The 576,716-nt window shown below is 43.9% G+C and overlaps 1 protein-coding gene across 3 annotated transcripts; it reads right to left on the bottom strand.

Moving 5' to 3' along the window:
• Window positions 1-192,425: 192,425 nt before the first annotated feature.
• HIVEP1 (HIVEP zinc finger 1) lies at window positions 192,426-485,657 on the bottom strand. Of its 3 annotated transcripts, none has more exons than XM_069730788.1 (9): window positions 485,440-485,657; window positions 435,756-435,901; window positions 271,606-271,659; window positions 231,075-236,746; window positions 229,730-229,854; window positions 225,635-225,810; window positions 220,708-220,809; window positions 204,747-205,222; window positions 192,426-194,392 (listed from the first exon to the last, which is right to left on the bottom strand). In XM_069730788.1, exons 2-9 carry the CDS (start codon window positions 435,793-435,795, stop codon window positions 193,280-193,282), a joined length of 7,758 nt encoding a protein of 2,585 aa, XP_069586889.1. In that variant the 5' UTR covers window positions 435,796-435,901; window positions 485,440-485,657; the 3' UTR covers window positions 192,426-193,279. The 3 variants fall into 3 exon arrangements, with proteins under 3 accessions (XP_069586889.1, XP_069586888.1, XP_069586890.1); XM_069730787.1 differs by lacking the exon at window positions 485,440-485,657 and adding an exon at window positions 436,147-436,318; XM_069730789.1 differs by lacking the exons at window positions 435,756-435,901; window positions 485,440-485,657 and adding an exon at window positions 363,712-363,960.
• Between the last annotated feature and the right edge of the window lie 91,059 nt (window positions 485,658-576,716).

The raw sequence follows: 576,716 nt of genomic DNA, 5'->3' as shown, positions 1-576,716 counted from the left end.
AGGAATAGGAATTCTTGGTTCTAACATAGATTTCTGATCAATAGTATCTTGAATTTTTTGTACATTTATAACGAGATTATCCATTGAAGAGCACAGACCCTGAATATCCATGTCCACACCTGTGTCCAGAATCACCCAGATGTCTAGGGGAAAAAAAAAAAAGTGAACACAGAGCAGAAAAAAAAAAAAAAATGATGTCAGAACTTTTTCTTTCCCTCTATTGAGAATCATTAGTTTGGCTCCTTGTACTGTTATGTATGCTAATGACAGGTGTTATAAAGGCAATCCAGAAACACAGTGTGCTTAGCGATCAGAGCACACACAGTGATCTGACAAATACCCAAAAATACAAGAACGAGCTCTGAGACGTGGAAACTCTGTAGACTGCACACCTGATCCTATCCTAAACACAACTAAAAGCGGCTGTGGATTGCGCCTAACAACTACCTAGGCAACTCGGCACAGCCTAAGAAACTAGCTAGCCTGAAGATAGAAAAATAGGCCTGACTTGCCCCAGAGAAATTCCCCAAAGGAAAAGGCAGCCCCCCACATATAATGACTGTGAGTAAGATGAAAAGACAAAACGTAGGGATGAAATAGATTCAGCAAAGTGGGGCCCGATATTCTAGGACAGAGCGAGGACAGTAAAGCGAACTTTGCAGTCTACAAAAAACCCTAAAGCAAAACCACGCAAAGGGGGCAAAAAAAACCCACCGTGCCGAACTAACGGCACGGCGGTACACCCTTTGCGTCTCAGAGCTTCCAGCAAAACAAAAGACAAGCTGGACAGAAAAAAAGCAACAAAAAAGCAAAAAGCACTTAGCTATACAGAGCAGCAGGTCACAGGAACAATCAGGAGAAGCTCAGATCCAACACTGAAACATTGACAAGGAGCAAGGATAGCAGCATCAGGCGGAGTTAAGTAATGAAGCAGTTAACGAGCTCACCAGAACACCTGAGGGAGGAAGCTCAGAAGCTGCAGTACCACTTGTGACCACAGGAGTGAATTCAGCCACAGAATTCACAACAGATGTCACATTATAGTGCGTCACTCTGTGCCAGGAGAGGAGCTGCTGAGACCGGAGCTGAGCCTGCAGCAGCGAGGGGAACAAGGAGGAGAGGTGCGTATTGTGTGTGTGTCTGTATATGTGTGTACTGTGTGTGTGGGCTGCACTACACTGTGTGTGTGTATCTGTATTATAGTCTGTGTGCCTATGCATTATACTATGTATGTGGGGCTGCATTATGCTGTGTGTGTGGGGGCTGCATAATACTATATGTAGGAGGTAGGGGATGTGCGGCTGTCTTGGTCTCCTCTCACTTCGGGTACCTTATCTTTCTCAGGTGATGTAATTCTTTATAAACTTCTACCTATTAACTTTTAGGATAATTTATGATCTGCATTTGTGCATGCAATTCCTTTTGATGATTTAATTTGTGTTAAGTATAGATTCATATGTACCGGCATAATAGATTATCTGTAAATATCTACTTATTAAGTTCTTCTTTTTGCACAATGCACATCTTTGGAAATAATTTTTTGATTACTAAACAAGTTTAAAACTGAATGCTTTGGTACATCTGTTAACTACTTGTATAGTACATTAACTCTTGTACTTTTAGATCCTGAATTGTGAAGGCGACCCAGCCTTATTTGTAATGTACTGTACATCCTCTTTTTGGAGGTTATTACAACCCTGTTTTTTTTTATCTTACTTTTTTGTCTTACTTTTTTGTTTATTGTTTTTAACAAAATATATGTCAATAAATTATGAAGTTTTACATGGCTGCTGGAATCACTTTATATCCCTAGCTAAGTATTATACTATTGACTTGGGTAATGGGGGTTCTATAATACTATGTGTGTGGGGGCTGCATTATACTGTGAGTGGAGGGACTGCATTATACTTTGTGTGGTCGGGGGGGCTACATTATACTGAGTGTGAACAATACCAGGTAACATGATACTTAATAAAAAAAATCTAACTAAATAGTGCAAAAAGACCCCAAAACCAGGGAAATAACCATACTAAATGGCAAAAGAGGAGAGCAAAGGAGTGTATTGGTATAAAAGTTGTATAAATTTTATTAGACACTGATCATAAACTGTCACAAAGAAGTACAAAAAATAAACAAGGTGCACAAGGGTGAAAAGGAACAGACCACCCCCCCCCCCACACACACACACACACACATTATATATATATATATATATATATATATATATATATATACTAGCTTAAGAGCCCGGCGTTGCCTGGGCATAGTAAATATCTGTGGTTAGTTATAGCGCCTCACTTATCTTATTTTCCCATCACGCCTCTCATTTTCCCCCTCACATCTCTCATTTTCTCCCTTACACCTCTCATTTTCCCCACTCACTCCTCTCATTCCCCCTAACACATGTCATTTCGACCTCACATCTGTCATTTTCCGATCACTCCACTATTTTCCCTCACTCCTCTCATTTTGCACTGACACCTTTTGATTTTCACCTCACACCCCTAATTTTCCCCTCAGTATATACTTGTTTGTCATCTCCCTTATATATAGTATACACCTGTATGTCATCTCCTGTATATAGTATATACCTGTATGTCATCTCCCCTGTAAATAGTATATACCTGCTGTATGTCATCTCCTCCTGTATATTGTATATACCTATGTGTCATCTCCTTCTGTATATAGTATATACCTGTATGTCATCTCTTCTGTATATACTATATACCTGTATATCATCTCCTCCTATATATAGTATATACCTGTATGTCATCTCCTGTATATAGTATATACCTGTATGTCATTTACCCTGTATATAATATATACCTGCTGTATGTCATCTCCTTCTCTATATACCTATGTGTCATCTCCTCTTTTATATAGTATATACCTGTATGTCATCTCCTCCTGTATATAGTACATACGTGTGTCATCTCCTCCTGTATATAGTATATACCTGTAAGTCATCTCCTCCTGTATATAGTATATACCTGTGTGTCATCTCCTCCTGTATATAGTATGTAACTGTATGTCATCTCCTCCTGTATATAGTATATTCCATTTGTGTCATCTGCTCCTGTATATGGTATATATCTGTGTGTCATCTCCTCCTGTATATAGTATATACGTGTGTGATCTCCCCTGTATATAGTATATACCTGTGTGTCATCTCCTCCTGTATATAGTATATATGTGTGTGTCATCTCCCCTGTACATAGTATATACCTGTGTGTCATCTCCTCCTGTATATAGCATATACTTGTGTGTCATCTCCTCCTGTATATAGTATATCCCTGTGTGTCATCTTCCCTGTATATAGTATATACCTGTGTGCCTGTGTGTCATCTCCCTTGTATATAGTATGTACCTGTATGTCATCTCCCCTGTATATAGTATATACCAGTGTGTCATCTCCTCCTGTATATAGTATATACCTGTGTGTCATCTCCCCTGTATATAGTATATATGTGTGTGTCATCTCCTCCTGTATATAGTATATACCTGTGTGTCATCTCCTCCTGTATATAGTATATACCTGTGTGTCATCTCTCCTGTATATAGTATATACCTGTGTGTCATCTCCCTTGTATACAGTATATATGTGTGTGTCATCTCCCCTGTATATAGTATATACGTGTGTGTCATCTCCTCCTGTATATAGTATATATCTGTGTGTCATCTCTTCCTGTATTAGACCTCGTTCACACGTTATTTGCTCAGTATTTTTACCTCAGTATTTGTTAGCTCACACATACACATAATAGACAGGTCATATGACTGACAGCTGCCGTATTTCCTATATGGTACATTTGTTGCTCTTGTAGTTTGTCTGCTTATTAATCAGATTTTTATTTTTGAAGGATAATACCAGACTTGCGTGTGTTTTAGGATGAGTTTCATGTATCAAGTTGTGTGTGTTGAGTTGCATGTGGCTACATGCATGTAGCGACTTTTGTGAGATGAGTTTTGTGTGGCGACATGCGTGTAGCAACTTTTTGTGTCGAGTTGCATGTGACAGGTTAGTGTAGCAAGTTGTGTGCAGCAAGTTTTCCGCATGGTGAGCTTTGCACGTGGCGAGTTTTATGTGTGGTGCGTTTTGAGTATGTGCAAGTTTTGTGTGAGGCAACTTTTGCATGTGTTGCAACTTTTGTGCATGTGGCAATTTTTCCGCTTGTGCAAGTTTTGCGTGTGGCAAGTTTTCCATGAGGTGAGTTTTGCACGTGTGGCGAGTTTTGCGTGAGCCTAGTTTTGCATGTGGCGAGTTTTGCACGTGGTGCGTTTTGAGCGGCGACTTTTGTGTTTCGACTTTTATGTGTGTGCATTATACTCTGAGGTGGCTACATTATACTGTGTGTGTTGAGGGCTGCATTATACTCTATGAGGGGCTACAGTATACTCTGAGGGGGCTGCAGTATACTCTGTGGGGGCTGCAGTATGCTCTGGGAGGGGCTACAGTGTACTCTGAGGGATGCTGCATTATACACTATCAAAGACCATGGGAAGTGCATTATACTATATGTACTATATGGAACCTGCATTATACTATATTGACGACTATCTGTCCCCATCATTCCTTTTCAACCAGTGTAAAGAAACTCGGGAACAAGCGTCAGATGACTTCAATATTGTCGATCACGCTCGTTTAGCAGCCTCAACTCCATGCGTGTAAATACAACTGAAACATTTCTATATGATGGTGCAATATATAAGCATTTGGGGCCCCACTTTAAACTTTTGCCCAGGGCTCCACTTTGTGTAAAACTGGCCCTGACCATATGGCAGATATCAGAGGAATGCCGTCTTTCACCCATTCATGCTTGTTTTCATGGAAGGGCTGTTGTCGGTAAGAGGAAACCAAGGCATAAGAATGATCTGTCGGTCATGTCAAAACCAAGAGGGCAGAGAAGGTACAAAATCATTCGACAGGAGAAACATCAATAAAAAAGCCATGGTCAAAACAGGAAACAGCTGAGAACACAAAACTTAACCAGAGGAGAACAAGGCTATACCCAGCAGTATGCTGGGAGCTTAAGTAAGGTGTGATACTTGCCAATAGGCTGAAGCAGGGAGGTGATTACTACAGCTGAGCACACATCCATACTGCCAGACTGGACAGGTACTTAGGTCTCAGCTTCCCCAATCTTAGTGGCTGGACCGAGCCTGTGCTGCCAATAACTTCTGGTTTCGATGTCTTCTCCATTACAAGTCACGCTCAAAATGAATATAGCATCACCTGGAGACAGAAGTAGATGTTGTAGGAGCAGGTACTGGAGATGTGCCAGAAATCAATGGGTAGCAGAGAGCTGACTGGGATCTCAGGAGTCAACTCTTTAGCTTTGAATATAAATACTGCTTAAGCTAGGTCAGTCTCTGGTGGACAATCTCCATGGAAACCATCTATATACTATGTAAGATAAAGGCTCTCACAGCAGGAGATCCACGGCAGATAGAAAAAGCCAGTCAATTTCAAATATGCTTATTTCCATGCTAACCAAAGCAATCTAATAGCATGAGAATAACCCTTGTGAGGCAGTGAGGGGAATCAGATATGAGGGCCGGCATGTGTCCCCCAGGATGCGTATAAAGGCATATTTAACTAGCTGGAGTGCATTGTGATTACAGCCATGCATGTGGTTACAATGCAAAATAGAAGAGAGTGGGTTTGGTCAAACAATTTGGCCAAGTCAGATTTTAGGAGAACCCAGCATGGGATTTTAATTTTGAAGAGATCTGCAGGATTCATAGTAGGGTGGATCTCCCCTTCCACTCTGGGTTTTTTGGAGTGGCCCATGTCCATGAAACCCACTTAAACACTCAGTTAAGATTTGGGTGTGTCAGAGAAGGTAAAGCCACTGACGCACCCACGAGTTATACAGTTGTGCAGTTGCCCATAGCAACGGGTTTGATATGGACTGTTATGGATGACCCGGCTGTGATCCGGAGAATAGCGTTTGCCTTTATTTTGTGAGTTTTCAAAATAAAGAGGTTTAACCCCTTAGTGACCGAAACAATTTTGACCTTTATGACCAAGCCAATTTTACAATTCGGACCACTGTAAATTTATGAGGTTATAGCTCTGAAACGCTTTAAAAGATTCCACTGATTCTGAGATTGTTTTTTCGTGACATATTGTACTTCATGATAGTATTAAAATTTCTTCGATACGACTTGTGTTTATTTATTAAAAAAATTGAAATTTGGCAAAAATTTTGAAAATTTTGCAATTTTCAAACTTTTAATTTTTGTGCCCTTAAATCAGTCATGTCACACAAAATAGTTAATAAGTAACATTTCCCACATGTCAACTTTACATCAGATCAGATTTTTTTTGTTAGGACGTTATAAGGGTTAAAAGTTGACCAGCGATTTCTCATTTTTTCAACAAAATTTACAAAACCATTTTTTTTAGGGACCACCTCATATTTGAAGTGAGTTTGAGGAGTCAATATGGCAGAAAATACCCAAAAGTGACACCATTCTAAAAACTGCACCTCTCAAGGTGCTCAAAATCACATTCAATAAGTTTATTAACCCTTCAGGTGCTTCACGAGAACTAAAGCAATGTGGAAGGAAAAAATGAACATTTTACTTTTTCACAATAAATTTATTTTAGACCCAAACTTTTTTATTTTCACAAGCGTTTCAGGAGGAAATAAAACCACAAAATGTGTTGTGCAATTTCTCCTGAGTACGCCGATATGTGGCGGAAAGTCATTGTTTGGGCGTATGGCAGGGCTCAGAAGGGAGGGAGCACCGTTTGACTTTTTGAACTCAAAATTGTTTGGATTCAATGGCAGGCGCCATGTCGTGTTTGGAGACCCCCCTGATGTGCCTAAAAAGTAGAATTCCCCAAATTCAAACTGCAACCCTAACACAGCCCTAACCCCAACCCTAACCCCAACACAGCCCTGACCCTAGTCCCAACCCTAACCACAACCCTAACCCCAACACAACCCTAACCACAACCCTAACCCAACACAACCTTAACCCTAGCCCCAACCCTAAACCTAGCCCTAACCCTAACTCTAGCCCTAACTCTAATCCTAGCCCCAACGCTAACCCTAGCCCAACCCTAACCCTACTTTAACCCCAACCCTAACCCTAGACCCAACTCTAACCATAACTGCAAAGAATGTAAAATAACTTAGGTGGTGACAAAGGGGAGTTTGATTTATTATTTCTTTTTTTTATTTTGATCACTGTGATAGGGTCTCTCACAGTGATCAAAATGAACCAATAGGAAAAATGTCCTATTGTTGCCAGGTACCGGCCGGCAGATCACGGGGGGCGCACTGCACATGCGCTCATCATTTTTTTCCAGGAAGATGACGCGGAGGGCTAGGGGATGGAGCTGGAGGGTCCGAGGATGGCAGAGGTACCGGTGGGGCTCAGGGGACCCCATTTCTCTCAACTCTGGTATGCTAGTTCATATCAGAGAGAGAAATGAATGGAAAATTCAACTTTTTTTTGCGATCAGGAGACTCGGGACTGTAAAAACTGACCCGAATCATGTTCTCCGGGGTTTCAGCTACCCCCGGTACCTGAGACCTAGTAGATTTTCCGACACTGGGGGACGCTATACACTTATTTCTCAGAGCTGAGGAATAAAGCCCCTTAACTGGCGCCGTTAAAAGGCGCATCGGTGGTCATTAAGTTGAAATTCTTGGGTTAGTGCCTCATTGCCGCACGGACACGAAAGCCGCTGCCTTACACCCCTCTAAATCAAAACTCCTGCTTAACATAGAAGTGTGGTTTCTAGTTATGGGTTTTTTGTTTTGTGGTGTTTATAGTTGTGTTTCTCTTCTGATTTTTGATTGAGCTTTCTTTTTTAAATCTTGTGTAGATCAGATAATTGAAATATGCTTTTGATCAAGTATAAGTCACTTTTGTTTATTGTTTTTTTAGAGGTGTTTTGGGGGATTTGTGGCTTTTTTTTTTCATTTAAACCCACTGTCGCTTTGAATATTGCACTTTTTTTCTAATGACTGTGGACATTAAGCCACAAAAAATGAAAGCACTAGAGACTCAGGGATAGTCTGAGAATGGACATGTAGTAATGATTTATTTGCCATTCATAAAGCTATTACCACGTATCAATACAGGAAAATTGAATGACAGCAAAGTAGATTTGCTATGACCTGTTTTGATTGTTGTTTCATCACTATTTGACAATCTTAGGGATCACAAACATAAAACGCTTTCTTTTTACATAAGTCAAACTTAATGTAACAATACTGTATATCTTGCCTTTGTGTGAAGCCAATGACAAAAATGTAGCAGTGCATAAGTCATTACCATTAGCCATTTCTTATGCTTTCTGATTATTCTTATAAAAGACTTTACTTAAAGGGGTTACACAACTTCTGAAAAAAGATGAACACAGCAGAAAATACCGTAAAACAAAAAAAATTAACACAATGTGCTTCTTTAGACAGTAATCCGGCACTAATGTCCCAACAGTTGTCATGATTTTTGTTTATACAGTTTGACCACTGCAGTGAATCAGTGGCTGAACCTGATGCATGTTGTACAAATAGCATCATAGTTCAGTGCTACATATTGTAAAAGTAAAGTACAATATATTGTTTAATTTATTTTTATTATTCAAGAATTTAGTTTACAATACATATCTGAAAATCAAAAATCAAACCAAAAAATTCACACACAATAATAAAACAATGTTCTATAACAGTTTTATAAAACTTGTTAATCACCTCCCACCCTCACCAAGCTCCCAAATAATCTTCTTTCCCCTACCTACTTTCGTAGGCAGTAGAGATGAGCGACACAGCATTCAGGTACCTGGCTGCTAGACAAGGTGCCCACAAATCTTTTAATTTTTGGTGTCCCTGCTGCAGCATTTGATTTATCTGTCCTTATATTCCTTTTACTAGGCACTGCTCCTAATAGCCAGTTTCCTACTCCACACTGATGAGGGGCAAATACCCCGAAACAGCTGTCTGTGGATGGATACCATGTTTTGGCATAGGTGGTTTTCCTTTTTGGATGCTGCCCTTCCCGTGGTTGTTCCTTCCCGGTGAAAGACCTGGCTATTTATTGCTTGCGTTGAGAAACACGTGATGGTGTCTCCGCGGTGTTGGATGTTTTGATATCCCCGAGGTCACTCATTCTTATATTTATAGTCGTTTTACTAGGCAGTGCTCCTAATAGCCAGTTTCCTACTCCACACTGATGAGGGGCAAATACCCCGAAACAGTTGTCTGTGGATGGATACCATGTTTTGGCATAGGTGGTTTTCCTTTTTGGATGCTGCCCTTCTGGTTGCTGGTTGTTCCTTCCCGGTGAAAGACCTGGCTATTTATTGCTTGCGTTGAGAAACACGTGATGGTGTCTCCGCGGCTTTTCTACATGCATTTGATTTATCTGTGGCAGGTGAAGCCCAGATGATGCTGTGCCAGCCCTGGATAATAAAAAGACGCCCTGGGAAAGCTGGAATGTAAGAGATTTATGGGCCTCCCATTTATCAGTCAGGTACTACTGACCTGGACACTGGACCAGAGTCCCGCGATTTGATCCGCTCATCTATAGCTGGACAGAGATGAGAAGAAAATTTAAAAAAGAATTTAGAAAAATAATTTTCCTATGTCTACTTTAAGCTGTCTCAAGGAGTTGGCATAATCAAGTCTCTCTCCACATTTCTTGTCTCTGAAGACATTTGTCTCATAGGCAATAATCTTTTTAACACCTTTCTGACTATAGACATAATAATCAGTCCATGTGACTTGGGGCTATCTGACCAGGGACGGATTATTACATCTATGCGATCGACCATGCACACAAGTGGGGTGCGGGCGATCGCTGCCGGGTGTCAGCTGATTCTGACAGCTGGCACCCAGCACTAAGTGCCAAGAGTGGAGCGGTCATAAACACTTTAACCCCTGATTATGTTCAATCGCAGCACTCTGGGTGCCCGCAGAGGGCTAACAGCCCCTTGCCTTTGGATCGGAGACCCTGTGGCGTGAAGCTGGGTCCCAATCGCTGCCATGGTGACCGGATGTCGTCATGACGATATCTGGGTCAACAGAGCTAGGAAACATGCGATCATGCATATTTCCTAGCTCTGCTGCATCCACAAGCGATCAGCTTGCAAAAAATTATTGTCCCATAGAGGGGCAAAGTAAAAAAGTAAAAAAAAGTTTTAAAAAAAAATTACAATACTTGCAAAAATATTTTTAAAAAATGAAAAATAATAAAAAAATCAAAAGTTACTGTATCTATAAATGAATATTTGAATGAAAAAAAATATAAACAATAAAAGTACACATATTTGGTCCCACTGCATCTGCAATAACCTGGCCTATAAAACTACCCCACTAGTTACCCCTTTAGTGAACACCATAAAAAAATAAAAAACAAGGCAAAAACAATGCTTTATCATCATACTGATGAAAAAAAGGGGAAAAAACACGAACAAAAGGACATAGTAACATAGTAACATAGTAACATAGTTAGTAAGGCCGAAAAAAGACATTTGTCCATCCAGTTCAGCCTATATTCCATCATAATAAATCCCCAGATCTACGTCCTTCTACAGAACCTAATAATTGTATGATACAATATTGTTCTGCTCCAGGAAGACATCCCGGCCTCTCTTGAACCCCTCGACTGAGTTCGCCATCACCACCTCCTCAGGCAAGCAATTCCAGATTCTCACTGCCCTAACAGTAAAGAATCCTCTTCTATGTTGGTGGAAAAACCTTCTCTCCTCCAGACGCAAAGAATTCCCCCTTGTGCCCGTCACCTTCCTTGGTATAAACAGATCCTCAGCAAGATATTTGTATTGTCCCTTTATATACTTATACATGGTTATTAGATCGCCCCTCAGTCGTCTTTTTTCTAGACTAAATAATCCTAATTTCGCTAATCTATCTGGGTATTGTAGTTCTCCCATCCCCTTTATTAATTTTGTTGCCCTCCTTTGTACTCTCTCTAGTTCCATTATATCCTTCCTGAGCACCGGTGCCCAAAACTGGACACAGTACTCCATGTGCGGTCTAACTAGGGATTTGTACAGAGGCAGTATAATGCTCTCATCATGTGTATCCAGACCTCTTTTAATGCAGACAGATATAAATAAAAGTTGTACCGCTAAAAACGTCATCTTGTCCCCCAAAATACAAAGCCCCCATACTGCTCCATCAGTGGAAAAATAAAAAAAGTTATAGCTCTCAGAATAAAGCAATGCAAAAATAATTATTTTTTCTATAAAAAATGTTATTGTGTAAAAGCGCCAAAATATAAGAAAACAATGTAAATGAGGTATCCCTGTAATTGTACTGACTCGAAGAATAAAACTGCCTGATCAATTTTACCACGGAAATATATTTATACGGAATGGCATAACTCCACCCACCCCCTCAAAAATAAGACATTCATGAATTCATTCTGCCTCCCAAAAATCGGAATAGAAAGCGATCAAAAAAGTCAAGTGCCCGAAAATGATACCAATAAAAACGTCAACCCGTCCCGCAAAAAGCAAGCCCTCTCATGGCTCTGTCAGCCCAAATATGGAAAAAGTATAGCTCCCAAAATGTGGTGATGCAAAAACTATTTTTTACAATAAAAAGTATCTTTTAGTGTGTGACAGCAGCCAAACATAAAAACCCGATATAAATCTGTTATCACTGTAATCGCACCGACCCGAAGAATCATTATATCGCACGAGGAATGGCGTAAAAAATAGATAAAAACAATTCTTCACCTACTGTTCATTTTTTTTATTCTGCCTCCCAAAGATTGTAGTAAGGCTTGGCGCGTTGAGCGCTTACAGTGGGGTTTCCGTGTAAATCTCTGAAATACATGATTCTGGCAGAACCTCTGGCGGAAGATTCCCTATAATGAGGCAGATAGAGGCACTGTGGACACTGTCTGACCTGTGATCCGGCAGTGTCTGTGTTTTTAGAAATTCATAAGAATGCTGTTGGCCACAGTTTTCTGCACTTCTGAAAAGAAGGACACTGCTAAGCAGAGGCCAGACGTGGTCCCAAACATTATGTAAAATGTTACCAATAAAAGCTTCAACTCAATCCACAAAAAAAGCAAGCACTCACTCAGGTCTGTCATCTGTTAATGGAAATATAGGGAGCTTCCACGTTACTGGTAGTGCAAAGGCTCTGGAAAAGCAAAATGGCTCCATAACCCTCCAAAAGAAATTCAGTAAATTCTGCACTCCGAAATCCAAATGCCTCCCTCCCTTCTGAGCCCCACAGTATACCTAAACCACATAAAGCATCCACATTTGGCATTTCTGAAGCAGTGGGAGCCTGCCTAACTTATGGGTGCATGCCTCCAGAAGCACAGGCTGGGCATTAAGTACTGGTGACTGCAATGTACTGGTCACTACAGCAGCAGTTTGCAACTTTCATTTGGCAACCTTCATTGTTGCTTGTTTCTGGAAAATACCCATGGAGCCAAAATCTGCAGTACACCTGTAGATAAATTCCCAAAGGGGTATAATTTCTAAAATTGGGTCACTTGAGGGGGATTCGTCTCTTCTAGCAATTTGGGGAACTGAATATGGAGTCTGCAAACTCTTCTAGGAAAATCTACCAGGTGGCAAATAGAGCTCCGTTCCTCCCGAGTCTCTCCATATGGCTAAGTAGTACTATACAGCCACATATAGGGTATTGCCACGTTCAGCAGGAATTGTGGGACAAATTTTGGTGCCATTTTTACCCACGTCTTGTGTGAAAATTTAAAATCTGAGGCTAGAGCAAAATATTGGTGGTAAAAAAGTAGTTATTTTTTCAAAAAGTCAAATGACGCTCCTTCCGAGCCCTGCAGTGCACCCAAACGGTAGTTTTCTCCCTCATATTGAGTATCGGCGTACTTAGAAGAAATTTCACAACAAACTGTGGTGAAATTCCTCCCGCTACCCTTATAAAAATGCAATATTTTGTACTGAACACATATTTGTGGGGAAATTTAGATTTTTTTAATTTTTACAGCTCAACGTTATAAATTTCTGTCAAGCACCTAAGGGTTCAATGTGCTCACCACACATCTAGATCATTTCCCTGAGGGGTCTAGTTTCCATAATGAAATTACTTGTGGGGGATTTTCACTGTTAAGGCACATCAGGGGCTCTTCAAACGCGACATTAGTTCCACCAATTGTTCCAGCACATTTTACATTCAAAAAGTCAAATGGCGCTCCTTCCCTTCCGATCTCTGCCGTGTGCCCAAACAATGGTTTTCTCCCTCATAAGGGATATCAGCATGCTCCTGACTAGGGTTGAGCGACTTTTCTTTTTATAGGATCGGGTCGGGTTTCACGAAACCCGACTTTTTCAAAAGTCGAGTCGAGTGAAATCGGCCGATCCCATAGAAAAGTCGGGGTTGGGGTCGGCCGAAACACGAAACCCAATGCAGTGCATTGGGTTTCTAATGGTTCCCAGGGTCTGAAGGAGAGAAAACTCTCCTTCAGACCCTGGGATCCATATTTAAGTGTAAAATAAATAATTAAAATAAAAAATATTGATATACTTACCCTCGGACGCGCCCTGGTTCTAACCGGCAGCCTTCCTTCCTAAGAATGAGTGCCTGAAGGACCTTCGATGACGTCGCGGCTTGTGATTGGTCGCGTGAGCGGTCACATGGGTGTCACGCGACCAATCACAAGCCGCGACGTCATCTAAGGTCCTTCAGGCACTGATTCTTAGGAAGGAAGGCTGCGGGTTAGAACCAGGGCGCGTCCGAGGGTGAGTATATACCTATCAGGAATATACTCACCCTCGGACGCGCCCTGGGACTCTTCCTTCCTAAGAATTAGCACCTGAAGGACCTTAGATGACGTCGCGGCTTGTGATTGGTCGCGTGACGCCCATGTGACCGCTCACGCGACCAATCACAAGCCGTGACATCATCGAAGGCGCTCATTCTTAGGAAGGAAGGCTGCCGGTGAGAACCAGGGCGCGTCTGAGGGTGAGTATATCAATATTTTTTTATTTTTATTCTTTATTTTACACTTAAATATGAATTCCGATACCAATTCCCGATATCTTAAACATATCGGAACTCGGTATCGGAATTCCGATTCCAGATCAGAAGACCTCATGGCCGACCCCACACAGGGGTCGGGTCGGGTTTCATGAAACCCGACTTTGCCAAAAGTCGGCGACTTCTGAATCTGGCCGACCCATTTCGCTCAACCCTACTCCTGACACACGTTTTGGACCTTAGTCCTTCGTCAAGGGGTGAAGGACTGACGAAGGACTAAGGTCCAAAATGCACGTCTGGACTTGTGCCGCACATACATCTACCACCCACCAGGTAATCATTTCCTCTCCCACCACTTTACCATGATGCAGTAATCTTATTCCCGTAAATACTGCACTGTTCACTGCTCCCATTTACCACTTCAGGGTTTGATCCAATTACCTCCCTTTAGCTATATAAATACATCAGATATATACATTGTTACTATATTGTTTCTTGGTACTGGGCCCTCTACTTATTATATGGGACAATTGCTTACTTAGTGGCAGAGTGGAATATATGTTGCCATTATATAATACTATATAGATACTTACCTTACAGTATATCTACCTAAAATCTGGATCTATTTTTCATGGCCTTCCCAAAACCCACAAAAAATGTTTTCCCCCTCCCCTCCGTCCTATTATATCTAGCATCGGATCTTTTTTCTTTTTAAGGAATTCTGATACATAATATGTAATTTATTGCATCTGTTATTTGTCGTTCAAAATGCAATATGTTGGTTGCACTACACAAAAGAAATAAGAAACGCATAGCTGAACATTTAGCCAATATTCAAAACAAAAATGCATCTTACTCCGGTGCCTCAAAACACTTTGTGAATATTCACCAAGGAGACGTCATACATTTTGCTTTTTATGCATTTGAAAAGATTTTTAACCCTATTCGGGGTGGAAACAAACAGAAACTATTGACTTCAAGGGAGGCATTCTGGATTCAAAAGCTGGACATGAGATATCCAATGGGCATGAACTCAAGAAATTATTTATTTTATATTTATTGATATAAATTTTTTTGGTTTTGTTTTTTTCCTTTGCTACTGTGTTTCCATACACACCTTGTGCATATGTAATTATATAATTTGTCATCTGTGATTGGCTGCTCATTGATATTTATTCTGGCTGTGATTTTAATTGTATATCCTATGACTAAGGGTGCTGCATGCACCTGAAACGCGTAAGGCTTTTCATGTTTTTAATATGGCTTGCTATGCCTGAATAAAGATTTTTTTCATTTTTTTCATCAGTGGTGTGCTGCTATCCTCTCAATTTTTCCTGTTTGGCTGTGCTCACTAGCCTTGCGAGCACCCACCTGCCTTCTGATTTGGCTCTACCCATTTGGTGTTGCATGTGGATCCCGTTAAAGCTCCCAGACCTCCTTCTCCTGCGTGTTTTAATTTTAATTGTCCATGCACCTTTGGTTATGGTGTTACCACTTACCAAGTCTTGTGTCAATAAAGGTATTTTACTTTTATATTAATTCCTATCCTTCGTTGAACACATGTTTGGCTTCCTCATCTTAGTTTTGCAAGAAACTAGCATATTCTGTCAAGTTGGTTAATTTCCCTAAGGCTGGGAAGGGACCCAAAGACCAACTGAATTATCATGGGAAAGGCTTATGTTTAGTCTTGTTTCTATAATAGCAAAGATTTTCATCCAATATGCTTAGCTTGCTTTCACAATACTGTATGAAATGTTCCAAATCCACGTTTTTCTTTAAACACTTCTGACATTTTGAGCTTTCTCTCACCCATCATTTTCAAAGAAGAAGGGGATATACAATGTAAAATTAATGTAAAATCGGGACCACTTATGTGGTTTGCTATATTATATAAAAATCTTTCATACACAATTTTCCAATTATTCTTTGAGAAAGGTTCCCCTCTAGAAGGCAATTTTTTGGCTCAAAAACTTATACAGCCATATAACTTTCCAAAATATTACTGTTAATCTTTATGTTGGGTCTAGTAAAAAATGTGTCAATCTTGCTAATATCTATTACTTGGAGAAAACGCTTAGCAGCGTGAAATGGTCTTTGCTTTTATTTTATTTTTTTTGCTATTTTTCCTTCTGCATCCCCTGTCTGACATTCAATAAAGCCATGGCGCGAGTGCCACTTGGTGAGTGAGTGGGCAGTGAGAAAACCAGTACCACTCCGTTAATTGAATACAAAAAAGGAATCACTCTCGTCCCTCCCTCAAAATATCTGTCAAATAGATAATCACCTTTTCTTCCAAGATTCAAATTCCTCCTATTTATTTAGCTCTGGAAAATTAATAGTATGCCCAATTGAAGTAAACTGTATCACAGAAAAATGCTTCTTTATCCCGTTTGTCAGATTCTTCACTTCACTTCCTCTGTCTTCATAAATAATTAATCAAGATTATCAGCTTCATGGAGGGATCAGGAAACAACTGCTGTCTATATATGTCTATGGACATGGAAGAGAGATGAGATAGCAGATGATGGAAGAGAGATGAGGCAGCAGATGCAGGAAGAGAGATACTCAGTATGGATCTGCTTCTACCAAATGCAAACAACCTGAGAAGGTTGTAGTAGGTTTGTTACTGTCACACATTAGTGCTAGAATCAACACCATTCATTAGTGTTGCATGATTTCTAAATGCTGCTGCCATGAGGTTTTCAATTAGCTGCAGCGGTCACGTGTGATATGCAGCACATTACCATTGCAGCCAGAGTAAACAGATGGCTAACGGGAAGAATTAGGGGTGCAGTACTAGAAATTGGTAGGTATATATTGTTTGCTTATTTTAGTTGCTGTCTGCAGCTTGCTACTTAACCTATGTAAGATGGGGTATTCCCTGTGACAGTGTCTCTGGCACAGTATATGAGGGGTGATATGTGTCACTGCTAGTGTTGAGCATTCCGATACTGCAAGTATCGGGTATCAGCCGATATTTGCTGTATCGGAATTCTGATACCGAGTTCTGATATTTTTGTGATATCAGAAATCGGAATCGGCGTGTGCGGTGCGTAACTCTCCTTCAGGCCCTGAGATCCATATTAATGTAAAAAATAAAGAATAAAAATAATAAATATGGATATACTCACCCCTCCGACGAACCCTGGCTGTCACCGCTGCGAGCGTCTGCCTCCGTTCCTGAGAATTGCAGAGAGTGAAAGACCTTCGATGACGTCGCAGTCACGTGAGCGGTCACGTGAGCGCGACGTCATCGAAGGTCCTTCACTCTCTGCAATTCTCGGGAACGGAGGCAGACGCACGCAGCGGTGACAGCCAGGGTCCTTAATATGGATCCCAGGGCCTGAAGGAGAGTTTCCTCTCCTTCAGACCCTGGGAACCATCCAGGATACCTTCCGATATTTGTGTCCCATTGACTTGCATTGGTATCGGGTATCGGTATCGGCGAGATCCGATATTTTGCCGGTATAGGCCGATACCATCCGATACCGATACTTTCAAATATCGGAAGGTATCGCTCAACACTAGTCACTGCGCATAATGGCATCAGTGATGTGAAATGAGGAAATGTTTTCTCCAGCACACTACATGTTGAGGCTAAACTAAAATGGTCTGGTTTTAGGTGGGTACCCAAAAAGTTGTGGGGGTGCTCCTCCTGCAGAGCCGACACCGGCTTGTGTACTGACAGGACTTGCGATGATGTCACGGTCATGTGATCATCACATGGTTAGGTCAAATAGCAGGACATAAGAGTCAGTGAGGGTTGTGTCTTGGGAGAGGAGGAACTCCCTCGTGGCTCCAGGAGGAGCTGTAGACTTTATGTGTTACCTGCAGATGATTCCTGCAGGAAAGCACCCTTTTGAACTTTATGTTGATTTTGTTTATTCATTACTCCAGAAATGCCACATCTGCATAATTTAACGCCGCCATGGTTTATGTTGTCTTTTAATAAATCAGCAAGGGATTTACCTCAAGAAGCGTTCCTGAGTCTACCTGTGCAAGCAGCCAAGTGAAGCAACCCCTCACATCCCATATTTTAAAATTTGACTAGTATACAGTATATAAAGTATAAGATAAAATAATGACATATTGAAATATAAGACCAATGTAATAAATTAACAGATTGCAGTACTGATTCAGCACTCTGGAAATTGCAGTACAGGCTCCATACAAGTAAATGTGGCCAGCTGGTAATCCCTACTCAAGTAGGTATCCTGAATTTCTTTTGTGCAGGGAATACATTATAGGGACCGCAGCATTGAGTTTTAATTTTTAGGATTAATGAGGGTCCCAGAGGTGGGATCACAACCAATCATATAATATAATCATATAATATTAGCATATTCTACCATTTACTAAAATTTTATAGGATATGAATACTCCTTATTCTTGCTATTATTACTCCACTGATGTCACCTTATCATTGTTGAAAGGTCCAAAACACAAAGTCCTAGCCTATTATAATTGGGTGCAATAATACTGAGCCATTCTGACCTCATGGGATTCAGGACCTCGGGCTGTCTCAGTGTTCAGTTGGGCCATCGGATAGTCTTTAGCATCCCCTTAAAAGCAACGGACGCCCACCTATTTCCCAGGGATCAATTGAAGAGGGAGTGTGGCCCTTACTAGGGACACCAAACACCCTGAGTCCAGTCATTTGCAGACCATTCACTTTTACAGGACAAGCTTGTGGCCCCAGTCCACACTGCAACCCAGATATGCATAGAATGAACAAGGGTTTCCCATGATACAGTCCATTTTTGCTCATGGTCAGGGGACAATGGGCAGCTATATAACCTGGGCCGTAACATCTCTTGCAAATTACGTCCCCTTTTGAGACCCTTGACATGACCTTCGTCGCCACCCAGACTTTGGACGATCAATCACCCTTTTTAACCTCCGTTCCCCAGTATGGAGTGTGTTGCCTCCCCATAGAACCGTCGACCACTTGATACCTTTTGACCAGTCTGACCAAGTCATTGGCGTTCCGGGGATCTTCTTGTGCAACCCAAGTCTGCATCGGGCTCAGAAGGGAGTGCATGAGCCGGTCCATTACAACTCTCTCTACCATCTGCGCTGGGGTAGAGGACTTCGGCTGCAACCACTTTTGAGCGAGGTGCAGCCGATCAAACATTTGGGAGCAAGGGGGTTTGTCATGGTGATATGCCCAGCAGTGGACTCGTTGTTCCCTGACAGACATTGTCACCCCCAAGCGGGAAAAATTTCCGTTTTTAATATCGCATATTTTTCGGCTTCCTATTAGGCCAAATCATAGTAGGCCTTTTGTGGCTCCCCTGTTAAGTATGGCGCCAGGACATCCACCCACTGCTCTGGTGCCAGTTTTGCTCTGTTGTTGACCCTTTGAAAAACGGTTAAAAAGGCCTCTATATCGTCCCAGGAATCATTTTCTGCAAGGCTCTCTTCACCACTTTCCAGATAGAAAAATTATCATTTGACCTTGCAGTTGGAGCACCCATATGATGCTCCAGTATATGATGGGCCCCATATATTGCTCCAAACATTTAAAAAAAAATGAAATCCTCCCTTCTCATCGCTGGCCGATACCTCTGTCCTGGACTCTGCAGCATCGGTGTCTTCCGGCTCTCTGCACTGTGACTGTTCAGGCAGAGGGAGCACAGAAGTGACGTCACCGTACCCCCTGACCTGAAACGTCACAGTCAGAAGATGCCGCAGTGGAGGAGCGGGAAGAGGTAAGTATCGCAAGTGCAGGGGCCCTGAGCAAGTGGGGAGGGGTGGACTCTTTGTTACCCATGTGGCAACATTTCAGTTCCACAGCAGAGAAAGGTTATGTTATAGATCTGAAACGTTGCAACATGGCCCAATAAAGACCCAACACTTTTTTCACAACTTATTGGAGTGATTATATATATATATGTATATATATATATATATATATATATATATATATATATATACAGACCAAATGTTTAGCCACACCTTCTCATTTAAAGATTTTTCTGTATTTTCATGACTGTGAACATTGTACATTCACACTGAAGGCGTCAAAACTATGAATTAACACATGTGGAATTATATACTTAACAAAAAAGTGTGAAACAACTGAAATTATATTCTAGGTTCTTCAAAGTAGCCACCTTTTGCTTTGATGACTGCTTTGCACACTCTTGGCATTCTCTTGATGAGCTTCAAGAGGTAGTCACCGGGAATGGTTTTCACTTGACAGGTGTGCCCTGTCAGGTTTAATAAGTGGGATTTTTAATAAGTGGGATTTTTTTTGCCTTATAAATGGGATTAAGACCATCAGTTGTGCAGAAGTCTGGTGGATACACAGCTGATAGTCCTACTGAATAGACTGTTAGAATTTGTATTATGGCAAGAAAAATGCAGCTAAGTAAATAAAAATGAGTGGCCATCATTACTTTAAGGAATTAAGGTCAGTCAGTCTGAAAAATTGGGAAAAATTTGAAAGTATCCCCAAGTGTAGTGACAAAAACCATCAAGCGCTACAAAGAAAGTGGCTCACATGAGGACCGCCCCATGAAAGGAAGACCAAGAGTCACCTCTGCTTCTGAGGATAAGTTTATCTGAGTCACCAGCCTCAGAAATCGCAGGTTAACAGCAGCTCAGATTAGAGGCCAGGTCAATGCCACACAGAGTTCTAGCAGCAGACACATCTCTACAACAACTGTTAAGAGGAGACTTTGTGCAGCACGCCTTCATGGTAAAATAGCTGCTAGGAAACCACTGCTAAGGACAGGCAACAAGCAGAAGAAACTTGTTTGGGCTAAAGAACACAAGGAATGGACATTAGACCAGTGGAAATCTGTGCTTTGGTCTGATGAGTCCAAATTTGAGATCTTTGGTTCCAACCACTGTGTCTTTGTGCGACACCGAAAAGATGAACTGATGGACTCTACATGCCTGGTTCCCACCGCGAAGCATGGAGGAGGAGGTGTGATGGTGTGGGGGTGCTTGCTGGTGACACTGTTGGGGATTTATTCAAAATTGAAGGCATACTGAACCAGCATGGCTAGCACAGCATCTTGCAGCGGCATGCTATTCCATCCGGTTTGCGTTTAGTTGGACCATCATTTATTTTTCAACAGGACAATGACCCCAGACACACCTCAGGCTGTGTAAGGGCTATTTGACCAAGAAGGAGAGTGATGGGGTGCTACGCCAGATGACTTGGCCTCCACAGTCACCAGACCTGAACCAAGTCGAGATGGTTTGGGGTGAGCTGGACCGCAGAGTGCAACCAAAAGGGCCAACAAGGGCTAAGCATCTCTGGGAACTCCTTCAAGATTGTTGGAAGACCATTCCTGGTGACTACCTCTTGAAGCTCATCAAGAGAATGCCAAGAGTGTGCAAAGCAGTCATCAAAGCAAAAGGTGGCTACTTTGAAGAACCTAGAATATAAGACATATTTTCAGTTGTTTCACACTTTTTTGCTAAGTATTGTAGGGATTTCACTCACTCAGCTGCGACGGCTGACACTCAGGAGACGTGTTCCTTTAAAGTTCACTGGGTTTATTGCTTCATAAACCATGTGGCAAACAACAGAAAACAAATAGCCTTTGGTTCAGGTAAAGAAAAACAAGTGTCCAGTTCATCCGGCTCAGTCCTGAAGCCGTAACACACTCAGGAGGGTTTCACCTCCACACATACCTACCTGTGTTAAGCATTAGGCTTTCTTTTATATGTCTAACCACACCCAGAACCCATCACATGACCAGACATGTGGTTGTGACATCACCACAGGTCCTCAAACACATATAGGTAGCCATGGTTACATCACAGCAACAAGCCATCTATAAGACACATATCTCCCATCGATTAGACATCCTTTAGCCACGCTACATACCTCCCCCCTCTGCCTAAAGCCGTGGGCAGTGAGGAGATTGGAACAAAACAAAATCCTCTAAACTGCATGCTCGCAAACGCCAGAAGCCTGACAAACAAGATGGAAGAACTAGAAGCAGAAATATCTACAGGTAACTTTGACATAGTGGGAATAACCGAGACATGGTTAGATGAAAGCTATGACTGGGCAGTTAACTTACAGGGTTACAGTCTGTTTAGAAAGGATCGTAAAAATCGGAGAGGAGGAGGGGTTTGTCTCTATGTAAAGTCTTGTCTAAAGTCCACTTTAAGGGAGGATATTAGCGAAGGGAATGAGGATGTCGAGTCCATATGGGTTGAAATTCATGGAGGGAAAAATGGTAACAAAATTCTCATTGGGGTCTGTTACAAACCCCCAAATATAACAGAAAACATGGAAAGTCTACTTCTAAAGCAGATAGATGAAGCTGCAACCCATAATGAGGTCCTGGTTATGGGGGACTTTAACTACCCGGATATTAACTGGGAAACAGAAACCTGTGAAACCCATAAAGGCAACAGGTTTCTGCTAATAACCAAGAAAAATTATCTTTCACAATTGGTGCAGAATCCAACCAGAGGAGCAGCACTTTTAGACCTAATACTATCTAATAGACCTGACAGAATAACAAATCTGCAGGTGGTTGGGCATTTAGGAAATAGCGACCACAATATTGTGCAGTTTCACCTGTCTTTCACTAGGGGGACTTGTCAGGGAGTCACAAAAACATTGAACTTTAGGAAGGCAAAGTTTGAACAGCTTAGAGATGCCCTTAATCTGGTAGACTGGGACAATATCCTCAGAAATGAGAATACAGATAATAAATGGGAAATGTTTAAGAACATCCTAAATAGGCAGTGTAAGCGGTTTATACCTTGTGGGAATAAAAGGACTAGAAATAGGAAAAACCCAATGTGGCTAAACAAAGAAGTAAGACAGGCAATTAACAGTAAAAAGAAAGCATTTGCACTACTAAAGCAGGATGGCACCATTGAAGCTCTAAAAAACTATAGGGAGAAAAATACTTTATCTAAAAAACTAATTAAAGCTGCCAAAAAGGAAACAGAGAAGCACATTGCTAAGGAGAGTAAAACTAATCCCAAACTGTTCTTCAACTATATCAATAGTAAAAGAATAAAAACTGAAAATGTAGGCCCCTTAAAAAATAGTGAGGAAAGAATGGTTGTAGATGACGAGGAAAAAGCTAACATGTTAAACACCTTCTTCTCCACGGTATTCACGGTGGAAAATGAAATGCTAGGTGAAATCCCAAGAAACAATGAAAACCCTATATTAAGGGTCACCAATCTAACCCAAGAAGAGGTGCGAAACCGGCTAAATAAGATTAAAATAGATAAATCTCCGGGTCCGGATGGCATACACCCACGAGTACTAAGAGAACTAAGTAATGTAATAGATAAACCATTATTTCTTATTTTTAGTGACTCTATAGCGACAGGGTCTGTTCCGCAGGACTGGCGCATAGCAAATGTGGTGCCAATATTCAAAAAGGGCTCTAAAAGTGAACCTGGAAATTATAGGCCAGTAAGTCTAACCTCTATTGTTGGTAAAATATTTGAAGGGTTTCTGAGGGATGTTATTCTGGATTATCTCAATGAGAATAACTGTTTAACTCCATATCAGCATGGGTTTATGAGAAATCGCTCCTGTCAAACCAATCTAATCAGTTTTTATGAAGAGGTAAGCTATAGACTGGACCACGGTGAGTCATTGGACGTGGTATATCTCGATTTTTCCAAAGCGTTTGATACCGTGCCGCACAAGAGGTTGGTACACAAAATGAGAATGCTTGGTCTGGGGGAAAATGTGTGTAAATGGGTTAGTAACTGGCTTAGTGATAGAAAGCAGAGGGTGGTTATAAATGGTATAGTCTCTAACTGGGTCGCTGTGACCAGTGGGGTACCGCAGGGGTCAGTATTGGGACCTGTTCTCTTCAACATATTCATTAATGATCTGGTAGAAGGTTTACACAGTAAAATATCGATATTTGCAGATGATACAAAACTATGTAAAGCAGTTAATACAAGAGAAGATAGTATTCTGCTACAGATGGATCTGGATAAGTTGGAAACTTGGGCTGAAAGGTGGCAGATGAGGTTTAACAATGATAAATGTAAGGTTATACACATGGGAAGAGGGAATCAATATCACCATTACACACTGAACGGGAAACCACTGGGTAAATCTGACAGGGAGAAGGACTTGGGGATCCTAGTTAATGATAAACTTACCTGGAGCAGCCAGTGCCAGGCAGCAGCTGCCAAGGCAAACAGGATCATGGGGTGCATTAAAAGAGGTCTGGATACACATGATGAGAGCATTATACTGCCTCTGTACAAATCCCTAGTTAGACCGCACATGGAGTACTGTGTCCAGTTTTGGGCACCGGTGCTCAGGAAGGATATAATGGAACTAGAGAGAGTACAAAGGAGGGCAACAAAATTAATAAAGGGGATGGGAGAACTACAATACCCAGATAGATTAGCGAAATTAGGATTATTTAGTCTAGAAAAAAGACGACTGAGGGGCGATCTAATAACCATGTATAAGTATATAAGGGGACAATACAAATATCTCGCTGAGGATCTGTTTATACCAAGGAAGGTGACGGGCACAAGGGGGCATTCTTTGCGTCTGGAGGAGAGAAGGTTTTTCCACCAACATAGAAGAGGATTCTTTACTGTTAGGGCAGTGAGAATCTGGAATTGCTTGCCTGAGGAGGTGGTGATGGCGAACTCAGTCGAGGGGTTCAAGAGAGGCCTGGATGTCTTCCTGGAGCAGAACAATATTGTATCATACAATTATTAGGTTCTGTAGAAGGACGTAGATCTGGGTATTTATTATGATGGAATATAGGCTGAACTGGATGGACAAATGTCTTTTTTCGGCCTTACTAACTATGTTACTATGTTACTATGTTACTTTCTCCCACTAGACAAGGGATTCTTGACAGGGCATCAGCATTACCGTGCAGCTTTCCGGCCCTATGTTCCACATGGAAACAGAAGTCCTGCAGGGCTAAGAACCAACGGGTGACCCTAGCATTTCTACCCTTCGTTTCCCTCATCCACCTAAGTGGGGCATGGTCGGATATCAGTCTAAATTTACGTCCCAGCAAATAGTACTGTAATGTGTCGACTGCCCATTTTATGGCCAAGCACTCCTTTTCAACGACTGAGTAGTTCTTTTCAGACGAGGACAGCTTCCTACTCAGATAGAGAACAGGATGCTCCTCTCCATGTAGTTCTTGGGAAAGGACTGCTCCCACCCCAACATCTGAGGCATCTGTCTGAAGAATAAACTCTTTCTTGAAGTTTGGGGCCATCAGAACGGGTTGCTTACATAAAGCCTCTTTCATTTCTTGGAAGGCTGAATCTGTTTCTGCGGACCACTTAACCATTACTGATTTTGTCCCTTTTAGCACGTCAGTCAGAGGCGCCGCCATTGTGGCGAAGTTTGGGATGAACCTACTGTAATATCCCACGATTCCCAGGAAGGCTTTAACTTGCTTCTTGGAAACTGGTTTTGGCCATGTTTGAATTGCCTCCACTTTACTGATTTGGGGTTTTATTTCTCCATGACCCACTATGTATCCAAGGTACTTAGCTTCTTCTTTACCCAATGCACACTTCTTCGGGTTTATTGTAAATCCGGCCTCTCTTATAGCATCAAACACCGCTTGGACTTTCTCCAGATGACTCTCCCAGTCCGGGCTAAAGATGACGATATCATCTAGGTACGCAGCAGCGTATGCCTTGTGGGGTGCAAGGACTCTATCCATAGCCCTTTGGAAGGTGGCCGGAGCTCCCTGTAGGCCAAATGGCATCCGGACATACTGGAAGCATCCATCTGGTGTAGAAAACGCCATCTTCTCCTTGGCTTCCTGTGCCATGGGGATCTGCCAATATCCCTTCGTCAAATCCAAGGTGGTTATGTACCTGGCGGGCCCAAGCCTTTCGATGAGCTCATCAACTCGGGGCATGGGATATGCGTCGAACTTGGAGACCTCATTCAACTTCCTATAGTCGTTGCAAAATCTCCACTCCCCATCAGGTTTTGGGACCAGGACAATTGAGCTCGACCAACCGCTCTTGGATTCCTCAATGACTCCAAGCTTCAACATACGCTCCACTTCCTTGGAGACTATTTCTCGACGGGCCTCAGGAATTCTATAGGGCTTCACGTTCACGCGCACATGGGGCTCTGTCAGGACCTCATGCCCTATGACCTTCGTGTACCCAGGCAACTCGGAAAACAGGTCCCTGTTTTTCTGGAGTAACTCCCGGCATTGCTGTTTCTGGGACTCCGATAGCGTCTCCGCTATAGTAACCGCTCCAACCTCATCTTCTGGGTTGCTTAACAACGATGGAGTTACTGTCGGCTCTCTATCTTGCCACGGCTTGATAAGGTTGACATGGTATACTTGGAATGGTTTCCGTCTTCCTGGTTGGTGAATTTTATAGTTTACTTCACCAAGTTTCTCGACAACCTCATATGGCCCTTGCCATTTGGCCAAGAACTTGCTTTCCACTGTCGGAACTAACACAAGAACTCGGTCTCCCGGATTGAATTGCCTCACTCTTGCAGACCGGTTGTAGACCCTGGCCTGAGCTTCTTGTGCTTGGAGAAGGTGTTCTTTCACGATAGGCATCACCTTTGCAATCCTCTGCTGCATCAGGGCCACATGCTCAATGACGCTTCTGTGGGGCGTGACTTCGGCTTCCCAGGTTTCCTTGGCTATATCCAGGAGTCCTCGTGGATGTCGGCCATACAGAAGCTCAAACGGTGAGAAACCTGTGGAGGCCTGTGGAACTTCACGAATGGAAAACATCAAATAGGGTAAGAGACAATCCCAGTCTCTACCGTCTTTCTCTATAGCTTTTCTCAGCATGCTCTTCAGTGTCTTGTTAAATCTCTCAACAAGGCCATCTGACTGGGGATGGTACACCGAGGTCCTCAACTGGGAGATTTTCAGGGCTTTGCATAGTTCCCTCATCACCTTGCTCATGAAAGGTGTCCCCTGGTCAGTCAGGATCTCCTTCGGCAGACCTGTCCGGGAAAAGACATGGACCAACTCGCGAGCTATACTCTTTGAAGAAGAATTTCTCAAGGGAATTGCCTCAGGATAGCGTGTGGTGTAGTCCAGGATGACTAATATATACTGATGGCCCCGGGCTGATTTAACTAAGGGACCGACCAAGTCCATGGCAATTCTCTCGAATGGCACCTCAATAATGGGCAGTGGCACAAGGGGGTTCCGGAAATGAGGAGTGGGAGCAGTTAGCTGACATGTAGGGCAGGACCTGCAATAGTTCACTATTTCCCGGTAGCACCCAGGCCAATAGAACCTCTGCACAACCCGTTCCTGCGTTTTTTCCACCCCTAGGTGTCCACCCAAGATGTGTGAATGGGCCATGTCCAACACCTTCCGTCTATATGGACCCGGCACTACCAACTGCTCTACCAACTCCTCCCTTATTTTCGTGACCCGGTACAACAACTCCCTGCTCATTAGAAAATGGGGAAATCTTGTGTCTGCCCCCGGCTCCTGTACCACCCCGTCAATAACTGTGACATTATTAAAGGCTTCCCTCAGAGTGGGGTCCCTATGTTGGGCAGTCCCAAAATTTTCACCGGATACCTCTAACTCCAGAATGTCAGATGCAGGGGACACTTCCTCCTCATCTCCAGCCAGGACACAAAAAGGAAATCTGTCTGACTCTGGGTGTGGCACCACCCTTCCCGGGTTCACTGGTTCCCTACTCTTGCTAGGGAGCTCAGAACCTTTCCCCCACAAATCCCAAAACAAACAGAAATCCCGGCCAATAATTATAGGGTGCAACAAGTCCTGAACGACGCCGACTATGTGGGACTCCGTGCCACATGTCGTTTCAATGTTCACACTGGCCACAGGGTAGTCCTTTGCATCACCATGTATGCACCGCACTCTGACCTTCTTTCCCGGGAGCAGGTGGAGAGGAAAAGTGGCCCTCACCAGGGTCACTAGGCTCCCCGAGTCTAACAGTGCCGTTACTGCTTGACCGTTCACCTTCACGGGACATGCTTGAGGTCCCTCGTTGGGCGGAGAGTTCACACTGCAAGCTGGATACGCATAGTATGAACAACGGCGTCCCATGCTGCAGTTCATCTGCTCAGTGGTTTGGGAACAACGGGCAGCTATATGTCCTGGCTTGTGGCACCTCCAACAAATAATATCACCCGTGGGGACCTTGGGCACCACCTCCCCCGCCCTTTGTGACCTTGGACGCACCACCCCTTTTTGGGACTCAGCTGCCTTCTGGGATCCCCAGTACGGCATGGGCTGCCTCCCGAAGGAGCCTTCCAACCCTTGGTACCTCTCAACCAGTCCGATCAGCTCGTCGGCATTCTGGGGATCACCCTGGGCAACCCAAGACTGTATAGGCCTCGGGAGGGAATGGACAAACCGATCCATCATCACCCGTTCTACCATCTGTGCAGGCGCAGAGGACTCTGGCTGCAGCCATTTCTGGACCAGGTGCAACAGATCAAACATTTGGGAACGAGGTGGTTTGTCCCGGTGATAGCCCCAGGAGTGAACTCGCTGTGCCCTGACAGTCAGTGTCACCCCCAAACGTGCGAGAATCTCGGCTTTCAATTTGTGATACTCTTTGGCATCCTGCAAGGTCAAATCATAGTACGCCTTCTGGGGTTCTCCCGTCAGGTATGGCGCAAGTACCTCTGCCCACTGCTCTGGCGGAAGTTTTTCCCTCTCAGCGACCCTCTCAAACACCGTCAGGAAGGCCTCAACATCATCCCCGGGAGTCATTTTCTGCAATGCGCGTCTTACCGTTTTCCGGACGTGGGTGTCATCAGCCAAACCTGGGGTTGGGGCGCTCGCCTTGCCCTGGATGGCGGTTGCCAGAAGCTGCATCTGCTGCTGATGCTCCTGCTGGCTCTGCTGCATCTGCTGCCGTTGCTCCTGCTGGCTCTGCTGCATCTGCTGCTGGCTCTGTTGTAACTGCTGCCGTTGCTCCTGCTGGCTTTGTTGCATCTGCTGCCGTTGCTCCTGCTGGCTCTGTTGTATCTGCTGCATCAACAGCCTGTTGGTCTCTTGCTGCCTTTTCTCCTGCTGTGACTGCATCTGGACCAATTGTTTCAGCAGGTCCTCCATTTTCTCCGGCAATGCTTGCTGGCTTGCAACAGCCTTGACCCAGGACATTCAAAATAAACTCACGTCTCCGCTGGGAACGCTGCTCGCACGTCTACCACCAATTGTAGGGATTTCACTCACTCAGCTGCGACGGCTGACACTCAGGAGACGTGTTCCTTTAAAGTTCACTGGGTTTATTGCTTCATAAACCATGTGGCAAACAACAGAAAACAAATAGCCTTTGGTTCAGGTAAAGAAAAACAAGTGTCCAGTTCATCCGGCTCAGTCCTGAAGCCGTAACACACTCAGGAGGGTTTCACCTCCACACATACCTACCTGTGTTGAGCATTAGGCTTTCTTTTATATGTCTAACCACACCCAGAACCCATCACATGACCAGACATGTGGTTGTGACATCACCACAGGTCCTGAAACACATATAGGTAGCCATGGTTACATCACAGCAACAAGCCATCTATAAGACACATATCTCCCATCGATTAGACATCCTTTAGCCACGCTACAGTATATAATTCCACATGTGTTAATTCATAGTTTTGATGCCTTCAGTGTGAATGTACAATTTTCATAGACATGAAAATACAGAAAAATCTTTAAATGAGAAGGTGTGTCCAAACTTTTGGTCTGTACGGTATATACTGTAAATATATTGTATAATGTATGCGCACACACACATAATTAGAGCAGATACTTAGAATTGCACCATGTATACAGGACAGAAGTATACACAGCTCCACAACATATACTGAGGTAAGGAATGTAGAGTGAAGCTGTGTATATGGTATATAATATAGAGATTGGCCAGTGAATATAGTGTGGATCCCACACTATATACAATATACACAGCAAAATACTATATAAGCATCTGTACATTTTTTATACACGGTATATATATGCACACAACTCTACATTATACACTATATTAAGACAGCATTATACTATATTATGTTGCATACATCATATAGGTGACTGCTGTATATACATTATATAGGTGATACTGTGACTCCGCTGTATATACATTATATAGGTGATACTGTAACGGGTGTATAGTCTCAGTATCACCTATGTAACATATGTACAGCAGTTATCACCCATATATTGTATTTATAAGGCCGGTTTCACACTAGCGTGCGTGATGTGAGAAACTCGCACGAGTCTCTCGCATCAAAGCCCGGCGCTGCCGCTAGCACTCAGAACCGGAGCGTGTGGCTATATAGAAATACATGCATCCTCACGCTCTGCTCCGAGTGCTGATGCGAGAGACTCGTGCGAGTTTCTTGCTTCACACACGCTAGCCTGACACCGGCCTAAGTCACAGTATCTCCTATATCATGTATATAGACTGCTGTATATATATTAAATAGGTGATACTGTGATTACACAGATTTAGCAGCCAGTATCACCTATATATTGTATACATAGCAGTCTATATACAGTATACAGGTGATAGTGCAAGTGCTGTACATACACAAACTTACGATATTGGGACTCACCCAGGTATGGAGCTGGAGAGAGGATGAACAGCTGAGGTGCATCCATCATCGGGCGTGCAGAGGAGCGGGTCCCAGGCTCGGACGGTGAGTAGAGCAGGAAACTAAAAAAGGGGGATATACAGCACTGGAAGGGACAGGCATCGCCTGGGAGGCACATAGATCACGGGGTGGGGCTCATAGATCTCCGGGGGGACACAGAGATCACCATGGGGTGGCACGACGATCACAGGGGGGGAGGTACAGAGATCACAGGTGGAGCACAAAGACCCCAGGGGGGCATACAGCTGGGGGCACAGAGATCACCAGGGGATGGCACGAAGATCACAGGAGGGCACATAGCTGGAGGGCACAGAGATCACATGGGAGCACAAATATCACAGGTGGGTACATAGTAGGGGGGCACAGGGATCACAATGGGCACATAGATCACAAGGGGGCAGAAAGCTGGGAGCCACGGAGATCACATTGGAGCATATAGCTGGGGGGCACAAATCACAGGGGGAATATTGTTGGGGGCACAGATCACAGGTGGGCATATAGCTGGGAGGCACAGAACACAGGGGGCATATAACTGGGGGGCACAGATCACAGGGGGGCATATAGTTGGGGGCACAGATCACAGGGGGCATATAGTTGGGAGGCACAGATCACAGGGGAGCATATAGCTGGGGGGCACAGACCACAAGGGTGCATATAGCTAGGGGACACAGATCACAGGGGGGCATAGAGTTGGGGCACATATCACAGGGGGCATATAGCTGGGGCACAGCTCACAGGGGGCATATAGCTGGGGGCAACAGATCACAGGGGGCATATAGTTGGGGGCCACAGATAACAGTGTGCATATAACTGGGGGGCACAGATCACAGGGGGGAAAATAGCTGGGGGCACAGATCACAGGGGGCATATAGTTGGGAGGCACAGAGATTATATTGGGGCACATAGCCGGGGAGGGCACATAGCTGAAGGGCACAGTTCACCAGGCACAGAAATTACCTGCAGACAGGCACTGAGCTGCCAGCGCAGAGATCACTTTGGACTCTCTCTCTCTGGCTGGCAGCAGCTCCTCTTCCGGGACACTATAGGAGCACGGGAGAGCATTGGGCGCTAACCCTGCCCACCCCGGCGCTAATCCTGCCCACCCCGGTAATAACCCCACCCACTACAATGACATCAGCATTCATGTGTATGCTGCATTCTGTAATGAACGCTGCCTGCAGTGGGGGGTTAAATGATTGGCAGGATGCGGCTGCCGACGAAGAATTGTGGACTGCGGGGACCTGCCTGTGGGCCAGAGGTTCCCCACCCATCTTAAAGGGCCGGTGATGGTGGCCCACTTAGCCACCAGTCCAACGGGCATCTGCCTGGCTGGGCAGATTAGCAATCCGGGACTGATTGCAGTTATTTATTCCAAAGAGTTGTGCAACCAAATATTAAGTTAAGGGTGCCCAAATTTGTCCAGACCATTTTGGGGGTTTTATGTGACATTATGTCCAATTTGGCTTTTTTATCTGTTGTTTTTTTGTGTTGTTCCAATACACACAAAGGAAATATAACAAAAAGTGTAATTGCAAATATTTTCTGGGAGAAATGCTTCATTTTTTTTAAATCTTTTTATTGTGCGAACACTTTTGGCCATGACTGTATGTCTGCATATTGGTCACAGTTTATGTGAACCTGCATGTTAATTTAATTCTATAGTCGGTATGGCTAGAGATAAGCGAACTTGTTTGTAAAACGTTTGTCAATCTCAAATTCGACAAGAACTAGCTCATTCGGATTCGTGTTTGGATTTCCGAGCACTTTTCCTCAAAGTCAGCCAAATTCAGACACAGTTTGGTAAATGACTACATTTCTACTAATGCTTTTGTTAGGAATTTGGCTAGGATAATGGTGCTGTATAATGAGGGGGGGACATGTTTTATGAGGAGAGGGGGTGGGGAGAGGTCAGAGAAACTTAATGTGTGGAGATTTCAGCAGAAACCATCCACAACATCCAGACACAAGGGCGTCTGTCATTAGCTGCCGAAGTCACTTGTCCTTCTACATATAAGAAGCGGACATGTTGTTTTGGTGGTGGCATTTTGTCAGTGTAACAGCACATAGAGGCTACTCCAGATGCTGCAGCAAGTTGTCAGATAGGCGATTTATTGTCAGCTACTTCAGCTAGATAGGATCCTGTGTGAAATTTACCTTCCAGCATCTAACTAGTTTGTGCTAATAGTGTTGTGCAGGCAGTAGGCCACATTTCCTAATCTAAATTGCTTGGCTTAATACTGTGCTGCCGTCAGGAGGCCACATGTAATTCAAATAATTTGGGCAAATTTTGTGGCGCATGCACGAGGCCACGTTTCCTAATCAAAATCGTTTGAGCTAATATTGTTGCACAGGCAGGAGGCCACATTTCCTAATCAAAATCATTTGGGCTATTTTATTGTGCCATCGCCAGGCCGCATTTCCTAATCAAAATTGTTTGAGCTAATATTGTTGTGGAGACACCAGGCCACATTTCCTAATCAAAATCATTTGGGCTAATATTGTTGTGCAGGCACCAGGCCACATTTGCTAATTAAATTACCGTATATACTCGAGTATAAGCCGAGATTTTCAGCCCAAATTTTTGGGCTGAAAGTGCCCCCCTCGGCTTATACTCGAGTCACGGTAGCGGTGGGGTCGGCGGGTGAGGGGGAGAGGGCGCTGAGGTATACTTACCTAGTCCCAGCGATCCTCGCGCTGTCCCTGCCGTCCCACGGGCTTCGGCGCTGCAGCTTCTTCCTCTCTTCAGTGGTCACGTGGGACCGCTCATTAGAAAAATGAATAGGCGGCTCCACCTCCCATAGGGGCGGAGCCGCCTATTCATTTCTCTAATCAGCGGTGCCGGTGACCGCTGATAGAGAAAGAAGCTGCGGCACCGAAGACAGCTGTGACAGGCGAGGACAGCGCGAGGATCGCCAGGACTAGGTGAGTATGTTATATTCACCTGTCCACGTTCCAGCCGCCGGGCGCCGATCCATCTTCCCGGCGTCTATCTGCGCTCTGACTGTTCAGGTCAGAGGGCGCGATGACGCACTAGTGTGCGCGGCGCCCTCTGCCTGATCAGTCAGTGCAGAGAGACGCCGGGACCGGACGCTGGGAGCTGCAATCAGCGAGGTGAGTATGGCTTTTTTTTTTTTTATTGCAGCAGCAGCGGCCATGGCACAGACTTATACCGAGCATCTATGGGGCAATATGAGCGCAGCAGAGCACAGTTTGGGGCAGATATGGGGATATATGAACGCAACAGAGCACAGTATGGGGCAGATATGGGGATATATGAACGCAGCAGAGCACAGTATGGGGCAGATATGGGGATATATGAACGCAGCAGAGCACAGTATGGGGCAGATATGGGGATATATGAACGCAGCAGAGCACAGTATGGGGCAGATATGGGGATATATGAACGCAGCAGAGCACAGTATGGGGCAGATATGGGGATATATGAACGCAGCAGAGCACAGTATGGGGCAGATATGGGATATATGAACGCAGCAGAGCACAGTATGGGGCAGATATGGGGATATATGAACGCAACAGAGCACAGTATGGGGCAGATATGGGGATATATGAACGCAGCAGAGCACAGTATGGGGCAGATATGGGGATATATGAACGCAGCAGAGCACAGTATGGGGCAGATATGGGGATATATGAACGCAGCAGAGCACAGTATGGGGCAGATATGGGGATATATGAACGCAGCAGAGCACAGTATGGGGCAGATATGGGGATATATGAACGCAGCTACTGATGTCTCAATTAATTTTACTTTTATTGGTATCTATTTTTATTTTTGAAATTCACCGGTAGTTGCTGCATTTCCACCCTAGGCTTATACTCGAGTCAATAAGTTTTCCCAGTTTTTTGTGGCAAAATTAAGGGGGTCAGCTTATACTCGGGTCGGCTTATACTCGAGTATATACGGTAGTTTGGGTTAATATTGTTGCTCAGGCATCAGGCCACATTTCCTAATTGAAATCGTTTGAGCTAATGCTGTGTTGCAGTCAGGAGTCCAAATTTCCTAATTAAAATTGTTTGGGCTAATACTGGTGTGCAGGCACCAGGCTACATTTCCTAATCAAAATCATTTGGGCTAATACTGTGTTGCAGTGAGGATGCCACATTTCTCAAGCAAAATCATTTGGGCTAATATTGTGGTGCAGACACCAGGCCAAATTTTATAATCTAAATTGTTTGGGCTAATATTGTGGTTCGGGCATGAGCCCACATATCTTAATCAATATTGTTTGGGCTACTTGTCACGCACAGTGTGGGAAGACTAAGTGCAATACAAAGGGATGAGGGCAAGGAAGCCCAGACGCTAGGAAAAGGGTGAGTGGAGACCCCTAGGCTGATCTGATAACACACTACCTGCCCCACCGTCCCTAAATTGGTTCCTCATCAATTGCCAAGAACGAACCTAAGCCTTGTATCTTCCTAGAGCTAGGCCCTGGACGGTGAGTGGGAGGGGACAATACTGGTCAATCCCCACTGTAAACTAAAGACAAAAAGGTGGACAGACAAGGGGAATGAACCCAACTTAGTTCCAGAGAGGAAATTAGCCGACTGTTATAGCTCCAAACCTTCACAAGAGAAAAATGTGAATAACAACGGCTACACTATGCAGCAGACTGAGGATTTATAAACCCCAAGTTCCAGGTGTGCTTACTAGAGTGGGGGGGAGGTTGTTGCTGGCTCCAAGAGTCAGACGGATTAAGGATGCAGAGTGACAGTCTGTTGTATCTGACACACCAGTGACAGTACTCCTCCTTCTACGAGTGACCTCCAGACACTTAGGTTTCTCAGGATAATAGGTATGGAATGAACGAACCAGCCTGGGAGCATTCACCTCTGACACTGAAACCCACGTCCTCGGCTCTGGACCATAACCCTTCTAGAACTGTACCGAACAACATTGGAAAGGAGAATCTACAATCCTCAAAATCTGAAACTCTAGATTACCATCAACCATTATTGGGGGGGTGGAAGGGGTGAGGACCAGGAGGTTCCACATATGTTTTGAGCAGAGACCTATGAAAGACATTGTGAATCTTAAGGGCCGGAGGTAGCTCAAGACAAAATGCTGCTTGGTTAATTATGGCAGTTACGTTATAGGGCCACTAAATCTAGGTCCCAACTTCCAGGAAGGAACCTTCAACATGATATTCCTGGTAGACAACAACACAAAGTCATTCACATTCAGGTCCGGACCTGTCAAGTGCTTTCTGTCAGCTATAGGTTTGTACCTGTCTCCCATGATCTTTATATTACTTGCTCCACTTGTAGCACAGAGATCACAATACCAACTTGTTGCTCCTCATTTCTGGAGGAGTGAAGACAAAGTTTAAAATACATTTTGCAAGCTTCAATGAAAACAAAAAACTTGTCCTACCTCTGGAAAACCTGTCTGGGAGGGCAACCTTGAGTTCCAGCTGGACCGGCCTACCTGCAGAGACCCCAACATTAATGACCTGGAGCCTCTGTTGCTGCTGCAGAACCTCATGGTGGAGGTCAGTCAGAGGTGCACAGCGTAGGTGCTCTGCCAGCCCTGCAACCAGATCCATAACCAAGCGAGAAAAAGAAAAAAACACAGACAATAAGGAAAGGGTGAGTTGAGACCCCTAGGCAGATCTGATAACACCCTACCTGCCCTACCATCCCCCTTACCAAGGTGGGACGGCCCTGCATGCGTGCGCACCTATGAACTTCTCAGAGACACTTCCGGGTTCATTTTCCCTTGGCACACCGCATAAACCCCCCTAATACCTTTCTAACTTGTCCTGCCCCAACGGAAGAAGCATTTGCGATACGGCGCTCGTCGGGCTTGGGATAACAGCACTGGTACTCCAACCTTAGTGCACGGCTATTCCGGATTTACATCTGCACCACAGGTAAATTAACCCCATGTGATTTCCCTTTTTCTTCCTTCTTGGCATCCCTGGCATATGAATAACATGGGTCCCAAATATATTAAATACCTTAATAGCACATTGTAGAACAAAATTTCCCTAATGTACATGGGGAAATGAAGGTATATACACTAGAACTAAAAAATTGAAAAGCTTTATTAAATATCACATAACAATAAAATGCCATGAGAAAAATACACAAAAAGGGAACAACATGATAAAAACAAACAGACACAGAACTAGCACAATAAGCACCTCACAGTGTATGATGTGGAAAAATCCGCGTATGTGAATAGCACAATAATGTAATCTCAGCACCAAAGATATGGATATGTCGTCTAATATGCTAAAAGAAGTACAATAGACCGTGTTACTAGAAGCACATGACTAGCTCTATGCTAATGAATAAGCAACACAGGGGTATGATATAAAGGCAAAATGCATTGGTCAGAGGTGCAAAAAACACATTGGTCAAAGAACCTGACTACTCAAAAAGTCATGGACTTGAAAAGCATATGACTATAACTGTGTACTCATATGAGTCACAATGAGATCTAACTACAAGAACACTACCTAACAAAATGCCAATGTGAAAGGTGGAGATACATAAAGTACAAATGTGTTACAAGCCCATGGCTACAATGAGACCCATAAGCCACAATATGCACTCCCCATAGCTATTATGACATACTATAGGTAACATACCATATCTATAAATGTCTCCAGACTGAATAAGAGACTATGCCCATTTATCCACACAACAAGAACTAAAGGTGAACTTACATAGTAATAGTAAGAGATGCCGTGCGTCCGCGCTGTGACCCCGACAGCACCGTTTCGCCACTACAGGCTTCTTCCTTATGGGGGTGAGTATGTTTGTATGTGCTAAAATGCTCGTACTTAAAGGGCAGTCAATCAGAAATATCATGCACAGCTGATGTTAGTAGCGGCGTCCCGGATCAAGAAACGGCGCATGCGCTGGTTTACGGCCGCCCGTGTAAACCTAGTGGCTTCCAAACAATCCCGCCCCTGGTACACAAGTGAAGAGCGCTCGCGTCACCCAATGGGCGGGGCTGGAAGTCACCATGCGGCCGAACCCAGGGCATGCGCACAAGTCCAAGCGCCGTAGTCTAACAAGGTGAGTATCGCTGCAAGAGTGGAGCGCAGCTAGTGGGGGGCATATGGCATATGTAGTGAATTCACTTTCCAGCCTATTAACAACTTTTTGTTGTATTCTCTAGACACATACCTTATATTTGACTTCTCTTTATGGAATAATTAATATTTGGGACTTTTACATGCTCATGATTATTTCCTGTATGGGCTTACCTACAATCTGCTGTGCCTTTCTTGTTTACTTACAAATATAACCTCCATCTTTGTACAACATAGATGGTTATCAGTTAACTGATATTCTATCCTTGGAATTGTACCTTGCTAATTCCCTTTTTTAGTACTGGTGGTATCTACTCCCCCTTCTTATTAATAATTTTTGTCTCCATGTTAAACTTATTTTCATTTTAATTATTTATCAATAAAATTACAATAATTTGACTACTACATGTATGAACCGGCACACGCGCGATTAACATGCGTTTGTCTGGGGTTCTCACTTCACTAAAATGCGGACTAGCCGAGCTCGCCAACCAACTGCAATGGCCTCCCCATCAACTGCATCTGCTGCTTCTTTCTCCTCAGAGTCAGTGGCAAGTGTTCTCACACAGGTCTCTAACAGCAGAACTTCCACTTGTTTCCCCCCTTTCAGTTGGAGTGAATGAGAGCTCATCAGCTGTTAAGGAAGTGGAGATGCCTGCTATTTTTGCTTCAGCAAGCACGCCACATCTTTCTCAATCCACCATAACATCTCCGCCTTCACCGTACAGTTCAGCAGTTTATTGGGTTCACCATTTTCCACCCTCTCTCAGCACGGCAGCCAGCCCTTGGTCTCACAGTTGAGGTCTCGTAAAAGACCATGGCGATGGAAATGCTGCCTTTCCACCTTGTGGATACAGATGGATTCTAAACGCTAATTGTAGTTGCAGTCCCCCAGTACCAGTTGCCATTACGTCTCTAAGAAAGCTGTGCCTGCGCTACTCAAGCATGTCGCAGACAACATCACCTGTTCTTTAAAAAATCTGCTTGCCAGGGTGCATTTCCCCACTGACACCTGAATGAACAAACATGGCTAGGAGCATTCCATCTCGCTTACTGGGCACTGGGTAACTCTGGTGGTTTTGCGAGCAGGAGGGCAAGGGACTGCTCCACAAGTCTTGGAATCCCCAAGGCTTGCAGGGTAAACCTTTGTTTCTAACTCTTCCTCCACTGTTTCTGCCTCCTCTACCTCTGCTACACGTTGCAACAGTGCAGAGAGAATTCTCCCTACCTCTGTACTGCGCAGTCAGGGTTCACCGCAATCAGTGTTTAAATTAATATGCTTCAGAGATTGCAGTCACACAGCACCAGAGTTGTGGACAGCTATCCAGGACAAGTTTGAGCAATGGCTGTCTCTACTGAACCTTGAGCCAGGGAATGATGTGAACCTGGTGACGGCCCTACGCCAGGGCAACCTTACACACATGCCTTGCATGGCTCACTTCCTCAACCTGATGGTACAGCAATTTCTCTACGACTATCCCTGCCTGGATGCACTGCTGCAGAAAGTATGGTCGCTGTGTGCTCACTTCTGCCATTCCCACCCCGCAGGTAATCGACTTGTATTGCTACAGAGGTCTTTCAGCCTACCTGTTAATTGTTTGATATGAGATGTGCCGACATGGTGGAATTCCACTCTGCACATGTTGCAGGAGCAATGAGCGCTTGTGCAGTGTGACCTTTTGCATAGGACTAATTTAGCATTGATGAGCTGCAAATCATGCTTGCGGAGTGGGCACAGATGAAAGACCTCTGCACCCTTCTGCACAGTTTCAAAATGGCTACTAAGATGGTTAGCACTGACAATGTTATCATCTGCATCACTGTTCCGGTCATCTACATGCTGGACCACACTTTGAATAGTCTGACACATTGTGAATGACTGGAATGGATGGTGCAGGTGGATCTCAAGCTTAATATCAATGCCATCGGGGGGGAGTTTGGACCCTTTTGCATTTTGGTCTTAAAAAATTGGCCTCAGCTCGCCTGTCATGCCTTGGAGGTTTTGTCATGCTCGGCAGCCAACGTTCTCTCTGTACGTGTCATCAGAGCTGCTGGTGGAGACGGATAAGTATATCCAGCTGTCCCTTGAAAGTGTAGACCACCTAACTTTCATTAAGATGAAGAAGTCATGGATCTCCAATGACTTTTTCACAGCAGTCGCAAACTGGACAGACTTGGCAATGGTTTTGTTTTTAGTGTGATGCATTGAACCAAGCAATGAGCCCTTGTGCAGTATGACCTTTTGCATTGGACTAATGCAGTATGGATGAGCTGCAAATCACGCTTACGGAGTGGGCACAGATGAAAGACCTCTGCACCCTTCTGCACAGTTTCAAAATAGCTACTAAGATGGTTAGCGCTGACAATGTTGTCATCAGCATCACTGTTCTGGTCATCTACATGCTGGAGCACACTTTGAATAGTCAGCGGGAGGAGGAGGTGGTCCCAGACGAAGAGGTGAAAGCAGAGCAGGATGCCGAAGAGATAACAATATCTCTAAGTTTCAGACTACACAGGCAGGTGCCATGGCAGCATGGATTACAGTTATCCAGGGGGGCTTATGTTACCAGACAAACTGTTAGTAAAGATGCAGAAGCCGAGGAACAAATGGAGTAGAAAGAGGAGGAAGAGGTGATGGGCATGCAACAGTCAGGAGATGAAGAGGATAATGATGTCCTTTCTGTTGTCCATGGCTGCCGGGAGGGGATGGAGGACTACCTGCAGCATGATGCCCATATTGATAGGGTTAGAAATAGTGCTGACTACTGGCTTGCCACTCTGTTAGATTCAAGTGAGGCAGACAGTATGCATCTCAGTTATGGACATCCAAGCCCGGGAATGTCGAGTCATCAATGCAAAAACATTAGCAGCAGCAGTGTAAGTGGCTGAAGCAAATTTCTGTGAGTCATTTCACACATTTTTTAAACCAGCCTGTGCACCAGCACAACATACAGTAGTACAAGTATGACATGTTGTGAATGACTGGAAAGGATGGTGCAGGAATGTCTCAAGCTTAATATCAATGCCATCAGGAGGGGTTTGGACCCTTTTGCATTTTATTCTTCAAAAAGTGGCCTCAGGTCGCCTGTCATGTCTTGGAGGTTTTGTCAGGCCCGGCAGCAAATGCTCTCTATGTACGTGTCATCAGAGCTGCTGGTGTAGACGGATAAGCACATCCAGCTCTCCTCTGAAAGTGTAGACCACCTAACTTTCATCAAAATGAAAAAGTCATGGATCTCCAATGACTTTTTCACTGCAGTAATAAACTGGACAGATTAGGCAATAGTTTTGTTTTCAGCGTGATGCATTGAATCCATATTATTGCAGTCTGTGACTCCTCTGTCATGGCTTCTGTGCCAGCTTTTGCTACTGATGATGTTACAAACAATTTTTTGAAATGCGGAGACTCCAAGTTGAGTCTCCATCTGGTGAATTCCCTGTAGTAGAAGGGGATGTCAGAGCCCCGTTACGCTATTTCTACTCTGGGGAAATTGATGCCACTCTAGTGGTGTGTGACAATAATTTTTGGAAATGTGAAGACTCCAAGTTTGGTCTCCATCTGGTGGGTTGCCAGTAGTGGAAGGGGTGTCAGAGCCCCATTATACTATTTCTACTCTGGGGAAATTGATACCACTTTAGTAGGGTGTGACAACATTTTTTTGAAATGTGGAGACACCAAGTTGGGTCTATTCATGTGTATTGACTGTAGCAGTAGGGCTCCTAGACCGGAAGGCCTGGAATAACTTTCAGTCAACTACCTGTGTTACTATCCTTAAATTTGTCTACCAATAGTAGTCTACAGAACTGATGTTTGTGGCACCTGAATGTGGCTGAGCAGAAATGCAGTTTGAGCTGTTGCATGAGGTATCAGGGCTCCCAGCAAAGCAGACTTAGTGTCGTGTAAAGGCCCCTTCACATTAAGCGATGCTGCAGCGATACCGACAACGATCCAGATCGCTGCAGCGTCGCTGTTTGGTCGCTGGAGAGCTGTCACACAGACAGCTCTCCAGCGACCAACGATGCCGGTAACCAGGGTAAACATCGGGTAACTAAGCGCAGGGCCGCGCTTAGTAACCCGATGTTTACCCTGGTTACCATCCTAAAATAAAAAAAACAACCACTACATACTTACCTACCGCTGTCTGTCCCCGGCGCTCTGCTTCTCTGCACTCCTCCTGTACTGGCTGTGAGCACAGCGGCCGGAAAGCAGAGCAGTGACGTCACCGCTCTGCTTTCCGGCTGACCGACGCTCACAGCCAGTACAGGAGGAGTGCAGAGCACAGCGCCGGGGACAGACAGCGGTAGGTTACCCGATGTTTACCCTGGTTACCAGTGAAGACATCGCTGGATTGGTATCACACACGCCGATCCAGCGATGTCCACGGGAGATCCAGCGACGAAATAAAGTTCTGGACTTTGTTCAGCGACCAACGATCTCCCAGCAGGGGCCTGATCGTTGGTCGCTGTCAAACATAACGATGTCCTTAACGATATCGTTGCTACGTCACAAAAAGCAACGATATCGTTAACGATATCGTTATGTGTGAAGGTACCCTTACACAGGCCCCTCACCCACCTTGCCTTAATTTAAACTTAAATTCAAATCTCTAAATGCTGGTCAAGACCCTGATACCTCATGCATGGCCCATGGCTGACTATTGCTGTGACATTATAAAATTTCTACTGTGGGCCAGTCGATGCCATTTTTCCAGGTGTCTGCCACTAACTTTTTCAAATGTTTCAACTGCAAGTTGGGTCTCCTTCATGTGTGTTGCCTGAATTTGGTAGGCCTCTCAGAGCACCAGGCCTACACCTGTCAATCAACCACCTGTTACTAATCTATGTTTCAGATAGAAGTTCTCTTCCAAACCTTGTCCCAGGCGTATCTCATACATCCATGCTGCACAATTATACTATTTGTACTTTGGGTCAATTGATGCCACTTTTCCCGGTGTCTTCCCCTAATTTGAGCTGCTTTGGAAGCTTTTTGGCCAACCTGAAGGTGTTGTCTATGTGTTTAGGTTTGCCTCCCTTTGAATTTAATGGGGTTTGGGTCTGTTCGGCAAACCAAACCTTGAAAGGTTTACTCATCTCTAGTTATGGCGATATCACATCTCTAATTTTCGGATTCCCAATCGCATTATTCTCCCTGAGATAAGAGAACACAGCAGCTTTCAGAAGAATGCTGATATATGGAAGAGTCAGCCATCTAATGTGTATGGCTGGCTTAAAAATGGACCACACCATTCATGGGCTAGTGCATTGTGCTTGCTTCCCAGGCTAAAATTTGCTATCCAGTTCCTGGCAGTGACAGTGTGTGCTAGTGTGGATTCATTTGTTACTAAACAACATGCTGATGGTCTTCGGCACTGTGACTACTGCACATAGTCTGCGGATAGCCTGGAGATGTCACTCAAGCGATTCAAAATTATTGCTCTCCTAGGGCAAATAATAATGCCGCATATCTCTAGCAATAGGCAACAGTGCTAACAAATGCAGATGAACTATTCTATATACTAATCATTTCAAGTCTGTCTCAGAGTCATTAGTCACCTTTCCTTCCATTGCTGTGCTGCATTGCTGTTACTGCCAGTTCATAAACCATAAGAGGAGACCATGAGAATATAGACTGCTGCAGTAGTAGATAGGCATCTATAAATGAACAGGGAGAGAGGGGGGGCATTGTGAGTGTGGGTGGAGGGGCACCACAAGGGGTGGGAGTGGGGCGCCACAATCCTCTTTTGCTTAGGGCACCAAAATACCTTGTCCCTGCCTGGCAAGGATAAGGGACTTATGTTGCAAAGTTTAAAATTCATTTTTTTTATAATAAATTCAGCCTGCATTCCCAGCATGAAATTCTTGAGACAAATGCCACGTGCTTGTTTTGTACAGCAAGGCTCACATTTTCCTGTACATTCCAATATTTCATTCCTCATAACATGTTTTTATTGTACTTTTCCTGCCAACATATGTATTTAGAACAAGCCCTGAGCTGGACTTAAATTATACAGTAATATGCAATATACTACATTTTAAACATAAAACAATCTTCAGTCATTGACTGAAACAAATCAGGATATAAACAGTCAAATGTCTAAATAAAAGAGGATTTAATAGATTATTTTTTGCATTGTAGATGAAAAAGTCCTTGTAAAAGTATCAAAACATTGCTGGCTGTGTCCCAGTGTCAGGAACCCTAGTCTAACCCCAGTTCTAGGAAAAGACGGTTTTGCAGCCAATTATTTTTATATGTCTGCAGCTCACTTAAAACATGTGGAATAAAACCCGTGCAGTGTTATGAGATGTGAGAAGTCTGCTGAAACGATATGCAATTTCCACATTGTAGAAATGTTCAGTAAAGCAAGTGAGGCCTGCATATCACCAGCAATGGAGTACCGTCATTTTTGGTGATCCCAGGGCAAAGGCATTTCATGACAACTACCGATGCATTCTAGGGATAAGTTTCGGTATTCATCGTTACTTTTGAATTCAGAACCTTTACAGGTTCATGGAAAACAGATTTTCTAAAATAAATTCTGTTAAAATTAATGGTTTTCTGCAAATATAGTATGTCTGTCAGTAATAGAACATACTGTATGTCTACCATTTGTATATCAGAAGAAAAGTCAGTTCACCATACTGGTATCTGAGCAACAATGCTTATCATATGTAAATGTCTTAGAAAGTGATGATGGAAGTCCATAATCGATTCCTTCTTTATTCATTAGTTGCATTAAAACATACAAAATCCGACACATACACACAGAGGGATACACCTCTGGTATGGTATGGGCTGTTATGGCCCTTAGTCAACTGAAGTATGAATAATTTAATAAAAATCTAACATTTCCTTGATGTCTGAATGCTAGCTTTCTTCCTTACTTTCTGAGTTGGAGAGCTGGCAGTGACTAATTAATGTTGCTGGTTTGTTCCATTTCAATGATATCTTTGCTTCATAAAGTGTGTGTGTCACAAACTGTTCATTTTTGGCGCACTCATTTTGTGCACAAATCCTGTTGCCGCTTCTGATTTCTTTGGGTGTCTACCTAGTATTTCTTAATTGGTCCTTTTTGAGAAGTGTGGAATTGTGTTAAAAAAAAGGGTAAAAAAATACATTTAATGGTCTGATTATGTGCCTAACAATTATTCAAAAAAGATTACCTCACACTCAAGACTGGTAAGATGCAAAAGGTGTATGCCAATTTTATTGAAGAAAACAAAACAAAAAAGTGCCTCATTGCGGAGGCGTGGCTCCGATGTCACTTCCGGTCCGGTACTTCCTGTCCGGCGCTATTTGAGGGCGGCAGCCCCAGTCACTCTCACTTTCCGGGTCTCCCCCCAGGACATCGCAGCAAGGCGCGGGATGCGCCGCTAATCCTCCCAGGGACCCTTTTCATGTATACATATGCCGCCTCTTCTCTGGCCATTTACGGCCACGTTTTTCCTGATATCACCCTCTGACCCCTCGTACCTGTACCTATTTTTACAGACCCACTAGGTGTCTAACGGCCCTCACCACCCAGATTCTGTGCTCCCGGGACACTTCTGCCCGGACTGGCTTTATTATAAGGTACAGCATAAGTTTACTCTGTCCCGTGTGTTGCTAGTTTCAAATGCTCTTGTGGTTCCCCTTTATGGTACTTTATCCCAGTACCCTACACCTATCAGTTCTATGGCTGGACTAACTCCATTATCTCCTATCTGCCCTTTTGGGCCCCCGTAGCATTATTTTTCCTCTCCTATCTCTATAACCTGATACTACTCTCTAATATATGCCCCACTGGATACACGTGTCTTTATCCCACCCTCCTCCGTTAGGCTCTATCGACATTCCCTACTCTCCATTCCTATTTAATTATTATGTCATCTTGCCACTATGACAGGTTGTGCCTTAACAAAGGATCGGTCGTACACCCCCTACCACTGCCACTATTATGCATCTATGTCAAAGGACTTGAGGTAATACACTGTACAGTTCATTACCATGCTTCTCTATTATTATACCTTGTTTATTATTATACCCTGTTACTAGAACCTTTTGTTGTCCCTGACCATACTACCTCGCCTTCTAGGTTGCTTTGTACATAATAGTTCTTCTCGCTCTCTTATTGGTGTTTTATTATTGCATGTACTGTTTTGTTTTCTTGTTTTGTTCCCCCATTGTAATTTTCTCCCCCCCCCCCCCTTTTTTTTCTTTCTATAATGTTGCCCTATGTAAAACATTGTCTTATACAGTTTCTTTGCCTTTCAGTAACCCCATGAGTAAGACCCGGGAGGGTCGAAACGTCGGGTTTTTGTCTATTTCAAATGAATATGAATGTGGCAACCACTTCTTTTTTGTTTTGTTTTCTTCAATAAAATTGGCATACACCTTTTGCATCTTACCAGTCTTGAGTGTGCGGTAATCTTTTTTGAATGATTGACTTGACCTCACGGTCAGTTTACCAGCACCTCCTTGTCCATGACCTGAGTGCAAACCATTTTCCTTGTCTATGTGCCTAACAAAGCAGGCATGTCACAGACTACTCATTTTTTGAACGCCTTTTTAATTACCGGTAGTCAAATTTGAATTACATACACTGCACACCAATACAGTGGCGTCTTGACACTGCTGTTTTTTGGACAAGTGCACATTTCTTGGTCAATCCATTTTAGTATGTGGGAGATAAATTAAAACATAAAAAAGAGCAGTAAAAAAATACAGACATTTAACTGTATGACATTATACCTCACAAAGTATGCATGTCACAAACTACTGATTTTTTTCACACCTGTTTTATTGGTCAAATTTGACATGCATACATGCTACACCAGTGCTGAGCCTGTTTTTCGGCATGCTGCTAGTATTTTTCAGTTGGTTTTATTTGTAAAAGATAAAGCTGTGGTTCAAAATAATAACAATAGTTAATTCCAGTATTATAAAATATGTATGGTAAAAAAAAAAGGCATAGGCAATAAATGGGTCAATGTAAAAGAACATAAGTAGTAAGTAGCAGCTGCACTACCATTGGTACCAACCATCTGAGGAGTAGTACAAACTCATGTGACATCTTTACGATTTTGCCTCCGCTAAGCGTATTAATGGGTTGGAAGTGGAGGATATTATAGATTAATTAGCACATCACCTATCTCAAATCATAACAAGATAATTATATTTCTGGCAGTGACTCTATCAGTTTACGTCTGTTTTTTGCACATTCTTCCTCCTTTGTAGAAAAATATGAACAATTGCGGGTCCTCAGTTTTTGCTACTTTTTAATGGCTAAATGAAAAGATAGTAATTAGAGAAGAGTGAGCACAAAAATGCTTGGATTCACGTTACTTGAACCAAGCAATTCCTAATGCTCAGATACTCGTTTTGAGTAACAAGTATAATGGGAGTCAATGGGAAATCTGAGCATTTTTTTGGAATACCCTACCAGGAGGTCTGGGGGGCAGTGAAAATGTTGAAATGGATGGGAAAAGTGCTGAATAGAAGGATAACAGTATGGGGAAGACCACTATAATCATCTCATGCTTGATCACTGCTAAGAACAATGGTGTCACACTTTTACTCCACTTTGAGGACTGACAATAAAACATTAAAAATCATGGAGAAATTGGAGTTTATAGGAAAAAAAAGTTAAGAAACATTCTTTATTATACAATGAGTCTTGACTTGTCTATAAAGCAAAATTTTAAAAGGATTTTAAAAAATAATTCAACTAAACCAAAATTGATTTTTTTATTAAAAAATTGGAAATTTCAGTGTAATTTATGAAGGAAGCAATAACTACAAAATATTGATGGAAGAAGGACTCAGACCCTGTAGTAAGCATCTTGTTAAAATTGTCATGTAGTGGTACTCCTACACTCATAAAGGCTATGCATTAAGTGCAAAGCCTGCCAAAAAATACAAGCAGGGTCATCCATACACCTTTGATGCACATGTGAAAAAGACTTGGGTTACGGTATACTAATAGATCACAGACTGCACATGAATCAACGGTGTGATACAGCAGCAAAAAAGGCAAACACAGTTCTAGGATGTATTAAAAGAAGCATAAAGTCTAGAACACGAGAAGTAATTATCCCCCTCAACTCCTCCTTGGTCATGCCGCATTTGGAAAACTGTGCCCAGCAAGGCTGGTTGTCAAAAATGAGGGGGGACTTCTATCAAGTTTACCAAACAGACTAGTCTGAGATAGTCCATTCATTTTCGCCGTTCCATTATTGTGGTTCTTTTGATGATGTTGGTTCGTGTAGGGTTATGTTTTTTTCTTCCAAAAAATCAAAATAAAGAATTTTAAAAAAAAATGAGGGGGGATCCCATGCAGTTTTTGTTAAATTATATATTTAAATAATTAAAAAATACGGCATGGGGACCTCTCTATCCTTCATAACCAGTCTTGCTGAAGCTAACAGCTGAGGGTTGAAGCCCCCAGCTGTGACCTTTGCCTGGCTGGTTATCAAAAATACAGGGGCCATTTTTTTAATAATGTATTTACAGCAAAGGAGCCGACTGATGAATACTCATCAGCCGCTCCTGCTCTCGCTGTTATTAGCAGTAGCAGTTGGCAGCTGATGGGATCAGTAGTCCCATCAGCTGACACCAGTGACCGGAGGTAAACTTTATACCTCCAATCACAGCTGCACACTCACACTGTCATTTGACAGCTGTCTGACTGGCAGTGATGATTTTACTGTCAATAAGAAGCAGTGGCAAATACACGATGTTCGGGCTCCCCCATTCAAGTGAGTGGGGTCTAGGTTCAAGTCAGGGTACTATTAAGGTACTCGAACCCCAACTTCTTGTAACTGTTCGGCCATCTCTAGTCACAGAAAGCACCTAATACTCTATGGATGACTAATTTAATCCAGACAAATTTTTCAACTTTTTTTGGAGTGTCATATACCTCTGAAATGTAACATAAAGCACATAATACTGTATGGATAACTGAATCCAAACACATTTTTCAATGCTTTTTTGGAGTGTTATATAGCACTATAATGTACCACAGAGCATATAATACTGTATGGATGAATAATTGAATCCAGAAAAATTTTAAACACTTTTTTGGAGTCTCACATGCCACTGTAATTGAATAAGAACCGTGTTAAACTGTATGGATGACTAATTGAATCCAGAAAAAAATTGAACGTAAATATTTTGAAAGTTTAGTTGATGTTATTATTATTATTATTATTATTATATGATGTACTTGTAAACTCATAAAAAGTGCTAAAAGTGCAAAAGCAGGAAAAAATTAAAAGGAAGGTAATTCATAGACCTAAGAAAGGCAACAGCTGGTGGTCTTCATTAAAATATTTTTAAAGTGTAGTTGCTGTACTCCTATACTCAGAAAGGCTTTGCAGGGAGTGCAAAGCAAGGAAGCAATTATAACAAGGGTCATCCAGGCAACCATAAACCCAAATATATATATATATATATGTGATGAGGGAACAGCCGCCATCTTGGACGGGCATACTAACAGAGATTGGCGTGACTCCATTTTGTCTCCTGGTCTCAGGTCTGCAGAGAGGAGTGCTCCTGGCCCCCACCTTTTCTAATGAATAAAGTTCCTATTAGTATGGTAATGGGCTGAGCTCAGTGTAAAATACAGAAGGTACTTCAAAGCTCAGTGAGGAAGCCACGTCAGCAGGGGGCTTGGAAATGCTTGGGGGCTTAATTAAAACACGCATGCCAAGTGGCCACTGGATACACATCTATTATGGCAGCCCAGTCGAACATGGAATTGTGAATTATGGACGCATCGTCCGAGGCACCGGCTCATAAAGATATTCTCCTCGCCATAAAGAAATTGTGCATCTAACAGTGCGACTCCCGTGTCCGTGGGAGGTCTGAAATCCGAGATATAGGGATCAGCCTCCCACAGGGACCGAATGGGTCCAGGTTTGACCCCAGTACGACCGGCAGAACAAACCACAGGCGCTGGTACTGCCCATGTGCTGATCCGATCATCCTGAGAGAAGTTATCCCATTTATTAGATATTGGAATAAATCTTGCAGGGAGGCAGAGGGGGTGGAGATTGCTAAGCCCACCCAGCTGCAGGCGGGGGGGCACAGCCCGGTTTAAGAAGAGCTGAGGTCACTGGGAAACACTCACTCCACAGAAGAAGATGATGATGATATCTTAAGGAACAGGGTATGCCAGCCAGAGGGGAGCAAGCACACGCTTTCTGGGGGCTGCCCGGCAACTAAGTTTTGGACCTGCGGAATGCTGCGCCCCCGTCTTCCACAAGTGACCTTCAACCTGGTAAATTGACCTCCAGCGTTATACCTTTAAGCCTTGTATTATTATTGTTATATTGTACTCTGACTGTAACTCTTGATATAGTTTGATTGTATATTTCTTGTAATTACCTAGTGCGCCCTTAAGGCAATTAAATCATAAATTAATTTTGGGCTGATCCTTTTACTCTGATTGCGAATCCTAGAATACCCAGTGTGGGTAACAGGGCAGTCTCCCCGGCGGCCATTTGCTCTAGGTGCAGTTCCCTTACTGACCTGAGAGACAAAGGGGGCGCCGGAGAGCTGGGCCTGTGTAGTGACGTCATGGATTGGTGATGTGGGAGGAAGGGGTAATCCTTCACAGTATATATATATATATATATATATATATATATATATATGTGTGTGTGTGTGTGTGTGTGTATATATATATATAAACTAGCTGAAGAGCCCGGCGTTGCCTGGGCATAGTAAATATCTGTGGTTAGTTATAGCACCTCACTTCTCTTATTTTCCCATCACGCCTCTCATTTTCCCAATCACATCTTTCATTTTCCCCCTCATATCTCTCATTTTCTCCCTTACACCTCTCATTTTCTCCCTCACTCCTCTCATTCCCCCTAACACTCGTCATTTCGACCTCACATCTGTCATTTTCCGATCACTCCACTATTTTCCCTCACTCCTCTCATTTTGCACTCACACCTTTTCATTTTCACCTCAGTATATACATGTTGGTCATCTCCCTTATATATAGTATACACCTGTATGTCATCTCCTGTATATAGTATATACCTGTATGTCATCTCCCCTGTATATATAATATACCTGCTGTGTGTCATCTCCCCTGTATATAGTATATACCTGTATGTCATCTCCTTCTATATATAGTATATACCTGTATGTCATCTCCTTCTATATATAGTATATACCTGTATGTCATCTCCTCCTGTATATAGTATATACCTGTGTGTCATCTCCCCTGTATGTAGTATATATCTGTGTGTCATCTCCTCCTGTATATAGTATGCGCGTGGCGAGTTTTGAGTGGCGACTTTTGTGTTTCGACTTTTATGTGGCGAGGTTGGTGTATTTGTGGTGAAATGTGTGCTGAGGGTAATATGTGTTCAAGCACATGGTAGTGTGTGGCGCATTTTGTGTGTGTTCATATCCCCGTGTGTGGTGAGTATCCCATGTCGGGGCCCCACCTTAGCAACTGTACGGTATATACTCTTTGGCGCCATCGCTCTCATTCTTTAAGTCCCCCTTGTTCACATCTGGCAGCTGTCAATTTGCCTCCTACACTTTTCCTTTCATTTTTTCCCATTATGTAGATAGGGGCAAAATTGTTTGGTGAATTGGAAAGCGCGGGTTTAAAATTTCACCTCACAACATAGCCTATGACGCTCTCGGGGTCCAGACGTGTGACTGTGCAAAATTTTGTGGCTGTAGCTGCGACGGTGCAGATGCCAATCCCGGACATACACACACACACACATACACACACACACACATACACACATTCAGCTTTATATAGTAGATATATATATATATATATATATATATAGGGGTCATCCATAAATACCAGAAAGGAAACAACTGGGGGCCTAATATTTTTAAAGTGTATTTACTGTGCCCCTACACTCATAAAGGCTTTTTTTCTCAAAGTGCAAAGCTAGGAAAAAATTATAAGAAGGGTAATACAGTAATCCTCTTCTGGTGTCTGATTCTTCTTCTCCTTCCTTGGGAGGCTGGGGGGACTGCCTCTACCTGCTTCCTGGAGCCCGGTTGCCAGGTGCCTGGGCTGTAAGTGACCTGATTTCAAGTAGTACTGGAGCCCCCGCCATGTAGAAATGGGTGACAGACTCCTCTGACACATGCACCATTGCCTGCCCCTGCATAGAAGGTGGGAAATACCAAGGACAGTTCAATTTCTAAGGAGTGGTAGTAGCCCCATCTCAAGCTGCCTCATTCTTCAAGAAGGGTTTATTATGCTCCCTTCCTTCTTGGATCACACCCATCGCATAGCAGCGATTTTGCCCCTCCATTTTGAGGAATGGGACCATGAATCCAGCCGTAAGCTCTTGCAGCCTTCGAGGTAAGTGTTCTACCTCTACTGCCCTCTGGTTGAACGAGATGTGATGATGAGTCCCAAACTCTTTGATGAACCTCTATCTCTGCTGATGGTCATATGTAATAACCTCTACCTGGGATGACAATTCGGTACCTTGCGGCTAGAGGGCCCACTAGCATTCCCTCAGCCCTGGTTCTGGCTCACCTCCTTGTCTTTTCTGACCAGTCTAGGCCCCGCTGTCTGCTTACCAGTTCCTGGATCCTGGCTCTTCCGTCCACCATTCGCAAGAAGCCCAGTGATAAAAGTTGCAGTCTGGGTTTGAACTTGAGTTTGGCCAAAGCGGCCTGTTCCAGACCACAGGCTCCTGCCACCTCTGCTGTTGTGCCACCTTGGTCTGGTTCCAATATTTCTCTGGTCACTCCTTCGAGAGTCTCATGTGATTCTTCCATCTTTGTCGCCAACTAAGCACAATACACTCTATGGATGACTAATTGAATCCAGAAAATTTTTACAATGCTATTTTGGAGTGCTACATACCACTAAACTGTACCACAGAGCATGTAATACTACCGGGTGGAGCACGGTAATTTGCTGATTTGGGAATGAAATAAAAAAATTATGATCATTAAAAAAAATTATTTTATATTTTAATTATACTGAACAGTAATGGAATTTTTAAATTACATGGTTTTAAATAGTGTATCTGGCAAATGTCGACCTTCGCTATCCACACACTGCTGCATACGTTTTCTGAAGTTTTCATGAACTCTAACAAGCATGTTCACTGGTATTCTGCCAATTTCAGCTTCAATATTGTTCCTTAGGTCTTCCAAGGTGTTGGGACGGTTGATATACACCTTAGACTTCAGGTAACCCCAAAGGAAAAAATCGCATGGGGCTAAATCTGGTGAGAGTGCTGGCCAGTTCACATCTCCCCTCAAAGAGATAAGCCGTCCAGGAAACATTTGCCTCAAACAATTCATGGTAACCCTCGCTGTGTGTGCAGTGGCACCATCCTGTTGGAACCATGTATCCTCTAGTTCCATTGCCTCAAGAGCCGGCTGAAAAAAATCCTGTATCATAGACAAGTACCGTTCGGAGTTCACAGTTATGGCACGACCATTATCCTGAAAAAAGTAAGGACCAATGATGCCTACTCGTGATATGGCGCACCACACAGTGACGCGGTCTGAATGCAGAGGTCTCTCGTGAACTTCTCTGGGGTTTGTTTCACTCCAGTAACGCATATTTTGTTTGTTTACACACCCACTGAGGTGAAAATGTGCCTCATCAGAAAAAAACACAATTGCGTCACGTCATTTACAATTGATTGCCGTCCAGGAACACGTCCGCGTGGAGGAACAGCGAATTGTAAACGAAAAGCACGCTGCACTGCAATGATCGAGTGGGCATTTGAAAAATACGCTTCAACACAAAATGACCTCTCCTCACGTGTCCACTGCATGATGGCAACTGAAAGGCAGAGGAATACAAATCTCCCATCAGCCACTGTAAGCCACACCCACTCTCCCCTCTCTTCGACCGACAGTGCCGCCACAGCATGCAGTGCAAAAAAGCAAATTACCGCGCTCCACCCTGTATATGGATAAGTAATTGAATCCAGAAATAAATTTCAGCAATTTTTTGGAGCGTTATACAGCACAGAGCAAAAGTTTGGACACATGTTCTCATTTAAAGATTTTTCTGTATTTTCATGACTATGAAAATTGAAAATTCACACTGAAGGCATCAAAACTATGAATTAACACATGTGGAATTATATACCTAACAAAAAAGTGTGAAACAACTGAAAATATGTCTTATATTCTAGGTTCTTCAAAGTAGCCACCTTTTGCTTTGATGGCTGCTTTGCACACTCTTGGCATTCTCTTGATGAGCTTCAAGAGGTAGTCACCGGAAATAGTTTTCACTTCACAGGTATGCCCTGTCAGGTTTAATAAGTGGGATTTCTTGCCTTATAAATGGGGTTGGGACCATCAGTTGTGTTGAGCAGAAGTCTGGTGGATACACAGCTGATAGTCCTACTGAATAGACTGTAAGAATTTGTATTATGGCAAGAAAAAAGCAGCTAAGTAAAGAAAAACGAGTGGCCATCATTACTTTAAGAAATGAAAGTCAGTCAGTCTGAAAAATTGGGAAAACTTTGAAAGTGTCCCCAAGTGCAGTTGCAAAAACCATCAAGAGCTACAAAGAAACTGGCTCACATGAGGACCGCCCCAGGAAAGGAAGACCAAGAGTCACCTGTGCTTCTGAGGATAAGTTTATCCGAGTCACCAGCCTCAAAAATCGCAGGTTAACAGCAGCTCAGATAAGAGACCAGGTCAATGCCACACAGAGTTCTAGCAGCAGACACATCTCTACAACAACTGTTAAGAGGAGACTTTGTGCAGCAGGCCTTCATGGTAAAATAGCTGCTAGAAAACCACTGCTAAGAACATGCAACAAGCAGAAGAGACTTGTTTGGGCTAAAGAACACAAGTAATGGACATTAGACCAGTGGAAATCTGTGCTTTGGTCTGATAAGTCAAAATTTGAGATCTTTGGTTCCAACCACCGTGTCTTTGTGGGACGCAGAAAAGGTTAACGGATGGACTCCACATGCCTGGTTCCCACCATGAAGCATGGGGGAGGAGGTGTGATGGTGTGGGGGTGCTTTGCTGGTGACGCTGTTGGGGATTTATTCAAAATTGAAGGCATACTGAACCAGCATGGCTACCACAGCAACTTGCAGCGGCATGTTATTCCATCCGGTTTGCGTTTAGTTGGACCATCATTTATTTTTCAACAGGACAATGACAATAAACACACCTCCAGGCTGTGTAAGGGCTATTTGACCAAGAAGGAGAGTGATGGGGTGCTACGCTAGATGACCTGGCCTCCACAGTCACCAGACCTGAACTCAATCAAGATGGTTTAGTGTGAGCTGGACCGCAGAGTGAAGGCAAAAGGGCCAACAAATCCTAAGCATCTCTGGGAACTCCTTCAAGATTGTTGGAAGACCATTTCTGGTGACTACCTCTTGAAGCTCATCAAGAGAATGCCAAGACTGTGCAAAGCTGTCATCAAAGCAAAAGCAAAAGGTGGCTACTTTGAACAACCTAGAATATAAGACATATTTTCAGTTGTTTCACACTTTTTTGTTAAGTATATAATTCCACATGTGTTAATTCATAGTTTTGATGCCTTCAGTGTGAATTTACAATTTTCATAGTCATGAAAATACAGAAAAATCTTTAAATAAGAAGGTGTGTCCAAATGTTTGCTCTGTACTGTATACCATCAAAATGTACTACAAAGCAAGTAATACTCTATGGGTGAGTAATTGAATCCATAAAAATGTTGCAATGCTTTTTTTTGTAGTGTTATATACCATCAAAACATACCACAGAGCACGTCATACTGTATGGATGAGTGTGACGTCAGTCGCAACCCATGGCCAGATGTTCCGGGGTCAATACCAAAAGAGAACATAGTAAAACAAGGGGAAAATATGAAGTCATAAGTCAGGTCACATGTCAGGGTCAAAATACCAGAGAAATAGCGGATAAGCAAAGGGGCAATCACAAATGGCTAGTCAGAACACAGTACAAAGGTCAGCAGCAGAAGAACATAACTTACAGCACAGGGTACAGACGAACACTCCAGAGAACGCAAGCATAGAACAAGCTTGACAAGCAGTGATCTGGGCCAGACAGCTCACCTAAATAGCAGGGCAATTATTAAGAACAGGGAGCACCTGTGGAAATCTCTGTACCTCCCAGTCAGATAGGTCAACTGAGCTGTCAATCAAAGCACCAACAGCTCAGCAAGCCCAAGCACACGATGGGATGACACAGCTGTCCATCACAGAGTGTAAGACACTCTGAGCAGAGGAATCGAGTTCAGTTCCAACTTTAAATGAACAACTTTACTTGATTCCATACACAGCACGTCCAGATCAGTTACAGCATTGATATGGGATACCACACAGTACACATCCTTCACTCTCTCTGTGCTCCTCCTCATGTCTCCGGGTATGATCCCGGGTCATACCATCTCGCTCGGTACCGCAGCGTCCTCCCTGTCCGTTTCGCACCAGACATAATGGCATTTGCCCACGTAGAAAGCTGACACACCTTGGAGTGCCCTGCGCTTCTATTCTGCTGTGACATCTGCTGTAGCCTTCTCCTGTAGCTTCTGGCCACTATAGACCTTGGATGGCTGGGCTCCTAGCTTCACAACGTTGAGGGGTCACTATGCAGTCCCAGGGCTCTAAAGCCCATCCAGACTGTTTGGGCTCCCTGGCCCTACTGCTTACAATCAGGAAATGTTTCTAGCTTACACAGTGGCCCCTCCTACCTTAACTATGTACCCTAAGGTACCCATCTGTGTCCTAGTTGAGGTACTGCACTTTCCCTAAGTAACAGTATACATTAAAAGGCACATGAGTAAAAGCAGTATATAATAAGACAGAGTAACACATTCAGAACCAGGATGAGTAATAATAACACCCCTGTAACCCCCTACAAATAAATATGTCACTCTTCAGATTTTGTGTTATTCTATGCCTGATGAAGAAACCTAAGTAGTCTCAAAAGGTTTCTATTCATTACCATCTTTTCAGCTAGCCATTAAAAGGTATCAACCAAGGAGGACTCTTACATTTTTATATTTTTATATCTGCTGGTTAACCTGCTATATTGGCACCAATGTGATCACCTGATCATTGTTTGTCAGGTGATCACATTGGCGCCGAGATTTGACTTTTTTGTCTATTTAAAGCTCTAAATTGTCTGTATCTGTATGTTTGTGGTACTTCCTGATGAAGAAGTCATAGAGCTTCTAAACCTGCAGAATAAACCACACTTCTTTATGAGAATACATCCGGACCTTCAGTTATTTGGCAGCGCGTAATATTTCCCATGTTTACTCATTTGTTTTCTAAGCTCACAGTGCTTGTCAGACCAAATGGGAATCATGAGGTCAAAGGAATTGGCCAAGGAGATCAGAGTCAGAATTGTGGCAAGGCACAGATCTGGCCAAGGTTACAACAGAATTTCTGCAGTACTCAAGGTTCCTAAGAGCACATTGGCCTCCATAATCCTTAAATGGAAGAAGTTTGGGACCACGAAAAGTCTTACTAGACCTGGCCGTCCAGCCAAACTGAGCAATCGTGGGAGACAAGAGGTAAAGAAGAACCCCAAGATCACTGTGGCTGAGCTCCAGAGATGCAGTAGGGAGATGGGAGAAAGTTCCACAAAGTCAACAATCACTGCAGCCCAGTCATGCCTTTATTGCAGTGATCCGACAGAAGCCTCTCCTCAGTGCAAGACATATGAAAGCCCACCAAGAGTTTGCTAAAAATCACATGAAGGACTCCCACACTATGATAAATAAGATTCTCTGGTCTGATGAGACAAAGAGAGACCTTTTGGTGATAATTTTAAGCGGTATGTGTGGAGAAAACCAGGCACTGCTCATCACCTGCCCAATACAATCCCAACAGTGAAACATGGTGGTGGCAGCATCACGCTATGGGGGTATTTTTCAGCTGCAGGGACAAGACAGCTGGTTGTCATTGAAGGAAACATGAATGCGGCGAAGTACATAGATATCCTGGATGAAAACCTCTTCCAGAGTGTTCTGGACCTCAGACTTGGCAGAAGGTTCACCTTCCAAGACAATGACCCTAAGCACACAGCTAAAATAACAAAGGAGTGGCTTCAGAACAACTCTGTCATCATTCTTGACTGGCCCAGCCAGAGCCCTAACCTAAACCCAATTGAGCATTTCTGGAGAGACCAGAAAATGGCTGTTCACCAACTTTCACCATCCAACCTGATGGAACTGGAGAGGATCTGCAAGGAAAAATGGCAGAGGATCCCCAAATCCAGGTGTGAAAAACTTGTTGCATCATTCCCAAGAAGACTCATGGCGGTACTAGCTCAAAAGGGTGCTTCTACTCAACACTGAGCAAAGGGTCTGAATACTTATGACCATGTGATATTTCAGTTTCTTTTTTCAATAAATTTGAAAAAATTACTACAGTTCTGTTTTTTTCAGTCAAGATGGGATGCAGAGTGTACATTAATGAGAAAAAAAATGAACTTTTTTGAATTTACAAATGGATGCAATGAAACAAAAAAGGAAAAATGTAAAGGTGTATAAATACTTTCTGTACCAACAGTATAGGTTAAAATAACTTGGACATCAAGTTATTGAAAGGGTTGAAAGGGTTTGGATACAGTCCCACAAGGTATCCAAATGTCATACAGGTATTATCAAGGCAAATGACACTTTTTGGTGCTTTAGTTTGCATTACATTGATTCAGCTGAATAAAATTTAAACAACTAATTCGGAAAAGTCGTTGAATTTAAATTTCTAAAGATTTCCTCTTTTCTAAACAGTATGTCCAGAAGTTAAGTTATTGTCTTGTTTAAAGGTCATTTGAAGAAAATGTTTCCAAACTGTATGAACATTATTTCCCATATGTAAAAGAAATGATAAAGGTGGATTTAGGAAATTTTTTCCACTTTCCATATGGCAAAATAATATTTTATTAATTCACATAAGGTCACATTACCTTACTATGGAATTAATTAATTTGTGGCCTAGTAATTAGGGACTTTTTGAGCACCTTAGTGTAAGCAATCTGTAGTCACGTTGCTGATAGTTAACATGAGAATTTTCTATAGAATGGAGTCACTGCTCCACCATGACTTTGTTTCCTGTGTCACTGATAAAAGCAAAAAAAAAATACTTCCAGTTGCCCAGCATCACTACCAACAATTTTGAGCCAGTTGGCCACAATGAATGCTCATTCTGTATGACAAACGCTATACTCCTTGACGAAGGTGCTTCTCCGAAACGCGCATTGGGGCGGGTGTGCGGATCATATGAGCCTCTGCTGGTGAACACTCTCAGGTAATGAGATACTCAGAATATATTATTATTTGACTGTAGTGCCAGTATGCATTTGACATCTTCCTAGTAACCTGGCACTCACTTATTGTTAGGACTGGCGGAACGCACCAAGTAAATAATAAGATATTTGGTGCGTTTGCAGACCGGGGTCCACCCTGCTGGCAAATGGCGGCACTATATGGTGGTGGAACTGAACTCTGTTACGTCACAGAGCCGTGGTATCGCACCAAGAGCGCCAGCAAGAAGTTACAGAACTCAATTCCAAGACTCGGGATGGGGTTCGTCTAGACCACTTGCGCTCGACCCCGCAAGTGGGTGTCAGCATAAACAAAAGTAATTTAAAGCACAAGAGTTTGAGCAGTGCCGCACAGGCGGACGCCACTAACCACCGAGACTTGGGTTGGAAAGCGCTTTAGTAATGCACGGAGCAGCACTGGCGGTCACAGCCAAAGATGCTGTAACGTGTGTTTAATGCTGAGATGCTGTAATGTATGCTTAGTGCTGATAGCTCAGCCGGGCGCTAGATAGCATACATCCACCTTTTGCAAATAGTCATACACAAGGGAGGGGATGTTTAAAGAACGACTTGCACTCAACACACACACGTTTTCAAATGTACACTAGCACATGGCCGTGCGGCCATGCAAACCTTTTATAGCTGCAGCAAGTACAGGACCTTCCCAGAATAACCAATAGGGGGCTGCGACAGAAGTTGAGCACCTTCAGGACCTTCCTAGAGGACCAATGGGATTTGCTGCAGCATCTAAGCATGTGACCCCCGATCTCCAACGAGAGATCTTGCCCTGGGCATGCTCAGAAGGGAAAAAGCAGGACTTAGTCCCAAAAACGTCTGCTCGCCGCTGCCCAGCACTGGCTACAATGGTAGAAGCTGGAAAGGCAGAAGCAACTGGAGCGCCCCCAGACACAGGGGCACGAGTTCTCGGTACCGGGCCTCTGTGGTTCAGTTCTGAGGCTGTCACGGTGGCTAGACCCAGTCCGCGACCCTTCTAAGGGGCGTCCAATAAAGGTGGTACAGTCTGTCAGGGATTCATGACGCCACCTATGGTGTTTGGTCAGGGTGACTGACGCTGCTATGGGGTCCGCTGGGGTGATGGAATGGCAGCTGGATGGTATACCTTCCCACAGGTGAAGTATGTCCCCAGGGCTTCCCAGTATGTGGATGGTGATGGTGTGAGGTGCAGTCAATAACGAGGACACAAGGTTGCACTCTCTTTACCTCTTTACTGAAGACTTCAGGATCCTCAATCCAGAGTACGCTTAACAGGGCTATCTGAGACCGGCCGGTCCGATGGGCACTTCCAGAGTTCCCTTTGCAGGTGGAAATAAGTGCCTACCACTAGCGCCTGTGTGTTGTATTGCTACCCTGCTGAGCATTCGGAATAGTCCTCACAACTGCTGTCCTCGTTCGTTCGTTCTTTACAGCTCTCTCTCTCTTTAGTTCCAGATGTTACTAGTTTCTTGTCCCCCAGTATGTTATGGCTAGGATGCACCCGAATGACGGGAAGGCTCGGAGCTCTTCCGGGACCCTAGAGAGGCCCCTCTCCCCTATGTCTTCGTAGGAAATTTAAGGTAGACAGCCAACCTATAATTAACTGTCCTGCGGAGTTCGAAGTAAGGCCTAGAGTCAGTTACTCCCGCGGTGTTCCGGCCACCGGCTACGCGCCTCAGTAGGATGTTGCCTCGGTCTCACGGCACGACTCCTACTGGTTCTCCTTTGTGCTTGATCTCGTTTCTCACTGTTCCACAATATCCTTCCCTTCGTATCTCTCTCTTGGATACCGCCGCGGGGTGTGCAGGCGCGGTTCCATTAAGTTCTGCTCTGTTCGCTAGGCACCTGCCAGGTTCCCACGCCTGACAGGGACCCCCCTGTGTCTTCTCCCTGCAACACCCCCTGCCACGGGATGTTGCCTGAATCCAACCCAGTCAGCTTCTGACTAACTTCCTACCCAACCCCTAGTTTTACCAGTGTGAGAAGTGGCCCAATAAATAAAGCCTTTTGCTCCCCCTAGTGGCCGGAGTGTGAAGTGTAATGTGTGCTGGTGATACCTGGTCAGTAGAATTCCTTCAGTGCCATCAGACGTACCATCACTCCCCTTAGCGGCAGAGTGTCATACTGCAACGACCAGATCTCTGGGGCGCTGCACAACCCTTTGCACAGAGTCAGACTGAGCAAGACATAGGGACCAATGTCTCTGCTAGTGACCAGGCAACCCCCACATGTACTTATGCTGGCTAACAGATGTAAATCATTCAGCTGCAGTCATGAAAACTAAATCGCCGAGCACTAAAAAATACTCAGAGGACACCCGAGCGTGTTTAGGAAATCTTGAGTAATGAGTATGTTTGCTCATCACTAGACTAGAGCACTAAAATATGGAAGATTGCAATTTTTATCTGAGCAAAGCAGTAGGTCCTTAACAGCAAAGGGTTAAATCAACAAATACCATAGAAAATATCTCCAATAAAGCCTCCTATGATATCTTTTTTAAAGCTAATCATACACACAAAACACTTATTTGGCCAACAACTATCTCTCCTTATCTCTCCATGCCATACACATTTAGACTTGGTAAGACTAAACATGCATGTGTTCTCAGTAGAATAAGCCACTTCTGAACTTCACTGAATTAGGCATAAAAATTTAGCTGCCCAATGCTTATTTCCTCTAAATGCAGCCACAAGCAAAGCATTTGGGGGCCCCATAATCACATCTAAATACGGCCGGACTGGCCATCTGGCAATTCTGGCAAATGCCAGAAGGGTCTGTCTAGTCATGGGCTGCCTTGTCTGCTGCGTTAACAGAATCTGTGTTCTCAAAATACCCATACTTTTAAGAGTGGTGATGGAGAACAAAGTCGCTGACTCCGTCACTTATCTCAGCAGGCCACGGGTTTCATTAGAAATATTGGTCTTGTAGAAAATCTTCCTTTCCTCCATCCAGGGTAATATTAGTAATATATCCCATCTGGTTCATGGGGACGGGGACAACATGGGCTTGTGTGATTTCAAATGCCACACTGAATTTCAGCCCCAGTCTGTGGCTGTATCTAATGTATATACAGTACATTGGCTACCCTGAGTTCCGATCTCTACAATATAGCTCAGATATAACATATTTTATTGAAAGTAAAGAAAAAAGGGAAACGAAGGACTAATGACAATTGACATTAGACAAGAACAAAATTATATTTAAAAAAAAAATAACAACTCTTGCCACCTGATACCCAAAGAAGACGTGAAACAATGAGATGTGCAGAGGTTGCAGTCATTTTTGGCCTGTACCATAATAGAAGACAATTATAAATGTATAAATATAATATAACTGGCACATGGCAAGTGGGATCTATTTTCTGATTTTGCATTTTTTATTTGGGTTTAAGAAGCAATGAAAAATATCTCATAGCCTATACTTAAGACAGACACACACACAGGGACAGATGAAGGCTAAAAGTTCATATGACCGATGGCCAATTCTGCTGACTCCACCATAGACATGCATGGCACAGCTGAGTGTACCTTATACCAATAGGGGGAAAGGAATAAGCTACTGCCAAACCACTTTGGAAAAGTGGAAAACAATGTACTTTGATGACTACATCAAAAATGTATTCAAGTTTATTGAATAGGGATCCATTCTCTACAGAGAAGCTCAGAATGATCAGGTAGTAATTTTTTATTCTTGACTTTTAATATTTTTTTCCTTTTTAAGCAGAAAATTGTGTGTCAATACCAAATAGGCATTTAACTGTCGGTGAAGAATATCCCTACAATGAGCTGGGAATTCCCTCTTTATGTAATGTTTGCAGGTAGGACACAGAATGTTGCAGTTGCTTCTGGTAGACGTTGGTTTAGCTTAAAAATAAGAATGATCAAAGTTAAACTCTGGGAAGCCATATTGAATTCTTACCTTACTAAATTGGTAGTTGGGAAATTTCTGTGAAATATGCTTGTCGTGAGTCTACAACTAACAATATTAAGTAAATATTTGCGTAATGTCAGAACTAGAATTCATGCCATTTTACCTATTGTGCTTTACAAATTTCTGACGTATGTGAGAAGGTGGCCTTCATCATGTAATATTGACTCAACAATAATTCTTTAGATATTTATTTTTACACTGCGAAATGCAAATTTCAGAAATACTTTTCTTTTTGCTCAACTTTATTGCTTTATGGCAGATGGTGTGCTACTACTATTGTTTGAGGTGAAAAAAAGAGAACTGTAGCCTGTGTTGTTAGCTGGATAGCCTTTGCACTAGAGTATCATTTTTAGTTTCTAGTGAAATATGTCATTTAACCATGTTGAATATGAATACAAGACTCCATTCAGCCACTTATGTAAGGTGATTAATATATTTTTTGTGATCGTAATCAGGAGCGCATCAGTCAGACATGTAAACTAAGGACTAAACTGATGATAAAATATCACTGGATATAATGTACTGATGTGTTACATGTTAAAAGCTATTAATGAATTTAGCATATTTAGGACAAAATCTTCTAAATATCCATTTTACTTAAATCTTAAATGTTTTACTAGTTAAAAACAAGAACTTGCTATACAGAAATGCACAATGTAGTAAGATAATGTTAGATGTTGTGGCAAGTACTTGTTATATGATCCTTACCCAGGAGCCAATCACATATGATGTGATTATTTTCCTGGTATTAACTATCTGTAATAAACCTACAACTCTGATGCCAAGTGTAACAATAGCACTCCAATAATATTGCTCAGTATTATGTTAGGTCTGCATTTTACGTGTTTAAAAATCAAAGTGAAAAATGAAAAAAGGTGACTCAGAACACTACAGGTCATAAGTAGTTGTACTCTTTGGCAAAGTTTTTGTTAACAGTAAGGTATAAAGTTCCAATCACATCCAATTTAAACACATAGGCACCATGTCCAGTTTTCATTTTGGTACGAAGAGTGATGACCCCAATTGTCAAGTCCTTATAAGCTAGAGAAAAAACAAATAGAATATGTCTTCCTTAAACCTTAATTTTCTATTTGATTCTTGTAGACACATGACATCCCTGTCCACACATCATCCCATTGTCATTGTTGGATATGATGGTTTTATACTGACAAAAAAGTTTTAGGGCCACTGCACACCATAGACTAACGTCGGCCAAACCCACTGATATCGATGGGCTCAGTCAAAAGTCTAATGTGTATGGGGGTCTCCCTATTCTACCTCAACAGGCAAAAATAAGGATCCAGCATATCCAAATTCCAATCTTATTGTTCTCTACAACATAAGCAGCCAAAAGGATCCTGGTCACAGTTCTCTCGTAAAGAACACAGGAATGCTCACAAGAACAAGGTCGGGAGAGAGAATTGCTTGCCAAAAAATTGTCCAAACCATCGTTCATACAACAGCTGTGAATTGTCTATGTGGCCACGTAATGAGCTAAAGTCTGTTTGCATGTAGGCCACTTAATTAAAGCACGAACCTTTGTGGAATGAGGTACCTACATATTTATAGTGTGTTTTCATTGTTCCTGGAAATAAACATAGTAGAAAGGAAATGCTAATCTATAGCTTAACTATTTTAATTAGTAGACAATGTATATTACATAGCCGTAGCTGTAGAAAGAAAAGACATGGACCTCATATATTAATCTGATGCCACAAGGTGAAAATGTACAAAACGGACCGCTCCTGGCATATTAACCCCTGGAACATTGCGATCAAACATGATCGAAGCATTCTGGGGGCATAGGGAAGCATCACGCAGGGAGGGGGCTACCTGCGGGCTTCCCTGACACCCTCGGTACAAGGCGATGTGCTCACCTTGTACCGAGCGGATCCAAAATGGCCGTGGGGCTACTTCTGGGTCCTGCAGGGAGGTGGCTTACAAGCACCTGCTCAGACAAGGCGCCTGTAAGCCTGGAGCAGTGCACGTCAGATCGCTGATCTGACACAGTGCTCTGCAAAGTGTCAGATCAGCAATCTGTCACTGTATAGTGATGACGCCTTCTGGAACAATGTGATAATGTAAAAAAAAAAAAAATTCCTAAATAAAGAAAAAAATATATATTGTTCCCATAAATACATTTCTTTATCTAAATAAAAAAAAAACAATAACAGTACACATGTTTAGTATCGCCGCTTCTGTAACGACCCGAAATATAAAACTGTCCCACTAATTAACCCCTTCAGTGAACACCGTAAAAAAAGAGGCAAAAAACAACGTTTTATTATCATACCGCTGAACAAAAAGTGAAATAACACACGATCAAAAAGACAGATATAAATAACCATGGTACAGCTGAAAACGTCATCTTGTCCCGCAAAAACAAGCCACCATACTGCATAATCATCGAAAAAATAAAAAAAGTTATAGTCTTCAGAATAAAGCGATGCAAAAATAATTATTTTTTCTATAAAATAGTTTCTATTGTATAAAAGCGCCAAAACATAAAAAAAATATAAATTAGGTATCACTGTAATCGTACTGACCCGAAGAATAAAACTGCTTTATCAATTTTACCAAACATGGAATGGTATAAACGCCCCCCCGCAAAAGAAATTCATGAATAGCTGGTTTTTGGTCATTCTGCCTCACAAAAATTGGAATAAAAAACGATCAAAAAATGGCACATGCCCGAAAATGGTACCAATAAAAACGTCAACTCGTCCCACAAAAAACAAGACCTCACATGACTCTGTGGACCAAAATATGGAAAAATTATAGCTCTCAAAATGTGGAGACGCAAAAACTATTTTTTTGCAATAAAAAGCGTTTTTTAGTGTGTGACAGCTGCCAAACATAAAAATCCGCTAAAAATCCCGCTATAAAAGTAAATCAAACCCCCCTTCATGACCCCCTTAGTTAGGGAAAAATAATAAAATTAAAAAAATGTATTTATTTCCATTTTCCCATTAGGGCTAGGGTTAGGGTTGGGGTTAAGGGTGGGGCTAGGGTTAGGGTTGGGGCTAGGGTTAGGGTTGGAGCTAAAGTTAGGGTTTGGGCTGGGGCTAAAGTTAGGGGTAGGGTTGGGACTAATGTTAGGGTTGGAGCTAAAGTTAGGGTTAGGGCTACAGTTAGGGTTGGGGCTAAAGTTAGGGTTAGGGATGAGGCTAAAATTAGGGTTGGGGATAAAGTTAGGGTTAGGGTTTGGAATACATTTACGGTTGGGATTAGGCTTAGGGGTGTGTCAGGGTTTGGGGAGTGGTTAGGATTATGGTTGGGATTCGGGTTGGGGGTGTGTTGGAGTTAGGGGTGTGGTTATGGTTGGGATTAGGGTTAGGGGTGTGTTGGGGTTAGGGGTGTGGTTAGGATTAGGGTTAGGGGTGTGTTTGGGTTAGGGTTTCAGTTACAATTGGGGGCTTCCACTGTTTAGGCACATCAGGGCTCTCCAAACGTGACATGGTGTCTGTAGGGATTCGGACAGAAATCCGAGAGTGGACCCTCTGGGTCGTGACTCTAGAGCCACCGGGGTCGAGCGGACCAGATGGAATCACCCCCTATACAGGGAGCGTTAGGAGCAGGACCTCGGGGGAATGGAGACACAACAGCTAGAACCAAAGGGACGACCCAAGATAGATGGAGACTACAGAGCTATTAGAGTGGCGGGGCATAAAAGGAAAACAAGACTTAACTGAAGATGACAGGAACACAGACGATGTAGAACACGGCAGGACCACAGGACTTGGCAGGAGACGGCAGGAACACAGAACTGGGTAGGACACACAGCAGGAAGACGGAACTTGGCGGGAGACAGCAGGAACACGAAACTCGGCAGGGCACTGCAGGTACACGGAACTTGGCAGGACACAGCAGGAACACGGAACTAGGCAGGACACAGCAGGAACACGGAACTTGGCAGGACACAGCAGGAACACGGAACTTGGCAGGACACAGCAGGAACACGGAACTTGGCAGGACACAGCAGGAACACGGAACTAGGCAGGACACAGCAGGAACACGGAACTTGGCAGGACACAGCAGGAACACGGAACTAGGCAGGACACAGCACTGAAACAAAGCGAACACTGAGCAGGGAAAAGATATCGGAATAGGGGAGCCTAGGACATAGGGACACTGACGGCAGACAGTGCACCTACAAAGCAAAGGCGTCTTACCTAGGAAGACACCGGGAAGAAATACCCGATGGGCGCCGCCATGTTGGGGCGGAGCCACCGGGTCGCGACCTCCCAGAAGGCTCTGCGATGGAGGAGACGCGACCGCGCATGCGCAGTGAGACCGGACGCCGTGAGCCGGCGAAGGAGGAAGCAGAGCGGCGCGGGACAGGATCGCTAGTGCGCCGAGGGATGAGAGAAGCCGGGTAAGTATGTGCGGCGGTCGTAACAGTACCCCCCTCCTTAGTTCCCCTCTTTTTAAGGCTGGAAAGGAATCTTTTCATGATAAGAGGAGCATTGATGTTCTCTCGAGGCTCCCAGGACCTCTCCTCAGGACCAAATCCCTCCCAATCAATCAAAAAATAAGTCTTACCCCTAACTACCTTTTTAGCAAGAATATCTTTAACATTAAAGATTCCATCAGAAGTACAGAGCTGAGGAGAGGGAGAGGTAGCGGAGTGAAAATGATTAAAGACTGCGGGTTTGAGAAGAGACACATGGAAGGCATTGGGAATGCGCAAAGAGGCAGGTAGCTTCAACTTATAAGAGACATCATTAATGCGACTCAAGATAGGAAAAGGACCAATATAGCGAGGACCCAGTTTGCAAGAGGGAATTTTAAGCTTGATATAGCGAGAGGAGAGCCAAACTTTATCACCCGGAGAATATGGCGGAGCATCCAAACGCTTCTTGTCAGCAAACTTTTTCATATTAAGGCTAGCTCTCTCAAGAGCCACTTTGGTCTCATTCCAAATCGTAGAGAATTCCCGGGACAAGAAATCCGCTGCCGGTACCCCCGAGGAAAGAGAAACAGGAAGAGGAATGTTCGGATGTTGACCATAGACTACAAAAAAAGGAGTTTTGGAGGAAGACTCGCTGGGAAGATTGTTATATGAGAATTTGGCCCAGGGGAGAAGAGAGACCCAGTCATCTTGGTGTGCGTTGGAGAAATGTCGCAGATATGTAGTTAGAACTTGATTAACTCGCTCCACTTGTCCGTTGGACTGAGGGTGATAGGCGGAAGAGAAATCCAAGTTAACCTTTAATAGACTGCAGAGAGCTCTCCAAAAACGTGAGGTAAATTGTACTCCACGGTCTGAGACGATATGATGTGGAAAACCATGAAGACGGAAGACTTGGTGTAAAAAGATCTTTGCCAACTCTGGAGCGGAAGGCAGACCAGGCAATGCGATGAAGTGAGACATCTTAGAGAACCGATCTACAACAACCAAGATGACAGAGCAATTCGAGGAACACGGTAGATCAGTGATGAAGTCCATAGCTATATGACTCCAAGGGACGGAAGGCACAGGCAGAGGATGCAGGAGACCGGAAGGAAGCTGCCTAGGGACTTTATTCTTGGCACAAGAAGGACAAGAGGTGATGAATTTGGTGACGTCTTGTCGGAGAGATGGCCACCAGTAGTGCCGAGAGACAAGAGAAAGTGTCTTCTTGACTCCTACATGTCCTGCAATTTTGGAGGAGTGACCCCAACGTAAAACTCTCTCCTTGTCTTGATTAGCCACAAGAGTCTTGCCAGGAGGAGTTGAAATCACTCTAAGCGAAGCAAGAGTGGCGATCTTCGCAGGATCAATGATGTGAACCGGAGAATCCTCAATGTCCTGAGGCAGAAAGGATCTCGAAAGAGCATCTGCTTTGACATTCTTATTTCCGGGTCGGAAATGAAGTTCAAATTCAAATTGTCCGAAGAATAAAGACCATCTGGCTTGTCGTGGATTTAGTCTTTGGGCAGAGTGAATATAGGCCAGATTCTTGTGGTCTGTGTAAATGGTGAATGGATGAAGAGACCCCTCAAGAAGATAACGCCATTCTTCCAAGGCTAGCTTGATAGCCAATAGTTCTTTGTCCCCTATAGAGTAGTTACGCTCAGGGGCAGAAAAGGTTTTAGAAAAAAAACCACAGGTCACCAAACGTCCGGACGAAGATTTTTGCAGAAGTACAGCTCCAGCTCCAATAGAGGATGCGTCGACCTCAAGGACAAACGGTCTATTAGCATCAGGACGATGAAGCACAGGGGCCGTGGCGAAACTTTGTTTGAGGGACAGAAAGGACTCTTCAGCCTCAGGGGTCCAAAGACTGGAGTTGACTCCCTTGCGAACTAGGGCAGAGATAGGCTTGGTCAAGGAAGAAAAATGAGGAATAAATTGTCTATAGTAATTGGCAAAGCCAAGAAAACGTTGGATGGCTTTTGTTCCAAGAGGACGAGGCCAATTCAGGACAGCAGAAACCTTCTCTGGATCCATCTCTAAGCCAGATCTTGAGACAATATATCCAAGGAAGGGAAGGGAAGATTGTTCAAAGACGCACTTCTCAATCTTAGCGAACAGATGATTCTCTCTTAACCTTTGCAGAACACGACGGACATCTCGCCTGTGAGTGGAGAGATCCGGAGAAAACATGAGAATGTCCTAAAGGTAAACTACGACTGAGGAGTAGAGAAGATCCCGAAATACATCGTTCACAAATTCCTGAAAAACCGCGGGAGCGTTGCAGAGACCAAACGGCATAACCAAGTATTCGTAGTGACCGTCACGAGTATTGAAGGCAGTCTTCCACTCATCGCCTGCACGAATACGAACCAAATTGTATGCGCCACGTAAATCTAATTTGGTAAAAATTTGCGCACCCCGAAGACGGTCGAAGAGTTCCGGAATGAGTGGCAGAGGATATTTGTTCTTCACCGTGATGTTGTTTAGGCCTCGATAATCAATGCAGGGACGGAGAGAACCGTCTTTCTTCTTCACAAAAAAAACCCTGCTCCGGCCGGAGAAGAAGACTTGCGAATGAATCCTTTAGCAAGATTTTCTTGAATGTACTCAGACATAGCTTGAGTCTCAGCAGGAGAGAGAGGATAGATTCTGCCCCTGGGCGGGTTAGTTCCAGGCACGAGATCTATGGGACAATCATAGAGACGGTGAGGCGGAAGACCCTCAGCCTCCTTCTTGTTGAAGACATCAGAAAAAAAGCTGTAGACACAGGGTAAGGCGGGAAGAGAAGAGGAAGGAGAAGAATTAGAGGAAAACCCCACAGGACGCACCGGCAGCAGACAACGTTCCCGACAAAACTCACCCCAGCGCAAGATATTGCCATTGCGCCAATCTAAAATGGGCTCGTGGTTCCGTAACCAAGGAAGACCTAAGAGCATAGGATGAGACAGGCCAGCTAAAACATAAAATGCAATTCTCTCCTTGTGCAGAGCCCCAACTTGAAGTTCCACCTCAAGTGTTACTTGAGTAATGGTCTCCTGTAAAGGTTTACCATCCACAGATGCAAGAATCACAGGAGCCTCTAAGGTTTTGACTGGAACGGAGAATTTCAAAACCTCTTCCAACCTGATAAAATTCCCTGCTGCGCCCGAATCCACATACGCATCCAAAGAAATGCCCTTGCCCGCAACATGCAAAAGAACGGACAAGGTAAGGGGTTGAGAGGGATCACACACACCTAGGGAGGCCTCTCTTACCTGACCTAGGCGGAGGAGTTTTCCGGACGTTCAGGGCATGAGCGCAATAAATGAGCAGCACTCCCGCAGTAAAAACATAACCCCTGAGTGCGCCTCTCTTTACGACGTTGTTCGGACATCTTAAGACGGTCCACCTGCATAGGTTCCGGTGCGGACGCCTGAGAAGAAATTCTAGGCTGTGGGCTGAGTGGCTTTCGGGTGGCAGGAGAAGGACGAAGAGATCTCCGCTCGCGGGTGTGTTCTTAGAACCGAAGGTCAATACGGGTAGCTAAGGAAATTAATTCCTCCAAAACTGTAGGGGTGTCCCGACCAGCTAACTCATCTTTTATGCGCCCAGAGAGGCCCCGCCAGAAAGCACCCACCAACGCCTCATTGTTCCAGCCCAAATCAGAGGAGAGGGTGCGGAACTGAATAGCGTACTGGCCTACGGATAGCGATCCCTGATGGAGAGAAAATAGAGCTTCAGTAGTAGAGGCCAGACGTCCAGGTTCGTCAAAGACAAGACGGAAAGTCTCCAAAAATTCAGACAACCGGGAGACTAGGGGATCATCTCGCTCCCAGAGTGGATTAACCCATGCCAAGGCGTCACCCTCCAGATGGGAAATCAAAAAAGCAACCTTGGACCGATCCGTTGGGTAATGCTGGGGCAGAAGCTCAAAGTGAAGACGGCATTGGTTTAAAAATCCACGGCAGGATTTAGGATCCCCATTGTACCGAGGCGGTTTAGCCAAGTGGGGTGGAGGGTGGGAAGCAGGAGCAGATGTAGAAGTGGCTGTCTGGATAGAAAGCAGCCGATCGTCTATTGAAGACAAATAACTAAGAATATGGGCCTGGGTGTCACGCTGCTGAGCTAACTCTTGCTGTACGCCAACGAGTAGAGCAGCGTTGCCAGGATCAGAGGGCAGGAGCGAAGACAAGCGAGAATCCATAGATTTCAAAAAGGACATTATACGGGACTGATTCTCCCGCAAAAAGAGTAGCTCTTTTTGCGCAGCAGAGGCCCCAGCAGGGTCCATGGCCTTTGCTTACTGTAGGGATTCGGACAGAAATCCGAGAGTGGACCCTCTGGGTCGTGACTCTAGAGCCCCCGGGGTCGAGCGGACCAGATGGAATCACCCCCTATACAGGGAGCGTTAGGAGCAGGACCTCGGGGGAATGGAGACACAACAGCTAGAGCCAAAGGGACGACCCAAGATAGATGGAGACTACAGAGCTATTAGAGTGGCGGGGCATAAAAGGAAAACAAGACTTAACTGAAGATGACAGGAACACAGACGATGTAGAACACGGCAGGACCACAGGACTTGGCAGGAGACGGCAGGAACACGGAACTGGGTAGGACACACAGCAGGAAGACGGAACTTGGCGGGAGACAGCAGGAACACGAAACTCGGCAGGGCACAGCAGGTACACGGAACTTGGCAGGACACAGCAGGAACACGGAACTAGGCAGGACACAGCAGGAACACGGAACTTGGCAGGACACAGCAGGAACACGGAACTTGGCAGGACACAGCAGGAACACGGAACTTGGCAGGACACAGCAGGAACACGGAACTAGGCAGGACACAGCAGGAACACGGAACTTGGCAGGACACAGCAGGAACACGGAACTAGGCAGGACACAGCACTGAAACAAAACGAACACTGAGCAGGGAAAAGATATCGGAATAGGGGAGCCTAGGACATAGGGACACTGACGGCAGACAGTGCACCTACAAAGCAAAGGTGTCTTACCTAGGAAGACGCCGGGAAGAAATACCCGATGGGCGCCGCCATGTTGGGGCGGAGCCACCGGGTCGCGACCTCCCAGAAGGCTCTGCGATGGAGGAGATGCGACCGCGCATGCGCAGTGAGACCGGACGCCGTGAGCCGGCGAAGGAGGAAGCAGAGCGGCGCAGGACAGGATCGCTAGTGCGCCGAGGGATGAGAGAAGCCGGGTAAGTATGTGCGGCGGTCGTAACAGTGTCTGATCTCAATTCCAGCCAATTCTGCGTTGAAAAAGTAAAACAGTGCTTCTTCCCTTCCGAGCTCTCCCATGGACACAAACAGGGGTTTACCCCAACATATGGGGTATCAGCGTACTCAGTACAAATTGGATAACAACTTTTGGGGACCAATTTCTCTTGCTATCATTGGGAAAATAAAAATTTGAGGGGCTACAAAACCATTTTTGTGGGGAAGAAATGATTTTTTATTTTCACGGCTCTGCGTTATAAACTGTAGTGAAACACTTGGGGATTTAAAGTTCTCACAACACATCTAGATAAGTTCCTTGGAGGGTCTAGTTGCCAATATTGTGTCACTTGTGGGGGTTTCTACTGTTTAGGTACATCAGGGGCTCTGCAAATGCAACGTGATGCATGCAGACCAATCCAGCTAAGTCTGCATTCCAAATGGCGCTCTTTTCCTTTTGAGCTCTGCTATGCCCCCAAATGGTGGTTCCCCCCACATATGGGGTATCAGGGTACTCAGGACAAATTGGACAACAACTTTTGGGATCCAATATCTCCTGTTATCCATGGAAAAATACAAAACTGGGGGCTAAAATATAATTTTTGTGGAAAAAAAATGATTTTTTATTTTCACGGCTCTGCGTTATAAACTGTAGTGAAACACTTGGGGGTACACAGTTCTCACAACACATCTAGATAAATTCTTTGGGGGTCTAGTTTCCAATATGGGGTCACTTGTGGGGGGTTTCTACTGTTTAGGTACATCAGGGCTCTGAAAGTGCAACGTGACTCCTGCAGACCAATCCAGCTAAGTCTGCATTCCAAATGGCGCCCTTTCCCTTCCGAGCTCTGCCATGCGCCCAAACGGTCATTCCACCCACATATAGAGTATCAACATACTCAGGACAAATTGGACAACAACTTTTTGGGTCCAATTTCTCCTGTTACCCTTGGGAAATACAAAACTGGGGGCTAAAAAATAATTTTTGTGGGCAAAAAATAATTTTTATTTTCATGGCTCTGCGTTATAAACTGTAGTGAAACACATGGAGGTTCAAAGCTCTCACAACACATCTAGATAAGTTCCTTAAGGGGTCTACTTTTCAAAATTGTGTCACTTGTGGGGGGAGGTTTCAATGTTTAGGCCCATCAGGGGCTCTCCAAACGCAACATTGTGTCCCATCTCAATTCCAGTCGATTTTGCATTGAAAAGTCAAACGGCGCTCCTTCCCTTCCGAGCTCTGCCATGCGCCCAAACAGTGGTTTACCCCCACATATGGGTTATCAGCGTACTCAGAACAAATTGCACAACAACTTTTGGGGTACAATTTCTTCTGGTAACCTTGGGAAAATTAAAATTAGGGGCAAAAAATTCATTTTTGTGGAAAAAAAATATTTTTTATTTTTATGGCTCTACATTATAAACTTCTGTGAAGCACTTGGTGGGTCAAAGTGCTCACCACACATCTAGATAAGTTCCTTTGGTGGTCTACGTTCCAAAATGGTGTCACTTGTAGGGGTTTTTAATGTTTAGGCACATCAGTGGCTCTCCAAACGCTACATGGCATCCCATCTCAATTCCTGTCAATTTTGCATTGAAAAGACAAACGGCGTTCCTTCCCTTCTGAGCACTGCCATGCACCCAAACAGTGGTTTACCCCCACATATGGGTTATCAGCGTACTCAGGACAAATTGCAGAACAACTTTTGTGGTCCAATTTCTTCTCTTACCTCCTTGGTAAAATAAAACAAATTGTAGCTGAAGTAAATTGTTTGTGAAAAAAAAGTTAAATGTTCATTTTTTTTTAAACATTCCAAAAATTCCTGTGAAACACCTGAAGGGTTAATAAACTTTTTGAATGTGGTTTTGAGCACCTTGAGGGGTGAAGTTTTTAGAATGGTGTCACACTTGGTTATTTTGTATCAAATAGACCCCTCAAAATGACTTCAAATGTGATGTGGTCCCTAAAAAAAAATGGTGTTATAAAAATGAGAAATTGCTGGTCAACTTTTAACCCTTATAACTCACTAATGAAAAAAAAATTGGTTCCACAATTCTGCTGATTTAAAGTAGACATGTGGGAAATATTACTTATTAAGTATTTTGTGTGACATATCTCTGTGATTTAAGGGCATAAAAATTCAAAGTTGGAAAATTGCAAAATTTTCAAAATTTTCACCAAATTTCCATTTTTTTCACAAATAAACGCAGGTAATTTCATAGTAATTTTACCACTATCATGAAGGCCAATATGTCTCGAGAAAACAGTGTCAGAATCATCAGGATCCGTTGAAGCGTTCCAGAGTTTTAACCTCATAAAGGGACAGTGGTCAGAATTGTTAAAATTGGCCCGGTCATTAACGTGCAAACCACCCTTGGGGCTTAAGCGTTTAAAAACACCTTGGTCAAATGGGAGAAGTGCTGGTCCAAGCAAAACAGAAAAAGGAGAGTCAAAATGCTTCATGCCATAGCAGTAGAAAATAATACGTGTACCACACATCCAAAAATAATAGGTTGATCTAATGCCAAAAATGTACAAAAGTGAACATGAGGTTCTCAGTTTAATGTAATAAGTGTAATTATTGTAATGCACATTACAAAGCATTTTATTTGAGAACTGCTGCTATTTATACTTTTTATTAAAATTGTTGTGAAAAATATTCAATAAAACTGAGATTCAAAAAAGTGCTTGGTTACTTCTGACTTTCACTATTGAACAAACTAACCTGGATATCCTTTAGCTTGTCTTATAACACTTTCTGTGTCTGCAAACAATACAGCTTCTTCCTCTATTTTATGTGGACAAACCCTGGAGCACTTTTCTTATCTGTCTACACTCTCGCTTTGTGATATAGTCACCACTTCTGGTTTCAGATGTCAACTTACCGCTGATGAGATATAAATGTGGTTTTCAACACCTCAATTTACACATGGATTTTTAAAATAAGATCTGAGTAGTTCTCTACTTTCTATTCAAGGGTAAGCCATCATTAATGGAGCACATAACCCGTAAGAAAAAAGTTTTATATTCACAATACAAAGAGATTCCAATGCAGATGAGCACAACATTACCAATGTAACTATAGAATACTATTGAAATGAATTTTTCCTTTAATAAAAATAATATTGGTATAAACATCACAATGTGAATACGTGTATGAGTGGGTGCTTCATAGAAATTTCACATTTCTTCTGGCATATGCAGTCTGACAAATAGCTGTTGCAGAAAGGTCCTTTTCCTGTTCGAACTACTAGTTAACTAACATGTAAAGCTCCCTCTCTTTAAAAAAAAAAGAGGTTCTTCAACAGCTGTAGTTTAGATTACACAGGTATGTGCTCTTACTGTTACAGAACATACAATACAGCAGATAAAGAGTAGAGTGTGTTTCATATGAATTAATAAATGTGGAGAAGAATCTCCCAGTACTGAAGATGATAATGTCTAGAGATGATTCGTGTCGATTCTCAAGACCCGGCTCAGGGACCATATTAGTAATCTATGGATATCGGACAGAAACTTTGTCAGTCACCTCTTTCTTGACCGAATTGTTGGTTCCTCATTTTATTAGCTGGCCTGGCACAACATCACATATATGTCATGCTATAAAATCATATTACTGATGTGACCACTGGACTGGGTCTACTTAGTACTCTTCAAAACAGGTTCTAGAGCTGAGGAGTGTGTAATATAGATGTAGTAGGTATCCCCCAACTATAAATTCTAAAGCATATTTGTTATCTATTCTTATAATTTTCTCATGTCTAAATACTATCCTGTGCCATCACAGAAGAAATAACTTCCTTTTGTACTTTGTGGTAAATCAAATGTAGATCATTATATTCATCTAGCCTTTTCACATAGAGTTTTGGGCTCCTATTGAATACATGTATCATGAAAACAGCCATCATACATATATAAAGTTAATCTGTGAAGAATGTATCTAGTGGCACCCATCACCAATATTATTCCGTTGTAAAAAAAAAAATTATACCGTTTGAAGACAAAGAAGCTTGTTGATGCTTTGCCCCAGTACAACTCTCTTGGGACATATGCCAAGTCTTCCACCAGCTAAATATGTAGATTTTAGCCACATAATAGGGTTATTCCCAACATTTAAATGTAGCATCTACCTAAAGGATTCTTTAGGGTCCATCAGCTTAGACATCTCCCGATTCCAAGTACATGGCTCTGAATTCCCTTGTTCAGTAGGAATAGAGGCTGCACATGCACTCCACTGCTACCTTCACTGTCAAGAAGATTGCAGGAAATATCAGAGTACATCGCTCAGTTGTCTCCTGTATTCCCATAAAAAATGAATGGAGCAGAAGAGTGCATGTTTGTCCTTCTCTCTATTAGGATGTAGCATTCCAGAGCTTTTTTCTAGGAATTATGGGGATCCGAGTGATTAAACCTTCACCAAATTATTACCTATTTTTGAGAGCACTGATAATTTTAAACCCTTTAACTCTGCTGTCAGAAGGCTTCTAAGACATGCCTATACTCACAAACATAGACTAAGAAAATGATCCACCAGATATACCATGGGTAATATTTTGCAAAAGGAAATAAAACATGTTCTGATTTATCACTGGTATTCTTCATCATATATTTACTTGAATAATTAGAACTATGTACTTGAACAATAAGCAATGAAGATAGCAAAATTTGCAATTTTTTTTTAGTTTTTCTAGTGGTTTAAACACTAAACACAATTCCCTTTGAAGATTCAATTAAACTAAGCTAAATTCCACTATTATATGTCTAAAGGGCTTTAAAAAGGAGAGAAAAGTTTGTTTTATCACCAGCTCTGCCACTGAATTAAACAGGTCTTAACATTTGACCTCACTGGGCAAAACAAACCTGCTATTACCAAGGAAAACTAAGCAAGCCTAGCTAATTAACTGATCCTGGGCTGGCTTTTTCTTACATGACTGAGTCCCAGGAATGCAGTGCTATTCTGCTTTTTACAAACAAGAGGTATTTTAGACCTCCCATGATAGAAAGCTATGAGTTGCATTAGCTTTCCTTGGCAATTTTAAGTATTTTTACATTAAGAATTTATAGCTTTTCTGTTGTTAATGTTAAGCATATTATGCTGTAATTCAAAATTGCCAAATGATAAAATGATAGCAAAACTCCTAATTTTGAAACCTTTTCATATGACAATAATTGAATCATACTTCCTCCTAGACCAAAACAGAAAAATCGGACATAATTAAAAAGAACATACCGTATACACTCGAGTATAAGACGAGATTTTCAGCCCATTTTTTTAGGCTGAAAGTGCCCCTCTCAGCTTATACTCCAGTCATTGTCCCAGGAGGTTGGCGGGGGAGGGGGAGCGCAGCCGTCCATCATACTCACCTGCTCCCAGCGCATCTCTGCATGTCCCTGGTTCTCCAGCGCCCGCAGTTCTTCCTGTGTTCAGCGGTCACGTGTTACCGCTCATTAAAGTAATAAACATGGCCTCATATTCATTACTTTAATGAGTGGTACCAGTGACCGCTGAACACAGGAACAAGCTGCCGGTGCCGTCACATCGGAGAAGCAGGGACCGCTCCAGGAGGGTGAGTATAATGGGGGAGGTGAGCCATGCTATATTCACCTGTCCCCGTTCCCACACCGTGCACCGCTGTCTTCCGTATCCTTTGGATGTGACGTTCAGGTCAGAGTGCGCAATGATGTGTTTAGTGTGCGCGCCGCCCTTTGCCTGAACAGTCACTGCAGAGAGACAGAAGACAGAGCGGTGCACAGCGGTGGAACAGGGACAGGTGAATATCGCAAGTGACGGTGTCCCCGCCTGCTCAGGACAAGAGGCGAGTATGTCATTTTTTTATCGCAGCAGCAGCATATGGGGCAAATGTTTCTATGGAGCATCTTATGGGGTCATAATCAACCTTAATGCAGCAGTTATATGGGGCACATTTTCTATGGAGCATCTTATGAGGCCATAATCAACCTTTGTGCAGCATCATATATGGGGCACATTTTCTATGGAGCATCTTATGAGACCATAATCAACCTTAATGCAGCATTATATGGGGCAAATGTTTCTATGGAGCATCTTATGGGGCCATAATCAACCTTTGTGCAGCATTATATGGGGAAAGGTTTCTATGGAGCATCTTATGGGGCCATAATCAACATTTATGCAGTATCATATGGGGCACATTTTCTATGGAGCATCTTATGGGGCCATAATCAACCTTAATTCAGCATTACATGGGGCAAATGTTTCTATGGAGCATCTTATGGGGCCATAATCAACCTTTGTGCAGCATTATATGGGGCATATTTTTGTATCAAGCATCTTATGGGGCCCATCATAAACTTTATGGAGCATTATATGGGGCATATTTTATTATGGAGCATCTTATGGGGCCCATCATGAACTTTATGGACCATTATATGGGGTGTATTTTGTATGGAGCATCTTATGGGGCCCTGTTATGAAAGGTAATTCAGTACCACAATGGACATAGAGGTCAGCGCACATACAGTGACCTGGCAATAACCCAAAAAACAAGAACAAGCTCTGAGACGTGGGAACTCTGTTGACCGCAATCCCTAATCCTCTCCAACCACACTAAAGGCAGCCGTGGATTGCGCCTAACGCTCCCTATGCAACTCGGCACGGCCTGAGAAACTAGCTAGCCTGAAGATAGAAAATAAGCCTACCTTGCCTCAGAGAAATACCCCAAAGGAAAAGGCATCCCCCACATATAATGACTGTGAGTAAAGATGAAAAGACAAACGTAGAGATGAAATAGATTTAGCAAAGTGAGGCCCAACTTTCTGAACAGAGCGAGGATAGGAAAGGTAACTTTGCGGTCAACACAAAACCCTACAAAAACCACGCAAAGGGGGCAAAAAGACCCTCCGTACCGAACTAACGGTACGGAGGTACACCCTCTGCGTCCCAGAGCTTCCAGCAAGCAGAAAAAAACAAATTGACAAGCTGGACAGAAAAAAACAGCAAACAAATAGCAAAGAGGAACTTAGCTATGCAGAGCAGCAGGCCACAGGAACGATCCAGGAGGAAACAGGTCCAATACTAGAACATTGACTGGAGGCCAGGATCAAAGCACTAGGTGGAGTAAAATAGAGCAGCAACTAACGACTTCACCACATCACCTGAGGAAGGAAACTCAGAAGCCGCAGTACCACTTTCCTCCACCAATGGAAGCTCACAGAGAGAACCAGCCGAAGTACCACTTGTGACCACAGGAATGAGCTATGCCACAGAATTCACAACAGTACCCCCCCTTGAGGAGGGGTCACCGAACCCTCACCAGAGCTCCCAGGACGACCAGGATGAGCCATATGAAAGGCACGAACAAGATCGGGAGCATGGACATCAGAGGCAAAGACCCAGGAATTATCTTCCTGAGCATAACCCTTCCACTTAACCAGATACTGGAGTTTCCGCCTTGAAACACGAGAATCCAAAATCTTCTCCACAATATACTCCAACTCCCCCTCCACCAAAACCGGGGCAGGAGGATCAACAGATGGAACCATAGGTGCCACGTATCTCCGCAACAATGACCTATGGAATACGTTATGTATGAAAAAATAATCTGGAACGGTCGGACGAAAAGACACAGGATTAAGAACCTCAGAAATCCTATACGGACCAATAAAACGAGGTTTAAACTTAGGAGAGGAAACCTTCATAGGAATATGACGAGAAGATAACCAAACCAAGTCCCCAACCCGAAGTCGGGGACCCACACAGCGTCTGCGATTAGCGAAACGTTGAGCCTTCTCCTGGGACAAAGTCAAATTGTCCACTACATGAGTCCAAATCTGCTGCAACCTGTCCACCACAGTATCCACACCAGGACAGTCCGAAGACTCAACCTGCCCTGAAGAGAAACGAGGATGGAACCCAGAGTTGCAGAAAAACGGTGAAACCAAGGTAGCCGAGCTGGCCCGATTATTAAGGGCGAACTCAGCCAAAGGCAAAAAGGACACCCAGTCATCCTGATCAGCAGAAACAAAGCATCTCAGATATGTTTCCAAGGTCTGATTGGTTCGTTCGGTCTGGCCATTAGTCTGAGGATGGAAAGCCGAGGAAAAAGACAATTCAATGCCCATCCTACCACAAAAGGCTCGTCAAAACCTCGAAACAAACTGGGAACCTCTGTCAGAAACGATATTCTCTGGAATGCCATGTAAACGAACCACATGCTTGAAAAACAATGGCACCAAATCAGAGGAGGAAGGCAATTTAGACAAGGGTACCAAATGGACCATCTTAGAGAAGCGATCACAGACCACCCAAATGACTGACAACTTTTGAGAGACGGGAAGATCTGAAATAAAATCCATAGAGATAAGTGTCCAAGGCCTCTTCGGGACCGGCAAGGGCAAAAGCAACCCACTGGCACGAGAACAGCAGGGCTTAGCCCGAGCACAAATCCCACAGGACTGCACAAAAGTACGCACATCCCGCGACAGAGATGGCCACCAAAAGGATCTAGCCACTAACTCTCTGGTACCAAAGATTCCAGGATGACCAGCCAACACCGAACAATGAACCTCAGAGATAACTTTATTCGTCCACCTAATAATATAGGGCACGGCACTCTTGGCTTCTAGGAGGTGCACAAGTTGGGTTTCCAACCCGTCAAATCAATGCAATAAATACTTGGCACTCAGGAGATGATAGAAAGTGAACAATTCGTTTATTGGGTGCATCCACAGTTTAAACGTTTTCGGTCTATTAAACAGACCTTCATCAGAAAATAGGTGCTGGATTACTACAGGCCGAGAATACTGCCCGTAACTGGAAGCCACGAGTAGAGTGGGCCCACAGGGGTGCCACTTATAGGGCAAGTCCAGGAGAACTGGGCGCCTAGGAGAGACTGGAGCTGCAGGAGTAGAGCGCTATAAGGAGGCGAGACACTCGCAAGGGAAGTAGCGCTGAGGACTCCAGAGAGACAGGCACCGGACCGCTGTGGTAGCGTCACTCCTGTGGAATGCATTCCACAGGAGTGATGCTACCACAGCGGTCCGGTGCCTGTCTCTCTGGAGTCCTCAGCGCTACTTCCCTTGCGAGTGTCTCGCCTCCTTATAGCGCTCTACTCCTGCAGCTCCAGTCTCTCCTAGGCGCCCAGTTCTCCTGGACTTGCCCTATAAGTGGCACCCCTGTGGGCCCACTCTACTCGTGGCTTCCAGTTACGGGCAGTATTCTCGGCCTGTAGTAATCCAGCACCTATTTTCTGATGAAGGTCTGTTTAATAGACCGAAAACGTTTAAACTGTGGATGCACCCAATAAACGAATTGTTCACTTTCTATCATCTCCTGAGTGCCAAGTATTTATTGCATTTATTCGTCCACCTATCAGGGACAAACAGCTTCTCCGCTGGGCAACGATCAGGTTTATTAGCCTGAAATTTTTGCAGCACCCGCCGCAAATCAGGGGAGATGGCAGACACAATTACTCCCTCTTTGAGGATACCCGCCGGCTCAGATACACCCGGAGAGTCGGGCACAAAACTCCTAGACAGAGCATCCGCCTTCACATTTTTAGAGCCCGGAAGGTATGAAATCACAAAGTCAAAATGAGCAAAAAACAACGACCAACGAGCTTGTCTAGGATTCAACCGCTTGGCGGACTCGAGATAAGTCAAGTTCTTATGATCAGTCAAGACCACCACGCGATGCTTAGCTCCTTCAAGCCAATGACGCCACTCCTCGAATGCCCACTTCATGGCCAGCAACTCTCGATTGCCCACATCATAATTTCGCTCAGCAGGCGAAAACTTCCTGGAAAAGAAGGCGCATGGTTTCATCACTGAGCAATCAGAACTTCTCTGCGACAAAACAGCCCCTGCTCCAATCTCAGAAGCATCAAACTCGACCTGGAACGGAAGCGAAACATCTGGTTGACACAACACAGGGGCAGAAGAAAAACGACGCTTCAACTCTTGAAAAGCTTCCACCGCAGCAGAAGTCCAATTGACCAAATCAGCACCTTTCTTGGTCAAATTGGTCAATGGTTTAGCAATACTAGAAAAATTGCAGATGAAGCGACGATAAAAATTAGCAAAGCCCAGGAACTTTTGCAGACTTTTCAGAGATGTCGGCTGAGTCCAATTATGGATGGCTTGGACCTTAACAGGGTCCATCTCGATAGTAGAAGGGGAAAAGATGAACCCCAAAAATGAAACCTTCTGAACACCAAAGAGACACTTTGATCCCTTCACAAACAAAGAATTAGCACGCAGGACCTGAAACACCGTTCTGAACTGCTTCACATGAGACTCCCAATCATCCGAGAAGATCAAAATATCATCTAAGTACACAATCAGGAATTTATCCAGGTACTCTCGGAAGATGTCATGCATAAAGGACTGAAACACTGATGGAGCATTGGCAAGTCCGAATGGCATTACTAGATACTCAAAATGGCCCTCGGGCGTATTAAATTCAGTTTTCCACTCATCGCCTCGCTTAATACGCACAAGATTATACGCACTACGAAGATCTATCTTGGTGAACCAACTAGCCCCCTTAATCCGAGCAAACAAATCAGATAACAATGGCAAGGGGTACTGAAATTTAACCGTGATCTTATTTAGAAGGCGGTAATCTATACAAGGTCTCAGTGAACCATCCTTCTTGGCTACAAAAAAGAACCCTGCTCCTAATGGCGACGATGACGGGCGAATATGCCCCTTCTCCAAAGACTCTTTCACATAACTCCGCATAGCGGCGTGCTCAGGCACAGATAAATTAAACAGTCGACCTTTTGGGAATTTACTACCAGGAATCAAATCGATAGCACAATCACAATCCCTATGCGGAAGTAGGGTATCGGACTTGGGCTCATCAAATAAATCCCGGTAATCAGACAAGAACTCAGGAACCTCAGAAGGGGTGGATGACGAAATAGTCAGAAATGGGACATCACCATGTACCCCCTGACAACCCCAGCTGGACACAGACATGGATTTCCAATCTAATACTGGATTATGGACTTGTAGCCATGGCAACCCCAACACGACCACATCATGCAGATTATGCAACACCAGAAAGCGAATAACCTCCTGATGTGCAGGAGCCATACACATGGTCAGCTGGGTCCAGTACTGAGGCTTATTCTTGGCCAAAGGCGTAGCATCAATTCCTCTCAATGGAATAGGACACTGCAAGGGCTCCAAGAAAAACCCACAAAGCCTAGCATACTCCAAGTCCATCAAATTCAGAGCAGTGCCTGAGTCCACAAATGCCATGACAGAATACGATGACAAAGAGCAGATCAAGGTAACAGACAGAAGAAATTTTGACTGTACCGTACCAATGGTGGCAGAGATAGCATGAGTGGAATCACCACAGTAGAAACACAGCCCATTCAGACGTCTGTGTTCTTGCCGTTCAACTCTGGTCAAAGTCCTATCGCACTGCATAGGCTCAGGTTTAAGCTCAGGTAATACCGCCAAATGGTGCACAGATTTACGCTCGCGCAAGCGTCGACCGATCTGAATGGCCAAAGACATAGACTCATTCAGACCAGCAGGCATAGGAAATCCCACCATGACATCCTTAAGGGCTTCAGAGAGACCTTTTCTGAAAATAGCTGCGAGCGCACCTTCATTCCACTGAGTGAGTACGGACCACTTTCTAAATTTCTGACAATATACCTCTATTTCATCCTGACCCTGACACAGAGCCAGCAAATTCTTCTCTGCCTGATCCACAGAATTAGGCTCATCGTACAGCAATCCGAGCGCCAGGAAAAATGCATCGATATTACTTAATGCAGGATCTCCTGACGCAAGAGAAAATGCCCAGTCCTGAGGGTCGCCACGCAAAAAAGAAATAACGATCCTAACTTGTTGAACTGGGTCACCAGAGGAGCGAGGTTTCAAAGCCAGAAATAGTTTACAATTATTTTTGAAACTCAGAAATTTAGTTCTATCTCCAAAAAACAAATCAGGAATAGGAATTCTCGGTTCTAACATAGAATTCTGAACCACAAAGTCTTGAATACTTTGTACTCTTGCCGTGAGCTGATCCACACATGAAGACAGACCTTTAATGTCCATTGCTACACCTGTGTCCTGAACCACCCAAATGTCTAGGGGAAAAAAAAGGCAAAACACAGTGCAAAGAAAAAAAAATGGTCTCAGAACTTCTTTTTTCCCTCTATTGGGAATCATTAGTACTTTTGGCCGCCAGTACTGTTATGAAAGGTAATTCAGTACCACAATGGACATAGAGGTCAGCGCACATACAGTGACCTGGCAATAACCCAAAAAACAAGAACGAGCTCTGAGACGTGGGAACTCTGTTGACCGCAATCCTTAATCCTCTCCAACCACACTAAAGGCAGCCGTGGATTGCGCCTAACGCTCCCTATGCAACTCGGCATGGCCTGAGAAACTAGCTAGCCTGAAGATAGAAAATAAGCCTACCTTGCCTCTGAGAAATACCCCACAGGAAAAGGCAGCCCCCACATATAATGACTGTGAGTAAAGATGAAAAGACAAACGTAGAGATGAAATAGATTTAGCAAAGTGAGGCCCAACTTTCTGAACAGAGCGAGGATAGGAAAGGTAACTTTGCGGTCAACACAAAACCCTACAAAAACCACGCAAAGGGGGCAAAAAGACCCTCCGTACCGAACTAACGGTACGGAGGTACACCCTCTGCGTCCCAGAGCTTCCAGCAAGCAGAAAAAAACAAATTGACAAGCTGGACAGAAAAAAACAGCAAACAAATAGCAAAGAGGAACTTAGCTATGCAGAGCAGCAGGCCACAGGAACGATCCAGGAGGAAACAGGTCCAATACTAGAACATTGACTGGAGGCCAGGATCAAAGCACTAGGTGGAGTTAAATAGAGCAGCACCTAACGACTTCACCACATCACCTGAGGAAGGAAACTCAGAAGCCGCAGTACCACTTTCCTCCACCAACGGAAGCTCACAGAGAGAACCAGCCGAAGTACCACTTGTGACCACAGGAGGGAGCTCTGCCACAGAATTCACAACAGGGCCCATCATGAACATTATGGAGCGTTATATGGGGCTCCTGATTCAATATGGATATTCAAAAACACTTAACCTACTGATGTCTCAATACATTTTACTTTTATTGGTATCTATTTTTATTTTTGAAATTTACCAGTAGCTGCTGCATTTCCCACCCTAGGCTTATACTCGAGTCATTAAGTTTTCCCAGATTTTTGTGGCAAAATTAGGGGTATCGGCTTATACTCGGATCAGCTTATACTCGATTATATATCTAATCTTCTCCTGTGTAATACTGACTGCTGAGCAGTGTATCTAATCCTGTCCTGTGATGGTAAATGAAAAGTTTCTATATTTCTGTAAATTTGACCTACACCTGCATCAGATTTTCACAAGTACTAGAAGTAAAGAGAAAAAAATCAAATGAATCAAAAATAATAGACTGACTTTTTAAAATGAGTAAAATGATTCAATTACACGTCTGTGAGTGGCAAAAGTATGTGAATTATTGCTCGGTGATACTCGGACATCACTCAAGTATCTGGGTGCTCAGTTGTGCTCGGCTGTTATGATCTGGTGACCTTGGAGCCACATGGAACTTTCTCTGAGTTGGTGGAACCTGTACTGACCTCAAATCCTGAACTTAACACCACAACTAGAAGTAGCCGTGGGGTGTGCCTAACAAATCCTAGACACCTCGACACAGCCGGAGGACTAAATACCCCTATAGATGGAAATAGGAAATCTACCTTGCCTCAGAGCAGGACCCCAAAGGATAGGCAGCCCCCCACAAATATTGCCTGTGAGTAGTAGAGGAAAAGACACACGCAGGCAGGAAACAGGATTTAGCAAAAGAGGCCACTCTAGCTATAATAGGAAAGGATAGGACAGAATACTAAGCGGTCAGTATTAAAATCCTTCCAAAAATATCCACAGCAGAAAATACAAAAAATTCCACCATCTAACTAAAGATGTGGAGCGTATATATCTGCAACTCCAGAGAATCCAACAAGACTGAGAAAACACTGACAAAATCTAAGCTGGACAAGAGAAAACAAATGAATAGCACAGAATTATTAAGCACACAGCATGTGTGTCACAGAAACAAAAACTAGACACTTATCTTTGCTGAATTGGCAGCAAGGCAGGAGGAACCAGACAAAGATCCAAAACCTCCCAGAACCATGGACAACTGGCAAGGACTAATGAATCCTGCACACCTAAATATCCCAGTCAGAACTGCAATCAGCAGATACACCTGGCCAGGACTGCAACTCAGGGACAACTGCATTCCCACCTACAACCACTGGAGGGAACCCAAAAGCAGAATTCACAACATCGGCACTTGCCTAACATTGGCTGATGCTCAGATTTAATGCTCAAATCCCCGCCTCACATGTTTAGCGCCTGCTACACACACAATAAGGATGCATGAATTGATTTCCAATCACTGTAATGACATAGCCATCTTTGTAGTGGCATTACTGTGATTGGCTGGCCGCATTACCTCATCAGAGGGTATAAATGGAGCCGTGTCACCATGCTCAGCACACTGACACATTTCATAGCCCAGGGGCAGTTCTTATTGGAGGGAGAAAGTAGATGTCGAGGCATGTGTGCACAGTTTTAGGAATCAAAGTCCCTGAGTGGTGATATGGAGCACCCCCAGATGCAGGGCCGCGGGTTACTCGGTAACGGTCTTCTGCTGGCTCAGTTCTGGGGATGTCACGGTGGCTGGACTCGGTCCGTGACCCTGCTAAGGGGCGTCCAATGAAAGGTGATACGAGTCTGTCAAGGTTTTGTGACGCCACCTATGGGGTTCGGTCAGGGCGACCGACGCTGCTTGGGGTCCACTGGGGTGATGTGATGGCAGCTAGATGGTATACCTTCCCACAGGTGAAGTGAGTCCCCAGGGCTTCCCAGTAGGTGGATGGTGATGTGTGAGGTGCAGACAATAACGAGGACACAGGGTTGCAGTCTCTTTACCTCTTTACTGGTGACTTCAGGATCCTCAATCCAGACCACAGTTAACAGGGCTGTCTGAGACCGGCCGGTCCGAAGGCACATCCAGAGTTCCCTTTGCAGGTGGAAATCGTTACCTTCCACTAGCGCCTGTGTGTTGTAGTGCTTCCCTGCTGAGCATTCGGGATAGTCCTCACAACTTCTATTCTCGTTCCTTCTAATTCGTTCCAGTTCTTTCTAGTTCTCCGTCCCCCAGGTATGTTATGGTTAGGACGCACCCGTTTGACGGGTAGGCTCCGAGTTCTTCCGGGACCCTAGAGACGCCCCTCTCCACGCGTTGCCCCCTATGTCTGCTTAGGTGATGTAAGGTAGACAGCCAACCTATAATTAACTGTCCTGCGGAGTTTAAAGTAAGGCATAGAGTCAGTTACTTCCTCGGTGTTCTGGCCACCGGCTACGCGCCTCAGTAGGATGTTGCCGTTCTCCGGGCACGACTCCTACTGGCTCTCCTTTGTGCTTGATCTCGTTTCTCACTGTCCACAATATCCTTCGCTTCGTGTCTCTTTCTTAGGACACCGCCGCGGGTAGTGCAGGCGCGGTTCCGTAACGTTCTGTTCTTGTCGCTAGGTACCTGCCAGGTTCCCACGCCTGGCAGGGACCCCCCTGAATCTTCACCCTGCAACACCCCCTGCCATGGGATGTTGTCTGAACAAAACCCAGTCAGCTTCTGACTAACTTCCTATCCAACCCCTAGTTTTACCAGTGTGAGGAGTGGCCTAATAAATAAAACCTTTTGCTCCCCCTAGTGGCCGGAGTGTGAAGTGTAATGTGTGCTGGTGATACCTGGTCAGATGAACTCATTTAGTGCCATCACTCCCCTTAGTGGCATTGCGACGTTACTGCAATGACCAGATCTCTGGGGCGCTGCACTCCCCCCTGGTTAAATCCAGTACTCTTGGACTGGGAAGAAGAACAACAATACATGTTAGCAAAAGACATACAAAATTTTGGAATGCTTGAAACAAGTAAATATAACAATTCTTCCCTTTATGGGAGGTGAGGACGCTTAAACGTTACAAACAAAAACAAGGTAAAATATTTTTAAATAACATTCTGACTATAAATAACTTCTGGTACCCTGCCGGGTATTCTACTGAGTGCAAATTCTGAACAATAATTTAACTTCTCCTTTAAGAGCGTATAGGCTTTACTATAAAGTACTACAAGGCAAACTCAACTTTTTCTTTATTTTCTAACTTCACCAATGCAGGACCGCCTAGCTCCTTGGCTGGGCCTACTGTCATTGTCGCAACCAACTATCGTTCTACGGTTCTCAGGAGGACTCTCTAACCCCTACGGGTTCGCTTTCAACTTTTCCTATCCTCAATCTCTAGCAACATTATCAACAGTTTCGAAATCTCAACATTATTACAATTTTTAACTTTCCTAAGGCAACATTATACTTAAGTGCAACATGTGAATATTCCCTTTAAGAGGGAATCAAGTCTCTTTGAGGTAGTGCAGATTCTCTCTGTCTGCAAGTCCGTTTGAAAGCAAGACCTTCTGTGCTGTGTTCAAAGCAGTCTCTTCACAAAGCCTTCTTTCGTTGTAAAACCAGTAGAGGGCACCTTTAATAAGGTGCGAACTATATACAAAACAGTTTTTGAATCATTCACCGTCCATGATTCGGCATTCTTTTAAACAGTGATGAACTTGTGCAAAAGAAAACATAAAACAATAGGTATCCCGGGTAAACGAAGGGGCCCCTTTAAGGATTAACCCTAGACGGGTTCAAGTAGAAAAAGAGCAAGAGACAGTTAGTTAACTATTTACAGTTTCAGGTTTCCGAGGCTTATTTCTATAGCAGGTGACAGGACATCAGCCAGTAGTGGCCACTTCCTGTTGTGAATTCCGCTCTTGGGTTCCCTCCGGTAGTTGTAAGTGGCACTTTTGTGGGTTCTGCTCTTGGGCTCCCTCTTGTGGTTTCTAGTGGTATGGCTGCTCTTTGGAATTAGTTGTCATCAGCTGCCTCCACTTATCGTCTCTTCTGCTCGGCTATTTAAGCCTGGCTCTTTCTTCAGCCAGTGCCACTTGTAAAAGCTGCTATATAAACATATTTCGCAGGGCTGCTATATCAATGTATTTCCACCATGGGACATAAGTATAAGGGAGAAAGTGCATAAATGTCTATATCAGAGTAAATATTCTAAAAGTAACTTTCAGTATAATGCATCTACCCCTCACATAAAGCAGCTTTAAAGCAAGAAAAGTGCATAGTGCATAGTGCAAAAGTATACATACTGACCAGTAGTCATAACAGATGAACCGGAGCTGCCTCCTCACACTCCAACGCGCGTTTCACACGTCTTGCTTCTTCAGGGAGTGATCCCTTATACTTATGTCCCATGGTGGAAATACATTGATATAGCAGCCCTGCGAAATATGTTTATATAGCAGCTTTGAGAAGCAGGTGTATTACTTTTTCCTGACTAGTGGTACTCAGATATTATAATAGGAAATATCCTTCTACAAAACATTGTATATATTATTATTTTGGATGTCCAGAGCTGCTCCTCCTGTTTTTATTATTTGTGTATTGTTCTATTGGTGTCAATAAAATATTTAGAATTTTTATATATCTTTCTGATTATTCATATTCAAGTGGTTTTTTTCTTGATTGGTTTAAAAACAGTTAACAGGGCTGTCTGAGACTGGCCGGTCCGAAGGCACATCCAGAGTTCCTTTTGCAGGTGGAAATCGTTGCCTACCACTAGTAGCGCCTGTGTGTTGTAGTGCTTCCCTGCTGAGCATTCAGGATAGTCCTCACAACTTCTATTCTCGTTCTTTCTAATTCGTTCCAGTTCTTTCTAGTTCTCCGTCCCCCAGGTATGATATGGCTAGGACGCACCCGTTTGATGGGTAGGCTCGGAGTTCTTCCGGGACCCTAGAGACGCCCCTCTCCACGCGTTGCCCCTATGTCTGCTTAGGTGATGTAAGGTAGACAGCCAACCTATAATTTACTGTCCTGCGGAGTTTGAAGTAGAGCATAGAGCCAGTTACTTCCTCGGTGTTCCAGCCACCGGCTACGTACCTCAGTAGGAAGTTGCTGTTCTCAGGGCACGACTCCTACTGGCTCTCCTTTGTGCTTGATCTCGTTTCTCACTGTCCACAATATCCTTCGCTTGGTGTCTCTTTCTTAGGATACCGCCGCGGGTAGTGCAGGCGCGGTTCCGTAACGTTCTATTCTGGTCGCTAGGTACCTGCCAGGTTCCTACGCCTGACAGGGACCCCCCTGAATCTTCCCCCTGCAACACCCGCTGCCACGGGATGTTGCCTGAACAAAACCCAGTCAGCTTCTGACTAACTTCCTATCCAACCCCTAGTTTTACTAGTGTGAGGAGTGGCCTAATAAATAAAACCTTTTGCTCCCCCTAGTGGCCGGAGTGTGAAGTGTAATGTGTGCTGGTGATACCTGGTCAGATGAACTCCTTTAGTGCCATCAGACGTACCATCACTCCCCTTAGTGGCATTGCGACGTTACTGCAACGACCAGATCTCTGGGGCGCTGCAGATACTTTGCTGAACTATCATACTAAAAATCCTTCTAAGGGCTAACATTGTGCTTTGCAGTTTATATGCAATATATTCTGCATTTAGCCTAGGGACAGCTATGGGAGCAGGGAGAAAGGCTGGAAATAGGCTCCAGGCAAGGCTTAGGGCTTTTCAGTCCATTTTTAAATATATAGCTGCTGCAGGTGACCACATTTTTTTTTGGGTGGGGGGACATCACTATTCCTACCCATACAGTTTAACCTGCTTTTTGTGAATTAACAGTGGTTTTAAATTTAAAAAGGCAACTTGGCCTGCTACAGGTGACCACATTTTTTCTTCCAAAAATTAACTATTGTCATCCATACAGTTTAATCTGCTTTGTGTGAAATTACAGTGGTTTTAAATAAAAAAAAATGATTGGCCTGCTACAGGTGACCACATTTTTCTTCCAAAAATTGACTATTTTCATCCACACAGCTTAATGTGCTTTGTGTGAAATTACAGTGGTTTTGAATAAAAAAAAAACGCTTGGCCTGTTCCAAAAATCAACTATTTTCATTGATACAGTTTAATGTGCTGTGTGTGAAATTACGGTGGTTTGAAATTTTTAAAAACTGCTTGGCCTGCTACAGGTGACCACATATTTTTTTAATTAAAAAATTTAGTTTCAATTAGTCAAGGAAACTCGGTTTCCAGAGACCTAGCAATTACAAAATGCGTAAGGAATGTGGGAAGGGATGGAGAAATGGAAGTGGGGATGATGGTGCATGCAGATGGCAAAAATGTACGGCTGGTTCGACTGAACCTGTTACTGGAGCACAAGCAACACGCCCATCCATGACACATAGCTTCCTTTCTCACTTTGCAGGGAGGCAACTGACACCACTTCTGAAGCCACAACAGTGCAAACAGGTGGTAGGTTGGACAGCAGATACTACATCCAGCATGCTTGCCAACACCACCCTGTCTACCACACTGCCCAGTCTCCCCACCCAAGGGTCTAGATCACTTAATCCTCATCCTGATCTGCCTTCCTCCCACCATGTCAAGTCCCAGGAAACCAGTGATCCCAAGCTAGGACACTCCGAGGAGCTATTTACATCATAATTTCTTGATTGTGGCCTCTCACCCTGCATGTTCCAAAAGGGACAGGAGGACATGGTGTTTAGTGATGCACAAAAAAGAGCAGCCATGGTCACAAGACAATGATGGTGGGGAATGGCACATTTTGTCTAAGGAGGTAGATGATGATGAGACACAGTTGCCAATAAGTCATGTTGCTGTTAGGTTACCAAGTTAGGATGACCAGGGTGTGGCGGTGGAAGACAAAGTGGTGGATGACAAAGTCACTGACCCAACCTTAAAAGCTTGCATGCAGAGTGAGGCCAGCAGCTCTGAAAAGAAGGGATCGGCAGCACTGAAACAGGTAGCAAGAGGAAGTAGGGTGGCCAGAGGGAGAAGGTGGGCAACTGTTCTGCAGAGCACTGACACTTATGAATTTCTTTGTCAAAAAGTTAGGTGTTCCCGAATCTTGGACTTTTTTAAGGAGAGTTTGTGAGACAAAAAGATTGGTAAATTGCAATGCCAAGATGAGCAGGGACCTGACCACTAAGAGCCTAACCACCACCAGCATGATCAGGCATATGTCATATAAGCACCAGAAGCTTTGGTATGCAACTCAGGTCGAGATGGAGTAAGACTTGAGACAGGGAAACACTACCCAGCCCAGCCTGATCTCATCTACTCAGCAAGGTTTGGGCAATAACGAGGAGGTGGAGGCTGAGGAGGAGGAGGAATGGGAGTTGGTCGCTAGCGTAACAGAGGCTAAAACCAACACAAGCTTTGTCCCATTACCTACTTGGATGGGCTGAGTTGGGGAATTAGGAGGAAGGGAGGGAGGAGGATATGGAGAGTCCTCATCATGGTGGAGATAGGGAAGTGTTGGCTGTAGGGAGCTTGGCACATATGGCAGACTTCATATAACGATGCCATTCCCATGACCCTCGTGTTATAGTCATCTTGGCCAAAAAAGAGTACTGGTTGTTCATACTGCTAGACCCAGGCTACAAGGAGAACTTTCATCTCTCCTTCCTGAGGCAGAGAGGCCTAAAATGGTGCTATACCAGAAGGCCATTTTGGAAAGTATGTTGAAAACATTCCCCAACTCTAGTGGCAGGGGACAAGCTTACTTGCCCAACCAAGAAGGAGAGGTGATGGATGCACACAATAGTTACAATAGAGGCAGGGGTACACTGTCAAAGGCCTGGGACAATTTCATGACACCTGATGCCAGGGTATTTTTTGAAAAGGAGGGAAAAGCAATACCTGGCTGACCAAACCAGCATAGTCCCTAATTCCTCTGCAACCTTCAGCTATTAGGTCTATTAGGTCTATTTCATTCTGTATATAGTCCTTGTATTTTGTGCTATTTCTGTTTTCTCTGCATTTCTGTTTAGCTAAAACATTTGTTTTTGTCTTTCTATCAAGCTTGTCTTGCTTCCATTATCATGTGTGCCTATTTTTGCTTGATTAGACAATTCTACCAATTGCAACACTGGAGTGATGACCGGATACTAGTATAAAAGTATAGACATGTCTTGTACCAGGTATCATGATTAAGGGTGCTTAGTCACCGGAAACGCGTTGACCTTGGTTTTAATTTTTTTGTATGCTGATGTTTTGTCCTTTCACTATATTTTAAGTGAAATAAATTATGGATTTTTCACTATTTCGTTGAGCTGGATCTCCTTCTCTTTCCTGTTCGTCCACGCCCTGACACAGCGGTTCCGTGCTCCGAGCTCTTGGGAATGTCGGTATGGTGAGCTGGATTTTGTTTTTTCCTAAAAGCTGGACACCTGGCATGAGCTGGACACCTGTCAACAAAAAATGCAAACATGCTCACATGATAAAAATGAACAAAGCCTGGATTAGCCTCGATTTTTTTACACCAGAAAATGACAGTAGCACATAGTGTGTTTTTAATCTTCAATATTTGATTGAGGCCCACTAGTTGTTGTCTTCAAGGGTCTATGGATGAACTTTGTTAAAAAAAATTCTGGTTTTGCACTGTGTGCATAGCTTTTATGAGTGTAGAGGTACTACCACTACACTTTCTTAATATTTGAATGAGGCCCTCCTGCTGTTGCCTTTAAAGGTGTATAGATGACCCTCCTTATAGTTTTTATCTGGCTTTACACTGTGTGCAGAGCCTTATAAGTGTAGAAATACCACAACTACACTTTATTTATATTTGAATGAGACCCTTCAGTTGTTGCTTTCAAGGATGTATGGATGACCCTGCTTGTAATTCTTTTCTGGCTTTGCATTGTGTGCACAGTCTTTATGAGTGTAGAAGTCTCCAGTTGGTGCTTTCAAAGGTGTATGGATGACCCTGCTTGTAATTTTTGTATGGCTTTGCACTGTGTGCAGAGCCTTTATGAGTGTGTTAATAGCACAACTACACTTTCTTAATAATTGACTGATGCACTACAGTTAGTGCTTACAACGGCCTATTGATGACCCTCCTTAAAAAAATTTCTGGCTTTGCACTTTGTGCAGAGCCTTTATAAGTGTAGGAACACCACAACTACACTATGCTCACAATATTTGAATGAGGCCCTCCAGTTGTTACCTTCAAGAATTTATGGATGACCCTGCTTGTAATTTTTGACAGGCTTTGCACTTAGTGTTTAGCCTTTATGCATCTAGGAGCACCACCACATGACAATTTGAACAGAATGTGAATGAGGTCATCCTTTATGTCTAATGTTTAGCAGTTCTTGCTTCTTGATAAATTAAACTGAAATATAATTTTTTTTAATTAAAAATTTCAATTTTGCTCTACTTAAATTATTTTTTTTTAAATCCTTTTTAAATTGTGCATTATATAGAAGTCAATACAAGGAAAGAATGTTTCTTAACAATTTTTTTCCTGTAAACTCCAATTTCTCTTCGAATATTTTATTGTCAGTCCTTAACCCCTTCACACCTGGAGCTGTTTCTGTTTTCCGTTTTAGTTTTTCCCTCCCCTCCTTCCCAGAGCCATAACTTTTTTATTTTTCCATCAGTATGGCCATGTGAGGGCTTATTTTTTGCGGGATTGGTTTTACCATGTTGTGTACTAGAAAACGGGAAAAAAATTCCAAGTGCGCTGAATTTGCAAAAAAGTGCAATTGCACACTTGTTTTTTGTTTGGCTCTTTTGCTAGGTTCACTAAATGCTAAGACTGACCTGCTATTATGATTCTCCAGTTCATTATGAGTTCATAGACACCAAACATGTTTAGATTCTTTTTTATCTAAGAGGTGAAAAAAAATTCCAAACTTTGCTAAAAAATTGCACAATTTTCCAATATCCGTAGCGTCTCCAATTTTTGTGATCTCGGGTGGGGCGAGGGCTTGTTTTTTGCGAGCCAAGCTGATGTTTTTAATTATACCATTTTGGTGCAGATACGTTTTTTGGTCGCCCGTTATTGCATTTTAATGCAATGTCGTGGCGACCAAAAAAACGTAATTCTAGCACAACTTGATCTGCTCAGCTACATAGACCCGATGATCACTTCACCTCTATGTAGCTGAATTGCTGACTTGCTATGAGTGCCGATTACTGGGTGGCGCTCATAGCAATCTGAGACTGACAATCATAGAGGCCTTTGGTTATCATTCTGTCGAACCGATGACCCCCGATCACGTGTATTCCTTTACCTTTTATACCATCGGTGGGTGACGGGATATTGATGGAGGTTCTAGTCTCCTGAATGAAGGAAGCCTTAAGGATGTTATCGCTATCAACTAGCAATCTCTCTATTCAGTGGAACACGGAATTTCGGATTCCGTAACTTCCTTCAGAGATCTGATTGGACTGTTAGGGTACGTTTCCACGCTCAGTATTGGCTGCGGATTGGACGCTGCATACAGCCGCAGGGTTCAATCCGCAGCGTCCAGATATTACAGCATAGTGGATAGAATTTTATGAAATCCCATCTTCACTATGTGTGCAGAGACACATCCGGCTTACCTGCGCAACAGGACATGTGGCGTGTCTTTCCAGACCACGGCATGTCTATTTATCTTGCGGAGAGGCTCAGTCTCCGCAAGATAAATATTACTGTCCTATGTATAGGACACAGTGATTCCGCATTGTTCAATGACCACATGCGGAATCACCACGTGTACAAAAGCTGGCAGTGTTTTGGACGGAGCTGCGTCCAAAGAGCTGCCAATACTGACTGTGGAAACATACCCTAATAACATTTAATTATACTTACGCTTTTTCTTCATTGACACTTGAGTCCTTGATAGCGGTCTTCTGTCTCAGTGGGTCGTGTCAGTTAGTATGGGATGGTGGTGATTTTTCTTCTTTTTCCTTGTTCTTGAGATTGCATTTATATAACCTGTGAAGAAATATATATATCACATGATTAGTATGGAATAGGTGTTATTTCCTTTCTTTTTCTCCCTGTTCTTGAGATTACATTTGCATAATCTGTGAATAAATATGTATTTTATTGGTATAGTCATATTACTTCACCTACATATGGGGTGAAATATTTGCTTAATTTTATTTTCTAATCAAATTCATAAGGAGCCCAACATTAGTTTATTTTTATTTTTTATTTCTAAATTAAACTTAACATTACTTCACTTACTTATTAATATATTCAGATATCTTTTACCTTATTTTTTTGTCTTTTTTTATGTGATGAATGCCTTTTCTTATTTATTGATTATTCACTTTTTATTACATATTAATATTATTTATTATTTATCGACATTACATTAAATCATTTAATGTACCATTAATTGGCACGAATACCACCCTTTGGGGTTCACTGTGATATGAGTGGCTCGGCAAGTGGCGCATGTGTGATAACAAACTGAGCTGCTGACATGGGAAACAGCTGTGGTGACACTTTTTAAAGGGCAAAATGCAGCCATTACACACATGCTCCCAAATGGAAGAAGCCTGGTAAGTAAAACGGCGCTGTCGGGGTGGTAGCAAAAGGCACATAGTGCAGCACATCTTTATCAATGTAAGTCAACTTTTACTAATTATGCAAATTGTCTCTTCAGAGAGGAAGAGAGCACTCTAGTGCCACCTATTGGAAGGTAGCAATCCTACAAGTCAATGTTGACCCTTTAACGAGCCTTGTCACACGACTTAGGATAATAGCCAAACCAGAGTCTCGATTTGCAGACACTGTGTTTCTGGGTACTGCCCCTCATCAGTGCAAAGAGGAAATCTGGTTTGGCTGTGTGAGAGGCATCAGACCGTTATCCTTGGATAGTACCCTGAAACACAGTGGCGTTAGCCACATTGGAGGAACTGGCGGTTGAGCATAACAGTTCACAAGGGGGTAAGATACCAGCTTCCCTAAAATTAAAATCTCAGAAATGTCCTCCCCTTTCATCTTGCCCATCTATTGACATTTTCGACTCCACTTCAGACAATCTTACTTGTGATGAAAGAGTGAGCCTTAAGAGGCTCCAGAGTCTACAAGATGTGGTCTTTAAACCAGCGGATAAGGGAGGGAATGTGGTGGTTTGGCCCAAATCTATGTATGAGGCAGAGGCCTTTCAACAGCTGAAGGATATTACATGCTATAAAAAGATGACATTTAATCCACTGATCAAATTTCAATTGGAACTCAAGTCCATTTTACAATTAGCTAGAGACAATGGGGTCATCACCAAAGAGGTATATTCGGTCCTTCAGATTGCCAAGCCATCCATTCCCACCCTTTATCTACTACCAAAGATCCATAAAAATTGCTCCCATCCCCCGGGCAGACCCATCATCTCGGGGAGGAGCAACTATTTGGAAAAAGTCAACAAATACATTGACGCTTTTTTGCAACCACTGGTGGAGTCCTTACCATCTTTTACCAAGGACACTAGTGAATCTCTTTAGAAGATTGATGGGCTGTGCATTGATACTGAGACACTTCTCGTAACTTGCGATATCGAATCCTTATACACAAACATCAGACATACTGATGGAATCCGAGCAACCAGTTTTTTCTTGCAATCTTCATCAGTAACACCATCTTTAGCTACTTTGTTGGTTGATTTATTGCATTTTACTTTGTCACATAACTTCTTTTTATTTAAGGGGACCTTCTTCCTGCAGCTCCAGGGTACAGGGATGGGGGCGTCTTTTGCATCTTTGTACACCAACCTGTTCCTGGGGCTGTGGGAGAGGGACCTCTTCCTGTTAGATCGGCACGCATCTATGGACCGTGTCATTTTCTGGGCACGGTACATAGATGACGTCTTTTTGATCTGGCAGGGGTCAGTAGAATCACTCCATAGTTTCATGTCCGCCCTAAACCAGAATGACTACAACATTCATCTGACCTATAATTATGACAGGGAGTCGATCGATTTTTTGGATGTTAAGATCAAGTGGGACAAACAGAATTTTTTACAGACTGAAGTATTCCGGAAATCGACTTTGGTGAACTCTCTCCTTTTGGCCAATTTATCACATCCCCCTTCCAAGATCCGTTCTATTCCGGTTGGTCAATTTTTACGGCTATGCCGTATATGTTCAGATGACTCAGATTTTTACATTCAGGCTGAAGATCTCAAGAAGAGGTTCAAAGATAGGGGCTATCGCCATCATTGCATTAAAAGGGCCTTTAACAGGGCTAGACATACTCCTAGGAGTACTGCATTATATTCTTCCAAAAAGAAGAAATCTAATAATGAGATCAGGTTCATTACACAATTCCATTGACACACTGACTTGATGCGACACCTCATGTAAAAGTCATGGCCAATTTTGCTTTCGGACGCAATCCTTTCAAAATGTCTGGGACCTAGACCCGAGATTACCTTTTGTAGATCCAGAAATTTGAGAGACTCCTTGGTTAGGAGTCACTATATCAATGATCCACCGTCTTTTTTCTCTAATTCCAATCCGATTTCTGGCTGTGGCAATTGTGTGGCCTGTCCTTACATTGTTAGTGCACAAACTTTAAACCTTTAATTTGTGCAGATATATCTAGATTTAACACACATTTTTATAATATATACGGTATATATTTTTTTTATTTTGTTAATTGGACCAATATATAGTTGCATTGCTATCAGTATACTCACCATATTACGTACTTGGTCCCTTTCTGTATGATTAGGTTATCACTTCATTTGGTGCCAGTATTATAACGTTGCTATTGTGGTCGTGTGTATGTTCATGAGCAGATATACACTGTGTGCTATTGGAGCCATGTTACCATTTTGTTCTTCCTTTGTTTGTTCTTAATAATAAATTATTCAATTTTTTGTACTATGCTTTGTGTGCTTGCATTTTTTGTTTTACATTTTGTCTTTCCAGTTCGGTTCTTTCCTCCTTTTCAAAATAACCCAACAGTCTAGTGTCTGACATTATGTAGTGCCACAAGAATGCAGCAATAGGTTACAATAAATTGTCCCATAAGACTGTTCCCTAAGGTCCAGACCTGGGCTTTCCCCCACTGCTGTAAGTATCACGGTATAGAGGGTGCTTAGTGGAGACCAGACTTCATTAGAACAAGGTACATAAGGTCTCACAATTATCTACACCCTGTAATTAATTATTCCAAATTGAAATGGTATTGTTGATTGTGGAAACAATCTTACAAAAAATAAAAAAAAGAAGCAAACAAAAAGGCCATTTGAGGAGCTATTCTTGGTGACTGGGAATTAAATTGAATTGAAAATACTTAATATTTAATGCTCATTTAAACACACAAAGGTTTGGTGTTCTATACCTTAGATTGGGTAGTGCTTTGGATTAATTAGTTTGTTGTTTGCAGCAAATATTGTGTTTGCTTCTTCCATGGTTCAATGTAACACTTTCTTCTAGTCATTCATAAGTCACCATGGCACTGATTGAAGATAAAATAGAAGTTAAAAGCAGTAAGAATTGAAAAATCTGAGTATTGAATTTAAATATATCTTAGTTTTACACAGAAATTATTGTGGTTAATGAAAATTCTCCTGACATTGGGTACAAGGTGCTTTTTTAAATAGACGGTTATGAAAACAATTGTTATTTTTCTAGACACAATCTTCCTCCTTTGTAAATTAATGCTTGGCAATGCATGCGGTGACAAAAGGTTGCGTTAGCTAAATCCAACAACCAGGCATTTTTCCAAAGCCTCAAAGTGAAAGGCATTTCACAAAAGAGATTCCAGATCAACACATGGCCAAAACGTCATGCTTAACCCCTAAACGCATTTCTGCTCTGAAATTAACTTTTGCAATTATAAGTGTTCTGGCTGGATACTGTAGACAACTCTGGCTCTCAATTTACACATTTCTCAATTTCTCCTTATTTTACTCTGGAAAAGAAAATAATGGACAAAATAGAAGTATGGCACTAGTCTGAAAAGAGCTTTAAAGGAATGGTTTGGCTTAGAATTTGCTCCTATTTGAAACATTTATAAAAAGCTATTCTCATATTAGACAGAAATGGGAGACTTGCAACATCTACAATAGAGGACAGAGACCACTGTGTATGGGCATGCATGTATACTTTCTACATTCACTTTCATGAGAGTTCTGAAACCCTCTGACTCTCATTTTTAACCAAAGCACAAAATATATGTTAAATATAGCCCTCCCTAACTTTTCATATTAAAAAGTAGTTTTCTTATTATTCTAACCAGGACAGGGATGACGGGTGGACAAGAGTAGGTACTCACTTAGGGTGCTACCTCCTGCCTCCCTGGGAGGGGCACAGTTTAAAAAAAAATAGTTAGTGCTGTGGCGGCAGCCACTTAACACCTTCCTCCAAGGTGGATGGGGAGCAAGCACATAGGGAAGCAGTATCAGTCAGTCACTAACATCACTCACCGTCTGTGCACTGGCCAGCATTCCCTCTCTGCACTCAATTGTTTTCACATCTTTAAGACGTAAATACAATTGATGCAAGCGGTGAGACAGGAGCAGAGGAGCTCTAATCAATACTCAGCTCCACTGGTAACTCCAGCAAGATACAGACTACTTCTGACCTGTTCCTTATTGGAGGATGGTGCCACTGTATGAAATTATACCTGGCTTAGAGATTAGAGATGAGCGAGCCTTTCAAGGTTCGGTTTGGTTCGGATTCACCAAACGGACCTCCGTTCGCTGAACTGTTCAATGAACGTACCCGAACCCCATTAGATTCAATGGGAGGCAAAACCAAACGTGTAGACAACACCTTAAGGGGTGACAAAAAGCTTCCCAAACCGCTAAAATTAAGGGCAGACACCAGGAAAAGTGGCATCAATTCACCCAAATGGCACAGCAGCAGTCAGCCATGGGCCATGCATGAGGTATCAGGGCCTCGCCCAGCATTGACTGCTTGGAACTGAAGTTTTAATGAGGACTTGGTGGTTAAGGGAACAATGTACAGTGCCTACAAGTAGTATTCAACCCCCTGCAGATTTAGCAGGTTTAATAAGATGCAAATAAGTTAGAGCCTTCAAACTTCAAACAAGAGCAGGATTTATTAACAGATGCATAAAACTTACAAACCAAAAAATTTTGTTGCTCAGTTAAATTTTTATAAATTTTAAACATAAAAGTGCGGGTCAATTATTATTCAACCCCTAGGTTTAATATTTTGTGGAATAACCTTTGTTTGCAATTACAGCTAATAATCGTCTTTTATAAGACCTGATCAGGCCGGCACAGGTCTCTGGAGTTATCTTGGCCCACTCCTCCATGCAGATCTTCTCCAAGTTATCTAGGTTCTTTGGGTGTCTCATGTGGACTTTAATCTTGAGCTCCTTCCACTATGCCTCGCCCTGTGCACACTACTGTACCAGATAGAAGAAGAGACAGTGGCTGCGGTGGATGAGTTGCCTGGGTTAGGTGAGTATAAGTTCAATTTTAAATGTTTTTATATTATTTAGCCACTGAATGATTGGCTGCATGAACATCATAGTATATGGGTGGTTGTTGTAAACAATATACTTGTCTTCTTATTCTCATCATTTTGTTAAAAGGCACCTGTTATTAAAATTAATTGAGATTTGGTATAAAAGGTTAGCACTTTTGTTTTGCAACACTGGGGTCTTGTATTTAAATTCCACCAAGGACTAGGAGAATTTGTATGTTCTGTTCTCTCTCTATGTTTGCATGGGTTTCCTACCACACTTCAAAATTATTATTATTATTATTACTGTAGGGACATTTACTTAATGGTGCTTTACATGTGAAAAGGGGTACACAGAGTAAAAAGCAAGAATAATAATCTTAAATAATAAACATCACGTCACGAGTGGTACAAGAGAGAGGACCCTGCCTGCGAGGGCCCACAATCTACAAGAGATGGGTGAGGATACAGTAGGCGAGGGTAGAGCTGGTCAAGTAGCGATTTGGTGGTTACTGCAGGTTGTAGACTTGTCGGAAGAGGTAGGTCTTCAGGTTACTTTTGAAGGTTTCCGCGGTAGGTGAGAGTCTGACCTGTTAGACAAGAGAGTTCCAGAGTAGGGGGATGCGCGGGAGAAATCTTGTATGCGATTGTGGAGATGAGAGGGGAGAAGGGGAGAAGAGGAGATCTTGTGTGGATCGGAGGTTGCATGCAGGTAAGTACCGGGAGACGAGGTCACAGATGTATGGAGGAGACAGGTTGTGCTTTACGAACATCATACTGTATAGGAGTGGAGGATGAGGGGACATAATACTGTTTAGGGCGCTCTGGGGGACATTTTAGTGGAGGCTGTGGTGCCAATACTGTTTAATGGGCTGTGCGAGATATTATACTGGGGGATGTGGTGGACATTATACTGTGTAGTTGTATAGTGAGCAAAGGGGGCACAGTTTAGGGAGCGAAGCATGGTAGGCAGTATGAGGACATAGTGTGAATAGGGGTCCCAGGATGGATATGGAGAGGAAACAGCTTGAATTCGGGGCACAGTATGGAGAGAAGTTAGCATGGTGTGGAGACACTGTTAAGATATAAGAGCATAAGGGAAAACAGTGGAGAGAGGACAGCCATGGTATAAGCCATAGTTCATAACAGCAGACAGTGTGGCAGTTAATCTTGATAATGACTCATTATGGTGATTATAGTTCATTAAAGGTACCGTCACACTAGACGATATCGCTAGCGATCCGTGACGTTGCAGCGTCCTCGCTAGCGATATCGTCCAGTGTGACAGGCAGCAGCGATCACGCCCCTGCTGTGCTGTCGCTGGTCGGGGAAGAAAGTCCAGAACTTTATTTGGTCGCTGGACTCCCCGCAGACATCGCTGAATCGGCGTGTGTGACACCGATTCAGCGATGTCTTCACTGGTAACCAGCGTAAACATCGGGTAACTAAGCGCAGGGCCGCGCTTAGTAACCCGATGTTTACCCTGGTTACCATCCTAAAAGTAAAAAAAACAAACACTACATACTTACCTACAGCCATCTGTCCTCCAGCGCTGTGCTCTGCTCTCCTCCTATACTGGCTGTGAGCGTCAGTCAGCCGGAAAGCAGAGCGGTGACGTCACCGCTCTGCTTTCCGGCCGCTGTGCTCACACAGACAGTACAGGAGGAGAGCAGAGCACAGCGCTGGAGGACAGACGGCTGTAGGTAAGTATGTACTGTTTGTTTTTTTTTACTTTTAGGATGGTAACCAGGGTAAACATCGGGTTACTAAGCGCGGCCCTGCGCTTAGTTACCCGATGTTTACCCTGGTTACCGGCATCGTTGGTCGCTGGAGAGCTGTCTGTGTGACAGCTCTCCAGCGACCAAACAGCGACGCTGCAGCGATCCGGATCGTTGTCGGTATCGCTGCAGCGTCGCTAAGTGTGACGGTACCTTAAGGTGGACATTGTGTAGGTGATATACCATAAAAGGCCTATTTAGTCATAGTATGAACAGATATTTTCATGCACAAGGCATTAAAATAATACTTTTTGTAAGGGCACCATATTGGAATGTGCTGCAGAAGACTAGAGAAGATGGAAGTCTGCAGAGACAAGATCTAGATGTGAAAAGTCATGGAGGTGTTTGGACAAGATGGAAACGAAAAGAAAGAGATCAAACTAATTAGAGAAGACGTCACCTGTAAGGTACCTGGATGTTAATGTTTATTTGTGATACTGACTACGTCTCATCAGTACTGTGATTATTGTATAGTCCACTGTCTGATGATGTGACCATTGTTAAGGACATTCTAGGAGTTGAAGGGTCATGTAATACATTTGTGTATGGGGTTGACACAACATTACAATAGATCACAGTAGTAAGCTTTGTTCTTGTAGCTAAGTAATTAAGGGGGTTCTGCTAATATATTCTTGTACTGATGGTTGTTTCTGGTGATGTATTCATGGTAATCATGTACTGATGGTGGTTCTAGTGATGTATTTATTTACACATGAGGGTTCTAGTGCCATATTAATTTACTGTTGATGGCTCTGGTGTTCTACCTATGTACTGATGGTGATTTTGGTGTCGTAGTTATGTACTGATGATGGTACTAGTGATGAACACATTACTAGAACCATTGTCATTGCATGAATATGTCACCAGAATCACTATCAGTACATAAATACATTACCAGAACCACCATCACTTTTGTACTTTTGTTGAAAGTTGTATTTGTAGCATGACACACACAAACACCATCAGACGTGTACCTTTATCTATAATGGGGTCTGTTTAGTTTCCATTAGGGTATCCGACAAATTCTGGACAGCTTAACTGAAACTAAACAGGCCCCATTATAGTTAAGTGATATTAGTTTTCATGACTATCCTTGACATAAAAAATTTAGGCTTTCAGGGATAAATATTGCTATTTGTTCCTGGCATCATGTAAGTGGTTGGCAAACAATGTATGATTATATATTTTAACTGTGAAATTACACGTCCTGATAAGCCTCACCTGTAAATTACATCCTTTTTTACCTTTGCTGATATTTTGGGGTGAAAAAAGGTAACAATTCTACAGTGCCTTGCGAAAGTATTTGGCTCCCTGGAACTTTTCAACCTTTTCCCACATATCATGCTTCAAACATAAAGATACCAAATGTAAATTTTTGGTGAAGAATTAACAACAAGTGGAACACAATTGTGAAGTTGAATGAAATTTATTGGTCATTTTCAATTTTTGTGGAAATTCAAAAACTGAAAAGTGGGGCGTGCAATATTATTCGACCCCTTTACTTTCAGTGCAGCAAACTCACTGTTAGGGCTAGCGGAACGCACCAAATAATAAGACTGATAGTGTACGGTGCGTTCGTAGCCCGGGGTCCACCGTGCAGAGATGGAACCTGCTGCTGAGTAATGACGGACTATATGGCGGTACTCATAAGTATACTCGCGTGGGTTAAACTTCACCCAACGTGAAGGAAGCGATCCTGTTGCGTCACAGGATCGCGGTACCGCACAAAGAAGGCGAGCAAGCAGTCAGCGAACTTAACCCCAACTAGGATTGAAGTCCGATTAGACCACTTGCTGACACAACACCGCAACAGGGTGTGTTAGGCAAATCTTATAATTAGAGCACCGAAGTGCGAACTGTGCCGTGCTGGCAGGCACCACTAAGCACCCAGACGTGGGTCAGGAAGCGCACTACTGGCGCGTGGCGCCGCACTGGCGGTCACAGCAATAGACGCTGATACGTGTGTGACACGTTGAGTGATTTGTCGGGCGCTAGATAGCAGCCATACTCCATACGCGAACAGTCATACAATAGGGTAGGGGTATTTAATGAACGACTTGCACTCACAACAAACACACGTATTCAAATGTACACTAGCGCATGGCCGTGCGGTCATGCGCAGTTTATATAATTGCAGGACAGGAAGTGGCCACAGAAACTTTGCCCTTCCAGGGCCTGCCAAGAGGACCAATGGAATGCGCTGCAGAGCCAGAGCACATGATCCTCGATCTCCAACGGGAGATCTTGCTCTGGGCATGCTCAGTGTGCGCAAACAAGGACTTAGTCCCAGGGAAGTCCGCTCGCCGCTGACCAGCACTGACTTTAATGGCAGGAGCTGAAGAAGCAGCAGTAACTCTCTGTACAGAGTGAGAGCGAGCAAGCCACTGGGAGCGACGTCCCTGCTGAGCAGACTCCACTGCAGCTGGAGGAGAATGGGAGACCGCAGTGAAGACGGATCGAGATTCCCCCTGTGCAGCAGAGGAAACTCGACTCCTAACATTACCCCCCCTCCTAGGGCCCCCCCCCTCCTTGGGCCTCGCTACGCTCGAAGGCAGCAATGAGCTGTGGGGCCCGAATGTTTTCAGCAGGTTCCCAAGACCTGTCCTCTGGACCATAACCCTTCCAATCCACCAAATAAAACTTTTTGCCGCGTACCACCTTGCACCCCAAAATAGCGTTCACCTCGAAATCGTCCGTAGATGAACCCGATGTCCCGGCAGATGTCTCGGAAAACCGGGACATGTATACAGGTTTCAAGAGGGACACATGAAAGGTGTCGGTGATACCCAAGCGTGGAGGAAGAGCCAGGCGGTAGACCACAGGATTAACCTGTTCAAGAACCTTGAAGGGACCCAAGTAGCGAGGAGCAAACTTAGTGGACTCAACTCGCAGCCTGATGTTACGGGCGGAGAGCCACACCAAGTCGCCAGGGGCAAAAGTCGGAGCGGGGCGCCGATGAACATCGGCGGAGGACCTCATTCTCTCCTTGGAGGCCCGAATGGCATCCTGTGTGCGATCCCAAATGTCCCGTGCCTCCACAGCCCAGTCTGCCACCCTGGGATCAGCGGAAGACACAGGCATGGGCACAGGAACATGCGGATGCTGGCCGTAATTTAAGAGGAATGGAGTCTGACCGGTAGAGTCGGCTACGGCATTGTTAAGTGCAAACTCTGCCCACGGTAGCAAGGATGCCCAGTCATCCTGTCTGGCAGAAACAAAATGTCGCAGATATGTGACCAAGGTCTGGTTGGCCCTTTCTACCAACCCATTCGTCTCGGGATGATATGCCGAAGAGAGATTTAACTCAATACTGAGTAGACGACACAGCTCCCTCCAGAATCGAGACGCAAACTGGGGACCCCGGTCACTAACAATTTTGTCTGGCATACCGTGTAAGCGAAAGATATGCTTGATAAACAAGACAGCCAACGCCCGTGCAGATGGTAGCCGTGGAAGAGGCACCAAATGCACCATTTTGGAAAAATGATCGGTTATCACCCAGATAATGGTGCAATTATGAGACTTGGGTAAGCCAACCACAAAGTCCATCCCGACCATCTCCCAGGGCCTGTCAGCCACGGGCAGAGGATAAAGCAACCCAGCTGGCCATTGCCGAGGAGTCTTGTTCCTGGCGCAAGAGACACACGCCCGAACGTACTCCGCGACATCACGAGCCATATGCGGCCACCAGTATGTCCTCGCCAGTAACTCTGATGTCCTTTTAGTACCAAAATGTCCACCCACCCTGGACGAGTGCGCCCAAGAGAGAACCTCCGGTCGCAAACTAGATGGAACAAAAGTCTTGCCTGGGGGCACAGACTCCAGCGAAACCGGGGCCACGGTTCTCAAACTCTCGGTGGGGACAATAAGCCGAGGCTCCTCCTCCTCCTCCGCAGATGACACAACGGAGCGAGAGAGAGCGTTGGCCCGAATGTTCTTCTCCCCAGAAAGGAAATGGAGGGTGAAATGAAACCGGGAGAAGAACAAGGACCATCTGGCCTGGCGAGAATTCAACCGCTGAGCTGTCTGCAGATACACCAAATTTTTGTGATCTGTGAAGACTTGGAAGGGAAAACGTGCTCCCTCCAAGAGATGTCTCCACTCCGAGAAAGCCAACTTCATGGCTAGCAACTCCCTGTCCCCGATGGAATAATTCCTCTCTGCTAGTGCGAAGGTCTTGGAGAAAAAGAAGCAAGGATGCTTCCGACCTTGAGCATCCTTTTGGAAGAGGACTGCTCCAGCACCAACAGAAGAGGCATCCACCTCCATGATAAATGGCTTATCAACATCGGGGCAATGAAGAATGGGAGCGCTAGCGAAGTGTGACTTTATAGAGATAAAGGCATTGGAGACCTCCTCAGACCACAATTTGGGATTCGCCCCCTTCTTGGTGAGGGCAACCAAGGGAGCTACCAAAGTTGAGAAATGCGGGATGAACTGGCGATAATAATTGATGAACCCCATAAAGTGCTGCACCGCATTAAGAGAATGGGGTTCCTGCCAGTCCATCACAGCCTGTAGTTTGGCAGGATCCATAGCCAATCCCTGGGCTGAGATGATGTAGCCTAGGAAAGGTAAGGACTCCTGCTCAAACATACATTTCTCCAACTTGGCATAGAGGGAGTTTGCCCGTAGGAGGTCGAAGACTTTGCAAACATCTCTCCGGTGGGAGTCAATATCTGGAGAGTAGATGAGAATATCATCCAGATAGACTACGACCGAGGTGGAAAGCATATCCCGGAAGATATCGTTCACAAAGTCTTCGAAAACGGCTGGGGCATTACAGAGCCCAAAGGGCATCACCAGATATTCATAGTGCCCATCCCTGGTGTTAAAAGCCGTCTTCCATTCGTCCCCCTCACGGATGCGAATCAGGTTGTAAGCACCCCGCAGATCTAATTTAGTAAATACCCTTGCTCCCCGAAGCCTATCGAACAGTTCAGATATCAAAGGCAAAGGGTATTTATTCTTAACGGTGATGGCGTTAAGACCCCTGTAGTCTATGCATGGACGCAATTCCCCACTCTTCTTCTGCACGAAGAAGAACCCTGCCACAGCAGGTGACACTGACTTCCTGATGAACCCCCTTGCCAGATTTTCCTGGATGTACTGTGACATTGCCTCCGTCTCCGGGAGAGATAGCGGATAGACTCGACCCCGGGGAGGCTCAGCACCAGGCAAGAGGTCAATAGGACAGTCATAGGGGCGATGGGGCGGAAGGGTCTCCGCCGCCTTTTTGGAGAATACGTCTGCATACGACCAATACTTCTTGGGGAGAGAGGAAAGATCTGTGGGTACCTCAGTTGTAGCTACCTGAACGCACTCCCTCTGACACCTACCCCCACAAGATTCACCCCATTCCAGAATTCTGCCTGAGGACCACTCGATGTGAGGAGAGTGGTACCGTAACCAAGGTATCCCCAACAGGACTTCATCAATTCCCTCTGGAATGACGAGCAGGGAAATAATCTCCTGATGAGATGGCGACATGGACAGAGTAAAAGGGATGGTCTGGTGAGTTATCTGTGAGGGCAGAGTCGACCCATTCACCACTCGTACCGTTACAGGTTGAGCTAGCATAACCAGAGGTATTGCGTGGCGTTGGGCGAAGGCAGAAGACATAAAATTGCCCTCCGCCCCAGAATCCACGCAGAGCTCTACAGAGTGGGAGAATGAGCCTATAGTAATTGTCCCCTTAAAGGACAATTTAGAGGCAAACGTCGCCGTGTCTAGTGTACCTCCACCTACGACCACTAGACGCTGACGTTTCCTCGACCGCTGAGGACATCTGGTGGCTAAATGTCCAGACTGCTGGCAAACATGACAGACCCTGAGTGCACAAGCGGTCCGGGACTTAGGTCCTGCTTGTGACACTTCCCTGGCCTCATGTGACTCAGGAACCAGGACCGGAGATTTCAGAGGTTTGGCGAAAGTAGGAGCCAGCCGAAACCTCTGCCTACACTGGGCTCGCTCTAACCTCCGCTCGTTAAAACGGAGGTCAATTCGAGTGGAGACTGTTATTAACTCCTCCAGTGTGGCAGGAATCTCCCTAGTGGCCAGAGCGTCCTTTACATGGTCAGCCAAGCCCCTCCAAAATATGGAGATAAGAGCTTTATCCGACCATTCCAGCTCAGATGCTAAAGTGCGGAATTGGACGGCAAAATGACTGACCAAGGACTCACCCTGAGTTAATGCCAGCAGTTGGAGCGCAGTGTCATGGGTGACTTGAGGTCCTAAAAAGACCTGTTTTAAAGTGCTCAAAAACAGAGGAGCACTCTGCACCACATGATCGCCACGCTCCCACAGCGGCGTAGCCCATTCCAACGCCCTGTCCGACAGTAGAGACACAATAAATCCCACCTTAGCCCGCTCTGTGGGGAAACGTGCAGCCAGAAGCTCGAGATGAATAGAGCACTGACTCACGAATCCCCTACAAAATTTGCTATTACCAGAAAATTTTTCTGGCAGCGGGAGGCGAGAAAATGTCGGAACAGGGGTGGCAATGGACAAAGTTGCTGCAGCCACGCTGGCAGCCTGTACAGCAACTGCGGTAACATCCACAGCTGAGGTTGCGCTCTCGAGAGCCGCCAACCTACCCTCCAGCTGCTGTATATACCGCAGGGATTACTGTTTGTCCGTCATCACTAGCCAGACCCTGGCGCTAGTGTAATGTTAGGGCTAGCGGAACGCACCAAATAATAAGACTGATAGTGTACGGTGCGTTCGTAGCCCGGGGTCCACCGTGCAGAGATGGAACCTGCTGCTGAGTAATGACGGACTATATGGCGGTACTCATAAGTATACTCGCGTGGGTTAAACTTCACCCAACGTGAAGGAAGCGATCCTGTTGCGTCACAGGATCGCGGTACCGCACAAAGAAGGCGAGCAAGCAGTCAGCGAACTTAACCCCAACTAGGATTGAAGTCCGATTAGACCACTTGCTGACACAACACCGCAACAGGGTGTGTTAGGCAAATCTTATAATTAGAGCACCGAAGTGCGAACTGTGCCGTGCTGGCAGGCACCACTAAGCACCCAGACGTGGGTCAGGAAGCGCACTACTGGCGCGTGGCGCCGCACTGGCGGTCACAGCAATAGACGCTGATACGTGTGTGACACGTTGAGTGATTTGTCGGGCGCTAGATAGCAGCCATACTCCATACGCGAACAGTCATACAATAGGGTAGGGGTATTTAATGAACGACTTGCACTCACAACAAACACACGTATTCAAATGTACACTAGCGCATGGCCGTGCGGTCATGCGCAGTTTATATAATTGCAGGACAGGAAGTGGCCACAGAAACTTTGCCCTTCCAGGGCCTGCCAAGAGGACCAATGGAATGCGCTGCAGAGCCAGAGCACATGATCCTCGATCTCCAACGGGAGATCTTGCTCTGGGCATGCTCAGTGTGCGCAAACAAGGACTTAGTCCCAGGGAAGTCCGCTCGCCGCTGACCAGCACTGACTTTAATGGCAAGAGCTGAAGAAGCAGCAGTAACTCTCTGTACAGAGTGAGAGCGAGCAAGCCACTGGGAGCGACGTCCCTGCTGAGCAGACTCCACTGCGGCTGGAGGAGAATGGGAGACCGCAGCGAAGACGGATCGAGATTCCCCCTGTGCAGCAGAGGAAACTCGACTCCTAACACTCACTCCAGAAGTTCATTGTGGATCTCTGAATGATCCAATGTTGTCCTAAATGCCTAATGATGATAAATATAATCCACCTGTGTGTAATCAAGTCTCCATATAAATGCACCTGCTTTGTGATAGGGGTTCTGTTTGAAGCACAGAGAGCATCATGAAGACCAAGGAACACAACAGGTAGGTCCATGAAACTGTTGTGGAGAAGTTTAAAGCCGGATTTGGATACAAAATGATTTCCAAAACTTTAAACATCCCATTCCCAAGGAGCACTGTGCAAACAATCATATTGAAATGGAAGGAGTATCAAACCACTGCAAATCTACAGAGACCCGGCCTTCTCTCTAAACTTTCATGTCAAACAAGGAGAAGACTGATCAGAGATGCAGCCAAGAGATCCATGATCACTCTGAATGAACTGCAGAGATCTACAGCTGAGGTGGGACAGTCTGTGCATAGGACAACAATCAGTTGTACACTGCACAAATCTGGCCTTTATGGAAGAGTGGCAAGAAGAATGCCATTTCTCAAAGATATCCATAAAAAGTGTCGTTTAAAATTTGCAACAAGCCACCTGGGAGACAAACCAATCATGTGGAAGAAGGTGCTCTTCTCAGATGAAACCAAAATCGAACTTTTGGGCAACAATGCCAAACGATATGTTTGGTGTAAAGGCAACACAGCTCATCACACTGAACACACCATCCCCACTGTCAAACATAGTGGTGGCAGCATCATCGTTTGGGCCTGCTTTTCAGCAGGGACAGAGAAGATGGTTAAAATTGATGGGACGATGGATGGAGCCAAATACAGGACCATTCTTGAAGAAAACCTGTTGGAGTCTGCAAAAGACCTGAGACTGGCACGGAGATTTGTCTTCCAACAAGACAATGATCCCAAACATAAAGCAAAATCTACAATGGAATGGTTCACAAATAAACGTATGCAGGTGTTAGAATGGCCAAGTCAAAGTCCAGACCTCAATCCAATCGAGAATCTGTGGAAAGAGCTGAAAACTGCTGTTCACAAATGATCTCCATCAAACCTCACTGAGCTCGAGTTGTTTGCCAAGAAAGAATGGGCAAGAATTTCAGTCTCTCGATGTACAAAACTGATAAGACACATACCCCAAGTGACTTGCAGCTATAATCGCAGCAAAAGGTGGCGCAACAAAGTATTAAGTTAAAGGGGACGAATAATATTGCACGCCCCACTTTTCAGTTTTTGAATTTCCACAAAAATTTTGAATAACCAATAAATTTCGTTCAACTTCACAATTGTGTTCCACTTGTTGTTGATTCTTCACCCAAAATTTACATTTGGTATCTTTATGTTTGAAGCATGATATGTGGGAAAAGGTTGAGAAGTTCCAGGGAGCCGAATACTTTCGCAAGGCACTGTATCATATAAAATGACCTTTCTTTATGTTGTGCAGTTCAAGTTTACAAAGGTCACTTCTTTGAGTGGAAAACAAAGAAAAGATATTTAGAGGTAACTATGTAGTACACCATTACCTAGCTCTGGGTATACCCATTTTTTTAAGAGTGCAGAAAATCACAGCATATTTTGCTTTACAGCGTGTATGAAATTATACCTGGCTTAGAGATTAGAGATGAGCGAGCCTTTCAAGGTTCAGTTTGGTTCGGATTCACCAAACGGACCTCCGTTCGCTGAACTGTTCAATGAACGTACCCGAACCCCATTAGATTCAATGGGAGGCAAAACCAAACGTGTAGACAACACCTTAAGGGGTGACAAAAAGCTTCCCAAACCGCTAAAATTAAGGGCAGACACCAGGAAAAGTGGCATCAATTCACCCACAGTAGAAATTTTCAAATGGCACAGCAGCAGTCAGCCATGGGCCATGCATGAGGTATCAGGGCCTCGCCCAGCATTGACTGCTTGGAACTGAAGTTTTAATGAGGACTTGGTGGTTAAGGGAACAATGTACAGTAAAAAAAAAAAAGGGAAGAAGCCAGCACTGCTTATGGTCAGAACGCAATAACTGAAGTGCAATTGCACATAAATTCTAACTGTATTTCAAATATGAGACATTTAGCAAACAATTGATCAATTCTTTGAGCTACCCCGCCACTTCACGGCAATCTCATAATGGGGCAGTCCTAATCTTCGTATTTTATTTACGTTGTGCCATTATGGCTTCCTGAATGTATAAAAAAAAAAAAGGACCACATTAAATGCGAACTGTACCTGGAGCATTTTCAGAATCACTCCCTTGGTGCCAGGAAAGGCAAGCGCAGGTAAAGGCCGATCAGGTCCAGTGCAGACATTTCAGATCTGGCTTCCACACTGCCAAACCCGCACCAAAGATGAAGGGTGAGACAGGCTGAGACACAGGTGCACAATTAACTTGAGCCTGAGGCGGGGCAGGGCTGCTGTGTGTGTGCACAGCAGCCTATCAATCACAGTGAACACAGAAAGAATGGCGCACATAACCCAGCGTGCGCGGCAACAGTGGTGGTCAGCCACATACCAATGCAAAGAAAAAAAAAAAAGGGAAGAAGCCAGCACTGCTTATGGTCAGAACGCAATAACTGAAGTGCAATTGCACATAAATTCTAACTGTATTTCAAATATGAGATATTTAGCAAACAATTGATCAATTCTTTGAGCTACCCCGCCACTTCACGGCAATCTCATAATGGGGCAGTCCTAATCTTCGTATTTTATTTACGTTGTGCCATTATGGCTTCCTGAATGTATAAAAAAAAAAAAGGACCACATTAAATGCGAACTGTACCTGGAGCATTTTCAGAATCACTCCCTTGGTGCCAGGAAAGGCAAGCGCAGGTAAAGGCCGATCAGGTCCAGTGCAGACATTTCAGATCTGGCTTCCACACTGCCAAACCCGCACCAAAGATGAAGGGTGAGACAGGCTGAGACACAGGTGCACAATTAACTTGAGCCTGAGGCGGGGCAGGGCTGCTGTGTGTGTGCACAGCAGCCTATCAATCACAGTGAACACAGAAAGAATGGCGCACATAACCCAGCGTGCGCGGCAACAGTGGTGGTCAGCCACATACCAATGCAAAGAAAAAAAAAAAAAGGGAAGAAGCCAGCACTGCTTATGGTCAGAACGCAATAACTGAAGTGCAATTGCACATAAATTCTAACTGTATTTCAAATATGAGATATTTAGCAAACAATTGATCAATTCTTTGAGCTACCCCGCCACTTCACGGCAATCTCATAATGGGGCAGTCCTAATCTTCGTATTTTATTTACGTTGTGCCATTATGGGTTCCTGAATGTATAAAAAAAAAAGGGACCACATTAAATGCGAACTGTACCTGGAGCATTTTCAGAATCACTCCCTTGGTGCCAGGAAAGGCAAGCGCAGGTAAAGGCCGATCAGGTCCAGTGCGGACATTTCAGATCTGGCTTCCACACTGCCAACTGCACACACACAGCAGCCCTGCCCCGCCTCAGGCTCAAGTTAATTGTGCACCTGTGTCTCAGCCTGTCTCACCCTTCATCTTTGGTGCGGGTTTGGCAGTGTGGAAGCCATATCTGAAATGTCTGCACTGGACCTGATCGGCCTTTACCTGCGCTTGCCTTTCCTGGCACCAAGGGAGTGATTCTGAAAATGCTCCAGGTACAGTTCGCATTTAATGTGGTCCTTTTTTTTTTTTTTTTTTTTTTATACATTCAGGAAGCCATAATGGCACAACGTAAATAAAATACGAAGATTAGGACTGCCCCATTATGAGATTGCCGTGAAGTGGCGGGGTAGCTCAAAGAATTGATCAATTGTTTGCTAAATGTCTCATATTTGAAATACAGTTAGAATTTATGTGCAATTGCACTTCAGTTATTGCGTTCTGACCATAAGCAGTGCTGGCTTCTTCCCCTTTTTTTTTGCTTTGCATTGGTATGTGGCTGACCACCACTGTTGCCGCGCACGCTGGGTTATGTGCGCCATTCTTTCTGTGTTCGCTGTGATTGATAGGCTGCTGTGCACACACACAGCAGCCCTGCCCCGCCTCAGGCTCAAGTTAATTGTGCACCTGTGTCTCAGCCTGTCTCACCCTTCATCTTTGGTGCGGGTTTGGCAGTGTGGAAGCCAGATCTGAAATGTCCGCACTGGACCTGATCGGCCTTTACCTGCGCTTGCCTTTCCTGGCACCAAGGGAGTGATTCTGAAAATGCTCCAGGAACAGTTCGCATTTAATGTGGTCCTTTTTTTTTTTTTATACATTCAGGAAGCCATAATGGCACAACGTAAATAAAATACGAAGATTAGGACTGCCCCATTATGAGATTGCCGTGAAGTGGCGGGGTAGCTCAAAGAATTGATCAATTGTTTGCTAAATGTCTCATATTTGAAATACAGTTAGAATTTATGTGCAATTGCACTTCAGTTATTGCGTTCTGACCATAAGCAGTGCTGGCTTCTTCCCTTTTTTTTTGCTTAACAATGTACAGTGCCTACAAGTAGTATTCAACCCCCTGCAGATTTAGCAGGTTTAATAAGATGCAAATAAGTTAGAGCCTTCAAACTTCAAACAAGAGCAGGATTTATTAACAGATGCATAAAACTTACAAACCAAAAAATTTTGTTGCTCAGTTAAATTTTTATAAATTTTAAACATAAAAGTGTGGGTCAATTATTATTCAACCCCTAGGTTTAATATTTTGTGGAATAACCTTTGTTTGCAATTACAGCTAATAATCGTCTTTTATAAGACCTGATCAGGCCGGCACAGGTCTCTGGAGTTATCTTGGCCCACTCCTCCATGCAGATCTTCTCCAAGTTATCTAGGTTCTTTGGGTGTCTCATGTGGACTTTAATCTTGAGCTCCTTCCACAAGTTTTCAATTGGGTTAAGGTCAAGAGACTGACTAGGCCACTGCAACACCTTGATTTTTTGCCTCTTGAACCAGGCCTTGGTTTTCTTGGCTGTGTGCTTTGGGTCGCTGTCTTGTTGGAAGATGAAATGACGACCCATCTTAAGATCCTTGATGGAGGAGCGGAGGTTCTTGGCCAAAATCTCCAGGTAGGCCGTGCTATCCATCTTCCCATGGATGCGGACCAGATGGCCAGGCCCCTTGGCTGAGAAACAGCCCCACAGCATGATGCTGCCACCACCATGCTTGACTGTAGGGATGGTATTCTTGGGGGTCATATGCAGTGCCATCCAGTCTCCAAACGTCACGTGTGTGGTTGGCACCAAAGTTCTCGATCTTGGTCTCATCAGACCAGAGAACCTTGAACCAGTCAGTCTCAGAGTCCTCCAAGTGATCATGAGCAAACTGTAGACGAGCCTTGACATGACGCTTTGAAAGTAAAGGTACCTTACGGGCTCGTCTGGAACGGAGACCATTGCGGTGGAGTACGTTACTTATGGTATTGACTGAAACCAATGTCCCCACTGCCATGAGATCTTCCCGGAGCTCCTTCCTTGTTGTCCTTGGGTTAGCCTTGACTCTTCGGACAAGCCTGGCCTCGGCACGGGAGGAAACTTTCAAAGGCTGTCCAGGCCGTGGAAGGCTAACAGTAGTTCCATAAGCCTTCCACTTCCGGATGATGCTCCCAACAGTGGAGACAGGTAGGCCCAACTCCTTGGAAAGGGTTTTGTACCCCTTGCCAGCCTTGTGACCCTCCACGATCTTGTCTCTGATGGCCTTGGAATGCTCCTTTGTCTTTCCCATGTTGACCATGTATGAGTGCTGTTCACAAGTTTGGGGAGGGTCTTAAATAGTCAGAAAAGGCTGGAAAAAGAGATAATTAATCTAAACATGTGAAGCTCATTGTTCTTTGTGCCTGAACTACTTCTTAATACTTTAGGGGAACCAAATAGAATTCTGGTGGGTTGAGGGGTTGAATAATAAATGACCCTCTGAAAAGACTTTTCACAATTTAAAAAAAAAAATAAACAAAGAAATAACATTCTTTTTTGCTGCAGTGCATTTCACACTTCCAGGCTGATCTACAGTCCAAATGTCACAATGCCAAGTTAATTCCAAATGTGTAAACCTGCTAAATCTGCAGGGGGTTGAATACTACTTGTAGGCACTGTAAGTCTTCTTAGCTGGGAGACCTCACACAGTGTGCAACACCCCCAATTCCAGTCACACTCAGATGGCATAAATATCAGTTTCATAGACTACTATTGATGGAAAAATGTAAGAATAGTAATACAGGTAGTTGACTGTTCAATTAACCCACAGTAGAACCTGTTATAATGTCACAGCAGCAGTCAGCCATGGACCATGTGTAAGGGGTTACAAAGACAGATACATGGCCCTACCCCTTTAAGCACGTCCCAGCTCTTGATGTACTGAGAGTGTGACCGCCCTATGTAAATGTGATTTCAATCTGCTATATGAATGTTTTCTAACACTGTGTATAGTTTTTTCCATAGTTGTCTAGGGACAATTTAGTATCTGAGTTGGGCCACTTAATAGGTACATGACACCCTAGTATAATAAATAGTTGATTATAGGAGGAGTTAACTGGGGTAATGCAGGAACAGTTTCTGGTTAGAGGAAGAGGGGCTAGAGAGCCCAAACAGCTCGGGTGGGTTTAAGAGCATGTGCTACCCAGTAGCTCCATACCATTCAATGCTAGGAACCCAGCCATCCAGGACCCAGTGAACCAAAAGTAAAGCCTTAGCATCAGTGTGACAGCAGTGGTGGAACGGAGGCTACAGCAGAGGTCACAACAGTATGGGGATGCAGATGGCTCTATAATGTGGCAGCTTACTGCATGGGCAGATGCCCACAGGTCCAGTGCGAAACGGACGAGGGAACTCCTGAGCATAGTGAGGATGCTGTGGTACCGCAAGAGATGGTACAACCTGGGCACGTACTGAAGGCCGTAAGAAGAAGTGCAGGGGAAGTGGAGAATGTGGACTGTTTAGAACCCTATGCTGATGTTGTATCTAATAAGGATGTTCTGCGAAGAGGAAAAAGTAAAGTTCTATGTTTTAAGTTACAATTGGACTGTGTCTCTGTTTGTGCACAAACATATGGAAAAGGCCTACAGCAACTCAGAGGAGATCCTGAAGGTGCAGAGAGCAGAGAGGCATGTACACTGACTAAAGGACAGTCTTCGTATGTGAAGGAAGGCCAGGGCGCGCAAGATCCGATATTCTCAGCCATGACTACAGCCCTGGTGCTCCCTCACACTTGGCATAGTCAGCAGGACTCTGCAGCCTTGCGAAGCGGAGATGTTGTGAAGAAAGAAGATGTTGAAACTCTGGATGTGACTATTGAAACTTTGGACTTGACTGACACTCAGTGACTAAAATGGCGGCTTTGCAGATGATGGAGGATGGCGCCAATAAGGAGATTGAGAACTATGATGACTAGTGTTGAGCATTCCGATACCGCAAGTATCGGGTATCGGCCGATATTTGCGGTATCGGAATTCCGATACCGAATTCCGATACTTCCCGTGTATCGGATACCGGAATCGGAAGTTCCCAGAATTCAAACTGAACGCAGCAGCCAATGAGGAATGAATGGAAGTGTGGGCACATCCTGTTTAGCATGGTGGGCATGTAAGTACTGGCACTGTGATTGGCTGCTGAAATGATGTCACTCTGCACTATAAAAAAACGCTGCCGCCATTTTGCGCTCACTCTGCTGTGATTTCAGTTAGGGACAGGACGCTGTGTTCTAACTGAAGGCCAGTTGAGATAGCTAATTGCTTTATTTTCCTTTCCCAAAGCTAATTTAGCAAAACGCTGTGTGTTCTGCACTGTTCACCTTGCTCTTGCCTTGCAGCGCTGTTTTAACAGCGTTCTGCAAGATCTCTGTGTGTGTGTGTGTGTGTGTGCAGCTCACTCTGTAGTCTGTGTGCAGCCATATACCCGGTTGTATTCAGCTCAGGGGGGGTTCACACTGCCTCACACAGTTGTCCTTTTTTGCTCATAGTGCAGCCTGCTGCACATTTTTTCTCAAATTTCCTATTAGTGTCTTTCCACCCGTCTCCAGCTAAATTGTGGAAAAACACTACATAGGATAACCTAGAGGGGGTTTTTTGGGCCTTGCAGCGCCGTTTACGGCTGTCTGCACGGTCTCCGTGTGAGCCCAGCTCGCCCTGTAGTCTGTGTGCAGCCATAGCCGGTTGGATTCAGCTCAGGGTTCGTTACTGCCTCATACCTTGAAAAAAATGTCCCTTTTTTTCAAATAGTGCAGCCTGTTTAAAATTAAAAAAAAAAAATTCCTATTAGTGTTTTTCCACCCGTCTCCAGCTAAATTGTGGAAAAACACTACATAGGATAACCTAGAGGGGGGTTTTTGGGCCTTGCAGCGCCGTTTACGGCTGTCTGCACGGTCTCTGTGTGAGCGCAGCTCGCCCTGTAGTCTGTGTGCAGCCATAGCCGGTTGGACGTTACTGCCTCATACCTTGAAAAAAAATTTCCTTTTTTTCAAATAGTGCAGCCTGTTTAAAAAATTTTTTTAAAAATTCCTATTAGTGTTTTTCCACCCGTCTCCAGCTAAATTGTGGAAAAACACTACATAGGATAACCTAGAGGGGGTTTTTTGGGCCTTGCAGCGCCGTTTACGGCTGTCTGCACGGTCTCTGTGTGAGCGCAGCTCGCCCTGTAGTCTGTGTGCAGCCATAGCCGGTTGGATTCAGCTCAGGGTGCGTTACTGCCTCATACCTTGAAAAAAAATTTCCTTTTTTTCAAATAGTGCAGCCTGTTTAAAATTTAAAAAAAAAATTCCTATTAGTGTCTTTCCACCCGTCTCCAGCTAAATAGTGGAAAAACACTACATAGGATAACCTAGAGGAGGGTTTTTGGGCCTTGCAGCGCCGTTTACGGCTGTCTGCACGGTCCCCGTGTGAGTTAAACTTGTTCTGTAGTCCGATCTGCAGAAAAAAAAAAAAGGAAAGTTCACCAAACACAACTTAACACTTGTGTAGGCCACATTTGAAAAATAATAAAGTTTAGTCTACACTTTACAACATTAGTGTTTCTTACACCTGTTAGGAGGAGCATTTCAGGAATAAGCACACTAAGGCCTTAGTACTTTTCTGCTTATCTTTATCTGTCAACCAAGATGAAGAGGGCAGGGAGTAAGGCACGTGGGCGTGGGCGCGAAGCAGGGAGAGGACGTGGTGATTCTGTGCCTGCTGCGGGCACCGGTGACTCGTCGTCACTCAGTTTCAGCAGGTAACAGTCCTTCATGCGCAGCTTTGTCGGAGAGCGCCGTGCACCGCTGCTGCGTGAAGACCAAATTGAAGCCGTTGTCGGGTGGATGGCAGCTAACGCCTCGGCATCGACTTCAGTTAGTGCCACATCCTCTCAGGCACAGAGCACTGGAGAGCAGCCATCTGTCTCTTCACCACCTGCCAAATTGGCCAGGCAGTCAGAGAGCCCAGGACAGGAGCCGTCTCTACTTCTGTTCTCTGAATCTCTTGGCTTGGAAACAGGGGGCCAGCCAAGCAGCATTGGAGAAATGGAAGAAGAGGCAGTGTGCAGTGATGCCCAACAGCTTTGTCTCTCTGACTCTGAAGAGGCGGGTGGGCCAGTGCCTCCGGTGACCACAGCGCAGTACGCATCTGATGATGAAACTCAGGTGACGCTTTCTGGTGCGTACTGTGCTGCCGAGACTACCCAGGAGGAGCAGTTGGTGGCAGAGGGTAGTGGAGATGATGAGGTCGTTGACCCATCGTGGCGTGAGGAACAGGAAGGTGGTGGGAGCAGCTCTGAGGAAGAGATTCCCCTTACGGGCCAAAGAGGGAGAGGGAGGGGGAAGACTGCGGAGCCTGTAGCCTCCACTTTGGCACCCGTTAGGAGCCTGTCTCTTTCCAAAGCCAAAAAGGGGGCTCCCAAGACTTGCAGTGCCTGGTCCTTTTTTGACACAGTTGCAGATGACATTTGTTTTGTCAAATGCAAGCTGTGTCATCAGAAAGTAAAAAGAGGGAAAAATGTCAGCAACCTCAATACCACAAATATGTGGAAACATGTGCGGACCAGGCACGCGGTGGAGTTACAGAAACACACTGAAGATGTAGGCCAACCAACAGCGGCAGCTACCACCTCTTCAGCTCGTGTTGCCTCTTCCTCCAGCTCACGCACAGCTGGTTTGGCTTCCTCCCAGGATCGCCATGGAAGAACCTCTGGCACTGTTGTCCAGAGACCTTGTGTAATTCCACCCACAGCACCACCTTCCCAGTCATCCTCACACTCCCAGTCTACTCTACAGCCATCGGTAGTACAGGCATGGGAGAAAAGGCGGGCATTCTCGGCCAACCACCCCCGAGCACAGGCTCTGAATGCAGGCATTGCCAAACTGTTGTCCCTGGAAATGCTCTCATTGAGGCTGGTGGAGACTGACAGCTTCCGTGACTTCATGGCATTGGCAGTCCCACAGTACAAGGTGCCCAGCCGCTTTTACTTCAGCAGGCAAGCTGTCCCTGCCCTGCACAGGCATGTTGAGGGAAACATAAAACATGCGCTACTGAACGCCGTCAGTAGCAAGGTCCACCTCACCACCGATGCGTGGACCAGTCAGCATGGACAGGGGCGATACGTTTCCCTCACTGCCCATTGGGTTAATGTTGTTGAGCCAGGTACAGATCGTGCGAGTGGCGCAGGACGTGTCCTGCCCACTCCAAGGATTGCAGGAATCCAGTCTGTACGCATTGACTCCTCCTCTTACACAAGTTCCTCAGAATCATCTCTGAAGGATCCGTCACAGTCCACCTCCACATGGACCCGTGAACGTTTACCTATGACCGACATGAGCGCAGCCGTGGCCAAACGTCAGCAGGCCGTCTTGAAACTAGTTTCATTGGGGAATCGAAGCCACACAGCGCAGGAGCTCTGGAATGCCATCAAGCAGGAGAGCGATGTGTGGTTACTGCCAGCGAATCTCCAGCCAGGCATGGTAGTGTGTGACAATGGCCGAAATCTGGTGGCAGCTTTGGCCCTTGGCAACCTCACTCACATCCCATGTCTGGCACATGTGCTCAATTTGGTTGTGCAGAGTTTTCTGAGGGACTATCCGGATCTTGATGCCCTGCTGCACAAGGTCCGCCTAGAGTGTGCTCACTTGCGGCGTTCCAGCTTGGCAAGATCCCGCATTGCTGTTCTGCAGCGCCGATTCCGCCTTCCGGAACACCTCATCATATGTGACCTACCTACCCAGTGGAATTCCACGTTACATATGTTGGAGCGGTTGTGTGAGCAGCAGCAAGCAGTTATGGAGTACCAGCTGCATCAGGCGCAAAGAAGTCGCAGTCAGCGCCGATCAGACTTCACAAGCACAGAGTGGGCCACTATGAAGGACGTCTGCCAGGTTTTGCGTCCTTTTGATTATTCCACGCGGATGGCAAGTGCAGATGATGCACTAGTCAGCATGACTGTCCCCCTTATCTGCCTGCTTCAGCAAACTTTGCAAGGGTTAAGGGATGATGTTGTGGAAGAGGTGGAGGATGAGGAGTCACCTTTTCCATCAGCTTCTGGAGAGTCAGCGCCACGTGGTTCCTCACAAAGGGGTACGCAGGGGCCACTTTGTGAGGAGGATGAGGAGGAGTCAATGGAGGAGGAAGAGCTCCGTCCAGAGGAGGGAGCGACACAATTGTCCAGTGGTCAGTGTGTACAGCGAGGGTGGGGTGATGACGAGCGGGCAGAGATCATGTCTCAAGCAGGGGACAGAGTTTCTGGGCCAGTTGGCAGTCTGCAGCACATGGTGGATTTCATGCTGCAGTGCCTGAGAAACGACCACCGCATCGACCACATTCTCAACATGCCTGATTATTGGGTGTTCACCCTCCTCGATCCTCGCTACCGGGACAACGTCCAAAACCTCATCCCAGCGTTGACCCGGGAGCGTAAATTGCGGGAGTACCACGACACACTGGTGAATTCCATCATCTTCTCCAGTCCAACTGAGAGGAGTGCTGCTAGTGCTTTACAAAGCAGCTCAGTGCGTCGAGGCAGTGGGGGAGGCTCTGCCCAAAGAGGGAGCAGAAGCAGTGCCTCTGCCCAAGGCAAGCCCAGTATGGCACAACTCTGGCACACTTTTGTGTGCCCGCCCCAAATGTCTACACCATCACCGGCGGCTCCAGTCAGCAGGAGGCAACGGTTCCGTCAGATGGTGACAGACTACATGGCTTGCCCTCTTACTGTACTCCCAGACGGCTCTTCTCAGTTCAAGTTTTGGGTCTCTAAGCTGGATACATGGCCAGAGCTAAGCCAGTATGCATTGGAGGTGCTGGCTTGCCCTGCGGCTAGTGTCTTATCGGAACGTGTCTTTAGTGCCGCAGGTGGTGTACTAACAGACCGTCGCATGTGACTATCCTCCGATAACGTTGACCGGCTTACTTTCCTGAAAATGAACCAGGCCTGGATCTCGCAGGAATTTGCCACTCCTCTGCCTGATTAAGTAATTGGGTGTCATCCAGGTCTCCTGATGTGTTCATCTTTCTACCACCTGAACTGCTATTCCTGGGCTCCAACACCGCCAGTTGCGGCTCAGAAGTGCAGGCTGCTCAGTAAAAACATACGACCCAGTGTTATTGGGTTTCAGTAACGTCTGCTGATCCCCAGCTGTGTAGCCGGCAATGTGTCCTGCAACCGCCACGCTGGCACAACAACCTAAATGTAAGGGAACCTGTCTTCCCCCCCCCCCCCCCGGCATTTGTTACTGAAAGAGCCATCTTGTGCAGCAGTAATGCTGCACAAGGAAAAGGTAGCTCTTTTATTTTAGCTCCTTGCACACGCAGAACTTAACACTTATAAAATGTGTTCACTGATACCGTTATACCGTCCCGGAGCTGGGACTTTCCTTCGTAATGTGATGCAGCACAGCCGTCATTCCTACCCCCTTGGTGCCATGCGCTGCCTCCTCAACGTTGTTTTAAGCTGTCACGGAGCCTGCGCTGTTCTGTTATCCCTTGGCCATGCCCTATTTGCGCTGCCTGTCTTCTGACATAATTTGGTGTCAGGCTGGCTGCGCCTGTGCGGCCGCGCTGCCCGAGATCCCGCCTCGCAGTGTCTTCTGATTGAATCACACTGCGGGCCTTGGATCCATGGGCATGCGCAGTGCATATCTTCCCCTCGGGCTCTCGCTCATCTCCCTCCGCCTTCTTTAGACTGTGCGCCGTCAGCTGATCCCTAATAGCATGCCACGGCCGTGACACCGCACAGTCTGAAGAAGAGGGAAGGAGGGGAGTGAGAGTCGAGGATATGCACTGTGCATGCCCATGGATCCAAGGCCCGCAGTGGGATTATGTTAGACGACACTGCGAGGTGGGATCTGGAGCAGCGTGGACGCACAGGCACTGACAGCCTGACACCAAATTATGTCAGAAGACAGGCAGCGCTAATTGGGCATGGCCAAGGGATAACAGAACAGCGCAGGCTCCGTGACAGCTTAAAACAACGCTGAGGAGGCAGCGCACGGCACCAAGGGGATAGGAATGACAGCTGTGCTGTGTCCCATTACGAAGGAAATTCGCACCTCCGTGACGGTTTTACGGTATAAGGGGACACATTTTTAGTGTTTACTTCTGTGTTTGCAAGGAGCATAATTAAAAGAGCAATCTTTTCCTTTTGCATCCTTAGTGCTGCACAAGATGGCTCTTTCAGCTACAAACGTCTTGGGGGGGGGTTAAAGGTTCCCTTTCAACTTGCTCCAATCAGGCTTCGGCCTACACTCTGTTCCTCTGCTCCTCCTGCTGTCCCTGGGCTCTAACACCGCCAGTTGGTGCCTGGAAGTGCTGTCTGCACAGTCAACAGTCGCTCCTCTGTTATTGGGGTTCAGTAACGTCAGCTGATCCCCAGCTGTGTGTGCGGCAATACCTCCAATCTGCTCCTCCTGCTGTCCCTGGGCTCTAACACTGCCAGTTGGTGCCTGGAAGTGCTGTCTGCACAGTCAACAGTCGCTCCTCTGTTATTGGGGTTCAGTAACGTCAGCTGATCCCCAGCTGTGTGTGCAGCAATACCTCCAATCTGCTCCTCCTGCTGTCCCTGGGCTCTAACACCGCCAGTTGGTGCCTGGAAGTGCTGTCTACACAGTCAACAGTCGCTCCTCTGTTATTGGGGTTCAGTAACGTCAGCTGATCCACAGCTGTGTATCCGGCAACGTGTCATGCGACCGCTACGCTGGCACAACTAAAATGTAAGGGGACCTGTAGGCGTTTGTTACTGAAAGAGCCACCTTGTGCAGCACTAATACTGCACAAGGAAAAGGTCGCTCTTGAAATTATGCTCCTTGCAAACGCTGAACTACACACTCATGTAATGTGTCCCCTCACACCATCAAACTGTCCCTGAGGTGGGACTTTCCTTTGTAATGTGACGCAGCACAGCCGTCATTGCTACCCCCTTGGCACCGTGCGCTGCCTCCTTAGCGTTGCTTGATTCCGTCCTGGACCCTGCGCTGTTATGTTATCCCTTGGCCATGCACAGTTTGCGCTGCCCGTCCTCTGACATCATTTGTTGTCATCCTGGCTGCGCCTGTGCGTCCACGCTGCCCGAAATCCCACCTCGCAGTGTCGTCTAATGTGATCCCACAGTGGGCCTGGTATCCATGGCCATGCGCAGTGCATATACTAGCCTCTCACTCCCCTTCTTCACGCTTCTTCAGACTAGGCGGCGTCAGCTGATCCCTAATAGCATGCCACGGCCGTGACGCCGCACAGTCTGAAGAAGCAGGAAGGAGGTGAGTGAGAGGCGATGATATGCACTGCGCATGCCCATGGATCCCTGGCCCGCAGTGGGATTACATTAGATGACACTGCGAGGTTGGATCTCGGGCAGCTTGGACGCACAGGCACTGCCAGCCTGACACCTAAATGATGTCAGAAGACGGGCACCGCTAACTGTGCATGGCCAAGGGATAACATTACAGCGCGGGCTCCGTGACAGAACCAAACAACGTTGAGGAGGTGGCGCACGGCACCAAGGGGGTTGGAATGATGGCTGTGCTGTGTCACATTACAAAGGAAAGTCCCACTTCCGGGACGGTTTGACGGTGTGAGAGGACACATTATATGAGTGTGTACTTCAGCGTTTGCAAGGAGCATAATTTTCGGAGCCACCATTTTCCATGTGCAGTATTACTGCTGTACAAGATGGCTCTTTCAGCAACAAATGCCTGGGGGGGGGGTTAAAGGTTCCCTTTCAACTTGCTCCACTGCAGGCTTTGGTCTACACTCTGCTCCTCTTTGATTCCCTGGGTTTCAACACTGTCAGTTGCCACCTGGAAGTGTTGTCTACACAGAAAAAACACTAGCTGATGTGTCAGTGGGGTTCAGCACCGCCAGCTGTTCCCCTGCTGTGTAGTCGGCAACGTGTCCAGCACAAGCCACGCTGACACAACAGAACAAAAGCTGCCACCAGTGCAGGCTTCGGCCTACACTCTGCTCCTCTCCTCCTCCTGCTGCCCCTGGGATCAAACACCGCTAGTTTTTGCCCGGAAGTGCTAGCTGCACAGAGAAAAACACCAGCCAATGTGTTAGTGGGGTTCAGCACCGCCAGCTGTTCCCCTGCTGTGTAGCCGGCAACGTGACCTGCAAACGCCACGCAGGCACATGAACTGAAATTAAAGGGACCCTGCCACCCACCCCAAGGTGTTTCTATGTATAACAGCTACCTTGTACAGCAGTAATGCTGTATTTGTACAAGGTGGCTGACTTTTTCTCATTGCCAACGTGGAACTTAACACGTACAAAATGTGTCTCATTGAGACCATTCCACTGTCCCTGAGGTGTGACTTTCCTTTCTAATGGTACGCAGCACCACCCTTGGTAGCGCTGCCCGTCTTCTGACATCATTGGTTGGCTGCCTGTGCCTGTGCGTCCGCCCTGCCCGACACAACCCCCCTCGTTGTCTCATATATTTTCGCTGCGAGGGTGTGATTGATGGGCATGTGCAGTGCATATGTTCGCCTGTCTTAACTCATCTCCTTCCGCCTTCTTCAGACTGTGCGGCCTCATGGCCGTGGTAGGCGATAAGGGATCAGCTGAGGCCGCCCAGTCTGAAGCAGGTGTAAGGACATGTGTGAGTGGCAAACATATTTACTGCACAAGGGCACGAATCCCAGCCACGCAGTGTGGTTTTTTGAAAACACACTGCGGGTCTGGGATTCATGGCCATTGCTAACCGCACCGGCCAACATGAAATGAGGTGAGAAGACAGGCAGCGCTCACAGCGCATGGCCAAGGGATCACAATAGCGCAGACTCCTGTACAGCAAATAACAACGCTCAGGAGGCTGCGCCCAGCACCAAGGCGTTATTTATGTGCACCTGTGCTGCGTCTCCTTAAAAAGACAAGTCACACCTCCAATACAGTTCTACTGTTCAATGGGCTAAATTGTGTACGTCTTTCATTCTGCGTGTGCAATGAGCAAAACTTAAAGAGCAACCTTTAACTTGTGTAGTTTTACTGCTGCACAAGGTGTGGCTCTTCAACATTGTAACACCTGAGGGTGGGTTAAAGGTTACCTTTGAAATTGGTTCAATTAGGCTTCGGCCTACACTCTGCTCCTCCTGCAGACCCTGGGCTCTAACTACGCCAGTTGGGGCCTGGAAGTGCTGGCTGCACAGAGAAAAACACCCACCATTGTGTCAGTGGGGTTCAGCACCGCCAGCTGTTCCCCTGCTGTGTAGCCGGCATCGTGTCCAGCACAAGCCATGCTGGCACAACAGACCAAAGCTGCTGCCACAAGTGCAGGCTTCGGCCTACACTCTGCTCCTCTCCTCCTCCTGCTGACCCTGGGCTATAACACCGCCAGTTGTAGCCTGGAAGTGCTAGCTGCACAGAGAAAAACACCGCCAATGTGTTAGTGGGGTTCAGCACCGCCAGCTGTTCCCCTGCTGTGTAGCCGACATCGTGTCCAGCACAAGCCACGCTGGCACAACCGACCAAAAGCTGCCACCAGTGGAGGCTTCGGCCAACACTCTGCTCCTCTCCTCCTCCTGCTGACCCTGGGCTCAAACACCGCTAGTTTTTGCCCGGAAGTGCTAGCTGCACAGAGAAAAACACCAGCCAATGTGTTAGTGGGGTTCAGCACCGCCAGCTGTTCCCCTGCTGTGTAGCCGGCAACGTGACCTGCAAACGCCACGCAGGCACATGAACTGAAATTAAAGGGAACCTGGCCCCACCCCCCCAGGTGTTTCTGTGTATAACAGCCACCTAGTACAGCAGTACTGCTGCATTTGTACAAGGTGGCTGATTTTTTTCTCCTTGCCCACGTTGAATTAAACACGTAAAATATGTGTCTCATTACAGACCATTACAATGTCCCTGAGGTGTGACTTTCCTTTTTAATGACACGCACCACCCCCCTTGGTAGCGCTGCCCGTCTTCTGACATCATTGGTTGGCTGCCTGTGCCTGTGCGTCTGCCCTGCCCGACACAACCCCCCTCGTTGTCTCATATATTTTGGCTGCGAGGGTGTGATTGTTGGGCATGTGCAGTGCATATGTTCGCCTGTCTTAACTCATCTCCTTCTGCCTTCTTCAGACTGTGCGGCCTCATGGCCGTGGTAGGCGATAAGGGATCAGCTGAGGCCGCCCAGTCTGAAGCAGGTGTAAGGACATGTGTGAGCGGCAAACATATTTACTGCACAAGGCCACGAATCCCAGCCACGCAGTGTGATTTTTTGAAAACACACTGCGGGCCTGGGATTCATATCCATTGCTAACCGCACTGGCCAACATGAAATGAGGTGAGAAGACAGGCAGCGCTCACAGCGCATGGCCAAGGGATCACAATAGCGCAGACTCCTGTACAGCAAATAACAACGCTCAGGAATCTGCGCCCAGCACCTAGTTGTAAATTTTGACACCTGTGCTGCGTCTCCTTAAAAAGACAAGTCACGCCTCCACTACTGTTTGACAGTATAATGGGCTAAATAGTGTACGTGTTTTATTCAGCGTGTGCAATCAGCAAAATTAAGAGAGCAACCTTTGACTTGTGCAGCATTAATGCTGCACAAGGTGTGGCTCTTGTACCTTGCAACACCTGAGGGGGGGTTAAAGGTTACCTTTGAAATTGGTTCAACTAGGCTTCGGCCTACACTCTGCTCCTCTCCTCCTCCTGCTGACCCTGGGCTCTAACACCGCTAGTTTTTGCCCGGAAATGCGAGCTGCACAGAGAAAAACACCAGCCAATGTGTTAGTGGGGTTCAGCACCGCCAGCTGTTCCCCTGCTGTGTAGCCGGCATCGTGTCCAGCACAAGCCACGCTGGCACAACCGACCAAAAGCTGCCACCAGTGCAGGCTTCGGCCTACACTATGCTCCTCTCCTCCTCCTGCTGCCCCTGGGCTCAAACACCGCTAGTTTTTGCCCGGAAGTGCTAGCTGCACAGAGAAAAACAACAGCCAATGTGTTAGTGGGGTTCAGCACCGCCAGCTGTTCCCCTGCTGTGTAGCCGGCATCGTGTCCAGCACAAGCCACGCTGGCACAACAGACCAAAAGCTGCCACCAGTGCAGGCTTCGGCCTACACTTTGCTCCTCTCCTCCTCCTGCTGACCCTGGGCTCTAACACCGCCAGTTTTTGCCCGGACATGCTAGCTGCACAGAGAAAAACACCAGTCAATGTGTCAGTGGGGTTCAGCACCGCCAGCTGTTCCCCTGCTGTGTAGCTGGCAACGTGTCCTGCAAACGCCATGCAGGCACCTGAACTGAAATTAAATTGAACCAGCCCCCACCCCCCAGGTGTTTCTATGTATAACAGCCACCTTGTACAGCAGTACTGCTGCATTTGTACAAGGTGGCTGACTTTTTCTCCTTGCCCACGTTTAAATAAACACGTACTAAATGTGTCTCATTGAGACCATTCCACTGTCCCTGAGGTGTGACTTTCCTTTCTAATGATACGCAGCACCACCCTTGGTAGCGCTGCCCGTCTTTTGACATCATTGGTTAGCTGGCTGCGCCTGTGCGTCTGCCCTGCTCGAAACAACGCCCCTCGGTGTCTTATTTTTTAGGACAGCGAGGGTGTGATTGATGGGCATGTGCAGTGCATATGTTTGCCTGTGTTCACTCATCTCCTTCCGCCTTCTTCAGACTGGGTGGCCTCATGGCCGCGGCATGCGATAAGGGATCAGATGAGGCCGCCCAGTCTGAAGCAGGTGTAAGGACATGTGTGAGCGGCAAACATATTTACTGCACAAGGCCACGAATCCCAGCCACGCAGTGTGATTTTTTTGAAAACACACTGTGGGTCTGGGATTCATGTCCATCGTTAACCGCAACGGCCGACATGAAATGAGGTCAGAAGACAGGAAGCGCTCACAGCGCATGGCCAAGGGATAACAAGAGCGCAGACTCCTGTACAGCAAATAACAACGCTCAGGAAGCTGCGCCCAGCACCTAGGTGTAAATTTTGACACCTGTGCTGCGTCTCCTTAAAAAGACAAGTCACGCCTCCACTACTGTTTGACAGTATAATGGGCTAAATAGTGTACGTGTTTTATTCAGCGTGTGCAAGGAGCAAAAGTAATAGAGCAACCATTTACTTGTGCAGCATATATGCTGCACAAGGTGTGCCTCTTGTACCTTGCAACACCTGAGGGGAGGTTAAAGGTTACCTTTGAAATTGGTTCAACTAGGCTTCGGCCTACACTCTGCTCCTCTCCTCCTCCTGCTGACCCTGGGCTATAACACCGCCAGTTGTAGCCTGGAAGTGCTAGCTGCACAGAGAAAAACACCCGCCAATGTGTTAGTTGGGTTCAGCACCGCCAGCTGTTCCCCTGCTGTGTAGCCGGCATCGTGTCCAGCACAAGCCACGCTGGCACAACTGACCAAAAGCTGACACCAGTGCAGGCTTCGGCCTACACTCTGCTCCTCTCCTCCTCCTGCTGCCCCTGGGCTCAAACACCGCTAGTTTTTGCCCGGAAGTGCTAGCTGCACAGATAAAAACACCAGCCAATGTGTTAGTGGGGTTCAGCACCGCCAGCTGTTCCCCTGCTGTGTAGCCGGCAACGTGACCTGCAAATGCCACACAGGCACATGAACTGAAATTGAAGGGAGCCTGCCCCCCACCCCCAGGTGTTTCTATGTATAACAGCCACCTTGTACAGCAGTAATGCTGCATTTGTACAAGGTGGCTGACTTTTTCTACTTGCCCACGTGGAACTCAACACGTACAAAATGTGTCTCATTGAGACCATTCCACTGTCCCTGAGGTGTGACTTTCCTTTCTAATGATATGCAGCACCCCCCTTGGTAGCGCTTCCCGTCTTCTGACATCATTGGTTGGCTTGTTGCGCCTGTGCGTCCGCCCTGCCTGAAACAATGCTCCTCGTTGTCTTACTTATTTTGACTGCGAGGGTGTGATTGATGGGCACGAGCAGTGCATATCTTCGCCTGTCTTCACTCCCCTCCTTCTGCCTTCTTCAGACTGTGCGGCCTCATGGCCGTGGCAGGCGATAAGGGATCAGCTGAGGCCGCCCAGTCTGAAGCAGGTGTAAGGACATGTGTGAGCGGCGAACATATTTACTGTTATGGCCGGCAATCAGGCAACACAGCGTGCAGTAATCAGCGCACATACAGAGATCTGGCAATAACCAAAAACAATAGGACGAGCTCTGAGACGTGGAATCTCTGTAGACTGCAGTACCTGATCTATCCTCACACAACTATAAGCAGCAGTGGATTGCGCCTATCACTACCTATGCAACTCGGCACTGCCTGAGGAGCTGACTAGCCTGAAGATAGAAATACAAGCCTGACTTACCTCAGAGAAATACCCCAAAGGAATAGGCAGCCCCCCACATATAATGACTGTTAGCAAGATGAAAAGACAAACGTAGGAATGAAATAGATTCAGCAAAGTGAGGCCCGATATTCTAGACAGAGCGAGGATAGCAAAGAGAACTATGCAGTCTACAAAAAACCCTAAAACGAAAACCACGCAAAGGGGCAAAAAGACCCACCGTGCCGAACTAACAGCACGGCGGTGCACCCCTTTGCTTCTCAGAGCTTCCAGCAAAAGTTAATAGCAAGCTGGACAGAAAAAACAGAAAACAAACTAGAAGCACTTATCTAGCAGAGCAGCAGGCCCAAGGAAAGATGCAGTAGCTCAGATCCAACACTGGAACATTGACAAGGAGCAAGGAAGACAGACTCAGGTGGAGCTAAATAGCAAGGCAGCCAACGAGCTCACCAAAACACCTGAGGGAGGAAGCCCAGAGACTGCAATACCACTTGTGACCACAGAAGTGAACTCAGCCACAGAATTCACAACAGTACCCCCCCTTGAGGAGGGGTCACCGAACCCTCACCAGAACCCCCAGGCCGACCAGGATGAGCCACATGAAAGGCACGAACAAGATCTGGGGCATGGACATCAGAGGCAAAAACCCAGGAATTATCTTCCTGAGCATAACCCTTCCATTTGACCAGATACTGGAGTTTCCGTCTAGAGACACGAGAATCCAAAATCTTCTCCACAATATACTCCAATTCCCCCTCCACCAAAACAGGGGCAGGAGGCTCCACAGATGGAACCATAGGTGCCACGTATCTCCTCAACAACGACCTATGGAATACATTATGTATGGAAAAGGAGTCTGGGAGGGTCAGACGAAAAGACACCGGATTGAGAATCTCAGAAATCCTATACGGACCAATAAAACGAGGTTTAAATTTAGGAGAGGAAACCTTCATAGGAATATGACGAGAAGATAACCAAACCAGATCCCCAACACGAAGTCGGGGTCCCACACGGCATCTGCGATTAGCGAAAAGCTGAGCCTTCTCCTGGGACAAGGTCAAATTGTCCACTACCTGAGTCCAGATCTGCTGCAACCTGTCCACCACAGAATCCACACCAGGACAGTCCGAAGACTCAACCTGTCCTGAAGAGAAACGAGGATGGAACCCAGAATTGCAGAAAAATGGAGAGACCAAGGTAGCCGAGCTGGCCCGATTATTAAGGGCGAACTCAGCCAACGGCAAAAATGACACCCAATCATCCTGGTCAGCGGAAACAAAACATCTCAGATATGTTTCCAAGGTCTGATTGGTTCGTTCGGTCTGGCCATTAGTCTGAGGATGGAAGGCCGAGGAGAAAGATAGGTCAATGCCCATCCTACCACAAAAGGCTCGCCAGAACCTCGAGACAAACTGGGAACCTCTGTCAGAAACAATATTCTCAGGAATGCCATGTAAACGAACCACATGCTGGAAGAACAAAGGCACCAAATCAGAGGAGGAAGGCAATTTAACCAAGGGCACCAGATGGACCATTTTAGAAAAGCGATCACAGACCACCCAAATGACCGACATTTTTTGAGAAACGGGAAGGTCATAAATGAAATCCATCGAAATATGTGTCCAAGGCCTCTTCGGGACCGGCAAGGGCAAAAGCAACCCACTGGCACGTGAACAGCAGGGCTTAGCCCTAGCACAAATTCCACAGGACTGCACAAAAGCACGCACATCCCGTGACAGAGATGGCCACCAGAAGGATCTAGCAACCAACTCCCTGGTACCAAAGATTCCTGGATGACCGGCCAGCACCGAACAATGAAGTTCAGAGATAACTTTACTAGTCCACCTATCAGGGACGAACAGTTTCTCGGCCGGACAACGATCAGGTTTATTAGCCTGAAATTTCTGCAACACTCTCCGCAAATCAGGGGAGATGGCAGACACAATGACTCCTTCCTTGAGGATACTCGCCGGCTCAGATAACCCCGGAGAGTCGAGCACAAAACTCCTAGACAGAGCATCCGCCTTCACATTTTTAGAGCCCGGAAGGTATGAAATCACAAAATCAAAACGAGCAAAAAATAACGACCAACGGGCCTGTCTAGGATTCAAGCGCTTGGCAGACTCAAGATAAGTAAAGTTCTTATGATCAGTCAATACCACCACGCGATGCTTAGCACCCTCAAGCCAATGACGCCACTCCTCGAATGCCCACTTCATGGCCAGCAACTCTCGGTTGCCCACATCATAATTACGCTCAGCAGCAGAAAATTTCCTGGAAAAGAAAGCACATGGTTTGAACACTGAGCAACCAGAACCTCTCTGTGACAAAACCGCCCCTGCACCAATCTCAGAAGCATCAACCTCGACCTGGAACGGAAGAGAAACATCAGGTTGACACAACACAGGGGCACAGCAAAAACGACGCTTCAACTCCTGAAAAGCTTCCACGGCAGCAGAAGACCAATTAACCAAATCAGCACCCTTCTTGGTCAAATCGGTCAATGGTCTGGCAATGCTAGAAAAATTACAGATGAAGCGACGATAAAAATTAGCAAAGCCCAGGAATTTCTGCAGACTTTTTAGAGATGTCGGCTGAGTCCAATCCTGGATGGCCTGAACCTTAACCGGATCCATCTCGATAGTAGAAGGGGAAAAGATGAACCCCAAAAATGAAACTTTCTGCACACCGAAGAGACACTTTGATCCCTTCACGAACAAGGAATTAGCACGCAGTACCTGGAAAACCATTCTGACTTGCTTCACATGAGACTCCCAATCATCTGAGAAGATCAAAATGTCATCCAAGTAAACAATCAAGAATTTATCCAGATACTCACGGAAAATGTCATGCATAAAAGACTGAAAAACAGATGGAGCATTGGCAAGTCCGAACGGCATCACCAGATACTCAAAATGACCCTCGGGCGTATTAAATGCCGTTTTCCATTCATCTCCCTGCCTGATTCTCACCAGATTATACGCACCACGAAGATCAATCTTAGTAAACCAACTAGCCCCCTTAATCCAAGCAAACAAGTCAGAAATCAATGGCAAGGGATACTGAAACTTAACAGTGATCTTATTAAGAAGGCGGTAATCAATACACGGTCTTAGCGAACCATCCTTCTTGGCTACAAAAAAGAACCCTGCTCCCAATGGTGACGACGATGGGCGAATATGTCCCTTCTCCAGGGACTCCTTCACATAACTGCGCATAGCGGTGTGTTCAGGTACGGACAAATTAAATAAACGACCCTTAGGGAATTTACTACCAGGAATCAAATCGATAGCACAATCACAATTCCTATGCGGAGGTAGGGCATCAGACTTGGACTCTTCAAATACATCCTGAAAGTCCGACAAGAACTCTGGGATGTCAGAAGGAATGGATGACGAAATAGACAAAAATGGAACATCACCATGTACTCCCTGACAACCCCAGCTGGTTACCGACATAGAGTTCCAATCCAATACTGGATTATGGGTTTGTAGCCATGGCAACCTCAACACGACCACATGATGCAAATTATGCAGTACCAGAAAGCGAATAACTTCCTGATGTGCAGGAGCCATGCACATGGTCAGCTGGGCCCAGTACTGAGGCTTATTCTTGGCCAAAGGTGTAGCATCAATTCCTCTCAACGGAATAGGACACCGCAAAGGCTCCAAGAAAAATCCACAACGTTTAGCATAATCCAAATCCATCAGATTCAGGGCAGCGCCTGAATCCACAAACGCCATGACAGAATACGATGACAAAGAGCACATTAAGGTAATGGACAAAAGGAATTTGGACTGTACAGTACCAATAACGGCAGAGCTATCGAACCACCTAGTGCGTTTAGGACAATTAGAAATAGCATGAGTAGAATCACCACAATAGAAACACAGTCTGTTCAGACGTCTGTGTTCTTGCCGTTCTACTTTAGTCATAGTCCTGTCGCACTGCATAGGCTCAGGTTTACTCTCAGACAATACCGCCAGATGGTGCACAGATTTACGCTCGCGCAAGCGACGACCGATCTGAATGGCCAAGGACATAGACTCATTCAAACCAGCAGGCATAGGAAATCCCACCATTACATCCTTAAGAGCTTCAGAGAGACCCTTTCTGAACAAAGCCGCTAGTGCAGATTCATTCCACAGAGTGAGTACTGACCACTTCCTAAATTTCTGACAATATACTTCTACATCATCCTGACCCTGGCATAAAGCCAGCAGATTTTTCTCAGCCTGATCCACTGAATTAGGCTCATCGTAAAGCAATCCCAGCGCCTGGAAAAATGCATCAACATTACTCAATGCAGAATCTCCTGGTGCAAGAGAAAACGCCCAGTCCTGTGGGTCGCCGCGCAAAAAAGAAATAATAATCAAAACCTGTTGAATAGGATTACCAGAAGAATGAGGTTTCAAGGCCAAAAATAGCTTACAATTATTTCTGAAGCTCAGGAACTTAGTTCTGTCACCAAAAAACAAATCAGGAATCGGAATTCTTGGTTCTAGCATCGATTTCTGATCAATAGTATCTTGAATCTTTTGTACATTTACAACGAGATTATCCATTGAGGAGCACAGAGCCTGAATATCCATGTCCACAGCTGTGTCCTGAAGCACTCTAATGTCTAGGGGAAAAAAAAGACTGAAGACAGAGCTAAGAAAAAAAAATGATGTCAGGATTTCTTTTTTCCCTCTATTGGGAATCATTGGTCTGGCTCCTTGTACTGTTATGGCCGGCAATCAGGCAACACAGCGTGCAGTAATCAGCGCACATACAGAGATCTGGCAATAACCAAAAACAATAGGACGAGCTCTGAGACGTGGAATCTCTGTAGACTGCAGTACCTGATCTATCCTCACACAACTATAAGCAGCAGTGGATTGCGCCTATCACTACCTATGCAACTCGGCACTGCCTGAGGAGCTGACTAGCCTGAAGATAGAAATACAAGCCTGACTTACCTCAGAGAAATACCCCAAAGGAATAGGCAGCCCCCCACATATAATGACTGTTAGCAAGATGAAAAGACAAACGTAGGAATGAAATAGATTCAGCAAAGTGAGGTCCGATATTCTAGACAGAGCGAGGATAGCAAAGAGAACTATGCAGTCTACAAAAAACCCTAAAACGAAAACCACGCAAAGGGGCAAAAAGACCCACCGTGCCGAACTAACAGCACGGCGGTGCACCCCTTTGCTTCTCAGAGCTTCCAGCAAAAGTTAATAGCAAGCTGGACAGAAAAAACAGAAAACAAACTAGAAGCACTTATCTAGCAGAGCAGCAGGCCCAAGGAAAGATGCAGTAGCTCAGATCCAACACTGGAACATTGACAAGGAGCAAGGAAGACAGACTCAGGTGGAGCTAAATAGCAAGGCAGCCAACGAGCTCACCAAAACACCTGAGGGAGGAAGCCCAGAGACTGCAATACCACTTGTGACCACAGAAGTGAACTCAGCCACAGAATTCACAACAATTTACTGCACAAGGCCACGAATCCCAGCACCGCAGTGTGACTTTATGAAAAGGCACTGTGGGTCTGGGATTTATGGCCATCGTTAACCGCACCGGCCAACATGAAATGAGGTCATAAGACGGCCTGCACTAACAGGGTATTGCCAAGGGATAACACGAGCGCAGTCTCCTGTACTGCAAATAACAACGGTAAGGAATCTGCGCCCAGCACCTAGGTGTAAATTTTGACACCTGTGCTGCGTCTTCTTCAAAAGAAAAGTCACGCCTCCACTACTGTTTGACAGTATAATGGGCTAAATAGTGTACGTGTTTTATTCAGCGTGTGCAAGGAGCAAAATTAAGAGAGCAACCTTTGACTTGTGCAGCATTAATGCTGTTCAAGGTGTGGCTCTTGTACCTTGCAACACCTGAGGGGGGTTAAAGGTTACCTTTGAAATTGGTTCAACTAGGCTTCGGCCTACACTCTGCTCCTCTCCTCCTCCTGCTGACCCTGGGCTCTAACACCACTAGTTTTTGCCCTGAAGTGCTAGCTGCACAGAGAAAAACACCAGCCAATGTGTTATTGGGGTTCAGCACCGCCAGCTGTTCCCCTGCTGTGTAGCCGGCATCGTGTCCAGCACAAGCCACGCTGGCACAACCGACCAAAAGCTGCCACCAGTGCAGGCTTCGGCCTACACTCTGCTCCTCCCCTCCTGCTGCTGCCCCTGGGCTCAAACACCGCTAGTTTTGGCCCGGAAGTGCTAGCTGCACAGAGAAAAACACCAGCCAATGTGTTAGTGGGGTTCAGCAACGCCAGCTGTTCCCCTGCTGTGTAGCCGGCAACGTGACCTGCAAACGCCACACAGGCACATGAACTGAAATTGAAGGAAGCCTGCCCCCCACCCCCAGGTGTTTCTATGTATAACAGCCACCTTGTACAGCAGTACTGCTGCATTTGTACAAGGTGGCTGACTTTTTCTACTTGCCCACGTGGAACTCAACACGTACAAAATGTGTCTCATTGAGACCATTCCACTGTCCCTGAGGTGTGACTTTCCTTTCTAATGATACGCAGCACCACCCTTGGTAGCGCTTCCCGTCTTTTGACATCATTGGTTAGCTTGCTGCGCCTGTGCGTCCGCCCTGCTCCAAACAACGCCCCTCGGTTTCTTATTTATTTTGTCAGCGAGGGTGTGGTTTATGGGCACGAGCAGTGCATATGTTCGCCTGTCGTCACTTATCTCCTTCCGCCTTCTTCAGACTGTGCAGCCTCATGGCCGCGGCATGCGAGAAGGGATCAGCTGAGGCCGCCCAGTCTGAAGCAGGTGTAAGGACGTGTGTGAGCGGCCAAAATATTTACTGCTCAAGGCCACGAATCCCAGCACCGCAGTGTGACTTTATGAAAAGGCACTGTGGGTCTGGGATTTATGGCCATCGTTAACCGCATCGGCCAACATGAAATGAGGTCATAAGACGGGCAGCGCTAACAGGGCATTGCCAAAGGATAACACAAGAGCGCAGACTCCTGTACAGCAAATAGCAATGCTCAGGAAGCTGCGCCAAGCACCAAGGCGTTATTTGGGACACCTGTGCTGCGTCTCCTTAAAAAGCCAAGTCACGCATCCACTACAGTTTGACTGTAGAATGGGCTAAATTGTGTACGTCTTTCATTCAGCGTGTGCAAGTAGACAAATTAATAGAGCAACATTTCACTTGTGCAGCATTAATACTGCACAAGGTGTGTCTCTTGTAATTTGTAACACCTGAGGGGGGGTTAAAGGTTTCCTTTGAAATTGGTTCAACTAGGCTTCGGCCTACACTCTGCTCCTCTCCTCCTCCTCCTGCTTCACCAAGGGCTCTAACATCGCTAGTTTTTGCCCGTAAGTGCTAGCTGCACAGAGAAAAACACCCGCCATTGTGTTAGTGGGGTTCAGCAACGCCAGCTGTTCCCCCACTGTGTAGCCGGCAAAGTGTCCTGCAAATGCAACGCAGACACAAAGCTGCCTCCAGTGCAGGCTTCGGCCTACACTCTGCTCCCCCTGCTTACCCTTTGCTCCAGCACCGCTAGTTGGGGCTCTAGGAAGACAATCTTTAATAGGCAACGCATCTGGGTTCCAGCACCGCCAGCTGGTTCTCGGCAGTGTTTTTGTCACGGGTACTCCCTCGTGCCCAGCCTGGTTCCAGCACCGTCAGCTGTTTCCGGGTTGTGTCAAGTTCACTGAGACGCCTATGCTTGCCCCGTCGTGTTGCGGTCGGGTTAGCCAACTCCAGGGTGCCTCCAGTTTAGGAGCTTCCTATGTGGGCTGCATGAATTGGTAGTCAAGGCTGGTTCTGTAGTGCCAGTAGGCCCAGCTCCCCCTGTAGGACTGTTGGGGTTCGGTAACTGCGGCTGCCTCGCGGCCTAGCTGTTCTCTCCTCTCCTGTGGGCCTTCGGGTCCACCACCTGGTTCCAGCACCGTCAGCTGGTTCCGGGCCGAGCCTTTGGCTTAGGTGCCTCCTCCTGGGTATCCGAGTTCCGCCAACGCCTGGCGGTCCTCGGTAGTGCTTTTAAGCGCGGGCACCTACAGCTTAGTAACCGGGTTCCAGCACCGTCAGCTGGTCCTCGGTCATGCCATTGGCTCTTGCACACTGGGGCAACGTATCCGGGTTCCAGCACCGCCAGCTGGTTCTCGGCAGTGTTTTTGTCACAGGTACTCCCTCGTGCCAAACCTGGTTTCAGCGCCGTCAGCTGTTTCCGGGTTGTGTCAAACTCGCTGAGACGCCTATGCTTGCCCCGTCGTGTTGCGGTCGGGTTAGCCAACTCCAGGGTGCCTCCAGTTTAGGAGCTTCCTATGTGAGCTGCATGAATTGGTAGTCAAGGCTGGTTCTGTAGTGCCAGTAGGCCCAGCTCCCCCTGTAGGACTGTTGGGGTTCGGTAACTGCGGCTGCCTCGCGGCCTAGCTGTTCTCTCCTCTCCTGTGGGCCTTCGGGTCCACCACCTGGTTCCAGCACCGTCAGCTGGTTCTCGGCAGTGTCTTTTGCTCTTGTACCTTCTGCTCCCCATCCTGGTTCCATTACCGTCAGCTGGTTCCGGGCAGAACCTTTGGCTTAGGTGCCTCCTTCTGGGTATCCAAGTTCCACCAACGTCAGGTGGTCCTTGGTAGTGCTTTCAGGCACGGGTACCTCCTGCTTAGTAACTGGGTTCCAGTAACGTCAGCTGGTCCTCAGTAGTTCCATTGGCTCTTGGACCTTCGGCTACCCATCCGGGTTCCAGTACCGTCAGCTGGTTCTCGGCAGTGTCTTTTGCTCTTGTACCTTCTGCTCCCCATCCTGGTTCCAGTACCGTCAGCTGGTTCCAGGCAGAGCCTTTGGCTTAGGTGCCTCCTTCTGGGTATCCAAGTTCCGCCAACGTCAGGCGGTCCTTGGTAGTGCTTTTTAGCATGGGTACCTCCTGCTTAGTAACCGGGTTCCAGTAACGTCAGCTGGTCCTCGGTAGTTCCATAGGCTCTTGAACCTTCGGGTAGCCATCCGAGTTCCAGTTCCATCAGCTGGTTCTTGGCATTTTCTCAGCCTTCTGCTACATTTCCAAGTTGAAGACCCTAACGTCGACGACCAGAAAGACCACCCCGATGACGACGACGACGACGGCGGAGACGACGACGGCGGAGACGACGACACTGGAGACGACGACCCTGGAGACGACGACATGGAAGACCGAGAAGCAGAAGAACAAGAGGCTGCAGAACAAAGAGCAGAAGAACATTAAGCATAACACTTAATATCAGAGCAAAAGATATTATCTAAATTATATGCAGAAGAAGACTAAGCAGTGTATGGGGGTGAGTCCGTTCCTCCTCGTGGTGCCCCTGGATAAAGCCTGATGCTGCAGGCCAAACTGAACGCGGACAAATGTAACTTTTGTGACTGGCAGAACGGAAGGTGTAATCTTCCAACTTTTATAGATAACAACTACGGGAATGCCTGTCACAAATGAGAATATGATAAAGAAGTAGAATAGGAAGAATAATAACAGTTGAATAAAATGAATATGTAGAATAGGAAGAATAATAATAGTTGAATAAAATGAATATGAAGAATGTAATAAAAAAAAAAGGTAAAGGATGAAGAAGAAGATGAATAAGGTGAAGAAGAAGTTGATGTCAAAGATGCTGATGATGATGAAGATGAAAGTGTTGGAAAAGTTAAAAAAAAAGAAGGGGAAGGGCGTGGAATAGTGAAACATCAATATCTGACAAAATAAAAAAAAAATTTACATAGTCAATATCTTTGTCACTCCAAACGTCTTTAAAAAAAAACAAAAAAACATGCTATTCTATTTGATTGGGCTAAACCTCTATGACTTTAATGTCTCCGCCACCTCCCCAAATACATCCTGCATTATTCTTAGTTGTTTTCCTTCAAGTAGAATGAACCTACAAGGAAAGAAAGGGTTTATTTTAATTCCGATATTTTGGTCCCATTGACTTGCATTGGGATCGGGTATCGGTATCGGCGATATCCGATATTTTTTGAATATCGGCGGATCCTATCCGATACCGATACTTTCCGATATCGGAAGGTATCGCTCAACACTAATGATGACACTCTAAGTGGGTGTGACAATGCAGAAATGGCAAAAATATCTGTCCAGAAATGTCCCTCACCCTACCCATGGAGGGTGACCCGGAAAAAAAGACCTCTCCCTCTGCCACAGACTCCTAGGAAATGGGTGGAGAGGCCGGAATCAACCCAACCTTGGAACGGGGGGGTCCACAGGAAATCCTTGAGTGCTGCGGCATGATGCCATTACGAGAAACGGCACCAGTAGTGATGGAGCACTCCTGCACTCACTATTGCAGGGGCATAGGTCACGTGGAGTGGAAATGACAGCAGGAAGAGGAGAGGACCCAACCCGGATGGCAAGGTGGATTTGTGGACGAGTCCTGGACTCATTGGTTTCCAGTGCTTTCAAATGAGCAGAACCGGCGGCTGCCGGAGCCAAAACATCAGTAAGAAACAGAGCCTCTTCTTGCAGAGCCAGAGCTTCGATGTCTTCCGGAGCAGGAACCTCTTTGCCGGGAATCGGAACAAGTTCATCAAGAGTTGGAGACGGATGGGAAACAGCGGCCACCCTGGAGGAACCTACACCAGAAGAAAAGGCCATGCCTCGGTAGACAGACCACTCAGCAGCACCTGTGGAGGAATCCATCAGGCATGGGACGGGCATGCACAGGCTGCTGAGACCGCAGGTGGTGAGTATGCCTCGACCCTTGATCCTGGAGGGTTGGTCTTTGCCTCAGTCCCTTGCCCCCAAAGGCTGGTCTGTTCCCCAGTTTTGTAGTTCGGGGAGCGAGCTACAGTATCTCGATCCAAGACCCCTTGACTTGACGCACGGCCACCATGCTCAGGAGGCCAGATCCACAATCAGCGCCAGCGCAGCATTGGGCGCATCATATTTCCATCAGGCTGTGGAGGGTCCATTTCCATCCCTGGGACAGTCCACATGGATTGCGGGCGTGATCGAAAGAAGTAGCGGAAGAAGGAGATCTGGGCAGAGCTGTGCTGACCAGGTGGGGGTGCCATGGCCAGTCGTCATACTCGCAGCCAGCTCATGTATGCTGATGTCGATCGAGGTTTTGGTTTCATACGTGAGGCGGGCACCAGTGATAAGGTATATGGCAATACCGCCTTTGTAAAGTTTGGGAGACCCCTTTATGAAGGGGACTGGGTCTCCTTCTATAAAGAGGACTGCCCCAGAGGCTACTTTGCATTGTCAGTAACTTTGTGTCAAGAGAAGGACTTGGAGTTGTACAGGGGTCTGGACCAAGCTCGGTCAGTTCCCTGTTCCCCATCTACCTCCGAGTCCAACACTGCCTCTGCTACGTCCTGGCAGCCTACGGACTCTACGGCTGCAGAGTCCTCATCAGCCAGAACATGGGGATGGTATGTTAATTCAGATAAAGTCGCATGGGACGTGTGCTGTTGAACTAATAAGAAATTTCCTGCTGGAAAATGTTGGTGCCCGTTGCACCATATAATGCTGGATAAAATAAAGGGATATACGGGACTGTTTTGTGTCCCTGTGGATAGAGGAGCCCTGGAACACTCCTAGAGTCGTAAGCAATGCGGCCGGTATGGCAAGGAGCAACTGTTGTTTATTTTTAGTTTTGTTGCACCTGTAGCATCGTTTCTGCTGGAAAGCGGGAATTCTCCCTTGAACTGTGCCACGGACTGTGTGCAACTGCGGCAACAGACTGTACTCGGGACAAGCAGTGCACCTGTCATTCAAGGACAGCGCTCAGTTTAAAGGGAGGGGATGCCTTCCCCCAAGGACTGTTGACTGTTGACCTTACAGAAAGGTCATGTGTATGTAAATACATTGGATTATATGCTACGGGTATGAACTGAAGGACTGAGTCCCAGGCACCTCTTAAGGGAGAATAGACTCTCAAATGTCATTAAAAAGGACTTTGCTCACATTAAGCAGTGTATAGTAATCTCTTTTGTCTCGCTGTCTATAATAAAGTTTTATGTGTGAATGGTTAGGGACGACCATTGTTAAAGGAAGGGCGAATGTAAGGAGTTACAACGACTGGTACATGCCCTTATCCCTTTAATCACATCCCAGTTCTTGATGTAGTGAGAGGGTGACTGCCCTATGTAAATGTGAATTCAATCTGCTATTTGAATGTTTTATAATAATGTGTATAGTTTTTTCCAAAGTTGTCTAGAGGCAATGTAGTACCTGAGTTGGGCCACTACATGGGTACGTGACACCTTAGTATAATAAATAGTTGATTGTAGGAGGAGTTAACTTGGGTAAGGCAGAAACAGTTTCCTGGTTAGAGGCAGAGGAGCTAGAGAGCTCTTACAGCTGGGGTGGGCCTAAGCGCCCGAGCTACCCAGTAGCTCCGTAACATTCAAAGCTAGGAACCCAGCCATCCAGGGCCCAGTGGGCCAGAAGTACAGCCTTAGCAGCAGTGTGACAGCAGTGGTGGAACTGAGGCTACAGCGAAGATCACAACAGTATGAGGACACAGGTGGTTCTATAATGTGGCAGCTTACTGCATGGGCAGATGCCCTCAGGTCTAGTGCGAAATGGACGAGAGAACTCCTGAGCGTAGTGAGTCTGAACAGGGAGGACGCTGCAGTACCACAAGAGACGGTACACCCCAGGCACGTACTGAAGGCAGTAGGAAGAAGTGCAGGGAAAGTGGAGAATGTGGACTATTTGGAACCCTATACTGATGTTGCATCTAATAAGGATGTGCTGCGAAGAGGAAAAAGTAAAGTTCTAAGTTTTAAGTTACAATTGGACTGTGTCTCTGTTTTTGCATAAACATATGGAGAAGCCAGCCCTCCAGCAACTCAGAGGAGATCCTGAAGGTGCAGAGATCAGAGACGCAAGTACACTGACTAAAGGACGGTCTTTGTATGTGAAGGGAGACCAGGGCGCACAAGATCCGATATTCTCAGCCACGAATATGGTACTGGCGCTCCCTCACACATGCATGAGGTATTGGGGTCTGGCCCAGCATTTACAGCTTGGATTTGAAGTTTGAACGAGGACCTGGTGGTTAAGATTTCTTAGCTGGGAGACCTCACACCTCATGCAAATTTTTTTCTTTATTCCATCCACACTCAGATGGCACAAACATCAGTTTCATACAGTAATATTAAGAGAAAAATGTAAGGAAAGTAACACAGTTAGTTTACTGAAAGTAAGTGCAGGCTTGCCTGTCTGGGAGACCTACTTACATGGGCAACCCACCAGAACTTGGGAGTCTCCACATTTCAAAAAAATAATTGTCACACAGCACAAAAGTGCAGGCTTGCCTGTCTGGGAGACCTACTTACATGGGCAACCCACCAGAATTGCTTGCAACATCAGCAGCAGACACAGAAGACACCAAAGATGCATAGACTCCAATAACGTGAAAAAAATACATGACACTAAAAACGACACCATCGCCTAGTCTGCCCAATCTGTGACTGGGGCGCAATAGTTAATGAAAGTTAGGCGGTCTACATTTTGAGTGGACAGCAGGATGCACTTATCTGCCAGGACACCACCAGCAGCGCTTAAGACACGTTCTGAAAGAACGCTGGCTGGTGGACATGACAAAACCTCCAAGGCATGACAGGCAAGCTCTGGCCACTCTTACATTTTTGAAGACCAAAATGTAAAAGCGTCCAAACCCCCTCGATGGCATTGATATTGAGCTCCAGATACTCCTGCATCTTCCTCTCCAGTTGCTCCCAACGTGACATACTTGTATTCTGTTCTGTTGTTAAAGGATTCACAAAAATTGCTTATGCCACTTACACTGCTGCTGCTAATGTTTTGGTGATGATAGCTTAAAGTTCCTGAGGTTGGAAGTCTGCATCTGGGATGCACACTGTGTGCCTCACTGCTATCTTGGGGAAAACCACTCTTATGATTGTCTACAAGCGTATTTCGATACTCCGACATACGCACATCCCTTTCCAGGGGGGAGTCATCTGGCTAAATTTACTCTTGTACCGTAGATCTAACATAGTGGCCACCAGTAGTCAGCACTATTTCTAACCCTAAGAATACAGGCATCGTGCTGAAAATAGTGCAGCAAGAAAGCAGTCATGTGTTGGACGCTTCCGTGAGGTCCAAGTCCATACTGTGTTGGTGGCAGTCTAACACTCAAGGTTGTGTCCTCCTTCCCCTCCCGCCAACCACAGACAACAGAGAGTGTATGATTATCCTCTTCATCTCCTGGCTGTTGAGCGTCCATTCCCTTTCCTCCTCAAATTGTTCCTCGACTCCTGCATCTTCACTAACAGTTTGTCTGGTACCAGGAGCCTCCCTTTATTTCTGTAAGCCACCCTCCCATGGCACCCGCCTGTGCAACGACAGTCCAGGAATTTCGGATACTTTCATGCCTGTCACATTCTTCTCTGCTTTCATCTCTTCCTCTGGGACCATCACCTCCTCACGCAGACTATTCAAAGTGTGCTCCAGCATCTAGATGACCAGAATGGTGATGATGATGATGGTGTTATCAGTGCTATGCTCACCAAAGACTAATACCTTTAAAATGTGCCTTTTATTTAAACCAATTACAACAGATACAGCAAACCGACAAAAATAATGGCTTACCAGGCTAAAAAGGTCAGAATCAGTATAATGGTATGCTAGGGGAACCACGATAGAGCCTTAGCAGCCCTAATATTCCCAAGTACATCCCTACCTTACTGCAGAGGTTGGCACAAATTGGTGCCCCGCTCAACGATGGCTACCTCTAGGTTCACCCTGTAATTCCCTGACTGTTTAACAAATGTGCCAAAAAAATGTATCCAAGACAGCCAAAAACCACGCCTCGCCCTTCAGCAGTTCGAAACTGTCAATAAATGCTAGTACATACAGTAAACAGGGTGATAGGGGTAGAAAAAAGAGGGGGTAGAAAAAGAGGGCAAGAAGTGGGGTATTTTATTTATATAGGCGCTATAGGTGATAGTACCAAACTCCAGAGTAGGACCACTGTCCAAGGTGATTGCAATGCTATGAAGCCTATCATCTTAATACCATTTAAATGACCAAAAACCAGATAACCTGCCAACAAATTATAATTATCAAATATACAACGAAACGCAGATCAAATAACTTATGGGATTACCGATGGGGTTTGAACTATCATAAGCTCGCCCTCTGGTTTTCCTAATCAATTGTCCCTACCTTGCCATGGAGGTTGGCACCCTAACTTGTACGCAATATGGCACCCCGGTTCAACGGTGGCTCATCCTCACTTCCCCTATAGAATCTCTCCTCCAACTATCTGTCTAGTCAAGGAAACATAGACAGTGGCGGAGAGAAGTGAGTTATGGGTAGGATAAGTTCAATTTATAAAACAATGAAACAATCATATAAATCCTAAACCCCTAATAGAGAGACATAGAGGACAAATTGTCTGGGAAATCAATTCTGGTAGAAAGTGCTAAAGTGCATATATAATCCAGTAAAGAGGTCTTATGGTCTTTTTAATTGGCTATGATAATTGCACTATGCCCTAAAGTGACAAAAGCTTGAAATTGCAGTAATTACCATCAATGTTAATATATATTTATTATTACCACATAACAAGTGAAATCTTAACAATTCATGGTTATATATCCTATAGAAAGGATTTTCAAAGTTTACAGACTACCAGCCCCCAACAATCTCACAATGAATTAGAAAAAAGGTAACGATTTTGACCATGATTTTATAATGTGTTACAACTCCTTACACAATATGGTTAGGAGAACTTTGCAAATAAAAACCTGACATCTACTCTTGAACGACCCATTATTTAAAGGCATTCTATTGGTTTTTAATATATTTTATGTTTGTACTTAGACTACAGAATGCTGACAGTTTGTAATATACTCACTGTCAACATTCTTCAGCTTTGCCTATATACCACACTTCAACATGTGACCATCCTTGTCTTACCGTCACAATTGACATTACAACCAGTTTCTCTCAGATCCTCCTCCTTGTTTCTTTGTTTTTTTGCACAAGTGCTACAAGCGATATTGACATTTGCACAGTTAGCTTGTTCAGCTTCCAGATTCATGTTCATGAAGAAAGAAAAGTTGTGGAATTATTGAAATTTCAAGATTGATAGACATGTTAACTATATGCAAATGATGAAAAAATGTAAAAATATGAACACATTTTTCAACACATCACAATCTATTCAGTATGGAGAATGAGCAGCATGCGCAGAAATACATGCATTTATACCCCTTTAGCATGCGCTCATTTAGGTTTTTAATTAATTAATGGTTATCTAAGAAATTAAAAAATGTTGTTCCACGCTGAATGCATTTGGACATGTAAATCATCAAGATCAACTGCTAGGAGCAAACTTTGCAATTGCCAACCAATTATGTAACTCGATGAGGGACAAGTTCAGAGATGCTGCAGGCCATGGTAGCACATTTAGGTCACACAGGCTGCTTACAGTAGCATGAGCAACATGTGTCCAGGCATCTTCTTGAAAAAATGGTTTCATGTGTATGTCATTTAGTATGTATGTTAGTGTATGTAGTGATACAAAAGCTTAAAAAATACATTCTGTATATACTCGAGTATAGGCTGACCCTAGTCTAAACCAAGGCACCTAAATTTGCCATGAAAAACTGGGAAAACATATTCACTTGAGTATAAGCCGGGTATGCATTGTCCCCTCATACCTGTCCTGGTATGCATGGCTCCGTATCCCCATCCTTGTATGCATGGCTCCTTATTCCCTATCCTTATATGCATGGCTCCCCATCCTTGTCCTTGTATGCATGGCTCCTTATCCCCATCCTTGTATGCATGGCTCCTTATCCCCTATCCCTGTATGCATGGTTCCTATAAAAAAAACACATCCTGCTTACCTTCCCTGCATGCCCTCACTGCATCTCGTTCTGCCCGGCGCCAGCAGCTCTTCCTGCCGAGCGATCACGTGGGACACTTGATTGCTCGGCCGGACTAGCTGCTGGTGCTAGCCGTAACGAGATGCAGCGAGGGCACACAGGGAAGGTATGTAGGATGTGTGCTGAAAGCCAGTGGCTGTAACTGCACGCTATAAGAGAAATGAATATTCACTACCAGCGCAGTCAATATTCAATTCTCTTTAGCAGTGGGCACAGGCTTTAGCTGCAGCCGCTGACTCCTGCTTCTGTGACCTGCTGCTCCGCTGCTCTCCCCTGCCATCTTTCTGGGACAATGACTCGTGTATAAGCAGAGGGGGCTGTTTTCAGCACAAAAAAAGTGCTGAAAAACTCAGCTTATACACGAGTATATACAGTATGGTATATACTGTACATGTAAATTATATATATAATTGAGGGTAAACAAATTTGTTTCAAGCATGTGATGCTCCTTCAAACCCTCCTGTGGCAAGTAACGGCTATTGGCAATATGAAAATCACACCTGAACCCAGATAAAAAAGGGTTGACTCAAGCGTTCCATTGTGTCTGTGTGTGCCACACTAAGCATGGAGACTAGAAAGAGAAGAGAACTTTCTGAGGACTTGTGAACAAAAATTTTTGAAAAATATCAACAATCTCTAGGTTACATGTCCATCTCCAGAGATCTTAATGTTCCTTTGTCCACAATGCAAACATAATCAAGAGGTTTACAGTACATGGCACTGTAGCTAATCTCACTGGACATGGACGGCAGAGAAAACTTTATGAAAGGTTGCAACACAGGATAGTCTAGAAGGTGGATAAGTAGCCCCAATCAAGTTCCAAAGATATTCAAGCTGTCCTGCAGGCTCAGGGTGCATCAGTGTCAGTGCCAACTATCTGTCGACCTTTGAATGAAATGAAACGTGTGCAGGAGACCCAGTAGAATCCCACCATTGACATAGAGACATAAGAAAGCTAAACGGCAGTTTGCAAAAATGTACATGTGTATGCTAAAATCCTTCTGGGAAAGCGTCTTGTGGACAGATGAGACTATAACCAAGCTTTTTGCTATCATATTTTTGCTGTGCACATCATTCTATTGTGTACCGAAAACTGAGTGAGGCCTACAAAGAACACAGTACCTACAGTCAAATATGGCGGAGGTTCAAAGATGCTTTGAGGTTACTTAACTGACTGTGAAAGGCATCCTGAAGTCAGATTATTATTAAAGGATTTTTGGTTGCAATTTAGTGCCCAGTGTCAGAAAGCTGCATTTGCGTCTTAGGTCATGAATGTTAGGTCTCGAGTTCCCACTTCTGCACAGGGGGAATCTCGGGCCGTCTCCGCTGCGGTCTCCCATTCCTATCCAGCCGCAGTGGAGTCTGCTCAGCAGGGACGTCGGTCCCAGCGTCTTGCTCGGTCTCTCTCTGTACAGAGAGTTACTGCTGCTTCTTCAGCTCCTGCCATTAAAGTCAGTGCTGGTCAGCAGCGAGCGGACTTCTCTGGGACTAAGTCCTTATTTGCGTACACTGAGCATGCCCAGGGCAAGATCTCCCGTTGGAGATCGAGGGTCATGTGCTCAGGCTCTGCAGCGTATTCCATTGGTCCTCTTGGCAGGTCTTGGAAGGGCAAAGTTTCTGTGGCCACTTCCTGTCCTACAACTATATAAACTGCGCATGACCGCACGGCCATGCGCTAGTGTACAATTATTATGTGTGTGTGTAGATGGATGTATGTCGCTGGATGAAAGCTCCTAAATATCCCTCCCTAGAGTTGTTGATTGCTCGCGGATGATGGTAGCTCTCTAGCGCCCGACTATCCATCTGTATGTTACACACATCACAGCGTCCTATAGCTGTGCCTGCCAGAACGGCGCCGTGCGCTTGCCTTGCGCTTTCCATACCCAAGCCTGGGTGGTTAGTGGCGTCCGTCGGTGCGGCATCGCACGCACTCTTGTGCTCATATATTGCTGATAAGGTTCTTTACACACCCAGTTGCGGTGTTGTGCCAGCAAGGGTCTAATCGGACTTCAATCCCTTTTGGGGTTAAGTTCGCTGACTACTTGCTCGCGCTCTATGTGCGGTACCGCGGTTCTGTGACTTAACAGGATCGCTTTCTTCACGTTGGGTGAGGTTTAACCCACGTGTTTATACTTTTAGTACCGCCATATAGTCTGTCATTTACTAGCAGCGGGTTTCGCCTGCACTGTGGACCCCGGACTGCGAACGCATCTATATCATCTTTCTGGGTGCGTTCCGCCAGTCCTAACAATGGGTCTTCCAGCAAGACAATGACCCCAAACATACTTCAAGAAGCACCCAGCAATGAATGGTAACAAAGTACTAGAGAGTTCTGAAGTTGTCAAAGTGGTCAACAATTAGCTTGGATCTAAATCCCATGGAACACCTGTGGTGAGATATTAAAATTGCTATTGGGAGAAGGTACCCTTCAAATATGAAAGACCTGGAGCAGTTTGCAAAAGAAGATTGGTTCAAAATTCAAGTTGAGAGGTGTAAGAAGATTGTTGATGGTTATAGAAAGCTATTGATTGCAGTTATTTATTCCAAAGGGTGAACAACCAATATTAAGTTACGAGTGCCATCAATTTTGGCCAACCCACTTTCTGGGTTTTGTGAGAAATGATGTCCAATTTGCCTTTTTTCAGTTTTTTTGTGTTCTTCCAATAACCACAAAGGAAATAAACATGTGCATAATAAAAACATATGAAATTGCAACACTTTTCTGGCGAGAAATAGTTCATTTACTGAAACAATTTCAAGAGTGCCAACACTGTCGGCCATAGCTGTATGTATATATATATATAAATAAATATAGAGAGAGATAGTTTACTGTGCCCAGACTTTAGGATGGTATGGAAAAATGCTTAAATGTAAGAATACTTTAGAAGTGTAAACAGTTTATTATTATCAATTAACAAAATGATCTGTGATAACTTCTGCAAGATGTTTGGAACAACCTCCCTGCTGAATTCCTTCATAAATCGTGTGAAAATGGACCTAGTATAATTGATTCTTTTGAAGCTAATTTGAAAGCAAAGAGTGGCCATACCAAATAATGATTTGATTTCCCTATTATTTATTCACTTTCCATGTTTTAATTGATACAAATAAAATATTAACAATTCTATTTTTAAAAACATTCTTACTTGATTGCATTTTTCCACACCTGTGTAAAACTTTTGCACAGTATTGTGCAGTTGTGACTCGTGGCCAAAGGTTTGCAACACAAAATGTGTTTTTCACAAAGATTGCTTAGTGTTTTTATTTTTAGAGCTTTTAGTCCAATGTCCCTATGATTACTAAAGTACAATTAAAATCATTTCATAAGATTTTAAGATTTCATTGACAAATACATCAAGTTTATACTAAGACTCGATAATTACAATGTTGACTCTTATTTTTTAAGACTTCTACAGTTTGCCCTTGCATGATGGATATCATCTTCTGGGCCAATACATGACTGATGGCAATTCTTATCTAGTCATTGCTTAGAGTTTATGCCAATGCCAATTTCTATGATTTTGTTTGTCCAGCAGTTTTTTGAGGATTGCTCATAGATTCCTAATGGAATTGAGATTTGGGGAATTTCTTGGCCGTATATTTAAATTTTCAATGTTTTGTTCACCAAATTACTTGGTTATCACTTTTGCCTTGTGACATGGTGCTCCATCAGGCTGGAAAAAAAGCATTGTTCGTCACCAAATTTCTCCAGGAACAATGGAAGAAGTTGGTCTTGAAAAATGTTTAAATATCATTCTTTACTATTTTCTATACTGTTGGCATGAGAAAGGACTCATGGTAGTACTCACCTTTTCTTCTCCAGGCAATCATTCTTCCAGATGTCCCAAACTATCTGAAGGGGACTTTATCAGAAGAAATAACTTACCGTACTATCAGTTGTCTGGAATCCAATCCATGTACTTCTTGCAAAGTTATTTTCTCTCATGAAGCCCTCACTTAGACTATTTGGGAGATCTGGAAGAATAAGTGTTCAGAGAAGAAAACATGAGCAGTACCATAAGTCCTGTGTTATGCCAACAGTAAAGCATTACTGAGACCATTCATGTGTGGGGTTGCTTTCCATCCAAGGGAGTGGGATCACTCACAATTGTGCCTAAGAACACTGTCAGGAACAAAAATTGGTGTCTAAACAGCCTCCAAAAGCAATTTCTCCCAATGGTCCAGGAATAATTTTGTGATGAACAATGCTTTATCCATGATGATGGTGCACTATGTCACAAAGCAAAAGTGATAACTAAGTGGCTCAGTGAACAACACATTTAATTTTGCTCCATGGCAGGGAAACTCCCTAGGTCTCAATCCCATTAAGAATCTGTGGCCAATCCTCAAAAAGCGGGTGTACAAACAAAAACATAGAAACTCTTGTACACTCCAAGCACTGATAAGAGAAGAATGAGTTGCCATCAGTCAGAATACATTTGGCCTAAAAGCTAATATCAAGCATGCCAAGGTGGATTGCAGAAGTCTTGAAAAATAAGAGTCAACACTGTAAATATTGAAAGAGAAAGAAGGACGATCTACTAGTCTAGGTATATTATATAGAAATACTTTATTAAATATTAAAATGATAAAAATTCATCTGAATACAGGTATCTGTTCCTTGGGTTGTGGGAGAGGGACCTCTTCCTGTTAGATCAACAAGCGTCGATGGACCACGTCCTTTTTTGGACGAGGTACATCAATGATATCCTCTTGATCTGGCAGGGGAACTCTTCCTCCCTTCGTGAATTTATGACCAAGTTGAACAGCAGTGGCCTCAATATATATCTCACTTATGCATGTGATACTGAAAGAATTGAATTTCTAGATGTCACATTAAGGAGTGATCGGTATGACATGATCCAAACCGACTTGTTCAGGAAACCCACGTCCACCAATATGGCATTCTAAAAATCTTGAGGACCATTTGGTATGGAGTCATTATGTGAGAGAAACTAAGACTACAATCCTCGATGGTGTTGCTGTTGAGCGTGGATGTGCGCCGTGTGGGTGATGTGTAGCCTGTCCCAATATTGATACTTGTGACTCTTTAACAAACTATGATGGCTCAAAAACGTCTAGGTCAGATTAAAAAATATGTAACGTTAACATCAACAAATCTCATCTACTATGTGACATGTCCCTGTGGTTTGATTTATGTGGGCTTTACTTCACGTCAACTTAAAGTACGTGTACGTGAGCATATATTGAGTATACAGTCTGCTGTCAACCACATGGATGCCTCCACGCTAAAGACAATACCACGCCATTTTAAACTTTACCACCACTGTAACAGTGATTTACTTAGGGTCAGAGGCATAGATATACTTACAACTAATATTTGTGGGGCGGGAATAACCCAACATTTGGCCCGTCTTGAATCTAATGAATTTGGACGCTACAGATCCAACCCCGGGGCTTCAATGAGAGCCTGAGCTTTGCCCCATTTCTGTGATCGCTGGTCTACTGTGTTGACATGTTTGCCATCCTTCATAGGCATTTTATTTTTATTGTTTTTAATTTTGTGTGTCTTCATTATCACTTAGGTCTCTATTACTCCCACCATCATCCTATATGTTGTGTCCTTTGGTGGTGCTCATCAGAACAAACAGCTGCATACATGGATTCTTCATATGCTCGCTATAAAGAATACATATGAATATTCCCTATTATGCAATGTTATATTGATAATTATTCTTTACTTATTTCTACTTGGTTTATATAACATTATTACTGCCATGTAGCATAATTTTTCTTTTACAAAACATATATATGAATAATAATAATGAAGATTTGCAATATTGCTTATATTGCTAATTGTTAGTAATAACTATGCTATTTGGCATGCTATGCTGTTTATGATGATTATATATATTGTTACTTGATTTGATATATGTGCACCCTGGGCAGTATCTTGGTCAAATTACCTTCACCATTTCTATCTATTGTTTTCCAGGCTGCGGTCCTGCACGCATCCGTGCCCGGGCACCGCTGCCCAGGCTGGCTCTCTACATCATTATGTGGTGGTGACATCAGGTCATGTGATCTCTCACATGGCTGTGGCATCATTGGCTCCATGAGTCGTGGTTGCCTTGGCAATGGCATGCATCACTTCCGGGCCATGGCTCTAAGCACTTCCGGCGGTCAACATAATATAAACACTGCCTTTTTAGTCTCTATATTACCCCGATGAAGGCTTCCAAAATGCACGTAGGGGTTGGCATGTGGGTGCTGTGGACTCTTACCCTTCCTGTGTGCATATTTAACGTATACACGTTAACTGTGTAATACTTCTGCAATCCGGGCTATTATTGCCCACATGATGTGATTGTTGCATATATTGTGATGATTGCTTTGCGCTGCACTGGCAGTAGGATTCTCATTCTGTTTTTTCCTTGTTGTGATGCACACCAGACCACACAGTCGGTTTACTAGGGTTACATAGGTCCTGTTTCTCACAGTGTATCATGATTATAGGCTTTTATTATTATATAAAATATATATATATATATATATATTTATATATATATATATATATATATATAGTATATATTATATTATTTATCATAACTGACCACTGCTACTCCACCGCCTCCTGTGCCCCTTTGTTGTTTTTGCCTAGTGCTAGACATACATGTTGCTTCCCTCACCTGTATTCAAATGAATTTTGATCATTTTGATATTTAATAAAGTAATTGTATATTTTATACCTAGACTAGTAGATCGTCCTTCTTTCTCTTTTGCTACATACATGACGATTGGTCTTTCATTTGTCCATGATTTGGCAGTAGTACATACTAGTTTTCTATTAGGTCTATACGTATTTTCAAACAATTATGCCAACTTTTTCTATCAGCTGCTGTTATTACTGTAAATATTGAATCTGCATAAACTTGATGCAATTGTCAATAAAAGTGTAAAAACTTTGGAAATGCGGTAGATGAAAAGTGGTAAATTTTACCAAAACATATTTCAGCCCCCAAATTTTTCACTACAGTTTTATATTAAACTAGATGGGCGCCCGATTCTAACGAATCGGGTATTCTAGAATATGCATGTCCACGTAGTATATTGCACAGCCCACGCAGTATATTGCCCAGCCACGTAGTATATTTCCCAACCACGTAGTATATTGCCCAGCCACGTAGTATATTTCCCAACCACGTAGTATATTGCCCAGCCACGCAGTATACAGCACAGACACATAGTATACTGCCCAGTCACATAGTATACTGCCCAGTCACGTAGTATATTGGCCAGTCACGTAGTATATTTTCCAGCCACGTAGTATATTTCCCAGCCACGTAGTATATTGCACAGCCCGCGCAGTACCACGTAGTGTATAGCACAGGCCACGTAGTGTATAACACAGGCCACGTAGTGTATAACACAGCCCACGCAGTACATTGCACAGCCCGCACACTATATTGCACAGCCTGCGTAGTACATTGCACAGCCCACCCAGTACATTACACAGCCCGCCCAGTACATTGCACAGCCCGCGCAGTATATTTCCCAGCCACGTAGTATATTTCCCAGCCACGTAGTATATTGCCCAGTCACGTAGTATATTGCCCAGCCACGTAGTATATTGCCCAGTCACGTAGTATATTACCCAGTCACGTAGTATATTGCCCAGTCACGTAGTATATTGCCCAGTCACGTAGTATATTGCCCAGCCACGTAGTATATTGCCCAGCCACGAAGTATATAACACAGCCCACGCAGTATATAGCAATGTGGGCACCATATCCCTGTTAAAAAAAAGAATTAAAATAAAAAATAATTATATACTCACCCTCCGTTGGCCCCCGGATCGAAGTGGTTACCGATGCTCCTCGCGCGCTCCGGTCTGAAGAGTGCATTGCGGTCTCGCGAGATGATGACATAGCGGTCTCGTGAGACCGCACGTCATCATCTCGCGAGACCGCAGTGCATGGAGCGGTCACCGGGGCATCGCGAGGAGCGGGAAATGCCTGTTCCTAATCCGATGGACGATGAGTATATAATTATTTTTTATTTTTTTTATTATTTTTAACATTAGATCTTTTTACTATTGATGCTGCATAGGCCGCATGAATAGTAAAAAGTTGGTCACAGAGGGTTAATAGCAGCGTTAACCGAGTGCGTCACCCCTGTGTGAGCGCTGACTGGAGGGGATTATGGAGCGCTGACTGGAGGGGATTATGAAGCGGGCACTGACTTCGGGGAGGAAGGAGCGGCAATTTTTCCGCCGGACTGTGCCCGTCGCTGATTGGTCGTGGCTTTTTTGCCACGACCAATCAGCGACTTGGATTTCCATGACAGACAGAGGCCGCGACCAATGAATATCCATGACAGACAGACAGAAAGACAGACAGACGGAAGTGACCCTTAGACAATTATATAGTAGATCATACACACACACATACACGCACAACCTGTACACACACATGGCTAGAGATGCTATATAGCTTTCACTATGCAATATTTATATGTCTGTGATGGGTAATATAGGGGGACATACAGTATAATAACTTTATTAGCAATATAGATGTGATCTGAAGATGACCGTACACTGATGACACACTGATCCAAAACACTGATGACATGGTACCATTTTGTCACGTATGTATTTAAACATGGATGTGTGAATGAGGCCTTATATGTATCAAATGAATAAAGCAGTTGTAACTTATCAAATTAATAACGTGAGAATCTCTCCTTCCAATTATTTACTATTACCTGTACAAGATTACCCTTTGTGGCACTGTGTGTTTTCTATAAACTACATCAACATATATTACCTTTTAGCATGAAATAAATTATTATTATTATTATTATTATTTATTTATATAGCACCATTGATTCCATGGTGCTGTACATGAGAAAGGGTTACATACAAGTTACAAATATCACATACAGCAAACAAACTAACAATGACGGACTGATACAGAGGGGCGAGGACCCTGCCCTTGCGGGCTTACATTCTACAGGATTATGGGGAAGGAGACAGTAGGTTGAGGGTTGCAGGAGCTCCAGTGTTGGTGAGGCGGTAGCTCCGGTGTTGGTGAGGCGGTAGCTCTGGTGTTGGTGAGGCGGTAGCTTCGATAGTGATGAGGCAGCAGCGGTGTCAGTGCAGGCTGTAGGCTTTCCTGAAGAGGTGAGTTTTCAGGTTCCGTCTGAAGGATCCGACTGTGGTTGATAGTCGGACGTGTTGGGGCAGAGAGTTCCAGAGGATGGGGGATATTCGGGAGAAGTCTTGGAGGCGATTGGATGAGGAGCGAATAAGTGTGGAGGAGAGAAGGAGGTCTTGGGAGGACCGGAGGTCACGTGAGGGAAGATATCGAGAGATTAGTTCAGAGATATATGGAGGAGACAGGAGACAGATTTATCCCTCGATAAATGAGGGATTTGTTAACTTTTACCATTCTGTGCTGTTTCTGTACCATGATTATCCATCTGTCTCTGGTCCTTCCTGTTGATCTGCTTCGATGATGCAATGATATCCATGAGATGTCATATAATTTCACCAGCCAGTTATTAAAAGTTTTGGCACACCTACAGGAGCTTTGATAAAGTCCCATTCTAAATTCATAGCCATTAACCCCTTTCTGACCTCGGATGGGATAGTACGTCCGAGGTCAGAACCCCTGCTTTGATGCGGGCTCCGGCGGTGAGCCCGCATCAAAGCCGGGACATGTCAGCTCTTTTGAACAGCTGACATGTGCCCGCAATAGCGGTGGGTGAAATCGCGATTCACCCGCCACTATTAACTAGTTAAATGCCGCTGTCAAATGCTGAGAGCGGCATTTAACCGGCGCTTACGGCCGGGCAGCCGGAAATGAGCGCATCGCTGACCCCCGTCACATGATCGGGGGTCAGCGATGCTTCTGTATAGTAACCATAAAGGTCCTTGAGACATCTATGGTTACTGATCCCCGGTAGCTGTGAGCGCCACCCTGTGGTCGGCGCTCATAGCACACCTGCAGTTCTGCTGCATAGCAGCGATCTAATGATAGCTGCTATGTAGCAGAGCCGATCGAGTAGTGCCAGCTTCTAGCCTCCTATGGAGGCTGCTGAAGCATGGCAAAAGTAAAAAAAAAAAGTTTAAAAAAATGTGAAAAAAATAAAAATAATATAAAAGTTTAAATCACCCCCCTTTCGCCCCATTCAAAATAAATCAATAAAAAAAATCAAACCTACACATATTTGGTATCGCCGCATTCAGAATCGCCCAATCTATCAATAAAAAAAAGCATTAACCCGATCGCTAAACAGCATAGCGAGAAAAAAATTTGAAATGCCAGAATCACGTTTTTTTGGTCGCCATGACATTGCATTAAAATGCAATAACGGGCAATCAAAAGTACGTATCTGCACTGAAATGGTATCATTAAATGTCAGCTCAGCACGCAAAAAATAAATAAGCCCTCAACCGACCCCAGATCATGAAAAATGGAGACGCTATGGGCATTGGAAAATGGCGCAATTTTTTTTTTTTTAGCAATGTTTGGAATTTTTTTTCACCAAAAATAACCTAGTCATGTTAGATGTCTATGAACTCATAATGACCTGGAGAATCATAATGGCAGGTCGGTTTTAGCATGTAGTGAACCTAGCAAAAAAGCCAAACAAAAAACAAGTGTGGGAATGCACTTTTTTTGCAATTTCACCGCACTTGGAATTTTTTTCCCGTTTTCTAGTACACGACATGGTAAAACCAATGATTTCGTTCAAAAGTACAACTTGTTTCGCAAAAAAATAAGCTCTCACATCGCGATATTGACGGAAAAATAAAAAAGTTATGGCTCTGGGAAGGAGGGGAGCGAAAAACAAACACGGAAAAACGGAAAATCCCAAGGTCATGAAGGGGTTTAATATTGCTTTGGTTCCTGGTTAGCAGCTAAAAAGATTCCACTCTCCAGTAAAGATTGTCTACAAAAATTAGAAGGAAACCAGAACAGTCCATATCTAGCAAAGAAGGTCTATAGCTAATAAAATTGTTCTGTTCAAAGTTGCAAAATCTTTGCCATATACCAGCAGGTGTTTACCACATGTTAATACAAGACATCTGTGTGTGAGCTCTGCTGAATGATGATATTCCAGTTATGTTATAAACTCAGTCACCAGCTAGTTGTAAACTGTGGGGCAAGCCCATATGAGGCTTCAGAATGTGCTGTAAAAATCAATTTGCTAGTACTCAGTGGAGTAACTAGCGCCCGATGGCCCAGGTGCAAAATTTGGACCTAGTCCACAACATGCATAATGGCCAGATGTAAGGGCCCTTTAAGGTTTCTAGCTCCTATAACGACATACATGTTTGCCCCCCCATATAATAATGTCCCCCATCTTGTAATAACCTCCCGCGTCCTGGGCCCCTTCCTTTACTAATGATTAACAGAGGAGGCCGCAGCTATTTCCACTACTAGGCCGGTCATTGAGGAACTCACATTGAGCATATTGTATATATATAATTGATTCCAACTCATTGAATCTGTATATCCCCTGGTATGGTCACTGCCAATTCCACAATAACCCAAGACAGATTATTAGTTGCGGTTGGCGGTTGCAGTTTACAGAGCCAAAGGAACATAACTATTAAATTATATATTTAATCCAGGAAGACAATGCAAAATACAAATGATTGTATAAAAGGAGACAAATCAAATTTGATATATACAGTTACATAAAATAGAATAGGAATAACAGAAGAAACATACTAAATTTGAGTCACAAACTGGCTCAGAGCTTAGCGAATGGTGGTGCTCCTTGTAAATACCAGAGGTCCGAAGAAGATCCAGTGAGTCACAAACTGAGACAGAGGCAGAAATAACAAGACTTTCTTTACTGAAACAGGGGTTGGAGATAGATTCAGTATTGTATAAAACAGTTTCAGATTTCCCTATTAATTACACTTACTCAGCAAGGGCTGAAATCAAGGTTCCAATGTCATAGTTCCCAATTTATGAGTATTACACTAATATTTCGGAAGACATTTACCTAACCACTACGTCAAACAAGATCTTCAATAGATTATGAGAAACAAGTGTAAATCTTGTGAAGAGGTTATATGGGAACCCCTGGGATGGCACACTGAATATAAACTTATCAAAACAACAATATCAATACATAAAAGTATAACAGTTGTTCCTATATACCTAATCTAGGGATACCCGGGTATCTATCGTTATGGTACTATTAACATTTGGTGGATTCCCACACAGGCCTATGAATATGAATTGCGTTGGCTGCAGCCAGTCCCAAAAATCTTCGGCACGAAAAAGAACTACAGCAAAAACAAGGATCCGCGCCTTGTTGGCTGAAGCTGAGCCCACACACTGGGGACTTACAGTTCTGTAGCCTCGGGGAATGGTCCAGGGAGAACACTTCACCGGGGCTTGTCAGGATCCCCTCAATATGGATGGCACAGTATTCTGACTCTCCTCTAGCAGTCACTCACAATTTCCCTGGGAGCAGACCACCTGCTTCTTCACTGGAAGGATGCCTTCTGGCGTTTTTCAGCTACTGGCCAACTGGCCCATTCAACACCAGGTCTCTAGCCCAACACAGCATGGATTTCACAGAGCTTCAGAGTCACACAGCCCTCACATGCTTCACATTTGTTCCAAAGCAGGGACACAGGTTCCCCAGAGCAAGGGATTAGCGACCCCCACAAAATGCTGGCAGAGAACAGTTTTAACAGACTTCAGTCATGTCACCTCTCACCAGCATCTCCTATCTGCATAACACACAGCAGACTCTAATCCTTTCCACCCTTCACCTTGCTCCTGCTTCACAGCCCATAGGGTATCCCAGGCTGCCCTGCTCTCGGCTCAGGCAGGCAAAAACTGTAGGGTGCTAATGCTCTCCTGATGCTATTACAGTTCACACTCTTACATCCCTAGGAAAATGGACAGAACCACAGCAAGCTCTACCTTCATGAACTGGTCAGGTCCAAAATTTGGCATTGGCCTTTATTTAACACAAGTTACCTCCCCTCTGTTGAGTCATAACAGGGCTGGCCATGGGATGTGGTTACAGTTTCAGAAAATTATGAAATTTCCAACTTTCAGAATATTTCAGCCCCTGGGGGTCACAGGCGGGAGATGTTATCGTCATCTTGCCTATCATGATTTTATCTTTACATTGGCACCAAGGATTACCCGATTCACACCATCTATCAAACCGTTATTCAACTGGAGGAATTCTAGTGGATCCATGGTGATGTGAGTGAGTGCATTACATCTGTCCCTCCGCTCTGACACCAGAAATCTATATTCTATAAATATTGGATTGATACAAACCCCAATATTCATATCTGGCTACCAAAGATACTTTGGTGAAAGGAAGCTCTTCCTGTAAACCACAATACATATCCTGTTTCAATCATCTGGACACTGCAGGGAGTCTCTGGATTAAAAATGAACTTGAATTGTCAGCTTCCTATATCTTCATCAGTATTGATCACTTCCTAGCTGCCATTTACTCTCTTCCCCAGCTATCCAATGAAGTCTATTTCAAATAGTTTGAGTGTAAGCAGCTCCTTCTCCTTCTGGAGTTCTACGGAGAAGGGGGGGATTATATGGTATGATGGCTTAGTGGTTGGCAATGCAGTCTTGCAGCGCTGGAGTTCTTTGTTCAAATCCCACCAAGGACAACAACCAGGAACATGCAAGGAATTTGTATGTTCTCCCCGTGTTTGCGTGAGGGTACTCCGGTTTCTTCCCACATTCCAAAGACATACTGATAGGGAATTTAGATTGTGAGCCCCATCGGGGACAGCGACGATAATGTGTGGAAGCTGTAAAGCGCTGCGGAATATGTTAGCTCTAGGTAAAAATAAAGATTATTATTATGACATTTTCCATCATGGGCTGCTTCCTGTTATAACATCTTTCATCTTGAGCTCTGTCCTGGTGTAATGTCCCTCATCCTGGGCCCTTTCCTGCAATAATGTCTTCAACCTTAGGACTCTTCCAGTAATGCTTCCAGTAATAATGTCCCCCATTCTGGGCCATGTCCTGATATAATGACCCACATCATGGGCCCCTTTCTGTAGTAATGGCTCCCACTTTGGCCCCATCCTATAATAATGTCCCCCATTTTTGGTCTCTGCAAGGAATAATGTCCTCCATCCTGGTCCCCTTCATATAATAATGGACCTCATCCAGGGCACCTTACTGTAATAGTGTACCCCATCCTGGGTCCCTTCCAGGAATAATGTCTCCCATACTGGGCCCTTTCCTAGTATAAAGTAATGCATCCTGACTTCTTCCTGTTATAATGTTCACCCCACTCTACACTACACGAGTATATACAGTGTATTAGCTTTCCTCTTGGCAATCTTAAAAAGTTAGTTTCCTAAACAAGTTGAGTAACTGGGATATTGCTGGCCTCAATATAGAGACTGCAAAATTTTATTCTTGTGCCAATGATGTTTCTAGAAATGGCATTTAAGACGTATTTAAATTAGCCCTCTCCACCAGTTGCTGAATTTCATGCCAAAATTATATGTCCAAATAAGTTAAAAATGTTTTCAAAACAAGAGAAAGAGGACAGTGAAAATAACAACTACTCTTGTTAAAACCAGATAAATATTGTATATAATACATAGCTGCTGTAATCTAGCTGAATTAGTAACACATGTCAACACATACGAGTATGTTGATTTCATAAAGGATCAGATATAAAGTGGTTAGAAACATCAAAGTAATATAATGGAAATGTAATGTTTCAATGGATCATTTCAGAGGCCTCCTGGTTTTGAACCAATTTGGTCACATCCTGGACAAATTTTGTTCAAAATCATCTATACAGAGTGCCTGCTAGAACGTATTTACAGTACTATAACGTCTTTATAAATAGTTACTGTCTTGTGTAGTAAATTATTTTAATCAAATTGTCCTTTATTAAATTTTAAATATCATATTCATCCTTCTTTAGTTGGAGAGGTTTTAGTTACTATGCTTAGGCTGGTTTCACATTTGCGTTTTTTACCGCTGCGTTTGTAACGCATATAAACGCATGCGTCGTGTTTTCCTATATTTAACATTAAAAACGCATGCTTTTTTTGTACGCGTTTTGCCGCATTTGACGACGCATGCGTCGTTTCGATGCTTGCATCTTGGCGCGGAAATGCAACATGTAGTAATTTCTAGAGGCTTTTTTTTTTGCCGCAAAAAACGCATGCGTTCGATTGCGTCAAAAAAACGTATTGCTGTCTATGTAAACGCATGCGTTTTTTTAACACATGCGTTTGGTTGCGTTTTTGAACGCATGCGTTTCCATAGAGAAAAACAAGTCTAGACACTGATAAGCCACCCCCCACCATCAAGGTGATAAAGGTATCCAAACCCTAACCCTAGCCCTAACCCTAACCCCAAAGGGATCCAAACCCTAACCCTAGCCCTAACCCCAAAGGGATCCAAACCCTAACCCTAACCCTAGCCCTAGCCCCAAAGGGATCCAAACCCTAACCCTAGCCCTAACCCTAACCCCAAAGGGATCCAAACCCTAACCCTAACCCTAACGGGAAAATGGAAATAAATACATTTTTAAAATTTTTCCCTAACTAAGGAGTTGATGAAGGGTTTGATTTCTATTTATAAGGGGTTTTCTAGTGGATTTTTATGATTGGCAGCTGTCACACACTGAAAGACGTTTTTTATTCCAAAAAATATTTTTTGCGTTACCACATTTTGAGAGCTACAATTTTTCCATATTTTTTTCCAGAGTCATGTGAGGTCTTGTTTTTTGCGGGACGAGTTGACATTTTTATTGGTAACATTTTCGGGCACGTGACATTTTTGATTGCTTTTTATTCCGATTTTTGTGAAGCAGAATGAACAAAAACCAGCTTGTGAAATTTCTTATCATGCGTACCAAAAGCGCAAACGCAGGAAAAAATGCATGTAAACGCGTACAAACGCCACGTTTTTTTAGCCGCATGCGACAACGCATGCGTCTAAAAAACGCAGCGTTTGTACGCGTTTACATGCGTTTTTTTCACCACTTGCGGATGCATTTAAAACGCTGCGGATTTAAACGCAAATGTGAAACCAGCCTTAGCGATGCCCTTAATCTGGTTGACTGGGACAATGTCCTCAGAAATAAGAATACAGATAATAAATGGGAGCTGTTTAAGAACATCCTAAATAGGCACTGTAAGCGGTTTATACCTTGTGGGATTAAAAGGAAAAGAAATAGGAAAAACCTAATGTGGCTAAACAAAAAAGTAAGAGGGGCAATTAACAGTAAAAAGAAAGCATATAAACTACTAAAGCAGGAGGGCACCGTTGAAGCTCTAAAAACTATAGGGAGAAAAATACTTTATCTAAAAAACTAATTAAAGCTGCCAAGAAGGAAACAGAGAAGCACATTGCTAGGAGAGTAAAACTAATCCCAAGCTATTCTTCAACTATATCAATAGTAAATGATTAATAAGATGTAGGCCCCTTAAAAAAATTGTGAGGAAAGAATGGTTTTAGATGACGAGGAAAAAGCTAATATATTAAACACCTAATTCTCCACGGTATTTACGGTGGGAAATGAAATGCTAGGTGAAATGCTGAGAGACAAAGAAAACCTATATTAAGGGTCACCAATCTAACCCAAGAAGAGGTGCGAATCTGGCTAAATAATATTAAAATAGATAAATCCCCGGGTCCGGATAGCATACACCCATGAGTACTAAGAGAACTAAATAATGTAATAGACAAGCCATTATTTTGTTTAGGGACTCTATAGTGATGGGGTCTGTTCCACAGGACTGGCGCATAGCAAATGTGGTACCAATATTCAAAAAGGGCTCTAAAAGTGAACCTGGAAATTATAGGCCAGTAAGTCTAACCTCTATTGTTGGTAAAATATTTGAAGGGTTTCTGAGAGATGTTATTCCGGATTATCTCAATGAGAATAACTGTTCAACTCCATATCAGCATGGGTTTATGAGGAATCGCTTCTGTCAAATCAGTTTTTATGAAGAGGTAAGCTACAGACTGGACCAAGGTGAGTCATTGGACGTGGTATATCTTGATTTTTCCAAAGTGTTTGGTACCGTGCCACACAAGAAATTGGTACACAAAATGAGAATGCTTGGTCTGAGGGAAAATGTATGTAAATGGGAAAGTAACTGGCTTAGTGATAGAAAGCAGAGGGTGATTACAAATAATATATTCTCTAACTGGGTCACTGTGACCAGAGGGGTATCGTAGGGGTCGGTGTTAGGACCTATTCTCTTCAACATATTTATTAAAGATCTAGTAGAAGGTTTACACAGTAAAATATTGATATTTGCAGATGATACAAAACTAAGTAAAGCAGTCAATACAAGATAGTGTTCTGCTACACATGGATCTGGATAAGTATGAAACTTGGGCAGAGAGGTGGCAGATGCGATTTAACAATGATAAATGTAAGGTTATACACATGGGGAGAAGGAATCAATATCACCATTACACACTGAATGGGAAACCACTGGGTAAATCTGACATGGAAAAGGACTTGGGGATCCTAGGTAATGATAAACTTATCAGGAGCAGCCAATGCCAGTCAGCGGCTGCCAAGGAAAACAGGATCATGGGGTGCATTAAAAGAGGTCTGAATACACATGATGAGAGCATTATACTGCCTCTGTACAAATCCCTGGTTAGACCGCACATGGAGAACTGTGTACAGTTTTGGGCACTGGTGCTCAGGAAGGATGTAATAGAACTAGGGTTAGTACAAAGGAGGGCAACAAAATTAATAACGGGAATGGGGAACTACAATACCCAGAGAGATTAGCAAAATTAGGATTATTTAGTCTAGAAAAAAGACAACTGTGGGGCAATCTAATAACCATGTATAAGCATATAAGGGGACAATACAAATATCTTTCTGAGGATCTGTTTATACCAAGGAGGTGACGGTCACAATGGGGCATTCTTTGCATCTGGAGGAGAGAAGGTTTTTCCACCAACATAGAAGAGGATTCTTTACCGTTAGGGCAGTGAGAATTTGGAATTCCTTGCCTGAGGAGGTGGTGATGGCGAACTCAGTCGAGGGGTTCAAGAGAGGCCTGGATGTCTTCCTGGAGCGTAACAATATGGTATCTTACAGTTATTAGGTTCTTTAGAAGGACATAGATCTGAGGATTTATTCTAATGGAATATATGCTGAACTGGATGGACAAATGTCTTTTTTCAGCCTTGCGAACTATGTTACTATCTATGTTATTTATCCCTCCTTTCATTATAATTTGCCTGACACAGTATAGCTTTAATATCACCAGTATTTTTCAACACCTTCAGAAGCCAAAGAAGCATCTCATCCAGTAACACAAATGTGTGGATCCAGAGTTATATGGATTCTATACAAAGCTGGGACTAACTTATGAAAAATAAAACCTAAACAAGTGGGCAAATCAGTAACATTGGCACCACATCCTCTTTTTCAAGTAATTTAGAGTGTAAAAATGAATCCATATCCATGTAGATTTTTTGGTCATCAGATGAGGAATAAAACTTAGTAAGCACCTGTTCACACCTGTTTTTTGTTTGGGTGTGCCATTCTGATTTTTGATCTTTGTATACTTAGGCTCTCTGACTGAGCACTCCACCTCTCAGCCTCAGGAATTATTAATTAAAGTAGGGCCCTACCTTCCCATATAAATGTAAGCTTTAGCACAAGAGAGGACTCACACAGCCAGGTTCCCAGCAATGAGAATCTCCTTATCGTGGATGCCGGGTATGCACAAATTGGCCAATTTATGCGCTAAGTATTCTCAATTTTTCTAATTTTCTAGAGCAGTATTGTAATTCAAGTTTCATATATTTCATTTTTGTATGCTATAGTGCTACAGAGCGCCACTTTAATTGTTGGTTATACATGGAGATGGCTACTCTTAGTAAGCACAGCTGTTTTCTGTGTCTATGTGTCAGTCTTTTGATATCTGTATACATAGGCTCTCTGACTGAGCACTCCACCTCTCAGCCTCCAGCATTTTTAATTACAGCAATGTGCGATTTAGCCCAAGAAAGAAGTCACACGGGCAGGTTCCCAGCAACAAAAATTGCCTTATCATGACTGCTGGGTTCACATAAATTGGCCAATTTATGCACTAAGTATTCTCAATTTTTCTAATTCACTAGAGCAGTAATCCAATACAAATGTCATATATTTCATGTTTGCATGATATAGCGCTACAGAGTGCTACTTTATTTGTTGATTATATACCCATGACAATACCAACGAAAGAGGGGACCCACCCTTCAAGGACAGGAAACCTTCAAGATAAAAAGGGTAGCGCCTCTTTCTGCATCAGTGATTTCCTGTCCATGACAGGGAAATCCTTCTTGCACGGTGAACCCAAGAGAAAACCCTCAAGCAGTGGATGCCTTTCAGATCAGATGGGATTTTAACCTTGCTTACGCTTTTCCCTGATGTGTCTGATTAGTGTTAAGGAAGGTCAGGGAGGATGGGGCAAAGGTCATTCTCATAGCCCCTTTTGGCCCAGGAGACCTTGTTTCTTTTGGCTGAAGAACAAGTCAGTCACCAGTCCCTGGGTTCTTCCAAAGATCCCAGACCTTCTTGTTCAGTGGCCCATATTCCATTCTCAGGTGACTGGGTTAGACTTTACAGCCTGGAACTTGAAAGGTCATTACTAAAAGACAAAGGGTTCTCTTCTAACCTGGTCTCTACTTCACTCAGTAGTAGGAAGCCAATCACTACAATTATCGTACCTGGAAGAAGTTCCTGTCATTCACAGAGTCCACTTTGGGGGAAGGATACCCCAAAAGAAATCCTAGAGTTCCTTCAGAAAGGGCTACAGCAAGGTCTTGCAGTTAGTACCTTGAAAGTCCACATTTCAGCCCTGGGAGCTCTATACAACTGTAGCTCGTGGGAAACAAAATGGTGTCTAGGATTGTTAAGACATGTGTTAGATCCAGAATGGTCTCGGAAGCTAGAACGCCTTATTGGGATTTAAATTTGATTCCCTTTACCCTTGTATTGGTTGATAGAATAATCTTGAGACCCAACCCGCTTTTTTACCTGAGGTTGTATAGAAATTTGATAGGTTGCAGGAGATAGGTCTGCCGTCCCTGTGTCCTGACCCTAGAAATAGTAAAGAGGAAAAGTTTCACACCTTAGATGATAGGAGCTGCCTCCTTCAGTATTTAACAGCTATGAAGTCTTGGAGGAAGATAGGGCTTTATTCATCTCCTTTCAGAGTCCTAGAAAAGGAACAAGAGTTTCAAAGAGTACCCTATCAAGGTGAATAAGAGAAGCTATTAAGATGGCCTATGTGGGGGCAGGAAGAAAGGCTCCTGCCAACCTGAAAGCCCACTCTACAAGTGCAATGGCAGCATTCTGGGTAGAAAGGAAGTACATGTCTTTCAAACAAATCTGTAATCATGGTCGTCACTGTCTCCCTGTTATAGTCACTATACTGTAGACTAGATCTATCTGCCTCCTCTGATCTCACGTTGGAGAAAAGGGTTCTACAGGTTGTGGTCTTTCCCTAATATATGAATAATTCTCTGTAATTTTGTTGTTGGTGCTGTCATGAGTGACAGAAAAAAATGTATATTACTTACCAGTAATGTGTTTTTTCGGAACCCAATGACAGCACCCTTATATTCCCTCCCATTACTAAATTCATCACCTTTTGGTTGGTGGGATTTTTATGTTGTGTACCTCTGGTGGTGGAAGGTAGAAATGGTTATAGGTACAGTTAAAACCAGAAGTTTACATACACTATATAAAAAGACACATATGCATGTTTTTCTCAATATCTGATATGAAATCAGAATAAACCTTTCCCTTTTTAGGTCAATTAGGATTACCATAATTATTAATACTTGCCAAATGCTAGGATAATGAGAGAGAATGATTTAAGGCATTTTTATTACTTACTGCAAAGTCAAAAGTTTACATACACTAAGATTACTATGCATTTAAACAATTCTGTACTGCTCGTATGATGTCATGTGTTTGGAAGCTCCTGATGTCTTTTTGGCAATATCTGAGTTAATTAAGTGACACACTTGTGAATGTATTTTAATGCACACCTGAAACACACTGCTCCTTTGTGTAGCATCATGGGAAAGTCTCAAGAAATTAGCCAAGATACCAGGAAGAGAATTGTAGAGTTGCACAAGTCTAGCTCATCCTTGGGTTCAATTTCCTGAACGTGCCTCATTCATCTGTACAAACAATTATACGCAAGTACAAATAAAATGGGAATGTCCAGCTATCATACCACTCAGGAAGGAGACGGGTTCTGTGTCCCAGAGATGAGCGTGCTTTAGACCGACATGTGCATATCAACCCAAGGACAAAAGCAAAAGACCTTGTGAAGATGATGGAGAAAGCTAGTAAGATTGTGTCAATATCCAGTGAAACAAGTATTGTAGCAACATGGGCTGAAAGGCCACACTGCAAGGAATAAGTAATTACTCCATAAGAAATATAAAATACAAGATTAATGTTTGCAAATGCAGACAGGAACAAAGACCTTAATTTCTAAGCATTGTATTCTGTGAAATTTCAGTTAATGTAAAACAGCTTGGCAGTGTTTAATCTTACAAGAACGAAAAGACTTAAATCAGGGAGTAAAAACATTGTGCTGCCATGCTATTTTTGAGAATGGAGAATCCATTGCGCAAGAGTTGTATGAGCAGGTGGATAAATGCTATCTGGTGTTGTAACTAGACCCCAGTATTCTTTACTACTTGTCCTGGTTGTGATGATGCATTGCTGTAACTTAAAACATTGACACAGTGGGCTGTAAGATTCATGTGTTTTCCCTGGCAAAAATTTCTGCTGCTTGTGTTGACAGTGCAGGGCACTTTCAAGTTTAATGACGACTAACGAAAGCAGGCCACATTCTCCTGCATGAGAAGGGACAGAGCAAGCACCTATTTTTGGATATCTTGCATCAATGCCCTGCGCTTTCCATCACTTCTCAAAAGACCAGTACTGCACCAGTAGCATCTTGGATCAGTTGGGAGTTCAGTGGCATACAAGATGGCTGGGCATGTATTATTGTTTCTTCCAACAGACCCGTAGAAGCGCTTATTCATAGCGCGAAATGGCTGTCGTCTCATCTGACGCACTCCTACCCTCTTGCTCTCACTCCCCCGTGCCGTGAAGATGTACCACATGGTGTTTCAATAAAGGACACTTGAAACTGCAGATTTGGTGAGTGCTGTTGCGTTCTTCTATTTTTGTATAAACAATTCATTGACCGTCAACTGGAGAACTGTCCACCTGAGAACACTGCATAAAGGACTCCCCACGACGACCATTGGGCTACATTTCCATAATGAGCTTGTTGAAAATTAGTTACATTTTTAACAATGCAAAATATCATCACCATTTCTGCACCGATTAAATTAGGTTACTTGCATATTTTTATTGCATTTTTGTGTGCAGTTTTTTAGCATGCGTTTTTATCCCATTTTTGACACTGCATTTTTTTGTCTCTTGTTGGTGTATCATGCTTTAAATAAAGCTGCATTCTTTTTTATACATCCAGGAATTTGACATACTTGGGTGAAGACTATATGGGTATTTGATACATTTCTGCCGCAGAAACGCACTAAAAACGCTTGTGCATTTTTTTTTACCTGCAGATTTTCAGCACCTAATGCAAGTCTATTGGGAAATTCCGCAAAGAAAACTCAGCATATCCGCAAAAGACTGCAGATTTGAAAGACACCGCAGGTGAGTTTATGCTGTACTAAAGAGAAGCAGTGAACATAAGACTTCATTAAATCCCATCCACTTTTCTGGACCTGTAAGATGCTGCGTTTTCAACATAGCAAATCTATGTGAACTAAAAGCTCATCGTGGGAATCTGAAGGTGCTGTTGACCTTCCACCAATAGCAGTTGCAGATTCCTCTGATCCCAAGCTGACCACAGAACAAGCTAAAATTGGCTCTTTATAGCTTACTACCACACTTTCCTGATTATATCAGCCCCACGTTTCCATGATGTGGTTCTCAGATCTTGTCCACACACACAATTGTCAACAGCATTGACCCTGAATTGGCTGACAGTTGACTTAGTGTGGGAAATGTCCTGACTTCTGTACCCCATTCCTAATTCTCATTTCTAGATTTACTTGACTACGATATCCACTGACCGCTGCCAGTGCCAACATTAACACTACCACACCTAGGCGTTAAGTCATGTGCTCCACATCCATCTTATCCAAGTCCAAGTGCTGACTGCTCTCATCCAATACATCAACTTGGAGAAGTTATAAAAACAATATTCCTTAGCACCCAGAATGTTGTGGCTTAGAGGGCTAGAGGTCAAAAAAGACAAATGTCATTGAGAGACTTGAAAGTCTATAATCCAAAAGATTCATTGCTAGGGTAGAAGGAATGTGCAGAACACGAACACAAACTGGTTGTCTCTGTCAGAGGTAACATCATCCTGCTGTGATAGATGAGTGATGTACTATATAGTCCATAACATCCTCCGCTTCCTCCCATGAATACGTTACCTTGTGATAAAAGAGAACAATTCTTACATATGTTTGGTAGTACTACTGCCCGAACAGTTGTTACCAGTGTTGTGCTGTTATTTCTGGGCTTTAATGTATCAAAAAAAGTGGATTATTATTTTGGATTGAATGTTCTGCTGTTTATCTATACTATTAGAACAAACGTAAACATCTGAATTTTTTTTTTTTTTTTTACAGATGACAGAAATGATTGTGCTGATTAAATTGCACGTTTCTCAAGGACACAAGGCTTTCATCCAGCCAAGTTTTCGTAATGCCCACCATATCATAATCAGAGGCTGATATAAGAGTCTACAATAATTTTGTTTATTATGCAAATTGTTTCTTCAGAGAGGAAGAGAGCTAGAACTCTAGTGCCACCTATTGGAAGGTAGCAATCCAACAAGTCAATGTTGACCCTTTAACGAGCCTTGGAGATGCTGGAGCTTTTAAACTAGGATCTGAGGGAGGATACAGTCATGGCCAAAAGTATTGACACCCCTGCAATTCTGTCAGATAATACTTATTTTCTTCCTGAAAATGATTGCAAACACAAATTATTTGGTATTATTATCTTCATTTAATTTGTCTTAAATGAAAAAAACATGAAAAGAATTGTTCTAAAGCCAAATTGGATATAATTCCACACCAAACATAAAAAGGGGGTGGACAAAAGTATTGGCACTGTTCGAAAAATCATGTGATGCTTCTCTAATTTGTGTAATTAACAGCACCTGTAACTTACCTGTGGCACCTAACAGGTGTTGGCAATAACTAAATCACACTTGCAGCCAGTTGACATGGATTAAAGTTGACTCAACCTCTGTCCTGTGTCCTTGTGTGTACCACATTGAGCATGGAGAAAAGAAAGAAGACCAAAGAACTGTCTGAGGACTTGAGAAACCAAATTGTGAGGAAGCATGAGCAATCTCAAGGCTACAAGTCCATCTCCAAAGACCTGAATGTTCCTGTGTCTACCGTGCACAATGTCATCAAGAAGTGTAAAGCCCATGGCACTGTGGCTAACCTCCCTAGATGTGGACGGAAAAGAAAAATTGACAAGAGATTTCAACGCAAGATTGTGCGGATGTTGGATAAAGAACCTCGACTAACATCCAAACAAGTTCAAGCTGCCCTGCAGTCCGAGGGTAAAACAGTGTCAACCCATACTATCCGTCAACGTCTGAATGAAAAGGGACTGTATGGTAGGAGACCCAGGAAGACCCCACTTCTTAACCCGAGACATAAAAAAGCCAGGCTGGAGTTTGCCAAAACTTACCTGAAAAAGCCTAAAACGTTTTGTAAGAATGTTCTCTGGTCAGAAGAGACAAAAGTAGAGCTTTTTGGACAAAGGCATCAACATAGAGTTTACAGGAGAAAAAAAGAGGCATTCAAAGAAAAGAACATGGTCCCTACAGTCAAACATGGCAAAGGTTCCCTGATGTTTTGGGGTTGCTTTGCTGCCTCTGGCACTGGACTGCTTGACCGTGTGCATGGCTTTATGAAGTCTGAAGACTACCAACAAATTTTGAAGCAAAATCTAGGGCCCAGTGTGAGAAAGCTGGGTCTCCCTCAGAGGTCATGTGTCTTCCAGCAGGACAATGACCCAAAACACACTTCAAAAAGCACTAGAAAATGGTTTGCGAGAAAGCACTGGAGACTTCTAAGGTGGGCAGCAATGAGTCCAGACCTGAATCCCATAGAACACCTGTGGAGAGATCTAAAAATGACAGTTTGGAGAAGGCACCCTTCAAATATCAGGGACCTGGAGCAGTTTGCCAAAGAAGAATGGTCTAAAATTCCAGCAGAGCATTGTAAGAAACTCATTGATGGTTACCGGAAGCGGTTGGTCGCAGTTATTTTGGCTATAGGTTGTGCAACCAAGTATTAGGCTGAGGGTGCCAATACTTTTGTCTGGCCCATTTTTGGAGTTTTGTGTGAAATGATCAATGCTTTGCTTTTTGCTTCATTCTCTTTTGTGTTTTTTCATTTAAGACAAATTAAATGAATATAATAATACCAAATAATTTGTGTTTGCAATCATTTTCAGGAAGAAAATGAGTATTAGCTGACAGAATTGCAGGGGTGTCAATACTTTTGGCCATGACTGTAGTTGTGCAAATGAGAGTAGTCCAAGTGAGACGGTAAGGGTCAATAAGGATTTAGGGGGATGAGATGTGCAAGGAAAGTAAGGTGAGTAGTACTAATAAAGGTGCTGTGTGACAGGAGTCAGACCAGCTCTCCGCTTTGCACTGATGAGGGGCAGTACCCCGAAACACAGTGTCTGCAAATTGAGATTCTGGTTTGGCTATTATCCTAAGTCTTGTGACAAGGCTCGTTAAAGGGTCAACATTGAGTTGTAGGATTGCTACCTTCCAATAGGTGGCACTAGAGTTCTAGCTCTCTTCCTCTCTGAAGAGACAATTTGCATAATTAGCATATTACCCAGAGGAGCATTGCGGCTTTAAGTCTCCTCATCTTGGCATGCTTCGCATGTTGGTCTCCGCAAGGAGAAACGATACTTCATTTTGTTTGCAAGACTTCTTGTATTCACCAGTAGACATTCAATATGATTAGCACCTTTATTAGTACTACTCACCTCCTTACTTTCCTTGCAGATCTCATCCCCTAAATCCTTATTGATCCTTACTGTCTCACTTGGACTAATCTCATTTGCACAACTATCCTCTCTCAGATCCTAGTTTAAAAGCTCCAGCTCCTCCATCCGTCACAGTTGCACCCCTCCCTATTGAGATGCAGCCCATCCCTACTGTAGCATCTGCAGCTGACAGAGAAGTCATCCCAGTACTCCATAAACTCTTATTGTACCAATTTCTAAGCTAGTTATCTCCCTAAGTTCCTGCTGTCAATGTAGTGAAGCTCATGGCACCAGCAGTATTTGTCAAAACACCACTTTGGAGGTCCTGGACTTGAACTTCTCTTTCCTTGTAATCTACTATATAATTATCTAAGGGTCACGTCCGTCTTTCTGTCTATCCTTCTGTCTGTCTCAGAAATCCCAAGTCGCTGATTGGTCGTGGCAAAACGGCCACGACCAATCAGCGACGGGCAAAGTCTGGCGGCAAACTGGCCGCTCCTTACTCCCCGCAGTCAGTGCCCGCTCCATAATCCCCTCATCAGCGCTCTCAAAGGGTTAATGGCATTAATGGACCGCGTTATGCATCGGTGTAACGCACTCCGTTAACGCTGCTATTCACCCTGTGTGACCAACTTTTTATTATTGATGCTGCCTATGCAGCATCAATAGTAAAAAGATCTAATGTTAAAAATAATAAAAAATCATCATATACTCACCTTCCAGCGCCTTTCCTGCCATGCATTGCGGTCTCGCGAGACCCATACGCCATCATCTTGCGAGACCGCAATGCACTCTTGGGACCGGAGCATCACGAGAAGCATCGGTAAACGCCTCGGCTGGATCCGGGGGGCCGACAGGAGGGTATTTTTTATTTTAATTCTTTTTTTTTAACAGGGATATGGTGCCCACATTGCTATATACTGCATGGGCTGTGCTATATACTACATCTCTGTGCTGTATACTATGTGGGCTGTGCTATATACTACGTGGCGGGGCAATATATTATGTGGCTGAGCAATATACTACATCGCTGTGCTCTATACTACGTGGCCTGTGTAATATACTGCATGGGCAGTGTTATATACTATGTGGCCTGAGTTATATACTGCATGGGCAGTGTTATATACTACGTGGCTGTGCTATATAATACGTGGCCTGTTATATACTGCATGGGTTGTGTTATATACGTGTGTGCTATATACTACGTGGCTGTGCAACATATTAAGTGGCTGTGCAATATATTAAGTGGCTGTGCAATATTCTATGTGGCTGTGCTATATACTACGTGGCTGTGCAATATATTACATGGCTTGGCAATATACTACGTGTCTGTGCTATATACTATGTGGCTGGGCAATATACTACATGGCTGAGCAATATATTACGTGGCTGTGCTATATACTACGTGGCTGAGCATTATACTACGTGGCTGAGCAATATACTACGTGGGCTGTGCTAAATACTACGTGACTGTGCAATAAACTACATGGCTGGGCAATATTCTACGTGGCAATTTGAAATACGCTTCGCTAATTGCTCGCGGCCGGCCGGATCCTGTGTGTAAATTGCGTTAGAATGCATTAGAATCAGGCCACCATCTAGTAATTTATAAGGACCTTCCACCTCCCTCCTTGTCATTAGTAAAATGTGTACCATAACCGCTCGGTTTCCACAGCCCCACCCATCAGTCTATCAGATCCGTAATCTGTTAAACCCGAGGACCCACAGATAACACAGTTTGGCATTCACGGTCTCAAGAGACAGATGACTGTATGACCACCATTTGATGCACTACAATTTCTCTCCTTCCTACAACATTTTACTGGTTGCTAGGTGCAAGGTCCAGCTGTAATGATCATAGCCTGGGCTTGCATTCCTAATATCAGGCATATCTGGAAAACAAGCAAATTTACAGTAGTGTTCAAAATAATAGCAGTGTGTTCAAAAACATAAATCACAAAATCTTGAAAATAGTTTTATTTCCATGCATTGGTAACATTGCACATGGTTTTCTAATTCAAAACATGAAGAGAAATGTAGATAATTTTTAACTACTTTATAGAAAACAAAAAAAATGAACATTGCGTAGTGATGAGCGAATATAATCGTTACTCAAGATTTCTCGAGCACGCACGGGTGTCTGAGTATTTTTTAGTGTTCGGAGGTTTAGTTTTTATTGCCGCAGCTGAATGATTTACTGAATGAGTTAGCCAGCATAAGTACATGTGGGAATTCCCTAGCAACCAGGCAACCCCCACATGTACTTATGCTGGCTAACAGATGTAAATCATTCAGCTGCGGCGCTAAAAACTATAACTCCGAGCACTAAAAAATACTCGGAGGATTTTTGTGGATTTATCATTCCTGTGAATCCCTAACCTAATATTTATTTGCATACCCAGTTTTTTTTTTAGAACTGTTTCCCATCTATGTTGCATAGAGTCCATCAACTTCTGGCACCTGTCATTCCAGCCCAGGATGCTTGGACTACATCCCACAATATTTTGGCATTTGTTGGCTTTGCCTCAGAAACTTCATTTTTATTGTCACCCCAAAAGTGTTCAGTTTAAGGTCTGGTAACAGGGTAACCTCAATTTTGTGGGAATGGAACCAAGATTTTGCTTGTTTACTGGTGTGTTTAGGGTTGTTGTCTTGTTGAAACACCCATTTAAAAAGCATATTCTCTTCAGCGTATGGTAACACGACCTCTTCAAGTATTTTAATATATGCAAACTGGTCCATGATCCATGGGATGCAGTATGTAGGTCCGGCACCATAGTAAGAGAAACATGTCCATATTATAATGCTTGCACCACCATGCTTCACTGTCTTCAGAGTGTACTGCGGCTTGAATGCAGAGTTCGGGGGTCGTCTGACAAATTGTCTGCGGCCCTTGGACCCAAAAAGAAAAATTTTACTTTTATCAGTTCACAAAATGCTTCTCCATTTCTCTTTAGGCCAGTTGACGAGTTCTTTGGCAAATTGTATCCGCCTCAGTGCACATTTTTTTTTTTAAATAGTGGGATTTTGTGGGGACTTCCTGCTAAGAGATTGGCTTCACACAGGAGTCTTCTAACTGTCACGGTACTCACAGGTAACTTGAAACTCTCTTTGATCATCCTGGAGCTGATCACTGGCTGAGCCTTTGCCACTCTGGCTATTCTTTCATCCATTCGAATGGCAGACTTCTGTTTTCTTCCATGTCTCTCTGGTTTGGCTTTCCATTTCATAACACTGGAGATCAATTTAGCTGAACAGCCTATCATTGTCTGCACTTCTTTAAAAAATGATTGGTGAGGGTAAAACTTGTAATCAAACTCAGCTGTTTTTCTGAACAATGTCTCGAACGACCCATATTTCTCAAGCTTTCAAGGAAAAATGCATGTGCAACATGTCCTGGCTTCACTCTTAAAGGGACTGTCACCTGAATTTGGAGGGAACAATCTTCTGCCATAGGGGCGGAGTTTTCGGGTGTTTGATTCACCCTTTCCTTACCCGCTGGCTGCATGCTGGCTGCAATATTGGATTGAAGTTCATTCTCTGTCCTCCGTAGTACACGCCTGCACAAGGAATATTGCCTTGCGCAGGCATGTACTACGGACAGTGAATGAACTTCAATCCAATATTGCAGCCAGCATGCAGCCAGCGGGTAAGGAACGAGGGAATCAAACACCCGAAAACCCCGCCCCTATGGCTGAAGATTGTTCCCTCCAAATTCAGGTGACAGAGTCCCTTTAAATAAGGACCACCTAATTCACACCTGTTTCTTCACAGAATGATTGACATCACTAATTGATCTCCACACTACTATTATTTTGAACACACCCCCTTTCAATTAATTATTCTAATACTCAAAAACCTGCAGATCATGAATGCGGAGTCTGTTGGTTTTCTTAGATTCTACTGCAACTGGTAAATTGACATGTGGTAATATAATTTATACCAAAAACAGTGATGAATCTGGTTAGCCATATTGGACTATTATTTTGAACACTACTGTATGTCTTTATAATTCCATCTTTGTAACCTTTTTAAGAACTGTACTTCTCGTATGTTAAATTTAAAATCCATCGTATTTGCGTTTTCAAGGAAACTTGCTTGATTGTGTTACTGAACACAGGAGTTAGGGAAAGCTGGGTGTGCATGTATACAAGTGTGTTGCTCAGTGCAGACGTCTCGCTGTTCTGTAAAATGGTGAGTGGTGGTAGCGAAAAGTGTGGGGTGGATATGTGATCTGGCTGTGGGAGGCATGTTTAGCTCAATGTCAACATATTGAGATGGGTGAGTGAATGAGTTTGTGTGGGAAGCGGAGCCCCTCTTAACCGTAGCATGCAAGGCATGTGTGTTGCAAGCTAGTGGTGTTCCTGACAGGGGGATTCTCCTGTTCAGGCAAGTCAGGGGCTCTGCTAATGTGACATGACGCCCTCAAACTGTTCCAGCAAAAGTTGCACTCCAAAACAGCACTCATTCCCTTTTGAGCTTTTCAATTTGCCTGAACAGTATTTTCTGACCACATACAGGGTATTGGCATATGCAGGGAAAAATTGTGTATCAAACTGTAGTGTCCATACTCTTCTATTCAACCCCCCCTGTGAAAACGAAAATGTAGGGTTAAAAAAGCAACATTTTGGTGGAAAAAAATATTTTTCATTTTCATGTTCCAATGTAATGAAACTCTGTGAATCACCTATGGATTACAGATGGTTACAACTGTAGATTAAATAGTTGAAGAGTGCAGTTTCCAAAATGTGGTCAATTCTGGGGATTTCTGCTGTTTTCACACCTCAGGGGCTTTTGAAATGCGACATGGCTCTGAAATCTATTTCAGGGACAATTACACGCCTTCCTTTCCGTATGCCCAAACAATAGACTTTGATCCTATATGGGGTATCAAAGTACTAAGAACAAATTGCCTAATAAATTATGTGGTCCATTTTCTCCTGAAAATGAAACGGTGACGACATAGCATTTATTAATCTTAATTATGCCAGACGTCTAATTTCCCTAGCCAAGGAGACATAGGCTATTGTCTGAACGTTGACTATTGGATTTATACATTTTTCTTCAGTGGGTCCAGAACCATAGACTGTTGCCATATGAGTCTTAGGGTATGTGCACAAGTTGCGGATTCCATCGCCAAGCGTTTTTCTGCGGATTCAACACGGATTGGTGGCAGATGAGGTTTAACAATGATAAATGTAAGGTTATACACATGGGAAGAAGGAATCAATATCACCATTACACACTGAACGGGAAACCACTGGGTAAATCTGACAGGGAGAAGGACTTGGGGATCCTAATGATAAACTTACCTGGAGCAGCCAGGATCACGGGGTGCATTAAAAGAGGTCTGGATACACATGATGAGAGCATTATACTGCCTCTGTACAAATCCCTAGTTAGACCGCACATGGAGTACTGTGTCCAGTTTTGGGCACCAGTGCTCAGGAAGGATATAATGGAACTAGAGAGAGTACAAAGGAGGGCAACAAAATTAATAAAGGGGATGGGAGAACTACAATACCCAAATAGATTAGCGAAATTAGGATTATTTAGTCTAGAAAAAAGATGACTGAGGGGCGATCTAATAACCATGTATAAGTATATAAGGGGACAATACAAATATCTCGCTGAAGATCTGTTTATACCAAGGAAGGTGACGGGCACAAGGGGGCATTCTTTGCGTCTGGAGGATAGAAGGTTCTTCCACCAACATAGAAGAGGATTCTTTACTGTTAGGGCGGTGAGAATCTGGAATTGCTTGCCTGAGGAGGTGGTGATGGCGAACTCAGTCGAGGGGTTCAAGAGAGGCCTGGATGTCTTCCTGGAGCAGAACAATATTGTATCATACAATTATTAGGTTCTGTAGAAGGACGTAGATCTGGGGATTTATTATGATCTATGATCATCATCTTTCCCCCATCTCACGCGACCCCCCCAACGAACCTATCCATTACAGTAAATAGCTGCCCACTCTCCCCAGTCCCACAAGCTCGCTGCCTCGGGGTAATCCTTGACGCTGATCTCTCCTTCAAACCACATAGCCAAGCCCTTTCCACTTCCTGCCGACTTCAACTCAAAAATATTTCACGAATCCGTTCATTCCTCAACCATGAATCTGCAAAAACCCTAGTCCATGCCCTCATCATCTCTCGCCTTGACTACTGCAACCTCCTGCTCTGTGGCCTCCCCTCAAACACTCACACCCCTCCAATCTATTCTAAACTCTGCTGCCCGACTAATCCACCTGTCCCCCCGCTATTCCCTGGCCTCTCCCCTCTGTCAATCCCTTCACTGGCTCCCCATTGCCCAGAGACTCCAGTACAAGACCCTAACCATGACGTACAAAACCATCCACAACCTGTCTCCTCCATACATCTGTGACCTCGTCTCCTGGTACTTACCTACCCGCAACCTCCGATCCTCACAAGATCTCCTACTCTACTCCCCTCTTATCTCCTCTTCCCACAATCGTATACAAGATTTCTCTCGCGTATCACCCCTACTCTGGAACCCTCTACCACAACACATCAGACTCTCGCCTCCCATCGAAACCTTCAAAAAGAACCTGAAGACCCACCTCTTCAGACAAGCCTACAACCTGCAGTTACCCCCGATCGACCAAACCGCTGCATGACCATCTCTACCCTTACCTACTGTATTCTCACCCATCCCTTGTAGATTGTGAGCCTTCGCGGGCAGGGTCCTCATTCCTCCTGTACCAGTTATGACTTGTATTGTTTAAGATTATTGTACTTGTTTTCATTATGTATACCCCTCCTCACATGTAAAGCGCCATGGAACAAATGGCGCTATAACAATAAATAATAATAATACCGTATATACTCGAGTATAAGCCGAGATTTTCAGCCCAAATTTTAGGGCTGAAAGTGCCCCCCTCGGCTTATACTCGAGTCACGGTAGCGGTGGGGTCGGCAGGTGAGGGGCTGAGGGCGCTGGGGTATACTTACCTAGTCCCAGCGATCCTCGCGCTGTCCCTGCCGTCCCACGGGCTTCGGCGCTGCAGCTTCTTCCTCTCTTCAGCGGTCACGTGGGACCGCTCATTACAGAAATGAATAAGCGGCTCCACCTCCCATAGGGGCGGAGCCGCTTATTCATTTCTCTAATCAGCGGTGCCGGTGACCGCTGATAGAGAAAGAAGCTGCAGCGCCGAAGACAGGAGGGGACAGCGCGAGAATCGCCAGGACTAGGTGAGTATGTTATATTCACCTGTCCTCGTTCCAGCCGCCGAGCGTCGCTCCATCTTCCCGGCCGGCGCCACAATCTTCCCGGCGTCTGCGCTCTGACTGATCAGGCAGAGGGCGCGATGACGCATATAGTGTGCGCGGCGCCCTCTGCCTGATCAGTCAGAGCAGAGACGCCGGGAAGATGGAGGCGCCGGAACGAGACGCTGGGAGCTGCAATCACGGGAGGTGAGTATGTGTTTTTTTTTTTCTATTGCAGCAGTAGCAGCGGCAGCACAGATTAATGTGGAGCATCTATGGGGCACAGTGAACGGTGCAGAGCACCGTATAAGGCACAGCTAGGGGGCACAATGAACGGTGCAGAGCACCGTATAAGGCACAGCTAGGGGGCACAATGAACGGTGCAGAGCACCGTATAAGGCACAGCTAGGGGGCACAATGAACGGTGCAGAGCACCGTATAAGGCACAGCTAGGGGGCACAGTGAACGGTGCAGAGCACCGTATATGGCACAGCTAGGGGGCACAGTGAACGGTGCAGAGCACCGTATATGGCACAGCTAGGGGGCACAATGAACGGTGCAGAGCACCGTATAAGGCACAGCTAGGGGGCACAATGAACGGTGCAGAGCACCGTATAAGGCACAGCTAGGGGGCACAATGAACGGTGCAGAGCACCGTATAAGGCACAGCTAGGGGGCACAATGAACGGTGCAGAGCACCGTATAAGGCACAGCTAGGGGGCACAGTGAACGGTGCGGAGCACCGTATATGGCACAGCTATGGGGCACAGTGAACGGTGCAGAGCACTGTATATGGCACAGCTAGGGGGCACAGTGAACGGTGCAGAGCACTATATGGGGCACAGCTATGGGGAAATATGAATGGTGTAGAGCACTATATGGCACAGCTATGGGGAAATAATGATCTATTTTTATTTTTGAAATTCACCGGTAAATGCTGCATTTCCACCCTAGGCTTATACTCGAGTCAATAAGTTTTCCCAGTTTTTTGTGGCAAAATTAGGGGGGTCGGCTTATACTCGGGTCGGCTTATACTCGAGTATATACGGTAATAATAATAGGCTGAACTGGATGGACAAATGTCTTTTTTCGGCCTTACTATGTTACTATTTTACCTGCGTTTTTACACCTGCGGATTCCAATAAAGGAATAGGTGTAAAACGCTGCCGAATCCACAAAAAGAATTGACATGCTGCGGAAAATAAACCGCAGCGTTTCTGCGCAAAATTTTCTGCAGCATGTGCACAGCGGATTTGGTTCTCCATAGGTTTACATGGTACTGTACAACGTGTGGAAAACTGCTGCGGGGATCCGCAGAGCCAAATCTGCAACATGTGCATATACCCTTAAAGTTGACAGTTATTGATGAATGACTTCTTTACCTCTTACTTCAGCTGATCAGGCTATTGTCTGCTATCTTTGAAAGACAGGGATGCAGGATCATTGAACAATCAATGTTTGCTAATATGTCGATTACCCATTGTACCAGGCCATGTAGCTTGTTGACCTGCAGGACAGTGAAGGACAAACTATGATGATTAGCTATCAAACAAGGAGTTTAATCCCATCCCACCTTCCCTGTGGATGTTGGCCTGAACCACAGATGAGGGTACAAAAAGGGCATTATATCCTAATGCAGACTCTCTACAAAAACACAGCCAGGACACCATCACTCCACAAAGAAGACTCTACAGCAGGGGTGTCAAACTGCATTTCTCGAGGGCTGCAAACAGGTCATGTTTTCAGGATTTCCTTGTACTGCACAGGTGATAATTTAATCACCTACACACATAATGATTGCAGCACCTTGTGCAATGCTAAGGAAATCTTGAAAACACGCATGGTTTGCGGCCCTCGAGGAATGCAGTTTGACAACCGTGCTCTACAGAACACTAGCCAAGGCACCATCAAGGGGAACACAGATCTGACATTCTACAGGATGCCGGCTTAAGGGACCTCGGCTGAATATAGATCTGCTACTTTGACCATCACTGAACCCATGGAGAACTTATGGAGATGTTTTGGGAAGCCAAGATGGGGGCCCACCGGTCACCTGGTCCCATGGAGATGTTCAGAAAGGCCAGGTTGGGACACTTCAGTCACCTGGCCCCATGGACAGGTTAAGATAACCCAGGTTGTGGCCACATGCCTCACTGGACTGTCGGCTTCCTAAGCCTATCATTATCTCCTCAGTGGGTTCCCATCAAAAGTGGGGTGCCACAAGTGGGGGTAGTCAGCCCTGGAAGTCCCAAAGTCGCAGCTGATCTAATCCCGGGCTGGGAGTAGGCGGAAGAGACTATAATTTTTCACCATATAGAGCATTTCGCTGAAACTGTTCTATATGTTCATGTCTGTTTGGTGGTTCAATAAAGTAAAGGGCTTTAAATAAAGTAATAAAGCCCTCACTTAAGTTTGTCTGACTAGTCTTCTAGCCACAGGAAATAAGTGCGTGCATTCAGTGGGATGAGCCCTGGTTCATGCGGTGTCGAGGAAGCAAATGAGAGCACCCACTAACCCTTTTATCTCCACAGGTTGCTAAAGCAACATTTTAGGAATGCCGCTCCTTCTACAAGCTTCACGATTTCTATACTTCCCGCAACCTTTCCTTCCTGGCCCTCACTGAGACCTGGCTGACGCCAGATGACACGGCCTCCCCTGCTGGACTGAGTTACGGTGGCCTCCAATTTAATCACACTTCTCTCCCTGGCATTTCCTTCTTTCTAAAAACTGTTCCTTCAACCCTATCCAACCCCCACCCTCCCTTCTTTCGAGGTTCACTCTGTCCGTATCTACTCTCCCTCTAATCTACAAATGACTGTCACATACCGACCACCGGCCTCAGCCACTGCCTTCATTGACCAATTCTCCACCTGGCTTCTTCACTTTCTGCTGACATCCCCCACCATCATCATGGGTGACTTTAATATCCGTACTGTTGTGAATTCTGTTGTCGTACTCCCTCCTGTGGTCGTGAATGGTACTTCGGCGAGTTCTGTCATTGGGCTCCCTCTGGTGGCTATGAGTGAAGCTGCTGCTTCTGAGGTTCCTTACACAGGTGACGTGGTTTATCCTTTGGTTGGCTGCTCTATTTAACTCCTCTCAGATCGTTACTCCATGCCAGCTGTCAATGTTTTTGCATTCGTTCAGTTCGCTCCTGGATCTCTCTGGTGACCTGCCTTCTCCTGCAGAAGCTAAGTTCATTATAGTCTTATTTTGTTCTCTGTTTTCTTGTCCAGCTGGTTTTCATGATTTTGTCTTGCTAGCTGGAAGCTCTGGGATGCAGAGTGGTCCCTTCGCACCGTGAGTCAGTGCGGAGGTCTTTTTTGCACACTCTGCGTGGTCTTTTGTAGGTTTTTGTGCTGATCGCAAAGTTACCTTTCCTATCCTCTGTCTATTTAGAAAGTCTGGCCTCCCTTTTGCTGAAACCTGTTTCATTTCTGCGTTTGTGATTTTCATCTTTACTCACAGTCAATATATGTGGGGGGCTTCCTTTACCTTTGGGGAATTTCTCTGAGGCAAGGTAGGCTTTATTTTCTATCTCTAGGGCTAGATAGTTCTTAGGCTGTGACGAGGCGCCTAGGTCTGGTCAGGAGTGCTCCACGGCTATTTCTAGTGTGTGCGATAGGATTAGGGCTTGCGGTCAGCAGAGCTCCCACATTCCAGAGCTCGTCCTGTATGAGGTTTAACTATCAGGTCATTCCGGGTGCTCCTAACCACCAGGTCATAACACCGTACCGACTCCCGCCAGCCAGCAGCCTCCAAACTGCTCCCTTACCTCATCCTTTGAACTTACTCAGGGGTCCTCCACCCACACAGACAGACATACACTAGACAACATCTTCACCCACCTCTGTTCCCTATCTAATCTCACAACCTCTCCCTTCCCCCTATCTGACCATTTACTCACGTTCTCATCCTTGTCCTCCTCACCCGCCCATGTCCAGCCACTAGCACAACCCCGCAGAAACCTCGTTCACCTAGACATTCACAGACTCTCTTCTACCTCTGTCCTCCTATCTTCACTCCATGACACGGACAGCACCACTGCTTTCTATAACGCCACCGTCACATCAGTCTTAGACTCAGTTGCTCCTCTCATGCATGGCAAAGTGCGATGAATCAATAGGCAACCGTGGCACAATAATCTTACCAAAAAACTTCAACAAGCATCCAGGGTCACAGAGAGGCGTTGGAAGGAAACATGCCGGCCAGACGACTTCACTGCTTTCAAACAAGCAACACTTGCCTTCAAATTAGCCCTCACCTCTGCTAAACAGACCTATTTAACAAACCTTGTATCTTCATTATCCTACAACCCAAAACTGTTAAGCATATTCAACTCTCTCCTCCGTCCACCACTGCCACCTCCCCTCATCTATTCCGAGGACTTTGCCACCTACTTCAAAAACAAGATCGACCAAACAAGGAAAACCATTACTGTTCCACCACCCAAACCACTCCATATAACAGACCTCTGCCCTTCCCTAATAACCTCCCTCTCCAACATCACTGAAGGAGAGCTTACTCATCTACTTTCCAAATCACACCTCACAACTGTGCACCTGACCCCATCCCTTCCCACCTGCTCCCCAACCTCACTAACATACTCATTCCAGCCCTAACCCACCTCTTCAACTTATCGCTATCTTCCCCTCTGCCTCCAAACATGCCACCAACACACTCATCCTCACAAAACAAAGCTTGACCCAATTGCTATGCCCAGCTATCGCCCCATATCACTGCTCCCTTTTGCTTCAAAATTCCTAGAGCATCGTATCCATGCTCAACTTTCCTCCCATCTCTCTAGACAACCTCCAATCTGGCTTCCGCCCTCACCAATCTATCGAAACTGCCCTGACCAAAATTACTAATGACTTACTCACAGCAAAAGCCAACAGACAGTTCTCCATCCTCCTCCTTTTCGACCTGTCTACTCCCTTTGACACAGTCAACCACTGCCTACTGCTGGATTCTTTCTTCCCTTGGCATCAAAGACCTTGCCCTATTCCGGATTGCCTCATACCTTACCGACCGCACATTTAGCGTTTCCCACTCTCACACTACCTCCTCATCCCCCCTCTCTGTTAGTGTCCCTCAAGGCTGTCCTGGGGCCCCTACTTTTTTTCCCCATCTATACCCTTGGCCTAGGACAAATCAAAGTCCTATGGCTTCCAGTACCACCTGTATGCGGACGACACCCAGATCTACCGCTCTGGCCCAGATGTCACCTCCCTGCTGTCCAGAATCCTGGAGTGTCTATCAGCCATGTCCTCCTTCACCTTTCGCTTCCTAAAACTCAATTTAGATAGAACCGAACTCATCATCATTCCTCCACCTCGCGTGTCTCCCCGACCCAATCTATCTATTTATGGTAACAGGCATCACGCTCTCTCCCGCACCTGTAATCTGCTGCCTCGGAGTAACTCTTGATTCTGTCCTGTCCTTCAAACCGCACGTCCAAAGTCTTGCCACCTCCTGTCGCCTCCAACTAAAAAATATTGCCAGAATCTGTCCCTTCCTTAGTCCTCAATCTACTAAAACTCTTGTGCATGTCCTCATCATTAGTGATGAGCAAGCGTACTCGTTGCTCGGGTGACCTCCGAGTATTTGTTAGTGTTCGGAGATTTAGTTTTCATCACGGCAGCTGAATAATTTACAGCTATTAGCCAGGCTGAGTACATGTGGCGGTTGCCTGGTTGCTAGGGTATCCCCACATGTAATCAAGCTGGCTAATAGATGTAAATCATGCTGCTGAGGCGATGAAGACTTAATCTCCAAGCAGTCATAAATACTCGGAGACCACCTGAGCGTGCTCGGGAAAACCCGAGTGACGAGTACACTCGCTCATCACTACTCCATCTCAGGCCTCGACTACTGCAATACCCTCCTCTGTGGCCTCCCCGCTAACTCTCTTGCACCACTCCAGTCCGTCCTCAACTCTGCTGCTCACATAATCCACCTCTCCTCGCTACTCCCATTTCTCCCCTCTGCAGATCCCTCCACTGGCTCCCGATTCCCCAACGAATCCAGTTCAAACTACTAACACTGACACACTGATCTACAAAGCCATCCACAAACAGTCCCCTCCCTATATCTCTGAAATAATCTCCCAATATCTTCCCTCACGCAATCTTCGATCATCCCAAGACCTCCTACTCTCCACCACACTTATTCGTTCCTCACACAACCGCCTCCAAGATTTCTCCTGAATATCCCTCTTCCTCTGGAATTCCATGCCTCAACACGTCCGATTATCCGCCACCCTCGGATCCTTCAGACGGAACCTGAAAACCCATCTCTTCAGGAAAGCCTACAGCCTGCAATAACCATTCTGCTGCCTCACCACCAGCCGAGCTGCCGCTTCACCACCACCAGAGCTGCTGCATCCCCGACCTTCTGTCTCCTCATTATCCCATAGAATGTAAGTTCGCAAGGACAGGTTCCTCACCCCTCTGTACCAGTCTGTCATTGTAAATTTGTTTACTGTAAACGATATCTATAACTCTGTATGTAACCCCTTTCTCATGTACAGCACAATGGAATTAATGGTGCTATATAAATAATAGTGGAAAACAAAATTTAAATTTGCACTTTTTCATCCCAATGTTATAAAAGCTTTTGTGAAACACCTGTAGGTCCAGAATGATCACTGACATCCTCGATCATTTCATCGAGGGGTGTAGTTTAAAAAAAAAGATCATTGTTTGGGGCACTTCTGCTGTTTCCACTTGGATAGGGCACTTGAAATGCTACATAGCATTTGCAATTACCGTATATACTCGAGTATAAGCCGACCCCCCCTAATTTTTCCACAAAAAAGTGGGAAAACTTAATGACTCGAGTATAAGCCTAGGGTGGAAAATGCAGCAGCTACTGGTATATTTCAAAAATAAAAATAGATACTAATAAAAGTAAAATTAATTGAGACATCAGTAGGTTAAGTGTTTTTGAATATTCATATTGAATCAGGAGCCCCATATAATACATACTGTAGTAACATAGTTTTTAAGGTTGAAGGAAGACTATAAGTCCATCTAGTTCAACCCATAGCCTAACCTAACATGCCCTAACATGTTGATCCAGAGGAAGGCAAAAAAAAAACCATGTGGCAAAGAGTAGGCTCCACATTGGGGAAAAAAATTCCTTCCCGACTCCACGTACGGCAATCAGACTAGTTCCCTGGATCAACACCCTAACAAGGAATCTTGTGTATCAAACCTGTAACATTATAATTTTCAAGAAAGGTATCCAGTAACCTCTTAAATTTAAGTAATGAATCACTCATTACAACATCATACGGCAGAGAGTTCCATAGTCTCACTGCTCTTTCCGTAAAGAATATGTGTCTGTTATTATGCTTAAACCTTCTTTCCTCCAGACGTAGATGGTGCCCCCTTGTCCATGTCTCAGGTCTATGATTAAAAAGATCATCAGAAAGGTCTTTGTACTGTCCATATGTACTATACATTTATACATAACATAAGATCACCCCATAGCCTTCGTTTTTCCAAACTAAACAGCCCCAAGTGTAATAACCTATCTTAGTATTGCAGACCCCCCACTCCTCGAATAACCTTGGTCGCTCTTCTCTGCACCCGCTCCAGTTAAGCTATGTTTTTCTTATACACCGGAGACCAGAACTGTACACAGTATTCTAAGTGTAGTCGAACTAGTGACTTGTATAGGGGTAAAATTATGTTCTCCTCATGAGCATCTATGCCTCTTTTAATGCATCCCATTATTTTATTTGCCTTTGTAGCAGCTGTCTGACACTGGCCACTAAATGTGAGTTTGTCATCCACCCATACTCCCAGGTCTTTGTCATTGACTGTTTTGCCCAGAGTTTTAGAATTAAGCACATAATTATACATCTTATTACTTCTACCCAAGTGCATGACCTTACATTTATCCCCATTAAAGCTCATTTGCCATTTATCAGCCCAAGCTTCTAGTCTACATATATCATCCTGTAATATAAAATTGTCCTCCTCTGTATTGATTACCCTGCAGAGTTTAGTGTCATCCGCAAATATTGCAATTCCACTCTGTATGCCCCCTATAAGATCATTAATAAATGTTAAAAAGAAGAGGGCCCAATACTGACCCCAGTGGTACCCCACTGCTAACCGCGACCCAGTCCGAGTGTGCTCCATTAATAACCACCCTGTTTCCTATCCCTGAGCCAGCTCTTCACCCACTTACCCATATTTTCCCCTATCCCCATTATTCTCATTTTATGTATCAACCTTTTGTGTGGCACTGTATCAAAAGCTTTTGAAATGTCCATATACACTATGTCCACTGGGTTCCCTTGGTCCAGTTCGTAACTTACCTCATCATAGAAATTGATGAGATTAGTCTGACAGGAATGATCCCTAGTAAACCCATGTTGGTATTGGGTCATGAGGTTATTCCTCTTCAGATACTCCAGTTTAGCATCCCTTAGAATGCCCACCAGGATTTTACCCACAGTAGAGGTTAAGCTTACTGGCCTGTAATTTCCGAGTTCAGTTTTTGTCCCCTTTTTGAATATTGGCACCACATTTGCTATACGCCAGTCCTGTGGTACAGATCCTGTTATTATGGACTCTTTAAAGATTAAAAATAATGGTCTATCAATGACTGTACTTAATTCCTGCAGTACTCGGGGGTGTATCCCATCCGGGCTCGGAGATTTGTAAATTTTAGTGATTTTTAGACGCCGACGTACTTCCTGCTGGGTTAAGCAGGTGACACTTAATGGGGAATTTTTGCTTCATACAGTTCATTATGGCCCCATAAGATGCTCCATACAAAATACGCCCATATAATGCTCCATACAGTGTATGATTGGCTCCATAAGATGCTCCATATTAAAATATGCCCCATATAATGCTGCACAAATGTTGATTATGACCCCATAAGACGTTCCATACAGACATTTGCCCCATATAATGCTGCACAAATGCTGATTATGGCCCCATAAGATGCTCCATAGAGATATTTGCCCCAGATAATGCTACACATGGTCCCATAAGATGCTCCATACAGATATTTGCCCCATATAGTGCTGCACATGGCCACATAAGATGCTCCATACAGATATTTCCCCATATAATGCTGCACATGACCCCATACAGATAATTGCCACATATAATGCTGCACATGGCCCCATACAGATATTTGCCCCATATAATGTTGCACATGGCCCCATAAGATGCTCCATACAGATATTTGCCCCCATATAATGCTGTACATGGCCCCATAAGATGCTCCATACAGATATTTGCCCCCATATAATACTGCACATGGCCCCATAAGTTGCTCCATACAGACATTTGCCCCATATGCTGTTGCTGCGATAAAAAAAAAAAAAAAAAAATCACATACTCACCTCTCAGGCCCCCGGCACTTGCTATACTCACCTTTCCCGTTCCACCATCGGCACCGCTGCGTCTTCCCCGTCCTCAGCACTGACTGTTCAGGCAGAGGGCGGTGTGCACTAATCGCGTCATCGCGCCCTCTGACATGAGCGTCAGTGCAGAGGATGGGGAAGACGCAGCGGCACCGACGGTGGAACAAGGAGCAGGTGAATATTGCGCACTGCGTTATACTCACCTGCTCCTGGCGCGGTCCCTGCACGTCTGTTCCTCGGCGCCAGCAGCTTCTTCCTGTAGTGAGCGGTCACACGGTACCCCTCATTACAGTAATGAATATGCGGCTCCACCCCTATGGGAGTGGAGTCCATATTCATTATAGTAATGAGCGGTACGATGTGACCGCTCACTACAGGAAGAAGCTGTCAGCGCCGGGGAACAGACGTGCAGGGATCGCGCCAGGAGCAGATGAGTATTATTAGACAGCTGCCGCTCCCCCTTCCCTGCCGACCCCTGGGTATGACTCGAGTATAAGCCGAGAGGGGCAATTTCAGCCTTAAAAAATGGGCTGAAATTCTCGGCTTATACTAGAGTATATACGGTAATTCCAGACAAAATTGTTCTCCAGAAGTCAAATAGCGCTCCTCCCCATCTGAGCCTTGCCATGTGTCCAAATAGTAGTTTTCATCCACATATGGAATATCAGCATATTCAGGAGAAATTGGACAACAAATTGTGGAAAACCATAGATAAAGTACCATTTTTATGGGAAAAAATAAATTTGTAACTTTTTCATTCCACTTTGCGTGAACCCTTTAAGTGCTTCACTGAAATTAACAAACTTCCTGAATCCGGCTTTGAATACTTTGAGGGAGGTAAAGGAGCTAATCTACTGTAACAGAATAAACCATGGATAGGAGAGGTGCTATTTCTGGATGAAAGTAGACACATTTTATAAGCCTGGACAACAGCCTTAAACTACTGTATGTAGCACATTTCTTATAACAAATTGATGATTTCTTTTCAGTGACAAACACAAGAACTGTAAATACAGATCAGGATTATCATAAGAATTTAACTTGGATTAGTACAAGATGAGAAACAAAATGTATTTATAAAGATACTCCTGTTTTAATACAGATTATAATGTAAACTAAAATATTGTGTTTAGCAGACATATCCTTAAAAAAGTAGGCACATAACTAAAGGTTGTGAGCTTTTGATTCAACTACAAATGCCTTCATCAGACATGAAAAACTTCCATATAAGAAAGCAGAATTGTATCTAATTTCACAGTATGCTCTTGATCACTTCCTTTATACATTCAATAGATTTTTTTTCTTCTACACAGGACAAAAGTAGAATCAAAGTAAAGTCAATAATAAAAGATTTACTGGAACATTTTGTTAACACAACTTCTGTCTTTAAGTGTAAAGCTACCGTCTTGCACACAAAGATGGACAGAACCATTCTACAAGACTAATATGGACACAATAAATATGGAGATATACATACAGGATCTGTACACAAAGTTGCCCCATGTCCATAAAAATATTACATTTAACAGTGCAACATATACATATATAATTGTATAATTTAATTATTTTACTCAACATGAGATATGAACGTACGTACTAAACACAAGCAACTACCTTGGTTATGTACATATATAATTTTATAGATATTTATATTTTATTCACCAATATGTACAGATTTCTACACATAAAATTCTGAAAGGCACAATTGTCTATACAACATGTACAAAAATGGCAGGAGCAGAAAAAAAACAAACAAACAACAATTATTGGTCAAGAGTTCATGATTGCACAAGTAATGTGTAAGAAAATGTGCTTTAAAGATAAATAAGGTTTGTAAATAAACCTTGAAGTCTCATTATACCCTATCCCTTCCCACAAAAAAAGGTTAAAAAAAAATACTGGACCTAAGAAGAAACCTAGTTTCTAGGTTGCTATAACCAGTCTGCCTTCATCATCATCACTGCTTGAATCGCTGAACTGCACTGTGTTCTGTCGCGAGACTAGCTCAGTTCTCCTCTGATGTCGAAGGGGTGGAAGAGCATGACCTATAGACAACCTTTTTACAGGTGGAGAATGAATCTTCAAAGAGAGATCTGGTTTGACAGATGTTTTTGTCTGACTGGTGGTGACGTGAGGACCTTGTTTCAGCTGACTGTCTATTTCAGTACTTGAACCACAAGTTGTAGCTCTCTCTTCAATGATGGTAGCCTCACCTGAAGCTTTTGGGGATTCCTGCATCCTTGATGCAACTTGTAGAGATTCAGACGGTTTAATAATTTTGGCATCTGTCCCAAGAATGTTGGCCAGACCCTGGCAAGGTGCTGTGCTACATGATGGAGATCTATCAGGAACTCCTTGGCCATCAACAGAGAGTGGACTAATAGATGGAATTAAAGTAGGCAATGCGATGTTCAAAATTTGCAGGCCTGGAATGTGAGCTTGTGGGCTAGTGTTGCTCTGGGAACCAGGGCTTGTTGCTAAAACTTGCAAGCCAACTGCATTTAGAGTTAGACCTGAGGAATGAATTTGTGGGGTAATATTTGGATTTGAAAGACCTAATATGTTCACTGCTTCCATGCTAAGAGGCTGAATGGGTTGTAAGCCTGATGCACTCAGACCAGGCACATTCACTTGACCAATTGGAATACAAGGTAGAACACCATTTACTTCAGCTACTCCTATAGGACTTTGAGTGTTGGGTACCTCCGCAGGCTTGTCAGTGTGAGAACCTGTAGTTCTGTGAATTACTCCAACAGCTGGTATAGTCAGTTGCACCTGTCCAGTTGGGAAGGGTACAAACGTAGAATAGGCTGTTAATCCAGCTGGGACGAGCTGAATTCCTCCTACTGGAATCATGCTGTAGGGTGACCTTACAGGTTGCTGTGAATGTAGAGGCAAGTGACTCAATAAATTTGTTTGCGCTGTAGTTATCTGAGCAGGGTGTTGAGTCATGTGATTTGAGTCTATAGCAGATGAATCCATTGTCTGTGTGCTCCGGTTCACTGGGGAAGATGGTATATTGACATGGTGAGGGTCCTGTAAAAGAAAAAACAAATTTGAAAAAGAAAGTGAGTCTCTTGTGACACAAAAACACAGTTGCATATGTCGTAATGATACATAAGCATTTAAAATATTAGTCAAAACGTGACTTCAATGGACACAGAGGTGCAAGTTCAGAGTTGAACAGATACTGAATTTTCAGACTATTTATCCATGCACATTTGTAGCCCAATGTTATATCATTGTCTAAATGTATTCAGTTTGAATTATTTTTACAAATCTACATTTTGTGTTTGTAATATGTATATCATCATTTTCACACTAAGGAAATTAAATAACATATAGGAAAAGGTTAAAGGAATTGTCAAATACTTTTGTATTGATAATTTATCTATAAGATAGGTAATTAAAATCAGATTGTTGGACTTTGACTCGTCAATCTGAGCTGAGCTGCAGTACCAGATTAACATCCATTAAACAAAGCTGTGCTGTTCCGTATCCGCGTACCAACTGCAGCGGGAGCTGCGAACACCCCGCCTATCTGATAGTGATTACTAAGGTTGATCAAATAGCTTCGGATAAGTGCTTATTTGAATAGCTACAGCGCTTCCCTAATAGCTGCCTCGGTTACCTGGGGCGCCCCCGATAATCAGCTGATCGGCACCGCAGCTGCATGCGTCAGGTCTGTGTGACAGGCACAACACATGCATGGAGAGGCCAACAAACCAGATATCCAGGTTACATACAGTACACACATAAATACGGTATATCTTTCAGTAGAAATCACTGGTACAGATCTTTCCCCTAGGTCATTCAATTTCAAGTAAACCAATGCTATTTTCTTCTATATCTTTACATTCTTTTGAGAGTTTGTTCTCTGGTAATACTGTGTTAGAGAATGCAAAATGTGAAGAAAAAAAAAATCAACATACCGTACTTTAATTTTTGAAAAAAATGTTCATTTCTGTCTAGCATGCCTTTATGCTTCTCATCATAACTCAGGCCAGAACCATGACAGATGAGGAAAAAATACCATTCCACTCAAAACTGTACAGGATTTCACCCAATATGTTGCAAGATTATCTTTGTTAATATTTTATGTGGTGTCTCCCTGTGTGCAGTCTTCCCCTGTGCAATGAGCGCAGCATCCAGTCTGTGGTCTGCTTAGCTGAATAGGAATAATATAAATAGGACTAGCGCCGACCCTGCAGGAGACGTCACTGGTCTGTCAGGCATAGAGACACCACTCTGCTGCCGACTTATTACTCTTCATCTAAGAAAACCGCAGACCGGAAGCTGCGCAAATTGCCCAGGGCTCTGGGGGAAACTGCACACAAGGGAGACACTGCACAAGGAAGACACTGCAGGGACAAGCCCCTGAAACGAGCATCACTGATGACACTTCATTCAGGGCAGCAAACAATGCAAAGGGAGTGTCTGGATGTACCAGACCCTCCACGCCGCCGGACGATAAATCTTCATTTCAGGGAACAAAGAGCTATTTTTAAAGTTGGGGGGTCAAAATCCATGGCTCCTTACCAGCCTGAGAACAGCAGCCCCCAGCTGAGAGCTTTTTAGCAAGGCTGGTTGTCAAAAATAGAGGGGATCCCACGACGTTTTTTTTAAATTATTTTGTTCAAACTTTTAATCAATTTTTATGCCCTTACACCAGAGAGTTGTGCCACAAAATCTCTCTCTCTCTCTCTATATATAATTGACTAAGGGGTACTTCCGTCTGTTTGTTTGTCTGCAACTTCCGTAATGGAAATCCTGGGTCGCTGATTGGTCGCGGCCGGCCGGCTGCAACTAATCAGCAAGATTGGGGCGAGATTTTAACACCGCTTCAATTTTTACTATTGATGCTGCCTATGCAGCATCAACAGAGAAAATATAGAATGTTAAAAATAATAAAGAAAAAAACAAACATTATATTCTCACCTTCCGAAGTCCGCCGCAGCCTTTCCCACTCCTCGCGCTCCGGTCCCAAGAATGCATTGCGGCACCGACTCGAGATCACGTAGTGGTCTCGCGAGATGATGACGTGGCGGTCTTGCGAGACCAATATATGATCTTGACTCATTGCCGCAATGCATTCTTAGGACCGGAGAGCGAGGAGCATTGGTAAAGGCCTCTGCTGGATCCGGGGGCCGACAGAAGGCAAGTATATAACCATTTTTTATTTTAAAAGGTTTTTTTTGTTTTTGTTTTTTTTAACAGGGATATGGTGCCCAAATTGCTATATACTGCGTGGGCTGTGTTATGTACTACGTGGGCTGTGTTATATACTACGTGGGCTGTTATATACTACGTGGCTGTTATATATTATGTGGGCTGTGCTATATACTGCGTGGGCTGTGCTATATACTGCGTGGGCTGTTACATACCATGTGGCTGTGCTATATACTACGTGGCAGTTTAATATACTACGTGGGCTGTGTTATATACTACGTGGGCTGTGCTATATACTACGTAGCTATGCTATATACTACGTGGCTGTTATATACTATGTGGCTGTGCAATATACTACGTGGCTATGCTATATACTACATGGGGTGTGTTATATACTACGTGGCTGTGCTATATACTACGTGGGCTGTGTTATATACTACGTGGCTGTGCATTCCAGAATACCCGATGCGTTAGAATTCCTGCAAAAAAATTTCCTGCAAAAATCTTTTTAAGCTCCAAATTTTGTATTTTCACAAGGGTAACAGCAGAAAATGGACCCCGAAATTTGTTGTGCAATTTCTCCCGAGTTCACGGATAGCCCATATGTCGTTGAAAACAACAGTATATACTCGAGTATAAGCCGACCCGAGTATAAGCCAAGGCACCTACTTTTGCCACGGAAAACTGGGTAAGCTTATTGACTCGAGCATAAGCCGGGTGTGCATTGTCCCCCTCATCCCTGTCCTGCTATGCGTGTTCCCCCTCCCCCATCATGTCCTGGTATGTGGCTCCCCCTGTCCTGCTATGCGTGGCTCCCTCTGTCCAGGTATGTGGCTTCCCTCGTCCTGTCCTGGTATGTTGCTCCCCCGGTTCCTGCAACTCAGCTCCCCTGGTCCGCATGGTTCGGCTCCCCCCTTCCCCTGGTTGTATGCATGGCTCACATTGCCCCCCCCTCCCCTCCCGCATCTCCGTTGTCCCGGCGCCTCTCCTCTCCTTAGCGGTCAAGTGGTACCACTCATTAATGTAATGAATATGCGCTATACACCTATGGAAGTGGAGAGGCATCCATATTCATTACCTTAATGAGCGGTACCACATGACCACTGAGCAGAGGAGAGTAGAGCCACCGGGACAACGGAGATGCAGCAACGGAGGGGAAGTATGATGTCTTCTGGAAGCTGGCAGTTGCAGCTGTCACTGTGCCACTTACGTCGGCTCCTGCCACTGCTACGCCGCTCCCCCTCACCAGCCAGCGCTCTGGACAATTGACTTGTGTATAAGCCGAGGGGAACGTTTTCAGCACAAAATATTCTGCTGAAAATCTTGGCTTATACATGAGTATATACGCTACTTTTGAGGCACAGTGAAAAGCTCAGAAGGGTTTACAGTGCAGATTTTGCTGCACTTGCTTGAGGGTGCTATGTTACATTGCCAGAGCCCCTGAGCTGCCAACACAGCAGAACCCCCCATAAGTGACCCCCATTTTACAAACTAAACCGCTCAACGAATTGATCTAGGGGTGCAGTGATTATAATGACACTACAGGTGTATTACAGACTTTTATACCATGGAGCAGTGATGATAAAATAATTAACATTTTTATCACCAAAATTATGTGTTAGCCCCAAGTTTACATTTTCATACTGGGAAATGGTTAAAAATGACACCAAAATGTGTCCCACAATCTCTACTGAACGTGGCAATACCCCATATGTGGCTGTACATTACTGCTTAGCCATACGGGTGGACTCGGGAGGGACAGAGCGCTATTTGCCTCCTGGAAAACAGATCTTCCTAGAATAGTTTGCAGATTCAATATAAAGAGCCCCAAAGTGCTAGAAAAGCAGAACCTTCCTCAAGTGACCCCATTTTGGAAATTACAACCCTTTGGGAATTTATTTACAGATGTAATGACGATTTTGACTCCTTTGGTGTTTTCCAGAAACAAGCACAGTGCATGTTGCTGAGTGAAAATTGCAAACTGCCGTTGTAGTGACCAGTACATAATGACCAGCCCGTGCTTCTGGAGACAACCACCTGTAAATTAGGCGGGCTCTGATCATTAGAGAAATGCCAAACATGTAGGAGCTAAATGTGGTTTAGGGACACTGGGGCTCACAAGGGAGGGAGCATTTCGATTTGTGAGCAAAGAATTTGCTGAATTTCTTTTGGTGGGTGAGGAGCCATTTCGCTTTTCCAGAGCCTTTGTGCTACCAGTAACGTGAAAGCCCCCTATATTTCCGTTAACAGAAGACAGACCTGAGTGAAGGCTGGCTTTTTTGTGGATGGAGTTGAAGATTTTATTGGGATTTTACCTGGAACATTTTACATAACATTTATGATCACGTTTATATGGCACTCTACGCTGAGCATTAACATCAGGGTTTCCATCTAAATCTCCGAGTGACGTGATAGATGAAATCTCCGATGGATCCATTCACTATAATGAGGCAACAGATTTACTCTGGACTCCGTCTGCCCTCTGTTCAGGGCAGACGGTGTTTTCAGTAGTGCACAACTGTGGCCGATGGTACCTTTATGCAATCCTAAAAAGATGAACACTGCCGGATCACAGGTCCTATGGCGTGCACAGTGCCTCCATCTGCCTCATTATAGGGAATCTTCTGCCGGAGGTTCTGTCTGAATCACGTTTTTCAGAAATTTGCATGGAAACCCCGATGCTCAACACAGAACGCAGGATAAAAGTGCGCCGAGCCTTACTGCGATCTTTCGGAGGCGACTTTATTCTTTGGGTCGGTGCAATTACAGCGATACCAGATTTATATCGGGTTTTTATGTTTGGCTGCTGTCACACTAAAGGACATCTTTTATTGTGAAAACTAATTTTTGAATTACCATAATTTGAGAGCGATAATTTTTCCATATTTCGGCTGAGTCATGTTATGGCTTGTTTTTTACAGGACGAGCTGATGTTTTTATTGGTACCATTTTCGGGCGCATGACATTTTTTGATTCTATTGTGATTTTTGGGAGACAATGAACAGGTTTTGCTTTTTTTTTTCCCTTTTACCGAAACTGCGTGTCGTAAAATTGGTAAGGCACTTTTATTCTTTGGGTCGGTATGATACAGCAATACCCAATTTACGGTATATATTTTTTTATGTTTTGGCGTTTTTAGGCTACTTTCACACATCAGGTTTTCGCTGTCAGGCTCAATCCGGCTAAATTTAAAAAAAGTTTCCGGCGTTTTTTTCCCCTACAGATTTGTATTAGTGCCGGATTGCGCCGGATGACATCGCGTTTCGTCTGTTTTTTGCTGGATTCGGCAAATGTGCTGTTTCCGGTCTTTGGAAAAAAAAGTCCATAGCAACGTTTTCTGTCTCCGGCGCTTCTGGCTATTTGCTAGAATGGAAGCCTGAAGGTGCCAGATCCGGAAAATGACAGGTTCCGGCGCCGGATTCCCAGTTTTTTGTGGCATAATTAGGGGTGGGGGGGGGGTCGGCTTATACTCGGGTATATACGGTACTGCATATGTAAGGGTATTCTAAGCACAGGCTTAAAAAAACATGGATGTGGGCAGAACAATTACTGCAACTGTGGGGAAATGCTTCTTCTCGGACGTGCATTATGGAAGACAAAAGGGGATGCAAAATTTCAATCAAATAGTATTTAAGTTTTTAACTCTGTATCTAAATATATAAATCTTAAGTTTAACTCTTACCTTCCAGAAAAAACATATGTATATACTGATGTGGAGCAATTTACTACATCACAAAATACATGTAATAATAATAATAATAATAATAATAATAATTTTTATTTATATAGCGCCAACATATTCCGCAGCGCTTTACAAATTATAGAGGGGACTTGTACAGACAATAGACATTACAGCATAACAGAAATACAGTTCAAAACAGATACCAGGAGGAGTGAGGGCCCTGCTCGCAAGCTTACAAACTATGAGGAAAAGGGGAGACACGAGAGGTGGATGGTAACAATTGCTTTAGTTATTCGGACCAGCTATAGTGTAAGGCTCGGGTGTTCATGTAAAGCTGCATGAACCAGTTAACTGCCTAAGTATGTAGCAGTACAGACACAGAGGGCTAATACTGCATAAAGTGTATGAGAACATGATGCGAGGAACTTTTTTTTTTTTTTTTTATTATAAATAGGCCACACAGGGATCGTTAGGTTAATGCATTGAGGCGGTAGGCCAGTCTGAACAAATGAGTTTTTAGGGCATGTACGTTCCAGGCATGGCACAGGAGCTGTACTCATGGCGGTAGTAGCCAGCTGTAATATTCAGATGAGCTCCCACTGCACCTACTGGGACCGGATTTATCTCTGATTATCTTCTTAGCTACCAGTCTGCAACTGAGCAACTATCTACTACTTATAAGCTCAGTATGACAACTCCAGGCATTACTGCACTCTCAGCTCTGCTGTCAATTAGGTGAAAAAGTTTGTCTCTGCCATCCTGATGCTGTCTACAGTTGCCTTTGTTATTCCTGTAACAGGCTCTCTGCAAAACAGTTACCAGTTTGCCTATAACTCTCAGCAATTCCTTTCTGTAACTGTCATCCTGTAGCAGGACAACACTTGCCCACATATCTCTGCAATATCTATACTATTAGCACACTTGGCTCAGCTGCATCCAGTGCCCCCAGCTCCGCTTTTCCATTTGCCATCCTGCATACTTTGTTGTACTTGTCTTCACTGCTTCACGTGCTGTCCAACAAGTCCAGCTCTGCTGCATCATTGCGTCTGGTCCGTACTAACATACAGCTCAGAGGATCTTTCTCACTGGATGAATTGCAGGATGTACGGTATCTGTCCTACATATACAGTCATGGCCAAAAGTATTGACACCCATGCAATTCTGTCAGATAATACTCATTTTCTTCCTGAAAATGATTGAAAACACAAATTATTTGGTATTATTATCTTCATTTAATTTGTATTAAATGAAAAAACACAAAAAGAATTGTCCTAAAGCCAAATTGGATATAATTCCACACCAAACATAAAAAGGGGGTGGACAAACGTATTGGCACTGTTTGAAAAATCATGTGATGCTTCTCTAATTTGTGTAATTAACAGCACATGTAACTTACCTGTGGCACCTAACAGGTGTTGGCAATAACTAAATCACACTTGCAGCCAGTTGACATGAATTAAAGTTAACTCAACCTCTGTCCTGTGTCCTTGTGTGTACCAAATTGAGCATGGAGAAAAGAAAGAAGACCAAAGAACTGAGGACTTGAGAAACCAAATTGTGAGGAAGCATGAGCAATCTCAAGGCTACAAGTCCATCTCCAAAGACCTGAATGTTCCTGTGTCTACCGTGCGCAGTGTCATCAAGAAGTTTAAAGCCCATGGCACTGTGGCTAACCTCCCTAGATGTGGATGGAAAAGAAAAATTGACAAGAGATTTCAACGCAAGATTGTGCGGATGTTGGATAAAGAACCTCGACAAACATCTAAACAAGTTCAAGCTGCCCTGCAGTCCGAGGGTACAACAGTGTCAACCCGTACTATCTGTCGGCGTCTGAAAGAAAAGGGACTGTATGGTAGGAGACCCAGGAAGACCCAACTTCTTACCCCGAGACATAAAAAAGCCAGGCTGGAGTTTGCCAAAACTTACCTAAAAAAGCCTAAAACGTTTTGTAAGAATGTTCTCTGGTCAGATGAGACAAAAGTAGAGCTTTTTGGGCAAAGGCATCAACATAGAGTTTACAGGAGAAAAAAAGAGGCATTCAAAGAAAAGAACACGGTCCCTACAGTCAAACATGGCGGAGGTTCCCTGATGTTTTGGGGTTGCTTTGCTGCCTCTGGCACTGGACTGCTTGACCGTGTGCATAGAATTATGAAGTCTGAAGACTACGAACTAATTTTGCAGCATAATGTAGGGCCCAGTGTGAGAAAGCTGGGTCTCCCTCAAAGGTCATGGGTCTTCCAGCAGGACAATCACGATGAGGAAGGCGCTCACTCAAATGGAGGTGCTCAGGAAAATTTTTTTTTTTTTTTTTTCCAGCAGGACAATGACCCAAAACACACTTCAAAAAGCACTAGAAAATGGTTTGAGAGAAAGCACTGGAGACTTCTAAGGTGGCCAGCAATGAGTCCAGACCTGAATCCCATAGAACACCTGTGGAGAGATCTAAAAATGACAGTTTGGAGAAGGCACCCTTCAAATATCAGGGACCTTGAGCAGTTTGCCAAAGAAGAATAGTCTAAAATTCCAGCAGAGCATTGTAAGAAACTCATTGATGGTTACCGAAAGCGGTTGGTCGAAGTTATTTTGGCTAAAGGTTGTGCAACCAAGTATTAGGCTGAGGGTGCCAATACTTTTGTCTGGCCCATTTTTGGAGTTTTCTGTGAAATGATCAATGTTTTGCTTTTTGCTTCATTCTCTTTTGCGTTTTTTCATTTAAGACAAATTAAATGAAGATAATAATACCAAATAATTTGTGTTTGCAATCATTTTCAGGAAGAAAATGAGTATTATCTGACAGAATTGCAGGGGTGTCAATACTTTTGACCATGACTGTATGGTTTGCAAACAATATTAGCATAAACATCATGTCTCATTGTCAGAAAGGGGTTCTATAGTAGAGATGAGCGAACACTGTCGGCTCCCTCCTTATTCGGCATGCTATAGCGCTTACCTAAGAAGCTGCATCATGAAAACCCGGATACCTGGAGAGCTCCCGATAATCAGGTGTCTGGTGCCGCAGCTGTATGACCATCACAACTCATGCATGGAGAGCCTGTGTGTTGTGACTGTCACACAGCCGCGACACATGCAGCTGCGGCGCCGGACATCTGCATACACAGCATCAATAGTAAAAAGTTGGTCACACAGGGTTAATAGCTGCGTAACCGGAGTGCATTACACCGCGCGCCGGTAACGCTGGCATTAACCCTGTGTGAGGGCTGACTGGATGACTGGAGGGGAGTATGGAGCGGGCACTGACTGCAGGGAGGAAAGAGCGGCCATATTGCCGCCGGACTGTGGCTGTCGCTGATTGGTCGTGGCAATGGTCGTGGGCCTTTTGCCGCGACCAATCAGCGACTTGGATTCCATGACAGACAGAGGCCGCGACCAATGAATATCCGTGACAGACAGACAGACAGAAGGACAGACGAAAGTGACCCTTAGACAATTATATAGTAGATACATATTCTGCCCACTCTACAGGCATTATCACTGCCCATAGTGGCTCACAATCTTATTTTCCAGTTGGTATGACTTTGGAGGAAACCACTGAAACACGGGGAGAACATATAACCACTGAGCCATGATGTTGCCCCCAGAGAGACATGCATATATAGTCAGAAAGAAGGGCACCCCACTCAATGAATGGAAAGATGGCAACGCATATTCCAGCTTGAGATCTCATGCTTTTATATGGTCACAGACTGCCTTGAGCACTTTTAGTATTCTCAGAGCAGATGCAGATCAATGATCTCTAGTAGTGTGGATATTGTCAGAACTCGCCTTTTGTTTTAGAAGAAATCATTACGAGCATGGGCATTTTTAGACGGCTAATCTTATACTTTTGTTAAAGCGCTGACACAAGTGTAAACAGTCTCCACAAGAATGTATCACAAACACTCATTCACCAGTAATGTGCTGAGAAAATCTCAACAGCGAGTTATTAACAATCTTGGAGAGGTCTGCCTATTTTCTCCCCATGGGTACATTAACATTTCAATGAAAACCACATTTAAATCAAAATACTCGAACAAGCACTTCACAGAAAAGGCTTTCATCATTGAATATTATTGAAATCATGAAATATGCAATCTCACTGAATGAAAAAAGTCTTACCAAATGAAAATATATTTTTGTGATTTTTATACTTACAGTTCAACAAAATTCATCTTTGTGCATGCATATGCCCTTATATAAACCTTAAGTGAATTTCCACCTTTGTCATCATATAGCCTTTATGTCCAATATTGTGTGCTGACTACTTAATAAAACTTTCTGATACTGAACTCCGAATGCATTGAATTGACATGGATTTACACATGCTGGCCACATGCAGTCACTAGTAGGGGGAGCTTAAGCGCTTACTGCCTTATTATGGAGATTAATGTACCACCAGTATTAAGTAGGCTCCCTCAAGTTGTCAGTTCTAAGATCAAACACTTGACTTTATGATACAGCATAGGGCATCTATCCATCATGCATATTCACTACCTTCATAGATTACGCTTACATTGAGAACTATGGAAATAAGCAACTTACATGTGAAGCAGGAAGGTTTTTCGACTCCACTGTGCCACCAGGTCCATCTTCGACATCTGGATAATCAACAGACATCTGATGACAAAGAGATATGGGAGATGATGCTTCACTTGGAGGAAGTACAGCATTCTGTAGACCTTCATTTCGTTTCTCTTCATGACTCTCTGGCTTGCAAATAGTCGCTGTACTCAATGCCGTCATCTTGGTGATTAAAGCTTTTGGAAGAATATCCATTGAATTATCTTGAGGAAAAGAATGTGCAACTCGACAGTCTTCATCGGTGCTAGATGCTTCTTGCTGGCTGTTTCGGAAAGGGTAATGCTGAGGACTCGCGGTTACAGATGGTGTTGCAGAAAGAACAGATTCTGCTTGACTGTCTTCATCCTCATCCTCATTATCATTGTCGTCATCTTCTGCCCCATCTGAATCATCACCATCAAATCCTGATCGTTCCCCACTATACCTTTGCCTCTCACCTGCACAATGGTAGAAGAAAGAAGTTTACAATTACTTTGGAGGCACTTACAAGGTCATAAAGTACATATGTGGGGTGTTAAGTCAAAATAAATAGAATGGGATACAGTTGACAAAAATTGAACTTTTTTGTCTTTTTCAGGAATACCGGTACTAGTTGCTTTTTGTTTACTAGAGACAGAAAAGAGAATTAATAAAAAATAATTATTATATGCAATGTAACACAATAGCAACAGTTCAAGAAGTCTGTGATGACGTAAACTGATACCTGACAACCCAGATCAACAGTAGTAAGTGCGCCCTCATTCCAACCCTAGATTAACAGTCAATGTGAGGAGATGTATTGCACAGTAGCGGAAGCAATGCTTGCTGGAATGTACTACATTTCACTGAACTTTTCCATCAGCTAAATCACGTTACACAAACAAAGATGGACAATTATGCGCACACCAGCAAGCAGAATGAAGATGGATAGATTGCTGGCAGTTCATCATTCTTTGCCCATGTTGTCAATTTAGTAATACATACATATAATTGCTGTCCTATGCAAGGATATCACATCGTCTGTTCATCACGAAACTGTTGTTTCTATTTTTTTATACTACAAGGACCACGGTGACAAAGAAATATATTGTAAAATAATATATGGAAGCAGCCTTTTTCCCGGCCCGTGCATATAAAGAATAACATGAGCAGACTGGATCTCTTCCCAATCACGTTTAGAACTTGGGCTTTACAGAATGAGACTGGCCGACAGGACTTTAAAATCACCGCAGGCGAGAAGACATTTTTGGAAGCTACAGCGAGGGTTGCTCTTCCAGTAGAGACCATTTTTTGTACTGCAATTGCTATTTTGATGTCATTCCACCAAAGGTTTAATTATCATTGTAAAAGGATGATGTGGCAATGATGGGAAGAGTAGACTTGTCCCACCGACAATATAAAAAGGACAGATGGAAACACTAAATTATTTACTACTACTATGCAATTGATGTACAATGGGCAAAAGGTTTTAAAAATGATTTGAAGCAATATTGGGCCAAAATTGATTTGGTTAGTTTGTAATGGGCTTCAGATTTTTTCTAGCAAAATTTCTAAAATACCCTAAACTGTTGTGTATTGATATAAACAATCATAGATGCCCCCCAATACTTACTGCTATGCTGTGAGTCAAGGTCCCCTGCTGCCCATGGATCATCAGCATAATTACTGGACAGCGGTAACCACTACATCTTTACCACTCAAGATGGTGCTGATCATACACTCAAAATCTCTGCCATCTGTGCCAAACACTTTCAGCTTCTGGACATTACTGGACAGAGCTGGCAAGATCGAGTGGGTTAGTAATTGTCTGAATGCTTCCGAGTTTTAATTGGAGAGCACTTGGACCTATAGAGTCTCACAGATCCAATCACACAATCATGACCATAACGGATCTGAGAACGAGATACGTGACACTCAGAAGACTGGATCATCCAATATTGAGGATCAAAATAAGGACGTACAGATATGTTCAGTGAAATATCATATGCATCTTTACGGTAGACAAAAATAATTTTCGACCAGTAAGATACTGTGATAAATTCAATATGACAGGGTATTAAATGTGCAGACATGATGCTATACAGTCACATACTACATATATTCAATTGATCGGTGACTTAATCAAGACGCGTATAGATAAAAATTAAGCCACAAGATCTATTGACTGCATTGAAAAAAAATAACACAAGATTTAAGTTCTCATTTCCATGATCCCTAGCTACCTGGTCAAGCTATGTCTATGAAATGACACTGAACAAATAGCCTGGGACAACTCCTGACCTCCCAATTGCTCCTGTTCCCCTGAAGCAGCACAGCTGCCTATGTTTGTGGACAAAAGTAATCTTGCAAAATAATTTCCTCTTTGATCCACAGCACTGAGTAAAACTAAATAGGCCTTTGGTTCTGGGTGAGTGGCAGCAGACAGTTGCTCCGTGCACATCCCTTTCAAGTCAGCTTTTTAAATTGTACATCCTCTTTGTCATCCAAGGCATCAACCTCGCAAGGAAAGAACTTGCTTCCTTCAGTGAATCAAGCATGAAAAGTCAAACATAGGAAAAGTCACTCTACCTCTTTATATCACTTATCACTTTGCATCGTGCAAACCCATTTCTCATGTTGCACTATGTAACAATAAAAAGGACACTTTCAGCTAGGTGAACTAATGACAAACAAATTACCTCAAACCTGTAACATCACATCTCACACAAACTGGTCATTCAATGACCTGGGAAGAATGATCAGAGTTTTTCTTCCCATGCAAACAATAGAGAGATATTAACGTCAGTCTACAGATGTCTCGTCATCTGTCCAACAATCCATTGTGCACTTTTGTTAGTAACTCAGGAGATTATTAAATGTATATGTGTAGCACACACATACATATGGACTCCTCAATATTGAAACTGCAACACGAAGAAGGAAAAAAAAAAGTTATGGAATCCTGAAAGTACCAAAAATGAAGAAAAAAAATGGAACATTTTCAAAACATCTCGATTTATTCAGTATCAAATATGAGCTCTACATGCAGAAATCCCCACACTTGCAAGCCTGGGCTGCTAACAATGTGGTTATTAATGGTTGTTGGAGAAATATTCTGCCATGCTGAATGCACTTGGGGATGCAAATCATCAAGATCCACTGCTGGCAGCTCTACTTACAATTGCCAACCAATCATGTCCCAGATAGGTTCGATAGGAGGTGCTGCAGTCCATAGTGGCATGTTTAGGCAAAGCATGCTGCTCACAGTACCAAGTACAGCATGTGGCCTGGTGCTGTTCCATTTTAAAACGGCCCGTAGGACACTTTGGAGAAATGGCCGTACTAGTGGTTCCATTATTGATCCATTCTATACTGTAAGTGAAATTGGATCTCATATACCAAGCCTCAGGGGTCAAATAGTGTCTACATAAACTATCAAAAGACATTTGAATGGCAATGGACTACAAGCCAATCGTTCTGCTATTGGGGTACCATTATCCAAATGACACTGCTTTAAAAAGCCTCAAAGTGCAGAGCAAGGCAGCACTGGAGAGTAAACTGGCATGGAAATCTATACTCTTTAGTGAGGAGTCCTGCTTTTATCTTGCACGCAATGATAGCTGGAGATTGGTCTAGATAACACGTGGACAACTCCATAAAGAGTCCTTCATGATGGAACATCACATAGGTCTTACTTCTGGGATTATAATGTTGGGAGGCAAAATGTACAGTAGCCAGATCCCTCTAGCCTTTATTCCAGGTACACTAACAGCTCGGCATAACATTGATTTGGTGGTGTAACCAGTGGTAATGCCATTTCTCTAGAATGTCCTAGGAGCAGTTTGTCAACAAAACAATGCCGAATGTTGCTTGCGCTAGTGTGAAAGCTTGAATTGCTTAATCGTTCTACTACGCCATGCAGCATCTATGGACTTTAATCCCATCGAGCACATCTGGAAAGTCATTGGTTGCAAAGAAAGCTGCCAGCAGCAGATCTTGATGATTTGCATCTCCAAGTGCTTTTAGTGTGACAGAACATTCCTCTCTCTTTAAGGCTTCTTTCACACTTGGGTCATGTGACGTATATCGCAATCCGTCGTTTTGGGAAAAAAACGGATCCTGCAAATGTGTAAGTTTTTTTCCCATAGACTTGTATTGCCGACCTGTCGTGCACTGAATCCCTCATGTTTTGGCGGACCGTCAGCACGAAAAAACGTTCAATGTAACGTTTTTTCGTACGTCACGTCTGCCATTTTCTACCGCACATGCGCGGCTGGAACGCCGCCCCCTCCTCTCCGGACTTCAGAATGGGCAGCGGATGCGTCGAAAAACTGCATCCGCTGCCCACGTCGTGCATAATTTTCACAACGTGCGTCGGTACGTCGCACCGACGGACCCATACTGACGCAAGTGTGAAAGTAGCCTTAGGAATACTACTTCAATTAAGTTGTTAAGAGTCTCTGCTCTCTTACAATCTCATGAGGACATTTCCATAATTTCCCGGGGGTGCATGGATTGTTAGTCTTCCATACCAACTTTGCATGCTCAACAAGGTAAAATTTTACCCTTTAGATCCCCTGTCTCACCCATTCAACGAGTTCTCTTGCTTTGCACTGATGAGGGGTATACATCCCGAAGCATGTGTCTGCAAATGTAGATTCTGGTTTGAATTTATATCCCAAGTCATGAGACAAGGCTCTTTAAAGGGTCGATAATAGCTTTCAGAATTGCTACTTCAAATAGGTTGCATTACAGTCCTTGCTCTCTTGCTTTGTGAGTAGTTAATTTGCACATTTAAAAAAACTTCTTCTAAAGTTCGATATGAGGAGTCTTCTCATTCCCTATACTTATATAGTAAACTTCCAACTAAAACAAATAAAAAGCATCCACATGGTATAATACAGGTTAAAAATCTGAAAATCAAAAGGCTGAAGACAGAGAAATAAGTGGGTTAAGGAGGAATAATTACTTTCCCATCTTTACTATCTCCAAATATTTTGTGTTTGTTTTTACTTCTTTAAGTAAGGAAAAGTGTTAATCTTTTGTGTTGTCTGGGTTGCCATTTTAGCCCCTGTGCAAACTAACCTCTATTATTTCTTTGCTTTTAACTGATTCAGCTTGAGTGACCTAACACCCCTCTTTAGCAAACAGCGCCATGACCTCTGACCCATACAAGCCCAAATAGTACTAATTACGGCTTAATCTCCTTGAACTCACAGCATATTCAGAGGTGAAATACCTCTCGCCAATGACAATGGCAGAGTGACATTTGGTCTGCTTCCATGTTTAAACTAAAATAACAAAAACCACTGCTTCAAAAAATGAGTATTTGGAACTTCAGGAGCTAGACAGTTTGCATGAACCACATAAGACTGTAGGCTTTGCAGTAGGGGTCCTAGCAATAATAAGCAGCAATAATGGATATTTTAGGCACATGTTGTACCGACAGTCACCCAACAGCTAAGCTTTGTTCACTTGTCCAGTAATGATCCATTAAAACTGATCTAGCAAAACATTGTTAAAAAAAAGTTGTGCTGACAACTTTTTAATCCATTATTCACAAACTGCTCTCTTCTGGATCCGTTTATTTAACTCTAGAATCAAAGCTCAACGAATCCGTTAATGCGGCATTTGTTGTCATCTATTGCTAACGGATCTGGCAAGCAAAGGTTTACAGCATATCACAAAAGTGAGTACAGCCCTCACATTTTTACAAATATTTTATTATACTTTTTCATGGGACACCACTGAAGATATAACACTTTGCGGGGGATTTTGGACATATTACCCGACAGGGACACAGAACACCTTAAGAAAGCAGCTTGGAAACAATGTTGCATTGTCAACTGATCTAATCAGTTATTTGGGAAACTCAATGATGGATAGGGTTTAAAAACAAAACTGTCACCAAGTCAAAAATGGTCAGTTTTTCTCTGAGTGATATGCCTTAGGAGTAGATTGTTCTCTCTGAAGTTTTGAAATGTCTTTTTCTAGTTTTTTTGGTCTTGTAGTATTGCTACTTCCAATACGTTGCACTAAATTTCAAGTTGCCTTCCTCTCTGAAGAGACAATTTGCATTTTCTAGCTTTTTTTGGTAATTCCTTGAACTCTTCTACTACCCTTTTTTTTAGCTTTTTTTTTTCTGCCATTTTCCGGACCGATTTTAAATTTATTCAACAATGGAGAAAATATACTGGCGATTTTTCAAAAATGAACACTGACAAAATGTTCAAAAATCTGTCCGACCATTTTTCAGGCATTTTTCCAACCTTCCCATTGACTCCTATTATAAAGCTTTGAGTGTCTTCCAAGTGAAAAATGCTTCATGAATGGCTTTCTCCCTTCTTGTAACCACTTGCTGTTTGTTTGAAACTTGAAGTGGTTAAAAATGACTTAAAGGGAACCTGTCACCTGAATTTGGCGGGACCGGTTTTCGGTCATATGGGCGGAGTTTTCGGGTGTTTGATTCACCCTTTCCTTACCCGCTGACTGCATGCTGGCCGCAATATTGGATTGAAGTTCATTCTTGTCATGATATGTACTTTTGCCCTGTCCTGTATTTGAATAATATGCCATTTGATGTATGTAACTGTTCTCTGGTTTCTATTAGCTGTAATTTATGTATTTTCTTGTGCTGGGAGATCACCTGTAACAATATGTCTCCTTCCCCCAATACTTGCAGCCCTCAGCTCTAATGTAATTAAGCTTTGTCAACACCACTAGTGAAAGAATAGCCATTCTTCCTCACAGCAGGTGGCTAGTCAAATGTACATACTACATAGACTACGCAGAGCCCACCAGTCTAGAATCTTCTGGTGGACCCAACCATTGAATAGAAGGTGTGACCCCTACCCCCTTCATGGGCGGATCCCAGGAGCTCAGACAATCCATTCTTATTTTGAGATCAGATGTGAGTTGATCCTTGAAGGAGAAGGAGTGGGGATTCTTAGCTGAGACTCCATGTTCATCTGTGACTGCGGAAGCGAACGGGGCGAGACTTGAGCTGAGGACATATCTCGTCGTTCGTGGGATTGTTTTGGGATCCTTTGGACTCGTGTGGACTATTGCTTTGTTAGCTGGCACAAGGATTATCGGGAGGTGCCCCCGAATCTGTTCCGTTGGACTAATTGTGGACTCTGTAGATCTACCTGCATGTGTTGTTCCAGCGTTCTTGATAATAAATCTGTTGAATCATCCCTCGGCCCGTTGTCCCTTCTTGCTCTGCCGTACACCCGGTCACAATTCTATGTCCTCCGTAGTACACGCCTGCGCAAGGCAAGATTGCCCATATGACCGAAAACTGGTCCCGCCAAATTCAGGTGACAGGTTCCCTTTAAAGCCTGAATATATGGATACGTTTTTTTCACATTCAGATGAATGTGAAGATTATTTTTTGCATTTTGTGAGTGCTTTTTTAGGCGGATTGCAAAGGAATTGAACCAAAGATGCCAGCGAAAAAAAATGCTGTGTGAACATACCCTTGTAATGCAAGGGCTTGTCATGAGATCCCTAGAGAAAATTATGAATGATATGAATAAATATCATTTCAGACTTCTGCAAAGGGGTAATAAAGAAATAATGACAGGTTATAGACATGGCTACACAGCACCATATTTTGACTATATGAGAAAGATGTGTTTTTTTTTAGTATCCTGATATATTTTTGCTCAAGACACTGTTCGGGCCTTCTCACATATCCACACTAACGTTGCCACTTATATCTTTATAAAACCATATCTAGACAACTATAAAATATTGAATATGATTGACTGCCAGAATGCAGTAATCATAAGATATTCTTCTAGGTGATTTTTGATCTTTCTCTGAAATCAATGTGGGAGTATTTAAAGGGAATTCACTTCTGTCAGCTCAGCCTACACAAAGGATTAGTGGACTAAACAGAAAACGCCTTAAATACAAGAGTCAAGAATGGCCTCATATACCTCATATACAAGAGTCATAAAGACGACTTAAAAAATCACCTTCTCCACACAGATGAGCAATGGAGCAAATACAAAGTTATAGGAGCCATTATATCAAATGTTATACATGATTTTTTTGAAAAAAAAAACCTCAGCTAAAAAAGTAATTGGGCTAGAGAGACGCTCAGTGTCGATTACAATGGGTGCGATTGCTTATTCAACAGGGAGTCCATAACTTCTTTCTTGCCTGTGCTCAAGTCTGAATATAAATAATTCACAAGTTCACCAGAATTGCTCTGACTCGTTCTGTCTGATAAAACCTGAGACTGTCGGCAGGTTTGAACACGTCATCAAAATTTTCAGACAAGTGCATTTCATTACAAACATGCAAATGAATGATCTCCGATTGACGTAAAATCGGTTTCACACATCCATCAAACACGGAGCACTGTCACACCGGGAATCCCAGCTGACTGACGGGTCTCCCGACCGGAGTCATAAGCGTATGAAGCAGTTCACTCCAGTCAGGAACCTGATGGTCGGGCCGGGTCTTCCAAAGTGAAAATAGTCCATGTTTCAGGGCCTTAAACGGCTTATCCCCTTTACAAGCACATTGATTTTATCAGCAATTATCTAGTTAGATCTTCACACTGCATGGTATTACATTATAGCCAGGATATGGAAATCCATTCTGTAAGACATGATTATTCAAAGCTACAGTATACAAAATAATTCAAAATATATTACATATATTATTTTCCCACAGAAGATCGCAGACTACTATTGAGCTGCATGTTAACCACATTCCTGCCAATATTTGCTTGAAAAGTGCCCTCCAGCAGTGCATGAAAAGTCTTTGAAGCACGCGCACGTTTTTGATCTCACATGGTTCAAAAAACACATAGCCACATTTGATCAAAATTCAGGATACGAGTTGAATCCAACGTGACAGCAGAAATGACAGGTTTCATCAAACGTCACTTTATCTGGCAGGGTTTGGAGCTAAAATATAAACATTGTTAGATGCATTTTACACATTTGTCAGTCACTAAATCCAAGAACTCAAATGTACATACTAGTTCCAATACTTAAAAGCACACCGTATTATTAGACTTTTCAACTCTTGGTTCTTGTGAAATGAGCAAGTCTGGCTAGAAATTAGGCGACCATAGAAGTAAAAAAAAACAAAAAAAAAAAAAAAACTTGTTTAAGATATGAAAATGCATTCAGAAAAGTTGCAGCTTACAAAAAATGAATTTACTCATCGAAATGCTAAAGTAAAGTTTAATGTATTAAGCAGGTTGATATTTTCGCCTTGTTCTTTGCAGAGGATGTTCTTTGTGGCAGAGGTTGCCACCTGCTGGGACAGTGAGACAATAGATTCTCCGAAGCATCTCCGCAGCAGAAAAAAGCACTTTACTATATGAAAGATAACAAAGAAACCCAAGGTTCAGTGAAGGGTTAGATGGGTAGGTCTGGAAAGGTCTCAATAAATGTTGCACAGAGAAGCAGATTGTGACTCTTTCTCGTCCACAGAGGATATAGAACTCTGAAGTTAATCCATAGTAATAATAATAATAACAAAGGCTGACAAGCAGATGATTGCTGACCCCAATGCAGAAATGACGGTACAATATATATGGTTTATGTTCTGGTCATGAGCCTAACTGGCTGGCTTAAAGGCTAATGTGGGAAATTAAATTAAGAAGGATTTTAACAATCAGGTATCCTTTGAGTCAAAGGTATATTTACTGGGGTATGTAGGATATCTTGAGGTCACAATAACAAAACCATTAGCAGTAGGATTGTTTGAACTCCTAGGACCATTCAGGGTCTGATATTATATACTGTATTTTATTTATTGAGTCTTTATATATATCTTCCTGCCTATGGATATGTTCTGTACGGATAGTAAGCATCACAGTGGAAAGGGTGTGAGGAGTAGTTCGGTGGGATATTCACCTCATTAGTCTTATAGTAATATTAAGACTGTTCATTAGCAACATTGTAATTATCTGTGCTGCGTGACAGTCACTGGCAAAGTACTGGATTGAAGATCTGTATCACTGAGGTTGTTCGTTTCAGTGTTCTGAAACTTGAAAAAGCTCCAGCACACTAAGTGCGGAGAGGGGTTAATTGGCCACGTTTAGGGCTAGGTTGATTGGACAGATGTAGAGTGGGTGGGAGGCTGTTCAAGATATCTGCACCCCAGCATGGAGTCCGGAGGATAAATACACAGCCTTCTGGCTGATAAGTGTTGGGGGTGTCAGGAGATGTGAACTCCAGAGCAATGTGTGAAGAGATAAAGGAAAGTTAGACCTTTTTTTCCCCTATGTTGGTTTCCTGAGTGGGCGGATCCCCGCATCAACATGGGCTGTGCCATTTGTTTTGTTTTTTTTTCTATTACGTCAGAAAGCCCATTTTTATGTTGCTAACCCTGCCCTGGTTTATGCTGTACTAAAATAAAGCAGTGGAAAATTTGAAGAGACAGTGTTCCTGTGTCTACATCTATGAACAGCCGAGTGAACTGCTCTACCACACCTGTCATAAATGTGGAAGTGTTCTTGTTATACAGAACTGTAGAAATGCACCTTATGTCACTGTACTATAAAACACATAACAGAACCTGGACAGACCACATAATAATCAAGGAGTTCCCCTGCTTCCATCAGTTATATTACAGATTCATTATTGATGGCATTTGTCTGCTCCTAAAAATGGAGCAAACAAAATGTCAAAACGCAGGTTTCAATGAAGCCATAAAATAATCAATGTACACAAATTCACTTTAACACATCCATTGGGCACTCGTTTCTGGTAGAGATTCTACAGAGTGCTATTTCTCTATTACAAATTGGTCATCTGTTTCCTCAGTAATCACCTATATAAACAACAGGGCTTAAATAGTGGCGCTTCCCATATCAATATGCAATCCAAGCCGAAAAAAACGGGAGCAAATGCCGATATAAAATTTCCAATTATTTTATTAACAACAATTTAATAAATAAAATAATGCATATAGGTAACGGTTTTTTATAAAAAATGCAAACTGATTCCATAAGGTAAAGTGCACAGTGCTGATTTAGGGTCCGCTACAAATCATATTACACATCTATAATATAACGCTGGGAGCGGCACTCTGTCCGAAGCCTTTATATACTACGCAAGCGCCGGCGCAGTCTGGCCCCCACAGAGTGACGCTCCCAGGAGATCATGGTATGCGTAAACACTGAACGCACACCGCGATCTCCAACAGAGAAGCAGGGACGTGCCAGGAGGGTAAGTATCAGCTATATTCACCTGGCCCCGTTCCACCGCTGCGCGCCGCCATCTTCCGGGTCCTCTGCCTGTGACGTTCAGTTCAGAGGGCGCGATGACGCGCTTAATGCGCGCCGCCCTCTGACTGAACAGTCACAGCCAGAGGAGCCGAAAGATGGCAGCGCGCAGCGGTGGAACGGGGCCAGGTGAATATAGCAAGTGCTGGGGGGCCTGAACTAGAGGCGATACTGGCACCTGACCCCCACAGCGCGCCGGTGTCCCCGCCTGCTCAGGCCCCCCAGCACTCGGCGCCCAGCGACGATAGGTGAGTATGGTATTTTTTTTTTTCATATATTGCAGCAGCATACAGGGCGTATACCATGGAGCATCTTATGGGGCCATAAACCATAATGGAGCAGTGTACGGGGGCATATACAATGGAGCAGTGTACGGGGGCATACACTATGGAGCATCTTATGGGGCCCATAAACCATAATGGAGCAGTGTACGGGGGCATACACACTGGAGCATCTTATGGGGCCATAAACCATAATGGAGCAGTGTACGAGGGCATATACCATGGAGCATCTTATGGGGCCATAAACCATAATGGAGCAGTGTACGGGGGCATATAGAATGGAGCATCTTATGGGGCCATAAAGCATAATGGAGCAGTGTACGGGGGCATATACCATGGAGCATCTTATGGGGGCCATAAACCATAATGGAGCAGTGTACGGGGGCATATACAATGGAGCATCTTATGGGGGCCATAAACCTTTATGGAGCAGTGTACGGGGGCAGATAATATGGAGCATCTTATGGGGCCATAAACCATAATGGAGCGGTGTACGGGGGCATATACAATGGAGCATCTTATGGGGCCATAAACCATAATGGAGCAGTGTACGGGGGCATATACAATGGAGCATCTTATGGGGCCATAAACCATAATGGAGCAGTGTACGGGGGCATATACAATGGAGCATCTTATGGGGCCATAAACCATAATGGAGCAGTGTACGGGGGCATACACTATGGAGCATTTATGGGGCCATAAACCATAATGGAGCAGTGTACGGGGGCATATACCATGGAGCATCTTATGGGGGCCATAAACCATAATGGAGCAGTGTACGGGGGCATATACCATGGAGCATCTTATGGGGGCCATAAACCATAATGGAGCAGTGTACGAGGGCATATACCATGGAGCATCTTATGGGGGCCATAAACCTTTATGGAACAGCGTATGGGGCATATACTATGGAGCATCTTATGGGGGCCATAAACCTTTATGGAGCAGCGTATGGGGCATATGGATGGGAGCAGCAAATTAAAGAACGGTGGCGCAGGATGGGAGCAGCACATGTCAGAATGGAGGCGCAGGATGGGTGCAGCACATGTCACAATGGAGGCGCAGGATGGGAGCAGCACATGACAGGATGGGGACGCAGGATGGGTGCAGCACATGACAGGATGGGAGCAGCACATGACAGGATGGGGGCGCAGGATGGGTGCAGCACATGACAGGATGGGGGCGCAGGATGGGTGCAGCACATGACAGGATGGGGGCGCAGGATGGGTGCAGCACATGACAGGATGGGGGCGCAGGATGGGTGCAGCACATGACAGGATGGGGACGCAGGATGGGAGCAGCACATGACAGGATGGGGGCGCAGGATGGGTGCAGCACATGACAGAATGGGGGTGCAGGATGGGAGCAGCACATGACAGGATGGGGACGCAGGATGAAGCAGCACATGACAGGATGGGGGCGCAGGATGGAGCAGCACATGACAGGATGAGGGCGCAATGGGTGCAGCACATGACAGGATGGGGGCGCAGGATGGGTGCAGCACATGACAGAATGGGGGCGCAGGATGGGTGCAGCACATGACAGGATGGGGACGCAGGATGGAGCAGCACATACCAGGATGGAGACCATATACCAATATAAATGCTCGCCACTCGGGCGTAGAACGGGTTCAAATTAAAGAACGGTGGCGCAGGATGGGAGCAGCACATGTCAGAATGGAGGCGCAGGATGGGTGCAGCACATGTCACAATGGAGGCGCAGGATGGGAGCAGCACATGACAGGATGGGGACGCAGGATGGGTGCAGCACATGACAGGATGGGAGCAGCACATGACAGGATGGGGGCGCAGGATGGGTGCAGCACATGACAGGATGGGGGCGCAGGATGGGTGCAGCACATGACAGGATGGGGGCGCAGGATGGGTGCAGCACATGACAGGATGGGGGCGCAGGATGGGTGCAGCACATGACAGGATGGGGACGCAGGATGGGAGCAGCACATGACAGGATGGGGGCGCAGGATGGGTGCAGCACATGACAGAATGGGGGTGCAGGATGGGAGCAGCACATGACAGGATGGGGACGCAGGATGAAGCAGCACATGACAGGATGGGGGCGCAGGATGGAGCAGCACATGACAGGATGAGGGCGCAATGGGTGCAGCACATGACAGGATGGGGGCGCAGGATGGGTGCAGCACATGACAGAATGGGGGCGCAGGATGGGTGCAGCACATGACAGGATGGGGACGCAGGATGGAGCAGCACATACCAGGATGGAGACCATATACCAATATAAATGCTCGCCACTCGGGCGTAGAACGGGTTCAATAGCTAGTATATTTATAACAGGGCAAACACCTCAATGTACCTTATATACTCGAGTATAAGCCGAGATTTTCAGCCCATTTTTTTGGGCTGAAAGTCCCCCTCTCGGCTTATACTCGAGTCATACCCAGGGGTCGGCAAGGGAGGGGGAGCGGGGGCTGTCTAATTATACGCACCTGCTCCTGGTGCGGTCCCTGTACGTCCCTGCTTCTTCCAGCGTTGCAGCTTCTTCCTGTACTGAGCGGTCACATGGTACCGCTCATTACAGTAATGAATATGCGGTTCCACCTCCCATAGGGGTGGAGCCGCATATTCATTACTGTAATGAGCGGTAACTGTGACCGCTCAATACAGGAAGAAGATTGTAGCAGGCACTTCAAGAAGGTTTATCTTGGCCTACAGCCCTCCCATAAGCATGTTCCCAGAAGGGTACTAAATATGTAACTATCAGAAAACAAGGCTATATATAATTCCCATAATGCATATAGATAACTGTTTGTTATAGAAAGTGCTTCATCCAAGCGGTATATTGAGGTGTTTGCCCTGTTATAAATATATGTGTAATATGGAATCAGTTTGCATTTTTTAGAACAAAGTTACCTATATGCATTATAGGAATCACACATAGCCTTGCGTTTTGATAGCTTAGTATCCTTTCGGGAACACGCCTATAGGAGGGTTATAGGCTAAGATAAGCCACTTTAAACGTAGGGAACTATACACTAAGGCACTACACGCATTTATATGAGCCCTCGGTTTATATGTGATGTCTAGCTACATGGATGACAATTTATGGTGACATTGTTATAATATATAAGGGTGTACTACCCAGTCGGGAGGTTATATTGTGCACTAGTATCTTCATTTTTTAATTTCTTTGTATTTTTTTATTAAATTGTTAATCAGTTGTAGTCATTTAGGTGGCGAGGCCATGGCAGTGATCAGGAAACAAAATATTCACAGTTGTATTTTATCCGGCTAAATGGTTCACCTGGCTTGACCGTGTAATTCACTTATTAACATTCCGTACATTGCTACCCTGTACTTTGGTGACACAAGCATCAGAGGATGTGTGGCAGACAGTTATGGGGATGATACAAAAGGTAAAATCATGCAAGTATTTAGTAATGCCCATTTATGACAAAGTCAAACACAAAACCTCACACCCTGAGCACACTTTCCAAAATGCATAATTTGCGGACATCCAAGTTTTTCAAAATTAGGTGTTTTGTGTAGATTCTTATACTAACCAAACTGGATTCCCTCCCATGGAAGAAATGTTTATCTCTACACGTTCTTCTGGATATTGTAGAAATCCTCCACACAGCAAAACTGATAAAGTAACAAAAATAGACTTCATGGCATTTAGAAATAACATTGAATGGAGCTACAAAAGGCATCAACACTTGGGTCAGAAGTGTCTATGTGTTCCACTGGGAACATTAAGGGGACGATTCATCAAAGTGTTTTCGCCAGAAAGCTGAAGTAAAATACTTTGAAAAGTCGCAATATTTTTGCACAAGAATCTTGCAACTTTTGGTGTTTTCATATCAATTACAAGTAACGCCGTAAAATTTGATGGGCCTGGAGAGGAGCCTGGCCAAGATGGGGCTTGACTATGACCATCCATCAAATTCATTGAAAGTGGCAAAATATATTACAAATGTTACTACTGGAGTAACATTTCTGAGTAAGCACATATGCGATTAATTCATGAAGTGGAGTGCACCTGTTATCTTATTTGGCGTATCTTTCTCCTGCATGTCCCTCATTAAAACTGTCGTACAAAACATAAGCTGAAATTAATGGAGGCCTAAGCGGCTTGTAGACATTTGTTGCAGAGCTGCAAACCAGGCACTGTTCAACTTCTTCAAAAAGTGTGTCAACTAGAAAAAAATTGTTAATCATATTTTTTCACAACACTTTGACTTGCTTCCATATTGCCAACACAAAATAAGACCAATGCTATGTATCCCTCTGGCATATGTTGTCAGAAAAAAGATGTTTCACACCAATTTATAGTACAATAATCCACCCTTTTTGGTATTTAGACATAACAATATGCATGACTTATGAGTATTCTTCATGAATTTCCTCATCACAATGAGCACAAAATATGAGCAGTCATCTTTTCTCACCAGAATCATCGGTATCCTGATCATCTACCGGACAGACTGCTATGCCCATGTCCATGCACTTCTTGCTGTGAGCTTTAGATTTCATGTGTTTTGTCAAATTGCCTAAAACAAAGCAAGCACATGAATGACTATAGTTACAGCATACACAATGCAATTTAACTAAATACTTATTTTGGTATAAAGTGTTCCAATATTTGAATTTTTTTGGAAATATAAAAGTGTCAATGTATTATGCTCTGGACACACTAGCATTAAGGCTTTTATTTAATACTATGCCATGGTTGATTTGTTTTAGAGCTGAGGGCAGGAAACCGTGACAGGCTCAGGTTCTAATAATTTTGACCACAAGAATAGCAATTAAAACTGCAGTCACTATTATGTAATAAATAACCCTTCAATCTAAAAGGGCAAATTCAGCAACAAAAATTAACATGCTGCTGTAAAAAATTCTGCAGCTGGGGGATGAGCCCTGTTTAACTCTCCTCTACGTCAATAAGACCAACATGGATAAAGAGATTCGGGAACTTACCATTCGTGCCTTGTATCAAGGTCACACCACTTGTAATATCCACTCAGATAGTGTAAACCCCACCATAACTGAAGTGGCCACAAGTGTAAAATTAGACAGAGTTTAACCCCTTAATGACCTCCAATATGTCTTCTTACTGACCTGCGATATAAGAGACTAGCCTCCCCATACAGGTGACAATCCAGCAGCTGCTGGCTGTACACTATAGCTGACAACTTGCTGCATCAGCCACGGTCAGTGTTGGCACCGTCCATATCTGTTTAACCCCTTAGATGCTGCTATCAATAACGACTATGGAATTTAGATGATTAACAGAGTGTGGGGGCTTCCTCTTCCATCAGCGCCCTGAGATATTCATCATGTAGTCCTGATGTTTGCGACGGCAATTCATGGTCAAATAATGGCCTTAAAGTCTTCCAGCCATAGTGACCTGTTCAGAACTTATCAATTAGGTGGTAAAAATAAACTTATTCATTCCTGTCATGTCACTTTGCATTAATTCCTGAAAAGCACCTGAGGTTTTTTTTCCCAATATATAGGACCTTTAAAGTCATTTCAAACCTGGATAGGTCCCTAAAAATATAGGTTTTGTAAATCTCCTTGAAAAAAATGAAAAATGACTGCTACATTTTTAAAACCTCCTAAAATGCTAACAAAATAAAATGTCATTTTACAAATGGTGCTGATGTAAAGCAGGCATGAGGAAAATGTTATTTATTAATGTTAAGTTATAGTATAGTATTTTGTAGGATCAGTCCTAGGCCCCCTCCTCTTCTCTTTGTTTGTCCAATGGGGCAGTATACAATCAGTAGATTTGGTTTCCAGTACCATTTCTATGCTGACGACACCCAATTATACACTTCTTCTCCTGTTATCACGCCGACCTTTTTAGTAAACACCAGTGATTGTCTTACCGCTGTCTCTAACATCATGTCCTCCCTCTATCTGAACCTGTCAAAAACTGAACTCCTCGTGTTTTCTCCCTCTATTAACCTACCTTTGCCTGACATTGCCATCTCCATGTGTGGTTCCACCATTACTCCAAAGCAACATGCCCGCTGCCTTGGGGTCATACTTGATTCCGAGCTTTCATTCACCCCCCACATCCGATCACTGGCTCGCTCTTCTTATCTGCATCTCAAAAACATTTATAGAATTCGCCCTTTTCTTACTTTCGACTCTGCAAAAACTCTTACGGTTTCACTTATTCATTCTCGTCTGGACTATTGTAACTCTCTACTAATCGGCCTCCCTCTTACCAAACTTTCCCCGCTCCAATCTGTCCTGAATGCTGCTGCCAGGATCATATTCCTCACCAACCGTTACACCGATGCCTCTACCTTGTGCCAGGCATTACACTGGTTACCCATCCACCCAAGAATCCAGTACAAACCTACTACCCTCATCCACAAATCTCTCCATGGCTCAGCACTACCCTACATCTCCTCTCTGGTCTCAGTCTACCACCCTACCCGTGCCCTCCGCTCCGCTAATGACCTCAGGTTAGCATCCTCAATAATCAGAACCTCCCACTCCTGTCTCCAAGACTTTACACGTGCTGCGACGATTCTTTGGAATGCACTACCTAGGTTAATACGATTAATCCCCAATCCCCACAGTTTTAAGCGTGCCCTAAAAACTCATTTGTTCAGATTGACCTATCGCCTCAACGCATTAACCTAACTATACCTGTGTGGCCCATTCAAAAAAACAAAACAAAACATAATTGGGTTCCTCGCATCATGTTCTCATACACTTTATGCAGTTAATAGCCCTCTGTGTCTATACTGCTACATACTTAGGCAGTTAACTGGTTCATGCAGCTTTACATGAACACCCGAGCCTTACACTATGGCTGGTCCGACTAACTAAAGCAATTTTACCATCCACCTCTCGTGTCTCCCCTTTTCCTCATAGTTTGTAAGCCTGCAAGCAGGGCCCTCATTCCTCTTGGTATCTGTTTTGAACTGTGATTTCTGTTATGCTGTAATGTCTATTGTCTGTAAAAGTCCCCTCTATAATTTGTAAAGCGCTGCGGAATATGTTGGCGCTATATAAATAAAATTATTATTATTTATTATTATTATTAACTGGATTAAAGGGATAATCAAAGTTTGAAAATTGCACATTTTTAAACAATTTTATCAAATTTCTGACTTTTTATAAATAAATGCATATCATATTAACCTAAATTTGCCATTATCATAAAGTATAATGTGTCCCGAAAAAACAAACTCAAAATCAATGGGATGTGTGAAGCATTCCAGAGTTATTACCACATAAAGTGACACTGGTCAGATAAAAAAAAATGGTCTGGTCACTAAGGGGTTAAATAATGATCTTGGGGCTTGTTATGGTCTCTGTTTTAGTGAATAACACAATCTTACAGTATTAAATGTGTGAACATTCTGAAGGTTTTCTTTCCTGTTCTAGAATGAAATTGTTCTTTTGAGAAACCCCAGAATGTTAACATAGAAACTAATATTATACATTGTGTATTCTAACCAGAATTATTTACGAAGAGGTCCTCACTGCCCGATCATCATTTTCTGGTCTTGTTAAAAGAAACCTGACAGGTCCACCCCATCCCCCCCAAACTAAGAGCAGTTGCTTCTTCCCATCTGTATTCCCTGCCTAACAAGCCCTTTATTACGTTGGACACAAACAAATCTTTTGAAAAAGTAACTTATAAAGTTAGTGTATCATATGCAAATGAACCTTTTGACTAGTCGATGAAGCGTTTGCTTCTGCGTTTCCGGGCATGTGCAGTGTGCCTCTGAACTTGGGAAGCGTAAACCCACCTTCAGAGGCGCTTATGTTCACCACTTAAATAAAAAAAATACTTATACAGACCTGGAGAACTATATTGCCAGGTCAGTTTTATCGCTTAGTGAAGATAGTAGATTAAAAAAAAAAGTGAAATTGCACTTTTTGTTTTAATTTCAGCGCACTTGGAATTTTCTTCCTGCTTTACAGTGCATCACAAGATAAAAATGAATGATGTCATTCAAAAGCACAACTTGTCCTGAAAAAAATAGGCTCTCTTCCAGCTATACTGACAGAAAAATCTAAAAAGTTATGGCTCTTGGAAGAAGGGGAGGAAAAAAATTAAAACAAAAACACAAAAAATGGCCATGGCATGAAGGGGTTTAACCCCTTAGTGACCGAGCCAATTTCGACTTTAATGACCAGGCCAAATTTTACAATTCTGACCACTGTCACTTTATGAGGTTATGACTCTGGAACGCTTCAATGGATCCCACTGATTCTGAGAATGTTTTTATGTGACATATTGTACTTCATGATAGTGGTAAAATTTCTTCGATACAACTTGCGTTTGTGAAAAAAATGGAAGTTTGATGAAAAGTTTGAAATTTTCAAACTTAATTTTTATGCCCTTAAATCAGAGAGTTATGTCACACAAAATAGTTAATAAATAACATTTCCCACATATCCCACACTTTACAATTTTGGAAACATATATTTTTTTTGTTAGAAAGTTATAAGGGTTAAAAGTTGACCAGCGATTTCTCATTTTTACAACAAAATTTACAAAGCAATTTTTTTTTAGGGACCAGATCACATTTGAAGTTACTTTCAGGGGCCTATATGGGAGAAAATACCCCAAAGTGACACCATTCTAAAAACTGCACCCCTCCAGGTGCTCAAAACCACATTCAAAAAGTTTATTAACCCTTCAGGTGCATCACGAGAACTGAAGCAATGCAAGAAGGAAAAAAATATCAACAATTAACTTTTTTAAATACGTCGCAATTAGTTTTATTTTTTTTTATTTTTTATGTCAAGTGCTCGCTACTCCAGTTTGCATCGGGTGCTCGGATATGATGCACCAAATATAACTAAGAAGGTGACCAAGGGGGAGTTGATTTACTTTTTTTATTTTGATCACTGCAATAGGGTCTATCATAGTGAACATTGCGCATGCGCCCAACATTTTTTTTCCAGGAAGATGAAGCGGACGGCCAGGGGACCGGGGGATGGCAGAGGTATAAGGCAGTTCGGGGGACCCCATTTCTCTCTTCTCTAATATGATAGATCATATCAGAGGAGAGAGAAAATAAGTTCAAATCTGCTTTTTTTTTTCTGTCGCTGTTCGGTAAATAACAGCAATCACGTGACAGGGGACCGTAAAACCCAGGCTTGATCATGTTCTCCAAAGTCTCAGTTACCCCGGGTAGCTGAGACCCTGGAGATTTCCCGATGCTGGGGACGCTATACCCTTATTTCCCAGCGACCTTAAAAAGCGTAGCTGAGGAAGAAGTACTCTTAACTGCCGACATTAAAAGGCGTATCGGCGGTCGTTAAGGGGTTAAATAGATACAGGAAAAAAAGTCTCACTAGAAAATGTGATGTAAATAGTATGTGAATTAAGAATACCTTTTGTCTTGAACGAAAAGTTACAGTAGTTGCAATGGTATGGCCGGACATCTGTGTGCGTACGAATATGCTTCTTCAACATGCTAGGCTTTTTGCATCTTATCCCACACTCTTCACAAATATACTTTCCTCTTCCTCTGCCACGTACGTAAACATATTCTTCATTTGACTTAAACCTAGTAAAAAAAAAAAAAAAATAGTCGCATTAACATGCTAAACAAAAATGAAAAGTAACGTAATTCACTTTAAAAAAAAACTTGATGAATGGTGCTTTATTTCAGTTTCCTGCCCCTGGCAATATACTTAGCAGCCAATCACTTCTACTCTTCCTGGCGCCGCTTCAGTTCCACGCCACCATCTTGTGACTGACCGGAATTCTTCGGTAACGGTCACAAGTTCCCAATGTAAGTCTATGAGGGTCTCATTCTGGCTTTCAGACTTACACTGAGTAGTGACCTCCGGCTCATCCAGCAAGTACTGGAGCAATCCGACAGGTCACAACCTGCAGAAGACCAACCAGAGCGGAGCCAATAACAGATGAACATGGTGGCGTGTGATTATAATACTAGGGGCAGGGAACTTAGAATACTGACATCACGCCCACTAGACTCGTATGCATACAAACACCAGGAATTTCAATAATAAATAGATAACAAAATGAAAGTTATACTGAAACTTTTCCCATAAAAATGTATATCAATCTGATTGGCTCCTTCTGCTCTATAACATTCCGCCTGCAAATGAGATACAGGTTCACTTTAAAGTCTTCCAGCCACACACAGTTATCACTCAGGTTTCCCTTCTCTCCAGTTGCATCAAAGGGCAATGCAGAGTTTAAAGGGAAGGTGCCCCATTTTATTTTTTGTATTAAAAATAATTGTTTATATAAACAATTATTTTTAATACAAATTTAAATTTTTTAACTTTAGCATTTTTTTTTTAAATTATTACTTTTTTTTTCAGCCACTGGGCGCCGCCATTTTGCTTTGCAGGAGTGTAAGTGTAGCTGCAAGACACTCATACTCTGCAAACACGGCAGCCCTGGGCAAAGGAGACTGCGGTCGGCGTCCGACCCTATACTTTACATTGAGCTGCTCCCTGCTGTGATCTGGCCGCGTCCCCCGAGCCGTCCACATCACAGCAGAGGCAGGAGATCGGCACCATCTTTCTGGAGCTCACAGTGTGTCTGTGAGCTCCAGTTTCCCAGTATAATCGCAGGAGCCCTGCGGTTATAGGAGGAGGAGACCAAGGACGGCACAGGAGGGAGAAAGGAGCAGCGCCGGCAGCAGTGAAGTAATATCGGCGGGGGATGGGGAGAGGCAATCTAATCCTATCCTTTGTGATGCTGACTCTGAGCAATGTATCTCCTTCCATGTGTGTTACTGTGCTGAGACGTGTATCTAATCCTATCCTTGAGAAAGGCTCATTCAGACCCAAAAAGTTGCCCAGACAAGTGGGTTGATTAAACTCATGCACGTCTAACACTGAAATGATGGAGTGCTGCCTCTTTTTTGAAAAATATTTTAAAAAAATCCTATCCTGTGTGATACTGTCTGCTGAGCCATGTATTTAATCCTATCCTGTGAGATACTGACTGAACTGTTTATCTAATCCTCTCCTGTGTGATACTGTCTGCTGAGCCATGTATCTAATCCTATCCTGTGTGATACTGACTGAGCTGTGTATCTAATCCTCTCCTGTGTGATATTGTCTGCTGAGCCATGTATCTAATCCCACCCTGTGTGATACTGGGCTGAGACGTGTATCTAATCCTCTCCTGTGTGATGCTGTCTGCTGAGCCATGTACCTAATCCTACCCTGTGTGATACTGTGCTGAGACATGTATCTAATCCTCTCCTGTGTGATGCTGTCTGCTGAGCCATGTACCTAATCCTATCCTGTGTGATACTGTGCTGAGACGTGTATCTAATCCTCTCCTGTGTGATGCTGTCTGCTGAGCCATGTATCTAATCCTACCCTGTGTGATACTGTGCTGAGACATGTATCTAATCCTCTCCTGTGTGATGCTGTCTGCTGAGCCATGTACCTAATCCTATCCTGTGTTATACTGTGCTGAGACATGTATCTAATCCTCTCCTGTGTGATGCTGTCTGCTGAGCCATGTATCTAATCCTACCCTGTGTGATACTGTGCTGAGACATGTATCTAATCCTCTCCTGTGTGATTCCGTCTGCTGAGCCATGTACCTAATCCTATCCTGTATGATACTGTGCTGAGACGTGTATCTAATCCTCTCCTGTGGGATACTTTGTGCTAAGCCGTGTATCTAATCCTACCCTGTATGATACTGACTGCTGAGCTGTGTATCTAATCCTCCTATGTGTGATACTGACTGCTGGGCCGTGTTTCTAATCCTATACTATGCATTCCTCTCTCCCCCTGTTATGTGTGATCTATATGGTGGTATTATGTGTGATCTATATGGCGGTATAATGCGTTAAGTATATGTCGGTATTATGTGTGAAGTATATGGCAGTATTATGTGTGAAGTATATGGCGGTATTATGTGTGAAGTATATGGCAGTATTATGTGTGAAGTATATGGCGGTATTATGTGAGAAGTATATGGCGGTATTATGTGAGATCTATATGGCATCGTTATGTGTGAAGTATATGGCGGTATTATGTGTGAAGTATATGGCGGTATTATGTGTGAAGTATATGGCGGTATTATGTGTGAAGTATATGGCGGTATTATGTGTGAAGTATATGGCGGTATTATGTGTGAAGTATATGGCGTCGTTATGTGTGATCTATATGGCGTTGTTATGTGTGACCTATATGGCTGTATTATGTGTGAAGTATATGGCGGTATTATGTGTGAAGTATATGTCGGTATTATGTGAGAACACTATGGCGTCGTTATTTGCGATCTATATGATGGTATTATGTGAGAACTATAGGACAGTATTATGTGTGATCTATATGGCGGTATTATGTGAGAACACTATGGCAGTATTATCTTCAGAAAGGGGACCGAATCTAGGGTGGTTCTGGCTGAGCACCTGCACACGGGTCTGGGGTAATAGAAGGGGCAGCATGACCTCCAGTTAGGTGCCATCAGGAGAAGGCTGGTGAGGCAGCTGAAGAGAGGCATCTCATTTTTATCGTTACTATATGGCTAGATTTCCCTCCAGTGTCACCCCGACTGTGCCTGTCACCTCGACTGTGCCTGTCACCTCGCTTTCACACATCGCCAGGACAGGAGCTGAGGAGGGGAATGGGGTCTTTGCATGCAAAGTCTGCATCAGAACAGGCCATCAATCCACAGAAATGTTTAATGGATTTCTGCGGAGCAGACAAGCAGATGGTCCATCCATGTGTATAAAAGACAGCGCTCTATGTACAATCCCTGGCTGCTCCGCGCACCGAACATGGTGCCCCTCATAGACCTGCACACTAGTCTCCTGAAATACTCTGTGCTGCTGTCACCCTGCTCCCTCCACCATATATCTCCCAGAATCCTTGCTGCCTGCCATCCTCGGTGACGGTCTACTTGTCAGTATAATTTTGCAGTCACCAAAAGGCTTCTCACTGGGTTCCTGAATATCATTGTCTCTTATCCCTTAGGAAACACCCAGAAAGGGAAGAGAGAGAACACTCATGTCAGCAGACTCCGCCCATAATTACTGCAGTGCAGTAATGTGAGCTAGTTGTACAATAGGTTTTTGTCAAATTTCATTAGCTGCTCCCTCTAGTGTTTAAAAGTGGAAATGTCAAACCTTTTAAAATTATTTTTCATATTTTATTAAATTATAAACAAATGATAATACTTTTTAGCAAAATTTAAACATTAATTCTTTACATTTTTTCAATCGTTGGAAAAATTTTTCTTTTTGATGGCACCTTCCCTTTAAATGAAGCAGTAGTTGAGTATACTGGTTTCCACTGCATTCAGACAGAATGGGAGTGAGGAACTCAGATGGAAATGATTACAATTGCATTTGGATTCAGGAGTTTATTTATTTATTTTTTTAACATATTTGCTCTTAATGGAAACCTATAAATTTATTCTTGGACATTAGGATCTGAGACAATGTTCACTGATATATATTCAATAAAACAATGACTTGCCCTCCATCAAAAATCTTCACTCTTCGTGGCTCACTTCGATTTGGGAAAGGTTCCTTATCATGATCACTACTTGCATCAATACTTTTTGGTTCATCCATTGGATTACAAGCCTTGTGGTGAGAGGACTAATATCCAGGAAAGAAAAAGAAAATACATAATGTTCTAGTGGAAACACAACATTTCAAAATCAAAACATAGATACAGTCATGGAAGAAAATAGAAAAATGCCCATATTTCTTAAAGTAAAACATCATTTTACTGCTCCAACTTCCGATTTACTTATATATTATGTACAGGGAACATTGGCAATATAATCTACAGGATATAGTCAGGAATAAGGGGCAACAGAAAAAAAAAACTTTCAAAAACTCTAGGGGTTTTACGTATTTGGACACAAAATAATGATGGTTTTTACAACTGATAGTAATTGAAAAACCTAAAGGGAATCCGTCAGCAGGTAGGTGCTTGATATGCAATCTGAAGACCGTATGCTGTTTTAAATACAGATTTCAGTGATGCCTCTTCGTATCAAGCTCCGTCCTGTTTACTTGCAATGATTGTTTTAGCACCAGTAGCTCATCATTGTTCGGACACAGCAGCACAAGAGCCCAAGTTCGACTCTGCCCCCTGTGTTAAGCAGCTCACTGTCTATAGACATTATATATACAGAGCCTAGTGTGAATGGGGCAGCTTTCTTAGAATTGTTGCATTGCTAAATTTAAAAACACAGTGTCGGAACGGCTGCCCTCAGTAAACTAAGTGATACATAGTTGGATTCAGGGTCTCTCTGCCTATAAAATGCAGTTCTCAGATGAGTTTGTAAAAGCTTGCTGACAGAATCCTTCTGAAGAGTAGCGTGAGGTAGGGGAGGGAAGAAACCCACATTGATGTATCACTTAGTGGGCTGCTTGCTGCAGTTTCAATAAAATCAGTTTTATTAGCAGGAGATTATCAGTAGAGGACTAGTTGTCTCATGCTATTTAGGGCTACTCCTCTGTATAACCCTGACCCTACCACTTATTAGCAGCTTTATGACAATTTACAGTGTACACAAAAAGGTGCCAACCAGTGGTTTGGGGCAGGGTTTAACATAGCTCAGCATTCAAAGGATTGCTAGATGATTTGCAGCACAAAAACAGTGATTGTATCAAAACGACAGCATGCAGACTAGTAAGTGATACAATCAAGATCTCGGTCTATAAATCATACTGCTCTCAGATTACATAGCAAAAAAAAAATCTGTTAACAGATTCCCCTTCAAACAAACACAAATGAAACAATCTATACAAACAATCCTGAAGATCCTTTCTTGTATACATTATTAGTAAGGGGAGTGGTGTATTACCTTTTTTGAATTGCTTTTCCATTTGCTTGAATATACCAGGGTGTCATGTTTTTGATGGGAATTTTTAACTAAAGTAAAGATGAACTTCTCACCCTTTTGTTTTGAATTCAGCAAAGAAAGTGCAGCTTTTGTGGGTAAATTAAGTGGATTGGGGTTATTAGAACTAATAGTCCAGGAAGCATAAGCAGAAGTCTTTTGGTCATTCTGAGGAAAGGCTATTGGCTTTCGCTTCAAAAGGTAACACCAAGTAAAACTTGTTGACGTCTTGAGACTTGGAAAGGACAGACGGTGCATATCACCAGCATTAACAACAGAGATTGCTGAAGAGAGCTTTACTTGGCCTTGAATATGGATAGTTTTAGAAGAAACAGGCGATCTCCTCTCTTGACTACTATATGTTGGCTTTAAAGAACTTGTCGGAGTGTTCAAAGGAGATGGCTCTGGTGACATTCGTACAGTTGGACACGCTTCTACAGATTGAATTTTCTCATAGTCTTCTTTCCCATCAGAGGCAGCATTTGTTGATGACTGGAATTTGGTTGGGTGTGCTCCAGGAGAATGATTCTCGGGAATATATGTCACTTGAGAAATATCATGATCTAAGCTTTCACCTGGGTCTGTAGTGCAAAACTGTCTAACTAGCATTGGCTTTCTTTGCTTTACATGTTCAGCAGTCTTCATATTTAACAAATGCACATTTTGATTATTCGTATTGCATGCAGCCCCACTTTCATCTTTAACACGTTTTTGCTGTTTTTCCATTGCAATGTCCAGACTGTTTGCAGGAGAAAGCATACGCTTACTTGAAGCTGAGGTCTCTGGATGAGGAAAAAGACCGACTGCTGGCACTTTTTGTGGCACAGATCGTGGAAGACAATTTTCAAAATTTTTAACGGAGCCCATCAAAGAACTGCTGTGATCTTCTTGAGACTTTGGCATACACAATGGGTCTGTAGTCTCTGATACCGGGGTTGAATTCGCTTTGCAAACAATGGAATTTCCTTTATCTTGAGTCACTAAAATCTCAGGAAGAGATGTAATTGCAGAATATCCATAATATAAAGAACTACTATAGTTATGGACTGGCACAAATACTGACTGACTAGACTGATAATTACAGTACACTTGGTTTTGTTTTTGAAAAGTTTGACTAACATTGGACAAACCATCTTTAACATCAGTCTGTAAATTTTGCGAAGTGATAGTAGAGTCTCTGGAAGGGCTATTTGGCAAAATTATTGTAACAGGTTTGATAGAATAGGACTGACTCTCCGGAGCTTTCAAACATTCTAACTGATATTTTGGGGCAAAATTTGGCTTACATTCATATTTTTTATTGGGCAACATATGCTTTTCTTTATGGTCTCCGGTTGTTTTACTTTGCATACCATTAGGAAAATCCTTTTTAAACAAGGTAGTTTTAGATGCATTCACAGAGCCTATATTGTCAGAAACATTTGTGAGCTTTGACTTTTCTAATTGCTGGTCATATACATGTGTATGTCTACTGTTCTCTTTAGAGCATACATTTACTTCTGTTAGAGTTCGGTTTATATTATGCACATTTGGTTGAGTTAATGTAGGATTTTCTGAAATTTTTGATTTACCTGGAGAAATACTTGTTTCTGAGATACTTAGAGATATTTGTTTTGCAAGTGGTCCCCTTCTCCTTTCCAACAGAGGAACATGCCCACTACTTGTGCTACATACAAGAGAGGATCTTGAAGTCACAATGTTTACTGGTGACATAGATCTTGATCGAGACATGCTTCCACAATCAAACGATTTACTTCTGTAGTCTGTGACCTCCATGGATGATTGTGTACAGCTTATTTGCTCAGACGCAGCTCTTCTCATTTCCCTAGGAGCACCAAATATATTTAAGCCAGTAGGAATTGTTAGAAATTCAGATGATTTATTTATGCTGTCTGTTTTTGGAACATTTTCAGATTTTGAAAACTCTTCTTTTTCAAATGAAGCTGAAAAACTTGATGTACGAGATAAGCTGCTCTCACGACTTAAACTTCTTGAAATAGTGGATTCAAAACTTGATTCAGCAGATGAGTTATCAAGATCAGCAAGTCGAATACGCTTCTTTTTTGGAGGGAGCTTTTCTGTTGGCAAACTAGAAAGACTCCCACTCCGCTGTGGCCAAGTAAATTTTTCTTGAATTTCTGGATCAATAGTTTGATTTTCTGGATTTTTATCTGGTTCTTCCGTAACCAAAATCTCTGGAACCTGAATGTTATGCTGGCGTACAAGACGTGATTGAGAAGCAGCAGTTCTTTCTCCAAGTACAACCTGATGACTTCCTTTGGTATCATGTTTAGTTACTTCATGTGATCCATTAGGTGTGATCTGAGAAGAAACAATAGTCCTATCTTCTTGAGTGACACTCACTGCATTTAAGGAACTTTTCACATTGTTTTTTTTAATTTCACACAATCGCACAGATGAAACGCGCTCGACAGACTCTGATTTCTCAAAGGAGCTTGGCCTGCTTAATGAATTAGTGTGTTGAATTACAGAAATCCCAGATCCTTGACATTTAAGGTCAACACTTTCCTTTAGAGCAAAACTTGTCTTTGTTTCCATGGCAGATGTCTTAACATCAGTACTGTGCTCTGTGCTCCGTGATATTAACTGCATTTGTTGATTTAGCATTGACACAGTACAGGACTGTGAGCCAGATATGGTAACTGTGGATGAGGCTTTGACACTAGCTGGGGCTTCTATGTTTTCTGGGACCGAACGACATTCACTTTGCTGGGGTTCATCATCTTCCCCAACACTTTTCATTTTTCTCCGTTTCCTGATAAGGAGTGGCTGCTCCAGAGTTCCAGTCGTACTAGCAACTCTATAATGAAATATTTGAGGTTGGGCATTATTAGCTGCTGTGCCATGATCAGTTTCTCGAGCAGCTGTTTTGCTCTTTGGTCCATGTAATTCAGAACAGTAAAACTTCTTATGATTTTTAAAGTTTTCCCATTTTCTATATCTGTTTCTGCATGTTTCACATTCAAACATCGTACCCCGACCCTGATGGGATTTTTTAATTTTATCTAAACTAGTGCTTTGCACAAATGATTTGCTTCTAGGTAGCAAAGCATCCTGTATAGCTTTACTTCCAGGAAAACTTTCATCAACTGACCGGGCAGGTCCCAAGCCACAGTGTTCAGTGGTTGAGTCTTCAACAGCCGCCTGTCGAACAAGTGTACGAGGATGGACAGTATGTTGAGGTGTAGATGGTCCTGAAACAAACACATCATCACAAAGAGAACCTATTTTGTCATCAAATGATTGACTACCTCTCAGAGGATGAGAGACTGGAATTACTGGTGGAATGGCTGAATACCCAGTTGTGGGCATTGAATTGCTTCTGGTTATTGGCAAACAGTCAATAGAAGGATATTGTGTTGGAACTGAAAGGAAAAAAACTTGCTTTGACTTTTCAGTTGGCGTGAATGGGGACTTTGGTATATCTGAACTCGAGCTAGTGCGCCTTCCTGCAGGTTTCAGATCAAACTGGAAGGAATCTTTAAAGATATAAGACTTTGGTGAATCTATGCTGCCTCTTCTAGATAATGATGTTCGCCTTGGCTTTACACTGTCTAATTGTTTGTCATCAACTACAGCTTCGTTGTCTGATATTAACTTTGAAATACGCTCTTCAAGCGTTTTTGTTCCCAATGGTGGTCTCATTATTCCTGAAGGAACAGGTGGCTTCTCCATACATGGTTGTACCAATACTGCTCCTATGACATTAGCATGTGCCAAGGAACTTATATTTTTGGAAAAGTCTTTCTCAGATGAGGGAAGAAGTTTTATGAAAGGGGATGGTGAGGTCATTGCTTCGCCTGCACTGTCTGACCGGGAAAAATAACCAGAGTCAGTGCTTCCCAAACTTCTAGGGCTCAAAAGACATTTGCTCTGTTGCTCTTGAGAGCAATCTGTGGCTTGCTGCCTCTGCAGCTGTGCATGAACATTTATGTTAGTTGACTGTTTACTTTCGGCTTGAATTAGTTCACACATTTTATGAGATGATTGCTCTACTTCACTTAATGAGCATATTCGCAAAACATTTGGAGTCTTATTTTGTATTTTTAGTTCTGGAATTTGTGCTATAAATTGTTCAGAAGTAGATTCTAAAACTTTAGGGCTGTCAGCTCTTAATGGAGAGACACTAACTGGATAAACAACAACTTTTGGCAATTCTGCTGGTTTTACTTCCATAGGTTTCTCTTGCAACGTATTGTCTTGAACCATTACTACAGGGCTGTTTGAGGAACACAGTTCTTCTTTTTGTCTATTGGTGTCAGATTCAGATGACATTTTTATACTTTCTTGGAACTCATCTTGCCTCTCTTCTGACGTATACTCTTCATCACTTTCTCCACTTTCATCTACATCTGAACTAATAAAAAGTGCTTTTTCAGAATCTTGTGAAAGGAGCATGCCTCCAGTTTCTGTATTCCCACCTAGTCCAAGCTTAATAGCGTGAGCATGAGACTTTTTGTGCTTGTACAGATTGCTTTTTGTCTTGAATGAAAATCCACATGTCACACAAGGGTATGGGCGTTCCCCAGTATGTGAACGTATGTGTTTGAGGAGGACACTGGGTTTTGCACAAGCCCTGTTACAATATTCACATATATATTTACCTTGTTTTTTAGGTTTTTGATCCTTCAATACTATATTGCACATTTGCTCCCCTGTGATAAGTGAAGCAACTTGAGTTACATTATATGTATTACTTAGAGAACAATTTGAAGGACTAGCTAGAGAAGAACTTCCTGGCAATGAAATAACCTGAGTTACTGCAGAAGGAGAATTTACTACTGAAGAAGTTACAGCTACATGGTAAACCTGTTGTTTAGTAACATCTAGAACACTAGAGTAATTGTGACAGGTTGGAGGTTGCCGCTTTTGAAATTGTCCTTCCTCACAACCTGAATGGACCTGGGTGTGTGGGGATTCCTTGGCCGTTGTACAAGGTTGTCCAAACTGAGCAGTTCGATGATGATGGAAATACCTAGCATTTGTTTCCCTTTCAGAAGATGATGCTGAACTTAAAGATGAATATGATACGGAAGGTGATTCACTCTTATGTCCCTGTTTTTCAGTTTGTGTACCACAAGGAGCCCGGGATTGATCCAAAGTGTTTAGTTCTGGCTCCATAGCCTTTAATAAGACATCAAAAGCAGAATTTGCACACAAGTACTGCTTATTAACATTCTCACAGTCAATATTTGCACTTTTCATACTGACTTGTATTGAACTAGAAGTAGAGCTTTCTTTTAACAAAGTCATTTTACTATCAAAGTTGTAGCTTTCACTTCTTCCGTTACATAAATCCAGCGGAACACCGAGTTTTCTAGCCTGCATTGAAATGGCAGACTTTGCAGCCTGATCATTGAGCCCAGCACTTGTCCCTTTGCCCTCCTTGCTTTTTTGTTTATGGGTAAGGAGTTCCTTTACTTTTGATTGAATAGACCCTGATGAACTAGTGCTTTGTGATGTGCAGACTTCTAAATCATGTCCCTGTTTCTCCTTAGAAACATTTCTTAGTGGAGACTTCGGTATTTTCTTCAAATGATTTTCTGTGACAATTTTTTTCCTCTTGACACCTTTAACAGTATCAACGCAACTTTGGGAACCAATAGCAACTAAATCTGCAATATGAAAAAAAATATATATTACATGTTGTCAGCAATAGTTATTCAGTCTTAGAATTAAGAGAGTGAACATTCATAATTTCCTTAATTAAAAAGGACAACGGCAATATACTATTTCAAATTTACGAATTATCCTTCATACTGCGGTTTCAGCACATGTATACCGTAAATTAAGTAAAAATATTTCAACACTTCCTAAAAGATAAACATATACTGCGATTTATATTAAAAAGTTAATGTTTTTTACAGGAATACTGCAATGTTTATTTTTATGCAAAGAAAAAGTTTCTTAACACCCTCTGATGAAGGAGATGGCTACATCTCTGAAACACGTAAGGGAAACTATGGCCCCTCCAGGTCACCGTTCATGAGCTACATAGTGACGTTACACGTGCCCTCACTGCGTCAGGTGAGTCACTGGCCGGGACTCCCTAATACTAGCTTTGCCGCCATCTTACATATAGTGGTGTTTAACCATACTGTTTATAGATATATGAAGTTAATTGTTTGATACTACCACATATGGCCATCAGTATGTGTTCATAAAACATGGCTGATTATATCCAATCGTTATTGACAAATCATTTATTGTGGTTTATATTCACCTGTCTATGACCTATTGGCCTTATAGATTGTAAGCTTGCGAGCAGGGACCTCACCCCTAATGTCTCTGTTTAAATTGTCTTAACTTGTATTGAATTTATTGTCTGTACATGTCCCCACTTAATTGTAAAGTGCTGCGGAATATGTTGGCGCTATATAAATAAAAAATATTATTTAAATTATTATTGGTATTGACATAACATTAACCAGTGAGTAGCTTGTTAACACGCCCCAATTTATAGTGCACTCATTACTTTTTCCCTTGTGCACACTTTGGTGCTGTCTTATTTCCATTCTGGTAACCTGCTGAACTCATTGTAGCTGGTGTGAATTGCTACCAATATCCATTTTCGGGCTAATACCACAAGCATATATCTAAGTAGTGCAGCAGAGGCATACTAGTTATCAACCTATGCTTTGTAATAGCAAAATCACACCACCAGGGGTGTATATTGCCTCTTGCAGCTTTTAATATTGTCTGTGAAGTCAAGGTAAGCGCGGGTATTTCTTTGTATATATGTATCAGCTTTATCATTTTCTGGTCTCTTTAGATGCAATACTAATAATGAGCTTTTCACTCACTTTAGAATATATCTCCTAGAATTTTATTATTGGTTGGTGGCATTATTGTGCATTTATTTTGAATGGTGTGTATACTGTCAAAGTTTATATACCTGAACGAGGGAGACTGGGAGCACAATGCGCGATTTTAATACATTTATTTTTCATCATAAAACTCCACCATCTCAACAGCACCTTTCATACCCCTGTACTTTTCATTTTTTGTTCTGCAGGTGGAGCAGCAGCGTAGGAGATCTTTGATTGAAAACATATATTCACTACAGAGTTGTGCCAAACTTTGTACAACCTTGTTTGGCAAGTTCAAAATCTTACTGTTTCATTAGTGTTTTGATATACAGTTTCATATTATCAAGCACTTCCTCAGTTTGTTGTTTTTCAATAAAATTGCATTTTCTCCTCCTGAACTGATCATTTACTTTCGATTCACTGATAAAATCTATGAATCTTGCTGAGGTAGGAGATGACAGTTCCTACTCATAGAAGTCAAAAGCATATAAACGAAGAACGTATGATGAATGATGTAGAAAACTTTATTAATAACAAGAACAGCAAATACAAATATAATGATTCAAAAGTAGCCAATAGGGCTTGAAAAGGAGTCAAACAGATTTAGGTGGCACCACCCTGGGCAGGCAAGTCTAGAAGTAACAACTAAATGGCATAAAGTAATGGCGCTGAATTAAATGTCTATACCAAATCCAAGTGAATAGACCAGGACACTAATAGTCCATAACATTAACCCCTTCACGACATGCGCCGTACTAGTACAGCGCATGTCATGTCTGTTATGAACAGGTAATTCAGAACCACAATGGACCTTTAAGTTCAGAGCACACAAGGTGACCTGACATTTACCAAAAAACATAGGACAAGCTCTGAGACGTGGAAACTCTGCTGACCGCAATTCCTAATCCTAACACACCACACTAGAGGCAGCCGTGGATTGCGCCTAACGCTCCCTATGCAACTCGGCACAGCCTGAGAAACTAACTAACCCTGAAGATAGAAAAATAAGCCTACCTTGCCTCAGAGAAATTCCCCACAGGAAAAGGCAGCCCCCCACATATAATGACTGTGAGTAAAGATGAAATACAAACACAGAGATGAAATAGATTTAGCAAAGAGAGGCCCGACTTACTGAATAGACCGAGGATAGGAAAGATAGCTTTGCGGTCAACACAAAAACCTACAAACAACCACGCAGAGGGGCAAAAAGACCCTCTGCACCGACTAACGGTACGGAGGTCTCCCTCTGCGTCTCAGAGCTTCCAGCAAGCAAGAAAAAACCAATATAGCAAGCTGGACAGAAAATAAAGCAAACAAAAAATAACACAAGCAGAACTTAGCTTATGCAGGATAGAAAGGCCACAGGAACGATCCAGGAGGAAGCAAGACCAATACTAGAACATTGGAGGCCAGGATCAAAGCACCAGGTGGAGTTAAATAGAGCAGCACCTAACGACTTAACCTCACCACCTGAGGAAGGAAACTCAGAAGCCGCAGTACCACTCTCATCCACCAAAGGAAGCTTATAGACAGAACCAGCCGCAGTACCACTCACGACCACAGGAGGGAGCTTGGCCACAGAATTCACAACACATGTCGCTGTGAGCGGTGAGCCCACATCAAAGTCACGACATGTCAGCTGTTTTGTACAGCTGACATGTGCGCGCAATAGCGGCGGGTGAAATCGAGATTCACCCGCCGCTATTAACCTGTTAAATGCCGCTGTCAAACGCTGACAGCGGCACTTAACTCCCGCTTCCGGCCACAAGGCTGGAAATGAGCGCATCGCCGACCCCCGTCATATGATCGGGGGTCAGCGATGCATCAGGATGGTAACCATGGAGGTCCTTGAGACCTCTATGGTTACTGATGCAGGCCAGCTGTGAGCGCCACCCTGTGGTCGGCACTCATAGCAAGCCTGCAATTCTTTCCAATAATTTTTATTGGTTTTGTACATTTTTACAAGGGAGAGGGAAAAAGGGAGGGAAAATGTGTAAGGGGGAAGGGTAGGTAATTCCCTGTGAAACAGGAAATGGTAAAAGAAGACAGGCGTAACAATGCAAACATAAGCATTTCAAAAATACACAGCAATTTGTAACTAAACAAGGCTTCCGAATAAACCTAGGTATAAGTAAAGCATATTTTAGAGTAGTAGATTAGTATAAAGAGTAAACAAAGCTCAACGTTGCTTTAAAAGACAGGAATATCTACAAACATATTAATGCTTCCAAAATTATGCAGCTAACTGTTGCTAGGTAAGGCTTTTTTTGCTAATCAAGGCTTTAGATTAAGCTTAATAACCTGTAAGGAGAAAAGTAAAACAAATACAGTAAAATAAAGTACATTGTAAACTTTTGTGCATGTAGGCCCGTCTTGTCTGGAAATGCCTCAAAGGCACCCCTAGACTAATTGGGGGGAAAGTTCGGTTCTACTAGGTAATTGTGAAAGTGGAAGACTCCTCAAAGTCATGAAATTCTTTTTTCCCGCTTGGACAGAATCCAGCTTCAGCGAAGACAGGCTGCATCTAGGAAGGTGGCACCCTCGTCCGGAGAAGAAATGTGTATTAATCTTGACGCATATTTCACCTGAAGCGATGATGATCGGGACCAAACATAGGGAATTCCCTTACGTAGAAGTTCACTAGTAATGTGGGAGAAATTTCTTCTCTTTTGCAATGTGGCCCTTGATAAGTCTCTGTAGAATAGTAAGTGGCTGTATGGAGATGAAACAAATTTTTGTTCCCCCGACATTCCAAGAAGTGTATTTCTTACCCACTTGGGGTAGAACGAAACAATGACGTCCCTTGACAGGTGCTGTGGAAGAGAGGGTGGCCTGCGAATTCTAAAAACTTTTTCAATCAAAAACTTTTCATTAGTATTTGGAATCCGATAAGAGACCATCGAGGAAACTTAACTTTTCAATTGTGATGTTTGAATCGACTCCGGGATTCCTCTGATCTTAATGTTGTTTCTTCTTTTGGAGTCCTCATAGTTAGCCAAATTGGTTTTAAGGAGAGTAATGTCTTTTTGGATCTCGTCTATTAATTTTGAGGGTAAATTTAAGGATTGGGGCATGATTTCGACCTTTTTATTAGAAGAATCGGTTGCGTCTGATACTTGAGAAAGGCCAACATGAGTGTCGTACTGTGTTGGCTCTGTGTCTTTGGCCACTAGTATTAGCATTGCATGAAAGAGTCCTTTAATGAATTTTTCTGATGCTTTAGTGTCATTTGTTATTCCAGAATCAACAATTAGGTGTTTGTGAATTTGTGATAGGCCACGAGCCCCCTTTACGTTAAGCATTTTTTCACCAAGATTCAGTGTAGATAAAAATGTTTTAAGCAAACTGATCATGAAGCCCTCTGTCGGGCATTCCTCTGATGCATAAATCTCTTCCATCATTTGCATACCAGAGGAGGATCCCGTATGATTAAGATCCTCAGCGGAGCCAGAACTCACATATGAAGCTCCACTTGATGAAATATTGTCATAGAAATCTTCTGTGCTGTCAATAGAAGTGTCTAAATTCTCAATAAACTCTTCTGAATTTATACTCTCTATGCTTTCTAATGAGTCGGGAGAGCTGTATGATTGATCAGTCTGGACCTCACTGTTGTTTCCCTCTCCATGTGCCTCTAATGATGCTTCAAATTTTTTTAAAAGAAGTGGTTAGGTCCTTGTTTAAGCCAGGATCTAACTTTGGGCTGACAAACTGTTTATAGGAATGCGCTGGGGTGTCAATAAGAAGTGTATTATGGGGCTGCTGCATACAGTAGCGGTGTTGAGGCTGATTGTTGCCTCCTGCTTTATTGTCTTTTAATAGTGTGGGAGCATTTAAGTGGATCAGCTGGTGGCCGTTTATTGTTGGGGGTGTCCTGCTCCGTTCTCCCCCATATATCTGGCCTAAAGAGTGTCCCCTTTTCCCTGCACAGTATCCCGAATAGCCACCGTCATATCCTCTCTCCCCCTGCCAGCTTTTACCTCCAATCTCATTCCACAGCTGGCTCCCGCTGTCATGCTGACATGCAGCTCCCTGGGTCGGTCCAGATGTTGTTGCTTGTCCTCTTGCTCCCTCGCTGGCACGACGTGTAGCGGTGATTCCACGGCCCACCACGGCTTCGGCACAAACTCCGAAGCGCAGTGCCTCAGCCGCAGGGGTGCGTGCGCCATCTTGGAATCACCTGTGCGCTGAGCCGACGCGGCACTCCGGACTCCGTCTTCTGCTCCACGAGCCTGCACCCGAGCCGACGGGATCCTCTTACCACCTGGTGTCGCGGCACGGTGGCCGCCGCCGGGCCGGTCCCGTCGCTGCCCCGCCGCGCCTCCCGTCTGTGACAGCCGCGGCTCGTCAGCTGACTGCAGCTCCGGCACAGATCCTGGAGCGCTGATCCCCGGCAACAGCGGCACGGGGGCGCCATCTTGATTTTTGGTGCACTCCTGTCCTGCCGAGTCTCCGCTCCTTGCCGGTCACTGTCAACAGTGCTGCGGGGCAGATGTAGGAAAGTGTCAGCGGAGGGTGTCCAGCCATTCAGGGGCTTTGTATGCGGCGGTAAGCCCTGATTCTTCAGCTTGTGCTGGATGAGGGGAGGGGACGACTTCGTCCCTGCATACCCGGCCTGAGTCTTTCCATGGGTCAGATCTCTGATCTTCTTAGCCCCTCTCTGGCTCCAATCTCCGTTGATCTTGTTGGGAATAAATCCCTTCTTTGCTTGGCTGGCTCCTGGCATATTATAAATTTTAGAGGAGTCCAAAAGTCCACTTTAGTACGCTGTTTGTAGGCTTATTTAGGGGAATTGGCAGGAGCTCCAGTGAGACACGTTTGCTCCCTTCCCCTGGCAAACCACGCCCCCGCAAGCCTGCAATTCAGCTACATAGCAGCGATCTTATGATCCAGTGGTGCCAGCTTCTAGTCTCCCATGGAGGCTATTGAAGCATGGCAAAAGTAAAAAAAATGCTTTTAAAAATATGAAAAAATAAAAAAAATATAAAAGTTTAAATCACCCCCCCTTTCGCCTCATCCAAAAAAAAAAAAAAAAAAATCAAACCTACACATATTTGGTATCGCCGCGTTCAGAATCGCCCGATCTATCAATAAAAAAAGCATTAACCTGATCGTTAAACAGCGTAGCGAGAAAAAAATTAGAAACGCTAGAATTAAGTTTTTTTGGTCGCCGCGACATTGCATTAAAATGCAATAACGGGTGATCAAAAGAACATATCTGCACAAAAGTGGTATCATTAAAAACATCAGCTCGGCACGCAAAAAATAAGCTCCCACCCGACCCCGGATGACGAAAAATGGAGGTTTTTTTTTTTTTTTTAGCAAAGTTTTGAATTTTTTTAACCACTTAGATAAAAAATAACCTAGACATGTTAGGTGTCTATGAACTCGTAATGACCTGGAGAATCATAATATCAGGTCAGTTTTAGTATTTATTGAAGCTAGCAAAAAAGCCAAACAAAAAAAGTGTGGGATTGCACTTTTTTTTGCAATTTCACCACACTTGGAATTGTTTTCCCGTTTTCTAGTACCAGCCATGGTAAAACCAATGGTGTCATTCAAAAGTACAACTCGTCACGCAAAAAATAAGCCCTCACATGACCATATTGACGGAAAAATAAAAAAAGTCATGGCTCTGGGAAGGAGGGGAGCGAAAAACGAAAGCAAAAACGAAAAAGGGCCACGGAGGGAAGTGGTTAAATCAAGCAAATAGAATCATGTAGCATGCCCGTGTAGATTCAACAGGTAGTAATGTGGAAAAGCACAGAAACTGCCAAAAAAGATTAACAAAACCCCTAAAGATACATGTGGAAACAATTTACCTAAGCCCAGGTGATGGTGCCACTTCCCTTACGCGCATTTCGGCAGCGTGCCTTCGTCGGGGGGAACCAAAGAGAAACAGACATTCTGCAGAAATTTTTTCTGAATGGACGGATACAGTGGGTACGGAAAGTATTCATGTGATATTTATGAATATGGTCATAAGTATTCAGACCCTTTGCTCACTATTGAGTAGAAGAACCTTTTGAGCTAGTACAGCCATAAGTCTTCTTGGGAATGATGCAATGAGTTTTTCACACCAGGATTTGGGGATCCTCTGCCATTCTTGTTTGCAGATCCTCTCAAGTTCCGTCAGGTTATATGGTGAACGTTGGTGGACAGCCATTTTCACGTCTCTCGAGAGATGCTCAATTGAGTATAGGTCAGGGCTCTGGCTGGGCCAGTCCATAATGGTCACAGAGTTGTTCTGAAGCCACTCCTTTGCCATTTTAGCTGAGTGCTTAGGGTCAGAGTCTTGTTGGAAGGTGAACCTTCTGCCAAGTCTGAGGTCCAGAACACTCTGGAAGAGGTTTTCATCCAGTATATCTCTGTACTTGGCCGCATTCATGTTTTCTTCAAAGGCAACCAGTTGTCCTGTCACTGCAGCTGAAAACACCCCATAGCATGATGCTGCCCCCACCACGTTTCACTGTTGAGATTGTATTGGGCAGGTGATGAGCAATGCCTGGTTTTCTCCACACATAACACTTAGAATTATCACCAAGAAGGTCTATCTTCATCTGAGTAGACCAAAGAATCTTATTTCTCAGTCTGGGAGTCCTTCATGTGCGTGTTTTTTTGTTTTTTTTTTAGCAAGCTATATGCAGGCTTTCATATGTCTTGCACTGAGGAGAGGCTTCTGTTGGGCCACTCTGCCATAACGGCTCGACTGGTGGAGGGCTGCAGTGACAGTTGACTTTGTGGAACTTTCTCCCATCTCCCTACTGCATCACTGGAGCTCAGCCACAGTGATCTTGGGGTTCTTCTTTACCTCTCTCACCAAGGCTCTTCTCCCACGATTGCTCAGTTTGGCTGGACGGCCAGGTCTAGGAAGACTTCTAGTGGTCCCAGAAGCAGCTATTATAACTTTGTGATCAGGTAAAGAGTTAGGGCTCCTTTTCACTTGCGAGACATACGTCCGTGTCTCACAGGATAAAACCCTCTTCTGGCGCCGGCACTCCAGAGCGGAGCGTGCGGCCGCATAGCAACACATGGAGTTGCACGCTCCGCTCCCAAGTGCCGGCGCCAGAGTAGGGTTTTAACCTGCGAGACACGGCTGTATGTCTCGCAAGTGAAAAGGATCCCTTAGACAGAGGAAAGAGGTTCCAATGGGCCTTCAACACATCTGGAGGCCAAATACTAGCCTTCGAGTCTGCTTTATTCCTCTGCCTATCAGTCTAAACACTGACAGGTTAGATAACGCACACTACCACACAAGTAGAACAGTCCCATATCAATGTGATCAATGGATCAAATGTTTACGTTTCCTATAGGGGTTTAGGAAGTATTGTAAAAAAAATTTTTTAAAAAGGGCCTAAAAACACACTAATTTTAAAAATGCCAGAATTGCTTTATATTTGATCCTGACTCACAGAAAAATAAAAAATGATCAAAATGTCATACACCTCAAAATGGTACCAATACAAATGACAACTCCGCAAACAAAAAAAAAAGCCCTCATACAGCCCTGTAAAGAAAAAAAATGAAAAATGTATAGCTCTCTGAATGTGATACCCCCCAAAAATAAAGTTTTTTGTAAAAAGATTTTCTATTGCAAGAGTAGAAAAATATTATAGATTTTTTTTTTTTAGCAGTACCTTATGTGCACACGTTGCAGATTTGACTGTGGAATTTTCTGTGCAGATTCTGCATTTCTTGGCAGAAAACGCAGGTCGGAATCTGCACCCTTTTTTGGTATGTGCACACGTTGCAGATTTTTGTGCAGATTTCTTCCTTTTTTTTACCCCTGCAGATTTCTATTATGGAATGGGTGCAGAAATGCAGCAGATCTGCACAAAAGAATTGACATGGTCCTTTTTTGAATCTGCTGCGTTTTCTGTGCAGAATTTTCTGCACCATCAGCACAGCATTTTTATTTTGCCACTGATTTACATTGTACAGTAAATCACTTGCAGATCTGCAGCGTTTCTGCGCGGGAAAAAAAGCTGCAGTTCTGCAGGAAATCTGCAACATGTGCACATACTCTTATTCTATCAAATTGCAGAATAACAGTACCATGTTAATTATACTGCATAGTGAACAGTAAAAATAATAAAAATAAAACAGATTTAAGTGTTTTTTTATTATACCTTGGTACAAAAAGATGAAATAAGAGGTAATCAAAACATTGTATGAATCCAAAAATTATTCCAAAGAAAACTACACTTTTTCCTGCAAAAAAATCCCTAAAACAGTTGTGTCTACAAAGAAAAAAAACAACAACAAAAGTTATGGATTTAAACCCTTCCTGACATCCATCGTACTGTACATATATAGCGTAAGTCGGTAGTTGGCTGACAGCAGAAGCCATCCCCATAACTGGCTGATAATGGCAGTCCAGATTTGTGCCTTTAACAGCAGTGGGTGGACTGGAACTCTGTCCACAACTATTTACCTGTGAATTGCTGCTGTGAGCAGTATTACCAGCACAACGGCATGGGGGTGCTTCATTTTATGCGGTCATCAGAAAACCTGGCTGTGATCACAGCGCGCCCGTTGGGCCAGGGCTCCGATGAAAGCAATCATGGGCTTCAAAGGTGACCGTGAATTCTCCTACATACAACAATACTGTGGCACTGCTGTATAAACTAGAAGCAGACAGACGATCACAGGTTCTAGTCCCCAAGAGTACTTGCAAAGTAAAAAAAAAAGTTTTAAAAAGTATGAATGAAAAAAAATTCATATATTATACATACATAATATATATATATATATATATATATATATATATACATACATACACACCTCTACCATATGTGTTATTGCTGTATCTATAAAATTGTAAGTAAAAGAAAAATCAATTAACCAAATGTTAAACACCCTAACAATGAAAAAAAAAAAAAATAATCTAAACAATAAAACTATCATTTTTTGGTTGCCTCAACAACCCCCCCCCCCAAAAAAAAATAAATAAATAAATTCAAGAAGAGATGATCAAAATGCCATATATGTCCCAAAACGGTACAATTAAGAGCCTCGGCTAACCTTGCCCTTACACAGCCCTATTGTTGGAAAAATTTAAATATTAAGGCTCTCGGAAAATGATGACACAAACAAAAAATTTATTTACTGTACATTAGGGTTTTTTTAAGAAAATTCCCAATTTTTTTTCAGCACTGAAATAATAATGATAAAAACCTGGATAAGTTTGGTATTGCCATTGTCATACTAATGAGAACAATGATTACAGATCATTTTTACCACACAGTGCTGTGGAAACAACTCCCAAGAAATATTAGAGTTTTTTCATCCCGCAATTTTACCATATTTGGAATTTTTCTATGCATATTATGTAATAAAATGAATGACGTCATTAAAAAGTACAACTTGACTCGCAAACAAGCCTATATGGACAGAAAAAAATATGTTATGGCTCTTGGAAGAAGTGGAGGAACAAAAAACAAAAATGCAGCTATGGAAATTGACCATATCTGGAAGGAGTTAGAATATGATGACCCAAAAATATATATTTTTTGTTGCCATATTTTTGAGAGCCATCACCTGTACAATTTTTCGCCGACACAGCTATATTCAGGATTATTATTTTGCATGGCAAATGTAGTTCTTATTAGAACCATTTTGTGGCACATGCATGATCGCTGTTTATTACGCTGTTCGGGAGGCAAAATTAACAAAAAAATTAATTCTGAATTTCTTGCTTTTTTTAAAATTTTAAATAGAGTGAAAATGAAAAGTAGTAAAAAAAAAAGTTGCATGCTATGCAATATGGTGTCAATAAAAAATACAGTTTGCCATGCAAAAAATAAGCCCAAAATGATGTCACTTGCATATACAGCTCATCCTGTATATACAAGCCCTTGTATGACTATGCTGCCAAAATAAAAAAGTTAGGGTTCCTGGAACTTGACAAGAGAAAGGTATAAATAAAAAAAATATCATGATACAGACCGGGTTTTGAGTCCTGTTTTCCCTTTTTCCCGGTCTGGTTATGTCAAGAGTTAACTTTTCCCAGCCTCTGTCTGGGTTCAGGTTGGCTATTTTTTGCCGCTGCTTCCTGCAAGTGATGTCAGTTATAGTTTTTGACTGGGGCTGCTGTAACTGACTCTGACTCTGATTGCTCTGATTTGTCCTGCTGCATTTGCTGTCTGAACCCATGTGTCTGTTTTCCCGTATTCCAGTCTTGTCTCAGTGTTTCCCTTTAGTGTGCGGACTCACTGGTTTTGACTTGGCTTGTATCCTGATCTGCTTCTGTCTTTTGACTTATCCGCTCCTGACTGTTACAAACTCCCTGGCTTGTCTCTGACTGTTTGTTTTGCTTATTCCTTTGGTACTGCGCTACAGTCTAGGATCTAACCAGGCTTGTTTGACTATTCTGCTGCCTCTTGTGGTAGCCTCCCTGCTGCAATGCAGGCCAGCTCTGTTTAGGTGCAGTCATGCTTCCACTCTACTGTCATCTGGTGGAGCCTGCACCTACCTGCATAGCAGTAGCGTGACAAAAAAGATCTGGCATGAGGGCAAACACTAGCTGTGATGTGAAGGGGTTCAACTGCCTATTAGGCTACTTTCACACATTAGGATTTTGCTGTCAGACACAATTCGACGAATTTTGAAAAAAAAACAGATTTTTTTTTCCGCCGCATCAGTTTTTTTCTCTTAGAGTTGTATTAGCGCCGGACAGCGCCTGATGGCCACACGTTTCATCTGTTTTTTTGCCGGATCCATCACAAATTATTTTTTTGGCGAACGGGGAAAACTTACAGAGCAACGTTTTTTCTGTCCGGCGAAAAAAAAAAACACACAAAGACGGTTCCAGCAATAAACGGCTAAAACGCGAGGTGAAATGAGTGAATCCGGCTACTGATTCCGGTATTTTTCCACTGAGCATGCCCGGTAGCTTAGTTTTCCATTCTGGAGTCTCTCTCTCTCCCCCCCGCCCCCCTCTTCCCGTAAACAAAAACGGATCCAGCAAAAAAATGGATCCGGCGCATCAGTTTTCTACAATTTGCACCGGATCCGTTTTTTCTAAAAATTTGCCGGATTATGCCTGATGCAAAAAAAGCTTTTGTGTAAAAGTAGCCTTAGCAAGTCAATGATAGGTCAACACATTGAGCTTGTTAACCCCTTCGTGCCATGCGCTGTACGGCGCTGCAGCAACTGCAATTGTGCCAGCCGCAGTGCTAGTACAGAGCACCGATCACCGCGGTCTCGCGCTGAGCGCCACGGTGATCGGGTGCAGGTGTCAGCTGTATTTGACAGCTGACACCCCGCCGCAATGCCCGCGATTGGTGATAGCATTTAACCCCTCTGTTAGTAGTGACAGTGGCATAGAGGGGGATCGCGCAGGGACGGGGGCTCCCTGCACTCTCCCACCAGAGCAACGCGATGCAATCGCACTGTTCCGATGTTCTGGAAGGAGTCCCCGGATCCAAGATGGCCGCGGGACCCCTTCCGGGTCCTGAAGTGAGGTGGCTAACCGGCGCCTGCACAGTGCTATGCAAAGTGTCAGATCAGCGATCTGATGAAACAATGTTAGAAAGTAAAAAAAAAAAAAAAAAAATCTCCCAATAAATCCATTTATTTATGTAAATAAAAAAAACAAACAATATAAGTTCACATATTTGGTATCGCCGCGTCCCTAACGACCCGCTCTATAAAACTATCCCAATAGTTAACCCCTTCAGTGAACACCGCAAAAAAAAAAAAAAAAAAAACGAGGCAAAAAACAACGTTTTATTATCATACCGGAGAACAAAAAGTGGAATAACACGCAATCAAAAAGATGGATATAAATAAACATGGTAACGCTGAAAACGTCATCTTGTCCCGCAAAAAAAAGCCGCCATACAGCATCATCAGCAGAAAAATAAAGTTATAGCTCTCAGAATAAAGCGATGCAAAAACAATTATTTGTTTATATAAAATAGTTTTTATTAAAAGCGTCAAAACATAAAAAAAGATATAAATGAGGTATCACTGTAATCATACTGACCTGAAGAATAAAGCTGCTTTATCAATTTTACCACACGTGGAACGGTATAAACGCCCCCCTAAAAGAAATTCAGGAATTGCTGGTTTTTGCTCATTCTGCCTCCCAAAAATCGGAATAAAAACCGATCAAAAAATGTCATGTGCCCGAACATGGTACCAATAATAATGTCAACTCGTCCCGCAAAAAACAAGAGCTCACATGACTCTGTGGGCCAAAATATGGATAAATTATAGCTCTCAAAATGTGGTGATGCAAAAACTATTTTTTGCAATAAAAAGCGTCCTTTAGTGTGTGACGGTTGCCAATCATAAAAATCCGCCAAAAAAACGCTATAAATGTCAATCAAATCCCCCTTCATCGCCCTCTTAGTTAGGGAAAAATAATAAAATTTAAAAAAATGCATTTATTTCCATTTTCCCATTAGGGTTAGGGCTAGGGTTGGGGCTAAAGTTAGGGTTGGGGTTAGGGTTGGGGCTAAAGTTAGGGTTTGGATTACATTTACGGTTGGGATTAGTGTTAGGGGTGTGTTTGGGTTAGGGTTTCAGATAGAATTGGGGGGTTTCCACTGTTTAGGCACATCAGGGGCTCTCCAAACGCGACATGGTGTCCGATCTCAATTCCAGCCAATTCTGCGTTGAAAAACTAAAACAGTGCTCCTTCCCTTTCGAGCTCTTCCGTGCGCCCAAACAGGGGTTTACCCCAACATATGGAGAATCAGCGTACTCAGGACAAATTGGACAACAAATTTTAGGGTCCAATTTCTCCTGTTACCCTTGGGAAAATACAAAATAGGGGCTAAAAAATAATTTTTGTGGAAAAAATTTTTTTTTTTTAATTTTCACGGCTCTGCGTTATAAACTGTAGTGAAACACTTGGGGGTTCAAAGTTCTCACAACACATCTAGATAAGTTCCTTGGGAAGTCTAGTTTCCAATATGGGGTCACTTGTGGGGAGTTCCACTGTTTATGGGAAAAACATTAAAAGGCGGGCACCGCACACAATATAACTAAGGGATCAGCCACGTGCATATAACAAGTACTAGAACAAAAAAAACAGAGAAAAAGATATGCACACTATGGGATCAACCATATATAATAAATTTCATTAACAAATCACTACAAACAGAGGCAATGAAGGAGACAAACAATTAAAAACATTTAAAAACTAGATGGACCAACCTACATGTTTTTTTGTTCGAGTTCCACTGTTTAGGCACATCAAGGGCTCTCCAAACGCGACATGAGTTCCGATCTCAATTCCAGCCAATTTTGCATTGAAAAGTCAAACGGCGCTCCTTCCCTTCTGAGCTCTGCCATGCGCCCAAACAGTGGTTTACCCCCACACACGGGGTATCAGAGTACTCAGGACAAATTGTACAACGACTTTTGTGGTCCAATTTCTCCTGTTACCCTTGGTAAAATAAAACAAATTGGATCTGAAGTGAAAATTTGGTGAAAAAAGGTAAATGTTAAATTTTTTTTAAACATTCCAAAAATTCCTGTGAAGCACCTGAAGGGTTAATAAACTTTTTGAATGTCGTTTTGAGCACCTTGAGGGGTGCAGTTTTTAGAATGGTGTCCTGTTTGGGTATTTTCTGTCATATAGACCCCTCAAAGTCACTTCAAGTGTGAGGTGGTCCCTAACAAAAATGGTTTTGTAAATTTTGTTGTAAAAATAAGAAATTGCTGGTCAAATTTTAACCCTTATAACTCCCTAATAAAAAAAAATGTTGTTTCCAAAATTGTGCTGATGTAAAGTTGACATATGGGAAATGTTATTTATTGACCATTTTGTGTGACATATCTCTCTGATGTAAGGGCATAAAAATTCAAAGTTTGAAAATTGCTAAATTTTTGCCAGATTTCCGTTTTAATAAATAAACGCAAGTCATATCGAAGAAGTTTTACCACTATCATAAAGTACAATATGTCACGAGAAAAAAAATTTCAGAATCACCAGGATCCGTTGAAGCGTTTCAGAGTTATGACCTCATAAAGTGACAGTGGTCAGAATTGTAAAAATTGGCCCTGTCACTTAGGTGAAAACAGGCTTCGGGGTGAAGGGGTTACAAAAAATTGTCATCCTGTGTCATACATCAATCATCGTGGAATGATTACAGTAGGCCATGACTGGTGCAGGAGCATACACAAAGGTGCAGCAGGGGACCCCAAAATAGCAGCAAGGAAACTGTAATGAATTCTGAAAGTAGGTGTTTAATGATGTAAATCATTTTAATATCTTGAACAACTTTTGTCTTATCAGCCTTGGAAACCTCAAATATTTGTAACAAATGTCATTATCGATGACTACAAAAGCTAATGGTTAAGACAGGTTGAGCTAAAATAAGGAGAGGAAAAAAGATCAGTCAGAGGAAAAAAGATCAGTCAAAGTAAAACGAGCATCAGGGTTGTGGAAGATACTCGATCACAATAATTTCCTTTATTATTATAGGACCGTCACTTGCTACCAAAGTATCTAATAAAAGCCGCCAATAGTCCAGATAACTGCAGTATCTACCATTTCTGCAGTCTTACCCTAAATGCAGACTCATCATATCAGCTATAACACGGTGTATACGGACATGGATAGCGTTTGTACAGTACTTTTTCAGTAAATGAACAAGTGGTTTTAAGCAGAAGCATTAAATTACATATTTTATGGGTAACTTAAAGAATAGAATTCTAGTAGATGCCAATGTCGAAATCAATGATCGCATTCATTGCTTGAGAAGAACACAAGTTTGTCTTAGCATTCGATCCTTGATATGGTTTTCAGTGCATCAAAATGACAATGGAACAATCTGTGTCCCCCTAATAAACGGTTTAAAAAAACAAAAAAGAACATGAATATAGATCACTCATCACAATCAAAACGCAGGACTACACATTAACAAAAACAAAAGTAGCATCGGAAAATTATTTGAAATAAAAGGTATTGCTAGTAATAAGCATCACAACGGGGCTCAGTGGAGGAAAAAGGAAATAAAAAATTCATACCTACAATATGAAAAAAAAATACACACTTTCATACACACGACACCTTCATACAACGTAGTGCTACATAACAAACACACAGTATAATTCAGAATAAAAAAGTTCTGCATTGCAAAACCATAATGTATCATGAATGAGGAAGGGATAGAAAAAAACACATTTATTTTGGCAGCATACTGCAAATGAGCAGTTCAGCAAACATCAGTCCTTTAATGGAAAGATATTCTCACCACATGCATATTTTGTTTGTGCGTCAGATTATAGGTCAGATTATTGAATATACCGTATATGTAAAACATAATAAAGTACCTGCTCTGCTCAGATGCAGTTGTCTTCACAAATTCTAGCCCTGGTCTGGCAAAAGAATCTATGCTTTTGTTGTGCTAATTCTCAGTGCTGCCATTTCTAGCCTACTCAATCCCACGCATTATTAAAACACCTACCTTCCTCGCATTCCCATCCTTAGCTATCCTGCTCTCCCTCACTGGTATTCTTTTTCTGCTAGATTTTTTTTATGAAGCTATGTAGTGAATACAAGGACTCGGAAAACAGAAATTCCATCAAAGTGGTTTAAAATAATGCGGCATATTTTGTGGTATGATGGGAAAAGGTTACAAACAAGTGTTTTCATTCATGAAATTCCCAACATTGCACAGTAGATACCTAGAAAACATATAGACCAAATTTAAAAAAAATCACAAAACTGCTGGAAATGGTAAAATATGCCCTGCATCTTGAAGAACATAGAAAATGTAGGACAAAAAAAATCTGACAAGTGTTTTATCCTCTGTAAAAAGATATCAAAATTGGAGTTCTGTTTTGATCAAAGATGATTAAGGACAAAGTAAACAGTGGTGTTAGTTAATAGAGGACATATTGTGAGACTCTGGCACCCAAGTACTGGGAGACTCTAGGTAACACCTCTTTGAGGCCATGTAAGGCTACGTTCACATTTGCGTTGTTGTGTGTTGCGTCGGCGACGCAACGCACAACGCATGCAAAACGCATCGTTTTGTGACGCATGCGTCCATTTTTGGCCGATTTTGGACGCAAAAAAAAAGCAACTTGCTGCGTCCTCTGCGCCCTGACGCTTGCGCCAAAAAAGATGCATGCGTTACAAAACGCAAGACAACGCATGTCCATGCGCCCCCATGTTAAATATAGGGGCGCATGATGCATGCGTCGCCGCGGTTGCGCACGACGCACCGCAAATGTGAACGTAGCCTAAATGCATGTCAACAGAGTTGGGGAAGGTGCTGGGAACAGGCTGGGGATGGCTTCATTGGCAGAAGGAAAGTGCATTTTACAAACAAACACTCTATCCTCTATTACAGCATCTTTTAATAAGTTGGTTCTCTTAAAAGGGCTAAAAAAACAACTACAGGGTCTTTTCTGGTCACAGAATTATAAAACTCTTGCTGCCCTCACCCACTACTACAGAGATATGTATGCAGATATTTTATAGTTGCAGTTTTGACGTTAAAGGAAATCAGGTTCTTGCATCCTAATCTGAGAGCACCATAATGTAGAGACAAAAACCCCTGATTCCAGCGATCTGTCACCTAGGCTACTTTCACACTAGCGTCGGATTCGGCCCGTCGCATTGCGTCGGACCGAGATTCCGACGCTAGCGTTGGGTGTGCTGCACAACGGGTGCAGCGGATGCATTTCTCCGGCGCATCCGCTGCCCCATTGTGAGGTGCAGGCAGGTGGGGGCGGAGTTCCGGCCGCGCATGCGCGGTCGGAAAAAGCGGTCCGTCAGCTGCAAAAAACGTTACATTTAACGTTTTTTGCTCCCAGCGGTCCGCCACAACACGGCGCAACCGTGACAAGACGGTTGCGACGTGTGTTGTGAATTCTGTGGCAGAGCTCCCTCCTGTGGTCACAAGTGGTACTTCGGCTGGTTCTCTCTGTGAGCTTCCGTTGGTGGAGGAAAGTGGTACTGCGGCTTCTGAGTTTCCTTCCTCAGGTGTTGTGGTGATGTCGTTAGGTGCTGCTCTATTTAACTCCACCTAGTGCTTTGATCCTGGCCTCCAGTCAATGTTCTAGTATTGGACCTGTTTCCTCCTGGATCGTTCCTGTGGCCTGCTGCTCTGCATAGCGAAGTTCCTCTTTGCTATTTGTTTGCTGTTTTTTTCTGTCCAGCTTGTCAATTTGTTTTTTACTGCTTGCTGGAAGCTCTGGGACGCAGAGGGTGTACCTCCGTGCCGTTAGTTCGGTACGGAGGGTCTTTTTGCCCCCTTTGCGTGGTTTTTGTAGGGTTTTGTGTTGACCGCAAAGTTACCTTTCCTATCCTCGCTCTGCTCAGAAAGTCGGGCCTCACTTTGCTAAATCTATTTCATCTCTACGTTTGTCTTTTCATCTTAACTCACAGTCATTATATGTGGGGGCTGCCTTTTCCTTTGGGGTATTTCTCTGAGGCAAGGTAGGCTTATTTTCTATCTTCAGGCTAGCTAGTTTCTCAGGCCGTGCCGAGTTGCATAGGGAGCGTTAGGCGCAATCCACGGCTGCCTTTAGTGTTGTTGGAGAGGATTAGGGATTGCGGTCAACAGAGTTCCCACGTCTCAGAGCTCGTTCTTGTTTTTTGGGTTATTGCCAGGTCACTGTATGTGCGCTGACCTCTATGTCCATTGTGGTACTGAATTACCTTTCATAACAGACGTGTGTCAATACGTCGGTAATGTAACTCTATGGGGCAAAAACGCATCCTGCAAACAACTTTGCAGGATGCGTTTTTTCCCCTAAACGACGCAATGCGACGTATTAAAAAAACGCCAGTGTGAAAGTAGCCTTACTGGGCTGCCGTCTGTAGTCACTGTTTTATCAGCAGGAAATAACTAGAGCTACATACACAGACAAAATCACATTAAATGGCCACCACTAACCAATGAACATTTACCGTGAAATCACGTGGTATATATCTGTATATACCACGTGATTTCACGGTAAATGTTCATTGGTTAGTGGTGGCCATTTAATGTGATTTTGTCTATGTGTATGTAGCTCTGATAAAGATCTGTGAAGATCGAAACGCGTAGCTCGTTTCCCGTTGTGCTTAGGAGAGCTTCATAGCCTTTGCTTTTTTATATATGGAATAATAAAGTACCAAGTTTTAATCAAGCATTTTGGAGCTGGAACCAAAGTTTTTTCGTCTTCCATAATTTTAATCAGTATAACAGTGGCAACATTATTTTCATCAGTGTAACAATGACAACATGACAATCTCTGCAGTTTACTTAGCAAAATCCTGCTGACAGTTTCACTTTAAACTGTTTAGAGGTCACCAAAAAAAATACAAACAGATCTAGCATGTTCATCTATGTAACCCCTTCCTGACTTTTGCAGTATAGAAACATCATAGAAGTGAATGACTTCCCGACCGATTAGGTATATATAAGTCACGGCGATCGCAAACGCACATGAGCTGTGACTGGAAGATAACCACCGTGTGTTCAGCAGCATCAAAGCGGACACCCGGCTCTCACTGCCAGGAGGGGTGCCCACACTGCTCCAGGCAGTTTAACCTCCTTAATGCTGCCATCGTTATCAATCGCAGCAATTATAATGCAGGGAGAGGGATCATTGCCATGGTGACCCAAGGTTGTCATGACAACATCCGGGTCACCAGACTACAGCAAGCTCCTTAGACCAAGCACAGAGCATGGTTTAAGGGGATTCTGTCAGTGCAGCGCTGACAATTCTAAAGCACTGCAATGCTGATATTTCCTGGGCTGGAAAAACCAATACCGGAGATATCAGTGTCCAAGTGTTTATTACATTATGCAACCGTGTGCCGCATCAGTATCCCACATACAGGCACTTGAGAAAAGCCGGCACAGCTCTGCTGTTCTCAGAAGCCGGGTTCTAAAGACAGCTCACATTATTGCTCTGCGTTTGATCAGCGCGAGCAAGAGACAATGTTAAGAGTTGTATTCAAGTGTAAAATTAAAGGGAACCCGTCACCCCCAAAATCGAAGGTGAGCTAAGCCCACCGGCATCAGGGGCTTATCTACAGCATTCTGTAATGCTGTAGATAAGCCCCCGATGTATCCTGAAAGATGAGAAAAAGAGGTTAGATTACACTCACCTGGGGGGGCGGTCCGGTCCGATGGGCGTTGTCCATTACAGAATGCTGTAGATAAGCCCCTGATGCCGGTGGGCTTAGCTCACCTTCGATTTTGGGGGTGACAGGTTCCCAAAATACAAAACAATATCTCACTCAACTGTCTGAAGATGAAAGAATCCAGAGTGTCCCACACCGTAATCCATTAGTGCGATACTTGCTCATGAGCGGTGGCTGGAGGAGACAGCTAACGCTGAACAGCAGTGGAGAATGACTCGCTGCAGCAAGTGCAGGCCTCACGGTGAACTGTGGTGACCTCAATGAGATCACTGCTAGCACAATGAAAAAAAAGTCTCATGGTGCAGCGCCTTTGCAAATACTGGGGTAGATATAATTGGTGAATCAATATAAAGAATGGACTCACTATTTCATTTGTGTATAACATAGGATGGTCATTCATTCATCTGTCATTAGTAACAGAGATGCGCTTTTCATAATTTTTAGAAGCATCCAATATTCTATCATTAAATACACCAAGTAATATACAGCCTAAGAGGGGTCGTTTACTCTATCCGTCTTCTGTTAGGGGCTACGTTAGGGAACCTAGGGACAGATGACGCATGAGCAGGAGGCGCCATCTCTCATTACCAATCTAGGGTGCCAACATCCACATTTAGGAACATGTGCATTAGGTATAGTTATCAGGGAAAGAGCATCCTTTCCAATACCCGTACACCGTTAGACCCCGCCCCATAGGGTATCGTTGTTCAAGACAAATCACGTGTTAAGCACTATGTTTCTATACTAGAAGTACGTGCATTACCTGTACATGTATCACTTTTGTGTTCTATATCTTAAATTTGGAAATTTCTTGGAATGCATCAATTCATAGGCAACTGCACTTCTACGGGTCCGAATCAAGAAGAACCGTAGAAGTGCAGTTGCACGAAACGGCCATCGTCCGTCATTCCACGTTCTCCCGTAAGTTCCCTGCATATGTTCTGATTAAAGGCATATAATTTTGAAGGACCGGTGAGTGCACTTTCTTCCCTTTTTTTTGTTGGATTTATGCGTTGCTCTGACTTTAGTGCACCCGGTGTCCTCTCGGAGTTTCAGACCCAGCAACGGCACATAGCAGTGGTTCTCTGAGGTTCCAATGTTTTATCTGGGAGCAGTGCCGTGTTTTTCTTTTTGGATATATACATGTACAGGTGTTTTTTGGCCAGTGCTGCAGCTAAAAACTTTACTTTAATCACCAGCAGCGTAAATTAGATAGCAATGAGCGTACCGAGCGTTAGCTGGCTAGAAACAGCTAGTAAATATGATATTATTGTAATCATACTGACCAAAGAATAAACCTGCCTTATTTTATGACATGAAAAGTAGCATTAAGAAAAAAGAAAAAAAAACACAAAAAAAAACAATTCCTGCATTGCTGGTTTTTGTTCATTATGCCTCCCAAAATAAAATAAAATCAGAATAGAAAGCGATCCAAAAAACTAATGTGACCAAAAATGGCACCAATAAAAATGTCAACTCAACTATTAATAAACAAGATCTCACATGACTGTCAGCAGAAAACAGGAAAAATTATAGGTTTCAAGTATGGCGCTGCAAAATCTGTTTTTTGAAAAGAAAAAAAAAAAAGTGTATTTTAGTGTGTGACAACAGCCCAAAAAAAAAAAATAAAATAAATCTGGTATTACTGTAATCGCACCAACCAAAGAATAAGGTAGTCTAATCACTTATTCCGCACTAGGAACTGCATTAAAAAAACAAACAATTCTTCACCTGCTGTTTGATTTGTTCAGTCTGCCTCCCAAATATTGCAGTAAGGCTCGGCAAACACTTATCCTGCGCTCTACGTTGAGCCCTTACACCAGGATTTCCATGTAAATCTCTGAAATACGTGGTTCAGACTAAACCCCGATGGAAGATTCTCTATAATGAGGCAGATGAAGTCACTGTGGATGCCATCTGGCCTATGATCCAACAGTGTCCATCTTTTAAGGCGTGCACAAAAGTGCCGGACCGGCCACTGTTTTGTGCACTTCTGAAAAGGACACCATTGAACAGAGGACAGACATAGTTCAGAGATATTCTGCTGCCTCATTAGTGAACGGACCAGTTGGGTATGTCTTCTAAATTACGCCATTTGGAGATTTAGATGTAAACCCGATTGTAAGTGCTCAGCATAGAGCGTCGGATAAATGCGATCTCAAATGTTCCCAATTAAAGCTTCAACTCAATCCACAAAAAAGCAAGTTCCCACTCAGGACAACATTTGTGAATGGAAATCTAGGCTCTGAAAAGCACTAAGGCTAGGTTCACATTAGCGTTTCTGTGCGTAGCGTATGTTTACATGTTGCATGTTTACACAGCTTTTTTTTATCTGCATTATCTTACACATGACGCCAAAAAAACACTGTGTGCATGCATTTGCGTTGTTTATGCGCATGTGTTCGATATTTCCAATGCTTTTCCAGTAGAATTTTCTTGACACCAGACACCCAAAGGGCATGTCCCATGTGATTTCTATATAAAGACACACTGCACTGATGAATCATCGTCTTTTGCAGCTGTATCCAACTGCAAGATGGATCTTAGCGTGGAAAGCTTCATTCTTAATCTTGATTTGACATTGAGATTGGCTGTTGCCTTTACTGTGGCTCGTGAAGAAGAGAAAGACGGAGAAGACGTCGTCGTCGCTATTGGCAACACCCCATCGTTGAAGTCCGAGAGAGCCGTGGAGCCTCCCACTCGTACACCGAGCTGCATGAAAGCCCTGAGAAGTTTTTCGAGTACACGAGACTGTAGGAACAGAGCTTCCATGACTTGCTGCTACGTGTCCGAGGATATATCACCAGGCAGGAAACACAGCTACGTCGAGCAATTCCTGCTGAGGAACGTCTGTTGGTGACCCAGCACTTCGAACCTGAGGAACCTGTTACTACCAAATTGCAGGATTACCAAGATCACCCTTTGAGGACTACAGTGGAAGTTGCCCAAATGAGGGAAAATTTGCTGCCTACTTTGTTTTGGATATTGGACATGTGGCAAGGAAAGACTAAGTGGTTTAAGCCGCTAATAAGTAAAATGCACCTGAAATGTTTGCTGACTTAATTACTAAACACCTTGACTGTAATACCCATTAATACTTCACTCAACAATACACACATGTTTAAATAAAGAGATAAAGAAAACACAGGGAGACAGGGATTGTGAAAAAAATAATTTTTATTAACAAAAATTAAAAAAAAGTTTCATTTCACATAAATAAATAACAATCAGTGTCATCTCCACTCTGGGAAGCTTCACATGAGGACATGCCAGAAGTCAAGTGAAACACTACAGAAAAGAACAGAAGAAAATTTAAACTTGTTAAGAGCCAAACAAAAAAAATACAAAAAAAAAAAAAACACAATGGACACCAATACTTACATTACAGGCAGTAGTCCAACAGAACAGCAGGACCTGCTCATTCGGAATTACGCATGCGTATCGAACGCATGTCCTTGCATACCAATGCGCTCCCATAGACAGTCTTTGTTGTTTTCCAAAGATAAGTAAAGAACCAGCGCTCCATCCGGGTGTAGTATTCCAAAGTAGAAATTTATTGAGCCATGTTAACAGCAACGTTTTCTACTTTGGAATACAACACCCAGATGGAGCGCTGGTTCTTTACTTATCTTTGGACTATGTGGAATATCCAGCATGGTTCTCTGGATTCGGACCGGCGCCCCAATAAGTGAGTTCTGTCAGTCTTTTTCTTGAACAGTCTTTGTTGTTTTGACGCACACTCATCTGCATGCACGTGATTGCGCAATATTTGACGCCTCAAAAAAATGCAACATGTATCGTTCGCTGGACACAGTGAAACGACGCAGGCGTACGCATCCGCATGCAAAAGCATATCCCTGTGTACACCATGTTAAAGATATGTACGCATGTCATATACAGATATTACGCTGCGCAGATACGCTAATGTGAAACCAGCCTTACACTTCACACCCCTTAAAAGAAATGTAACAAATTCTGCACTCCCAAATCAAAGTGCCTCCTTCCTTCTGAACCCCATGGTGTGCCTAAACCACATTTAGTGTCAACATGTTTGACACTTCTGCAGCTATGAGAGCCTGCCTAATTTATGGGTGCATGTCTTCAGAAGAACGTGCAGGGCATAATGTACTACAATGTACTGGGCACTACAACGTACTGGGACATAAAATAGCAGATTTGCAATTTTGACTCAGCAACATCCACTGCTGCTTGTTTCTGAAAAACACCGCTGGAGTAAATAAATTACCAAAGAGGTATAATTTTTCAAAATGGGGTCACTTAAGGGGGCTATTCTGCTCTTCTAGCACTTAGGGGATCTGTATTTGGAGTTCGCAATCTATTCTAGGAAAATATGTACTCCAGGAGGCAAATAATGCTCTGTCCCTCCCAAGTCTCGCTGTGTTGCTAAGCAGTACTATACAGTCACGTATTGGGTATTTCCACGTTGAGCAGAAATTGTGTTACAAATTTTGGTGACTTTTTTATCTATTTCCCTGTGTGAAAATTTAAAATCTGGGGCTAAAAACTAAATTTTGGTGGTAAAAATGTAATTATTTTTTATTCACTGCCCAATGGTATGAAATTCTGTGACACACCTGTGGTGTCAATAAAATCACTGCATCCCTAGATGAATTAAGTTAGAGGTGTAGTTTGGGGTCACTTATGGGGGATTCTGATACCTCGTGAGCTCTGCCAATGACATGGCACTCTCAAACCATTCCAGCAAAATCTTAATTCTAAAATGGAGCTTCTTCCCTTTGGAGCTTTGCACTATGGCTCAAATGTAGTTTTTGAACACATATGGGGTATCCATGTAATCGGGAGAAATTGCACTTTAGGATCCAATTTCTCCTACTATCCTTGTAAAAATGAAAAAATGTGGGAAAAATACATTTTTTTCGTTTTCCCAGTTCAATGTTGTAAAATTCTAAAATTCTGCTCATCACATCTCTAGATAAATTCCTTGAGGAGTCTAGTTTCCAAAATAGGGCCGCTTGTGGGGGGTTTCCATTGTTTCAGCACATCAGGGGCTCTTCAAACGCGACATGGCATCCACTCTCGATTCAAGGCATTTTTACGTTCAAACGGTGTTCCTTCCCTGCAGAGCCCTAACATGCGCCCAAACAGTAGTTTTTCCCCACATAGGGGTATCGGCAAATTCAGGAGAAATGTCACAACACGTTTTGGGGTCTATTTTTTCCTGTTACCCTTGTGAAAATTAAAAATTGCATTTATTCCTGTGAAGCACCTGAAGAGTTAATAAACTTCTTGAATTTGATCTTGAGCAGTTTGAAGGAGACCGTTTTTAGAATGGTGTCACTTTGGGGTATTTTCTGTCAAATAGGCCCCCAAAGTCACTTCAAATGTGATGTAGTCCCTAAAAAATGGTTTTGTAAATTTTGTTAGAAAAGTGAGAAATTGTTGAGCAATTTTAACCGTTCTAGCTTCCTAACAAAAAAAAATGTTTAAAGAAAATGATGCAGATGTAAAGTAGACATGTGGTAAATGTTATTTATTATCTATTTTCTGTGACATAACTGGTTTAAGGGCATAAGAATTAAGTTTAAAAATTGCTAAATTTTTGCCAAATTTCTGACATCACAAACGAAGGTAGGTCGCGTAATCTCAGAATCACTGGGATCTGTTGAAGAGTTATTACTAAATAACAGAGATATTACTACATAAAGTGACACTAGTCAGAATTGCAAAAATTTGGCCTGCTCATCAAGGTGAAAACAGGCTTTGGGGTGAAGGAGTTAAACCCTCCTGTAAATAGGATCTGCATAGGGACTTACATTCTTCTCTGTATAGAACTGATAGAAAGGAAGCATTGCCAACAACTACAGTAGAGTTTCTACTTTCACTGAAATGGTGAAGAAAATGTCCATACTGCTCATTCAGCACAAGTATCTGCATTGTAAGGCTATGTTCACATGTTGCTTTTTTACTGCAGCCAAAACCTGATCTCTTGTCAATTAAAAAGCAGGTTTTGATGGCTCTTTCGCCGCTTTTTTTGCTGCATTTTTCAGGATCTCAAAGCTCAGCTTTGTTTCCACCATACAAGCATGATCAATGCAAAATGATAGGCCAGCAATGAAAGACATATGTGAAACCATAAAACATTTTTTGAAAAAAGGGCAATTTGATCAAATTACTTAGTGGAAATTAAATTTCATGTCTGAAAAACCATTGACTATTCTGAACAAAAAAAAGTTCAACTGAGTTCATGAAAGAAGACAATTGCAAATCTAAAACAGCAGAGGGAGTTGTATTGGCCAGACATACCGTAGTTTACATAAGACATTGGCAGTGCATTTTATTGATCGGGCATTGTTTACCGTCAAACACTTGTAAGGAATTTGAGTTACGGTAGTTAGATATTGCTCAATTTCATACATTGGTCAGGCACTGTTTACATTTACAAATTAGTAGGGAATTGAGCTGGTCAGGCTTTGATTATTTTAAACATAGTATTAGTACACGTTAATTAAAATAATGATAACTGCTTTGCTCATGTAAGGTCATGAAGACATTTTAGTTTAAACTTGGGAAAATATTAAAAATAAGTACCGTATATACTCGAGTATAAGCTGACCCGAGTATAAGCCGACCCCCCTAATTTTGCCACAAAAAACTGGGAAAACTTATTGACTCGAGTATAAGCCTAGGGTAGAAAATGCAGCAGATACCAGTGAATTTCAAAAATAAAAATAGATACTCCATACCGTTCATTATGGCCCCATAGATGCTCCATATAAAGCTGTGCCACATATAATGCTCTGCACCGTTCATTATGGCCCCATAGATGCTCCATATTCAACTGTGCTATATAGAATGCTCTGCACCTTTGATTATGGCCCCATAGGTGTTCCTTATAATGCTGTGCCATATATGCTCTGCACCTTTGATTATGGCCCCATAGGTGCTCCTTAGAATGCTGTGCCATATATGCTCTGCACCTTTGATTATGGCCCCATAGGTGCTCCTTATAATGCTGTGCCATATATGCTCTGCACCTTTGATTATGGCCCCATAGATGCTCCTTATAATGCTGTGCCATATATGCTCTGCACCTTTGATTATGGCCCCATAGGTGCTCCTTAGAATGCTGTGCCCCATTTATGCTCTGCACCTTTGATTATGGCCCCATAGATGCTCCTTAGAATGCTGTGCCATATATAATGCTCTGCACCTTTCATTATGGCCCCATAGGTGCTCCTTAGAATGCTGCTGGTGCTGCCATAAAAAAAAAAAAAAAATCACATACTCACCTCTCTTCTCAGGACGCCGGCGCTTTCAATAATTACCTGCTCTTCTGCGGCTCCGTCTCCAGCACTGACGCTCAGCAGAGGGCGCGCACTGACTACGTCACAGCGCCCTCTAACCTGAGCGTCACTGCTAGAGGACGCTGCAGACGGAGCCGGAGCGAGGAGCAGGTAATTATAGCGCTGCGCTCCCCTTACCTGCTGCGGCGCGGTCCCTGCAGTCCCTGGCTTCTCCGGCGCTGCAGCTTCTTCCTGTAATTGAGCGGTCACATGGCACCGATCATTTACAGCAATGAATATGCAGCTCCTCCCCTATGGGGGTGGAGCCGCCTATTCATTTCTGTAATGAGCGGTGCCATGTGACCGCTCAGTACAGGAAGAATCTGTAGCGCCGGAGAATCCAGGGACTGCAGGGACCGCGCCGCAGCAGGTAAGTATGATTACACGGCCCCCACTCTCCCTCCCCTGCTGACACCCGGGTATATGACTCGAGTATAAGCCGAGAGGTGGACTTTCAGCCCAAAAAAATGGGCTGAAAATCTCGGCTTATACTCGAGTATATACGGTATGTTTCAGATTCTGATGTACCTGCCGTTTTTCACTTAAAATGCTGCAAAAACTGATGGCAACGTTTTTACTGCTTTTTTACACGTGTTGCTTTCTCTGCGTGGAAAAAATGCTGCAAAAACGCTGAAAGAATTGACATGCTAAGGTTAAAAAAAAAAAAATCTGCAGTTTTCCAATTCAGTCCGAAAAAAAAGCAAGAGTGTGCATGAGATTTCTGAAATCTCATAGCTTTTGTTGGTACTGTAAAAAGCAGCTTTCTATTTGCAGCACAAAGACACAAATGAGCAAGGCCTAAGGGTATGTGTCCACGTGCAGGAAACGCTGCGTGTCTGACGCTGCATAGAGCCGCAGCGTCAGACACACAGCGTCCAGATGTTACAGCATAGTGGAGGGGATTTAATGAAATCCCGTCTCCACTATGCGTGGTAACACGCACGTGGCGGCCCTGCGACTCCGGACATGCTGCGCGTCTTTTCAGATCGCAGCATGTCCGTATATCTTGCGGCGACGCTGCGTCGCCGCAAGATATAGCACAGGGCCCTATGGTGGGGAGCGATGATGCCGGATGTGTGCTATGAACACATCCGGCATCATCGCGTCCCAGAAATGGGGCGGGGCTTACCGCAGAGCGGCTAAGCCGCTCCGACGATACAGCCGGCCATCCTGAAAGTGGACACATACCCTAAGGCTGTGTGTGCACACATTGCGTTTTTTTCCATGCAGATGTCACAAAAATTGTAGGGTTTTCTGATGCCAGCAAAGTGAATGAGAATCCTGAAGTCTCGTGCACACGTTGCTTATTTGTGACTAGCAGATTTGGTGTACATTTAAATCTATTGCATGTCAATTATTTTAGCGCTTTTGCTGCAGATTTCATTCATACTAATTAAGCGGGAAAAATCTGCACTAAAAACGCAAGAAAAAAATGCGGCGTTTTTCCTGTCAAAAGATGCAGAAATAGTGCATAAATACTTATGTGTCAGACCCTAAGGAGTTTCCGCAGAATTTTTGGAAATGCGGAATTGCATCAAATCCGCAGTGTAGTGCACAACCAATGTTAGTCAATGGGAAATTGAGAATTGATGTGCACATGCTGCGGAAAAATACGTGCGGAATTGCAACGTTCTATTTTCCGCAGCGTTTCTGCACCCATTGACTTCCATTGATTCAGTCAAATCCGCAGCAAAACCGCAGGTTTAAAAAAAATCTGCAGTTTTGCTGTGGAGTTGCAAGCGAGAAACGCTGTAGATCTGAAGGAGGAAGAGAGTGTAGGCGGAGACTATGTGAGTGTCTGCCTGCGGGGGTCTGCGTGTATGTGTGCATGCGGGTCTGTGTGTGTCTCGGTCTGTCTGCGTGTGTCCCTGTGTGTGTGCTGGTCCAGGCATCGTCTGATGGGACTACTGCTCCCATCCGGCTATAAATGCTGTCATATGATAGTGACAGCATTACCGATAATGGGACAGTAGTCCCATCAGATGATGCATGTATTCAATAGTAAAAAACAAAACAAAAAAATCATACAACATACAGTACATACTCACCAATCACCTAGTCCACCGACGCCCTTGTTCTCCTGTAACAAAAATAAAATAATAAGCCAACCTATACCTACCTTTCTGCCGTAGTCCATTTAATAACGAGTGCCCCACAATGATCTCCCATGTAGAACAGTGGCATTGGGAGAGGTCACTGTTCTACAAAGCCCTCCGGCATGCACAGAGCGGAGGTAATCCTCCGTGATGTATCCCTCTGCCGCCAGAAGAGAGGTCACCGGCAAGGAAAGAGAAAAGTCTGACGCAGCGTTGCCGTAAAGTGAGAGCCTGAACTCCGGTGACCTCTTCAGTGATGCACTACAGGAGCCATTACCTCCTGTCAGTGCATCGCAGGAGGCCTGTAGAGCAGTCACATTGTCGTGGGACACTCGTTATTAAACGGATTACATCAGAACAGGGAGTATTTGTGTGTGTTTATTTATTTATTTATTTTTTGCAGGAGATCGAGGGCGTCGCTATTTAACCCTTTAACAACTATAGGATTAGTAATGGATAGGTATCTTATTGACGCCTCTCCATTACTAAGCTGGGCTTGATGTCACCTTACAATACAAAGGCGACATCAACGAGAAAAAAAGTCAAAATGCCAGAATTATGTTATTTTTGGTCACCGTAACTTTGAATTAAAATGCAATAATGGGCAATTAAAAGATCGTATCTGCATCGAAATGGTATAATTAAAAACATCAGCTCAGTACACAAAAAATAAGCCCTCACCCAACCCAAGATCGTGAAAAATGGAGACGCTATGTGTATTGGAAAATGGCGCAATTTTTTTTTTTTTCCCTCTTTTACAAATTTTGGAATTTTTTTCACTATCTAAATAAAAAAAAAACTAGACATGTTTAGTGTCTATGAACTCATAATGACTTGGAGAATCATAATGGCAGGTCAGTTTTAGCATTTAGTGAACATGGTATAAATAAAAAAAAAAAAAAAAACTGTGGGACAACTTTTTTTTTTATTACAATTTTAAAATTGTGAAAAACAATGGTGTGGCTCAAAACTACAACTCGTCCCCCAAAAAACAAGCCCTCACATGGACATTTTGACCAAAAAATAAAGTTATGGCTCTGGGAAGAAGGGGAGCAAAAATTGAAAATGCTAAATCAAGAATACCTCTGGTCTTTAAGGGGTTAAATAAAAACTAACAGGTCTGTGAGAGTCAGAATTCTTGCTGGTTGGTAGGTGATCGAATACTTATGGTTTTTCATGCAATAATATATTCCTGGTGCCTTGAATCCTTTTCTAGATACTTTATAAATTACTGCAACTTCACTGTTTGGATGCTATGTATACCCTAAAGAGGCCATCATGCAAATGGTGTTCCCTGCTCTAAAGACAGAATGTTCTATTTGCATATGTCAAATATTCTCATTTACATTTCATGATTAATGTAAAGGGAGTTAGAGCATGAACTTGACGAGTGAGGCAGCTGAGTCAGTGAAGACTTGAGACGAGAAGCACTTATGGAAAGGATGCAGAATGAAATGGTAATCAATACACAATATTATCACATTATATTTTCTAATCTGCACAATATTACAACATGGCTTATCATCCAGAGACACGTCTACACTATTTCTCACTAACCACAGTAAAGGCCTGACAGCAAGAACAAACCTACTTGTGAATGCAAATAACGCACTAGACGTACTAGGGAAAAATAAATTGTCTAAATGGACAATAGTATCCACAATTAAAGGGAAACTATCATGATGAGGATGGTGTCTGATGTACAGAAAGGATGTTACCAGCAGAAAGTGCTGATCAGACTGCATTATACACAGTGAAATCCCTGCTCTTTGTATGCATACGAGTCCAGTGACAAAGTTGACCGACCGGCGGCATGAGACAACAATATCGTTAGGCGGTCATTTGAGGCAAGCAGATCAAAGCAAAAATTGTGCACTGAGCGGTGATCTATACTAGATCACTCAGTGTGCATAAGCTGCCATGGTTCTCGGCATTGAGAGTCCTGTCTATACAGGAGGATGAACCACACAGAGCAATTACCGTATATACTCGAGTATAAGCCGAGATTTTCAGCCCAAAAAATGGGCTGAAAGTGCCCCTCTCGGCTTATACTCGAGTCATGTAAGGCGGGGAAGGGGGTTTCGGCGGGTGAGCGGGAGCGACGCCTATCAAATACTCACCTGCTCCCGGCGCTGCCTGTCCCACGGTCTTCGGGCACCTGCAGCTTCTTCCCCTGTTCAGCGGTCACTTGTACCGCTCATTAAAGTAATGAATATGGACTCTACTCCCATAGGGGTGGAGCCGCATATTCATTACTGTAATGAGCGGTACAATGTGACTGCTCACTACAAAAAGAAGCTGCAGGCGCCCGAAGACCGTGGGACAGGCAGGGACGGCGTCAGGAGTGCCGGGAGCAGGTGAATATGTCATATTCACCTTTCCGTGTTCCACCGATGCTCCGTCTTCCGCGTCCTCTGCAGTGACTGTTCAGGTCAGAGGGCGCGATGACGTATTAGTGTGCGCACCGCCCTCTGCCTGAACAGTCAGTGCAGAGAGACGGGACGCTGAGGAGCAGCCGGCAGCAACGAGAGGTGAGTATGTCATTTTTTTTTTTAGTTCAGCAGCATTACATGTAGCACAATGTTATATGGGGCATCTATGGGGCCATAACTGCATGGAGCATTATATGGGGCATTTATGGGGCCATAAAGAACTGCATGGGGCATTATATATGGAGAATTATATGGGGCTATAAAGAACTGCATGGGGCATTATATATGGAGCATTATATGGGGCATCTATGGGGGAAATAAAGAACTGCATGGAGCAGTTATAAAGAATTAATTTATGCACCGTTTTACAATTGTATAAACATAAAAAGTGGATGGCGCCTTGAGGACTCGCTACCCTGCCAGGGTTAGCAAGGAGCTGCTCGACCTTAAGTAAGCAATATGGTTACATGTATTCCAGACATGGTGGCAGGAAGAGGGGTTTCCATTGCTGCTAGTGACCGAAGTCCAGGAGCTGGATCCCTAATCAGAGCCGCACCAGCACTGCCACTAGTACTAGGTTATGGAAAGAGCACCTTAGGGTGTAGAATTGGATGAGAGGTCAGCGTTGCAAAGCAAATGGTAGATTCCCTTAATTGTTTCTGTACTCTAAAAAAAGAAAAAAGTTTTTTTAAAATAGCAGGCGGCTAAGCCACTGTAAAGAGTGACAAGACAGACAACAAAAAAGACACTTCAGGAAAACAATGGTTCAGCCTGCAAAACTCTGTGGGTATGCCACTTCATGAGCACATGCTCTAAGGGAGGCACCTTCTCTGGAGAACTTAATGCAACCATTTAATTGTGAATTATGTAATGATACATATAAATATATTTATTTACATTTTTAAAAACTAAAATCCTATACCGTAAGGTGTCAAGTTTTTTCTGGCCTATATTTGGACTATTTTTTTTTTTTTTAATCTACCGTAATAGCAATTGGTGACAATACTATGCAACAACTGAACAAAAGAAAATGTATACCATGCAAAATCAAATTGTAGCAGAGCTAAAAGAATGGTGAGCCATGTATAACCCCGTGCACAGCACTTATTATAGGCAGCTTTTTGTGTACATTCTGTATTGACAAAAAGCTACTAATCAATGGTGGAGGTAGGGTAGGATGTGGCATTTGGCGTTGCACAGCGGGACCAATCATTTATATACCTGTCCACCTGCTTCTTTTCCCTCAATCTCCACCAACCTCTTTGCCAGCTCTGGCTTCATAGAGCCAGAGAAGGGTGGAGATAGATGGAAACCAAGCATGTGGGAATGTGTATATAAATGATTGGTCGCCATGAAGCACCGAGCGCCTGTACTTGGTTTGGACTGTCACTCTGTGCTGACAGTCCCTTTAAATCCTAAGTGTGTGTGTGCTCAGACAGGAGCAGTGCACTGTTCATGGGTCTATTAAGCCATCAGCGAGGGGACTCAGGATTCGGACCCCCACGGATTTGCAAGCAATCAAAGTGCCTGCTGAGTATGAATACGACATTAGAAAAGATTACTTTTTAACAGCAGCATTGGAGACATTAACAATAATGGAATAAAGCACAATTTAAGATAATCAGTCACCTGACTGACCTCTACCTGAGATTAACCCAAGTAGTCACCTCGTACTGGACTTAGGCAGGGTTCATATTGCGTTGCTGCAGTCCGTTCAACGCATGCGTTAAAAACGGACAGCACCAACACTAGTGCCTTTGAAAGATCGCGTTATGCGATGGTGATAGCGCAGATGCTCCACCTATGCTAGCGGTGACGGACCCGGAAAAGCTGCAGACCACGTCCGAGGGTCCGTCACAGAATGACGGCATATCGATAACGCATGCCGATTATGACATGTGTTAGCGATGCGCTACATAATGACAGTCAATGGGTGCGCTGAAGCATCCGTTACATTGCATTAGTGCCGCTGTGTAACGGATGCAGTCAGCGCATTGCCATTGACGCAATGTGAACCTTGGCTAAGTGGTAATGGTATGTGCAGATGATGACTGACAATCCAGCAGCATCGAGCTCCTTTTATGCCGGGAATTCTGCATGTACCTATGGACAGAATGCAGCTGATCTCACTGGAGCAGACAGACAAGTTACGCATGACTCTTTAGAACCACTAGAAGATGTTTCAGTCTTACAATACAAAGACAGAAAATGAAATATAGGTCACTTACAAATGAGCGTAGACTTTTGCTTGGATATTTTAGACATTTTTTTTTTTTTTTAGAATTGACAAATTGGTTGGAACGCAATTGTCCATGTCCCCTCCTGCTGACCCAAGGTCTGTACCTCACCAATAGTGGAAAGGATCAAGTAGATAAAAGTGGAACATTTTAGCAGAAACCCGAATATTAGCACATTTTTTATGTGAGAAATCTGTGGAAAAGCCATCAATAAATTCCCACCACTATGATCTGGTGTTCTGAGTAAAGAATATTAGAGTTACAAAACAAGGTATAAAAGCTGTATATACAAATGGTGCGGTCACGCTGGTAGATTGCTATATACAGTAACTTTCTTCTAGTTTATGGGCCACCACACGGGACCCGTGGCTCGGGCCGCAGTTCCGACATTCTCTTTACTATCCCCAGGGTGCTAGTCTATAAATACAATATTTATTTATTAAGGTATACAAACTGTAGAGATGATTTACCTTTTTGGGGTTCCTGAGGATTGTTTAGCTTCTTTTGGGCTTCTTCTATTTTATCTAAAATGAAAACAAAACATATCATTGGTATTCACAAGTGGAGTGCAAAACCAAACAGAAACAATACATTTTATTTTCCAAGAAATGAATCATTAGTTGTATGATAAAACAACACAAATATGACGGATCCGGTACAAACAGGAAGAAAGCCACAAGATTAACCCTGCTGTTCTGTTCGGTCTGGGGAGACCTATTTTGAACTTTGGTATTTTTTGGGGTGTTCAAGATGCGATTCTGAAACTTGTGGTTGATTGACTTAAATGAGGATGGGTCGGTCGGCCACGGGTTTCAGAGCCGCATCTTGAATATTTTAAAGAATATTGAAGTTCAAAGTCGGTCATTTTTGACCAACAGAACAGCAGGGTTAAACAATCACAAACTGTAATCCCTAGTAATGTATCTCTACCAGAGTCACCCCAACCATGCACTGAAACAAAACGGCACTCTATTCTACTTACTTTTACTAAAATGGAGCTTTTGCAATTTTTTTTATATCCTTTACAACATGGGAAAAATGGTTTCAGACTGAGTAGATGTCATCTCAAGGGAAAAGCGGACTATTTCATCATCATTGTAATACCCAAAATAGGAGCCTGACATTAACAAGTTTCTTAGTGACCAGTAGATGGCAGTCATGTGAATACCCTGTAATATTACTCCTAGGTCTCTGTATATATGATGAATCCGGCTCCAAAACAAAAAAAAAAAAACAACTGTTATGTCTAACATGGTTAAAGGGGCTATCCACAGACAAAAAAAATATACATTATATCTTATATATATCAGGAAATACTTTACCATTGTACCATTGATGATGTGTGCATACTGTATAGCGCTGCGGAATATGTTAGCGCCATATAAAAATAAAGATTATTATTATTATTATTATTAATACACTAATAGACTTGTCTTCAGTGCAAGTGGTTACATGGTCCCATGGGTGGCTTCCAGCTATGGTGTGACATGTCTTGCAGAGAATATTGGTTCACCCACATTGGCAAGTTGCTGGGGAGGAAGAGGATGCTGGGATTTGTAGTCTTTGCCCTAATCCAGCTTCTGAATAGGGCATCTAAAATGGCAACTTTATCTTTATTTTGTGATGTCTCAGCAAAAACATAAAAGGTGTTGGAACGTTTAGTTTTGAAAATGTTTTTTTTTTCTCTTGCACCAAAAAAAAAAAAAAATCTCATTTTACAAAAGACAAACCTGACACCTCCTATAGGGAATCTGTCAGCAGGATATTGCTGTGTTTTCTTAGAGCAGAATGATGTCAGGGCAGAGAGCCTTATTTCAGTGATGTGTCGCTTACTGGGCTGCTTGGTGCAGTTTGATAGAATCCTTGTTTGTGTGCTGTAGATCAGGGGTGTCAAACTGCATTCCTCGAGGGCCGCAAACCATGCGTGTTTTCAAGATTTCCTTAGCATTGCACAAGGTGCTGCAATCATTATGTGTGTAGGTGATTAAATTATCACCTGTGCAGTACAAGGAAATCCTGAAAACATGACCTGTTTGCAGCCCTCGAGGAATGCAGTTTGACACCCCTGCTGTAGATGTAGCAGTGATCAAAATGCTGAGCTGTGTATAACCCCGCCCACACCTCCGATTGGCAGCTGTGTACGCTGCACATGGTCAGCAACCTGCCAGTCAGTGGTGGGGGCGGGGTTACATAAGTTAGCTGGTTTGACCTGCACTTAAGATCTATTGAGGCACTGAATCTCCTGCTGATAAAACACTGTTTGTATTGAAACTACAGCAAACAGTCCAGTAAGCAACACATCCCTGGAATCAGGTTTTATTGCCCTATGTTATGTTGCTCTCAGATTAAATAGTAAAAACCAGCTGAGAGATTCCCTTTAAGATACAAATCAAATATTCCATGTTACACAAAGGCTGTTTTAATTTAATCTCCGCTAACTACACAGAGAAAACTTGTCAGATAAACCTCTGAACATTGTTGGGTTCATGTCAGGATGGAGTGAGATTATGCATATGTGCAAAAATATTAAGCTGCAGAAATCCATCACACCTCGCAGAAACCCATCTGGCTTTAGCACTGAACAAAACAAAAACTTTTAGATTTGGCTAAACAAAATGTCCTTAGGTGACTGCCAGCCTATCGGCTGCTGTGAAGTTTGCTTGCTGTCTTAATTAATGTTCTAATTACGCAGTTATAAAAATATATCTTCTACAGACGATATAAACTCTTATGAGTCAGCGCTAAGATTAGCTAAGAATATGCTGTAAAAGCTTTTTATAAGCAAGTCTTATACGCCAGAAAATACAGTAAGTGCAATAGAAAAAAAAATACCCTATTCAAATATATCTGAAAAAAAAAAAATTTTCACTTAAATTAAGAGACTACTATAATAACGCTACAAAAAGACTATTAAATTGTGTTACACCACTCTGTCAAAATGTGAAAATTGTATTACTCTATCAAAAATTAAAATAGAGGACTTCAAAGTAGTGGACTACAAGCTTTTGTACAAATTGAACAGATTTAAAAAGAGTTGCCCCCATTCAGAAAATCCCTGTCCCAGGGTTCAGTTTAATAAAAGAAATAAATAATCTGAGCTTTACTCGCCCTCCTCGGGGCCATCACCAAGTGTGTTGCTGTCTGAAATTGGTTGCGGTGTCGACATCAAGTCAACAATGTGGCATGGAAGTGATAATTAGAAATAAGACCGTAGGCACTACTATGATTGTGATGCTCAAGTAGGTGCCCAAACCGTATAATATTAGAGATAAACTTGGCACACACATAGTGAGATGCAGTGAAAATTTAATGGAGAAGAGTACATACATTAGACGTTTCGTTCAAAATTAGAAGTAACGGACGTGGTGTCCACCGCTAGTCCAGTGTGTGGACTAGCGGTGGACACCGCGTCCGTTACTTCTTCTGTTTGTGCCGGACACGGCCTTAACAAAGACTGGCTCCTTACTACTAATGTGGCTAAATTTACCCTTTGTGACCCAATAAATCCATAAGCTCTAAGAGAGGTACATTGATGAAGGTCTAATTTTAACCGAAACCTCTACTGTGCTTGTGTCCAAGGAACCATCCTGAGACAGGACAGCCAGCTCCGTAGAGCGATTACATCAGAGGAACGTCTGCTGGTTACATTAAGGTACGTAACAAATCTAAACCAATGGCAGTGCCAATTTTGGGTGTTCTGACATGTATTTTTTTGGTATTTTCCTTTATGTCTTTAGCATAACAACACCATAAATAGAATTGATTGTAATTTTTTTTTTTTTTTTCTTCCAGATTTCTGGCAACCGGAGAGTTTATCATCCCTCCACTTCCAATACCGGCTTGGAATATCCACCCAGTCCGGAATAGTTGCGGACACCTGCCGGGCTTTGTGGAATGTACTCCGGGATGAGTTTATACCCCTACCCACTGCGGACATGTGGATTGGAATTGCGGAAAAATTCTGGAGTGTGTGAGATTTCCCCAACTGTTTGGGAGCGATGGATGGAAAGCACATCCGCATTATAAAACCAGCCAGAACAGGATCGGAGTACTTCAATTATAAAAAATATTTTTCTGTTTTGATCATGGCAATAGCCGATGCAGATGGTCACTTAATCGCCGTGGACATTGGAGCTTTTGGCCGTGGCAACGATTCCCAGACTTTTGAGAACTCCGATATGGGTCGCCATGTGTATGGCACAAATTTTAATTTTCCACGGCCTCTCCATAACACTGAAGTTCCACCAATGCCATTTGTTATGGTTGGTGATGAGGCCTTTCAGATGTGTGAAAACCTACTGAAGCCATATTCCAGTCGGGACTTGAACCACACTAAAAGGATTTTTAACTACAGACTGACCAGGGCCCGAAGAACAGTTGAGTGTACCTTTGGGATTCTAGTCTCAAAATGGCGCATTCTTGCATTAGACATTAATCTAAAAATGGAGACAGTCGACGAGGTGGTCAAAGCCTGTGTAGTTCTGCACAATTGCATAATGGCTAAGGAGCAGCCTAACATTGAACTGGATGAACCAGTTGCACACCCACTGCCCGATTACCAGCATCACCAGCTGCGGTCAACTGCTGAAGTTGGTCACATGAGCAACCAATTTGCTGCCTTTTTTGATTCAGATATTGGACGTGTGTCATGGCAGGACAGTGTTGTGTAAATGTCCTGTTGGGATTTTATTTGTATCAGTTATTTTCTTAAATGTTACTAATATTTCTCGTTAATAAACTTTAGTTTTTGGTATCTTGACCGTGTCTCCTATGGATTTCCTCTACAAACCAAGGCTGTCCTCACACTTGCAGTATTTGGTCTGTACTTAATATCAGGATTTGTAATCCAAAACCAGGAGTGGGTGATAAACGCTGAGGTGCTAGATATGTTAATATTATACTTTTCCTCTAATAGTTCCACTCCTTGTTTTGGCTTACAAATACTGATATAAAATACTGACCACATACTGCTAAGTGTGACGGCAGCCATGTTGTTTTAGTGGTAAGGTTGTTGACGTCATTGCGTCCTGATTCTGTTCTGCAGTATCCATTGGACACAGACTGAAGAGACAATGGCTGTTTAATACAAAACAGATCTATACTCATCAAGTCAGGTGTCGTAAATAATTAACTCATGATGCACATATAACAGCCTCATGAATTCACTATTTCTGACATGTCCATGTGAGTATAGATATGCCTTGTATGACCGCCATCGTCCCTTTACTTTGTGTGAAATAGATTACGTACACAGAAGATAAAATGGAGGTTATACAAGGCAGTTCTCTACTCACCAGGTCAGGTGTCCTAACTAATGAGTTTTTGGACACCTGACCTGTTGAGTATAGTTCTGCATTGTATTGCCACCATTTTCTCTTCAGTCTGCAACACTAGTCACAAACTAAGCAGAAGGAAGAGATTATAGAGATAATACAAGTATTAATTTTGTGGCCCACCTCATATCTCTATACTAAAAGGCACACAAAGCTACAGTCTTTAACTTGCTAACTACTGGAACTATGATGTGGCCAAAAAATAAAGTGTTCGGCGCACGGTGTGTGTTGCCGTTGGCGAAATACACAATTAAACCACACATAATTGGGGGCAAAAAACAATATTATTTATTTTGTTATACACAAACTTTTTATTTAACTGCGCCTGCTTGGGGTAGAGTGATGGAAACGGGGGGTGTGAAGCTGTGAGGCCTGGCTAAGTGTGGACGACGACGCAGGGGTGGCAGGAGAAGGGGCAATGAAACTAGTGGGGTCTGGTAGTTCGGGGATAGGGCTTGACACATGAGAGGCTTAAAGGTACCTTCACACATAACGATATCGTTAACGATATCGTTGCTTTTTGTGACGTAGCAACGATATCGTTAAGGAAATCGTTATGTGTGACAGCGACCAATGATCAGGCCCCTGCTGGGAGATCGTTGGTCGCTGAACAAAGTCCAGAACTTTATTTCGTCGCTGGATCTCCCATGGACATCGGCATGTGTGTCACCGATCCAGCGATGTCTTCACTCGTAACCAGGGTAAACATCGGGTAACTAAGCGCTTAGTAACCCGATGTTTACCCTGGTTACCAGCGTAAAAGTAAAAAAAAACAAACACTACATACTTACCTACCGCTGTCTGTCCCCGGCGCTCAGCTTCTCTGCACTCCTCCTGTACTGGCTGTGAGCGTCGGTCAGCCGGAAAGCAGAGCGGTGAGGTCACCGCTCTGCTTTCCGGCCGCTGTGCTCACAGCCAGTACAGGAGGAGTGCAGAGAAGCAGAACGCCGGGGACAGACAGCGGTAGGTAAGTATGTAGTGTTTGTTTTTTTTTTACTTTTACGCTGGTAACCAGGGTAAACATCGGGTTACTAAGCGCGGCCCTGCGCTTAGTAACCCGATGTTCAACCTGGTTACCCGGGGACTTCGGGATCGTTGGTCGCTGGAGAGCTGTCTGTGTAACAGCTCTCCAGCGACCAAACAGCGATGCTGCAGCGATCCGGATCGTTGTCGGTATCGCTGCAGCGTCGCTTAATGTGAAGGAGCCTTAAGATGCACTGGAAGGGTGAGACAAACCTGACATTACAGACACACTGGGAGGTGAGGGGGAGGAATACTGATAGTACGCTGTTTTTTATTTGTTCTCCCTTTCTGGGATCGCCGGGTTCTGGGAAGCCTCGGTGGGCTCATATGTCGTGGCATGGTCGTGGTTGGTGACTTGTCAGGGTCTGGCTGCACTGTGCTGGTAGAGCGTGCAGCCATGCCAGAGTCCATAGTGCTCGTAGAGCGTGCAGCCATGCCAGAGTCCATAGTGCTCGTAGAGCGTGCAGCCATGCCAGAGTCCATAGTGCTCGTAGAGAGTGCAGCCATGCCAGACTCCATAGTGCTCGTAGAGAGTGCAGCCATGCCAGAGTCTATAGTGCTCGTAGAGAGTGCAGCCATGCCAGACTCCATAGTGCTCGTAGAGAGTGCAGCCATGCCAGACTCCATAGTGCTCGTAGAGAGTGCAGCCATGCCAGACTCCATAGTGCTCGTAGAGCGTGCAGCCATGCCAGAGTCAATAGAGCTCGTAGAGCGGAAGGCCATGCCTGGGTCCTGCTGCATCGTGGTGGTGGTGGAGCGGAAGGCCATGCCAGGGTCCGGCTGCTGCATCGTCGTGGCGGTGCGGAAGGCCATGCCAGGGTCCTGCTGCTGCATCGTGGTGTCAGTGGAGGAGGTCCAAGCAGGAGCAGCGGTTTTCATGGTGGTGGCTGTGGGCTGTCCCACAGCACTCGGCATGGTGGTGGTGCTGTACTGGTGTCCGGCAGTGCTAGGAATAGAGGTGGCCGTGCAGTGGTATGCAGCAGAGGTCGGCATTGAGGTTAATTGTGACAGTGAAGGCACAGGTGGATATGCCGCCACTGTCTGCTGAAAATACTGACTCTGCTGCATAGCCTGCACGCAAGCAGCATTGCAGGCCTGCATGACACTAAGCTGGAGATCAGGAGTAAGGTGTTCCGACATTCCCTGTTCAATTTGGTTAAAAAAACGATGTGCTGGCCTCTGGAGGTCGGCTTTTACTTGGTCATGGCTTTTGGTGACCTCCTGGATACATGTATTCATGTGGCTAATGGCAATATCCATTCGGTCACCCAAAGCCTTGAGTCCATCGTGAAAAACTGAGCTCAAGTGCAAAAACTCGGGCATGAGGGACCTGTCCGATGCCCTCTGCCGCTGCCGGGAGGAGCCCCCCAAAAAAGCGGCAGAGGACTGGGAAAGGGGAAGACCTGATGGACTAGCTTCCTGGTCTCCAGTTAGTGTGGCAGGCCCACTTGCTGCAGCCCTTCAGGATGGCTGGGACGGGTCCGTGGCTGTCTGATGAAGGACCGCTCCAGAACCTGTGCTGCTCCACGTGCTGTGAAAAAAGGAAAGAAAAAATAATACCAAAAATGTACCAAACGCCAACTCCTGTTGAATAGAAACATACAGATTATGGCAATACAACACAACCTAATGCACAGGAGAAATACTTACGTTCTCTGGGCAAGGACCAGGCTTAAAAATGCCAGAATGCGATGGTATTTGTACTTTCGGATCCTTGCTCCAGAACCACTGGGAACACGGCTCTCTTGACGCAGGTCCTTGTTGAAGCGGGTCTTCATCGAATGCCAACGAGTTTTGACTTTGAGCACTGTTGAAAAACAAAAAAGAATGGTTAGACAATGGACTTTTGGCCGGGATCACAACTGTGTGTGATGAGGGAAACTCCTGAGAGTTTCTCTCACACACAGTTGTGTGATCCCGGCCAAGGTCTCTGCTGCTTCACACTGCATTGCAATACTTACAAAATGCATTTCGGACCCGAGTAGGGGCGTTGTCCCAGCCATCCCACATCGCTTTGACCACCTCATTCCATAGGCGCCGGATCGTCACGTTATCCGAGTGCTGTGTAACCCGGGTGTCCCGCAACAGGACTCTCTCCTGGACCACGGAGATGAGGAGGTCATTTTCTATGAGGTCTTCATCCCGTTCTGGAACCTAAAAATTAAATAAAGACATTAATGTTGGATACATTAACATAAGGAAAAGAAAGAAAACAGAGGCTGAGAAATGGCATGAATAAGGAAAGTCAAGATACAAAAGGAGTCCAGAAGAAAATTGTAAAGAAAGAGTAAAGTACAGAAAGGAAAATTCAAGAATACTAAAGTGAGGATACAGTAAACAGTCAGCCTTGTATACTTACACGCTACCGCCTTGACACTCGACTGTGACCCCGCTGCTCCTGCCCAGCCTCTGCCGCAATAGAAGTGCTCTAAAAAAAAGGGGAAAAAAATTGTCATATGTGTAGATGTGACAGTGAATACTTTCCAATCTGAGGAGGTGAGTACTCACTTCACTGACATGTTCGGCTTCAGAAGGCCCAGGACGTTGCTCCACATCATAAGAAGATGACATTCTGATGCATGCAGAAAGAAAGAAAAGGAAGAAATTAGGACATGTACAGACAGAAAATAAAGGCATTGGCGAGGATATACTTACATTGTTCTGAGTGTGCCTGCTCTGCTGCGTCTGGAAAGCTTCTCGGTCTGCTGCGTAGTGACCTGTAACTGCCCACTCCCTCCCTTTATCTCCTTGTATGTGGGGGGTGGCTAATCAGTGTCTAGACATGTTTTTCTCTGGTGCAACGCATGCGTTCACGAACGCAAGCAAACGCATGTGCTTGCTGTCGCATGCGTTCACTTAGACAGCAATGCGTTTTTTTGGCGCATTTCTACCGCAAACAAACGCATACGTTTCTAGGCGGCAAATTGACGCCTCTAAAATTACTACATGTAGCGTTTACCGCGCCAAACCGCAGACGACGGAACGACGCATGCGTCGTCAAACGCGACAAAACGCAATCAAACGCAGACACTTGCGTTCCTAATGTTAAATATAGGAAAACATAACGCATGTGGATTATTGCGGATGAAAAGCTGCGGACACAACCGCAAATGTGAAACCGGCCTAAGGGACCTTCTTAAACGCTTAGGAAGCCTTTGCAGGTGTTATTTGTTAATTACTCTAATGACTTTGGTGTTTTCATTGGCTGTAAGTCATCAATATTAAAAGAAATACACACTTGAAATAGATCACTCTGTAATGACTCTATATACATGAGTTTCACTTTTTGGTTCCCTGAAAAATGCCCACAGGAAAATTGCCCACACGGAAAAATGACCACACGGAAAAATTGCCCACATGGAAAATTGCCTATTGCAGCATCACAAAGTTTCAGATATATGATATTTGAGGTGAAAGGTGAGGATATTCACATGATATGTGATCAACTTGTGATTTACAGCTGACCTAGTGCAAAACTGCAAACATGCTGAAGATCTGTGGTTTGTAGCGGTCTGTCATTCTCAGCAATAGCTAGATCTAGTCTGTAGTGCTGTGTTGTTCCTGAAGGATCCCATACAAAGAGCCGGCTCCCTGCTGTGAATGAAATGAGTCAGCTCTGCAGTGTGAGTGAGCCAAGTTTTTTTTTTTTTTTTCTTTCTTGGCTGCAGCTAATCAGATTTAGTGAACCCTGACTGTGACTCATGTGGGAGGAGCAGTGAGAGAGGTAGATGTGGACCATAAAGGTATCGTTACACTAAGCGACGCTCCAGCGATATAGACAACGATCCGACCTAAACTAGATCGCTGGAGCGTCGCTGTTTAGGTCGCTGTAGAGACGTCAAACACAGCAACTCCAGAACGATGCAGGAGCGATCCAGTGACGTAACGGCGACTCACTTACCGTTCTCGCTCCATGTAAAAACGTTGCTGGCGCCGTTGCTTTTGATGTCAAACATGACAATACACACCGATCTAGCGACCAAATAAAGTTCTGGACTTCTAGCTCCGACCAGCGATGTAACAGCGGGATCCAGATCGCTGCTGCGTGTCAAACACAACAAGATCGCTATCCAGGACGCTGCAACGTCACAGATTGTTGTCGTTCTCGTTGCAAAGTTGCTGAGTGTGACGGTACCTTAAGGCTATGTGCACACGTTGCAGATTTGCCTGCGGATTTTTCTGCACTAAATCTGCAGGTTTTGGCAGAAAACGCAGGTGCGTTTTTGATGCGGTATTTGCGTGTTTTTTACGCAGCATGTGCACAGTGGATTTGGTTTTCCATAGGTTTACATGGTACTGTAAACCGCATGGGAACCTGCTGCAGATCCGCAGCGTCAAAAACGCTGCGGTACCGCGGCAAAAACCGCAACGTGTGCACATAGCCTTAGTAAATGAATGTGAATACTGGAGAAACAGTGCAGACAAGCACAGGACAGGGTGGATTGGAAAAGGAAAAAAAAGGGCTTCACATTGTTAATCCTTAAGTGCCTCCAGACTGCAAGCATTAGTGTTACACCATCCTTCAGTGCTGGAGTCAGGATCTGAGTTACCATAGTCCCAAATAAAGATATACTTTACTGGCCTCATCCATGGCATATATGTATATAGTGTGTATAGGAGGAGTGACTCAGCAGATTGGTAACATAGTATTAGTCAGGACTGAGGAGGATCAAGGACAGGAACATACAGGGAGGAGGATGGACAGCGTCACTTGTTGCTGCTGAGCGTAGGGTAATACAAAGTGATTTTCGGCAAAACCTGTGGCGAGATCTAGTACAGCTCCAATCATATAGAGTTATGCTGGTTTCACACTTGCATATTTTGCAATGCGTGTGACAATGGATGCACACGGGTCTGTTTTTGTCTCCATTGCCTTTCAGTGGTGACAGATGGGACTTGCGTGTGCGTCCAGTTGTCACAGTTTCCCACGGATCCGTCTGTCTACATATTTTACCAGAGGCACAAACACACAACTTGCTGCAGTTTTGTGTCATTTAAAAAACACTCAGGCACAGGGACACGCACAAATCCGTGGTTACACGTCTGGAATTACCATGGAGCACGGATCCTGGACAACACGGATCTGTGTGCTTCTATGTGCAGGGATCCGTTTTGCGGACTGAGCATGCTGGGAAGCAAGGGATGTGCTGTATGAGAAAGTGATGAAACTGTATGGGAACAGGATGCAGACATAATGTAGACTCTGCATGTTGTGCTGTCATACAGTGAGCGGCCTCACTCGAAGGGCTTGTGCCCTATGTTATAGTGTGTTAATAAAATGCATTGGGAGCATGTATATAACATGGGGGCACCTGGTTAGGGACTGCACGGGTGGGGCTGCTTTCACACTAGCGCTTTGGTGCGGTGCATTGTGATCTGTAGCAATCCTGATGCATCCCGATTCAGATTGCATCCCTACACTTAACATAAGGAAGCATGGACCTGCGTTTGTATCAGGATTTTTCACGTGCTCCCAAAATGCAGCTTGTTGCGAATTTTGGGTGTTAAAAAAAATCTGCAGACATCCTGGTACATGGCAGCGCGTCCAAAAAACACATGATTGTCAATGTAGACACCCCCGAATCAGGCTGCCTGCGTCCAATCTGCATGTGGATGTCATACTACACATGCTCGGAGCCCCCATTTTTTTTCACTTTCACCAGTCTCTCTCCCCTCTCCTCTCTCCTCCAAAAGTCAGAATTTCACATTTCCAACCAAATGCTGATCAGGATGCAGTTCTGTGCGTTTGCAGAAAAAATATGGATGCAGATAAATTGTGTCTAAGAGGGAATGACTACAGCAATGTACAAAAAACGCCACATATTAGAAAGTAACACGTTAGGCTACTTTCACACTAGCGTCGAACTCGGCCCGTCGCAGTGCGTCGTGCTGAGGTTCCGACGCTAGCAGTGAATGCGCCGTACAACGGAGGCAGCGGATGCATTTTTCCTGTGCATCCGCTGCCCCATTGTAAGGTGCGGGGAGGTGAGGGCGGAGTCCCGGCCCCGCATGCGCGGTCGGAAAAAGCGGTCCTTCGGCTGTAAAAAAAAAGTTACATGTAACGTTTTTTGCTCCCGGCGGAGCGGTGTGTCGCAATGCGTCGCTAATGTTAATCTATGGGGCAAAAACGCATCCTGCAAACAACTTTGCAGGATGCGTTTTTTCCCATAAACGATGCATTGCGACGTATTGCAAAAAACGCTAGTGTGAAACTAGCCTAAGACTACAGCCGAGTAGCAGGGGCCCTGTTCACAAGAGCTAACAATCTGAGGAAACAGCAATGCTAAACACAGTCTGTACTGCTTCACTAGATACTTATACAGGTGTATAATGAGGATCTCACTTTAAAGGCAAAGACCTGGAACGATGACTGGGTAAAACGTATTTCTATTTAAAAAAAAGCCGAAAGAGCCGGCTCTTTATGGTGAGCGGAGCCGAATGAACCGGATCACCAAAAAGAGCCGGACTGCCCAGCACTACTAGTCTGCTCTCCTCTCTCACCGATTCTGCCTTACTCCTCCCACCAGCCAGAACAGCAACACATGCAGAACCAGCAGCAGTGTGATCCAGAGGAGCGATCACTGCTATCAGTACCTACAAAAGAATCACTGTATTATCTGTGGAGTTACATGGGACTGCAGGTCAGATCTAATACATCATCTCAGTGGGTGCCCACCAAAAGCAGGGTGCTGCTGGCTGAGATAGATGGTCCTGGAAGCCCAGAAGGCACCGCAGAAAGGTGAGATTGTCAGAATCTGTCAGAGGAGCGGAAGTGCCATAGCAGCGCCACTCTCCTATTGACTTCAGTGGCAGTGAATCTGGGGCCTGCACTTCCTTCCCTGTCCACTTATGGCTACCAACAGTAAGAGTGAACAGACCCTAACTAGTTATGTATCATACACATATACTGCAGGTGCAGGCAGGCATAGGATGGAAGGAAATGCAGAGTGGATTTGAATAAGGGTCTCTAGGCCCAGACACACCACAATGAGAGTGGGATAAGGGTTTCTAGGCCCAGACACCACAATGAGAGTGGAATAAGGGTCTCTAGGCCCAGACACACCACAATGAGAGTGGAATAAGGGTCTCTATGCCCAGACACACCACAATGAGAGTGGAATAAGGGTCTTTAGACTCAGACACACCACACAGAGTGGAATTATTGTTAGCACAGTGGAATGACAACTCCTAAGAACAGAATCCGTACTCTAGGGATGAGTGAACTTAACCTGTAGAACCTGGAGAAGTAAACTGGGCCCAGAGACCTTTGTTGAAATCCATTCTGCATTTTCTTTGCTGCCTGTGTTGTGCTGTATTGTATTTCAATGGAGCCCATGGAAGTCAAGGACAATCACCCGGCAGGTAATTATTTGCAGGTGTGCAAGGATTGTTTAATAAACTTAAGTTATTGTTGTTATTAGAACTCCTTAATAAACGGTTCTTAATAAACTTGTCGGTAATATTCTGTGTGGGCAATTTTCGCCGACATTCTTCTGTGCTGCAGAGCATCTCACCTATAATTCTATATTCTCTGTTCTGCAGAGCATCTCACGTATACCTGTATACTATCCCCCTGTCCTGCAGAACATTTAACCTATAGATCTTTGCTATTCTCTATCCTGCAGAGCAACTCACCTAAAATTCTATACTATTCTTCTGCCCTGCAGAGCATCTCACGTATACCTGCATACTATCCCCCTGTCCTGCAGAGCATTTAACCTATAGATCTTTGCTTATTCTTCTGCCCTGCAAAGCATCTCACCTATAATTATATATTATTCTTCTGCCCTGCAGAGCATCTCATGTATACATGCATATACTATCCCCCTGTCCTACAGAGCATTTAACCTATAATTCAGCCTGTGGGCAATTTTCCGTGGGCATTCTTCACCTTGCACCTCAAATATCATGGATCTGAAACTTTGTGATGCTGCAATTGGCAATTTTCTGTGTGGGCAATTTTCCGTGTGGGCAAATTTCCGTGAGGGCAAATTTCCGTGAGGGCAAATTTCTGGTCACCGCAGCAGGTATATGAGATACAATCCAAAAATTTATTGCAAACTTGTTTACAGTTCTTGGTGGTTCCTCCAGTGTGTGTAAACCTAAGTTTGCAATACATATTTGGATTTTCTCTCACATACCTGCTGCCACGCTAGATTTTCTTCTCAGTTCTTTATCTGAAAATAATAGTTTCATATAAAGCAGATTGGCAGATTGTACCACTCAGATCGCCATTGAAATATGCAGCTTGTTTTCTACACAAATTTACACTTTACTGGAACAGGAAAGAAATATATCTTGGTACTGTGTTAGCCAGTAGATAGACAAATATTTACAGATGAGAGTCCTCAGTGGTTGATACCTTTTAATGGCTAACTGAAAAGATGGTAACAAATTGCAAGCTTTCGAGACTACATACGTCTCTTCATCAGGCAAAGACTAAAACAAATTCTGAAGAATCACATATTTATGCACAACATAGTATAGATAAAAAAAAATTTTTTATCTATACTATGTTGTGCATAAATATGTGGCCCCGTAAGATGCTCCATAGAAACATGTGCCACATATAATGCTCCATACAGTTCATTATGGCCCCGTAAGATGCTCCATATAGCAATGTGCAACATATAATGCTCCATACAGTTCATTATGGCCCTGTAAGATGCTCCATATAAAAATGTGTCACATGTAATGCTGCTGCAATAAAAAAAATGACATACCTCTCGTCGCTGCCCGCTGCTCCTCAGCATCCCGTCTCTCCGCAGTGACTGTTCAGGCAGAGCGCGGCGCGCACACACTAATATGTCATCGCTCCATCTTACCTGAACAGTCACTGCAAAGGATGCGGAAGACGGGGCGGTGGTGGAACGGGGAAAGGTGAATATGAAATACCTGCTCCCGGCGCGGTCCCTGGCAGCTTCTCCCGGACAGATGGTCTCCGGGAGCCGGCAGCTTCTTCCTCTGTTCAGTGGTCACTGGTACCGCTCATTACAGCAATGAATATGCGGCTCCACCCCTATGGGAGTGGAGTCCATATTCATTACTTTAATGAGCGGTACCACATGACCGCTGAACAGAGGAAGAAGCTGCGGGCGCCGGAGACCATGGGACATGCAGGGACCGCGCCAGAAGCTGGTGAGAATGTGACAGTCGTCGCTCCCCCTCACCCGCTGACCATGACTCGAGTATAAGCAGAGAAGGGCACTTTCAGCCCCCAAAAATGGGCTGAAAATCTCGGCTTATACTCGAGTATATACGGTATATATATTTTCATGCATATATTCATACACACAGGATGCTTTTTCTGCCTAACTGATATATGAGTAAAGCTGTATATAGTGAAGTTTATATAGACCTACAGCTCTGGCAAAAATTAGGAGACCACTGCAAAATTTTCAGTTTGTCTGATTTTTCTCTTTATAGGTATATTTTTGAGTAATATGTAAATTGCTCTTTTATTCTATAAACTACTGACAACATGTCTCCGAATTTCCAAGCAATACATTTTGTATTTATTTTCAGAAAATGAGAAATGTTCAAAATAACAAAAACATTGCAGTGCTTGCAGACCTCAAATAATGCAAAGAAAACAAGTTCATAATCATTTAGAAACAACAATACTAATGTTTTAACTCAGGAAGAGTTCAGAAATCAGTATTTTGTGGAATAACCATGATTTTTAATCACAGCTTTCATGCGTCTTGGCACCACAGCAGAGATTTTTATACTTTCCTACGTTAAATAAGATTTGGTTCAGGTGATCACCTAATCAGAAGCACATTAAGTAGAATTCGGTGTCCTTTGGTTGGAATTCAACTGACACTTGAATGGAACAGCTGTAAGACATGTAGAGAAGCTGATTTTTTTTTAAACTGTGCAGTGGTCTCTTAATTTTTGCCAGAGCTGTACAGGTAATAGGATGAATCTACCCGGTTATGTCCTCAGAATGACCTAGTGCTATCCTTTAAAGGTGGTGCCCGATCTAAAACTACAAGTCTGTACGTGACTGCAGACTTGTGGATCCTCACATCGCGGCGGGCACTGCAGAGTATCCATGCTGGGAACAGCGATCATGTGACTGCAAGTATGCAATATGCAGTGCGCAGGATGTGAGACTAGTCTCAAGGTACCTTCACACAACGATTTCGTTAACGATATCGTTGCAACGTCACGCTTTTTGTGACGTAGCAACGATCCCGCTAACGATCTCATTATGGGTGACAGCGACCAACGATCAGGCCCCTGCTGGGAGATCGATGGTCGTTGGGGAATGTTCAGGACCTTTTTTTGGTCGCTGATCACCCACTGTCATCGCTGGATCGGCGTGTGTGATGCCAATCCAGCGATGTGTTCACTTGTAACCAGGGTAAATATCGGGTTACTAAGCGCAGGGCCGCGATTAGTAACCCAACATTTACCCTGGTTACCATTGTAAAAGTAAAAAAAAAAAAACAGTACATACTCACATTCCGATGTCTGTCACGTCCCCTGCCGTCAGCTTCCCTGCACTGACTGTCAGCGCCGGCCGTAAAGCAGAGCACAGCGGTGACGTCACCGCTGTGCTCTGCTTTACGGCCGGCGCTGACACAGTCAGTGCGGGAAGCTGACGGCGGGGGACGTGACAGACATCAGAATGTGAGTATGTACTGTTTTTTTTTTTTTTACTTTTACAATGATAACCAGGATAAATATCGGGTTACTAAGCGCGGCCCTGCACTTAGTAACCCGATGTTTACCCTGGTTACCCGGGGACTTCGGCATCGTTGAAGACAGTTTCAACGATGCCGAAGTCTTTCCCCTGATCGTTGGTCACTGGAGAGAGCTGTCTGTGTGACAGCTCCCCAGCGAACACACAACGACTTACCAACGATCACGGCCAGGTCGTATCGCTGGTCGTGATCGTTGGTAAGTCGTTTAGTGTAACGGTACCTTTAGACTGGACAACCTCCCTTGTTTACCCAGCAAACATATCTAAATGATGCTGCGGATACTCCCATCACATAACTCTAGAATATGCCATATTATTAGGGCCATCTGAGAATTTTACATTTTTATTCTCCTACATCGATGAGAGAGAAAATGCCGATTTGGCACTAAATCTATAATTCCCGAGGCAGACAAATTACTCTGAAAAAAGGAAAGCAACATAATGCCCTCTTCTGTCACCTGCTTACTTCATTGGTCCTTTATAAAGAGAACATAGAAAGCAGAACAAAATCTAATCCAAGAGGCATTGCCAGGAACAATAGGAAATCAAAGTCCAGAAATGTAACATTTGGAAAAACCCAATTAAATAGTGTACACAGGACCGACCTAACCTCCTCTACTATTTATCGCAGTTACACTTTTTGTTCATTTGTAATCCATGCTAAAAAATAATGAATGGCTTATTGAGCTACAGTTGCCATGTAAGAGTTTGCAGGAATCTATGATCTGCATATTCTGCCTCCTAAGCAGAGACCAGAAGGTGCCAAAAAAAAAATATATACGGTATTTATATACGCACAGTATATACATATACACCGTATATATATTTTGTTTTTAAGATTTATCCACTTTAACATTGCAACATTAAGGAGCTTGCAGGAAGGCAAGCAAGCTATATAAAATTATCCAAAAATGCAGTTTTTTTTTTTTATTTCACTAACTCTTTAGAATTTCTGCCTCAAAAAGGGTCCAAATGTCCAGAAATAATGTACAACTTTTCTGCAAGTATTGGCCTAAATTTAGGAGGAATGTACAAATGGAGGCTATTTCTAGTTTCCTGTACTTTCCAAAGAGAAATGTCGTTTGCAGATTATAGTTTCCTGCAAAACTATTTCTCTCTTTCAGAAACGACCAGCAGCTTAAGGCAGTAGAATTATGAAATGTAGAAATAATATTCACATACTTGGTGCTGTGCAGTATGTGGTTAATAGGATTTGAGCTTCAAAAAAGTGCTCCTTGAGAAGCGCACAACACCAGCCAGGGTGCACACAGACAGAGAAGAGACATGACAACAGCGCCCGATATTGGAAAGTAACTACAATGGTTTACGAGATAGTAACACTAATCACTCCACCATGTGCCATTTAGGAAGCATTTTGCCGCAAGTGGATAACGATATTAATGGCCATAAATGATTTTCTGTAGGCATTAATAACACTTTTCTTAAAAGACAATAGTAATGCAAATTGATTTGAATTCTGTACATTCAGTAGCGTAGCTACCGAGGGAGGCAGAGGGGGCTCCTGCAGCTACCCTTAGGGTATGTGTCCACGTTCAGGATTGCATCAGGATTTGGTCAGGATTTTACGCAGGTAAAATCTGCACCAAATCTGCACCTGAGGTCACTGGCAGGTCACCTGCGTTGTCCATGCATTGTTTGAGCACTGTAAGAACATGCTGTGTTCTGAAAAGACGCGTTGCATGTGCGTTTTCGCGGGTCTGCCGCATGCGTCTTTTAAAGCATAGTGGAGACGGGATTTCATGATTTCACTATGCTGTAACATCTGGACGCTGCGGCTCTACGCAGCGTCAAACACGCAGCGTTTCCTGAACGTGGAAACATATCCTTACTGTAACTGTATCGGAGTGCACAGCGTGCCCATACAGTTACAATCTATGGCAGAGCAGAGAGGCTAGATCTCCCTGCTCTGCCACTCGGCCCATGTTTGGCCCCTGAGTAGTAGGGGGTGTGCTAGCAGTGTCCCCCCACCCATCATCGCAAGTTCAACTGTATCGGCTGGATGACGATACAGTTGACGGCATTGAGGAGAGTGGGAGCGCTACACTCCCTCTCCCATAATCCCCCTCTCAGCGTCCGACATCCCCGACGCAGACACTGACAGCGGGTGCGATGACGGTACTACTCAGCACCCACTGTCTGGAGATGTGCGGGCGCTCGGAGAAGCGGGGAAATGAGGAGGAGAGGAGAGTATTGTATTTTTTTATTTTTTATGGAGGTGCTTTATATTATATAGAGTCTGCCTATGGGGATGCATTATACTACATGGACGTCTATGGGGAGTGTATTATACTATATTGAGGACTATCTGGTGCATTATACCACATGGAGGCTATCTAGGGGGCCATCATACAATGTGGAGATCACAATGAGGGGGCCATCATACAGTGTTGGAGCCATCAAAAAGTTTGGGGGCTGCTAAGGGGTCAGTATACTGTGTGGGTGGTACTATACAATGAGGGAGAATTATACTGTGTACAGGGGAGCTGTACAGGGGGGAGAATCGAAACATTATTAAATGTAAAGTGGACACGTATTCTTATGGGGGAACTCCGGTTACTGTGACTGCCAAAGGGGCACACAGGACATTATTACTTTCTAGGGGGCAACACGTGGGCACTGTTTTCTAGGGCACTTGCACACGGCATTAGTATAATCTAGAGGGTTGCTTTAGAAGTTAGAGGGCACAGAGAACCACACAGTAGGTGCAGTAATAGGGACACATACGGCAGCAGCGGCTCAGTATTGGGGTATCAGCAGGATAAGGGGTTTGTGCAGGTTGGGAATAATCCCATTGGGGACAGTGCTGAAAATATGAGACATGAAATATGTCTTTGTTGTAATCTAGTAATAAAAGATTATTATACCGCACTCACAAGTGGAATAACATGCAAAAATTGAACAATTTATTGTGTACAACACTAACATAGCATCACTATACAAAGTCCAAAATCAAAGCGTAAACAAAAAATGACGTTTTGGACCCTCCGGGTCCTTACTCATATATCGCTTTGATGGAGTGGTGTGGTGTATGAGAGTACACCCAAAAGGGTAGAGAACATAATATAGAGTCCGTATGCTAGCTGGATGGTATAGAGCGTTAGTGTAGAGGATATGCCACAAATGTCGCACCTGGTATGTCGGTCTGGAAAAGCTGCGCTCCCGCACCCCGCTGTAGCTGTGTGTGTTGTAATCTATGCAGCAGAGTTGTGGCTGCAAGAAGTTGTCATGTCTGTCTGGGCCAAATGGAAAGGATGGGAAGTGAACAATTGAATCAGAAAGAATGTCAGCTGTAAGTCACATCTATAAGTGTGGAGTAATCTCTTATATATCCGTCGGACTGGTATCTACCTCTGACCATATGGCGGTAATTTCCATGGTGGTCTATATATAGAGATCATTTTCAGCAACAGTGCTGTCATTTGCTGAGGTTCTCCTACATCCACTATTTGGGTGCGTCATCTAGTTGTAATCAAGGTTACCTAGTTAGGGGCCCACTCAGAAGTCTCCTTCCCCATTCCCCATTCTGGGCCCCTTCCAGATATAATGTCCTCCATCCTCGACTTTTCCTGGTATAATGTTCAACATCTTGGGCCCCTTCCAATAATATATGTCCCCATCATGAGCTTCTTCCAGTAATGATATCACTGTTCTGTTGCTCTTTCCCAACAAATATATAAAAAAAAAAAACACATTCTTACTATCCCCCGCTCCCACAAAGTGAGGGCTTCTCTTCCATAGCCACCACAGAAGACGGCTGCTGACTTCAGTCTCCATGTCCGCCAGAGACTTGCACGTCAATGTCAGTTGCTAATCTCTGATTGGCCAGCAGCGTGTATGCAGGGCAGGGGCCCAGTTGGTCTCTGCACGACAATATATTTCTCCTGAATGTACATACTTGGATGCACATCCAGCTGAAATACCTGCTGGTATTGACGGGCTGCCTCCAGAATGGACCCTGTTTTGAGAGTATTTAGTGTTTTTGTTTTTTTCAGGAAAAATATATACAGTATATCTTTGTACTGTGTAAGATTTGAGGGTCCTCCGTTGTTGATACCTACTAATGCATTATTCCTTTGTCCTGTTGTGTATAAATATGTAACTCTTCAGCTTTTGTGTTATTCTATGCCTGATGAAGAGACCAGAGTAGTCTGGAGAGCTTGCAATTTGTTACCATCTTTTAAGTCACGGTAGCCATTAAGAGTTATCAACCACTGAGGACTCTCATTTCTAATATTTTTTACAGTTTTTTTCTGCATTCATTTCAAATTTCTGTCGGCCAAAATGAACATATGTTAAAGCTGAGCAGGTTGGGCAAAACAGTATTTGCAATAGCTTACAACACAGTTGGCGTATAGAATTTAAATTAGATCATAAATATGACCGAGCAGGCAAGAGCATCATATAGGCAGATGTACTTTTCACTGCTGGAAATTCTTGGAAGGCAAATCTGTAACCTGGCATTATTGGAAATGTCTGGCCTATGCAGCATGGCGACCGGCCATGTCTTTTGTAACCAAACAAAGAAGCAGAACCGTGGAAAGTATGGCCTGACGGTGCTGTATTATGTTTCAGCACCTGGTAAAGGCTGGTGCAGCAATGCTAATGTGCAAAGCGTGTGAGGTCACCCTGTGTGCTCACAGATTAGTACTCAATATATTGCAAGCGGTCATGCTGATGCTAATCTCATTGCAAAGCCCAGACAGCTGCTTAATGCATTTATTTTTCAAAACAGCTCTTTTAGCTGACAGGATGCCGGCTTCTAGGAAATCCAAATGAGTAATACTTCTAAATCATTTTCTCAGTTTATTAGTCTAGATAAAAAAAAAAAAAATAACGTGCAATATAGATAAGAAGAGGGTAAATTCCTGAAATAATATGGATGGGTAACGCAGGTGCCGACTTTTACATCGCGCTAGCACAGATAGAGCATCTGCTAGCTCTATCTGCGCTAGCAGTGACGGACCCGGAAACGCTGCAGTCCGCGTCTCAGGGTCCGTCACTCAATGACGGCACATCCCTAGCGCACGCCCATCGTGGGCGTGCTCTAACAATGCGTCCGACATTGCTTTCAATGGCGGCGTTAACGGACTACGTTACACCGCGTTATGCCGCGGTGTAACGTAGTCCGTTTAACGGACCACCATAACGCAATTTGAACCTGGCCTAAGTCTCATGTACGTTGATTTTTACTTGCAGATTTGCAGCATATTTCAATTTTCAGTATGTCAAGTCTATCAGCATTACCTCATACTAAGGACTGGGAAAAATCCAACAACAACGCAACAAAAACTCAGCAAAAATGTTTATTTTATGCAGAGTCCTCTCAATATACCAGGATTTGCAGAATTTTGAACTGCAAGTCCTGAATGAGAGCACATACCCTAAGACATGGGTCCCCAACATTTCTTACCTTGAGTGCCACATTCCGCTATGAAAGTTGGTCGAGAGCCACAATGCAAATAGTCATAGAAAAACCTAAAGGCACAAATAATAACATGCAGATTTTCAGTTTCACTCTATCCTCATGTATTTTACATTATTGTTATGCAAATTGCTTAGTCAAAGAGGACTTGAACTCTAGTGCCACGTATTGGAAGTAGCAATCTTAAAAGTCAATACCCTTTAACAGTCCCATAAGATGCTTCATATATTATTGGCCCCATATACTGCTCCGTATGTAATTGGCCCCATAAGATGCTCCATATAGAATTGGCCCCATAAGAAGCTCCATATAGAATTGGCCCCATAATATGCTCCATATAGAATTGGCCCCATTAGGAAGCTCCATATAGAATTGGCCCCATTAAGATGCTCCATATTAAATTGGCCCCATTAAGAAGCTCCATATTGGCCCCATAAGATGCTCCATATAGAATTGGCCCCATTCAGAAGCTTCATATAGAATTAGCCCCATAAGATGCTTCATATAGAATTGGCCCCATAAGATGCACCATAGAGAATTAGCCCCATAAGATGCTCCATATAGAATTGGCCTCATAAGATGCTCCATATAGAATTGGGCCTATTAAAAAGCTCCCTATATTACTGGCCCCATTAAGAAGCTCCACATAGAATTGGCCCCATAAGATGCTCCATATAGAATTGGCCCCATAAGATGCACCATATAGAATTGGCTCCATTAAGAAGCTCCATATAGAATTGACCCCATTAAGAAGCTCCCTATATTATTGGCCCCATAAGATACTCCATATAGAATTGGCCCCATTAAGAAGCTCCCTATATTATTGGCCCCATAAGATGCTCCATATAGAATTGGCCCCATTAAGAAGCTCCATATAGAATTATTGGCCCCATTAAGAAGCTCCTAATATTACTGGCCCCATAAGAAGCTCCCTATATTACTGGCCCCATAAGATGCTCCCTATATTACTGGCCCCATAAGATGCTCCCTATATTACTGGCCCCATAAGATGCTCCCTATTGAATTAGCCCCATATACTGCTCCAAATATAAAAAATAAAAATGAAGTGCTCACCTCTTGTTGCTTATCGCTGCTCTGGACTCCTCAGTGTCTTCCTGCTCTCTGTGCTGTGACTGCTCAAGCAGAGGACACACACTGGTGACGTCATCGCGCCCTCTGACCTGAACGTCTCAGTCAGAGGATGGAAGATGCTGCAGCACTGGAACCGGGAGAGGCAAGTATCGCAAGTGCCGGGGCCTGGAGCAGGCAGGGGGGTCCATCATAGCATGCCAGTGTCCCGACGGCAAGTGGGCCCCCTGCCTGCTCAGGGCCCCGGCACTTGCCCGGCTGCTGACGCCGGCCCTGGGCGGGTATTATAGGCAGCGGGGCAGCTCTCTGGGGACTTTTCTGTGACAGGCGGCGAGCCACATGTGGCTCGCGAGCTATGGGTTGGGGACCCCTGCCCTAAGAGAACAAAAGTGTGGACTGCCATTAAATCAGATCTGCCACTCAAATATGCTACCCTATGTAACAACAGAACGGGGACCGCGGTCTGCTCTGTATTACATACTAAACAGTATATTTTTGGCTCTGTTTGGGTGAAGATCAAATAATACTGTGAGTCATACTGGAGTCCGCTCTATTCATATTCATAATATGTTTTTGCTGTATATTATATGGTGTCATATTCAAGTAATAATAATAATAATAATAAAGTATGGTAAATGTTTGTTTTGTGGAACTACAGTATTGTTTGTTTCCTTTTTTTTGTTTCTCTCTTGGATATTTTTTCTACTTGTAATTTAGTTTTTTTTTTATATTGGACTTTGTATTATGTGTTGAACCAATTGAAGACAGCACTTCTTAGGAAGTTTTAGAAATACGTTCTTTGTGAAATTTCTCAAGAAGCGTGGTCTTCAAATGGTTCTGTGGATTTCACATTGAGTGGATCCTTCGGATATATTTTGGCTGTGGCGTTGCCTTATGCCAATGTGTGCTGCCGACATGCTTATTTGTAGTGTTTGTAATAGGCTACGTACTCCCCATCCAGAATAAGCAGCGCTTTGGACGCAGTGTATTTTCGCTGCGTCCAAAATGCTGCTATTTATTGACCGCAGGTAAATCTGCATGTGTTCACTGGCCCAAGCGGATTTACTGCGTTCAATACATGATATTGATAACATTTCTGTTGCAGAGTCTAGGGTCTCTGCAAGAGAAATTGACATGCTGTGGTCCTGAAAGACGCGCCACAGGAAATCCTATCCACTATACTGTAACATCTGGCTGCCGCTGTTTTGACGCTGCATAAATACGCAGCGTCAAAACCGTAGCATTTCCTGAACATGGGAACGTACCTTTATGGGTGATGATCAGTTGTATTAGGAAAAGGGACCGCCCCTAAACGTTGCAAGAGGTGTCTACACAACAATTCCTGCACTAAGATGTCTCTATAAAGTGCTGCATGTTCATGCAGCTGAGGTATGTCCCCAAGGCCGTATTTGGCGTTCTCACTGTCCTAGGCACTTTTAGTGGTCATGCACCCTACTAGCAATAACAATCCGAGAGAAAAGGACCGATTTTTTGTCAGGTGTCATCCTAATTGCTTCTGCTTATTTCTCTTTCGTTCTTTTCCACTGAAGAGGTGCTTGCTTCCATGCCAATAAAAAAAACAAAAAACATTGGAATGTCACATTTTTATTCAAGTTCACTAAGTAACAAAATGGAAGAAAAGGTGAAGCCTTCCAATCTGCATTCATGGCTGTTTCAAGATGCACAATAAGGAGGCACTAGAAGAAAAATGGGCTGCATGGACAAGTCGCCAGAAGAAAGCCATTACTGCGCAAATGCCACAAAGCATCTCACCTACAATATGAAAAACAGCACAGAGACAAGCCTCAAAACTTCTGGAACAAGGTAATTTGGAGTGATGAGACCAAAATTGAACTTTTTGGCCTCAACCATAAACGTTACATTTGGAGGTCTATGATGAAAGGAACACCATTCCTACTGTAAAGCATGGAGGTGGGATCACTGAGGTTTGATAATGTGTGAGCTACAAAGGCACAGGAAACTTGGTCAAAGTTGAAGGAAAGATGAATGCAGCACATTATCAGCATATACTGGAGGCAAATTTGCAATCTTCAACCGGGAAGCTGCGCATGGGACATACTTGGACGTTCCAACATGACAATGATCCAAAACACAAGGCCAAGTCAACCTGTCATTGGCTATTGGCTAACACAGAACAAAGTGAAGGTTCTGGAGTGGCCATCTCAGTCTACTGACCTCAATATCATTGAGCCACTCAGGGGAGATCTAAAGCGCGCAATTCATGTTAGACAACCCAGGAATTTACAGGAACTGGAGGCTTTTGCCAAGAGTAGGCAGCTTTACCATCTGAGAAAATAAAGAACCTCATCCACAACCAGCACAAAAGACTTGTGTCTGCTGTCATGGATGTTAGGGGGCAATACACGGTATTAAGAAATGGTGTATGTAAACTTTTGATCATGGTCATTTGGATGTTTTTGGTTGTCATTATGATTTAAAAATAGAAAAAAACAGTAGTTTGACAATAAATTGCTTCACCCAACCACTATCCATGAGTGGAGAAAGTTTTGGTGCTATTTTTCATATTCTCTGAAAAAAAGGCCAAGAAAGCAAAAATTCTGCCGGGGTATGTAAACGTTTGAGCACAACTATAGTGTATATGGCCTCGTTCAGAAGGCTGTATTTTTAGTCTGTGTTGGCAGTGTAGAATGGACAGCACACTGACCTAATAATGATCTATTGTCAAGTCTGATTGCTACAGGATCAGAAACCCCATCAGTACATTCATACATAACCAAGTTCAGTACAGCGATCAATTGCAGTTTCAGGTCAGCCCCATAAACAATTGTACTACATGAACCTACAACTTCCAGTTCATCCTTAACAATGGTAAGGAGATACTGGGAGTTGATGTTACAAGCTATCACACTGCGAGACAGACAGGAACCACAGCTATTCTATGTGCACCGAATGAACATATTAAGGACCGTTTTGTGCAGCTGAAAGTGCAGTCGGCCAATCTAAATAGGCTATTAAAGAACGGTCAAGCAGCTTAATTTATCAGGTGGGCAGTTATCAAAGTGATGCGATTGGCCAGTATAAATGCACCCTTAGATCCAGGTACCTTATAGGTGACATATTTTCTTAAACTGTTCTCATCCTTTTCCAATTCATCTGGTCCTGATGCCATGATAAGGTTTCACATCCACACCTTGTCTCCGCAGACATCCTTCTCCAGTTTTCTGCACCACATGACAAGATAGTGCCCTTAAAAATAACAGCGGTTCTCTAAATAAGACTAATGCGGTTTTATCGCGTTTTTATCGCGAAAAAACCTGAACGTGTGCACATACCCTACCTGTTACAATAAGCCCCATCACTATAACAGTAGCACATAGTCAACATACGTAATACTGCTGAATATTAAGTGTTATCATCATCAGTTGGTTTGGCTCTTCACAGAACTGTCACATTCTCTCATATGGCCATTTGGAAAAATAAATTGCTCACCCCTTTCGTAAAGGATCCATGCAATAACACAAAGTTTAGCTGGGTAGCAATTTGATATTTTTTTTAGCCATTCTGTAATATTTTTTCTTACCAGATATTGCTAATGCTATTTATAGACTATCCCAAGTTATTGGTATCAGGGTTAAGCAATAAAAGTCAGACTTAATATCAAGCATGGTTACTCCGTTGTTAGCACTGCTGGTTTGCAGCGCTGAAAGAAGACACATGAGCAGCGGTAATGTTATGTGACGTTGTGTGCAATTACATGGCATCTGCCTAGAGAGGTGACCGAGTGTTATATTGTTACAGAATCTACCTCCATGCATTTGGCTCCAGGTGGAAGCACCTAGCTGCCAAATCAGAATGCAAAGTGCATGGGCAGCATGGAGGCTCCGTGGTTAACACTGTTTTTGTCGAGCTGTGTTCCCAAGTTCTATCCGTTTTCCCTGGGTATTAATCGTTCATCCCCCATACTCCAAAGACATGCTGAATGGGAATTTAGATTGTGAGCCCCTATGTAGACAATCATGAAAATGTCTAAGGACTGCAAAATATGATGGTGCGATATAAGCAAAGTATAATGAATAACAGACGAAGAAAAAGGTACAGATTGGATTTCAATTGAAATGATGGCCTATGAATAAAAAACTAAACAGTGGAAGCATTGCAATAAAACTCTGAAATAAATTACTGTATATACACACCCCTACATATCAAAGCAAGAAAATAAATGTACACAAAAGAATTTCAACCAACGAACAAGCTCTTTGTCCGCTCACTGGATTATCAGCAACTGTTAACTGCAAGATTATTGTGATCGAATGTTCCAAGGACGATCGTTCAGTTCACAATCCTCGTTCTGTGTAAGGCTATGTGCACATGTTGCGGATTGGGGTGCAGAATTTTCTGCACAAAATCCGCATCTCATGGCAGAAAACGCAAGTGCAGATTTGACACGTTTTTATGCAGATTTTGTGCGTTTTTGTTGCGGATTTGATGCGTATTTTCTGCATTTTTTACCCCTGTGGATTTCTATAATGGAAGGGTTCAGAAACGCTGCAGTTCCGCACAAAAGAAGTGACATGCTACTTCTCTTGATCCGCAGCGGTATTCATGCGGATTTTTTTTTTCTATTGATTTACATTGTACTGTAAATCACTTTAACGCTGCGGATCCGCACTAAATCCGCATCCGTGTGCACACAACCTAAGGCTATGTGCACACGTTGCGGATTGTATGCGCTTTTGCTGCGAAAACTCATACACAACCCATCTATAATATAACGCTGGGAGCGTCACTCTGTCCGAAGCCTCTATAGACTGCGCAAGCGCCGGCGCAGTCTGGGCCTCACAGAGCGACGCTCCCGGGAGATCGCGGTATGCGTAAGCACTGAACGCATACCGCGATCTCCACCGGAGAGTCAGGGACCGCCAGGAGTGAGGGTAAGTATACTCACCTTTCCCGGTTCCAGCGCTGCTTGCAGCTCCGTCTCCCGGCTCCTCTGCTCCCGGCTCCGGAGGGCGCGGACTGCGCAGGCGCCGATTCCTGCTGCCGGAATCGGCGCCTGCGCAGTCCGCGCTTTCCGGCGCCATTTTCTTGAAGACACACTCCGGCTCCACTGCAGGTGTGTCTTCAAGAAAATGGCGCCGGAAAGCGCGGACTGCGCAGGCGCCGATTCCTGCTGCCGGAATCGGCGCCTGCGCAGTCCCCACTTTCCGGCGCCATTTTCTTGAAGACATACCTGCAGTGGAGCCGGACGATAGGTGAGTATGGTATTTTTTTTTTTTTTTATATGGCAGCAGCATTCGGGGGCATACACACTGGAGCGGGGGGCATATAATACAATGGTGGCGCAGGATGGCAGCAGCACATGACAGAACAGGCGCAGGATGGCCGCAGCACATGACAGAACGGGCGCAGGATGGCAGCAGCACATGACAGAACGGGCGCAGGATGGCAGCAGCACATGACAGAACGGGCGCAGGATGGCAGCAGCACATGACAGAACGGGCGCAGGATGGCAGCAGCACATGACAGAACGGGCGCAGGATGGCAGCAGCACATGACAGAACGGGCGCAGGATGGCAGCAGCACATGACAGAACGGGCGCAGGATGGCAGCAGCACATGACAGAACGGGCGCAGGATGGCAGCAGCACATGACAGAACGGGCGCAGGATGGCAGCAGCACATGTCAGAACGGGCGCAGGATGGCCGCAGCACATGACAGAACGGGCGCAGGATGGCAGCAGCACATGACAGAACGGGCGCAGGATGGCCGCAACACATGACAGAACGGGCGCAGGATGGCAGCAGCACATGACAGAACGGGCGCAGGATGGCAGCAGCACATGACAGAACGGGCGCAGGATGGCCGCAGCACATGACAGAACGGGCGCAGGATGGCCGCAGCACATGACAGAACGGGCGCAGGATGGCAGCAGCACATGACAGAACGGGCGCAGGATGGGAGCAGCACATGACAGAACGGGCGCAGGATGGCAGCAGCACATGACAGAACGGGCGCAGGATGGCAGCAGCACATGACAGAACGGGCGCAGGATAGCAGCAGCACATGACAGAACGGGCGCAGGATGGCAGCAGCACATGACAGAACGGGCGAAGGATGGCAGCAGCACATGACAGAACGGGCGAAGGATGGCAGCAGCACATGACAGAACGGGCGCAGGATGGCAGCAGCACATGACAGAACGGGCGCAGGATGGCAGCAGCACATGACAGAACGGGCGCAGGATGGGAGCAGCACATGACAGAACGGGCGCAGGATGGCAGCAGCACATGACAGTGGGGGCGCAGGATGGCAGCAGCACATGACAGAACGGGCGCAGGATGGCAGCAGCACATGACAGAACGGGCGCAGGATGGCAGCAGCACATGACAGAACGGGCGCAGGATGGCAGCAGCACATGACAGAACGGGCGCAGGATGGCAGCAGCACATGACAGAACGGGCGCAGGATGGCAGCAGCAAATGACAGAACGGGGACGCAGGATGGGAGCAGCAAATGACAGGATGGGAGCAGCAAATGACAGAATGGAGGCGCAGGATGGGAGCAGCACATGACAGAACGGGGGCGCAGGATGGGAGCAGCACATGACAGGATGGGGGCGCAGGATGGAGCAGCACATACCAGGATGGAGACCATATACCAATATAAATGCTCGCCACCCGGGCGTAGAACGGGTTCAATAGCTAGTTATATATAATGGGATTCTGCAATGCTGTGCTAATGCTGCGTATTTTTCCACGGCGGAATCGCATCACGGAAAAATACTCAGCATGCTCATTCACACATAGGAATGCATTAATCTGCTTACTTTCCACATGGGGCTATGCCTACCATGCGCAAAGTAAGCGGATCATGAGTGGATGGTACCCAAACTCTCCTCCAGGCCCTAAAAAAAGAATTAAAATAAAAAATAGTTAATACCTTCTGGCGGCCCCAGGATCCAGCCCAGGCCTTAGCGATGCTCCCAGCAGCTCCCGTTCCCAATGATGCCTTGAGAAAATATCCTGTGATGACGTAGCAGCCTCGCGTGATGCTATGTCAACACAGGTCATTGTCGCGAGCCATTGCTGGTAACGGGAGTTGCCGGGAGCATCGCGAGGATCGGGAAGGCTGCGGGGGCTGCCCGAAGGCGAGAATATCATGATTTTTTATTTTCTTAAATATTTTTAACATAGGCAGCATCAATAGTAAAAAGTAGGTCACACTTGTCAAGCACTATGCTTGACAAGTGTGACCAACCTGTCAGTTTTCCAAGCGATGCTACGGATCGCTTGGAAAACGCTAGCATTCGGCAAGCTAATTACGCTTGAAATACGCTAGTGTTTAGCGGGAATGCGCATGTCAATTCCGCATGAGTATTTCCCGCAGCAGGGAAATTTCCGTGGCAATTCCGCAACGTGTGCACATAGCCTAAATGCACCTTTAGAAGGTCTTTAAATCCTTGTTTCAGTGAAACATGAAAGTCCTGTTAGTGGGGTCCACCAAAATCAGACATGGTCAGATGCTGCTGCTTGATCTAAGCATCAGCAAAAGGAAAGTAACAACGTCAGCTATAATGTACAGTACCATACAAACGTTTTCGGTAGGTGTGGAAGACATACTACAAATGGTTCTTTCAAAAATAGAAGTATCAATGTTTGTGCCAATTAAAAAAAAAGAAAAGTGAGATCAAATATCAATATTTAGTGTGACCACCTTTTGATTTCAAAGCAGCATCAATTCTTTTAGATGCACTGGCACAAAGTAAGAGATTTTGTAGAATTAGGCTACACATCAGGTTTTCAGTGACAGGCTAAATCCGGCGAATGTTGGAAAAACTGGATCCGGTGCAGATTGTGAAAAACTGATGCGACGGATCCGTTTTTTGACGGATTTGGCTAGCCTATCTAGATTATTGGATAAAAAAAAAATTTGGAGCATGCTCAGTTTAAAAAAACGGATCAGGGGGGGTGTGGCCTAGGGAGATTTAATAGTGGTGGGAGATTTCAACGTGGTTCCTGATGGCCACCTTGACTCCTCATCTCAGAACAGGCATAAATCTCTGACCCTAAACAAATGGCTCCACCAAAATGAAATGTACGACATTTTCAGATGTCTCAACACCACCTCTATTGAGTACACTCATTTTTCTGACGTGCATCATTCCGCCTCGAGGATCGACCTAATAATCTCCAACATTTTTTCATTGCCAAAATTCAGGAAAATCTCAATCCTTCCTAAAACAATCTCAGACCACTCCCCTGTCATCGCAGAACTAATATACGGTCCTGCATCAAAATCTCACATCTCATGGAGGTGCAACTCTTCTATTGTTTGTAATCCAGTCCATAAAAATGCAATAAACCAAACTATCAAAAACTACTTCAGAGAGAATGATTCAGACTCAACTGACCCATTCACCCTTTGGAACGCCCACAAAGCTGTGATCAGAGGGGCCCTAATCCAAATTTCTGCTAGGGAAAAAAAGCAAAGCAGAGCCAAAATAAAAGAGCTACAGTCAAAAATAAAAATCAAAGAAACAGAACTTGCCAACTCTACCATCCACTCCCCCAATCTACATACCGAACTGATATCCCTCAGGCAAGAGTTGAGGACCCTAATCTTCTCCTTCTATGATGCATCAATTGGGTCTTTAAAATTCAAACAGTTTGCCTCCTTAAACAAGCCTAACAAGTTCATGCTAAATAGATTGAAAAAGCAAAGGATCCAAAATAGGATCATAAAAATAGTACCCCCAGACGGTCGCATGCTTACACACCCGCAGGACATAGTGGATGCGTTTGCTGCCTTTTACTCAGATCTATACAACCTAAACTCCAACCCCCAACTAGTACAACCACTGGACTCTGATATTAAAAAATTCCTATCAAAGCTTAATCTTCCTAGACTCACGTCGGAAAACTTAGACGTACTCACCGCCCCGTTCTCCCCTGAGGAGATTTCTGATAACATTAAAAAATTAAAATCTCTGAAAGCCCCGGGGCCGGACGGCTTCACCAACGAATACTTTAAATCTTTCAATGAAATCCTAGCCCCATACATGTCTAAAATCTTTAATTCTGCTGCTACTTTGGGCAAGTTCCCAAAAGAAATGTTGGAGGCCTCAATCATCTTAATCCCCAAAGCTAAAGGTGACCCTGTTCAACTTCCAAACTACAGGCCAATATCCTTAGTCAATTCAGACATCAAACTATATTCCAAAATCCTCGCAAACAGAATCAATAATTTCCTTCCAAATTTGATAATTAATGATCAGATAGGGTTTGTCAGTGGCAGACAGTCGAGTGATGGAACTAGAAGAATCATAAACTTGACGAAGCTTATCAATTCTAAAAAAATCCCCTCAATATTTGCCTCACTGGATGCAGAAAAGGCGTTTGACCGCCTGAATTGGTCATACCTAAGACTTACTCTGCAACAATTCGGTTTTAACCCAAATTCTATCTCCACAATTATGGCTCTGTACTCGGGTCCCACCGCCAGGGTTTTCTCTAACAACCATCTCTCATCCCCTTTTTTAATTACAAACGGTACACGCCAAGGCTGCCCCCTGTCCCCTCTACTGTTCGCCTTGGCGATGGAGCCCTTGGCTCAGTCAATAAGAAAAGATAATAATATAACTGGCATTCAAACTAAAAATAGAGAATTCAAAATAGGCCTCTTCGCTGACGATGTCATCCTGACCCTGACAAACCCTATAGTATCTGTCCCTGCTACCCAAAAATTATTAGATACTTTCTCCCAGCTCTCATACTTCAAAATCAACAAAACTAAATCCCAAATTATGCAATTTAACCTCGACCCCATTCAAATCAAAGAAATATCAAAAGCAACTTCGTGGAGCTGGGCGACTAGCGATTTCACCTATCTGGGGATCAAAATCACAAAAAATATAGATTCTCTCGTTCCTACCAACCTTGACATCTTAATCAAAACTATCTCAACTGATCTGAACCACTTTGCAGGGAGAGATCTCTCATGGTGGGGAAAGAACCTATCAGTAAAAACATTCATAATCCCTAAAATCCTATATATATTTAGGTCCATCCCCGTTCCTATTTCAACCTCTTATTTATCTAACATCCAAACTCTGATCAACAAGTTCCTATGGAACAAGAAAAAAGCGAGAGTAGCTATTAATACTCTCTACAGAAATAAAGCGTCAGGGGGAATGGGCCTTCCCAACATTCTGGCCCATTACCATACAAACCTGATTAAACAAAGTTGCTCCTGGTGGTCTAAATCAGAACCCCCAGCCTGGCTGGATATCAAATCATCTTTGAACCTGAATAGAGCCCCTAGAGAATTGATCCTCAACCAGCTTATGAACATAAGAAATTACAATAATAAATCCCACCCAATTTTTATTGCAATAAGTAATGCATGGTCTAAATATGCTAGGCCCAAAAGAAGAACTGAAAAATTCGAGTCTCTGAAAAATCTGGCCATCTCTTATATATTTGAGTTGCATAACAAAATGGTCAATCCCAAATGGTCCGACTACAAAATCACAAAACTTTCCCATATATTTGACGGAGAAAATTTTGTTCCTTTTAATTCTCTCAAAAACACTTACAATGTCCCCTCTGCTATGTTTTGCAAGTACATGATCATCAAGGATCAGTGTCAGAAATTCGTATCAAAAAAGCCCAGTTTCTCTGAAGCGGCTATAAATCTGATTTGTAACCCCGACCACAATATTTTCTGGAGCTACAGATATATCTATAGCTGGCTCAACCATGACTCAGACTTCGCGAAATCTCCTTCCATGCTGAAATGGGAGCAAGACCTCCAGACAATAATTGACCCAGATGAATGGGAAAGTGCTTTGGTCCACTCATACTCAGCTTCCATCTCCATGTCATTACAAGAGTCCTATTTCAAACTAGTCACGCGCTGGTACCTAACCCCAGCAAGACTGTCCATGATAGGGGGTCACACCTCCCCAGATTGTTGGCGAGTGTGCGGAAACAGGGGCAATCTGCTCCATATCTTCTGGAGCTGTCCCAAAATTAAATCTCTTTGGTCTAAAATCTCTGGTTTGATTGGAGTACTTCTGAATAAAAATTTCATCCTGACCCCTCAGATGGCATTGCTCTCTGTGGGATTAAGCGACACACACTTTCCTCTCAAAGCGTTGGTCATTCATATCCTTTTGGTCACCAAAAATGCCATCGCATACAACTGGAAAAAGCCTAATCCTCCATCATTCCAAGAGATGAAAGACCGTATTGACCTTCATAGAGCATACGAGCAAAAATTCGCCCTAAATAACGACAGCCTCAAAAAATGCTCAAAAAAATGGGCTCGTTGGGAAGAAGTTTTCCCGTAACAATTTCCAGTTGAAATTAGCACAAAGCGTACCGGACTTTGGTTTAACGTGTCTGTAATTCAAGATTGTTCAGTGAGTCCACCCCTCTTTCATGAGCAAATGTATTATAATTATTCACCTTCCAAATGCTGTTTTATCATTTGACAAATATGGTTACCTGTTGTCGCTTACTTCAAGTGTCTTCTCTCCCCTTTTTCTTCCCATGTTCTCCCCCCCCCTCCTTCCAGCCTCCCTCCACCCCCCCTTTTCCCTCTCCCCGCATCCCCGCTTTTCCCCCTTCCATTCCTGCCCAGTTAATTGTTAAAATCCAATAAAGATTATTTGGGAAAAAAAAAAAAAAACCGGATCAGGCCGCCGGATCTGCCTTTTTCCGGATCCGGCACCTTCCGGCTCCCATAGGCTTCCATTCTAGCAAACAGCCGGAAGCGCCGGATCCGATGCTTCAGGCTTTTTCGCTGGAGACAAAAAACCTTGCAATGGACATTTTTTCAAGAAACTGGAAGCGGCAGATTTGCCGGATCCGGCGAAAACCAGACGAAACGCAATGTCATCCGATACAATCCAGCACTAATAGAAGTCTATGGGAAAAAAACATGATCCGGCGGCAACATTCGCCTGATCCGTTTTTTTGAAAATTAGCCGGATTTAGCCTGACACTGAAAACCAGATGTGTGAAAGTAGCCTTAGGCTATGTGCACACGTTGCAGATTATTTGCGTTTTTTTAGCGTTTTTGAGCTATAAAAACGCTATAAAACCGCAAATAATCTGCATACATTAAGCATCCCATCATTTATAATGGAATCCGCAGTTTATGTGCACGTGATATGCGTTTTTCCGCATGAAAAACGCATTGTGGAAAAATAATGAACCTGTTCATTAATTTTTCGTTTTTTTCGCGGATTTCCCACTGTCTAATGCATTGGGAAATGTCCAGGAAAAAACACGCAAAAAACGTGCAAAAAACGCGTCAAAACCGCGCAAAAAATGCGCAAAAAAACGGATGCAGATTTCATGCGGAAATCTGTCATAAATGTCCGGATTTCCACAGGAATTTTCTGCATGAATTCCTGAACGTGTGCACATAGCCTTAGTCAGGTGTATGAGCAACCAATCATATCAAACAGGTGATAATGATCGTCAATTTCAAATGTAGGCTGAAACCTAGTCAGTTAACAAAAATTTGTAAGAGGCTTACCACTTTACCACCAGGCGATTTTCCTTTTTTTTTTCCCCCTTTTCATTTTTGGTTTTCCCACCCATTCTTCCAAGAACAATAACTTTTTAGTTGTTTGGTTTTTTATTTGGAGGGACAAATTGTGCTTTTGAATGACACCATCCATTATATCCAGTGTTGGACTGGAAAGTGGAAAAAATTCAAAGTGCGTTGAAATTGGAAAAAAAAAGTGCAATTTCACAATTTTTATTTTATTTACCATGTTAACAATACGATAAAACTGACCTGGCAATATGATACCCCAGGTCATTATGAGTATGCAGATATTAAACATGTATATATTTTTGTTTAATTTTTGTGGTGACATTTTTTTTTTTTTTTTATTTCTTTAAAAAAAAAAAAAATGATGTGTTACCGTTTTTGAGACCAGTAACATTTTACATTTTTGGGATAAGGCTAGGTTCAGATTGCGTTAGAGCAATCGGTTTAGCGCTAAGCGCTAGCAGATTGCGTTAACGCAATGACTTTTTCGGGGTCGCGTTTAACGTCCCCGCTAGCGCAGATCCCCGATCTGCAAGAGCGGGGAACGGACCTCGGGCGCGCCGCGGACGCTGCAAGCAGCGTCCGAGGCGCGTCACAAAACACCGGCACATCGCTAGCGCTTGCCGAAAATAGCACGCGCTAGAGATGCGCGTTCCCATTGCTGCCAATGGGCACGCTAATGGACGCGTTGCACGGCGTTAATTTCGCCGTGCAACGCTGTTCGTTAGCGCGGTCCCATTAACGCAATCTGAACCTAGCCTAAGGGTCTGTGTGAGGCTTATCCTTTGTGCCCTGAGCGGAGGCCTTTACTGATTTTAGGGAAACAAAATGTGCATTTTTTTTATTATTGTTTTATTTTTAATGACGCAAAAAGGTGGGCGATTTCAACTTTGAATTTCCAGGATTATAAGACCACAAATTGTGGGGGTGGAAAATGGGGTAAAAAAATTTTTAAACAAAATCGTGGTTGGTCATAGTCCATTTTAATGGTAGCTTACTGGGGGGCCATGGCGAGTAGGGTCATGGTAGGCAGGGTCACTGCTTCATGAGGCCAGCTACGGTGGAGCGGTGTCACAGGAGACAGGGTCGCCAATTCAGGAGGCCAGCAGCTGCAGGAGTGAGGCGATTATATAAACAGAACATCAGCCAAAAATTGTATATACTATCCACATAGAAAATGGCGACTCAAATCATAATCAAATTTCAAAGGAGAACCAAGAGTCAAATAAACTGCCAAAAATTATATAACTAATAAGAATAATATTTATTGAAAAATATATTTAAAATTTGTACCACATATGTAATTACAAGTGATAAATCCGTGAGTACATAAACATAACAGATCGTGGATCGGACCACCATCAGGTATACAACGTACAGCCAATGTGCTCCACTAGTAAATATTACTCTGCTGGCAAGCCGTGACATAAAGACTGTCCATTATGGTTCATATATAAAGTATCAATAATGTATAGCAGCAGTCAGAACGGCACGCCAGTCCGACATAGATTGATAACAATGCACATTAGAGTAAGTTCCAAGGATTTATTTACCCATAGTTGGTATGGTGAGTCTCCTCCTGGTCTGTTGTGAGCTACCCCAACGCGCGTTTCGCGTCTGGTGATTACCGCTTCCTCAGGGGTGGAGTGAGGCGATGCTGCGGTGCCTGTGCTCTCTGAAAAGGGGAGCCAGGTAGCAGAGTCCCCTTTTCTCATTTGTTTCCTTACGGTGGGCTTCAGGAAAATGGCTGCCGGAGGCGGCAAATGAGAAGATTGAGACCTCAGGAGACAAGGTCTTGTCTCGAGGTCTTAATCTGCGCATGTGCCACCGCCACCTTTTGAGAGCACAGGCACCACAGCATCGCTCCACGCCTATATATATTTTTATATATTTTTTTTTTTACTGTATTTAATACTTCTCATAGGGGACTTGAAATTGTGATCCTCTGACTGCTCGTAGTATACATAGCAGTACATCAGCAATGCCATGTACATCGAAAATAACGACTTCCTATGAACGCCAGCTAGAGGCTTGCTTTCACAGGAGAATGGTCATGACAAGCACGGACGTCATCAGCAGACCCCCGGCACCCCATGATTACATGGAATGACATGTCCACCTGCGGGCGAGTGTTAATGCCACTGTCAGACAGCAGCATTTAACAGGTTAACAGCAGTGTTCAGTGCTCTGCTCCATCAACAGTTGTTAGATGCACATAATGGCTGATTAAATCATCATCATCTACCATGAAAGATGTGGGCTTGGCGTGTGAACCCGCATCAAAAGTCAGAGTCACGACATATGATGTAAATGTGCGTCATATGTTGTGAAGCGGTTAAAACTGGATGAGGGACAGCCAAACCCTGAAACAAAGAGGAGATGGGGATGACCATTTTATGTCACAGATACTAATCCAGCATGCAATATCAGAGAGGCATCTGCTTTGTTCCAAATGTATTCTGCAGCAGGACAAAGACCACAAACATACAGCTAATATCTTTAACCCCTTCATGACCAGAGCTTTTTCGGCTTTGCGTTTTCGTTTTTCGCTCCCCTTCTTTACAGAGCCATAACTTTTTTATTTTTCCAACTATATGGCCATGTGAGGGCTTATTTTTTTCGCGGAATGAGTTGTACTTTTGAACGACACCATTGGTTTTAGCATGTCGTGTACTTGAAAACGGTAAAAAAAATTCCAAGTGCGGTGAAATTGCAAAAAAAGTGCAGTCCCACACTTATTTTTTGTTTGGCTTTTTTGCTAGGTTCACTAAATGCTAAAACTGACCTGACATTATGATTCTCCAGGTCATTACGAATTCATAGACACCAAACATATCTAGGTTCTTTTTTTTATCTAAAATGGTGAAAAAAAATTCCAAAGTTTGATAAAAAAAAAATTTGGCAATTTTCCAAGACCTGTAGCTTCTCCATTTTTTGTGATCTGTGGTTGGGTGAAGCCTTATGTTTTGCCCATCGAGCTGACGTTTTTAGCGATACCATTTTTGTGCAGATGCGATCTTTTGAGCATCCATTATTGCATTTTAATGCAATGCTGCGGCGACCAAAAAAAAGTAATTCTGGCGTTTTGATTTTTTTTCTTGCTACGCTGATTAGTGATCAGGTTAATCCTTTTTTTTTATTGATAGATCTGGCGATTCTGAACACGGCAATACCAAATATGTGTAGGTTTGATTTTATTTTTTTTTTGTTTTATTTTGAATGGTGTGAATGGAGGGTGATTTGAACTTATGTTTTTTTTATTTTTTTTTTTTCATATTTTTTTTTTTATTTTTATTTTGGCATGCTTCAATAGCTGCCATAACTCGATTGCCTCTGCTACATAGAGGCCATGCTCAGATCATCCTATGCAGCAGAATTACTGCATTGCTATGAGCACCGACCACAGGGTGGCGCTCATAGCTATCTGGCATCAACAACCATAGAGGTCTCTAGTTGTCATGCCGACACACCGCTGACTCCCGATCACGTGATGGGGGTCAGCGGTGCGCGTATTTCCGGCCCGATGGCCGGAAGCGCACGTTAAATGCCGCTGTCAGAGTTTGACAGCAGCATTTAAATAGTTAAAAAGCACAGCAGATCGCGATTCCGCCCGCGCCAATTGCGGGCACATGTCAGCTGTTGAAAACAGCTGACTTGTCGCTGCTTTGAGGTGGGCTCACAGCCGGAGAGCACCTCAAAGCGGGGCTTCTGACGTCGGACGTACTATCCTGTCCGACGTCAGAAAGGGGTTAAAGAATATAATCAGCGTAAAGAATAAAATATCATGGAAGTGATAAGGCTCCCACAGAGCCCTGATCTCAAAATCCTAGAGACGGAATACATGAAAGGACAGGATGTGCACAAGACTACATCCACAGAAGACCTGTGGTTAGTTATCTAAGATGTTTGGAACAACCTCTCTGCAGAGTTCCTTCAAAAACTATATACAAGTGTACCTAGAAGAATTTATGCCAAAAGACAAATGGTTACACCAAATAATGATTTGATTCAGATTCATTTTTACGCATTCACTTTATTTTTTAAACAATTAAAGGGATTAACCAGGACTTTGGTTATTTTTTCCTATGGGGTTGCGAACTATCTGCCTGTTATGCCTGGCGACGATCTCTCCAAGCTCAGAGTGGTCATGGACAACTTCTGCTGGCGTCACGTGGCCAAAGTAGCTTCTTCTCTTCCACTCTGCTCTGTTGACGCAGCGTCACTGCCTATGTTATGCTGACTGACAGACAGCATCCCACTGCCTAACTGCGGGGAGTCAGGTGTCAAGCATATTGTTGGTGGTTATGCCATGTGGACAGCATAGTCCTGAAGAGAAAGCTTTCCTCTGTTGATGCGAGGTGAAACGAAGTAGGAGAGTCACCGCCTGAGCTGGCAGAGATCACCGCAATGCAGAATACACAAGTGCCTGTAGGGTTTAAGCTACATAGGAAAAAGCAATAAAATGCCGGATAACCCCTTTAACCAAATGAAAGGTATTAACACTTCTATTTTTAAAAGAAATCTTACTTTGCAGCATTTTTCCCACACCTGCCTAAAACTATTTTGTGTGTGGCTATAAACAGAAAATGACATCATGCAAATGCCAAAATGGTTCAATTGCCAAGATGCGCCACATGTTGGGAAAGTGGAGCTAGTTACATAAAATGAAATTGGTTCATATTTATTGCTGCAATATCAGAGCAAATGTCCGATATTATTTATATGAAACAATGCAGCTTGTTTGGTTTGCTGTAGCCACTGTTCTCCTCCCCATTGTTCGCAATATGTCATTGGAGGGACATTTCTGAGAAATATATAGCAGCATTACAGGAAATAACGTCTTTTCTACACTATTTCTAATGATATAATGAATGCTCACAGATTCGTACAATGGCCTTATAATCCTTTGATTCATTGGCTATATAACAAACATGAACATGTAAAATTTGATGCATTTCTATTAAATAAGTTGTTTAAAATGACAGGTTAAAAAGGAGATCTTTTTTTATTTTAAAGATGAACAAAAAAATGAAAACATGATGGACCCAGCAGTGACTGTCAATAGCTGGAATAATAGGGTTCATTATTAATATTAAAGGATGTACTCGGTGGAACGCATTTTTTGTGTTTTGCTTTGTTTCTAGCTACCTTTGTACACAAAATGCATCATTTGGCTGAGAAATGTGTGCATCTGTTGATCAGCTGCTCTTATGACAGGCTGTCAAGGAACATGTAATAAAAGACAGCTGACTCCCGACCATTGTCCTTAAGCCCTAGAATTCTAGATATGTCACCAGGAAAGGACAATCCGATTCTGATATTCAGAGCTAAGCCTTAGAGATTCACAAACCGGCAGCACACAACTTGACGGCTTCCCCTACTTCTGTTCCTGTGAAGGTTGGAAATTCTTTCCTCTGTCATCCAACACCAAAATCCACACACAACAAACCATACAACAAGCTGTTCCATCTACAACTACAGAACACAAATGTGACAAATCTTGTTGAAAACTTGTTAACCCCTGTATGGAGGGGACCTTAGAGTTGAGCATACTTGATGTGTGGTAGATACAGATGACCCCTCCCCGGAATAAGATAACTGTCACCCCTACTGCCCCTTTCACACATCAGTTTTTTACCATCAGTCGCAATCTGTTGAAATTTGAATAAAAACAACAGAGTCAGCGACTGATGCCACCGGATCCGTTGTTTTTTCTCATAGACTTGTATTAGTGACGGATTGCGACGCATGGCCTCACGTTTCATCCGTCGTTCGCCGGATCCATTGAAAATTGTTTTTTCCAGCGCCAGAGACAACGGACAAAGTAACTTTTTTGTGTCCGACGAAAAAACAGATAGCGACGGATCCGGCGCCGTCCGTCATTTGCTAGAATGGAAGCCTATGGTGCCAGATCCATCAAATGACGGAATCCGGCAACAAATTCAGTGTTTTCTATTTAACTGAGCATGCTCTGATCCAATTAGCCAGATCCATCCAAAAAAACGGATCCATCGCATCAGTTTCTCACAATTTGCGACGGATCCGTTGATCCAACGAATTATGACCGACGGCAAGAAACTGATGTGTGAAAGGGGCCGTATACCATTAAACCCCATAGATCACAGGAACAATAGGCCATTGAATTCAAGATGTTACAGAGGAAGGCCCCCTTGCAACCAGATTCCAGGATGCTGAAGGGTTGTCACTGAAGCTGGGTTTTTTTCTATTCCACCCCACAAATCCCTATTTCTATGCATCAAATGGGGATTTAAATTATGCCATTGAAATTACAAGTCATCCAGCAAAAACCAAGCTCTTATAAGGAGATAAATCTTTTAGAAGACCAGAATGAAAATGAACACTGACTGACAGGAGGGGTAAACAAACTAGCATTCTGTTATACTAACTGATAACGTAGCACACAAAAAAGCAATGGACAAAAACATGGGATATCTCACATGTAGTGTGACCAAATAAATAAGAATGATCACCACTATGGTACGAATATATAAAAAACTATTTTATTAAATTCAAGTATAAAATATGTAAAAATACAGTAAACAACATGTAAATAAAGGTGTAGAATCCACAATAAGGGACTATACTGCCATAGGCTTACTCTAAACTAACGGGATAAGCACTGGCATACAGACATAAAGGTAACCCACTAATGAAAACTGCCTAGGTACATCACAGAAAAACTGTCAGGAGCTGTGAAGGCAATGCTAAAATGGCATCTACCTGTGTGCAAATATCCTAATAGGAGAAGCTAACACGTTTCGCATTCGCTTCTTCTGGAAGCGAACGCGAAACGCGCGTCGGGGCAGAGGGACGCCGGGGCACTCACACGGGACGCACAGCAAAGGTACATATTTTTTGTCGCTTACATCTCCCACTTGTCATATGCCATTTAGGCTTTCGGCTATTCATCCTTGCGAGCTGGATGGCTGTTAGCTTCTCCTATTGTGAGGTATCTACGTTTAGTTGGTACTTGGACCCCCCATATAGGAGGGATATGTACAATATTGTTTTGAGCAAGTGTATGTGAATATAAAAAACATGGGATACTAGTGTTCTCATTTGGGCTTTTTAAGAGGCCGGAAAGTTAAAATTATAACATTTTAGATTTATGGAAGTTTGTATTCCATTTCATGTGTTTGTTCTTTTCTTAGAAACATATAATGTAAATCATTATTCGGGTATCCCTTTAAGTAGCTCATCTCCCTTTGTATTGTTGGATGTCAAATTCCCAGCACTGCCGCCTCCACAGAGTCCTCAGTAAATCATCCTATTTCCTGTGCTATATTGCAGTGGCGAGGAAGTCGGTCCTCGGGCTTCACATTGGCGCAGGAATTCATGAAATCACATGAGAACAGGTGAATCAATCATCAGATGAGTCATTCCTACAAACTAATTATAGAGTTATAGATTGATCTGGTTCCCCGTAGACAAGGTACTGGAAATGTGACTCACTGCAGGACAGACTCTTCTTGTTCCAGATCCCTTATATAAACATTTCTAAGGCTCTATAAATTAAGTTTGTCTTCTGAAGGCAGACAGACATCAACACACAATACTACTAATCAGTGTTTTCAATATCACATGTATTTATCAATGAGGAGCAGTCAACATCTCTTAGGCTGCTTTCACACATCAGTTTTTTGCTGTCAGGCTCAATCTGGCGAATTTTGAAGAATAAAACGGACCAGGCGATTGATGCCGCCAGATCCATTTTTTTCTCATAGACTTGTATTAGCGACGGATTGCGATGGATGGCCTCACGTTTCATCCGTCGTTCACCGGATCCGTCGAAAATTGTTTGTTTATCTGGTCGTCCGGCGTTTGCTACAATGGAAGCCTATGGGCACCAGAAGGCGCCGGATTCCCCTTTTTTAACTGCGCATGCTCATATACAATTGGCCAGCCCCCAATTACGAGCAAATTACTGAAGTGCGCAGGTGCCGGGAAAGGTCAGAGAGGCCCAGCGCCTGCGCACTGCAGTACTTTGCTCTGCCCTCAACAGGGCAGACAAAGTACACCTGCGCCGGAGCCTCCGCATGAAGACAAAAAGAGGACATCAACTGATGAAGATAGGAGGCGCCGGACCGGACGCGACACCCATCGGACCGGACCAGCAGCGGGAACGCCCCTGGGTGAGTATAATCTAACCTTTTTTCTCATCTTTTAGGATTTCCACGGGGGCTTATCTACAGCATTCCTGAATGCTGTTGATAAGCCCCTGATGCTGGTGGGCTTACCTCACCCTCGATTCTGGGGGTTGACAGGTTCCCTTTAACAGGAAGCTGCAGCATCAGATGTGCTTCTGGGAGATGGACGGGGTGGAGAAATACCCAGAGCTGGCTCAAAATTGGCAAGTTCCTTACATGAATCGCAGAACCACATCATGACAGTACACAACACACATAAGCCTACATCCAAGCACATAATGGTTATTTTTTTGTTTTTTCTTCCGATTCTGGGTCTTGATCTTGAGGATCTCAAAGCGCCTCCCAGGGTCGTCGGCGTGAGTGTCGGAGCGCTCGCCATTGAGTAAGAACCTTTTTTATTTATTTTTTTATTTTTCCACTTCATGTTGAGGATTTCAGTGTAATGTTTTTGTTTGTTGTCTTTTTTTAACAGGTTTCACGGCGTGCTCCGGACTTGGACGGTGCGGAGGCCGGTCTAGACATCGACCTCTTCATCGATCTAATCCGAGAGCGGGAGCCGCTATGGAATATGGGGGACCGCCGCCATGCTGATCTTGGTGTGACCCGTCGGCTCTGGGAGGAAGTGTGCCACAAAGTAGTGGATCATTGGGAGGACCTTGATATTCGGACCTAGAATCAAGCACGTAAGTATTCACAGTTCAGTTATGTTGCTGGATGTAATGTGTTGTATACTAACCAATTTGTGCTTTCCTTTACAGGGGAAAGAGTTATCAAGCGGTGGCGGTCACTCAGGGATCGCTACAAGAAGGAGTTCAACAAAGATGCGGGCCCCGATGGGATCAGGAGGACGCAGGAGCAAGTACAAATATACTCGAGCCCTGTCGTTCCTCCGGTCGACTATGGTTAGCAGAAGGTAAATATTCCCCACCCCATTTACTAAGTAAAAATGTTTACATGTGTAACCTTTTTTGGGGGGGTTTCAGCCAGGGCCAAGCAATAACAATATATTAAATTTTTTTTTTTTTTGTTCCACAGCACCGTCTGCAGCACTCGGGAGCTTGCAGAGTTGAACTCTTCTGAAGAGATCCCACAGGAGTCCACCCCCGTGGGCCACTTCGACAGACCCGACACATCTGCACCTTCCCAGCCTACCCTCACATCTGGTCCCTCGGTCCCATCCACCAGCACTGGAGCATTGTGGAAGACTTCGTTATGTGAAGCTGCTGGTGAGGATGTAGCTTTTCCGTTACCCCACCCCTCTGATGCTGCCACCTCTAGAACACCTGTGGGTTCTGGCAGGCAGTGCCAGAGGGGTCAGGTACAGAGTTATGAGCCCGAGTTCTTGCATCTGAATGCAACCTTCCAGAACTGTCTCAAACTGTTGTCGGAGCAAATGACTGCAGGATTTAACCTACTCAACAACAGTATTCTTGAGCACGCGTCTGGATAGAATGCATTCAGATGCAAGTAAATCGCCAAATCACTCCTTTTTCCAGGCAGTAGTCGCATAGACAAGCTATCGCCTGACCAGCAGATGCATGTAATGCAAGGCTGCCAGTTTGCCCTAGCGCATGTTAGCTCCCAAGCCCCTCCACCCGCCATGATAGATCCTACAGCACAGTCTTCAGGTTTATAGCAGTCAACAGAACTCACCATTTGGATGTTAGAATCCCTAAAGCGCACTCCACCATACTTCGTGCTCGTGTTAGGCGGTAATTAAAAACTCTTTTAGTTGGCGTCAATCCACTATTGAGTATGGCTTCAGCAGATGTTCCGAGTGTTGGAACGCTTCATCTCCAACACATACAAATGGCATTGGTGGTCCAGAGGTTTGAGGCAGTGGTCTTGAGGGTGGAAATTGGAAGGTGTTTTCATAGAGATGACGCCCCATTGCAGACACTTTAAAAACTTGCAAATTATTTGAGCGGCCATAGGCCCCAATATCGACCGCTATAAACTTGTATTCTGCGTCTGCGATGGCCATGAGCACAATGGAAAAATATTTCTTGTAGCTGAAATATTCTGAGCCAGATGCAGCAGGTTTGACGATGAGGATATGTTTCCTGTCCACTGCGCCCAAGCAATTCGGAAACTGACAAATTTGTTGGAATTTTTCTGCAATATCCAGCCAACTCTCTGTTGTGGGAAGTGGGATAAATTCTTCATGCAAACAGTCCCACAATGCGCGGCAGGTGTGCTTAACAATGAAAGAAGGAACATAAATCAGCTCACCCGCGATGCAAGAACCAAACCTCGGGAGCACGGACCCGCTGTGTCCAGGCGTACAAAATCCAAAAAAAAGAAAGGAATGTCCAGCTTCACCGAGTCCGTAAAAAAGAGTTTTCTTTATTTACAAACTTTAAACATGGAGGATACAGACTTCAGCACAACCATATGGGTAAGAATCTCAACGCGTTTCTGGAGACTAAGCTCCCTTAATCATTCCTTTCTTTTTTTTGTGCTTAACAATCCAAGATATGGTGGAAATCCCGAGTTTAAATTGAAAATGGAGTGAGGAAAGTGATTCTCCAGTTGCAAGGAATCTGTGAAAAAAGGCAAGGCAATAATTAGTACAAAATACCAGCAACAACATTACAGTTATAAGTGTGCTTTAACAGTAGGAGATACAATAAAAATGGCTTACCGAAGAGTCACCATCAGACGCTCTGCCGGTGAAATGGAGAAGCGGCAATATGTGTCACTTCTTCGGATGAGGTGTCCAATACGTTCCAAAATAAAATAAATAAATAAAAATCGAAACTCTTCGTTTGCATACGCACGTAGCTGAAAAACTTCTCGGGGTTTCCTCTTAATGCCATGTATAATGTTGAATACACACCACATGTCATTCTCTGTGCTGTGATTGGGTGGATCCAAAAACGTCATCGGCGCAGACGCATGATGCGCTGTCTTTCGTGCTCCTTCTCCATAACAAATCGCTTTCAAATGATTCGCCTCAAAAGTGAAATCCACATAAATCTTCAGAATGTTTGCCATCACGCCTTACATCATCGCCACTCGCTCTACAACCTGTCAAAGATGGGCTGTAGAAACACTGTACATATGTTATCAGTAGCCAATAACATTTGGGAGCCTCCCATGGGAGTTTTTAAAAAACGGATCCATCGTAATCCTTTGTAAAACTGACAAAAACGGAAGAAACAGATGAAAAACTGATGTGACTGATCCGTTTTTTTGCCGAATCCGCTAGTCCGATCTGGCAGAAAAACTTATCTGTCACATCAGTTTTTCACAATTTACGACGGATCCGTCGAGCAACCGAATTGAGCCTGACGGCAAAAAACTGATGTGTGAAAGCAGCCTCAGGCCTGCGTAAGACTTGCGAGTGCAATGCGAGAAACTCACGAGTCCCTCACATCAATCGCCGGCACTTGGGACCAGAGTCTGCAGGTATTTCTATGCAGCTGAACGCTCCGGTCCCGAGTGCCGGTGGCAGTGCCAGGTATTGATGCAAGTTTCTTACATTGAAGTCGCAAGTGTTACGCTGGCCATATACTCACAATCTTTAACCCATTAACAAAACCCCCCTATTACAGCTTTTTTTTTTTTTTTTTTAGATGTCTTAACCCTTTGGTGACAGACACATTTTTGAAATCTAACCAGTGTCACAATATATGGTAACTCCGGAATGCTTCAACATATCTTATTGATTTTGAGACTTTTTTCGTGACACATTGTACTTTATGATAATGGTAAATTTAGGTCTATATGTTTTGCGTTTATAAAAAATAAATAAATCAGAAATTTTACTAAAATTTGCAATTTTAAAACTTTGAATGATTATCCCTTTAAAGGGAATATGTCAGCAGTTTTTTGCTATGTTATCATAGAGCAGCATGATGTAAAGGCAAGAGTGCCGGATTCCAACAATTTAACACTTACTGGGTTGCTTGTTGTGGTTTTGATAGGAAACCCGTTTTCTCTGCTGTAGATGTAGAAATGGTCTGAATGCGAAGCTGTGTAACACCCCGCCCACACCTCTGACTGGCAGCTTCTTGGGTACACTGTGCATTATCAGCAAGCTGCCAATCAGTGGAGGGGGCGTAATTACACAATTACCCTGACTGACCTGTAACTGAGACCTCGTCAGGCAATCATGGTCTCCTGCTGATAAAACACTGATTGTATTGAAACTACAGCACACAGCCTAATAATTGACACATTCCTGGTATCAGGCTCTCTTAGGCTACTTTCACACTAGCGTCGTGCACTGCACGTCGCAATGCATCGTTTAAGAGAAAAAACGCATCCTGCAAAATTGCTTGCAGGATGCGTTTTTTCTCCATTGACTAACATTAGCGACGCATTGCGACGCTTTGCCACGTCGTGTTGTGGCAGACCGTCACCACCAAAAAACGTTGCATGTAACGTTTTTTGGTGCGTTGTTACCGTCTTTTTCGACCGCGCATGCGCGGCCGGAACTCCGCCCCCGCCTCCCCGCACCGCAGCCCCTGTTGTGCGGCACTTCCACAGTATGCGTCGGTGCGCCGCAACGTCGGATTGCGACTTGCAGTGCACGACGCTAGTGTGAAAGTAGCCTTACCCTATATTATGCTGCTGTCAGATTAAATCGCAAAAACCGGCTGACATATTCCCTTTAACCAAAAGTTGTAATATTCAATTACACCAATTTAGGGTACATATAATTAGCTTTTATGAACGCTTTGCCAGGGTTTAAAAAAATTAAAAAACGAAACAAAAATCGTCCCATTATTTTATGCATCGCTATATCCTGAGAATCATAACTTACTTTACATTGTTATTTTATTTTCATGGTCAACTTTTTAGTGCACTTTTATTTCATTTGAAACATATAATATAAATGTCTTATAATCAGGTTTTTTTTGTTGTTTTTTTTTTATATAAAATCTATACCATTTAAGATACAGTGTTAATTTTGTAGTATGGGTTGATATAGTTGTGGGGTTACCAGATGTGTGGTTTGTCCTGTCCCCCAGTGATAAAGTTGATTTTATTGGAAAATGGTGGTTAAAATAGTGTTTTACCATGCTTTTCCAGAAAAAAACACCATTTTTTACGGTACCAGAAACTGATGAGATGAACGAGATTTCTTAAATGTCATACATACGCATTGCTTACTTGTTTCTTGGAGATATAAAGAAGCTTCAAATCTGCAGCATGTCGATTCTTTCAGCGTTCTACACACAATCAAATGAATGGGAAAAATGCATAAAAAAACGCACATCAAAATGAGTATTTTGTGCAATGTTTTAACTGCCAAGAAACAAGTATTTGCAGCAGATATTTCTGCACCCAAAGCAGAACATGTTCACATACCGTAAAGCTACAGTACTTATTTATAGCTGTGTATTGTTACCTCCTTGTCCTAGTCCTGATGGGCTGACAGAGGGAGACCCCTTCTTGCATTGGTGCTTTCTTCCAAAAACAGCACCTCACTGATCCACATGTATGTGGTATTGCAGTCTAACCCTATTGACAACACTACACAGCAATACCATACAGCGCATAAACCGATCTAGCTCAGATTCTAGAACACATCAGTTATGTTGTTGTAATCCAATACACTGCACAGTTAATCCAACCTTCAGGTTTAGTTATATCTTCCTCCACTTATTTTATGAGAATTAATAAAATCTGATGACTATGTAACAGATAGCTGATACAGCAAGATCATACAACACAAAAAAATAGCATTGTTTAATTAGATTTCTCAAGGGTCTTTTATGCAAATGAGCCCATACTCCAGAAGAAACAAACATTTACCAGATTGTATAATACCCAAACACATTCAAATTTACAAAAAAAATTGTGCATGTGTACATAATTTTTTTCACTAAATTCTAACCAAAAAAAAAAAAAAAAATATATATATATATATATATATATATATATATATATATATATATATATATATATATATATATATATATATATATTATATGTTTTTGAGAGCAGCAGCAAGTACCTGGAGCAATTGCTGCTGTATGTGCGCAGCCAACACATAAAATAGAATGTGCCATTATCACCGAGATTCATAGCCCAATAAACTAATCTTCTTTGCACAGGTTGGGCAATCAGATCCTGCTTTTTTCTCATTGATTTTATTGGAAAACATACATTCCATGCAGGGCGCGATCAATAGCCGTGTTTAAAATAAAGACACCATTAGTGAGATACGACTTCACTAACTAGGCCTGATTGGTCTCCTTTCTACATTTAACAGCAATTGGCATGAGTTATGTCACCAATAAATTGATGGACCAATCTCACTTCTAATTTATAGACCACCAAAGTGTGAAAGCCTCTCCTTACAGCTCTGGTCCTTATCACTCTGGTCAGGCCTAGTCAAACATGAAAGGAAACCAAGCAAAATAAAAAAAACTAAAACAATGCTTCAATGGATGTAATAAAACAGAATTATCCAGAAAATAAAACTATTTTATTGATCCACATTGTATGAAGTATTCAGAAATCATATGGCCAGGGTATTGTTGGCACTTCCTATAACATAGATATGGGAATCATTTTAGGCTGGTTTCACATTTGCGTTTTTTTGGGTGCGTTTTTGCGGCAAAAAATGCAAAAAAAACGCATGGTGAAAAAACGCATGTAAACGCGTGCAAACGCTGCGTTTTTTTGACGCATGCGTTTTTGCATGTTGTGAAAAAAACGCTGCGTTTTGACGCGTTTACATGCGTTTTTTCATGCGTTTGCGTTTTTTAAACGCATGCTGAGAAATGTGTGACAGCTGCCAATCATCAAAATAAAGTAAAAAACCCACTATAAACAGAAATATTTAGGGTTAGGGTTAGGGATCCTAACCCTAACCCTACTCCTAACCCTAAGGGATCCTAACCCTACCCCTAACCCTAAGAGATCCTAACCCTACCCCTAACCCTACCCCTAAAGGGATTAGGGTTAGGGGTAGGGTTAGGATCCCTTAGGGTTAGGGGTAGGGTTAGGATCCCTTAGGGTTAGGGTTAGGATCCCTTTATCACTTTTATGTTGGGGGGTGGCATATTAGTGTGTTTTCTGGTTTTTTAATATAAAAACGCATGCGTTTTTAACGCAAAAAAACGCATGCTCAAAAAAATGCATGCAAAAAACGCTGCAGACAAAAACGCAAGTGTGAAACCACCCTTAGTGATACTACATTGGAGGAAATGGTTCATTTGTGCTCTGCAGAATGTGCAAGGGGGAACACTAGAAAACCAGCGGCTTACAGTCACTGGCACCGAGCAGAGCGGATTACTTATGGTGATGACTGATGGAAGATTGAAGTAGTTGTCAGTCCAGTACATTGGGGCTGAACATCCCAGGATCCAAGTACCGAATATAACAAAAGTATCACTGACACATACGGTAACTTTTTCACTTGATTTATATGGTCGGGAAATCCGATAACACAGGTCTGCAAAAAAATGTTTTCAAGAGCTGTTTTGGTTATTCCACGCAATCTTTATGTTTTTAAGTGCGCTGAATCTGAAATGACCTCCGTTTTGTCATAGGACATCACGTTTTCTGACAATTTAAGTAACTATGTTAAATAAGACAATACCTCAAAATAAATGAAAATAGACTCATAAAATTATTTTTTTATTACAAATGTTTCATGAAAATCATTTTCTAACTGCAATGAGCTCACTAACACACACTAACATCGATTCCTCTTCCCTGTGAGGCTTCTCTTGGTACATTTACGCTTGTGAGTAGCATCTGGAATGTCTCTCTGAAGCGTCCAACAGTAGTCTACCATCATTGTAATGCTCCCTGGTATCTTCTTTCCATCTCTTTAATGTCCTGGTGGAATCGTTCACCTTGCTCTTCACTCTCAGCTCCCAAATTTTCAGGAAAGTTGTCAAGGTGGGAATGGAGGAAATGCACTTTCAAACTCATCAGGCAACCTAAAGCTTGAAATTCTTTCAGCATTCTTCCGACAATTTTTTGTAGTCGGGGTCTTGTATATCTTCAATGCATTGATGTGAATTAATTAATAGTAATTTTGACTTTCAAAACCCTAAGATAAAAAAAAATACCAAAAATTGAGAAAAATATACTAAATTTGAAGAGAATTTTGCATTTTGTGGCAAATCCTGACGTCCAGGATTTTTTTCAATATTATTTTCGTTTTCAGCACACCAAAACACATGGAAATTAGATGAAAATAATAATCAAACAGCTTTTTAGTCGCAGACCTGTGATAATTGGCCCCTTGTAATGCCAAACCTTGTACACATTTAAGTTTGTCTAGTAGCATTAATGTAATAAACTAAACACATTATCTAATCAAAAATTCAAGGGTTTTTCACGTTTAGTTTTACTTTTTAAAAGGTTTTGTGTGGAAAAATAACTCTTCCAGTCTGTACTCTTGCTCTACTTATTAAGAGCAATTATTCTATTTTTTGATGATGTCTTTATCTTTTTGCAGACACAAATTACATTATAAATAGGCAAGGTGACTTATCTTATCCACACATCTCATCTCTGATTTTATTGAACTAAAGGCCTCCACATACACTAAATATCGACCCAACTGCTCTGTCCAGAGACCCCCATACACAAGAACTTGGCCGAACAATCGGGTGTCCTCTATAAGAGATCCACTGCCAAAATCTCTAGCGACATCCTATCTCCCTTATACAAAAAACCCAGGTGAAATTCTAATGGACTAATCCTTTTCACCGGTGACATCTGTTAACAAAGAGTGGCCTTTGCAAACATTACATGGTCAGCCGATCCTGCTGAAATGATTAGGTTCTGTCGATCCTGCATTCCTGCTGAAATCGTTAGGTTCAGTCGTTAGATTCGACTTATCTAATCTGAATGGGCGCCTTAAGGCTAAGTGCACAATGCTTTTGTAACCTAGCCAAACATATACAACGGTATATGCTCCTGGCCTTTGGAGAATTGAGGCTTATGGCTTCCATCGGGCTAGTATGTTTTAGCGACTGCATTGTTTTGAAACAACAAAAGTAGGAAAGGGTTGAAGGCACATCATCCATCAAGACTCTGGCCACTGTCAGTTGTATAAGGGTACCGTCACACTATACAATTTACCTACGATCACGACCAGCGATACGACCTGGCCGTGATCATTGGTAAGTCGTAGTGTGGTCGCTGGAGAGCTGTCACACAGAGAGCTCTCCAGCGACCAACGATGCCGAGGTCCCCGGGTAACCAGGGTAAACATCGGGTTACTAAGCGCAGGACCGCACTTAGTAACCCAATGTTTACCCTGGTTACCAGCGTAAAAAAAAACAAACAGTACATACTTACATTCCGGTGTCTGTCCCTTGCCGTCTGCTTCCCGCACTCACTGACTGCCGGCCGTAAAGTGAAAGCACAGAACAGTGGTGACGTCACCGCTGTGCTCTGCTTTCACTTTACGGCCGGCAGTCAGTGAGTGCGGGAAGCAGACGGCAAGGGACCTGACGGACACCGGAATGTAAGTATGTACTGTTTGTTTTTTTTTACGCTGGTAACCAGGGTAAACATCGGGTTACTAAGCGCGGTCCTGCGCTTAGTAACCCGATGTTTACCCTGGTTACAAGCGAACGCATCGATAGATCGGTGTCACACACACCGATCCAGCGATGACAGCGGGAGATCCAGCGACGAAAGAAAGTTCCAAACGATCTGCTATGACGTACGATTCTCAGCAGGATCCCTGATCGCTGCTGCGTGTCAGACACAGCGATATCGTATGGATATCGCTGGTATGTCACGAATCGTACCGTCGCAGCGACAAAAGTGCCACTGTGTGACGGTACCCTAACTCTCCGACAGTAGCCAAAAACATTGTTTACACTTACCCTAACTCGGGCTTCAGTTTCCAAATCTGGCAGATGGAAGATCTGCAGAAATTCTTTACTATTCTGAGTCTGGAGTCTCTGCTGTGAAGGGGATACCCCCTCGAAGGAGTACAGTGTGCCAACCAAAGCTTTCCCCGCAAGTCTATTTTGATCAATTATCCAGCAATCTTTGTACACTAGACTTACATCCTGTCCTAAAGACAGACACCTGCTTCCTGAAACCGATCTGCAGAGAGATCCCCTTTGCTGCTTGCGGTAGGTTTACTATTGAGGCATGCCGTTGCAATGCCTGTGACTCTCCTACTTTATCATAACAAGCAGGAAACCATCAAGTGTCATGTGTTTTTGGTGCTGTCTCCATAGAGGTATAATGCAACAAAAAGTTATTAAATTGCTGCAGATGGAGTTAAGAAATCCTTTGTGCCGTGCCTTTAAAATAAATAAGAATATATTTCTATTTTTTTTTTTTACTTAGACCTAAAAAAAAAAAATTTTTTAAAAAAGGCACTGCATACAACGTTAGATAGTAACAAATTCCACCACAATAGTCAGATCCAAAACATATAGATTGCATGATCTTGGCATTCCCTTCTCACAAGCCTCCCCGGCATCATACACTGTCAGAACACAGAAGCTTGCTTGCAGGTTATTTTCTGGGAGATAAATAGTCAACTTTTGCATTATACTTTACAGATCCATTAACTGCACTAGCGTATATGCAATTTGCACAATGTGAATGTTCCAAAGCAAATTGTTTTTTTCTGTCACTTTGCTTGATGAAATAAAGTACGTATGGATTAGAGATACGTGTTTAGTATCAGTGCAGATGCAATAAGTAACACGTACAAACAATGAGAAGATGCTGACATCAACCACGCAAACACTAAGAAAATACATATTAAGATGGCATCATGACAAGTTTTGACAAGTGTCAAAGGAAGAATCACTTTACAAAAGTTGCATTGTGAACAAAAAGAAGAAAAAAAAACAGACTGTGTATTATAGAGGATAAACAACCCTCTTCCGATACACCTACAGTATGTAACAGGAACACCAAGCATATGCTTCATTTTTTTTGGTAAATTCATGCCCAGTTGCACACTGCCTGCCTGAAGATGAGGGGGCGGCCAGGGCTGCGTGGGAGAAAGCCACAGCAAGCTGCCACGTACTCTCACACAGAGATCTGTTCTGCATTGGGAAAAGAACTATTAGACTTACTGGGAACATCACAAGGCGACAATCCAAAACCAAACAACTGGACCTCATTCAAGGGGGTCACACAACAGGCATGTCAAGCACAGGCAGGATGGCTTGCTTTCCATTGATATATTTCACTTCCACAACACCCATCACTTGTGGACAGACAGTGTGGTAGATCGTAGATATATCCGCTAAGGCCAAACTATAAAACAAAAAGTATAAAGCAGAAGAAAAACAACAAGCTCTCTTTCATAAATAGCGTGTATAAACATATGTACATAAATACACGCTCACCGATCAGCCATAGCATTAAAACAACCTGCCTAATTATGTTGTTTCACCACATTACACCAAAATGCCTCTGACTATAGAGGCACAGACCCCAATTCATCAGCAATGTTCTAGTCAGGTTTGAGGATTGTGTCAACGCGCCCCAACGCACCCGATTCACTAAGACGCTCATGCCTCTTAATCAGGCGAGCACAAAATAATGACGTGCACCTCTGCCTGCGCCTTGACACAAATCGTACTCCAACCCCTGATGGAGCAACATTTGTGGTGTAGCGGACACTCCACAGGAATTTGACAAGCGGAGTCACCATGACCCATCCATTTCCACTCACTTTGTCAAAGCTAGGTAAACATGATATGAAAATTACAAAAGTCGAAATTTTTTAGCACAACTTTGTACTTTTCAAAGCTTTTTAATCCAAAAATACAGCAATATAATAAGCTTTGATGAATCACTCCCATAGTCTCTACATAGGTATTTGATGCCAAGAAATTAATTTCAGTTACGGTAAGTTGTGAGGTGGGGTAAGGTCAGGAGGAGTGAGGAGAGTGAGAACCGAGAGATTTTGAGGCCAAATGAACACATTTTTCAACCTATTCCTGAACAATTTTGGAAGTGTGGCAGGTCACATTATCCTGCAGAAGGAGGCCACTGCCATTAAAGGGAATTTGTCACTCCCTGGACACTTTGAAGCTATTACTATGGGAATATAGCTAATAGCATGGTTAAACCAGTCTTGCCTGTATGCCTCATGGCTGTGGGCTAGATGTTGAGAAATGCACTTTTAGGCTATGTGCACACGTTCAGGATTTTTAGCGATTTTCAGCCATTTTCCGCCAAAAAAACGCTAAAAAAACGCTTACATAAGCACACCATCATTTTTAATGCATTCTGCAGAGAGTAACAAATTCCACCACAATAGTCGGATCCAAAACATATAGATTGCATGATCTTGGCATTCCCTTCTCACAAGCTTCCACGGCATCATACACTGTCAGAACACAGAAGCTTGCTTGCAGGTTATTTTCTGGGAGATAAATAGTCAACTTTTGCATTATACTTTACAGTATATTCGCTCATCACTATTTACACACACAGATAATAGATAGATATATCTATAGATAGATGATAGATAAATCTATAGATATATCTATCTATAGGTATATCTATCTATAGACACATCTATCTATCATCTATCTATAGATATATCCATCTATCTGAAGACATATCTTTAGATAGATGGATAGATAGATGTGTCTATAGATAGAAAAAGAAAACAAAAAGCAGCACCAAAAGAAAACAAAGGGTGCAAAAAATCCTTCCAGGTATGTACCAAACCTCATGCTATTATCCAGAAAAATGAAGGCAGCACTCCAATAGAAAAAATAAATGTGGTTTATTGGCCCATGTGCGACGTAGCTGGAGCACCGTGCTATTTTATGGAAAAGTTAAAGTTTATTACTCTTGTAAATTGTCTGTTGCCATTGTATACCGCTGTTTGCATCTTCCTCATTCCCTTCCTTGCCTTCCAATAAATCTACCCTTTGTTGTTTGCACCTCATCTTGTGTACAGTAGTCTTCCTGCACCGTGGTGGTCCCCCGGCCATCGCTTCACCTGACACACACACACCCGCACACCCATGTACACACACACACAGATATACACAGACACAGATATACAAACACCCGCACACAGCCCCGCACATCTCCTCTGCACACACACAGTATCCTCCCACACCTCTCCCCCCTCCCGATCTGCAGCGTTTCTCGCAGGCACATCCGCAGCAAAATCGCAGATCCGCAAAAGGAATTGACATGCTGGGGAAAAAAAACGCTGCAATTCCAAAGCATGTGCACACCAAATGTCAATTTCACATAGACCAACATTGGATGTGCACTACATTGTGGATTTGATGTGAATCCGTGCAGCCCAAAACGCTGCGGATCTGCATAAAAATCTGCAATGTGTGCACATAGCCTTAATGTTTTATGTTAATAATTTCTACCAGGCTCCGGAGCCTGAAAGAAATTCCTGCGTCCTCTCATCATTACAATACCAGCCCCCTCCCATGCATGTCACACTGATGTGTGACGTGCAGTTGCGGTGGCGAAAACCGGCACACGCGCGGCTATGTGAACCTTATCTGCCCTTCTATGGGCAGTGTCTTCATCCTGCTACTGCACAGGAGAGTTACTGCACAGAAGCAGAAGACTCTGCTCATAGAAGGGCAGATAACAATCACATAACTGCGCAAGTGCACGGGAACAGGGATTTGTTCAGGGCACCACACGCCCCGTAGCCCAGAAGAAATCTTTAACATAAAACATTATAAGTGCATTTCTCGACATCTAGACAGCAGCTATGAGGCATACAGGCAAGACTGGTTTAACCATTCTATTACCGGTATGCCCATAGTAATAGCTTAAAAGTGTCCCAGGGGGTGCCCGAGTTCCTTTAAGGAATGGCATGGACAAGTGCCAGGTACCTAAACATAGTTACAAACAAAGGTCTTCCCTTCATGCTAAAATACATTGCTTCATGGTTATATGAACGAGATACAATGCTCATGTGTCTAGACTAGGTGCTCTATGTGATGGACAGAGGTCAGCATGGGTGATCTTAATAGTCTGTGGCTATGCAGCAAGCTGCAATACACAGCGCAATAACATCTTTCTAGCATTACCTTCCTTTCATAGACGCATCCATGAGCCTTGGGCACCCATAAACCTGTGGCCAGTTCACTGGCTGTCCTTCATTGGAAAACTTGTGTTGGGTACTAATGACGGCATGCTGGGAACACCCTATAGGGCACGCTGTGTGGGGGGTGCTCTGATCATGCAGCCATCACAATTTGGCCCCTGTAAGAGTTCGTTCGATCCATAGGTTTGCCCTAATGACACCAGGTAAGTGCTCTTTCTTTGTTAGTGATGGACACTATGACAGCCCCTTCGCTCTCCATTCGCAGCATAGAACATGTACCATGAACTACATATGTATTGCACTGCGTTTAGGATCTAATTGCTCCTGATCAAAATATGTGTGAGAAATAACACAATAGTTTTTAGTGGCCCTGCACGTGGAGCTTCATTTATTGCGCAAATTCTGATTCCTAAGCTTACTAGTTTCCTGGTATTTAGAAACACATATTCTTGTATGCATAAACATTCTGCAGCAGACCTGTAAAAAACCCATACAAACATAGGTATGGTACCTAATTAGCAGAGTATTATGAGCCTTGCTTTTGTACACGATGTGACTGCTAAGTTCAATGGCTAGACAGCTGTGTAACAAGCACATTAAGCACTGTTAAAAAGCGCCCTTAGAGAGGATTGCGTACTGCTAATTGTAAGGTTTTCTTACAGTAATCACATAATGTTAAAATTTTATGCAGGCGACCCAAGATTTACTCAAATTGATATCTGCTTTTGCTCAGTGGGGCAGAAATTGAACAATTAAATGCTGAAGTTACAGCAGGTATTTGCACTTGAAGTAAAAGCACGTGGTATAGCGAATAAAGGACTATAAATATTATTTGTATCGCCGCTCTTATTGCACATACTAATGATATAGAGAAAATAAATGACTCAGAACTTATACTAAATGCTGACTGAGCAAATATATTGATATTTAGATAGAACCCTGTAATTCCTCATAGAAAAACAAAACGTTACTGAGGAGCGTGACATAGAAAAATATAGGGGCAGTCAATCAAGGTCAAGGGGGCAAGGAGAGTAAGAATTATTTTTTTCTCTAGAGTCTAAAAGTGGGCAACTTTTATTGTGTTTTGAGCATTTGAGGCATTAATACTTGGTTATAGGACACCCATAGGGGAAAGATTACTTTCTAAATGGGATCATATTACTTTTTAAAGAGTCATTATACCCTTCAAAAGGGCGACAGAGAGGGCATTATTCCCATTTATGGGGCGACAATAGTTTCTAGGGCAAATAAGTAAAAAGGGGCCACTCACTTTCTATGGCTCACCCCGGAAGCTTTAATACTATTTAAAAGGACATTATAAAACTTTATAAGGGGCCACTAATGGCATTATTACTTTTTTGCACTAGAACCTTCAAAAAAGGGCACACGTGAGGCACTATTCGTTTCTACAAACAATAATCAGGGCAAATTCTGGAGATACAAGTAAGCTCTGTAGAAAAACGTCATGGTAGTCTGGGTCTGATAGGATAAACAGGGAAAATGTATGACTACAGTAAGAGAGACTTTCACTTATAACTCACAGAATATACAGAATATAACACTTATATGGTTTTTTTTAGGCATTGAAGTATCCCCCCAGTCCATAGCCTTGCCCCTGATCTGAGCAATAGACAGGCTCAGGACCAACCACTGAAAAATTAGGACCTCATTAGCACATAGATTAAAAATGCAATCATTCGCCTATTAAACACTTGAACAAAGGCCACAAAGATACATTTACACATACATTCACATCCAAGATCTGGCATTCTGATTAAAAGGTACCTTCACACTCAGCGACGCTGCAGCGATACCGACAACGATGTCGATCGCTGCAGCGTCGCTGTTTGGTCGCTGGAGAGCTGTCACACAGACAGCTCTCCAGCGACCAACGATGCCGGTAACCAGGGTAAACATCGGGTTACTAAGCGCAGGGCCGCGCTTAGTAACCCGATGTTTACCCTGGCTACCAGCGTAAAAGTTAAAAAAACAAACGCTTCATACTTACCTTCCGCTGTCTGTCCCCGGCGCTGTGCTTTCCTGCACTGACTGTGAGCACATCGGCCGGAAAGCAGAGCGGTGACGTCACCGCTGTGCTTTCCGGCTGGCCGGCGCTCACAGCCAGTGCAGAGAAGTACATGTAGTGTTTGTTTGTTTTTTACTTTTACGCTGGTAACCAGGGTAAACATCGGGTTACTAAGCGCGGCCCTGCGCTTAGTAACCCGATGTTTACCCTGGTTACCAGTGAAGACATCGCTGGATCGGCGTCACACACGCCGATTCAGCGATGTCCACAGGGAGTCCAGCGACGAAATAAAGTGCTGGACTTTCTGCAGCGACCAATGACATCACAGCAGGATCCTGATCGCTGCTGCGTGTCAAACTGAACGATATCGCTATCCAGGACGCTGCAACGTCACGGATCGCTAGCGATATCGTTCAGTGTGACGGTACCTTAAGCGACACAGTTTCCAGAGCAATACAAAGAAAAGAAACCCCCCACACCGCTGCTATCTAGTTGGATTCTAAAAATGTAACAACCCAAACTGATCAGAGAGCCAAATACCTTACGGGGTGCAGCTTCCGAAGTGCAACATAATAGTCCAACAAAAGAAAAAATGAAGTGCACTTACCCGTATATGCTGGTCACAATACTTTATTCGGACATGATACAAAAAGTGCAGGGAGGGATGTGAAAAAAAGACAACGGCCGTTTCGTGCCTCAGCACTTCAACCTTAAGCGACGCTGCAGTAATACCGACAACGATGTCGATCGCTGCAGCGTCGCTGTTTGGTCGCTGGAGAGCTGTCACACAGACAGCTCTCCAGCGACCAACGATCCCGAGGTCCCTGGTAACCAGGGTAAACATCGGGTTACTAAGCGCAGGGCCGCACTTAGTAACCCGATGTTTACCATGGTTACCAGCGTAAACGTTAAAAAAACAAACACTACATACTTACCTTCAGCTGTCTGTCCTCCGGCGCTCTGCTTTCCTCTGCACTGTCAGCGCCGGTCAGCCGGAAAGCAGAGCGGTGACGTCACCGCTGTGCTTTCCGGCTGGCCGGCGCTGACACAGGATGCAGGAGGAGTGCAGAGAAGCACAGCGCCGGGGACAGACAGCTGAAGGTAAGTATGTAGTGTTTGTTTTTTTAACGTTTACGCTGGTAACCAGGGTAAACATCGGGTTACTAAGCGCGGCCCTGCGCTTAGTAACCCGATGTTTACCCTGGTTACCAGTGAAGACATCGCTGGATCGGCGTCACACACGCCGATCCAGTGATGTCAGCGGGAGATCCAGCGATGAAATAAAGTTCTGGACTTTCCTCAGCGACCAACGATCTCCCAGCAGGGGCCTGATCGTTGGTCGCTGTCACACATAACGAAATAAAGTTCTGGACTTTCCTCAGCGACCAACGATCTCCCAGCAGGGGCCTGATCGTTGGTCGCTGTCACACATAACGATTTCCTTAATGATATCGTTGCTACGTCACAAAAAGCAACGATATCGTTTACGATATCGTTATGTGTGAAGGTACCTTAACAAATGAGCTGAGAGACACCCTTAATTTATAGCACCTCTACCAAAATGCGTATCCTCGTCTACAGTTTGGGAACATATAGAAAATATCAGCAGAAATTTTTACAACTGAAAAATCTTTCCATATTACCAAATCTACAGAGTCAGAAGCTGCCCTTATCACACTGATCAGGGGGCAGTTTGTCCCCCAAGTGCGCTTCCTAATACAACTTTGAAAGTTGCAATTATTTTTTGCCTTTTTAAAAATTAGAGCCTAGAGACCTTCTGTAATGAAACGTTGTACTTGTGTAAATGAAATCCCCCAAATCCCTCCCTTATGCAGACAGGCAATAGAAGTCAGCAGAAGTAGACAAGGATAGGCATGCTCAGTCTGAGCTACGAATGCCTATATGACAACCACTTGGATTTCATTTAAAGAGAACGTGTCATGAGAAATGGAGGTTAACAGCGTTCTAATGCTGTCCGGGGCCTGCACATAGCCAAATAGAGTGGGGAAAGGATAACGATCATTCTCCTCGCCAGCATTCGGTATTCAGTCATTGGGGGCGTGTATTACTCATGTTTATAGTACTTGCCTATGTATACCTCTTTTCACATGTAAATCGCCATGGAATAAATGGCGCTATAATAATGAATAATTATTACTCCTACTACATATTCAGAATACCCCTTTAAGTGTTCCACCACACCTAAAGCACTTAACACTGTATTTGTATATGAATAAAAATGCTAATTTCTTGGGAAGATCACAACAGATTGAAATACACTGCTCAAAAAAATAAAGGTAACACTAAAATCCCACATCCTAGATATCACTGAATTAAATATTCCAGTTGTGAACCTTTATTCAATACATAGTGGAATGTGTTGAGAACATTAAAACCTAAAAATAATCAACGTAAATCACAACTTATATCCCATGGAGGTCTGGAGTTGGAATGATGCTCAAAATCAAAGTTGAAAATGAAGTTACAGGCTGATCCAACTTCAGTGGAAATGCCTCAAGACAAGGAAATGATGCTCAGTACTGTGTGTGGCCTCCACGTGCCTGTATGACCTCCTTACAATGCCAGGGCATGCTCCTGATGAGGCGGCGGATGGTCTCCCGAGGGATTTCCTCCCAGACCTGGACTAAAGCATCCACCAAATCCTGGACAGTCCATAGCTTCAATGCCTTCATCTTGCAGGAACTGCTGACACACTCCAGCCACATGAGGTCTGGCATTGTCCTGCATTAGGAGGACCCAAGGCCAACTACAACAGCATATGGTCTCACAAGGGGTCTGAGGATCTCATCTCGGTGCCTAATGGCAATCAGGCTACCTGTGACGAGCACATGGAGGGCTGTGCGGCCCTCCAAAGAAATTCCACCCCACACCATTACTGACCCACTGCCAAACCGATCATGCTGAAGGATGTTGCAGGCAGCAGATCGCTCTCCACGAAGTCTCCAGACTCTGTCACGTCTTTCACATGTGCCCAGTGTGAACCTGCTTTCATCTGTGAAGAGCACAGGGCGCCAGTGGTGAATTTGCCAATCCTGGTGTTCTGTGGCAAATGCCAAGCATCCTGCATGGTTTGGGCTGTGAGCACAACCCCCATCTGTGGACGTTGGGCACTCAGACCATCCTCATGGAGTCAGTTTCTAACCGTTTATGCAGAAACATGCACATTTGTGGCCTGCTGGAGGTCATTTTGCAGGGCTCTGGCAGTGATCCTCCTGTTCCTCCTTGCACAAAGGCTGATGTAGCGGTCCTGCTGCTGGGTTGTTGCCCTTCTACATCCCCCTCCATGTCTCCTGGTGTACTGGTCTGTCTCTTGGTAGCGCCTCTAGACTCTGGACACTACGCTGACAGACACAGCAAACCTTCTAGCCACAGCTTGTATTAATGCGCCATCCTGAGCTGCAATACCTGAGCCACTTGTGTGGGTTGTAGAGTCTGTCTCATGCTACCACGAGTGTAAAAGATACCAAAAGAACCTGGCACTCAACTTAAGTGTGAGTAATTCTGTATTTTTATTGTAGTACCAATAAAACATTTCAGTCTAGAAGACCTTCCTCTGTTGCGTACTGCAATTTTAGGAGCGAAAATTTAATCAGACTTGGTCTGAGTCTAGCGTGAGCCACCTACTCTTGGGTGGTTATAGTAAGCATGACCCTCCGGTCAGGTGGGGAGGGGTGAAGTATCGCAAAATGCTGTAAAATCAAGCATAGAGATCCCCCTCTGATCGTGTCTATGTATAGACATAGTCGTGGGAGAGAGTCCGGGAGTCAGTTACCTTGCTGGCTGTGTGTCCTCAGAGTGAGGGATGTGTGACAAGATCAGAGGGGGATCTCTATGCTTGATTTTACAGCATTTTGCGATACTTCACCCCTCCCCACCTCACCATACTTACCATAACCACCCAAGAGTAGGTGGCTCACGCTAGACTCAGACCAAGTGGTGATATTTGCGCTCCTAGAATTGCAGTACGCAACTGAGGAAGGTCTTCTAGACCGAAACGTTTTATTGGAACTACAATAAAAATACAGAATTACTCACACAAGTTGAGTGCCAGGTTCTTTTTGTATCTACTACACATGGTGTGGGAACCTACCTGCGCACCTGTAGAGCAGTGCTCACGTTTATTATCACCACGAGCGTAAAAGCACAACCAACATTCAAAAGTAACCAAAACATCAGCCAGAAAGCATTGGTACTGAGATGTGGTCTGTGGTCTCCACCTGCCGTCTTGATAATTGCCAATAATTTCCATCTGTTGTCTATTCCATTTGCACAATAGCATGTGAACTTGATTGTCAATCAGTGTTGCTTCCTAAGTGGACAGTTTGATTTCACAGAAGTTTGATTTACTTGGAGTTATATTCTGTTTAAGTGCTCCCTTTATTTTTTTGAGCAGTGTATAAATCCATCCACTTTGTACTTTCTAAGACCTCCATGCTCATATATTGAGTTTGGGAGGGTGCACGGGGATTGATCTCAGTGAAAGATTCCTCTTAAAGGGAATCTGTCACCCCATTTTAGGCCTATAAGCTAAGGCCACCGCCATCAGGGGCTTATCTACAGCATTCTATAATGCAGTAGATAAGCCCCTGATGTAACCTAAGAGAAGAAAAACAAGTTACCGTATATACTCGAGTATAAGCCGAGACTTTCAGCCCATTTTTTTGGGCTGAAAGTCCCCCTCTCGGCTTATACTCGAGTCATATACCCGGGTGTCAGCAGGGGAGGGGGAGCGGGGGCTGTGTAATCATACTTACCTGCTCCCAGCGCGGTCCCTGCAGTCCCTGGCTTCTCCGGCGCTGCAGATTCTTCCTGCACTGAGCGGTCACATGGCACCGCTCATTACAGAAATGAATAGGCAGCTCCACCCCCATAGGGGAGGAGCCGCATATTCATTGCTGTAAATGATCGGTGCCATGTGACCGCTCAATTACAGGAAGAAGCTGCAGCGCCGGAGAAGCCAGGGACTGCAGGGACCGCGCCGCAGCAGGTAAGGGGAGCGCAGCGCTATAATTACCTGCTCCTCGCTCCGGCTCCGTCTGCAGCGTCCTCTAGCAATGACGCTCAGGTTAGAGGGCGCTGTGATGTAGTCAGTGCGCGCCCTCTGCTGAGCGTCAGTGCTGGAGACGGAGCCGCAGAGGAGCAGGTAATTATTGAAAGCGCCGGCGTCCTGAGAAGAGAGGTGAGTATGTGATTTTTTTTTTTTTTTATGGCAGCACCAGCAGCATTCTAAGGAGCACCTATGGGGCCATAAAGGTGCAGAGCATATATGGGGCACAGCATTCTAAGGAGCACCTATGGGGCCATAAAGGTGCAGAGCATATATGGGGCACAGCATTATAAGGAGCACCCATGGGGCCATAAAGGTGCAGATCATATATGGGGCACAGCATTATAAGGAGCACCTATGGGGCCATAAAGGTGCAGAGCATATATGGGGCACAGCATTATAAGGAGCACCTATGGGGCCATAAAGGTGCAGAGCATATATGGGGCACAGCATTATAAGGAGCACCTATGGGGCCATAAAGGTGCAGAGCATATATGGGGCACAGCATTATAAGGAGCACCTATGGGGCCATAAAGGTGCAGAGCATATATGGGGCACAGCATTATAAGGAGCACCTATGGGGCCATAAAGGTGCAGAGCATATATGGGGCACAGCATTATAAGGAGCACCTATGGGGCCATAAAGGTGCAGAGCATATATGGGGCACAGCATTATAAGGAGCACCTATGGGGCCATAAAGGTGCAGAGCATATATGGCACAGCATTATAAGAAGCACCTATGGGGCCATAAAGGTGCAGAGCATATATGGGGCACAGCATTATAAGGAGCACCTATGGGGCCATAATCAAAGGTGCAGAGCATATATGGCACAGCATTATAAGGAGCATCTATGGGGCCATAATCAACGGTGCAGAGCATTCTATATAGCACAGTTGTATATGGAGCATCTATGGGGCAATAATGAACGGTATGGAGCATCTATTTTTATTTTTGAAATTCACCGGTAAATGCTGCATTTTCTACCCTAGGCTTATACTCGAGTCAATAAGTTTTCCCAGTTTTTTGTGGCAAAATTAGGGGGGTCGGCTTATACTCGGGTCGGCTTATACTCGAGTATATACGGTATATTATATTCACCCAGGGGCGGTCCCGAAGCAGTTCGGTCCGGTCCAATGGGCGTCGCGGTCCGGCGCCTACCCACTTCATACGTCCTCTTCTTTGCTTCCTGTCATGGCTCCTGCGCAGGCGTACTTTGTCTGCCCCGTTGAGGGCAGAGCAAAGTACTGCAGTGCGCAGGTGCCGGGCCTCTCTGACCTTTCCCGGCGTCTGCGCACTGCAGCACTTTGCTCTGCCCTCAACAGGGCAGACAAAGTACGCCTGTGCAGGAGCCGCGACAGGAAGCAAAGAAGAGGACGTAATCATATGAAGATGGGAGGTGCCGGACCCGGATTACGACACCCATCGGACCGGACCGCATCACGACCACCCCTGGGTGAGTATAATATAACTTGTTTTTCTTCTCTTTCAGGTTACATCGGGCATTCTCTACAGCATTATAGAATGCTGTAGATAAGCCACTGATGGCGGTGGCCTTAGCTTATAGGCAAAAAATGGGGTGACAAGATTCCCTTTAAAATGTAACCTTTATCCAAAGAGAACAGCAATTTAAGTGGTCTCAAAAAGCATCATCTAACAGGGGCATTTTTTCATCAGCTCGGCAGACAATAATCTCAGTACACTAAACAAAACACGGTTTTAGGAAAACCTGGGCACAATTTATTAACCCCAGTAGGTCATCGTGAAGTCATGTCAATTTGCAGTGCACTGCAGACAGCTGTATTATTAATAAGAGAGTGTCTCTATCTTTCTGACGACATTTGTATTCTAGATCAGCTTGCCGAAAAACAGTTGATGCATACCAACAAATTCAAGTTCAAAGCTAAATCTCCAGGTACTGCTGTTACTGAATCACATTATCGCATCCAGATCATCTGCTGGGGAATAATTCAATATATATTACTCCTAGGCCTCTCTGTACAGCCCAGCCGTTCAAAGTATGCAACAGCAAAATCAAAGATTTCTTATTCTTTTTCATTTCAGAGCAGCAGCGTTCTACAAAATTTGGTTACATTCATGTTGTACAGGTCCTTCTCAAAAAATTAGCATATAGTGTTAAATTTCATTATTTACCATAATGTAATGATTACAATTAAACTTTCATATATTATAGATTCATTATCCACCAACTGAAATTTGTCACGTCTTTTATTGTTTTAATACTGATGATTTTGGCATACAACTCCTGATAACCCAAAAAACCTGTCTCAATAAATTAGCATATTTCACCCATCCAATCAAATAAAAGTGTTTTTTAATAACAAACAAAAAAACCATCAAATAATAATGTTCAGTTATGCACTCAATACTTGGTCGGGAATCCTTTGGCAGAAATGACTGCTTCAATGCGGCGTGGCATGGAGGCAATCAGCCTGTGACACTGCTGAGATGTTATGGAGGCCCAGGATGCTTCAATAGCGGCCTTAAGCTCATCCAGAGTGTTGGGTCTTGCGTCTCTCAACTTTCTCTTCACACTATCCCACAGATTCTCTATGGGGTTCAGGTCAGGAGAGTTGGCAGGCCAATTGAGCACAGTAATACCATGGTCAGTAAACCATTTACCAGTGGTTTTGGCACTGTGAGCAGGTGCCAGGTCGTGCTGAAAAATGAAATCTTCATCTCCATAAAGCATTTCAGCCGATGGAAGCATGAAGTGCTCCAAAATCTCCTGATAGCTAGCTGCATTGACCCTGCCCTTGATGAAACACAGTGGACCAACACCAGCAGCTGACATGGCACCCCACACCATCACTGACTGTGGGTACTTGACACTGGACTTCAGGCATTTTGGCATTTCCTTCTCCCCAGTCTTCCTCCAGACTCTGGCACCTTGATTTCCGAATGACATGCAAAATTTGCTTTCATCAGAAAAAAGTACTTGGGACCACTTAGCAACAGTCCAGTGCTGCTTCTCTGTAGCCCATTTCGGCACCTGTAGCCCATTTCCTGCACACGCCTGTGCAAGGTGGCTCTGGATGTTTCCACACCAGACTCAGTCCACTGCTTCCTCAGGTTCCCCAAGGTCTGGAATCGGTCCTTCTCCACAATCTTCCTCAGGGTCCGGTCTCCTCTTCTCGTTGTACAGCGTTTTCTGCCACATTGTTTCCTTCCAACAGACTTACCATTGAGGTGCCTTGATACAGCACTCTGGGAACAGCCTATTTGTTGAGAAATTTCTTTCTGGGTCTTACCCTCTTGCTTGAGGGTGTCAATGATGGCCTTCTTGACATCTGTCAGGTCGCTAGTCTTACCCATGATGGGGGTTTTGAGTAATGAACCAGGCAGGGAGTTTATAAAAGCCTCAGGTATCTTTTGCATGTGTTTAGAGTTAATTAGTTGATTCAGAAGATTAGGGTAATAGGTCGTTTAGAGAACCTTTTCTTGATATGCTAATTTATTGAGACAGGTTTTTTGGGTTATCAGGAGTTGTATGCCAAAATCATCAGTATTAAAACAATAAAAGACGTGACAAATTTCAGTTGGTGGATAATGAATCTATAATATATGAAAGTTTAATTGTAATCATTACATTATGGTAAATAATGAAATTTAACACTATATGCTAATTTTTTGAGAAGGACCTGTATAACTATACATTTATACAGAATTGGGAGACAAATTTGTATGAAAAATTGCTGTTACAGTGGGGCAAAAAAGTATTTAGTCAGTCAGCAATAGTGCAAGTTCCACCACTTAAAAAGATGAGAGGCGTCTGTAATTTACATCATAGGTAGACCTCAACTATGGGAGACAAACTGAGAAAAAAAAATCCAGAAAATCACATTGTCTGTTTTTTTAACATTTTATTTGCATATTATGGTGGAAAATAAGTATTTGGTCAGAAACAAAATTTCATCTCAATACTTTGTAATATATCCTTTGTTGGCAATGACAGAGGTCAAACGTTTTCTGTAAGTCTTCACAAGGTTGCCACACACTGTTGTTGGTATGTTGGCCCATTCCTCCATGCAGATCTCCTCTAGAGCAGTGATGTTTTTGGCTTTTCGCTTGGCAACACGGACTTTCAATTCCCTCCAAAGGTTTTCTATAGGGTTGAGATCTGGAGACTGGCTAGGCCACTCCAGGACCTTGAAATGCTTCTTACGAAGCCACTCCTTCGTTGCCCTGGCGGTGTGCTTTGGATCATTGTCATGTTGAAAGACCCATCCACGTTTCATCTTCAATGCCCTTGCTGATGGAAGGAGGTTTGCACTCAAACTCTCACGATACATGGCCCCATTCATTCTTTCATGTACCCGGATCAGTCGTCCTGGCCCCTTTGCAGAGAAACAGCCCCAAAGCATGATGTTTCCACCACCATGCTTTACAGTAGGTATGGTGTTTGATGGATGCAACTCAGTATTCTTTTTCCTCCAAACACGACAAGTTGTGTTTCTACCAAAAAGTTCCAGTTTGGTTTCATCAGACCATAGGACATTCTCCCAAAACTCCTCTGGATCATCCAAATGCTCTCTAGCAAACTTCAGACGGGCCCGGACATGTACTGGCTTAAGCAGTGGGACACGTCTGGCACTGCAGGATCTGAGTCCATGGTGGCGTAGTGTGTTACTTATGGTAGGCCTTGTTACATTGGTCCCAGCTCTCTGCAGTTCATTCACTAGGTCCCCCCGCGTGGTTCTGGGATTTTTGCTCACCGTTGTTGTGATCATTCTGACCCCACGGGGTGGGATTTTGTGTGGAGCCCCAGATCGAGGGAGATTATCAGTGGTCTTGTATGTCTTCCATTTTCTAATTATTGCTCCCACTGTTGATTTCTTCACTCCAAGCTGGTTGGCTATTGCAGATTCAGTCTTCCCAGCCTGGTGCAGGGCTACAATTTTGTTTCTGGTGTCCTTTGACAGCTCTTTGGTCTTCACCATAGTGGAGTTTGGAGTCAGACTGTTTGAGGGTGTGCACAGGTGTCTTTTTTATACTGATAACAAGTTTAAACAGGTGCCATTACTACAGGTAATGAGTGGAGGAAAGAGGAGACTCTTAAAGAAGAAGTTACAGGTCTGTGAGAGCCAAAAAAACTTAATTGTTTGATTCTGACCAAATACTTATTTTCCACCATAATATGCAAAAAAAATGATAAAAAAAACAGACAATGTGATTTTCTGGATTTTTTTTTCTCAGTTTGTCTCCCATAGTTGAGGTCTACCTATGATGTAAATTACAGACGCCTCTCATCTTTTTAAGTGGTGGAACTTGCACTATTGCTGACTGACTAAATACTTTTTTGCCCCACTGTATGTGTACCCCTTCCAGGGTGGATAAAAATCAATGTTTTTTTTTTAAAAAAAAATCAAAAAAAAAAATCGGATTTTTTTAATTTAAATCGGATTTTTTTCAATAAACTGCTTTTTGAGGAAAATATTTTACCATCCAAAGGTTCTTCCATCATGAGATAAAGCTGATTTGTTTATCTCAGTAGAATAAAGGCTGTATGTGTGTAACATTCACAATGCCATGCTCTTCCAGAGGTTTCTGTAGGATTAGTGGGCAGTTTCTCTCCTATATTATCACAGACGCTCACTTTACTTACGCAGTTCTCAAAACTGAATTTGACTCCGCAGAGGTCCCAGCCTCTTCTTCACGGTAAAAATGTTACAACGTGAACAGAGTTGAGAAAAAGATCTTAATCCTATTGTTCTACAAACCTATGAATACAGAATCAACCCCTTCAGTGCCAAGTCCAAGAAGTTAGACAATATGTTTCTGATTGTTTGGAGTGGAATAGATCTGCACAACACAAGAAGAATGTGAATCTAAGTGTGAGGAGGAGGAAGGGCAAGCAGACAAGAAAATGAAAGTGAAACTTTGAGCACAATACTGCAGCATAGCCACAGACAGACAAGTCTGGATCTGTTTGTGTGTACGATCTGAGGTTTATTACATTCTTTCCTTATAATGGCAGCAGGCCGTAAAAGAGACCCAGTTTGGGAATATTTTAATGAAGCTCCTTCGCCTATCGGTAAGGCAGGCATGCGTGCAAAATGCAAACGATGCAACAAAGAGATGCAAGGCCTGGTGGCGCGAATGAGGCAACATCATGAGAAGTGCGGTGATGAAGATGACCAAAGAAACACTTCTGAACAGGCAGGATCTTCAGGTTGGTAAACATTTTTATTGAATCCTATTTCTAAAGACTGAACGGTCATGTGTGAGAAAAATTATATTTCTTATTATTACTGCATGTTACTGTCATTTGGTACAGTTATGAAGAAAAACAAATATTCCTTTTGGGGCAGTGATGTGTTGTGTACAATAAGCAGAAATTGTATAAACAATAAAATAACAGCATTGACTTTTTTTGTTTAGGGGAATTCATGGATTCTGGAAACTATCCACCTCCAAGATCACCATCATCCTGTTCTACAGTTTCAGAGTTATCCATCCAGGATAGTGCTTCATTAGCAGCAGCATCATCAGACACCCACAGCCACATATCACCATCACCCAAAAGGAAGAAAAAACCTTTACCTCCTGGAACCACCATAGATAGGTTTGTGATAAGAACTAGCAGATTAGAAAAAGAGTTGATTGATGAAAAAATTGCCCAGTTTATTTATGCAACGAACTCTTCTTTCCGTCTGACTGAGAACCCACATTTCATTAATATGGTTCAGTCACGGAGACCAGGATACAGTCCACCCAGCAGAGCTGATGTTGCAGGGAAACTGCTGGATCAAGTGTATGACAGAGAAATGGAGCAATGTGCAACAGCTCTGGAGGGTAAAATTGTTAACCTAAGTATTGATGGGTGGAGTAATGTCCACACTGATCCTATTGTATGTGCTTGTATAACAACAGAAGAAGGTAAAGTTTTCCTTGCACAAACAACTGATACGTCAGGAAATGCACACACAGCAGAATACTTACAAGAAGTGGCAGTAAAAGCTATAACGACATGTGAACAAAAATTCAAATGTCTAGTACGCAGTTTGGTCACTGACAATGCTGCAAACGTATCCAAGAGGAGAAGAGATTTAGAAGAGCAGGGAGGGAATACAAAGCTGCTAATAACATATGGTTGCAGTGCTCATTTGCTGCACCTCTTAGCCAAAGACTTCAGTGTTCCAGAAATAAAGGCTAATGTTGTTGAAATTGCTAAATACTTCCGTAATAATCATTTTGCTGCAGCAGCTCTGAAAAGGATGGGTGGAACCAAGCTAACGCTCCCACAAGATGTTAGATGGAACTCTGTGGTGGACTGTTTTGAGCAGTATATCAAAAACTGGCCTATTCTGATGACACTTTGTGAAGAAAATCGAGATAAAATAGATGGCACTGTCACGGCCAAAATCCTCAACATTGGGCTTAAGAGAAATGTTGAACATATGCTGAGCTTCCTGAAACCCATCTCTCAAGCTTTAAACAAAATACAGAAAAATAGCTGTTTTATTGCGGATACTGTTGAAATTTGGAAGGAACTGAGTGAACACTTAAAAACAGAACTACACATGGACAGAATTAAATTACAAGCAGTAAACAAACGAATGGGACAAGCACTGACTCCAGCTCATTTTTTGGCAAATATTGTCAATATCCAATATCAGGGTGAAAACCTAAGTGCTGAGGAAGAGGAGTTAGCTATGACATGGGTATTCAGCAATCATCCATCTTTAATGCCAACTATAATAAACTTCAGAGCTAAGGGGGAACCATTCAAGAAATATATGTTTGCTGAAGATATTTTAAGGAAGGTCACACCAGTAAACTGGTGGAAGTCACTTAAGCGCTTGGATTTAGAGACTGTTCAAAGTAATGATTTCACTTTTAACAGCAGTAGCTTCTTCTGCAGGAGTTGAAAGAATATTCTCTTCCTTTGGACTCATTCATTCTAAATTGAGAAATCGGTTGGGACCCAATAAAGCAGGAAAGCTTGTTTTTCTTTTCCAGATTATGAATAGGAACAAAGAAGATGATGATGAAGATGACAACAAGTGAGCTACAGAGGACAGCAGGGACAGTAGTATTTAAGTTTTTCATGTGTCGGCTGGGCTGACAGTCTAAGTTTCTTATAATATATATATATTTTGTTTAGCCAAATTAGTTAACAAACATGGATGTTTGTTTAAGCAAATAACTTATGCTGTAATGTTGTTATTGTTTCAGTTGAATAAATCTATTTAAATTGTTATTAAGGTCAGGATTATTTTTCTCCTTCGTAAGTACAACAGAACAGTGGTGTCCAAATATGAATGATTAACCCATTAAACTGGGGAGAAAAAAGTAATATAAAAAGTGATTCTAAAAATCTTCATCTACTTGCATGTTAAAGTAGCAAGAACTAGTTTAGGTAGAAACTTTGATTTAAATCACTGATTTAAATCAAGCCTTACTGACTAGTGATTTAAATCGTGATTTAAATCAGTTAGATTTAAATCAAATCCACCCTGACCCCTTCCACATGAAAAGTGTAATGGAATAAATGTCACAAATAATAAATTAAAATAAAAAAATTAAATAACTGAAAAGGATCAAAAACACACATCATATTCTAAGCAAAGTGTACCCCCAAAACTGGAGTACATTGTGGGCGCCAAATTTTATTTTAACAGCTAATTTAACCCCTTTCTGACCTCGGACGGGATAGTACGTCCGAGGTCAGATCCCCTGCTTTGATGCAGGGCTCCGCGGTGAGCCCGCATCAAAGCCGGGACATGTCAGCTGTTTTGAACAGCTGACATGTGCCCGTAATAGGAGCGGGCAGAATCGCGATCTGCCCGCACCTATTAACTAGTTAAATGCCGCTGTCAATCGCAGACAGCGGCATTTAACTACCGCTTCCGGCCGGGCAGCCGGAAATGACGTCATCGCCGACCCCCGTCACATGATCGGGGGTCGGCGATGCGTCAGGATGGTAACCATAGAGGTCCTAGAGACCTCTATGGTTACTGATCACCGGTGGCTGTGAGCGCCACCCTGTGGTCGGCGCTCACAGCACACCTCCATTTCTGCTACATAGCAGCGATCAGCAGATTGCTGCTATGTAGCAGAGGCGATCGAGTTGTGCCAGCTTCTAGCCTCCCATGGAGGCTATTGAAGCATGGCAAAAGTAAAAAAAAAAAAGTTTAAAAAAAATGTGAAAAAAAATAAAAAAAAATATGAAAGTTTAAATCACCCCCCTTTCGCCCCAATCAAAATAAATCAATTAAAAAAAATCAAATCTACACATATTTGGTATCGCCGCGCTCAGAATCGCCCGATCTATCAATTAAAAAAAAGCATTAACCTGATCGCTAAACGGCGTTGGGAGAAAAAAATTTGAAATGCCAGAATTACGTTTTTTAGGTTGCCGCGACATTGCATTAAAATGCAATAACGGGCGATCAAAAGAACGTATCTGCACCAAAATGCTATCATTAAAAACGTCATCTTGGCACGCAAAAAATAAGCCCTCAACCGACCCCAGATCACGAAAAGTGGAGACGCTACGAGTATCGGAAAATGGCGCAATTTTTTTTTTTTTTGCAAAGTTTGGATTTTTTTTTCACCACTTAGATAAAAAATAACCTAGTCATGTTAGGTGTTTATGAACTCGTACTGACCTGGAGAATCATAATGGCAGGTCAGTTTTAGCATTTAGTGAACCTAGCAAAAAAGCCAAACAAAAAACAAGTGTGGGATTGCACTTTTTTTGCAATTTCACCGCACTTGGAATTTTTTTCCCGTTTTCTAGTACACGACATGCTAAAACCAATGAGGTCGTTCAAAAGTACAACTCGTCCCGCAAAAAATAAGCCCTCACATGGCCAAATTGACGGAAAAATAAAAAAGTTATGGCTCTGGGAAGGAGGGGAGTGAAAAACGAACACGGAAAAACGAAAAATCCCAAGGTCATGAAGGGGTTAATAAACAGACATGAATATGCACGTTTAGATAACACAGGCCTCAATGTCCTCCATTGAAGACCCCAATAAAAAGCCAGAGTGGAAAATCATTTTAAAGCCAAGCCATGACAAAATTAGTCCTAAAACAGCCGTCGTAATGAGTGGGCAGACAGTGGCCCTGCCAGCGATAACCGTTGATCCTAGGGACTTAGAATGGCGAAACTGGCTAGATTTTATTAAGGTATTGTCTTGGTGTAACAACTCTTCAAAACTTACTATGGAAAGGTTTTAAATGTTTTCTTTTTTATACTTTACTGCATGATGTCTTGGGTTCTTGCCTTTTTTTCCAAGTGCAAAATGTAAAATGGCAAAAAAAATAATTTCAACAGTTGTACTTGGTTTATGTAAAGGGAACCTGTCACCTGTTTTGGCCGCTATAAGATGCAACCACTGCCTTTCAGGGCTTATCTACAGCACTCTATAGTAAAGTACTACAGTGTGCAGGCGTCAGGAAAGGTCAGAGAGGCCCAGCGCATGCTGACTGCCGTACTTTACTCTGCCCTCAACAGGGCAGAGAAGTACGCCTGTGCAGGAGCGCCAATTCCCCGAGAGCGATGAACTTTTTTAACTGCACATGCTCAGATACAATTGGCCAGCCCCCAATTAGGAAAGTGATATAAAGCCTGCCAGGTAGGGCCTCACTCATCCATTTACCAGGGAGCTAGCAAGCAAGACACAGACCTGCCACCAGAGCATAAACCTGCCGCCAGAGCTTAAACCTGCCCCAGGACAGCCAGCCACAGCCTGCCAGCAGCCAGCCACAGCATGTCTTCCTCTGGAAACCCTCCCCCGCGTCGTCAGTGCTGTGAGGTACATAAACTTTTTTTTGCTGCTTTTTGGAGATGTTCATATTTATATATATAGTGAATGTATAAGGAAATAGAGCGCACTCGCCGATCATCCAGTGCAGGAATCTTTATTCAAACATCGTGCTGTACATCTTCACGACCGGGGGTGCTGTACAGAGAGTGCGGCAAAGCGGGACGACGGCCGTTTCACGCCTGGCTGGCGCTTCAACCCGTTGAAGCGCCAGCCAGGCGTGAAACGGCCGTCGTCCCGCTTTGCCGCACTCTCTGTACAGCACCCCCGGTCGTGAAGATGTACAGCACGATGTTTGAATAAAGATTCCTGCACTGGATGATCGGCGAGTGCGCTCTATTTCCTTATACATTCACTATTTCATATGGACTTTTTTCCAGCGGAGCTACGCACCCAAGATCAGATATCCTGGCTTTACACAGGTGAGCGGTTCCCACTTTGTTCTTCCTGGCAGTGGTGCTGTCTGGCTGTTCCTTTTGCATTTGATATATATATACTACGTAGGCAATATACTTCGTGGCTGTGCAATATACTACGTGGACATTCTAGAATATCCGATGCGTTAGGGCTACCATCTAGTATGTATGTATGTATGTATGTATGTATGTATGTATGTATGTATGTATGTATGTATGTATGTATATATACATACATACATACATATACACACACACACACATATACATACTACGTGGGCTGTGCCATATACTACGTGGGCAGTGCCATATACTACGTGGGCAGTGCCATATACTACGTGGGCAGTGCCATATACTACGTGGGCAGTGCCATAAACTACGTGGGCAGTGCCATAAACTACGTGGGCTGGGCAATATACTACGTGGGCTGGGCAATATACTATGTGGTCTGTGTTATACACTACGTGGCCTGTGTTATACACTGCGTGCGTGGGCAGTTATATACTACGTGGCTGTGTTATATGCTATGTGGGCTGTTATACACTTCGTGGGCTGTTCTATATACTCCGTGGGCTGTGCTATACTACGTGGCTGTGCTATATACTCTGTGGGCTATGCTATATACTACGTGGCTGTGCAATATACTACGTGGCCGTGCTATTTACTACGTGGCCGGCCGCGAACAATCAGTGACAGGCGCAGTCCGGCCGAGAATTGGCGTGGGATTTGAACCACGCTTCGTTAACTGGTCGCAGCCAACCGAATCCTGTGTATTCAATGTATTATAAAATCTTCATAAATACGTAGGCTGGGCAATATACTACGTGGGCTGGGCAATATACTACGTGGGCTGTGCAATATACTACATGGGCTGTCCAATATACTACGTGGCTGCGCAATATACTACGTGGCTCTGTGCTGTATACTATGTCGCTGGGCAATATACTACGTGGACATGCATATTCTAGAATACCCGATGTGTTAGAATCGGGCTACCATCTAGTGTATATATCTATCTATATATATAATTGTCTAAGGGTTTTTCCATCTGTCTGTCTGTCTGTCTGTCTGTCTGTCTGTCTTTCTGTCTTTCTGTCTGTCTGTCTGTCTGTCTGTCTGTCCTGGAAATCCCGCCTCTCTGATTGGTCGAGGCTGCCAGGCCTCGACCAATCAGCGACGGGCACAGCATCGACGTAGAAATCCCGTGTCTCTGATTGGTCGAGGCCGCCAGGCCTCGACCAATCAGCGACGAGCACAGCGACGATGATGTCATAAAGGACGTAGACATCCCACGTTTCTGATTCAGCGACGGGCACAGTAGATGACGTAGATGTCATAATGGTTGCCATGGCGACGATGATGTCATAAAGGTTGCGTCGACCAATCAGCGACGGGCAGTCTGCCGCGAATTCTGGAATCATCATTGTCCATATACTACGGGGACATGCAAATTCTAGAATACCCGATGCGTTAGAATCGGGCCACAATCTAGTATATATATATATATATATAATTGTCTAAGGGTTTTTCCGTCTGTCTGTCCTGGAAATCCCGCGTCTCTGATTGGACGGGCACAGCATGGCGACGATGATGTCATAAAGGTTGCCTCGACCAATCAGCGATGGGCACAGTCTGCCGCGAATTCGCCTCGACCAATCAGCGACGGGCACAGTATCGACGTAGATGTCATAATGGTTGCCATGGCGACTATGATGTCATAAAGGTTGCCTCGACCAATCAGCGACGGGCACAGTCTGCCGCAAATTCTGGAATCATCATTGTCCATATACTACGTGGACATGCATATTCTAGAATACCCGATGCGTTAGAATCGGGCCACAATCTAGTATCTATCTATATATATATATATATATATATATATATATATATATATATATATATATATATATATATATATATATATATATATATATATATATATATATATATATATATATATACACACACACACACACACACTAGATGGTAGCCCGATTCTAACGCATCGGGTATTCTAGAATATGCATGTCCACGTAGTATATTGCCCAGCGACATAGTATATTGCCCAGCGACATAGTATATTGCCCAGCGACATAGTATATTGCCCAGCGACATAGTATATTGCCCAGCGACATAGTATATTGCCCAGCGACATAGTATATTGCCCAGCGACATAGTATATTGCCCAGCGACATAGTATATTGCCCAGCGACATAGTATATTGCCCAGCGACATAGTATATTGCCCAGCGACATAGTATATTGCCCAGCGACATAGTATATTGCCCAGCGACATAGTATATTGCCCAGCGACATAGTATATTGCCCAGCGACATAGTATATTGCCCAGCGACATAGTATATTGCCCAGCGACATAGTATATTGCCCAGCGACATAGTATATTGCCCAGCGACATAGTATATTGCCCAGCGACATAGTATATTGCCCAGCGACATAGTATATTGCCCAGCGACATAGTATATTGCCCAGCGACATAGTATATTGCCCAGCGACATAGTATATTGCCCAGCGACATAGTATATTGCCCAGCGACATAGTATATTGCCCAGCGACATAGTATATTGCCCAGCGACATAGTATATTGCCCAGCGACATAGTATATTGCCCAGCGACATAGTATATTGCCCAGCGACATAGTATATTGCCCAGCGACATAGTATATTGCCCAGCGACATAGTATATTGCCCAGCGACATAGTATATTGCCCAGCGACATAGTATATTGCCCAGCGACGTAGTATATTGCCCAGCGACATAGTATATTGCCCAGCGACATAGTATATTGCCCAGCGACATAGTATATTGCCCAGCGACATAGTATACAGCACAGAGCCACGTAGTATATTGCCCAGCTACGTAGTATATTGCCCAGCCACGTAGAATATTACCCAGCCACGTAGTATATTGCCCAGTCACGTAGTATATTGCCCAGTCACGTAGTATATTGCACAGCGACGTAGTATATTGCCCAGTGACGTATACAGCACAGTGCCACGTAGTATATTGCACAGCGACGTAGTATACTGCCCAGCCACGTAGTATATTGTCCAGTGACGTAGAATATTGCACAGTGACGTAGTATGCAGCACAGAGCCACGTAGTATATTGCCCAGTCACGTAGTATATTGCCCAGTCACGTAGTATATTGCCCAGTCACGTAGTATACAGGACAGAGCCATGTAGTATATTGCCCAGCTACGTAGTATATTGCCCATCCACGTATGTCACAGGTTTAAAAAAAAAAAAAAAAAACATATACTCACCTTCCGAGGGCCACTTGTAGTTCGATCACATGACCGTGACGTCATGGCAGGTCCTTCTCCCATACCACCGGAACCTGCCGCTTGCATGGAGCGGTCACCGGAACATAGCCAGGAGCGGGAAAGGCGGCGGAAGGTGAGTATATAATGATTTATTTTTTTTAATTATTTTTAACATTAGATGTTTTTACTATTGACGCTGCATAGGCAGCATCAATAGTAAAAACTTGGTCACACAGGGTTAATAGCGGTGGTAACGGAGTGAGTTACCCGCGGCATAACGCGGTCCGTTACCGCTGGCATTAACCCTGTGTGAGCTGTGACTGCAGGGGAGTAGGGAGGGACTAATCGGACTGTGGCCATCGCTGATTGGTTGCGGCAGCCATGACAGGCAGCTGGCGAGACCAATCAGCGACTTGGATTCCATGACAGACAGAGGCCGCGACCAATGAACATCCGTGACAGACAGAAGGACAGACAGACGGACAGACAGACGGACCCTTATACAATTATATAGTAGATGAGGAACAGTGTAAAAAATAAAACCAATTCTTCACCTGCTGTGGATTTGTTCATTCTGCCTCCCAGTAAGGCTTGGCGCACATTTATCCTGTGCTCTACACTGAGCGCTTATACCAGGGTTTCCATGTAAATCTCTGAAATACCTGATTCAGACATAAACGCCGGTCGGAAGATTCCCTATAATAAGGCACATGGAGGCACTGTGAATGCCATAGGACCTGTGATCCGGTGATGTCCATCTTTTTAGGCGTGCATAAAAACGCAGTCCACCATAGTTTTGTGCACCTCTGAAAGAAAGAACAACGCTGAACAGAGGCCAGATGGAGTCAGAGTAACTCTGCTGCCTCATCATAGTGAACCATCAGGGGTTTCATCCGTCACGTAGCTCAGAGATTTAGATGGAAGCCCCAAAGTATGTACTCAGGTAAGAGCGCCGGATATATGTGATCCCAAACGTTATGAAAAATGTTCCCAATAAAAGCTTCAACTCAATTCACAAAGAAAGCAAGTATCAACTCAGGTCCGTCATCTGTTAACAGAAATATAGGTGACGCCCACTTTACTGGCAGCACAAAGGCTCTGGAAAGGCAAAAATGTCTCAATACCCCCAAAAAGAAATTTAGCGAATTCTGCGCTCCCAAATCCAAATGCTCCCCTCCCTTCTGAGCCCCAGTGTGCATAAACCACCTAGTGTTCACATTTGACAAGGGTATAATTTCCAAAATGGGTCACTGGGGGAAGTGAATTCTGCTCTCTAGCACTTAGGGGGCTCTATATATGGAGTCCGCAAACTATTCTAGGTAAATCTGAACTGTACAGCCACATATGGGGTATTTTTATATTCAGCAGAAATTGTGGGACAAATTCTGCTGCCAATTTTACCCACTTCTTGTGTGAAAATGTTAAATCTGGGGCTAAAACAAAGCTTTTGTGGTAAAAATGTATTTATTTTGTCTTCACTGCCCAAAGGTATAAAATCATGTGACACACCCTTGGTATCAATATGATCATTACACTGCTAGATTAATTCATTGAGAGGTGGTTTGTAAAATGGGGTCACTTATGGGGCGTTCTACCGTTCTGGCATCTCAGGGGCTCTCTCAGTGGGTCATGGCACCTACAAACCATAACAGTTCAATCTGCACTATCATATGGCGCTCCTTTCCATTTGAACTTTGCACTGTGCCTCAAAAGAAGTTTTCACCCACACATGGGGTATTGGCGTACTCAGGAGAAATTGTACAACAATTTCTGGGGTCCATTTTCTCCTGTTACCCTTGAGAAAATAAAAAAATGTGGGGCTAAAAGAAACATTTTGCAGAAAAATGTGTTTGTTTGTTTTTATTAGCTCTGTTATAAAACTTCTGTAAACCACCTGGTGGTTCAAGATGCTCACCACACATCTAGATAAGTTCCTTGAGGGGTCTAGTTTATGGAGTATTGGCATACTCAGGAGAAATTGCACAACAATCTTTGTGGTTCATTTTCTCTTCATACCCTTGAGAAAATAATAAAAAAGTGTGTCCTAAGTAAAATTTTTGTGAAAAAAAATAAGTTTCAAAAATTGTGCTGATGTAAAGTAGACATGTGGGAAATGTCATTTACTAACCTTTTTCTGTGACATAAAGCTCTAATTTAGGGGCATAAAAATTTAAAGTTTTAAAATTGTGAAATTTTCTACCTTTTTACCATATTTACATTTTTTTCACTAATAACCAAAAGAAATTTTGAAGAAATTTTACCACTATCCTAAAGTACAATATGTCATGAAAAAAAAACAATCTTAGAACCAGTGGGATACCTTGAAGCATTCCAGAGTTATAACCACATAAAGTGACAGTGGTCAGCTTTCAAAATTAAAACCTGATCATTAAAATACAAGGTGGCTTGGTCCTTAAGGGGTTAATTAAATTAGTGATGTGTAGAAAAGCAAACATTGGCTGACCAGGATGTGAGATTGAACAATCCTTGTGGCTGAAAGAGGTGTGAGTTGGAAGAATGTCTGAGCAACTCAATGGCTGACCAAAGTGTGAAAGTTAAACAGAGTCCTAGATTCAAGAAGTATTGTTTCTCCTTGCAGAGAGTGACCTGATAAGCATGTTGAGTTGAGGAGACTTAAAGGCCCCGTCATACATAGCGAGATCGCTGCTGAGTCACAAGTTTTGTGACGCAACAGCGATCTCAGTAGCGATCTCGCTATGTGTGACACGTACCAGCGATCAGGCCCCTGCTGTGAGATCGCTGGTCGTGTCGGAATGGCCTGGGCCATTTTTTGATCGTTGAGGTCCCGCTGACATCGCTGAATCAGCGTGTGTGACGCCGATTCAGCGATGTCTTCGCTGGTAACCAGGGTAAACATCGGGTTACTAAGCGCAGGGCCGCGCTTAGTAACCCGATGTTTACCCTGGTTACCATCATTAAAGTAAAAAAACAAACGCTACATACTTACCTACCGCTGTCTGTCCCCGGCGCTGTGCTTCTCTGCTCTGGCTGTGAGCGGCGGGCAGCCGGAAAGCAGAGCGGTGACATCACCGCTCTGCTTTCCGGCCGCTGTGCTCACAGCCAGACCAGAGAAGCAGAGCGCCGAGGACAGACAGCGGTAGGTAAGTATGTAGCGTTTGTTTTTTTACTTTAACAATGGTAACCAGGGTAAACATCGGGTTACTAAGTGCGGCCCTGCGCTTAGTTACCCGATGTTTACCCTGGTTACCGGGGACCTCGGGATCGTTGGTCGCTGGAGAGCTGTCTGTGTGACAGCTCTCCAGCGAACGAACAGCGACGCTGCAGCGATCCGGATCGTTGTCGGTATCGCTGCAGCGTCGCTAAAGTGTGACGGTACCTTAAGGCCGCAATGCAAAGAGTCCTACAAACTCAATGCATTGCCAGTGTCTTAGGTAAATTATTCCAGGCCAATTCACCTCCCTCAGCTGTTACACTTGTATGTGTAATTTTTCATGAACATAGGTCTTGTATTGGTGACCTGTGTTCATGCTTCTGTGGTGGAAGCAAAAACCACACCAAAACATGCATTTTTTACACTGCTTCATTTCTACCAAGAGTGCAAGTTTTGCTGCAGAAAAAAAGCAACAAAAAAGCCTAATATGCCTAGCCTTATAATATGGTCTCTTGGGTATAAGCCCAGACCACATTTGAATGACAACTTTAGTCTGATGTTGGGTCTCTAAACATAATTGTTCACCAACCAATACAGTAATTCTCCAAAAATGGAGAAGTCTTATGTGACCTTTTAAATGTCATTGGTGTGGTTCAGGATTTTTCTTAACGACATTCCTCAAGGTTCCTGAGCTAAACAACTAGAGGATTGACTAAAGATCATAATGGGTTCTTTCCATAACACAAGCTGCTTAGACTTTGACTCAGTCTGTGATGCAAGTGTAGGCCTAATAGACATATGAGCGTGTCTGCAGTACACATTTCACCACTGCGTGTCACCAACCCCTACGGGAAGATACACAATTCTAATGTCTGCTTCAGCATTTCCACATGCCCTTTACACATGCACACTCAAATCCATTTCAAGAATCAAGCCCTTTCCCAGGCATAGATATAGCGAGACATACTGTATGTACATTTACACTAAAACAGTCATAGAAAATGTGTTCAGGAGACCCAATATGTGTAGGAAATAATATAACTCAATTAAAGAGGCAATTCCATACTAGAAATTTATGATGTAACCCCAGAATCTGAAAGAAAGAAATGTCTAAAATGTGGGTCACTTCACAAATCATCTGGTCTGAAAAGTTGACCACCGCATCCAGGCAAGAATGGAAAGGTGGCTTTGCACGAGCGCTGCTCTCATCTTTCTATTCTATGGGAGTTGCGGAAACAGCCAAATATGCTTGTCATAAATTTCTTAGAAGGGTGTTGCCCTGTACAGCAGATCTGTCACCAGATGTCACAATATAGACTGGAAACATTATTAAATAGATCTTAAATCTGAAGAAATTGGGGTACTTATGAAGGTGCAGTACTGAGCAGCCTGAGATCTCAGCAGCAGGAGGAATGCTGAGGAGCTGTCAGTCTACGTGGACAAGGATTAAATTAAACTTTCAAAAAGGATTACACAACCATTCTTATATGGATTTTCAAAGTATATACAGCATCCTTATCAGGCCTATGAGATCTATTAAGTAATGTATGGAGATGGATTGTGAAATTTGCTTACAAATCCATTCTATCCTCAAGAGTTAAGGTACCTTCACACTGAGCAACTTTCCAACGAGAACGACAACGATCCGTTACGTTGAGGCGTCCTGGATAGCAATATCGTTGTGTTTGACACGAAGCAGCGATCAGGATCCCGCTGTGACATCGCTGGTCGTAGCTAGAAGTCCAGAACTTTATTTGGTTGTCAGGTCGGCGTGATTCGTCATGTTTGACAGCAAAAGCAACGATGCCAGCAACGTTTTACATGGAGCCAACAACCAGCGAGAACGATAAGTACGTCACTGGATCGCTCCTGCATCGTTCTGGAGTTGCGGTGTTTGATGTCTCCTAGCGACCTAAACAGCGACGCTGCAGCGATCGGCATCGTTGTCTATATCGCTGCAGCGTCGCTTAATGTGACGGTACCTTAAAGGATTAGGATACTTTCACAGCTTTGCTCCTTATTTCAAATTGTGAAGTTACCACACATGCCACATTGTCTATCTCTTTCTAGATCAGGGTCTCATCAAAACAACATAAATGCAGCAACCCAAACAATCAGCTAGTAACCACCATCCTTGTTTCTAAAAGTGTCAAAGTGTCAAAAAATGGTCCATTTCAGTCTCTTAAAAAGAACCTTAAAACACAAGGATGAATGACCTCGGGGAGATCAAAATATCCAACACCGCGGAGACACCATCACGTGTTTCTCAACGCAGTGATCCAGAACACTGCCCCCATCCCTTATGGGAAATATGCAAATGCATGTAGAAAAGCCGCGGAGACACCATCATGTGTTTCTCAACGCAAGCAATAAATAGCCAGGTCTTTCACCGGGAAGGAACAACCACGGGAAGGGCAGAATCCAAAGAGGAAAACCACCTATGCCAAAACATGGTATCCATCCACAGACAGCTGTTTCGGGATATTTGCCCCTCATCAGTGTGGAGTAGGAAACTGGCTATTATGAGCAGTGCCTAATAAAAGGACTATAAACATAAGGATGAATGACCTCGGGGAGATCAAAACATCCAAATACCCCGAAACAGCTGTCTGTGGATGGATACCATGTTTTGGCATACCAGGTTTCTGTTGCTTCGGGCTCAGTGGTGTGGCTAATAGGCTTGTGCCATCAACAACGGCTGAGGCGATGAGCTCAGCAATTGGCTGCAGCAGTCATGTGAGCGTCCATGTTGACAGCTCACATTGATGGGTGCATCCAAAACACAGACCGAAGCAGCAGCAGATAGCTGCCACGGGACTGAGGGAGTGTAAGTAGAATCTGACTGGTATTTTTCATTACAGGAAATGTTTGGATACTGAAATCGGAGTAGTGGCTGAGAGCTGCTGCAACACCCCGGGAGGGTGAGCACTGTGTGTTTTAGTATTTGCCAGAAAACTTTTCAGGTCAACTTTTCTAAAAGTGAAAAATCCCTTCAGTATGTACTTGAATTCTGCCACAATACATACCATAACATGCTAGAGTTCTTTTATTTGCCATATAATGCCTTAAACTATGTAACAGTTTAGACTCGATAAAAGGTTGTGGTTGTAAATATTTGTAAAGTAAATACCAAGCTTGGAAAACCATGTCATTTTTCTATTAAATCATGGGCGCTCACTACCACAGGAAATACAAATGCCAAGACGATCTGAAAGCTCACCCATTTATGTGGTTTAGTGGTTTGCCAATATAAGTGGCATTACATGGTTGGTTTGTAGCATAAAATGAAGAATTACACAAGTGCATAAATGCAAACATAAGACCAAAAGTGTGCATGCCAAAGGATTTAACATAAACACAACGTGCTTGTAATGAAAAACGACGGCGTCTCCAGCATCCTGTGTTCAGGAGTCTGTCATTTACTGGGAACCAAAATATTGGTCCATCTGTTATAAGGCAGCTGCCTGTTTCCAGAAAACGTCGGAGAAAGACACAAACATACGTGTGAAGAAAAACTTCCTTCTTAAAACGGAACAAGAAATAAAGAAAAATATCAGAGTCTTCCAAATCTACCAAGTACAAGGGGTTTTAACATCTTACTAGCCAGTACTGAATGTTAGATGGTGCTCTTCAGAACCTTGTTCTCAAGTTCGGGAAGGTCCAATTGGATGGCCCTCAAAGATCAGCAAGTTATCCCCTATTGGTGCTGTTTAAAGGGAACCGGTCATGTAAACTAATGCTCCTAAGGCTTCTTTCACACTAGCGTTTTTTGACGTACGTCGCAATGCGTAGTTTTGGAGTAAAAACGCATCCTGCAAAGTTGCCCGCAGGATGCGTTTTTTCTCCTTAGGCCATGTTCACACCATCCTTTTTTTCATGCGGAATCGCCGTGATTTTCCCGCTGCGGGTCCGCAGCTGTTTTCCATGCAGGGTACATTACAATGTACCCTATGGAAAACAGGAACTGCTGTGCCCACATTGCGGAAAATCGCGAAAAAAGCCGCGCTGAATAGTCGCGGTAAAAAAGAAGTACCATGTCACTTCTTTTTGCGGAACTGCAGCGGTTCTGCACCCATAGACCTCCATTGTGAGGTCAAACCCGCAGTAAAACCCGCAGATGAAAAAAATATCTGCGGGTTTTCTGCGGTTTGTGGTGCAGAACCGCTGCAATGTGGCTGCCCCCCGTGCCCCAATCCCACCCCCCCGTGCTCCGACGCCCCCCCCCCCCCCCCCCCCGTGCCCTCATCTCCCCCCCTTATACTTACCCGGCCTCCCGGTGTCCGTCCGGCCGTCTTCTCCCTGGGCGCCGCCATTTTGCAAAATGGCGGGCGCATGCGCAGTGCGCCCGCCGAATCTGCCGGCCGGCAGATTCGTTCCAAAGTGCATTTTGATCACTGAGATATAACCTATCTCAGTGATCAAAATAAAAAAAATAGTAAATGACCCCCCTCCTCCCCCCCCCCTTTGTCACCCCCATAGGTAGGGACAATAAAAAAATTAAGAATTTTTTTTTTTCCACTAAGGTTAGAATAGGGTTAGGGTTAGGGGTAGGGTATTTTCAGCCATTTTAACCCTAAAAAACTTCCTAGAAAACACACAGACTATGCATAGAAAACTGCATAAAAAAACGCATCAAAAAACGCACCAAAAAAGGACCTGCGTTTTCTGCCAAGAGCTGCGGTTTTTAGTCCTGAAAAAAAAAGGAGGGAAATCAGGAACGTGTGAACATAGCCTTAGACTTTCATTAGCGACGCATTGCGACGTATCGCCACACATCGCATACGTCATGTGACGGATGCGTCGTGTTTTAGCGCACCGTCGGCACAAAAAATGTTACATGTTCATTTTTTTCGCAGTTTGCGTCGGTACGTCGGGCCGACGCTAGTGTGAAAGTAGCCTAATTAGGCCTCTTTCACACTTCCGTCTTTCAGCTTCTGTCACAATCCGTAGTTTTTTGAGAATGCAGGATCCTGCAAAAAAAATTGCAGGATCCTGCATTTTCCCATAGACTTGTATTAGCGACGGATTTCCATCCGTTTCATCCGTCGTGCACTGGATCCATCGGAAAATAGCAGTCCGTCGTGCAGAGAAAACGTTCAGTGTAACGTTTTTTTCTGCACATCGGAAAATCGGTCAGCGACGTGTCCTGTGCTGTCCGTCGTCGGCTATAATGGAAGCCTATGGACGCAAGATCCGTCGCACACAGGAATCCAGCGACGTATCACGTTTTTTCCCCTCTGAGCATGCCCGGAAGGAAGTTAGAATCTCATTTCATTCCCTGAAATTTCTCCATTGAAATTGTAGCAACAACACAAGCGACGCATCCGTCATTACACTGGATGCGTCACACACGATTTTCATAACGTCCGTCGATACGTCATTTTACTGCACAACGACGCACAGAAGACGGAAGAGTGAAAGAAGCCTTAATGATGCTATTAACTTGCCTATGTGGGGTTAATGTGCAGGTTAATAGAGTACCCTACCGAGAGCCCCATTGCCGGGATGAAGTTCACTTTAGTCACGCTTCCAGTCACTGCTCAGTGTAGAGAAAGCGGTGTCTATAGCCCCACCTCGGACCCGGACTGACAGCAGGCTCAGCATTTGAGCAGGTGGCTACAACCACTGCTCTCTATACACTGAGCAGTGAGTGAAACCATGCCGCTGCCACACTTATGGCTGGAAGTCGAACGCGGCCAGGAAGAATAAAGGGCTTGCACGGTGTCAGAACAGTATTAACCTGCAGATTAGCTGCATATCTGAATGTTAATAGTTATTTTAAATGACAGGTTCCCTTTAAACTTACAATCTTGGTAAAACTCTTTTACAACCAGCTGCTATTAATCCGTGATTTTTCTTCCTTGACTTCAGACACAAGTAGCAGTTATTTCCCCTCAGCCATATTAATCATGGGCAGAAACATGGTCTCCCAGTCAAAAAAAATAATAAAAAAAAATCAATGTTGTGAATGACCTCAAGGGTATGCCAGTGCAAGACGTATAAATGCATATGCTGCATATAACATGTAGGGTCGGGAGACCTCAAACAAATAAGAAGCTCAGAATTAAAGGGGTTGTCCACTGCTTAGACAACCCCTTCTTGAACTAAATGTTTGGTCCCAATAAAAAAAAAAAAAAAAAAACTATACTCCCCTCCCATGATGGCACCGTTCCAGCACTTGACGTCCGGCAGCTCTGGTGCGTTGGAATGACACATGGCGCCCAATCAGTGCTGGCGGCTCTGTCCCCGCCTTCATACGGATTGAACATGAGGAAGTGAGAGATCAGCTGCAGCCCAGACTTTCTCTTCATGTTCAATCTGTACGAAGGCGGGGACAGAGACGCCAGCGCTGATTGGGCACCATGTGTTGTTCCACCGCACCAGAGTTCTGGGACCGCGAGTGCTGACTGGACAGTGCAGGCACAGGAGGTGAGTATAAGGTCTTATTTCATCGGTGCCAAATACTTAGTTTAAGAAGGGGTTGTCCTAATACTGGACAAACCCTATAATGAATGCCAGCATTCATAAGGAATTTGTTGTGAACACAGAGGCCTCCGCTATCAAGAAGGATTATTGAGGACACAATGAGCTTTCCCAGGCAACATATAAGTTAGTGTTAATATTTTCATAAAGAGCAATAAAAGGACATAACGGAGCTGGAGCGGGTGCAGAGAAGAGCGACCAAGGTTATTAGAGGAATGTGTGGACTGCAATACCAAGACAGGTAGACAAACTTGGGAGTACTCAGGTTGCAAAGGCTTATGGGCGATCTTTGTACTGTTCATTCACATGCTTATATATTGCACTGAGATCTCTTAATGAGCTTTTTACACCTAGCCCTGCAGCAATAGCAATGGGTCTCCCACGTCTAGAGGGAAAAGGTTTAATCATCACTGATGGCGATTCTGTCTGTAAGAGCAGTCAGACTATGAAAGTAATGGTTGATTCATTACAACATTACAAGCAAGGGCCTGGATGCCTTTCTTGTAAAATACAGACACTGATCCAGGGAACAAGTCTGATTGCCGGATGTTGACTTCGTAAGGGCTATTTCCCACTAATATGGGGCTATTGGTGTCTGCCCCATGGGATTTTGGCCTTCTTCTGGATCAACATCTTCGGTTATAGGTTGATCTCAATGGACTTGTATGCACCTTCACCCTTAAAGGGTTTTTCCTATGAACAAAAGTTAATTTTCATGAATAGACCTTGGAACAATAATCAGTTGAACAATTGGAGGTGTTTAAATAAAATCCTCCTGTGCTGAGATAATCTTATAAATGTGCCCCTGCTGTGTACTGTGTAATGGCTGTGTCTGACCGTGCAGGAACATGGGTGGCTCCTGGGTGGGGGAGGGGGAGAAGCATACAGACATTACAGCAGGGGATCACAGCTGATTCTTTCTGTGAGGTAAAACATTTCACTGACTGATTTTAAATGATGTTTTACTTCAGAGCAAAAAATAATTTGTGATCCCATGCTGTAATGTCTGTATCCTCTGTTTTGCTGCCTCCCCTGCCCAGGAGCTGTGGTATGATCAGACCATGTTCCTGTAAGGTCAGACACAACCATTACACTGGAGGGGCACATTTATAAAGCTACGTTCACATTTGCGTTGCGTCGTGCGCAACCGCGGCGACGCATGCGTCATGCGCCCTTATATTTAAGGCTACGTTCACATTAGCGTTGCGCGCCGCTGCGTCGGCGACGCAACGCACGACGCACAAAAAACGTGCGCAAACGCTGCATTTTGCGACGCGTGCGTCGTTTTTTGACGAAAACCGGACGCACGAAAAATGCAACTTGTTGCATTTTCTTGCGTCCGACGCTAGCGTTGGAAATGACGCACGTGTCGGAAAACGCAACAAAAAAACGCACGCATCCCCCATGTTAAACATAGGGGCGCGTCGCCGCTGCGTCGCCGACGCAACAGCGACGCACATTAGCGGAACGCTAATGTGAACGTAGCCTAACATGGGGGGCGCATGGACATGCATTGCACTTGCGTTTTGTGACGCATGCGTCACTGCAGCGCATGCATCAGGGCGCAGAGGACGCTGCATGATGCAGTTTTTTCTGCGCCCAAAACCATGAAAAAGTGAACGCATGCGTCACAAAACGCTGCGTTGTGCATGCGTTCACATTTGCGCTGTGCGTTGCGTCGCCGACGCAGCACCGCACAACGCAAATGTGAACGTAGCCGAAGATTATCTCAGCACAGGAATATTTCACTCAACACATCCAATTGTGGAAATTATTATTCAAAGATCTATTAATTAAAATGAACTTTTGCTCATGGGAAAACCTCTTAAGAAGCCCTCCTCCTCCCATCAAACTTGCTATCCTCCATGTAATATATTGCAGTCATCATATTATACAGCACCGTGTACTTACAATTGCTCATTTTGTCTTTCTTCCCTGTGAGTTCTTCTCTTTTCTCTGCTCAATGTAGAAAAAGGAAGTCTCTTGTCCCTGCAAAAATCATTCCTCTCTTCACCTCCTGACCCAGCAGTTCTTCCCCCTGCCAGGGACATTTGCAGCGACTGGTGGCTCACGCCCTCCTGTTTCTACATAGAGCTTGGAAGGATTCAGCTAGTCAGTTTTTAATCATGTGATGTCATAGACCTAATGGACAAGGGAAGAATTAGCAAGGTAGAAAGGGAAAATGAGCAATTGCAAGTACACAGTGCTGTATCATATGATGACTGCAATATATTTAGATAAACACTTTGGTGGGAGGAGGAGGGCATTAAAACTAGGAAAAAAAAATGGTGGTCTCTGCTGTTCACCTTTAATAATGTTAATTGTTCAAGTTCACGAGACGTCCTGGTCAGGTTAGGAGAATTGCTGACACTTGTTTTTTCTTTTGTCTTTGTTGTTTTTTACAATCTTGTATGTGTATTATTTACCTGGGGTTTTGGGAAGTTTACAAAGAATCCTTTGAGAAACCCTTAGACCAGCAGCTGTGCAGACCACCCTGCGTCACAGTGTGGCACTGACCCCAACCGTGTGGGGTGTCCTCGCATGTGCCCTCAGCGGGTCATGAGAGAAGACTGTCAGGCCCGGTAAATGGCGTCTTGTGGCAAATGTCTGTTCCATCCATTCACACAGCGATGGCGCACTGCGTTTTTTTGCTACAAATTTTCACGTTTTCAAAGCGTGAAGAAAAAAACAACAACCTGTAAATCCTGATTATAAGTAAATAACAGTAATAGCTCACAACAGCTGTATGGCGGCACCATACTCCGCAGCGCAGTACAAGGCAGTAGGGTGGGCTGCGACCTCTCACTATGCATGCCCCCCACTATCCCCTCCTGCCAGGTCTGCCCCATTTGTGAGGACTCCAGGAGCCGGCGCTCAGGGAGTTAACAGCCGGGACTCCTCGCCAGTGTTTCCTCACAGGGATTTCCACAGCAGTTCAACGCCCCTGAGAGCAGCAGCACAGGCCGTCACTTCCGCACGAAGCCCGAGCACACGGCTCATAACACAGCACGGAAGACGGAGGAAAGTCACAGCAGGGAGCACAAGTTACCGAACAGCCGAGGACGGGTCACTCCGCGCACAGTGCGGCGGCCAGACAGCCCGGGAGCGCAGCGCCACACCGAGACCAGTCACACGTCATCTGTGTCAGGCAGGGAACCTAGGAATCCTCCCCCGCTAGCTCTCCATAGCAACAGTCGCTACAGCGGGGCCACCCCCAGCCTGACGCAAGCAGCCAGGAGGCCACAGTGTCAGCAGCAGTAACAAGTCCCCTTCCCTCCAGCACTTCCTCTCCCAAACTTAACCCTTACTATGGAACACAGGGGCACTGGCACTACACCTCCTGGGCCCCTCACCTTATGTCACACGGGGGCACTGCCACTACACCTCCTGGGCCCCTCACCTTATGTCACACGGGGGCACTGCCACTACACCTCCTGGGCCCCTCACCTTACGTCACACGGGGGCACTGCCACTACACCTCCTGGGCCCCTCACCTTACGTCACACAGGGGCACTGCCACTACACCTCCTGGGCCCCTCACCTTATGTCACACGGGGGCACTGCCACTACACCTCCTGGGCCCCTCACCTTATGTCACACGGGGGCACTGCCACTACACCTCCTGGGCCCCTCACCTTATGTCACACAGGGGCACTGCCACTACACCTCCTGGGCCCCTCACCTTATGTCACACAGGGGCACTGCCACTACACCTCCTGGGCCCCTCACCTTATGTCACACAGGGGCACTGCCACTACACCTCCTGGGCCCCTCACCTTATGTCACACAGGGGCACTGCCACTACACCTCCTGGGCCCCTCACCTTATGTCACACAGGGGCACTGCCACTACACCTCCTGGGCCCCTCACCTTATGTCACACAGGGGCACTGCCACTACACCTCCTGAGCCCCTCACCTTATGTCACACAGGGGCACTGCCACTACACCTCCTGGGCCCCTCACCTTATGTCACACAGGGGCACTGCCACTATACCTCCTGAGCCCCTCACCTTATGTCACACAGGGGCACTGCCACTACACCTCCTGGGCCCCTCACCTTATGTCACACAGGGGCACTGCCACTACACCTCCTGGGCCCCTCACCTTATGTCACACAGGGGCACTGCCACTACACCTCCTGGGCCCCTCACCTTATGTCACACAGGGGCACTGCCACTACACCTCCTGAGCCCCTCACCTTATGTCACACAGGGGCACTGCCACTACACCTCCTGGGCCCCTCACCTTATGTCACACAGGGGCACTGCCACTACACCTCCTGAGCCCCTCACCTTATGTCACACAGGGGCACTGCCACTACACCTCCTGGGCCCCTCACCTTATGTCACACAGGGGCACTGCCACTACACCTCCTGAGCCCCTCACCTTATGTTACACAGGGGCACTGCCACTACACCTCCTGGGCCCCTCACCTTATGTCACACAGGGGCACTGCCACTACTCCTCCTGAGCCCCTCACCTTATGTCACACAGGGGCACTGCCACTACACCTCCTGGACCCCTCACCTTATGTCACACAGGGGCACTGCCACTACACCTCCTGAGCCCCTCACCTTATGTCACACAGGGGCACTGCCACTACACCTCCTGGGCCCCTCACCTTATGTCACACAGGGGCACTGCCACTACACCTCCTGGGCCCCTCACCTTATGTCACACAGGGGCACTGCCACTACACCTCCTGAGCCCCTCACCTTATGTCACACAGGGGCACCACCTTATGTCACACAGGGGCACTGCCACTACACCTCCTGGGCCCCTCACCTTATGTCACACAGGGGCAGTGCCACTACACCTCCCGGGCCCCTCACCTTATGTCACACAGGGGCACTGCCACTACACCTCCTGAGCCCCTCACCTTATGTCACACAGAGGCACTGCCACTACACCTCCTGGGCCCCTCACCTTATGTCACACAGGGGCACTGCCACTACACCTCCTGAGCCCCTCACCTTATGTCACACAGGGGCACTGCCACTACACCTCCTGGGCCCCTCACCTTATGTCACACAGGGGCAGTGCCACTACACCTCCCGGGCCCCTCACCTTATGTCGCACAGCCCACGTAGTATATAACACAGCCCACGTATATAACAGCCACAGAGTATATAACAGTATATAACACAGCCACGTATGATATAGCACAGCCCACGTAGTACATAGCACAGCGAGGTAGTATATAACACGGCCCAAGTAGTACATAGCATAGTATGTGGGCACCATATCCCTGTTAAAAAAAGGAATTAAAATAAAAAATAGTTATATACTCACCTTCCGGCGGCCCCCGGATCCAGCCCAGGCGTTTAGCGATGCTCGTCGCGACGCTCCATTTCCAGTAATGCCTAGCGGCAATAACATGTGATCGTTATCGCAATGCATTCTTGGGACATGAGCGTCGTGAGGAGCGGGAAAGGCTGGCGCGGATGACGGAAGGTGAGAATATCATGATTTTTTTTATTTTTAACATATGTTTTTACTATTGATGCTGCATAGGCAGCATCAATAGGAAAACGTTGGTCACACAGGGTTAATGGCACCGTTAACGGACTGCGTTAGACCGCATTATGCCGCGGTGTAACACAGTCCGTTTAACGGACTTCTGATGGCGCTGACTAGAAAGGAGTAGGGAGGGGCCAATTCGCCGCCAGACTGTGCCTGTCGCTGATTGGTTGCAGCCGGCTGGTCTCGACCAATCAGCGACGCGGGATTTCCATGACAGACAGTCGGAAGTGGACCTTAGACAATTATATAGACTGGACTTTTCACCTGTAGCTCTTCAAAAATGCCTCTATAGAACATCACAGAAGGATAAAATCCATAAAAAATGTAAACACTAATAAGCACTTGAAAATATGGCATTTTACATGCGTTTTAACCCCTTAGTGACAGAGCCAATTTGGTACTTAATGACCGAGCCAATTTTTACAATTCTGACCACTGTCACTTTATGAGGTTATAACTCTGGAACGCTTTAACGGATCCCGCTGATTCTGAGATTGTTTTTTCGTGACATATTGTACTTCATGTTAGTGGTAACATTTCTTCGATATTACTTGCGATTATTTATGAAAAACACGTAAATATGGCAAAAAAATTTAAAATTTTGCAATTTTCAAACTTTGTATTTTTATGCCCTTAAATCAGAGAGATATGTCATGAAAAATAGTTAATAAATAACATTTCCCACATGTCTACTTTACATCAGCACAATTTTGGAAACAAAATTTTTTTTTGTTAGGGAGTTATAAGGGTTAAAAGTTGACCAGCAATTTCTCATTTTTACAACACCATTTTTTTTTAGGGACCACATCACATTTGAAGTCATTTTGAGGGGTCTATATGATAGAAAATATCCAAGTGTGACACCATTCTAAAAACTACACCCCTCAAGGTGCTCAAAACCACATTCAAGAAGTTTATTAACCCTTTACGTGCTTCACAGGAACTGAAACAATGTGGAAGGAAAAAAATGAACATTTAACTTTTTTTTGCAAACATCTTAATTCAGAACCATTTTTTTTATTTTCACATGTGTAAAAACAGAAATGTAACCATAAATTTTGTTATGCAATTTCTCCTGAATACGCCAATACCCCATATGTGGGGGTAAACCACTGTTTGGGCGCACCGCAGAGCTTGGAAGTGAAGGAGCGACGTTTGACTTTTTCAATGCAGAACTGGCTGGAATTGAGATCGGACGCCATGTCACGTTTAGAGAGCCCCTGATGTACCTAAACAGTGGAAACCCCCCACAAGTGACACCATTTTGGAAACTAGACCCCTTAAGGAACTTATCTAGATGTGTGGTGAGCACTTTGAACCCCCAAGTGCTTCACGGAAGTTTATAACGTAGAGCCGTGAAAATAAAAAAAAAAAATCGCTTTTGTTTACACAAAAATGATCTTTTTGCCCCCAAATTTTTATTTTCACAAGGGTAACAGGAGAAATTAGATCACAAAAGTTGTTGTGCGATTTCTCCTGAGTACGTTGATACCCAATATGTGCGGGTAAACCACTGTTTGGGCGCACCGCAGAGCTTGGAAGAGAAGGAGTGCCGTTTTACTTTTTCAATGTAGAATTGTCTGGAATTGAAATCGGACGCCATGTCGCGTTTGCAGAGCCCCTGATGTGCCTAAACAGTAGAAATCCCCCACAAGTGACCCCATTTTGGAAACTAGACCCCCCCATGGAACTTATCTAGATGTGTGGTGAGAACTTTGAATGCCCAAGTGCTTCACAGAAGTTTAGAATGCAGAGTCGTGAAAATAAAAAATATTTTTTTTCCACAAAAAAGATTTTTTAGCCCCCAAGTTTTTATTTTCACAAGGGTAACAAGAGAAATTGGACCCCAAAAGTTGTTGTCCAATTTGTCCCGAGTATGCTGGTACCCCATATGTGGGGGTAAACCACTGTTTGGGCGCACGGCAGAGCTCGGAAGGAAGGAGCGCCGTTTTGGAATGCAGACTTAGATAGAATGGCCTGTGGGCGTTATGTTGCGTTTGCAGAGCCCCTGATGTACCTAAACAGTAGTAACCCCCAACAAGTGACCCCGTTTTGGAAACTAGACCCCCCCATGGAACTTATCTAGATGTGTGGTGAGAACTTTGAATGCCCAAGTGCTTCACAGAAGTTTATAATGCAGAGTATTAAAAATAAAAAAAAATTTTTTCCACAAAAAAGATTTTGTAGCCCCCAAGTTTTTATTTTCACAAGGGTAACAGGAGAAATTGGACCCCAGAAGTTGTTGTCCAATTTATCTCGAGTACGCTGATGCCCCATATGTGGGGGTAACCCACTGTTTGGGCGCAGGGCAGAGCTCAGAAGGGAGGGAGCACCATTTAACTTTTTGAGCGCAAAATTGGCTGTCGTGTTTGGAGACCCCCTGATGTACCTAAACAGTGGAAATCCCCCAATTCTAGCTCCAACCCTAACCCCCACACACCCCTAACCCTAATCCCAAACCGATCCATAATCCTAATCACTAACCCTAAGGATAATCACAACCCTTACCCCAAAACAACCCTAATGTCAACCCTAACCATAACCCTAATCAAAACCCTAAATCCAACACACCCCTAATCCTAATCTCAACCCTAACCTCAAACCTAACCCCAATCCCAATACACCCCTAATCACAACCCTAACCTTAACCCTAATCCCAAACCTAACCCTAATCCCAATACACCCCTAATCACAACCCTAACCTTAACCCTAATCCCAACCCTAACCCTAATCCAAACCCTAACCCTAACCCCAACTCTAACCCTAACTTTAGCCCCAACCCTAGCCCTAACTTTAGCCCCAACCCTAACCCTAGACCTAGCCCTAAGGCTACTTTCACACTTGCATCGTTTGGCATCCGTCGCAATCCGTCGTTTTGGACAAGAAACGGATCCTGCAAATTTACCCGCAGAATGCGTTTTTTGCCCATAGACTTGTATTGCCGACGGATCGTGACGGATGGCCACACGTCGCGTCCCTTGTGCACTGGATCAGTGTTTTGGCGGACCGTCAGCACAAAAAAAGTTCAATTTAACGTTTTTTTGTACGTCGAATCCGCCATTTCTGACCGCGCATGCGTGGCCATAACTCCGCCCCCTCCTCCCCAGGATATAGATTGGGCAGCGGATGCGTTGAAAAACTACATCCGCTGCCCACGTTGTGCACAATTTTCACAACGTGCGTCGGTATGTCGGGCCGATGCATTGCGACGGCCCCGTACCGACGTAAGTGTGAAAGAAGTCTAACCCTAAATTTAGCCCCAACCCTAACCCTAAATTTAGCCCCAACCCTAACCCTAAATTTAGCCCTAACCCTAGCCCTAATTTTAGCCCCAACTGCTCTTCTGCCGGCCGGCAGATGGAGACAGATGGCGGGCGCACTGCTCATGCGCCCGCCATTTTCTTTTCCCCGGCAGCCAGGAGGAGCAGCAGGAGGACCCAGGGACACCGGTGAGTATGATAGGGTCCCCGAATCCCCCTATTTCTCTGTCCTCTGATGTGCGATCACATCAAAGGACAGAGAATTACACTTTGCTTTTTTTTTTTTTTGCGGTCGCCGGTAAACAGTTAATTACCGGCGATCGCAAAACAGGGGTCGGTAAAACCGACCCCGATCATGGTCTTTGGGGTGTCGGCTACCCCCGGTAGCCGAGACCCCAAAGATTCTCCCGGGGCCGGCCGGCGGGCGCACTGCGCATGCGCCCGCCATTTTGAAGATGTCGGCGCCCATCGGGAGCCACGAGGAGCAGCGGGGGAGACAAGTGAGTATCGGGGGGCGATCGGGGACCCCTTTTCTCTGTCCTCTGATGTGCGATCACATCGGAGGACAAAGAAATTAAAAAGAAATCGCGTTTTTTTTTTTTTGCGATCGCCGGTAAACGGTTAATTACCGGCGATCGCAAATGCGGGGTCGGTACAAAACCCCCCGAATCATGTTCTCTGGGGTCTCGGCTACCCCCGGCAGCCGAGACCCCGGAGAAAATCCGACTCTGGGGGGCGCTATTTACTTTTTCCACAGCGCCGTTAATTAACGGCGCTGTGGTTTAAGTACCCTTAGCGGCCGCCGTTAAAAGGCGTATCGGCGGTCGCTAAGGGGTTAAAATACAGGGAAAGGTGTGATCAGAAACAAAAAAAACATATCGAATGCAGGCAGTGTTCTCTATCACACTGCCTCCTTGTATGGAAAGAAATCTGTCGAAGGGGCCTGGTCTCTGCAATGGTAGACCCCTGCCCACTCGCCCCAACACTTTCATGTTTGTATCCGAAAAAATGTTATGGGATTCTTAAAGGGATATCCTAATCTTTATATATGGATATTGTCGGATAGTGCTTTTAAAAACAAGCAATTTTGCCTAGGAGACAAACTACTGCTGCTGTGTAGCTTGTAAGCAGGGCACTGAAGCGGGCCAGGATTAGGAGCCAACAGGGCACTCCAATGATCCTGGTTAAAGGGACACTGTCACCTGAATTTGGAGGGAACAATTTTCAGCCATAGGGGTGGGGTTTTCGAGTGTTTGATCCACCCTTTCCTTACCCGCTGGCTGCATGCTGGCTGCAATATTGGATTGAAGTTCACTCTCTGTCCTCCATAGCACATGCCTGCCATAGCCATAACTTTTTTTTTTTATTTTACAGTCAATATGGCCATATGAGGGCTTGTTTTTTGTAGGACAAGTTGTACTTTTGGACGACACCATTGCTTTTAACGTATCTTGTACTGGAAAACAGGAAAAAAAATCCAAGTGTAATGAAATTGCAAAAGAGTGCAATTCCACAGGATTTTTTTGTTTTACCGTATTCACTAAATACTAAAACTGACCCGCCATTATGATTCTCCAGGTCATTTCAAGTTCATAGACACCAAACATGTCTAAGTTTTTTTTTTTTTTTTAAATGGTGAAAAAAAAATCCAAAATTTTTGATCTGGGGCTGGGTGTGGGATTATTTTTTGCGCACCAAGCTCACATTTTTATTGATACTATTTTGGTTTAGATACTGTCTTTTGATCGCCCGTTATTGCATTTTATTGCAATATAGTGGCGACCAAAAAAATGTAATCCTGACTGTTTGAATTTTTTTCTTGTTACGCTGTTTAGCGATCCGGTTAATTTTTTTTTTTATTTTCATAAATCAAACGCTTCTGAACACGACGATACCAAATATGTGAACATTTGATTTTTTATTTTATTTTGAATGAGGAAAAAGGAGGGGTGATTTGAACTTATATTTTTTAAAAAAAAATTTTTACTTTTTGCATACTTCGATAGTCTCCATGGGAGACTAGATGCTGCAGTACTTCAACGATCTCTGCTACACACAGGCGATGATCAGATCTCGCCTGAGTGTAGCAGAAATGCTCATTTGCTATGAGCGTCGACCACAGGGTGGCACGCAGTGTGACCTGGCAAATGTTACTAGATAATAGACACTACTTTTTCTTTGGCTAATTTCATACATTTCGCTTGAGATAGAACATAGACAAAACACGGATGGCTTCAATGTGCTATCCTTTTGAAACGAGGCCTCAACTTTTGAATTGACGAGTTTGGTCAAATCTGGACATGCCTCGTTTCTTTTTGTTTTTTTGTCTTTTGAGAATCATCTGGCTACAAAAAGAGCAGATGAAATTGAAAAAAAGTCTCAAACAAAAGCATTAGTAGTTTTTTGCTCTATCCAGAAGAAGAAAAAAAAACGTAATTGCAAATTGGACGAGTTAATGAGGCCTAAACCCTAGATTGGCTTACCGGTACTTTATATTATTATTTTGCAGCTTAAATCTGGGGCAAGCCAATAATAAATTTGATGCGTTTTGCTATTGAATTAGCCTCATATGTACTGATAAGTAACCATTTATTCTCTCAGCATCTTTTCAGATACCCATACCACGGCTTCACGGATGCAAGGAGGAATTCAGTAAAGGCAGTCAAGCCCGTTCCCGGGCTCTACTCCTCCTGGGAGCTGCTGCTGATGTCCAGAACAAAGACCGAGCAGACTGAGGTCTATACAAAAGGTCTGGTCTGAGGTCTGTATATATAGAAAAGTCAGTATAACCCAATTTAAATAAATAAATCCCCAAAATGTATTTTTTAAACTTTTGGGAATTTTTTTTTCCTTTACAATTACTTTCTCCGCTAGAAATTATGTATATAATTTTTCTATTCTTTATTTGTATTATGATTATAAATAATTCATATGTTCTATTGTGTATCTGGGTTTTGATACTCACCAGTGGGTGGGATGTATAATTTCCTTATATTACGGCTTCCTTTATAAGTTGTTTTATATACTTCTTTGTATGATAGTCTGGGGAAAAAATCAGATTATTTTGAAACCCGTTACTGTCTTTAAATAAATGTTTATGTTTCTACACCTTCTCATCCTTGTCTTCATCATGACAGCGTCCACCACAACATATTTTTCTTATTTCTTGCCTTTACGTAATGTGTATGGGAGACATCATAGGAGCTAGTCTCCACGCATTAGCTCAGAAACAACTGAAAATTATAGCTGGAGAATGCAGGTAATACAAGTAATATAATGGAAAAACTGTTGTTCCTCTTACACACTAACCAGTTTATTCTAAAAAGTCACCAAAAAAGCCAGGTGCATTTAAAGGGACTCGGATCTCGGTAATATATACTGTTCAAAAAAAACAACAACAAAGGAAACACTAAAATACCACATGCTAGATATCACCAAATTAAATATTCCAGTTGCAAATTTATTTTCATTACATAGTGGAAGCCATTGAGAAAAAAACAAATGATCAGTGTAAAATCACAATATCTTATAGAGGTCTGGCTTTGGAATGATACTCAAAATCAAAGTGGAAAATCAAATTAAAGACTGATCTAACTTCAGTGGAAATGCCTCAAGAGAAGGAAATGATGCTCAGTAGTGTGTGGCCTCCACATGCCTGTATGACCTCCCTACAACACCTGGGCATGTTCCTGATGAGACGGCAATATTCTCCTGAGGGATGTCCTCCCAGACCTTGATTAAAGAATCAGTCAACTCCTGGATAGTTTGTGTTGGATTCAGGTCTGGGGAACGGGCAGGCAAGTCCAAAGCATCAATGCCTTCATCATGCAAGAATAACTGCAACATGAGGCCTAGCATTGCATGCATCAGAAGAAGCCCAGTGCCCACTGGACCTGCATATGGTCTCACAATAAGTCTGAAGATCTCATTCCGGTACCTAATGGCATTCAGGGTACCTCTGGCTAGAACAAATATGGAGGGCTGTGTGAGCCTCCAAAAAAATGCCTCCCCACACTATTACTGATCCACTGCCAAACCGGTCATGCTGGAGGATGTTCCAGGCAGCAGAATGTTCTCCACAGCGTCTCCAGACTCTATCACGTCTGTTACATGTGCTCAGTGTGAACCTTCTCTCATGCGTGAAGAACAAGGGGTGCCAATGTCGAATCTGCGAATCTTCGTATTCTCTGGCAAATTTCAATCTCCCTGCACTTTGTGGAGCTGTAAGCACAACACCCGCTTGTGGAAGTCAGGTCCTCATGGAGTCTGTTTCTGACAGTTTGAGCAGACACATGGATGTTAGTGGCCTGCTGGAGGTTATTTTGCAGGGGTCTGGCACTGCTCCTCCTTGTTCCTACTTGCACAAAGGAGGAAGTAGCGGTCCTGCTGCTGGGTTGTTGCTCACCCCCCCATGGCCCCACATCTCCTGGTGTACTGGCCTGTCTACTGTTAGCTGCTCCAGGCTATGGACTCTGTACTGACATACACAGCAGCCCTGCTTGCCACAGCTCGCATTGATGTGCCATCCTGAATGAGCTGCACTACCTCAGCAACCTCTGTGGGTTCTAGACAACGCCTCATGCTACTGTATAGTACCTCTAGGAGTGAGAGAACTGACAAAATGCAAATGTGTCCAAACAGCCAAAAAGGATGAGGACAGAGAAATGGTCTGTGTTCACCCCCTACAGAAGCACTCCTTTATATGGGTTGGCTTGCTAATTGCCCATAATTTCTACCTGTTGTCTGTTCAACAATTCACAATCGTTGTTTCTTCATAATTGGACAGGTTGATTTCACAGAAGTGTGATTGACTTGGAATTGCATTGTGGTGTTTAAGTGTTACTTTCATTTTTTTGAGCAGTGTATTATGGTATGTGCACACAACTTATCTGCCATGCTTTTCTACAGAGCGATTGGGTTGCGGACTTAGGCTGCTGATTTTCTTTGCAGAATATTGATGAAATTTTAGTATAATGTCACCCACAATGGTGGCACCGTTAAACACAGCAGTTGTTCTTCCCTTAAAATCTAGTTGGAAACTCACCGTGTCCCTGTGCACATCCCATCAACTCCTCCATGACCTTAGATGTATCCATATGCCTTGGCTGGGAAGGGCTTCTCGACCTTGGACGTATGGATACACCCTGGCAATCGCACAGGGCCTGTGCGGACACAATCGCCTCCAGGTGTTCAGCTAATAAGAAAGCTGACACCCAGCTCTCACTGTCAGGAGCAGTGCCCCCACTGCCACTAACTATTTAACCTCCTAAATGCTGCAATCAATATCAATCGCAGCATTTAGAAAGCAGGGAGAGGGGAGCTCCCTTTCCCCTCTGATCAGCGCATTTGTGACGTCATAGCTAGGGCCTGATCGTTGCCATGGTGACTAGAGGTCGCAATGAAGACATCAAGGTCACCAGGCTTCTATCACTGCAGCACGGACAGGTATGAAGCATTACAATGCTTATACATTGCAATGCTTTATACCACCAATCGGAGCCTTAAAAGTGAAAGTCTCAGAGAGTCAAAGTAAATAAAAAGTGTAAAAAAAAAAAATTGTTAAAATAATTTTAAATATAAATTGTTATACTCAAACACGTACGGTATTTTTATGTAAAAAAATAAATAAATAAAAAAGTGCATGTTTGGTATTGCTAGGTCTATAATGACCCGAGCTATAAAACTATTAACCTCTTCAATGAACACTGCGAAAAAAACAAAAAGGTGGCAAGACACTATGCTTTTTCATCATAACGCGGAATAAAACGCAAATAAAAAATACAAATGTAAATGATATCTCTGAAACCGTCATCTTGTCCTGTGAAAAACAAGGAGCAATATAGCTCCCTCAGCTGAAAAATAAAAAAAAGTTATAGCTCTCAGAATAAAGAGATGCAAAAATAAATCATTTTTCTATCAAATATTTTTTATTGCGTATTGCGCCAAAACATTAAAAAAATTATATAAAATGTCGTATCGCTGTAATCGTACTGACTCAAAGAATTAAGCTGCCTTATCAATTTTACCACGAGCGGAACGGTATTTAAAAAAAAATAAAAATCCTGATTTGCTGTTTTTTGTTCTTTATTGCTCAAAAAAAATTCAGAATAGAAAACAATCAAAAAACACTATGTGACTGAAAATGGCACCAATAAAAAAGTCAACTCGTCCCACAAAAAACAAGACCTCACATGACTGCTGGCAGACATATGGAAAAGTTATAAATCGCAAATATGGCGATACAAAGACTTAAAAAAAAAAAAAAAAAAAAAAAGTCTTAGGCCGGTTTCACACTTCAGTTTCTCCAGTACGTGCAGTTTCTCCAGTACGTGTAGTGACAGTTTTCTCACGCACCGGAGACACTGACACACGTACAACCATTCAAATGAATGGGTCTATGCACATGTCGACGTGTTTTAAACACGCTGACATATCAATTCTTGAGCTACAGTACGGATCACACGGACCCATACAAGTCAATGGGTCAGTGTAAACATGTACTGCACTGCACACGGATGGCATACGTGTGCGTTTTTAGGGTATGTGCACACGTATTCTGGAGGACTGCGGATTTTTCCGCAGCGGATTTGGAAAAACCGCAGTGCAAAACCGCTGTGGTTTTTCCTGTGATTTATCGCGGTTTCTACTGTGGATTCCGCTGCGGCTTTACACCTGCAGTTTTCTATTGGAGCAGGTGTAAAATCGCAGCAGAATTCGCACAAAGAATTGACATGCTGCTGAAAATAAACTGCTGCGTTTCCGCGCGTTTTTTTCCGCAGCATATGCACTGCGGATTTAGTTTCCCATAGGTTAACATTGTACTGTAAACTCATAGGAAACCGCTGTGTATCCTGCAGCTGCGGATCCGCAGCAAAATCCGCAGCGTGTGCACATACCCTCAAAGTCATAGGGTTAAAATTGAAACAAATTGTTTCAATACACGGACAGCACACAGAAGCCACATGGATGTAACAAATGGACACATATCTCCGGTACTGGTTTTTGCGGTACCGGAAATATCAGGATGTGTGAAACCGGCTTTAATGTGCGACAGCAGCCAAAAATAAAAACCTGTTATAAATCTAGTATCGCTGTAATTGCACTGACCCGAGCAATAAACTAGTCTAATCACTTATACAGAACGAGGAACAGAATAAAAAAAAATAAAATCAATTCTTCACCTGCTGTTGATTTGTTCATTCTGCCTCCCAAAGATCACAGTAAGGATCGGCTCACATTTATCCTGCTGAGCGCTTACACCAGAGTTTCTGAGCAAATCTCTGAAATACGTGATTCAGACGGAACCCCCGGCGGAAGATTCCCTACAATGAGGCAGATGGAGGCACTGTGGACTGTCTCGCCTATGATCCGATGGTGTCTGTCTTTTGACGCGTGCATAAAAGTGCAATTGACCACAGTTTGTGCACCTCTGAAAAAAAGGACAACCCTGAACAGAAGCCAGACGCAAGTTCAGAGTAACTCATTATAGTGAATATATCCTTCAGGGGTTTCATGTGAATCACGTCACTAGGAAATTTAAATAGAAACCATGATGTAAGTGCCCAGCATAGAGCACCAGATAATTGGGGCTTCTACATTACTGGCAGCACGGTGGCTCAGTGGATAGCAGCGCTGGGGTCATGGATTCTAATCCCACCTTGGACAACATCTGCAAGGAATTTTTATGTTCTCCCCGTGTTTGCGTGAGTTTCATCCGGGTTCTCCGGTTTCTTTCCACATATCAAAGACATACTGATAGGGAATTTAGATTGTGAGCCCCATCCGGGACAGCGATGATAATGTATGTAAAACTGTAAAGCGCTGCTGAATATGTTAGCGCTAAATAAAAATAAATATTATTATTACTGGAAAACAAAATGGCTTCTGGCCCCTCAAAAGAAATTACCGTAAGCAAATCCTGCACTCCCAAATTCAAATGTCCTTCACCTTCTGAGCCCAAGTGTGCCTAAACCATATTTAGAGTCCACATTTGGCATTTCTGTAGCGATGAGAGCCCGACTAATTAACATTTGCGTGTCTCCAAAAGCACTAGCTGGGCATGATATATTGGGCACTACAACGTACTGGGCACTACAATAGCAGATTTGCAATTTTCACTCTGCAACATCCACTGATACAGAAAATACCCATTGAGTCACATCACTACACCTGTAGATAAATTCTAAAAGGGGTATGATTTCCAAAATGGGGTTACTTAAGGGGGGGTATTTTTCTCTTGTAGCACTAAGTTTGCCGACTCCATATACAGAGCCCCTAAACTATTAACGGAAAATCTTTGGCAAATAGCGCTCCGTCCCTCCAGTCTCGCCGCATGGCTAAGCAGTACTGTACAGCCACATAAGGGGTATTGCCACATTCAGCAGAAATTGTGGGACCAATTTGGGTGCCATGTTAACTCATTTCCAATGTAAAATCTGGGGCTAAAACAATCTTTTTGTGGTGAAAATGTAATTATTTTTTTTCTTCACTGCTCAATGGTATAAAATCTGTGGTGTCACTATGACCACTGCACTCCTAGGGAGATCAGGAGAGCCGAGAGCGGCCATTACACATCACACTGGTAACCCCCTTCATGTAATATTATCTCTGGTGGCAGATTCTCATGCAGATGAGTGTCCGTTCCATAGCCTGGAAGAAGTCTATGGACTGGACACTACTTCACCAGCAAAAGTTCACAAAGATGTGAACAAAAAATAACTATGTTCTGTATTGCTGATACAGTCAATTTGGGTGATAATACATCCGTTAGAAATGATTTTCCTATAGGTGTAGTCTTATGTGCCTATGCGATGATGCAATGAAAACCTGCCTAATATGTTGGGTTTATGGCAAAAGTAAATATAGCAACAAATTTTCTCTCCGAGTATAAATAAACCCTATTTTACTGCAATTATTTCCTAGAACCATTCGCATGTGACTGAACAAATTATGACAGCACTGCGGCTTCTAATGGAACAACAACAGATCAACAACAGCTGTTTGTGGATTCTTCTTGGACCTCCCTCCTACAGCATATGCAATGCAAATCCCGAGCTCTGAAGCGTTATTCCAACCTTTACCAAAGCAGGCACTACTGGACCGGCTCAGCGCACATGGCCGGATCACAGCTGTAGTAAGGAACCGTACGTAGATTTGGGCCACAGACAGGATCAAATCAAGTTATGTCCTGTAAGAAAGCCATTCTCAAAGCTTATTTACAAAGAACAGAACACTTACCCACAAAATTCATCCCACTCTCTGCATGTTACAATACAGCGCAATGCTCCTGCTCCCTGTTGGCGGGTCCTGTTCTTGACTATCTTTTTGCACAATCTGCAGCCAGCCAATGGTGTACCTAAAACTAAATGGTCAGTTGCATCTGGTTTCCATGGCAACCTTTGGCTATCCTGACAAAGCATCTGACTTGGCTAGGGTCACACAACATATTTTCTGTCATCCAAGAAAATTGGTCCGATTATACTCCTCATACTCTGATCAAAGTGTAATCACAGTGTGATCAGATTTTCTCGGATCTGGAGACTTGATTAAAATCATCTCCATCTGTGTATATGCTATAATAGCAATTCCTGTCTATATGCTCTGTAACAGTGGTCCTCACACTTTTTTAATTGGAGAGACTTTCATTTCTGAGAGATGGTTGTGACCTACATCCAAGCCTTGCCCCCTCTCTCCCAGGATTAGCGGCAACCTGCTCTTGCCCTCCTTAAAGGGGTGGTCCAAAGGCAAAGCATTTTTCCTATCCACTTAGTCCTATAATCTAAGTTATTTTCTAATATACTTGCTTTAAAGATTCCTTACCGTTCCCCAGCTACCTACTTTTGTATTTTTTTTCCTTTACTTCCTGGATGATGATTATTCATTTGCTTATCTCCAGTGTATGCTATGGTACTCAACAAAAGCATTAGCAGAGCAGGGGGCAGAGGCTGCCATCATTGTCACATCCCCTGCCCTCTCCCTGAAACAAAGAGTGAACCTATTAGGGGCTGGACCCTGCTGTGTCCAGGAGTGTCTCTTAGCTGAATAGTAAGATGGCAGCAGAATGATGTCACTACTCAGCAAGAAGGAGGACTATTCATCTAAGCCAGGGGTGGGCAATCTTTTTTCTGCCAAGGGCCATTTGGATAATTATACCATCCTTCGGGGGCTGTACAAACTCCGCCCACAAAGTACATCCTGACTCTGGCACTGGTGACAGGACGTAATCTTTCATTGCATGCCCTTCAGTGTTCAGTAGTGAACACTGCATGTGTGTGCTAACAGAGCAAGAAGAAAGTAATGAGCTGGTGGCAATCAAAATACACCTCCCTGCCCGAGAATGCGGTCCCTGAGAATCTGATCGGGGGCCTGATAAAAGGTCATCGAGGGCCGTAAATGACCCTGGGGCCTGAGGTTCCCCACCCCTGATCTAAGCAGACAGCTGATAGCACAGTGCACTGTGGGAGACACTCTGGGACCGTCCCCAGAAACAAAGGGTTAAACAGTAAGTAGAGGCTAAAAACCTAAAAATACGAACTCGGACAAGCATATTACACATACATTTGTTGTCCGTGTTAGGCCAAATTCAAAAGAACATACAAAAAAAATAAATTGTCATTTAAAAGACGACAAATGATCTCATCCGCATGCCTTCAGTTTGTAAACCTCAGTAGATGTTAAAACTTACAGGAAGTAATACAGTTTCCTATGGTCTTGAATTGCAATGGATTAAAATAGGACGCTATACAGTTGATCCGTCTGAGATCCTTTTCTCTAGGTGCATCCGTAGACTTGATTAGGCAAGTCTCATCCAAAATGAGTTATGGTTCATGACATCCAAACACAGTTGGTTCTGAGCTTCCTATAAAGCAGGCTTTATCATGTTATTAGCCATAGGTAAGTGTTCACACTAGGCAGTCAGCTCAGGTACCTGTTATGATTAGGCAATTCAGTACCACAGTGAACATAGAGGTCAGAGCACATACAGTGATCTGACAATAATCCAAAAACATAGAACGAGCTCTGAGACGTGGGAACTCTGTTGACCGCAATCCCTAATCCTATCCAACAACACTAGAGGCAGCCGTGGATTGTGCCTAACGCTACCTATGCAACTCGGCACAGCCTGAGAAACTAGCTAGCCTGAAGATAGAAAATAAGCCTACCTTGCCTCAGAGAAATACCCCAAAGGAAAAGGCAGCCCCCCACATATAATGACTGTGAGTAAGATGAAAAGACAAACGTAGAGATGAAATAGATTTAGCAAAGTGAGGCCCGACTTTCTGAACAGAGCGAGGATAGGAAAGGTAACTTTGCGGTCAACACAAAACCCTAAAAACCACGCAAAGGGGGCAAAAAGACCCTCCGTACTGAACTAACGGCACGGAGGTACACCCTCTGCGTCCCAGAGCTTCCAGCAAACAAATAGATAAGCTGGACAGAAAAAAAGCAAACAAAATAGCAAAGGAAAACTTAGCTATGCAGAGCAGCAGGCCACAGGAACGATCCAGGAGGAAAACAAGTCCAATACTGGAACATTGACAGGAAGCCAGGATCAAAGCACTAGGTGGAGTTAAGTAGAGCAGCACCTAACGACCTCACCACATCACCTGAGGGAGGAAACTCAGAAGCCGCAGTACCACTTCCCTCCACCAACGGAAGCTTACAGAGAGAATCAGCCGAAGTACCACTTGTGGCCACAGGAGGGAGCTCTGCCACAGAATTCACAACAGGTACCCATCCGTTCTGAGATTACCTTGACGTTTGGTGGATGGGCTCACAATTTTTGGCCAAATCTTGTGCTAAGAATCTCATGTGTTTTTTAATAAATTCCTAAGCCATTATGCTATTCCCATTTCATGTATCGCACATTTCCTTGCTTTAGCACAGTAAATTTTGAGTGCAGCCATTGATCTATTTGCTATATGACTTTTTTGGTTATGCACCAGTTCAGACTAGATTGCTGTTCAGTCAGTTTTCCTATATTCATATGAGGAAAAAACAGTCATCTGAAAAGCCCTATTGAATAAGGCTGTTTGCACACTGTCTGTTTTTGCGGCGTTTTTTAACCCCTCTGTGACCTTAGACGTACTATCCCGTCGAGGTGCCCTGGGCTTATCTGACCCTGGACGGGATAGTACGTCATAGCCGATCGGCCGCGCTCACGGGGGGAGCGCGGCCGATCGCGGCCGGGTGTCAGCTGCTTATCGCAGCTGACATCCGGCACTATGTGCCAGGAGCGGTCACGGACCGCCCCCGGCACATTAACCCCTGGCACACCGCGATCAAAGATGATCGCGATGTGCCGGCGGTACAGGGAAGCACCGCGCAGGGAGGGGGCTCCCTGCGGGCTTCCCTGAGCCCCCCGCAGCAACGCGATGTGATCGCGTTGCTGCGAGGGTCTCCTCACCTCCCTCCCTGCTCGAGCCCCGGATCCAAGATGGCCGCGGATCCGGGTCCTGCAGGGAGGGAGGTGGCTTCACAGAGCCTGCTCAGAGCAGGCACTGTGAAGCAGCCTGCACTCCTATCAGATCAGTGATCTGACAGAGTGCTGTGCAAACTGTCAGATCACTGATCTGTGATGTCCCCCCCTGGGACAAAGTAAAAAAGTAAAAAAAAAAATTTCCAAATGTGTAAAAAAAATAAAAAAAAATATTCCAAAATAATGAAAAAAAAAAAAAAATATTATTCCCATAAATACATTTCTTCATCTAAATAAAAAAAAAAAACCAATAAAAGTACACATATTTAGTATCGCCGCGTCCGTAACGGCCCGACCTATAAAACTGGCCCACTAGTTAACCCCTTCAGTAAACACCGTAAGAAAAAAAAAAAAAACGAGGCAAAAAACAACGCTTTATTATCATACCGCCGAACAAAAAGTGGAATAACACGCGATCAAAAGGACAGATATAAATAACCATGGTACCGCTGAAAGCGTCATATTGTCCCGCAAAAAAAGAGCCGCCATACAGCATCATCAGCAAAAAAATAAAAAAGTTATAGTCCTGAGAATAAAGCGATGCAAAAATAATTATTTTTTCTGTAAAATAGTTTTTATCGTATAAAAGCACCAAACCATAAAAAAATGATATAAATGAGGTATCACTGTAATCGTACTGACCCGAAGAATAAAACTGATTTATCAATTTTACCAAACGCGGAACGGTATAAACGCCTCCCCCAATAGAAATTCATGAATAGCTGGCTTTTGGTCATTCTTCCTCACAAAAATCGGAATAAAAAGCGATAAAAAAATGTCACGTGCCCAAAAATGTTTTCAATAAAAACGTCAACTCGTCCCGCAAAAAACAAGACCTCACATGACTCTGTGGACCAAAATATGGAAAAATTATAGCTCTCAAAATGTGGTATTGCAAAAAATATTTTTTGCAATAAAAAGGGTCTTTCAGTGTGTGACGGCTGCCAATCATAAAAATCCGCTAAAAAACTCGCTATAAAAGTAAATCAAACCCCCCTTCATCACCCCCTTAGTTAGGGAAAAATAAAAAAAAATGTATTTATTTCCATTTTCCCATTAGGGCTAGGGTTAGGGCTAGGGTTAGGGCTAGGGCTAGGGTTAGGGCTAGGGTTAGGGCTAGGGTTAGGGCTAGGGTTAGGGCTAGGGTTAGGGCTAGGGTTAGGGTTAGGGTTAGGGTTAGGGTTAGGGCTAGGGTTAGGGTTAGGGCTAGGGTTAGGGCTAGGATTAGGGTTAGGGTTAGGGTTGGGGCTACAGTTAGGGTTGGGGCTAAAGTTAGGGTTAGGGTTTAGATTACATTTACAGTTGGGAATAGGGTTGGGATTAGGGTTAGGGGTGTGTCAGGGTTAGAGGTGTGGTTAGGGTTACCGTTGGAATTAGGGTTAGGGGTGTGTTTAGATTAGGGTTTCAGTTATAATTGGGGGGTTTCCACTGTTTCGGCACATCAGGGGCTCTCCAAACACGACATGGCGTCCGATCTCAATTCCAGCCAATTCTGCGTTGAAAAAGTAAAACAGTGCTCCTTCCCTTCCGAGCTCTCCTGTGTGCCCAAACAGGGGTTTACCCCAACATATGGGGTATCAGCGTACTCAGGACAAATTGGACAACAACTTTTGTGGACCAATTTCTCCTGTTACCCTTGGGAAAATACAAAACTGGGGGCTAAAAAATAATTTTTGTGGGAAAACAAAAAGATTTTTTATTTTCACGGCTCTGCGTTATAAACTGTAGTGAAACACTTGGGGGTTCAAAGTTCTCACAACACATCTAGATAAGTTCATTGAGGGGTCTAGTTTCCAATATGGGGTCACTTGTGGGGGGTTTCTACTGTTTAGGTACATTAGGGGCTCTGCAAACGCAATGTGACGCCTGCAGACCAATCCATCTAAGTCTGCATTCCAAATGATGCTCCTTCCCTTCCGAGCCCTCCCATGCGCCCAAACGGTGGTTCCCCCCCACATATCGGGTATCAGCGTACTCAGGACAAATTGGACAACAACTTTTGTGGACCAATTTCTCCTGTTACCCTTGGGAAAATACAAAACTGGGGGCTAAAAAATAATTTTTGTGGGAAAACAAAAAGATTTTTTATTTTCACGGCTCTGCGTTATAAACTGTAGTGAAACACTTGGGGGTTCAAAGTTCTCACAACACATCTAGATAAGTTCATTGAGGGGTCTAGTTTCCAATATGGGGTCACTTGTGGGGGGTTTCTACTGTTTAGGTACATTAGGGGCTCTGCAAACGCAATGTGACGCCTGCAGACCAATCCATCTAAGTCTGCATTCCAAATGATGCTCCTTCCCTTCCGAGCCCTCCCATGCGCCCAAACGGTGGTTCCCCCCCACATATCGGGTATCAGCGTACTCAGGACAAATTGGACAACAACATTTAGGGTCCAATTTCTCCTGCTAACCTTGGAAAAATACAAAACTGGGGGCTAAAATATAATTTTTGTGGAAAAAAAAATATTTTTTATTTGCATGGCTCTGCGTTATAAACTGTAGTGAAATACTTGGGGGTTCAAAGCTCTCACAACACATCAAGATGAGTTCCTTAGGGGGTCTACTTTCCAAAATGGTGTCACTTGTGGGGGGTTTCTACTGTTTAGGTACATTAGGGGCTCTGCAAACGCAATGTGACGCCTGCAGACCATTCCATCTAAGTCTGCATTCCAAATGGCGCTCCTTCCCTTCCGAACCCTCCCATGCGCCCAAACGGTGGTTCCCCCCCACATATGGGGTATCAGCGTACTCAGGACAAATTGGACAACAACTTTTGTGGTCCAATTTCTCCTCTTACCCTAGGGAAAATACAAAACTGGGGGCTAAAAAATAATTTTTGTGGGAAAAAAATTTTGTTTTATTTTTATGGCTCTGCATTATAAACTTCTGTGAAGCCCTTGGTGGGTCAAAGTGCTCACCACACATCCAGATAAGTTCCTTAGGGGGTCTACTTTCCAAAATGGTGTCACTTGTGGGGGGTTTCAATGTTTAGGCACATCAGTGGCTCTCCAAACGCAACATGGCGTCCCATCTCAATTCCTGTCAATTTTGCATTGAAAAGTCAAACGGCGCTCCTTCCCTTCCGAGCTCTCCCATGCGCCCAAACAGTGGTTTACTGCCACATATGGGGTATCAGCGTACTCGGGACAAATTGGACAACAACTTTTGAGGTCCAATTTCTTCTCTTACCCTTGGAAAAATAAAAAATTGGGGGCAAAAATATAATTTTTGTGAAAAAATATGATTTTTTATTTTTACGGTTCTGCATTATAAACTTCTGTGAAGCACTTGGTGGGTCAAAGTGCTCACCACACCTCTAGATAAGTTCCTTAGGGGGTCTACTTTCCAAAATGGTGTCACTTGTGGGGGGTTTCAATGTTTAGGCACATCAGTGGCTCTCCAAACGCAACATGGCGTCCCATCTCAATTTCTGTCAATTTTGCATTGAAAAGTCAAACTGCGCTCCTTCCCTTCCGAGCTCTCCCATGCGCCCAAACAGTGGTTTACTGCCACATATGGGGTATCAGCGTACTCAGGACAAATTGGACAACAACTTTTGAGGTCCAATTTCTTCTCTTACCCTTGGAAAAATAAAAAATTGGGGGCAAAAATATAATTTTTGTGAAAAAATATGATTTTTTATTTTTACGGTTCTGCATTATAAACTTCTGTGAAGCACTTGGTGGGTCAAAGTGCTCACCACACATCCAGATAAGTTCCTTAGGGGGTCTACTTTCCAAAATGGTGTCACTTGTGGGGGGTTTCAATGTTTAGGCACATCAGTGGCTCTCCAAACGCAACATGGCGTCCCATCTCAATTCCTGTCAAGTTTGCATTGAAAAGTCAAATAGCGCTCCTTCCCTTCCGAGCTCTCCCATGCGCCCAAACAGTGGTTTACTGCCACATATGGGGTATCAGCGTACTCAGGACAAATTGGACAACAACTTTTTGGGTCCAATTTCTCCTGTTACCCTTGGTAAAATAAAACAAATTGGAGCTGAAGTAAATTTTTTGTGTAAAAAAGTTAAATGTTCATTTTTATTTAAACATTCCAAAAATTCCTATTAAACACCTGAAGGGTTAATAAACTTCTTGAATGTGGTTTTGAGCACCTTGAGGGGTGCAGTTTTTAGAATGGTGTCACACTTGGGCATTTTCTATCATATAGACCCCTCAAAATGACTTCAAATGAGACGTGGTCCCTAAAAAAAAATGGTGTTGTAAAAATGAGAAATTGCTGGTCAACTTTTAACCCTTATAACTCCCTAACAAAAAAAAAAATTGGTTCCAAAATTATGCTGATGTAAAGGAGACATGTGGGAAATGTTACTTATTAAGTATTTTGTGTGACATATCTCTGTGATTTAATTGCATAAAAATTCAAAGTTTGAAAATTGCGAAATTTTCAAAATTTTCGCCAAATTTCCGTTTTTTTCACAAATAAACGCAGGTACTATCAAAGAAATTTTACCACTATCATGAAGTACAATATGTCACGAGAAAACAATGTCAGAATCACCAGGATCCGTTGAAGCGTTTCGGAGTTATAACCTCATAAAGGGACAGTGGTCAGAATTGTAAAAATTGGCCTGGTCATTAACGTGCAAACCACCCTTGGGGGTAAAGGGGTTAAGCACGGAACTGGCCCCAAATTGATAGGGAATCCCTATGCCAACAAAGTCAATGAGAATCCAGAAGTGCTGTGCATATGATCAGTAATTTTCCTTTCCAGATTTGTGCTGCTTTTAAATCCGCAGCATGTCAATTCTCTGTGCGTTTTTGCAGCGTTTCTCACACTGACTTCAATTGAGTTAGTCAAATACGCAGCAAAAATGCAGTTTTTATGAGTTTTTGCTTGAGTTTTTACGGACTTCATATCGGGTGTTTCCCACACTGTCATCTGTCTGACAACGCGAGAAACATCGGCTTAGAGGTTCTGATCGGCGGTAACGTTAACGTTATATGAACCTGGTCTTAAGGAAACATTAAAATATCTCCTTTTTTATGTTAATCAGATCCTCATTTTGGCCCAATATAAACACCAGAAAATTTGTCAAATACAGTGTGATAAAGGTTTAAAGTTCAGTAAATAAGGCTTTTGTGCTGATAAAAAAAAGAACACTGTTTACATTGGACCAATTTTACAATAGGGTTTGTGTCTGCTTAAAGCTTTCGAAGGGAGCCTGTCAATACCACTACCTCGGCACAGTCAGAGGGTGTGTAGGTTAGTGTAACACCCCAGGTTCCTGGTTGTTACAGTGGCATGGCTTTCCTCACGGGGAGAGTGATGTCATGCTTGGAAGCGAGGAAGGATTCCTTTTATCAGGTAGTCACAAGCATGCAACATGTTCATACTCCAAGCCAGAAGGGGGAGCTCTGATCCAGCTTGGGGGTGGCTCCCCTATATATATTCTGGTCTGGAGGGGAACTTAGTGAGCGCCAGACAGCAGACTGGAGCAGTCTGAGGCAGAGAGGGAAGAGAGAAGCCATAAAGCCACGAGAGGTGCTGCAGCTCCTGAAAAGAGAGAAAGGAAAGCAGAACAGATTGTAGAGAGCGTGAAGGAGAAAAGAGGCACAGGCGAAGTGAAGAGCTAGGGAGAAGCTGCGACTGAGCTTCTTCCACGCTGAAGCGCATGAAACCAGTAGCCGAAGACCGAGGTTGTGCAGTAATCTACATCTCACAGCAAACCAGCAGGACAGCAGATTGCAAGTTACCTGTTCACCATACACCTGAAGACACAGTAACACAGAGCCAGGGTCGTGATAGAAATCCTGTAAAAAGACTTGAGTTGCCTGTCATACAGGTATTGTCCAACCTAAAGGGGGACAGAGAGAACGTGATAACCTTGTGTGAGGCCTAAGGCAGCAAGGGACTACACCACAGAGCTAGAGGGAACGCTTTCTACTCCACCTGGTATGGGGGATTCCAGACTCACTTCCAAGCCGGCCTGACCATCGACACCTTTGATCCAGTACCCTGGACTGTTGATGCCTGAACCCTCCAGTAAAGAGGTAAAGAGACTGCTACCCCATGTCCTCCGTTTTTTTCCGGCACCACACCATCCTTGCCAAACACACCGGGAGCCCTGGGGACACAGCTTCACCTGTGGGAAGCCATACCATCCCTGCTGCCACAACATTACCCCAGAGGACCCCTTTAAGCAGAGTCGGTCACCCCTGACCGAATACCACAGGTGGCGTCACAAACAAAATTTATTCAAACCCCTTTAAAGACATTCCCTTTTACATGGGCGCCCAGGGACCGGGTCACCGACGCCGTGACACATCCCTTTAAGTACTGGACCCGGTACCGAGTACCCCACGGCCCTGGCAGGCGTTCTATTAGGGCAGTGGAAACATTATGAAACATATCCATTACAGCACCATTCAAAATGTGTTTTTTACTGATATGTACCGTAGATTAGATGTGCAAAGGCATTCATCATCTACAGCTCCTTTATGCTTCTCCCTGATGTCCTTGCCTTTGTTTTAGGCTGCCGTCACACTAGCAGTATTTGGTCAGTATTTTACATCAGTATTTGTAAGCCAAATCCAGGAGTGGAACAATTAGAGGAAAAGTATAATAGAAACATATGCACCACTTCTGCATTTATCACCCACTCCTGGTTTTTTGGCTTACAAATACTGAGGTAAAATACTGACCAAATACTGATAGTGTGACGGCAGCCTTATACTTTTCCTGTGAGTGTTCCTCTCCTGGTTTTGACTTACAAATACTGACCAAATACTGATAGTGTGAATGTGAGCTATCAGTATTTGGTCAGTATTTTACATCATAAGCCAGTGTAGTTCAATGGAGCCGATTCGTGGCTTTTAAACATGTACATAGCATGAAAAATAATATGTTGTTCATTATAAAAAATCTGTGGAATAGGCAAATATTTATTGCATATTTCCTCTGGAGCATGTAAATTGGCTTTTCACATGCATTTAAAAAGGAGTTATCGAGTACTATTTATTTATTGTAATACTAAAAACTAGTGATGAGTGAATATACTCGTTACTCGAGATTTCTTGAGCATGCTCGGGGGTGCTCAGAGTATTTTTTAGTGCTCGGAGTTTTAGTTTTTATTGCCGCAGCTGAATGAGTTACAGCTACTAGCCTGCTTGATTACATGTGGGGATTCCCTAGCAACCAGGCAACCCCCACATGTACTTATGCTGGCTAACAAATGTAAATCATTCAGATGCGGCAAGAAAAACTAAATCTCCGAGCACTAAAAAATACTCGGAGGTCACCAGAGCGTGCTCGGGAAATCTCGAGTAACAAGTATATTCGCCATCACTACTAAAAACCAAACTGGCAGGAATTGGCTAGCAGAGGCAGCTACCTGCCAGTTGTATCTGGTGTTGGCTTCAGCTGCTCTGTATCAGCAGAACAGGTCTTCTTGTGGGCTGCTCTGTTGACAGGGAGCGACTGCCGACGTTATGCCGATTGACAGCTCACTCACCGCAGTTAGGCAGTCAATCAGCATAACATAGGCAGCCGCACCATGTCAACAGAGTAGAGCAGAAGAGAAGCCACTGCCCTGCCGATGTGATGTCTGTAACAACTCTATGCTGGCAGATATTGGCGCCAGGCACTACAGGCAGGTAGTAAGCAACTACCAGCCTGTTAGTTCTTTGACCCATAGTAAAAAGTTTAATGTTCCTGGATAACACCTTTAAGAAGCTCACCTGATATGTCTGCAGTTCTGGCCTGGCGGACATGTGCTCCTGTACCCTACTAGCAAGCATAAATCTTGAAACCAGCGAGGAAATAAAACTACAACTTTAGAAGGTACTAAACAAATAACAGATGCACAGTACACAGGCTGCTGTGCACGACTATACACACACACACACACACACACACACACTGAAAACCACATGACCACACTTAAAATGAAGTACAACACCAGAGCTACCACAGCGCTAGTCACAGTACTCCATATGTAGTCAGTAACTAGCCAAAACGCCATCAACAAAAGCACTTGTACTGTGCCACCGCCACTGTCTGCACGCAGTATCCATATTGCCACTTGTCAGCTATACTGTTCTCTATGATCCACAATGCCCACCGCCCATATAGCATCAATCACTATGTGACCCCCAAAATGCAGCAGCAGATAAAATAACTACTTTATGCAGGCATCAAAGCAAGGACACTGGTGGAAGGCAAGATCGAGCACAGTGGCTTCATCTGCCTCATTATAGTAGATTGCTCCACCGGGGTTTCTTTGGTCTGAATCCCATTTTTCCGTGATCTAACTGGAAGCTCCTGACAGTCTCAAACAGGATGTCAACCTCACAGGTAGCACTGCCTAAATAGGAAGAAATGACATTACTAAAGTTTATTTTTTTGTTTTTCTCTTATTTTCTAGTAGATTTAGCACTAGTTGCATACACTGATGGGTCTTTTTTTCATGTAAAGCGGCTATTGCTAATTCTTGAGAATCAGTTCCTCCGATTCTTCTGTAAGTAAATCTGATTTGTTAATTTTGGGTTCTGTACAGTGAACTTATTTTCCTGTTTGCCGATTTCCTACTAAATTGTTTGCATGATCTGTCTACCTGCTTCATTTACTTAACGGTAGTAGCTGCTACAGCAAAGCAAATTGTGACATTAATAATGATATCCAATTTTCTTGCTTATGTTCTCGCTGCAGTGTACAATTAGGCTTTGCAAGGAAACTGCTGTCGACAGCGCACAACATGTTTTGCTGTGTGAGTGGCACATGGCCACTGGGCAGTAGTGTATTACTTTTATTACTCATTTGACAACAATTAGGCCACATTCACACACTCAGTATTTGGTCAGTATTTTATCTCAGTATTTGTAGCCAAAACCAGGAGTGGAGCAGTCAGAGGAGAAGTATAATAGAAACACGTCACCACTTCTGTATTTATCATCCACACGTTGCAGATTTGGTACATTTTTTCCTTGCAGATTTTATAGATAAACGTGAATCAATCCTGATGACAGAAACCTGACGTATCATGCAGTTCTTGCTTAGGGCAAGTTTACAAGTTTACAAGTTTTGCTGCATTTTTTTTCTGCAGCAAAACCAGATTTGACAGGAAAGAATCTGCGGCAAAAACGCATGTTTTGGTGCATTTTTGTTCCAGTTTTGGTGCGTTTTTATCATGCGTTTTGGGGGCTAACTTGTGTCTCTTTGTGCATTCTAATAAAGTTGAGTGCCCCCAGAGGGGGGAAAAAAAAAAAAAAAAACTTCCTGTAGAACTATACATACATCTAGATGCTTTGAAAGGCCGGCAATTCATGAGCCGCTACAGTAAAATCACACTGACAGGTTAGAATAGAATAGATATATAGACATAGAATATATAGGTATATAGAGGTCAGTGACTATATAATTATATATATACACATATATATACACATATATATACACATACATATATATATATATATATATATATATATATATATATATATATATATATATATATATATATATACACACACACACACACACTTTACACACAATACAGACCAAATGTTTGGACACACCTTCTCAATTAAAGATTTTTCGGTATTTTCAGTACTATGAAATTTGTACATTCACACTGAAGGCATCAAAACTATGAATTAACACATGTGGAATTATATGCTTAACAAAAAAAGTGTGAAACAACTGAAATTATGTCTTATATTCTAGGTTCTTCAAAGTAGCCACCTTTTGCTTTGATGACTACTTTGCACACTCTTGGCATTCTCTTGATGAGCTTCAAGAGGTAGTCACCGGGAATGGTCTTCCAACAATCTTGAAGGAGTTCCCAGAGATGCTTAGCACTTGTTGGCCCTTTTGCCTTCACTCTGCGGTCCAGCTCACCCCAAACCATCTCAATTGGGTTCAGATCTGGTGACTGTGGAAGCCAGGTCATCTGGCGTAGCACCCAATCACTCTCCTTCTTGGTGAAATAGCCCTTACGCAGCCTGGAGGTGTGTTTGGGGTCATTGTCCTGTTGAAAAATAAATGATGGTCCAACTAAACGCAAACCGGATGGAATAGCATGCCGCTGCAAGATGCTGTGGTAGCCATGCTGGTTCAGTATGCCTTCAATTTTAAATAAATCCCCAACAGTGTCACCAGCAAAGCACCCCCACACCATCACACCACCTCCTCCATGCTTCACGGTGGGAACCAGGCGTGTAGATTCCATGCGTTCACCTTTTCTGCATCGCGGACACGGTGGTTGGAACCAAAGATCTCAAATTTGGACTCATCAGAACAAAGCACAGATTTCCACTGGTCTAATGTCCATTCCTTGTGTTCTTTAGCCCAAACAAGTCTCTTCTGCTTGTTGCTTGTCTTTAGCAGTGGTTTCCTAGCAGCTATTTTACCATGAAGGCCTGCTGCACAAAGTTTCCTCTTAACAGTTGTTATAGAGATGTGTCTACTGCTAGAACTCTGTGTGGCATTGACCTAGTCTCTAATCTAAGCTGCTGTTAACCTGCAATTTCTGAGGCTGGTGACTAGGATAAACTTATCCTCAGAAGCAGAGGTGACTCTTGGTCTTCATTTCCTGGGGCGGTCCTCATGTGGGCCAGTTTCTTTGTAGCGCTTGATGGTTTTTGCCACTGTACTTGGGGACACTTTCAAAGTTTTCCCAATTTTTCAGACTGTCTGACCTTTATTTTTTAAAGTAATGATGGCCACTCGTTTTTCTTTAGTTAGCTGCTTTTTTCTTGCCATAATACAAATCCTAACAGTCTATTCAGTAGGATTATCAGCTGTGTACCAGATTTCTGCTCAACACAACTGATGGTCCCAACCCTATTTATAAGGCAAGAAATCACACTTACTAAACCTGACAGGGCACACCTGTGAAGTGAAAACTATTTCAGGTGACTACCTCTTGAAGCTCATCAAGAGAATGCCAAGAGTGTGCAAAGCAGTCATCAAAGCAAAAGGTGGCTACCTTGAAGAACCTAGAATATAAGACATATTTTCAGTTGTTTCACACTTTTTTGTTAAATATATAATTCCACATGTGTTAATTCATAGTTTTGATGCCTTCAGTGTGAATGTACAATTTTCATAAAATACAGAAAAATCTTTAAATGAGAAGGTGTGTCCAAACTTTTGGTCTGTACTGTATATCAGGTACGACTGGGACTGAAATTCAGCCCTGGCCAGGGTGGATAAAAATCAATGTTTAAAAAAAAAAAAAAAATCGGATTTTTTTTATTAAAATCGGATTTTTTTTATTTAAATCGGATTTTTTTCAATAAACTGCTTTTTGAGGAAAATATTTTACCATCCAAAGGTTCTTCCATCATGAGATAAAGCTGAGTTGTTTAACTCAGTAGAATAAAGGCTGTATATGTGTAACATTCACAATGCCATGCTCTTCCAGAGGTTTCTGTAGGATTAGTGGGCAGTTTCTCTCCTATATTATCACAGACGCTCGCTTTACTTACGCAGTTCTCAAAACTGAATTCGACTCCGCAGAGGTCCCAGCCTCTTCTTCACGGCAAAAATGTTACAACATGAACAGAGTTGAGAAAAAGACCTTAATCCTATTGTTCTACAAACCTATGAATACAGAATCAACCCCTTCAGTGCCAAGTCCAAGAAGTTAGACAATATGTTTCTGATTGTTTGGAGTGGAATAGATCTGCACAACACAAGAAGAATGTGAATCTAAGTGTGAGGAGGAGGAAGGGCAAGCAGACAAGAAAATGAAAGTGAAACTTTGAGCACAATACTGCAGCATAGCCACAGACAGACAAGTCTGGATCTGTTTGTGTGTACGATCTGAGGTTTATTACATTCTTTCCTTATAATGGCAGCAGGCCGTAAAAGAGACCCAGTTTGGGAATATTTTAATGAAGCTCCTTCGCCTATCGGTAAGGCAGGCATGCGTGCAAAATGCAAACGATGCAACAAAGAGATGCAAGGCCTGGTGGTGCGAATGAGGCAACATCATAAGAAGTGCGTTGATGAAGATGACGACAAGTGAGCTACAGAGGACAGCAGGGACAGTAGTATTTAAGTTTTTCATGTGTCGGCTGGGCTGACAGTCTAAGTTTCTTATAATATATATATATATTTTGTTTAGCCAAATTAATTAACAAACATGGATGTTTGTTTAAGCAAATAACTTATGCTGTAATGTTGTTATTCTTTCAGTTGAATAAATCTATTTAAAATTGTTATTAAGGTCAGGATTATTTTTCTCCTTCCTAAGTACAACAGAACAGTGGTGTCCAAATATGAATAATTAACCCATTAAACTGGGGAGAAAAAAGTAATATAAAAAGTGATTCTAAAAATCTTCATCTACTTGCATGTTAAAGTAGCAAGAACTAGTTTAGGTAGAAACTTTGATTTAAATCACTGATTTAAATCAAGCCTTACTGACTAGTGATTTAAATCGTGATTTAAATCGTGATTTAAATCAGTTAGATTTAAATCAAATTTACCCTGGCCCTGGTATCACACATTAAAATCACTCAGGCCCATGCCGCCCCCGAGCACTAGATGTTGATATATTACTAATATTACCTAGGATTGAAGAAAGCAAGATTTACTACAAGGCCAGTATTTCTAATGATACCCGTGGCCTGCTGGGATAAGTGACCGAGTCAGCGACTTTGTGCTCAGTCACAACTTTTAACAGTATGGGTGTCTTAAGAACACCAATTCTGTTACCAACATAGCAGACAAGGCAGCCCACAACCAGACAGGCCCTTCTGGCATTTGCCAGTCCGGCCTTGATGTATATATATGGATATAGATAGATAGATTTATACCGTATATACTCGAGCATAAGCCGAGATTTTCAGCCCAAATTTTTGGGCTGAAAGTGCCCCTCTCGGCTTATACTCGAGTCACGGTAGCGGTGGGGTCGGCGGGTGAGGGGGAGAGGGAGCTGAGGCATACTTACCTAGTCCCAGCGATCCTGGCGCTCCCCGCCTGTCCCACGGTCTTCTGTGCTGCAGCTTCTTCCACTATTCAGCGGTCACGTGGGACTGCTCATTAAAGAAATGAATAGGCGGCTCCACCTCCCATAGGGGTGGAGCCGCCTAGTCATTTCTCTAATCAGCGGTGCCGGTGACCGCTGATAGAGGAAGAGGCTGCAGCACAGAAGACCGTGGGACAGACGGGGAGCGCCAGGATCGCTGGGACTAGGTAAGTATGTCATATTTACCTGTCCCCGTTCCAGCCGCCGGGCGCCGCTCCATCTTCCCGGCGTCTATCTGCGCTCTGACTGTGCAGGTCAGAGGGCGCGATGACGCATATAGTGTGCGCTGCACCCTCTGCCTGATCAGTCAGTGCGCAGAGACGCCGGGACCGGACGCTGGGAGCTGCAAGCAAGAGAGGTGAGTATGGCATTTTTTTTTTTTTATTGCAGCAGCGGCACAGATATATGTGGAGCATCTATGGGGAAATATGAACGGTGCAGAGCACTATATGGGGCACAGATATGGGGCAATATGAACGGTGCAGAGCACTATATGGGGCACAGATATGGGGCAATATGAACGGTGCAGAGCTCTATATGGGGCACAGATATGGGGCAATATGAACGGTGCAGAGCACTATATGGGGCACAGATATGGGGCAATATGAACTGTGCAGAGCACTATATGGGGCACAGATATGGGGCAATATGAACGGTGCAGAGCGCTATATGGGGCACAGATATGGGGCAATATGAACGGTGCAGAGCACTATATGGGGCACAGATATGGGGAAATATGAACGGTGCAGAGCATATATGGGGCACAGATATGGGGCAATATGAACGGTGCAGAGCACTATATGGGGCACAGATATGGGGCAATATGAACGGTGCAGAGCACTATATGGGGCACAGATATGGGGCAATATGAACGGTGCAGCGCACTATATGGGGCACAGATATGGGGCAATATGAACGGTGCAGCGCACTATATGGGGCACAGATATGGGGCAATATCAATGGTGCAGAGCATATATGGGGCACAGATATGGGGCAATATGAACGGTGCAGAGCACTATATGGGGCACAGATATGGGGCAATATGAACGGTGCAGCGCACTATATGGGGCACAGATATGGGGCAATATGAACGGTGCAGCGCACTATATGGGGCACAGATATGGGGCAATATGAACGGTGCAGAGCATATATGGGGCACAGATATGGGGCAATATGAACGGTGCAGAGCACTATATGGGGCACAGATATGGGGCAATATGAACGGTGCAGAGCACTATATGGCACAGATATGGGGAAATAATGAACGGTGCAGAGCACTATATGGCACAGCTATGGGGAAATAATGAACGGTGCAGAGCACTATATGGCACAGCTATGGGGAAATAATGATCTATTTTTATTTTTGAAATTCACCGGTAAATGCTGCATTTCCACCCTAGGCTTATACTCGAGTCAATAAGTTTTCCCAGTTTTTTGTGGCAAAATTAGAGGGGTCGGCTTATACTTGGGTCGGCTTATACTCGAGTATATACGGTATGTATGTATGTATGTATGTATGTATATATATATATATAATATATTTTTATTATATACATACATACACACTTACACACTGCTCAAAAAAATAAAGGGAACACTTAAACAACAGAATATAACTCCAAGTAAATCAAACTTCTGTGAAATCAAACTGTCCACTTAGGAATCAACATTATTTGACAATCAATTTTGCATGCTGTTGTGCAAATGGAATAGACAACAGATGGAAATTATTGGCAATTATCAAGACACACTCAAAGGAGTGGTTCTGCAGGTGGGGACCACAGACCACATTCTCAGTACCAATGCTTTCTGGCTGATGTTTTGGTCACTTTTGAATGTTGGTTGTGCTTTCACACTCATGGTAGCATGAGACGGACTCTACAGGTGAGGGATATTGTTGCTTTTTATTTTAGTTTTATTACAGGAGAACGAGGGCTTTGGATGAATTATGCGAGGTCATAAGTATAGTTTAATTGAGATTATTCAAGTAGTCTGTGTCATTTTTTCAATTAAAGGACTTTATTCTTGGGGTGTGTGTTCTTATACAATGTGACTATGGGGTTAGTAATGGGGGCTTATTATTGACGCTTGTCCATTACTAACCACAGGGCTTGATGTCACCAGATAATAAAAAAGGTGACATCAACCACAATTGTATACCTCCAATCACAGTTGAGCGCTCACTCTGTCTTTTGACAGCGTGTGAACCACGGCTCTCTGACCGATGGGGATGATTTTACCGCTGATCAGAAGCGGTGTTTGCTGCGCTGTCATGCATATGACAGCGTGTCAAACACTGACTGTATTGTCGGGCCCCCCATTCAAGAGAATGGGGTTCGGGTTTGCTCTGCTGGATGACAGGCTGTATGGATGCATCATGCAGCCTGCCATCTAGATGTAGCAGAGCTGAGTGTCAGGTCACATCTGGCTGTCCTTGTTTTTACTGTAGCAAATAAGCTGCAAAAAAAAGTCAACCTGCGTATTTGCAGCGTTGTTTCACCATCCATTCAAGTCAATAGGTGAAAAACGCTGCAAAAATGCTAAAAGAAGCGACTTGCTCTATGTAAAAAAAATGCTGCAAAGCACAAAATTCTGATGACAAAAAAAAACAGTGTGTGTGCGTGAGATTTCTGAAATTTTATAGGCTTTGCTGGTACTGTAAAAAGCAGATGAAATTAGCATAAAAAAGCAGTAAAAAACACAGCAAAAGCGCCCAGTGTGAACTTACCCTTATTTTTGACTTGCAGATTTGGTCCTGAAAATAATCTGCAGCATGTCAATTCTCTGTACGTTTTTAAACATTGACTTGACTCAAATCAGACAAAAACAGAGCAAAAGCGCACCTTTTCTGCTGTGTTTTTCCTGCCAAGAGTTGCAGAAATTTTACTTAACGTGTGCACATATCATAGGGCTGGAATCAGACAAGCGTATGGCATTGGATGCGATATGCTAATGAGACTCGGCTCCAGCTCTGCTGCGAGTGTGAGCCAAGTGTCAGTGCTCCGATCTTCTCACATGAGAGAATCGCAGCACAGGTGTGGAGGAGACAGAGAAAGTAATTTCTCCATCTCCTCTGCTGCCTGTCTCAGCGTATATCTCACTGCACTGGGACAACATCCGAGCGCAGTCTGATGTTTCACATGCACCCATAGACTTGTACTCTGCGATTGAGCCGAGTCACTGCCAATCGCAACACGGGCCAAGTGCTATATGAGGTATTATCTCGGCTGTGTTATATGCTTGTATGTGTTATAGGCTAGGTGCACAGACGCAGTTTGCACCTAGCCCAAGATCGTTTTATCTAAATCTACAGTTTACATTGGGAGCTTTTCCTGGAGCATACTGCAAGATTGCCATAATCCCCCAAAATGTGTTTTCATCTTCCGCTTCCGGTAAGCGCCTGAAAATTATATAACCTTATAAGCGCAGCAGACTGTGGTTTCCGATGCAAAGGGCTACTGCAAAAAAAAATTTGTACCATGCGGTATGCGTTTTTTGTTTGCTTGTTTTTTGTTTGTTTTTTACAGTATGTCTTTATGGGGGACCGATGCCTTGGCATTCATCTTAACCCTCCATCAGGAACAACTCATCCGATAGGCGCAGCTCTTTTAGATTAATTTCTCCGTCCTCACCAGACTGTCAGGAAATCGCCTACACCCCAATACCTTCCTGACTCTTGATGCTTTGTGAAACCTGATATCACAGAGACTCAGGAGAGCAGATATAAAGGTACCTTCACACATAACGATATTGTTAACGATATCGTTGCATTTTGTGACGTAGCAACGATATCGTTAATGAAATCGTTCTGTGTGACAGCGACCAACGATCAGGCCCCTGCTGGGAGATCGTTGGTCGCTGAAGAAAGTCCAGAACTTTATTTCGTCGCTGGATCTCCCGTGGACATCGCTGGATCGGCGTGTGTGACACCGATCCAGCGATGTCTTCACTGGTAACCAGGGTAAACATCGGGTAACTAAGCGCAGGGCCGCGCTTAGTAACCCGATGTTTACCCTGGTTACCATCCTAAAAGTAAAAAAACAAACAGTACATACTTACCTACCGCTGTCTGTCCCCGGCACTGTGCTCTGCTCTCCTCCTGCACTGGCTGTGAGCGTCGGTCAGCCGGAAAGCAGAGCGGTGACATCACCGCTCTGCTTTCCGGCCGCTGTGCTCACACAGACAGTACAGGAGGAGTGCAGAGCAGAGCGCCGGGGACAGACAGCGGTAGGTAAGCATGTACTGTTTGTTTTTTTTACTTTTAGGATGGTAACCAGGGTAAACATCGGGTTACTAAGCGCGGCCCTGCGCTTAGTTACCCGATGTTTACCCTGGTTACCGGCATCGTTGGTCGCTGGAGAGCGGTCTGTGTGACAGCTCTCCAGCGACCAAACAGCGACGCTGCAGCGATCCGGATCGTTGTCGGTATCGCTGCAGCATCGCTTAATGTGAAGGGACCTTAACTGTGCTGGCTTCTCAGACACAATGTTCCCAAACACGTCACTCTATATAAGGTTGGTATTTTATGTTTTTAGTCACCACAATTGTTAACCCCTCTCTGCCATATGACGTACTATCCAATCGAGGTGACCTGGGACTATATTCCCAGGGACGGGATAGTACGTAATGGGCGATCAGCAGCGCTCACGGGGGGAGCGCGGCCGATCGCCGCCGGGTGTCAGCTGATTATTACAGCTGACATCCGGCACTATGCCAGGAGTGGTCACGGACCACTCCCGGCAGATTAACCCCAGGAACAGTACGATCAAACATGATCGCAGCGTTCCGGCGGCATAGGAAAGCATTGTGCAGGGAGGGGGCTCTTCCCTGAGACCCTCGGAACAACGCGATGTGATCACGTTGTTCCGAGTGTCTTCTCCCTGCAGGCCCCAGATCCAAAATGGCTGCAGGGCTCCTTCCGGGTCCTGCAGGGAGGTGGCTTACAAGCGCCTGCTCAGAGCAAGCGCCGGCAAGCCTCCAGCAGTGCCTGTCAGATCGCTGATCTGACACAGTGCTTTGCAAAGTGTCAGATCAGAGATCTCACACTATATAGTCATGTCCCGCCCTGGGACAAAGTAAAAAAGTTTAAAAAAAAAATTATATATATATATATATATATATATATATATATATATATATATATTGTAGCGTTTCACCCGCTACGGGTCTTGGGGATACTCGCTTGGCAGCAGGATAAACACTTCAGGCACGATATCTCACACATATCAGTCCATATGGTTTATTTAAACTCCGCATAAACCAGACAGGGTACAGTCCATTTCATTACAGCCATGAAACATTAGACAGTTCACGTAGCAGATAGGCTTCTCTGCTGTATATTATAATCCCGTTGTCCGGGGTTACCTCTCAGAAGTTCCACTCCTTACACTGACTTCAGGTCAGTCCCAGGTCCTCAACACAGACCGTCCAGGTCTACGGTCTCCAGGTGCTTCCAGGACATCTCCACTCCCAGGAGCCTCCAACACCGACCGTCCGTGCTATGTCCAGCACGCAGGCTCTCCAGCCTGGAATGGTCTCTGTGTGCTTCCAGGACGTCCCCACTTGGAACCGTCCAACACACAGGCCATTCTGCAGTGTCCTGCCAGGACACACGGAAGTGTGTCCACCCTGACAGTCACTCACTCAATCTCTCTCCCATGTGCTACACACACCTCCTTTACATAGGTGTAACCACACCCAGGTACCTGTCACATGGCTAGTCAGGTGAGCATGACATCACCACAGGTCCTTACACACAAAACCATCTTACGTGTTCAAACACGCCTCTTTGGCTGGGTTTGTAGGTGACTGAACCCACCCATCTCTCCAATCACCTGGAAGCCTTTCCAAATGTAAACAAACCCCTCAGCAGTAGATCTGCTTGAGCAAAACATACCCAGGCTTCCATCACAGGGCCACCCACCTCTGCGATACATACCGTCCATCATTCACATATATATATATTTCCAATAAATACATTTCTTTATCTAAATTAAAAAAAACAAATAAAAGTACACATATTTAGTATCTCTGCGTCCGTAATGACCCGACCTATAAAACTGTCCTACTAGTTAACCCCTTCAGTGAACACCGTAAAGAAATAAATAAAAACCGAGGCAAAAAACAACGCTTTATCATACCGCCGAACAAAAAGTGGAACATGCGATCAAAAAGACGGATATAAATAAACATGGTCCCGCTGAAAACGTCATCTTGCCCCACAAAAAACGAGCCACCATACAGCGTCATCAGCGAAAAAATAAATAAATAGACCTCAGAATAAAGTGATGCAAAAATAATAATTTTTTATACAAAACTTTTTATCCTATAAAAGCGCCAAAACATAAAAAAATGATATAAATGAGGTATTGCTGTAATTGTACTGACCTGAAGAATAAAACTGCTTTATCAATTTTACCAAACGTGGAACAGTATAAACGCCCCTCCAAAATAAATTAATGAATAGCTGGTTTTTGGCCATTCTGCCTCACAAAAATCAGAATAAAAGCGATCAAAAAATGTCACGTGCCCGAAAATGGTACCAATAAAAATGTCTACTCGTCCCGCAAAAAACAAGACCTCATATGACTCTCTGGACCAAAATATGGAAAAATTATAGCTCTCAAAATGTGGAGACGCAAAAACTACTTTTTGCAATTAAAAGCGTCTTTTAGTGTGTGACAGCTGCCAATCATAAAAATCCGCTAAAAAAAACAGCTATAAAAGTAAATCAAACCCCCCTTCATCACCCACTTAGTTAGGGAAAAATAATAAAATTAAAAAAATGTATTGATTTCCATTTTCCCATTAGAATTAGAGTTGGGGCTAAAGTTAGGGTTGGGATTACATTTACGGTTGGGATTAGGGTTGGAGGTGTGTCAGGGTTAGGGGTGTGGTTAGGGTTATGGTTGGGATTAGGGTTAGGGGTGTGTTTGGGATTAGGGTTAGGGGCGTGTTCGGGTTAGGGGTGTGTTTGGGTTAGGGCTTCAGTTATAATTAAGGGCTTCCACTGTTTAGGCACATCAGGGGCTCTCCAAACGCGACAAGGCGTCCGATCTCAATTCCAGCCAATTCTGCGTTGAAAAAGTAAAAAACAGTGCGTCTTCCCTTCCAAGCTTTCCCGTGCGCCCAAACAGGGGTTTACCCCATCATATGGGGTATCAGCGTACTCAGGACGAATTGGACAACAACTTTTGGGGTCCAATTTGTCTTGTTACCCTTGGGAAAATAAAAATTTGGCGGCTAAAAATCATTTTTGTGTGGAAAAAAATGATTTTTTATTTTCACGGCTCTGCGTTATAAACTGTAGTGAAAAACTTGGGGGTTAAAAGTTCCCACAACACATCTAGATATGTTCCTTGGGGGGTTTAGTTTCCAATATGGGGTCACTTGTGGGGGGTTTCTACTGTTTGGGTACATCAGGGGCTCTGCAAATGCAACGTGACACATGCAGACCATTCCATCTAAGTCTGCATTCCAAACGGTGCTCCTTCCCTTCAGAGCTCTGCCATGCACCCAAACGGTGGTTCCCCCCACATATGGGGTATCAGCGCACTCAGGACAAATTTCTCCTGTTACCCTTGGGAAAATACAAAAATGGGGGTGAAAAAATCATTTTTGTGAAAAATATGATTATTTTTTTTTACGGCTCTACGTTATAAACTTCTGTGAAGCACTTGGTGGGTCAAAGTGCTCACCACACATCTAGATAAGATCCTGAGGGGGTCTAGTTTCCAAAATGGTGTCACTTGTGGGGGGTTTAAATGTTTAGGCACATTAGGGGCTCTCCAACGCGACTTGGCATCCTATGTCAATTTCAGTCAATTTTGCATTGAAAAGTCAAACGGCGCTCCTTCCCTTCCGAGCTCTGCCATGCGCCTAAACAGTGGTTTACCACCACATATGGGGTATCAGCGTACTCAGGATAAATTGCACAACATCTTTTGGGGTACAATTTCTCCTGTTACCCCTGGTAAAATAAAACAAATTGGAGCTGAAATACATTTTTTGTGAAAAAAAAGTTAAATATTCATTTTTTTTAAACATTCCAAAACTTCCTGTGAAACACCTGGAGGGTTAATAAACTCCTTGAATGTGGTTTTGAGCACCTTGAGGGGTGCAGTTCTTAAAATGGTGTCACACTTGGGTATTTTCTTTCGTATAGACCCCTCAAAGTGATATCGTATAGACCCCTTCAAATGTGATGTGGTCCCTAAAAAAAAATGGTTTTGTAAAAATGAGAAATTGCTGGTCAACTTTTAACCCTTATAACTCCCTAACAAAAAAAATGTTGGTTCCAAAATTGTGCTGATATAATGTAGACATGTGGAAAATGTTACTTATTAAGTATTTTGTGTGATATACCGTAAATACTCGAGTATAAGCCAACCCGAGTATAAGCCGACCCCCCTAATTTTGCCATAAAAAACTGGGAAAACTTATTGACTCGAGTATAAGACTAGGGTGGAAAATGCAGCAGCTACCGGTGAATTTCAAAAATAAAAATAGATGCTCCATACCGTTCATTATGGCCCCATAGCTGTGCCATATAGTGCTCTGCACCGTTCATTATTGCCCCATAGCTGTGCCATATAGTGCTCTGCACCGTTCATTATTGCCCCATAGACGTACCATAGAAAGCTGTGCCATATAGTGCTCTGCACTGTTCATTATTGCCCCATAGCTGTGCTATATAGTGCTCTGAACCGTTCATTATTGCCCCATAGCTGTACCATATAGCGCTCTGCACCGTTCATTATTGCCCCATAGATGTACCATAGAAAGCTGTGCCATTGCTGCTGCTGCAATAAAAAAAAACAAAAAATGCCATACTCACCTCTCTTGCTTGCAGCTCCTCAGCGTCCCGTCTTGGCGTCTCTCCGCACTGACTGATCAGGCAGAGGGCGGCGCGCACACTATATGCGTCATCGCGCCCTCTGACCTGAACAGCCAGTGCAAGAGGACGCGAAGACAGAGCGGCGCCCGGCGTGTGGAACACGGACAGGTGAATATGTAATACTTACCTGCTCCCGGCATCCCGCTCCTTCCCCCGGACAGCTGGTCTTCGGTGCCGCAGCCTCTTCCTCCATCAGCGGTCACCGTTACCGCTCATTAGAGAAATGAATATGCGGCTCCACCCCTATGGGAGTGGAGTCCATATTCATTACTTTAATGAGCGGTCCCACGTGACCGCTGAACAGGGGAAGAGCTGCGGCACCTAAGACCGTGGGACTGCAGGGACAGCGCCAGGAGCCCCGGAAGCAGGTAAGTATGCCTCAGCACCCTCTCCCCCTCACCAGCCAACCGTGACTCGAGTATAAGCCGAGAGGGGCACTTTCAGCCCAAAAATTTGGGCTGAAAATCTCGGCTTATACTCGAGTATATACGGTATCTCTGTGATTTAAGGGCATAAAAATTTTAAAAAATTTGTGAAATTTTCAATATTTTCGCCAAATTTCCATTTTTTTTTTCACAAATAAACTCAGGTAATAGCAAAGAAAGTTTACCACTATCATGAAGTACAATATGTCACGAGAAAACAATGTCAGAATCATCAGGATCCGTTGAAGCGGTCTAGAGTTATAACCTCATAATGGGACAGTGGTCAGAATTGTAAAAATTGGCCCGGTCATCAAGATGCAAACCACCCTTGGGGGTTAAGGGGTTAATTTAGCTTGTTTTATGAATGGAAAGTGCAAAGTTTGTGGAAATTTCATAGAAATAAGGTTTTCTTATAAATAAAAGTGTTCTTCTCAAGCACATTGTTCCCTTACACATATGCTCTCTCTTGCTTCAGAATATCTGCTGAAATGGAGAGGAAAATGTATGATTTATCAAAACTCCTTTATGTTGATGACGCAGGAGCTTATTGGGCAAATTGGCAAAGTTTGGCGGAACTTTGGGGTATAGATGGTGATGGAATGGAAAAATTTGGCCTGTGTTTAAAAAGATCCAATATTCTAATTAGTTGCCTTCGGTTTGACGACAGAACTAACCGAACCCAACATAAACCATATGACCGGCTTGCTCCGATTCGCGATTTATTACAAAAATTTGTTGAAAACTGTAAGAAAAGCTGTTCTCCTGGGGAGAACCTCACTATTGACGAAATGCTCCCTAGTTTTCGTGGCAGATGTGCATTTCGTCAATACATTCCATCAAAGCCTAGCAAATACGGAATTAAAATGTATGCCCTTGTTTATGCCAGGGAGACCTACACATACAGCCTTGAAATGTATACATCAAAACAGCCAGAAGGTCCATACAGTGTCAGCAACAAACCCAGTGATGTTGTGAAAAGATTGGCTGAGCCCTTATTTGGATCGGGTCACAATATAACAGCTGACAATTGGTTTTCAAATTGTGATCTGATTGATTATCTGAAAATGCAGAAACTTTCATATGTACAGTAAGTAATGTTAGAAAAAAATAAAGAATTGTCACCAGAGTTTGTAAATATGATTTGGAAAAATCAGTACAGCAGTATGTTTGCATTCAAACACGGAAAGGTTTTGGTTTCCTATGTACCGAGCGGAAAGAAAAATGTAATTCTTGTCTCAACGCTTCATAATGATGATGCCATCGATCCTGGGTCTGAAGCACAAAAACAAATGGAAATAATTACATTTTATAATGCAACCAAAGGGGGTGTTGATACAGCTCAACAGATGTGCTCAACTTTCAGCGTCAGCAGAATCTCCAGGCGCTGGCCAATGGTCATATTTTTCACTATGTTGAATTTGGGTGGTACAAATTCACAAGTGATTTACCTTGAAAATCAGCTTGAACCACTCCGTAGAAGAGCCTATCTGAAAAAACTGGCTCATGAACTAGTGCTGGAGAGCTATGCAGGAGAAGTATGAAACTAGCGGTATCCCCTCTAGCCTTCAAGGTCAGATCAAAAGATACCGCCCAGAAGATGATTGTGAAAATCCACCACTTCTACCACCTCCCAAAAGAAGATGCATCACCAGCACCATGGAAAGCGGACATAGAAGGCTTTCGAATTATGAATATCACAAATATCATAATGCAATATGCATGAAAAATGCAAACATTATGTGAAATTCTTGCGCTTTGCTCTGCAAACCTGGTGAACCTTAACATCTAAATCTGAATGCATATGCATCCAACACCATTTTAGGTACCTTAAAATTAAGCCTTTCCCCCTATATTTACGATTTAATGACTTAGGGTTATTTGGCGGGAGTTGTGAAATGTGTGCACTTTTAAAGTTATTACTTTTAATGGTAAGTAAATGGGTTTTTTTTGCATCTGATTATGTATACTCTTATTACATCCCTATAAAAGGTCGCTGATCGCTTTTAGAGCACAGTAAGTGAGAAAAATAGATATTATAGGCATTTTTCTAGCCTACGCTTGACAGGCGCATTGTACCTGAACTCGTTAGTGAAGACATTGTTCCTGACGGAGGGTTAGCGGTGGCCACTGCCAGACTATAACTGGTCTAAGAAACGCTAGCCGGCCATTGTGCAACCAGTGTCTGGGATTCATGTTGCCTGTGGTTTGGACAGCATTATTCAGAGGACAGGTACCATTAAATCATCAATAAATAATGGAATGGAACGTTTGAATGGCTGCCATGCAATGCCACATTGCACTGCAGGTGGGGGAAAAGTCTGCTGAATTTTTTCCTAATATCAGTCACTCCAGCTCATATTTAGGGCTAATTTATACATCAGTGTTTCACTCACAGTACACAGGCACATTATATTGTACTAGCTATTGAACCCGTTCTACGCCTGGGTGGCGAGCATTTATATTGGTATATGGTCTCCATCCTGGTATGTGCTGCTCCATCCTGCGTCCCCATCCTGTCATGTGCTGCACCCATCCTGCGTCCCCATCCTGTCATGTGCTGCACCCATCCTGCGTCCCCATCCTGTCATGTGCTGCACCCATCCTGCGTCCCCATCCTGTCATTTTCTGCTCCCATCCTGTCATGTGTTGCTCCCATCCTGCGCCCCCGTTCTGTCATGTGCTGCTGCCATCCTGCGCCCCCGGTCTGTCATGTGCTGCTCCCATCCTGCGCCCCCGTTCTGTCATGTGCTGCTCCCATCCTGCGCCCCCGTTCTGTCATGTGCTGCTCCCATCCTGCACCCCCGTTCTGTCATGTGCTGCTCCCATCCTGCACCCCCGTTCTGTCATGTGCTGCTCCCATCCTGCGCCACCGTTCTTTAATTTGCTGCTCCCATCCATATGCCCCATACGCTGCTCCATAAAGGTTTATGGCCCCCATAAAATGCTCCATAGTATATGCCCCGTACACTGCTCCATAAAGGTTTATGGCCCCCATAAGATGCTCCATAGTGTATGCCCCGTACACTGTTCCATAAAGGTTTATGGCCCCCATAAGATGCTCCATGGTATATGCCCCGTACACTGCTCCATTATGGTTTATGGCCCCCATAAGATGCTCCATAGTGTATGCCCCGTACGCTGTTCCATAAAGGTTTATGGCCCCCATAAGATGCTCCATACTCTATGCCCCCGTACACTGCTCCATTATGGTTGATGGCCCCCTTAACATGCTCCATTCTATATGCCCCTGTACACTGCTCCATTATGGTTGATGGCCCCCTTAACATGCTCCATTCTATATGCTCCCGTACACTGCTCCATTATGGTTGATGACCCCCTTAACATGCTCCATTCTATATGCCCCCGTATGCTGCTGCAATATATTAAAAAAAAAAAAAAAAAAAAAACATACTCCCCTATCGTCGCTGGGCGCCGAGTGCTGGGGGGCCCGAGCAGGCGGGGACACTGGCGCGCTGTGGGCGTCAGGTGCCGGTATCGCCGCCAGCTCAGGCCGCCCAGCACTTACTATATTCACCTGTCTTCCGTTCCACTGCTGCGCGCCACCATCTTCCCGGTCCTCTGGCTGTGACTGGTCAGAGGGCGGCGCCGGCGCGCATTAAGCGCGTCATCGCGCCCTCTGAACTGAAGTTCACAGGCCGAGGACCGGGAAGATGGCGGCACGCAGCGGTGGAACGGAGGACAGGTGAATATAGCCGATACTCACCCTCCTGGCGGTCCCTGCTTCTCTGTTGGAGATCGCGGTGTGCGTTCAGTGTGAACGCATACCGCAATCTCCCGGGAGCATCACTCTGTGAGGCCCAGACTGCGCCGGCGCTTGCGCAGTCTATAAAGGCTTCGGACAGAGTGACGCTCCCAGCGTTATATTATAGATAGGGCTATGCGCATGTCTTTGTTTGCGATGGTTCCAAAAAAAAAAAAAAAAAAGAAGAGAGATATATCCTATTTGGGTGCGAGTTGCAGATTAAGCTTGCCCTTTCAAGTGAATGACTGAGCGCAAAAAAAATAAATAAAAAAAAATTGCATCCTATCACTGTCCATTTTCACTCATTATTTGCTAGGAGAAACTTGAGAAACTTTTTTGGCACAAAAACAGATTGCATTTACACATTGGGAAAAAAAATGGACAGGTGAATTCCACACCCGAAAATCCACTAACAGGGCCATTTCGACACTATGGTCTTCTTTACAGCCACGGGATTTTACGTGTCAATATTTTTGTATCAGAATTTGAAACACGATCAAATTAAATCAGGAGAGGAATAAATACAAAGACAAAGTAAAATTGAAAGATTCACACTTGTTCTGTGTTTTGGAGAAACTTTTGGTTTTGGCTTACAAATACTTGTGTGTCACACATTGATCAATACAAGTCAATGTGGTAGTTCACTTGAACATTTCCTTTTTCTACCAAACAGACCACTTGTCTGCATGCGTTTGCATTTTCGTTTTTTGTTCCTTTTCTTCCCAGAGCTATATAACTTTTTATTTTTACGTCAATATGGCCATGTGAGAGCCTATTTTTTGTGGGACAAGTTGTAGTTTTGAACAACACGATCGATTTTACCATATAGCATACTGGAAAACTGAAAATATTACCAAGTGCGGTGAGATTGCAAAAAAAAAAAAATGCAATTCCACAATTGTTTTGTTTTTTTTATTTTATTATTTTGCCATTTTCCGACACCCATAGCGTCTCTATTCTTCAATATTGGGGGCTGGGTGAGAGCTTATTTTTTTTAGCCCCAAACTGGCATTTTTATTAATTCCATTTTGGGGTAGATACAATGTTTTTATTGCGGTTATTGCAAGGTTGCAGCAACCAAAAAAAGTAATTCTGGCGTTTCAATTTTTTTTCTCATTACGCTGTTTATCGATCGTATTAATTCACTTTTTTTTTTTTTTTTATACTGTAGATCGGATATTTCTGAACCCTGTGAGTTTTGTTGCATTTGGTATCACTATCTCCTATGAATGCCGGCCAGTGTTCATGGGAGACTCACAATGACAAGCAGAGGGGCCTTTTTGCAGACCCCAGCTGTCATGACAACCCATTCATGCCCCTTGATCACATGACAGGGGCACAGATGGGCGCAACTTGTGATGCGCTTCCAGCCAGCACATGTTAAATTGATTGACAGAGACATTTAACTGGTTAACAGCAGCGGATGGTTCCACCCACAGCTGTCATGTGCAGGGGACAATGCGGCCTCAGCCTCGGAGGGCATATAAAAGGTAGGAGCACTGTGGCCCAGTGCTGGGCTTCTGGGTTCAAATCCCACCAAGGACAACATCTGCATGTTCTCCCTGGTGCTATATAAGTGATTAAAATAAATAACGACCATATTTTTCGGACTATAAGAAGCACCGGACCATAAGACGCACCCCAAATTTGGGGTGAAAATTGCAGAAAAAAAGATTTTTTTATAAGATGGGGGTCCGTCTTATTGTCCGAATTTACAGTATGTTACCTGAGGGCTGGCGGTGGCAGAGGAGGGTCACAGGAGGCATGGTGTCAGCAGAGGTGGGGTGATGCGGTACGGCGTGCACCTGAGCAGGGTCCCTTCCTGCTTAGGTGGGCGACTCCACGGCCTGGTGTCCATGGGGGGGTTGCAGCAGTGGTGTGGCGACGGCAGAGGTGCGGGGATAATGAGCGGTATGGCGTGAGCAGGCTCCCTTCCACAGGTGAGGTGATGCAGTAGCCCGGTAAGCAGCAGAGCCGGGTTAATTACCGGTTTATCTGTGGTGGCGGCCATCTTCCTGAGGCCGCGCATGCGCAGATGGAGTGCTCTGCTTCCTGGGGCTTCAGGAAAATGGCCGCAGGAGGCCGCGGCGGCCATTTTCCTGAAGCCGAGATCTAAATCTGCGAACACGGCTTCAGGAAAATGGCCACCGCAATCTCCATCTGCGCACGCGTGGCCTCCCGCGGCCATTTTCCTGAAGCCCCGGGAAGCAGAGCACTTCATCTGCACACGCGCGGCCTCAGGAAGATTGCCGCCGCCGCCACCGATAAACCGGTAATTAACCCGGTTCTGCTGCTTACCGGGCTGCTGAATCATCTCACCTGTGGAAGGGACCCCGCTCACGCCATACCATCTCCTCATCACTGCACCTCTGCCTCCGCTGCACCTCTGCCGCCGCCACACCATTGCCGGTAAGCCTGCATTACGACTATAAGATGCACCCCCCATTTTCCCCCCCTTTTTTGGGGGGAAAAAGTGCGTCTTATAGTCTGGAAAATAAGGTATACGTAAAAGGTCATGAAGAGTTAATACAGGTTATAGATCAAACTCGCCAATTAAAAAAATCAATGGGTGCGCAAAAAATGGATTACTTGCTGGTTACCACCCGTATGTCATACGTTTTCCACAGATTCATTATAATTAAGATAGGAAACTTGTATTTTCTTAAAAAACAGATGCCATGTGGATGTATAAACACACAGATGAAAAATAAAAAATTTTCTGGATGAAAAACAAACAGTTTTGCATATGCTCAACTGAACATGCATTAGGGCAAATGCAGACGACCGTATTTTTGGTCCGAGTGCTAGCCAACAAAACATCGGATCGCACTCAGATCAACGTTATTCTGTGGGGCCATGTACATGGACAGGGTTTGTCCATGGCAAAAATTGGACGAGAAAAAAAAAAAATAATCACAGCATGCACAATTTGTATCCAATATTTGAATCGCACTCAGCCATACATGTCATTGAGTCCATGGAAGAAAATCAGACACTCCAATGTTATCCAAGTGAGGTCCAATTTTCACGGACGGACAGAAAAGAGAAATATTTTTTTTTTACATCTTTTCCTCATCCCAGAAAAATCAAATAACATTGTGATCAGAGTGTGATTAACGTAATCGGACCAATTTTTCTCGGATAAGAGAAAGTCTGGTCCTGTGACCCTAGTCTAGAGCCTAGATCTGGACATACAGTAGATCAGTTTATTAAAGGATCTGCAAGTTTACGGATAAGCTGGCCAGTAGTCTCATAATTACAGGCATAAAACCCCTCATATTCAGCTACAGCCCGACACAAATTTAATTAAAAAAAAAAAAGAGTTTAATAAAATATTGTGACACAGTAAGTACTTACAGTTTTTTTTAATGAAGATCTAGAGTTTATAAACTTCACAGTTCCCCTGTCCGTCAGCATTTCTGAAACGTTTGACAACTTTGTGACAAACAGGCAACGCGCAGCAGCTGTTGAGACTGGTGTCAAGTCGAGCTGAGCTCCTCAGACTTTGGAAAGTCCCTAGTGCTCGTGAGCCAGTCATAGTGAAAGGGAAGGCTAGTTCCTCCCTTTAATCAGTAGTGCTGGCTAATAAAGTAAAGTTTACAAGGAAGTTTGGGGCCTTTTCATACACAAACAGAGTGCAAGTGTTTAGATGAACGCACTTTTACTCCAACCAATGTACACAAGTCTGTCACTGGAGATATTACACAGTAAAACAAAGCCAGCCTGAAAAAGAGATGCACTTGGATCACACATTCATTTCCTAGTGATTTGGATGTGGCTTGTGCCTGGGTTTATTCTCTGGATAGGATTCAGCCTTCCACCCTTCAATTTAGCACTACTGCTGTTCCCAGAATTGAGGCTCACCACATGCCTCTCTTTGAAAGCCAAATCCATCGACATCTTTATATTGTGTACCTGTTGTTGCATTCCCAAGAAATTTACTTTTTTTAATGTAAATTAGATATTAAGTGCTCTGGTTGTGACAGAGCACTTCTTGAGCCTCTTCCTCCTGAGGTTGTTTCCCTGCCTAAAGGTACCGTCACACTAGACGATATCGCTAGCGATCCGTGACGTTGCAGCGTCCTCGCTAGCGATATCGTCCAGTGTGACAGGCAGCAGCGATCAGGCCCCTGCTGTGCTGTCGCTGGTCGGGGAAGAAAGTCCAGAACTTTATTTCGTCGCTGGACTCCCCGCAGACATCGCTGAATCGGCGTGTGTGACACCGATTCAGCGATGTCTTCACTGGTAACCAGGGTAAACATCGGGTAACTAAGCGCAGGGCCGCGCTTAGTAACCCGATGTTTACCCTGGTTACCATCCTAAAAGTAAAAAAAACAAACAGTACATACTTACCTACCGCTGTCTGTCCTCGGCGCTCTGCTTCTCTGCTCTGGCTGTGAGCGTCGGTCAGCCGGAAAGCAGAGCGGTGACGTCACCGCTCTGCTTTCCGGCCGCTGTGCTCACAGACAGTACAGGAGGAGTGCAGAGCACAGCGCTGGAGGACAGACAGCGGTAGGTAAGTATGTAGCGTTTGTTTTTTTTTACTTTTAGGATGGTAACCAGGGTAAACATCGGGTTACTAAGCGCGGCCCTGCGCTTAGTTACCCGATGTTTACCCTGGTTACCAGCATCGTTGGTCGCTGGAGAGCTGTCTGTGTGACAGCTCTCCAGCGACCAAACAGCGACGCTGCAGCGATCCGGATCGTTGTCGGTATCGCTGCAGCGTCGCTAAGTGTGACGGTACCTTAACACCAGCACCTTTAGGATGTGTGCACAAGAGGAGTTTTTGACGCTGTGTATTTTCACTCTGTGAAAATGCAGCATCTTAGGCCAGTCTCACACGTCCAGATAATTCCGGTACCGAAAAAAAAAAATCGGTATCGGAGTTATCCGTGTCCGTGAGCTCACGTAGGCCATCCGTGTGGCACACGTGTGCCGCCAGTGTGCCGACTGGGTACCACACGGAGCGTGCACGAGACAGCGCTAGAGATAAGCGCTGTCCCCTGCATCTGGTGCTGAAGCCGCCATGGGAGGTGGAGCCGCATATTCATGACTGGAATGGGCGGCACCACGTTGTCGCTCATACAGGAGAAGCTGCCACGAGGACAGGACGCTGCGAGGGACCCGGGTGAGTATTTTATTACCAGCGGCCGGGTGCACAGGAGGTGAGAGGGGGTGGGGACAGGGATCTTTATTTAAAACACAAAAAAACAAAAAAGGATTTTTCATATCTTTCCAGCGAACGCTGCTGGAGAGAAGATATGAATGGCGGCTTCAGCACCACGTGGGGGGGGACAGCGCTTACTGTAGCGCTGTCTCCTGCACGGCACACGGACAGCACACGGACAGCGTCCGTGTGCGGTACGTGTTTTGCACGGACCCATTGACTTTAATGGGTCCGTGTAATCCGTGCCCTCCCACGAACACTGATATGTCTCCGTGTTTTGCACACTGATACACGGTCCGTGAAAACACGCTGACATGTGCAGAGACACATTGATTTCAATGTGTCTACGTGAGTCAATGTCTCCGGTACGTGAGGAAACTGTCACCTGACGTGTGAAACCGGCCTTATAGTTTCAGCAAAGTGGATGAGATTTATAGAAATCTCATGCCCTCTGTGCTTTTTTTTTTTTTCCACTCAGCGTAAACTGATTTGTTGTGCGTGTTTCAAATCTGCAACTTGTCAATTTTTCTTGCGAGTACGCTGAGTTTTATGCGCAGATTTTTCCCATAGACTTTCAATAGATGCTATAAATTCGAGGTAAAAAAAAAAAAAAAACACACACATGCATTTTAATATGTTTCCACGACACATCTGTGCATGACTATCAATAAAAGTTTTGGCAAAGCCAAATACCATAAATTAATCAAAAACAAAGCAATTATAATTAAAACAAGAGACTAAACACGCAATGTCAAACACTAAATAAAAACACACGTAAAAGATGCAAGTAACCTAATTTACCTAATGGGTGCAGAAAATCGGCAACATCAAAAAACGCAGCACAAGCGTAACCTTAATTTATGTGACACCTTAATTCTGAGGTTTTCCTAAACTATGCCGCTTCACAAAAAAGATGGCAGTCTTTTTTTTTTTAGGCTATGTGCACACATTGCAGATTATTTGCGGTTTTTTAGCGTTTTTGCGCTATAAAAACGCTATAAAACCGCAAATAATCTGCATACATTAAGCATCCTATCATTTTTAATGAAATCCGCAACTTCTGTGCACATGATGTGCGTTTTTCCGCATGAAAAACGCATTGCGGAAAAATAATGAACCTGCTCATTAATTTTGCGGTTTTTTCGCGGTTTTCCCACTGTCTAATGCATTGGGAAATGTCCAGAAAAAAACACGCAAAAACCGCCTCAAAACCACGTCAAAACCGCCTCAAAACCACGTCAAAACCGCGCAAAAAACGCACGCGGATTTCATGCGGAAATCTGGCAGAAATGTCCGGATTTTCACAGGAATTTTCTGCATGAATTCCTGAACGTGTGCACATAGCCTTAAAGTAGCTTCATTGTTGTTTTTTGCAATGGCTGTCAGGTCGCAATGTTGTCAACTATAAAAAACAGGTGGTTTCCAAACAAAGCCATTGGAAGAATGAACACGTTACCTCTTTAAACCACTTCATAGTTTGACATCAACTGTCATGTGCCGGAAAAGATGTGAGCTCAACGCTGGAGCCCGCACCAAAGGGAGCTATATATCATATATCATGAGGGAGTTAATAGGTTGGGAAGTTCCAGGGTTATTGGCCCCTTCCCGGACTAATAAAACAAGATCACAGCTGTCTGCTTTCCCTTAGGCCTGTCCCACATGTCCAGATAATTCCGGTACCGGAAAAATCGGTACCAGAATTATCCGTGTCCGTGTGCTCACGTGGCACATCAGTGTGGCACACGTGCGGCATCCGTGTGCCGCCTGAGGACCACACGGATCGTGCAGGAGAGACAGCGCTACACTAAGCGCTGTCCCCCCTGCGTGGTGCTGAAGCCGGCATTCATCTCTTCTCCCCCGCAGGAGAGAAGATATGAAAGATCAAGTTTTTGTTATTTTTTGTTAAAAATAAAGTTTGCTGGTGAGCTCCCGCCTCCCATCCCCCGTGCGCCGCCCGGCCCCTTGCATAGAAATACTCACCTAGCTCCCGCGATGTCTCCTCTCTCCTCTCAGCGCTGGCAGCTACTCCTGTATGAGCGGTCACGTGGTGCCGCTTATTACAGTGATGAATATGCGGCTCCACCCCTATGGGGTTCACATTGCGTTAGGGCAATCCGTTAGCGCAATTTGCTAGCGCTATGCGCTTAACGCAATGTGTCTATAGGGGCCGCGTTCACCCTCCCCGCTAGCGCAGATCCCCGATCTGCGCTAGCGAGGAACAGGCCTCGGACGCACCTCGGACGCTGCAAGCAGTGCCCGAGGTCCGTCACAATAGAATGGCACATTCAGGAAAATGGCCACCGCGATCTCCATCTGCGCATGCGCGGCATCCCGTGGCCATTTTCCTGAAGCCCCGGGAAGCCGAGAAGTACCATCTGCGCACGCACGGTCTCACAAAGATGGCCGCGCCCACTAATAAACCGCGGAATAGCGCAGATCGCGCTTTTTTCCTTCACCTGCGCACTGGATTCGCCTGCTGGGCATGCGCACACCACTACGCCACCAACGGAGATCTGGGGGAGAAACAGCGCTGTCACCACGCCCATATGACCAGACCAGCGTGAGTGACAGCCCAAAATGGCGACTTTACAAAGGTATTTCGGCAGCATAGGTGGGGAATAAAGGCTCCAAAAATACACTAATTTAAAGCACAGCTCTGCCCCTATTTAGCGCTATTTTTATATCATCTTGAAAAAACGGGGTGACAGGTTCCCTTTAACATGAAATTCATGGTGGGGGGGTTTCAAGTTAAAAACAGCAGTAAGGAAACAGTGTGTGAATAAAGTCTTCCATTTACTCATTTAAGGGATACTAAAAGTAATACTTTCTCCACCCTAAGATGCTGGAATATTCGTCTCAGAGGCCACACCTAAAAGGTAATTTCCGAAACGTCATGCATATTTAGACAAGAAGCATCAGGGCTGTAGAGGCTTGCCAAAGAAAACAGACTGGTACTTGGAAAGGCAGCACACATTCACCATTACATAAGCTTCAGCAAGTACAACTACAAAAAGTTAATTTATTCCAGTTTTTCAATACAAAAAGTGAAACTCATATACTATATAGCGTCATTACAAATAGAGTGATCTATTTCACGTGTTTATTTCTGTTAATGTTGATTACAGTGAATGAAAACCTAAAAGTAATTATGTCAGTAAATTAGAATACTTTATAACACACCAGCTTGGAAAAATCATTTTACAATCTGAAATGTTGGCCTGCTGAAATGTATGTTCAGTAAATGCACTCAATACTTGGTCGGGGCATGGAGGCGATCAGTCTATGGCACTGCTGAGGTGTTATGGAAGCCCAGGTTGCTTTAATAGCAGCCTTCAGCTCGTCTGCATTATTGGGTCTGGGGTCTCCTCTTCCTCTTGACAATATCCCATAGATTCTTTATGGGGTTAATGTCAGGCGAGTTTTCTGGCCAATCAAGCACAGTGATACTATTGATTTTAACCCCTTCACCCCAAAGCCCGTTTTCACCTAAGTGACGGCCAATTTTTACAATTCTGACCACTGTCGCTTTATGAGGTCATAACTCTGAAACGCTTCAACGGATCCTGGTGATTCTGAGAATGTTTTCTCGTGACATATTGTACTTTATGTAGTGGTAAAACTTCTTCGATATACCTTGCATTTATTTGTGAAAAAAACGGAAATTTGGCGAAAATTGTGAAAATTTCGCAATTTTCAAACTTTTAGTTTTTAGGTCCTTAAATTAGAGTTATATCGCATAATATAGTTAATAAACAACATTTCCCACATGTCTGCTTTACATCAGCACAATTTTGGAACCAACATTTTTTTTGTTAGGGAGTTATAAGGGTTAAAAGTTGACGAACGATTTCTCATTTTTACAACAAAATTTGCAAAACCATTTTTTTTAGGGACCTCCTCACATTTGAAGTGAATTTGAGGGGCCTATATGACAGAAAATGCCCAAAAGTGACACCATTCTAAAAACTGCACCCCTCAAGGTGCTCAAAACCACATTCAAGAAGATTATTAACCCTTCAGGTGCTTCACAGGAATTTTTGGAATGTTAAAAAAAAAATGAACATTTAACTTTTTTTTTCACAAAAAATTTACTTCAGATCTAATTTGTTTTATTTTACCAAGGGTATCAGGTGAAATTGGACGCAAAAAGTTGTTGTGCAATGTGTCCTGAGTATGCTGATACCATATATGTGGGGGTAAACCACTGTTTGGGTGCATGGCAGAGCTCGGAAGGGAAGGAGCGCCGTTTGACTTTTCAATGCAAAATTGGCTGGAATTGAGATCGTACGCCATGTCGCTTTTGGAGAGCCCCTGATGTGCCTAAAAAGTGGAAACCTCCCAACTAACTCCAACCCTAACCCCAACACACCCCTAATCCGAACATGCCCCTAACCCCAGTGTAAGATTGTGGCGGCTGGTCGTCCGTTCCATCCGCCATGTGACGGATCCGTCGAGATTTGGCGGAAGTCATCTAGACATTATAACTTTTTTTTTTTACGCAGAAATGGAGGTTCGCGACGGATCCGTCACGTCCACCTTTCTATAGAATGGCCGTCTATTAGCGACGGATCCGTCGCGACCGTCATTTCGGCGGATCCGTCGCCCCAATCCGCTTTTCCAATTGTGCATGCTCCAAAAAGTAGATAATTTTCCCTGACAACCCCCAAGTAAGGGATCCGTCAAAAAAACGGATCCGTTAGAACTGTTTTTTCAACAATCTTCAGCATAGCGAGTGTGAGCGAGCTGAGTGTGACCAGAGCGTAAGTGTGGACGGCGGTAAGTGTGACTTGTGATTCAGTGAAGAGGTATTTGGAAAGCCTTTAACAAATACCTGTGTGAATTGGTGTGAGTTGCTGAATTGGGAGTAGCTATATTCATAAGGGGTTAACTTAGGGTGGGGGCTCATAGTTAAGGGTTTATAAGGGTCAGCTGTTGGGGGCTCAAGTCCTTTTTGGAAGTGCATTTGAACAGCAAGGTGGATTGCTGTTGAGGGGAACTAGAGAAAAAAATTTTTTTATAAATCTTCAGCATAGCGAGTGTGAGCGAGCTGAGTGTGACCAGAGCATAAGTGTGGACGGCGGTAAGTCTGACTTGTGATTCAGTGACTTTGGAGTCAGGGAGTTTCCAAGGGAGGAATTACTGAATTGCTGTCTGTTTTGTATTAATACTTTGTATTTATTTATTTATTTTTTTATTATTTAACTTTTCTGTCTGGTGCAATCCCCATTAGGAAATGTGCTCCACGATTGTTAATGCCATCCAGTGCACGTCTTGCCACATGTATGCAGTCCTTGAGCAGCCGATCGAGGGTGCATACTGCTGTGCGAGATGTGAGCACGTTGTGCATTTGGAAACCCAGATTCTGACTCTAAACGTGCAGCTGGCAACACTGAGATCCATTGACAATATGGAGGAGTCTTCTGCTCACGGAGCAGATGCTCAATGGGACAGATGAGGGGGGGATGGTAGGATGGAGCTGCAGGACGGTGAAGTAGCAAGCTGGGTGACAGTTAGGAAGCGGGGTAGAGGGAAGAGTGCCAGGGAGGCTAGTCCTGATCTGGAACACCCCAATAAGTTTGCCAAGTTGGCGGATGAGGGGGGTGCCAGTACAGGGGTAGCACTGCTGCAGCCAGGCATGTCCTCTGAAAGCCGGGGGAGTGACTGCTCCAGTAAGGAGGGAAATAGGAGAGCAGGGCAGGCCAGACAGGTGCTGGTAGTGGGGGACTCCATTATTAGGGGAACAGATAGGGCAATCTGTCACAAAGACAGGGATAGTCGAACGGTGTGCTGCCTTCCTGGCGCTCGAGTCCGACACATCGCTGATCGGGTGGACAGATTACTGGGAGGGGCTGGTTAGGACCCAGCAGTCATGGTGCACATAGGCACAAATGACAAAGTTAGAGGTAGGTGGAAGGTCCTTAAAGATGATTTCAGGGAATTAGGCTGCAAGCTGAAAGCAAGAACCTCCAACGTGGTATTCTCCGAAATACTGCCTGTACCACGTGCCACGCCAGAGAGGCAATGGGAGATTAGGGAGGTTAATAAGTGGCTCAAGAATTGGTGTAGGAAGGAGGGGTTTGGGTTCCTGCAGAACTAGGCCGACTTCTCAGTTGGCTACAGGCTCTACGCTAGGGATGGACTGCACCTCAATGGGGAAGGTGCAGCTGTGCTGGGGGAGAAAATGGCTAGAAGGTTGGAGGATTGTTTAAACTAGGGATTGGGGGGGAGGGTATTCAATTTATAGGAGGGGAAGATAGTGCAGACAGAGACCTGGGCACAAATAAGGAAGTTGGGGGTGGCGGTGGCATGGGGGGTGGGGTTAGAACAGTTAATAAATTTAAGAAAGAGTAGAGGTACAGAGAGGAACATCAAAAGTGCATGTATACTAATGCCAGAAGCCTCGCCAACAAAATGGACGAATTAGAACTAATGTTGTTGGAGCATAATTATGACATGGTGGGGATATCTGAAACGTGGCTGGATGAGAGCCATGACTGGGCTGTTAACTTCCAGGGCTATAGTCTGTTCAGAAATGACCATACAGATAAGCGAGGGGGTGGGGTGTGTCTATGTAAAATCGTCCTTAAAACCCATCCGGCGTGATAATATAGGTGAATTTAATGAAAATGTAGAATCCCTGTGGGTGGAGATAAGGGGAGGGGGAAAAAATAATAAATTACTGATAGGGGTTTGTTATAAATCTCCAAAAATAATGGAAGCAATGGAGAATATCCTCGTAAAGCAAATAGATGAAGCTGCGACTCAAGGAGAAGTCATTATTATGGGGGACTTCAACTACCCTGAAATAGATTGGGGAACAGAAACCTGCAGTTCCAGCAAAGGTAATCGGTTTTTGACAACTATGAGAAACAATTACCTTTCACAACTGGTTCAGGACCCAACAAGAAGGGGGCACTGCTAGACCTAATATTAACCAACAGGCCAGACCGCATATCAAATATAAGGGTTGGGGGTCACTTGGGAAATAGCGATCACAAAATAATAAGTTTTCATGTATCCTTTAAAAAGATGTGTAATAGAGGGGTTACAAGGACACTAAACTTCAGGAGGGCAAATTTCCAACGGATGAGAGAGGATCTTGGTGCAATTAAATGGGATGATATCCTGAGACACAAAAATACACAAAGAAAATGGGAGACGTTTATTAACATCCTGGATAGGACCTGTGCACAGTATATACCGTATGGGAATAAAGATACTAGGAATAGGAGAAAACCAATATGGCTAAATAGAGCTGTAAGGAGCGCAATAAGTGACAAAAAGAAAGCATTTAGAGAATTAAAGGAAGTAGGTAGTGAGGAGGCATTAAATAAATACAAAAAATTAAATAAATTCTGTAAAACGCAAATCAAGGCAGCAAAGATTGAGACAGAGAGACTCATTGCCAGAGAGAGTAAAAATAATCCCAAAATATTCTTTAACCCCTTCATGACCCAGCCTATTTTGACCTTAAAGACCTTGCCGTTTTTTGCAATTCTGACCAGTGTCCCTTTATGAGGTAATAACTCAGGAACGCTTCAACGGATCCTAGCGGTTCTGAGATTGTTTTTTCGTGACATATTGGGCTTCATGTTAGTGGTAAATTTAGGTCAATAAATTCTGCGTTTATTTGTGATAAAAACGGAAATTTGGCGAAAATTTTGAAAATTTCGCAATTTTCACATTTTGAATTTTTATTCTGTTAAACCAGACAGTTATGTGACACAAAATAGTTAATAAATAACATTTCCCACATGTATACTTTACATCAGAACAATTTTGGAAACAAAATTTTTTTTTGCTAGGAAGTTATAAGGGTTAAAATTTGACCAGCGATTTCTCATTTTTACAACGAAATTTACAAAACCATTTTTTTTTAGGGACCACCTCACATTTGAAGTCAGTTTGAGGGGTCTATATGGCTGAAAATACCCAAACGTGACACCATTCTAAAAACTGCACCCCTCAAGGTACTCAAAACCACATTCAAGAAGTTTATTAACCCTTCAGGTACTTCACAGCAGCAGAAGCAACATGGAAGGAAAAAATGAACATTTAACTTTTTAGTCACAAAAATTATCTTTTAGCAACAATTTTTTTATTTTCCCAATGCTAAAAGGAGAAACTGAACCACGAAAGTTGTTGTCCAATTTGTCCTGAGTACACTGATACCTCATATGTGGGGGTAAAGCACTATTTGGGCGCACGGCAGGGCTTGGAAGGGAAGGAGCGCCATTTGACTTTTTGAATGAAAAATTGGCTCTAATCTTTAGCGGACACCATGTCACGTTTGGAGAGCCCCCGTGTGCCTAAAAATTGGAGCTCCCCCACAAGTGACCCCATTTTGGAAACTAGACGCCCCCAAGGAACTTATCTAGATGCATATTGAGCACTTTAAACCCCCAGGTGCTTCACAGAAGTTTATAACGCAGAGCCATGAAAATAAAAAATAATTTTTCTTTCCTCAAAAATGATTTTTTAGCCTGGAATTTCCTATTTTGCCAAGGGTAATAGGAGAAATTGGACCCCAAATGTTCTTGTCCAGTTTGTCCCGAGTACGCTGATACCCCATATGTGGGGGTAAACCACTGTTTGGGCGCATGGCAGGGCTCGGAAGGGAAGGCACGCCATTTGGCTTTTTAAATGGAAAATTAGCTCCAATCATTAGCGGACACCATGTCACGTTTGGAGAGCCCCTGTATGCCTAAACATTGGAGATCCCCCACAAATGACCCCATTTTGGAAACTAGACCCCCAAAGGAACTAATCTATATGTGTGGTGAGGACTTTGAACCCCCAAGTGCTTCACAGAAGTTTATAACGCAGAGCCATGAAAATAAAAATAAAAAATTATTTTCTCAAAAATGATCTTTAAACCTGCAATTTTTTATTTTCCCAAGGGTAACAGGAGAAATTTCACCCAAAAAGTTGTTGTCCAGTTTCTCCTGAGTACGCTGATACCCCATATGTGGGGGTAAACTACTGTTTGGGCACAAGCCGGGGCTCGGAAGTGAAGTAGTAACGTTTTGAAATGCAGACTTTGATGGAATGCTCTGCGGGCGTCACGTTGCGTTTGCAGAGCCCCTGATGTGGCTAAACAGTAGAAACCCCCCACAAGTGATCCCATTTTGGAAACTAGACCCCAAAAGGAACTTATCTAGATGTGTGGTGAGCACTTTGAACCCCCAAGTGCTTCACAGAAGTTTATAATGCAGAGCCGTGAAAATAATAAATACGTTTTCTTTCCTCAAAAATAATTATTTAGCCCAGAATTTTTTATTTTCCCAAGGGTTACAGGAGAAATTGGACCACAAAAGTTGTTGTCCAGTTTCTCCTGAGTAAGCTGATACCCCATGTGTGGGGGTAAACCACTGTTTGGGCACACGTCGGGGCTCAGAAGGGAAGTAGTGACTTTTGAAAAGCAGACTTTGATGGAATGGTCTGCGGACGTCACGTTGCGTTTGCAGAGCCCCTGGTGTGCCTAAACAGTAGAAACCCCCCACAATTGACCCCATTTTAGAAACTAGACCCCCCAAGGAACTTATCTAGATATGTGGTGAGCACTTTGAACCCCCAAGTGCTTCACAGACGTTTATAACGCAGAGCCGTGAAAATAAAAAATAATTTTTCTTTCCTCAAAAATGATGTTTTAGCAAGCATTTTTTTATTTTCACAAGGGTAACAGGAGAAATTGGACCCCAGTAATTGTTGCGCAGTTTGTCCTGAGTATGCTGGTACCCCATATGTGGGGGTAAACCACTGTTTGGGCACACGTCAGGGCTCGGAAGTGAGGGAGCACCATTTGACTTTTTGAATACAAGATTGGCTGGAATCAATGGTGGCGCCATGTTGCGTTTGGAGACCCCTGATGTGCCTAAACAGTGGAAACCCCTCAATTCTAACTCCAACACACCCCTAACCCTAATCCCAACTGTAGCCATAACCCTAATCACAACCCTAATCACAACCCTAATTCCAACCCTAACCCTAAGGCTATGTGCCCACGTTGCGGATTCGTGTGAGATTTTTCAGCATCATTTTTGAAAAATCCGTGGGTAAAGGGCACTGCGTTTTACCTGCGGATTTACCGTGGATTTCCAGTGTTTTTTGTGCGGATTTCACCTGTGGATTCCTATTGAGGAACAGGTGTAAAACACTGCGGAATCCGCACAAAGAATTGACATGCTGCGGAAAATACAATGCAGCATTTCCGCGTGGTATTTTCCGCACCATGGGCACAGCGGATTTGGTTTTCCATAGGTTTGCATGGTACTGTAAACCTGATGGAACACTGCTGCGGATCCGCAGCGGCCAATCTGCTGCGGATCCGCAACCAAATCCGCACCGTGTGCACATAGCCTAATTCTAAAGGTATGTGCACACGCTGCGGAAAATGCTGCGGATCCGCAGCAGTTTCCCATGAGTTTACAGTTCAATGTAAACCTATGGGAAACAAAAATCGCTGTGCACATGCTGCAGAAAAACTGCACGGAAACGCAGCGGTTTACATTCCGCAGCATGTCGCTTCTTTCTGCGGATTCCACAGCGGTTTTACAACTGCTCCAATAGTAAACTGCAGTTGTAAAACCGCAGCGAAACGCGCAGAAAAACCGCGGTAAATCCGCGATAAATCCACAGCGGTTTAGCACTGCGGATTTATCAAATCCGCAGCGGAAAAATCCGCAGAGGAACAGAATACGTGTGCACATACCGAAACCCTAATCCTACCCCTAACCCTAGCCCTAACCCTACCCCTAGTTCTCACCCCAACCTTAGTGGAAAAAAAAAATATTTTTTTTTTATTGTCCCTACCTATGGGGGTGACAAAGGGGGGGGGGGGGCATTTACTATTTTTTTTATTTTGATCACCGAGATATAACCTATCTCAGTGATCAAAACTCACTTTGGAACGAATCTGCCTACCGGCAGATTCGGCGGGCGCACTGCACATGCGCCCGCTATTTTGGAAGATGGCGGCGCCCAGGAAAGAAGACGGACGGATCCCGGGAGGCCAGGTAAGTATAAGGGGGGGGGGGGGGAGATCAGGGCACAGGGAGGGGGGCGTCGGAGCACGGGGGGGTGGATCGGAACACGGGGGGGGGTGGATTGGAGCACGGGGTGGGGGATCGCTGTGCAGGGGGGTGGATCGGGGCACGGGGGGGATCGCTGTGTGGGGGGGGGAATCGCTGTGCGGGGGGGGATCGGAGTGCGGGGGGGTTTGACTGGAGCACGGGGGGTCGGACAGGAGGACGGGGGAGCGGAGCACAGGACGGAGGGGAGTGGACCACAGATCGGGGGGCTGGGGGGTCGATCGGTGGGGTGGGGTGGGGGCACATAAGTGTTTCCAGCCATGGCCGATGATATTGCAGCATCGGCCATGGCTGGATTGTAATATTTCACCAGTTTTTTAGGTGAAATATTACAAATCGCTCTGATTGGCAGTTTCACTTTCAACAGCCAATTAGAGCGATCGTAGCCACGGGGGGGTGAAGCCACCCCCCCTGGGCTAAACTACCACTCCCCCTGTCCCTGCAGGCCGGGTGAAATTGGAGTTAACCCTTTCACCCGGCCTGCAGGGACGCGATCTTTCTGTGACACAGCATATGCGTCACAGGTCGGATTGGCACCGACTTTCATGACGCATACGCTGTGTCACAGGTCGGGAAGGGGTTAACTACATAAATAGTAAGAAACTAAAAAATGATAGTGTTGGCCCCCTTAAAAATAGTCTGGGTGAAATGGTGGATGAGGATGAGGAAAAAGCCAATATGCTAAATGACTTTTTTTCATCAGTATTTACACAAGAAAATCCCATGGCAGACAAAATGACTAGTGATAAAAATTCCCAATTAAATGTCACCTGCTTAACCCAGCAGGAAGTGCGGCGGCGTCTAAAAAATCACTAAAATTGACAAATCTCCGGGCCCGGATGGGATACACCCTCGAGTACTGCAGGAATTAAGTACAGTCATTGATAGACCATTATTTTTAATCTTTAACTCCTATCTGACCTCGGACGGGATAGTACGTCCGAGGTCAGATCCCCTGCTTTGATGCAGGGCTCCGCGGTGAGCCCACATCAAAGCCGGGACATGTCAGCTGTTTTGAACAGCTGACATGTGCCCGTAATAGGCGCGGGCAGAATCACGATCTGCCCGCACCTATTAACTAGTTAAATGCCGCTGTCAAACGCAGACAGCGGCATTTAACTACCGCTTCCGGACGGGCGGACGGAAATTACGTCATTACCGACCCCCGTCACATGATCAGGGGTCGGCGATGCGTCTCCATTGTAACCATAGAGGTCCTTGAGACCTCTATGGTTACTGATCACCGCTGGCTGTGAGCGTCACCCTGTGGTCGGCGCTCACAGCACACCTCCATTTCTGCTACATAGCAGCGATCAGCAGATCGCTGCTATGTAGCAGAGGTGATCGAGTTGTGCCTGCTTCTAGCCTCCCATGGAGGCTATTGAAGCATGGCAAAAGTAAAAAAAAAAAAAAGTTGAAAAAAATGTTAAAAAAATAAAAAAAAATTAAAATCACCCCCCTTTCGCCCCAATCAAAATAAATCAATTAAAAAAAATATAAAATCTACGCATATTTGGTATCGCCGCGCTCAGAAGCGCCCGATCTATCAACTAAAAAAAAGCATTAACCTGATCGCTAAACAGCGTAGCGGGAAAAAAATTCATAACGCCAGAATTACGTTTTTTTGGTCGCCGCGACATTGCATTAAAATGCAATAACGGATGATCAAAAGAACGTATCTGCACCAAAATGCTATCATTAAAAACGTCATCTCGGCACGCAAAAAATAAGCCCTCAACCGACCCCAGATCACGAAAAATGAAGACACTACGGGAATCGGAAAATGGCGCAATTTTTTTTTTATTTATTTTTTTTTTAGCAAAGTTTGGAATTTTTTTTCACCACTTAGATAAAAAATAACCTAGTCATGTTAGGTGTCTATGAACTCGTACTGACCTGGAGAATCATAATGGCAGGTCAGTTTTAGCATTTAGTGAACCTAGCAAAAAAGCCAAACAAAAAACAAGTGTGGGATTGCACTTTTTTTGCAATTTCACCGCACTTGGAATTTTTTTCCCGTTTTCTAGTACACGACATGCTAAAACCAATAAAAAAGTTATGGCTCTGGGAAGGAGGGGAGTGAAAAACGAACACGGAAAAACGAAAAATCCCAAGGTCATGAAGGGGTTAAAGACTCCATAATAACAGGGTCTGTACCACAGGACTGGCGTATAGCAAATGTGGTGCCAATATTCAAAAAGGGGACAAAAACTGAACTCGGAAATTATAGGCCAGTAAGCTTAACCTCTACTGTCGGTAAAATCCTGGAGGGCATTCTAAGGGACGCTATACTGGAGTATCTGAAGAGGAATAACCTCATGACCCAGGATCAGCACGGGTTTACTAGGGACCGTTCATGTCAGACTAATTTGATCAGTTTCTATGAAGAGGTAAATTCCGGACTGGACTAAAGGAACCCAGTAGATGTAGTGTATATGGACTTTTCAAAAGCTTTTGATACGGTGCCACACAAAAGGTTGATACATAAAATGAGAATAATGGGGATAGGGGAAAATATGTGTAAGTGGGTTGAGAGCTGGCTCAGGGATAGGAAACAAAGGGTGGTTATTAATGGAGCACACTCGGACTGGGTAGCGGTTAGCAGTGGGGTACCACAGGGGTCAGTATTGGGCCCTCTTCTTTTTAACATATTTATTAATGACCTTGTAGGGGGCATTCAGAGTAGAATTTCAATATTTGCAGATGACACTAAACTCTGCAGGGTAATCAATACAGAGGAGGACAATTTTATATTACAGGATGATTTATGTACACTAGAAGCTTGGGCTGATAAATGGCAAATGAGCTTTAATGGGGATAAATGTAAGGTCATGTACTTGGGTAGAAGTAATAAGATGTATAATTATGTGCTTAATTCTAAAACTCTGGGCAAAACCATCAATAAAAAAGACCTGGGTGTATGGGTGGATGACAAACTCATATTCAGTGGCCAGTGTCAGGCAGCTGCTACAAAGGCAAATAAAATAATGGGATGCATTAAAAGAGGCATAGATGCTCATGAGGAGAACATAATTTTACCTCTATACAAGTCACTAGTTCGACCACACTTAGAATACTGTGCACAGTTCTGGTCTCCGGTGTATAAGAAAGACATAGCTGAACTAGAGCGGGTGCAGAGAAGAGCGACCACGGTTATTAGAGGACTGGGGGGTCTGCAATACCAAGATAGGTTATTACACTTGGGGCTATTTAGTTTGGAAAAACGAAGACTAAGGGGTGATCTTCTTTTAATGTATAAATATATGAGGGGACAGTACAAAGACCTTTCTGATGATCTTTTTAATCATAGACCTGAAACAGGGACAAGGGGGCATCCTCTACGTTTGGAGGAAAAAAGGTTTAAGCATAATAACAGACGCGGATTCTTTACTGTAAGAGCAGTGAGACTATGGAACTCTCTGCCGTATGATGTTGTAATGAGTGATTCATTACTTAAATTTAAGAGGGGACTGGATACCTTTCTTGAAAAGTATAATGTTACAGGGTATATACACTAGATTCCTTGATAGGGCGTTGATCCAGGGAACTAGTCTGATTGCCGTATGTGGAGTCGGGAAGGAATTTTTTTCCCCAAGGTGGAGCTTACCCTTTGCCACATGGGTTTTTTTTGCCTTCCTCTGGATCAACATGTTAGGGCAAGTTAGGTTAGGCTATGGGTTGAACTAGATGGACTTATAGTCTTCCTTCAACCTTAATAACTATGTAACTATGGATCCGTCGATCCGTCACTATGTCGGAGCAGACTGATGCCAAACAACTGAAGTGTGAAAGAAGCCTAATGCAAGTCTATGGAGAAAAAACGCATCCTGCGGGCAACTTTGCAGGATGCGTTTTTTCTCCAAAACGACACATTGTGACGTCCATCACACTACTCTAGTGTGGAAGAAGCCTTCGACTAGCCTATCGCCTCACCTTGCTTATGTAACTATTCCAGTTTTATGCTTACAAAATTTTCTTCCAAATCAGGAAGAATATGATGTTATGTGAATACCCTATTTATTATATTGATGGTCGAACCATACAATACAAGCACTTTTTACCATTCACCTTTTGTGCCTCCCCCATTTCCTCATAAATTATAAGCTTGTGAGCAGCAGTGCCCTCACTCCTCTTGGTATCTGTTGAGATAAGTATTATTCTGCAATGTCTTTATTGTCTATACAAGTCTCCTCTGAAATATAAAGTGTTGTGGAATATGTTGGCGCTATAGAAATAAAAAATATCATTATTATAAGAGCTAACAATCTGAGAGGATATACGGATGATACAAAAGGTAAGGTGCATGTACAGTTAGGTCCATATATATTTGGACAGAGACAACATTTTTCTAATTTTTGTTATAGACGTTACCACAATGAATTTTAAACAAAACAATTCAGATGCAGTTGAAGTTCAGACTTTCAGCTTTCATTTGAGGGTATCAACATTAACATTGGATGAAAGGTTTAGGAGTTTCAGCTCCTTAACATGTGCCACCCTGTTTTTAAAGGGAACAAAAGTAATTGGACAGACTCAATAATTTTAAATAAAATTTTCATTTTTAGTACTTGGTTGAAAACCCTTTGTTGGCAAAGACTGCCTGAAGTCTTGAACTCATGGACATCACCAGACGCTGTGTTTCCTCTTTTTTGATGCTCTGCCAGGCCTTCACTGCGGTGGTTTTCAGTTGCTGTTTGTTTTTGGACCTCTCTGTCTGAAGTTTAGTCTTTAACAAGTGAAATGCATGCTCATTTAGGTTGAGATCAGGTGACTGACTTGGCCATTCAAGAATACTCCACTTCTTTGCTTTAATAAACTCCTGGGTTGCTTTGGCTTTATGTTTTGGGTCATTGTCCATCTGTAGTATGAAATGACGACCAATCAGTTTTGCTGCATTTGGCTGGATTTGAGCACACAGTATGGCTCTGAATACCTCAGAATTCGTTCGGCTGCTTCTGTCCTGGGTCACATCATCAATAAACACTAGTGACCCAGGGCTACTGGCAGCCATGCATGCCCAAGCCATCACACTGCCTCCGCCGTGTTTTACAGATGATGTGGTATGCTTTGGATCATGAGCTATACCACGCCATCGCCATACTTTTCTCTTTCCATCATTCTGGTAGAGGTTGATGTTGGTTTCATCTGTCCAGAGAATGTTCTTCCAGAACTGTGCTGGCTTTTTTAGATGTTTTTTAGCAAAGTCCAGTCTAGCCTTTTTATTATTGATGCTTATGAGTGGCTTGCACCGTGCAGTGAACCCTCTGTATTTACTTTCATGCAGTCTTCTCTTTATGATAGATTTGGATATTGATATGCCTACCTCCTGGAGAGTGTTGTTCACTTGGTTGGCTGTTGTGAAGGGGTTTCTCTTCACCATGGAGATTATTCTGCGATCATCCACCACTTTTGTCTTCTGTGGGCGCCCAGGTCTTTTTGCATTGATGAGTTCACCAGTGCTTTCTTTCTTTCTCAGGATGTACCAAACTGTAGATTTTGCCACTCCTAATATTGTAGCAATTTCTCGGATGGGTTTTTTCTGTTTTCGCAGCTTAAGGATGGCTTATTTCACCTGCATGAAGAGCTCCTTTGACCGCATGTTTACTTCACAGCAAAACCTTCCAAATGCAAGCACCACACCTCAAATCAACTCCAGGCCTTTTATCTGCTTAATTGAGAATGACATAACGAAGGGATTGCCCGCACCTGTCCATGAAATAGCCTTGGAGTCAATTGTCCAATTACTTTTGGTCCCTTTAAAAACAGAGTGGAACATGTTAAGGAGCTGAAACTCCTAAACCCTTCATCCAATTTTAAAGTGGATACCCTCAAATGATAATGATGATGTGGTAATGTCTATAACCAAAATTAGAAAAATGTTGTCTCTGTCCAAATATATATGGACCTAACTGTATTTTATGAACCAGCCATCTGTATAATAAATAATGATACTCATGTACGAATGAATGGCGCTATAAAAATGTATAATAATAATAATAATAATAATAATGTAAACTGGTCATCAGTCTGTATTTGTATTTGTCCAGTTACAAAGTGCATGGAATATACACATGCATGATACAGGTACCAGATTCTTAGGAAAAACGTAGGAAGACAGAATTGAAAAAACTTACGTTGGTGAAATAATGTGACAAGACTGGAAAAAAAAAAAAGTTGTGGGCCCTGGGAATTTACCCAATTGTATAGGGTAGTGCATTCGAGAGAGCCAATGCAGCAAGAGAAAAGAATTGGAAATAAGAGTGGGTAGCTTGGATTATGGAGTGTGTTAATCATTCATCATTAGCAAAAGGAGAGCACGGCTAGGGTGATGGGCAAAATGTGAGAAAGGAGATGCATGTTGTTCCAGAGCTCTGTGCGAGTATGATAATTTTATTATGTATTCTGTAGCGAATGGGCAACCAGTGCAATGACTGTTACAAGGTGGAGGCATCGCTATAGCAGCTGGACACTAATAAGATCCAACAATGTGGTGCTCAGACAGCATCAAGTTCCAATAATATAGATGCATGCACAGCAAATGTGGAATCATCCCTTTTTCCCAAAAAAATGCAAGAAAAATAAGGTGGCTTCAGCATCCAATAATGATCTATTTGCTTTGCTATGGCACCACATGGGCACCATATTTTTGAAACCTGCGGCTATGCTGCAAGCTTCTCTTTCCCTGTCACAGCCCACAGTCGTCAGGGCGAGCAGTGACAGGAGATGCTGGGATGTGGAGGTCTGGGGTGAGGAGTGAATCGGCACCGGTGAGCTGTGTTCGCAACCTAACAGTTGTAGTATAATACCAGGCTGCTGATAACTGCTCACTGACACTGCAGTGTTCAGAGCACAGAGGTGTCATCAAGCTGCTGTGCTCTGAACACTGACAAAACTCTGCTATGCCAATGTATGTCTCTGAAGGAGGCTTACAGTGACAGACCACGTATCTTATGCCCATCCTGCATTATACCCTCCAAGACCTGTGTATCTAATTCCCATCATGCGTGGCACCCCCCTCCCCCCCCCCAGAGCAATGTGTCAAAAGTCCACGGTACATGATACGTCCCAGATCCGTATATCAAATGCCCATGGTGCACAATACCTCCCAGATATGTGTATCTAATCATGATATACCCTAGAGCTGTGTATACAATGTCAATCATGCAAGATATTATTATTATTATTTATTGTTATAGCGCCATTTATTCCATGGCGCTTTACATGTGAGGAGGGGTATACATAATAAAAACAAGTACAATAATCTTGGACAATACAAGTCATAACTGGTACAGGAGGAGTGAGGACCCTGCCCGCGAGGGCTCACAATCTACAAGGGATGGGTGAGAATACAGTAGGTGACATGAGATAAGCCCCGCCGTATGTCTAATGCCCACCATATTACACCACTGCTCCCCCTCAGAAGTAGATGGAGCTGTGTAACACATTAGATACTGTGTATCAAATCCCATTCTGTGTGATATAGTCCGCTGAGCCCTGTATCTAATCCCAGCGTGTTACACTACATGTATCTAGTTACAAAATGGGATTCGGACATGTGACAAAGGGGCTACAGACTATAATGGCGCTGTCAGAGCGACTGTGGTCTTGGACGTGCATCACTTTCCGGTCTATACACCTACTGGAGGTGGACACCAGATGCAGTCTACTACGTCTGGGTGTCCATCTCCAGTAGATGTACATGCCTAAAATTATGCACATCAGAGCGCACACTGACTGTTGTCACCGTTATAGGCTATGGACCCGTTAGGTTAGTGCATACATCTGAATCCAGTTGGGGTGTGGGGGATTTCTGACAAAAGCCCCAATGAGGCCACTTAACGGGAGTCTAAGCACAATGTGAAAGCCCCCTTAGATGTCCATGGTTAAGACAACTATTATAGTGACTGCAATGCCCTGCTCATGATGTAACCAATAAAGTGAATGAGAAGAACTATACTACATTTCTAACTGGAGGCATTAACTAAAATTATTATTATACAACCTACGTATTGGGTTAGGATTTTGGAGAGGAGAATACCCCTTTAATGCCCTGTGTCCATGATAAAATACTTATATATTAGAATGCAGAACATTTCAGTATAAACTACGCCTAATCATACCAATACTCCCATTTCTAGCTAGGAATCTGGCCCTACACATGAGATCTATTTATACTGTGATTCATAAGCCACACAAGTTGGATGGATTTCACTGAGCCATTTAATATATGCTATTGCTCTGCGATCCACCCCTGTCCTATTAGATAATGATAGAGCCCATGATATTGAGCTGTACGGCCCTTATTACCAGGGATTACTTTCTTGATATACAGTATTTTGATTGTTTTATATTATATAATATTATAGGCCCCACGATCGCTGCTCTGTGGCTCTAGTAGCAGGGACATTTCCCATTTCCAGGTACACCCTCATTGTTTCTAACCCACGAATGGAGGCGGTAAATATTGAAAGGCGCTGCAGCCAATCAAACATGAGGAGGGAGTTTATGTTGACCAATGTTGGCCTCTATAGTATGCTGTGGTAGCTAGCATTTCAGTCTTAACCAATCAGAGAGACTTTTCCTGAGCATGCCCAGTAGGTTTGCTTACAAATGCGGTCCACATGTTGCCATCAGCACATACACTTATTCTTTTTCTGCATTGTTTACATGGAGTTTTTACGGAATCACACTTGGCCTTGAACATATATACTTAAGGAATATTGGTGATGAAACTGGAATGTTTAAGGACAAGTTTGCTGTAAGAGTTGTATCTAATGGTGGATATGCACAGATGTTTTGATTTTACGCAGGGGGTTAAAATAGGAGGGCTGTGACCCACTATTAGACTGAAGAGGACCCAGATCTATATTAGGGGTCAAAACGTTGCTGCCGGTTCTGGATTTGCGATGAGATAATAAAGCAAGTTTATCAATACTAGATGCTGACGCCGCCTTCTTTAAGCTTCTAAATATGTTCCTGGCAGCTTCATTGACAATAGATTGGAGACAGGAGAGTCTGGTAAGGCCTCATTCAGACGTCGGTGATGTTCTCGCATGAGAAAATAAGTCAGAGTTTCATCAGCGCATTCTGGAATGTTGATTTTGCGAAAATTCATGGACATGTGACCGGCTCTATTCACTAAGATAGGCAAGAGTGTTATCAGTGAAAATCACAAATACAACTCGTATGCAAAAAGCGGATGCGTGAGGGATGAGCTCCAAGAGGAAGACCAATTAGTATTGTGTTGCAATTGTGAAGACAAGTTTTTTTGCTGTTTCAATGGTAATAAAAGGGCAGATTCTGTAGATATTTTTTGAAGTACAGGTCACATGAGAGAGTGAAGTAAAAATCCAGTATAACACCAAGTCAGCCATCAAGGTGTTGGGCGTTCCCACTCACGGAAACGGAAATATTCCTCTGTACTTTAAAACTCAAGTATAACAGTTACTTTGTAACACAACGCCGGTGAATACTAATTAGGCAAACAAGTTTGTACAATTTTGGAAGTTTCTTTATGACCGTGTGGCTTGTGTAGAGTCAACTACTGTTTTATTTGGAGAAATCACAACTAACATGTGTAGTAAAAAAAACATGAAAAAGTTATTCTGCTGTTGTCACTTCCACGGTACACTATTTGTTTCCAGATTTGCTACAGATTTTACTCTTTGAATGCAATAAGAAAAATGTGGTAAATGTACATTTTTGCCTCATATCACGCATACATCTGTGGGAAGAAAAGGAGCTGCATTTTAAGTTATTCCAACAGGAGCCAATTTTGGTTGTGTGTTAACCAGACAAAAACTTTCACGGACATTTGAACAAAAAACGCACTGAAAAGTTAGACAATGTTCCTAGAAATTAGCTGGTAGTGTCTAAGCAGGAATTGACCTGTCGAGACTAAAAACAGTAACATAGTTATTAAGGTTGAAGGAAGACTTTAAGTCCATCTAGTTCAACCCATAGCCTAACCTAACATGCCCCAACATGTTGATCCAGAGGAAGGCAAAAAAAAACCCATGTGGCAAAGAGTAAGCTCCACTTTGGACAACTCCATTCCTCAAAAAATTGAGAGGATCAATTAGACAGTAAACATCTCCAAAAGCTGAAATTACCCAAGACGCCCCAATCCAAAAACATAAGGGAGGTCTTTAATGTCTATTGATGTCATGCCTACCTAGCTCATAACTGCTGCAGCCAATCACTGGACACAGCGGCCCTGTAGTTGGGTTGTCACCAACAAAGACTCGCAAACTGAGTGAAAGCTCAGTTTGTCATATAATACGTCTCGGAGCCTAAGAAGTAACAAAAGTTAAAATGACAACCTTCTTAAGCAGCAAATCATTTTTTATTTTACATTACCACTGTTTGCGATTTAGAATGGAAGTGTTTTATGACTATTGTGATTTACTGAAGTCACTTTCAAGAACATGCTCAAGGTCAAAGCATTACCAGAAACCAAAATAGGTATCTTTATGCAATAGTGTATCTCTGCACAATCTTACTCTGCTTGGTGTGGTGTGTACTAGGCCTCTGCCATCTACAGTGCCACAGAGGTAAGGGCCATCAGGAGTGAACCACGTGTTAGATGCACACTTTATAGCTGCCACAAAAAGCTACAACCGGAAAGTAAAATAATATGTGAAACATTACAGCTTAACACACAAATCAATATCATACAGCAGCGTAAATATGGGCTTACACGGTTTATAAACCATCTTAATCATTATTGTACATTAAACAATAATTACAACTCAAATTAAAAGTTGGCAGATTTATCTATGTAATTAGAAAAAAAAATACAATGTCCCTGCTGTGTTTGCACACAGAAAATATGCTTGGAAAAGCCAATTTTTGTAAAGTTCTAGGCAGTCTCACATCAATGTAATTTGTAAATGAGGAATATAAACAGCACACAATAATGTTGGCAAACTTGACATGGAGAGATTCCAATGGTTCCTTTCGATAATGCAGGGGCAGTAATAACAGAGTACTAGCGCTATGAAATAAAGATGGGTAAAATGAAGTTTTCCCACTGCAAGCTTGACTTCAACTGAGTGACCCTTGCTTCTGAACTTGACCCTAGTTCCAATCTGGTTGATGAGGCCTACAAACACGGGTCATGTTGTAGGCCCTGATAATGGTAAAGGTGTCTCTATAGAAGTCTTGAGGATGATGTCACATAATCCGCTTGGCCAGAAAACTTAGAATACAATGTGAGTTAGCGCATTCGAGCAACACTGACATGTAACTCAAGAAGGACAAAGGATGCTCCACGCTATATCTGGGGGTCATGGAACACTTTACTGCTGGAAAAGCGTGCGATGAAATCACCAGCTCTTCTTATGACTCTATCCAGGACAAGACTGCAGCTAGCAAACAATGACATGCTGCAGAGCATCTCCCTCCCTCGCACTGCCACCTTTACTAGGTAAACAGCTGGATGCATCCCTCCAAAACAAGCATACAATCAAAACAGAGAAACCATTTGCTAACCTCTTAGGTTTCTGGGGTGGATCTGTTTTGTCCGAGGCATGATCCTCCTCCTCCTGAAGCCTGTTTTTTCCTTCTCAAAAATGGAGAGCGGTGCCAGCGGAGAGGAGCCTCCATATACCCGCCAAGTGTACCAGTTAATCCAGCAGCTGAGCAAGGGAAGGAGAAAAACAACATGAGGGAAGAGAAGACTAAAGGGGAGCCAGGATGCACTGGTCTGGGACTTCACTCCCCTCTCGCACCCCATAAAATGTACAGCACTGCATTTGATTAGCAAAAATAATAACGAGCAAAGACAGAATGGAAACTAATAGTGCGGTTTAAGGAAAATAAAACGGGACAAGGGCTCTAATGAATACTACAGCAGCCTTACACACGTATACAGTACACACACCTCCTTCAGGGCAATGCAAAACAAAACAGCATCATCCTGCACATGAAGATCTCGCTGGCTGCTCGCCTCTGGATCATTCATGGTTTTATGAATCACATGCGATGTGCACAGCCCACTAATGTGCCTGCTTTACAAATCGGGATGCCTTGTCGTCCTATTGCAACACTGCAAGTATACTGGGGAGGGAAAGAGAGAGGGAGGGAGAGAAAAAGGGAGAGGAGGAGGGAAGGGGGAGGTAGGGAGACAAGGGGTGACAGAGGAGAGAGGGAGAGAGAAAAGGAGAACATTTGCTGGCCTGTGTGAATGAAAGCTCACATGCACATATTCAGAAAGCATTACATGTACCTCCACACAGACAAGGGACCTACCAGGCTCACAGCGCTAGAGGCGGAGGGAGCCAATTAGATCATTAGCACTCTCAAATGGGATCTGCACACGGCTTAGCCAGATTATTTATTAGTTTTGCCAATTATATTTATTTGCAAGGATTAAATGCATGTAGAAAAACGCTGTGTGGTGTCCAACAACGATGGACCAGTGAAAATGCCTTGGCACCGACAACCTGCAAGGGTGGCGGACAATAGCCAGAGGTGATGCGCTCTCCTTTGCACAAAGTGATGGTTTTTCCACTTCACCCATCAGATTGCGGCAGCTATTTTGAGGCCAGCATTACAGAAGCAGAGCCGTGGCGCAGGGGTTAATTCTCATCCCTCTACTAGAGGATGGCTTTAAGGGTTAGTTCTGAGAAAAGGCAGGGTGCCATGAGCACAGTCTGGAAAGCCTGAAGGAGGGTGGGCTTTTACCAGTGCTGGGAACATTAATGGGATGAGGGGGCTGGATCTAGGGAGGCACAGATGAGGCAGGAGTCAGGCACTTGACAGTTTGGAAAAGACAAGGGGCGATACAGGATGGCTGAATAATGTGCAGCAAAAGGGGGAAGGAGCAAAGAGAGTGAGGAAATATGAATGAATCTGGGAGGAGGAGCATGGGGAAACCCCTATGCAACATAGAGCGCCTAACAGGAACCCAAGAGGATTAGGCGGTGGGGAGATTCTCTGCACTCCATGATGCCAGCCAGGGCCTTAGTCACACAAATCCCAAAACGGTTAACTCTTTCAGACAATAGGACATCCATGTTTACAGCTTGCTTTCCACATTACACACGTGCACAAAGGCTGAGCACACCACAGGATACGTAGATCCATCACACAGAACTGGGATCATGTCATACAAATTCTACATTTAGCAATGAATGGAAAATAAATAAGGAAGAAACATCATTATAATTTCTTACAAGTCATCAGATCCTGGTTCTTTCAGTATAATAAATTAAGAATAGCACCTTCATACACATTGTTACAGACTCATCACTGGCAGATATAGACAGAAAAGGGCCCCTGTGCAAGAACCATATATGGGCCCTTTGCAGCCCAAGAGCTCCTAAAAATACAATATTGCACCTGCTTTCGAGATAGAAATGGCCCCCTTACCTCCTGGGCAGCTGTGTGGCTGCACTGGTTGCACCAATAATACGTCCGCCCCGGACGCTAATATTTAGTTATTGTATTTTCCAGAGAAAACAAAAACTGACACCCTGGGGATCTTATACTGCTGGAGTAAACTACATGGCTTGCGCTCACAGTACGTTCAGTGGCAACTCGATCATTTTTGGTTTTGAAATCAGTAAGTGCAGTATGTCCAAGGCTACGTCCCCACGGTCAGTTTAGGCAGAACTTTGGACGAAGCGGACATGTGCTGTGTTCAAAGCGCTGATAGTTTTTGAATGCAGGTAAAGGTACCGTCACACTCAGCAACTTTGCAAAGAGAACGACAACAATCCGTGACGTTGCAGCGTCCTGGATAGCGATCTCGTTGTGTTTGACACGCAGCAGCGATCTGGATCCCACTGTGTCATCGCTGGTCGGAGCTAGAAGTCTAGAACTTTATTTCGTCGCCAGGTCGGCGTGTATCGTCATGTTTGACATCAAAAGCAACAACGCCAGCAACGAGCATAAGGCCCCTAGATGTGTGTCGGATCGGTACACTCCGGCTGTTTGACATGGAGCTAACAACCAGCGAGAACGAGAAGTGAGTCGCCGTTGCGTCACTGGATTGCTCCTGCATCATTCTGGAGTTGCTGTGTTTGACGTCTCTACAGCGACCTAAACAGCGACCTAGTTTAGGTCGGCTCGTTGTCTAAATCGCTGCAGCGTCGCTGAGTGTGACGGTACCTTTATTCCGCATGTGTTCATTGAACCGTGCGGAATCACCGCACCCAATACATTGCACTGGTGATATTTATCTTGCAGAGACTGAGCGTCTCCGCAGGATACATAGACATGCTGCGGTCTAGAAAGACGCTCCGCATGTCCATCTCTGCAGGAAAGCCGGGGGCGTCCATACACGCATAGTGGAGATGGGATTTCTTGAAATCCATCCACTATGCTGTAACATCTGGCCACCGTGGGTTGGACGCTGCGGATGTAAGCAGCGTTTACTGACAGTGGGAACATACCCTAAGGGTCCCAATACACAGACGAAAATCCCCTGAACCCGAGATTTTGGCGGGACCAACTATACAATGAATATAGGGGGTCTCTCAACTCATTCTTGTCAGATTGTCGAGCAAGAGAAGACTGGAGCCGTTGGAATTTCATAGGCCGATCCTTTTGTTTTCAAGGGAGATATGCTGCTAGCAAAGGTTTTTGGCAGCGACTTTCTGAGAGCTAAAGTGTATGGAGGAATCTGGAAAGATAACTGTCAGATGAACAGCCATCTTATATGTATGGCCAGCCCAAGATTTTGTTCATATCAACTTCTTTGTTTCTATGATAAATTAGATAGATGTTTTACATGGTGGACACTGGCAGCACTTGACAGACTTCGTAGACTTATAATGGAGGCCATCACTTTGACAAGAATAAAAATAATGATTATTCCAGATTTTAGCTTAACCTTAGGCACAAATGTAAATATAAGGCAATAAAATCACATGCAAATTTATAGCACTTTCCACAAACTGATCGTCTGACAAGGTTCCCAGTATTTTAACTCACAAGCAACATAGCATGTTGCCTACTCGCAGACCAAGAGTTGTAGTGATCGACCATTGTATAAGAGTGATAGTGTTAAAAGCTGTATATTCAAAGAGATTCCTTTCTTCTGAAAAAACAAGGCTGTAACACTCGCCATATAATAAATTATGGTGTATTTATAAAATTAGTGTCCAGCTCCTGCAAAGTTAAATCAGAAAGAAAAAAAAAGAAAAAAAATTGGCCATTTTTAGTCAATGCAAGCATAACAGTCATGTGTGGTCAGGTAGACTTGTCACTGAATAGTGCTGCACAAGAAGTGACGTCACCTTTTTGACAAGCACGCAACAGCGCTGATTTCCTTTGTTTCATCACGGGTCTGTGTACCCACTAGAACTATACATGGTGGGATCTGCATGCATATCACTATCATTTTCAGATTTATCAGGTTATGCTTGCTTAATGTCATGTCATCTGCCATGGGAGAAAATATGGGCCAGAGATCTGAGCGTCTTTCATTTCAGATGTGAAGATGATTTTCAAGGACAATGAGGAGACTGCTTCATTCCCACCTCTCTGCACCGAGTGTTGAGAATGGGAGGGACAGTGTGGAGCACCAGGCATTAACACACCATCTTCTGGTATGCTAGCTTTCTACTAAAGAATTTGGCAGATCACTGGAGCTGGTTAAAACCCTTTATTCTTTTATATCCTATGGAATTAAAATGTAGACGATATCTCCTGCATTCTGATAGAAGATAAAAGGCCTGGCTCGCGTATGTATACATGTTCATACCCAGAGGATCTACATAGACCAGAACTAAAAATATCGTTTTTGAAGTTCTATAATCTGATAAGTTATATTATAATTGTAGTATCATATCTACAGAAATATTAGGTAGCACCACAGGGGACCTCCACAGCTAACAAAAACATTCACTGCAAATACAGTATTATAGATGGACATAACTAATACAAAACTGTACATTAAAGGGTTATTCACTATTTCCATCTTAGCAAGTTATCAACCTTCTAGAGTAGAACAATGGTATTCCCATCATTGTCCCACGTGTGAGGCCATGATCTGTTCTCTGTATCAGTGGGAGTCCCTTTGATCAGCAGGTCCTTTCTTTTGGACAAGGAATTACTTGGGATGATGGGAATAACATTAAAAACACCAAATACATTTTTAATAATAGCTAGATAGTTTAACCAATTTAAAGGGAATCTGTCACCCCAAAATTCGCCTATAAGCTGCGGCCATTCTATAATGCTGTAGATAAGCCCCCATGTAACCTGAAAGATAAGAAAAACAAGTTAGATTATACTCACCCAGGGGCGGTCCTTGTCCGGTCCGATGGGCTGTTTTGAACAGCTGACATGGGCTCGCAATAGCCGTGGGTGGAATCGCGATCCACCAGCGGCTATAAACCCATTAAATGCGGCTGTCAAACTCTGATAGCAGCAATTAACAAGTGCTTCCGGCAATCGCTACGGAAATCTGCCCACCAGTGGGTTGGTATGACAACCAGAGGTCTCCTGGAGACCTCCATGGTTGTCACTGCCTGCTTGTTATGAGCGCCGCCCAGTGGTCAGCACTCATGGCATGCGAGTAATTCAGCTACATATAGGCGATCTGATCAGACTATATGGAGCTGAGCCGATCGGGTTATGGCAGCTTCTAGTTTCCCATGGAGACTATTGAAGCATGCCAAAAGTAAAAAAAAATTCTTTTAAAAAAAAAAAAAAAAAAAAAAAACTAAAAAAGTTCAAATCACCTCCCTTTCTTCCCATTCAAAATAAAACAATTAAAAAAAATAAAACACATACCGTATTTGGTATCATCACCCAATCAATAAAAAAAAAAGGAATAACCTGATCGCTAAACGGCCTAGCGAGAAAAAGTCAAAATGCCAGAATTACGGGGGGGTTTTGGCCACCACGACATTGCATTAAAATGCAATAACGGGCGATCAAAAGATCGTTTCTGCACCAAAATGGTATCATTAAAAACGTCAGCTCGGCACACAAAAAGTAAGCCCTCACCCAAGCCGAGATCATGAAAAATGGAGCAATTTTTTTTTTTTTTTTTTAAAACAAAGTTTGGAATTTTTTTTTTAACCACTTAGATAAAAAAGAACCTAGACATGTTTTGTGTCTGTGAACTCGTAAAGACCTGGAGAATCATAATGGCAGGTCAATTTTGTCATTTAGTTGAACCTAGTAAAAAAGTCAAACAAAAAACAAGGGTGGGATTGCACTTTTTTTCCTGTTTTCTAGTAAATGACATGGTAAAACTAATGGTGTTGTTCAAAAGTACAACCTGTCCCGTAAAAAAAAAAAAAAAAAAAAAAGCCTTCACATGGCCAGTTTGACCTATAAATAAAAAAAAGTTATGGCTCTGGGAAGAAGGGGAGCAAAAAATGAACATGCAAAACCACAAATAAAGGTGCCTACATAATACACCATATAGACTCCTGACCAAAAAAAAAGGACACCTTCTGTCAGTTGCTACATTTTGAATCTTCAAGTACTTAGGCTAGGTCCATAATACATTTGTGCGCATTTGTGTGTTGGGCGTATACAGTTGCATGAAAAAGTGTTTGCTCCCTTCCTGATTTACTATTCTTTTGCATGTTTGCCGCACTTAAATGTTTGAGATCACCAAACAAATTTAAAATATTACACAAAGGTTACGCTAGTAAACAAAATGCATTTTAAATGAAGGTCTTTATTATGTAAGGGAAAAGAAATCCAAAGCTACAGGGCCCTGTGCGACACAGTGATTTAAGGGGGGTGGGGGCAAACAATTTAATCGTGGTTTATCACATTTTTGGAAAGACAAATTTTAATTTCATAGCCACGTGCAGGCCTGATTATTGCCACACCTGTACTCAATCAACAAAACACATAAATAGGACCTGCCTGACAAAGTGAAGTAGACTAAGGCTATGTGCACACGTTCAGGTTTTTTTGCGTTTTTTTCGCGGTAAAAACGCTATAAAAACTCATTAAAAAAGCATACATTATGCATCCTATCATTTAGAATGCATTCTGCATGTTTTGTGCACATGATGCGTTTTTTCCGCGAAAAAAACGCATCGCGGTAAAAAAAAGCAGTATGTTCATTAATTTTGTGGATTTTCTGCATTTTTCCCGCTATTCAATGCTTTTGGGAAAAAACGCGTCAAAAACACATCAAAAACGTGGTAAAAACGAATGCGGATTTCTGGCAGAAATGTCCGGTTTTTGTCGGGAAAATTTCTGCAAGAAATCCTGACGTGTGTACATACCCTAAAAGATTCTCAAAAGCTAGACATTGTGCCATGATCCAAATAAATTCTTGAACAAATGAGAAACAAAGGAACTATCAATCTGGAAAAGGTTATAAAGATGTTCCTCAAGCGAACCACAAAGAGCTATTATCCACAAATGGCAATAACATGGAACAGTGGTTAAACTTGCCAGGCGTGGCCAGATGACCAAAATTACCCCAAGAGCACAGCGATGACTCAGTTAAGATCAGTGTTCATGACTCCACCATAAAAAAAGAGACTGGTCATAAATGGCATGCATGGCAAGGTTCCAAGGCAAAAACCTCTGCTGAGCAACAAGAACATAACGGCTCACCTCAGTTTTGCCAGAAAACATCTTGATAAGCCCCAAGACTTTTGGGAGAATACTCTGTAGACTGACAAAAGAAAAGTTGAACTTTTTGGAAGGTGTACGTTCCATTACATTTGGTGTAGAAGTAACAGCATAACAGAAGAGGAACATCATACCAACAGTAAAATACAGTGGTGGTAGTGTGATGGTCTGGGGATGTTTTGCTGCTTCAGGACCTGGAAGACTTGCTGTGATAAATTAATACATGAATTCTGCTGTCTATTAAAAAATCCTGAATGAGAATATCTGGCCATCTGATTCGTGACCTCCAGCTGAAGCACACTTGTGTTTTGGATCATTGTCCTGCTGCTTAACCCACCACCAAGTCCACCTCTGAATGGCATAAGAAAAACAAAATTAAGTCTTTCGCGTGACCTAGTCAAAGTCCTGACCTTAATCTGAATAAGATGTTGTGCCATGACCTTAAAAAGGAGGTTCATGCTCGGAAACCCTCCAAAGTAGCTGAGTTACAACAATTCTGCAAAGATCAATGGGCTAAAATTCCTCCATAGTTGTAAAAGACTCATTGCTAGTTATTGCAAACGCTTGATTGCAGTTGTTGCTGCTAAGGGTGGCCTAACCAGTTATTAGATTTAACAGGCAATCACTTTTTCACACAGAGCCCTGTAGGTTTGGATTTCTTTTTCCCTTAATAATAAATACCTTCATTTAAAAACTGCATTTTGTGTTTACTTGTCTTATCTTTGTCTAATATTTAAATATGTTTAGTTATCTGATACATTTAAATGTGACAAACATGCAAAAGAATAGGAAAATCAGGAAGGGGGCAAATACTTTTTCACACAACTGTATGCTCAGGATGTATGAGCCTGACTCTGAGGCATCTGTCCACCAGAAATGAATACCGCATGGTAAAAGTTTCTTTGAAGTAGCCCTCTGCACAGGAAAGCACAGTCGGCTTCATATTCCTATACAATAAGACACTTAGCATATTTGTCGGACTATAAGACGCAACTAGGTTTTACAGGAGGAAAACAGAAAAAAATTGAAGCAAAAAATGTGGTCATGACGCATTGTTATGTGGGGTGGGAGGGGGACCTGCTGCTGACACTGCTACAGGTGTAATGTCCCCCAATTCTGTATTAATATCCCCCATGCTGGTAAACATATGTCCCCAATCCAGCTATACATAGCCCCCTCATCCCCATCCTGGTTTGCATGGCCCCCTCATCCCCACCCTAGTATGCATGGCCCCCTCAACCCTATCCTGGTATGCATGGCCCCCTCATCCCTATCCTGGAATGCATTGCCCCCACCAGAAAAAAAGAACATTCATTTTACCTTCCCTGCGCTCCCTCACAGTGTCCCGTTCTGATGCCAGCAGCCGATTTTTGCTTGTAAGCAGCGCATGGCAGTGACATCATGCGACGCTTACAATTCAAGGACAGCTGCCGGAATACTCACTGCTCCCCACACCCGGGACTATGTGCGTATGGAACAGTAAATATTCATCTTCTTTAATAGCAGGTACACTCTTAGCCATAGCTGGCAGCTTCCTGCAGCAGAGAATCACGTGTGCAAGCTACTAAAGAGGAGGAATATATAGGGAGCAGGAAATATTCATTCTCTTTAAGGGCGGCTGTGGCTAAAAGTGTGCCTTCCATTAAAAAAGATGAATATTCACTGCTCCCCACGCCCATAGTCCCTCCAACCCCTCGGCGCCGGCTTCAGTGCATAGAGATGGGAGTGACCATCCACAGCAGGTACATACGATACGATACACTTTATTGATCCCGTGGGAAATTATGGTATCACAGCAGCACAATTTAAATCATAAAAATCATAAAGGATTACATAGTTATACGGACTATAAGACACATTTTTGGAGGAAAAAAGTGTGTGTGTCTTATAGTCCAAAAAAATACGGTACCTGCCGAAAAAACACTTTGGTCTCTGCTTGGTGTATGGTTGTCTATGGGAACATTCCAATATATTTCAGTAAAAGACTAGTGTGCACCTAGCCTTGCATCATTTTGTCTTACAGTATACAGTTGTATTAATTTATAGGAGACGCCAAATACAACCCCAAGAGCCGAGGAGGGATGAGCGTTTTAGCCCTGTAGGAGCAAGGGCTAATTGTACTGTGGGGTCTGAGACTAAAAACAATTTGGTGTCTTATTTTATTCTGGGGTCTTGTCTGAACTCGCATTTATATTCGCTTGTGACATGTGGCTTTATTTTGCAGTATGCTGTCTGCATTTAGTCTGGAATCTATAATTATTTAAGTGTCTGATCTGGGTCCTAAATTTATACTGGTGCTTTATGTTAACTTTGGGTAAAACTTTAAACATTTCTCCTCATGAAATGTTGGAAATTGAATGTTTCGTTAACGTGCCTGCAAGTTACTGTTGGTTGTGAATTTATCATTCTAGACTGCTTTCATACTGCTGACACTGATATACGAGTTTTGAAAATGTACTGAAAAAACTTTCACACAGCCAGAGAGAATATCGCTGACACGGTGCTACAAAAGCCACACATAGACTGCAAGCTACATGACTGATGACTTCACCAAAACAGATTGTAAAACCTGACACAACTAAATTATCCACACACACACTGCAGTAAAACAATAACAAAATAAGTCAACAAGTCAAGGCTGGTGGGAAGATGGAAACCAGAACCAATCTGGCAATTATTACAAATAAAGAGAACTTAGAATCTAGAAGAGGATTTCTGTGTGGTATAAACTATTTGCACTTTTTCTTTTTGGGTTTTCACTACTGTGAGTCTCCCGCAACTCAAAACTTATCTTCGCGCCTAAACTTACAGAGGTCTCAACCTACAGAGGGCGATTAGATCTGCAGTTTTCATCAGACATTGCTGCTTTCTTAACCAAAGTTACATTTGACTAAAGTTGTCCGACATCAGTTTAGTGTCTACAGTGAGGAAGCCTGCATTCGCACATCCGTTGTACAACCTCCCTGGGAATTGTGCAGACTCTGCCGCTGTTCCCTATGTCTGCAGCGCTTATGTCACATCAACAGCGCCACGGCCAATTAGGGAGCTCAGCGGCGTTACCCAACCTCACTGCTGGGCTGCAGTATTGGCTCATGTTTGCCCTGATCGACCACAAGTGCTTCTATTGTGAAATGAATGTTTTGGAGTAAAAAATAAGAAGCTTCAAAGAAACACCAAAAAAAAAATGGAGTACATAAACCACCAAAAGGATAATAAAATCCCAAAAATTTTTATTTAAAGGTAACCTGTCACCCCCAAAATCGATGATGAGCTAAGCCCACTGTCATCAGGGGCCTATCTACAGCATTACAGAATTCTGACCTTTCCGGCGCCTGCGCACTGCAGTACTTTGCTCTGCCCTCAACAGGGCAGACAAAGTACGCCTGCGCCAGAGCCACAGCGTGAAGACCAGAAAAGGACGTCATGGAATGAAGATGGGAGGCCCGGACCGGACCTGCGACGCCAACCGGATCGGATCACTCGCCCAGGTGAGTATAATCTAACCTCTTTTTCTCCTCTTTTAGGTTACATCGGAGGCTTATCTACAGCATTACAGAAGGCAGTAGATAAGCCCCTGATGATGGTGAGCTTACCTCACCATCGATTTTGGGGGTGACAGGTTCCCTTTAACCCCTTCCCGACCCATGACGCCACGTAGGCGTCATGAAAGTCGGTGCCATTCCGACCCATGACGCCTATGCGGCGTCATGGAAAGATCGCGTCCCTGCAGATCGGGTGAAAGGGTTAACTCCCATTTCACCCGATCTGCAGGGACAGGGGGAGTGGTAGTTTAGCCCAGGGGGGGTGGCTTCACCCCCTCGTGGCTACGATCGCTCTGATTGGCTGTTGAAAGTGAAACTGCCAATCAGAGCGATTTGTAATATTTCACCCATTATAACGGGTGAAATATTACAATCCAGCCATGGCCGATGCTGAAATATCATCGGCCATGGCTGGAAATACTAGTGTGCCCCCACCCCACCCCTCCGATCGCCCCCCCACCCCCCCCGATCTGGCCGGTACACTGCTCCGGCTCCCCTCCGCCCTGTGCTCCGCTCCCCCCCGTGCTCGTGTCCGCTCCCCCCGTGCTCCAATCACCCCCCCTGCACTCCGATCCACCCCCCCCGTGCTCCGTTCCACCCCCCCGTGCTCCATTCCAGCCCCCCCGTGCTCCGTTCCACGCCCCCGCGCTCCGTTCCACCCCTCCCGCGCTCCGATTCCCCCCCCCCGTGCTCCGATCCCCCCCCCCCGTGGTCCCCCCCCCCACCCTATCATACTTACCGATCCAGCCGTGGTCCCGTCCGTCTTCTCCCGGGCGCCGCCATCTTCCAAAATGGCGGGCGCATGCGCAGTGCGCCCGCCGAATCTGCCGGCCGGCAGATTCGTTCCAAAGTGCATTTTGATCACCGAGATAGATTATATCTCAGTGATCAAAATAAAAAAAATAATAAATGACCCCCCTCCCCCCCCTTTGTCACCCCCATAGGTAGGGACAATAAAAAAATAAAGAAATTTTTTTTTTCCCACTAATGTTAGAATAGGGTTAGGGGTAGGGTTAGGGTTAGGGGTAGGGGTAGGGTTAGGGATAGGGGTAGGGGTAGGGTTAGGGTTAGGGCTAGGGCTAGGGTTAGGAATGTGCACACGTATTCTGGTCCTCTGCGGATTTTTCCGCTGCGGATTTGATAAATCCGCAGTGCTAAACCGCTGCGGATTTATGGCGGATTTACCGCGTTTTTTTCTGCGCATTTCACTGCGGTTTTACAATTGCGATTTTCTATTGGAGCAGTTGTAAAACCGCTGCGGAATCCGCACAAAGAAGTGACATGCTGCGGAATGTAAACCGCTGCGTTTCCGTGCAGTTTTTCCGCAGCATGTGTACAGCGATTTTTGTTTCCCGTAGGTTTACATTGAACTGTAAACTCATGGGAAACTGCTGCGGATCCGCAGCGTTTTCCGCAGCGTGTGCACATACATTTAGAATTAGGCTATGTGCACACGGTGCGGATTTGGCTGCGGATTCGCTGCAGTGTTCCATCAAGTTTACAGTACCATGTAAACATATGAAAAACCAAATCCGCTGTGCCCATGGTGCGGAAAATACCGCGCGGGAACGCTGCGTTGTATTTTCCGCAGCATGTCAATTCTTTGTGCGGATTCCGCAGCGTTTTACACCTGTTCCTCAATAGGAATCCGCAGGTGAAATCCGCACAAAAAACACTGGAAATCCGCGGAAAATCCGCAGGTAAAACACAGTGCCTTTTACCCGCAGATTTTTCAAAAATGGTGCGGAAATATCTCACACGAATCCGCAACGTGGGCACATAGCCTTAGGGTTAGGGTTGGAATTAGGGTTGTGGTTAGGGTTAGGGGTGTGTTGGGGTTAGGGTTGGAGGTAGAATTGAGGGGTTACCACTGTTTAGGCACATCAGGGGTCTCCAAACGCAACATGGCGCCACCATTGATTCCAGCCAATCTCGTATTCAAAAAGTCAAATGGTGCTCCCTCACTTCCGAGCCCTGACGTGTGCCCAAACAGTGGTTTACCCCCACATATGGGGTACCAGCATACTCAGGACAAACTGCGCAACAATTACTGGGGTCCAATTTCTCCTGTTACCCTTGTGAATCTAAAAAAATGCTTGCTAAAACATAATTTTTGAGGAAAGAAAAATGATTTTTTATTTTCACGGCTCTGCGTTGTAAACGTCTGTGAAGCACTTGGGGGTTCAAAGTGCTCACCACATATCTAGATAAGTTCCTTGGGGGGTCTAGTTTCTAAAATGGGGTCACTTGTGGGGGGTTTCTACTGTTTAGGCACACCAGGGGCTCTGCAAACGCAACGTGACACCCGCAGACCATTCCATCAAAGTCTGCATTTCAAAACGTCACTACTTCAATTCCAAGCCCCGGCATGTGCCCAAACAGTAGTTTACCCCCACATATGGGGTATCACCGTACTCAGGAGAAACTGGACAACAAATATTGGGGTCAAATTTCTCCTGTTACCCTTGGGAAAATTAAAAAATTCTGGGCTAAATAATTATTTTTGAGGAAAGAAAACGTATTTATTATTTTCACGGCTCTGCATTATAAACTTCTATGAAGCACTTGGGGGTTCAAAGTGCTCACCACACATCTAGATAAGTTCCTTTGGGGGTCTAGTTTCCAAAATGGGGTCACTTGTGGGGGGTTTCTACTGTTAAGCCACATCAGGGGCTCTGCAAACGCAACGTGACGCCCACAGAGCATTCCATCAAAGTCTGCATTTCAAAACGTCACTACTTCACTTCCGAGCCCCGGCATGTGCCCAAACAGTGATTTACCCCCACATATGGGGTATCAGCGTACTCAGGAGAAACTGGACAACAACTTTTGGGGTCAAATTTCTCCTGTTACCCTTGGGAAAATAAAAAATTGCAGGCTAAAAGATCATTTTTGAGAAAATAATTTTTTTTTTTATTTTCATGGCTCTGCGTTATAAACTTCTGTGAAGCACTTGGGGGTTCAAAGTCCTCACCACACATCTAGATTAGTTCCTTTGGGGGTCTAGTTTCTAAAATGGTGTCATTTCTGGGGGATCTCCAATGTTTAGGCACACAGGGGCTCTCCAAACGTGACATGGTGTCCGCTAATGATTGGAGCTAATTTTCCATTTAAAAAGCCAAATGGCGTGCCATCCCTTCCAAGCCCTGCCGTGCGCCCAAACAGTGGTTTACCCCCACATATGGGGTATCAGCGTACTCAGGACAAACTGGACAACAATATTTGGGGTCCAATTTCTCCTATTATCCTTGGCAAAATAGGAAATTCCAGGCTAAAAAATCATTTTTGAGGAAAGAAAAATTATTTTTTATTTTCATGGCTCTGCGTTATAAACTTCTGTGAAGCACCTGGGGGTTTAAAGTGCTCAATATGCATCTAGATAAGTTCCCTGGGGGGTCTAGTTTCCAAAATGGGGTCACTTGTGCGGGAGCTCCAATGTTTAGGCACACAGGGGCTCTCCAAACGCGACATGGTGTCCGCTAACAATTGGAGCTAATTTTCCATTCAAAAAGTCAAATGGCGCGCCTTCTCTTCCGAGCCCTGCCGAGTGCCCAAACAGTGGTTTACCCCCACATATGAGGTATCGGCGTACTCGGGAGAAATTGCCCAACAAATTTTATGATCCATTTTATCCTACTGCCCATGTGAAAATGAAAAAATTGAGGCGAAAAGAATTTTTTTGTGAAAAAAAATTACTTTTTCATTTTTACAGATCAATTTGTGAAGCACATGAGGGTTTAAAGTGCTCACTAGGCATCTAAATTAGTTCCTTGGGGGGTCTAGTTTCCAAAATGGGGTCACTTGTGGGGGAGCGCCAATGTTTAGGCACACAGGAGCTATCCAAACGCGACATGGTGTCCGCTAACGATGGAAATAATTTTTCATTCAAAAAGTCAAATGGCGCTCCTTCCCTTCCGAGCCTTACCATGTGCCCAAACAGTGGTTTACCTCCACATGTGAGGTATTGGTGTACTCAGGAGAAATTGCCCAACACATTTTAGGATCCATTTTATCCTGTTGCCCATGTGAAAATGAAAAAATTGAGGCTAAAAGAATTTTTTTGTGAAAAAAAAGTACTTTTTCATTTTTACGGATCAATTTGTGAAGCACCTGGGGGTTCAAAGTGCTCACTATGCATCTAGATAAGTTCCTTGGGGCGTCTAGTTTCCAAAATGGGGTCACTTGTGGGGGAGCTCCAATTTTTAGGCACACGGGGGCTCTCCAAACGTGACATGGTGTCCGCTAAAGAGTGGAGCCAATTTTTGATTCAAAAAGTCAAATGGCGCTCCTTCCCTTCCAAGCCCTGCCGTGCGCCAAAACAGTGGTTTACCCCCACATATGAGGTATCAGCGTACTCAGGACAAATTGGACAACAACTTTCGTGGTTCAGTTTCTCCTTTTACCATTGGGAAAATAAAAAAATTGTTGCTAAAAGATAATTTTTGTGACTAAAAAGTTAAATGTTCATTTTTTCCTTCCATGTTGCTTCTGCTGCTGTGAAGCACCTGAAGGGTTAATAAACTTCTTGAATGTGGTTTTGAGTACCTTGAGGGGTGCAGTTTTTAGAATGGTGTCACTTTTGGGTATTTTCAGCCATATAGACCCCTCAAACTGACTTCAAATGTGAGGTGGTCCCTAAAAAAAATGGTTTTGTAAATTTCGTTGTAAAAATGACAAATCGCTGGTCGAATTTTAATCCTTATAACTTCCTAACAAAAAAAAATGTTGTTTCCAAAATTGTGCTGATGTAAAGTAAACATGTGGGAAATGTTATTTATTAACTATTTTGTGTCACATATCTCTCTGGTTTAACAGAATAAAAATTCAAAATGTGAAAATTGCGAAATTTTCAAAATTTTCGCCAAATTTCCGTGTTTATCACAAATAAATGCAGAATTTATTGACCTAAATTTACCACTAACATGAAGCCCAATATGTCACGAAAAAACAATCTCAGAACCGCTAGGATCCGTTGAAGCGTTCCTGAGTTATTACCTCATAAAGGGACACTGGTCAGAATTGCAAAAAACGGCAAGGTCTTTAAGGTCAAAATAGGCTGGGTCTTGAAGGGGTTAAGCAAAATTACATGCACATAATACGAGCTATATATATTGGCACCAAAGAGAAGAATAAATGCGGAGACATGCTGGTGCAGCAGAGGAGAGAACAGGGACAAAAGTAACCAGGGGTAAGTCAGATCATAACTCATATAAAGAAAATTATATGGAAATAAATAGAGTAGAAGGTACAGAAAAAAACGGTGATAAATCAAAGGTACAAAATGCATGAACCACCGCTCATATGCACCCCACCGTTACTCCTGCTCACCCATTGTATTTGGCAATGTCCATGTGTCTCCCTGCTGGCCCCTTGACGCGCGTTTCGCATAAATGCTTCTTCCCTTGGCATTTTGTATTGCTTATTTTGACTTTTGTTTTAAGTTCCAAAGAAGTAGATTAATTTTGCAATTGATTCAGGCACATTTACCCTGATCGGAGATTGAATCACAGTAGAGGTCATACATTCTATCATGATTTAACAGTGGGCCACAAGATGGGGTAAAAGTTAAAACAAGATCTATTTAAGGCTGCTTTCACACATCAGTATTTTGCCATCAGTCACATTACAAAATATATTACATATCACTGAGTGCTTACAATTGCTCATTTTGCCCTTCTACCCAGCTAATTCTCCTCTTTTCTTTACTCTATGTAGAAACATGAAGCATCTTTCCCTTTTAAAGTCCTGGCCCAGTTGCTCCCTCTTCTCCTTGCCAGGGACCTCTCCAGTGACTCATACAAGGAATATTGACCTTCTGTTTCTACACCAAGCATAGAAGGATTCAGTTACGGTAATCAGTTTTTAATCACTTAATGGCAGACCAAAAAAAACCAGAAAAATTAGCTGGGTAAAGGGCAAAATGAGCAATTGTAAGTACACAGTGTTATATGATATGATGATTGCAATATATTAAAAAGGATAAAAAATTTGATGGGATGAGTGCTTCTTTAAATAGCTGTACACTATGGAATTAAAAGCCCTACTGTTCTAGGGAAGGAAGATACTTTAAATCAAAAGGTAAGGTCACTTGTTTTTGCAAACACTTTGCAATTTTACTCATTTAAGAAGATGATACCACATCTTAAACGGAACCGTTAAAATTATTATGTTATGCTATCATATTATAAATATGAAATGGAGAAGCTTTATGGTGTGCTTTCAATGAACTGCTGCAACATTGTTACAGGTATTTTGTGTATTTTCCATGCAAAGACTTGTCAGCATCAGAGATATGTGAATGCACAGTCAAGGCACAAATCAAAGCATGCAAGGATATCATAAGAGCAGGTACTAAATGGGGAGCATAAAGAGAGATGAAGATAATACATTCCCTTTGAATGTTGTTAATACTGGTGTCTCAATATCTACTTGGCCAGATGGAGATCTGCCTAAAACGATTTTTGATAAGGGTCACAAACCTCTCAATAAATTAAATGCATCTCAGTCTGTCTGTGCGCCAGAAAGACAAATCATAATATATTCAAGGTTCAGATAGAAATGAGTGAATGCAATGGCCTGTAAAGGGGTCACACCCTCCTGCTAAGCCAATGCTCGCTTTTCAAAAAGTAAAACATTGTTACCTAAACATAGGGTGTGTAACAATTTGCAATATTTCACAGCTATTTTCTTGAATATACCTTGAAAAAATTCCTTCCAAGATTTCTAAAGAAAACGCAGTTGGTCTTTCCGGACGTGGCAGCAGTGTGCAGCTTTTCAAGACTTTCCAGTTAGTGCAACTCAATGTGCATGCATTAAATAGAGCATTCGGTCTTTCAATTGACAAAAGTTCATAGGGTGCTTTAAAGGAATGCTCCTCCTACTCCTCCTTTTAATGGTACAGGCCACACCTTTCCTTTCCCATTCGCACCAATGAAAGAAAAGGAAGGGACTATCTGCAGCCAGGAGGAAGCAGCTCAGTCAGCATTGGCCTACTACCTGTGGCGTGGGAAAGTGCAGCAAAGCTATGCAGAGCGATGTTCTATGACTGCATGTGGGGAAGGCAGGGCACCACTGGCTCCTGGAGAGGGCGGACCTGCATGAGGACTGCATACACTTAATCTACCAGAATGGAGGGCCTTTCAAAGACAATACCAGCAATACCTTACATGACCTGTCAGTGTCTCCATTACAGAGAAAATTGAGTACTTGAATTAACATGTAAATGAGGCTAAATAACTATTTATAGATGTCAAGCCTTTGTCACTCTTGCTCTAGTGCCACCTTCTCCTGTTTGACTGACCGCTCCTTTGCGGGAGGCAGCTGCACAAGGCGGGGAATAGAGCTGGAGTGACAGAGGCTTCGGAGCTACAGTAGCCCTTCAGCCTCATTTGTATATTAATTCAAGGGTGGAATTCTCCATAATGGAGGAACTGACTGACCATGTAAAGGTATTGCATTTTAATTTGAAAGAGCTACATGCACAATTACATAGTTGTGGGGGGTGAAATCCTGCTGATAAGAGTCCCTGATGACAGATTAATTTTTATCTTTGCACATCTTCATAACCTTTTTATTTTTTTTAAAATCGACAAAGCCATATAAAAGAGCATACTATATGTAGAACGGTTTGTAGGTTTAATTGATTCTATTCTACAGTTATAGGCAGATTCTGGCTGTATAACCTTTCCGGCATCTAACATTTATGGTACAGGCTAAGCACCTGAACATACTCTATATACCAGTACCCACTATGTGGCACACATCTATGTCACATTACAAAAAGGGATTACTCACTATTAGGGCTCGTTCACACCACTGTATTAATCGAACGAGCGCTATCTGATTTTTTAAATCGGATAGTACTCGGACCAATGATCTGTAATTGCGACGATGGTGGGTGTTGACCCACTGCGCCATGGGCTGGGTTTAGCTAGGAGGGGCAAAACTAAGTGACTCCCGAGTGTTCGCTAGAGCCTCTGATGGGGAGAATGGGTATTGCCACTGGTAGTCACTAGGTACCACTGCAAGGCACTCCCTGAATCTGCAGCAGAAGACTGGAGGGTCAGAGGCAACAATGTGAGGTACAGAAGTGAGACAGACTTGCAGCCTGACACTCCGAGTTCGGGGCTGGCAGCACAGGTTTAATCCATGTAGTCAAGGTCAGTAGCAGAGGTCAGACAGAACGGGTAAACAGGCTGGGTCTTTAACAAGATTCAATCAAATGGTGGAATGCATGACCAGGTTCCACGATAGGAACCAATGTTTGGGTGAGAACTGATAGGAGGCACTGTCAAATTTTAGGTCCTGCTGGCATGGGATAGGCTAGTGAACCTAATCTCTGCAGGACACAGTAGGGATAAATTGCTGAAGAGACCGGCTACGCCCCCTAAGGCTAGATGGAAGCCACATATAGGTGCAAGCAGTGCTGTATGAAGCAGGTTTAGAAGGACGGGAAGACATGAGGAGAAACCACATGGTGAGTAGAGCAGCGCTGGAGAGGCCTGACAGTACCGCCCCCTCCTTTTTTGGCCAGACCATCAAAAGAACCTTTTGAGATTGGCAGGGGTGTGGATATTCTCACAAGGCTCCCAAGACCTCTCCTTGGGGCCAAAACCTCTCCAGTGAACCAAATAGGAGGTCTTCCCTGGACCTTCTTAGAGTCCAAGATGTCCTTGACTTCAAACACATCCGAAGGACACCCAGCAACAGACGTAGAGGTAGGAGTACGGGCCTTGGGAAACCTATTTAGGACTATCAGTTTCAAGAGCGAGGTGTGGAAGGCATTCAGGATCTGATGATTGGGCGGCAGCTGAAGCTTATAGGACATTGGGTTAAATTGCCCAAGAATCCAGAATGGTCCAAGGTACCGGGGAGCAAACTTTTAAAGAAGGCACTTTTAGGCGAATATTCAGAGACGATAACCAGACTTTAACTCTATGGGGCAAACCTCTTACTGTCTGGACAGAGCCTTAAGGAGGGAGGACCTGAAAGAAGTCACCATAAGAGAAATCAGCCGCTGATACCCCAGAGGAAGCAGACATAAGCGAGGGCACCTGAGGATGCCAGTAGTATACCACGAAGCAGAGAGATGCTCCAGAAGACTCTACAACGTGATTGTTGTAGGAAAACTCTGCCAAGTGGAGTAGTTGCACCCAGTCATCCTGACGGACAGAGACAAAGTAGCAAATGTATCTCTTGAGGATCTGATTTACCCATTGTACTTGGTCTGCAAATGGTATGCGGAAAGGAAGTCCAGCTGGAAATTCAGTAGCTTGCACAGGGCCCTCTAAGGCTTTGATGTGAACTAGACCCCACAATCCAGAGACTATGTAGAAGTGATGACCGTGGAGACGAAATACATGCTGGAAGAACTGCGTGGCAAGCTTAGACATGGAGGGAAGATGAATCGGGGTGATGGAGCACCCGAGCACTCACAGCTTGACTGAAAGTAGTCACCACTTACCACTCCAAGGCAGTCCCAGTGTCTGCAGCAGCTGACCGAAGGGTCAGAGGCGCAGGTGCAAGGTACAGAAGGGCGAGACAGAGACAATGTCAATTATAGGCCCTGCTGGCATAGGATAGGCAGGGGAACCTAATCTCTGCAGGACACAGTACTGATAGTAATGATAAATTCCTGTAGAGACTGACCATGACCGAAGCAGAATCAGCAGGACTGCTTGACATTAGTAGAAACAGTATGGTGAGTAAAGCGGCGCTGGGAGGCCTGCGAGTAACCTCCTTGACAGTAATGGGGTAGTGCTGATCAATGTTTTTTTTTTCTCATTCCAATTAAGCATAAGAAAAAAAAAATGCAGCACTCTGCAATTTGAAGCGTAAATCGGACAAAACTCACTCATTCAAGTTTATGGGTGTGTGGCAATCATCGAGCTACACTTGGTTGATATCTGAGTGAAGTCAGATTTCTGTTGATTTACAGAATGGAAAGGATGGAGAAATTTTGTTCTCCATCCTCATAACCGTGTGCTCAGATTCTCGCATCTGAAAGAATAGGATCACACTCTGCTCAGAGTTTGATCAGAGTGTCATTCGCATAATAGACCAGATTCTCTTGGATGAGAGAATTTATGGTGGTGTAACCCAAGCCTTAAAGGGACACTGTCACCTGAATTTGGAGGGAACAATCTTCAGCCATGTAGGCGGGGTTTTGGGGTTTTTGATTCACCCTTTCCTTACCCGCTGGCTGCATGCTGGCTGCAATATTGGATTGAAGTTCATTCTCTGTCCTCCGTAGTACATGCCTGAACAAGGCAAGATTGCCTTGCGCAGGCGTGTACTACGGAGGACAGAGAATGAACTTCAATCCAATATTGCAGCCAGCATGCAGCCAGCAGGTAAGGAAAGGGTGAATCAAAAACCCCAAAACCCCGCCTCCATGGCTGAAGATTGTTCCCTCCAAATTCAGGAGACAGTGTCCCTTTAATGTGAAGTCCATATATTGGCGATTGTCTGAGCCTATAACATTTATGGCCGAACTTTAAAAATACGTCATCAATATCAGATCGTTGGGGGGTCAGACACTTGGCAGCCCCAACAATCAAATATTACTAGCTATGGTGGCTACTGGATGTAAACAGCACAGCTCCAGAATTGCAGATTAGCTCTTATATAAAACAATAAACGCTGATCTGCGCCTCTCCTCCCATACAAATTGAATGGAGCCAAAACAGATGTTTCTCACGTTAGTAGCTCTAGATTGTGCCATCCGATGAAGGGGTATGGTAACATGGTGCAGTAACCATGAGGCAAAGAAGCCATAAAAATGCAGCTGTAATACAGCTGAAACCCTTTGGCCATGTAAATCTGGTAAGTTTTCAAAGGGGTACGCTCCAATGGGTCATCTCCGCTAAAGACCTTATGCGGAGAAATATGCAGTAGCAAATACAGCTGAAGATTTCACTGGGAAATGGGGCAGGTAAGCCACACCATTTCAAACTTTGCATTGCAATTGGTGAAATACACACAGACATCCACAGCATACGTTAAGAAGATTAAAATAAAATTATATTTATCTGACTTGATGTGGAGCAACATTGCTGCACACCTACTGATGTCTAGCATGAGTCATATTAATTAGAATAGGACAAATGCATGAAACTTGCCGGGCCTGGGCATAGGATGGTTGCCTGTCTTTCATGGATCATTGCTCAGCTCAGCAACCACCATGATTTTGAGCGAATAATGCTTGGAAGTAGAATTTGGTCTTGATTTAAATGCCAGGAAAAATGCAAATTTTAAAACAATCTGGAGCTAATTTCACGATTTTGGCATTCTAACACTATGGCATCAAATGTTAAACAACAAATTGGCATAATGTTATAGATGATGTTCATACTATACAATTGTATTTGAATTGGGGAAGGAATTTCAGATGGGAATTTGGGAAAGCATTAAAGGGGTCTCGAAGGGGGGGGGACAGGGAGGGAAAAGGGGGTGGGGGGAGTTATGTTCATAAAATATATGATTATCTGTGAATAACAGCTTGATGTCATTTGTTATCATTGATTTTCCTTAATAAAAATGTATCTGATTAAAAAAAAACCAACAAATTGGAAGCATGTCATCCACTGGAATATTTTTCAGGGAAGGTTCTAAAGGTCCCTATACAGATTAGGCCAACGACGGCCCAATCAACTGATACTTAAGGTCCAAAATGATTGTCGGGGGGGTTAAGGATCTGGCATGTATGATTTTGGAATGATGATCCGTTTGTTCTCTGTGAGATAAGCTGCTGCCAATGATGTCTAGCAGTAGTTCTCTCATACGGACACAGAAGTGCTCAGCAGAGATAGTTCTGGTCATCGTTCGGTCAAGGGCCATTTAAAGTGAATGGGGGGCTTTTGCCGTTTCAACTGGTGAAGTGGCAAAAGGGTTGTAAGCACTCAAGGCTTACATAGGGACTAGTGTAGGGAGCAGTCAGATCTGACCCCACAGACTAGATTTCACAAATTCTTGAAAAAAGAGCACTTTCCCCTATAGTAGAATAAAGTTTACAATTCGTATAATATAATAAGAAAATTAGTAGAACGGCACTAGGATGAATGGCAATCCGACCATGAAGTGTCTGTTTTAACCGTTTCCTTGGTGGCAATTCACACCGACAACGTGGTGCTCAACATCATATGTCAATTTAGATAATCCATTTAAAAAGAAAAAATGAAGATGTGGCACTCACCCGATTGTGATGCATTAAAAGTCCTTTTATTTACCCATCATGAGATGAGGACATTGTACATGGGCGGCAGGTACATCTGAGAGTGCAACAGTGATCAAGTAGGACGACGGCCATTTCGCGAGTGCCACATCTTCATTTTTTCTTTTTAAATGGATTACAATTCGTATTATATGGGGGAAAAAAAGGGCACCATTACACAGAACGGATTTAATCTTGGTTAAAGTGAGATATTAGAAAACTGATGCAGCACTTAAAGGGAACCTGTCACCCCGTTTTTTCAGATTGAGCTATAAATACTGTTAAATAGGGCCTGCGCTGTGCGTTACTATAGTGTATGTAGTGTACCCTGATTCCCCATGTATGCTGAGAAATACATTACCAAAGTCGCCGTTTTCGCCTGTCAATCAGGCTGGTCTGGTCAGGTGGGCGTGTTCACAGCGCTCTTTTCTTCCCCAGCTTTCCGTTGGTGGCGTAGTGGTGTGCGCATGTCCAGAGTTCCGAATTCCCTGCGCCCACGTGAAGACACAGCGCGCGATCTGCGCTGTAATCCCTTGCATCGGTGGGGGCGGCCATCTTCCTGGGGCCGCGCGTGCGCAGATGGAGTGCTCTGCTGCACGGGGCTTCAGGAAAATGGCCGCGGGATGCCGCGCGTGCGCATTAGAGATCGCGGCGGCCATTTTCCCAAAGCCGAGTTTGCATCTCGGCTTTGGGAAAATGGCCGCCGCGATCTCTAATGCGCACGTGCAGCATCCCGCGGCCATTTTCCTGAAGCCCGTGCAGCAGAGCACTCCATCTGCGCACGCGCGGCCCCAGGAAGATGGCCGCCCCCACCGATGCAAGGGATTACAGCGCAGATCGCGCGCTGTGTCTTCACGTGGGCGCAGGGAATTCGGACCTTGGACATGCGCACACCACTACGCCACCAACGGAAAGCTGGGGAAGAAAAGAGCGCTGTGAACACGCCCACCTGACCAGACCAGCCTGATTGACAGGTGAAAACGGCGACTTTGGTAATGTATTTCTCAGCATACATGGGGAATCAGGGTACACTACATACACTATAGTAACGCACAGCGCAGGCCCTATTTAACGGTATTTATAGCTCAATCTGAAAAAACGGGGTGACAGGTTCCCTTTAAAAAGCTTGGGAATACAGAAAAACAAAAATCTGAAGGCGGAGAAGGATCTGGCTGTTAGAATTTCAACGTCCAAGGTCTGAGAGGGAAAGTCTGGCAGAGGCTCTTGTACAAAACTCAGGAAAGATCCTATGTATGGGGGAGTTTAGAGAGATGGCTACCAGTTATATAATGTGTACTGGGGCCTATACTCTCCCCTCCCTATTCAGGAGACATGCACACATGGCCAAGGAAACAATGTACCGTAAAAATAGTTCAATGAAGTTTAGGAAAAAAAATAAAGAGGCATTTAGTACATGTTACTACAGTGTTTTAAAGGCCAGTTCATTGCATCAAGAAAGCACCGAGCAACACAGATTTATATCTAGAACAGCCACAGCGCATAACGATAGCTATGTGTGTGAAAAAGCACCTCCGATTTTCAGAATATATTTAGCTACAGTTTCAAAGGATTGACAAGCAGAGGCAGTGTGTAACATGAGGTGGCTGCACAAACACAATGAGGATGAAAATTTCCTCACACACTATAATTTGTAATTGTAGAGTGTGATTCGGAAGAGAGTTTTATGCCTGTATTGGTGGTGCTGTTATCAAAAAGGGGCACATTATTATCGGTGTGGTTTTCATTGGTAGCTATAGTATTACAGTTTTATGAAGTGTTGTTCGTGTTTCCATTGTCTAAAAATAACTGAATTAAGCAAGGCAATTTAGGTTAACACTTTGGGGGGCTGTGGGAGGACTATAATAAGGGTAATTTTTTAAGTTAGTTTATTTCAATGATGTGTTGCCATTATTTGCACAAAATGTATTAACATTTAGCATAATGTATAATATATTTGGAGCATAAATAGTGGGGGAAATAAGTATTTGATCCCTTGCTGATTTTGTAAGTTTGCCCACGACAGACATGAACAGTCTATAATTTTAAGGGTAGGTTAATGTTAACATTGAGAGATAGAATATCAAAAATAAAATACAGAAAATCAGATTGCATACATTATATAAATGTATTTGCATTTTGCAGTGAGAAATAAGTAATTGATCCATCTGGCAAACAAGACTTAAAGCTTGGTGGCAAAACCCTTGTTGGCAAGCACAGCAGTCAGACTTTTTCTTGTAGTTGATGATGAGGTTTGCGCACATGTCAGGAGGAATTTTGGTCCACTCCTCTTTGCAGATCATCACTAAATCATTAAGCTTTGAGGCGGTCACTTGGCAACTCGGAGCTTCAACTCCTTCCATAAGTTTTCTATGGGATTAAGTTCTAGAGACTGGCTAGGCCACTCCATGACCTTAAAGGGACTCTGTCACCTGAATTTGGAGGGAACAATTTTCAGCCATGGAGGTGGGGTTTTCGGGTGTTTGATTCACCCTTTCCTTACCCGCTGGCTGCATGCTGGCTGCAATATTGGATTGAAGTTCATTCTCTGTCCTCCATAGTACACGCCAGGGCAAGGCAAGATTGCCTTGTGCAGGCATGTACTACGGAGGACAGAGAATGAACTTCAATCCAATATTGCAGCCAGCATGCAGCCAGCGGGTAAGGAAAGGGTGAATCAAACACCCGAAAACCCCACCTCCATGGCTGAAGATTGTTGCCTCCAAATTCAGGTGACAGAGTCCCTTTAATGTGCTTCTGTTTGAGCCACTCCTTTGTTACCTTGGCTGTATGTTTTGTGTCATTGTCTTGCTGGAAGACCCAGCCAGGACCCATTTTTAATGTCCTGGTGGAGGGAAGGAGGTTGCCACTCAGGATTTTATGGTACATGGCTCCATCCATTCTCCCATTGATGCGGTGAAGTAGTCCTGTGCCCTTAGCAGAGAAACACCCCCAAAACATAATGTTTCCACCTCCATGATTGACAGTGGGGATGGTGTACTTTCGGTCATAGGCAGCATTACTCTTCCTTCAAACACGGCGAGTTGAGTTAATGCCTAAGACCTCAACTTTTGTCTCATCTGACCACAGCAACTTCTCCCAATCACGCACAGAATCATCCAGGTGTTCATTAGCAAACTTCAGACGGGCCTGCACATGTACCTTCTTGAGCAGGGGAACCTTGCGGGCACTGCAGGATTTTAGACCTTAACGGCGTAATGTGTTCCCAATGGTTTTCTTGGTGACTGTAGTCCCAGCTGCCTTGAGATCATTAGCAAATTCCGCCATGTAGTTTTAGGCTGATCTCTCACCTTCCTCATGTTCAAGGATACACCACGAGGTGAGATTTTGCATGGTCCCCCAAATCGATGTCGATTGACGGTCATTTTGTATTTCTTCCATCTTCTTACTATTGCATTGTTGTCTCCTTCTCGCCTAGCGCCTTACTTATGGTTTTGTAGCCCATTCCAGCTTTGTTCAAGTCTATGATTTTGTCTCTGACAGCCTTATAAAACTCTTTGGTCTTGCCCATGTTGTAGAGGTTAGAGTCTGACTGATTGAGTTTGTGGACAGGAGTCTTTTCTAAAGGTGGCTATGTAAGACAGCTGTCTTTAATGCAGGTAACAAGATGATTAGGAGTGTTTAACTGGTCTGTAGGAGCCAGAACTCTTAGGCTAGGGTCACACTGAGTTAGGGCAGTCCGTTTAGCGCATAGCGCTACGGACTGCGCTAACGCAATGTCCCAAAAGGGATTGCGTTTGCCGATCCCGCTAGCGCAGATCGGGCATCTGCAAGCAGCGTTCGCGGTCCGTCACTCAAATGACGGCACATCGCTATCGCACACCCAATGTGGGCATGCGCTAGCGATGCGTTCGCCATCACAAACAATGGCGGCGTTAACGGACTACATTACACCGCGTTATGCCGTGGTGCAACGTAGTCCGTTAAACGGGTTCACATAGCGCAATGTGAACCTAGCCTTAATGGTTGGTAGTGGATCAAATACTTATTTCTCACTTCAAAATGCAAATAAATGTATATAATTTATACAATGTGATTTTCTGAATTTTATTTTTGATATTCTCTCAATGTTAAAATTAACCTACCCTTAAAATTATAGACTGTTCATGTCTTGGTCAGTGGGCAAACTTACAAAATCAGCAAGGGATCAAATACTTATTTCCCCCATTGCATACAACTCCTGTCTAAAACGGATTTTTTTTCTTGCAATCACCCTTTTGGAATGAGAAGGCTAGGTATGCACGTTGCATATTTGCTTGATGAAATTTCCGCAAGGTTTCTGTATCTCTTGGCAGAAAAACGCAGCTGAAAACAGGTGCGTGTTTTATGCATTTTTGCAAATCTATAGAGCTGAATAAAGATTAAAAAAAAAGAATTGTGATGTAATTTCCGTGTTCAACCTCTTCAGCCATATACCCTCATCAATATTAAAGAGACACACACACACACACACACATACAGTCACCATCGTATGTAGGAGCATTAACATAATTAACCTACATATGCTGTAACAAAACAGCAACTGTCAAATCTGCATCAAATGCAATATTTGTTTATTTTTCAAAAAGAATGAAAAAAAAAAATTGCGTAGGTTCCCGCATAACTTACACAACCAGCAGTGGGAAAGCCCATGGCTGATGTTAATATTCTGGGAAGGAGCCAATAGCCAAAGGTTCCCAGGCTCTTAATATCAGCTCACAGCTGTTTGCTTAGCCTTTACTGGCTAGTTTACAGGGGAACCCCAGAAAAAAAATTTGACATGGGGCCCCCCTATAAAATCGAACCAGCAAAGGCTAGGCAGACAGCTGCGGGCTGATATTAATAGCCTGGGAAGGGACCATGGATATTGGCACCTCCCATGCTAATAACATCAGCTAACACCCGCCCCACAAATGGCGCAGTATTAAATGCACTATGGCAAAAACGTTGAGTATATATGTTGGTTTATTATTTTTGTATTGTTTGCAGCAGACACGGGCATCGGGGATTAGGAGTTCGGTGAGTATGTATTTTGTATGTGAATATGCATGTTATGTAAATGTTTGGATTTTTTTTTTTTTACAATTGAACACAGGCTCCGGATGATGGGACTATTCTCCCATCATCAGCTCATGCGGTCTCTGTTATATGTGACAAAAGACGTAGCTGGATGGAAGTAGTCCCATCAGACGACGCCTAAGTACAATCACTATGGGCTGTTCGTCGCATGGGTACACACACACAGACAGACACATGCACATTCTCCGCCCACAAACTTCCTCCTTCTGACATTTCCCTTTGACAATTCACAGCGTTTTTGGCAGCAAACACGCAAACCTTTTTACACCTGCATTTTTGCTGCAGATTTAACTGACTCAATTGAAGTCAATTAGTCAAAAATGCTGCAGAAACGCAAAAAGAATTGACATGCTGCAGAAAATAAAACGCTGCAAATACAGACTGAAACTTACTGATCATGTGCACAACACTTCAGGATTGTCATTGAATTACTTTGCTTTAGTATTCCATTGCGTTTTTGGTCCATTTACGTGCTAAAAAAAAAACACGCTGCAAAAACGCATCAAAAACACATCGTGTGCACATAGCCTTTTGATGAATATTGCTGGCAGCACTTGGTCACACCAAAGTTCTGGTTAATTTTCAGAACTGGTCAATACTGGTACAAAAATGTTAAGAGATTTATTTCTTGTCTGTGGCGAAATTACATCAGCACAATTTTTTTTAATTATTTTTTTTTGTTAGGAAGTTAGAAGGGTTAAAACTTGACCAGGGATGTCTCATTTTTATAACAAAATTTGCAAAACAATTTGAAGTGACTTTGATGGGCCTATGACAGAAAATGTCCATAAGTGACACCATTCTATATTTTTTTAATTGTACTTTGGGATCAGACTATAATTATATTGAGAGAGCGCTTTATAATTTTGCACTTTTCCTGTATGATAGGTGATTATATTCCGGTGTATACATGGGTTTTGGTACCCTGACATGCGCAGCACTACTGTTTCCATGATTACATCGTTGCGAGGTATTTACCAGGACAGTATGTTATTTCTGGTTGTGTCTGCGCAACTGCGAACATGTCAGAATATACACCCAGAAGTGTTTTTTCCATCAGCATTCCACGTGTGCGAGACACCCGGAAGGAGAACGTGATTGGCTGAAGGATCCTACGTGCGGCGCTTTAGTGTGTCCCCACAGCGCTCTCCTGATTGGAGGTAGTATCACAACGGAAGTGTAATATTGTGATTTATCAGTTGCGTCTCACCTCTATAGTATATATTTAAAACATTAGCATTATGGAATATTGAGGTGGATCACTCCATATACCTTGGCATATGTTTTGGGTATTTATATCAACTTTTTACCGGTATGTGTGGATGAAATAGGAGCTATGATTGGCCAACTGTTTCTGACAGGTGACTGGTTGATCTCCTCTATGACATCAGAACCTAGGTCTTAAAAGATCCAGTACCCTTTTTAGCTCATTGCAACCTCAACCCCCTGAGGAAGCCAGTTAGCTGTCAAAACATGTTGGGGATGCTTAGGAGCTATGTTTTAGCAACACTTGCCAGTGATTGTGTAGTGGGAATTGAGTGGATATAGGTAGCGGCCGCACCATACCCCTGAATACGGTCACTAAATAGGAATAGGACCGCGAGATTTATATAAAAAGAAAGACGGTTGTCTTCAGAGCAGTATATGGTTATCCTATTGATGCACACTGACAAGTGCAAGTTTTAAATCTAATCTCATTTTAATTGTTTTATTAAAAGTTATATTTTAGAGTCTTTAGTTAGGGGTCTTTTTGCCTTTGGCAATTTGTGATCAGTGATTACTTTGACACCACAGGTATATCACATACTTTCATACCATTTGGCAGTGAAGAAAAAATAATTTACATTTTTACCACCAAGATTGTGTGTTAGCCCCAAGTTTACATTTACATACGGGAAATGGGTAAAAAATGGCACCAAAATTTGTCCCACAATTTCTGCTGAATGTACAAACACCCCATATGTGGATGTACAGTACTACTTAGCCATACAGAGAGACTAGGGAGGGACGGAGAGCTATTTGCCTCCAGGAGCGCAGATCTTCCTAGAATAGTTTGCAGATTCCATATAAAGAGCCCCTAAGTGCTAGAAAAGCAGAACCCCCACTCAAGTGACAGCATTTTGAAAATTATAACCCTTTGGGAATTTATCTACAGATGTAATGACGATTTTTACTCCATGGATGTTTTCCAGAAACAAGCAGCAGTGGATGTTGCCGAGTAAAAATTGCAGACCGTGGTGACGAGTACAATATGCCCAGCTCATGCTTCTGGAGACACGCACCTGTAAATTAGGCGGGTCCTCAACCGTACAGAAATGCCAAACATGTGGGCGCTAAATGTGGTTTAGGCACACTGGGGTTCAGAAGAGGGGGAGGCATTTGGATGCAGAGAATTTGCTTAATTTCTTTTCAGGGGCAAGGAGCTTTTCCAGAGCCTTTATGCTATCAATAACGTATAAGTCCACTATATTTCCATTAACAAATGATAGACCTGAGTGAAGGCTTGCTTTTTTTGTGGATTGAGTTGAAGCTTTTATTGGGAACATTTTACATAACATTTATGATCACATTTATCCGGCGCTCTACGCTGAGCATTAACATCAGGGTTTCCATCTAAATCTCTGAGTGACGTGACAGATTGGATCCATTGGAGGTTTCTTCAGTATAATGAGGCAGCCGAGTTAAGGTACCTTCACACTAAACGACGCTGCAGCGATCCAGACAACGATCCGGATCGCTGCAGCGTCGCTGTTTGGTCGCTGGAGAGCTGTCACACAGACCGCTCTCCAGCGACCAACGATGCCGGTAACCCGATGTTTACCCTGGTTACCATCCTAAAAGTAAAAAAAACAAACGCTTCATGCTTACCTTCCGCTGTCTGTCCCCGGCGCTGTGCTTCTCTGTACTGGCTGTGAGCACAGCGGCCGGAAAGCAGAGCGGTGACGTCACTGCTCTGCTTTCCGGCCGATGTGCTCACAGTGAGTGCAGGAAAGCACAGCGCCGGAGGACAGATAGCGGAAGGTAAGTATGAAGTGTTTGTTTTTTTTACTTTTAGGATGGTAACCAGGGTAAACATCGGGTTACTAAGCGCGGCCCTGCGCTTAGTAACCCGATGTTTACCCTGGTTACCAGCGAAGACATCGCTGAATCGGTGTCACACACGCCGATTCAGCGATGTCAGCGGGAGAGCCAGCGACCAAATAAAGTTCTGGCCTTCTAGCCCCGACCAACGACATCACAGCAGGATTCTGATCGCTGCTGCGTGTCAAATTAAACGATATCGCTAGCCAGGACGCTGCAACGTCACGGATCGCTAGCGATATCGTTTAGTGTGACGGTACCTTTACTCTGGACTGTCTGGCCTCTGTTCAGCATTTTCAGAAGTGCACAAAACTGTGGAGGACGGCACTTTTAGGCTATGTGCACACGCTGCGGATTCGCAGCATTTCCCATGCGTTTACAGTACAATGTAAACCTAAGGGAAACGCAATCCGCAGTGCACATGCTGCGGAAAAAAACGTGCAGAAACGCAGCAGTTAACATTCCGCAGCATGTCAATTCTTTGTGCAGAATTCGCAGCGGTTTTACACCTGCTCCATAATAGAAAACCGCGGGTGTAAAACCGCAGTGGAATCCGCACAAAAAACGCGGTAAATCCGCAATAAATCCGCAGGAAAGACGCGCAGTTTTTTCCCTGCAGATTTATCAAATCCGCTGTGGAAAAATCCGCAGAGTATCATTCTACGTGTGCACATACCCTTATTCAATCCTAAAAAGACAGCCAACGCCGGATCACAAGTCCTATGGCATCCACAGTGCCTCCATCTGCCTCATTATATGGAATCTTCCGCTGGGGGATTTTTTTTTAAATTTATTTTACTCACTTATATAGCACCATTAACTCCACAGCGCTTTACAGACATTATCGGCACTGTCCCCATTGGGGATCACAATCTACATTGCCTAGAAGTATATCTTTGGAATGTGGGAGGAAACCGGAGAACCCAGAGGAAACCCACGCAAACCCAGGGAGAACATACAAATTCCTTGCAGATGTTGTCCTTGGTGGGATCTGAACCAAGGACCCCAGCGCTGCAAGGCTGTAGTGCTAACCACTGAGCCAGAGATTTAAACGGAAATCCCAATGTAAGCACTCAGTGTAGAGTGCAGGATAAATGTGCTCCGAGCCTTACAGCAATCCTTGGGAGATAGAGTTTAAAAAAAAAAAAAAATATCATCATGTGAAGAATTGGTTTTACTTTTACGTTTGTCCTCGTGCAATATAAGTGATTAGGCGACTTTATTCTTTGGGTCGGTGCGATAACAGATTTATAATCGGATTTTTATGTTTGGCTGCTGTCACACACAAATACTTTATTGCGAAAACTAGTTTTTGCATCACAATATTTAGACAGCTGTAATTTTCCATATTTTAGCCTACAGAGTCACGTGACGGCTTGTTTTTTGCAGGACGAGCTGACTTTTTGTACCATTTTCAGGCACATGACGTTTTCTAATCGCTTTCTATTCCGATTTTTGGGAAGCAGAATGAACAAAATACAGCAATTCATGAATTGCTTTTCATTTTTTTTATTATACCGCTCCGGTAAATTTGGTAAAATTGGTAAGGCAGTTTTATTCTTCGGGTCAGCAAGATTACAGTGACACCACATTTATTTCCATTCATCTTTTTGATCACGTTTTATTGCACTTTTTGATCGGTGGTATGATGATAAAGCATTGTTTTTTGCTTTTTTTTTTTTTTTTTTTTTTTTTTACAGTGTTCACTGAAGAGGTTAACTAGTGGAACAGCATTATAGAGCAAGTCGTTAAGGACACGGCAATATCAAATGTGTATTTTTATTGTTTATTTACATAAATGTATTTCTTGGGAAAAAAAAAAAAAACTTTCTTTGTTCATTTTGGGATTTTTTTTATTTATTTCTTTTGTTTAATACTTTCACTTTTTTTTTTACATTCTCCCAGGATGGGACATTACTGTACATCAGGTATGGGGAACCTCAGTCCCCTGGACCATTTCCGTCCTCGATTACCTTTTATCCGGCCCCAGGGCAGATTCTTGGGGACCGCAGTGCTTGGGCAGATAGCTGTAGTTTGATTGCCACTAGCTCATTAATTTATTCTTGCTCTGTGAACACACACACGCAGCATTCACTACTAAACACTGAAGGGCATGCAATGAAAGATTACGTCCTGACACGAGTGCCAGAGTCAGGATGAACTTTGTGGGCGGAGTTTGTATGGCCGCCGAAGGATGGAATAAATATCTACATGGCCCTTGGCAGAAAAAAAAGATTCCCCACCCCTGCTGTATATCATCAGATCACTGATGTCTTTCTCCTTCCCCCATGACAGCACCATGGAGAGATTGACTGAGGGACCACAGACTGTGGTACCCTTCTCCCAAAGGTTAGATCAGAAGAAGAGGCTTGGTCCAGCCAATAGTGATTATAAGAGGTAGAAAGTGATGACCATGTGGCAGCTTTACAGATCTGTTCTATTGATACCTCCGACCTTTCCGCCCAGGAGGTTGCCACTACTCCCATAGATGAGCTCTCAGACCCTCTGGGGGCGATATTTCCACTAGATGAGTAGGCCAATGACATTGCATCTCTTATCCATCTTGCCAAGGTACATTTTGAGGCCTTTTGCCCCTTCCTAGGCCCCTGAAAACACAGAGACCCATCCTTCCTACACCACTGGGTGGATGCTAGGTACTGAACCAAACACCTTTTTATGCCTAATAAATGGAAATTCTCTTGCATTTTTGGGGTTGGAGCAAAAAGGAAGGAAGGACTACCTCTTGGGACCTATGGAACCGAAGTGCTACCATGGGCAAGTAAGCAGGGTCAGGTCTTAAAATAACGCTGTCCTCTAGGATTTTTAGTGAAGGGAGGGCCTGAATGTCACTCACCCTACAGGCTGATGTCAGGGCCACTAGAAGGACCGTTTGGAAGGACAATCTTGAGCGAGGCGGAATTTAAGAGCTCTAAGGGGGGAACCCTTAGGGCTGATAAGACCAAATGTAAATCACATGGCGGCAATTTCTGGTTGGTAAAGGACCTAGATCTTGCAGAAGCTCTAATAGAATCTTGCTGTCCAAGGATTGCCCGCTATGTCAATCATACAGGGCCCACAAAGCGGCCATCTGAACCTTCAGGTGCTAGTAGCAAGGCCCAGCTCTAACCCTTTTGTAAAACCTCCAGTATGGCCGTAATTGGAACTCCATCCTAGACTCTGACTCCCAAGGTGGATAGGAATTTTTTTTCCACATTTTACCGTAGGCTTAGTAGTGACAATTTTCCTACTCTGAAGTAGGGTGGAAACCAAGTTTGGGGAAAACTCTCTGTACCTCGAAGGCGCCCTTTCAAATTCCACGCTGTTAAGGGTAAATTCGCTGTCTGAGGATGATATATTGGTCCCTGAGAAAGAAGGCCCAGAATTTAGTACCCAAGCGTCGGTGATGTACATTATCCTCAGCCAGGAGAACCAAGTTCTTCTTGACCAGAAAGGGGCTATCAGGATTACTCTTGCCCTGTCTTCTCTGATCTTCCTTAGAACTGCTGGGATCAGGATCCCCGGGGATGGGGGGGGGGGGGGGTCGAGAAGGCAAAGGCCAGGCTATGCCTCGGGACGAGGTGTACCTTTTTGATCCTCCATATGAGGTAGCCGTCGTGCCACCATTATACCCATTCTATTGCCTACCATTACATTTGAGCCTACTGCACATATCAAGGCTAATCTATTTGCACACTGATGAAGGTCTTGACTAAAACATTTGTGATGTGACTACTGTACGTATTGCACATTGAAATCCTTCACTGAATTCAACAGCGTGTGCCTGGTCTTCTATATCTGATTTTTTAAGATGTCCCACTAAAATTCCTTAGTGAGTATTTGGGCCCACTGAACAGCTGGCAAACAAGAGGTTATGAAACCTAAGAGGGACATGGCCTCTCTCATAGTCATGGATGGGTATTTCGATGCCCTCAATACCTGACCTGCAAGCTTTTCCCTTTTGTGCTCCGGAAGGCGACACGCCGATGTCTGTCCCCGGCACTCTGCTTCTCTGCACTCCTCCTGCACTGGCTGTGAGCGTCGGTCAGCCGGAAAGCAGAGCGGTGACGTCACCGCTCTGCTTTCCGGCCGCTGTGCTCAGTCAGTGCAGGAGGAGTGCAGAGAAGCAGAGCGCCGGGGACAGACAGCGGTAGGTAAGTATGTAGTGTTTTTTTTTTTTACTTTTACGCTGGTAACCAGGGTAAACATCGGGTTACTAAGCGCGGCCCTGCGCTTAGTAACCCGATGTTTACCCTGGTTACCGGGGACCTCGGGATCGTTGGTCGCTGGAGAGCTGTCTGTGTGACAGCTCTCCAGCGACGCTGCAGCGATCGACATCGTTGTCGGTATTGCTGCAGCGTCGCTGAGTGTGAAGGTACCTTAAGAGAAGAACCTGCATTGATCACAATTACTAGGTGCCAAGTATTTCCCATGATTTAGGCATTGTAGCAAATGTGAACAAAATAAACGGGCACTATGAAGATGGTAGAAGCTTGTCAGTAATACAGCATCATGTGTAGGCACCATGTTACTGCAGACAAAAGTACTTTATGATTAATCAGTACACAAAGTGACTATTAACCCCCATAAGTTACCCTGCCAAGTGCACAGCACATATTTACCCATTTTATCATAAAATGCAGTTGATAAAAGTGATGCATGAAACAAGATACTGTATATACTCGAGTATAAGCCGAGACCCCTAATTTTGCCACAAAAAACTGGGAAAACTTAATGACTAGAGTATAATCCTAGGGTGGAAAATGCAGCAGCTACCGGTAAGGCTATATGCACACGTTGCGGATTAGGCTTAAGAATTTCTGTTGCGGATTCTGCCTCTCCTGGCAGAAAACCCATTTTTTGTGCGTTTTTGCTGCAGTTTTCTTGCGGATTTGCTGCGTTTTTTACCCCTGTGGTTTTCTATAATGGAATGGGTACAAAAACGCTGCAGATTCACAAAAAATAAGTGACATGCTACTGCTTTTAAACCACAGCGTTTCCGCAGCGGATTTTCCGCAAAGTGTGCACATCATCTTTTTTTCTCATTGATTTACATGGTACTGTAAATCAATTGCGGATCTTCAGCGTTTCTGCACCTCAAAAAACGCTGTGGATCCGCAGAGAATCCGCAACGTGTGCACATACCCTAAATGTCAAAAATAAAAGTAGGTACCAATAAAAGTAAAATTAATCGAGACATCAGTAGGTTAAGTGTTTTTTAATATCCATATTGAATCAGGAGCCACATATAATGCTCCATACAGTTCATGATAGGCCCCATATAATGATCCATACAAAATACGCCCCATATAATGCTCCATACAGTTCATGATAGGCCCCATATAATGATCCATACAAAATACGCCCCATATAATGCTCCATACAGTTCATGATAGGCCCCATATAATGATCCATACAAAATACGCCCCATATAATGCTCCATACAGTTTATGATGGGCCCCATAAGATGCTCCATATTAAAATATGCATCATATAATGCTGCACAAATGTTGATTATGGCCCCATAAGATGCTCCATAGACACATTTGCCCCATATAATGCTGCATAAATGCTGATTATGGCCCCATAAGATGCTCCATAGAGATATTTGCCCCCATATAATGCTGTACAAATGCTGATTATGGCCCCATAAGATGCTCCATACAGACATTTGCCCCACACAATGCTGCACAAATGCTGATTATGGCCCCAGAGGATGCTCCATAGAGATATTTTCCCCCATATAATGCTGCACATGGCCCCATAAGATGCTCCATAGAGATATTTGCCCCCATATAATGCTGCACATGGCCCCATAAGATGCTCCATACAGACATTTGCCCCATATGCTGTTGCAGCGATGATAAAAAAACAAACAAAACAAAAAACAAAACAAAAAAAAAAAAACACACAACACACACTCACCTCTCATCGCTCAGGCCCCCGGCACTTGCTATACTCACCTTCCCCGTTCCACCATCGGCGCCGCTGTGTCTTCCGCGTCCTCTGCACTGACTGTTCAGGCAGAGGGCGGCGCGCACACTAATCGCGTCATCGCGCCCTCTGACCTAAGCGTCACTGCAGAGGATGCGGAAGACGGAGCGGCGCCGACGGTGGAACATGGGACAGGTGAATATGCCATTATACTCACCTGCTCCTGGCACGGTCCCTGCAGGTCCCTGGTTCTCCGGGTGCCGGCAGCTTCTTCCTGTATTGAGCGGTCACATGGTACAGCTCATTACAGTAATGAATATGCGGCTCCACCCCTATGGGAGTGGAGTCGGGTCCATATTCATTACTGTAATGAGCGGTACCATGTGACAGCTCAATACAGGAAGAAGCTGTCAGCGCCCGGAGAACCAGGGACCTGCAGGGACCACGCCAGGAGCAGGTGAGTATGGGCTGAAATTCTCGGCTTATACTCGAGTATATACGGTAATTGTGGCACAATTCGGTATGCCACAATGTCACCAGGTTTTTCCAATATAAAGTAGGGCCTGCACCTTTAAGACCTGTATTAGAGCATAACAGAATTCTGTTTATATGTCTCTAATGTGCTCTGCATAAAACAAAAAAATAGCTTTTATTATACTCACCTACGGCATGGTCCAGTTTGATGGGCGTCACCGTTCTACCTGCTTCATGTGGATGACATCCACACAGTGTCCTCCATCGAGCTCCTGTGCGGGCGCACTTCTCTCTGCCATGCTGAGGGCAGAGCAAAAGTACTGTAATATATATCTCAACATAATAAAGGGAACAGTTAAACAACAGAATATAACTCCAAGTAAATCAAACTTCTGTGAAATCAAACTGTCCACTTAGGAAGCAACACTGTTTGACAATCAATTTTGCATGCTGTTGTGCAGATGGAATAGACAACAGATGGAAATTATTGGCAATTATCAAGACACATTCAATAAAGGAGTGGTTCTGCAGGTGGGGATCACAGACCACATCGCAGTAACAATGCTTTCTGGCTGCTGTTTTGGTCACTTTTGAAAGTTGGTTGTGCTTTCACACTCATGGTAGCATGAGACGGACTCTATAACCCACACAAGTGTCTCAGGTAGTGCAGCTCATCCAGGGTGGCACATCAATGCAAGCTGTGGCAACAAGATTTGCTGTGTCTGTCAGCGTAGTGTCCAGAGGCTGGAGGCGTTACTATGAGACAGGCCAGTACACCAGGAGACGTGGAGGGGGGCCGTAGAAGGGCAACAACCAAGCAGCAGGACCGCTACCTCAGCTTTTGTGAATTCTGTTGTCGAACTCCCTCCTGTGGTCGTGAATGGTACTTCGGCGAGTTCTGTCCATGGACTTCCTCTGGTGGCTGTGAGTGAAGCTGCTGCTTCTGAGGTTCCTTACACAGGTGACGTGGTTTATCCTTTGGTTGGCTGCTCTATTTAACTCCACTCAGATCGTTACTCCATGCCAGCTGTCAATGTTCCTGCATTGGTTCAGTTCGCTCTTGGATCTTTCTGGTGACCTGTCTTCTCCAGCAGAAGCTAAGTTCCTGATAGTTATTATTTGTTCATTGTTTCCTTGCCCAGGTCGTTATCATGATTTTGTCTTGCTAGCTGGAAGCTCTGGGATGCAGAGTGGCATCTCCGCACCGTTAGTCGGTGCGGAGGTCTTTTTGCACACTCTGCGTGGTCTTTTGTAGTTTTTTGTGCTGACCGCAAAGATACCTTTCCTATCCTCTGTCTGTTTAGTAAGTCTGGCCTCCCTTTGCTGAAACCTGTTTCATTCCTGCGTTTGTGACTTTCATCTTTACTCACAGTCAATATATGTGGGGGGCTGCCTTTTCCTTTGGGGAATTTCTCTGAGGCAAGGTAGGCTATATTTTCTATCTCTAGGGCTAGCTAGCTCTTAGGCTGTGAAGAGGCGTCTAGGGAGTGTCAGGAACGCTCCACGGCTATTTCTAGTTGTTGTGATAGGATTAGGGCTTGCGGTTAGCAGAGCTCCCACATCCCAGAGCTTGTCCTGTGTGAGTTTAACTATCAGGTCGTGCCGGGTGCTCCTAACCACCAGGTCCATAACACTCAGCCTTTGTGCAAGGAGGAACAGGAGAAGCACTGCCAAAGCCCTGCAAAATGACCTCCAGTAGGCCACAAATGTGCATGTGTCTGCACAAATGGTTAGAAACCGCCTCCATGAGGAAGGTCTTAAAGTCTGACATCCACAGATGGGGTTTGTGCTCATAGCCCAACACCGTGCAGGACTCTTGGCATTTGTCACAGAACACCGGGATTGCCAAATTCGCCACTGACGCCCTGTGCTCTTCACAGATGAAAGCAGATTCACAATGAGCACATCTGACAGTCTGGAGACGCTGTGGAGAGCGATCTGCTGCCTGCAGCATCCATCAGCATGACTGGTTTGGCATGGGGTGGAATTTCTTTGGAGGGTCGCACAGCCCTCCATGTGCTCACCAGAGGTTGCCTGACTGCCATTAGGTACAGAGATGAGATCCTCAGACCATTTGTGAGACCATATGCTGGTGCAGTTGGCCCTGGGTTCCTCCTAATTCAGGATAATGCCAGACCTCATGTGGCTGGAGTGTGTCAGCAGTTCCTGCAAGATGAAGGCATTGAAGCTATGGACTGGCCCGCCCGTTCCCCAGACCTGAATCCGATTAAACACATCTGGAACATCATGTCTCGCACCATCCACCAATGTCATGTTGCACCACAGACTGTCCAGGAGTTGGCGGATTCTTTAGTCCAGATCTGGGAGGAGATCCCTCAGAAGACCATCCGCCGCCTCATCAGGAGCATGCCAAGGCATTGTAGGGAGGTCATACAGGCACGTGTAGGACACACACTATTGAGCATCATATCCTTGTCTTGAGGCATTTCCACTGAAGTTGGATCACCCAGTAATTTGATTTTCCACTTTGATTTTGAGCATCATTCCAACTCCAGACCTCCGTGGGATATTAGTTGTGATTTACGTTGATCATTTTTAGGTTTTATTGTTCTCAACACATTCCACTATGTAATGAATAAAGGTTCACAACTGGAATATTTCATTCAGTGATATCTAGGATGTGGGATTTTAGTGTTCCCTTTATTTTTTTGAGAAAGATAGATAGAGTGCAGACAAAAAGTTTGGACACACCTTCTCATTTAAAGATTTTTCTGTATTTTCATGACTATGAAAATTGTACATTTACACTGAAGGCATCAAAACTATGAATTAACACATGTGGAATTATATACTTAACAAAAAAGTGTGACACAACTGAAATTATGTCTTATATTCTAGGTTCTTCAAAGTAGCCACCTTTTGCTTTGATGACTGCTTTGCACACTCTTGGCATTCTCTTGATGAGCTTCAAGAGGTAGTCACCGGGAATGGTCTTCCAACAATCTTGAAGGAGTTCCCAGAGATGCTTAGCACTTGTTGGCCCTTTTGCCTTCACTCTGCGGTCCAGCTCACCCCAAACCATCTCGATTGGGGTCAGGTCTGGTGACTGTGGAGGCCAGGTCATCTGGAGTAGCACCCCATCACTCTCCTTCTTGGTCAAATAGCCCTTACACAGCCTGGAGGTGTGTTTGGGGTCATTGTCCTGTTGAAAAATAAATGATGGTCCAACTAAATGCAAACCGGATGGAATAGCATGCCGCTGCAAGATGCTGTGGTAGCCATGCTGGTTCAGTATGCCTTCAATTTTTAATAAATCTCCAACAGTGTCACCATCAAAGCACCCCCACACCATCACACCTCCTCCTCCATGTTTCACGGTGGGAACCAGGCATGTAGAGTCCATCCGTTCACCTTTTCTGCGTCGCATAGACACGGTGGTTGGAACCAAAGATCTCAAATTTGGACTCATCAGACCAAAGCACAGATTTCCACTGGTCTAATGTCCATTCCTTGTGTTCTTTAGCCCAAACAAGTCTCTTCTGCTTGTTGCCTATCCTTAGCAGTGGTTTCCTAGCAGCTATTTTACCATGAAGGCCTGCTGCACAAAGTCTCCTTTTAACAGTTGTTGTAGAGATGTGTCTGCTGCTAGAACTCTGTGTGGCATTGACCTGGTCTCTAATCTGAGCTGCTGTTAACCTGCGGTTTCTGAGGCTGGTGACTCGGATAAACTTACCCCCCTGGTCTTCCTTTCCTGGGACGGTCCTCATGTGAGCCAGTTTCTTTGTAGCGCTTGATGGTTTTTGCCACTGCACTTGGGGACACTTTCAAAGTTTTCCCAATTTTTCAGACTGACTGACCTGCATTTCTTAAAGTAATGATGGCAACTCATTTTTCTTTACTTAGCTGCTTTTTTCTTGCCATAATACAAATTCTAACAGTCTATTCAGTAGGACTATCAGCTGTGTATCCACCAGACTTCTGCACAACACAACTGATGGTCCAACCCCATTTATAAGGCAAGAAATCCCGCTTATTAAACCTGACAGGGCACACCTGTGAAGTGAAAACCATTCCCGGTGACTACCTCTTGAAGCTCATCAAGAGAATGCCAAGAGTGTGCAAAGCAGTCATCAAAGCAATAGGTGGCTACTTTGAAGAACCTAGAATATACAACATAATTTCAGTTGTTTCACAATTTTTTGTTAAGTACAGTTAGGTCCATATATATTTGGACAGAGACAACATTTTTCTAATTTTGGTTGTAGACATTACCACAATGAATTTTAAACAAAACAATTCAGATGCAGTTGAAGTTCAGACTTTCAGCTTTCATTTGAGGGTATCCACATTAAAATTGGATGAAGGTTTTAGGAGTTTCAGCTCCTTAACATGTGCCACCCTGTTTTTAAAGGGACCAAAAGTAATTGGACAGATTAAATAATTTTAAATAAAATTTTCATTTTTAGCACTTGGTTGAAAAACCCTTTGTTGGCAATGACTGCCTGAAGTCTTGAACTCATGGACCTCACCAGATGCTGTGTTTCCTCCTTTTTGATGCACTGCCAGGCGTTCACTGCGGTGGTTTTCAGTTGCTGTTTGTTTGTGGGCCTTTCTGTCTGAAGTTTAGTCTTTAACAAGTGAAATGCATGCTCAATTGGGTTGAGATCAGGTGACTGACTTGGCCATTCAAGAATATTCCACTTCTTTGCTTTAATAAACTCCTGGGTTGCTTTGGCTTTATGTTTTGGGTCATTGTCCAAACTCAAAAATATTTCCCGGATCCGTGCTTTCCTTGACCGCAACACTGCAAAAACGCTAGTGCATGCCCTTATCATCTCCCGCCTCGACTACTGCAACCTCCTACTCTCTGGACTCCCCTCTAGCACTCTGGCACCACTCCAATCCATCCTACACTCTGCTGCCCGACTAATCCACCTGTCCCCCCGCTATTCCCCAGCCTCTCCCCTGTGTCAAGCCCTTCACTGGCTTCCTATCGCCCAGACACTCCAGTTCAAAACCCTCACACTGACATACAAAGCCATCCACAACCTGTCTCCTCCATACATCTGTGACATGGTCTCCCGGTACCTACCTACACGCGACCTCCGGTCCTCCCAAGACCTCCTTCTCTACTCCCCTCTCATCTCTTCTTCCCATAACCGCATCCAAGACTTCTCCCGTGCTTCCCCCATACTCTGGAACTCTCTACCCCAACACATCAGACTTGCGCCTACCATAGAAACCTTCAAAAAGAACCTGAAGACTCATCTCTTCCGACAAGCCTACAGCCTGCAGTGATCCTCAACCTACTGAACAGCCGCACAGCCAGCTCTTCCCTCTCCTAGTGTATCCTCACCCACCCCCTGCAGACTGTGAGCCCTCGCGGGCAGGGTCCTCCCTCCTTATGTACTCGTGTGCCTTGTTATCTGCTCATGTTTAATGTATTTGTCTATATTTGCCCCGTATTCACATGTAAAGCGCCATGGAATAAATGGCGCTATAAAAATGTATAATAATAATAATAATAAATTGTCCATCTGTAGTTTGAAACGACGAACAATCCATTTTGCTGCATTTGGCTGGATCTGAGCACACAGTATGTCTCTGAATACATCAGAATTCATTCGGCTGCTTCTGTCCTGTTTCACATCATCAATAAACACTAGTGACCCAGTGCCAGTGGCAGCCATGCATGCCCAAGCCATCACACTGCCTCCGCCGTGTTTTACGATGATGTGGTATGCTTTGGATCATGAGCTGTACAACGCCTTCGCCATACTTTTCTCTTTCCATCACTCTGGTAGAGGTTGATCTTGGTTTCATCTGTCCAAAGAATGTTCTTCCAGAACTGTGCTGGCTTTTTAAGACGTTTTTTAGCAAAGTCCAGTCTAGCCTTTTTATTCTTGATGCTTATGAGAGGCTTGCACCGTGCAGTGAACCCTCTGGATTTACTTTCATGCAGTCTTCTCTTTATGGTAGATTTGGATATTGATGCACCGACCTCCTGGAGAGTGTTGTTCACTTGGTTGGCTGTTGTGAAGGGGTTTCTCTTCACCATGGGGATTATTCTGTGATCATCTACCACTGTTGTCTTCCGTGGGCGCAAAGGTCTTTTTGCATTGATGAGTTCACCAGTGCTTTCTTTCTTTCTCAGGATGTACCAAACTGTAGATTTTGCCACTCCTAATATTGTAGCAATTTCTCGGATGGGTTTTTTCTGTTTTTGCAGCTTAAGGATGGTTTGTTTCACCTGCATGAAAAGCTCCTTTGACCGCATGTTTACTTCACAGCAAAACCTTCCAAATGCAAGCACCACACCTCAAATCAACTCCAGACCTTTTATTTGCTTAATTGAGAATGAAATAACGAAGGGATTGCCCACACCTGTCCATGAAATAGCCTTGGAGTCTATTGTCCAATTACTTTTGGTCCCTTTAAAAACAGGGTGGCACATGTTAAGGAGCTGAAACTCCTAAACCCTTCATCCAATTTTAATGTGGATACCCTCAAACGAAAGCTGAAAGTCTGAACTTCAACTGCATCTGAATTGTTTTGTTTAAAATTCATTGTGGTAATGTCTATAACCAAAATTAGAAAAATGTTGTCTCTGTCCAAATATATATGGACCTAACTGTATATAATTCCACATGTGTTAATTCATAGTTTCGATGCCTTCAGCGTGAATGTACAATTTTCATAGTCATGAAAATACAGAAAAATCTTTAAATGGGAAGGTGTGTCCAAACTTTTGGTCTGTACTGTAAATATATATATATTTTTACACATATATACTGTACATATACACACACATACACACAATACGTACGTGTCTTTGCACACCATGGCTGTTATCAATGATGTTGCTAATGAAGAAGCTTTCACAAAAGAACATCATAGTGGTCCTAATCACAGTATTAGGGTATGTGCACACGTAGGAAATGTGGTGCAGAATTTTCTGCACTAAATCTGCATCTCCTGACAGAATCCACAGACCGTTTTTTATGCGGTTTTGATGCGGTTTTTGGGCGGAATTGATGCGGATTTTGTGCAGTTTTTACCACTGCAGATTTCTATTAATGGAGGGGTGCAGAAACGCACAAAAGTAGTGACATGCACTTCTTTTAAATCTGCAGCGCTTCTGCGTGGATTTTTCTGCACTATGTGCACAGCTTTTTTTTCCACATTGATTTACATTGTACTGTAAATCACAGTGCAGTTCTGCAGCAGAAAAATCTGCTGCAGAACTGCACTAAATCTGCATCATGTGCACATACCCTTATGGTGTGGGGAGGCTTAGGCTATGTTCACACGTAGGAAGGGTCCTCTGCGGGTTCTCCCGCAGCGGATTTGATAAATCTGCAGGGCAACACCACTGCGGTTATCCCTGCAGATTTATCACGGTTTGTCTTGCGGTTTCCGCTGCGGGTTTTAGTCCTGCACTTGTTTTACTATTGATGCTGCATATGCAGCATCAATAGTAATGTTAAAAATATTTTTTTTTTTTTTTTTAAAAAAAGGTTATACTCACCCCCCCGACGTCCCAATCTCCTCGGGGCTGCACGCGGCGATCCAGTTCCAAAGATGCTATGCGAGAAGGACCTTCGTGACGTCACGGCCATGTGACGTCATCGCAGGCCCTGCTCGCATAGCAACGCTGCGACCGGACGGCCGCGTGCAACACAGAGGTGAGTATATCATTTTTTATTTTAATTTTTTTTTTTTTTTAACACAAATATGGTTCCCAGGGCTTGGAGGAGAGTCTCCTCTCCTCCACCCCGGGTACCATCCGCACATGATCTGCTTACTTCCCACATGGTGGGCATAGCCCCATGCGGGAAGTAAGTGGATCAATGCATTCCTATGTGTGCGGAATCCCTGCGATTCTGCACAAAAGAAGTGACATGCTGCGGATTGTAAACCGCTGCGTTCCTGCACGTTTTTTTCCGCAGCATGTGCACAGCGTTTTCGGTTTCCCATAGGCTTACATTGAACTGTAAACTCATGGGAAACTGCTGCGGATCCGCAGCAAAATCCGCACCGTGTGCACATAGCCTTAAAGCACAGCAGCCAGATCCCTCTAATCTTCATTCCAGGTACACAGCTCGGTTTAAAAATGAACAGTTATCCACTCTAATTTGGAACAATTTGAAAATGGCTTGTATTCCAAGAAAAAAAATAATAATAATATCCTGGTTGCGTACAGTACAAAAATAGAAATCACCTTTAAAATGTTGCATTTCAATATGTACAATTTTGCTGCGGTCATCAAGGCCCAAAACAACCATGGTCATGAAGGGGATAAGACATCTTCATGGCTAATCTATATATACACTAATAATTGGAGTGACAAGTGTTTCTCAATAGCTTTGAAAGCTGGCGCACTGTAAAATGTGTCTAATATGTCACTAATCAGGTGTATTCCATGCACTTTATTATTTTGGCACAGTTTTCTTAGCAATTATTCCATAGCGTCAACAAGACAACTAATGGCTTAATGCTTTGTGTTCTGTCGCTAGGATTTGCTCTTACATATAGAACATGTTGTTCAGCTTTATTACAAATAAAAAGATAAACAAGTTAGTCTGGTACAAGGGGGACACACAAAAGAAAAAATGCAGCATGTCAGGCAGTCAGAATGACCTTGCTGCACTGTGACACTCAGCATTGTGTTTTGCTGGGGGGACTATAGGAAGGACAGCATTTGCAGTCTGACACTAGGAAGCTTTGGCAGGCCTTCAGTCATGTGATTCTGTGGTGGTGGAGGGGCTGTCAGGGGGATCCGTCTGGCCCTGCCCCCTGTCTGTTGCTTAAGCTTTCCAATGACGTCATTGGGCTTCCCCTCCCCTTTGTGCACTCCCAGCATTCCCTCCCCTAGTCTGACACATGAGGGCCCACTGAGGGAGGGTTACAAGAACACTGGATGTGTTTGGTCATACATTTCAGAAATCATTGAAGGAGGTGCAGTTAAGCACGAAATTATGAAACAAAGAAAAGGAAAATGACATTTGCTTTACAGCAGCATTTTCGGTCAATTTCTGTATGCTTTCTAGCACAAAACTTACAGGCTGATTAGCAACAATGTCAACAAATGTCAGGCTGGCCATATGCTAGGATACCTAGCTCTCCTGACAGGGATGTTTTAGCCACTGCTTACACAATAATTCTAAGGATACATGCCCACGATCCGGAGTTGCTGCTGGTTTGACGCTGTGTAATACAGCGTCCAGATGTTACAGCATGGTGGATGTGATTCCTAGAAATCCCATGTCCATTATGCGCCCACAGTCGCCGCGGCTCACCGGTGGAGACTGACATGCGGCGCATCTCTCCAGACCGCAGCATGTCAATTTCTCTTGCGGAAGCGTTAGATCATGCGGATCTACCTGCGTTCAATAGACGGCAGCACTTTGGTCACAGTAAACATATGCTGCATCCAAAGCGCTGCCAGTTCTGGATCGTGGGCACCCAGCCTAAGGCATCTTTTATTCAAAGCTTTGCAATGAGACGTCCCTGATGTTCCTCCTGTATATAGCAAAATGAATTCAGAACTGGGTATAACCATCCCTCTTGTGAAAGTGGTGTGCCCTTCACAGACTGGACAATGTCAGGGGATTTGTGGACACATCCCTACTGGTAACACCCAGACATATAATTCTAGGAGGAATAACAGAGGAACAGATCTAAGAATTAGTTTTTCCATTAAGAAAACAAGTGTTTACTAAAGTAAGATGACAGCTGACGGGTTCCATGTAAGGACACATTCACACGTTCAATATTTTATATCAGTATTTATGAGCCAAATCCAGGAGTGGGTGATAATACAGAAGTGGTGAAGTGTTCCTATTATACTTTGCTTCTGACTGTTTCACTCCTGAGGTAAAAAAAATAAATAAATCACCAAATACTCAAAGTGTGAATGTGGCTTATGTGTAATTATTCCAGGGAGACCAATTTTCCCACCCTATGTTATTAGGAGCATGGAGCTCATGTTTGTGCTACAGGATTGATCTGGTTTTACATAAACCCAGCAATCCAAGATGGAAAACTGGATCCATTATATTTTTGTGGCAATAAATTACAGGTGAATGCGGTTAAGACACCAAGCCCAAATATTCATGTGTCATATGTCGAATTCGGCTAATTGTAAAGTTTTGCTAATTGCCAATCTTAAATAGACTAGGTACTATATGCTATTAAATATTCTGTTAGGTGCTTTAGCAATTGACAAACTTCTATTTTAGATGCTCGGTATGTGGAAATTGAAAGAGGTTCAAATGGCAAGTTAGAATTTATGTCTCCAGTAGGTACAGGCGAGGCCGTCACCCATTCTGTTTGTCAATACCGAACATCAATAACATGGAAGTCTCCTCACAGATACCCTGGACAATACCGATAAATATGAATATTGAAAAGTCTACATGCATAGCATTTTCCATTTTGGCATTTGTGTGGTCAGTGGCATTATTTTTTCCCTAAATGCATCATGCTTTGGGTATAGCATTTTTTTTTCTGCATGCACATATGTTACAAAATACAAAAACATTGTAAATGCATGGCGTTTCTGAAAATATTTTTTGGACATGTATGCGTGTATACACACACACGAAAGAGGCTATACAAAGTGGCTCTCAATTCTAACATAAGTGGGTTACCCTCTATGACGTCAATGTGCCCTCAGACAGATGCGCTGCTAACTTGCCCAGCGCCCGCACATAACCAAATGCTGTGGAGAGCAGGGCTGTGGAGTCGTAGTCGGAACCCATTTTGGTGGAGTCGGAGTTATGGAAATTGAGGAGTCAGAGGTTTGGCTTACCGACTCCACAGCCCTGGTGGGGAGAAAATTAACTTTATTCTCCCCGGCAGCATTCGGTTTTAGTCATGGCGCAGGGTTCAAGCATCGCTCTGAGCATACAGAGCGGTAGCGGTAGCCGCGTTGCTGGCCCTGACTGACATTGTCTGCAAAGCCATGAAAATTGTGGATTACGCTGCAGAAGACGCCACAGAAAAGTCTGCAATTGTAGATTCCCAATCACCATAGTTCTGCCATGTAATAGCAGCTATACTTCCCCCCCCCCCCCCGATTGCATTTCCAGTGTTGTTAGCGCCTGCTCTCCCGAGGATAGCGTGACATTATGTCAGGAGAGCCCAACAGCCAATCAGAGGCCACTTCCTGACACCTAAAAGAAATGAGAGCTGCCATGGCTATCCAACCTCCTCTGGATGTCAGTTACATCTGAAGGAAGTAGCTGCTGATTGGAATGTCATGGGAGAACAGACATTGTTGGACCGCCGACCGGTTTGGAGGGAACCTTGCTGCTATTACTTTACACAGGGGAACGCTCGTGGTTGAGAAGATGGTTGTCCGAATAGTTTTTTTTCTGGTTATAGTGGAATTTATCAGCTGCAGCAAAAATAAGTAAAACCACTGCTGAGGATTTTTTTGGAAATGCTGTGGATTTGGCGATATCCACCACGACATAAATCGGCACGCTCTAGATTTCTAACTCGTGTCGCCAGCTAATTTCCACTGCAAATATTCTGCTTTGGTAAAACGTCATGCACAACGCGATACTGTGATGAGCAGTGGATTTGCTACAGTGTGGAACATGCCCTAGATTCAGGGTCTGTGCACACGTATTCTTGAGGTCTGCGGATTTTTCCACAGCGGATTTGTGAAAACCGCAGGTCAAAGTCACTGCGATTTACCTGCGGAATTACCGCGATTTTGTGTGCGGATTCCACTGCGGTTTTCTATTATGGAGCAGGTGTAAAACCGCTGCGGATTCCGCACAAAGAATTGACATGCTGCGGAGTGTAAACCGCTGCGTTTCCGCGCAGTTTTTTTTCCGCATGTGCACTACGGATTGCGTTTCCCATAGGTTTAAATTGTAATGTAAACGCATGGGAAACGCTGCGGATCCGCAGCAAAATCAGCAGCGTGTGAACATAGCCTCACACTGGAGGCAAAAAAACGCAGCACCAGCTGTGGACACTTTGGTGAAAATGTGGCGTGTTTCCTTACATAATCTCCACATAATCTCTGGGCACAATCTGCAGCTAATCCACGCTCAGCAGCCAGCTCGCGCATGCGCACAAGCGCCGCCCGTCACTGCAGACAGCCCGGAGCCGTCGTACGTCGGAAACCCCTCCGAGCCTCCGCCTGCACTGTGCCCTCCCTCAGCCGCGTTACACAGCCTCATTAGGGCAGCCGGAGATCCCGGAGGTTCCTCTCCGTCCATGTAATGTGGCCTCCTATGCCATGTTGTGCTCTTACACAGTGTGAGGAGCCGAGCAGCCCCTACACGCCACTAACATGCACGAATCACCACATACTCACCAGAACTCACGGGGTTTCCCGCACAGACCCTCACACGGGAGCACTGGAGGGAGTTCTCGGGACCCCTCCTCTTTTTTTTTTCTAGAAACTTGAATATGTCCGGGGTGAGGGACAGGAAATGAGCGCGGGGTAATGGCTGCTAGCGCTCAGGGGCTTCACGTCCCACCACTTTTCTGCGCTTTATTGTCAGAGGAGGGATCCCTGCTTTCCTCTCCTGAGGAGGCATAGCATGGGGTGGAGCAAGGGGCAGGAGCTCAGCCCTACCATGTGCATGGCCGGCTCAGGAATCCCCTCATGCATCACTTCCTCAGGCTGCTTTCTCTCTGAGAGAACTCCTGATTCAGAAAATGCTTGTTTTAATTTGTGTGCGTCTCTGGAGGGAGTTTTTAACCATTTTTTGAAGTTTTTGTAGTGATTTTTAATATAATTTTCTGCAGCCTTTTGTCTTGATGTTGCCAAATTTGGAGCAGAGTCTATGAGGAATCCACCTCAAAGAAGTGACACATCATTTCTTTAGGCTTTGTGCACACGTTGCTGATTTTTCGCGTTTTTTTTTCACAATAAAAACGCTATAAAACCGTAAAAAAAAAAAAGCATACATTATGCATCCCATCATTTAGAATGAATCCCGAAATTTTTGTGCACATGTTGCGTTTTTTTCCGCGAAAGAAACGCAGCATGTTCATTAATTTTGCTGATTTTTTTGCGGATTTTCCACTATGTAATGCATTGGGAAATGTCCAGAAAAATTTGCACAAAAAAAAAAAACGCGCAAAAAATTCATGCAGATATCTTGCAGAAAATTTTCAGGTTTTTCTCAGGAAATTTCTGCAAGAAATCCTGAACGTGTGCACATAGCCTTATTTCCACAATGAGATTTTCAAAACGTTGTCACTGTAAATACTTTTATGCCTAAAATTGACAATAGTAGTCTAGGAGTGATACCTTTATTGGCTAACCAGAGAAATGATATTTACAAGCTATCGGAGCACGGAGGCTCCTTCATTATCTTTATTTCTTCTTTATTTTTTTTATATAGCGCTAACATATTCCGCAGCACTTTACATTTTGCACACAATATCATCACTGTCCCCGATGGGGCTCACAATCTAAATTCCCTATCAGTATGTCTTTGGAATGTGGGAGGCAACCGGAGTGCCCGGAGGAAACCCACGCAAACACGGAGAGAACATACAAACTCTTTGCAGATTTTGTCCTTGGTGGGGTTTGAACCCAGGACTCCAGCGCTGCAAGGCTGCAGTGCTAACCACTGCGCCACCGGTATGTGCACACGTATTCTGGATGACTGCGTTTTTTTCCTGCGGATTTATCGCGGTTTCTACTGCGAATTCCGCTGCGGCTTTACACTTGCAGTTTTCTATTGGAGCAGATGTAAAACCGCAGCGGAATCCGCACAAAGAATTGACATGCTGCGGAATGTAAACCGCTGCGTTTCCGCGCGTTTTTTTCCGCAGCATGTACACTGCGGATTTCGTTTCCCATAGGTTAACATGGTACTGTAAACTCATGGGAAACCGCTGCGGATCCGCAGCGTGTGCACATACCCTTAGGCTGCCGTCACACTAGCAGTATTTGATCAGTATTTTATATCAGTATTTGTAAGCCAAAACCAGGAGTGGGTGATAAATGCAGAAGTGGTGCATATGTTTGTATTATACTTTTCCTCTAATTGTTCCATTCCTGGTTTTGGCTACAAATACTGATGTAAAATACTGACCAAATACTGCTAGTGTGACGGCAGCCTCAGGCAGGTTTCCATTTGTAAATCCGCCTGAAGAAAGAGCCTCTGTGCTTGGATACTTGTGACATTTTTCGGTATAAAAGTATTTACATGCCGATACCCAATATGAAGGAGAAAACTACTGTTTGGGCGCACGGCAGGGCTTGGAAGGGAAGGAGAGTCATTTGAATGTAAAATTTCCTGGAATCATTAGCTGACGTCATGTCCCATTTGGAGAGCCCCTAATGTGCCTAGACAGTGGAACCCCCCTCAAGTGACCCCATTTTGGAAACTAGACCCCCTCAAGGAATGTACTTAGATGTACTTGAACCCCCAGGTGCTTCACAGGAGTTTATAACATTAAGCCATGAAAATAAAAAAAATCACATTTTGCATTTTCATAAGGGTAACAGAAGAAATTGCACCATACAGTTTGTTGTACAATTTTTCCTGAGTACGCCTATACCCCTTATGTGGGGCAATACTACTTTTGAGTCACAGTTCAGATTTTGCTTGAATGGTTTGAGAGTGCCATGTTACATTGGTAGAGCCCTTGAGGTGCCAGAACAACAGAAACACCCTATATGTGAACTCATTTTACAAACTACATTCCCCAATGAATGCATGTAGGGGTGCAGTGATCATATTAACACCACTTGTGCCTCACAGAATTTTAAACCACTGAGTGGTGAAGACAGAATAAATTACATTTTTATCACTAAAATGTTGTTTAGCCCCAAGTTTTTAAGTCTTCTAAGGACTACCGTAATAGGAATTATTTTTTTATTTTTTTTTTTTCTTCAAATTTTTCAACACATAAAAACAAATGAACGGTCATACAGGTTACATGAAGTGAATGAAGGTGGATACATGCTTAGAATGAAATATACTATCACATTTCGGTCGAACCTTCATTGCGGATTAATAGCCGGGAGTGTCCCCAGTTCTGATAGTGGTAGCACTGGTGTGCGATCCAAATAATAAGCTATGTACTCCGTAACCTGAGTCTCAATAAGAAGTCGTTCAGAATTAAAAACCGACATACACTCAAGAAAAAAAAAAAATAAGAAAGGAAGGGAGGGGGGGATGAGGGAGGTACCGGGGGGGGGGGGGGGGAGGGGGAGAAAAGAGGTCAAAGCAGAGCTCCTTATACAAAAATACCCTGCCAGATGTAAAAAACGGTCAGAACGAAATCATGAACACACGGGGAGCAGAACAAACAATTTTGACCAATTATGATGTAGAGAAACAAGTCGAGTATCAAGCATGACTCAAACAACAAGGAGGTTGAGCTTTATCCGGGTCCATCACAGTGCAATAAGAGAGCCTTATGAGTAAAAAAATTAGTACAACCAAATGTTGTGTAAGGAGAATAGTGGATGAGAGGTTAAGGGGAAATTTGAGAAGCTATCTGCCAGGGCAACCATATACGAAAGAATTTGTCATGCGCATGTGAGTCCCAACTGGACAACTCCTCCATCCTGAAGATGTCATGTGCTTTTTTAAGCCATTCATTAATATGGGGGGGGGACGTTTGTCTCCAGTGTAAGGCGATCAAGTGTTTGGCAGCGGCTATCAGGAGAGGGAGTAGGTCATGTTTCTTAGGTTTGTAAGACTTCGTGGGGAGGGACAGTAGAACCTCTTGAGGGGTCAAATTCTGCGTTATTAGTTTCATCTGACGGAGTCTGTTAAAAATTTCCTCCCAAAATTTAGCGATAATTGGACATGACCAAAAAATGTGCCCCAAAGAGCCTCTGGTTTTCATACATCTCCAGCACAGCGGAGAGTCCGAGAGGCCAAGGTGGTAGAGCGACTCAGGGGTTCTGTACCATCTGGAGAGGACTTTAAAGGCATTCTCCTGGATTAAGACACATCTTGAGAACCCATGTGAGTGCCCTAAGACCTGCATTATTTCTCTGTCAGATAGAGATATGTTCAATTCAGACTCCCAAGAGGAGATATATAGGGGTTTAAAGAGAGATTTAGGGGAGATTAGGTTATGATATAGTTTAGAAATTAATTTAGGGGGTGTAGGGTTGAGTTTAAGAAGAAGTTCCAGCCAGAGCCAATCTGAATTATTTTGAATATCTGACTTAAGCCTAGACATAATATATTGTATATGGTGGATTTGAATGAAATCTCTGGGTTGTTTCCTGGCGTCCCGAGACCAACCATTTGTGCAACTAATTTGGTTGGAGAGAAGGTGTGAGATTGGGAGGGACGGCAAGGACCTCCAGAGGTCAAATGTGTCTATATACCTTGGCTCAATGAGCTAAGGTATAACTTCCAGAGGCATATTGTCCAAAAAAAGGCAACGTGGCCAGTTGTTTTGGACTAGCCTCTTCCTAATAGTCAGGGTGTTACTGGTTATCTCCTCCAGAGAATTTTGTGGGGGGACAGCAGAGGTCCAGAGATATTTCTCCGCCTGGTCTCCCATTAGCAAGCGTTCAAGATTAGGGGTTTTTGGATCATATCTTGTTTTAACCAAGCACATCCATCTAGCCAGGTGGACCGCCTGGTAGTATGTCTTAAAGTTAGGGAGTCCAAGACCACCTTTCTTTTTCGGGAGCGAGAGTATTTTGAAGGATAATCTAGGCCTCCTACACCTCCACACATACCTACTGACTATTTTATTGGCTGAAGTGAAGAAAGATTTGGGGAGAGGTATGGGAATCATGGTCATATGGTAGAATATTTTTGGTAGGCTGTAGGATTTAATTATATTTATCCTCCCGATCCATGAGAGAAATGGTAAGTCATAGGATTTAAGAAGTGTTTGGAGATTATCCAGAAGGGGTACAAAGTTGTGTTTATATAGAGATGAGGGATTAGCAGTGAGAAAGACTCCGAGATACTTTAGTTTGTCTGTGAGCCATTTGAAAGGGGTAGACTTTTTAAGATCCAAGACTGTTTTGACCGGTAACGAAACATTCATGACTTCCGATTTGTGCATATTAACTTTGAAATTGGAGATAACCCCAAATTCGTCAAGAAGTTTCAAGATAGAGGGAAAAGCAGTCGTAGGATTTGAGATCACGATCATAAGGTCGTCTGCGAATGCAGCTGTTTTAAATTCTGATTGCTCCACGACTAGACCTCTGATCAACTCCTCCTGTCTTATTCTTTGTATTAAGGTCTCCATAACTAGCACAGAGAGGGTGGGGGAGAGAGGGCAGCCTTGTCTAGTTCCATTCCCATTCCCGAAGGAATCTGAAAGTAACCCATTGACCCTGACCCTAGCAGTTGGAGCAGAGTACAGAGTCATGATGGCGTCAATAAAAGGTTGGGGGAAGTTAAACTTCCGCAAAGTGCATTCCATGTAGTGCCAACTGACTCTGTCAAAAGCTTTCTCAGCATCAGTAGATAACAGGGCCAACGGGGATCCAGAGCGTTTGGCATGTGAAATGGCTAAGAGGATCTTTAGGGCATTGTCTTTTCCCTCTCGTCCCCTAACAAAGCCCACCTGGTCAGGGTGAATCAGGGTAATAGGAATTATTTTTACAACAGACAGGTCAATTTTTTCCTGAATGCGCCAATACCCTACATGTAATCGGGAAATATTTTTCAGGCACAGTGCAAAGCTGAGAAGGCAAGGAGTGCTAGATTTTACTGTTATGGTTTGCAGATGCCATGACCCACTGGGAGAGCCAATGAGGTGCCAGAACAGCAGAACTCCCCATAAATGACCCCATTTTGCTAACCACAGCTCTCAATTAATTCATCTAGGGGTGCAGTGATCATATTGACAAAACGGGTGTGTCACATAATTTTATTCCATTGGGCAGTGAAGACAAAATGACATTTTTACCACCAAAATTTTGTTTTAGCCCCAGATTTTACATTTTCACACAAGAAGTGGGTAAAAAATGGCACCAAAATTTGTCCCACAATTTCTACTGAACTTTGCAATACCCTATATGTGGCTGTACAGTACTACTTAGCCATACGGGGAGACTCGGGAAGAACGGAGTGCTATTTGCCTCATAGAGTGCAGATTTTCCTAGAACAGTTTGCAGACTCCATATACAGAGCCACTAATTGCTAGAAGAGCAGAATCCCTACTCACAGATATCCACCCTATATTAAAAATATAACCTTTATTAAATCTATAATAAATAAATATCACACCAAACACCACAAGAAAGAAAAAGAACCAGGGGTGTGCCTACCCCTACACTGGCCTAGCTGAACCTACCTATTTGCGGAGGTTGGCACCCTAAAAACCTGCGCAGTGGCGCCCCCGCTCCTCGACGGCTCTCCCTGCTCACCCTGTTGGGCCCTATAGTGGCAGGGGGTGAGGAAGATGATGAATAGGCTGGTGAGAAAGAAGAGAAATGTATATGTAGTATGGACGTCTAGATTGGTCTCATTTATTGTGATAGCTTGACTGATGTTCTGAAAAGACTGCTGTGGTTTATGATTGTCCTCAGTTACTATGACTAATATGACTCGATGAAAACAGCTAGACTGATATTCTAATAATGCTGCTAGACTAGAAGCCTATGGACAAAGTATTGTCAGTCCTTCACTCCAATCAACTATCTATACAGAAGCATCTATATACTACTAGATGTGATCGGACATATGATAGAATAGTTTTAATTCACTACACCCTTGCAGATCCTAATATAAAGAGGTGTATTCAGAATGTACTGAGAGAAAATTGTTGTGAATTCTGTGGCTGAATTCAGTCCTGTGGTCACAAGTGGTACTGCAGCTTCTGAGCTTCCTCCCTCAGGTGTTCTGGTGAGCTCGTTAACTGCTTCATTACTTAACTCCGCCTGATGCTGCTATCCTTGCTCCTTGTCAATGTTTCAGTGTTGGATCTGAGCTTCTCCTGATTGTTCCTGTGACCTGCTGCTCTGTATAGCTAAGTGCTTTTTTGTTGCTTTTTTTCTGTCCAGCTTGTCTTTTGTTTTGCTGGAAGCTCTGAGACGCAAAGGGTGTATCGCCGTGCCGTTAGTTCGGCACGGTGGGTTTTTTTTTTGCCCCCTTTGCGTGGTTTTGCTTTAGGGTTTTTTGTAGACTGCAAAGTTCGCTTTACTGTCCTCGCTCTGTCCTAGAATATCGGGCCCCACTTTGCTGAATCTATTTCATCCCTACGTTTTGTCTTTTCATCTTACTCACAGTCATTATATGTGGGGGGCTGCCTTTTCCTTTGGGGAATTTCTCTGGGGCAAGTCAGGCCTATTTTTCTATCTTCAGGCTAGCTAGTTTCTTAGGCTGTGCCGAGTTGCCTAGGTAGTTGTTAGGCGCAATCCACAGCCGCTTTTAGTTGTGTTTAGGATAGGATCAGGTGTGCAGTCTACAGAGTTTCCACGTCTCAGAGCTCGTTCTTGTATTTTTGGGTATTTGTCAGATCACTGTGTGCGCTCTGATCGCTAAGCACACTGTGTTTCTGGATTGCCTTCATAACACCTGTCATTAGCATACATAACAGTACAAGGAGCCAAACTAATGATTCTCAATAGAGGGAAAGAAAAAGTTCTGACATCATTTTTTTTTTTTTTCTGCTCTGTGTTCACTTTTTTTTTTTCCCCTAGACATTTGGGTGATTCTGGACACAGGTGTGGACATGGATATTCAGGGTCTGTGCTCTTCAATGGATAATCTCGTTATAAATGTACAAAAAATTCAAGATACTATTGATCAGAAATCTATGTTAGAACCAAGAATTCCTATTCCTGATTTGTTTTTTGGAGATAGAACTAAGTTTCTAAGTTTCAAAAATAATTGTAAGCTATTTCTGGCCTTGAAACCTCATTCTTCTGGTAATCCTATTCAACAGGTTTTGATTATTATTTCTTTTTTGCGCGGCGACCCTCAAGACTGGGCATTTTCTCTTGCGCCAGGAGACCCTGCATTGAGTAGTGTCGATGCGTTTTTCCTGGCGCTCGGATTGCTGTACGATGAGCCTAATTCAGTGGATCAGGCTGAGAAAAATTTGCTGGCTTTGTGCCAGGGTCAGGATGATATAGAAGTATATTGTCAGAAATTTAGGAAATGGTCAGTACTCACTCAGTGGAATGAATCTGCACTGGCAGCTTTGTTCAGAAAAGGTCTCTCTGAGGCTCTTAAGGATGTCATGGTGGGATTTCCTATGCCTGCTGGTTTGAATGAGTCTTTGTCTTTGGCCATTCAGATCGGTCGACGCTTGCGCGAGCGTAAATCTGTGCACCATTTGGCGGTACTGCCTGAGGTTAAACCTGAGCCTATGCAGTGCGATAGGACTATGACTAGAGTTGAACGGCAGGAATACAGACGTCTGAATGGTCTGTGTTTCTACTGTGGTGATTCCACTCATGCTATTTCTGATTGTCCTAAGCGCACTAAGCGGTCCGCTAGGTCTGCCGTCATTGGTACTGTACAGTCCAAATTCCTTCTGTCCATTACCTTGATATGCTCTTTGTCGTCGTTTTCTGTCATGGCGTTTGTGGATTCGGGCGCTGCCCTGAATCTGATGGATTTGGATTATGCTAAACGTTGTGGGTTTTTCTTGGAGCCTTTGCGGTGTCCTATTCCATTGAGAGGAATTGATGCTACACCTTTGGCCAAGAATAAACCTCAATACTGGGCCCAGCTGACCATGTGCATGGCTCCTGCACATCAGGAAGTTATTCGCTTTCTGGTGTTGCATAATCTGCATGATGTGGTCGTGTTGGGGTTGCCATGGCTACAAACCCATAATCCAGTATTGGATTGGAATTCCATGTCGGTATCCAGCTGGGGTTGTCAGGGGGTACATGGTGATGTTCCATTTTTGTCGATTTCGTCATCCACCCCTTCTGAGGTCCCAGAGTTCTTGTCTGATTATCAGGATGTATTTGAAGAGCCCAAGTCCGATGCTCTACCTCCGCATAGGGATTGTGATTGTGCTATCAATTTGATTCCTGGTAGTAAATTCCCTAAAGGTCGATTATTTAATTTATCCGTGCCCGAACACGCCGCTATGCGCAGTTATGTGAAGGAATCCCTGGAGAAGGGACATATTCGCCCATCGTCGTCACCACTGGGAGCAGGGTTCTTCTTTGTAGCCAAGAAGGATGGTTCGCTGAGACCGTGTATTGATTACCGCCTTCTTAATAAGATCACTGTTAAATTTCAGTATCCCTTGCCATTGTTATCTGACTTGTTTGCTCGGATTAAGGGGGCTAGTTGGTTCACTAAGATAGATCTTCGTGGTGCGTATAATCTGGTGAGAATCAGGCAAGGAGATGAATGGAAAACTGCATTCAATACGCCCGAGGGTCATTTTGAGTATCTAGTGATGCCGTTCGGACTTGCCAATGCTCCATCTGTGTTTCAGTCTTTTATGCATGACATCTTCCGTGAGTATCTGGATAAATTCCTGATTGTTTACTTGGATGACATTTTGATCTTCTCAGATGATTGGGAGTCTCATGTGAAGCAGGTCAGAATGGTTTTTCAGGTCCTGCGTGCTAACTCTTTGTTTGTGAAGGGATCAAAGTGTCTCTTCGATGTGCAGAAAGTTTCATTTTTGGGGTTCATCTTTACCCCTTCTACTATCGAGATGGATCCAGTTAAGGTCCAAGCCATCCAGGATTGGATTCAGCCGACATCTCTGAAAAGTCTGCAAAAGTTCCTGGGCTTTGCTAATTTTTATCGTCGCTTCATCTGTAATTTTTCTAGCATTGCCAAACCATTGACCGATTTGACCAAGAAGGGTGCTGATTTGGTTAATTGGTCTTCTGCTGCTGTGGAAGCTTTTCAGGAGTTGAAGCGTCGTTTTTGTTCTGCCCCTGTGTTGTGTCAGCCAGATGTTTCTCTTCCGTTCCAGGTCGAGGTTGATGCTTCTGAGATTGGAGCAGGGGCGGTTTTGTCACAGAGAGGTTCTTATTGCTCAGTGATGAAACCATGTGCTTTCTTTTCCAGGAAGTTTTCGCCCGCTGAGCGTAATTATGATGTGGGCAATCGAGAGTTGCTGGCCATGAAGTGGGCATTCCAGGAGTGGCGTCATTGGCTTGAAGGAGCTAAGCATCACGTGGTGGTATTGACTGATCATAAGAACTTGACTTATCTCGAGTCTGCCAAGCGCTTGAATCCTAGACAGGCCCGTTGGTCGTTATTTTTTGCCCGCTTCGACTTTGTGATTTCGTACCTTCCGGGCTCTAAAAATGTGAAGGCGGATGCTCTGTCTAGGAGTTTTGTGCCCGACTCTCCGGGTTTATCTGAGCCAGCGGGTATCCTCAAGGAAGGAGTCATTGTGTCTGCCATCTCCCCTGATTTGCGGCGGGTGCTGCAAAAATTTCAGGCGAATAAACCTGATCGTTGTCCAGCAGAGAAACTGTTCGTCCCTGATAGGTGGACTAATAAACTTATCTCTGAACTTCATTGTTCGGTGTTGGCTGGTCATCCTGGAATCTTTGGTACCAGAGAGTTAGTGGCTAGATCCTTCTGGTGGCCATCTCTGTCACGGGATGTACGTACTTTTGTGCAGTCCTGTGGGATTTGTGCTAGGGCTAAGCCCTGCTGTTCTCGTGCCAGTGGGTTGCTTTTGCCCTTGCCGGTCCCAAAGAGGCCTTGAACACATATTTCGATGGATTTCATTTCTGACCTTCCCGTTTCTCAAAAGATGTCAGTCATTTGGGTGGTCTGTGATCGCTTTTCTAAAATGGTCCATCTGGTGCCCTTGGCTAAATTGCCTTCCTCCTCTGATTTGGTACCTTTGTTCTTTCAGCATGTGGTTCGGTTGCATGGCATTCCTGAGAATATTGTTTCTGACAGAGGTTCCCAGTTTGTTTCAAGGTTTTGGCGAGCCTTTTGTGGTAGGATGGGCATTGACCTATCCTTTTCCTCGGCTTTCCATCCTCAGACTAATGGCCAGACCGAACGAACCAATCAGACCTTGGAAACATATCTGAGATGTTTTGTTTCTGCAGACCAGGATGATTGGGTGTCCTTTTTGCCGTTGGCTGAGTTCGCCCTTAATAATCGGGCCAGCTCGGCTACCTTGGTTTCTCCATTTTTTTGCAATTCTGGGTTCCATCCTCGTTTCTCTTCAGGACAGGTTGAGTCTTCGGACTGTCCTGGTGTGGATTCTGTGGTGGATAGGTTGCAGCAGATCTGGACTCAGGTAGTGGACAATTTGATCTTGTCCCAGGAGAAAGCTCAACTTTTCGCTAATCGCAGACGCCGCGTGGGTCCCCGACTTCGTGTTGGGGATCTGGTTTGGTTATCTTCTCGTCATATTCCTATGAAGGTTTCCTCTCCTAAATTTAAACCTCGTTTTATTGGTCCGTATAGGATTTCTGAGGTTCTCAATCCTGTGTCTTTTCGTTTGACCCTCCCAGACTCCTTTTCCATACATAATGTATTCCATAGGTCGTTGTTGCGGAGATACGTGGCACCTATGGTTCCATCTGTTGAGCCTCCTGCCCCGGTTTTGGTGGAGGGGGAATTGGAGTATATTGTGGAGAAGATTTTGGATTCTCGTGTTTCTAGACGGAAACTCCAGTATCTGGTTAAATGGAAGGGTTATGCTCAGGAAGATAATTCCTGGGTTTTTGCCTCTGATGTTCATGCTTCCGATCTTGTTCGTGCCTTTCATGCGGCTCATCCTGGTCGGCCTGGGGGCTCTGGTGAGGGTTCGGTGACCCCTCCTCAAGGGGGGGGTACTGTTGTGAATTCTGTGGCTGAATTCACTCCTGTGGTCACAAGTGGTACTGCAGCTTCTGAGCTTCCTCCCTCAGGTGTTCTGGTGAGCTTGTTAACTGCTTCATTACTTAACTCCGCCTGATGCTGCTATCCTTGCTCCTTGTCAATGTTTCAGTGTTGGATCTGAGCTTCTCCTGATTGTTCCTGTGACCTGCTGCTCTGTATAGCTAAGTGCTTTTTGCTTTTTTGTTGCTTTTTTTCTGTCCAGCTTGTCTTTTGTTTTGCTGGAAGCTCTGAGACGCAAAGGGTGTACCGCCGTGCCGTTAGTTCGGCACGGTGGTTTTTTTTTGCCCCCTTTGCGTGGTTTTGCTTTAGGGTTTTTTGTAGACTGCAAAGTTTGCTTTACTGTCCTCGCTCTGTCCTAGAATATCGGGCCCCACTTTGCTGAATCTATTTCATCCCTACGTTTTGTCTTTTCATCTTACTCACAGTCATTATATGTGGGGGGCTGCCTTTTCCTTTGGGGAATTTCTCTGGGGCAAGTCAGGCCTATTTTTCTATCTTAAGGCTAGCTAGTTTCTTAGGCTGTGCCGAGTTGCCTAGGTAGTTGTTAGGCGCAATCCACAGCCGCTTTTAGTTGTGTTTAGGATAGGATCAGGTGTGCAGTCTACAGAGTTTCCACGTCTCAGAGCTCGTTCTTGTATTTTTGGGTATTTGTCAGATCACTGTGTGCGCTCTGATCGCTAAGCACACTGTGTTTCTGGATTGCCTTCATAACACCTGTCATTAGCAAACATAACAGAAAATACTCTCTATGTCCTATAACATGCTAAACAGGAGCAAGGAGATCTAAACCCTATCAATCTAGATGTATACAAATTAATGTGAAGTTGCTATACATATATAGGCCAGGAAAAACACAATATATACACAAAAAGAAAAAACAACACCTAACACCTCTAAAACAATATCAGATAGTATTGGTCAAATGGCAACCCAAGATGTCATGTAGCCATTATGCCCCTTTTTTTTAGAATTTTAAGTCAACACACGATTTCCAAGGCATATTGCCCGTATGTAATGTGTACCCAGTTAGAATGAATTACTCAACGCGTTTCTCCTCTTAGCCGAGGTTCATCAGGAGGAGGATATAAACAAGGTACTTATCTACAACACTGCAGATGTCGGTCTAAGGTGAGTCGATTCGATACAGTGGTCGGGACAATCCCCTGTCTCGGTATGAGCAGAATCCCCATCAAGTGACTCCATTTTGTAAACTACACCCCTTGGGGAATTTATTTACAGGTGTAGTGACGATTTTGACTCCATGGGTATTTTCCCGAAACAAGCAGCAATGAATGTTGCCGAGTGAAAATTGCAAACTGCCGTTGTAGTGATCAGTATGCTGTAGTGACCAGTACGTTGTACCAGTACATTATGCCGAGCCCGTGCTTCTAGAGGCATGCACCCGTAAGTTAGGTAGGCGCTCATCGCTTCAGAAATGCCAAACCTGGACGCAGTATGTGGTCTAGATACACTGTGGGGCTCATAATAGAGGCGGGCATTGGGATTTGAGAGCGGAGAATTTACTGAATTTCTTTTGGTGGGTGATGAGACATTTATCTTTTCCAGAGCCTTTGTACTACCAGTAACGTGGAAGCCCCCTATATTTCCGTTAACAGATGATTGATCTGAGTGCGGACTTTCTTTTTTTAGTAGAATGAGTTGAAGCTTCATTAGAAACATTTTACATAATGTTTTGGATCACAGTTATCCTGCGCTATATGCTGAGCACTTACTTTGGTGTTTCCATATAAATCTCTGAGTGACGTGATTCAGATGAAACCCTGAGGGATCCATTCACTATAATGAAGGAACAGAGTTACTCTGGACTCTGGCCTCTTTTCAGCAGTGTCCTTCTTTTCAGTAGTGCACAAAACTGTGGCCGACTGCATTTTATGTAATCCTAAAAAGACCGACACCGCCGGATTACAGGTCAGACGGCGTCTACAGTGCCTGCATCTGTCTCATTATAGGGAATTTTCCGTCAGAGGTTCCGTCTGAATCACGTAGTTCAGAGATTTACATAGAAACCCCAGTGTAAGCACTCAGCGCAGTGCACAGGATAAATGTGCCCTGAGCCTTGCTGCTATCATTGGGAGGCAGAATGAAAAAATCAACAGTAGGTGAAGAATTGCTTTTTAATTTTTTTACGCTGTTCCTCGAGCAGTATATGTGATTAGGCAACTTTATTCTTCGAGTCAGAGCTGGTATGTCACTTTCCACAAGAAGAAACCTTACCCCTTAGGCCTCAGTACAGAGCCTCTCACCTAGCCAAATCAGTTCTCATGCTTCGCACTGACAAGGGCCAACAGCCCAAAACACCGTGTCTGTGAATTGAGATACTGATTTGGCTTTTATCCTAAGTCATATTGCAAGACTCGATAAAGGGTTGATTGTGACTTGTAGGATCGCTACTTCCAACAGGAGGCGCTATAGAGTTCAAGTCCTCTTTTTCTATGAAGAGGCAATTTGCATATTAAATTTCCCAGAGGAGCATTGCACGGCAAATAAGCCTCCTTAACCTTGACAAGCCAGGGCTGGTATGTCACTCTCCACAAGGAGAAACCTTACCCCTTAGACCTCAGTCCAGAGCTTCTTACCTAGCCAAATCAGTTCTCATGCTTCGCACTAACGAAGGCCAACAGCCTGAAACACTGTGTCTGCGAATTGAGATACTGATTTGGCTTTTATCCTAAGTCATATTGCAAGACTCATTAAAGAGTTGATTGTGACTTGTAGGATCGCTATTTCCAACAGGTGGCATTATAGAGTTCAAGTTCTCTTTTTCTGTGAAGAGGCAATTTTCATATTAAATTTCCCAGAGGAGCATTGCATAGCGAATAAACCTCCTTACCTTGACAAGCCAGAGCTGGTAATAATAATAATATTTATTTATATAGCGCCAACATATTCTGGAGCACTTTACAATTAAGTGGGGACATGTACAAACAATAAATTCGGTACAAATTAAGACAATTTAAACAGTGACTTTAGGAGAGAGGTCTCTGCTCCCAAGCTTACAATCTACAAGGAAATGGGGGGACACAATAGGTGAAAAGTGCTTGTTATTACAGGTCTTGCAATTATAATAAATAGGGATTTTCAAACAAAGCTGCATGATCCGGTCATCAGCCCGTGTGTTTAAGTGCAATAGTCAAATATCAAGTGCAGTTATCATGTGTATGGAGGGTGTGGAGACAGATGAATAGTAGGGTGCAGATTCAGAGTAATATTTGGAAGGAGAGAAGAGGGCAAAGTTAGTTTACTGAGTAGTTGATGTGGTAGGCTTGTTTGAAGAGATGGGTTTTCAAAGCGCGCTTGAATAGGTCGGGGCTGGTATGTCACTCTCCACAAGTAGAAACCTTACCCCTTAGACCTATTTTTTTATATACATTTGTCACGTATCCGCTCTCATCACGTGACTTGGGGTTTCACCTGCAAGGGTTAATCTATCTCCCCTCTCTCAGTCCAGCATTCAACCTCTGTCCTATGCTGTAATGGGAGCATAAATCACACACCGATCCAGGCCACACACCCGCTCATACACACTGCCACCACTCACCGAACACACGGGCGATGAGTCCCGGAAATATTACTACTTCTGTCTGCCACCCATAAGGCTCACACAGTTTAAGGCTGCCGTTACACTATCAGTATTTGGTCAGTATTTTACATCAGTATTTGTAAGCCAAAACCAGGAGTGGAACAATTAGAGGAAAAGTATAATAGAAACATATGCACCACTTCTGTATTTATCACCCACTCCTGGTTTTGGCTTACAAATACTGATGTAAAATACTGACCAAATACTGCTAGTGTGACGGCAGCCTAAGGATATGGATTCTTTAGAACATACAAGGTTCAACTTGTAAAAGTTTTATGCTTTAATACAAAAAGGTACAGTGCTTATCATAAAAAAGGTATCAAAATATGGTAATAAAGAGACATACAAATATGCAAAACAGTTATAAAAATAAACAAGAAAAAACTTACAGAAATATCTAACTTTGTAGTCTGCTTTCTGCTCCCTGAGGGGGAAATGGATGGACTGGAACACATCAGCTAGGCTGCCCTCAATCTGTTAACACGATTCTATGTATAGAGGCCTAATTTATAGAGTCACCCTGGAGGTCAAATTTCTAGAACAGCCTCTCAGGTTAATATTATAATTGCTTGTTTTTTCATTGACCCATGGCCACTCCACCAATAAATATATTATTTTCTCTGAAATTCTTGGTGTAAAGTTTCCCACAGATAGATAGTGTCAGGCTGTAATTGACATCTATCTTCAAAAGAGCTACAAGGTGTGAAATGTTTCCCCTTCTTCCTGGTTCCCACATGACCCCCTGGCGAGATTGGAGACAGCAGATTGCCCTCTGGATTACATATGTTGTGACCCCTGTGAGACGTGCAGCCTTCAGGACAGATGTTACATTACTGCTAGTCACACAATATATCTATACATATTTTGCTACAACAGTCATCTCTTGTTAGATGTAAAATGACTGCTGATGGGGCAGCATCAGACCAGAAGACCAGTCCATCAACCTCCTCCATCATCTTTCTCATGCTCTATCAGCAGTCATTTAATTATACATTATAGGTAACAAGAGAGGATGGTATGTAATAAAAATCAGGGGTCTACATAATAAAGGAAACTATGTAATATATATATATACAGTATATATATATTGTGATGCAGTGACCCCTGTTACAGCTAGGGGGCGCGGCATGTTCTCAGAATACGCACGGAAGCGTATTGAGGCCATGGGAATGCATGGCAGTTGCAAGCATGATTGTAAATGGTCAGTATGTGTCCAGGGGCTGACTGGCAAATTTTAGCCTGGGGGGCAAGCACACAGCAGTGGCTCATGAGTAGCGGCTCATCCTTAAAGGGGTTGTCGGATCTTATGCTACATGTCTACAGACACTATGTGTGAATCCTCATATCATGCGCTATGAAGATTCTCTGGTGCCGGCAACAGGTGGTCTTGTGACTGCAAGCATGCGATATATATATTCCCAGCCACATTTCGACTAGACTGTTTTGGGCCTTGTTCAATACAGTTGCATTAGACCATGCAAGTCTGGTCGGCATGTGACCGCATGTATGCAAATCACAAACTTACAGCCACACACCCGCCAAATGACCACAGCACTGCCAGCAATGTGAGAAGCACAAGTCTGCAGTCCAAAGAATGACAGAGTGAATGCACCAATGGCACACACACACACGCACAGCCCCACTGTATAATGACAGACACATGCACAGCCCCACTGTATGACACACACACACAGCTACACTGTATAATGACACACAGCCCCACTGTATAATGACACACACACACAGCCACACTGTATAATGACATACACACACCCACAGCCCCACTGTATAATGACACACACGCACAACCCCACTATATAATGACAGGCACACGCACAGCCCCACTGTATGACACACACAGCCCCACTGTATGACACACACACACGCACAGCCCCACTGTATAATGACACCCACAGCCCCACTGTATAATGACACCCACACAGCCCCACTGTATGACACACACAGCCCCACTGTATAATGACACACACACACGCACAGCCCCACTGTATAATGACACACACACAGCCCCACTGTATGACAGGCACATGCACAGCCCCACTGTATAATGACAGGCACACGCACAGCCCCACTGTATAATGACAGGCACACGCACAGCCCCACTGTATAATGACACACACACAGCCCCACTGTATAATGACACACACACAGCCCCACTGTATGAGACACACACACGCACAGCCCCACTGTATAATGACACACACGCACAGCCCCACTGTATAATGACACACACACGCACAGCCACACTGTATAATGGCATACACACACAGCCCCACTGTATAATGGCATACACACACGCACAGCCCCACTGTATAATGACACACACGCACAACCCCACTGTATAATGACACACACACGCACAACCCCACTGTATAATGACACACACACTCACAGCCCCACTGTATAATGACACATGCACAGCCCCACTGTATGACAGGCACACGCACAGCCCCACTGTATAATGACAAACACACACCCACAGCCCCACTGTATAATGACACACACGCACAACCCCACTATATAATGACAGGCACACGCACAGCCCTACTGTATGACACGCACAGCCCCACTCTATAATGACACACACACGCACAGCCCCACTGTATAATGACACACACACAGCCCCACTATATAATGACATACACACACACACACATGTAGAGCCCCACTGTATAATGACACACACACGCACAGCCCGACTATATAATGACACACACACACACACACACACGCACACACGCAACAGCACCACTCTATAATGACAGGCACACGCACGGCCCCACTGTATGACAGGCACACGCACGGCCCCACTGTATAATGACAGGCAAACGCACGGCCCCACTGTATAATGACAGGCACACGCACGGCCCCACTGTATAATGACACACATGCACGCACAGCCCCACTGTATAATGACAAACACACACAGCCCCACTGTATAATGACAGGCACACGCACGGCCCCAATGTATAATGACAGGCACACGCACGGCCCCACTGTATAATGACACACACACACAGCCCCACTGTATAATGACAGGCACAAGCACAGCCCCACTATATAATGACAGGCACACGCACGGCCCCACTGTATAATGACAGGCACACGCACGGCCCCACTGTATAATGACAGGCACATGCACGGCCCCACTGTATAATGACACACACACACACACACACACACCCATTGTATAATGACAGGCACACGCACGGCCCCACTATATAATGACAGGCACACGCACGGCCCCACTGTATAATGACACGCACACGCACGGCCCCACTGTATAATGACACACATGCAGCTCACAGATGCACGCAGCACACACACGCACGCAGCTCACACACACGCACGCAGCTCACACACACGCACGCAGCTCACACACACGCACGCAGCTCACACACACGCAGCTCACACACACGCACGCAGCTCACACACACGCAGCTCACACACACACATGCACGCAGCTCACACGCACACATGCACGCAGCTCACACACACACGCACGCAGCTCACACACACACGCACGCACGCAGCTCACACACACACGCACGCACGCAGCTCACACACGCACGCAGCTCACACACACACGCACGCACGCAGCTCACACACACACGCACGCAGCTCACACACACACACACACTCTCCTCATACACACACACACTCTCTCCTCATACACACACACACTCTCTCCTCATACACACACAGACACTCTCATCTGTGGTGCAGGGGTGGCTGATGTCCATGTGCAGCTCTTCAGTTTCTCCTGCTCACAGCTCTGCACTGTCCCGGCACCTCCCCCATCTCTCCTTCTCTGCCGGGATAGCAGATAAGAGCAGGAGAAGCCGGAGCTCCGTGCACACACAGGCGGGTATGCCGGTATGCTGACCTTTCATCTTGGCTGCTGGCTCTCTCCCTCAGAGTGGCAGTGGCGCATAGGAGCTTGCTCATCACATACCCCTGCAGCTTGCATGTTAGGGCTGCTGGCGGGATGACACCATCGCGCACTACAGGTGCGCTATGTATTAGTCACTGCCAGTCCTCCAGCGGCCCTGTGCAGCTGCTTAGACACCGGCCCGGGGGGCATATGCATTTCTGCCACCTGGGCCAGCCCGCGCCTGTATGTGTCGCAGAGGGAGTCTGCGCTGTAAGCCAGACGTAATGTTCTAGGACCTGTAGTTCCACAAGTGTTTGTTTACTTTAAAGGGAGGCTTATAGGGTTAGTTGAAGAGCTGGGCGGGTCTGACTAACCACACACCTCCCACCTATGGGAGTGGTTACAAGTATATAATGTCACCATGGTGGTCACATAGTTGGACAATGTTTGGACCTGTTTGGTCCGTGTCTCAGGTCCCGGAAGGCCTCTGTGTTGGGACGTCCTGGGAGTAGGACCGGTATTCCTGAAGAGCACATGGGGAGGCCTGTGTGTTGGACAGTCCCAGATGGGGATGGACATCCTGATTAGCGCACGGAGAGGCCGTGTGTGCAGAGTCTGGGATGGCACTGTATTGCGGAAGCTATCATCCATCTGAGGATCTGGACTGTCGGAAGTGCACTAGTCACAGGAACGGTGATCCCAGTTTGGCAGCTTCCCCAGGAGAGAGTACTGACAGGAGTCAGCATGTAGAGCAGGAGCTCCTGGAAGGTAACCCAGAGTATGGGTAACTGTGCGGTCTCCCATGGTAACTGGACGGAGTAAGGTCCAGCAGGTTTAGACACTGCAACCTAATGTCATGTGTTGGTGCCCGTTGTGTTCCATGGACATTAATGAACTGTTTAGCGTGCGGTCACCCATGATAACTGGACAAAGAGGTCCGGCGTGTTTAGTGACTGCGTTTCAAAGCTGTATACTATGAAGTGCATAACGCCTCTCACCCATAGTCTGTGATCCATACGAACCGCTTGGGTCATGGCGTCTTCCAGGGAGTTAGGTGGAGGATGAAGTGCCAAGGCATCCTTTAGATGTTCTGACAGGCCTCTGCAAAACAAACCCTGGAGGGTGGCATCATCCCAATGTCTGAATTCTGAAAAAAACCACTCGGCCGAGTGTTTCCCGACAGACACTCATCACCATGTCCTCAGCCAAGCACACGCGATCAGGCTCATCATAAATATGCCCAAGAGCCTCAGAAAACACATCCACAGACACTCCCTGAAGGGCTGTAGCGGGGAAGGAAAACGCCCATACTTGTGGAGTCCCCCTAAGCAGAGACATGCTGTTTCTCATCCCCAGAGAAGCAGGGAGAAAAAGAGCTTACAGCCTTCCTTAAACACAGAAAACGTACCTGGCAACTTGACCGGGGGTTCGGGAGAAACTAAAGCGACGTCCCTAGGCCCCACCCTCTGAATCCCCGAGGCCAGAGCACCCTGAACAGTATCCGCAACCTGCTGGCGGGACTGAGCTAGGGCACGCTGCTCCAAGTTTAGCTTCTGCAGCATCTGAGTCAGGTGTTTCGCCTGCTCAGACAGAGCCTGCATTGGGTCCATACTACAGGAGGGGGGAAAGGTGCTGGTCAGTTATAATGTGAGGAAACACAGTGTGTGCAGTGCATACACACTAGAGAGGGAGAGGACTGTACCGAAGAAGATTGTGCTTACCGTGCGCACACTCCAGAGGGGGAGGGAAGGAGAGAGTAGCAGGCTGAAGCGGTGGTGTGATGAGACACAGACAAGGACCTGGCGGGTCACGTGATGAGAGCAGGAAGGTCCAAAAGACAAGAGCTAGCACCCAAGCGTACTGGGGGCGCAAGGCTGAAAGAGCTGGCAATGCCGGGAGCAGAGTCAGACAAGCCAAGTCAGTAACAAGAGGACAGCGCAGGACAAAAGGAGTGAGACAAAAAGGTAGTTAGGTGTCAGGCAGGAGACAATTAATCATACAACCGAACAACGAAGTACAGAATCAACAGGCAATAGCAAAGTGGGAGACAGACCGGACAAGCAACAGGAAATATTCACGCAGAGCAGACACAAGGCACAAACACATAAAACACCAGGGTCAACTTAACTCAGCCGAGGGTAGGAGTATAACTGACAAGGACTCGAGCTAACCAAGGCTATAAAAAGTCCTCCCAGAACCAGAAAGAGGTCACAAATAATTAACCCCTGGCATGTCAGTAGAAAACTACCATAGGATCATAACAATACTGCTCCACTTCGGCTGTCATGTAAGACCCTGCCAGCCCAGGAGCTTGGAAAAAGTCCACGACCCTCTACTGGGGCCAATCCGGACCGAGCCCGTACTGAGGGGGTATCTCGAAAGGAGAGTGACAACAGACCTGTGTTCCCTAAATCAGTCCCAAGGTTCCCTTGTGTCGCAGCTATTAAGTGTTGGTGGTGCCAAGAGCTCGGACATGTGGCTGCCAACTGCCCCCTAACAACTGAACCCATGGACTGCGTGTATACTTGCCGAGTGTCTATGAACTGTATGCCCAGTCCGTCTGCACCGCCACCACAGGCTCCACCAGTAGCGAGCCCCAACTGTGCCAGGTACTTGTCAATGGGTACTAGACGGAGGCTCTCTTGGACTCGGGGAGCTTAGTGACTCTGGTTCATGGGTCCCTTATTGCCGGGGACAACCCAATGGACGCAAAGTGGGGGTGGTATCTATCCATGGGGAACTCCTAGAGTACCCGACCACAGAGGTTATTTTTTCCACACCTTGTGGAGAAATCAAACATGTGGGAGTGGTGAAGACCCTTCCATATGGGACTGTGTTGGGAAGAGACTTGCCCCTATTCTGGTCCCTGTGGGAACCAAGGTTAACTCTCCCAAGGTAAATGTTATTCCGGACACGGAACCCGAAACCCGAAGATCCCAAGTCAGGCATACCTGCCATAGGAGTCGTCAACAAAGGGACAGGACAGAGTTCAACCCCGATATGCTTCCCCTAGAGGTATTGGCAGGAGAGGTCAAGGAGACCCCACCGATCCCCGAGCTGGAGGTGTACCCTGGTAAGTTCGGGACAGTTCAGCTCCAGGATCCCACCCGAGCCCGAGAACGTGTGGTGGAGATTAATGGAGTGGCTCAGCAACCGGGTGCTGAGACAGTTTTTCCCTGCCTGATTATACACCAGGAGTTGTTGTACAGGGTGGATAAAATCCGGGATGAGGTGGTGGAACAGCTGGTGGTGCCCCAATCCTACCGTCGGGCAGTGCTGAACATGGCTCACACCCACATGCTGAGAGGGCACTTGGGGGTCAAAAAGATGCAGGAGTGCATACTGCAGCTTTTTTTGGCCTGGGGTGTATGCGAAGGTCCAAAGGTACTGTGACATGTGTCCAGAGTGCCAACTATGCTCACCCATTGCGAAATTCCAGAGTCCATTGGTTCCTCTGCCCATCATAGAGGTGCCCTTTGAGCGGATAGCAATGGATCTGGTAGGACCTATCGTGAAATCCGCTGGTGGTCATCAACATATCTTGGTCATAGTGGACTATGCCACACGGTACCCAGAGGCGATACCTCTCCGCCACACCTCAGCAAAACTAATAGCACGCAATCTATTTGCCATGTTTTGTCGCCTTGGGCTACTAAAGGAGATTCTTATGGATCAGGGGACTCCTTTTATATCCAAGGTGACCAAGGGGCCAAGCAAGTGTCTCTTGATAAAACAGCTACCTACGTCGGTGTACCACCCACAAACCGACAGGTTGCTAGAGAGGTTTAACAAGACCCTTAAAGCCATGTTCAAGAAGGTGGTAGCCAAGGATGGGAGGGATTGGGACATGTTATTGCCCTCTCTGATATTTGCTATCCGTGAGGTACCCCATGCATGCATCCACAAGTTTTTCCCCGTTTGAGCTATCGTATGGCAGAAATCCAAGGGGACTGCTCAACGTAGCTAAGAAGACGTGGGAACAGGAGCCAACTCTGCATCAGAGCTTAATCGAGCACGTGCAGGACCGGATTGCGGCAGCACGGCCCATAGTAAAAGAGCATCAAATGGATGCCCAGGTCGCGCAGAGCTGCACGTACAATAAAAGAGCCACGGTCAGGACTTTTAAAGAAGGGGACTGGGTGTTGGTACTAGTGGCCACCCCAGAGAGTAAGCTCATGGCCAAGTGGCAAGGACCATATAAGATACGGGGGAAGGTGGGAGAAGGGAATTATAGAGTGTACCAACCCGGAAAAAAGGAAACCCGAGCAATTATACGATGTCAGCCTTCTAAAAGCCTGCAAGGACAGGGAATGTTTGGTCATGGAGGCGATTCTAGTTGTACCAGCGGGGATCCCTCTTGCACCAGCCAACGACACAACAGGGGGTCAGGTTAAAATAAATGACGATCTCACAAAACAGCAACAGCGAGAGGCTTGGGCTTGGTGCATTGGAATCTAAACATATTCTCAGAGCTGCCAGGACAGACCTCTGTGATACAGCATGACCTTGTCACCAATCTGGGTAAGGGTACGGCTGAGAGTGCCAGAAACCCGAAAGCAAGCCATCGCGGTCAAGGTGAAGCAAATGCTCCAGTTGGGAGTCATTGAGAAATCCCAGAGTGAGTGGGTCAGCCCCATTGTCCTAATTCCAAAACCAGACGGATCATTACGCTTCTGTAATGACTTCAGGAAATTAGATGAGGTGTCAAAATTTGACCTCTATCCCATGCGACGGGTGGACGAGCTAATTGAGAGACTGAGGGAGGCGCAGTACTTCACCACGCACCACCTCCCATTAACAGAATCAGCGAAAGCAAAGACAATTTTTATAACACCAGAGGGTCTCTATCGATATGTTGTCTTTTTAGGTTACATGGGGCTCTGGCTACATTCCAGACGCTGATGGACATAGTATTACAACCCCATCAGAAATACGCGTCAGCATATTTAGATTACATAGTCATCTTTAGTGCAGATGAGAACATCCGTCTGTCCCAGGTACAATCAGTATTGGAGGCTCTCCGGATCACGAGGTTACCAGCGAACCCAAAGAAATGTGCAATAGGACTCACGGCCCAGTACATAGGTTATGTGATCGGCCATGGGGTTATCAAACCCCAGGTAAACAATATCGAGGCCATCCAAAACTTGCCCAAGCCATTGAGTACCAAACAGGTGAGGGCATTTCTCGGCATCATTGGGTACTAACGCTGGTTTATACCTAATTTTGCGGGGAAATCAGCACCCCTAACTGACCTGTTAAAAGGTAAGAAGTTAGTTATAGTCCTCTGGAATCCTCAAGCGGAGGAAGCATTCCAGTCCTTGAAGTTGGCGTTGTGTGGACAGCCGGTCCTCATCAGCCCCAACTTCAAGAAAACATTGTGTAGACTGATGCATCAGAGGTAGGTCTGAGAGCGGTGCTGTCACAAGAGGGGAGCAGGGATGAGAATCCAGTCACCTACTTAAAGGGACTCTGTCACCCCCTCCAGCCGTTAGAAACTAAAAGAGCCACCTTGTGCAGCACTAATGCTGCATTCTGACAAGGTGGCTCTTTTAGTTATTGGTGCAGTCAAAGCAGAAATAAAGCGTTTTATAATTTTGCAAAAATACCTGTCTTCAGTCAAGGAGGCAGCTCTTAACCCCCCTGCTGCACACGCCACACTGCCGTCAATCAAGGCTTCTTCGGCGCCGGGCGCCGCCCCCTCCGTGCTGTTTTCAAATCAAATTCGGCACCTGCGCTGTTTTGTTCTGCCTGGGGCAGACGCAGTGAGCGCTGCCCGTCTGACCTCAGATGCAGTCTTGCAGACTGCGCCTGTGCGGCCCCCCAGCTTGTGAATCCCAGCCCCGCACTGTGCATAATGCATAACACACTGCGGGGCTGGGATTCACAAGCTGGGTGGCCGCACAGGCGCAGTCTGCGAGACTGCATCTGAGGTCAGACGGGCAGCGCTCACTGCGCCTGCCCCAGGCAGAACAAAGGAGCGCAGCCGCCGGATTTGATTTGAAAACAGCGCAGAGGGGGCGGCGCCCGTCACCGAGAAGACAGTTGAGTGACGGCAGTGTGGCGTGTGCAGCAGGGGGATAAGACCTGCCTCCATGACTAAAGATAGGTATTTTTGCGAAATTATAAAACGCTTTATTTCTGCTTTGACTGCACCAATAACTAAAAGAGCCACCTTGTCAGAATGCAGCATTACTGCTGCACAAGGTGGCTCTTTTAGTTTCTAACGGCTGGAGGGGGTGACAGAGTCCCGATGATGCAATGCGGCCGGACAATCACAGTAGTACAAGTAGCCAATATGGCTACGGCTTTACTGTGTATGTCAGGCAACCTCAGCGTGTTCATTGGCTGTCTAACAGGTTAAAAACATGTGGGACGTGAACGACATGGCTCTCAAGCACCCACAATACTCGATTAAAGGGACCCTGTCACCTGAATTTGGCGGGACTGGTTTTGGGTCATATGGGCGGAGTTTTCGGGTGTTTGATTCACCCTTTCCTTACCCGCTGGCTGCATGCTGGCTGCAATATTGGATTGAAGTTCATTCTCTGTCCTCCATAGTACACGCCTGCACAAGGCAAGATTGCTTTGCGCAGGCGTGTACTATGGAGGACAGAGAATGAACTTCAATCCAATATTGCAGCCAGCATGCAGCCAGCGGGTAAGGAAAGGGTGAATCAAACACCCGAAAACTCCGCCCATATGACCCAAAACCAGTCCCGCCAAATTCAGGTGACAGAGTCCCTTTAAGGAACAAGCGTACTTGATAAAGCGTCGAGCAGTGGCGGATACAATCACTAATCACTAATTTGTAATGAAGAGGAGGAAAATGCAGGAGGTGTTAAAAGGCCATTTCCCAGTGTGTCGTAAATAAAAGCATCACTTGTGACGCAGCGTTAGGCAACCTGCTGACCAGTATTATTTATTACTAGCTGAGGAGCCCGGCGTTGCCTAGGCATAGTAAATATCAGGTGGTTAGTTACAGCACCTTACGTTTCTTATTTTCCCATCATGCCTCTCATTTTCTCCCTTACACCTCTCATTTTCTCCCTTACACCTCTCATTTTCCCCTCACTCCTCTTATTTTCCCCCTCACTCCTCTTATTCCCCAGTAACACTTGTCATTTTGACCTCACATCTGTCATTTTCTGATCACTCCACTATTTTCCCTCACTCCTCTCATTTTGCACTCACACCTTTTCATTTTCACCTCACACCCCTCATTTTCACCTCAGTATATACATGTTTGTCATCTCCCTTATATATAGTATACACCTGTATGTCTTCTCTTGTATATAGTATATACCTGTATGTCATCTCCCCCGTAAATAGTATATACCTGCTGTATGTCATCTCCTCCTGTATATTGTATATACCCATGTGTCATCTCCTGTATATAGTATAAACCTGTATGTCATCTCTTCTGTATATACTATATACCTGTATGTCATCTCCTCCTATATATAGTATATACCTGTATGTCATCTCCTGTATATAGTATATACCTGTATGTCATCTCCCCTGTATATAGTATATACCTGCTGTATGTCATCTCCTCCTCTATATACCTATGTGTCATCTCTTTTATATAGTATATACCTGTATGTCATCTCCTCCTGTATATAGTATATACGTGTGTCATCTCCTCCTGTATATAGTATGTACCTGTAAGTCATCTCCTCCTGTATATAGTATATACCTGTGTGTCATCTGCTCCTGTATATAGTATATACCTGTGTGTCACCTGCTCCTGTATATAGTATATACCTGTGTGTCATCTCCTCCTGTATATAGTATATACCTGTGTGTCATCTCCCCTCTATATAGTATATATCTGTGTGTCATCTCCTCCTGTATTAGACCGCGTTCACACGTTATTTGGTCAGTATTTTTACCTCAGTATTTGTAAGCTAAATTGGCAGCCTGATAAATCCCCAGCCAACAGGAAGCCCTCCTCCGGCAGTATATATTAGCTCACACAAACACATGATAGACAGGTGTGTGTTTTAGGGCGAGTTTCATGTGTCAAGTTGTGTGTGTTGAGTTGCATGTGGCGACATGCATGTAGCGACTTTTGTGAGATGAGTTTTGTGTGGCGACATGTGTAGCAACTTTTTGTGTGTCGAGTTGCATGTGACAGGTTAGTGTAGCAAGTTCTGTGCAGCAAGTTTTGCGCATGGTGAGTATGTGCAAGTTTTGTGTGAGGCAACTTTTGCATGTGTTGCAACTTTTGTGCATGTGGCAATTTTTCCGCGTGTGCAAGTTTTGCGTGTGGCGAGTTTTCCATGAGGTGAGTTTTGCACGTGTGGCGAGTTTTGCGTGAGCCTAGTTTTGCATGTGTCGAGTTTTGCGCGTGGCGAGTTTTGAGCTGCGACTTTTCTGTTTCGACTTTTATGTGGCGAGGTTGGTGTATGTGTGGTGAAATGTGTGCCGAGGGTGGTATATGTGTTCAAGCACGTGGTAGTGTGTGGCGCATTTTGTGTGTGTGTTCATATCCCCGTGTGTGGTGAGTATCCCATGTCGGGGCCCCACCTTAGCAACTGTACGGTATATACTCTTTGGCGCCACCGTTCTCACTCTTTAAGTCCCCCTTGTTCACATCTGGTAGCTGTCAATTTACCTCCAACACTTTTCCTTTTACTTTTCCCCATTATGTAGATAGGGGCAAAATTGTTTGGTGAGTTGGAAAGAGCGGAGTTAAAATTTCACCTCACAACATAGCCTATGATGCTCTCAGGGTCCAGACGTGTGACTGTGCAAAATTTTGTGGCTGTAGCTGCGACGCCTCCAACACTTTTCCTTTCACTTTTTCCCCATTATGTAGATAGGGGCAAAATTGGTGAATTGGAACGCGCGGGGTTAAAATTTCGCCTCACAACATAGTCTATGACGCTCTTGGGGTTCAGACATGTGACTGTGCAAAATTTTGTGGCTGTAGCTGCGACGGTGCAGATGCCAATCCCGGACATACACACATACATACACACATTCAGCTTTATATATTAGACTAGCTGAAGAGCCCGGCGTTGCCTGGGCATAGTAAATATCTGTGGTTAGTTATAGCACCTCACTTCTCTTATTTTCGCATCACGCCTCTCATTTTCCCAATCACATCTTTCATTTTCCCCCTCACATCTCTCATTTTCTCCCTCACACCTCAAATTTTCTCCCTCACTCCTCTCATTCCCCCCTAACACTTGTCATTTCGACCTCACATCTGTCATTTTCCGATCACTCCACTATTTTCCCTCACTCCTCTCATTTTGCACTCACACCTTTTCATTTTCACATCACACCTCTCATTTTCACCTCAGTATATACATGTTTGTCATCTCCCTTTTATATAGTATACACCTGTATGTCATCTCCTGTATATAGTATATACCTGTATGTCATCTCCCCTGTATATAGTATATACCTGCTGTGTGTCATCTCCCCTGTATATAGTATATACCTGTATGTCATCTTCTATATATAGTATATACCTGTATGTCATCTCCTCCTGTATATAGTATATACCTGTGTGTCATCTCCCCTGTATATAGTATATATCTGTGTGTCATCTCCTCCTGTATATAGTATATACCTGTATGTCATCTTCTATATATAGCATATACCTGTATGTCATCTCCTCCTGTATATAGTATATACCTGTAGGTCATCTGCTCCTGTATATAGTATATACCTGTGTGTCATCTCTCCTGTGTATAGTATATACCTGTGTGTCATCTCCTCCTGTATTAGACCTCGTTCACACGTTATTTGCTCAGTATTTTTACCTCAGTATTTGTAAGCTAAATTGGCAGCCTGATAAATCCCCAGCCAACAGGAAGCCCTCCCCCTGGCAGTATATATTAGCTCACACAAACACATAATAGACAGGTCATGTGACTGACAGCTGCCGTATTTCCTACATGGTACATTTGTTGCTCTTGTAGTTTGTCTGCTTATTAATCAGATTTTTATTTTTGAAGGATAATACCAGACTTGTGTATGTTTTAGGGCGAGTTTCGTTTGTCAAGTTGTGTGTGTTGAGTTGTGTGTGTTGAGTTGCGTGTGGCGACATGCATGTAGCGACTTTTGTGAGATGAGTTTTGTGTGGCAACATGCGGCAACTTTCTGTGTGCCGAGTTGCATGTGACAGGTTAGTGTAGCAAGTTGTGTGCAGCAAGTTTTGCGCATGGCGAGTTTTGCGCGTGGCGAGTTTTATGTGTGGTGCCTTTTGAGTATGTGCAAGTTTTGTGTGAGGCAACTTTTGCATGTGTTGCAACTTTTGTGCATGTGGCAATTTTTCCGCGTGTGCAAGTTTTACGTGTGGTGAGTTTTCCATGAGGTGAGATTTGCACTTGTGGCAAGTTTTGCGTGAGCCTAGTTTTGCATGTGTCGAGTTTTGCGCGTGGCGAGTTTTGAGCTGCGACTTTTGTGTTTTGACTTTTATGTGGCGAGGTTGGTGTATGTGTGGTGAAATGTGTGCCGAGGGTGGTATATGTGTTCAAGCACGTGGTAGTGTGTGGCGCATTTTGTGTGTGTGTTCATATCCCCGTGTGTGGTGAGTATCCCATGTCGGGGCCCCACCTTAGCAACTGTACGGTATATACTCTTTGGCGCCACCGTTCTCACTCTTTAAGTCCCCCTTGTTCACATCTGGTAGCTGTCAATTTACCTCCAACACTTTTCCTTTTACTTTTCCCCATTATGTCGATAGGGGCAAAATTGTTTGGTGAGTTGGAAAGAGCGGAGTTAAAATTTCACCTCACAACATAGCCTATGATGCTCTCAGGGTCCAGACGTGTGACTGTGCAAAATTTTGTGGCTGTAGCTGCGACGCCTCCAACACTTTTCCTTTCACTTTTTCCCCATTATGTAGATAGGGGCAAAATTGGTGAATTGGAACGCGCGGGGTTAAAATTTCGCCTCACAACATAGTCTATGACGCTCTTGGGGTTCAGACATGTGACTGTGCAAAATTTTGTGGCTGTAGCTGCGACGGTGCAGATGCCAATCCCGGACATACACACATACATACACACATTCAGCTTTATATATTAGACTAGCTGAAGAGCCTGGCGTTGCCTGGGCATAGTAAATATCTGTGGTTAGTTATAGCACCTCACTTCTCTTATTTTCGCATCACGCCTCTCATTTTCCCAATCACATCTTTCATTTTCCCCCTCACATCTCTCATTTTCTCCCTCACACCTCAAATTTTCTCCCTCACTCCTCTCATTCCCCCCTAACACTTGTCATTTCGACCTCACATCTGTCATTTTCCGATCACTCCACTATTTTCCCTCACTCCTCTCATTTTGCACTCACACCTTTTCATTTTCACATCACACCTCTCATTTTCACCTCAGTATATACATGTTTGTCATCTCCCTTTTATATAGTATACACCTGTATGTCATCTCCTGTATATAGTATATACCTGTATGTCATCTCCCCTGTATATAGTATATACCTGCTGTGTGTCATCTCCCCTGTATATAGTATATACCTGTATGTCATCTTCTATATATAGTATATACCTGTATGTCATCTCCTCCTGTATATAGTATATACCTGTGTGTCATCTCCCCTGTATATAGTATATATCTGTGTGTCATCTCCTCCTGTATATAGTATATACCTGTATGTCATCTTCTATATATAGCATATACCTGTATGTCATCTCCTCCTGTATATAGTATATACCTGTAGGTCATCTGCTCCTGTATATAGTATATACCTGTGTGTCATCTCTCCTGTGTATAGTATATACCTGTGTGTCATCTCCTCCTGTATTAGACCTCGTTCACACGTTATTTGCTCAGTATTTTTACCTCAGTATTTGTAAGCTAAATTGGCAGCCTGATAAATCCCCAGCCAACAGGAAGCCCTCCCCCTGGCAGTATATATTAGCTCACACAAACACATAATAGACAGGTCATGTGACTGACAGCTGCCGTATTTCCTACATGGTACATTTGTTGCTCTTGTAGTTTGTCTGCTTATTAATCAGATTTTTATTTTTGAAGGATAATACCAGACTTGTGTATGTTTTAGGGCGAGTTTCGTTTGTCAAGTTGTGTGTGTTGAGTTGTGTGTGTTGAGTTGCGTGTGGCGACATGCATGTAGCGACTTTTGTGAGATGAGTTTTGTGTGGCAACATGCGGCAACTTTCTGTGTGCCGAGTTGCATGTGACAGGTTAGTGTAGCAAGTTGTGTGCAGCAAGTTTTGCGCATGGCGAGTTTTGCGCGTGGCGAGTTTTATGTGTGGTGCCTTTTGAGTATGTGCAAGTTTTGTGTGAGGCAACTTTTGCATGTGTTGCAACTTTTGTGCATGTGGCAATTTTTCCGCGTGTGCAAGTTTTACGTGTGGTGAGTTTTCCATGAGGTGAGTTTTGCACTTGTGGCAAGTTTTGCGTGAGCCTAGTTTTTGCATGTGGCGAGATTTGCGCGTGGCGAGTTTCGAGCGGCGACTTTTGTGTTTCGACTTTTATGTGGCGAGGTTGGTGTATGTGTGGTGAAATGTGTCCTGAGGGTAATATGTGTTCAAGCACGTGGTAGTGTGTGGCGCATTTTGTGTGTGTGGTCATATCCCCGTGTGTGGTGAGTATCCCATGTCGGGGCCCCACCTTAGCAACTGTACGGTATATACTCTTTTGTGCCATCGCTCTCATTCTTTAAGTCCCCCTTGTTCACATCTAGCAGCTGTCAATTTGCCTCCAACACTTTTCCTTTCACTTTTCCCCATTATGTAGATAGGGGCAAAATTGTTTTGTGAGTTGGAAAGAGCGGAGTTAAAATTTCACCTCACAACATAGCCTATGATGCTCTCAGGGTCCAGACGTGTGACTGTGCAAAATTTTGTGGCTGTAGCTGCGACGCCTCCAACACTTTTCCTTTCACTTTTTCCCCATTATGTAGATAGGGGCAAAATTGGTGAATTGGAACGCGCGGGGTTAAAATTTCGCCTCACAACATAGTCTATGACGCTCTTGGGGTTCAGACATGTGACTGTGCAAAATTTTGTGGCTGTAGCTGCGACGGTGCAGATGCCAATCCCGGACATACACACATACATACACACATTCAGCTTTATATATTAGACTAGCTGAAGAGCCCGGCGTTGCCTGGGCATAGTAAATATCTGTGGTTAGTTATAGCACCTCACTTCTCTTATTTTCGCATCACGCCTCTCATTTTCCCAATCACATCTTTCATTTTCCCCCTCACATCTCTCATTTTCTCCCTCACACCTCAAATTTTCTCCCTCACTCCTCTCATTCCCCCCTAACACTTGTCATTTCGACCTCACATCTGTCATTTTCCGATCACTCCACTATTTTCCCTCACTCCTCTCATTTTGCACTCACACCTTTTCATTTTCACATCACACCTCTCATTTTCACCTCAGTATATACATGTTTGTCATCTCCCTTTTATATAGTATACACCTGTATGTCATCTCCTGTATATAGTATATACCTGTATGTCATCTCCCCTGTATATAGTATATACCTGCTGTGTGTCATCTCCCCTGTATATAGTATATACCTGTATGTCATCTTCTATATATAGTATATACCTGTATGTCATCTCCTCCTGTATATAGTATATACCTGTGTGTCATCTCCCCTGTATATAGTATATATCTGTGTGTCATCTCCTCCTGTATATAGTATATACCTGTATGTCATCTTCTATATATAGCATATACCTGTATGTCATCTCCTCCTGTATATAGTATATACCTGTAGGTCATCTGCTCCTGTATATAGTATATACCTGTGTGTCATCTCTCCTGTGTATAGTATATACCTGTGTGTCATCTCCTCCTGTATTAGACCTCGTTCACACGTTATTTGCTCAGTATTTTTACCTCAGTATTTGTAAGCTAAATTGGCAGCCTGATAAATCCCCAGCCAACAGGAAGCCCTCCCCCTGGCAGTATATATTAGCTCACACAAACACATAATAGACAGGTCATGTGACTGACAGCTGCCGTATTTCCTACATGGTACATTTGTTGCTCTTGTAGTTTGTCTGCTTATTAATCAGATTTTTATTTTTGAAGGATAATACCAGACTTGTGTATGTTTTAGGGCGAGTTTCGTTTGTCAAGTTGTGTGTGTTGAGTTGTGTGTGTTGAGTTGCGTGTGGCGACATGCATGTAGCGACTTTTGTGAGATGAGTTTTGTGTGGCAACATGCGGCAACTTTCTGTGTGCCGAGTTGCATGTGACAGGTTAGTGTAGCAAGTTGTGTGCAGCAAGTTTTGCGCATGGCGAGTTTTGCGCGTGGCGAGTTTTATGTGTGGTGCCTTTTGAGTATGTGCAAGTTTTGTGTGAGGCAACTTTTGCATGTGTTGCAACTTTTGTGCATGTGGCAATTTTTCCGCGTGTGCAAGTTTTACGTGTGGTGAGTTTTCCATGAGGTGAGATTTGCACTTGTGGCAAGTTTTGCGTGAGCCTAGTTTTGCATGTGTCGAGTTTTGCGCGTGGCGAGTTTTGAGCTGCGACTTTTGTGTTTCGACTTTTATGTGGCGAGGTTGGTGTATGTGTGGTGAAATGTGTGCCGAGGGTGGTATATGTGTTCAAGCACGTGGTAGTGTGTGGCGCATTTTGTGTGTGTGTTCATATCCCCGTGTGTGGTGAGTATCCCATGTCGGGGCCCCACCTTAGCAACTGTACGGTATATACTCTTTGGCGCCACCGTTCTCACTCTTTAAGTCCCCCTTGTTCACATCTGGTAGCTGTCAATTTACCTCCAACACTTTTCCTTTTACTTTTCCCCATTATGTAGATAGGGGCAAAATTGTTTGGTGAGTTGGAAAGAGCGGAGTTAAAATTTCACCTCACAACATAGCCTATGATGCTCTCAGGGTCCAGACGTGTGACTGTGCAAAATTTTGTGGCTGTAGCTGCGACGCCTCCAACACTTTTCCTTTCACTTTTTCCCCATTATGTAGATAGGGGCAAAATTGGTGAATTGGAACGCGCGGGGTTAAAATTTCGCCTCACAACATAGTCTATGACACTCTCGGGGTTCAGACATGTGACTGTGCAAAATTTTGTGGCTGTAGCTGCGACGGTGCAGATGCCAATCCCGGACATACACACATACATACACACATTCAGCTTTATATATTAGACTAGCTGAAGAGCCCGGCGTTGCCTGGGCATAGTAAATATCTGTGGTTAGTTATAGCACCTCACTTCTCTTATTTTCGCATCACGCCTCTCATTTTCCCAATCACATCTTTCATTTTCCCCCTCACATCTCTCATTTTCTCCCTCACACCTCAAATTTTCTCCCTCACTCCTCTCATTCCCCCCTAACACTTGTCATTTCGACCTCACATCTGTCATTTTCCGATCACTCCACTATTTTCCCTCACTCCTCTCATTTTGCACTCACACCTTTTCATTTTCACATCACACCTCTCATTTTCACCTCAGTATATACATGTTTGTCATCTCCCTTTTATATAGTATACACCTGTATGTCATCTCCTGTATATAGTATATACCTGTATGTCATCTCCCCTGTATATAGTATATACCTGCTGTGTGTCATCTCCCCTGTATATAGTATATACCTGTATGTCATCTTCTATATATAGTATATACCTGTATGTCATCTCCTCCTGTATATAGTATATACCTGTGTGTCATCTCCCCTGTATATAGTATATATCTGTGTGTCATCTCCTCCTGTATATAGTATATACCTGTATGTCATCTTCTATATATAGCATATACCTGTATGTCATCTCCTCCTGTATATAGTATATACCTGTAGGTCATCTGCTCCTGTATATAGTATATACCTGTGTGTCATCTCTCCTGTGTATAGTATATACCTGTGTGTCATCTCCTCCTGTATTAGACCTCGTTCACACGTTATTTGCTCAGTATTTTTACCTCAGTATTTGTAAGCTAAATTGGCAGCCTGATAAATCCCCAGCCAACAGGAAGCCCTCCCCCTGGCAGTATATATTAGCTCACACAAACACATAATAGACAGGTCATGTGACTGACAGCTGCCGTATTTCCTACATGGTACATTTGTTGCTCTTGTAGTTTGTCTGCTTATTAATCAGATTTTTATTTTTGAAGGATAATACCAGACTTGTGTATGTTTTAGGGCGAGTTTCGTTTGTCAAGTTGTGTGTGTTGAGTTGTGTGTGTTGAGTTGCGTGTGGCGACATGCATGTAGCGACTTTTGTGAGATGAGTTTTGTGTGGCAACATGCGGCAACTTTCTGTGTGCCGAGTTGCATGTGACAGGTTAGTGTAGCAAGTTGTGTGCAGCAAGTTTTGCGCATGGCGAGTTTTGCGCGTGGCGAGTTTTATGTGTGGTGCCTTTTGAGTATGTGCAAGTTTTGTGTGAGGCAACTTTTGCATGTGTTGCAACTTTTGTGCATGTGGCAATTTTTCCGCGTGTGCAAGTTTTACGTGTGGTGAGTTTTCCATGAGGTGAGTTTTGCACTTGTGGCAAGTTTTGCGTGAGCCTAGTTTTTGCATGTGGCGAGATTTGCGCGTGGCGAGTTTCGAGCGGCGACTTTTGTGTTTCGACTTTTATGTGGCGAGGTTGGTGTATGTGTGGTGAAATGTGTCCTGAGGGTAATATGTGTTCAAGCACGTGGTAGTGTGTGGCGCATTTTGTGTGTGTGGTCATATCCCCGTGTGTGGTGAGTATCCCATGTCGGGGCCCCACCTTAGCAACTGTACGGTATATACTCTTTTGTGCCATCGCTCTCATTCTTTAAGTCCCCCTTGTTCACATCTAGCAGCTGTCAATTTGCCTCCAACACTTTTCCTTTCACTTTTCCCCATTATGTAGATAGGGGCAAAATTGTTTTGTGAGTTGGAAAGAGCGGAGTTAAAATTTCACCTCACAACATAGCCTATGATGCTCTCAGGGTCCAGACGTGTGACTGTGCAAAATTTTGTGGCTGTAGCTGCGACGCCTCCAACACTTTTCCTTTCACTTTTTCCCCATTATGTAGATAGGGGCAAAATTGGTGAATTGGAACGCGCGGGGTTAAAATTTCGCCTCACAACATAGTCTATGACGCTCTTGGGGTTCAGACATGTGACTGTGCAAAATTTTGTGGCTGTAGCTGCGACGGTGCAGATGCCAATCCCGGACATACACACATACATACACACATTCAGCTTTATATATTAGACTAGCTGAAGAGCCCGGCGTTGCCTGGGCATAGTAAATATCTGTGGTTAGTTATAGCACCTCACTTCTCTTATTTTCGCATCACGCCTCTCATTTTCCCAATCACATCTTTCATTTTCCCCCTCACATCTCTCATTTTCTCCCTCACACCTCAAATTTTCTCCCTCACTCCTCTCATTCCCCCCTAACACTTGTCATTTCGACCTCACATCTGTCATTTTCCGATCACTCCACTATTTTCCCTCACTCCTCTCATTTTGCACTCACACCTTTTCATTTTCACATCACACCTCTCATTTTCACCTCAGTATATACATGTTTGTCATCTCCCTTTTATATAGTATACACCTGTATGTCATCTCCTGTATATAGTATATACCTGTATGTCATCTCCCCTGTATATAGTATATACCTGCTGTGTGTCATCTCCCCTGTATATAGTATATACCTGTATGTCATCTTCTATATATAGTATATACCTGTATGTCATCTCCTCCTGTATATAGTATATACCTGTGTGTCATCTCCCCTGTATATAGTATATATCTGTGTGTCATCTCCTCCTGTATATAGTATATACCTGTATGTCATCTTCTATATATAGCATATACCTGTATGTCATCTCCTCCTGTATATAGTATATACCTGTAGGTCATCTGCTCCTGTATATAGTATATACCTGTGTGTCATCTCTCCTGTGTATAGTATATACCTGTGTGTCATCTCCTCCTGTATTAGACCTCGTTCACACGTTATTTGCTCAGTATTTTTACCTCAGTATTTGTAAGCTAAATTGGCAGCCTGATAAATCCCCAGCCAACAGGAAGCCCTCCCCCTGGCAGTATATATTAGCTCACACAAACACATAATAGACAGGTCATGTGACTGACAGCTGCCGTATTTCCTACATGGTACATTTGTTGCTCTTGTAGTTTGTCTGCTTATTAATCAGATTTTTATTTTTGAAGGATAATACCAGACTTGTGTATGTTTTAGGGCGAGTTTCGTTTGTCAAGTTGTGTGTGTTGAGTTGTGTGTGTTGAGTTGCGTGTGGCGACATGCATGTAGCGACTTTTGTGAGATGAGTTTTGTGTGGCAACATGCGGCAACTTTCTGTGTGCCGAGTTGCATGTGACAGGTTAGTGTAGCAAGTTGTGTGCAGCAAGTTTTGCGCATGGCGAGTTTTGCGCGTGGCGAGTTTTATGTGTGGTGCCTTTTGAGTATGTGCAAGTTTTGTGTGAGGCAACTTTTGCATGTGTTGCAACTTTTGTGCATGTGGCAATTTTTCCGCGTGTGCAAGTTTTACGTGTGGTGAGTTTTCCATGAGGTGAGATTTGCACTTGTGGCAAGTTTTGCGTGAGCCTAGTTTTGCATGTGTCGAGTTTTGCGCGTGGCGAGTTTTGAGCTGCGACTTTTGTGTTTCGACTTTTATGTGGCGAGGTTGGTGTATGTGTGGTGAAATGTGTGCCGAGGGTGGTATATGTGTTCAAGCACGTGGTAGTGTGTGGCGCATTTTGTGTGTGTGTTCATATCCCCGTGTGTGGTGAGTATCCCATGTCGGGGCCCCACCTTAGCAACTGTACGGTATATACTCTTTGGCGCCACCGTTCTCACTCTTTAAGTCCCCCTTGTTCACATCTGGTAGCTGTCAATTTACCTCCAACACTTTTCCTTTTACTTTTCCCCATTATGTAGATAGGGGCAAAATTGTTTGGTGAGTTGGAAAGAGCGGAGTTAAAATTTCACCTCACAACATAGCCTATGATGCTCTCAGGGTCCAGACGTGTGACTGTGCAAAATTTTGTGGCTGTAGCTGCGACGCCTCCAACACTTTTCCTTTCACTTTTTCCCCATTATGTAGATAGGGGCAAAATTGGTGAATTGGAACGCGCGGGGTTAAAATTTCGCCTCACAACATAGTCTATGACACTCTCGGGGTTCAGACATGTGACTGTGCAAAATTTTGTGGCTGTAGCTGCGACGGTGCAGATGCCAATCCCGGACATACACACATACATACACACATTCAGCTTTATATATTAGACTAGCTGAAGAGCCCGGCGTTGCCTGGGCATAGTAAATATCTGTGGTTAGTTATAGCACCTCACTTCTCTTATTTTCGCATCACGCCTCTCATTTTCCCAATCACATCTTTCATTTTCCCCCTCACATCTCTCATTTTCTCCCTCACACCTCAAATTTTCTCCCTCACTCCTCTCATTCCCCCCTAACACTTGTCATTTCGACCTCACATCTGTCATTTTCCGATCACTCCACTATTTTCCCTCACTCCTCTCATTTTGCACTCACACCTTTTCATTTTCACATCACACCTCTCATTTTCACCTCAGTATATACATGTTTGTCATCTCCTTTTTATATAGTATACACCTGTATGTCATCTCCTGTATATAGTATATACCTGTATGTCATCTCCCCTGTATATAGTATATACCTGCTGTGTGTCATCTCCCCTGTATATAGTATATACCTGTATGTCATCTTCTATATATAGTATATACCTGTATGTCATCTCCTCCTGTATATAGTATATACCTGTATGTCATCTTCTATATATAGCATATACCTGTATGTCATCTCCTCCTGTATATAGTATATACCTGTAGGTCATCTGCTCCTGTATATAGTATATACCTGTGTGTCATCTCTCCTGTGTATAGTATATACCTGTGTGTCATCTCCTCCTGTATTAGACCTCGTTCACACGTTATTTGCTCAGTATTTTTACCTCAGTATTTGTAAGCTAAATTGGCAGCCTGATAAATCCCCAGCCAACAGGAAGCCCTCCCCCTGGCAGTATATATTAGCTCACACAAACACATAATAGACAGGTCATGTGACTGACAGCTGCCGTATTTCCTACATGGTACATTTGTTGCTCTTGTAGTTTGTCTGCTTATTAATCAGATTTTTATTTTTGAAGGATAATACCAGACTTGTGTATGTTTTAGGGCGAGTTTCGTTTGTCAAGTTGTGTGTGTTGAGTTGTGTGTGTTGAGTTGCGTGTGGCGACATGCATGTAGCGACTTTTGTGAGATGAGTTTTGTGTGGCAACATGCGGCAACTTTCTGTGTGCCGAGTTGCATGTGACAGGTTAGTGTAGCAAGTTGTGTGCAGCAAGTTTTGCGCATGGCGAGTTTTGCGCGTGGCGAGTTTTATGTGTGGTGCCTTTTGAGTATGTGCAAGTTTTGTGTGAGGCAACTTTTGCATGTGTTGCAACTTTTGTGCATGTGGCAATTTTTCCGCGTGTGCAAGTTTTACGTGTGGTGAGTTTTCCATGAGGTGAGTTTTGCACTTGTGGCAAGTTTTGCGTGAGCCTAGTTTTTGCATGTGGCGAGATTTGCGCGTGGCGAGTTTCGAGCGGCGACTTTTGTGTTTCGACTTTTATGTGGCGAGGTTGGTGTATGTGTGGTGAAATGTGTCCTGAGGGTAATATGTGTTCAAGCACGTGGTAGTGTGTGGCGCATTTTGTGTGTGTGGTCATATCCCCGTGTGTGGTGAGTATCCCATGTCGGGGCCCCACCTTAGCAACTGTACGGTATATACTCTTTTGTGCCATCGCTCTCATTCTTTAAGTCCCCCTTGTTCACATCTAGCAGCTGTCAATTTGCCTCCAACACTTTTCCTTTCACTTTTCCCCATTATGTAGATAGGGGCAAAATTGTTTTGTGAGTTGGAAAGAGCGGAGTTAAAATTTCACCTCACAACATAGCCTATGATGCTCTCAGGGTCCAGACGTGTGACTGTGCAAAATTTTGTGGCTGTAGCTGCGACGCCTCCAACACTTTTCCTTTCACTTTTTTCCCCATTATGTAGATAGGGGCAAAATTGGTGAATTGGAACGCGCGGGGTTAAAATTTCGCCTCACAACATAGTCTATGACGCTCTCGGGGTCCAGACATGTGACTGTGCAAAATTTTGTGCCTGTAGCTGCGACGGTGCAGATGCCAATCCCGGACATACACACATACATACACACATTCAGCTTTATATATTAGACTAGCTGAAGAGCCCGGCGTTGCCTGGGCATAGTAAATATCTGTGGTTAGTTATAGCACCTCACTTCTCTTATTTTCGCATCACGCCTCTCATTTTCCCAATCACATCTTTCATTTTCCCCCTCACATCTCTCATTTTCTCCCTCACACCTCAAATTTTCTCCCTCACTCCTCTCATTCCCCCCTAACACTTGTCATTTCGACCTCACATCTGTCATTTTCCGATCACTCCACTATTTTCCCTCACTCCTCTCATTTTGCACTCACACCTTTTCATTTTCACATCACACCTCTCATTTTTACCTCAGTATATACATGTTTGTCATCTCCCTTTTATATAGTATACACCTGTATGTCATCTCCTGTATATAGTATATACCTGTATGTCATCTCCCCTGTATATAGTATATACCTGCTGTGTGTCATCTCCCCTGTATATAGTATATACCTGTATGTCATCTTCTATATATAGTATATACCTGTATGTCATCTCCTCCTGTATATAGTATATACCTGTGTGTCATCTCCCCTGTATATAGTATATATCTGTGTGTCATCTCCTCCTGTATATAGTATATACCTGTATGTCATCTTCTATATATAGCATGTACCTGTATGTCATCTCCTCCTGTATATAGTATATACCTGTAGGTCATCTGCTCCTGTATATAGTATATATCTGTGTGTCATCTCTCCTGTGTATAGTATATACCTGTGTGTCATCTCCTCCTGTATTAGACCTCGTTCACACGTTATTTGCTCAGTATTTTTACCTCAGTATTTGTAAGCTAAATTGGCAGCCTGATAAATCCCCAGCCAACAGGAAGCCCTCCCCCTGGCAGTATATATTAGCTCACACAAACACATAATAGACAGGTCATGTGACTGACAGCTGCCGTATTTCCTACATGGTACATTTGTTGCTCTTGTAGTTTGTCTGCTTATTAATCAGATTTTTATTTTTGAAGGATAATACCAGACTTGTGTATGTTTTAGGGCGAGTTTCGTTTGTCAAGTTGTGTGTGTTGAATTGTGTGTGTTGAGTTGCGTGTGGCGACATGCATGTAGCGACTTTTGTGAGATGAGTTTTGTGTGGCAACATGCGGCAACTTTCTGTGTGCCGAGTTGCATGTGACAGGTTAGTGTAGCAAGTTGTGTGCAGCAAGTTTTGCGCATGGCGAGTTTTGCGCGTGGCGAGTTTTATGTGTGGTGCCTTTTGAGTATGTGCAAGTTTTGTGTGAGGCAACTTTTGCATGTGTTGCAACTTTTGTGCATGTGGCAATTTTTCCGCGTGTGCAAGTTTTACGTGTGGTGAGTTTTCCATGAGGTGAGTTTTGCACTTGTGGCAAGTTTTGCGTGAGCCTAGTTTTTGCATGTGGCGAGTTTTGCGCGTGGCGAGTTTCGAGCGGCGACTTTTGTGTTTCGACTTTTATGTGGCGAGGTTGGTGTATGTGTGGTGAAATGTGTCCTGAGGGTAATATGTGTTCAAGCACGTGGTAGTGTGTGGTGCATTTTGTGTGTGTGGTCATATCCCCGTGTGTGGTGAGTATCCCATGTCGGGGCCCCACTTTAGCAACTGTACGGTATATACTCTTTTGTGCCATCGCTCTCATTCTTTAAGTCCCCCTTGTTCACATCTGGCAGCTGTCAATTTGCCTCCAACACTTTTCCTTTCACTTTTCCCCATTATGTAGATAGGGGCAAAATTGTTTGGTGAGTTGGAAAGAGCGGAGTTAAAATTTCACCTCACAACATAGCCTATGATGCTCTCAGGGTCCAGACTGTGACTGTGCAAAATTTTGTGGCTGTAGCTGCGATGCCTCCAACACTTTTCCTTTCACTTTTTTCCCCATTATGTAGATAGGGGCAAAATTGGTGAATTGGAACGCGCGGGGTTAAAATTTCGCCTCACAACATAGTCTATGACGCTCTCGGGGTCCAGACATGTGACTGTGCAAAATTTTGTGGCTGTAGCTGCGACGGTGCAGATGCCAATCCCGGACATACATACATACATACACACACACACACACACATACACACACACATTCAGCTTTATATATTAGATTATTCGTTTTTCTTGCTTGCATAGCGCCATTACTTCCACAGCACCCCAATGGGACTCTCAATCTAAATTCCCTCTCAGTATGTCTTTAGTGTGTGGAAGGACATCGAAGAACCTGGAGGGAACCCACGCAAACACATGAAGAACATACAACTGCTTGTAGTTGTTGTCTTTGGGATTTAAACCCAGGACCTCAGCACTGCAAGACTACATTGTTGACCTCCACTGAACCACAGTGCCACCCTTAACTTTCTGTACCTGCCAAAAAACTATGGAATAAAAAAATCACATTCTTTTACTCTATGACTACATAGTGCGTGCCATTTCCATATACAGTATATACTCTTTATGAAAGCGTGTTGCTTTTATTGCTGTCTGCACACTCATTGACAGCTGTGGACTATCACTTCACCTGACACCTAGTGTGATTGTTTTAGTCCCATGATTATTATTTATTATTCTTTAGTTATAGACTGCCATCATATTCCACAGCGCTTTACAGACATCATCATCGCTGTCCCCATTGGAGTTCACAAACTAAATTCCATATCAATATGTCTTTGGATTGTGGGAAGAAACCGGAGTACCTGGAGGAAAGACATGCAAACATGCCGAAAACATACAAGACATTGCCACCAAGGACAAAAAGATGTTGCGGGAATTGAACCCAAGCACCGCAAAGCAGCAGTGCTAACGACTGAGCCACCATACCTTCAATGGTTAAATGGTCATTCCCACAATTTAGGCTATTTTCACACTATGTGTTTTTTTATTGGGTCAAAAGCAACAATTAGTTTTTCAAGTGGTTTTTCAGGAATTGCTGATGTTTTGTTGTCATGTTTTTGTTCTGAATTGTTTTTGTTAACATTGTGTTAATGTTTCCTGAAGCATTGTGTTACAATTTATCGTTTTGCGCTATATGTTACAATTTTTTAAGCAATTTTGGGGGCAAATTGAGATACAACAACAAATTAAATCTGAACACAGTGTTAAATAAAAGCACTTACTAGCACTGCCGTTGATTGTTGATGTCCCCGCCACCTAACATGTTAAGCCCTTTCTTTGTCAGAATGGCGAAATGTGCGTTAGTGCATCAGGGACAGCATTCAACCAGCAGCAATGTTTATCCCAGATTACTTTCTAACTACCATTATTACTTTTGTGTTGGTGTACTCGCTTTGAATGTCACTGCAATACATAGCAGCACCTGTGTTTTATATATTGTTGTATTTTGTCAATTTTATGTTGTAATACATTTTTTAGCGTATTATACTCTGTTGGTCTGGGCTTTCTACATGCCCTTTAGTTAAGTATTTAATGAGATACAGCCACTATCACTGTGTGGGTGTATGCGAATTGGAAAATCTCCTGTGTTTCAAGTTAAAAATTGTCCAGTTAAATATACAGCTCTGTCAAAAATTAAGAGACCACCACATCAAAACCCTGTTATGGGCAGCCCAATGTCCATCCTGAACCCCATTGAAAACCTCTGGAATGTAAATTTTACATTTGTGTCAGAAACAGAGTGAAAAACTGGTGGAATGCATGCCAAGACGCATGAAAGCTGTGACTAAAAATCATGGTTATTCCACAAAATATTGATTTCTGAACTCTTCCTGAGTTAAATCATTAGTATTGTTGTTTCTAAATGATTATGAACTTGTTTTCTTTGCATTATTTGAGGTCTGAAAGCACTGTTTTTTTTACATTGTGACATTTCTCCTTTTTAGAAAAAAATACAAAATTTATTGCTTGGAAATTCGGAGACATGTTGTCACGATCCATGTTTGGATCTGTGGCAGATCTGGTTTCCTTCAGATTTAAACCTTTTTTCCTTTCTGGTCTTTGGGGGTTAATGCAGTTTTCTAACCCCGGCGGCCGCTAGTGTTATTGCATTGCATTGCTGCTGGGTCAGCTGATGTTTGTGACCACTCCCACAATCCTTTATAAGGTCACCTGGTGCTTCAGCTGACTGTTGGTTATACAGGTCCTTTGGATACCAACCTTACTGGAATAGGAGCTTGCTGTGTGCTGTGGTTCTACAGCTAAATACTCTTACCAGGTGCCTTGCTCTGCTGTGCGGTGTATTGCAGCAGAGAAAGCTAAGTGTGGTGTTATTGTTTTTTTGTAGTTTGTGCATTCACCTGTTGGTATCGTGTTCCCCTCACTCTCATATTATTTATTTGCTTTGTGGTGCTCTTTACACTGTTCACCCCCTGGTTTGGGGGTTTAGTTCAGGGTTTGATAGGAGACAGGGACAGGTCGGTGACTTGGGCCTCCCTACCTTCAAGGGTACCCCCAAGTTAAGGAAAGACAAGGCTTCCCCTAGCCTGAGGGGCAGTTCAGGGGCCCAGATTCCTCATCTCCTGTTTTCCTATTTCTGCCGCGTGACACATGTTAGAATGTAAAATAACTGCACTCGTACGATGAAGATATTCAATTCATGTGAATAATTTTATTAGATAAATGTTCAGGTGAAGCGATAAGTATAAAACGTTTCGGCCAGCCCGTGGCCTTGTTCACTAAATCGCTGAAACAAATAGAACAGAACAGTAGTAAATAACTATGTACAAGACAAAGACAAGATTACATATATACATATATACATATATACAGTTCAGAAAACATGTCAATACTTGTGTTTGAGGAAATGGAGGCCATCTAGGCTCGTACCATCAACAATTAACAAGGAACAAAAGCAAAGGAGCAAGAGAGATGCACAATAAATAATTAGTTACAGAAGAGACGGTAGGGAAAGATAGTCCAGCGTACCCTTAGGTAGTAGATTCTTCCTTCGAATGCGTAAATATTGCTGCTGGGGTGTCAGCCAAGAGAAAAAGGTAAACAGCCTGTAACGGGTAATAGGAAAGATGAGCGGGACTGCTGCATGACAGGTGCTTGTATGACCTCAGGTACAACCATAGATAGGTGTAGCTCGGCCGCCATTGAATGTATGCACCTCACCTTAGTATTAATGATGCCGTAGTCGCCGTGGTGCAGGGCAGACAGGTGTATACCAATGGCTGTATGGGTAGATATAGATACACTAAATGTTCAAGTGAATACGTAACAAGTAGGTGGATGATAGAAAGTAAAAATTACATAACTACCTCTGTGCTTTAAGGGACCAGCCTGAGCAAAAGTTGAACACCTTGGGAGAGTACAACCAATAATATGGGGAAATTCGTATGGCTAGAGAGAAGAGGGAGGGGGGGGGGAGGAAAGAGCGGGTAAGTACCTGCAAAGCTACTGGCAACATATGTGCAACAGAAAAAAGGAGTCACTTCTGTATGTACATCACCTTAGTGGTACTGGTGCCGTGGTCGCCGTGTTGCAGGGCAGACAGGTATATATACCAATAGCTGTATGGATAGATATAAGTACAATAAAGATCTCAGTGTGTAGGTAGCCAGTAAATGATAGATGATGATGATGATAGAAAAAATATATATAGCTACCTGTGCGCTATAAGAGACCAGCCAGAGCAACACTTGGATACCTTTGAAGAGTACAGCCAGTATTGTGGGAAAATTTGTGTAGCTGCAGAGAGGGGCAGTGGAGAGTATGTACGTATCTAAAATGCCACTAGTAACATGTATGCAGCAGAAAGAAGAGAACACTACCTGCTGGATAGTGGAGCCAGTCAAAGCCAATGTACAATGAGCTAAACCACCGGAATAAGGGAACCAATGTCACTAGAAAGAAAAAAAGGGGGGGGGGCATGAGTATGGAGCTTGGCTGGTGTTGTTTAGCACAAAAAACTTATCTGTTGGTAGTCGCTCACATCCGTCCTCTGATGTCCGTGGAGACAGGTGGCCAGGACCAGCGTTGGTGGGCAAGTGGGAAGGGCAGACACTCACAGTGTCACTGCGTGGAGTAGCGCTTGTCTGAAGGTGCCCAAAAGGCAACTATTTATGGCCCTGGGTGGAGGTGCGTCCGGAACGAGTGCAGGGACGCCGGCGTATGCGCAATGGCAATTTCAGCCGTTCGCGCGTGCGCAGTAGAAGCGGAGCACATCGGTCAGCCACAGAAAGCCTGGGCCTGCGCAGTGTACGCAAGCCCAGGCCGGCCGATGACCGAACGGAAAACAATGCCTGTCCTGTAGGGACTGAAGGGGAAGGGGGGACGCAATAAGCGTTGCAAATGGAACGCCATTGTAAAAAGAGGGCAGAGGACTCACAGGCGCTAGTGCGGTGCCATGAATGTAGGCACTGTTTGGGAAACGCCGTAGAGGTGTGGGGGGAGCGCTGCAATGGGATGGATGGAGCGCTGTGTGATAGAGAATACAGACTGGCAGTATATGATGACAGTACATAATGGGCAGTACAACACAGGAAAAATGCAGTCACATGGTAAAACATACAGATTCATGGTAGGAGTCCAAACTAAATAAAATAAATAAAATGAAAAGAAAAGAACCCAATAAAAGAAAAGGAAAAGAATGAAAAGAATTGAATAAAATGAATGAAAATGGATGAACTAAATGAAAATGAACGAAAAAATGAATGAAAACAATTAATAAATGAATGAATAAAAAGTGATGATGAAAATCAAAAATATAAAATAAACAAAAATACTAAAATAAAAAAATTAAATGGAAAATAATAATAATGAAAAAATGATCAAAAGTACAATGAAATGAGAAAAAATGGAAAAATAAAAAATAAAAATTAAAAAATAAAAACTGGGTACTAATTAAATGGCTATGGGGAAACACAGTCTTACCGTCTCTACTGTGCAGAAGGGTGAGGCTACTAGTGCAGTTGGTTAAGTCTAGAAAAATAAAGTGAATCATATTAGCCAGTCTATCTCGCGGTTCAATCCCCTAGGGTGAAGGCTATCAAGGGTATAAATCCGGAATGTTTCTCGCTGTTTTAGCAACCGAATATGGTTCCCTTCCCTTCTCGGGCGAGGGACTCTTTCTATAATCTGAAACCTAAGTTGTGACACGTTGTGTCTTGCCTCCTTAAAATGCAGTGGTAATGGTAGCCATATTTTTTCGCATCTAATAGTGGATTTGTGGCTAGATATTCTATCTTTAATGGCCTGAGTCGTCTCCCCCACATATAATAATCCGCATGGGCACTTGATGATATAGACCACATAGTTTGTGTCACAGGTGTAGTGCTCCTTGATGGGATATGACTTCCCGGTCCGCGGGTGGACAACCTCATTGCCTTTAATGAGGTTGGAGCAGCATCGGCAACTCAAACAGGGAAAAGTGCCTGTTCTACTTTGGCCCATCAGGGTTCTATTAGAAGCCATTTTGTGTGACCCTAGGTCTGCCCTTACTATTTTATCACGTATATTCTTGGGTCGTCTGGTGCACATTAAAGGTGGATCTTTAAAGATGGGGATGTTAGGATAGGCCTTGTTGAGGAGAGGCCAGTGTCCTCGGATCAAGTTATGTATTTTATTCATTGTAGGGTGATAATTATGTACAAAGGGCAGACGTGGATTTTTTTGTTCTTGTACCCCTGAGTTTAAATTGTCAGAGTCGTGAAGTGCTCTAGAGGATTCCGTATTCAGGAGATCCAAAGGGTACTGACGGGTTTTGAACTTGTTAGTCATTTCATGTAGACTCAATTCTCTAGTGGAAGGATTGGACACAATTCTGGTTACCCTTTTAAATTGTGATCTGGGGAGACTGTTTTTGATAGACCTGGGATGACAACTATTATATAACAGAAGGCTATTACAGTCTGTCGGTTTTTTAAAGATGTCAGTGCTTAAATTACCGATTGAGTCTTTGATAATCTTAGTGTCCAGGAAGGTCACTTCGTCTCTGTGGTGAACCAATGTGAAGGACAGTTCCGGTCTGACGGTGTTAATGAATTCTAGAATTCTAGGAGGCTAGTCTGGTCGCCCCGCCATATGCAAAAAACATCGTCTATGTATCTATACCAGGCGAGAGCATGCTGCTGAAAGCCGGGGTTTGTGTACACAAAGTCCCGTTCAAATCGATCCATATACAGGTTCGCGTAGGCAGGGGCCACCTTGGACCCCATTGCCGTGCCGCATGTCTGCAGTTAAAAATCATCCTCAAATATGAAAAAGTTCTCCCTGAGCACTAAGTTAAGGAGATCAATGCAAAGTTCTTGAGTACCCTCGTCAAGTCTGGCCTCACTGAGGGTTTGAGACACTGCTTCAATGCCCATATCATGGGTAATGAATGTATACAGGCTATTTACATCTAGTGTACATAGGAGGCTGTCGCTGGGTATCCTCTTCATATTGCGGATTTTACCTAGGAAATCCCCAGTGTCCAGTATAAAGGACTTTGTAACCCTGGTGTAGGGTGTGAGGAGCTTTTCGAGGAATATGGATAGTGGATTAAGAATGGAATCGGTCGATGCCACAATAGGGCGACCGGGGGGATTTTGGAGATTTTTGTGGATTTTAGGCAAGATGTATAAGACAGGGGTCACAGGATGGTGGTTAATGAGGTATAGTAACATAGTAACATAGTAACATAGTTAGTAAGGCCGAAAAAAGACATTTGTCCATCCAGTTCAGCCTATATTCCATCATAATAAATCCCCAGATCTACGTCCTTCTACAGAACCTATTAATTGTATGATACAATATTGTTCTGCTCCAGGAAGACATCCAGGCCTCTCTTGAACCCCTCGACTGAGTTCGCCATCACCACCTCCTCAGGCAAGCAATTCCAGATTCTCACTGCCCTAACAGTAAAGAATCCTCTTCTATGTTGGTGGAAAAACCTTCTCTCCTCCAGACGCAAAGAATGCCCCCTTGTGCCCGTCACCTTCCTTGGTATAAACTGATCCTCAGCGAGATATTTGTATTGTCCCCTTATATACTTATACATGGTTATTAGATCGCCCCTCAGTCGTCTTTTTTCTAGACTAAATAATCCTAATTTCGCTAATCTATCTGGGTATTGTAGTTCTCCCATCCCCTTTATTAATTTTGTTGCCCTCCTTTGTACTCTCTCTAGTTCCATTATATCCTTCATGAGCACCGGTGCCCAAAACTGGACACAGTACTCCATGTGCGGTCTAACTAGGGATTTGTACAGAGGCAGTATAATGCTCTCATCATGTGTATCCAGACCTCTTTTAATGCACCCCATGATCCTGTTTGCCTTGGCAGCTGCTGCCTGGCACTGGCTGCTCCAGGTAAGTTTATCATTAACTAGGATCCCCAAGTCCTTCTCCCTGTCAGATTTACCCAGTGGTTTCCCATTCAGTGTGTAATGGTGATATTGATTCCTTCTTCCCATGTGTATAACCTTACATTTATCATTATTAAACCTCATCTGCCACCTTTCAGCCCAAGTTTCCAACTTATCCAGATCCATCTGTAGCAGAATACTATCTTCTCTTGTATTAACTGCTTTACATAGTTTTGTATCATCTGCAAATATCGATATTTTACTGTGTAAACCTTCTACCAGATCATTAATGAATATGTTGAAGAGAACAGGTCCCAATACTGACCCCTGCGGTACCCCACTGGTCACAGCGACCCAGTTAGAGACTATACCATTTATAACCACCCTCTGCTTTCTATCACTTAGCCAGTTACTAACCCATTTGCACACATTTTCCCCCAGACCAAGCATTCTCATTTTGTGTACCAACCTCTTGTGCGGCACGGTATCAAACGCTTTGGAAAAATCGAGATATACCACGTCCAATGACTCACCGTGGTCCAGCCTATAGCTTACCTCTTCATAAAAACTGATTAGATTGGTTTGACAGGAGCGATTTCTCATAAACCCATGCTGATATGGAGTTAAACAGTTATTCTCATTGAGATAATCCAGAATAACATCCCTCAGAAACCCTTCAAATATTTTACCAACAATAGAGGTTAGACTTACTGGCCTATAATTTCCAGGTTCACTTTTAGAGCCCTTTTTGAATATTGGCACCACATTTGCTATGCGCCAGTCCTGCGGAACAGATCCTGTCGCTATAGAGTCCCTAAAAATAAGAAATAATGGTTTATCTATTACATTACTTAGTTCCCTTAGTACTCGTGGGTGTATGCCATCCGGACTCGGAGATGTATCTATTTTAATCTTATTTAGCCGATTTCGCACCTCTTCTTGGGTTAGATTGGTGACCCTTAATATAGGGTTTTCATTGTTTCTTGGGATTTCACCTAGCATTTCATTTTCCACCGTGAATACCGTGGAGAAGAAGGTGTTTAATATGTTAGCTTTTTCCTCGTCATCTACAACCATTCTTTCCTCACTTGTTTTTGTTTTGTTGTCGATGGTCTTAAGTTGCAGGTGTTTGTCAACTATCCTAGTAATCTTTTGACGTATGGCATGGGTAGGATCATTCTGGATCTTTTTATATGTTGTCGTGTCAGCGAGCTGTCTCCTTACTTCAGAAACATAGAAGCTTTTATCCATAACCACGATGGCTTCCCCCTTGTCCGCCGGTTTAATAATGATATTTTTATTGTCACATAGTGAGTTCAAGGCTTGTTTTTCAAGCGGATCCAAATTGTGGCGGACAGGGAGGAAACCTAATTGTTGGTCATGCAGAGTTTTCTTAATGTCTCTGTCCAGAAGATTGACAAAAGTCTCTACAGCATGGTTCGATTTGGATGGAACAAAAGTACTTTGGTTTCTAAGACCAAGTTGGTTAATTGTAATACTGGGTCCCTCAGTGGGCGATGATATAGAGATAGGTCTGATAGAATTATTAGAGTCCTCAAAGTGTACCTTCAGTCTGATATTCCTATAGAAATGTTGTAGATCCCTTTCAAGTTGAAAGGAATCCCACCTAGGAGTCGGGCAGAAGGATAGACCCATGTTAAGCACTTTGAGTTCTAAGGGAGAAAGAGTATAGTTAGAAATATTCACTACCGAGTTTGGACTCCTACCTGAGATCTGAGAGTCATGTGGCGGTCCCCGTCCCTTCTTCCTTGACCTCCGGGTTGGCGTGCGTTGTGTCCTAAAAAACGGAGACCTGATGTCTGTGCCCCGCCAGTCTCGCTGCCGGATCCTGCAGAGGATCCCCCTGCAGGTGAGGAGCCCCCGGAGTGGTAGTTCCCTCCAGGTGTACGGCGATATCTTGGCCTCTGGCGCCTGGGAAACGGGTCCTCCCATTTGTAGACGTTGTTGGTGACATAATCTTCCGTGTCTCTTTGGAATTTAGATCGTTTCCTTTCTTCCAGAGTTCTCTGGTGTGTTGTAAGTATGGAGTCCACCTTACTTTTCAGTGTGGCAAATTCAGTAGTACTCAAGGTAGTGGTCAGTTGGGTCTCAATGCTCTCGATTTTCTCCTCTGTGCTCTTGATAGCTTCCTGGAGGTACTCGATTGTCAATAATATAATGTCAAAAGAACATTTATTCAAAATCTTCTGGAATGTCGTGCAGTACTTTTCATTGTCCGAAAACAATGTTGGACGAAGATTGCAATGTAGACCTCTGGGTATTTTCCCTTGACGGTGATATTCACCTAAAGTTGCACAGTGCAAATCGTAGCCGATGAGTTTTTTCTTTTCTTTCTCCCAGTCCCTTGATTTAACGTCCTTGCTGGGTAGGTGGAGGAAGTCCGTTTTGGTCTTTATCCTAGATAAGATGGTGGTGCCTGTGGCCTCGTCGTAGACATAGGTATCTGTTGACATGGATTCGGTCGGTGCTTAAAGCCCAAAGCCAATGGTATAGAGAGTTATAGAAGGCTAGCACTCGACAGTTCTGAAGGTGATGGTGCAAATGAACGGAACCTGTGGTCCTCTCAATCATTGAACGTAAAATCACTGCACTCGTACGATGAAGATATTCAATTCATGTGAATAATTTTATTAGATAAATGTTCAGGTGAAGCGATAAGTATAAAACGTTTCGGCCAGCCTGTGGCCTTGTTCACTAAATCGCTGAAACAAATAGAACAGAACAGTAGTAAATAACTATGTACAAGACAAAGACAAGATTACATATATACATATATACATATATACAGTTCAGAAAACATGTCAATACTTGTGTTTGAGGAAATGGAGGCCATCTAGGCTCGTACCATCAACAATTAACAAGGAACAAAAGCAAAGGAGCAAGAGAGATGCACAATAAATAATTAGTTACAGAAGAGACGGTAGGGAAAGATAGTCCAGCGTACCCTTAGGTAGTAGATTCTTCCTTCGAATGCGTAAATATTGCTGCTGGGGTATCAGCCAAGAGAAAAAGGTAAACAGCCTGTAACGGGTAATAGGAAAGATGAGCGGGACTGCTGCATGACAGGTGCTTGTATGACCTCAGGTACAACCATAGATAGGTGTAGCTCGGCCGCCATTGAATGTATGCACCTCACCTTAGTATTAATGATGCCGTAGTCACCGTGGTGCAGGGCAGACAGGTGTATACCAATGGCTGTATGGGTAGATATAGATACACTAAATGTTCCAGTGAATACGTAACAAGTAGGTGGATGATAGAAAGTAAAAATTACATAACTACCTCTGTGCTTTAACCCCTTTCTGACATCGGACGTACTATCCCGTCCATGTGGGGTGGGCCCCTATGACCATGGACGGGATAGTACGCCCAGCACGATCGGCGGCGCTCACGGGGGGAACGCCGCCGATCGCGGCCGGGTGTCAGCTGCCTATCGTAGCTGACATCCGGCACTATGTGCCAGGAGTGGTCACGGACCGCCCCCGGCACATTAACCCCCGGCACACCGCGATCAAAGATGATCGCGATGTGCCGGCGGTACAGGGAAGCTTCCCGCAGGGAGGGGGCTCCCTGCGGGCTTCCCTGAGCCCCCCGCAGCAACGCGATGTGATCGCGTTGCTGCGAGGGTCTCACCTCCCTCCCTGCTCCCTCCAGCCCCGGATCCAAGATGGCCGCGGATCCGGGTCCTGCAGGGAGGGAGGTGGCTTCACAGAGCCTGCTTAGAGCAGGCACTGTGAAGGCTGCAGCGCTGCATGTCAGATCAGTGATCTGACAGAGTGCTGTGCAAACTGTCAGATCACTGATCTGTGGTGTCCCCCCCCGGGACAAAGTAAAAAAGTAAAAAAAAAAAATTTCAAATGTGTAAAAAAAAATTAAAAAAAATATTCCAAAATAATGAAAAAAAAAAAAAATATTATTCCCATAAATACATTTCTTTATCTAAATAAAAAAAAAACAATAAAAGTACACATATTTAGTATCGCCGCGTCCGTAACGGCCCGACCTATAAAACTGGCCCACTAGTTAACCCCTTCAGTAAACACCGTAAGAAAAAAAAAAAAAAACGAGGCAAAAAACAACGCTTTATTATCATACCGCCCAACAAAAAGTGGAATAACACGCGATCAAAAAGACAGATATAAATAACCATGGTACCGCTGAAAACGTCATCTTGTCCCGCAAAAAACGAGCCGCCATACAGCATCATCAGCAAAAAAATAAAAAAGTTATAGTCCTAAGAATAAAGCGATGCCAAAATAATTATTTTTTCTATAAAATAGTTTTTATCGTATAAAAGCGCCAAAACATAAAAAAATGATATAAATGAGGTGTCACTGTAATCGTACTGACCCGAAGAATAAAACTGCTTTATCAATTTTACCAAACGCGGAACGGTATAAACGCCTCCCCCAAAAGAAATTCATGAATAGCTGGTTTTTGGTCATTCTGCCTCACAAAAATCGGAATAAAAAGCAATCAAAAAATGTCACGTGCCCGAAAATGTTACCAATAAAAACGTCAACTCGTCCCGCAAAAAGCAAGACCTCACATGACTCTGTGGACCAAAATATAGAAAAATTATAGCTCTCAAAATGTGGTAACGCAAAAAATATTTTTTGCAATAAAAAGCGTCTTTCAGTGTGTGACGGCTGCCAATCATAAAAATCCGCTAAAAAACCCGCTATAAAAGTAAATCATACCCCCCTTCATCACCCCCTTAGTTAGGGAAAAACAATATCGAGGCCATCCAAAACTTGCCCAAGCCATTGAGTACCAAACAGGTGAGGGCATTTCTCGGCATCATTGGGTACTAACGCTGGTTTATACCTAATTTTGCGGGGAAATCAGCACCCCTAACTGACCTGTTAAAAGGTAAGAAGTTAGTTATAGTCCTCTGGAATCCTCAAGCGGAGGAAGCATTCCAGTCCTTGAAGTTGGCGTTGTGTGGACAGCCGGTCCTCATCAGCCCCAACTTCAAGAAAACATTGTGTAGACTGATGCATCAGAGGTAGGTCTGAGAGCGGTGCTGTCACAAGAGGGGAGCAGGGATGAGAATCCAGTCACCTACTTAAAGGGACTCTGTCACCCCCTCCAGCCGTTAGAAACTAAAAGAGCCACCTTGTGCAGCACTAATGCTGCATTCTGACAAGGTGGCTCTTTTAGTTATTGGTGCAGTCAAAGCAGAAATAAAGCGTTTTATAATTTTGCAAAAATACCTGTCTTCAGTCAAGGAGGCAGCTCTTAACCCCCCTGCTGCACACGCCACACTGCCGTCAATCAAGGCTTCTTCGGCGCCGGGCGCCGCCCCCTCCGTGCTGTTTTCAAATCAAATTCGGCACCTGCGCTGTTTTGTTCTGCCTGGGGCAGACGCAGTGAGCGCTGCCCGTCTGACCTCAGATGCAGTCTTGCAGACTGCGCCTGTGCGGCCCCCCAGCTTGTGAATCCCAGCCCCGCACTGTGCATAATGCATAACACACTGCGGGGCTGGGATTCACAAGCTGGGTGGCCGCACAGGCGCAGTCTGCGAGACTGCATCTGAGGTCAGACGGGCAGCGCTCACTGCGCCTGCCCCAGGCAGAACAAAGGAGCGCAGCCGCCGGATTTGATTTGAAAACAGCGCAGAGGGGGCGGCGCCCGTCACCGAGAAGACAGTTGAGTGACGGCAGTGTGGCGTGTGCAGCAGGGGGATAAGACCTGCCTCCATGACTAAAGATAGGTATTTTTGCGAAATTATAAAACGCTTTATTTCTGCTTTGACTGCACCAATAACTAAAAGAGCCACCTTGTCAGAATGCAGCATTACTGCTGCACAAGGTGGCTCTTTTAGTTTCTAACGGCTGGAGGGGGTGACAGAGTCCCGATGATGCAATGCGGCCGGACAATCACAGTAGTACAAGTAGCCAATATGGCTACGGCTTTACTGTGTATGTCAGGCAACCTCAGCGTGTTCATTGGCTGTCTAACAGGTTAAAAACATGTGGGACGTGAACGACATGGCTCTCAAGCACCCACAATACTCGATTAAAGGGACCCTGTCACCTGAATTTGGCGGGACTGGTTTTGGGTCATATGGGCGGAGTTTTCGGGTGTTTGATTCACCCTTTCCTTACCCGCTGGCTGCATGCTGGCTGCAATATTGGATTGAAGTTCATTCTCTGTCCTCCATAGTACACGCCTGCACAAGGCAAGATTGCTTTGCGCAGGCGTGTACTATGGAGGACAGAGAATGAACTTCAATCCAATATTGCAGCCAGCATGCAGCCAGCGGGTAAGGAAAGGGTGAATCAAACACCCGAAAACTCCGCCCATATGACCCAAAACCAGTCCCGCCAAATTCAGGTGACAGAGTCCCTTTAAGGAACAAGCGTACTTGATAAAGCGTCGAGCAGTGGCGGATACAATCACTAATCACTAATTTGTAATGAAGAGGAGGAAAATGCAGGAGGTGTTAAAAGGCCATTTCCCAGTGTGTCGTAAATAAAAGCATCACTTGTGACGCAGCGTTAGGCAACCTGCTGACCAGTATTATTTATTACTAGCTGAGGAGCCCGGCGTTGCCTAGGCATAGTAAATATCTGTGGTTAGTTACAGCACCTTACGTTTCTTATTTTCCCATCATGCCTCTCATTTTCTCCCTTACACCTCTCATTTTCTCCCTTACACCTCTCATTTTCCCCTCACTCCTCTTATTTTCCCCCTCACTCCTCTTATTCCCCAGTAACACTTGTCATTTTGACCTCACATCTGTCATTTTCTGATCACTCCACTATTTTCCCTCACTCCTCTCATTTTGCACTCACACCTTTTCATTTTCACCTCACACCCCTCATTTTCACCTCAGTATATACATGTTTGTCATCTCCCTTATATATAGTATACACCTGTATGTCTTCTCTTGTATATAGTATATACCTGTATGTCATCTCCCCCGTAAATAGTATATACCTGCTGTATGTCATCTCCTCCTGTATATTGTATATACCCATGTGTCATCTCCTGTATATAGTATAAACCTGTATGTCATCTCTTCTGTATATACTATATACCTGTATGTCATCTCCTCCTATATATAGTATATACCTGTATGTCATCTCCTGTATATAGTATATACCTGTATGTCATCTCCCCTGTATATAGTATATACCTGCTGTATGTCATCTCCTCCTCTATATACCTATGTGTCATCTCTTTTATATAGTATATACCTGTATGTCATCTCCTCCTGTATATAGTATATACGTGTGTCATCTCCTCCTGTATATAGTATGTACCTGTAAGTCATCTCCTCCTGTATATAGTATATACCTGTGTGTCATCTGCTCCTGTATATAGTATATACCTGTGTGTCACCTGCTCCTGTATATAGTATATACCTGTGTGTCATCTCCTCCTGTATATAGTATATACCTGTGTGTCATCTCCCCTCTATATAGTATATATCTGTGTGTCATCTCCTCCTGTATTAGACCGCGTTCACACGTTATTTGGTCAGTATTTTTACCTCAGTATTTGTAAGCTAAATTGGCAGCCTGATAAATCCCCAGCCAACAGGAAGCCCTCCTCCGGCAGTATATATTAGCTCACACAAACACATGATAGACAGGTGTGTGTTTTAGGGCGAGTTTCATGTGTCAAGTTGTGTGTGTTGAGTTGCATGTGGCGACATGCATGTAGCGACTTTTGTGAGATGAGTTTTGTGTGGCGACATGTGTAGCAACTTTTTGTGTGTCGAGTTGCATGTGACAGGTTAGTGTAGCAAGTTCTGTGCAGCAAGTTTTGCGCATGGTGAGTATGTGCAAGTTTTGTGTGAGGCAACTTTTGCATGTGTTGCAACTTTTGTGCATGTGGCAATTTTTCCGCGTGTGCAAGTTTTGCGTGTGGCGAGTTTTCCATGAGGTGAGTTTTGCACGTGTGGCGAGTTTTGCGTGAGCCTAGTTTTGCATGTGTCGAGTTTTGCGCGTGGCGAGTTTTGAGCTGCGACTTTTCTGTTTCGACTTTTATGTGGCGAGGTTGGTGTATGTGTGGTGAAATGTGTGCCGAGGGTGGTATATGTGTTCAAGCACGTGGTAGTGTGTGGCGCATTTTGTGTGTGTGTTCATATCCCCGTGTGTGGTGAGTATCCCATGTCGGGGCCCCACCTTAGCAACTGTACGGTATATACTCTTTGGCGCCACCGTTCTCACTCTTTAAGTCCCCCTTGTTCACATCTGGTAGCTGTCAATTTACCTCCAACACTTTTCCTTTTACTTTTCCCCATTATGTAGATAGGGGCAAAATTGTTTGGTGAGTTGGAAAGAGCGGAGTTAAAATTTCACCTCACAACATAGCCTATGATGCTCTCAGGGTCCAGACGTGTGACTGTTCAAAATTTTGTGGCTGTAGCTGCGACGCCTCCAACACTTTTCCTTTCACTTTTTCCCCATTATGTAGATAGGGGCAAAATTGGTGAATTGGAACGCGCGGGGTTAAAATTTCGCCTCACAACATAGTCTATGACGCTCTTGGGGTTCAGACATGTGACTGTGCAAAATTTTGTGGCTGTAGCTGCGACGGTGCAGATGCCAATCCCGGACATACACACATACATACACACATTCAGCTTTATATATTAGACTAGCTGAAGAGCCCGGCGTTGCCTGGGCATAGTAAATATCTGTGGTTAGTTATAGCACCTCACTTCTCTTATTTTCGCATCACGCCTCTCATTTTCCCAATCACATCTTTCATTTTCCCCCTCACATCTCTCATTTTCTCCCTCACACCTCAAATTTTCTCCCTCACTCCTCTCATTCCCCCCTAACACTTGTCATTTCGACCTCACATCTGTCATTTTCCGATCACTCCACTATTTTCCCTCACTCCTCTCATTTTGCACTCACACCTTTTCATTTTCACATCACACCTCTCATTTTCACCTCAGTATATACATGTTTGTCATCTCCCTTTTATATAGTATACACCTGTATGTCATCTCCTGTATATAGTATATACCTGTATGTCATCTCCCCTGTATATAGTATATACCTGCTGTGTGTCATCTCCCCTGTATATAGTATATACCTGTATGTCATCTTCTATATATAGTATATACCTGTATGTCATCTCCTCCTGTATATAGTATATACCTGTGTGTCATCTCCCCTGTATATAGTATATATCTGTGTGTCATCTCCTCCTGTATATAGTATATACCTGTATGTCATCTTCTATATATAGCATATACCTGTATGTCATCTCCTCCTGTATATAGTATATACCTGTAGGTCATCTGCTCCTGTATATAGTATATACCTGTGTGTCATCTCTCCTGTGTATAGTATATACCTGTGTGTCATCTCCTCCTGTATTAGACCTCGTTCACACGTTATTTGCTCAGTATTTTTACCTCAGTATTTGTAAGCTAAATTGGCAGCCTGATAAATCCCCAGCCAACAGGAAGCCCTCCCCCTGGCAGTATATATTAGCTCACACAAACACATAATAGACAGGTCATGTGACTGACAGCTGCCGTATTTCCTACATGGTACATTTGTTGCTCTTGTAGTTTGTCTGCTTATTAATCAGATTTTTATTTTTGAAGGATAATACCAGACTTGTGTATGTTTTAGGGCGAGTTTCGTTTGTCAAGTTGTGTGTGTTGAGTTGTGTGTGTTGAGTTGCGTGTGGCGACATGCATGTAGCGACTTTTGTGAGATGAGTTTTGTGTGGCAACATGCGGCAACTTTCTGTGTGCCGAGTTGCATGTGACAGGTTAGTGTAGCAAGTTGTGTGCAGCAAGTTTTGCGCATGGCGAGTTTTGCGCGTGGCGAGTTTTATGTGTGGTGCCTTTTGAGTATGTGCAAGTTTTGTGTGAGGCAACTTTTGCATGTGTTGCAACTTTTGTGCATGTGGCAATTTTTCCGCGTGTGCAAGTTTTACGTGTGGTGAGTTTTCCATGAGGTGAGATTTGCACTTGTGGCAAGTTTTGCGTGAGCCTAGTTTTGCATGTGTCGAGTTTTGCGCGTGGCGAGTTTTGAGCTGCGACTTTTGTGTTTTGACTTTTATGTGGCGAGGTTGGTGTATGTGTGGTGAAATGTGTGCCGAGGGTGGTATATGTGTTCAAGCACGTGGTAGTGTGTGGCGCATTTTGTGTGTGTGTTCATATCCCCGTGTGTGGTGAGTATCCCATGTCGGGGCCCCACCTTAGCAACTGTACGGTATATACTCTTTGGCGCCACCGTTCTCACTCTTTAAGTCCCCCTTGTTCACATCTGGTAGCTGTCAATTTACCTCCAACACTTTTCCTTTTACTTTTCCCCATTATGTCGATAGGGGCAAAATTGTTTGGTGAGTTGGAAAGAGCGGAGTTAAAATTTCACCTCACAACATAGCCTATGATGCTCTCAGGGTCCAGACGTGTGACTGTGCAAAATTTTGTGGCTGTAGCTGCGACGCCTCCAACACTTTTCCTTTCACTTTTTCCCCATTATGTAGATAGGGGCAAAATTGGTGAATTGGAACGCGCGGGGTTAAAATTTCGCCTCACAACATAGTCTATGACGCTCTTGGGGTTCAGACATGTGACTGTGCAAAATTTTGTGGCTGTAGCTGCGACGGTGCAGATGCCAATCCCGGACATACACACATACATACACACATTCAGCTTTATATATTAGACTAGCTGAAGAGCCTGGCGTTGCCTGGGCATAGTAAATATCTGTGGTTAGTTATAGCACCTCACTTCTCTTATTTTCGCATCACGCCTCTCATTTTCCCAATCACATCTTTCATTTTCCCCCTCACATCTCTCATTTTCTCCCTCACACCTCAAATTTTCTCCCTCACTCCTCTCATTCCCCCCTAACACTTGTCATTTCGACCTCACATCTGTCATTTTCCGATCACTCCACTATTTTCCCTCACTCCTCTCATTTTGCACTCACACCTTTTCATTTTCACATCACACCTCTCATTTTCACCTCAGTATATACATGTTTGTCATCTCCCTTTTATATAGTATACACCTGTATGTCATCTCCTGTATATAGTATATACCTGTATGTCATCTCCCCTGTATATAGTATATACCTGCTGTGTGTCATCTCCCCTGTATATAGTATATACCTGTATGTCATCTTCTATATATAGTATATACCTGTATGTCATCTCCTCCTGTATATAGTATATACCTGTGTGTCATCTCCCCTGTATATAGTATATATCTGTGTGTCATCTCCTCCTGTATATAGTATATACCTGTATGTCATCTTCTATATATAGCATATACCTGTATGTCATCTCCTCCTGTATATAGTATATACCTGTAGGTCATCTGCTCCTGTATATAGTATATACCTGTGTGTCATCTCTCCTGTGTATAGTATATACCTGTGTGTCATCTCCTCCTGTATTAGACCTCGTTCACACGTTATTTGCTCAGTATTTTTACCTCAGTATTTGTAAGCTAAATTGGCAGCCTGATAAATCCCCAGCCAACAGGAAGCCCTCCCCCTGGCAGTATATATTAGCTCACACAAACACATAATAGACAGGTCATGTGACTGACAGCTGCCGTATTTCCTACATGGTACATTTGTTGCTCTTGTAGTTTGTCTGCTTATTAATCAGATTTTTATTTTTGAAGGATAATACCAGACTTGTGTATGTTTTAGGGCGAGTTTCGTTTGTCAAGTTGTGTGTGTTGAGTTGTGTGTGTTGAGTTGCGTGTGGCGACATGCATGTAGCGACTTTTGTGAGATGAGTTTTGTGTGGCAACATGCGGCAACTTTCTGTGTGCCGAGTTGCATGTGACAGGTTAGTGTAGCAAGTTGTGTGCAGCAAGTTTTGCGCATGGCGAGTTTTGCGCGTGGCGAGTTTTATGTGTGGTGCCTTTTGAGTATGTGCAAGTTTTGTGTGAGGCAACTTTTGCATGTGTTGCAACTTTTGTGCATGTGGCAATTTTTCCGCGTGTGCAAGTTTTACGTGTGGTGAGTTTTCCATGAGGTGAGTTTTGCACTTGTGGCAAGTTTTGCGTGAGCCTAGTTTTTGCATGTGGCGAGATTTGCGCGTGGCGAGTTTCGAGCGGCGACTTTTGTGTTTCGACTTTTATGTGGCGAGGTTGGTGTATGTGTGGTGAAATGTGTCCTGAGGGTAATATGTGTTCAAGCACGTGGTAGTGTGTGGCGCATTTTGTGTGTGTGGTCATATCCCCGTGTGTGGTGAGTATCCCATGTCGGGGCCCCACCTTAGCAACTGTACGGTATATACTCTTTTGTGCCATCGCTCTCATTCTTTAAGTCCCCCTTGTTCACATCTAGCAGCTGTCAATTTGCCTCCAACACTTTTCCTTTCACTTTTCCCCATTATGTAGATAGGGGCAAAATTGTTTTGTGAGTTGGAAAGAGCGGAGTTAAAATTTCACCTCACAACATAGCCTATGATGCTCTCAGGGTCCAGACGTGTGACTGTGCAAAATTTTGTGGCTGTAGCTGCGACGCCTCCAACACTTTTCCTTTCACTTTTTCCCCATTATGTAGATAGGGGCAAAATTGGTGAATTGGAACGCGCGGGGTTAAAATTTCGCCTCACAACATAGTCTATGACGCTCTTGGGGTTCAGACATGTGACTGTGCAAAATTTTGTGGCTGTAGCTGCGACGGTGCAGATGCCAATCCCGGACATACACACATACATACACACATTCAGCTTTATATATTAGACTAGCTGAAGAGCCCGGCGTTGCCTGGGCATAGTAAATATCTGTGGTTAGTTATAGCACCTCACTTCTCTTATTTTCGCATCACGCCTCTCATTTTCCCAATCACATCTTTCATTTTCCCCCTCACATCTCTCATTTTCTCCCTCACACCTCAAATTTTCTCCCTCACTCCTCTCATTCCCCCCTAACACTTGTCATTTCGACCTCACATCTGTCATTTTCCGATCACTCCACTATTTTCCCTCACTCCTCTCATTTTGCACTCACACCTTTTCATTTTCACATCACACCTCTCATTTTCACCTCAGTATATACATGTTTGTCATCTCCCTTTTATATAGTATACACCTGTATGTCATCTCCTGTATATAGTATATACCTGTATGTCATCTCCCCTGTATATAGTATATACCTGCTGTGTGTCATCTCCCCTGTATATAGTATATACCTGTATGTCATCTTCTATATATAGTATATACCTGTATGTCATCTCCTCCTGTATATAGTATATACCTGTGTGTCATCTCCCCTGTATATAGTATATATCTGTGTGTCATCTCCTCCTGTATATAGTATATACCTGTATGTCATCTTCTATATATAGCATATACCTGTATGTCATCTCCTCCTGTATATAGTATATACCTGTAGGTCATCTGCTCCTGTATATAGTATATACCTGTGTGTCATCTCTCCTGTGTATAGTATATACCTGTGTGTCATCTCCTCCTGTATTAGACCTCGTTCACACGTTATTTGCTCAGTATTTTTACCTCAGTATTTGTAAGCTAAATTGGCAGCCTGATAAATCCCCAGCCAACAGGAAGCCCTCCCCCTGGCAGTATATATTAGCTCACACAAACACATAATAGACAGGTCATGTGACTGACAGCTGCCGTATTTCCTACATGGTACATTTGTTGCTCTTGTAGTTTGTCTGCTTATTAATCAGATTTTTATTTTTGAAGGATAATACCAGACTTGTGTATGTTTTAGGGCGAGTTTCGTTTGTCAAGTTGTGTGTGTTGAGTTGTGTGTGTTGAGTTGCGTGTGGCGACATGCATGTAGCGACTTTTGTGAGATGAGTTTTGTGTGGCAACATGCGGCAACTTTCTGTGTGCCGAGTTGCATGTGACAGGTTAGTGTAGCAAGTTGTGTGCAGCAAGTTTTGCGCATGGCGAGTTTTGCGCGTGGCGAGTTTTATGTGTGGTGCCTTTTGAGTATGTGCAAGTTTTGTGTGAGGCAACTTTTGCATGTGTTGCAACTTTTGTGCATGTGGCAATTTTTCCGCGTGTGCAAGTTTTACGTGTGGTGAGTTTTCCATGAGGTGAGATTTGCACTTGTGGCAAGTTTTGCGTGAGCCTAGTTTTGCATGTGTCGAGTTTTGCGCGTGGCGAGTTTTGAGCTGCGACTTTTGTGTTTCGACTTTTATGTGGCGAGGTTGGTGTATGTGTGGTGAAATGTGTGCCGAGGGTGGTATATGTGTTCAAGCACGTGGTAGTGTGTGGCGCATTTTGTGTGTGTGTTCATATCCCCGTGTGTGGTGAGTATCCCATGTCGGGGCCCCACCTTAGCAACTGTACGGTATATACTCTTTGGCGCCACCGTTCTCACTCTTTAAGTCCCCCTTGTTCACATCTGGTAGCTGTCAATTTACCTCCAACACTTTTCCTTTTACTTTTCCCCATTATGTAGATAGGGGCAAAATTGTTTGGTGAGTTGGAAAGAGCGGAGTTAAAATTTCACCTCACAACATAGCCTATGATGCTCTCAGGGTCCAGACGTGTGACTGTGCAAAATTTTGTGGCTGTAGCTGCGACGCCTCCAACACTTTTCCTTTCACTTTTTCCCCATTATGTAGATAGGGGCAAAATTGGTGAATTGGAACGCGCGGGGTTAAAATTTCGCCTCACAACATAGTCTATGACACTCTCGGGGTTCAGACATGTGACTGTGCAAAATTTTGTGGCTGTAGCTGCGACGGTGCAGATGCCAATCCCGGACATACACACATACATACACACATTCAGCTTTATATATTAGACTAGCTGAAGAGCCCGGCGTTGCCTGGGCATAGTAAATATCTGTGGTTAGTTATAGCACCTCACTTCTCTTATTTTCGCATCACGCCTCTCATTTTCCCAATCACATCTTTCATTTTCCCCCTCACATCTCTCATTTTCTCCCTCACACCTCAAATTTTCTCCCTCACTCCTCTCATTCCCCCCTAACACTTGTCATTTCGACCTCACATCTGTCATTTTCCGATCACTCCACTATTTTCCCTCACTCCTCTCATTTTGCACTCACACCTTTTCATTTTCACATCACACCTCTCATTTTCACCTCAGTATATACATGTTTGTCATCTCCCTTTTATATAGTATACACCTGTATGTCATCTCCTGTATATAGTATATACCTGTATGTCATCTCCCCTGTATATAGTATATACCTGCTGTGTGTCATCTCCCCTGTATATAGTATATACCTGTATGTCATCTTCTATATATAGTATATACCTGTATGTCATCTCCTCCTGTATATAGTATATACCTGTGTGTCATCTCCCCTGTATATAGTATATATCTGTGTGTCATCTCCTCCTGTATATAGTATATACCTGTATGTCATCTTCTATATATAGCATATACCTGTATGTCATCTCCTCCTGTATATAGTATATACCTGTAGGTCATCTGCTCCTGTATATAGTATATACCTGTGTGTCATCTCTCCTGTGTATAGTATATACCTGTGTGTCATCTCCTCCTGTATTAGACCTCGTTCACACGTTATTTGCTCAGTATTTTTACCTCAGTATTTGTAAGCTAAATTGGCAGACTGATAAATCCCCAGCCAACAGGAAGCCCTCCCCCTGGCAGTATATATTAGCTCACACAAACACATAATAGACAGGTCATGTGACTGACAGCTGCCGTATTTCCTACATGGTACATTTGTTGCTCTTGTAGTTTGTCTGCTTATTAATCAGATTTTTATTTTTGAAGGATAATACCAGACTTGTGTATGTTTTAGGGCGAGTTTCGTTTGTCAAGTTGTGTGTGTTGAGTTGTGTGTGTTGAGTTGCGTGTGGCGACATGCATGTAGCGACTTTTGTGAGATGAGTTTTGTGTGGCAACATGCGGCAACTTTCTGTGTGCCGAGTTGCATGTGACAGGTTAGTGTAGCAAGTTGTGTGCAGCAAGTTTTGCGCATGGCGAGTTTTGCGCGTGGCGAGTTTTATGTGTGGTGCCTTTTGAGTATGTGCAAGTTTTGTGTGAGGCAACTTTTGCATGTGTTGCAACTTTTGTGCATGTGGCAATTTTTCCGCGTGTGCAAGTTTTACGTGTGGTGAGTTTTCCATGAGGTGAGTTTTGCACTTGTGGCAAGTTTTGCGTGAGCCTAGTTTTTGCATGTGGCGAGATTTGCGCGTGGCGAGTTTCGAGCGGCGACTTTTGTGTTTCGACTTTTATGTGGCGAGGTTGGTGTATGTGTGGTGAAATGTGTCCTGAGGGTAATATGTGTTCAAGCACGTGGTAGTGTGTGGCGCATTTTGTGTGTGTGGTCATATCCCCGTGTGTGGTGAGTATCCCATGTCGGGGCCCCACCTTAGCAACTGTACGGTATATACTCTTTTGTGCCATCGCTCTCATTCTTTAAGTCCCCCTTGTTCACATCTAGCAGCTGTCAATTTGCCTCCAACACTTTTCCTTTCACTTTTCCCCATTATGTAGATAGGGGCAAAATTGTTTTGTGAGTTGGAAAGAGCGGAGTTAAAATTTCACCTCACAACATAGCCTATGATGCTCTCAGGGTCCAGACGTGTGACTGTGCAAAATTTTGTGGCTGTAGCTGCGACGCCTCCAACACTTTTCCTTTCACTTTTTCCCCATTATGTAGATAGGGGCAAAATTGGTGAATTGGAACGCGCGGGGTTAAAATTTCGCCTCACAACATAGTCTATGACGCTCTTGGGGTTCAGACATGTGACTGTGCAAAATTTTGTGGCTGTAGCTGCGACGGTGCAGATGCCAATCCCGGACATACACACATACATACACACATTCAGCTTTATATATTAGACTAGCTGAAGAGCCCGGCGTTGCCTGGGCATAGTAAATATCTGTGGTTAGTTATAGCACCTCACTTCTCTTATTTTCGCATCACGCCTCTCATTTTCCCAATCACATCTTTCATTTTCCCCCTCACATCTCTCATTTTCTCCCTCACACCTCAAATTTTCTCCCTCACTCCTCTCATTCCCCCCTAACACTTGTCATTTCGACCTCACATCTGTCATTTTCCGATCACTCCACTATTTTCCCTCACTCCTCTCATTTTGCACTCACACCTTTTCATTTTCACATCACACCTCTCATTTTCACCTCAGTATATACATGTTTGTCATCTCCCTTTTATATAGTATACACCTGTATGTCATCTCCTGTATATAGTATATACCTGTATGTCATCTCCCCTGTATATAGTATATACCTGCTGTGTGTCATCTCCCCTGTATATAGTATATACCTGTATGTCATCTTCTATATATAGTATATACCTGTATGTCATCTCCTCCTGTATATAGTATATACCTGTGTGTCATCTCCCCTGTATATAGTATATATCTGTGTGTCATCTCCTCCTGTATATAGTATATACCTGTATGTCATCTTCTATATATAGCATATACCTGTATGTCATCTCCTCCTGTATATAGTATATACCTGTAGGTCATCTGCTCCTGTATATAGTATATACCTGTGTGTCATCTCTCCTGTGTATAGTATATACCTGTGTGTCATCTCCTCCTGTATTAGACCTCGTTCACACGTTATTTGCTCAGTATTTTTACCTCAGTATTTGTAAGCTAAATTGGCAGCCTGATAAATCCCCAGCCAACAGGAAGCCCTCCCCCTGGCAGTATATATTAGCTCACACAAACACATAATAGACAGGTCATGTGACTGACAGCTGCCGTATTTCCTACATGGTACATTTGTTGCTCTTGTAGTTTGTCTGCTTATTAATCAGATTTTTATTTTTGAAGGATAATACCAGACTTGTGTATGTTTTAGGGCGAGTTTCGTTTGTCAAGTTGTGTGTGTTGAGTTGTGTGTGTTGAGTTGCGTGTGGCGACATGCATGTAGCGACTTTTGTGAGATGAGTTTTGTGTGGCAACATGCGGCAACTTTCTGTGTGCCGAGTTGCATGTGACAGGTTAGTGTAGCAAGTTGTGTGCAGCAAGTTTTGCGCATGGCGAGTTTTGCGCGTGGCGAGTTTTATGTGTGGTGCCTTTTGAGTATGTGCAAGTTTTGTGTGAGGCAACTTTTGCATGTGTTGCAACTTTTGTGTATGTGGCAATTTTTCCGCGTGTGCAAGTTTTACGTGTGGTGAGTTTTCCATGAGGTGAGATTTGCACTTGTGGCAAGTTTTGCGTGAGCCTAGTTTTGCATGTGTCGAGTTTTGCGCGTGGCGAGTTTTGAGCTGCGACTTTTGTGTTTCGACTTTTATGTGGCGAGGTTGGTGTATGTGTGGTGAAATGTGTGCCGAGGGTGGTATATGTGTTCAAGCACGTGGTAGTGTGTGGCGCATTTTGTGTGTGTGTTCATATCCCCGTGTGTGGTGAGTATCCCATGTCGGGGCCCCACCTTAGCAACTGTACGGTATATACTCTTTGGCGCCACCGTTCTCACTCTTTAAGTCCCCCTTGTTCACATCTGGTAGCTGTCAATTTACCTCCAACACTTTTCCTTTTACTTTTCCCCATTATGTAGATAGGGGCAAAATTGTTTGGTGAGTTGGAAAGAGCGGAGTTAAAATTTCACCTCACAACATAGCCTATGATGCTCTCAGGGTCCAGACGTGTGACTGTGCAAAATTTTGTGGCTGTAGCTGCGACGCCTCCAACACTTTTCCTTTCACTTTTTCCCCATTATGTAGATAGGGGCAAAATTGGTGAATTGGAACGCGCGGGGTTAAAATTTCGCCTCACAACATAGTCTATGACACTCTCGGGGTTCAGACATGTGACTGTGCAAAATTTTGTGGCTGTAGCTGCGACGGTGCAGATGCCAATCCCGGACATACACACATACATACACACATTCAGCTTTATATATTAGACTAGCTGAAGAGCCCGGCGTTGCCTGGGCATAGTAAATATCTGTGGTTAGTTATAGCACCTCACTTCTCTTATTTTCGCATCACGCCTCTCATTTTCCCAATCACATCTTTCATTTTCCCCCTCACATCTCTCATTTTCTCCCTCACACCTCAAATTTTCTCCCTCACTCCTCTCATTCCCCCCTAACACTTGTCATTTCGACCTCACATCTGTCATTTTCCGATCACTCCACTATTTTCCCTCACTCCTCTCATTTTGCACTCACACCTTTTCATTTTCACATCACACCTCTCATTTTCACCTCAGTATATACATGTTTGTCATCTCCTTTTTATATAGTATACACCTGTATGTCATCTCCTGTATATAGTATATACCTGTATGTCATCTCCCCTGTATATAGTATATACCTGCTGTGTGTCATCTCCCCTGTATATAGTATATACCTGTATGTCATCTTCTATATATAGTATATACCTGTATGTCATCTCCTCCTGTATATAGTATATACCTGTATGTCATCTTCTATATATAGCATATACCTGTATGTCATCTCCTCCTGTATATAGTATATACCTGTAGGTCATCTGCTCCTGTATATAGTATATACCTGTGTGTCATCTCTCCTGTGTATAGTATATACCTGTGTGTCATCTCCTCCTGTATTAGACCTCGTTCACACGTTATTTGCTCAGTATTTTTACCTCAGTATTTGTAAGCTAAATTGGCAGCCTGATAAATCCCCAGCCAACAGGAAGCCCTCCCCCTGGCAGTATATATTAGCTCACACAAACACATAATAGACAGGTCATGTGACTGACAGCTGCCGTATTTCCTACATGGTACATTTGTTGCTCTTGTAGTTTGTCTGCTTATTAATCAGATTTTTATTTTTGAAGGATAATACCAGACTTGTGTATGTTTTAGGGCGAGTTTCGTTTGTCAAGTTGTGTGTGTTGAGTTGTGTGTGTTGAGTTGCGTGTGGCGACATGCATGTAGCGACTTTTGTGAGATGAGTTTTGTGTGGCAACATGCGGCAACTTTCTGTGTGCCGAGTTGCATGTGACAGGTTAGTGTAGCAAGTTGTGTGCAGCAAGTTTTGCGCATGGCGAGTTTTGCGCGTGGCGAGTTTTATGTGTGGTGCCTTTTGAGTATGTGCAAGTTTTGTGTGAGGCAACTTTTGCATGTGTTGCAACTTTTGTGCATGTGGCAATTTTTCCGCGTGTGCAAGTTTTACGTGTGGTGAGTTTTCCATGAGGTGAGTTTTGCACTTGTGGCAAGTTTTGCGTGAGCCTAGTTTTTGCATGTGGCGAGATTTGCGCGTGGCGAGTTTCGAGCGGCGACTTTTGTGTTTCGACTTTTATGTGGCGAGGTTGGTGTATGTGTGGTGAAATGTGTCCTGAGGGTAATATGTGTTCAAGCACGTGGTAGTGTGTGGCGCATTTTGTGTGTGTGGTCATATCCCCGTGTGTGGTGAGTATCCCATGTCGGGGCCCCACCTTAGCAACTGTACGGTATATACTCTTTTGTGCCATCGCTCTCATTCTTTAAGTCCCCCTTGTTCACATCTAGCAGCTGTCAATTTGCCTCCAACACTTTTCCTTTCACTTTTCCCCATTATGTAGATAGGGGCAAAATTGTTTTGTGAGTTGGAAAGAGCGGAGTTAAAATTTCACCTCACAACATAGCCTATGATGCTCTCAGGGTCCAGACGTGTGACTGTGCAAAATTTTGTGGCTGTAGCTGCGACGCCTCCAACACTTTTCCTTTCACTTTTTTCCCCATTATGTAGATAGGGGCAAAATTGGTGAATTGGAACGCGCGGGGTTAAAATTTCGCCTCACAACATAGTCTATGACGCTCTCGGGGTCCAGACATGTGACTGTGCAAAATTTTGTGCCTGTAGCTGCGACGGTGCAGATGCCAATCCCGGACATACACACATACATACACACATTCAGCTTTATATATTAGACTAGCTGAAGAGCCCGGCGTTGCCTGGGCATAGTAAATATCTGTGGTTAGTTATAGCACCTCACTTCTCTTATTTTCGCATCACGCCTCTCATTTTCCCAATCACATCTTTCATTTTCCCCCTCACATCTCTCATTTTCTCCCTCACACCTCAAATTTTCTCCCTCACTCCTCTCATTCCCCCCTAACACTTGTCATTTCGACCTCACATCTGTCATTTTCCGATCACTCCACTATTTTCCCTCACTCCTCTCATTTTGCACTCACACCTTTTCATTTTCACATCACACCTCTCATTTTTACCTCAGTATATACATGTTTGTCATCTCCCTTTTATATAGTATACACCTGTATGTCATCTCCTGTATATAGTATATACCTGTATGTCATCTCCCCTGTATATAGTATATACCTGCTGTGTGTCATCTCCCCTGTATATAGTATATACCTGTATGTCATCTTCTATATATAGTATATACCTGTATGTCATCTCCTCCTGTATATAGTATATACCTGTGTGTCATCTCCCCTGTATATAGTATATATCTGTGTGTCATCTCCTCCTGTATATAGTATATACCTGTATGTCATCTTCTATATATAGCATGTACCTGTATGTCATCTCCTCCTGTATATAGTATATACCTGTAGGTCATCTGCTCCTGTATATAGTATATATCTGTGTGTCATCTCTCCTGTGTATAGTATATACCTGTGTGTCATCTCCTCCTGTATTAGACCTCGTTCACACGTTATTTGCTCAGTATTTTTACCTCAGTATTTGTAAGCTAAATTGGCAGCCTGATAAATCCCCAGCCAACAGGAAGCCCTCCCCCTGGCAGTATATATTAGCTCACACAAACACATAATAGACAGGTCATGTGACTGACAGCTGCCGTATTTCCTACATGGTACATTTGTTGCTCTTGTAGTTTGTCTGCTTATTAATCAGATTTTTATTTTTGAAGGATAATACCAGACTTGTGTATGTTTTAGGGCGAGTTTCGTTTGTCAAGTTGTGTGTGTTGAATTGTGTGTGTTGAGTTGCGTGTGGCGACATGCATGTAGCGACTTTTGTGAGATGAGTTTTGTGTGGCAACATGCGGCAACTTTCTGTGTGCCGAGTTGCATGTGACAGGTTAGTGTAGCAAGTTGTGTGCAGCAAGTTTTGCGCATGGCGAGTTTTGCGCGTGGCGAGTTTTATGTGTGGTGCCTTTTGAGTATGTGCAAGTTTTGTGTGAGGCAACTTTTGCATGTGTTGCAACTTTTGTGCATGTGGCAATTTTTCCGCGTGTGCAAGTTTTACGTGTGGTGAGTTTTCCATGAGGTGAGTTTTGCACTTGTGGCAAGTTTTGCGTGAGCCTAGTTTTTGCATGTGGCGAGTTTTGCGCGTGGCGAGTTTCGAGCGGCGACTTTTGTGTTTCGACTTTTATGTGGCGAGGTTGGTGTATGTGTGGTGAAATGTGTCCTGAGGGTAATATGTGTTCAAGCACGTGGTAGTGTGTGGTGCATTTTGTGTGTGTGGTCATATCCCCGTGTGTGGTGAGTATCCCATGTCGGGGCCCCACCTTAGCAACTGTACGGTATATACTCTTTTGTGCCATCGCTCTCATTCTTTAAGTCCCCCTTGTTCACATCTGGCAGCTGTCAATTTGCCTCCAACACTTTTCCTTTCACTTTTCCCCATTATGTAGATAGGGGCAAAATTGTTTGGTGAGTTGGAAAGAGCGGAGTTAAAATTTCACCTCACAACATAGCCTATGATGCTCTCAGGGTCCAGACTGTGACTGTGCAAAATTTTGTGGCTGTAGCTGCGATGCCTCCAACACTTTTCCTTTCACTTTTTTCCCCATTATGTAGATAGGGGCAAAATTGGTGAATTGGAACGCGCGGGGTTAAAATTTCGCCTCACAACATAGTCTATGACGCTCTCGGGGTCCAGACATGTGACTGTGCAAAATTTTGTGGCTGTAGCTGCGACGGTGCAGATGCCAATCCCGGACATACATACATACATACACACACACACACACACATACACACACACATTCAGCTTTATATATTAGATTATTCGTTTTTCTTGCTTGCATAGCGCCATTACTTCCACAGCACCCCAATGGGACTCTCAATCTAAATTCCCTCTCAGTATGTCTTTAGTGTGTGGAAGGACATCGAAGAACCTGGAGGGAACCCACGCAAACACATGAAGAACATACAACTGCTTGTAGTTGTTGTCTTTGGGATTTAAACCCAGGACCTCAGCACTGCAAGACTACATTGTTGACCTCCACTGAACCACAGTGCCACCCTTAACTTTCTGTACCTGCCAAAAAACTATGGAATAAAAAAATCACATTCTTTTACTCTATGACTACATAGTGCGTGCCATTTCCATATACAGTATATACTCTTTATGAAAGCGTGTTGCTTTTATTGCTGTCTGCACACTCATTGACAGCTGTGGACTATCACTTCACCTGACACCTAGTGTGATTGTTTTAGTCCCATGATTATTATTTATTATTCTTTAGTTATAGACTGCCATCATATTCCACAGCGCTTTACAGACATCATCATCGCTGTCCCCATTGGAGTTCACAAACTAAATTCCATATCAATATGTCTTTGGATTGTGGGAAGAAACCGGAGTACCTGGAGGAAAGACATGCAAACATGCCGAAAACATACAAGACATTGCCACCAAGGACAAAAAGATGTTGCGGGAATTGAACCCAAGCACCGCAAAGCAGCAGTGCTAACGACTGAGCCACCATACCTTCAATGGTTAAATGGTCATTCCCACAATTTAGGCTATTTTCACACTATGTGTTTTTTTATTGGGTCAAAAGCAACAATTAGTTTTTCAAGTGGTTTTTCAGGAATTGCTGATGTTTTGTTGTCATGTTTTTGTTCTGAATTGTTTTTGTTAACATTGTGTTAATGTTTCCTGAAGCATTGTGTTACAATTTATCGTTTTGCGCTATATGTTACAATTTTTTAAGCAATTTTGGGGGCAAATTGAGATACAACAACAAATTAAATCTGAACACAGTGTTAAATAAAAGCACTTACTAGCACTGCCGTTGATTGTTGATGTCCCCGCCACCTAACATGTTAAGCCCTTTCTTTGTCAGAATGGCGAAATGTGCGTTAGTGCATCAGGGACAGCATTCAACCAGCAGCAATGTTTATCCCAGATTACTTTCTAACTACCATTATTACTTTTGTGTTGGTGTACTCGCTTTGAATGTCACTGCAATACATAGCAGCACCTGTGTTTTATATATTGTTGTATTTTGTCAATTTTATGTTGTAATACATTTTTTAGCGTATTATACTCTGTTGGTCTGGGCTTTCTACATGCCCTTTAGTTAAGTATTTAATGAGATACAGCCACTATCACTGTGTGGGTGTATGCGAATTGGAAAATCTCCTGTGTTTCAAGTTAAAAATTGTCCAGTTAAATATACAGCTCTGTCAAAAATTAAGAGACCACCACATCAAAACCCTGTTATGGGCAGCCCAATGTCCATCCTGAACCCCATTGAAAACCTCTGGAATGTAAATTTTACATTTGTGTCAGAAACAGAGTGAAAAACTGGTGGAATGCATGCCAAGACGCATGAAAGCTGTGACTAAAAATCATGGTTATTCCACAAAATATTGATTTCTGAACTCTTCCTGAGTTAAATCATTAGTATTGTTGTTTCTAAATGATTATGAACTTGTTTTCTTTGCATTATTTGAGGTCTGAAAGCACTGTTTTTTTTACATTGTGACATTTCTCCTTTTTAGAAAAAAATACAAAATTTATTGCTTGGAAATTCGGAGACATGTTGTCACGATCCATGTTTGGATCTGTGGCAGATCTGGTTTCCTTCAGATTTAAACCTTTTTTCCTTTCTGGTCTTTGGGGGTTAATGCAGTTTTCTAACCCCGGCGGCCGCTAGTGTTATTGCATTGCATTGCTGCTGGGTCAGCTGATGTTTGTGACCACTCCCACAATCCTTTATAAGGTCACCTGGTGCTTCAGCTGACTGTTGGTTATACAGGTCCTTTGGATACCAACCTTACTGGAATAGGAGCTTGCTGTGTGCTGTGGTTCTACAGCTAAATACTCTTACCAGGTGCCTTGCTCTGCTGTGCGGTGTATTGCAGCAGAGAAAGCTAAGTGTGGTGTTATTGTTTTTTTGTAGTTTGTGCATTCACCTGTTGGTATCGTGTTCCCCTCACTCTCATATTATTTATTTGCTTTGTGGTGCTCTTTACACTGTTCACCCCCTGGTTTGGGGGTTTAGTTCAGGGTTTGATAGGAGACAGGGACAGGTCGGTGACTTGGGCCTCCCTACCTTCAAGGGTACCCCCAAGTTAAGGAAAGACAAGGCTTCCCCTAGCCTGAGGGGCAGTTCAGGGGCCCAGATTCCTCATCTCCTGTTTTCCTATTTCTGCCGCGTGACACATGTTAGAATGTAAAATAACTGCACTCGTACGATGAAGATATTCAATTCATGTGAATAATTTTATTAGATAAATGTTCAGGTGAAGCGATAAGTATAAAACGTTTCGGCCAGCCCGTGGCCTTGTTCACTAAATCGCTGAAACAAATAGAACAGAACAGTAGTAAATAACTATGTACAAGACAAAGACAAGATTACATATATACATATATACATATATACAGTTCAGAAAACATGTCAATACTTGTGTTTGAGGAAATGGAGGCCATCTAGGCTCGTACCATCAACAATTAACAAGGAACAAAAGCAAAGGAGCAAGAGAGATGCACAATAAATAATTAGTTACAGAAGAGACGGTAGGGAAAGATAGTCCAGCGTACCCTTAGGTAGTAGATTCTTCCTTCGAATGCGTAAATATTGCTGCTGGGGTGTCAGCCAAGAGAAAAAGGTAAACAGCCTGTAACGGGTAATAGGAAAGATGAGCGGGACTGCTGCATGACAGGTGCTTGTATGACCTCAGGTACAACCATAGATAGGTGTAGCTCGGCCGCCATTGAATGTATGCACCTCACCTTAGTATTAATGATGCCGTAGTCGCCGTGGTGCAGGGCAGACAGGTGTATACCAATGGCTGTATGGGTAGATATAGATACACTAAATGTTCAAGTGAATACGTAACAAGTAGGTGGATGATAGAAAGTAAAAATTACATAACTACCTCTGTGCTTTAAGGGACCAGCCTGAGCAAAAGTTGAACACCTTGGGAGAGTACAACCAATAATATGGGGAAATTCGTATGGCTAGAGAGAAGAGGGAGGGGGGGGGGAGGAAAGAGCGGGTAAGTACCTGCAAAGCTACTGGCAACATATGTGCAACAGAAAAAAGGAGTCACTTCTGTATGTACATCACCTTAGTGGTACTGGTGCCGTGGTCGCCGTGTTGCAGGGCAGACAGGTATATATACCAATAGCTGTATGGATAGATATAAGTACAATAAAGATCTCAGTGTGTAGGTAGCCAGTAAATGATAGATGATGATGATGATAGAAAAAATATATATAGCTACCTGTGCGCTATAAGAGACCAGCCAGAGCAACACTTGGATACCTTTGAAGAGTACAGCCAGTATTGTGGGAAAATTTGTGTAGCTGCAGAGAGGGGCAGTGGAGAGTATGTACGTATCTAAAATGCCACTAGTAACATGTATGCAGCAGAAAGAAGAGAACACTACCTGCTGGATAGTGGAGCCAGTCAAAGCCAATGTACAATGAGCTAAACCACCGGAATAAGGGAACCAATGTCACTAGAAAGAAAAAAAGGGGGGGGGCATGAGTATGGAGCTTGGCTGGTGTTGTTTAGCACAAAAAACTTATCTGTTGGTAGTCGCTCACATCCGTCCTCTGATGTCCGTGGAGACAGGTGGCCAGGACCAGCGTTGGTGGGCAAGTGGGAAGGGCAGACACTCACAGTGTCACTGCGTGGAGTAGCGCTTGTCTGAAGGTGCCCAAAAGGCAACTATTTATGGCCCTGGGTGGAGGTGCGTCCGGAACGAGTGCAGGGACGCCGGCGTATGCGCAATGGCAATTTCAGCCGTTCGCGCGTGCGCAGTAGAAGCGGAGCACATCGGTCAGCCACAGAAAGCCTGGGCCTGCGCAGTGTACGCAAGCCCAGGCCGGCCGATGACCGAACGGAAAACAATGCCTGTCCTGTAGGGACTGAAGGGGAAGGGGGGACGCAATAAGCGTTGCAAATGGAACGCCATTGTAAAAAGAGGGCAGAGGACTCACAGGCGCTAGTGCGGTGCCATGAATGTAGGCACTGTTTGGGAAACGCCGTAGAGGTGTGGGGGGAGCGCTGCAATGGGATGGATGGAGCGCTGTGTGATAGAGAATACAGACTGGCAGTATATGATGACAGTACATAATGGGCAGTACAACACAGGAAAAATGCAGTCACATGGTAAAACATACAGATTCATGGTAGGAGTCCAAACTAAATAAAATAAATAAAATGAAAAGAAAAGAACCCAATAAAAGAAAAGGAAAAGAATGAAAAGAATTGAATAAAATGAATGAAAATGGATGAACTAAATGAAAATGAACGAAAAAATGAATGAAAACAATTAATAAATGAATGAATAAAAAGTGATGATGAAAATCAAAAATATAAAATAAACAAAAATACTAAAATAAAAAAATTAAATGGAAAATAATAATAATGAAAAAATGATCAAAAGTACAATGAAATGAGAAAAAATGGAAAAATAAAAAATAAAAATTAAAAAATAAAAACTGGGTACTAATTAAATGGCTATGGGGAAACACAGTCTTACCGTCTCTACTGTGCAGAAGGGTGAGGCTACTAGTGCAGTTGGTTAAGTCTAGAAAAATAAAGTGAATCATATTAGCCAGTCTATCTCGCGGTTCAATCCCCTAGGGTGAAGGCTATCAAGGGTATAAATCCGGAATGTTTCTCGCTGTTTTAGCAACCGAATATGGTTCCCTTCCCTTCTCGGGCGAGGGACTCTTTCTATAATCTGAAACCTAAGTTGTGACACGTTGTGTCTTGCCTCCTTAAAATGCAGTGGTAATGGTAGCCATATTTTTTCGCATCTAATAGTGGATTTGTGGCTAGATATTCTATCTTTAATGGCCTGAGTCGTCTCCCCCACATATAATAATCCGCATGGGCACTTGATGATATAGACCACATAGTTTGTGTCACAGGTGTAGTGCTCCTTGATGGGATATGACTTCCCGGTCCGCGGGTGGACAACCTCATTGCCTTTAATGAGGTTGGAGCAGCATCGGCAACTCAAACAGGGAAAAGTGCCTGTTCTACTTTGGCCCATCAGGGTTCTATTAGAAGCCATTTTGTGTGACCCTAGGTCTGCCCTTACTATTTTATCACGTATATTCTTGGGTCGTCTGGTGCACATTAAAGGTGGATCTTTAAAGATGGGGATGTTAGGATAGGCCTTGTTGAGGAGAGGCCAGTGTCCTCGGATCAAGTTATGTATTTTATTCATTGTAGGGTGATAATTATGTACAAAGGGCAGACGTGGATTTTTTTGTTCTTGTACCCCTGAGTTTAAATTGTCAGAGTCGTGAAGTGCTCTAGAGGATTCCGTATTCAGGAGATCCAAAGGGTACTGACGGGTTTTGAACTTGTTAGTCATTTCATGTAGACTCAATTCTCTAGTGGAAGGATTGGACACAATTCTGGTTACCCTTTTAAATTGTGATCTGGGGAGACTGTTTTTGATAGACCTGGGATGACAACTATTATATAACAGAAGGCTATTACAGTCTGTCGGTTTTTTAAAGATGTCAGTGCTTAAATTACCGATTGAGTCTTTGATAATCTTAGTGTCCAGGAAGGTCACTTCGTCTCTGTGGTGAACCAATGTGAAGGACAGTTCCGGTCTGACGGTGTTAATGAATTCTAGAATTCTAGGAGGCTAGTCTGGTCGCCCCGCCATATGCAAAAAACATCGTCTATGTATCTATACCAGGCGAGAGCATGCTGCTGAAAGCCGGGGTTTGTGTACACAAAGTCCCGTTCAAATCGATCCATATACAGGTTCGCGTAGGCAGGGGCCACCTTGGACCCCATTGCCGTGCCGCATGTCTGCAGTTAAAAATCATCCTCAAATATGAAAAAGTTCTCCCTGAGCACTAAGTTAAGGAGATCAATGCAAAGTTCTTGAGTACCCTCGTCAAGTCTGGCCTCACTGAGGGTTTGAGACACTGCTTCAATGCCCATATCATGGGTAATGAATGTATACAGGCTATTTACATCTAGTGTACATAGGAGGCTGTCGCTGGGTATCCTCTTCATATTGCGGATTTTACCTAGGAAATCCCCAGTGTCCAGTATAAAGGACTTTGTAACCCTGGTGTAGGGTGTGAGGAGCTTTTCGAGGAATATGGATAGTGGATTAAGAATGGAATCGGTCGATGCCACAATAGGGCGACCGGGGGGATTTTGGAGATTTTTGTGGATTTTAGGCAAGATGTATAAGACAGGGGTCACAGGATGGTGGTTAATGAGGTATAGTAACATAGTAACATAGTAACATAGTTAGTAAGGCCGAAAAAAGACATTTGTCCATCCAGTTCAGCCTATATTCCATCATAATAAATCCCCAGATCTACGTCCTTCTACAGAACCTATTAATTGTATGATACAATATTGTTCTGCTCCAGGAAGACATCCAGGCCTCTCTTGAACCCCTCGACTGAGTTCGCCATCACCACCTCCTCAGGCAAGCAATTCCAGATTCTCACTGCCCTAACAGTAAAGAATCCTCTTCTATGTTGGTGGAAAAACCTTCTCTCCTCCAGACGCAAAGAATGCCCCCTTGTGCCCGTCACCTTCCTTGGTATAAACTGATCCTCAGCGAGATATTTGTATTGTCCCCTTATATACTTATACATGGTTATTAGATCGCCCCTCAGTCGTCTTTTTTCTAGACTAAATAATCCTAATTTCGCTAATCTATCTGGGTATTGTAGTTCTCCCATCCCCTTTATTAATTTTGTTGCCCTCCTTTGTACTCTCTCTAGTTCCATTATATCCTTCATGAGCACCGGTGCTCAAAACTGGACACAGTACTCCATGTGCGGTCTAACTAGGGATTTGTACAGAGGCAGTATAATGCTCTCATCATGTGTATCCAGACCTCTTTTAATGCACCCCATGATCCTGTTTGCCTTGGCAGCTGCTGCCTGGCACTGGCTGCTCCAGGTAAGTTTATCATTAACTAGGATCCCCAAGTCCTTCTCCCTGTCAGATTTACCCAGTGGTTTCCCATTCAGTGTGTAATGGTGATATTGATTCCTTCTTCCCATGTGTATAACCTTACATTTATCATTATTAAACCTCATCTGCCACCTTTCAGCCCAAGTTTCCAACTTATCCAGATCCATCTGTAGCAGAATACTATCTTCTCTTGTATTAACTGCTTTACATAGTTTTGTATCATCTGCAAATATCGATATTTTACTGTGTAAACCTTCTACCAGATCATTAATGAATATGTTGAAGAGAACAGGTCCCAATACTGACCCCTGCGGTACCCCACTGGTCACAGCGACCCAGTTAGAGACTATACCATTTATAACCACCCTCTGCTTTCTATCACTTAGCCAGTTACTAACCCATTTGCACACATTTTCCCCCAGACCAAGCATTCTCATTTTGTGTACCAACCTCTTGTGCGGCACGGTATCAAACGCTTTGGAAAAATCGAGATATACCACGTCCAATGACTCACCGTGGTCCAGCCTATAGCTTACCTCTTCATAAAAACTGATTAGATTGGTTTGACAGGAGCGATTTCTCATAAACCCATGCTGATATGGAGTTAAACAGTTATTCTCATTGAGATAATCCAGAATAACATCCCTCAGAAACCCTTCAAATATTTTACCAACAATAGAGGTTAGACTTACTGGCCTATAATTTCCAGGTTCACTTTTAGAGCCCTTTTTGAATATTGGCACCACATTTGCTATGCGCCAGTCCTGCGGAACAGATCCTGTCGCTATAGAGTCCCTAAAAATAAGAAATAATGGTTTATCTATTACATTACTTAGTTCCCTTAGTACTCGTGGGTGTATGCCATCCGGACTCGGAGATGTATCTATTTTAATCTTATTTAGCCGATTTCGCACCTCTTCTTGGGTTAGATTGGTGACCCTTAATATAGGGTTTTCATTGTTTCTTGGGATTTCACCTAGCATTTCATTTTCCACCGTGAATACCGTGGAGAAGAAGGTGTTTAATATGTTAGCTTTTTCCTCGTCATCTACAACCATTCTTTCCTCACTTGTTTTTGTTTTGTTGTCGATGGTCTTAAGTTGCAGGTGTTTGTCAACTATCCTAGTAATCTTTTGACGTATGGCATGGGTAGGATCATTCTGGATCTTTTTATATGTTGTCGTGTCAGCGAGCTGTCTCCTTACTTCAGAAACATAGAAGCTTTTATCCATAACCACGATGGCTTCCCCCTTGTCCGCCGGTTTAATAATGATATTTTTATTGTCACATAGTGAGTTCAAGGCTTGTTTTTCAAGCGGATCCAAATTGTGGCGGACAGGGAGGAAACCTAATTGTTGGTCATGCAGAGTTTTCTTAATGTCTCTGTCCAGAAGATTGACAAAAGTCTCTACAGCATGGTTCGATTTGGATGGAACAAAAGTACTTTGGTTTCTAAGACCAAGTTGGTTAATTGTAATACTGGGTCCCTCAGTGGGCGATGATATAGAGATAGGTCTGATAGAATTATTAGAGTCCTCAAAGTGTACCTTCAGTCTGATATTCCTATAGAAATGTTGTAGATCCCTTTCAAGTTGAAAGGAATCCCACCTAGGAGTCGGGCAGAAGGATAGACCCATGTTAAGCACTTTGAGTTCTAAGGGAGAAAGAGTATAGTTAGAAATATTCACTACCGAGTTTGGACTCCTACCTGAGATCTGAGAGTCATGTGGCGGTCCCCGTCCCTTCTTCCTTGACCTCCGGGTTGGCGTGCGTTGTGTCCTAAAAAACGGAGACCTGATGTCTGTGCCCCGCCAGTCTCGCTGCCGGATCCTGCAGAGGATCCCCCTGCAGGTGAGGAGCCCCCGGAGTGGTAGTTCCCTCCAGGTGTACGGCGATATCTTGGCCTCTGGCGCCTGGGAAACGGGTCCTCCCATTTGTAGACGTTGTTGGTGACATAATCTTCCGTGTCTCTTTGGAATTTAGATCGTTTCCTTTCTTCCAGAGTTCTCTGGTGTGTTGTAAGTATGGAGTCCACCTTACTTTTCAGTGTGGCAAATTCAGTAGTACTCAAGGTAGTGGTCAGTTGGGTCTCAATGCTCTCGATTTTCTCCTCTGTGCTCTTGATAGCTTCCTGGAGGTACTCGATTGTCAATAATATAATGTCAAAAGAACATTTATTCAAAATCTTCTGGAATGTCGTGCAGTACTTTTCATTGTCCGAAAACAATGTTGGACGAAGATTGCAATGTAGACCTCTGGGTATTTTCCCTTGACGGTGATATTCACCTAAAGTTGCACAGTGCAAATCGTAGCCGATGAGTTTTTTCTTTTCTTTCTCCCAGTCCCTTGATTTAACGTCCTTGCTGGGTAGGTGGAGGAAGTCCGTTTTGGTCTTTATCCTAGATAAGATGGTGGTGCCTGTGGCCTCGTCGTAGACATAGGTATCTGTTGACATGGATTCGGTCGGTGCTTAAAGCCCAAAGCCAATGGTATAGAGAGTTATAGAAGGCTAGCACTCGACAGTTCTGAAGGTGATGGTGCAAATGAACGGAACCTGTGGTCCTCTCAATCATTGAACGTAAAATCACTGCACTCGTACGATGAAGATATTCAATTCATGTGAATAATTTTATTAGATAAATGTTCAGGTGAAGCGATAAGTATAAAACGTTTCGGCCAGCCTGTGGCCTTGTTCACTAAATCGCTGAAACAAATAGAACAGAACAGTAGTAAATAACTATGTACAAGACAAAGACAAGATTACATATATACATATATACATATATACAGTTCAGAAAACATGTCAATACTTGTGTTTGAGGAAATGGAGGCCATCTAGGCTCGTACCATCAACAATTAACAAGGAACAAAAGCAAAGGAGCAAGAGAGATGCACAATAAATAATTAGTTACAGAAGAGACGGTAGGGAAAGATAGTCCAGCGTACCCTTAGGTAGTAGATTCTTCCTTCGAATGCGTAAATATTGCTGCTGGGGTATCAGCCAAGAGAAAAAGGTAAACAGCCTGTAACGGGTAATAGGAAAGATGAGCGGGACTGCTGCATGACAGGTGCTTGTATGACCTCAGGTACAACCATAGATAGGTGTAGCTCGGCCGCCATTGAATGTATGCACCTCACCTTAGTATTAATGATGCCGTAGTCACCGTGGTGCAGGGCAGACAGGTGTATACCAATGGCTGTATGGGTAGATATAGATACACTAAATGTTCCAGTGAATACGTAACAAGTAGGTGGATGATAGAAAGTAAAAATTACATAACTACCTCTGTGCTTTAACCCCTTTCTGACATCGGACGTACTATCCCGTCCATGTGGGGTGGGCCCCTATGACCATGGACGGGATAGTACGCCCAGCACGATCGGCGGCGCTCACGGGGGGAACGCCGCCGATCGCGGCCGGGTGTCAGCTGCCTATCGTAGCTGACATCCGGCACTATGTGCCAGGAGTGGTCACGGACCGCCCCCGGCACATTAACCCCCGGCACACCGCGATCAAAGATGATCGCGATGTGCCGGCGGTACAGGGAAGCTTCCCGCAGGGAGGGGGCTCCCTGCGGGCTTCCCTGAGCCCCCCGCAGCAACGCGATGTGATCGCGTTGCTGCGAGGGTCTCACCTCCCTCCCTGCTCCCTCCAGCCCCGGATCCAAGATGGCCGCGGATCCGGGTCCTGCAGGGAGGGAGGTGGCTTCACAGAGCCTGCTTAGAGCAGGCACTGTGAAGGCTGCAGCGCTGCATGTCAGATCAGTGATCTGACAGAGTGCTGTGCAAACTGTCAGATCACTGATCTGTGGTGTCCCCCCCCGGGACAAAGTAAAAAAGTAAAAAAAAAAAATTTCAAATGTGTAAAAAAAAATTAAAAAAAATATTCCAAAATAATGAAAAAAAAAAAAAATATTATTCCCATAAATACATTTCTTTATCTAAATAAAAAAAAAACAATAAAAGTACACATATTTAGTATCGCCGCGTCCGTAACGGCCCGACCTATAAAACTGGCCCACTAGTTAACCCCTTCAGTAAACACCGTAAGAAAAAAAAAAAAAAACGAGGCAAAAAACAACGCTTTATTATCATACCGCCCAACAAAAAGTGGAATAACACGCGATCAAAAAGACAGATATAAATAACCATGGTACCGCTGAAAACGTCATCTTGTCCCGCAAAAAACGAGCCGCCATACAGCATCATCAGCAAAAAAATAAAAAAGTTATAGTCCTAAGAATAAAGCGATGCCAAAATAATTATTTTTTCTATAAAATAGTTTTTATCGTATAAAAGCGCCAAAACATAAAAAAATGATATAAATGAGGTGTCACTGTAATCGTACTGACCCGAAGAATAAAACTGCTTTATCAATTTTACCAAACGCGGAACGGTATAAACGCCTCCCCCAAAAGAAATTCATGAATAGCTGGTTTTTGGTCATTCTGCCTCACAAAAATCGGAATAAAAAGCAATCAAAAAATGTCACGTGCCCGAAAATGTTACCAATAAAAACGTCAACTCGTCCCGCAAAAAGCAAGACCTCACATGACTCTGTGGACCAAAATATAGAAAAATTATAGCTCTCAAAATGTGGTAACGCAAAAAATATTTTTTGCAATAAAAAGCGTCTTTCAGTGTGTGACGGCTGCCAATCATAAAAATCCGCTAAAAAACCCGCTATAAAAGTAAATCATACCCCCCTTCATCACCCCCTTAGTTAGGGAAAAATTAAAAAAATGTACCGTATATACTCGAGTATAAGCCGAGATTTTCAGCCCAAATTTTAGGGCTGAAAGTGCCCCCCTCGGCTTATACTCGAGTCACGGTAGCGGTGGGGTCGGCGGGTGAGGGGGTGAGGGCGCTGGGGTATACTTACCTAGTCCCAGCGATCCTCGCGCTGTCCCTGCCCTCCCACGGGCTTCGGCGCTGCAGCTTCTTCCTCTCTTCAGCGGTCACGTGGGACCGCTCATTACAGAAATGAATAAGCGGCTCCACCTCCCATAGGGGCGGAGCCGCTTATTCATTTCTCTAATCAGCGGTGCCGGTGACCGCTGATAGAGAAAGAAGCTGCAGCGCCGAAGACAGGAGGGGACAGCGCGAGGATCGCCAGGACTAGGTGAGTATGTTATATTCACCTGTCCTCGTTCCAGCCGCCGGGCGCCGATCCATCTTCCCGGCCGGCGCCTCCATCTTCCCGGCGTCTGCGCTCTCTGACTGATCAGGCAGAGGGCGCGATGACGCATATAGTGTGCGCGGCGCCCTCTGCCTGATCAGTCAGAGCAGAGACGCCGGGAAGATGGAGGCGCCGGAACGAGACGCCGGGAGCTGCAATCAAGGGAGGTGAGTATGTGGTTTTTTTTTTTTTATTGCAGCAGCAGCGGCGGCAGCACAGATTAATGTGGAGCATCTATGGGGCACAGTGAACGGTGCAGAGCACCGTATAAGGCACAGCTAGGGGGCACAGTGAACGGTGCAGAGCACCGTATATGGCACATCTATGGGGCACAGTGAACGGTGCAGAGCACCGTATAAGGCACAGCTAGGGGGCACAATGAACGGTGCAGAGCACCGTATAAGGCACAGCTAGGGGGCACAATGAACGGTGCAGGGCACCGTATAAGGCACAGCTAGGGGGCACAGTGAACGGTGCAGAGCACCATATAAGGCACAGCTAGGGGGCACAATGAACGGTGCAGAGCACCGTATAAGGCACAGCTAGGGGGCACAGTGAACGGTGCAGAGCACCGTATAAGGCACAGCTAGGGGGCACAATGAACAGTGCAGAGCACCGTATAAGGCACAGCTAGGGGGCACAATGAACGGTGCAGAGCACCGTATAAGGCACAGCTAGGGGGCACAATGAACGGTGCAGAGCACCGTATAAGGCACAGCTAGGGGGCACAATGAACGGTGCAGAGCACCGTATAAGGCACAGCTAGGGGGCACAGTGAACGGTGCAGAGCACCGTATATGGCACAGCTAGGGGGCACAATGAACGGTGCAGAGCACCGTATATGGCACAGCTATGGGGCACAGTGAACGGTGCAGAGCACTGTATGGGGCACAGCTATGGGGAAATATGAATGGTGTAGAGCACTATATGGCACAGCTATGGGGAAATAATGATCTATTTTTATTTTTGAAATTCACTGGTAAATGCTGCATTTCCACCCTAGGCTTATACTCGAGTCAATAAGTTTTCCCAGTTTTTTGTGGCAAAATTAGGGGGGTCGGCTTATACTCGGGTCGGCTTATACTCGAGTATATACGGTATTTATTTCCATTTTCCCATTAGGGCTAGGGTTAGAGTTAGGGCTAGGGTTAGGGCTAGGGCTAGGGCTAGGGTTAGGACTAGGGTTAGAGCTAGGGTTAGGGCTAGGGTTAGGGTTAGGGTTAGGGCTAGGGCTAGGGTTAGGGTTAGGGTTAGGGCTAGGGTTAGGGTTAGGGTTAGGGCTAGAGTTAGGGCTAGGGTTAGGGCTAGGGTTAGGGCTAGGGTTAGGGCTAGGGTTAGGATTAGGGTTAGGGCTAGGGTTAGGGCTAGGGCTACAGTTTGGGTTGGGGCTAAAGTTACAGTTAGGGTTTAGATTACATTTACGGTTGGGAATAGGGTTGGGATTAGGGTTAGGGGTGTGTCAGGGTTAGAGGTGTGGTTAGGGTTACTGTTGGGATTAGGGTTAGGGATGTGTTTGGATTAGGGTTTCAGTTATAATTGTGGGGTTTCCACTGTTTAGGCACATCAGGGGCTCTCCAAACGCGACATGGCGTCCGATCTCAATTCCAGCCAATTCTGCGTTGAAAAAGTAAAACAGTGCTTCTTCCCTTCCGAGCTCTCCCGTGTGCCCAAACAGGGGTTTACCCCAACATATGGGGTAATCAGCGTACTCAGGACAAATAGGACAACAACTTTTGGGGTCCAATTTCTCCTGTTACCCTTGGGAAAATACAAAACTCGGGGCTAAAACATATTTTTTGTGGGAAAAAAAAAGATTTTTTATTTTCACGGCTCTGCGTTATAAACTGTAGTGAAACACTTGGGGGTTCAAAGTTCTCACAACACATCGAGATTAGTTCCCTGGGGGGTCTAGTTTCCAATATGGGGTCACTTGTGGGGGGTTTCTACTGTTTAGGTACATTAGGGGTTCTGCAAACGCAATGTGACGTCTGCAGACCATTCCATCTAAGTCTGCATTCCAAATGGCGCTCCTTCCCTTCCGAGCTCTGCCTTGCGCTCAAACGGTGGTTTCCCCCAACATACGGGGTATCAGCGTACTCAGGACAAATTGGACAACAACTTTTGGGGTCGAATTTCTCCTCTTACCCTCGGAAAAATACAAAACTGGGGGCTAAAAAATAATTTTGGGGGGAAATATTTTTTTTTTTAATTTTCACGGCTCTGCGTTACAAACTGTAGTGAAACACTTGGGGGTTCAAAGCTATCACAACACATCTAGATGAGTTCCTTAGGGGGTCTAGTTTCCAAAATGGTGTCACTTGTGGGAGGTTTCTACTGTTTAGGTACATTAGGGGCTCTGCAAATGCAATGTGACACCTGCAGACCATTCCATCTAAGTCCTCATTCCAAATGGAGCTCCTTCCCTTCCGAGCCCTCCCATGCGTCCAAACAGTGGTTCCCCCCCACATATGGGGTATCAGCGCACTCAGGACAAATTGGACAACAAATTGTGGGGTCGAATTTCTCCTGTTACCCTCGGGAAAATACAAAACTGGGGGCTAAAAAATAATTTTTGTGGGAAAAAATTTTTGTTTTATTTTTACGGCTCTCCATTATAAACTTCTGTGAAGCCCTTGGTGGGTCAAAGCGCTCAGCACACATCTAGATAAGTTCCTAAGGGGGTCTACTTTCCAAAATGGTGTCACTTGTGGGGGGTTTCTACTGTTTAGGTACATTAGGGGCTCTGCAAACGCAATGTGACACCTGCAGACCATTCCATCTAAGTCTGCATTCAAATGGCACTCCTTCCCTTCTGAGCCCTCCCATGTGCCCAAACAGTGGTTCCCCCCACATATGGTGTATCATCGCACTCAGGACAAATTGGGCAACAAATTTTGGGGTCCAATTTCTCCTGTTACCCTCAGGAAAATACAAAACTGGGGGCTAAAAAAATAATTTTTGTGGGAAAAAAATTTTGTTTTAGTTTTACGGCTCTGCATTATAAACTTCTGTGAAGCACTTGGTGGCTCAAAGTGCTCACCACACCTCTAGATAAGTTCCTTAGGGGGTCTACTTTCCAAAATGGTGTCATTTGTGGGGGGTTTCAATGTTTAGGCACATCAGTGGCTCTTCAAACGCAACATGGCGTCCCATCTCAATTCCTGTCAATTTTGCTTTGAAAAGTCAAACGGCGCTCCTTCCCTTCGAGCTCTCCCATCCGCCCAAACAGTGGTTTACCCCCACATATGGGGTATCAGCGTACTCAGGACAAATTGTACAACAACTTTTGGGGTCCAATTTCTTCTCTTACCCTTGGGAAAATAAAAAATTGGGGGCAAAAAGATAATTTTTGTGAAAAAATATGATTTTTTATTTTTACGGTTCTACATTATAAACTTCTGTGAAGCACTTGGTGGGTCAAAGTGCTCACCACACCTCTAGATAAGTTCCTTAGGGGGTCTACTTTCCAAAATGGTGTCACTTGTGGGGGGTTTCAATGTTTAGGCACATCAGTGGCTCTTCAAACGCAACATGACGTCCCATCTCAATTCCTGTCAATTTTGCATTGAAAAGTCAAACGGCGCTCCTTCCCTTCCGAGCTCTCCCATCCGCCCAAACAGTGGTTTACCCCCACATATGGGCTATCAGCGTACTCAGGACAAATTGTACAACAACTTTTGGGGTCCAATTTCTTCTCTTACCCTTGGGAAAATAAAAAATTGGGGGCGAAAAGATAATTTTTGTGAAAAAATATGATTTTTTATTTTTACGGTTCTACATTATAAACTTCTGTGAAGCACTTGGTGGGTCAAAGTGCTCACCACACCTCTAGATAAGTTCCTTAGGGGGTCTACTTTCCAAAATGGTGTCACTTGTGGGGGGTTTCAATGTTTAGCCACATCAGGGGCTCTCCAAACGAAACATGGCGTCCCATCTCAATTCCTGTCAATTTTGCATTGAAAAGTCAAATGGCACTCCTTCGCTTCCGAGCTCTGCCATGCGCCCAAACAGTGGTTTACCCCCACATGTGGGGTATTGGCATACTCAGGACAAATTGTACAACAATGTTTGGGGTCCATTTTCTCCTGTTACCCTTGGTAAAATAAAACAAATTGGAGCTGAATTAAATTTTTTGTGAAAAAAAGTTAAATGTTCATTTTTATTTAAACATTCAAAAAATTCCTGTGAAGCACCAGAAGGGTTAATAAACTTCTTGAATATGGTTTTGAGCACCTTGAGGGGTGTAGTTTTTAGAATGGTGTCACACTTGGGTATTTTCTATCATATAGACCCCTCAAAATGACTTCAAATGAGATGTGGTCCCTAAAATAAAATGGTGTTGTAGAAATGAGAAATTGCTGGTCAACTTTTAACCCTTATAACTCCCTAACAAAAAAAAATTTTGGTTCCAAAATTGTGCTGATGTAAAGTAGACATGTGGGAAATGTTACTTATTAAGTATTTTGTGTGACATATCTCTGTGATTTAATTGCATAAAAATTCAAAGTTGGAAAATTGCGAAATTTTCATAATTTTTGCCAAATTTCCGTTTTTTTCACAAATAAACGCAGGTACTATCAAAGAATTTTTACCATTGTCATGAAGTACAATATGTCACGAGAAAACAATGTCAGAATCACCAGGATCCATTGAAGCGTTCCAGAGTTATAACCTCATAAAGGGACAGTGGTCAGAATTGTAAAAATTGGCCCGGTCATTAACGTGCAAACCACCCTTGGGGGTAAAGGGGTTAAGGGACCAGCCTGAGCAAAAGTTGAACACCTTGGGAGTACAACCAATAATATGGGGAAATTCGTATGGCTAGAGAGAAGAGGGAGGGGGGGGGGGAGGAAAGAGCGGGCAAGTACCTGCAAAGCTACTGGCAACATATGTGCAACAGAAAGAAGGAGTCACTTCTGTATGTACATCACCTTAGTGGTACTGGTGCCGTGGTCGCCGTGGTGCAGGGCAGACAGGTATATGTACCAATAGCTGTATGGATAGATATAAATACAATAAAGATCTCAGTGTGTAGGTGGCCAGTAAATGATAGATGATGATGATGATAGAAAAAATATATATAGCTACCTGTGCGCTATAAGAGACCAGCCAGAGCAACACTTGGATACCTTTGAAGAGTACAGCCAGTACTGTGGGAAAATTTGTGTAGCTGCAGAGAGGGGCAGTGGAGAGTATGTAAGTATCTAAAATGCTACTAGTAACATGTATGCAGCAGAAAGAAGAGAACACTACCTGCTGGATAGTGGAGCCAGTCAAAGCCAATGTACAATGAGCTAAATCACCGGAATAAGGGAACCAATGTCACTAGAAAGAAAAAAAGGGGGAGGCCATGAGTATGGAGCTTGGCTAGTGTTGTTTAGCACAAAAAACTTATCTGTTGGTAGTCGCTCACATCCGTCCTCTGATGTCTGTGGAGACAGGTGGCCAGGACCAGCGTTGGTGGGCAAGTGGGAAGGGCAGACACTCACAGTGTCACTGCGTGGAGTAGCGCTTGTCTGAAGGTGCCCAAAAGGCACCTATTTATGGCCCTGGGTGGAGGTGCGTCCGGAACGAGTGCAGGGACGCCGGCGCATGCGCAATGGCAATTTCAGCCGTTCGCGCGTGCGCAGTAGAAGCGGAGCACATCGGTCAGCCACAGAAAGCCTGGGCCTGCGCAGTGTACGCAAGCCCAGGCCGGCCGATGACCGAACGGAAAACAACGCCTGTCCTGTTGGGACTGAAGGGGAAGGGGGGGGGGGGGGGCGCAGTAAGCATTGTAAATGGAACGCCATTGTAAAAAGGGGGCAGAGGACTCACAGGCGCTAGTGCGGTGCCATGAATGTAGGCACTGTTTGGGAAACGCCGTAGAGGTGTGGGGGGAGCGCTGCAATGGGATGGACGGAGCGCTGTGTGATAGAGAATACAGACTGGCAGTAAATGCCTACGCGAACCTGTATATGGATCGCTTTGAACGGGACTTCGTGTACACAAACCCCGGCTTTCAGCAGCATGCTCTCGCCTGGTATAGATACATAGACGATGTTTTTTGCATATGGCGGGGCGACCAGACTAGCCTCCCAGAATTCTACGACACCATTAACACCGTCAGACCGGAACTGTCCTTCACATTGGTTCACAGAGACGAAGTGATCTTCCTGGACACTAAGATTATCAAAGACTCAATCGGTAATTTAAGCACTGACATCTTTACAAAACCGACAGACTGTAATAGCCTTCTGTTGTATAATAGTTGTCATCCCAGGTCTATCAAAAACAGTCTCCCCAGATCACAATTTAAAAGGGTAACCAGAATTGTGTCCAATCCTTCCACTAGAGAATTGAGGCTACATGAAATGACTAACAAGTTCAAAGCCCGTCAGTACCCTTTGGATCTCCTGAATACGGAATCCTCTAGAGCACTTCACGACTCTGACAATTTAAACTCAGGGGTACAAGAACAAAAAAATCCACGTCTGCCCTTTGTACATAATTATCACCCTACAATGAATAAAATACATAACTTGATCCGAGGACACTGGCCTCTCCTCAACAAGGCCTATCCTAACATCCCCATCTTTAAAGATCCACCTTTAATGTGCACCAGACGACCCAAGAATATACGTGATAAAATAGTAAGGGCAGACCTAGGGTCACACAAAACGGCTTCTAATAGAACCCTGACGGGCCAAAGTAGAACAGGCACTTTTCCCTGTTTGAGTTGCCGATGCTGCTCCAACGTCAT

The sequence above is a fragment of the Ranitomeya imitator genome, chromosome 6 (genome assembly GCF_032444005.1).
Source record: "Ranitomeya imitator isolate aRanImi1 chromosome 6, aRanImi1.pri, whole genome shotgun sequence".
Classification (NCBI taxonomy): Eukaryota; Metazoa; Chordata; class Amphibia; order Anura; family Dendrobatidae; genus Ranitomeya; species Ranitomeya imitator.
This window is presented reverse-complemented; position numbering and strand designations above follow the sequence as displayed.

What these genes read in the sequence shown, in the direction of transcription:
- HIVEP1 (XM_069730788.1), bottom strand. Translation starts at nt 435,795, where the DNA reads ATGCCTCGGACAAAACAGATCCACCCCAGAAACCTAAGAG. An exon ending in CCACCCCAGAAACCTAAGAG is followed by an intron (nt 271,660 to 435,755) that starts GTTAGCAAATGG and finishes TTTTCATTTTAG; the next exon opens with ATAAAATAGAAGAAGCCCAA. An exon ending in TCCTCAGGAACCCCAAAAAG is followed by an intron (nt 236,747 to 271,605) that starts GTAAATCATCTC and finishes TTCATATTGCAG; the next exon opens with ATTTAGTTGCTATTGGTTCC.